This window comes from Melospiza melodia, chromosome 3, assembly GCF_035770615.1.
Source record: "Melospiza melodia melodia isolate bMelMel2 chromosome 3, bMelMel2.pri, whole genome shotgun sequence".
NCBI lineage: Eukaryota > Metazoa > Chordata > Aves > Passeriformes > Passerellidae > Melospiza > Melospiza melodia.
In genome coordinates, this window is record NC_086196.1 from 116555873 (window position 1) to 117129469 (window position 573597).

The 573597-nt window shown below is 45.6% G+C and overlaps 10 protein-coding genes and 3 long non-coding RNA genes across 32 annotated transcripts; 9 read left to right on the forward strand and 4 right to left on the reverse strand.

Moving 5' to 3' along the window:
• The first annotated feature begins 2412 nt into the window (after window positions 1-2412).
• On the forward strand, window positions 2413-12370 carry LAMP5 (lysosomal associated membrane protein family member 5). Its single transcript, XM_063152844.1, has 6 exons — window positions 2413-2689; window positions 2934-3106; window positions 3285-3416; window positions 3492-3597; window positions 4937-5125; window positions 11243-12370. The coding sequence occupies exons 1-6, from the start codon at window positions 2650-2652 to the stop codon at window positions 11419-11421; spliced, it is 819 nt and encodes a 272-aa protein (XP_063008914.1). The 5' UTR covers window positions 2413-2649; the 3' UTR covers window positions 11422-12370.
• Window positions 12371-15237: 2867 nt separating this feature from the next.
• On the reverse strand, window positions 15238-314290 carry PAK5 (p21 (RAC1) activated kinase 5). Of its 3 annotated transcripts, none has more exons than XM_063152843.1 (10): window positions 313934-314290; window positions 201316-201391; window positions 48811-49025; window positions 33215-34012; window positions 27463-27945; window positions 24213-24346; window positions 22416-22542; window positions 19829-19954; window positions 17848-17982; window positions 15238-17314 (listed from the first exon to the last, which is right to left on the reverse strand). In XM_063152843.1, exons 3-10 carry the CDS (start codon window positions 49012-49014, stop codon window positions 17159-17161), a joined length of 2163 nt encoding a protein of 720 aa, XP_063008913.1. In that variant the 5' UTR covers window positions 49015-49025; window positions 201316-201391; window positions 313934-314290; the 3' UTR covers window positions 15238-17158. The 3 variants fall into 3 exon arrangements, with proteins under 3 accessions (XP_063008913.1, XP_063008911.1, XP_063008912.1); XM_063152841.1 differs by lacking the exons at window positions 201316-201391; window positions 313934-314290 and adding exons at window positions 166157-166229; window positions 166874-167108; XM_063152842.1 differs by lacking the exons at window positions 201316-201391; window positions 313934-314290 and adding an exon at window positions 94850-94981.
• LOC134416332 (uncharacterized) lies at window positions 120829-127400 on the forward strand. Its single transcript, XR_010027231.1, has 3 exons — window positions 120829-121259; window positions 121435-121716; window positions 122122-127400. It is a non-coding gene; the product is annotated as an uncharacterized LOC134416332 (long non-coding RNA).
• On the forward strand, window positions 148517-164775 carry LOC134416326 (D-beta-hydroxybutyrate dehydrogenase, mitochondrial-like). Its single transcript, XM_063152836.1, has 4 exons — window positions 148517-148856; window positions 154788-154940; window positions 157647-157777; window positions 160251-164775. Exons 1-4 carry the CDS (start codon window positions 148517-148519, stop codon window positions 160596-160598), a joined length of 972 nt encoding a protein of 323 aa, XP_063008906.1. The 3' UTR covers window positions 160599-164775.
• On the forward strand, window positions 167240-183685 carry ANKEF1 (ankyrin repeat and EF-hand domain containing 1). 2 transcript variants are annotated; one of them, XM_063152838.1, is made up of 10 exons: window positions 167240-167490; window positions 172486-172872; window positions 173328-173527; window positions 174462-174611; window positions 175076-175199; window positions 176025-176820; window positions 179362-179588; window positions 180786-180961; window positions 182149-182286; window positions 183344-183685. In XM_063152838.1, the coding sequence occupies exons 2-10, from the start codon at window positions 172527-172529 to the stop codon at window positions 183467-183469; spliced, it is 2283 nt and encodes a 760-aa protein (XP_063008908.1). In that variant the 5' UTR covers window positions 167240-167490; window positions 172486-172526; the 3' UTR covers window positions 183470-183685. The 2 variants fall into 2 exon arrangements, with proteins under 2 accessions (XP_063008908.1, XP_063008907.1); XM_063152837.1 differs by lacking the exon at window positions 167240-167490 and having other exon boundaries at window positions 172222-172872.
• LOC134416826 (tubulin tyrosine ligase 3-like) lies at window positions 185117-188950 on the forward strand. The gene is made up of 10 exons (XM_063153513.1): window positions 185117-185156; window positions 185240-185817; window positions 185960-186088; window positions 186168-186282; window positions 186379-186486; window positions 186718-186886; window positions 186958-187106; window positions 187178-187424; window positions 187506-187938; window positions 188012-188950. The coding sequence occupies exons 1-10, from the start codon at window positions 185117-185119 to the stop codon at window positions 188948-188950; spliced, it is 2907 nt and encodes a 968-aa protein (XP_063009583.1).
• SNAP25 (synaptosome associated protein 25) lies at window positions 230631-293608 on the forward strand. 2 transcript variants are annotated; one of them, XM_063152840.1, is made up of 8 exons: window positions 230631-230815; window positions 263702-263836; window positions 264466-264507; window positions 272624-272672; window positions 280578-280695; window positions 284691-284816; window positions 286891-287035; window positions 291266-293608. In XM_063152840.1, the coding sequence occupies exons 2-8, from the start codon at window positions 263765-263767 to the stop codon at window positions 291332-291334; spliced, it is 621 nt and encodes a 206-aa protein (XP_063008910.1). In that variant the 5' UTR covers window positions 230631-230815; window positions 263702-263764; the 3' UTR covers window positions 291335-293608. The 2 variants fall into 2 exon arrangements, with proteins under 2 accessions (XP_063008910.1, XP_063008909.1); XM_063152839.1 differs by lacking the exon at window positions 280578-280695 and adding an exon at window positions 280833-280950 and having other exon boundaries at window positions 230658-230815; window positions 291266-292584.
• Window positions 314291-319881: 5591 nt separating the features above from the next.
• MKKS (MKKS centrosomal shuttling protein) lies at window positions 319882-324822 on the reverse strand. Its single transcript, XM_063152847.1, has 4 exons — window positions 323748-324822; window positions 323084-323259; window positions 322351-322461; window positions 319882-321897 (listed from the first exon to the last, which is right to left on the reverse strand). The coding sequence occupies exons 1-4, from the start codon at window positions 324736-324738 to the stop codon at window positions 321457-321459; spliced, it is 1719 nt and encodes a 572-aa protein (XP_063008917.1). The 5' UTR covers window positions 324739-324822; the 3' UTR covers window positions 319882-321456.
• Window positions 324738-328333, reverse strand: LOC134416336 (uncharacterized). Of its 10 annotated transcripts, none has more exons than XM_063152859.1 (3): window positions 328312-328333; window positions 326704-326929; window positions 324738-325164 (listed from the first exon to the last, which is right to left on the reverse strand). In XM_063152859.1, the coding sequence occupies exon 2, from the start codon at window positions 326914-326916 to the stop codon at window positions 326725-326727; it is 192 nt and encodes a 63-aa protein (XP_063008929.1). In that variant the 5' UTR covers window positions 326917-326929; window positions 328312-328333; the 3' UTR covers window positions 324738-325164; window positions 326704-326724. The 10 variants fall into 10 exon arrangements, with proteins under 10 accessions (XP_063008929.1, XP_063008928.1, XP_063008921.1 ...); XM_063152858.1 differs by having other exon boundaries at window positions 326704-326933; window positions 328312-328330; XM_063152851.1 differs by lacking the exon at window positions 328312-328333 and adding an exon at window positions 327726-327858.
• SLX4IP (SLX4 interacting protein) lies at window positions 327930-411356 on the forward strand. Of its 7 annotated transcripts, none has more exons than XR_010027233.1 (14): window positions 327930-328008; window positions 329240-329374; window positions 331200-331248; window positions 360961-361050; window positions 364061-364184; window positions 378769-378846; window positions 380708-380796; window positions 393248-393357; window positions 394843-395830; window positions 396631-396892; window positions 397477-397615; window positions 399667-399833; window positions 400419-400534; window positions 411222-411356. XR_010027233.1 is itself a non-coding variant. In XM_063152848.1 (9 exons), exons 3-9 carry the CDS (start codon window positions 331222-331224, stop codon window positions 395675-395677), a joined length of 1353 nt encoding a protein of 450 aa, XP_063008918.1. In that variant the 5' UTR covers window positions 328217-328478; window positions 329240-329374; window positions 331200-331221; the 3' UTR covers window positions 395678-396610. The 7 variants fall into 7 exon arrangements, 1 of the variants encoding a protein (XP_063008918.1); XR_010027236.1 differs by lacking the exon at window positions 327930-328008 and adding an exon at window positions 328025-328052; XR_010027232.1 differs by lacking the exon at window positions 327930-328008 and adding an exon at window positions 328217-328478.
• Window positions 403723-438479, reverse strand: JAG1 (jagged canonical Notch ligand 1). Its single transcript, XM_063152846.1, has 26 exons — window positions 438405-438479; window positions 437291-437596; window positions 426659-426710; window positions 421025-421279; window positions 419953-420013; window positions 416065-416195; window positions 415660-415779; window positions 415161-415274; window positions 414495-414608; window positions 413622-413735; window positions 413178-413224; window positions 412508-412681; window positions 411866-412016; window positions 411178-411342; window positions 410559-410672; window positions 409825-409938; window positions 409606-409719; window positions 409365-409481; window positions 408828-408855; window positions 408642-408727; window positions 407725-407838; window positions 407391-407500; window positions 407075-407311; window positions 406610-406741; window positions 406025-406175; window positions 403723-405706 (listed from the first exon to the last, which is right to left on the reverse strand). Exons 1-26 carry the CDS (start codon window positions 438477-438479, stop codon window positions 405249-405251), a joined length of 3654 nt encoding a protein of 1217 aa, XP_063008916.1. The 3' UTR covers window positions 403723-405248.
• Window positions 416329-431129, forward strand: LOC134416337 (uncharacterized). The gene is made up of 3 exons (XR_010027238.1): window positions 416329-417389; window positions 420360-420484; window positions 423577-431129. It is a non-coding gene; the product is annotated as an uncharacterized LOC134416337 (long non-coding RNA).
• Window positions 438480-454037: 15558 nt separating the features above from the next.
• Window positions 454038-475148, forward strand: LOC134416827 (uncharacterized). Its single transcript, XR_010027419.1, has 3 exons — window positions 454038-454113; window positions 467373-467547; window positions 473973-475148. It is a non-coding gene; the product is annotated as an uncharacterized LOC134416827 (long non-coding RNA).
• Window positions 475149-573597: the final 98449 nt, after the last annotated feature.

The following is a 573597-nucleotide window of genomic DNA, read 5'->3' on the forward strand; positions in this document are numbered from 1 at the left end:
CGCTTCAGATAAATTCAGCTCAGCTGTGCTGGGGAGGGTCATGACACCTAGGCAGCCTGCTGTTCTTTCACCTGCAGGAGTTTGGGGGTTGTCGTTAACCTGATTGCTTTCAGGTGGGGGCCTATTTAACCCCTGTACCACCTGCATGCAGTTAAGAAATCACCCCAAATCACCCTCAGATGCTGCCCGTGAAACCAGCTGCAAGTGGTAAATGCTGATTGGACCTAAAGCCCTGTTCCTGCTTGCTGTGGCAGTAGTGGTCCCAGCGCTGCAGCCTGGCTGTCCCTGTGCTGTGTGCTCCCTTCCAGCAGGCTGGTAAGAGCTGTTATGTCTGGTATTTGGGGGCAGCAAGGGGGATTCAGCCTTCAGAGACACCCCAGTGGCCTCCAGAGCCGGGGGTAAGGGCAGGTGGCAGGGTGGTTTCAGGGGGCCTGGTCTGGGACCATGAACTGTCCCTGGTCACAGCATTTCAGGGTGGCTGGTGCTGCACTGGCTCGCTTGGGTGAGAGCTTCCTGCTCTGTGTTTTGGGGGTTTCTCAGTGCTGGCAAGTCTTAGGCCTTTCCCTTTTATTTGCCACAGAGAGCAGGATGAAGGTAGCTCTGCAGGCTGGAAGTGGCAACTGTCCCTGGAGCTGAAGGCTTTGTTGTGCGGTGCAGCTGGGGGAGCACAGTTCTGGGCTGGGGGGCAGCCTTGCCCCTGCATCCAGTATAGCTGCTCTCTCCCAGCTGCTCCCTGGACCCTCCTGCACAGGCTGGATGCAGGGGCAGCTGCCCAGAATCATGTATTTTGGGCCTTAAAATCTACCTAGGATCTTCAAAAAAGCTGGAAATTAAATCGTGGAACACAGAAGGAAATAAACGGCAGTCAAACACTACCTTCAGCTCATCAGTGTAGGACCTGAGGAAGCCAGGCACTAAAATCATCACAGAAGTACAGCCTGTTACAGTCAAAGGTTCTATTTTCTACAAGATTAAATTTTTTCCCTTTATATAGTCCCCTGAAATAATTATCCATAGGTTAATCCTGTGCCACAACTGACACAGGTCTGACTGTATTTGGGGGTGTGTGGGAATGGCTTTTCATCATGAAGCAGGAGAGAGAGAGAAGGAAATGGTCAGAATATATATTCAATATGTACAGAAAGCAGAAAGGAAATTTCAACATTGTAGTTAAAAAAAAAATTCCTTTACTATCAGTTTTTATTTTTTAAAAAAGCCATTTCCCAGCAAGAAGGCTCCTCTCTGCAAGTGTGTGCCCTGAAAGAGAAAGGGCAGCTGCCCACAATCAAAACTCACCTTGGATGGCAATGTCTTGGACGGTTTCCTCCAGATGCCTTTTCCTGAACTAGAAATGGGAATTGGTAGTGAATCCAGTAACGCTATCACTCCGGATGGCTGCTGTCCCTTTGGCTTTTTACCGAAAAACCGTTGTCAGTAGGGCCCTTCATCCCCACTGCTCCTGGGACTGGTGTCGCTGTAAATCGTAAATATTTGGATGTGCTCCTGGTGCCGGGGCGAGAGTGGCAGCGCGTTAAAGCTCAAAAAAAAAGGTCCCGGTGCGAGGGGGCAGAACTATTTCAACGTGGCATCAGCGGGGCACGGGGGCCGGCCGCAGTTCCCCGCACGGAGCGGCGGCGCGGCCTGGCTGGGATCGCCCGCACTGCCGGGGCCGGTGCTGCTCTGGCCCGGCTGGCAGCGAGGGAGGGAAGGCGCTCCTTGGTTCGGGGCTGAGGGCCCGGAGCCGGCAGGGCAGGGGGCGGGCAGCCCCCCGAGCTCTCTCCGCGCCCCGCAGCCCCTCTCCCTCGCTGTGCCGCACCTTGGAGCCGGCCAGGGACAAACCCTGAGTGCCTCGGCTCGCTTCCCCCCATCCCACATCCCAGGCGCGCCTCCTGCCCGTGCCCACAAAACACCCGCACGGGCCGTGTTGTTCCTGTTTTAAAGCACCTTCTCGGGCTGTTGGGTTTTATGTTACGGTGCGCCTTGTGGTTTGGGACATCTTAGAGCTCAGGTGTGCCAATGGCCGCTCACAGAAGGATGCGCGTTTGCTTCCGACCTTGGCGCACAAAAATAACCGCACGTTTCTTCCTAAATGAACACGCGGAGCAGCTGCTCGCCTTCACCGAAATTAGTGACGCTGTGTGAGCAGCCGGCACAGGAATAGGTGTCCCCTCCTCCATCCCGCCGGCCTCTCCGGCAGGGAGCGCGGGGCGAGGGGTCCCGGGCTCGCTGCCAGCGCCGGCCCTGCCGGGACAGCGCTCGGGGTGGTGAGCCCGCTCCGCTCCAGCCTCGTTCGGCCCGAGCTCCGCGGGGATCCCCGGCAGCCCCTCCGCGGGGCCCGGCGCCGGAGGGGGGGGAATCCCTTCCTCCCTCCTCCCCGCCCGGCTGCGTACGCCCCGTCCCTCGGCGTGGGCGCTCCATCAGCTCCGCCGGCATCTCCCCTCCTCCTCCCCGCACACCCACGCACTTTCCCCGTCCCTCCTCCTCGCCACTCCGCAGCAGAGTGCTTTTGCAGCCGGTGCGGCTCCTGAGGAAGGAGGTGTGCGGCTTTTTTCCCCTCTCCTTTTTAATTTTTTTTTTCTTTTCTCCGGAGCGGACCTTTTGGAGGAGCAGCTGCAGCAGCCGCGGCCACGCCGGGACCGAGCAGGGAGAATGGCCGGGGGGCTTCTCCCGGGGCTGCTTTTCATCTTGCGTGAGTACCTGAGTGGCGAGTCGCGGCACGGAGCCCTGTCGCGACCAGGCAGCCGCTGGCGCTGACCCGGCACCGGTCTCGCATTACCGCCGCCGGCTGCCACATCGCCTCCACCTGCTCAGTCGCGACAGGAGCGCCCCGTCGCGATAGAGTAGCTCGCTCCAGGGGGCTCGGGGCGGCGGGGGGTGTTGGGGTGAGCGGCAGAGGCTCGGGCTGCCGGCGCTCAGCCCCGCTGTGCCCGCAGACGCCGCGGCTCGCCTGGCCGCCGAGCAAGAAGTTGAAAACCTCTCCGGGCTCTCCCCTAACCCCGAGAAGGACATCTTCGTGGTGCGGGAAAACCGGACGACGTGTCTCATGGCCGAATTCGCCGCCAAGTTCATCGTCCCCTACGACGTGTGGGCCAGCAATTATGTGGATGTGAGTGGGGCCCGGGGGTCCGGGGCTCCAGCAGGACCGGGGATGGCAGGGGGCACACACACGCGCGCACAGCTGCCGCTACTTTCGGAAAGTCCTTTATTCCCTCCGAGGATTTTCAGCCGGGGCAGGGGTGGGGGGACTCGGGGGTCGCCCCGCTGAGCCCCGCTCCCTTTTGCAGCTGATCACGGAGCAAGCCGATATCCCGCTGTCGCGGGGCGCCGAGATGAAGGGCAAGTGCGGCACGAACGAGTCGGAGCTGGAGCTCTCGTGGCTGGACCAAGCGTACACCCTCAAACTCTCCTTCCTGAAGGTACGGGCACGCCGGGAGCGGGCCGGGGGCGCGGCGGCTCCGCGGGCTCCTCACCGGCCCTGTCTGTCTCGGCAGGAGGGGCACAACACGTCCCGGGGCCCCGAGGCGTCCTGGAAGCTCAGCCGGATCCAGTTCACGTACGACACCTCCGAGCGCACCTACTTCAAGGATGCCGTCAGCCGTAAGCGCCCGGGCTCGGGGATTCAGGGAGATCCCGGCGGGCGGGCGGGCGCGGGGAGCGCTCAGCGGGCTGCTCCTCAGTGGAGCTTAGGGAAAAAGAAAACCCCAAAGCCTCCCGACAAAGCCGAGACCTGCTGCCGGCTTTAAACCGCATGTTTAATATTTTCTTTCTCCGCTGTTTTTTTTTTCCCTTGTTTTTAATCACCGCAGTTGGCGGAGGAGGGAGAGCCCAGCTCTGCCCGTTTGCTGCGCTGTCCTGTGGGACCCAGGGCCCGAGGGGTGGGTCAGGGAGACACCTGGGCTGGAAAAGCTTGTCTCCTTTCCTGTGGGGACATTGTTTTTGAGGTTAATCCTGATGATGGTTGAATACGTGGGAAAGCAGCAGTTCCCCGAGATTGACATTAGTATCATACCCCCACACACCTCCGCACCCAGCAGCCTCCTTTTTTCTCACTGGATTTCCATTCTTTTGGTTTTCATTTTGTTTTTATTTCATTTCGGCTCAGAAATGTGTTCTATTGAATTGGAAAATGAAATATTGTCACTTGCAAATAGTTCTCTCCGCAATTTTCCAACTCCAGCGAATAGGGCGTTTAGAGTTGTTGCCATAAGACATGCTGGTTTTGGGGCTGTGTTCCCACTGTTTGAGTCCCCAGAGCACGGAGCCGGCCGTGCCGCATCAGCCCCTGCCCGTGTGAAGCCCTGATTGCCTTTTTGTGCTGCCGAGGGGAACAAAGGGCTGCAGAAAGCGGGAGGTGGAAAATACCCTTCATTCCACCTGGCTCAGCCGCAGCCGGCCTTCGCTTGCAAAACAAGCTCGGTGTGATGGGAACGTATTTTCTCTGGTTTGTACTTGGGTGCAACGGCCCCGTTGTGTGTTCAGGAAGGGCTCTGTGGCCTGTTGGTCCCCAATGGCACTGCCCCTTCCTACCTGGATTCAGAGCCCAAGTGCAGCCTCAGAAATGGGTGTTCCCCAAATGTGGGGAGCACAGCCCCAGTCCCGGGCTGCACCCCGAGTGTCTGTGAGCGGGCACCATGTCACGTTCGGGACTCCGGGCGCTGTGGCAGGAGCGGAGCTGGCGGCAGCAGGGCCAGCTCTGCGCTTTGTGGGGTAGCTCCGTGTGCTGGGGCCGTGTTCCGCTTGCGGGAGCCCATCCCGGTGTGTGAGCTGCCCTGGCTGTGCGGGGTGTCCCCCAAAAGCCGGGTCGCACCCCGGGAGGACCCTCAGGGGCAGCAGGCGCTGCTGCCGCATTGCGCCCCGGCCGTGTCCCGCCCGTTCGGTTCGTTGCCTCTGTTCCCCCACTCGGGGCCGGGCCTGACCCGTGTGTGTCCCTGGGCAGCCGGGAAGCACACGGCCTCCTCGCACCGGCTCTCGGCCCTGGTGACCCCTGCCGGGCGCTCCTACGAGTGCCAGGCACAGCAGACCATCGCCCTCGTCTCCAGCGACCACCAGAAGTCCGTGCAGCTCCTGCTGTCGGAAGTGCGGCTCCAGCCCTTCGACATTCCCGCGGATTTTGTCTTCAGTGAAGGTAAGGAGCAGGCAGAGGCACGTCCCGCATCCCCGAGGTGCTGATGGTGCCACGGCCTTTGGGGATGTTGCAATCTACTGAAGGAATTTGGGTCCCACCTTTTGCAGGGCCACTTTCCCCTCACTGCAGCCTGTTCCCAGTGTTCCCTGCACTCCCTCCAACCCATTCCTTGCCTCTGTGGTCCCCCAAAAGGCCTTAAAAATTCAGCCCCGCTGCCAAAACACGGGCCATCGTTGTATGTACGTTGTCTTCTGTAAGTACTCATAGAGTCAGATTGCCAGCAAGCCCCAGTGCAGCATCCCTGGGGAGCCCTGCAAGGCTGAGGTGTCTCCTCTGCAGCACAAAAATGCTTCAGCACAGCCCCAGGGGTTCCTTAGGGCTGCTGCACGCTGGGGAAGCTGGGGGCTGCAGTGGCAGGGTTTGCTGGGGGTGCACGTTCCTGGCTCCAGTTTGATTAATGCCCATGTGAGGGGGAAGGAAGCGAAACAGGGACCTCAGTGGCATCCCAACACACGGGATGCCATTCTGCTTCTGGGGTTCCTTAACATCCATGGTGGAGAAAAGAAAACCTGAGTTACAACATGCTCTTTGTATCAAAGGCTCGAGCACTGGAGCCTCCAGCAGTGCTGCTATGGGACAGGGTTCCTGCAGTCTCAGGTCCCTTTATCCCAAGGAACCCATGGTGCTCCCCCTTGGCTTTCCCATCAGGCTGCATGAGGCAGTGTAGCCATTCCTGGATTAGGGCAGACCAGTCCCATTTCACAGTGCTGCCTTAGCTAAAATCAGTTAAGCCTGTTATTGTAACCAGGTGCAAACAAAACGTGTAATGGCCAACTCTTTTAATAATGAGTTAGCAAATGGTGGTATTCAAGCCTAGCATTAAAACCGTGGAGCTTTATTATTTTGCATGTGGGAAATGTTTTGGAGCACAATGGAAGCCCAGCAGTGACTGCAGAGCTGAGTGGTTGCACTCACGACTCGCATCCTCTCACTGATGTTGTAAATTGGTGCTGCTGCATGTGCTGGCAGAGCTCTGCCTGCCTGAATTACTCACAGCAAGGCCAGTGTAATACTGAGTAGGCTTTATCCGTGGGCAGGGTGTTTTTGTATCAAAGTAGTACCACATTTTTCAGGAAAAAGTAGAACTTGATCGTTTGCTGTAATTTTTTTTGTCAGAGTAGCTTTACCCTCTTTTTCCTCCTGTGTATCCAGGATTCCTGCACTCAGGGTTGGGCTGGGCAGACCTTGGGGGCTGAGAACAGCGTGTTTCAAATATGCAAGGCTGTGTCTCTGTGTTACCAAACCTGTGAAGTCCTAGAGCTCCCAGTTAAAACAACCAAACCTTGGGCTCACTGCCAGAGGAACCTACCTGCTGTTTTCATTATATGCTCATTCCTGTCAGGCAGCAAATTTGTTTCTATTTTGTTTTCTGTTTTGTTGCTGTAGTTTGGTGGGCTTTTCTTTTTTCCAGCACACAAAGACATGATGTTTCTTTAGCAATCTTTAAACACATGGAGGGAATTCCTCCTCTGGAGGACAGCATGGCTTCTCTCTTTGTCAGGCTCAATGGGGTTTTCTGTAGTTGTTGCTCTCATTATTGAATTACACTCCTTTTTGTTGAATTCCACTGGAAGCTGAGCAGCAGAGGGCACCTGGAGGAGGGGTGGTCAGAGGGGCTGGGAGGTGATTTATCAATGGAGCTCTATCCAGGGCACTGCTGCTCTCCCAGTGCTGCGTTCCCTCCAGCCTCGGCACACACATGGCACAGCAGCATCCTTTGTGGGGTCTGGAAACCACTGCCAATCTCAAATTACAGTAATTAGCCTTCTCCTTTTTGCTTCATTAATTTCCCATTAGGTGAAATTCCTATTAATTATGAACAAGCTACAGAACATTTTAAAATATTTTGGAGGAGAGAAAGAGACCTGCTAGAGCGGAAGAATCACCAAGACACAGGAGGGTCGGGCCCCGTTTTCCACAAAGAAATGGGGGAAAGGTTTCTTCATTAGTCCTGACACTGTCCTGGCAGGGATAGGTTAAACAGCTTGTAGGGAATGATTGCATTGTCTTTGGTTTTTTTGAATGCTTAAATTCATGTGCTAGAGTATTTTTTTTTTTGAGATACTGCTTCCAACCTTCACAAGTCCACATTTATTTATTTATTTATTTAAGTTTTTATTTTTCAATAGAGAAGCAGCAGATTTTTTTTTCAATCAGACTTTGCTAATTTATTTTTTTATGATAGGGGAAAATGTGTGTACATTTTTCAGCTTAGAAGATGAGTAAAATGAGAGCTGGATCAAGAGGGTGGGAAAAGATTTAAACTGATGGAAGAACCCCAGAGAAAGTGTCAGCTCTTTTGATTTTATATCTAAAAATTCGAATATAAAGCAATATGATCAAAAATAGTAATACAAAGGGATACAACAGCTGATAATAAGGGACTGGGATCCTGGTGTGGCTCAGAGGGAGAGCTGCAGCCTCCCACTTGAGGGCCACATTTTCTCAAGGGTCCTTTGCTCCAAGGTATGCAGCCACTTTTTAAAATGCACCTGGTCCTTCTTTGTTTAATTTTTTAAGTGTTTACTTACAAGCTCCCATCTCAAAATGCCAACCCCTTGTCATGCCGGACACAGCTGGGCCGTTTCCCCCCTTGCGCCGGTCCCCCTTGTGCCGATGCTGGGGCCGGTGCTGGTGCGGGCGGGAGGGCGCGGTGCCTCCTGCCGGGCTGTTGGCCTGTGTGCTCTGCGGGAGGATTCTGGAGGGGGAAATGCGCTCTTAGGTGGTTTCACAGCCCCTGCTGGAACTGGGCGAGCGCTCACCATAGAAACCGTGGCAGTACGTGAGCCTGGGAGGAGGCGCAGCACAAAGGAGAGGAGGAAATGCCCCTCAGCACCTCCTTTGTGTCCCTCTGCGGTGGGTGTTGTGTGCAGGGAGCGGGGTTGGCACCGCCCTGCCAGGGCGTGACCCGGCCGTGTTTGGGGTGCAGCACAGCTCCCAGCACAGCCCCAGCTTCCTCCTTATTGCCAGGGACCGGCTTGCTTCCCTGGACCGAGGGTAACCCAGGAACTGGGAAATGCTGAGATCCTGGGACCTGGAGTGAAATACTGGGGAAATTTGACAGAAAGGGCTGTTTTCCTGCAGGGTCATTAATCTGAAATCGTAGCTGTTCCCAGTGCAGTGGTTCTCTGTTTGTCAAGCACCAACCTACCCATACTCAAGGGGGTTGAACATCCAAATTTGTCCAAACCCTTCTATCCTCCTGTTCCCTTTTGTCTGTTCCTGTGCTGATGGAGCAGGAATGATACCTGCTGCCTGCCTTGCCTCCCTGCTGTGTTGTGGACCTCAGTGCCTTTGCTTTGAATTCTTGGGGTGAAAAATGCTGTATAAATGTTAAAGTACCCTTTTATAAGTGTGCAAGTATTTTTATTTGTCATAAAATTATGTGGATTAATATGATATTAATGTTAAAATAGAGAATTCACCCTCCTAGCAGTCAGCACCCAGAGAGCCTCACTTCTGCTGCAGATGTGTTTGTGCTTTGCACTTCCCAGTGCCTCCATACTGCATCCCCCCATTCCCCCTGTAGTCTCCAAAGAGCCCAGGCTTTGGTGGTCTGCTCCAAAAGGAGAAAATGGATGTTTCTGGTGAGGAGCAGGTGTGGGTGGGGCATAGAGAGGTGCAGTGAGTGCAGCTGGATTTGGGGATGTGCTGCTGGACACTGACAGCTTTGCTTGCTGCTTTTTTTTTTTTTTTTTTCCTTTCTACTTTCTGTTGGCTTTCTTTTTTATTTTATTTTAATCCTCTTAAAAATAGTGTCAGGATAAAGAACTCTCTTCCTTGGTTGCTTGCAGGAGCTGACACCTTTTTGAGTCGTGACACAGACCCCTAAACACAGCCTGGCTTTCTGTGGCCCATGGATCTCTGGCCACGTCCTCTGGCGTGTTTTGTGCCCTGGCAAAATTTGGTGGAATTCAAATGTTACAAGTGGGGGCTTTAGAGCTGGGTCTGTTTTCTGCACTGGTGCTTTTAGCTTTGCTTTCTCCACTGGCTGCAGCCCCCACATCCAGCCTGTTCTCCTGGAGCGTTGCTGTTTGGGGAAAGGTGCAAGGAAAAGCTGGTGTGTGTTTGAGCACGGGGAATCCTCTCAGCTGGGCTTCCAGCAGCTCCTTTCCATCGTCTCTTGGTTTCAGCTAAGCCCCTTCCCCAGCAGGAGCCAGTGTCCAGCCAGAGTGCTCTGGTGCTGATGGGCAGCTCAGCACAGCCTGTCTGCAGCCATGGGGGGTGCACAGGAGCTCCTGGAGCTGGGGTCCTTCCATGGGAATGGTGCTGCTCCGTTCCTGTGGGGAGTGGGGCCCCACAGCACTGCCCCTGAGTGCCTTTTCCTGCAGTCAGCTCAGCCTGGCCTTGTGTCCCTGTGAGCTGCCCAGGCCTTAGCCTCCTAAACTGGGAACGATTCCACAGAGCACTAGAAACCCAATTCTGGGAGCTAAGTAACCATCAGGGTTTCTCCCCCCATTCTCCTCACTACAAACAAACAAAACCCCTGCATTGCAGCAATTGCTGAGTTGCCTGTGCCACAGTCCTGGTGATTAATCACTCCTCTGGTGAAACGGTGAGCAACTGGAACTGAAAAGGACATTCTTGTGTGTTAGACAACATTCCACTTTTGCTTTTTTTTGTTTTACCTAATTTGCAGCTTGAAATGTTTCCTGATGCCATTGCTGGCAGGAGGCTGTGCTCCAGGACGTGGTGGAGCTCCTGGAGGTGCCAGCACCGCTGGAGATGGGTCCCTGCTGTCACCTCCTGCCTGGGCCCGGGGCTCTCTGGGTTTCTCCTGCTCTTTGCCACATGCTGTTAGATTTGTGGAGCATTTGCTCTTCGTGGTTATTGCAGAGCTCTGCAATCAGCTGCCCGAGGAACCCATCTGGACAGTCTTTAGCAGGGGGGAAATTGTGGTGCCCTTTGTATTTGTTCATCTAACACACAGCTTTTCTATTTTCCCTTTTTTTCCCCTTTAAAGTTGTCATTGTTTCCAGCACATTTCTAATACAATGAAGACAGAGAATTGTCCTTCCTGTATCACGTACCCTTTTCCCTCCCCCAGAACTGGCATTTTTCTCCTTTTTAGCCTGGCAGCCCCATCTCAGCAGCATGGGCCCTGCCTGTCCATCAGCACGGAGAAGCAACAATCCTGTGGGGAAAGATGTGCATCCTGGTCCTGTCCCCCTGGCCTGCAGTAGACTCTGGAAGTGTAAGGGAGCTAAGCCAGGGTTACCAGTGTTCCTGACCCTAGTGGCCTTTCCAAGCTCAACAGAAAAGTATTTTCCAATTGTATCACTATTTTCTAGTGGTTTGTTAGGCTGTGGCAGAGACTCATCAGCCACAGACAAGCACTGGCAGGGCTCATGTTGCTTCTGCTGCTTCTTTGCTGTATTTGGTGGGCCGTGTGGGGTGCTGGGGTGCTGCTTGACACAGGCACATGTCTGTGCTCCGCCAGGGCTTGTTCTGTGTCCCTGGGGAGCTCACAGAGAGGGGCAGTGGTGCTGTTCCACTCTGCCAGCCTGCAGGTAGAAGGGCAATCTCTGGGTGATGTGCAGGGTGAGTCTGGTGCACAATTAAAGCCTTCCTGATGCTGAGGCCTCTCCAGACTCTCTGCCTGGATAAACAAAGCAGCTCTTGGGGCCCTCAGGAACCTCAGGCCTTGGCTGCCCTGTTCCCAACAAGGCCATCCGTGTGTGGCAGAGAGGGCTGGGCTTATGGGCATGGCAGTGTTTTTCCAGTGCGTGGGCTGCTTTGATAGATGTACCTCTCCCTGCATTGTGAGTGATTCCACTTTGCTCCAAGGCAATTGATTTTCTCCCCAGGGCTCTGCAGGCAGCTGCAGCCACTCCGTCCTGCATGGAGCCGTGACCGGGGAGCCACAGCTCACAGCGTCTCAGCCACATCCCTCTTCTCCCTGTTCCCCTGTTCCTTGCCCTGCAGTCTCAGCCACGTCCCTTTTCCCTCTTTCCCCTGTTCCTTCCCTGCAGTCTCAGCCACGTCCCTTTTCCCTCTTTCCCCTGTTCCTTGCCCTGCAGTCTCAGCCATGTCCCTTTCCCTGTTCCTTCCCTGCAGAGCACAAGTGCCCGGTGGACCAGCAGGAGCAGCTGGAGGAAACGCTGCCCCTGATCCTGGGGCTGATCCTGGGGCTGATGATCGTGGTCACCCTGGGCATCTACCACATCCACCACAAGCTGACAGCCAGCCAGGTGCAGATCCCTCGGGACAGATCTCAGTACAAACACATGGGCTAGGAGCAGCACCGAGACGCGCGGGCACTGATCAGGTAGAAAAAGCAAAAGCACTTTTTTTTCTGGGGGGCAAGGGATAGTATTCACAGCACCTCATCCTGGGCATTTCATGGAGACACCCAGGCTAAGGCTTGGCTTTAGCACAGCCTCTGGAAGGACAGTCAGTGTCTGTAGGTGGTTTGAATACCTTCTTCAAGCAGCTGGGCTGATCATCTGGAACAGAAATGCTTCACATGTCAGAGTTTCACACTGGGAGCACAACTAGCTTTCTTGTTTTATTTTTTTTTTTCCCTTTTCCCCATCCCCAGAGATTCTTACCTCCCCCTGCGTCACCTTTGGAGCATTCAGCCCTCCACGTTCCTGTCCATGCAGGAAGCAGGGCTGGGAGACAGAGCCATTGCACAGGGCTCATTCGGGCCCTCTGGTGATGGGACTCAAACCACATCCCCAAGTTTGCACTCATATTAAGGAAAGCATGGAGGCAAACGCAGGTGTGCTTTGGGGAAAAAAAGTAATGAATTCAAGGTCAGTAACTCCAGTGGAGCAGATCACAGCTGTGGAGCTGACCCCACACCTGAGACTGGGTGAAGAAGGTTTGTTTTTGCTTCTTGAGCCACATCTGAAGTAAACTTAGAAAAAAAAAAAAAAAAGAAAAACAGTATTGATACACAAATTATAAAGTGCCGTGCTACTGCAAGTCAACTGAGAAATGCTTCTGGCTGGGCATCCTGCACGTATTGTGATTGTGGTTGAGATGTTACATTGCTACCTGCAACTGATAACTTTCACAACAAAACAAAAATAAAGAGAAAAAGAAAACAGTAATGTTAAAGTCACTATGCAGATTATTCAGGTATAATCTAATGTAACAGAAAAAGTATAAGGGAACCCTTGAAATCTATCCTTAAATGTAGACGATTTTTAAAATGAATTAAAACATGTACATACATAATGCTTGATTTGCCTTCTTAATTTGAAATGATGTAATGCTGTGTGCTCACTCCACGGTACCAATGGAACCAGAACACAAATCTGAGTGGATGGCACGTGTAGGATTTTTTTCCAGCAGTGGTTGTGCTGCAGATGGCTTGGTGAAGACACCATGGTGGTTCAGTGTTCTCTGATTTGTTGGTTGTCCCTAATTTTCTTCTATCTTTTGGTTGTTTTTCCATTGTGTTGTGTGGGCAATGATGTGTTTTATTCTGATATAGTCCAATTCCCACTGAGCCCTCTGACTCCCCTTGGCTCCAGTGTTATCTCAGCAGGAGTTAGGCCAGGCCTTGTGTCAATTTAGGGTGTGGAAAACACTAACTTGTTCTTAAACTGATTTAATTCAGAGGCCTGATTGTTTTCTTTCAGCTTAAAACTCAATCAGAAATAGTAATTTCAATGTTGGAAAAAGGTAAGAGAAGAAACTTAACTGTTCTTTAACGCTGTAGTCTCCTCCAAAATGTATGGGTTTTTTGATGAAGGTGGATGCAGCATAAGCCTTCCTTTAGTCCTGCCTCATTCCTGGTCTCATTTCTGTGTTATGCTCAGCTGTTTTCTCATTTGGATGTAAAAAGCAAAATTATGGCACTAACAATGATAGTGGCTTTGCCCTTTTCCTTTAGAACTGCACTGAAAGGGTCCTGGGTGAGCTTTAGACTGACCAAGTGCCACTGCCTACAAGAAGCTGGTAATTAAAAAAGAAAAGAAAAGGTTCATTTAGAGGCAGTTAGAAAAAGCCAGAGGTAGCAGGAGGGTGAATAAAAGGATTAAAGGTTCATCCTTAATAGAGAGGAGCTTTGTCCTGCCTCACCCTTGTCTGCCCTGGGGCCAGACAGGCTCTCCCAGCCGGCTCCCATCAGCCTGGCACATCTGCCACTGTGACCTCCCAAAGAACAGGCAAACACAAAAAAGGAAGCCAACAGCTGAGCTGCAGACGCCAGAGCAGCCCCTCCTCCACTGCCATGTGTCTCCTGGAGAGGCCGTTCTGGCCAGGGGCTGTGGGAGAGATGGGAGAATGCCCCCTGGAGCCCTCCCAGTCACTGAGAGGGCAGCCCCACCTGGCTGCCTTCCTCCCTGAGAAGGGGGAGTTCGTGGAGCTGCCTGGGCTGCTCGGTGTGCCTGCAGCAGAGGCAGTGGCTGGGGACACCGTGCCCAGGCTGCTCTGGGGCAGCTGTGCCCTGGCCAGGTGGTGGCAGTCCCTTGCTGTGCCTCCTCCTGTGAGCGCTGGACAGGGAGCTGCTCCCAAACATCTGTGTGGATGTGAGATGGACAAAGGCTGGTTGTGCTGGCCTCTGTGACCTGCCCTTAATGCACTGACCCTGACAGGAACTCACAGGGACTGGCCCCAGAGCCCTGCGGTGGTGGCAGTGGCCACTGGATGGGGACACTGCCCAAAAGCTGAAGCTGCTCCTGTGCCTGCCTGAAGGGCTTCTGCTGCTTCTCCTGGCACATGAGGGCTTCCCTTAGGAAGCACCTGCCTTCACCTTCAGGGGGTGAGTGTGTCTGTAAGCTATTGGGAACACAGGAATGCAATAATTAATTTCTTGATTTTCTGAACTAACAGAAAATATTTTTTGGTTGAACTGAAATGGTTTTGCTTTTTGGGAAGAAAGGAAAAAGAAACAATAATTTAATGTCAGGGACAGTTTGTGTCCCAGACTGATGCATCTTGGTTGAAAAAAAATGTTATTTAAGCTCTTGGATGAAAACCTTTTAAAATATTTTCATTCTCCCCATCCTTTTGTTCACATTTAGTAAAATTGATCTGAATTCTCCATTGCTTTAAGCTTTTCAAGCCTATTTATAAAAAATTATTTATGAGAGAGATTATGTCCAACTTTCCTCCTGCCTGTCAAACTGCAGCAGCATCTTCAGGATGGCAGCACTTTGTTGTGATAATAATTTAGTATTTAGCTTTCATTTATTGATGGCTTTTTATGGGTGAGCTGCAAATGGAAAGCTTTGCTTTCTAGATGTTTATGAACACAGCAGCAGAAGGTGGATAAATATACCTTATCACCCTCCTGAGCTCTGCAAGGACCTGTAATAATTAGGCACTTACTAAAGCAGCTGCTAATGACTTACAGAGTACTTGTGATTAGAACTTTAATTATAAATTATTGCTCTATTGCTGAGGAGGGGGCTGACATAGCCAGGAAATGTCCTGGCCTCTGCTCCCACGTGAGGAGTATTTGGGAGTAGTTTTAGAAGTGTGAGCTCAGAAACAGCCACCATTCCCTAGTGACAGGTGGCAATCATTTCACTGGAGTATCAGCCTCAGCTTCTGAGGGAATGGATGCTCTTCACATCCTTATTTGTTTGTTTTTAGGTGATGGCATTACATTTTTAAATGTATTTGGAAGTATTTACTGATGTCAGAAACCAAAAGTAATAGAAATCCTCACCTGTAAGACTGGGAGGTAGCAAATAACATTGTGGATTCATCAGCTGACTGGTGCTGCTGGGGAAACTGGGAACAACTGTAGGTGTGAGAGACCAACAGCTGGGAGCTAAAACTGGGGCTGTGTAATCAGGGATTATTTAGGGGATAGAGAAAGGGAGGTGGGAATGCACTTAGAAATCACTTAGGGCAGCTCTATAAATCACTATTTATATGTATGTATGTGTATCTTGCGTGTTTATATATAAAAACACTTTTTTCTTTGTTATATATATATTATAATATAATAAGAATAATATATACATATAAAAGAATAGTAGATATTATAAGAACGCTTTTTTCCTTTGTTATCTGCTTGGTCCAGTACTGTGAGACTGAATCAAATCTATAAAGTAGAAAAAACGCATCGGGGAAAAAACAAACCACACTGAAGCTTGAAGTGTTTATTAATGAATTTATTGAACTTGCATGTGCATTTGTTTCACCAGTAGCTGGTGTTCACAAAAAACCCCTTTGAAATTGACAAAACTCTCAGTAAACTCGATGAACACTGCTTAAAGTATCTAATGATAAGAAAGTTGCAGAAAATTCTTCACTTGTACAGCCTAAAATGTGCTGAATATTGAAGAAAAAACTCCCATCAACCCCCTTTTTATCCAAAGATGGTTACAAAAGGTAATTCTGTAGCTAGTACTAAGTTGTGCCGTTGCCTGGACTGGTGCAGCCTGGTTTCCTGAGTTGTCAAGACTACAAAAGAGAGCCCTGGGAGGCTGGGGGTGCTCCCTGCTGGGTGGGCTCTGGGAGCCAAACGTTTTCTTCAGCATCTTCTTCAAATGTGCAAACAGGGCTAGGGAGAGAGCATTGGGGTAAGACACTGATGTAAGAACAGCTCTTCCATGTTCCAGGTCATCCTTATCTCCTTCTTCCTTTTTTATTTTTAAATTGCTTCTCTCCCTCCAAATATTATTTAAGGGCAGAACTTAAGGAGCTTCTTTACTACTGGCAACTCTTTTCTCCCAGAAGAAGATCTTTAAGCAACAGCTCCTGCCAGGTTTAGATGTTTGGTTATAATTTACTACAATAAATAACAATTAATTTATTAACTATGAAATTTCATAAAAAGAAAGAAACTGTGTTTTCACAAAGTTAGCTTTGTGGTTCTCAAAGATACCATAAAATGAGGTCAGTAAGAAAAAAAAAAAACTTGAAAAACATGGCTTTTGTATTATACAGAATTAAAAACAACTCATCGTTAATAAATAAAATTAGTTTCTCATCGAAATAATTATGAAGCACTTCTAAAAACTTTAAAGGCAAATCTATTTAGGCCTACAGTTAACATGCAAAGTCATCCAACAAATAACACAAAATTGTACTGCAGTAGTCAACTGTTGCATCAACATTCAGAAAGGTCTAGACAGCAGCACGACTCCTCCTCTCTGGCAAACGCTGGCAGCTCATCCCATCCCAACTGATCCCAGGGCTCTGCCTGAGCTCTGGGGATCCCTCTGGGCTGGCAGGAGGAGCTGCTGCTCTCCCTGTCCCCTGCCAGAGTGTGACAGCAGTCACGGAGGCCGCTGTGGTGGCAGAGCAGGTGTGGTGGCACGGCAAGAGAGGGCTCAGGCCAGCCCGGGAGGCCCCTGGGCCAAGGCTGGGCAGGGGCATTGCTCCCCAGCCAGGGGCAGGGCTGGCCTGGGCTGCCTCTGTCACCCAGTGCCCCAAGCCAGGCGCTCCCACCGGCCGTCAGGGCAGGATCAGCCCCCTGCTCACCCTGTGGGAACTCTGCAAAACCTTACAACTTCATAAAGGTGGCTGTGGTTTCTTTTTTTTTTTTTTGTTTTTCTTTTTTCTCCTGTTTTCAAAAGGGTTTAAAAAAAGTAGGAAACTTCATCTTCTCAAATTCTCTAAGTTACACTTATTACTTAACTAACACAACAGGTACATGACAAAGTACTGCAAGTTATCAAAACGTACTGTACAGAAAATTACAAACTTCTTGCAAAATACATTGCGCTGCTCTGGCCGAGATAAAAAGTGCTTTGTTTGTCAGAAAAGTGTTCTTCTGAGCCAGAAGTGCCTCAGCCCGCGGTGAAGCTCAGCTGTTTGGCTCCGTGCCGCCTCGCCCAGGCTGGCATTGGGTGCGCCCTGCCTGGCAGCTGTGGTGCCCGGCCTGCTCCTGTCCCTGGCACGGCGGAGCAGGGAGCGCTGCCTGCCCCGGGGCTCTCTGTACACACGGCAGCGTTTCTCAGGGCTGCCTTCCTCCTCAAGGCTCTGCTGCTCCTCCTCCTCCCTGCCTGCGATCCCGCACGCCACGAGCCGGGCTCTGCGCTGCCCCTCCCCAGCAGCCCTTCAGCGGTGCCTGTGCTGCCTCATGAGGGGCACGATGCACGAGGGGGGCCCGGCCAGCTTCAGGAAGGGGTGTCGGAGCAGCTCCTGCGCCGTGGCTCGCTGCGAGGGCTCCCGCACCAGCATGGAGTCTAGGAAGCCCCGCAGCACCGCCGAGACCTGAAACACACACGGGCATTGGGGTGCCAAACACCCCCTGCAGCTGTGCTGCTCTGGGCATGCTGCTTTCTTGGGGACAAATGGGACACTGTGCTCAGCAGAAGGGCTGTGGGTCAGTTCTGGCGTTTGGAGTGTTTGGGTGTCCCTGGGGTACAGAACAGCATTAAGCTAGGCTGAGGGCTGATGGAAATAGCCCCTAACTGGGAGGGGCCCAAAGGCTTTGGTGCCTCACATGGGTGTACCAACCCATCTGCAGCAGGGCAGTGAGCTGGGCTGCTCTGGTCCTCGGGCAGGCTGGGAAGCACAGGGAGCTTGGGGCTGTGCCCAGCTCCCTTTGCCATCTCTGGCTGCAAAAGCAGCGCCAGGGTCAGGCACAAACAAGGCCGTGACCGATGGCTTCGGCCTCTCTTTTCCCCGCCCCCCCAGGAGCCCTGTGTGGCACCACTGCTCCAGTGGCCCTTGGAGGTGACAGTGAGGGTTTGGACACGCAGGGTGTGCCCGCAGGGCCTCTGCCAGGGCCGGGGAAGGCTGACCTTGTGCGTGTCCTTGACGCGGGGCGGGAGGTTGTCCCGGATGCGGCGCATGGCCTGCAGCGGCGGCTCGTTGAAGTACGGCGGCTCCCCGTCGATCATCTCCATCACCATGATGCCCAGGGACCAGATGTCCACCTGCAACAGCCCGGGGCTCAGGGGCACTGCTGGCACTGCACTGGCTCCTGCCGCCTGCCCAGCCAGCACCAGCACCATCCATGTTTCGTTTTTACCAGCCGGCCACGGCTTTCCTTCTAGCAGTGAGGGCCTGACAGCCCAGACCGGCAGGGGCTCAAAAACCGGGCTCTGCAGCTGCCTCGGGTGCTGCCCACTGAAAGCTGCACCCTTGGAGAGGCTGTGTCCTGCTGCCCTGCATTCCAGCTGCACTGACCTGCACCCACTGAGCACCCCCCAGGCTGCCCTGCAGCTGCTGGAGAGCAGGGTACACTTCACTGCTCTGGAATCACTTACTCTGTTCCCCTGGAGCTTAAGGACTATGGGAACTCCATTCCAGAGCCCGAGGCAAATGCAAGCACTCACTACAGCCAGCCTTGTTTACAGCCAGCACAGGTAGCACATTATGTAACACCTTTGGAAAGTGATTCAGCTCTAGCTCAAAAACACCTTTTTTTTATTCTTAGTCCTGGCCTGCTGCAGAGCTGCTCCAGAATCCTCTGATGACTGTAATTCCTGTCATTTGCCAGCCCAAATACTGCCAGGGCCAGTTCATTCTGCTTTTGCTCTTTTGCCAACACTATCCTCTAGTTTAAATCCTTTTTTTTCCCCCTTTCCCTTCTGATGGGGAAACTTAATGCAGCCCTAAGTTCAGCCACTTTATAATCCCCCTAAGCTATTAATGGGCTAATAATAGTTGATGCTATTATCTCTGGAATGTCTTCTCCAACAGCACAGATCCTGGGTGGAGAGCAGTGCCAGCAGGGTGCTCTTGCTGTGCCGTGCCAGAGCAGTGTGAGGATGGAGCAGCTCCTGCTCAGCTCACTCCCTTCCCTGGGTACATCAGTATTTGTAGATGTGTTCAGTGCAGGTACATGCAGCGAGGCTGTGTGTGACCATCCCATGCCCTAGCTCTGCAGCAGCTGTGTCCCCAGGCAGAGGCACAGAGGCAGCCCTGTCCCCGCAGGGTGGCTGTGTCACTGTCACCGGTCCCCTCTGTGACTCACAGCTGCCCATGCACGGGCTGTGGCACTGCAGAGCTCCCTCCTTGCTGGGCTCCTCTGAAGGCTCCCAGTGAAACGCGTGCCTTGCCTCTCCCAGAACATCAGGCAGTGCCTGACACAGCTCCCACAGAGGGGCTTTTCCCACCCCCGTGTCCCAGCTGATGGCAGCAGTGACGGCAGGGAAGGAGCCCATGGATGGAGAGCAGTCCTACCACAGAGGGTGGCAGTGCAGCCCTCCCAGCTGGCCCCGGGTGCTCCCCTGGCTCTCCTCCGGAGGGGGCAAGGGCAGGATGAGAGCAGAGGGGCCCTGGCACACACTGGTGGCACCGGGCTGGGCAGGGGGTGTGTGAGGAGCCCGCTGCTTTGGCACAGGCAGCAGCGCATGCCCGTGAGCGCAGCTCCAGCCTGCAGGCTCGCTGTCTAACAGCAGCACAGGGCCTTCCACAATGTGCAAGTGAGGGCAGCTCCCTTCCCTGCGGCACCCCAGGGCAAAATGTGTAAAGCATTGCACTGCTGGGAGTGCTAAATGGAGCTGTTATTAAATAACTGCATCCTGGGGAAACACTTCCAAACCAGGCACGGTGCTGCACTCTGGGGCGAACTGAATCACTGCTATTTAGCACAGCTGTGCAAATGTTCCTGACCTGCACAGCTCTGACACAGCTCCAGGGGCTGGGCTATCCCTCCTGCAGTGCCTGCTGTGCTCACCTGGGATATCCCCTCCTGGGAACCCCCTCTGCAGTGTCCTGTGCTCACCTCAGTGCCACAGGGAGCTGGGAATGCCCTCTGCAGTGTCCTGTGCTCACCTCAGTGCCGTAGGGCAGGCGGGATATCACCTCTGGTGCCATCCAATAGGGTGTCCCAACCAGGGACTTCCTCCTGGGGACCTCCTTTGACACTTGGGCACAGAAGCCGAAGTCAGACAATTTTATCTGTGGAAAGAAGAAGAAAAAGCCCCTCCTGAGTGAGAGGACAAAGCCCTCCCAGGCACAGCTGCAGCACAGGGACAGGGGTGGGGCTGCAGTGCTTTCCTGGGCAGGGCAGCAGCCCGGCTCTGGAGGAGGGGCTGGGATGGGAGCCCAGCCTCGGGAACACACAGCACATTAAAGCGAAGGGGAGATGGAGGAGGGTGCCACTGGTGCTCATTCCTGATGTCATCTGTCACAGCCCATTGCCTCTCCACCAGCAAAGGATGGGGAGGTGATACATGGCTTATAACACTTAAAAATAAAAGGAAAACACAATATTCCAAACAGGACCCCCATGCTTGTAGTTATGTATGTGTGATATCCAGTAATACACATATTCCAAGTGACACCCAGCCCTCCTGTGGCTCACACCAGTTTGTACAATCTCTGGGTTTGCCAGAAAATGTGGGGAACAAGTGCCATTCCCCCCACTCCTTTTTATCACCCATAGAAAATAAAACCCTTCCAAGGGTCTGCCAGGCCCAGGACCTCCCACGGGGCTGTCACTGAGGGAGTTCCCTCTCTGGGCAGCAGGAGAGCAGAGCTGGAGGAGGCAGGGGGGCTACAGCACTCCTTGCCCTAGAGTGAACCTGGTCCCTTTGCTGGCAGCTCAGGAATCACTGCTGTCCTTGAGCAGCTGTGGCAGTGACCTGAAATAGAAATTATGGGATACACGAGCACTCCCGAGAGCAGCTCCTGCTGCATCATGTGCCTGGCTCACACTTTTATGACTGTTTTTTTTTAACAACAAAAATTATGGAAAATTATCACCTCCCCCTCTCTGTCGCTGTACAATGCCAAGGTGAAAGTTCCACAACAAGCTGCTCTGAGGGTTGGTGGCATCACCCCTTCCAGAAACAGCTTGATCCTTAAGGCTAAAATCTTTTTTTTTACCTCTCCAAGGACTTACTTGGAGGCCTGGAAGCTTTCCAAGGGATATTCCTGGACATTTTCCTACTCTCCATCCCTGCCCAGTCCAATGGTGACCCACGCCCCAGGTCCCCAGGCTGTGTATCCCACCAAGTACTCCGTGTCTGGGGATACAGAGGGAGCCCAAACAGCCCCAGGACAGCTGGAGTGGGAAGCTGCATAAATCCCTGCACTGTGTAGGCATATTGTCAGCACTCACTTTTGGATTCCGCACAGACATTACTTTTTTTTAAAGTTACGGATATTATTTTTAACGGAATTACAAAATGATTGTTGGTATTTCTAAAACAAAGCCAATAATAGCCAAGTGCTCCACGCTAAATGTATTTCTCAGTTTACAGGATGAAGAATGGAAGAAATAATGCATATTTTGGAAGCAGAGCCCAATCTTCTTTTGTAGCAGCACAAGAGGTTTTGCATATCTATTGCTCATTGGAGTACATAAAAGACGAGGATTTTCTAAAAAAAGATAATTGCACAACACAGCCATGAAGAAATCTGCAATGCAGATAATGAGGACTGGAGTAATGAGTATAATGAGGCACTGTATGCAGATCCTGAGCACAGATCAGATGTTATTCCAGCAACATGAACTGAAATCACAACTGAACAGCTCCTACACACGTGGGATTGGCTTTCCTTGACAGGATTAAGAGGAGCAGCCTGTGGCTGCTGCAGGAAGAAAATCCCTCTCCCTTGGTGAGTGGGCATCAAATTGGACAGGCCAGCCTTTGGCTACGGACTCAGAGCAGGCCTGGAAGCCAAGAGCTTTACCTGGGGAAGGGGAAGTCTGGATCTGCTGCCAAACCAAAGCTCTTGGGCTCAGTCCAACCCTCAGGTCTTGCCTTAGACAGGTGTGTAAGGCCAGGGGAGCAACCCTAATTTTTTCTGTGTGTAAACCACATTTTGTTTAGTGAGCAAGCCTTGTGCAGCATTCTGTGCCCTTCCCCCCCTGCTCATTAACAACACAAAGGCACAGCAAGTAACACACATGGAAGTGTGGGACAGCTTTTACCAGGCATCTTGGAAGTCTGAAAGCTACTCTTACCATCTGGGGAGGGTTTCAGCAGTAATGCAGATTATTTACTATTTGCATAGACTGATGCTAGCCTCCCAGCCAGCCTGGGGAAGCAGAGCACATGTACAGAAACTGCTGAGTAAATGATAACTAAGTGTGGTACAAAGGAAGCGTTTTTGGAAGGCATCAGGGTAGGAGTGGTGCAGTCCAAACAGAGGTCTCCCATCACTGATCATCACCCTTACTGCCTAGCTTCCTCTGCCACTGCGTCTGAGGCTCCAGTTCCTCCCCAAGGGCTCTGCCTGCAGCACAGATGCCAATCACCAGCGAGGCCAGGTCCATGTTCCTCGGATGCAGCTTCTCCCACGAGTTATTCCCAGGCTCTAGCAGGTTCCCTGTGTGTCCCCCGCCGTGCCCAGGTTCCCCGAGTCACTCCCACCCCGTGGTGCCCCACGCTGTCGCTCAGCCCGGGCTCACCCTGCCGTCGCTGGTGAGCAGGATGGAGTCGCTCTTGATGTCGCGGTGGATGACGCCCTGGTGGTGCAGGTAGGACAGGGCGCGCAGCACGGACACGCACACCGTGGCGATCTGCTCCTCGTTCATCCTGCAAGGGCGGCACACACGCACAGCTCAGCCTGGGGAGGGGAGGGGAGGCACCGGCTCCACCACAGATCTGCCTGCAGCGCCTCTGGGGCCGCTCCTGCTCCTGATTCTGGGAGCTGAGGCTGGGGACCGGCCCTGCAGCGAGCTCTGCATTAGTGCCAAAAGCCGAGTGTGCACGTGCTGGGGTCTCTGGGAAAGCACAGAAATTTCCCTCTGGGAAATCACAGAAATGCCTTATTTACAGTAAGCTCGCTGCTTGCCAAGCAGGCTTCGCTACTGGGATGGGAACAGGTGTGGAATAAATAAATATGAGGAAAACCACCCTTAATTGTGCAGGCAAAACATCAGACCCTGGGTTGTAGCTCTTTGAGAGCACTTTCATGCCTTCCTATAAAAATATTCTGGGTATTTCAGCAGAAAAACAAACAAGAGTCCTCATTTCTGTGCACAGCTGAAAAACCCATTGTGGGGTCATTCTCTCAGCTACAGTGCAATGCCTGGGATGGGCTGGGCACCCTGTGCCACTGCCCCATCCCCAATGTCCCCAGCATCTCTTTTACACGAGCAGAAGAACACCTGTGGAGATTTCTGCTTTAATTTGTGCCGTTTGCAGTATTTTAGCAGGATCTTTGAGGGAAGGTCATGCAATGTAAAAAAAAAAAAAACACCCAGCATATTAAGAAAAGACTGTTTTGAGTTAAAAATAGATGACAGCTCTTAAGAAGTGCTGTCCTGGGAGCATCTGTTTGCTGTCAAACTTCTGTCAGAAACATTTAAGATAGAGCTTTTAACAGTTTGGCAAATACTTGCCATACTGTGATTTATTTCAGCACATAAGCTAACACTCAAAACACCTGTGTTATAACTCTTGGTAAGACCTAAGAGCACCATTTAACTGGGACAGAACACAAATTTTCTCATTTATAATTCCTTGCTTTTGTTCTTGCTCCCCTAAATATTCTCCCACTGGTTTGGTGTGGAAATTCTAATTTTCTTTCATTCAAGAAGAAATTAAATAAAGAATCCCTCTTCCCTGTCTCATTTTATCCATCTCATCAGAAGCAGATGAGCAAAGAGCAGATGTAAAGAGGGCTGTAAAATCTAATGTCTGCCTTCAGCAGAGGCAGAGCAGTTCCATACACTGCAGCTCTTGTGCTGGCCAATTTCCTACTTTAAAGGTGGGAAATTAACTGAAATATGGGAATGTGCTCCACCATAAGCACAAAATATTCTGACATAAAAATACTTTTCCCCTTATGTTTTGGGCTTGGTTTGCAGATAACCTTTGTGAAGAGAAATCACCCTTAGAGCAGAAGTGGTTATGACAGCAAACCCAAAAATACAGATCACCAAACAGGGAGAAGGGAAAATAACTTTTTTTTTTTTTTTTTCCATTCTAGGAAGTAATGGATAAGAGCTGTGTTGGTGCTAAACCTCTTCCCAAAGTGTTAGCAGATCCCCATCCCCACCAGGCCCTCCCAGGTGTTTCCTTCCCTTTGGTTCAGCAAATGCTGCTGCTCGCAGGAGTTCAGCTGCACCTCTGCTTACTGATGGTGGCACAGCAAGCGTGTACCAATGGGCTCAGTTCAGGTACATATAAATAGATGGATGTGTGTTCTCTAAGTGTCTCTGTGTGTGTTCTGTGCAGACTGCTCTCTGTGCCCAGCCCACCTGGTGTGAGTGACGATGTCGGTCAGGGCGCCGCCCTCCAGGAACTCCATCACCACCCAGAGCTCGTCCCCCACCAGGTAACTGTTGTACATGTCCACCACGTTCTCGTGGTGGTAATCCCTCATGATCACCACCTGCAGGGGCACAAAGGGACAGCTGCCAGTGCCACGGCCTCCAGTGGCACTTGGTGTCACCTTCTTTGTCACCGGTGCTGAGGGAAGGATCTGCGATGAATCACATCCTCCTCATCCTCACGCCAGCACATAAACAACATCAGAATATTTACATAAAAATATCAGTCCTTGTAAGTGCATCAGGGGGAAAAAGAATCTCTGGCTGTTAGAGTATAAACAGTAGGTAATTGTTTTATTTCAGCCTGCAGGAACAGACCTGTTTATTTAATTGGTTTTTTATTGCCAATTGCTTTCAGTACAACAGATTCTTTTTCTGACCTGATCAATCCCTCAACACATCAAAGTCCTTTTTATCACATAGTAAATGGTACTTTGCACAGATTTTCAACAGATTGCTGGAGTAAGGGCCCAGAAAACTCACTCAAAGAGACTTTTAAAAGGCTTACTACTGCTTTTTGTGTACTCTGAGTTAGAGACATGGGAGAAATACCAACAAGAAATTCTCAAGAGATCAAACAACAAAAAACTTCACTGGCAGCTTAAGAAAAATCAGAGAACTTCGGTAAAAGGTTTTGTTCAACACACAGTGAGGGCAGCCCAGCCAGGACGGTGCCCATGACCTCAGGAGACTGAGGGAGTCAGAGTGGTAAGCATGAGAGAGAGAGCACAGCCAGGCAAGGCTCCATCACAGACAGACACAGGGACTCCAAAACAGACAGAGGGACTCCATCACAGACACAGGGACTCCAAAACAGACAGAGGGACTCCATCACAGACACAGGGACTCCATAGCAGACACACAGAGGGACTCCATCACAGACACAGGGACTCCATAGCAGACACACAGAGGGACTCCATCACAGACAGACACAGGGACTCCAAAACAGACACAGGGACTCCACCACAGACACAGGGACTCCATCACAGACAGACAGAGGGACTCCATCACAGACACAGGGACTCCATAGCAGACACACAGAGGGACTCCATCACAGACAGACAGAGGGACTCCATCACAGACAGACAGAGGGACTCCATCACAGACACAGGGACTCCATCACAGACAGACAGAGGGACTCCACCACAGACAGACAGAGGGACTCCATCACAGACAGAGGGACTCCATCACAGACACAGGGACTCCATAGCAGACACACAGAGGGACTCCATCACAGACAGACAGAGGGACTCCATCACAGACACAGGGACTCCATAGCAGACACACAGAGGGACTCCATCACAGACAGACAGAGGGACTCCATCACAGACAGACAGAGGGACTCCATCACAGACACAGGGACTCCATCACAGACAGACAGAGGGACTCCACCACAGACAGACAGAGGGACTCCATCACAGACAGAGGGACTCCATCACAGACACAGGGACTCCATAGCAGACACACAGAGGGACTCCATCACAGACAGACAGAGGGACTCCATCACAGACACAGGGACTCCATCACAGACAGACAGAGGGACTCCATCACAGACACAGGGACTCCATCACAGACAGACAGAGGGACTCCATCACAGACACAGGGACTCCATCACAGACAGACAGAGGGACTCCATCACAGACAGACAGAGGGACTCCACCACAGACAGACAGAGGGACTCCATCACAGACAGAGGGACTCCATCACAGACACAGGGACTCCATAGCAGACACACAGAGGGACTCCATCACAGACAGACAGAGGGACTCCATCACAGACACAGGGACTCCATCACAGACAGACAGAGGGACTCCATCACAGACACAGGGACTCCATCACAGACAGACAGAGGGACTCCATCACAGACACAGGGACTCCATCACAGACAGACAGAGGGACTCCACCACAGACAGACAGAGGGACTCCATCACAGACAGAGGGACTCCATCACAGACACAGGGACTCCACCACAGACAGACAGAGGGACTCCATCACAGACAGACACAGGGACTCCATCACAGAAAGACAGAGGGACTCCATCACAGAAAGACAGAGGGACTCCACCACAGACAGACACAGGGACTCCACCACAGACACAGGGACTCCATCCCTGCTGCAGGAGATTCTCAGATGACACGAGTGACTGGAGTGTGGCAGGGAAGCAGCTTGGTGCTGCACAGCATGCAGGAGCTGCTTCAAGCTGTCAGAGATGCTCAGTTAGAGCCAGCCCAGCCTCCAGAGAGGCAAAGCCAAGCCCAAATAACTAGCACAGTCCTGCACTGTGTAAAGAACTGGTTGAAGTTTGCTGTTTAATATTGTAATTAAAAATGTGATGTTTTCAAAGGTTTTAAAGAATCCAATCTGTTGTGCTGAGGGAAGATACACAGTGTATAGGAAACAAAACATAGAATTAAAAGGTTCATTCTCACAGGAGGCTTCCTTGGGAGTGGTTTTGGTATTGATCAGATATTTACAAGTGATCTCAAAAAGGCAGCAGTGAACACACCCCACCAGATGCCTTACTTAAGGGAGTAAGAAGTTAAAAAAAGGAGAAACTCTGTAGGTTGCAGAAGGTACTGTCAAGCCCCAAACAAACCGGCTGAAAAAATGGCAAATGAAAACCAGTGCTCTGAAATTTAAAATAACATACACAGGTAAAAGACCTGTGGGCTCTGAGCTGGCTGCAAGCACTCAGGAGAGGAGATGTGGGAATTAACTCAGATAATTCCATGCAAAAGGACTCACAGCTCTTAGCTTAGTACCATCAACAGAGCACAGGGAGTGCTGATGGTGAGGAGAGGAAGGAGGGAGGAAACAAAAAGCACGTGTATGCCAGAAATACAGCACACACGCTCTGGAATGGCCTGGTTAGCTTGGATCCTCCCTCCTGGAATAATCAGCTGTGCCAGGAGACAGACAGAAAAGGCAGCAGGGCCACGTCATGCACCAGCTGATACATCTCTCAGCTGTTTCCTGGGACAGCACCAGAGGTTTCAAGCCTGGAGGAGAAGCAGCTGAGCTGAAACTGGAATGGCTACACAATATTTATACAAGCACAGATGTGTGTGGGACTCCTCCCCTCCTTTGCAAAGGTATGAATGTGGCTCCTGATGGTGGCATGTGGCCCACATCTCCTGTTGAACCCAAAGACCCCGAGGCACCCCCCGAGCCCCCATACCTCATTGAAGAGCAGCTCCCTCCTCTGCTGCTTCCTGAGGTCCATCTTCTTGACGGCCACCTGCTTGCCCGAGTGGCGCTCGGTGGCGATGCACACGATGCCCGTGGAGCCCTCGCCGATCTTGAGGAAGCTGTCCAGGTACTCACGGGGGTCCCCGGGGCTCACCACCAGCTGCAGGGCGGCGCGGAACTGCTCGTGGGACACCCTGGAGGGCGCCTGCTCCGAGCACGAGCCCCAGCTGGGCGGGGGGTACGCGCCGGGCGCCAGGCTGGGCGAGCTGGGGTACGAGCCCGGGGACACGAACGGGGAGCCGGGCTGCGGCACGTGGGGAGCCTTGTGGTACGGCACGGGGTACTGGTAGCCGCCGCCGCCGGGGTAGCCGCCCTTGCCCTGGCTCTGAGGTAGCTTGGCTGGGCCCCGGGGGTACGTGTCCGAGCCGCAGAGCGGGGGGCTGACCACCAGCTGCGCTCGCTCATAGTCCACCTGCAAGGCAGACACACACACACACACAGTGAGGCTGGGAACAGCTCCCTCCTTCCTCCCTGCCTGCCCTGCCCTGCCCTGCCCCTCCATCCATCTCAGCCCCCTGGAGGGCCCAGCAGAGCTGGCACAGCGTGCTCCCTCATTGCACCCCCTCTGCTCAGCACAGCACTGCTGCCCCAGGCCGGGCAGGGATTTCCACACCACGGGGCTGCAGTGCCCTCAGCACACTCAGGACATCTCCTCTGCATTCCAGGTCCGTTCTTCTGTCCAGGTACCTGTTTGGGCACTCCAGAGCCTTTGCTGAATCACAGAATGGCCTGCATTGGAAGGGATCTATGCTTAAAAAAGTGTGTCTGCTCTGCATCTGCAGTGCCCTGCAGGCTCTCTGGGCCATTTCCTCCAAGATTCCATCCCTGTCACATCCATAAAACTCGCCCTCCAGCAAATTCCAATCTGTGTCTTACCAGTACCTGCATTTTGATTCTCAGCTCTTAGCCTTATGTTTTTCTGCGGCAATTCAGGGATAACCCAACCCCTTCCCGTGGAGGTGGTGGCACCCTAAAATCCCTGTCATCTCCTGTCTTGCCGTGCTGCCAGCTGTTGTCTGAGGGACTGCTTATGTGAGTTTGATGAGGAGCCTAATTCAATTCAACATTTCTTAAATAATTTTCCACAGCGACACGCTACTAAACTGCAGTGTCACAAAACTGCTAATTTTCATCTGAAATCAGAGAAAATCGCAAAGGAAATTATCCCAATGGGAAGCCTGGTTCATTTGTAGGCTCCTTTCTATTTTTTGTATTTTTCAAGTTTCTCTAAGCTTCTTACATTGAAGGCTAACGAATACTCTACATTTACAAACATAATGGTTTGCTTGCTTCCATCCAAACTAAAATACCCCCAAAAGATGTAGAACAAAAAAGACCCACCCAAAAATGATATTTTTTTCCTCTGTAAAAGAACATCTTCACATTTACAATGTGTGACTCTTGCCGATGTGTGGAGCATCTCAGGGCAGGGGGGCGGTTTGACACAGGCTCATCATGTAGCACAATTACAAATAATTATGGCAATGAGTTCATTTAATCAATCAATTTCAGTGGCAGTGCACAGGGATGGACAGAGCAGCAAACTCTACACAGCTCATGGTTGCTACTATTACTGCTGGCTGCCAGCCAGGAGTCCCTGATCCATGTTAGTTAAATGCACATTAATCTGAATTTGGCAGTGTAATCAAGGACCCAACTGAACTGTGAAATTGAATTCTGCGGTGGAACATCATTTGACCATTTTATGCTAAGACTGAAAAAAAAAAAAAAAAAAAAAGGCAAAAAAAAAAGAAGAAAAAAAATCTGCCGCAGCATCAATTTATCAGCGTGGGCTCTGCACCGTGAGGAGGAGCCTGGGGCTGGAGGTGCCTCCAGTGCAATTCTCTGCTGGCCTTTCCCACCTCCCTGTGAACCACCAGGGCTGCTGGGCCTTCCTTCACTCCACCAGGGCTCTGGGGAAATGGGGAATGTCCCTGCAGAGGGGCTGTCAGAGGCTGCTCAGGGGCTGCCCAGCACAGCTTTAGTGGGGAAAGGGGGGGAATGTCCCTGCAGAGGGGCTGTCAGAGGCTGCTCAGAGGCTGCCCAGCACAGCTTTAGCAGGGAGAGGGGGAATGCCTCTCCAGAGGGGCTGTCAGAGGCTTCCCTGGGAAGAGCTGGAGTGTCCCTCCTGCAGGGCTGACAACCCCCCACCCTCCATCAGGAGCACCCAGCAGCAGCAGCAGCAGCAGCAGGGCTGTGCAGTCCCCTCCCAGCGTGCTGGGGTGCTGAGGCAGAAACCCACACCATTACAGCCATCGTTTACAGCCATCATTTCCCTTACTCCAGCAGGCAGGGACAGCCATCAAACAGAAGGGAGTCAGACACATGAATTTCATGAAGGACATTACATCTGCCAAACTAATTAACGTGGAGAAGTGCTCAGATGGTTTGGTGGAGGGAGGGGAACTCAATCTAACCCTGTCCTATATATCTGTGTATGTAGGGACAAATAATTTATTGCTTTGGCTGTAAATACACCATTTTCTTTATAACCACTGAGACGGGGAAAACCTGGTCTAGAAATTCAAGCTGGATAAATCCACACTAATGAATTATTTGAGGCTTCACCCATGTCTGGTATTTCTGAGTATGCCCCAGGCTTAACACACTGGTCAAAGAATGTTCTGCAGTAAAATTTTAGAATGAACATTCAGGGGTTCAGTGTGCTTGCTGAGAGTTCTCAGAGTCTTTCTGAGGTTAGCATTGCTGCACAATGTAAACCCACTTCCTGAATCCCAAGAAATGCTACAACAAGTCAGGAGCTACAATGAGTAAATCATTGATGCTCTCCTCCAAGGCTGTCCTGATGCAGTGCTCCACACCACAGCAAAATGAACACACTTTTACTCCACCAATAATTCCATTTCTGCTGCTGAATGCAGCCCCTACTGAACGGAGATCCTTCAAATGCTACAAAGGAAAGAAGAAAGCAGTCCTGCATTCCTTCCAGATGAGGTCAAAGGAGCAGCCAAAGCTCTGGCACGACATTCATCATGGCACAGTCTGCCAGGTGGAAGGTGCAGAAGGGATGGTCTGTAACCCACACTGAGACCACAAAGGCAAAGGTCTGGCTCTGCTGCTTCACTGGGGAGAGCCCCAGGACTCTGTTCCACACACAGAGGTGGCAGGCAGCACTCACACACAGCTGCTGGCTGGGATGGGAACACGGGAGAAAGGAGAGGATTTCTGGCAGTGAAGGCTTGGCCCTGCCTTTGCCAGACTGGAAATGTGCCCGTGCTACAGAGGGGGACCCTGGTGAGACACCTCTGCTGAGCAGCAAAGGGGGAGCAGACACCATGGGCCCTGGAAAGAGAGACAGGAGAGGCTCCCAGAGAGCTGCTCCTGCAAAATGACAGGGAAAGGAGCTTGGAAGTAATAGGGCTTGGTGGCAGAAGTTGAGAGGTGCCTGTGATGAAGAGGAGGGTAAAAAACCCCATGCAGCACAGAGTGGCCAAACAGCAGCCAACGATGAACTCGATATCGTGAGCCAATACTGAGGTGGGACAGCAGCTCTGTGTGGAGAGGGTGGCACAGCAGACTCTGCAGCTCCATGCAGGTGTCCTGGAGTCAGCCTGCAGGACAGGAGAGCTCGTGGTGACACAGGGGTGGCTCAGAGAGGCAAATCTGAGCCTCTGGCTTCCTACACTTCCATGGCTCCCCTGCACAGCAGTGGCCAAACCCAGGGCAGGGCAAATCCTCTGATGTAACAACTCTGAAATCCCTGATGATGAAACAGGCACACGTTGACTGGTCTGACATCTCTGACCTGCAAATAATGCTGAAGTAAATCTGCTCTTCACATTTACAGCCAAAATGAACAACCTTGTTAAAGGCACTTTGATGCCACATTTGTGCCTGCAGACTTTTTCACTTACTTTTTCACCCCTTTTAATTATACTTTAAACCCAATCTCATTTGCAAAATATATGATTTGAGATCTGACTCTCATTTAGTAAGCCCATTTGATGAACCATTATTTACTAATGCCTCCTTGAAAAGAAGATTCTTCAGCAATCATCCAAGACAAGAAACTCCTATTCACCTGCAGGAGCTGTGGACAGGTTTGGGAATTGAACTGCTGCATTTACCAGTGAATCATCAAGTTTCAATACACCATGGTTGTAAGAGTGCTTTTGATGCTCTGAGGAGAGGAACAGCTCACAATGAATCTTGCATAGAGGCATATATTTTTTTAAATAAAAGTTGTTACTGCATTTTAATGGGATATTTTTCCAAGTGCTGGAATCCTATAATAAACACCTGTGTCTTCTGTCCTATTGATTGGTGTAAAACTGGCAGAAGCAGCTGCTACAGGGTCTCTGCATTACTGGATTTGCCCTCCGCTTTTCTAAACTCTGACAAAATGACTGCTCTCAATAAAGGAAATGGCAGCTAACCCAGCCCAGATTTTCCTCCCAGCTTCCAGAATCCACACTGAATGTCTCACTGGTGTGACTACCACACACACTCCCCCCACCACACCCTGAGCTTTGGAAAGGCACCTAAAGAGACCTGGTGACTTTTCTGCTCCCCCCAGGGTTTATCCAAGCTCCAAAGCCTGGCTCTGTGCTCCAGTGCAAAGAGGGACAGAAAGTGCATTGCTCACCCCTTCCCATGGGCACTGCACCACAGTAATGACAAAGCAGCCAGACCTGAGGAGGCACAAGGCTGGCACAGCTCCAAGCCAGGGACATCAGGGATCTGCAGACCTGGCACTGCAGCAGGGCACAGCCACAAGCAAATGCACCGGAGAGCTATCATCAGAGAGAAGAACACACCTCACCACTGACAGTCACCCACCTCAGCACGGGAAAAGTCACAGCAACCCCAGGCTTGGCAAATTGATCACCACAGTGCCCGTTGCTAGGGGAACTCAGAGATGTTCAGAGCAAACTACACTGAAAAGGCACCTCTTGCACAGCATTAGATGCTAAGAAGGTCACCATGGTTATGTGACTAGAGGTGTGAGAAAAGCACTCTGAACTGAACAAGTGGTCACAGCACCCTGCTGCAAGCAGGGCTGGAGGGCCTGTGCAGGTAACACTCCTCATGAGGCAGAGCAGGGACAGATCTGTGGAGGGAAGCTGCCTCTAGATAACATGGCTGAAACGCTTTCTTGCACATCAACCCTTTTTTAAACTGCATCTAAAATGTCTTGGGTGAAATCAGCTGCTTTGACTTCATTTCAATGCTTAAAAACAATGCAGAAGGGAGTAAGCCCCTACTCTCACGAGCAGTGAAGAGCTCATAAACCTTGTAATACAAAGATGGCATAACTACAGTACAAATACTGAAACATTCAGCCTTGCACAGTAACAATTCAAACACAGAAGTATCTGATACACAAACCAGACCAGCATCTTACCTCCTGCTATAGATCTGCTCAGGTGCAGGAACTCCTGAAGCTACAAAAAAACCACTGAAGAGCTTGCACTTACTGGGAATTTCAAATAAAATCCCTAGAAGATGGGCACTCCAAAGCTGCCTTTCAATAAGTACCTCAAACCCACTGTCCCTGCCATCCATTTCCATACACCCAAGTGCAGTGGGTGGGTTTGCACGGCTGCCAAGGAGCAGCCCCAGAGCGCTGGGGGCCGTTCCCAGCCCCGACTGGCACGGTGTGCCCACGCACGGCTCCTTGCCCTCACTGCTACCCTGGCCCTGCGCAGCCCCTGGGTTACCTTGGGCACTCCTGCTGCGCTCTCGGACAGCCGGGGGTAGGTGTATGAGCTGTAGGGATGTCCCTGCTGGTGAGCTTTGAAGGCGCTGCCCGCGTAGGGCATGGCCGGCTCCTGCAGGCCCGAGCCCGACCTGGACCTCTGCCTCATGGCCGGCTGGGGGCTTGCGGGGTCCACGTATGAGGACTTGGGCCTCTTGTCCATGTCCTCCTTGGCGAGGCCGTGTCCCCAGTCAGGGTCCCCGTAGTCCAGCCTGTCCCGGGGGCCCTCGCTCTGCAGCGAGGCCCGGGACGGAGCATAGGGGAAGGAATCTCGGTAGTCCAGGGAGGAGCCGCTGGGCACGCGCTGGTACTCCAGCCTCAGGCCGCCGTATTCCAGCGCCTTGGGCTTGCTCTCCAGGTGAGCCTGGTAATCCGGGAGGAACCGGGACAGCTCTGGCTGCAGGGGAGCCACCTCTGAGTAGTAGAAGTCGCGGGCCGTGACCTTGAGCAGGTGCCCGTTGTGCCTGGCGGCCAGGCTGCCCTGGCAGTAGCGGTCCCACTCGTCCCCGCACAGGGCCCGGTCCCGCAGCCGCTCCCCGGAGCCCTCGGCCGTGCTGTCCGACTCGCTCGAGTACTGCGAGCACATGATGAAGCCATTCTCCTCCCGGGGCCGGGGCGCGTGGTTGGCACTGCCCTGGTGGTGCCGGGGAGGGCTCTCCTTCCGCAGCGAGTTGGAGCGGGTCACCGAGATGTTGTCAAACTCCTCCAGCAGCCCGTTGATGGAAGTGTCCTTTCGAGGCTTGTTCCCCCGAACAATGGTCTGTCAATACAAAATGGCTTCGGTTAAACACTGGGTTTTGTTCAGTATTTCACCAAAAAAAAAAAAAACCACCAAAAAGGAAAGAAGTCTGTATTCACCCAGGACTACCCACAGTAAGGTCTTATGTTCTTCGTCACATATCTCATTGCTTAAAAAAAAATCCTCAATAAATAATTACAGTAGGACATGAAGAAATGTTTAAATACAGTGCAGATCACAAGCTGGGATTTGGCATGCAACCCCAAGACACTCTCAAAAAGCCCAATTTCAGAGGTGGGTGTTCAGCAGCCAACAATAGAGACATCCAAACTCACTACTTATTTTCCATTTGTTCTTATTCAGTTGTTTGCATCAAGCCACACTGGTGGGCTGAGTCGGATTTTCAGGGCATGAATAAGCTAAATGAGAATCATTCAGTGGTCACTTCCATGTGCTATTTTAGCAAACTGCTGGAATGAAAAGTAGCATGCAGTTAATCAGGCACTGAATTTTCCTGTTTTTTTCTTTTTTTACAAAACAGTATGTTCCTGAGTAGCAGAATCCTACTGAGGACTGCCTCTTAGTTAACTTAGTGTAAAATACACTTGGGAAAGAGGGAAAACCACTTAACTCCATCTCCTTGTAACACATAGCATCCAGCAGGCCACGGTGCACAACCATGGCTCTGGGACACCCATGTCAGGGATGCCAAGTGCTGGCACAGTTTGTGTCCCACTATCGCCAAGCCTCCCACAGATCCCATCCCACTCCTTTATGCCCAAAGCACTGCTGCTCCTTCTGGGATGGGAGGTGAGCAGTGTGTGGTTACAGCTGTCCTTCAGGAAATATTTCATTTTTTAGCCAGTTCCACCTGAGGGCTGTGACACGTGCCTGCATCCATTTCTCACCTGGCACTGCCATTGAGCACCACTGCACGTTTACAAACACCCAACAGGAAGAAGATGTACAGATTGGTGCCCAGGGCCATAAATCAGCTAGGCTTCACTGAAAACACGTTTGCTTTGTTGATTTACTTTGGCTAAGTATCTCTGGCTGCATCTTACTTAACTCACTGAGCTTTTCAACAGAGTCACCATGGTCACCCCAAGGAGATTCCCCTCTCTGGAAGTGCTGCACATGGACTGTGGTGTATCAGGAACCAAGCAGGCAGGGCACATGCTGAATGTGGGACACTGGACACCAACCACAGCATTCCAGAGCCAGCCTGGTCACTCTGCACTTGTTCCAAGCATGGTGAGACTGCTCAACTCCTGCTTGACAGCACTCAAGGATTCAAACTTTGTCTAAAAAAGCATTCAATCACTAGTAAGAGCACAAAATTAACAGGAATGTACTGCTTTGTCTCCCAGCAAGAGGCAGCTGAGAAAAGGCAGGTGAAAAGCAAAGCAGTGCTGACCTCACGCTGCCTCCTGCTCTGATTTATGTCCATAATTACTTGCCTAGTTTGCTATTTTGAAGCCAGTGGTACTGAAACAATAGGACAGCAAAAATAAGAGACAGCAAATAGATCACTCCTTTCACCTCCAAAGCCATTCAGCAGGATGAGAGGGATTGCTTTAATTCTGCTCCAGCCTCTTAGGCAGGATGGCTGCACGATCATTCCTATTTAATTATCACATAATAAAGCAGCAACATTCGACAATGAAATGCTTATAATTGAAAACAAGATTGAAACACCCGGCTGTGCAAGGCCTGCCGAGGAGGGAAGTGCCCATTTCACACCTCCAGGGAACCTGCACAAAGCAGAGCTCCCCTGGGTGTGCCAAGGGAAGGGGAGCTGCCCCCTGCCCCTCCAGGCACGCTCTGCTCTGTCTGCATTGTCAGACACCCTCACAAGGAAAGTTCAGAAAACGCAGCTGAGTGTTTGTTAGGGAATTCACTGGTGACAAATCCCTGCAGTTTGGGGATTTTCTGCAGACAGGTGCATGCGTGGGAGGAACCTTTTCCACTGTGGGGATTTAAAAATAGCACTAATAGTAAAATGATCTTACAGAAAATTCTGGTTTCAAAAGAAAAAAAAAAAGCATTTGCCACTGAAGCCTCAGCCTGGTGAAGCTGTCCTGGACAGCTCTGGGAGCTCAGTGCTGTCTCCTCCTGACTGGTGAAGTGAAGGGGATTAAGAACTAAACCCCATCTCTTTTGTCCCAGCATTTTAAGGATGATCACTGGCTAACAGTAACTTGCAAATGTGATGGCTGCAATTCCTATTGGCTTCAGATTATTTTCCATGAGAAAATGAAAATGGCCAGCACAAAGGGAGGATAAAACTTACCCGTTCCAGAGGCACACTTTCTGAATAGTCAGTGCTTTGTTACTATGAATAACAATTATTATCAATTATGATACCTAATTATTTCTAACAGCAACAACAATAATATTTCTACTTGCTTTGGGTCATTTTTAAATTTTGCATTTCCCTTATATGGAAGGCCAGACTTGGTGAAATGCTCCCAGGCTCAATCAGACAGCCTACACCAGCCTGATCTTCTCCAAGGAAATATCCAGCACCATTCTTATCAAAAGAACTGTAGCGTTCATGGAGAAGGAAATTTGGGAAGTGTTTCATCAAGACTGTGTGAAATGCTCTGTATTGTCAAGAGGTTTGCTTGACATTCTATCTGATTGTGATAGAGGTATTCTATCTGAAAAGAACTTAAATGTTTATACACAATTCTGAAGTGCTGCAGGTCTGATCCCCTGTGGAGTGCAGTGCCCTGGCCTGGGCCCAGCTCCCTGTGTGTCCCTGTGGGTGCACTGCCCGTGTGTGGGGCTGGGCCCAGCTCCCCTGTGGGTGCAGTGCCCGTGTGTGGGGCTGGGCCCAGCTCCCCGTGTGTCCCTGTGGGTGCAGTGCCCGTGTGTGGGGCTGGGCCCAGCTCCCCGTGTGTCCCTGTGGGTGCAGTGCCCGTGTGTGGGGCTGGGCCCAGCTCCCCGATTGTCCCATGGCTCCCTGGTGACAGCAGCCATCCTTCATGGGGCTCTGCAGTGCCTGTGCTGCCCTGATAAGCTGTAATGGATCTGCCTGCCGCTGAGGCTGTCCTGCCTTGCTTCCAGCAGCAGATGAGAAACAGCTCCTGTGCTCAAATACTGTATTAACCTTGACAGTAATGAAGTGGGTAATTAACTGTTGTGCCCTAATGTGACCTTGCATTTATTGTCTTTAGAACTACTATACTTTACACACTCGTTGAGAATATATCATCCTTTGTCCTCCTGGAGCTGTGTTTTCTGCAGTCAATGAGGGCTCTAAATCTCTGTGATGTGCAGGGTGAAAAGAAAGGAATTTTAAGGGAAGGTCGCCCTTATGAACAGCCAATCTAAACTCTGATTTTGCCTCTAGCTAGCTTCTCTCTTTATCTGCTTTACACATAAACTAAAAGCACAGCCCATGCTGAAAATATTGTTTTTTTGTTCTTAAGAAAAGGTGCATAAAGCACAGATGGTCAGAATAATTCTAAGTGATGGAAGTATTGGCAATTTATTTTCTTGTGTTGCAAGACATCTCAAAGTATTTGAAGCTGTTCATGACACCACATTTATTCCCAGTGTAAACAAATATGAGCAGCATGTGGAGAGAAAAACTGATCCCTGTCATCAGTAAGAAGGCAAACTCCAGCTTTCCCTGTGAGTAACACAGTTTCACAGCTGCAGCCAAGGTGTCAGAGGCACTTCAGGCTTTCCTCCATGCAATATTCACTGGGGGACAAATTCCAACCTCTGAGCTGCTTTCCCAAGGGATAGTGTCAGAATTATCCTCCCAACCCTTCCACATCCCAGTGAATCCTTAATTACACCCAAATGGGCAAGCTGCATCAGAAGGACTGAAAAAGAATTGTACACCTCCATTCCCTCCTTCCCCTCAGTGGGGAGTTCAGGGCACTTGTGGCACACGGATTAGCCTGCAAAGAAGCCTTCTGGGCAGGAACCCATCAGATAGAGGGTGGGAAAGGAGGCAGTTCATCACTGCACCCTCCAGCAGTGTCCTGTGGGAGCTGCCCCAGTTCTGATCTACAGCTGCCTACAGAAGCAGCTCTTGGTTAGTCTCAAGGAATACACACCAGACAGGAAGCTATGTCAGAGCATCCCTTCCTGAAGCTGTAATTTGGAGCCTGCTGTACACCTGGAGGCCTTGGAGTTTATATAATTTCTGTTATGAATTCCTTCTCAATGCTATAAATTCTCATTTCCCCACAAACACAGTATTAAAAAACATGAATCATTTTGGTATCCCTCAGCTCCCTCCTTGGGGAAGGCTCTCTGCAGACTGCAGTGGGGTTGGGCCAGGATTTTGGGTCTCTGCTCCCTGGACCAACCATGCAGTTCACCCCACAGGTCACCTGCCCAAACCAGGAGCACGAGATGGTGTCACCTGCCCCTGCCATGGAGTGTGCCAGCAGGTGAGCCATGATCCCTCCTCCTGAACTGCTCTGATCCCTTTCCAGGAGATCCATAAATCCCTGCTTGGGATGGCTCTCAAACAGCAGCCAGAGAAATGCAAACCCAGGTAAAACCCAGCCAAGCCAGCCTTAAGAGGGCAGAATGCCCCAGACAGAGCCATGGGTGTGCAGGATGTGCCAGGTCTGGGATGGGCCATCACCTGAGCTGGCTCCAAATCCCAGCCTGCAAACCAAGGCACAGCCTGAGAGCAGCCTGACATGCTGAACAACACCACTGCCAGCTGGTTATATTCTTCAAAAGCAAAATAATGGAAAGCTATAAAAAAAGGGCTCACCAAAACAGCACTGTGTAATTTCCACCCTGCACAGCAGTTTAAAAGTTGGTTTCCATAACAACAAGAGCAACGTTTCATTAGAATCACATTCCCTGGTAATTCCTTTGACATCTTAAAATACAGTAACTTTAACACAAGGTTTAGTTTAAAATACCACTGAAATATCTACATTCTAGTAATTTTTCCTTATTTTTTTTATTAAATACACAAAAATGCTTGTTATATGCAATTTGAAATGCTATTAGAGAATTTTAAATGTTTAAAGTAATTATTCTGGGTTTACGTGAAATGTATCTGATCTGTGCAATTTTATATGTCATATACACACACAAATCTCTCAGACACACAGCAAATGAGTGAAATGTGACTTAAAAGTTTTAATTTGAAAGAGGAAGTGTCTGTATTACTGATTCAGTGATACAGAAGGTGTCTGTAATACTGATCAGTGTTACTGATGGGTTCAACAACTTCAGGGAGAGGAGTGGAGAAATCTCAAACCAAACAATTTCTGTTTCATAGCACTTAGGACCCTTCAAAGCTTTCTTTGATCCAGAGATGGAAAGGAAAAGAAGAATGTCCCACAAAATTAAATAACTCAAACACACTAGTCACAGGAATTGTAACTGCCCTCTGTGCACTGCTGCATTTCCATGAGGCTGGTGGCAATGGTTCCAGCACAGCAGTGCACAGAGGGCACAGGACACAGGAGATGAAGCAAGGGCTGCTGGCAGTCCTGGTGCCTCCTTCAGCCCTGGCATCATCCCTGTCACAGGACAACACATCCCAAAATGCATCCCAAAGCAGGAATGAACTGACTCTGCTGCCCATCTGAGCTGGGTGCAAGCATCCCCAGGGACACCGCAGGGAGCTGGGACAGCAAGGGGAGCCTGCAGGGGCCTGGGGCTATCCCAGAGGATGGAGCTCTCTGCAGCCACATCACCAGCATCACCAACCCTAGTGGGGGTGAGGGGGTTCCCATGGGGAGAGCAGCCCTGCTGTAGGGTGGGTGGTGTGAAACCCCACATGTGCCCCATGGTACAGGGCACTGCACAGGGCACTGCACAGGGGAATGCAGCCTGCTCTGCCCCAGCAGCCCCAGAGAGGAGCTGAGCAGAGGCACAGCCTGGATTCACAAACCCTCCCTGCAGCCAGGATGGAGTTTCCCTGGGTGAGGCTCCCCTCTGCCCTCAACATGCCCATTAACAAATGCAAGGTTGATGGAGCATTAACCCAATTAATGATCCCCCTGCTTTTCTCCCTCAGTGAAAGATTTTTCTGGCTGCAGTCTGATTGAGCTCTCTGAAATATTTAAGTCAATTCCAGTGTGATAACATTTTACACTCAGGAAGTAATTGCCTTCATCTGGTAGCTCTGACAGAGGGGCACTTGCTCAGGAGGGCAGAGGCTCTTGGGTCACTCCACTGTGGTCAGGGTCATCTCCTACTTTTAATTAAAATGAGGGTTCTGACAGTCTGTTAATTTAGAACAAACAATTAGAACTGTATTGCCACAGCAAAGGAAGTTTAACATACAGCAGGTGCTTGAAGACAAAGTCCACAGTTCTGTTTCTGGGCATGCAGGGCCACAAGAAACGCTCCTGCCAGTCATGGCAGAGGGCTGTCAGTGACTGTCCCACCCCATAAATGGCCATGGCAGAGGGCTGTCAGTGACTGTCCCACCCCATAAACCATCAGGCAGAGGCTGGTGAGTGCAAGGTGCCCCAGCTCCAGCCCTGCAGCTGGATGGGGCTCACTGCCCATGGACCCTGCTCAGGGCTCGATCAGTCCCTGCAATGCCAGCCCTGTGAATTTGGGGTCAGCACCTGAGGAAGGGCAGGCTGGTGTGTGCAGAGCTCTGCCCAGGGGGCAGAAGGGCACTGCCAAGGTGAAACCATCCTGTACCAGCCATGTGCCAAAACATGCCTCAGTCCCACGGCCTTAAACAGCCAGCAAGTTTCCAGGTTCTTCCTAGCACACTAAAATTGTGCATTCCAGCCCACACACATGCTAGGAACACCTTTTAATTGTGACTGATGTCTCTGACTACTTTGGACTCCTTCATCCTCTCCTGAAAGCTCATTCCTTGATTTCAGGGAATCCAGGAATTTGTATTGGCAAAATAAAGACACAAACCAATTTCATCTGCATTGAAAATTGCAGCATTCATTCTTCCAAAGAAATATATTACTTTTCCTTTTCAAGGACACTATCAAATGGGAAATGCAGCCACAGGAATGTCTTAGGGCAGCAGGACTGACTCCCACGGAGTGGTTTTCATCTGCAAACATGGTCATGAAGCAGAAAGTTCTCTTGTGCAGAAATCTGATGCTTAGGTCAAATTTACAAGGCAGGTGAGACAGAAGACATGAGGAGCTTCCTCAGCTGACATTTGCACGATTCCCTGTTTAAAGGAGAAGTGCAAATCAAACACCTTGGTGAGAACCAGGTGAGGCAGGAGATTCAGAGCAGCAGAGGTGGGACCAGCCCAGCACCAGGATCTCAGGTGCACAAGGAACTGCTCCAGCCCTTCAGGCTGATCCCGATGTGTTGCATTTGCTGGGCTGTGTCGCCCCCAAGTGCACGCAGGGCTGGGCACGGATCGGAGCTGCCAGATCAGTGACAGATCTGCCTGGCACAGAGCTGATCCCCCTGCCCCTGGCACAGAGTTGCTCCTGCCCCTGCCCTCCCCTGCCAGGCTCAGTGACAGATCTGCCTGGCATGGAGCAGTGGAGCAGCTACCCCTGCCCCTGGCACAGAGCTGATCCCCCTGCCCTGCCCAGCTCAGTGACTGCCCTGCCTGGCACGGAGCTGCCCCTGCCCTGCCCTGCCCTGCAGCTCCCCATGGCAGGGAGAAGCAGAAGGGTGAAATGGGGCTGCTTCCCCCATGGGCTGTGCCATGGCAGCCAGACCTCCCCTTGTGCTCCAGAGCCTTTCCCAGGCTGGTTCATGCAAACCCCTGTGTTTAAAGCACATTTCTACACCTGTCCATCCCATGCTCCTGGAAAGGGCTGTTCTCAGGGAACGGTAAGCCTTAGCAATAAGGATCTTCACATGCACTATGCTCTGTGAGAATCATTAACTACAAAGTAGGACACAGATACCAATTACTGCTCTGCTCAGACTACAAAACTGTGAAATTCAGTAAAATTCACAATCTTATGCTGTCCTTTTAACTGTGTGATCCTGATAGCTAACTACTAATGCCTGTGGGATCTCAGCAATTACAAAGCAGAAATGCTCACCCTAAATACTTCCCTTTCATTCACTTTTCTCTCTCCAAAGATCTGTATCTGAAATGCCCTTTCTTTCCTGGTGCACACACACATGGCTCATCCCACAGACAACAGAAAAAGCATTTAAAAGTCTCTGCAGGTAAGTCAGTGTTGTTCCCCGGTAATACACAGCACTTGTCTGGTGTAATTGGATCCTGCGTGAAGGGGAAGACAAGAAAGAACGCTCAGCAAAGCACTTTCAAATTCCTAGAGAGCCACCAAAGCCCAGATCTAATCATGTCAGAGCAGGAGACAGAAAGGAGCACATTTATACCTGCAGCTCTGGCTCCACAGGTGTCAGCTGCTTGGCAACATTTCTTCCCCTCTGATCCTGTGACTCTATTGAACCAAACTCTGCTGGGATTGAATAAATGTGGCCATTTGGTTATAATTATGGAATCACAGAAAGGTTTGGATTGGAGGGACAATGAAGATTTCTATTCCATGGAGCATGGTTCAGTGGGACTGTGACCTGTCTGGTTTCTGTTCTGGACTCCAAGGGCTCACACCAGGCTGGCAGTGTGGCTCATTTTCCAGGACAGCCAAGCCAGCCAGCAGTTACTGGAACAGTGTGCCATAGATTTGTCTTCAGGGACCAGCTTCCAGGTTAAAAACAGAACCTGATTATGAGTGTCCTTGGTCAGGATCTCATTCCTGGCTTGTTTCAGGTTACAAAGTGCTACCTGGAGAGTATTCCCAGTCTGGTACTCCCAGAGGAGACCAGACTCAGTTTCTGAAATGCTGGCACCAGGGTCTGGCCCTTCATGTGCAGACCTGTAGGTTACCGTGGGTTTGAGCTCTGGAGGCCGCTGTGCTTCAGCAGCTGCAGACTGTGAGCTCCAAGTTCACTTTTAGTCTCTGTGAACTGCAAAGTTCTGCTCACCCACGTGGGCTTCACTAACAGGACTAAAGCTCCCCTTGCAAGATTCCTCCAACACTAGTATCACACTTACAGCATTTACTCTGTGCTTCAGGAGAGGATTTTTACTGGCAGCCTCAGTGATTCTCTAGGATGGCCAGGTCCTGCTTGTACACCCTGGTGCTGGTGTGCACAGTCCAGACAAATGTACCTGCCTGAACGTGGGGGCTGCCATCAAGGCCAAAAAAGGGATGTGAATAATTCACTTTCTGGCACATCAGCTGAACTGAAACACTGAGGAATATCCTGTGTTTTGGGTCAGTCTGAAATGATAATGATGCTGGTTTTGATTCTCCAAATGAGGCTCTAGAAAAACAATGTACAAACCAGGCTGGATGAAATGTTTCAACAGCAAGGAAGACAACTATGAGAAAATGAAAGAGCTGCTGATCAGGAACTCTGCTGTTCAGAGCACCAGAAACTCAAAATTGTAAGGAAGAACTGAGAATGGATCGGTTAAAGCATCCCAGGGAGAGGTGTTCCCTTTGGGAGGGGATGGGATGGGATGGGATGGGATGAGATGAGATAGACTGTTTCAGCTGGAAGGGAGCTACAACAATCACTCAGTCCAGCCTCCTGCCCAATTTAAAGCCTGCTATTGAGGGCATTTTCCAGATGACTTTTAAATACTGACTCTATTGTTGAAATCAACTCCACAGGAAGCAGAAGTGTTATTCTAAAAGACCTACATAAAACATACAATTTTCTGAAATCAGACAATCAGAAATAAACCCAAAAGTTTCCTCTGTACAATGTCGAACACAAAGAACATATTTATCCAGTGATAAAATTCTTAAGAACTTCTGAGCTGTGTGCTTGCACTGATTCATACCTGTGGCTCATTTCTGTTTGTGCAGTGATTAAATTCCTGCAAGATTACACAAAGCTGTCAGCTGGGCTCTTCTCACACCGAGTCAGTCACGGACACTAGATGGCACATTTGCATTGTATCTGGGGGGAACAGGGATAACTGCAGCAGCACTGTCACTTACAGACGCAGTAAAACAAATGGCTCTCACAGGTGAGGCATGATCCCTTTGGCAGAAAAGCTTCCATTTAAACGTGTGGCAGCATTTCCTTCCAGGAGCACACAGCAGCAAATGCATTCCCGTTTAGTGACCAAAATAAATGGGAACTGGGGCTGTCTTACAGGCCAATTGCAAATCTGACAACAACCACTTGCAGATAGAGATAACAGAGAAGAGCTGTGGCTGGAAGGGCCTCCTGCCTCCAGAGCAGGGCTGGCATTAAAATCTGACTAGGCTGAAGGGCTTTGGCCACTAAATGTTGCCCTCTCCTTTCCAAAGGCTGAGATCCCACAGTCCCCCCTGGCTGCTGCTCCTGCCCAGCTGCTCAGCCCTGCTCCATGGCACAGCATGCTCCTACACCCAGAGGTGCTGTGCGCCCTGCTCAGCCCTGCTCCATGGCACAGCATGCTCCTGCAGCAGAGGTGCTGTGTGCCCTGTTCCATGGCAGAAGATGTTCCTTGCTCTAAGAACATGTTCCCTGCACCCACTCACATTCCCTGCACCCAGCTCACATTTCCTGCACCCAGCATATGTTCCCTGCACCCAGCTCACGTTCCCTGCAGCCAGCACATGTTCCTTGCCCTGCTGGGAACAGCCCCTCAGCCGTCCACAGCTGAGGCAGCACTGAGCTGCCATGCAGAACCTGCATTAACAGCCCAGGGACTTTCAGGCTGCGCTTACAGGGAAGGCCCACGAGATGTCAGCAGCCCTCCAGGTCCTGTCCTGGCAGGAGCTGTCAGGGAGAAATCAGAATTTGGGAGGCTGAGAAGAGAGGTCAGACAACGCTGCTTTGCCCATCTGCTCCTATGCCCCTGAACAGCTCTGTATTCCTAAATCCCCCTGCTCCTGGCCAGGCATTTCCCCTGTGCAGTTCCACACGGGGGTTTCCAATGAAATCTGGACGTTTCTGGCTGCTCAAACCCACACAAGGACCCTCACTCATCTCCTCTCTGAGGTCCTTGGCCACTCAGCACCACTGTGCACAGTATCCTCCATCTAAGCAAGGACATGTAAATGTAGGAAAAATATGGCACCTTAAACGAGGCTTGAATGTCAGTGTTGGGAAAATGTGAGAGGCCAAACAGGATGGAGAAGAGAAGTAATTGCCTTTTTTCCTTCTGTCTTCATGCAAAGTGAACAAAAGCTTTGATTTTCATGTCAGAGCTATTGGAAGGGCCACAACCAATTACTCATTTTCTTATTTTTCTTTCTCTTTGCAGGAGAGAGGCTGAAATGCACCAGTAGAAACTTTGAAAAGTTTAAAAAATTAAAGCTGACTCACCAGGATTGGGGTCAAGGATTGAGGCAAAAGTGAGAAAAGCTAAAGTTTCAAGACAAACCCTACAGAGCAGAGCTGTGAGATACGAGGATGGAAGGCTGGGAGAGAAGCTGGCAGCCCTGAGGTCATTCCCCCACTGCAGATTCACTGCAGAGGAAGGAGAAGGTCATGAGGAGGCCCCAGCAGGCAGAATCCAGTTTTCTGGAAGTCCCTACATGTTTAGCCAGCCAAACACTGACAGCTGCCTCCCTCCTTTCTCAAGGACAAACTCAGCACTGTCACTCTCAGGTTGGGAACCCTGGTCTTGCTGAAGGTGAGGATGGATGAAACTACCCAAGGCACCCACAAAAACAGCACTGGAGGCCTGACACATGGAGCAGCACAGAGACTAAAGGATAACCCCAGTATGGTACTTCTTCAGGAACAAATGGCATTTTCCCCTGTAGTAACTTGACAGAAGTGAGGATGCTCAGCTGTTCCCTGCACCAGGAAACATGGGAAGGGATTTTAACAAGTCTTCAGTGCCTCCCTGCTCCCACTGACAGCAGCAGGCATTGAAGAGTGTTAATGGAGCATCTTTACACAGGCAACGATGAGCTCTCCTGGCAGAAATCCCCAGAATAAAGGTTCTGATGTCTGTTTTCCTGGTATTTTGGATGGAGTGGAGATGCATTTGCTTGGTTATTGATTCTGAAGTTTCCAAAAATCAAAGGGTGGTACCAGACTGGAGCTTCTGTGCAGCACAAAGGCAAAGATAAGGCAAGCATGTTGTGTGCTGAGAACAAACAGCAAAGCAGGAGCTCCAGTACACACGGAGTAACTGCAGAGCACTGAGGCAAGGGGACCAAGAGCCCTGGCAACAGCATGGCAGCCTTTGAGAAGCCTGTCTGAAGTACAGGCAGACACAGACTGCTCACATTTTTCATGCAGGGATGTTTTCAGTGGAAAATGAGCCTTTTTTCACCCCCTCCTTGTCTCTACCCCTCAAACCTATCAAGATCACTGCTGTTCCACTTGTCATGAAGTTTTCTGCTGTGCTATACTTGTGCTTGCACCTGAAATACACAATGCTCTGCTGGTATCTGGGTCAGCCACACTGAGAAGGGGGATCCCATTATTGTCTCTGGTTGGTTTTGAAATGAATGACTCTGTACAGGCAGCTCAGGCTGGCATTCAAAGGCTGACATTCCATGAGAAGCAGCTGCCACATGTGTGCCAGAGCTCCAGGAGCCTTTCAGACAGAGGCAGGGGTGACATCCCCCAGGGCTGACATGCCCCAGGATGTCTGGGAGAGATGTAGCAGGGACAGTATTTATCATGTGTTGGTTTCACCCCAAGGCAGACACTGTGCACCCTCAGATCTGCTCTGCAGGCTGGCAGACAAGCAAACAGCCCTAACTGAGAGAGCTGCAGGGAAAGCCTTTCCCTTGCTGCGCCTCAGCTCTGGTGAAGCCCCAAGGAAGCCAGCACCAGCTCTGTCCCAGAAGCAGGATTGGGCTGTGCAAGTCTGGCTCTGATCTGTGCCACTCCTCAGCCACCCAGCAGCACCACTGGGAGGAACACTCCTGCCTCACAGCACACACACTGTCAGTACTGAAGGAATTGCATGGCAAAGGAACTCAGGAGCACATGGCAGCAGGGCTCCAGAGCTGCTGCAGGACTGAAACCACAGCATGAGCTAACTCTGGTCAAATGCCCCAGCCTGACTCAGCTCTGTGGCTCAGGGCACAGCCGTGCATCTTCTCTGCCCCACATCACTGCACTAACTGAGCTGTCAGCTGCTCTGTGGAACAGAGAGCAGTTCTAAACAGCACTGAGATCTCAGAACCTTCGCTTCCTATCTTCATGAACTGCAAGTGCATTTTAAACCTACAGTTCTCAGGGAAGTTAGGAGTGCCAAATACCCTAAAAACACTATATGTCCTGGTGCAAGTGCACACATTAAAAATTTCTCTAAATTAAATGTTTATGCTGAACCAGTTTAGCAACATTAAATATTCTTAAAGTGATTGCAACTCAGCTTCTAAGTTAAGCTGTATCAAAACAAAGCATGCTAACTCTTAACAAATATACATTAAGCTGGTATCTTGCAATAGAGTTAAAAGCCAATGCTCAGGTGATATTCAATGCCTCTTAGCTGCTATTAAAACTTTGTAGCTCTGTTATGGAGGCCCATTTCAATTACTCATATGCAGAGCCCCGACACACAGGCAGAAGAGCAAGAATTTACAGTTTCTTGGAAAGAACCAACAGTGATTTTCTGTACTTCCAAACGTGGCAATTTCCCATCTGGGGCTTGGTCCCTCACATATGTTATTTCAGTGGGACATGAACCACCTTTGCAGGCCAAGGCCCAGAGTCATATGATCTTTATGAAAAGTAATGCAATTTTATACTTTTCAAGCTTAGGGATTTATAGCTCCAGAACTGTAGGAAAGAGAGGGTATTTCTGGAAGATAACAAACTTCTTTTTTCTCCCCCCCCATTTTAAAACATCTTCATTCCAAACATCCAGAGATATTTCTGGTGTTAAGAAGAGCTGTGGAACAAAGTTGCTCTCCTCCAGCAGCAGGAAGAAGATTACCTACCTTTTTCCTCATTATTCTGGGCCACCATTATCAGCAAGATATTTTATTACAGCAAAGAAAAAGAGAGAAGAGCTTGATTTTATCCCCATTGTCCTGCAGCAGCAGCCAGCAGCCCTGATCAGCAGGTGATGAGTGCCCTTCCTGAGCAGGCCGTGAATGCAAATTTAGCAAAGAGCACTTAGCAAATGTAACTACAGGGTCCATGCTCTCAGGATTATCTGATTTTCCCTTGCTGCAGGAAAATCCTCATGAAAATAAAATCCTAAATTGATTCTGCAGCTGCATGGCAGGGAAAGGTGCATGGCTGGCAGGGTCTGGGATCAGCATCTCACAGGTGTGATTCACCTGCATGTCAGGATGAGCAGTCCCAGAGACACTGCACAATCAGGGCCAATTAGTCAGAATCCTGAGCCTGGAATCCTGCTGGCTCCCTGCCCAGTGCTACTGTACCCTCTAAGCCAAGTGTTCCTCCCAGGTGAGCAGCCTGAGCCCCAGGCCATGACCCGGGCTGTGTCACTGTCCCATCCCCAGCACGTCCCACCCCACTGGTGGGTGCAGTCAGTCCCTCCCCGAGCTCCTTGCCCAGCTGAACAGGCCATTTAATTTCCCTCCTTTGGTGTACATTTCCCTCTCTCCCTGGCTCCAGCCTGCCTTTGCCTGAAGCCCTGTTGCTGAATTAATTACCAAGGAGCTGTGTGCTGCAGAGGAGCAGCATTGGGGCCTCCCCTGGGACCTGGGGCTGTTTCCTCTGCAGCCCGGCAGTGCCAAGGTTCAGCCCTGCCAGGCCTGTGACTCAGGCTCTTCAGAGACACTCCCACCACTTTTACACGCACACAATTCCTTTTTGCTGCTCGATGTTTGCATGTGCAGCTCCCTCCCAGCCATGCCGGCCCCCTGGACAGTGCCATGCTGAGCCCACTCGTGCTGGCCCTGCTTCCTTAGGGTGCATCAGGGCAGTGACAGACAGGCTGAGGGCTGCAGTACCTTCATAGGAGCCAGCTGGATGGGGGTGATGCATGAGGGATCCACCATGGGCTTGGGCCTGTTGGCTGTGTCTGCCAGCAGGCTGTGCCACTGCTGGGGCAGCCCCGTGAACTTCTGCTCCCGGTGGTCGAAGCCGGTGTGCACCCGGTGCTCGAAGTTGGAGGGGCCGGAGATTTCCAGCCTCTTCTTCTTTTTCCCAAACATGGTGGAAAGATCTGCAGAAAGGAAAAGGCCACATGTTTACACTCTGCTGTATCCCTCAGCCACTGCCTCTGCTTCACAGGGAATTTCAGTAGACGCCATTAGCCAGCTACCCCATGAACTTCCCTGCACACACTGAGATCTGTGTGAGGCAAGCGCTCCCCCGACCTCTTTCTGGGAGAAGATTTTAACAAATGAACCTGTTCAGAATGCCTCATGAAACAAGGGAATTCCCACGAAAGCAAGCCCCAGGTGCCCCTTTGTGCTCCTCTCTCTGTGGTGCTGCAGGTTGCAGCCCATGGGAGCTCCAGGCTGGGAGCAGTGCCAGCAGCAGGGACGGCCCTGCTCCAGGGACAGCCCTGGGTAAGGGGTGAGCTGTGCCCTGACACGAGGGGGAGCAAATGCAGGCACAGCTCTGCAGCCCTGACAGGGATAAGGCACTCGCCCACCCGCCTGGCACAGGAGATAGCCCATACCCTGCCCAGCTGCAGCAACCCTTGGGCTGGTGGGTCCCACCCTGAAATGCAGAGCAGCCTCACAGTGCTACTGAGGCAAGTCCAGAGCTGACTGTCTGGAGGGCTCCAGAAATCTGAGTGCAAGGCAGGGATAAATTCCTGCTCCCAGGGAACACACAGGGCCCCTGTGGCCTGTCAGTGACACACTGTCCTGTGCTGGAAAAGCTCTCTGCCTGCTTTCTCATCCACCCTGCTCTCTGGGCATTTCCAGCAGGGCTGGCCCAGCACTCGAGCAGCATCTGTGTACAGCAGCAGCAGGGTGAGGAGGCTGGCAGCTGCCCTTCTATCACAGCTCTAAAGGTGCTTGCCTGACTTTGTTCAGGACGTGGAGAGGGGAAGCAAGGAGAAGAAAATACGGTCATGTTGCTGCTGCAGCTAAGGAAGGATGCAGTGATAAATCAGACATTTATTCCACCCTCACTGCCTTTTACTAGTTTATCTAAAGATCAAGTCCATTATTCGAAAATTGATTGCTGGCTGCATTCTAAGTCTCCCTGTGTATTTGTAGGTGATTGTCTCCTTTGAGCATATTTCTTTTAGAGCAGACTTGGCCTCTCTTCGCAGGTCTGATCTTCCACACACTTCTCTCTGGCTTTCTGCCCTACTCTGAACTCCCCAAAGTCTCTTCTCTTGTGACAGTCTCTCTCCAGCTCTGTCCACTTGGGTATCTTCCTCCCCTTCCTCTCCCAGAACCTCCAAAAGGACACATATCAAAGTGATGACATTGTAATACAATCACTTTGAGATGTGCCTTTTTTGCTTTCCCAGCATCACAATTGTTTTGTTTCTCTTTGGTGCACGTGGGTACCATGTGGCACTCACAGCCACACTTCCAAAGCCAGGGTGGTGCTCTCTGCCCATGTGAGCCCTTTCCAGCTCAGCCAGCAGCAGCCCCAGCCAGGCAGTGCCCCAGCAGTGCAGGTCCATGGCCCTGCATCGATCCCACGTGCCCCAGGGACAGGGATCCATGACACTATTGGAGGAACATTTTACACCATCAGCTCTGGACATGTGTTCTTTCCTCTGATCAATGCCAGCGTTTCCCACAGGACTTGCATCCCAAGGCAGCTGCTTCAAGTCCTCCTGAGCTCCAAACACCACTGGGTAACTAAAAGCCCATCAGTGGCACAGTGCACACTGCTTTTGAAAATGAACAGCACTTTCACTCACCAAGACAGCAGCCAGCAGTCACCTCCACTTCACTGCAAAGCCCAGCCAGCCTCCCTCAGCACAGTCCCCTCAAAGAATGTAACATACACAGCAGTCACGAGGGAGCCTCATTTCCCCTCATTGCTCCTAAGGAATGGAAACGGTGCTGCCTGTTCTAAACATCCCTGGTAAGTGACTCCATGCTCTCCAAGACATCTAAAGCCATTTTAGGAATAACCCAAGTGCTTTGAAGAGGAATGACAGAGCTTTCCAGGATGTTGGATAATGTGTGTGTGGCAGAAAACTTCTGAAATTCATATCAAGAGCACAAAATGTATGACATTCATTCAGGCACCCTCCCATTCACACAAACCAGCAATCCTCTCACAGTTACTAAGAACCCCTAATTTCCTAATGGGATTACTTGGGAAAACACCCCCAGAGAGGAGGGCAGCCTTGCTGAGAGGCCCAGCGAGGAGGGAGGGAGCAGGACAGCTCTGAGAGCTGCCCCTGAGCCACCCCCACGCAGAGCACTCACCCTGCACTTAATTCCTCCTGACAGCTTCCAACGGGGCCCTGCCTGTGCCAGGGCCCTCAGCAAGTGCCAGCTCTCTGTGCAGCTCCTCCCGTGCCCACCCCACAGAGGAGAGGAAATGAGAGGCACTGTACCTGCCATGTGTGCTATTTTGGTGGCATGAGCACAGGCAGCATGTCTGTGCTCTCCTTGCCAAGGGACAGCCTGGCTGCTCCAGTGGCACCTGGCACGAGGTGACACTGGGGGGGCACTGCTGACAGCAGGGGGCTTGGCTTTGGGGGAAGCAGGAGCCACCCCTGCAGTGCTTCCCTGGGGCAGCTCTGCAGGAGTCCTGCACTCACTGTGGTGCTGAAGTGATGCAGCACATGGATTCTGTTTGCCCCCTCTCACTCACCCCAGTGCTGAAGTGATGCAGCACATGGACTCTGTGTTTGTCCCCTCTCACCCCAGTGCAGAACTGATGCAGCACATGGACTCTGTGTTTGTCCCCTCTCACCCCAGTGCAGAACTGATGCAGCACATGGACTCTGTGTTTGCCCCCTCTCACTCACCCCAGTGCAGAACTGATGCAGCACATGGATTCTGTGTTTGTACCTGTGGGGCCTGCAGGAGGCAGCCCTTCAGTGCAGCAGACAGTGAGCTCAGGAGCAGGACAGCAGGACACCTAACCAGTCTGCTGAGCCTGTTCTGCTCCAGGCTGCCATGCCCAGGGCTCCTCAGCCCACAGCCTAGCCGTGGGACAAGAGTTAGGGATGGCAGAGCTTCTGAACCACAGCCATGATGGGAAAACAGGGACAGAACACTCACCAGAGGAAAACGCAGTACTGGGTGGTCACAATGAGGCTTCTTTGTGACTGCCCAAAATATGACTACTGAAGCACCTGATGAACACTCAGAACCTCTCCTGGGTCACCCACAGCAGGGCTGGTCCAAATACACCACCAGGGGATGGGGAAAGGCAGGGACAGCGGGAGACACGTGTGAGCTGTGCTCTGGGCATTGTTACCCAAAGCCTTCCATAAGTGCAGCACTTGCATTACTGTGTCTGTGCTCAGGAAGGAGCAGTGCCAGCCCTGCTGAGCAGCTGTGCCACAGCTCCAGGGGCTGCTGCGGGCACCAGGGGCTCAGAGGGGGCTCAGGAGCCATCACTGCCACTGCCCTTAGTGCTGTTTCTGTGGTGCCCAACAAAACCAACTCCATGGCCATCAGCACAGCCAGACTGGCTCCTCTCACTGCCCTGCTCTCTGTGCACAGCCATAATTCATTGACACCACAGAGCCAGGGGCTCCCAGGCTGCTCCACACCTCAGCTACAGACCAGAGCCCCACTGAGGACATTTCCCGAGATGATGCCCGTGCAAGGTGTGAGATGTGGACCCCCAAATGACAAATAAATCCCGTGTCAGCTCCTGCACTCACTGTGCTGCCCCCCAGGCCCAACTGAAGGCTGTCCCCAGCCAGGAGCCCACAGTGGAGCAGGAGGGGGGCAGTGCTGCCCTGGGCGCCCATCCAGGCTCTGCCAGGGTGGGCTGGGCTCAGCACAGGATTTCCCACAAAAGGCTGAACCCTGCCAGCTCACACAGAGCTCACAGGTTTGTTCACATTCAGAATTTTGCCCCATCCTGGGGTTTCCAGGAGCTGTCCCTCTCCTGTATGTGAGACCAGAGCACACTCCAAGACTGATGAGCTGAAAAGCTGAAAGTCCAGATCTGTGTTACTGCCCTCAAAGAACAAATGTTTGCATTTGCAGCAAGTTAGATCCAAGGCATCAGGAATAAAATGAAAAAAAGAATTACTTCATCCTAATGTTAATGGTATTCTGTATCTTTTATCATATCCTAAGAGTAACTCAGTCAGCTACAAAGTAAGAGAACTCTGTTTAGCTCTGCCCCATTTTCTGTTCCCAATAAAAAAGTCAGAGCCAATTTTTGCTCCCCCTCCAAGTAGCTGCTCTTTTAAAAAAAACTACAGAAGTTGGAAATACCCTTCATGTCTTGTAATCTTGAAAACTGCCAGTGTTCCAAGGGTATCCCTTAAGCAGTGACAACGGCCCTTGCCATCCCCCATGTCCCCAGCTAACCCTGAGCAAAGGTCTGTGATGTTCTGCCACACATAAAAACACAAGTCAGTACCTGGAATAATGAAGTGAGATGGGAACTTTCACTTTGCAATGGAAGTTTCAATGACTCTGCACTGTAGCTGTGTAAGCCCTGTGTCCCACTGACCCCAGGAGCCCTGAGTGCTCCCTGTGACCCTGGGGCACCCTGGCAGCCTGCAGGGATTTCCTACACACACCTCACTGCTCTGCAGCACAGTCCCCCTAAGGAGGGGCTCTGTGCTCCTGCCTGCCCAGCCCAGCCTCATGTTTGCCTCCAAAAGCAGCAATTAGCATTTTCAATTAGCCAGTGCACACTGCATTAAGCCTGGGAGCCTGCATTTTCTGCAGGGATTCCCTGTGGTTCCTCAGCTGAGCAAGCAGCAGCAGAGCCCTTTTCCCTCGTGGATGGCCATGTTATTAACATACAAATATTGCCTTTGTGCATGCTGAGCATCCTCTGTGAGCCCCAAGGGGGGAGCAGCCAGGGCTGTGAAATGGTCCTGTGCAAAGGCACAGCCAAAAAACCTGCTTACAGGCAGGAGCATTAACAAAACGCTTAATTTTTAGGAAACCTGACAGAGACACAGATTGCAAAATTGTGCATGGGGAGATGGGTGCAGGTTGCTTTCTTTTGATACTTTTTACTTACTAATAATAGTTTTCTGTGCCACAAGGACCCCAATTATTCCCCTCCAGAGCAGTAACACATCATTAGCTCTGGTGGCTCTGTTCCCCACTCAGATTAATTGTAACCTTTCCCCATACTTGATCCTAAATGAGGGAGCATGAATTGAGAGGCACAAATTCAATTACCGTGCCAAGGCAGCCTGCAGAGCCAGGGCTGCAGACAATGCGAGCTGGGCTGAGACTCCATCTCCAGGAGAGAGGCAGGGTGTGGGATTGGCTGAAGGCAGCACAACCCCTGAGAGATGTCTGGGAGGGAGGGAGAGGTGGAAACCATGCTGCCTCTCCTTGGCTCACACTGCTGTGAGCTCCTGCTCCTCAGGCAAGTGCAAGGAGACCAGCACATATCTGTGCATCTACACACCTAATGTACATTTCATATATTTACTATATTTAACAAAACTGTTAAAAATGAGGAAAATTGTTTGTTTTTTTTTTTCTTTAATAAGGAACAATAGCTTTGTGTTTCCTTTCTGTCTAAGGATGGTTCTGAGCTTCTTGGTAGGGACCCTCTGCTGCTGGCTGCAATCAGAGCACACACTTCTTTTGCAAAAAAAAAAGAAGCATGCCCCTGACTGCAGGCTTAGGTTTTTAAGAAGAATTTATCTCTGTTTTTAACTGAAAATACAGAGAGCACTACCCTATTTTTCAGGAGATAAAACCAGAAGCTACACCTGGAAAAGCAGAGTGAACTGAATAAGAAGACAATAAAGTTCATGGAAAGACTCTTAAAAACCACACTGGTTTCAGGTCAGGTTTGACTCACTACTGTGACAAAAGGAGAAATCCTGTTTGACTTTCCACATTTAATATTCCTAAATACTTTCCTATCTCCCAGAGTGTCACTCTGGATGGACAGGATGGAAACAAATGGGATTGACCCCAGAAGCAGGGAGCGCCTCAAGGCAGAGGCAGGTGGGCCTGTGGTCATGTCTGGTATTTATTTATGAAGTTGCTGCGAGAGGCAGAGCTCATTACTGCCTCAGACACAAGGTTTTTCTGTTTTGCCACAGGAATGGACAAGGTGCAGGTGAATGCTGGGTTGGTTCACCTGTCTAATGAGGGACCCCATCTCCCGTGATCCCTGCTCATCCCTCTGCTCCTCATTATGATCTGAGCATCTCAGTTCGGGAACAATACAGAAACACCTTGGAAAATGTTCCCACACATTCTGCTAATGATGATTTTACACACTGCCCCTCTGGCAGCAACAAAAAGGACCTACAGATCCTGAACAAACCAAGTCAGCTTCCATTTGGAGTCTTTTGCCATTCTGCTAAGCTGTTCTGCACACAAATAATGTACTGACAGAAATTAACCACCGTGACCACTTCGTTTTTCCAGACTATTCTTTCAGTCCAATGAAAGTACAGAAGTATCATTTTCAGTGCATGCCCTGTGAGTTTCAGAATTAAAAGCTTGGTGATCAATAGGATTCAACTTTCTATCATGGATTTTCAGGGTGTCTGGTATTTTTTGGAGATGGGACAGACCTCTAAGTTGTTTAAGCACTATTAAAATACATGCCTCCATCATGGAAAGAGATGTACTGATGGACCAGACCAACAGAAATGCCTCTTTGCCAAAGCCCCTCATTTACCCTGCAGCATTCTGCTCATTTCTGCCTCAGGTCAAACCAGCCAGTTTCTCAGAGTTTCTATGTCACTGCTCAGTACAACAAAGCACATTTAAACAATTACAAAGAATCCAGGACCTGTCACTGCCCATGGCTCTTTTCAATCCACAATACCTTGTTTATGGCTGGAAATGCCTTCATTTGGCACAGCACAGCAGTGTGTCCCTTGATAGCGGGTCCATGAGACACAGCTAATAGAAACGCACAGTGGAACAAAAGCCAGGGAAAAATAATAACAAAAGCCCATGTATGCTTGCAGAGAAATAGTAAAAGCTGGTACAGAGTGGCCAAACTGGGATTGATGCACTCCAAGGAACAATGCTCATTCTTCTTACTGAAAGCTACTCTTGTAGGAGACTCATTTCCACACACTGACTGACATGTGCTCTCCTAATTTAGCAGTCCTGTGATTCCCAGGGGATTTTAATGCTCAGTAATTTTCAGCTGAGTAGCTTAAATGCATATATTGTAGTCAGTCACTCTCTATTATCTCATACACATGCACACATAAATAGCAACGTGGAGACAGGGTTTGTGCAGGGAATTAGTCTGCAACAGCTCCAGGCAGATTAAAGAGGAAACCCCCCCTCAGCCCCCAAACCCCTGGAGGTAACTCAAACGACTTCTATCCCTAGCAAGTGAAAATATTCAGATTTGCAGAAGCAAACAGTCCTCTGGGTGCTCAGCTTGAGATAATTAATGGTATTAACTTTGTAGAAATGCAGGACATCCACAGGGAGAGGGGATTAAATAAGGCACCCATTAAACAAGGCACCCTGAGTCTCAAGTTACTGCTGGAACTTCAGCTGTAAATTATTTTTTTCTGAGCTGATATTAGCACTATTTTAAGACAGTTCTACACTGTTCTAGATTAAAGGATGCAGGTACTCTATGTGTATGTTTTCAATTAGAAAAAAATACTCAGGGAAGGAAATACTGTCAAGAATGAAAGGGATGATATATGAGCAGAGAAGAGTGAGCAGAGGGCTGACACAAACCTGCAGGAAATATCAGAACAAGGACAGTGAAACTGTAATCCTGAGCATCAGTAAATATGGACATTCCTAGGCTGGGGTAACTGTAGGAGAAGGACTGCAAGGATATGAAATTCTGTATCTATCAATAGAAGAAGACAGCTTTTGCTTGGAAAAAAAGGAGGCTAAATGGTTCCTAGGTTTAGAAACCAGCTGACCTTGAGCTAGCTAGATCCAGATCTGGATGCATCCATGAACAGAGATGATTTTACAGCCCTCAGAGGTGTCACAGGGACAGGTGAGATGGGACAGGAGGGGACAATGCCTGTGACAGCACCATACACCACTGGAGCAAGGCAATGACACTGGGGCTCTGGATTTCACCTCCTGTCACAGCTCCTCACTGCTATGTTTGCATTCACTTCATTTTCCTACAAAATCATTCACTGCATTTCCTATTTTACTTCTAAAACAGTACAGGCTGTGCTGGCTCTGAGGAACTGCTCTATTACCAAAACATTTGTAGAAAAGGTTGCTTTCCAATGAATGATCAACAGCAACAGATGCTTCATTATTCATTCATCATTAATGGCAAGCCTCTCATAAGAATATCTTTAGGATGAAACACGGGATCTGACCTGTGTTGCCAAGAAATGGTGCAAAGTCAGTTTTATTTGGTATGTCAAAAGCCCTTTAAAATGCAAACAAACAGATCTATAGATAAATGTATCCACAGTGAGTGCCTGCAGGATGGAAATAAATCATGCCTGTTGTTATCACTGCAGGTTCCCGACCCTTCTATCTGGTTTTACTCTGCATTGCTGTAACTGAAGGGAAAATATTTCCACAGTCTACAATACATCACAGATGTGGAAGATGTGGAGAGTCTACCTTAAATTTTTATCCCTTACATATTTCCTTGTCTTTTTTTTTTTTTTTTTTTTTTTTTGTTCCACTATGCATTGTGCTGGAAAGCTGGTCTGAAAGTCAATTCTTATCCTATTACCTACTGAGCTGCTGTCAGGCCATTCTCTGTTTCCACATTAAAAATGAGAACTGATCCCTTGAAGGGTTTCCAGAGCTCACTGTTTATCGCCTTCTTCAGAAAGGTTACAATAAGCTCTTTACACAGAACATGGAATGTTTATAAAGCTCTGTCCTCCTCCCCCTGGATAATCCCCAGTGATCAATAATTGCATCTGAGGAATTCCTCAACACTGATTTTACTTCAGAGCCAAGCAGCCGAGCCATGCAGAGTTTGTGTTCTGCCACCTCAGACAGCAGTTTGGAAATGCTGGGTCTGCCCTTCCCTTCATGCCTTCTCTCTGAAGCTGATAGCAAAGTTTTCACACCAGACACAGAGAAGCAAACAAAAACTACAGTGAACTGAATGAAAGAGCCCACATGTTTTTATTTCAGTGCAAATCCAGCAAGAAGAATGCTACTGTAGGTTTTTATTGTTTCCCACCTTTTCAATACCAACAACAGCAATGGTTTTTGACTGCAGAAGGCTTTGAGTTACAGCATCTCAGATGCCACCAGTGCCACCTTCCAAGAGTGGTGCTGCTGCAGGAGGCGGCTCCTATCCCTTCCTTCTGAGCAAGGATGCACACACGTGAATCACTGCATTTTTCTGGGCCCAGCCATCCTCTCCAGGCCCTCTCCAGGATGAGAGGTTCCCTCTGAAATGGTCCAAGAGGACCCTTCCAGCCTCTCAGCAGAAAACCAACAAGGGAAATGTTTTGCCAGGTAAGTGAGCAGCTAGGATGACTCCCAGGAATTTTGCTCTGGAAGCACCAGGAGAAGCTGCCATGTGACTGTGTGGATGAGCTGATGCAGCTCCCAAACTTGCAGACAATTAGGTTAAAAAGCCACTTGTCTCCCAGAAGAAACACTTCTGTGGAACAGCAGGGCATCATCCCTCCCAGCCTGCACAGAGTGATCTCACAGAGCTCTCCAGGCTCTGGCTGGGAAAGCACCATCAGGACAAGGAGCCTGGGACAGAAGGAGGCAGCATCCTCCATCCTCCATCCTCCCCAAGCACTGCCTGATATATCTCATTTTCCACTGAGGGGAGATGCTGAGGCCATGCAGAGTGGAGAACCTGGCCACCATCTCAGCAATCAGTGGCTCACAGAGCCCCCAGGCTCCCATACTGCCTGCTGAAATGGTGCCAGGGACCCATCAGACCCCAACCCTCTGTTTATAGTTAAATACATGTGTCTGTGTTTAAATTTAGCATATTTACATCTGAGATTGCAGGTCCTTCTTCAGGGCTCAGCATCAAAAACTCACTATCAATTAGAAGATAATAATTACCAGAGAAGGACATCTCTGCAGGCTGACTCTGGCTGCATTCATTGCTGTTTCCAGAGGCAGGGAGAGTCATTAATTCATTCAATCCCCACTTCGTTAGGGAATGACTCCAACAAAGCTGCTGATACAACTGGGAAATCAAAAGATGAGCCAGGAAAGTGACTGCAAAAAAATGCATTAAGGGAACATGTGTGGGTATGTCAAGTGACAGGGCCAGAGTCAGGACTTGGGGAAAAGGGCCTGCAGAGTCACTGGCTGACAGGGAAATTACATGTGCAGAAGGAGCTCGGGTCCTAAAGGAAATATTTGCTTAGCAGAAAAAAAAAATTATAGTTTCTGTTCTAATGAAATATGCTGTCCTACAAAATCTCTCATTTAATTCTCACAGTTTCCCTCATGCACTTAAGCAGGGAATCACACGAAACTCAAAAGCTATTAGCGATATAGTTAACCCCTCAAAAATGTCCATTTTCTCAAGTTTTGGACACAAGACTCAATAAATACCCTGGAATGTTCTGTTTCAGCTGACCTGAAAACTGTGTGTGCTCCAGGTGGGCATCTGAGGTGACTGTTTGCCTCATGAGGCAACAGGAAGGTTTCAGAAAGGTGACTTTAGGACAGGCACAAGACTCAAATTGTCCGAGACACTACAAGAGGATGACCAGAGCATCTTTCTGTGCTCTGCTCCTTAACTCAGTCTCTGCACCCCTGCACCCTGTGCCCCCAGCCTGGTGTGACTGTGCCCAGCCTCGAGCTCAGCCACACTGACAGCCCTGGCTCTCTGAATTATTCCTGCCTTCTCCAGGATGAAGGCAGGAACATGTCCTGAACTGCTTTTAAAATGATTATGCAAAGCACAGTGAGCTGTATAATGCCTTTTCCAATAAAACTCCCTTTCAGTACTCTGACAGCAATCAGCTGTGTTATTATAACCATTCTTTCTCCTCCTATCACTCAGGCTGAGTGTTTTAAATGGAAATAACATCATCTTGTCCCCCTGTGTTTCTTACCTGTGGCATGTCCTTGCAAGTAACCAAGCTCAGGATGCCAAGAGCTGAGGGCTCAGCTCACCCACACAAGAGATGTGACGTGAATAAATCAGTGCCAGGGCCATGTGAGCTCCTTCTCCCTCCCTAGCAGGGAAAAGCTGATCTGCACTGGAGGCACCATGCATTACACTGCCATGGTACCATTTCAAACATCAGCTCATCCAGGATATGGATTCGGTTTCCAGAATACCAAATCTGCAGCTGGCTATCTACAGGGAAATGAAAAACCCCATGTATATTTACTAGGGTGCTGTGACACCTCTTTCACAGGGTTTGACTTACTGCAAAGGAGTTTCAAATCTCAAAGGAAATCCAGAATTCTGAGAGCTCTGTCCTAAGTGTCACTCACAGCCTGGTGAGGGCAGATCTCACTCCTGAGCACCTGGATCCCAAATCACCCCCACAGCACAGCTGGGTACCTGTGTGTTTCATACCTCCCCAAAATTCAAAGCTCATCTCTCTTTTCCCCACTGCAGAGCTGGCTCATCTCAGCCTTGGGCTTTCTGGAGCATCATTTGGGTCCTGGTACAACTGCTGTTGGCTTCAGGAGAGGACTCTGACCCCAGGAATAGCCATCAGAGGAGATGCCACTTCTCTCCCCCTCCTTTGCTGCCACCATTTCCCATTCCCAATGGAAACCAAAGTTCCCCTTCATCGTTATTTTCTAAGCCAAGATTTTGTAAAGCTGGAAAAAGACTGAGCTTCACATTCTCTGGTTTGAATCCAGCAAGGCTTATGCTCATCAGAAAAGGAAAAGAAATCAAAGTTTCTGACTTGGAAACCCTCTGAGCCAATATTTGTAAATAAAGTCTAATTGAATTAGCAATATATGTATTTTTCAGCTGTCCAACTCTGAGAGAGCACAATCCCAATGGGATGAGGCAATCACACTGCTTAACATGCAAAATCACTGCTCGCCTACCAGCCTAATAATAGGTGGTTTTGTAATGCACAGGAAAAGGCAAAGGAGAAGGACAACAGTCTGAGCACGAGCATCTGAAATGCTCCACTGAGCTCTGCTCCAGCAAACATAGGGAAAGACTTTTTTATCTTTTCCCCCTCCAATGACAGTTTGCAGTGCTGCTGGCATCCATCACTTGTGCAGAGGCAATGCTTCCACACTTGGCAATAATCAGAGCAAGGCAATTGTGGACGGGGAGGAGGAACTGCAGGGTTTTTTCCTCCTGGCTAAAGGCATGCTTCAATCTGAACAGCTCCAAGGGAACTCAGTAGTAGCTTCCTTCTCCATTTCCCCGGCCCAAGCAGAGCCAGGACTCCCTGCAGAGCTTCCATATCTTCCATTTCTCTTGGGCTCTGTTCAGCTGTACCTCTGCTCCGTGTGCTGAGCTGGGGCTGGCTCCCAGGACTCATTCCATCAGCTCCTGCCTGTCCTTCCACACCACCCCTTCCTTACCTTACGCAAAATAACCTTCCACTCTTCATCTCAAACCCATCTCCACTGCCAACTCTGTCCCTGCTACACTGCCACCTCGGCTCATCAAACCAAATGCATCCCACTCTCCTCTCTGACTCACAAGGCTTGCTGCACAATAATACACGACATAAGAACTGTCCTCAACAGGAAACTCCTCGTGGGAGCAGATAAAAGGATTTTCCTTAGTGTAATCATGAACTGAAATCAATAAATACATGGCAAGGCAGTACAGAGGCAAACATGGGCGTTGCAAGGATTAGGGAAGAAATTTATATAAACTATGGTGGCAAGGACAGAGTAAAAAGCAAATACAAACGTAAAAGACACAACCAGAATAGAATATTAATAAATTATTAACATGGCAGGTTTTAGGACAAGTGTTACACATTCTGTATCTCTATAAAATCAGCTTTTGAAAGTCTAAGACATTAAGGCTTATTCAGAGTACATTGTTTTACGGATGAGATTTCACCAGTCAGTTAAATTGCGGGAATGAAAGTGGGGGTTTAATTCAAGCTTCTCTAGGGAGGAGATTTGTTTGAAAGAGGTCAATTAAGCCTTCCACTCCAGTTAATCCCTTCTGTTTATTTTAAAAAATCTGGAATAAGGGAAAAAATTACAATAGGCCAGCAAAGCAAAATTTTCCTATAGATGCACCAAAACAAAAACCTGCAGGTCAGCTTGCTTTTAGCTGGGAGAAACACAGGCAGAAATTGCAATCAGTCTGCATTTCATATGGATGCATCACATGGAGATGATTCAGACCAAATTATTCTCCAAATTAGCTTTATGAAACACTCTCCTCCAAGGAAGGCAGCAGTGCCTGGATTGGTTTTGGTAGAAGTTAGTGTTTTAACTTACAAGCCTCGTTTGCAATGAGTCTCTGTGGGGAAGAACAGAGGGCAGAAGAGAGTGGACCCTCAAAGAAACCATTTCCATTATTTTGCATTTTCCTTCAGAAGTCAGCAGCTGCCCCCAGCCCTCAAGCTGTTAATGGCACTATTTACATGTATTTCCCATATATTTCCATTCCCCACTATTTACATCTATTTCCCTCAAGCTTCTGAGTCACCACTGGTCATTTAGGTCAATACATTTGTTTCTTCTGCTCTTGTGGATATTGAAGGGTTTCAATCATTTTCCCCTCTTTCTTTGCTCCTACTGCAAGTCCTTTCTGAGCTTCCCACAGCAAAGCAGCAAAGGCCAGGCAAGCCCCACGCTGTGCTGCCCATCTGCTTCCCTCCCTCCCTCCCTCCTCCTCCTCCTCCTCCTCGGTGCTGCATCCGCTCTGTGTGTGCCTGCCCTTTGTGAGAGCCCTTCTGATGTCCAACCTGCCATCCTGCTGAGCCAGGGCACGCGGCACGGGGCACAGGGCACGGGGCATGGGGTACAGGGCACGGGGCACAGGGCACGGGGCACAGGGCACGGAGCACGGGGTACAGGGCACAGGGCACAGGGCAGGCAGCAGCACCCCTTGCACAGCCAGCCCTAGAGCTGCGGTCACTGCTCCCCCAGCACCCAGCTCCTTGCACTGGGCAGTGAGGAGCCCCAGGGTGCTGGGACATCCCCAGCAGCCAAAGCACCATGGCCATGTCCCTGCACCCAGGCTGCTCCCAACCTTGGAACATCCCCAGCAGCCAAAGCACCAAAGCACTGCCAGGGAAGTGCAGGAGCAGGGAGGGCAGGGCAGGAGGCACAAACACAGGGATCATGCTGGGTTTCCCTGGGAAGACAAGAGCAGCACAAGAAGTCCATGTTAGTGGCTCCTAGAGGAGGGGAGGCTGAGCCAGAGGGGACAGATGCAATGGAGACCTGAGCAAGGGAGGAGAGGCAGGTGAGGAGCAGTTCAATCAGGGAGTAGCTTTGACTTGATTCATTACTGGAGAGGAAAGGCAGCCCAGCAGCTCCTGGAGGGCAGGGAGGAGGATCTTGTCAGCCATGAAGTGAGGGAGGTAGCACAATTACTGTGGCCGCTGCTGCTGCCTGCTCTCCTGGCTCTGCCCTCTGTGCTTCTCCCAGCACCCTGATCACTCACAATTGAGTTAATTAGACACAGAGCCATCAGCTCCCTTCACAAATTCATAGAACTCCTTTGGGCTCAGCTCTTAACCCCCTCTCTCTTCTCATGGAAGCAACACTTGATGAGATCAGTAACACACCATCTCCATCCAGAGCCTCAGGAACATCTCATTTATGCAGGAGCCATTAAAGGGGTTCACTTTCTGGTAAAGTACTTCACCACATTAGAGTACATGTGCTTTGTCCTATGCTCTGCCTTCCTTTAACAGGAAAAATCTGCTTTCCCAGCTGCCTCCATGGAAACAGCAACTCTGTGGTGCTGGCAACGCTCCAGGCTTGATGGGCTTGGTTCAGATGTGGAAATCTGCATCTCCTCATTGCAGAGTGCCAGGATCCCAGAGCTCAGGTCTCCTCTGGCTGGTTGGACAGCACCAGTGAAGGTCCTGTGGGTTGGATCTCACACCCAGGAACATCAGAGCAAACCTAGTGCTAGGGAATGCTTGGGAGAGAGGAGGAGCAGGCAACACTTTTAACTCGGTCACTCATCACCTCTGGCAGTGCTTGTGTGGGTCCTGGACTATCAAAGCAGCTCATGGAGATGGAGCTAAGTGCTCAGCTTCCCTTCTCTAATGAGCTTTGAGACCAGACACCCAGGAATGTACAAGAAAACAAAATTCCTCCATTTGCTTGCCCTTGTGCTCTGCTGGGCAGGGCCCCTCATGCCTGGTGCATCCCCCAGCGAGGAGGTCACAGCCAGCAGCAAAGCACAGCAACACCACTGCACTGCTGGGCTCCAAAGGAGGATAAATGGCTCCTCTGGGCCCCTGAATCCCCTAACCTGAAGCTCTCAGACTATCAAAGAGGATGTGCAGCAGCTGCACAACCAGAGCACAGGTAAAGAAGGGAGGATTTGCCCTCTGGCTTGGGAAAATTGGTCCCTGTGCAATAAAACACACAGCTCTTCTACAATCATTAGTTCAGCTCCATCAGCCCCAGGGCATGAATCAGGCTGTGAGGAAGAGCAGCTCTGCAGGAATCTGCGCAGAAGGAAAAGCCCCAGCCCTCTGTGGGCCCGTGGCTGGGGAGCTGTGCTGGGGCCACGTCCCTCTGCTGCTCAGTCCCAGCTGACAAACACCAGCAGAATGGGGCTTGGGGACAGCTTGGGCTGGGTATTAGGGAAATGCAAAATCCAACAGTCCCTAACTGCCCTCGGGTCAGCAGCACCTGTTTAAATTGCTGTTGTTAAGGCAAAGACACTGAAATTGCAAACATAAACAATAAACACAACTGAGGGTTGCAGATGCTGTAGCTCTCCACCAGCAAACACTTTACTTGCTGCTAAACATTATTCCTCTCAACACAGGAACAACACCCATGGTGGCCAATACCCAGCAATCAGGGGGTTTGCAGGAGGGTGCCCTGCAAGCAAGGACAGAGCTGGTGAAGAAGAAAAACTGGTGACAAAGGCCCCTGGGAGCTCATGAAGGAAAGGCTGAGAAGGGAATTCACCATTCTGCTAGGAATGATTAGAAACAGTTACGGAGAGATGTGAAGAGAGACCGAAAGAAACACCCAACCATGTGTCAGATGAAAACTGAAATATCTCTTTTTAACAAAAAGGACATGGCGTATTTGTCAAAAATACTGTTTGGAGAACATGAAAAACAGCTGGGGCGGAAGAAGCAGGCCCAGATGTTTGCAGGGTCTCATTGCAGGCAGGGAATTAACAGAGCACCTTTAGGAGTCTGCTCAACACCACCTCCAAACACTGCAGTATCAGTGTCCCCCAGTGCCCCTCCAAACACTGAGATGTGCACACAGGCCTGGGCCAGCACAGCTCAGCTCTGCCTTTCCTTCTCTTCCATCCTGCCCAGGTTTGTGGCTCAGGATCCCAGAGCCAGGAACGTGATGAATGCCAGCAGAAAGAGGAGGTATCTCCAGCAGGACCAGACCCAGTGGACCCCAAGGAGTCCAACAGGAGTCCAAGACCCATCCCCATCCCCACTGACCCTGTGCTGGGTGTCAGGAGCCCTCTGTATCCCGCAGGATGAGGCCCCATGGGTTGCTCCTTGGCATCCTGCCCTGGGGAGTTATGCAGATGATTCAGTCCCATCAGCAACAATAAATTCCATGAGCAATGGTATTTCCACACGCAGGGAAAAACTCTGCACACGTGGTAAAAACACCACTTGTGCAGGCAGGGGAAAGATCTGGAGTCAACACAGTGCTTTACACATCACTGAAGCTCAAGTAACTGCAAAATCTGGCCCAGAATAGCTTTCACTTGGTTGTGTGCTGGTATTGCAGAGGATTGTTAAAACACTCCACTGAAGGAATGATGCTGATTTAACTCTTTGGGGGGCTTTGGCTGAATTCCATGTGCTGGATGCCCAAGAGCCCAAGGGATGCCATTCCTGCCCAGAGTGCAGGTGCTGCTGCTGGCAGAGCTGCACATGCCAGGCAGTCCTGCCCGGAGCACTCAGTGCCTGCATGGACAGAGCAGGGCACCCCGAGTGCCACAAGCCCCCTCAGCTGCACGGTCAGGGGATTTGTCCCCTCTACCCCTGGGCCTGGGCATGACTGCAGACCCCTGAGACCCCTCCCCTCCCCATGTGTGACCATCACCACGGGAAATCACAAGCCCAGAGGTCTGTGGAGGCACAGATCCGGTCTGATGCTGAGGGGGTTAAGCCCCAATCCTACACACACACAGGCATAACTTTATTCCAGCTGTTTGATCTCACAAGGGTTAATGAAGCCATTCCTGTGCTCAGAGCAAAGCAAGTAGCAAAGTCTGCAGGACCAAGGTCTGGTTTTCTCCCGAGGTAAGAAGTTGCTTGTTTCGCCATTGGTTTTCCTGGAAAAGCAATCATTTTTTTGGAGCTGCCCTTTGCTGCAGGTTCTCACTATTTAGAACCTTTTCAAAATGCCAGTGCTAGAGCCACTTTATAAAGCACCAATAAAATTAATATTAAAAATTACTTTGTGCATAATTCATGGCCTCTAGAAACCATTTCTTATTCCGCTGGCAAACCAGCCAGTGATGCATTTTCCATTGCTTTCTCATTTTCCCAGCTGTGGAGCAGTGCTTTGGGAGCAGCAGAGCTGTGCTGCACGTGTCAGTCAGACAGCACCCAGAGCCAGCACCCATCCAGGGGCATGGATGGGACATCCAGCTGGGACAGGAGGCAGCCCTTTGCCATTGGGGAAAATCAGGGACTTACTACAGGTTTACAATCAGGCTGAACCAGCTCAGGGGGCAGCCTCTGTCATGTCTGTCCAGGTAAAAAATGTTCTACTTAATCTTCCTATCTGTTTCCTCTGGATACATTAGCCTGAGAATTCATGGCAGCAATGTTTGAAAAGTAGTGAATTTTATGCAAGTATTAGAGAAAACCCCTGGGAAACATTTAGCAGAATAAACTCCAGAAGTGGTACCAGAAACATAGCTTGTGCTATGTACAGCTGTGGTATGAGCATTCACTTAAAGTAATTACATTAAAGAGTTGAAATATCTCATAAGAACTGTCTACAATATGCCACAGAGGAAGATACATAAATCAAATAAAAAAAACCCCAGATGAACATCTAGGTCTCATAACTGCTCAATCCTTTCAAAATAAATCCAGGTAAGCATTAAATTTTGTACCCAATTAAATACGTTCAAGTTGATATTTAGTAACAGTCAGCTCTGAAGCCCCTGGTTAAAATAACGACTGTAATTTTAAAATATTGGTTCAGACAGGCCATACTACCTAATCTGTGATTTATACCACATTGTGGACAAGATCTCACACAGAGAGAATCCAAACGAGATATAAAGAGACTCCTGAAATCTTGAAGCTTGAAGGCCATTCTTAAAAACAGCGAAAAAAGAAAAAAAAAAGAGAAATTAGCTCTACTTAGAAGTTGTTATTATGGCAAAGCAGTGCCCAGTGTCTCCATCACCTCAAACCTGAACATCAGGCCTTACCAACATTCCCCTGAACAAACCAATAAGCTCTACCCCTCCTATTCACCTTTAAGCAGTCTAGCCAATGCTCCTAATGTAGGTTACACCAGAAAGGGAATATTGTAATTCCTTCTCAAGAGATTTGAAGAATGGAAACACAGAGTGGTTTAATTAACGTTAAATAATCAAATTCAACTTCATATAATTAAATGTAATCACCTATCAGAGTTAACAGGCCAAAAACTAGAAATGGCATGAGAAGAATGAGAACTCCAGTTTAAATAGTCCCAGAGTCAATAACATGCTTATTAAAGCACTGAAGTTTGGAATATGTTCCAGCAGGAAAATGCAGTATTGAAGACCCACACCCTTCTCAGCAAAAGGCTGCCAGGAGCACAGCAGAGAAGGCAAGATCCTGGAAATTCAAGCTTTAAAGACTTTCCAGGCAGAAAAACATCTAACTTTGGAAATTTCATGAAGAGTGAAGGCTGAAAGCAAGATTCCTGCAGCAAGGAAGAGAAGACTTTGGAAGCCAAGGATACAAGGCGATGTGCACATGACAAAAGGCAGAATTGCTGACAAAGATTTTGCTGGAGTCATGCAATGCATCCCTGGTGACTCCTGCAATGAGAGGTCATCACAAAGAGGCTGGTGGAACATATCACAGAAGCACATGTAGGAAACCTCAACTCTTAGCTCAAAGACCCCAAAAGAGACAAGAGGCTAAAAAGAACAGAGAAGAAGAATGGAGGCACTGGACAGTTTTGCTTGCTGCCTTTTTGCTGATGTTACATGCCATTTCTTTTAGGGTATTTATTCTAATTCTTCTTGAGTAAAGCAGTGATTTAAATTGCCAGAATGTATTGTTTACAGCAGGCTCAGAACCATGTCCTAGAAATTAGAAACAAAACGCGGTAGTCTTGCTTGTTAAAGGTTAATTTGTCATCTTTTCTACAGTGCTTTTACAATTATACACTGACATCAAACAACCTTTGTCGTGTCAAACACTGACTTGAACCAGCAGAGCTTATTCCCACTGAAACTATAGGACATAGGTATAAACTTCAAATTTAAGACAAAAGGAAAGGAAAAGCTATTTGAGTTTAGCAAATAACCATTTCCAGTTCCACCTTCCGGTCTCAAACGCAATCGTTTTTGAGAAAGGATGGATTTAACACCCTCAGCACATCCTCCTCCTCCTCCAAATAACCGTGCGTTCCCCAAAGCGAGCCCGGGCGGCAGCGGCGGCAAAGGGACGGTCCCGGCAGCGCCGCTCCCGGTTCTCCGGGACGGGGCGGGTTTAATTCACACCGGGTTCAGTTCACACCGGGTACAATTCATACCGGGTACAATTCATACCGGGTTCAATTCACACCGGGTTCAGTTCACACCGGGTACAATTCATACCGGGTACAATTCACACCGGGTTCAATTCACACCGGGTTCAGTTCACACCGGGTTCGGTTCACACCGGGTACAATTCATACCGGGTACAATTCATACCGGGTACAGTTCACACCGGGTTCAGTTCACACCGGGTTCAGTTCATACCGGGTACAATTCATACCGGGTTCAGTTCATACCGGGTACAATTCATACCGGGTTTAATTCATACCGGGTTTAATTCATACCGGGTACAATTCATACTGGGCTCAATTCACACCGGGTTCAGTTCACACCGGGTTCAATTCACACCGGGCTCCGCCGCTCCGTTCCCCGATCCGGGGCAGGTCAGACCTGCTCCGGGCTCGGGCGGCTCCGTTTCCCCGTGCGGGCGCGGCCCGAGGGATGCCCGATGGCGGGCACGGAGGCTCCCGTCGGTGATGCCCCGCTCCCCGGGATGTGCTATCCCCCCGGGATGTGCTATCTACCCGGGAAGGGTTATCTCCCCGGGATGTGTTATCTCCCCGGGAAGGGTTTATCTCCCCGGGATGTGCTATCTCCCCGGGATGTGCTATCTCCCCTGGATGTGTTATCTCCCCGGGATGTGCTATCTCCCCGGTAAGGGTTTATCTCCCCGGGGCTGCTGCTGGGAGCGCTCGGCTCACACGGGCTCCGTGCCCAGGGTACACCGGGGCTGTTTGCCGTGAGCTCGGCTCCGGTGACACCGGGGACATCCCCGCACAGCCTGCGGAGCTCACGGCTCGCACGGTGACAGGAGCTGGCTTGGCTGCCAAACGTGTTCCTCAGCCCCCTGATGGGACTGCACGGGGGCTTCTTTTATCGCTGCATTCTCGGTATGAAGTTACCAATACTGCATCTCACCCTGCCATCAGAGGCACACAGTGCATCATCCACCGGCCCACAAACACAGAAATGTACCTGGACAAGCATGTAACTGCACATATGTGTATGGACTGACACTCATGCATGACTGGATGTAGCTTTAATCAGTTTTCCTGAGCCTCACCCTGTAGCTTGTCTTCATTCAACAATTTCACCCATGTCAGAAGGGTTTAAAGCCATTGTGAAACCCCAAAATCACAGAATCCCCATCACTTTGTTTCAAGACACAGATCTTAAAGTAAAAAAAGCCAAATTATCATGACCCTCATGATCTCCCTGATCTCCATTTTCATTTTTTAGAGCGCAAAAATGAAAATGCAAGCCTTGCTCTGCTCCTCCCTATTACTGCCAAATGCTGTAGCACTGCAGAAAAGCCCCTTTGCCGTGGGGTCCCCTCCAGCACAGCAGGCATTTACAGCCAAACCACCTCCCGTGTGGCTGAGCCCCACAGAAATAGGAATGGGGAGCCCTGTGAGCCCCAGCACTGCCAAGGCAGCCCCACAGCAGCAGCTGCTCCAGCAATTCCCACACTGCCGTGTGCTGCAAGCCCCTCCGTGGAATTCCTGCCTCAGCAGCCCAGAGCTGACACACAAGTGCTTTCCCTCAGTGTCACCACTTTATCTAGCTCCAAAAAAACCTCACAGCCTCACCACCATCAACACCTTCAGCTGATAAATTTTGGCTGATCTGGGCCCACGGGTTCAAAAGTTCTCCAGGGGAGGGATGAGGATATAAACAGAGCATGAGCACTTAAGCCTCCTTAGCAAGTGGGGCTAAAAAGAGATTTGACTTTCTAAAGTGCCATGATACAGTCTGGTGAGATGGTTCCAGCCATGGGTGCAGGGCAGGCGAGGGGATCACTGCCTGTGTCTGAGTAGAGTGCATGAGCCCTCTGCACCACACTGCCTGCAGACAGCTTGCAGGGGAGGACAAATACAGCATCTGAAGATGTGGGGAAAGGTGTCAGGCTGGGCTGGGAGCATCTCCACAACTCTACACCAAGCAGGTTGAATCAGATCAAAAGGCTGAGGACATGTGTGTGAGGTTCAACAAGGCCCAGTGCCCCCTGGGTCACAGCAAGCCCATGTGGCACCAGGGGCTGGGGAGCAATGGCTTGAGCTGCTCAGCACACGGGGAGCTGGGGGTGCTGCCTGGCAGGCAGCTGGGTGTGAGCCCTCGTGGCCAGGAGAGCCAGAGCAATGCTGGCCTCCCTCAGGAACAGCGTGGCAGCAGCGCTGGGAGTGACTGTCCCCTGCACTCACTACTGGCAGGTCACATTTTGAGTGCCATGTTCAGTTTTGGGTCCCTCTTTCAAAAAGGGACACTGAGGTGCTGGAGTGAGTGCAGAGACAGGAAACCCTGGAGAAGGGGCTGGAGAATGTGTCCTGTGAGGAGGGGTCCAGGTAAGTCTGGAGAAGAAGATGCTCTGAGGGACACTCACTGCTCTCCACAGCCACCTGAGCAGAGGCTGCAGTGAGGTGGGATCAGCCTCTCCTGCCACGTCTGAACAGAAAGGATGAGAACAAATGGCCTTAAAGTGCACCAGGGGAGGTTATTCACATTAGACATCAAAATAATGTTTTCCCTTGAACAGTGGTCAGGCACTGGCAGAAGCTGCCCAGGGATGTGGCAGAGTCTGTGGAAGTGTTCACAAAGCATCTGGGTGTGTGGGTGGGTCTTTCTCAAAGCCTTCAGTGCTTCCCTGGACAATTGGGACAGGCAGTAAACTCCAAGTTTCCACTGGGAAGATGAGGACAGCTGCAATATGTGATGGCATTACCCAGTCCCCAGCTGTACTGGCTCCAGGATGCAGCACCACTGGCATCTCATCTCCCTCCTCCTTCTGCTCTTACTTTGCTTATAGAAGCAAGTTTTCACTCCCTGGTGCTATTTCTGTCCTGTGCTAGGACTCCTTCCCACCCAGTTATTCACATAATTACAGGCACCCCAAGATCATATTAAAGGTCTGAGTACCACATTTGAACACAGGGAAAAGAAATTGGAAGCTGAGGACAGAGAATTGCCTTTTCTCCCCAAATTAGAGAACAATTCTCTGCAATTATGATGTCCCCATCCCTGTTGTAATTAACACAGTGCAGTCAAAACCAGTTAATACAAATGGTGTTAAAAAGGTCTAATTTGTCTAAATAAGAGAGTCTGTTAGTGAACAAATTACATATTGCCTCTAGGAAACAAGACAACACAGGGAAAGTTGACATAAAAGCATTTTCTGAAGATTTCAGATGTTACCAGCCGCAGTGTCAGCTTCCAAGTGGAGACTGAGGATGGATCTGTACATCCACAAATAATGTTGCACTCCAACTCTACCTGGGTTTCTACCTGTCTCCCTTGCACTCCTACGGAAACAGGAACTTTTTCTTGAAATACTGACAGAAATAATGAAATACTGACAGAAACAATGCAAATTTTGCAAAAAGTTTGTTTTGGACTTTTCCTCTGGGGAAAAAGCCAAAACAAGCCAAGGCAAAACCAAACCAAAGACGTTCAGCTGGGAAGAAGTCTGGGAGGTGCCAGGAAAAGTGATTGCTCCAATGGAGTGCTGTGTCCACAGGCTGCCAAGGAAGAGATAGTGTTGCTTTTTGATATAAGGCAAAGCGACTTGGTCGGCGACAAACTCACTGGGGTTGCTTGGGCTAAAGAGTACTAATGTGGTAGAGGGTCAAAGGCTTTTATTGTTTTATTTCATGAGGTTTTATAGTCTAAGGGGCTTCTCTACGTCAGAGGGGGGCTGTAGCATTATCTATTGTTAGTAAGGAGTGGAAAGTTACTAGCATTACTATCGTTAGGGGGACTACATTCTTAGCTACATTTTTAAAGTGATCTCTTATCTCAAGAAATTAAAAAAAAAAATCTTACTGCTTTTTGTCACATTGCGTAATCTTCTAATCGCCTGTCCCTATCTACCACAGATAGCTAAGCAGTATTTGCAGAATTTTCCATTTTTGGGGACAGCTGGATTCCAAGCAAGTCCCTTTTTCTTGCAGGTGCATCCTTAAAATGGGGCTAACCTTCCAGTGCCTCCCATTAAGGAAAGCACAGGATCATCCCAGTGGAGTGGATTTTTCTATCAGCCAAGTCAGTGAAGCCGTAATTATTGCAGCCCTCCTGGGCTGATAGCTACCAGCCATTTACAGGGCAGCAAGGAGATAAAACCAGCATTTACACATCCACATAATCCCTTTTTTCCCCTATTAAATATTCATTTCCACAGGATTTGCAGAGTCCCTGTGCAGCAGCCACCCCCAGCGCCCGCTGTGCCGCTGGCAGCTCCCACGGGCGCCGTGGCCTTCACGCAGCACCCAACACTGCTGCTGCTGCTGCTGCTGCCTTCCTGGGCCCCCAGAAACACCTGGTGATTGTTATCAGCCCAGTGTCCTCCTGCCTGCACAGGCAGCCCACCGGTGCCACTATTCTGCATTGCTTTACCCTGAATGTCACACAGCTTTAACGCTGTTCTGGCTGCTCCTCAGCTTGTGGTGCTCTTGCCCCACGTTTCTGGCTGCTGCCTTTCTAAGGCCTCTCAGGATCAGTGACAAATGCCCAAAGGCCAACTGCCACTCACTGTAATCACCACACTGGTGCTTTTATGGAGGATGCAGGGCATGGCATCACATCCACGCCAGTGGGAAAACCCCTCTAATCTCTAGGATGCCACCAGATATCTTACCAGATATCTCACAAATCACGTTTTCCTCCCAAATTGCTCTGATCCCCTTTTGTTTTTCATAGAACAAACACAGACTTGCAGCTTTGGCCTAAATTAACTAAGTGGGATTTATACACAAGCTCAAGAACAAATACTGATTTGCAGAATGCTGCTAAGCCAAACAGAGGGACATTATTCTCATTATAACAACAAGCTTCTCCAAGGCACAGGAGTCACAGCAACCCTCGCCCCAGCACTTTGCAGCAGCTGGCTTTGCAGGGATAAATACAGCCTCGTGGGCAGTTCCATCTGCTGGCCCACCAGAAATGGCAACACTGGGAAAAAAACCCATGAAAACTCCCTAAATCTATGTTTTACTCCAGAGATGACACATTCAGCTTCCCAGCAGGCTTCTAAGTCACTCAGCCTCCAAGATTTATGTGAAACAGTACTTAAAAATATTTTTTACCATTAACTGGAGGGAGGGAGGGGACAAGACAGCAAAAGAAAGAGCACCTGCTCTGAGACTGCTGAAAAGCCCAAAGTTTATGGCAAAGCAAGCTAACCAGGTTATCCAGCAGAATATCCTGCAGCCTGAGACCAGTATTTCACACCAGCAGCCTCCTGCTCTAATTGCAGGCACTGGACATGCAGCAGCCCAACACAAATGCCCCAGCCCCTGGTCAGGAGGTGGCTTCAGAGGAACTGCAGCTTGGCTTTTCACCACTGGCTGGCAGAGCCCATGAGAGCACAGCCTCAGACTTCCACAGCCCCCGCGGGACCCAAGCACCCCACAGGCTTTACATATGACATCCCCGGATGCACAGTAAGCCCTTTCCCCCTTCCCCAGAGACTTTGAAGGAAAGAAGTGATGTTTCTGGATGCAGTGAAATGAAAAGAAAACCAACTGCAAAACCCCTACGTACATGTCTGGGCTCCCTGGAAAAATCACTTTTGATTTCAGCAGTTTTGGGGCAAGGTGCAGCCTGTGCAAACAAAGCTCTCTGCAAAAAGGCTCAGAGCACTGGTGCAGGGTGAATGTTGCTGAGCTCTGCCCTCTGTGGTTGCAGCTTGGCTGCAAAGCATGCACATTATATGCACATTAAACACCCCAAAAGTCAAGATAAGCAAATACTTATTTGCCACAACTCTGAAGTTACTGCCAAAAGCTCTGAAGATGGCTCTGCTGAAAGCAGGAAATCCCTCCACAGATCCCAGGTCCTTGAGTTTTCTATAGCTGCTGCTCTTTTCCTATGAAAGCATAAATTCACCCTTAATTGAATTTGACAATTGAAAAGTAAAGAGATTTAAAATAACAAATGGTTCCCCAGCTCTCCCTGCAGCAAGGTTAGAGACACTTAATTGAACTTTAGCTTAGCTGCCAAACCAGAAAACCAACAAATAAGAAAGCCCAGGGAATACCTGTGTTTATTAAGTTCGTAACTCATCTTTCTCCAGGAACAGCTCTGCACCGTCAAACTCTTTTCCACTTTTAATTGCAAAAAAAGCAAAGCAAACACAAACCTCTTTGGCACCACAAGGACTGTGGAGGTACCTACAGAACTGACCATGGCAGGCAGCAACAAAATGCCTCTGTAAAATTATCCAGGAGAGCAGAGCACAACCCACCGTGTGACAGGCAGGGGATATTCCACTGGGCCATGTCCATGTAAACTGGGAATGCAACACGTGCAGGCCAGGAGGACACCTCACCCCCACGCATCAGAGCTGATGGAATGGATCCTGCTGATGCCTGCTGCTGCCCAGGGTGCATCCTTCAAGGCATTTAATACATACCTACTTCATTCTCTTGGCTCTGTCTGCTCTGCTCCAGGCCAGCCTCTCAAGGCATCACTGGAACAGCCTTGGGGTCAGCCTTGGCATAACAATGTTAAAAACTGAATAGGATGTAGTAAAAATTACTGATGGCAGAAAAATGTCCTTTAATGAGAAATGTGGAGCTCAATCTGTTCTGCTTGTCTGAGAGGTAACTTGATTATAGCGTAAAACCCTCCACAAAGGAAAACACAGCGCCAGAAAAAAGCTTTGTTATCTCTGCAGTAACAAAGAAAAGAAATCACTGGCTGGAAGCTGAAGACAGGGAAAAGCCAACAAGGAAAGTATTTTTACAGCATGAATCATTAAACTCTCCAAAAAACTCTGAAATAGAGCAGAAAATGCCTGAATTCTGGGACATGCCATGGGAAGAAAGCTGGGTCTCCTCCTGCAGAGGGAAGGGCAGTCAGACAGCCTGACCTGTGCTGGAGCAGCCATGGACACCAGGGTGAGGAGCAGCAGGACAGGGTGCCCTGTGCTGGAGCAGCCCAGGAACACCAGGGTGAGGAGCAGCAGGACAGGGTGCCCTGTGCTGGAGCAGCCCAGGAACACCAGGGTGAGGAGCAGCAGGGCAGGGTGCCCTGTGCTGGGAGCAGCCATGGACACCAGGGTGAGGAGCAGCAGGGCAGGGTGCCCTGTGCTGGAGCAGCCCAGGAACACCAGGGTGAGGAGCAGCAGGGCAGGGTGCCCTGTGCTGGAGCAGCTCAGGAACACCAGGGTAGCACCAGCAGGACTCCACAGTCCCTTCTGGCCTGGCTGGCTGTGGAGCCACCAACCCAGCAGCTCATGTGGACATGGAGCAGCACCCACGTACTGCCACTTGCTCAGCCACAAGGAAATGGAGGAATTCTTGCCTTTGAAAGCCAGTTTTCCAAGCCATTTGGAGAAATGGGTGCCACCATGATGTTGTGATTTCACACGAGGCTTTCAGTGCAGCTGAAGTTATGAGAGATAATAAAGAAGAGTGTGCAGACCCAGGTGCCCTCACAAACCTCTCCTCACTCTCACTGTTGGCCCAGTCAGGCTTTTGCCAAGGCAGGGTTAAGGGCAGCAAGTTGATGGCAGCAATTTCCCTTCTTTGCTTTCCCACTTGCAAAGTAATTGCTGAGGGACATTAAAACACATGAGGGAAAAAACATTTGCGCTGAATTTTTTCTCCTCCAGAAATCAGATGATGTTTTCCCAGACAGCATCAAAAAGAGCATCTCTTAAGCTACTTATTAATGTTTAAACATGTTTATTTCAAGTGATAGCGGCGCTCTTTGATAAGTAATGATCCAGGTAAAATAAAAATAGCTAACAAAGGAAAACAAGATTGCTTGGCTGCTCTTCTGTCAAGCTGTTGTCACAAGTCCAGCAATTAAAGGGGAACGTATCCTTGCTGGAGAGGCTCAGTGGAGCACCAGGAATGACAGTTTTGAGTTAGGAAACCCTCGGAGCTCTGTCCTCCCCGGCCTTGGCACAGCTTTTGCTTGGTAATGTGGGCAGCAGGGTTGCCCCAACGCCTGCCTGTGAAGGAACAGGGATCCAGTGAGCCCTTCCTGGGAACAGCAGGGCCACACTTTGTGCTCAGCCCCAGCACCTGTGTTCAGAGACTCCCTTTAAGAGCTCATTTTTCAAAACACTTGCTCATTACTGCCAACTAACCAGTGATTAAATAATCATATACTTCCATCTCAGGCCCAAGACAGCCTCCTTTGCCTGGTCTCTGAATTAAAGGGAGCTGTTCTCCTACATTGGCAGCAGCTTTATGGGACCAAGAAATCCCATCAGTCACTCTGAGTTCTCACCATGCACTGAAATCTATTTCCATCTTCCCCCAGCCAGCCTCAGCTCTAGAAGGTAGGTGGCTATCAGGTAACAGCAGAACAGTTTACCCAGTGTAGTTCATCCAAATTTCATGAGGGATGCAAAGCTCTGCGGAGGTGGCTTAAAGCTATGGATGCTTGTACTGAGCTCCTGCACTGTTTGCAATGATTCAAAATGATTTAATGACACATCTGCTTCGGTTTTCTGCTGTTCTGAGCAGCAGGACATTGGAGAAGTGAGCGTATCACATTCCTCCTGCACTCAGAGCCCCACTTCACAATTCCCATGCCCAGGGCAGACTGTACCCTACAGAGGCACGGGAGGGATGGATGGAAGCTCTCCAACCCACCCACGGGCCCAGCACAACGGGTTTGGTGGGAACTCAAACAGCATGGACTGCTGATGACAACAGTGAGGAGGCAAATACATTCATATATTGCAGTGGGGATTTCCAGAGAGCCCTACAGGAACCAGACCAACCTGACCTGAATTTCAGCAGAAGCTGCAAGTGCCCCTAAAGAAGGCTCCTGCTGGTTCTGCCAGCACCCCACTGGTTCCCTTGGAGCCCTGTAACAGGGACCTTGCCCCTGTCCCAGCAAAGACCAGGATTCCAGCAGCAGGACAAATGCTTTGGGAACAGGGCTGAGTGAAGATTGTGTCTGCAGGCACTAACTCCAGCACCAAGTGATGCAGGAAGGTTTTGTGGAGCACTGTGTCTCCTCCCTGGCCATGAAGGGAACCCATGTCCTGATCCAGCCCCTCTGACACATTTGAACTGGCTGCCCTAAGTTAGTCCTGTCTAACTATTGCAGACGCCTGTGCTTTGCCTAAGGCTGATTTAAGCCACTAAAGCCCTCAAACAAGGCTTGAAATACCATTGCTGCAGCACACAGGATTAATGCTGGCCCTTCTGCAGAGGGGTGAATGTCATTTGCAGAACTGTGTTAATTCCTGATTTGAATTTAGATGATGTTTTTAAATAAGAAACAAGCTCAGAACATCCGCTGGGAATCTGTAACTTGGATAAACCTTAATAAGTCACTAAATACAAGTTACTATTGGAAAAGTGCTCAGTGCTGCCTGTATAAAATTAATAATAATATTAACAATAATAAAGGAAGAGAGGAAGATCACTTCTAGAGAATAATGCTTCAGACTGAGTATTATGGGCACAGCTGATGTATTCAGAATACATTCATTAATACAACAGCATTAATGAGCTCTAGATCAGCACGCTCAATCCACAAAATACACTCCCTTTCCTCAGGAGAAGAGGAACAGGAAAGGAAGAGGCTCTCCCTGGAGACAGCAGAGGGAAGTCCCTGGGGCAGGCTGGATCAGGACAAGGGCAGTGAGACAGCAAAATCCTGCTGCTGCTTCAGCCCAGGGCTCCCAGAGCTGGCACTTGGTGTGGTGTGTGCCCTCAGCAACTCCTCCTGCAGTCCATGGGGGGTGAGAGAGCTCAGGAAACACCAGACTGCCCAGAGCTCTGGCACCCCTGACTGCCCAGCCCCTTCAGACCGAGGCATTCACTGTGCAGGCGGTGCTGCAGCCCCAGGTGAGTGGGGACTGCAGCAGGAGCCCCAACCACAGCCAGCAGTCATGAGCAGTACCAGGAGCATCGTCCTGCCTCAGCTCCTGCCTGCCCCAACAGCACCCTCTCACAGCTCCTGGCTTGTTCTGGGTCATTGTCTTAAATGTGGGCAGCACTACATATTTATACTGGAGGGAAAAGAGAAACCAGCTGATTTCATACCGTCTTACATTGATTTATCTATTCCAAGACAACATGAAACCTTCACACTCATACTTGTCCTTGCGCTGAGTTGATGAATCTCCAACAAATCTCCCTAAACCAGTCCCGTGTTAAAATAAAAGACAGTTCTACATTTATCTAGAAGGTGGTGATGGGAAAATCTCCAAAGAGTGGAAAGGAAGTTTGGAATCTTAAACTGGATTAGCACCCAGCCCACATCTTTACATTGCTCAAAGCAAAAGGAAGACTTTCCAGAGAGAGAAAGCAGCAGCTGCGCCAAAGAATTAAATTTAAAATACATTTACTTTCAAAGTGGGCGAAAAATGTCTCTTAACTCCTAATCTTTCATACTGAGGACTTGAGTCAAATGGATGTTCTTTTCTTTCAAAAAGTCATGCAATTCAATGTGATCCTTCCCAGCAGGCTGCATCTGTTTTAAATGTTTGCTTTCAAAATGCGAAACCACTCCCTCATCCCTCTTAATTTTATCTAGAATCATGAATACTCCATTTGCTTAAACATATTTGAATAGATGAGCCTCAGAAAACCACAATGTTAATGTGGGACAGCCTCGTGCATCCCTGGGGATCCGTCATATTTGGGAAATGCCACGGAGGGACTGGGTAGCTGCAGTCCACCCAGGCAGCAGCAGAGTAAGGAGGGAGAGGAGCCTGCAGACACAATTTAGGGCTGATGTGAGATTTGGGCTGTTCTCTCTGTTCCTTACTCCTCCACCACAGTAACATCCTCTGAAATGCTCAAACACAGACAAGTGAAGGGAAAAGGGACTCACAGCAAAAGGGACTGAAGCAGCCTCCTGGAGCAGATCAAGCCTTGCCAAGGAAGGGCAGCATTCCCTAAGGAAACCGGGGCCAAGCGTCTGTCTTGGAAAATGCAAATTAATACAGGGAAGAAGGAAAATCAGATAGCAGATCTCAGGGCAGTGTTACTTCTGGGGGTGGAAGCTGCAAAATTCTGCAATTTCAAAGACAAGAATTTAGCAAGATTTATAAAAAGAGACAGTCCTTGGCAAATTCCACTGAAGAGCACAGGAAAATGTGTTTAATAAAGAAATGTTATTTATTATTATTTATAAATATTTCATTTATATGAAAATAGCAAAGCAGACAAAGGTTGAACAGATACATACTTTTGGATAAATGGTAGACCACCCAAAACACCAGTGATGATCAGGAATGTTGAAAAGCAGCTTGTTGCTATAACAGGCTACAGATGAAGAGTTAGCACACAACTTTTTAGGGAAAGGATTAACAACCCTTGATCATCAAGAACAGGGGGCAGGACAGAGCTGGCTGCCAAAGACGAGAGAGCTGGAGAGGTAAATGAGCTCATGGCAGCAGCATGGCCCCAGTGAGCTGCAGTGTCATCCCCGATTGCAGGCAGCAGGGCAGGCGTGCCAGGGCCAGCTCAGCTGTGATCCCTGCACAGGCAGAGGGGACACAAACCCAGCCACTCCCAGCCACTGGGCACTCATCCTGATGGCACTGCAAGTGACTCTGCTCACACAAAACTGCCTTTAAAATGTCCATGCAAATTCAGTGCTGGGAAACACAAAGCCTCTCCCAGGGCAGGGACAGCAGCGTTGGCTTTGCAAACACAACAATCCTTCGAGCAACTTGGGATCAGGAAAAAAGTCTTGAAAGCCTCATGAATCATCCTCTGTCAACATCAACCTTATGTTCTGCAATAATTGAGATGAAAGTATAAAATTAAGGAATGTTATGAGATAGAAAGGAACAAAACCAGCAAACAATCCCATGATTCAGATGCACTGAAGCTCTGCCGAGGGCCAGGCTCCAGCTGTGGCTCCCTGGGGCTTTGCTGCAGCTTGTTTAGCTGTAGCAGCAATTTCTCTATTGACCAGGGGGCTGATCCCTGTACATGGCTGTAATGCTTGCACAGACAGTAACAGCAGGCAGGTGCTCCCAGGAGAATGAAGCATGGATGATCCCAGCACCATCGGGCAGCATGACGGAGCAGGGCGCTCCCCAGCAGGGCACAGATGGCACACAGGGGTGCAGGTGTGGGAATACAGCACAGGGGCACAGGATGGTCCTGCACACCCCCAAAAGTATCTCACCAACAGCCCAGACATTGACCAAACCAGTTTAGGGCCAACAGAATTAGGAGCAAGTATTGAAGACACTCCACTTACTGCAAAGACAGCTGCAAATATGCAGATACTGACTTCAAGAAAAAATACCTAAAAGCACGCTGGAAAGCATAAATAGATTTATTATCCCAAGTGGATCCTGGAGCAGAATGGAAGAAACAACCAACCTCCACCTCCTGCTTCTACCAGCAGAAAAAATAAAAGCCACCCATCAGCATCATGCTCCTCCTGAAGGCAGCAGCACAGGACACTGATGAGTCACTTTTTTTCTGTAGATGTTTTTAACATTAAGAGCAATCAGGAATTAGAAATGCTTTCTTGCAGAAGAGGCATTTTTGAATTTCTAGAAAGGTCAGTAAGGCTAAAGAGGGCTTTGAGTGGACAGTGAGGTGGACTGAGAACTCTGAGAAGAGAAAGGCATAGCTATCAGGACTTGAGGTGTTTAACAGCAACTTATTATTAGGAGTTCTTCTGCAAGCAGGGCTTTTTCTTTTCCTTCTATTTTTCTATAAGAAGTAGAGTTAGGCTAATAACAACCACCTCAAGTGCACTAGTTAATGACTTGCAAAACATTTACATTCCTCCACAGCCTCAGAAGTTCTCAAGGGTGATGGCCAGAGCAGCAGAAGAGCAGCAAGTCTGGAGATTTCCTTGTTTTTCTAAGCAGGACACAAACTTCATTCCCTGAGCTTCGCTTTCACTGGTCACAAGGAAAAAAATTGCACAGGGTGCAAGAAGAGATAGAGAAATAAAAGAGAAGGATTTCCTAACCCCCAAACCATGACTGACTACACAGGGAGCCATCAGGGACAGAGGCAGACTGCCAATGTGCCAAGAATGAGGCTCTCTTTCAGGAGGGAATTTGCAATAGCACTCAAGGACTGAAGCTGGGAGATTAGCTGGCTATTTTATGTAAGAAAGACCGCTTGAATAATCAGTTTTTCTGATGTTGCCATGTCTTTTCATTTGTTAGTGTGGAGCATAATTACTTCTTGTAAAGCTGAATGACTTTAAATTAGATGGAAAGATGGTCATTGCAAAGATAATTTAGAACATTCCCTTTCAAAGTTGTAGGTTTAAAAATATGAGTTGAGATGTAACAGAATAATTAATCTGGCAGGAGTCACTTAATTTGTCTGCTTTTTCTTGTTTCTTCCTTGCTACATGCTTTTAAGTACCTGGTATGTTCATTCCTGGAAAATGAATAGCAGGATAATAAATACATTTATCCAACCAACCCCTTACCAGAGCTGAAAGCCTCCAGTACAGTCTAAACCAGTGATTAAGTCCAGATTAAATTAAAACAAATTCACCATGTCACTCCTAATACTTCCCCTTGGCGATGACCCAAACATTTTTGTTTGTTTTGCTCCTCTCTCAAACACAGAGCAGGGTCAGGCTCCCCGTGGCTGGGGGGTCTCTGTGCTCAGGGGCTGCAGCAGGACAGGGCAGGCTGCTCAGGGCTTTGTCCAGCTGCAAACCTCCAAGGGCAGGGACACATCTGATCCTCACCCACCTACACAAGCTCTCTCCATATAAATGCTGCTCACAACACTCTCACAGTCATGGTTTGATGACTGCAGCAACCAGAATGGCTTTTTCTCACCAGCTGATTCAGTTGAGCATTGTCATCGGGCACTTGTCCTCCCTCTGTTTCACTCCTCTTTCCAAAATTCCTCACTCTCCCTGCCAAAGGGGTTCCCATCTTCTGGAAAGCACCTACCACCCCGACTGCAGGAATTCTGCAGTTGGGAATTACACACCAGGCTACTCAGAAGGGCTTTTATCTGGAAATGCAGAGCCTCTCTCACTCTAGCAGGGCCCTGCAGAGCCCGAGGGGTGAGCCCTGCCAGCCAGAACAGGAGAGAGCTGCCACACAAAGGATAGAGGAGGCAAAGGGAAGAGGCTCCTGTGCGCCACCTCGGATCAGCAAACAACTTCCAACCACTTCAAAACTTAAGGGGGGGTCCAGATCATTTCTCCTTCCCCCAGTGTGCTCTGCTCCGCTCGCAGCCTGCAGATGAAGAGCTCTGCTGACGATGGTGAGGCACCAGGGAGAGATTTTAGTAACTGGGGCGGAGGAGAAGAAGCAGCAAGTGGTGAGAGGGGGAGGAAAAGGAGCCTATATAAAGCTGCAAAATTCAAAAACATTAGAAGAGAGAAATGTAAGAAGGAGAGAGCAACATTCAGGAAATTTTGGAACGCCAGGTACGTTACAGAAGTGAACTGATACCCAGCCAGACATTGAATCAACGCCCATCCCATGGATCAAACTCAAAACCATCCAAGATGTGTCCATCGCATCACCTTTCTCAGATGTACAAGGGAATTTTCAGGCCCCCATGGCATAATCCAGCAGTCTCCTGAGGTCTGAAATTCAAGAAAAGTGTTTGGAGAACTGGGGTCAATACAGAATTACAAGATAATGCACTGGGTGTTCCCAGCGAAGTACCAAGCTCTATCACAGCTTCTGCTTCTCAAACTGCACCAAAAGAACTAAAACTTCACCACATCTTCCAACAGGGCTTTCAGAAACACAAATCTGGGCAAAGACTTAACAGTGGGAGCTGACAGATCGAGAAGCCCCTCCTGTAAGAACACTCCATGGCCCTGGGGACTCCTGCCCGGCTCAGCCGAGGCTCTCCCAGTCTGCACCAGCAGGTACTGAGACATAATCAATGCACAAACAACTGCTGCTCAACCATGTGTATCAAACAGCACACATAATTAGGGCTGCCTGTGTATGCAAAGGCTCAAAATTAAAAGTCAGCAACTTCTAGCGCTACTTTGTGATTTTGGCAGGTTTCACTTTCCCACTTGGCATCCGTTCAGCATCTTTGGTGAAAGCTAAGATAACAGTCTCGATCATCGAGCACTTGTTTTTTGTAAACACCCCCGTGTGTGCAGCAGATAAATAATCCAGTACCTGCTGAACATTTAATCTCTCTATGACTGTGCAGAGAATGTGCCCAAGCCTGCAGGGCCCTCAGTGCCTGCAGCCCACCCTCCCCAGAGCTGCTACATGCTGGCTCATCCTCCGTGCTAGCGGCTTGTTGCCTCAGCCATCCCCACACTGTTTGCTTCCAAGGCTGGCTCTTACTGGCACAGATCCCCAAAATGTCTTCCCAAACACATGCACTGCTGCTAGGAAAGCCATCACGACAGAGAACAGCACTCACGCCAAGTACAAATCATCTCTAACTCCTCAGTTTGTTTTCTGCAGTTCTGAAACATATCTAAGCACAGGTTCCTGATGCTGCCTTTGGGAGGGAAAGGCGTGGGGGGAACCTCTCCTGCATTCATTAAGGCACAAATGTACACACCTCTGTTTAAATCAATTGGACTATTTATGCTAAGCTAGACAGGCTCTCCTTTGATGGCTTAAGCTCTCACTTGTCCCACAGTCAAATCTACATCAGCTTTCTGTTTTCACAGTCAGCACTCTGCAGCAAATTCTCCCAGAAGCCATGCCACCCATCCCAAACTTCAATCTGACTCAGGTCAGTCTGGGCACAACCGACTTTGCAAATGATTTCCCAAGAATCCCCTTCTCTGGAGCAGTACAGCACCGATGGGAATCAATACTCTGCAACCCTTCAGGAAAAGTACAAGCTGCTTGGAACTCTTAATTAACCTGAAAGACTCCCAGCCCAGATCCCCCCTCCCCAGCTCCCTCACCGAGGGATGTGCTCCCCATCACACACCAAAACCTGCTGCTCACTTGTACATTCAGAGCTATCAACTTCTACAGGAGCCTGACCTGATCCAAAGTCTCCCCTGAATAAGAGATGTAGAGCAATTTTAAAACATATGTGATTACAAATGCCAGAAAAAGCTGAATGCCCATTTCCACACAGGCAGTAGAACACACATTTCACTTAAAATAACGGGAAAAAGGCATGGCCTTTACATGGCCTCACCACAGTGAGCTGGCAGCACAGATTTACTAGCAAAGGACACTAGTGAAGTCTCCTCCTTCCAGAATGTTATTGCTCTTACATAATATGCTAGCATGCATTTACCAGCACGCTGTGAAGCGCTGTCATAAATATTTAACTGGTGATGACAAAGTAAGAGAGGTGTTGGTGCCTCCTGTGTCTCTGGTTCGTGCTGCTGGCTCCCCTGGGCCCACGGTGAGGGCAGAACTACGAGCAGAAAACAAAAGTGCTGCATGTGAACCAAAGCAGATGCACGGACCTGGTGTCCAGTACAGCAACAGGACCTCAGCTGGTTACTAAAGCTGTTCCTGCCCCAGGGCTGTTCTGTCAGGATGGCCATCCTGTCCCCAGTGAGGCTCCCCTCCCCACGCTGCCCTGCTGCATTAGTTATTACATTTGATAGCTTTATAGCATTACTTGAAGCTTGCTATTTACCCAGTTACACAAGGCCCAGTGGCTTAGAGCCCGCTCTCTGCCTGGGCTGCAAATCTCTGCAACTACCTCCAAAATAGCCCAGATTTTACAACCCATTAGGCTTAATGATAAACCCTTGGATTTATGTTCCGGGCTAGTGAGCGATGAGAGATCAAGGGCTAAGCTTTGATTTATCTGCAGGCCAAGGGAGATGGTTATTTCTATAATTTTATTTTTCCCATTATTTCCCCTAATGACTGCAATGCTTTGCTCTGACATCATGGCCATTTTTACTGTTATCTACGCCAGAATCAATACTGTACTTGGTCCTTTCACTTGTATTTCCCCTCAGCAGCACGGGAACACTGCTGGAGCAGTTTGCCAAGCCCTGCCCAGCCCGAGCAGCAAAGCCTGCTACAGATGCTAACTCCAGAACCTCCTGGTGCATGAAAGGCAATGGTATCCAACATGCAAATACTGCTGGAGGTGGGGCAATGGTCTGGGAATGCTGACTGCTCTGCTTTGAACCAGTTTTGTACATTTGAGGTGCTTTACATGCAATGCCAGTGGTGACTGGAGTTGAGATAAATTTTGCTTCATAGTGCTTTAAATCCAGAACCATGAAAGAGCAGCCAATACTTTGGAGAGATGCTACTCTCAGCAGGTCAAGTATCTGCATTGATTATAACTCTCCTGTTTTAACAGTTTCTCTGAAAACCCCAGGCCTTTGGAACCTGAGAGATACAAGAAAACATCCAATTTTCTCTCCAAATCTACTTTAAAAGAAATAAGGAGAAAATTAAATGCTCTGTGTTATAGGCAAAAGTCTTGAGCAATGGCTATAAGGACCACAAATGTTCATGCAACTCAGAGTTTCACACTTGCCTGGCTTTAGTGTCTCATCACACAGGCAGGCACTGCCTTTTGGAGCTGCTTTCAGCAAGGACAGGCGGGTGCCTCATGGAAAGACAGGGTGAGACTGTTAAAAGGTTCAGGAATACCATGATACTACAAAGCTAATCACACCTCCAAGTTACTTTCCTCAAAGATTATTACATCCATTTGACCATGCTGTACAGGTACCCGAGGACTACTTGAGTAATACTGAGAAAGGACAGGAAAAGTAAATACTAAAGGGCAAATTCTGAGCAGCTCAAATTTACAGAGCGAAACACATGCCTCATATAATAAAGGGAACTTGTCAGGAAAATGGAGTATTATCCAACAGCTGTCTTGATTGACAGCCTGACAGTCTTTCAGCCATTAAAAAAAAGTCTTTAAAAAGCATTAGTTAGCAATTATCACCAATTTTCCTATTAAGGAAATTTTCCATGGAAAAATAGTTGCAGTTTAATTTCTAGCTAAAATCAGGACAGTTGACTATTCTTCTTCCTCACACGGAATTGGAAATTGCAGGAAAATAGCAAGATGCTCTCAGATCAATACAAGAGCAAAGTAAACAGGAGAGGAACAAAAATGACAAAAGCTATGGAACAAAACCACACAAAACCCCTTCAATCCTCAGCTGAAGATCTCTCTTCAGAAGCAGCATCAGGCTGTTGTGTAAAAATTAAATGCAGCAACAACATACTGTAGACCAAGTCCTACCAGATGCTGAGGAAAAAGTCAAAATGCTTCTACAAACAGAAGTTTATAATAAATGTGAGCCACAGAGGTATCAGGTTTTTCCCATTACACACACAATGCCAGGGATCCATTGCACTGATGAGGTCCAAATTCAGACTGGATTCCTGGGAGGAAAAAAGCCCTGGCCTTGAGTTCATGAGAAGAGAAGGCGGCAGGGTGACCTAACTGGACCTTCCAGTTCCTGATGGGGGCCGATAAAAAGATGAAAAGAGACTGTTTACAAGGGCATGGAGTGAGAGGACAAGGGGAATGGCTTCAAACTGAGTAGGTCTATATTAACTGCTTAGGAAGAAATCCTTCCCTGTGAGGCTGTTGGGGAGAAGTTATGGATGCCCCATCCCTGGAGGTGTTCAAGGCCAGGCTGGATAGGGCTCTGAGCAAGCTGGGACAGTGGAAGGTGCTCCTGCCCACAGCAGGGGAGCTGGAACAAGATGATCTTTAAAGTCCTTTCCAATCCAGGTCATTCCATGATTCATTACAGCAAACATTTCTCTTGGAAGGAAGCAGCCCCGCTGATGGGCAACACATTCCATACTCCTGTCCCCAAACAGAAGAAAAACCATCCATTTATTGTTAGCCTGTGAAGAGACTGTAAGTCACTTTTCAGCTAGCAATGCTCTGAACCAGTGTTTAAATTATTTACCTCATGCCTTGTACTTCTTAAGTACTCGAAAAAGCCCTCCATGGTCTCCCTGTGAATGTGACAGTGCCAAGAGTTGGTCCTCAAAGAGACTGGGTACAGAAAGCACTGATGTGGGATGGATGCTGCATTTCAGTAGTTTCTGTGCTGCATCTCTGATACCAGAAAATGAGAGACATGCCTGAGTCCCTCATAAAAGCCCTGCCTCAGTAAAGCACTTTCCCTGCTCCCCAGACCCACGCCTCAGCTCCCATCTCCATCCAAGGGAAGGCTCCTCCTGCCTCACCCCTCGGAGTAAATCCTCCGTGGCACTCAGGCACATGGTTTTGCACGTGTTTCCCCAGGCAGTCTTTAGGGTATGGATTACACCATCTGCTTTACACTGAGCCCTGTCATCAATAGTTGGTTTTGGCAGGGCACCTACTGGCAATAACCCCTCTCCTTCGCTGCCAGCCCTCCCTGACTCTGGCAGGACAGCCCCATCTCCATCCAGCCACACGATAAGAGCAGACATCCCCACACTGCATTGTTCTCATTTGTTTGTGTTTCTACTTCCCATCCTTCATCAACTGCCCTAAAAACATCACAGCAGAGAGCAGAATTTAAAAGGCAATCACCACCTGCAACTTCTGGAGCAGCACTGAGCTATTCTGGCAGTCAGGCCTTTCCCCAAACACACTGACAGGGCCCACATCCCTGGTGCTGGGAAGATGCAGCACAGCCCCCGCTTTGGGCTGTTTCATTTCAATCTCCTGCACAAAGACAGGAGCACCTTTTTATCTCCTGGGCTCCTCAGCAGCCAGTGGCTTTGATTACAGCCCCTGCCTGGGCACGGGAGCACTTGGATAACACAGCACCATAAACGCTGGCAATGCAGCTGCCCAAGCCCTGTGCACACCCGTGACAGGGACAGTGCCTCCCAGGCAGGCACCCCACTAACAGCCCCATGCTCACACTGCTTCTGCAGCACGCTGCTCTCAGCTGCAGCTCAGCCATGCAATTCTCTGCCCTTTGATTAGCATTTCCCTGTGACACACGGCTTCAATAGGAACAAGTTCTGCTCTTTGGGAAGGAGGAGTTCAGTGCGTGCAACAGAGACAAATTCATGTACCATTATTCTTTCCAGCATGCTTCAAAATCTGGGATAGAGGCACAGCTCAGGGCACATTTACTTTGTTCTCATCTCACTCTCAGGGAAACCTTCCTACTTGTTCAGCCTAGAAAATCACCCTTTGCTGTAAAACACAAAACCAAATACCCTCCAAATCCAAGTGAGCAATGATACAAATCTGTTGCCTTTGGGCTCTTTACACCCAAGTGAGAGAAGTTTAATACATGCAAACTCAGCTTTCTACGGCCTTGGCAGGGTTAGGTTGAAAAAGGAAACAATTTAAACATTCTGCCAGTTTACCTGCATTTCACAAAGTGTCCTGTAACAATCCTTTTGAACTATACCTCATTTCTATGTCCTTTGGTTGTATCTTAAGAGCCCTTCTGTGGGTGGTGCGCAAAAAATGCATCAAAAATCTATTAAGTTTCTTTATTTACATGGCCCAAACAAACAATATGGCATTAAGAATTGTTTTCACAATCCTGTGAAAAGCCTCCTGGGATGGATCAAGCTTCTCCAGCTCAGAACTGGAGAGTTCTGCACCTTTGGAAAAAAAATAAAACTAAACACCCAAGGTGCTTTTCAGAAGCAATTATCATAATCCCTGCTGTTACCCCGAGGGAAGCAGAGGCACGCAGAGGTTAAATAACTTCTTGGAGGTGGCTCAGTGAGCAGCAGAGGCAGGATTAGAGCCACGGTGCCTCCTGACTCCCAGCTCCAGGCTCAGCCCCTTAAATAGCTGCAGTGCAAGCCTTCAGCTCAGCCTCTGAGCATGCCTCCAGCCTGGGGAGCGAGGCAGCTGGAGTTTAACTTCATCACACAAAACCTCCTATGGACAATCCCCAGAAAGAAGCCTTACATTTTAACAGCTCTAACCTGCCCAGCCTCTATGAAAATTGCTGGGTGGATTTTACTGCCACCAGTTTGGGACGAGTGAATTATTCACACGCAACAGAGCGCGTTGGAATAAAAGGTTTATAGGGCTATCACCAGGATCATTCCTGTGGCATTTATTCATTCCAGTTTCTGTTTGCTGGCATTTCTTTTGTCCTCCCCTTTGTCACCAGGATTCTCTCCACCCTTCCCTTTGTGGGGTACCTTAACCTCTAAAAAAACCATTTCTGCTAAGAGAGCGGTTTAGTGACACGGCACATGTTTGTTTACATTGTCAGTTTTGTGCATTTCTACAGGGATAGCTGACACATGTAGTTTTCCCCCATCAGAGGTGACCGTGTATGTCTATTTCCACTATTCCCTCGCCTACAGCTGCAGTACCTCTTTTATTTCTTTAGCTGCCTCCAGCAGGGAACAATAAATCTAAAACACAGTCAAAAAAAGGACAGTCAGAAAATAGAAAAAATATTTCGTGCTATTTTTGGCATCTAAGTTCTTTGGCTTAACCTATTTTTGGCAGAGCATCTTTGTTCAGCAGAATCAGAGCCCCGGCCCTGTGACAGCGGGGCAGCGTGCCCCGCTGCAGGCAGAGCCCTTTGCCGGCAGCAGCCTCCAGCAGCAGAGCAAAGCCAGGAGAGCCCAGAAGGAAAATGATGGGAGACAGGGCTTCACTTCCACTCTGCATCACTGTGTGCCTCGGAGCGAGCCACGCCGCCCTGCCTGGCCGTGCTCGCGCCATATGCACACACAGGGTGGGTGCACCCGTGCCCTGAGCTCACAGGGGACAGCAGGGCTGCCCCCAGCCCTCACAGCCCTTCCAGGAGCCAGCTTTGGTGGCTCATGACGTGTAAATATTAACCGGCATCTACAGCTCATGTTTAAATAAAAGCCTTGCTCAGGAGATAAGGAAGGTTGCAAATGGCAAACGGCAGCCCTGAGGAGCTAAACTTGATTCATGTATTTCTGCTTTGCTGGTTTGATTTCAAAAGATATTCAAGCTCTGTATCTGAAACAGTTATTAGCTTTGCACTTCCACCAGATGCACCTTCCAAAAGTGGCAGCATTCTCACACGGCACAGAAAAGAAAAAGTTGGAAAAGATGCAAACTAGCTGACTTGGTGCGTTGTGGCTGGCTCTGCGTGACGCAATGGGAGCACACACTTCTCACATCGCTGCACTCACAGGCAGCGCTCAAAAAGGGATATCTTTGAACCCTCCAAGGCACAAAACTTGGTTTAAAGCTGGAATTTCATGCCAGGGCTTTCAACAGGCACAGCTGAAACACGAGAGAACCAAATACTGTGGCTGGTCTTAGACCAGAAGCCTTGGCCGCAGTCCTGACCCGAGTTGTTTTCTCTCCAGGAAAAAAACCAAAACAAGCAAAATTTAACATGTAATTGCAGAGGAAATATTTTGTTTTCTTTGTCACAGGGACAGACCCCCAAATGCAACATTGAGTCCTCCTGGGCTCGGTGACATGCAGGCTGAAGCACCCGCACTAACAGCCAAGTCCCCAGTGAATCTCTGTGGCCTAATGGATTAAAGGCTTAATTAGAGTTACCTGAACATTAAACACCACTAAAGTGCTCTGAAATTTGCTCTGAAGGGAGCTGGGGGGAGCTGCCTTTTGAACGGGCAGAACTAACTGGGGTTTTGTTCACAGCTGTTAATGGTTTTGGATCATTCCCCCTTTCAGCTTGTTCCCTGATAATAAAGTGAATGCAGCTGTGCATCAGGGAGTGCTCTGGCACACCTCACCACCCATCACAGCTGAATGCAACTGGGGCAAATTGTCATAAATCTATCAAGCTTTGTATCTAGAAATAAGGAAGGTACACTATGAAGCTCCTACTGAGCAACACATAAACCTGTATCAGACACTGCATAAGCTATAAGGGAAGGTGCCATCAAAACCAAGGCTCTGTTGGTCATGCCATCCATTTTTTAAGCCAACAGTTGTTTAAAACACATTTCTGGCTTCAAATTGCTACTTAGATTAGCAAGACAAGTATGTTCAAGAGACTAGAATAAATGGTAAAAATAAAGAGTATAACTGAAGGATGGTAGAAAGTGTAGGCCCTACAGGTGTGAGGCTGTCAACCACCTGAAATCTCCACCATCACTTGTCTGGTTTCACCTGGCTGCAATCACACACCATTCCATCCTGACAACAGAGGTTTTGCTCAGCTTTCACCAAACCTGGGGAAACCTGGCCAAACCCTGCAGCAGATGCAGCAAACAAACTGCTCTGACTTCTGCATGGAGCAAAGCAGAGAGAGTCCCAAAAACGCCTCCAGGACAGTCAAACAGCACCATGAGTCAGCAATGCTAATGCCAGGAGCAGGATATCCCAAGGAGCTATTTAAAAGAGAGGTTTTGTTTGGGATTTATGGCTCTGAACCTCCTCAGCTGTTGTTCCCACACACAACTGCTGGCAGTTTCGGCACATGCCACATTCGTGTTTGGAGCTTTTGCAGAGTAAACCGGTAAAACCAGAGCCAGTTTATGTTTTTGAACAAGTAGATGCCAAACACTTCAGATTCCTAACTGGAGCAGCTTCAAAGCAGGAAGAGGATTTAGGTGTCAGACATGAGGGTGATCAGAGAGGAGAAGCAGAGATGCAGGTGCTCTTCTGCTCTGTCTTTGCAGCTCTTTTTTCCATCCATCCCTGAAGCAGCTGCCACCTGTGCCCCTGACAGATCTGTGCCAGCATCACCTCTTGGGTCCCGCTGCACGAGTTGGAGCTCCCCTAGAACTCAGCTTTAAACCCCAGCTGCATGCCCCAGCTCACGTCAAGGAGAACAGTTTGTCTCCCCTATGTCAGTAGCAAATCTGGGGTCAGAAGTGACACTGACAAGGTAAAGCCAAACTAAGAGTTGTGATTAACTACCACGAGATGTTTGTTCTCAGCTGACTGACAGCAGGAGCTGACACTGGGGAGCAAATCTCTTACACTGCATTGTACTTCCCAAATATTAGTTTCCAGAGTAAGAGTTGCCAAAATCTGTTACACTGGCAAATAATACTGGGGAAGTAAAATGTTTTGCAGGAACTTGGCTTGTTACATGCTTCCATTTTAGAATCAGCCATTGGGATACTGAGAACTCACTGAAAATCAAACACTGACATACTGTGACTATTCACGATGGATGAAGATGTCCAGGAAAAAAACCCAAACAAACAGAAAAGCCACTGGGAGGCAAAGAGAGGTGCCAAAGAAATCAGGGAATCAAAGGAGCAATGGCATTGACTAGGTCTGGCTCCACAGGGGCTGCCAAGGGGATTTGCTGATGACTCCTACCAGGGCTCTCCACAACAGGCCTGCCAGGGTTTCTCTGTGGCACTGCTCCCCAGTGTGGAATGGCTCCTGGGCTGCCCAGTGGAGCCTGGTCCAGCAGTCCCTCCAGCTGAGGACACACACACTGCTGTGACCAGTGAGCTCTCACTTCCTCAGAGTGAGGGTGAAACAGCGGTGAGCAACAGCACCCCGAGCTTCTGCTCAACAGGGATGTGGGACTACGGCAGGCTGGACTCAGATCATCTGTGCAAACTCATCTCAGCTAGACATCATGGTCGCACTGGGATACAAACCATGTCTGAAGCAGGAGAAAGGAAAAAGTTTAACTTCAGCACTCTCAACATGAGACATGAAAGTCTTTCCCTTGATTAAAACAATGCTTTTACTCAATTTATATCCAATTAATATATTTGATAGCATAAATACACAATTCCACAGTGAGCAAAGACCTTTCATCAATCTAAAATGACCTACAGCCAAAGAAAAGTGACTAAGCCATAGCAATAGGCAGTAAGGCGAACCACAAGGACTAACTCCCAAAGCTTTAGCTGGCACAGCCAGCTCTGAAACCAGTGCCCTGCCCCACGCAGCCAGGTCCCTCACTGCCACCTGAAACCCAGCAGAGCAGCTGCTCACCACGGGCATCCACACACAGCAGAAACAGCAACGCACGGGCAGGAAAAAAGAGCAAGGCAAAGGGCCATTTTGTGAAGCTCAACGTGAACGAGAGGAGCTTCTCCAGCTTCCCTCGCAGCTCCTGCGGGGCAGAGGGCCAGGGAGCCCCAGGAGCGGCACTACACCCACTGGCACCTCCGCAGCACCCTGCTCAGGCACAGCCAGAGCCACCCTGACACCCGGCGTGCCAAGAGCTCCTTCCCCAGCAGCTGCACCAGCAGTGATGCTCCGTGCTGGCAGCCCCAGTGCCGGCTGTGGCAGCGGGCAGGGCAGGGCAGCACGGCTGCTCCCTGCTGCACCCCCAGCAGCGCAGCGCAAGTTTCACCGCACAATAAAGGCAACACACTCGGAGCAAGGATTCCTTTGGTGCTGTCTGGGCAGCAGGGACCACCGAGATCGTGCTCAACACAGATACCAACTCATTTCCTTCATTTCACAAATGCTAAAGCACATAAAAAATTCTAAAATGAACGGGAAAGGCTACTAGCAGAGGAGTGTCACTGCTGGCCCCTCTCAAGTTCTTGGGAATTGTATCCTTACTGGCAATGACAGCCCATTAGATATAACACTGAATAAATTGGGGGGGGAAAAATCCCATTGTTTCTTTCTGTTAGTAGAGGGCTGGTATGTAACAAAGAGGAAGAAAGGCAGCCTGAGTGCTGCTGGCGGGTTGGTAAAAAATTCTCAAGGTCTGATCGATACCATGAAAAAACCACCTCTCCTGGCCCGAGGCTGGATTGTTATTCGAGCACGGCAGTCACTATGCAGCTCATTTTCTTCAGCTGCGATGATCCGAGGCTCATGAACACTGAAAGAAGAGCGGAGTCGACTGCAGGCATTTCTAACTCTTTACATGAAAGAAAAAAAAAAGAAAAAAGAGGGAGTAGAGGTATAGGGGCGCATGTAGGAGCATCTCCAGGAGCGGCCGTACGGCTCTCTGGGCACCTGCTCCCTGGGGGAAACCCAAACGCACATCATATTCGCGGAAAGTTGGGAGCAACTTCTGGGAGGGAAAATGGCAAAAAGCAAAATGGCTTAAAAAGAAAAAAGAAGAGAAAAGCCATTGTTGTAGGAAACCCCGGCGAGTTATCAAAAGCAACAGCAGCTACGGCGATCCGCAGAGAGGAGCCGGGGTGCCCTGGCACGCCCGCGGCCGTGCCGCTCCGCACAGGTGCGGCCGGGATGCCCGGGCCGTGCCTTTGTCTGCGGGCAGCGGCGCTGCCAGGAGCGCACAGCGCCGGGCTCCGGGCGGCCCCGGGCTCCGGGCGGCCCCCGGCTCCCGCGGCCCCCGGGCAGGGGCAGCCCCCGCGCCCCGGGCAGCCCCCGCGCCCCGGCCCCGCCGCCCTCTCTCCCCGCCTGCCTGCCTGCTTACCTCGGCCGCCGCCAGTCACGCCGCCCCCAGCGCCATGTTCCAGCTACATCCGGGCCCGGCTCCGCTCGCTCCGCACGGCGCGGCCGCAGGTGCCGCCACCGCCCCCGTGCCAGCCCAGCCGAACCGAGCCCAGCCGAGCCCAGTCCAGCCGAGCCGAGCCGGGCGGGCGCAGCGCCGCCCCCGCAGCGGGCCCGCAGCCCCGCCCCGCCCGGAGCGCCGGGGCCGCGCTGCCACGGCCGGCGGCAGCTGCGCACCTGTGCGGAGCGGCACGGCGCGGCGCGGCACGGCACGGCACGGCGCGGCACGGCACGGCACGGCCCGGCCCGGCCCGGCACGGCCCGGCACGGCGCGGCCCGGCACGGCGCGGCACGGCGCGGCACGGCGCGGGGCTTTGTCCGGCTGTCCGGCCGGCCGCCCCAACGGGCGCACACCGCGTCCGCACCGGCCCCGGCACCCCGGCGCGCACCGAGCGCTGCACGCACCGTGCGCTCGTACATCGCCCAGCCATCCCTGCACCGCCCCGCGCACCTGCCCGCCCAAGCGCCCGCTCCTGCACCAGCCGAGGCACCTGCCCCCAAACAGCCGTGCCTGCCCCCGCCAGTGCACCCCTCCATCCATGTGGGTACCAGCTTGTGCGCCCACCCGTGCGTGCACGTACCCATGTATCACCCATCTATTCCTGCAGCAACCCATGCACCTGGGCACCACACACCCATTCCTGCACCCGCCCGGTCATGCACCAACCAATGCATCCATGCATGCACCCGCCCACCTGAGCACTCATCCACAGCCAATTCATGTATCCCTCCACCAATACACGCACCTGCCCATGTACCAATCCACACTCCTACCCACATCCATTCGTGTGCACCCCAACTCTGCAGCCATTCACCCACATGCCCCTACATCCACCCACCCACTGCTTTTTGCACTTGGACCTCAGTTATTACATTTTTTTAAACATAAAAAGAACCGTGCCAGTGCGTTTTGTTACCTGTAAGCTCTCCCCAGACAATGGTCAGGTGCTAAGGGACAAATCCGGTTAAGGCAAGTGATGGAAGGAAGCAATCAGAGGATGACAACAGACAAACCCCATCTAGCCCGTCTAATTTTGGTGTATTACTGCTGGCAATTTGTGGCTGCCTCTGAAAGCTGCTCTAAGCCTACATGTTTATGAAATGTTCCATAAGAAAGATTAAGATTTCCTTTAATAAAGGTTTGTACCCATCCTTCCACATGCTAAATCAGTAGGAAGACGATGGTGTGTGCTCATGGATGACCACAAGCCTCCCTGTCAGGAAACACGGAGCACAAACAGCAGAGTGCTTTTCAGAGGCACCTGCAGCAGAGGCTTCCTGGGAAGAAGAGACCCAAAGCTGACCTGATTGATACAGCCCTGCATGGGAGAGGAGTGATTTCATAGTTAATGATGTTGAATTGCACATCATTTCTGGTTTCTTTGATGCCTGTTTGCATTAACATGCGCCCTGTGTGGCAGGAGCAGAGAGGACTCGACAGGAACAGCTTGAAGACAAAGGTGCATTGGAGCTGTGTGGGGTGGATGTGCTGGGCCAGGCAGAGGGATGTGCAGAGGATGAGGCTCTCACAGCACTAAGGCATCCGAGGCCCAAATAGGTTTTGTATGAAAAACCCTATAACAACAACAACAACAACAAATCCATCAGAAATGTGCTCATCCATTACCCATTACAGCAGTGCTTGCTTCTGCTGTTTTCATGTTCTGCTCTATCACTGCTCTGCATAATGCTGAGACAAAAGGAGCTCCCTTGGCTCTCCCCAGCACACGGTGTCAGTGTTTGCTGGGATGGCCGAGCTCCTGCTCCAGCCTCTGCCCCTGCCCACGGCACTGCTGGGCCACTCTGCTTTCTGGGAGGGACCTGGGCCACAGACCAGCACAAACAGCCCAAAATATAGCATAAAGTTATTCAAAACCCTGGGCCATAATTTTCACCTCCTAGATGTGGAATTCAGAGACAGGCTGGCTGAGGTCACCCTGCGTGGGTGCCATTGTTGAAGTGACTCTGCTGCTCCTGGTTTCCATTTCTTTGCAGTGGGTTTTGCAGCCAGAAGCATCATTTGGAATCAGCAGCTACCAAAGAACATTCAGGCTCTGGTAAAAACTCTAAACAACCCAACCTCTCCCCAGAAAACCCCAAGCCAGGCTAAAACTTTAAGGGAAACCCCCCCACACCTCAGTTTTAAACCTCAGCCCAAAGCTGAAGCCTTTCCCCGGTGCATGAGAGCAGCAATAAGGTGGGACAAGGCAGTGAGGGTTTCCCTGCTCTGAGTCAGCATGAGTGGTGTGTGTCTGCAATGCAAGGTGCTGCATGTCACATCTTGGCATGCTACACACAGCTTCTGGCAGGGCAACAAACAGAAACCAAGCCTTGGCTGCTTTGTCTTTAGTCTCAAGCGTGACTTGCAGGAAACTGTCTCAGGAATTGGCAGAATGGGCCGATGGCTGCCAAGCTGCAGCACCAGGAGGGAGGCACTGCACCACTGCAGGAGTGACAGGGCAGGGAGGGAGGGAGCAGAAACCCCTCCACAGCCCAGGGGTGCTGGGAGAACGGCTGGCATGGAGCCTCAGTAACAGGAACCTGCAGAGACTCACATGGGAGGGAGGCTGATCATCCACCAGCACAGGAAAATCCATCCTTGTACTCCCAGAGAGCCCTGGACTCTCTGTCTCCATGGCTGAAGCCAACAAGAAACCAGGTCTCTAACTTGGACATTAGTTTCTCCACTGAAGTCAGCTGAATTACCCTAAGGATGAATGTGACTATCTACCTAATACCTTCAATCTGAAAAACAGATATACCCCAAAGCTTTCCAAAAAGGTTCATTTTGCTTTTACCTTACACACAATGGTATGAATGAGAAATATGGCTCCTTGAGTCATTGCAACTGCCCTGAGCTAGAGTTGATGCAAATTAAAGGCAGATAAAAATACAACATGTCCCTTTTCCAGAAAAATCGGAGAGCAGGATTATTTTTTTTTTGTATTTATCGTTATACATTTAAAATTTGATAATTTTAATTTAAAACCTGAACCAGTGGCACTAAACGTTATGGCCTAAATTTCATTGTAATACTAAAAGAAATAGCAGTTAACCTCTACAAGTTTTAGATTAAGTCAAGCTACTGCAGTGGCTGAAGTATTTGCTGAACCAACTGGTCAGGGGATTCTTGAGACTCTAAGCCCATTTCCGACACACCCATTTCTTCTCAGGATGCACATTCTTCCTTTCAGTTCACTCCAATTTGAGAAAATCATTGGGGGTTGAAAACAAAGAGGGAACAGGAGATTGCACCTTCTCCCATGTGAGTCTTTATAAGGATTTGGTGATTAGAAACACCCCAGCATGCTGTCAGAGACAATATTTCCTGTGTTCAAGATGTCCATTTCAAATGCAGAATCAGTTTTGATACCTATGTTCTTCCCCTTGCCCCATCCCTCCATCGTATTTAAGATTCGTGTGTGATTTACTGAGCACAGTAACTAATGTATGTTACTTTTTCTGCAGTGCACCTTAACATGAGCATTAAAATAAGCCATGGAGTAGAGGCATCAGTCATCGGTTTGTCACATAAATGAAAATTGTTAAGTAACTTAAGACTTAATATGCAGATTCTTAAATAAATATGGTAATAGCATATCCTGATCACAAGTGAGAAAAGAGTACCAGGCTCCGGTGAGGAAGTATCAGTTGTTCCTTAGGAAAATAATTTAAAACTACAAATGAAGAACAAGATTAATTTAAATAATCAATTTTGTGTTTCCTGCTAGCTGATTTAAATCACGATGAAAATTGTTGATTAAAGCCCCTTATTTAAATCTGTGCCTCTTAATGAGAGTGCAAGCCTATGAACATAGGCCCGTCATAGTAATAAAAGACTGTAGAGAAAAAATAACTTTCACAAGAATACTTCCAGGGCTGGAAGAGCATCATCCATCCTTTGCAAAAAGAAATGCATCTTACCCAACCAAGCAATTCTTCACCCCTAAGCTCTTAACCCTGTGAAAAGATCAGGGATAGGGCAATAAGTCATAGGATATTCACAGCCACATTATGTAAGTACAGCTGAACTGGTGATCCTTTTTGCTAACCATTGGAGAGGAAGATGAAGTATTGCTGGAATAATTAAAAAGACAGGTTTGAATTCCCCAAGCAATGCAGATGAACGCCCTGTCCAGCTATTGGTGTTGGTGGCAGCAGCCTTTCAAGGTCCTGGGCTGCTGCAGCGGGAGGAAGGTGAAGGATGCAGGGCAGGGTGGGCCTTTGCCAAGCCAGCACCTGTGCTCCTGTGCAGCCCCTGGCCTCTGTCCAAAATGCTCTTTGAGGGCCACTCCTCTGGCAGCAGAACAATGACTCTCATAACTGCACTTCACATCTCCTCTAGACCTAGGGTGCCTTTGCTTTCCCTGTCAGTCTAAGTCCAAGCCCAACAGCATTCACTATGAATGTATAGAGAATGGAGACAGCTGCATTTCACTGAGGGCTGTGTGAGTATCACCAGCCTGTACAGGAACTTTACATGTCCAACATGCACTGAAGCAGGCTCTTCCCCATGGCTCTATCGTCCACATTGCTTTTTACTCCTCTCCAAGTAGTCTGGAGTGCATTGGTGCAGCCCCATGGCCTGTCTCTCTATCAGCAGGGGTGACAGTCCCCTGCATTTCCGTGCTGCTTGCTCCTCCCTGCTGCACTGCCCGCTCCTGGCCAAGAGTGGTGTCTCCCACAGAGATTTCTGCCCTTTTGGGAAGCGTACCACGGGATGAAAGCCTGAAGGCATGACCTTCACTGTAACTGACATCAGTCACCAGAGGACAGACAGAGAGAACAGATACATTTCATAAAGGGGGTTTTAAAGCGATTGTATATTTTTGAGCCATGATTTCTGGTACGCCTGGTATTGTTACTGCCAACATTCTCATTGCTGAATGATCAAAAGATACACAAAGATCTATAACTAGGGATATTTACACAGACTTATCCTCACACACCTGTGATTCCTGCCCTTCAACTCTTATTTCTGAGGGCAGCAATGGGCCCAACCATGCAAGGCAGAGCACAAGAAGCTCTGTGGTTTGCATCTTCCCAGGACGTGGCTGCTCCAACTCCAGAGACAGCTCTGGGACCATGCAGGAGCTTCAGTGCTGTGATGTGCCCTGAGCATGGTCCTGTCCTGCCTGAGAGGACAGCAGTGTGGGACTGTATCAGGCTCAGATGGCTGAGATGGTCCTGTCCTGTCCTGTCCTGTCCTGTCCTGTCCTGTCCTGCCTGAGAGGACAGCAGTATGGGACTGTATCAGGCTCAGATGGCTGTCCCAGCTGCCAGAGCCCTGCTGTGTCTCAGGTTCAGGGACACAGTCCCTGTTTCAGGGACTTCTTGGCCTCTGCACTGAGGTTTGGGATCCATGAACAAAGGGATTCGCTCCTTTTCCTCCCCCCAGCATTTTGCAAAAGCATTATTACACCTTTGTGTCACACTGCCCTGCAAATGTGCTTCCAAAAGCTGCCTTCTTTCCTCAAAGATCGTTTCCAGTACTGAGCAAGATCTCTCAGAGCCCTTGACTTTGCAGCTGGCAAAGTTTACAACATGTTTACAATACCCTGCATAATTTGGCTATGAGATAATGTATAGTATAGTCCTTCAGTGGTGCACAGTGGGAAAAGAACAAGTGGAAAAAAATAAGGTAATGCAAAGCCAAGAAAAACAGATGGTAGCGAGCTCTCCAAGGGGCAAGAATGAATAAATAACTGCAGATTTTTTTTTTGTCTGAGGAAAAATATATTGTCAAATCAATAACACAGTTTTTAGGAAATGCAGACTAGATCAAATGTGCATTTTTCCAGTATTATACAATGGCACTTCATCAGGACTGATGGTCTGTGCTGCACGTGTTTGCCTACATGAAACAGAGAGAAGTAAAAATAGCATTGCTCCAAAAAGTTCTTGTTTGACCTCAAGGTTACATTTCATACTTTGTGGGAAGTTCTGCAATAGGTGACAAGCCAAAAGTTCAGGTGGAAATCAGAGTGCCCCAGCACTTACTGTGCCCTTTAGCAGCACTGTATCTTTGATAATCTTAGTCAGACCTGCAATTCTGAGAGAAAAGAACTTCTTGACAATTTTGGGAAAATTCCTGTGCCTCCTGTTAGGGCCACAGGAAACTATACTATTTAATACAGCTTTAGGTTATCAAGTCCCATCCTGCTTGTTTTTCTCTCTCCAGCCCATGGTGTTTGTGCTCTTGGGCCTGAGATTTGCCTCACTTTTCCTTGGCCCCCAGCTAGAGAAGAAATTGTTTTGTCTCCCTGCTCTGTGAAGAGAGCTTACATCCCTTAATATGAAGCTCAGAACTACACACCAAAACAACCCAAAATCTGAAAAATATAAAAACTCAAGCTTAAGGCATGATAAGAACAATGGTTGCAGTGTCCCCAGTGCTCACTGGGCCACGGTGATGTGCTGGGCTGTGGAGCAGACGGAATCCCAGGCTGGAAGGAGCTCTGACAGTGGGACATGAGCTCTTGGCCGTGTGAAAGGCCTGTGTGCTCCATCTCCCAGGCTGGGTCCCTGGGCCATGCTGGGGCTCGCACAGACCAAACCCTGCAGATCTCCTGGGGAAGCTCCCCAAGGAGCCCCATCTGGGGAGGGCAGCCAGAGCCCAAAGCAGAGAATGAGCAACCCCAGGGCTGAAGGGCCAGTGCACCATCTCACAGCAGTGCTTTGAAAATATCAGCCTTTCCTTTCCTCACAGCACACGGGAGGTGGGGATAATCCATCTCCATTTCTGCTCCAGAAGATCTGAACTCACAGTGCTGCCTGATCTTGAAAACTAACTGCATGTCAATAAATCAAAGTGATGGCGTACTTCTTGGAAGCCAGTAGCTGTCAGAAGCCTAGGAAGGGTCACCTCTTCATCTCACTGCTTTTTGGGAGGTGGTGAAGGCTCCATTATCATGCCCACAACACCACTGATAATATTTTCATTGAAGCTCCATTTCCTGTTCTGCCCATGCAAATACGAAGAGCAAAGTCACTGTTACTGCTGGGAGCAGAACCTGAGCTCCTTAATACCATGTACTCCTAAGGTCTGGAAGCAATCACTTTTCCTATGCAAAGGGAACCTTCTCTCTAAAAATCAAAGTCTTTCTGGGGAAGCAATAAACCCACAGATGAGCCTCCCAGCTGCTAAAGCCCCTGCTGCCCCCCTGCAGGTGCCAAGCACTCCTCCCTCTAACAGCAGCCCCAGGGATGTGCCAGGGGGCACCCCAGAATGTCCAGCTGGGTCCATGTGCCTGTGGGAGCTGCTGGGAATTGCTCAGAGGTGGCTCCTTTTGAGACGGGACAGGTTCCAAAGGGACATGGGCTCTCGGAAGAGGCAATCACTGGGAATGCCTCCAGCTCCAGCCCCAAACTGCAAACTAAAGTACTTGCTTTTGTTAGAACATATGGCTAAACCCTGCATCCTACACGTGCTTTAATGCCAAGAGTGACTCTTAGTTTGGCATCCTGCATGGCAAAGAAGCCAGCAGGGGTTTTGTCCAAGAGAGAAGAGGGATGGAAGCAGGCATTTATCTCACTGCTATTTCAGCTTCTCTTCATTTCCTGGTCTGCACCACATCCCTGGGTCAGTCCAGCTCCGGCCATTCTTGGCTGTCCTCAGCCCCCTCACCTGAGTGTTTCTGTACCTGACCCTGACATTGCAGGCTACAAAGGACTGCATTGCAAGGACTTTGTGACCCAAGGTGTTTTTCTATTACAAACAATCCTTTGCACCAAATTCCAGGTAGGCTGATATTGTAGAGTAATGTCATTCCAATCACCTGGTGGAATACTTGTCTATTTCTCCTTTACGAGCATCAGTACCCTATATTCTCTCTCTCATACTTAAGCCTCCAAAATTGCACTGATCAAAGCAACCTGCATTTATAAACTGATGTGCTCTTGCATTCGAGAGATTTGCCAAGTGCTAAATATAAGGTTTCCCACTATACTCAAATCAAATTCAAATTCCAGCTGCCTCTCAGCTAATATGCAGCAAAGGTTTAGCAGTACAAAGCTGTGTTTGTAGAATCAGACACCAAAGATGATTAAATTAAACTGAAAGGGGAATCAGTACAAGCCTGAAATTAGTTTGCTGAAGATGCCAGAGTTCATTTCCTCCCACTGACAGACGGAGCCACCTCGTGACCTTTAGTGATCAGAGCAAACAGGATCATGCTTTCCCAAGTCTGTCCCCTCCATCCCCAGCAGTGCCCTGACTGAAAAATCAGCTCCAGCCTCTGCTGGCAGGGCAGGGGGCCTGCAGGATGCTCACACCAGTGCAGCAGTTCAGACACTGCCCTCTCCCCCACGGGCTGGGATCCATCTCCTCCCTCCAGCACACGCTCCCCAGCACTCCAGGCGTGCACTGAGATTGGAATAACAACTCCTGGGTTTATCTTGGTGGTCTCTGCTCTGAGCAAAGGACTCTTCATTCTTTGATTTGACCATAGTGGTGAAACCAGGAAGGTGCCTGAAGTTGGCAGGGTGAGTTGATGAGATGTTGAGAGCAGGCAGGAGCAGGAAGGCATCCCAGGGGTGGGCAGGCAGTTACTTCCTTGGTTTTGCTTTGCTAATCTGGCTCTTTTGAAACAGCATAAAAATTGCCAATGGAAAAAAATCCTAACTTTGGCTATAGGAAGAGAGCTGAAGGGATTTAAAGCATATGGTAGCAATAAAAAGTTGTTCACCTTCTCTCTCCCACCCTGCCCCATTAGCTGCTATTCTTGGGCATTGTCTCTGAGCACTCTGGATGATGGGTCCATAGGAGCCATGGAAAACCCCCTGCTGAAAACAAAAGCTTCTCATCACTATCACATACACACAGGTTTGCCAAGACACCCTGTTCTCTCCCTGCAGCCCTTCTGGTGCCATTCTGGGTCTCCTCCGAGCACAGACGGGAGAACAGCACCAGGCTGTTTGCTGTTCCTGCCTTGCTAATGTCACTGACCTGATTTACAGACCACACTCAGACCACTGCTCCTGTTTGGGGACTGGTACAAACTGGTGCTGCTCCTCAGAGACTTGCACGCAGTCAATTTTCAACAACAGAAAGGATTTTCTCCCTGTAAGAGGCGAGGGCTAGCACAGCTCCTTGGCAACATTTAAATTGAAAGGATAAATTGTAGGTTATTCCAGTGCAGTGGCACAGCCTCTTAACAAAAACCCCTACTATCCAAATTCAACTAGACATAGCCCAGGAGGGAAAGAAAAAAGGCACAAAACTCTGCTGATGGAGCTTCCTCTGCCAGCAGTACCTGGGTGCTCCTCTGCCGTGCTCTGGGGTAGCTGTGCCCTCTTCTGGGCAGAGCAGAGCCTCCCATTGGGCACTGGTGGCAGGAGAACAAGAAGCTCCCTCTCCATCAGCGCAGTGGCAGGAGGGGAGAGAACAGGCACCCTCAGCTGGGCCAGGAATGGAGAAGGAGATGATCTCACTGTGCTGAAAGCCAGGCTGGCTGAGGGGCTGCACTTGCAGGGAGGTGAGCAGGAGTGCCCAAAGGGAACCTCTCAGGAATGCAGCCAAGCAGGAGCCGTGCAGCAGCACCTGCAGCTCCAGCTGCCCTGCCCCAGGGGGCTCCTGGCTGAGCCTGGGCACTGCCAGGCAGCACAGCCACGCTCCGGGCACCATCACACTGAGCTCCAGCCTTCCTCTTCACTACGGAGGATGCAAAAAAGGATGTGAGGTTTGCTGCCAGAAAATCCTGTCTGAATAAATAATGCAGCTCTAAATTTGAATTGGTGGAGCTCTTGGGGAGCACATCCTCACTGTGTTTGAGGCAACTGCCTCCTGCCAGACAAACACACACATCACTGAGCTCATGGGCTGCTGCAGCAGTACCTGAGGCCAGTTGGAAAAGCCAATATGGTTCATTTCTCCTGCAAGATCTCCCAGAGGAAATATGCCTCAGCCAGGCTCAGTACTTCCCTTGTGCTATATCTGTATGGAAATTGTATGCTTTATGGTTTTGTTTGGGATGGCAAAGAAGTCAGACCTTGCTGAACAGCCTGGGCTGGGCATTCTCAGAGAAAAGAGCAGTGCATGGTCCTGCTCCCTGACAGATGAGCCACACTAAGTAACAGATGAGGGCCATACTGCCACAAACTGTTTTCCAGGCTTCCCCACACAAACAAGGCACTAACCACGGCTTTTCTTCCATGGCTGGAGGCCAACACGCCTCTGGGCAGCATGAGGATGGCCCCACACCAGCTAGTTTCTGTTGACTGACAAGCATCTCCTTCTCTTCTTCTGGCTGAAGGCTGGCTCAGTTTGTGATGGCAGAAGCCTTGCAAGAGCAATTTTAAAGGTGCTTACAAAAACAAACACACCACACCCTTGCCACCATTTGTCACCTGCCCCAGACCTGTTTTACACGCTTCTCACTTGCAGGAAATCATCCATGACTTGAGGAAATGCTCTTTTTGACATCTTCCTTTCTGTGAACTTTGTGTTTCTAAGTGAACATGTTTGAGACATGGGCCTGGGCAAAGAGCTGCAAACAAGGGTGAGGACCAGCCCTGGGGTTGGCAGTGCCACGCTGCCCTCTCCTGCCAGGCTCCCCAAGAGATGCTAATCCACTGTCCGTGATTACTCTCTCTAGGATCTGTAAATGCAGGCTTTGGGGATTAAGGAGCCACCCCCCTTTCCCAAATGAGGGAATCCTCCCTTAATCCATTCCCGCAGGCACAACACCACCAGGAAAAACCCAGCATTTTCTGGGGAGTGTGGTCCTGACTCTTTGTATTTCGAGGCTGTACAGAACACCACACCCAAATGCCTGTGCTTGAGAGCCCTTCAGCATCACAGCTGTGGTCACAGATCACACCTCATAACCCAAACCCCTTTCACTGCCCCTTTCTGGTGTTGTTTGGGTGTTACCTGGGGTCTCCCTCCCTGGTACAGGCACTGAAAGCCCCTCCCAGCCCCACTGCCCCCGGTGCTCTGGAGACAGCCCCTCCACAAAGGATGCAGCCTTTGGGGTGCTTATCATTGCTCAGCACCCAGTGGCTGGAGCAAATAAAAACAAGAACTGAGGAAAAGTGCCAAAACACAGTCAATCTTTAACCAGCTCAGGGAAGATATGGTCTCAATTGTCCTTACTCAGCATTCACCTCTGGGTGCCTTTCACCAGTTTTAACCCACATTTCAAGGCTGCAAAGCCTGCACAAACCAAGCAGGTTTGCTTAATTGCAGTCTTCCCCCCGTCCTCCCATGCCCAGCTGCTTTTCCACCCGTGCTTGCAAGAAGCCCTTTCTCTCTGGGGATGCTTTTGCCAGGTGACCTGTGGACACTGACACCAGCCACACTGAGCCCAACCCACAGCAAGGAGCACGTCCCAGTTCCCACTTTGGCTCACCCATAGGGCTGTGCTCACTTATCTCAACTTTTCACTCTATTTTGAGTTGTCAAGGCTGGCTGTAGGTCCCCCTGCCACCCTGTACTGTGCCAGTGCCAGCCCTGGTTTATGGGACAGATTTTGGGGGAAAGGATAATTCACAGTGTAATGCTGTATCCCTGATCAACCTGAAAATCCATCCCTCCAGCTCCCAGTCACGTGGCTCCAAGAAAGTCAGATTTTGTAAAACTCTTAAAAAACTTTCAAGACATAGATAGGCTGTTTGCAACCTACATAAGACTAATTTACACAGAATGAAAACACAACTCTTCATAGATCCAAACAGAAACAAGCCGTGTGCCAACACCAGCCACTGAAAGCATCCTGAAGACCAGCCTGACGCCGTGGCTCTGCGCTCTGCCGGGGCAGGGCTGACACGGCTCTCGGCCGTCCCAGGAGCTCCCTGTAGCGAGGCCAGCCGGGCTGAGCCCTGCCGGACCCTGAGGCGGACCCTGCCGGAGCGAGCCGGGGCTGCTCTGGCCGCTGCCGGACCCAGCCGGACCCTGAGCCGGGGCGGCTCTGGCCGCTGCCCCTCGGGCAGCTCCGGGGCGCTCAGGAGGGCTCGGCACACCCCAAATCCCCGAGCAGCTCTGAGTGCAGCCCTGGCTGGCAGCGGGAGCCCTCGGGCAGCTCCGGAGCGCACAGGAGGGCTCGGCACACCCCAACCCCGAGCGGCTCTGACTGGGAGCCCAGGCCGGGCACAGCACCCTCCATGGCGCTGATTTATTTATGCTCTCTCTCCCTCGCTGCAGCAAGGATGGCTTTCCTTTCTAATCCCTTTCCGCCGTGGTGTGCTCCAGCTAAGCGGGCTGTGCTGGGGGAAGGGAGGCTGGGCTGGATCCGTGCCGGGGAACAAAGAGGCAGAACCGCCCGGCACCGCTCGCAGCCCGAGCGGGGAAGGGGCCGCGGCGGCAGCAGCAGCTCCCCCTGCCCCTTCATCCCCCCAGGCTCTGCTCACGCTGGCACCAATAACCTTCGGGAGGCACGGCACTGCTCTAGGCCCTGAATCCTGCTCGCAGGAAGGAATGCTCATCCCGACAGGCTCATTGTCATGGCAACGGGAGATGCCTTCCCCTCCTGTAAGGGCGCCGGGGGATGCAGCCCTGCGGAGGGCAGGTCTGCTGGGAGCTGCCCTGGAGGCCATGGAGCAAGGAGAGGCACGATCCCCAAGGAGCAGTGTTCCCCAAGGAGCAGTGTTCCCCAAGGAGCAGCCCTAGGGCAGGCCATCTCCAGAACAGCACAGACCCACAGGACAGACAGGGACAGCAGGAGTTTAGGTGGCTCTGACATCGGCAGGTAGCAAAGGGGGGATGATGGCAGTAGGACCTTTGGATAATCCCGAGTCATACCTGCTCCCTTTAATGAGTTACTTGGATGGATAATATTCTTCTGTGAATCACATTTTCGGCACAGGGTGAACCTTGTGCCAGGAGATCCTAGCAGTGAAATAAAATTAACCCATTTTCTCTTCTAGTCATACAGAGAATGCACAGCCAGCAATCCCTGCTCTTGAGAGCTTCCAGCTCAAAACCTGATCTTTTTCACGAGGAAGACAGACAAAAACCTAGAAACAAGCTGGGAACAAATGCTACAGCAATGTTCTGCCTGGAAACACACAAATACCCCTGACAGTGCCAAGCCTTGAACGGAATCAGTCACAATTTAAAGTCTGCCATCATCATCTCTAAACGGGCACCATGGAGAACACAAAGCAAGGGGAATATACTTCCCCCAAATCAGGAATGGCACTCGCTTTTCCCTGTCCCCCAGCTTTCAGCTGGAGCAGGACCCCCCACTCCCAGCACTGCCTAAGCCTGGCAGCGAGCAGGTAAGAGCCAAGGTGACAAATTCTGAGTGAATTAGAGAAAAGTCATCATTTGCCATAAATGCTGCATTGATTTTGGACGGCAGAAGCTCAGCTGACCCAGCATAGACCCAAGAGGTCCTTTCCTTCAGGAAAACCACTGAGAAGGAAGCTGTACTTTTCTTTAGCGGACTTTTGTGGAGACCTTTGCAATGCCACCTCTAGGCCAGTGGTGGGAAAGCAAGAGCCGTGTGTTCTGCTCCTGGCTTTTTCTTCTGTCACAACGTGTATCATCAAACGAGCGCTGAAATGCTGCCCATTTCACACAGAATTGCTGCCTGTAGGAAGATTTCATTAATTGCAAATGAGAGCAGGACTTGGCCCACACGGTGGAAGTAATAGATGGTCCCTATAATTAAACATTAAGTGTACGTCCATTGATTTACCCGCAGTATTTCAAAATAATTAGGCTGGCACAATAGATCTTAGTCCCTGTGAATTTAATATCTCAGAAATCATTTACAGTTTTTCTGAGTCTACCTGCTTTGTGAAATGCTGTATTTCTCCTGCAACTCAGTGCTAAAGCAAGGGCAATTTAGTGAAATCCAGTGAGGCATGCATTGCATGCTAAAGCACCATTTCCTTTTCTGTTTCCCAGGTGAACAGTACCAGCACTTTTTCTATATGTTTCCTTAGATTTACCTTCCTAAAGAACTGGAATTTTAATTCATCCTTTGAAAATCCTTAGGATGCCGTAAACAAGAAAGGAAAGTTTCAGGAAGACCAGAGAGAAAGTTTTCAAGAACATTTAAAGCACCCCAGAAAGTCAACATCAATTTCCTTAGTCTCCATTCCCAGGCTACTAATTACAGTGCCACTGTGAATGATTAACTTTTTCTCAATGTATCTGACTTCTGCCTTTATACAACCAGCCTTTAAGAGTCCTGTCTCAAGGAGGAAAAGATAAAGGGGCATCTGATAAGTCTTTGGGTCTGCAGCTTGGTGAAGTACAAGGGACCTGCAGCAGGTACAGCATCTCTTTACTTTGCTGGTTTAGCTTGGAATGAACAAGTAAATCTGGAGCTGGAAAAACAAGACTTATTTCCAGTAACTGAAATGAGGGACAAGGCAGAGGGTTGCTGGTTGTGAAAGCAGAACATGGAGACCATAAACCACTTCATTTTGCTGGCTGTGGGTAGCATCTCCCTTACCTGCTAACACAACTCTGAATGCAAAACATGTTTGATAAGCCTGGGGTTTGTTTATGCATCCAACACACTTGATAGTATTTCATACACCTGAAGTCCACTTATTTGCATGTTCAATTGCATTCTAGTTTCTACCCAAGAGCTATTGACTCAAGTTGCCAGGAAAAAAAGTAAAAACAGAACACAAACCCCAAGTAAATGCCAAAGTTAGAGCATTAGGCGCTGTAAAGCCAACATAAATACCATACATACTGAGCTCCAATTTTTAACCTGCATGTGAGGCATCCTTTTATTCGGTGGAGGGGCTGTATTTAATTACAGATGGACACATTTGAAAGGTTAGCAAATTACAACCAGTTTTCTTTAGATGAATGGCAAACTCAGCCAAAGAATCCTAGCTTGATATCACTGACAACCAAGTAACACCTCCCCTGCCCCCCTAAGGTCCACTAGCTTACAAATGCAGCGCTCCCAGCCCGGCTGTATCAGTCCTCTCTAATACTCCCACAGTGTCCACTCAGCTGGGGTGCCTCAAAACCCCTTTGCTGGGGTGTGAAGTGGCTGGTGCTTGCTCTGAAGTCCTTGATGTAGGCCGGGTTTAACATCTGTTGATATCAACAGAAGCCTACCCACTGAGTTGTACATACTTTGAATTAAGCCCTGTGTACATAGATTTTCCAGTTAGGGCAATGAAGGGCTTGGTTATTCTGTCCTCATTAACAGTGATGGGGTCTGGGCATGCTGATTGTTTGCAGCTTTAGAAATGGCAGCCATAAAGCACAATTGCACTCATGTACAGCCTACATGTCCTCTTTGCTGGGGTTCAGCAGGAGCTGTTTCTGGTTATAAAACACAGTTATTGGTGAAAACAGCCTGCACCCAGAGCAATGATGAGACAGTGGAATTTATTCCATCACACAGACCTGTTGATTAAAACCATCATTCATATCACTGAGAAATGAACAGCCACAGAGACAAACTACCCTGGAGCTTGTTCTTTCATTCTCTAGTAATCATTTCACACAACATAATTATCTTGAAAAGTTGCTGATGACAAGGCTAAAATACAAAAATATTCACGAGTATCTCCACAAACAGTTTATTGATGTGCTTGCTAAATTTTCAGCACACACAGAGGTTGGCAGAGGTCTTTGCTTGTCTGCATTAACATTTGCATTTGCTGTTCATATGAAAATACAGGCTTGATGATGTTAATTGCAGCTCTTTCATCTTTCTGCTTCAAGCTGTGTTATAACTGACCTAGCTCAAATCTGCAGAGCTAAAGGGATCCAGAACCAGAGGGATACATCCTGTCTGCTATCTTCTGTGATGTTCCACCACACATCCTCCAATCTGATCCTCCAGGCAGCTAAGACACCACTGCCCAAGCTCTCCTGTCTAAAGGCACTGCTGGGGTAGCTCTGGTCATCTGGGCAGAAAAAGGACGCAGAGACCTATTTTATTATATTCTCCTATGAATGGCACAGTCTCACATGAAGACAAAGCTTGTGTGAGGTTCCAGGGGTGTGAAGGTGCCCACGAGGGCTGTACCACAGCTGTGGGCAGCAGCTCAGGCCTGAATCACGAGGCACAGAGGCAGATTCTGTGGTTACAGCGATCAGCATAACGTTGTGGCACAACACCATGAACTGCCTCAACAGGCAGGGGAAGGTTTGCTTGGAAGGGAAGCCATGAAACAGAGAAGTTGTGCTACTCCTCTTGGGTGCAGTGTAATCAGTGAAAGCCACTCTGAGAAACGCCCAGATCAGCTTCCCTTGGGCACAAGGCACCAAAGGCCAAATCTGACGTGGGGCAGCTCAGAGTGAGCTGAACCTTGGGCCCAGATGGAAGGAGTGCCTCTGTGCCTGTGTGTGCTGTACTTCCCAGCAGCACTGCCAACTGCTGCCACGCTTCAGGAGGAGGAACACAGAATGCCAAGGGCTGAGGAGAGCTGCTGCATGCTCTCAGCAATGGGAGGGACAGGCAGACATGGCTTCGGCTCTTCCTGGGAACAGACCCACGAGCAGTGAGGGATCAGAGCCTCTCCTGTGCTCTGCTGCACACCTCCCCTGCTCTCGGGTGGAGACTGGAGGCACAGGAAGGGAGATAGAGAGGCCTTGTTCCTGACAGCAGCCCTGGAGAGCTGGGCTTTGCAGCTGGCCAGGAGCTGCACACGGGCTTGCAGGAGGGGATTTTTTGGGCTCTCTGCAAGAAGGAGGCAGTGGAGCATATGTTTTTAGACAGAAAGTGCAAAAACAAAATGAAAATACATAAGCGTTTGTTATCTGAGGCTATGAGCTGTATCTTGCAGATTCAGGGAGGCAGCTTGGCTGAATCCCTCTGGAGGCACCAAAGCCTGACTGGGAGCAGGGCCAGAAAAATCAGTGCTTGGAAAAACACCGCTGAAAGATTACAGTTCATCCATACAGGAGCAATTAGGATTTTGCCAGTGAAATGATTGAGTCCAGGCAAGTACATTTGGAGAAGACACAGGATGCCCTCGGGAGGAGAGGGAGGCTGAGCAGCTGGAGCCATGCCACTGCAGGGCCACCAGGCTGGCTGTGGGCACTCGCTGGCCACTGCAGGGCTCCAAGCCCTGGGGAGAGGGACACACACTCCATCCTTGGGTAGGGAGAAAGAGGATTGGAGCCACAACCAAAGCCTTACAAACACCACCTTCACCAGACCCAATCTATTGCTGTCAGGCCTCTCTGAAAGTCACACTTTTGGGGCTTGCCCACAATGCTTTGGAAAGAGAGACCAGAAATGAAGGTAATTCAGGTGAAATATTGGATCATCGCAGGTGAAAAGGACACCTGACACACTTGCAACTGGTTGATGTTATTGAAAACGTATTTTGTAGGGAAGACTCCTTTGCAACAGCTTACCCAAAGCAGGGTGTTTGTTTCCCCTGCTCAGTTCCCTGCAGGGAGCTTCCTTTGCTTTTCCAGAGACAAACCTCTAACAGAGACCACTAAGTATTTCTGATCTATGCTGGTACACAGAACTAGAGAATGCATTGACAGGCAAAAGCAATTTAATTGCAGTCGGGCTCCATTTTGAAATCTTCAGCCTCTGACCTTCAAGAAAAGTCTGACTATGGTGAGCACAGAGAGCACATCCATCACTGTGCTGGGGAAGAAAAACGGGAAGCCAAAAGCCAGAGTGTGTCCATTTTGAAAATTAGCAGTTCATACTTGTGCTCTGCATTTAACAAGCTTCTGAATAAAGAAGATTTTCAGGGTTTCCCAAATATGGTTTCTTCTCTGGCTTAAGTCAATTTGGTATCTGTACACTCAAGAAAAGCCCGTGTGTTTAAGTCAGAAAATTTGCATTAATATTAATGTTGAGCAGGAAAGCAATTTGGGAGCTGGACTATTTGGCAGTTGTAAGAAATGTACTCAAAGGTGTGCTTAACCCAAGACATAAGCCGTTCTTGTCACCACTCAGCAGGTTCAAAGGACAAGAAGAAGTGATGTCAGTGGCTTTTTCCAGCATGGGAAGGATGCAGCAAACATGAGGACCCAACTGATTTTCCCAGGGCACCTCCACCCTAACTGTCACTGCAACACAGAGCTCCCTGGTGGCTTCCATCAAGTCATTTCTCCTGTCTGACCTAATTTTCTCAGCTGCAGAAGCAGGATAATACTGACTCATACAGGATTTGTGATGGGAAAAGGATTTATTTTATCTTATAAACCACAACTGAGAGATGCCAGGAGTTAAAGGCCCAGTGTGGCAGCAGCAGAGAAATGCAAGATCTCTGACATGAGGAATGGGGTGTTTAATCAGCTGGGGCTGACCCAGGGACAGAAGGCAGCACTGGCATTTCTAAATGGGCAACAGTCATTCTGATTGATTATTCTGTAATTCATCTATATATTTATTTTTCCATTCATCCAACTTAGAGACCATTGAATAATCTGTGATTTTGTTAAATGAACGTATCATGAACATATAATTTTGTACTTTTTTTCCTCATAAATATTGGCATTTTGTTCCACTCTGTAAACTGGTTATTGCTGACAGGGTAACATAAAACTTTGAGAACGTTTATTGCAGGGACTCAGATCTCCCAAACAAGACAGACAGGCCAGGTACATAAGATCACCCTAAAAATGTGGCAGACCTCCTGCCTGTGCATTTCTGCTGCTCTCCAGACCTGTGCTGAGTCTCCTGGCTCTCTGGAGAGAATCATTCATGTTCTCCTGTCAGTGAAACCTGACAAATCTCCACTGGGGGTCTCTGTTCTTCAGTTTCCAGGTTCAGCGCCAGCTCAATGCCCTGACACTGACCCGAGGTTCTCCAAGGAAACACCTGAGAGGCTCCAGGAAGGGCAGGAGGGCTGTGGGTGAAACAGTGCTGGCTTCCCAAAGGGAGCTGCTGACCACCCACCCAGGCAGGTGCTTTACAGACAGCCCTGGAAACCCCATTTCCCTGCACTATTGCCTTTTCTCAACTGGGCCCCCTCTGGACTATTACCCACTCACCTGCAGGCCGTACTTGATAGCCATGAACACTCCTAAGGAAGTACAGAACAGCTGAGGTTGGAAAGGACCTCATTTCCCTAGTCTAACTCCCCTGGTCAGCACGGTCAGCCAGGGCAGGATGTCCAGCTCTGTATCCAGCTGCATTTTCACTGTCCCTACACATGGAGAGCTTCCAAGACCCAAGCACTGCTGCTGTAGTGAGTTATCACACAACTCCTGAGAACCAAACCAGCTCTGACAAGGAGACTGAACTCAGATGTGCACAAAGGCTCCTCCTTTGAACCCAACTCGTTTTACAAGACCGTGAGAACCAGGACCAGAGTTGTGGCAAGATGCACTGCTGGGCTCTACAAGAGCTCTCACAGCTGTAAGGAACCCCTGGAACTCTGGCTCCTGGGCCATGGGCTGGCCTAGGGCTGCAGTGCAGACAAAGGACAGAGCTACAAGCCTTCAGGGGGCTGCAGAGGAGGCTCCAGGGCACACCAGGGCTGGGTGCCAGAGCACTGGGGGCACACTGAGCCCTGGCTGCAGTGAGGCTCAGCCCATGGCCCTCTCTGAGGTGCACTTCATCAGGGCTGCCCTTGCAGGCTGCGTGCTGACGGCACAGTGCAGCCCGGGGCTCAGGCTGGAAGAAGGGCCAGAGGTACTGCTGGGTTTGCAGAACACCAGGACCCAAAGAAAGCTGCTTCTGCAAGCAATGTGCTTCAGGAATAGCTGACCTTTTCAAGGATTTGAGATGCAGAACCGAAACATTCAAAGAATGTGCATATATACCATTAAAACATTACTGCAAGTCCCCAGTGGCTACAAAACTCACTGCCAAAATCTGAGAGAAGACAAAAGATTCTATTTCTGGCAATGTATTAGTCAAATTAATTAACACAGGACTTTGTTGTAACTCAAGGGTCTCAAACTGACTGATAATATTTGTGAAGGTTTCAAAAATTTCTGTAGACCATAACTCTTTCTTTAACCCTAAGAGATTCTATGGAAGACATAAAAAGAGATTTTAACTGAAAAGGTCACTGCTTGCAAGCCAAGACAGGAATAATTTAGAGGTGTCCGTGGGATGTAAGTTTGACCCTGTGCCATGATGTGTCACCTCACCCAGGGAGGGGCTCCCAGGCCCCAAGGGCTGTGCATCCCTGCACTGCTGTGGGGCAGCTCTGGGCACACCCTGTGCACTGCTGTGGGGCAGCTCTGTGCCACACTGTGCACACCCCCTGCACTGCTGTGGGGCAGCTCTGGGCACACCCCCTGCACTGCTGTGGGGCAGCTCTGTGCCATGCTGTGCATCCCTGCATTGCTGTGGGGCAGCTCTGGGCCATGCTGTGCACACCCCCTGCACTCTGTGGGGCAGCTCTGTGCCACACTGTGCACACCCCCTGCACTGCTGTGGGGCAGCTCTGGGCACACCCCCTGCACTGCTGTGGGGCAGCTCTGTGCCATGCTGTGCATCCCTGCATTGCTGTGGGGCAGCTCTGGGCACACTGTGCACACCCCCTGCACTCTGTGGGGCAGCTCTGTGCCATGCTGTGCACACCCCCTGCACTCTGTGGGGCAGCTCTGTGCCATGCTGTGCACACCCCCTGCACTCTGTGGGGCAGCTCTGTGCCACACTGTGCACACCCCCTGCACTCTGTGGGGCAGCTCTGGGCACACCCCCTGCACTCTGTGGGGCAGCTCTGTGCCACGCTGTGCACACCCCCTGCACTCTGTGGGGCAGCTCTGGGCACACTGTGCACACCCCCTGCACTCTGTGGGGCAGCTCTGTGCCACGCTGTGCACACCCCCTGCACTCTGTGGGGCAGCTCTGTGCCATGCTGTGCACACCCCCTGCACTCTGTGGGGCAGCTCTGTGCCACGCTGTGCACACCCCCTGCACTCTGTGGGGCAGCTCTGTGCCACGCTGTGCACACCCCCTGCACTGCTGTGGGGCAGCTCTGGGCACACACCCTGCACCTCTCACAGCAGCTGCCTTTTGCACTGTCTCCTCTGTGCTCCTGCTCCATTCATTAGCAGGCTCTGACTAAACCATGTTTAACAGTGAGCAAGAAGCTGCAAGTGAAAGGAAATTTGCCTTCAGAACAGAAAAACGGGAAGAGTACCAGAGCATCTAATGAGATATATACAGTATACATAAATAGGTCAGTATTTTATTGAATCACAAAGGAACACCCTTTGTAAAAGATTTTTTAAAAAGAAAACTGGGAGTTTTCTTCTTTAGATTCATGACCAGAATAGTAAAGTAGTGTCAAACATCATAGAACATTTGGATGCGTCCATTAATAAGCAACAGGGAGTTTTATTTCTAGGAGCCAGGTAGGACTAAGCTACCAGGTAATTAGTGAACTTGCCATCAACTACTGCTTCTGGTACCAAACTGAAAATTAAAAAAGCATTAGCTAGTCACTGTTTTCATTTCACCTCTGGAAGTCTGCAAGAGATAAAATATTCCTTACTCAATGTATATAATCCCCAGACCTACTGAATGGGAACAAACCAGCCTCTCAACTTTTCTAATAATAAAAATTTTCAAGAAAAGAAGTGAAAAAAATAGCAACCTTTATTCTTTCCCACCCCCCCTTGCAACTTTTTTCCCTTTTTAAGTCTAATTTTACCTCTTTTCATGTTGCTACTGAAAAAGAGAGAAAGGAAAACAAACACAAAGGGAATAGAGCAAAAATTAAACTCTGTTTCTGCTCTTGGGAACCAAACAATGCTCCGTGGCTTTAAACAAGAGTTTCCATTCAGTGGGGAACTGGGTGATCCTTCATGCAGGTATAACACTGTGGAGCTGGGATTGCACTCAAACAGAAGGGAAGGAGCAGCAGCTGTTTTGGGAGCCCCCAGAGGCTGCTGGAGGGCTGCAGAGAGCTGCTGACCCCCCAAGAGCCCTGCAGGCTCTCACTGCACTCACCTCGAGCTCTGCAATCCCTTCAACTCTCCTGAGCACACTCCCCATCACAAATCAATTTGTACCTCCCCTTGCTCTGCAGAATAACCCCAGAGTGCAGGGAAGCCATTGTACAGCCGACATCAAATTTAACAGTATTGAAATTATTGCATTCATAAACACTACTGAAATAATTTCATTCACAAACTCAAAATGCCCATGGAAGGCCAAATGACAACTGCACCAAGCTCACACCTGGATCCTCAGCCAGTGCCTCAAAGCCCTGTGGTGCCCCTGTAAAGCCTCCAAGTCTCCTGGAGGTTTGACTCCAAGGACATGGTTTCCATTAAAAACATTGCTTTGTATTGCTTCTTTAGGAGCACCAGGAACACAGAGAGTGAACAGAGCTTCAGGACCTGCTTGAAAGAGGTTTGGGGTAAGGCTCTAATTGTACACAGCCCTAACAGCACTGACAAGATTTAAAAATGCACAGCTCCCTGTAACAGGCATTTTGAACCACATGGTCAAAGCAAGCCTCCAACAAAGGTGCTGTCCCCTTTTCTGGTGCCCAGCAGTTCTGGCAAGCCCCCAGCAGAGGCTGATGTAGCTGTTCTAACAGATCACAGTTTGTGTGCCCAAAGAAGGCTCAAGCACAGAAGCAGAGGCAGATAGCTGCTTGTTCTCCCACCACAACAATTCCAGCCCAACAGAGGAGTGCTGCAGCAGCACTGGCATCCCAAATCTCTGCTCCCCTGCACAGGTCTCCCTTTCCTTCTCACAGACAGGAGATTTGGGTTCTTTCTGCCTCTTTAGCACACCAGTTTGTGGAGGGAGCTGTGACCAGGGGGACTCAAGCCTGCCATGAGGTCTCCAGCTCACACCTCCAGTGAAAGCCCCAAATCACTGCTGAAAGCAGGCAGACGGCTCCTGAGGGGGGCCCAGGAGACCCAAGGGATCGCTCAATAACCCAGCTCACACGGCACACCTATGCACTCAGCTTCTCACTCAGCATGAGAAACAGCAAACCCCATGCACAAGTGGAGCATGAATCAGCCATTTCTTGAGCAGGCTTGAAAAGAATAATGTATTCCATTGAAATGGCCCAGCAGCCCGAGGGTTAATGATGGCCAGGAAAGGATTCAGTGGAAACCCTTGGAAGAGCTGGGCTGGGAACTGCAGTGCAAACCACAAACTGGTGGCAGCCAGGAGTGGAGACAGCTGATGTGTCACTGCTGCCCCATGGGTCACCAGCTGGCAAAATAGATTTATGCTTGTGAATATGGTAATACAAAACCCAGGGCAAGCCTGAGCTCTTTACTGTCTCCAGATATTACAGCAGTGGAGACAGAAATCAAAAAAAAAAATTAAAAATCACTGCTTTTGAAGTGTTTTCTTGACCTGCACTAGCACCTCTCACTTTAATATTTATTTGTTGACTAAGAAGAATCACTGAAGAAAGAAATAACTTTTTGGGGAAAAAATTTACAAATAAAATAATTTTGTCAGTGGTTCTGGGTAGCTGGTGGTTCACTTCTTAAAACCAGAGGATTTCTGGGGAAGAGCAGAAGGGTCAGCCTAGAAGAAGGGCGACAATACTGACACCCCCTGTCACAAGATGTCAGTGTGGGGGGAAGCAGCTGCTGTGAGCCCCCCAGAATGAGGGGAGGTGTCACCCAGGGCTGTGAGCCCCCAGAACAAGGGGAGGTGTCACCCAGGGCTGTTTTAACCTCCCAGAATGAGGGGAGGGGTCCCCCAGGGCTGTGAGCCCCCTCAAAACAAGGAGGGGGGAGCTTTGCCAGCCCGCGCTGCTGCAGCCCCTCTACCGGCCAACAGGTGGCGCCATGGCACTCACGATAAGCGCCATTTACTAGAAAAAGGTAATTTTGTAAAGTATCCCTTTCTTTCTAAGCCAAAAGCCCAAGGACGCCAACGATTTTTGTTTTCCTAGAAAAGTGACCCTGGATCTGAGGTGAAACGTCGGCCTTCCGTGCACCCCACACAGAAACACACTACCCCAACTGCATCACTACGGGAGCCCAGTGAGGAAATAAAGCTTCCAACTGGCCTCACCCACAGGCAAAAGCCCAAACAACCGGGGCAAGCGAGGGAAAATTGGGACCAGTGCCTCCACTCCCCTTCTCCTGCCTTTTGGGCTGACCTTTAGTCTCCAGCGTTTAGAGGAGCATGGAGCTTTTCACGCTCCATCAGCACACTTAACAAGCAGCGTATGCAAACTCATTGTTTGCAGAGGCAGTGCCTTGAGTTTTTCCTTTCTGGCAGTGAAAAGGACCTTTTCTGGCCAGGACTGCAAGGATGCAGGAGGCTCAGGCTGCCCACCAAGCCTGGCAGGTATGGCCCGATCAGCCGGCAGACAGCAGCTTGCCCTGCTCACACCTGACGCTGGTGAGACACAGCAGGGCCAGGGCCACCCCCTGCTGCTGCCCCACGGCTGGCATCCCTCCATGGCTGGGATCCACGGCCAGTGCCACCCTCAGGCATGGCGCCCACAGCCACTCAGTGGGCCAGGGCTGTGCTGTCCTCACCAGCGGGAGGGACTTGTGTGCTCTCCAGCCCAGTCAGCACTGAGCACAGGCATTTGCAGTCGTGGCTCCTGGGCCAGGAATGGGAATGATGCCTCTTTCTGCTAAATAAGCAGTGCACGTCGTCCTTTTCCCTCACAGAGTCTTTCAGGCCATGTCCTGCCCCAGGCTTCCAGCAAGAAGGGCTGAAAGATTTGTAAAAGCTCTTGGTGAGTAAAATAAGCCCCTCAAATACACAGCCCTGCTGCTCTCAGTGCTGCTGAGCCACTGGAAAGCAAACTGGGTGCTACATCCCCACTCCAAAGAATGAGCTGCATGTTTGTACACATGCTGGGTGGGGTGCACAGAGTGCGTTTGGGGTGCAGCTGACAGCAACACCACCCCAAAAGCACCTGGAGCTGGATGGCTGTGGCACACAACCCCATTGATCCCCAAGATGGGATCTGCACGGAGGACGAGTGAGAAGGACCAGTAAAACGTGTGTGGGTCGTGCTGACAGCCTGTCCCACGCTCCCAGAGCCTTTCCAGCTGCAACAGGGAATGAACACAACTCCCACCTGCAACACAGCCACACCTTCTTAGGGGGTCCTTCACATGGGCCCACAGCAACAATAAACAATAAAAACACCAGTATTTAAAGAACAGGTTCTGATGTCAAGGGTTGAGTGGTGACCAGCAGCACTTCCCCCATGACCAAGAAGGGACAGAAAGGCTGGCCTCCAGCCTCAGTGAGAAAGCACAAGAAGAGCTGGCAGCATCCCTCCTGACTCTCTTCTGCAGGCCAGCTGAGTCTCAATGATGCAGCACTCACCTTTGCTGGGCTCTCCCAGTTCTGCAGAGGCTACAGCTGCAGCAGGGAGCCCTGCAGTCAGAGGTGACTATGCCCCCTGCCATGGCACTGCTCTGCCTGCCTGGGCAACAGCAGAACCCTCCCTTCAATCTCTGCTGTCATTGGGAACAGCTGTTTCTGCAGCACCCAGCCTGTTTCCTGTCTCTGAGGTGAGTGACCCCTGGCCTGGCACAGTCCCCAGCCCAGCAGCACAGGGCTCCCAGGGTGGTTTGTTTTACAGCACAGCAGGAGCTGCTTACACAGGGCAGGGCTCCCACTCCTGTGCCCGCCTGGATCCCTGCCCAGACTCACCGAAACCACCGGTGTTACAGCAGTAGGACAGTGGCAAATTCAAGAGCCTCAGAGTGCTGAGCAGATATGGGGGAATATTTCAGCTTCATGGTTTCTCAGTGCTACGCACACACTCCTTGAAGAAATCCCTTCAAACTGTCTGCTCCCAAACAACCTATATACATCACTGGCCCCAAAGATGACACTTGATGAAAGAGCCTTACAAAACAAATCCTCACATTTCAGCCAGCAGAGCATCCAAGTGCAGGGCCAAGCCAAGCCAAACAGAGCAGTGCTTTGGCCTGGCAGCGTGTGTACGTGGCTTGCAATGCCCATTGTTGCTCCATCCCAGAGAATGAGTCACCCTCCCCAGGGCTGTGCCTTGCCCCGCCCGTTTCGCAAGGCTCCTGCCTTTATAGCAGCGTGGTGCCGCTCCCGGCAGATCGCTGGGCTGCCTGCAGAGCGACGGGCAGCAGCCAATCCTCCTCACCATGATTCTCCTCCTGCAGTACTTCTTCCTGCTGGCCATAGACCTGGTGCTGGCCATGACCCTCTTGTGCCTCTTCTACGCCTTCGCGTGCGCCTCCGTCGCGTTGCTGACCTGCTGCGCCATCGTCTTCTCCTTCGGCAGCGCCGAGAGGAGCGCCGACGTCAAAGGGAGAGCCATCGTCATTCTCGTGTCCAACAGCTCCATCGGCAGGATGTTTGCAAGGAACCTGGACAAAGCAGGCTTCGGGGTGTCTGCGGCTCAGTGGTCTGCCCGGGAGGAGAGGACAGCGACACAAGAGTGCCCATCCAACAAGCAGGTAGCCCAGCTGCACCTGACCGAAGATGAGTATCAGAAGACAGTGAAAACCTTCATAGAAAGCCACTTATCCCTGAAAGGTAACCAACCTCTAGGGCAAAGCTGTGGGTTGTGCCTACTGTAGAAATTAAAATGCACAGCATTGTGAGGTTGTAGTTCAGCAAATGAGGAAGGCAGGAATGCTTTAGCAAATGGTAATAACACTCTAACTGCAATGCATTTTGTTGTGCAAAACAAAAATTTTGCTTTTTCCAGGGGAAAGAGCCTGCTTTGGTGGCTGTGAAAGGCCCCAGCAGACCCCAGTCCCTGAAGGAAGGCAAGGTAGGCCAAGGAAGGAGGGGGAGAAGGTCCTATCAAGGCACAGAGGGCTGGACTTGCTCTGAGAAGAAAACACAGAAACGAACAATGGGGAGCAAAGCCTAGACAGTGACCTGAGGTGAAGGAATGTGTCTGATGTTTAACCTCTTCTGGATTAAAAAGGAACCCAGCTGAGCTCCCTCTTGGCTTCCTGGCTGCTGTGGGATTCCTAAGAGTCAGGTCAGAGCTTTGTGTGGCAGGCTGGGACAGAGTCCCTGAGCCCCGCTGCCATTGTTCCTGTGGGAATACAGGAGCGAAGGCAGCCTGCAGAGCTCACCTGGGACAGCACGGGGCAGGTGTCCTGCTGAGGGCACGGCTGTGGGCACTGCTGGGCTATGGGGTTACAACAGAAGGGGCCAACCCCTCTCGTGCTCTGTGAGCCCACCTAAGGGCCCTGTGAGCCGCAAAGCTCTCTCCTTGTCCATCCCTCTGCTCCTTGCTGTCTCTCTGTGGTCTCTGCAAGGCTCCCCTTGGGCTCTCCCCGGGGCAGCCTGCTGGGATCTCAGAGAGCACCCCCGTGTCCCCAGGACAAGTATGAACCTTGGTACCGCTGCCCAGCACTGAAAGCTGTCTCTGTGCTCCCAGGCCCTGCAAAGGAAGGACATGTTGGAGGTCAGAGCACGCCCAGGAAGGCTCCAGCACTGCAGACGCCCTTGGAGGGGCGGTAGGGACCCCTGGCTGCCCCTGCAGCTGCTCAGGACACAGCTCCCTGCAGTGCCCTTCTCTCAGCAGCCCAGCACCAGCAGTGCCTCTGCAGCTCTGCGTGGCCCAGGATGCACCCCGAGCTCACTGCCTGCGTGCAGGCTCCACAGATGGCTCCCTGCACGCCAGCAGTGGGCTCCACACCAAGGGCTCAGCTGCCTGCACGAGCATTTCGGCTCATTTACCCCAGGAAAATTACTCTGGTAAAACCTTCTTGTGTGGACAGGGCCTAGAAGCTCCCCAAGCTGAGCATCAGCATAATCCTGCTCTGGAAATGAACAATAGAGGCTTTCTTAACCAGTAATGATCTGTGGGAGCTGGTGATTTCTGTGGGCCTGTGCTGTTCTAATGAAATGAGGCTCCAGCACAGTGGTACCTGTCTTCTTTTGCTCTTGACTAGTTTGGTCCCCTGCTCGTTAAAGGCTTTTGCTGGTGTCACGTTGTTTTGACAGGGGGATCTGTCGTAGGATCCATGAGGTTTTACATTTAGGATCTCCTGCATAATATTCACATCACAGATGTGGATGTTGAAATGTATTTCCCAAGTGCTGACCCAATTGCATGGCAGATCAAAGCAGTAAGTTGGGAGGGAAAAGAAAAAGAAAAATAAGAGAAAAATAAAAAGAGAAAGAAAACCTCACTGTTTTCTTGGGTTTCTTTGTTTTCAGTTTTGAGTGAGTGCTGATATTCATTTTGCAAAATTTACCGTGGTATCTTTGGCATGGGTTAGGTGAACATGAACACTCACCACCAATAATAATGAAAGAATTTAAACCAAATCTAAAGTCTACATTGGTGGGTCCCCACATGCAGTTTGGTGAGCAGGATCTGGACAAGGGCAGGAGAGTTAGTGCTGTAGGGCAGAACCATTACACAATCTTCGCTATTTAGAAACTTCTCTTATGTACTTTGTGCATGCAATTTTTAGTTCCTAAAGAAAGGAACCTTTGCTAGTTTTTTTATGGGTTTTGGTCTTTTTTTTTCATTACTTGTCCCTATAGGACATTTTTACCATTGTATCTTTGCTATTGTAAATAAAAATATACTTGCTCTATATAATCAAATCTTTTAAAATTCATCCTAAATGCCTTTCAAGGTAACACAGTGAAGACAGAATCCCCCAGCCATAGCTGCTTCTAGAATTAAAATAGTTATGATAGCTAAGATAATCTACTTTTCATTCTAGTACAGGCCCAGCAACCCAAATTTTCAGGAAGGCTAGCACCTTTATTTTGCAGTGACTGTACAAGTTAATAAGATGCTACCAGGCCTAAAGAGAATGTAACAGAGAAATGCAAGCCAGCCCCCTTCCAAATTCTTCCTTTGCTGTGTGACAGCTTAGCTCAGTTCATAAAAAGCCTTTAGAGCTTCTGGCTTTTAGCCTTTGGTGCCTTTAGATCAGATATTCAAACTTTCTCTGTGACCAAGAGGTCAAAGAGACAGAGGGAAGAAGATGAGAGAAGGAGTTTGATTGCTCACCTCCAGCAGCTGAGCCTGCACTGTCAGATATTGCAAGAGCCCCTGGCATGGTGTCCAAGCCCTGTGTGATCTGCTGCTGGTGAAACTGCTGTGCTGTGCTGCTCTGGGCAGGTGCCTGCAAACACTGGCAGCTGCCTCACCAGCCTCAGGAGGGACTGCAGCGAGGGTGGGGCAGGGCAAGGAGGAAAGAAACAGGGATGGGCAGAGCCCAGAGACAGCCCCCTGACCTGACTCACAGAGCTCAGAGAAGCAGAGGGCTCCCCTGTTACCTGCTGGAGCCCCTGCTGTCACAGCTCCTGGGGTCCACCTGTCACACACAACAGCCACAGGCTGGGCAAAGCCAGCACTGCCTGGGCACAGCATCACACAGCTGGCTGCTTGTGCGGGGCCTTAAAGGCCATCTAGGGCCAGCCCCAATGGGCAGGGACACCTTCCACTAGACCTGGCTGCTCAAAGCCCATCCAGCCTGGCCCTGAACACTTCCAGGGATGGGGCATCCTCTGTAATTCCCCAGGTTCCCACAGGAGAGATAATCCTTGATGTGAGCAATGCCTCACACTGCACAGCCTTCCTTGCTTCGCTCAGATCTCTGCTATGCTGAGGCTGCTTACACAGTTCTGTTGGTTTTCACTGCGTCAGGATTTCATATCTTGTACCTGGACCTCAGATAACACCTGACAACTGCTGGGTTCTTTGGTGCTTACCATCTTCCATCTCTGTCCCTGTCTCTCAAACAGGAAGGACAATAACTTCTGCACAAGCAGAGAAATAACTGATGCAAATTAATAACATTAATTCCTAAATAAACACTCTCACCACCACACTGCACCGTGGTTTCCAGACCAGTAGCAAATACATGTTCCAAGCCTTGCTCTGCAGGCTCCAAAGGGCTGGAAAGACAGCCTGTGCAGACAGCCAGGCCAGTGGGAGTTATTGGACTGTCATCCTTGGCCATCTGTCCCCATTTCCATGTTGCTGTTGGCAAAGCAGCTCTCATGACCTCTCCCTGAGTGAGTGCAGATCACCTTATCATGGGATCAGTTTAAATAGGTGTGCTAAGCCCTGTTAATGCAGCTCATTACTTTCCTCTGTGCGCCGTGGGACACTGATGCAATCTCTGAGCAGGGCTGCGAGGGCAGGCAGGCCAGCCTGGGCAGGCACAGCTGCTCCTGGTGAGGAGGGTCAGGGACACACTGACACACAGTCAGTGGCTGCAGGGTGCCAGCAGCCCCCTGGCTCCTTGGGCAGTCTCCACCTGTCCCAGAGGTCAGGCTGCTTTTGCACCTCTGCTGTGCAGCAGGCAGCAGTGGTAGATGCTCTCCTGGTACTTCCCCTTGCCTTGCACCTCTCCTTCAGCATTCCCAGACTTTAGCTGACTACAGTTTGGTCCAGAATGGCTCTCTTGGGACACAGACCCAAAGAAAGACCCTACAGTGAACCTGAACAGGAGACAGAGACATCAGAACTGCTGCCTTGTATGGTGTTCACACTGTAGAAGCTCTTCTCTTCCTAAGGATGCCAGGGTGGTTGATGATGTTATTTTATCAGAAGGTAACCCTTACTCACTGTCCATGCTGTGCTTTCCTTAGGACAAAGGCAAGGCCACCCAGCCATTCCTACTCTCAGAGCAGAGAGAAAGCCCAGCTTTCTTGTGGAACAGCCTAGCTTAGTGCATGGCACGAGCAGCCGTTCCCACAGCCTCAGAGATGGATTGAACAGATGCAATAATCATTCACTGCAATAAACTACAAGGGAGTAGGAATGAATAAAGCAAACAAAATCATATACTCATGCAATTTTAAAGAGTACTGCATTATTTAACTTCACTCAGCTACAACAACTGCAGGCCACCTTGGATAAATCAGCCCATTTTCCAAGCTGTAAATGACCACGTTTGGACTTAGGAATGAAATGAATAATTTTTGCAGCTATGCTTTTGTGCCTTTAATGGAGGTTACCCAGAAGTTTTTGAAAAACTGGCTTGCAATTATATTGCCTTCCTGTCTCTTGGGGATTTATCAAAACCAGAGAAGCACTTTGATACAGCAGCATCAGGGCTATGAAACAGCCCAGAGAGAGAAAACAGATCTCATTGTGAAACTATAGGCTGGGAGGAGTTATTTTAAGATGAAAGGGAGTTCCCCACTCAAAGCATCTTTTTAAAAATAGGAGTCTGTGCATCATCTAGAGTCAAGGTGTCTTTTTCTTTTTCCAAAGGAAGCCCTGCATCCAGTAACTCTGGGCACTTTATGGGAGGCAATTCCCACTTCCTTAAAGTGGTTTTGTATTCTCCTGTTCCAACAGACAAGTTTCCCACCAAGCACTGAGCTCCAGGGCCATGCACATAGACCCTCCTGATTAAAGGGTTGCACAAGCCAGGAAAGCTGCAGCAACACTTCCCCCTCATCCCCATCCCTCGCTCATTGCCAGTGGGCAGAGCCCATTTGGGTTCAAAACCTCCATCCCAAAGCTTTGTTTTTTTGCATGTTGGTGGCCAGAGGACCACTGCTGGCAAACCAAGACCTTTAAGCAATGATTACAAGTGCCTGTTGGCCTGCCCTACGTTACAAAGAGGGTTGTTTATCTGGGTGCACTCAGAACACATTGCCATGCTCGCCACTAACACCAGCCACGAGGACAAGACGCAAAGAGGAGGAGGGGAAAGAGCCACGCACTGCCAAGGCCTTTTTTATCATTCTTCTAAATTTGCTGTTTGCAGACAGGAACAGAAGTGGAGCATTTCCCAAAAAGAAACCAAACAAAGCCCAGGCGGTTGGATACTTATGTTACACTGGCTCCTAAATTCTGCCAGAGCCATTTTTAGCATCCTAAAACAGTACCCTCTTCACACTGCCCCCGCTTAGCTCATGTGAATTTTAGTCCTAAACCACAAGTTTATCTTACAACAAGATTACAACAAGACAAGAGTTTGATTTCCAAGCTGCATCAATCATTACACCACACAAGACTGAAGAGTATTTTTAGAGACTGCCAAAAAGAGATCTATATTTATGATATGTCATTCTTTAAACAAGTGATCAACTCCTTTTCATGCAACTGCAGTGGCAGGATTGGAGATCTTGCAAAGGAAAATAAACCCAAAGTATCTGGGAAGCTATTTATTTATCACTTATGCATGATGCTAAACTAATCTCTGATTCTGGAAGCCATTGGAAATAATCACAGGTGTAACATAACCTTTACACTAATTTAAGAACTTCCCAGACAAGAGCTTAGCTTTGCAGTTTAGAGATGTTGTCTTTCATTAACCAGAGCTGGACAGCTTCTGATGAGAAATTATTTTTGAAAAATACGAGGATTGAAGCCCAAAGAGTTGTACAGATCTGTGTCTTTTCCAAATAATGCAGTTTGCCAAAGTGTGTGTGTGCACCTGGATGCTTTTACTCTACCCCTTACCTCAGTCCTTCAGAAAAGCTTTCTAGAGGTCAGTTTTAACAGGGAAAGGGAATCAAGTGAGAGAAAATATTTCTGCAGCTCTGCTTTCCATATTACAGTGTTTGGAGACAGAAACCTGCTGAACAGTTCTAACACATATGCTCAGAGACTTAATTTGAATTATGTGGTAAAACTGAATGTGCATAAAAATGGAACACTTCTGTATATGATAATTGGAACACTTCTGTATATGATAATTGGAGCACTTCTGTAGATGATAATTAAATACTTCCCTAATACAAATAAATTATCTTTGTGGTTACACAACGTCTGAGTAGATTATTTATTTTAAATCTACTCTTTTCATATTGCCTATTTAACAGGCTTTCCCAGCACTTGTGCTGCAAACTCCAAGGTAACACAGAAGGATTGTGTGGCATTTTCAGCAGGAAAAGGGGGGCCAGAGCAAACTCTTGTGTGGAGTTCTCCTTGCAGCAGCACAGAGCACTTGGCCAGGTCCATGGTCCCTGGGCTTTGCTTTGGCCCTGCACAGATTCTCTGCTTTCCTGAGGGGGTCCTGAGGGGAAAAGTCTGCCAGGTACAGCCAATGGCACTAAAGCTCTTAATTACCCCAACACAGAGCTGAATTTCATCCCTTGGTAGGCTTAGAAATACTGACTTCAAAAAGTGGCATCAGTTTAGGCCAGGCAACCATCTGCCACCAGAGGGTTAAAAATCAACCTGTTTTACACATTATTGAATTTTAAATGCAGGTGGTGAAAACATTTTAGACCTGATGCTTCATTATCATTAGTCAAATAATTTGTTCTAACTATGTCATTAAAAAAAAAAAAAAAAAAACAAAAAACATTTAAAAAAGGAGTACCTCCCTTCTGTTCTTAGGTGCCTTCTCCTGGTCTCTAGAACTACATTTATTCTTAAGCATTCACTCCTCTGGTTTGGTCAGACAGCATGAAATCTATGAGCTGTCTGATAAGGAATTACACTGCCAGGCCGCATTAATTTCTAACTCCTGACTGATGTAACTTTCTAAACCAACAGACTGAGGCACAACAAATAGTTATTTTCACTAACTATTGTTATTGAACAGTATTCCTATTTCCTCCCACAAAAACATCTCACCACAGAACCATTCCCAGTGGTTAATTCAGACATTTACACCTGTATGTGTCTGTCTGGCACAACACCTGGCTGCTTCTCTCATTCCCTTTTCCCTCTAGATGTCATTTAAATCCCATTCTGCCTGGTCCTCAATGTAGACACCTAACAAACACCACAGAAGTCCATTTAAACCTTAGAGCAGAGCCAAAATATAGTAGCCCAGAAAGTTTTTGATTTTTCTAATCCTGTTCTGGATCTGAACTGCACTTTTCCTGTAGAAGTCCAGGTGCCCTTCATTACAGCCTTGTTTTCCCCACTCCCATTTTAAGTGGCCATTATTAAATTAACTGAGATGTCACCAATCTAAAGCTAAACCTCCTTTCAGATGTCTTAGTGGCCACCTTTGTGGTTTCATATTAAATATACTAAAAATGCATTTTCTCTCTTTTGTTGCTACCCAAGACTTGCACAAAATCAGGAAAGCTTTTAGTCCTCATCAGAGATTTGAATTTCCATCCTGTTTTAAATTATGAAGGGCACATTTTCCAATGAATAAACACACTGATGGAAAACTCCTGAGCATTCCCCATACCCATACACCCAGCATTAACTAATTTACCAGGTATCAAACTGCAAAGGGAGGGACCAGGTCCTTCTTATCCATCCATTCAAGAGCAGCAGACTCCAGTGTTTTATAAATAAGGTCCAGAAAATAAAAATACAGGCAGAAATATGAGAATAAATTACAACCTAAAAAAGATTTTAAAAAAGGTCTGCAATAATACAGAGAAGGCAAGCCCCCAGATGTCTGTATGCCAGAAGCAGAGGTGACAGGAGGAGCGCTCCCATTGTCCCTCTGCTCTCTGCATGCCTCTCTTCAGAGCTCTGAGCAGATTTTGATTCATGGCACCAGCTCCAGGGCACGGATCATGTCTGTGTGCGTCACTCATGGGGACATGATGCAAAACAGGTCGATGCAGTGACTCTGCCACTCAGCCACGGCAGCAGGTGACAGGAGAGCTGGTCCCAGCTCTGCTTCCTGAGGAGCAGCCCGGCCAAGCGCTGACAAGGACAGTGCTTGGCCAGGAAAATGTCACCTGCAGCTTTCCAGGGCTCTGGCTACAACACTAGGGAGGCGCTTTCCTTCCTTCCTTCCCACCTTATCCTGGCTCTCTTCAAGGCAGTGCCCTTCCTCAAGCAGCAGGTCACTGTCTCCTCCCACAGCGCCCAGCCTTCCCTCTCCCATCGATGCACTGGAGCAGCCACCAGGTTCTACAGAAATATGGCTCCTAGGCACACACTGCATTTCTATGGGTCAGAGCCCCTTGGCTTCTGTTTTGAAGTTACACAAACAAACAGAAAAAAAAAAAATCCAAGATATTCACTACAGCACAGACAGAAGTGCCCCAGCTCTGGTTCATTTTTTTCTACAGAGTAAAAAACTTTTGTATCTGAATATGCTCCCATGTGATATTTGGATGTAATAGCTTGGCATTACAAAGGGAATAAGTGCCTTAAAGAGAACAGGTCTCATTCAGGGACGGTTTCTAATAAGTGTAATTTGATTTTTCCTCAAGCAAATTTCTTGGAAAATACTTCCCTTGCTTTGCTTCTAAGAAAAGCAATTTGCTAACATTTGTCTGATCATAAAATTGATTTGACCTTCTGCAAATAATCTGACTTCCCAGTGGGCTGCTGAACTTTCTGAAGTGCAATAGGTTGTTCATAGAACACAGCTTTCTCTTGTTTATTCTGGATAGCCTCTTTGTATAACTGATGGAAACACTGCCAAAGCTTTTGCAAAAATAACTTTAAGGAACTGGTAAAAACTAAAGATTTGAAATGTAATAACACATTTCAGTGGACACTAAAGGGAGAATGGCTACCCTTGAACCAGCTCTGTTGCTCATGCTGGCAGTGTTGCACAGCAGGGACTGCTGCTCTTGAGCTCGTTGCCCTCGGGTTTCTAATTAGAGTGAGTTACAAGCGGCAGGATTTCATCAGTGGCTGCTGTGTCTCTGGAGCAGCGTGCCCAGGTGCTGGGGAAAGCTCTGGGTGAGCTGGCTGAGCTCACAGCCCGTTCTGTGCTTTGCTCGGCAGGCATGTACGGGCAGATGAGGAAGCCGTCCATCCTGATCTGGGACGAGGGGGCTGCGGACACACAAGCGTCCTGCGAGAGCAGGAGGGCTCCCAGGGCTCCCCGCAGGAACGGCCTGCTGCGCACAGGTACAGCTCACACACCGCCCTCACTGCAGTGTCTGCATCGGGGCAAGGGCTTGGGAACACTGCAGCCAGCACAGGGCTCTTTGCTCAATACTCTCCCCAGAACTTCAAAACAAAGCCCTTGTTTGTGCCCACTTCTCACCAGACAGCTTAAAGTGAGGGTTTAAAGGTTTTAGCTAATATTCTGGAAAAGTGCTGCTCTTTCAGACTGGACTTTTAAAACAGACTACCTGGGTAGGACAGAGTCAACATGTACAAAATCAGCTCTGCAGGGCTCCCACTGTCCCAGGGACCAGCTGAGTTCCCTCCTCCTGACACAGCAAATAAAACCCCATGGCTCCCATCAGCAAAATGCAGTTCAGTAACTGGCAGCACCAGGCTGTTATCAGATGGCAGAAATTCTCCTCTGGTTTGCTCTTCCTGTGGGAAATACTGCTGCTTTAGCATCCACTTGGAAGAGCTGTGTTGTCAGTTGTTTGTGGGAAGGAAGACTTCCTGATTAGAAATAACCCTCTAATTAAAGCATGGCTTTATTTATGCTACATTCATTTGTAGCAACTTATTCATTTATAAATGACAAGCAATAATATTTAACTTTAGCTGTGTGTGAAACCTCCTCTGTGAGGCTGCCACCATTGGAAGGTGTTCCCTGGGCTTGTACAAGCCTCCACAACACAGGCAGGTTCTGGCCCTGGGCAAGGGATGGCTCTGGCTGTGTGTCCCAATGCACCCCATAAAAGAGCAGGAGCAAAAATAAAACTGCAAGAGCAGGCAGCTAAATAATCCTTCATGAAATAGCAGGGAAAAGTAGGCATCTCCTCCTTTCCCAAGTGATAAGATGTGGAATATGTGCCAGAAAGATGACGTAAACAACCAAGAAATACCCAAGAACGTCCAGGGTGGTCACTGGGAATCCAAAGCCCATAGAGACTGTGCTAAAAAAGCTTTTTTTTTTTTTTTTATTCATTAATGTTATCTTTAGCTATTGAGTTAGTGTCATTTTTCTATTAGCAGCTCTCTGTATCTCAGTCCTGTGTCACCCAGTGACCTGTGCCCTGACTCTCCTGAAGAGAAGCCCTCAGCTGCTCGTGCCTCTGCTGAAGCCCAGAAAGTGACAGGTGAGGCAGCACCTCCCAGCTCAGTTACCTGCCAGAGGTAACCTGCACCTCCTGCTCCTCTGCTGGGACAGGGGAGGGGTCCCAGCGGTGGCAGGGGGCTGGGGGGACAGCCCAGGCAGGAGCAGCAGCCCATGCAGCACGGTGACACCCCAGGGACACTGCAGGGGAGGGGTCCCAGCGGTGGCAGGGGGCTGGGGGGACAGCCCAGGCAGGAGCAGCCTGGTGCAGCACGGTGACACCCCAGGGACGCTGCCCCTCTGCCCCAGTGTGGCCCTGAGGAGTCCAGCCCTGGGCACATCAGTGCACTCACATCAGCAGCAGACACAAAACCAGCCAGCTCAGCCTCCAGCACTGAGGCAGACCATTTACTGCTCTCCAGCACCTCATTGGATTTTAAGATGCACAACAGTCACCCTTAAAGGGCAACCCCCAAATATCCTGTATCTGTTCACTGCTGGACCATCTCTCCCCAGCTCCTGTATTCTCACTGCTGCAGGCTCCAAAGGCCCTTGAATTCCCTTTCATCCAGCACATGGCTGGAAGAGCAATCAAACTGGTCCCCAACATCCCTGCTTGAAAGGAAGCACCCAGAGAAAACAGAAAACAAATTAAAACCAGAAAATAAAAAGCAGGCAGCTGATGATGTGACCTGCCAGTGTCCCCAGTGGGCAGTCTGATCTTTTCTGGCTAGAGGGGAGAGGGTCCCTGGCTCTCCTGTAGCACTGCTGCAGGTGCCTGGCTCTCAGCAGCACCTTGAGCCTGCTGAGTGTTGGGTCAGGCCACAGAGCAGGCTCTGATGCTGCATGGGGCACTGAGCTGGCTGCAGCCTGTGTCACCAGTGCCCGCTGCAGCAGCTGGGCTGGGGCACCCCGTGCCCAGCAGGAGAGAGCCCAGGGAAATGAGCAAACAGCCCCAAAGAGCTAAAACCCTCCTGCTGTCTTCCAGCCAGCAAGGCAACCCACGGAGCACTGCACACTGGCACTGCCACACCACAATAGAAAAGGGAGCGTAGCTGGGATCACAAGTGACAAACTCCTTGCAGCAGGGGATTATGAGCAGTGACTTCAATTGCAAGCCAACAAAAAAACGTGGATGAAGACAGAAAACACCTTCAGAACCATGACACAGGTCTGCAGCTCCCTTGCAAGTCTAATCTGTAAGGAAGAGAACCCCAAGACATTGAAATTTTGGGCTGTTCATTACAGTGCTGTACTGTGCACACTGGGATATGCACAGAGGAAAAAACATCTGAGGTGAAAGGAAATAAAGGAAGAACTCTGCTGGGAAGCAAAACGCTAGGGCTTGGTTTTCATTATCTAAAGGCACAACTCAGAACTGCCTGACTGATGATAAGAGATGTCACCCTCCCAGGGAGCTGGATCCAGGGAGGAAAAGGAAAGCTTTCAAAACAGATCCTCTAAGACATTAAACCAGCTTAATATCAAATCATTCTGGAAACAAACATTTTAATTCTGTAACATCAAAGCACTGAGAGAGAACATGCTAAAGCAGAACATTCCTGATTTATAAGCTCGAGGTTTTAGTCTTTACACATTTGGCAAATAACCAGTTACATGAATAATGCCAAACCCATATATTCTGCAGAACATCCCAGGAAATGTTTCCTTTAGTCAGAACCCTGCTCTGAGCCAGTGCTGTCAACTCGCTCAGTGCAAAATCCCATTCTGTGCACATAACCCTGTACAATTTCAGCTGATAACCATTATTTTCTCCTCCAAAATACGGCAGGGGACATGTGTGGGCTGCTGCATGGCTCCTGCTTCTCTCCCAAAGTGACCTTCAAGCAAAGGATGGTGCCTGCTTGTGCACCCTGCAGTACTCAGGGTCTGAAATCAGAGGCATTATGTGAGCAAAGCTCCTGAAGGCCTCAGTGGAAGCTCTGCTGGCCCGAGGACTTGGGAATGGCCTACGTCTGTTTATAAAGCTTTCCGGTCCACTGGGATACAGGGAACCCCTGTGCGCAAGCATAAATTATCACAGTGAGGCAATAGCACCGTGAGATAAATCATAATATAACTGCACTGAAAAGTGTGTTTAACACAAATTAGCAATATCAAACTAACACCGAAGTTACAGACTGCTGAAGCTGACTAAGGGATCTGAGTGCCCAGATGCTTTTAATTTGAGTGGCAATGAGGGATTTGAACTCCTTCAGTAGTGCTGAATGTTTCATTACTAACGTGTAACACAAAAACATGAAAGCAACTGGCGTTTCAAGCCTACAAACCTGGCCAAAAGATTCTGGCAACATCTTTTTAGACACATCTCCCCAAGCATACAGCCATTAAAATTAGAGATTCAGAAAATCAGGAAAGTACTCCAAGCCTTAATAAATGCTTTCAGGAAAAAATCCAACAATTCCAACATGTTTTTCAATAGATCACTTTGATCCATTTAATAAAAATGTAATTGAGCTATAAAAGTCTGCTAAAAGAAAAATAGCTTTAGCACCAAATCCCATGTCCTGCAACTCAGAACAGAAACAATGGACCACCCAAGATCTGTCCTTTCGCCTCAGTCTCAACTGCAACACTTCTATTTTTTGCACTTTTTTAAGAAAGCACAGAATTGGACTTGAAATAGAACAGATTTTCCTGGGCAACACTGTAAAATTTTTTCCCAACAGAGCCTAAATGTTAGTGGTGATGGAGAACCAGAGGGAAGCTGGTTACACGAACACATCCTTTTACCACTTTAAATTATGTCAAGAACTAATCTACAGGCCAGTTTTATTCCTTTATAGATGTCTGCATGCCTGTCAAAAGGTACTAAGAGAGCATTCCCTTGGGTTGAATCCTCTGCAGCACTGTCACTCCCCTAGTAGCATTCTCTCTCTGTTCGTGAGGACACTTTGTCCTGACTTTCCTCTCCTGAGCAGAGGTCAGACACAGAAACAGCTCCACTGAAGCCAGAGCAGGTACTGCCCACCTCCACACTGGATATTGGGAGCTGTTTCAGGCAGCCTGAGGTGAGAAATTTCCCTCCATGTGTTTATTGTATCCAGAGGAGGACAAAGAGGGAGGAGAAGGAAGGGAAGGAAAATAATGATTAGTGTAATGGGATTTGCTATTCTTGTTAATGGTTTAATCAATAGAAACATATACAGAACCCTCTGCCATGCTTGCCATGCTCAAGTGTCTCTATAATTAGCTCAACACCCTTACGCCATGGTTAGCATCACCTGAATCTCTACCACTCACTTTGGCAACAACAAAAAGAGGCAGGAGTGGGATTTCCTGTGCCTAAACTCAGCCCTGCCCAAGTGACCCTGCCTGGTGTGTCCTGGCTGTGCTGGCTACCGCAGACACACAGTGTGGGTGGGACAGGTCCTAGGACAGGTGGGAATTGCCCAATGTGAGCAGGATAATCTCATGGTGCTGTGCCCAAGGCTCTGTGCGCCCCAGATGTGCAGGTGCAGCCCCAGGTGCCTCTGCCCTGCAGCCAGCCCAGCACTGCCAGGGCTCTGCATATCACACACACCCGGCTCTGTGCCTGTCACACTGTGCCCCCCTGCAGGAGCACCCCTGCAGCAGCCCCTGACGGGAGAGTGCACAGGGAGGGCTGCAGGGGTGCAAAAGGCAGGATGAGGCAGAACTGTCCCAGGCTGGCACAGCACCAGCCCCATGGAGGTGCCACACAGGCTGTGCTGAGCTCTGCCCTAAGGAAGCTGTATTTGCAATTGGCACCATGTCAGTTATGGGATGTCACTGCTGTCATACCACAGGACACAGCATGTGCTCTAAGGAGACACAGGCCTTCCTTACAATCCTTTACCTTGATTTTAGGCAGGGAGAGAGAAAGTTTGTGTTAACTTTTGCTTTCATCTCTCTAAATAGATAGTGCCAAAAGCAGATATAAACACCCTATTGGTGTATCAGTATAAAGCTCATTTTAAAGGCTTAAAACTGACTTTGAAATAAGCTGAGACAATCTCCAAACTGACAAGTGCAAGGCGGGGGGAATAATCTCTACAAGCGGCAGATTTCCCAGAGGAGCAGCTTTCCCCACTGCCAGGCTGGAGGGGGGCCACCCCTCCATCCCAATGCCTGTCCCCACAGCCTCACGAGAGGGAACCTGGCCCATTTACAGCTGCTCATCTGTGAGCAAACAGCACTGGAACAGTGACTGCCACAGGCAGCATCTGTGCAGAGAGCCTGGATTCCACTTCCACAGCACGGCAACTCTGAAATGTGAAGTCACAAGATTAGTTTGCTATAATGTGTCTAATTTATTTTGGCATTCCCTAGGGATGAAAAAAAAACCCCCCAAAAAATAACTATGGGCAATGCTGTTGTATCAGCTCTGAGAAGCATGAAAAACCAAAACTGCAAGCAGCAATGTCTTATGGCTAGGTAAATTAATTTGGCCTTTTAAATATTTTTTTTAATAAGGAACAACTGACAAGTTTCCCCTGTGCCACTTGGATGCACTTTGCACTGCACTGTGTCACAGGTCAGCCCAAGGCAGAGCCTGAAATGCCATTCCCCACTGATAAGCTCCAAGGAGACACTGAGTAACAACTCTCTCTTGCCTAGGGCCAGCAGGTCAGACCTCAAACACCGACCAAAACCTCAAATACCCACTGCTGGGGCTGAATCCTTTTCCAGAAGAGGGCTCCCACTCCTCTGCCTCTTTTCCAGTGCATGTGAGAACCTGTCTCCCTGCACAGACAGGGCAGTGAAACTGATAGGAGCATTACACAGTATGACCTGGAGAAAAGAGAAAGCCACAGGCTCTGGAGCCCTAATCCAGTGTTCCAGGAGCCATTGGTATGCCAGACAGGCTTTGGATAATGCTGCTTACTGATCATGCCACAACATGTGAACTTGAACATTTCTGTCAAAGAAACCTTAACATTTTTGAGAGCTTAGGTTTAGGAAACTGAGATCAAACCCATTAGACATTGGTTGCTCCCCAGTTAGCCAGTTCTCCTAATGAGGAGAATTCAGTGAAACACTTTCTTGGTAGCTTGTTTATGAAGCAAAGCAAAAAATCCAGCTACCTTGGTTATTCCCTATTTGTGGTACTACTTCTGCTGCTTGGAGAGCTGTCAGAAACCTGCTCTACATTGCTGCTCTCTCTCAGCCTCCAAAACCATCACTGAGGGCTGAGGCAGAGTGCAACAAAATCAACGACTTGGACCTCACACACTAATTATCAAGTGGGTTTCAGGTTAGATATTGTGATTTCCCTGTAGCTGCAAGCATCCTCCTACCCTGTTCTTCTCTGCACTCACACATTTAATACTTGTTACTCAAGTGAGTTACACTTACGCGTTCAATACTCCCAGAATGGAAAACCTTGGGCAACTAAAGCTGCATTCCTGAGAAGACAAGGTTCCCTTTCCATTGGGATGGGATTACTGGCTCTGATTTAGTTAAGTCAACCTCAATTCATGCTGGTAGATTGGTGTAAATCAGCCCTAGAAGAACCAGAGGTCTAGAATGAATTTCCAGAGAGTATTTAGTCCACTGGCCTGGCTGGGGGAGGACATGCATAGGCCATTCCTGAGAGCGGGTCCAGCTTATTTTGAAGGAGTTACAGATCTCTCCCAGGAAATCTGCTCCAGTCCTTCGCCCTCCCTTAGTACCAGATTAGTTACTAAATCAAAGTGCCCTGATTTTCCCTGGAAGTACTTTATCCCAAAGATTCTTGTCTTAACTACCAGGGCCAGGAACACCAAATTATTGCCTGACAGTGTTTTGGGGAGAAACAGTCTTGCCCTCAGCCTCCCTCTCCTGAGGATGAGACCCCTCCACATTCCCTAGCAAATCAAGCCTTTTGGACCTTGGATCAGTCTTCCTGCCTTCCTTTTCCCACTCAACCCAATCCAGCTCAGCTTGGAAGTACCCTAGGCAAAAGCAAATGCTCCTGCTTGCTGCATTATTGCCCTTGCCACAGGGGAACAGTCCTGCTCGCCTTTAATGTGCCTCTTCTGTAACAGCATGCTGTTGTTTATTGATGATCAGTTTGTGAGCCATCAAAAGCTTTCATCCTCATTGATAAGTCAACTACACTGTAGCTGTTGGTCTCAACCCTGTCATAACTAGAGAATAACCTACATGAAGAGTTTATTGCAACACACTAATCTGTATCAGCAGAGGGACAAAGCACTGTCCCAGCTGCATGGCAAGCTGATTTGGGTGGGGTTCTTAGCACCTCTCCACTTGCAAGCACCACACTGAATTGTAACCTGCCCAAAGCCTTTCCAAAGTGTTGCCAGCTGCAAGTTTAAATTGCATGCTCTCTTGCCTCAGCCATTCCACAGGTGTAAACAAAAGATAGATCCCTATCAGTTTTCCAACCAGTTTTGCATTCAGATATTTTCAGCCATATAATCATTATAAAGGCACATGTGAAGCGGCTTCAGAACTCAAACCTTTTGAATATGTGTCTCAAAAAAAAAAAATCATGCTGCCTGTTACTCATCCCCTCAATTTCTTCCAGGTGCTCTCCAATAGTTTGGTGATTTGTTCCAGTGTTTTCCCAGGAACCACAGCTAAGCTGACAGGTCTATAATTCTAGATTTGCTTGTTAGCAGCACTTTTGGACCTGCAGCTCAAACCTGCACTACTGGGCTTTGCTCCGACAGACCTTTTTAGCACACATTTAATTAGGAGGGAGACACATCTGGCTGCAGAGAGTTGAGTCACATGCTTACTGCCACACATGTGCTTGGATGTCCATCTAACTCCTAAGAATAGATACATATAAAAATCCAAACAAACAAAACCCAAGCAAAACAGAGATGTATTTTCATTCAATGCTTATGATTTTAAGAATGGAAATAGCAACAAATACTAAACATTGACTTTTCATTCATCCTAGGAGATCATTCTCCAGTCCCCTGCGGTGACTCCTTTTACTACTGTGCTGCTTCACTCTCTTGTTTGGTTAGATTTTTCTCAGATCTCCCATAATACCTCCTACATTATGCCTCCAGCACATTCTTCAGCCTTATTAGTCCTTCCTTTAAGGGAGATAATGAATTGATTAGATGTCACTTAGTCTGTCATGCACTGCTATTGACACCTCTTGCAGCAGCTTTCTGTGCACTCCAAGGGTGTTTTTGTGCTTCTGAAAGACAGAGCACTGACAGCTCTGGGGAGCCAGACTGATCTCCCCCCCAGCTCTGCCCAGCCCAGCTCAAACCCACAGAGCAATTACAGCTCCTGTGGCAATGGAAGGAAACAGCACACAATGGTGGCACTCACCCACACTCCTCCCTCTGCTGCTCCCCATCGTCCCCTCCAAGCTTAGGAAAGCTGTCCTAAAGGCAGTTTGCTTAAACACAGCCCCTGCTCTGCTGCTGCTGAGCAAATGAAGCCCTTACAGCTGAGGGGTGGGCTGGACTCCCCCCGGTAATGCCTCAGCCCTGCCAGCCCAGTGGATAATTGTCACAGAGCCACCTGCAGCACCACCAGGTGCTGAGCCCCAGCTCCCACCACTTCTGCTCTCTGGGCTTTCCCCGCTTCTGCTGCTGCTTGCTCCTGGCTTCCAAGCCAGGATGGATGTGGTCAGTCAGGTTTTCTCCCACACCTCTTCTATCTAATCTCTTCATTCTCTCCACATGAATCATTTCCCCAGATCAGCAAAGAGACCTCAAACACACTGCTTATTCCAGACTAAATTTATCTTATGCATACAGAATTGGGGAGGAATTCCAGCTACCAGAGCTCTCTTGCAAGCTAATTATTCTTCAAAGAAGTTTTAGGCAGTCCCAGGGAGCATCTAACTATTGATTTTCTTCTCTGTATAATTTCCCTGAAAAATGTAATCATTCTCCTCCTGTCTCACACTGTCACTTGCCTCTCAGAACAACCTGGGAACAATAAAATAGTGAGATAGAGGGCACCAAGAAGGGCACCATCAAAAAATATATCTCTGTACAAGCAGAGTCTGTAAAAGCAAACCTAAGAAATGTCTGTAGACCTTGTTTAATATTCATCAGCCAGTGTAGGGTATAACTGAAACCCAAATGCAACTGTTATGAAAATTCAGGCTAGAAGGAAATCAAATGGAGACAGCTCTCTCACTATGCTGCCATTTCAGAGTTTCTCATTTCTGCATTTCTAGCATAAACGTACCACAGAGAGAAATGTCATCGAATACACTGGTTGTTTACAAATGGATCATTTTTATAGAAATTCGCTTATGGAGGAAAAAAAAAAAAAAAAAAGAGAAAAGGATTTGGCAATCAGAGACTCCAAGGAACTGGCCCAGTATAAATCTATTCCTAACACACAATTTTATGGAACAACAAAATAACAATGGAATTGAGATCAGCATATCTTAAAAACCCTGTTGTGCAATATTAAGCTGGGGTTTTTCCTCCATGTCCTTGCACAAGAAAGCCCTTGACCCGAATAACTTAATGACCATTAAGAATGCCTTGTGGCTTCAGAAGCGTAGCACCTTCAAATACAGCTGTAATGGAAACATTGAAGCAGGTACTGAGCTCCCTGCTGCTGCTGCTTTATTGCTGTGTGTGTGCTATGAGCCCCAGCCCACTCAAGGAACCATGGAATCATCCCTTGGCACTGCCAGTGAGGTGCCTGCTGAGGGACAGGCAGGCTCTGGAGGAACCACCTTTATCACAACCAGACAACAGAGGCAGGAAGAAAAGGGCTTGTGAGAGGGAACAGGGGAACAGGGCAGAGCAGCCCTGCTTTGCCGCTCCAGTGCTGCCAAAACTCTGTGCTGTAACGCTGAGCACTCCTGAGTGTTTAACTGGGACAGGGCTGCACAAGGACAGCTCCATGAGCTGCCTGTGGGTCTCTGCTGACCTTTGTCAGGGATTTGCTCTTCCCTCCTACCATGGCCACAGGAACTGATTTTGATTTCTTCCACGCCTGGGATTAAAACCTTGCAGGACCTGGGACCAATGTTGGCTCTGAGGCTGTGCTGTCCAAACTCGAGCCTGGTTTAATCCACCCCCTTTCCTCTGGATGTCAAATCACAATTCAGGAGGGGAAATGAAATGCTTTGGAAAGTAGAACACACAATTACCATTAGAGGTAGGCTTTTTTTACTCATTTTCTTCACAGATTTCCAAGTCTTTCCTGTTTCCCTTGGGAAAATAAATTCTTATCAGAAGCTATTTAATGACAGAAAAGGAAAAGCTATTATCAACTTAAAGGAAAAAACCAACAAAACAGCTGAGCAAATGTAGTAAACTGTGTCTTGCTGCTGCCAGGCAGAGAGGTTGGTGCTCCGAGCACAGCTCCTTTCGTGTGCCAACACTCAGCTGTGCACCCTGACATTCATTATTTACCAGCCCCCGTGTCACACAGGGCTTTCAGAAACAGGATATTCTTTAGCAACCCAGATAAGAACTCAGCCTCCAAATGTTCCCAGTGCTCCAGGAATGGCTTTGATTCTCAGCAGTCTGGAACATCAGCTGTGGTCATCCCTGTCCACTGCCAGAGCAACACCATGGGCTCTGCTCCAAAGGAAGCTGCTTTGAGGGGGGAGCACCAACACAGAGGTGGGCTGCTCTGGGCACACTGTCTGAATCTGAGTCAATTCCTGGCCCCTGACTGTCTGGCACCCTTGGAAATCTGCCAAAATCAAAAAGGAAGTGGGAATGGCCAAAACCCACGTGAAATTTTATCATTAAAACCTTAAATCCAAAGTTCCAAATGTAGAGGCTTAAAGCTATGCTTTGAGCCCCCTGTAAGGAGCAGTAAAAATGACCCAGTTTAGAGTGCTGTCAGGGGGCCTTGAACATGCCCTGTGCTGCTCCAAAGCACCTCCCTTGCATTTGGGGGTCATTCAAAAAGTGGGCATTTGCACGATGGCAAGATGCACCCTGGCAAGATCCCTTCAGGATTTAAAATACATCTATTTTCACTTTCCAGCATTAACAAGAGCACTGTCTTCTACACCTTCAGGCATCTGCATGCCAAGAAATGAGGGCAAGATGCACAGATGCTGCAAGCCAAAGGAGGAGACAAGCTGGGAAGAAGCCAAGCTTTGCCCAGGAGCAGAGTGACATTTCAGAACATTATGCTTGGGAAGGTGCCAGTCCAAGTGATCTGCACACTGCCTGGGCTGGAAAAGTGAGCCCCCACATTGCTGCAGTGGTGCAGCTGCAATTTCTTACCAGTGAGGCAAGTGTTAGGGGAGGCAGGGATCCCAAACCAGGGAAACTGCTCAGCTCAGGTGTACAGGAAAACAGGATATATGGGTGCTGTATGTTTTCCTAAAAGTAGGCCTGTATGAGGGGGCACTAAACAGTCACATTTCCATCCTGGTACCGTCACCGAGGATCCCTGCCAGCCATGCACTCCCCCTGTGAGCGCAGAACCTGGCTGCCTGTGCTGTCCCAGCACAGGGACAAGGAGGTAACCTCATGCAGAAGTTCAGAGATGTCAGGCTGGACAGTGCTTCTGGCAGCTGGAGGTGGAACTGTGTCAGAAAAGCCCAGTCTTCTTTTCTGTGGCCTTTCCAGGAAGAAACCAGACCTATTGATTAACTCCTGTTGCATAATGGAAGGGAGGTTTGGGATCAGAGGCAGGTGGGTGAGTGTTAGATGCTCTCTTGAGTCACTCTCAGATTGCATCAGTGAGCTCAGCAGCAAATTTCAGTATCTGTTTCTTCTATTCAAATCCTCTCTGCTGTCTATGGTACAGCTCCTCTGCACCCCTCAATTCTAAAATGGAGTTGGCTTTTGACTTCTATTTTTAAAAGGTCTACTTCTATTTTTAAAAATGCAAACCTTCACATATTTTCATCCTTTGGGCACTTACTTTTCTTCTTGAGGGGGCATCAGAGTCTGCAGGTATTATTCTTGTCCTACACACAGGGCAACTCAGACTTGTGAATAAGGAAACCATATTCTCTGTCATTCTCTGTCACATTTGTTTCTGATTTGATCTGTTCTCTCAGACCACTTCTCCTGCACTTCCCTACCCATCCTCGTGCCCTCACCACCAGCTGATACACTGCTAAGAAAAGGCAAATGATACTCTACAAAATTGCAGAGTAATTTCCAGTAGAAATGGGTGCCCTGGCTCCTCCAGCCCGGACCAACTGGTAAATGATGTGCCACCTTCTGGGCTGTCCTTGAACAGCTGCACACAAGGGCAGCAGAATGCCAACCACCTCTAGTTTATACCCTTAGCTGGAGGGGGATGGCAGTAACATCACCCACACCTTGCCCTGTGCCAGCATTCTGCAGGATGACAGACCTGGCTGCTTTTCCAGCAGCCTGCTGGCTGTGCTGGTCGTCACCTCAAAGCACAACCTGTCCTTCACGTGAATGTCACTTTACTCTAGAAACAGGCAGCGATCTGGGTTCTTCAGCAGCTCTATCACCACGGGCTCTGGCCAGGATGAACACACACAACCCTTCTGAGGCCTGTGAGCTGATGGCACCACGGAGCAGGGAAGGGAGATGCTGCCTTGTGCTAAGAGAAGGAGCAGCACCCTCCTGTGCTCATGTACATTTACTGCACTGCACACTCGGAGCTCTCTCGCTGCTCATCAGCCCCAGGTGGTTTTGGCCACCAGGCTGCCGGGTGTCTTTCAGTGCATGCCCCTGCAGACCGTGTTTGCAGGGATGAACTCTGCGGCTATTCCCCCGGACCATGAGCCTGGCTGCTGTCTCCGGGGTGTCTCGGTGCTGGGTACCCATGGGTGCTGGGGTGCGGGGGAGGCTGGCACATGCCCGAGCCCCACACCTGGTGCAGAGGGCGCTGCTGCCCCCGGGGCGCAGGGCAGGGCAGGGGGAAAGGGCTCCGGACCATTCCCCGCAGGGCAGGGCAGGGGAAAGTGTTCCGGACCAGGCTCTGCTCCCGCAGTTTCCCCGCACAGGCTGCCACCTCGTGGGCAGCCACTGGCACAGCATTTTCCCTGGAAATACCAACTCCCAAGCGCAAAGAGCTCGTTTCTGTCAATATTCTGCACCGATGATCCAAGGAAACCGCAACCCTTCGGGTCCCTGGCTTGGGAAAATGGTACAAGTGCAGAGATGATAAAGTTGTTCAGCCTCTAACGTGGTTAGTGGGAATGATTTTCCATGAAAATAAGAGCTCTGACAGGCAAATCTGCAGGTGCCACGGTGGGATGTTAGTGGGAACCAGCAAGATTGGCACACTTTGTACTCAGAAGCTGCACCCCTGCTGGCTATGTCACTCGTAGGAGCTCCTTGTATGAGTCAGATTTCACATTTCTATCTCTTGCACAGTGAGAATCTGCAGTCAAATCAATGTAAATATGTCCTCTGCTTCTTCAGGCACTTCCTTTACAGCTTTAATCTAAATTACCAAAAGCTAAATCTGGGCAGATCTGGAGTGGGATATTTAAGGCCTGTGTAGACTTCTTTCAAAATCTGCTAATTCTAATGCTGGATCAGTTTATCACCATTGAACTGATTTTGTATCTACTCTGACACTTTTGGAATTTCCCAACAATCTGACAGTGCAAGGACTTTTCATCTTCAGATAGATCCTAATTTTATAATGTTGTGCCCGTTTTTCAGTAATCCTCAGGTTCAAAACCATTTACCCGATGAATCTGTATCTGCACTGTGTGCCTAAGGTGACAATATGTGCTGGAGGAGACCATTTGGATTTCAGCACTTTCCAAATCTGGTCACCAGGAAGGAGACTTGATCTGCCCTCATCCTTATCCTCCACCTCCAAAGGAAGTTCTCAGGTTGCTGTGCCGAGGTAATCCTTCCATGACAGGAGTGAGTATTAGTCTCTGTGGAGAAGCAGCCAAGCATTTTTACTCCCTTGGGATCATTTTGCAGCAGCCTTTGGAAGTCGGAATCATCCCACATTTGTCTTTCAAGTCAGAAATGACATACGACAGTGTTTAATTTCCTGTTTGTTTTGGATTGTGTTATTTGGAAAGTAGAGGGTGTCTTTTCACTTTCCATGCTGCCCCTGCAGAAGGACACTCCAGCTGTACCATCTGTCCCTGGGCCAGGGGTGTTCCAGTGGAAAAAGGATCAGTCACTTCAGGTTACAGAAGATGGTGAATTTTCCTAGAATTTTCTTTCCATCTCTCTCTCTTTTGCTTTGTTGCTACTCCAGTACTGCCAAAAAAGACTTAATCCTAGGGACTTACTAAAATAACTTCTGACAAATGGGCAACTTAATCTCTGGAATAGTCTGGACACCGTATGCAGTGACAAGTATTTGAAAATGTTTCATGGATAGAGATATTCCTGCCTTGCTTTTTAAATAGAAGCAGTCTCCCTTTTTTTGACACACTGAGCAATACACATGGCATCCTAAATCTGTTTTGTCAACTGAGTCCAGGCTTCTTAAAAATATGCAGCAAGATTTTAATAGAGCTCATTCCATCATACACAATCAGATATCCTGCTGAGTCCTCAAAGGCTGGATATTCCCCATGCACAGCCCACACGCAACTGCTCCTGTCTAATTGCAAGCAATGACAGCCTCCCATGGGCTCCTTTCCTCTGACACCACGGCACAGCCTTCTCTGTGCAGCTCACCAGCTCTAAAAACTGCAAGCCTTTCTGTTCACACTGTCTTTGCCTGTCCAACTGCACCAAAACCCATATTCTGATTTTCTTCCTGGAAAGCAGCTTTTCCCAGTCCTGAAATGCTTGCCTGCAGATGCAAATTCAATGTCAGCCTTTTGGATACTTGCAGCAAGCAGTGTCACTTGTGTGTTAGCATTAGAAGTAGGAGCTTAATTTGCTGAACTTCCAGATGGGCGGGCTAAGATTAATTCTGTGGGGTTTTATGGTCAGATAAGCGTAATTTTCACCAGCAGCCTGCTATGCTATTTACTGTACAATAGCAAGAGGAATGCTACATGGTCTGGGGCCTGAGCTGACAAGACACAATGGATGGCAAAGAGAAGTCACATTTGTTGGGGATTGTGAGTTACAACCAAAATCCTGATCCTGCACCCTGAAAATCATGAAAGCTCCAAAAGCATCAGAATGTTAAAAAGAAGAGTCTGTATTTCTTGTTTGCTGGGCTATTTGGAACTTTTAGGAGGCACTCTGTCACATTCTTAGCATTTTTCTGAAGCTTTGACAAAGTCAAAGTCAAAGTCTGCACTGAAAGGGATTTATGTGAGACCAAGGATGGCTCTGCAGTTACCTCAAAGGACATGAGGGTTTCATCTTTGCTTTAGAATGCAAAAATAATAATGGCTTCCACAGCATGCTGGAGAGTTGGGCCTGCAAGAAAGACATCAAAGACCTTAGTGCTCCCACCCACTGCTGAGAGTGGGCACCCCTGAGCACGGCAGATGGCAAATGCTGAGACAGCTCCAGTGTGCACTGAGGCTGCCAGCAGGGGCACAGGGCTGAGGCAACAGCAACAAGAGAATGGGCAAAATAAGCACAGGTCCATCCCAGCTCTCCTTTATCCTGGTCTTTTACAGAAACTTGACAGTCCTTTAGAAAAGCAGTTTGTGTTTTTAGGGTAGGGACAACATGGCAACCCATTAACAAAAAAAGATATTATGATGCCTTCCCAGAGCAACTTGTTATTTCACACTGTAAAATTTAGAGCGACACAGAATAAAGCTTTAAGGTTTGAAGCAAAAGCTTCAGAGGCTGCTGTTGCCAGGAATGCTCTTAGGAAGAGTTGAAGGTCCCTGAGCATATTCTGGGAGCAGAACTGTCCGGATCCCCATCAGTACCAGTCTCTAAGTGTCTTCCATTTCCTCATCTACTTCCTCAGAATCCAAGCCTTTACTTAGACTTGTTACAGGTAAACCACAACTAACTGGAATTGCATAAGAGGTAGAACAGATTGACATAAAAACTTCATTTTTAAAATTAAGTCCTAAAGATGGGAAAGATGTCAGAAACTAGACAAAGCAGAGACATAAATTCAAAGTAGACACTACCATGTGAGCATGTGTATGTGTGTGTACACATATGTGTAAATATTTGAGTTAGAACAGAATACTATAAACCAGAGGAAAATCATTCCAAGAAATAAATAAATTTTACTGCAAATGTGCTGCACTGGAGACCTAAGTGGCCTCATTTCCTGGACCAGGTAGTCATGAAGTTGTTTTTAAGAGTGAAGGACACAGCTATAATCCATAACTTTCAGCCTAAATGATTGCATTGCTCTGACAACATACTGCTTCTGTGCTCAGCTGGAAGTGTGTCACATTTGTGCACCACCTTTTTAACACCTTTTTCTTTTTTGTTTTTTGAGCAGAGACAGCATAAAATTCAGAGGTTGGTTGGGTCACCTCTTAGTCTTCAAAAGGATGGCTTTGTCACTGCCTGTGATCCTTATGTTATTAACAGGACACAAAAACTGAGAGGAGAGGCTGGCAGACATGGATGAGAGGTGGGTAGAAGGTATGGAGGAGGAGAGTTTGGAAATCACTCCCTGTCTTTTTATGCCAGAGGGAACCAGGCAGGGAAGCTGGCTGGAGGACAGGCTGGTACCAGCTCTCATGATTTTGAGGGTTGCATAATTATTTTGTTAACATAAAGACAAGACTTTGTGACTCATGTAGTCCCAGAAGACTGAGTGATCTTTTGAAGGCTAAAAAGGGGCAGCATCTCCCAGTGTGATGGAACACGATCAAATAAATCCTACTGAGGACAAGTATCTGGGTATCTTCTTTGGGGTTTACCATTCCATGTCCTACTTTGTCTCCCAGCAGCAAAGCTTTCCCAAGCCACTTGAGGCTTTGAGTCCTATTATGCAATGCCTATGGAGAGCTCAGCAGTGCAGAAGAGAGTACTGAACAATTTAAAGTTCAAACAAACCTAGGCAGAGGTGCAGCCAATGAGAGTAAAAACACAGGAATGCCTTGGGCCCCGAAAAAGCAGATGAAACAATAATTATTCCCTTTGTCCTTCGGATGTCATTAAAAACTCTGTGTCAGCGCGAAGGTGTCCCCGAGCAAACACAAAATCCAGCTGATTGTAGGGACCACGCAATTGCTGAACACTCCTGGACAGCAGGGCAACACCAGTTCTGAAACCCATCTGCCACAACCAGATACAGGTTGTTCCCTAAGTATAAACAGGGCTGAATAGAGAGCCACAGGGATGTAGTTTAAGCAAATATTTGGAACCTTCTCTGTGTGTGTTAAGACCTGCTGTTTTGTCTGCTGCTGTGTAAATATCAATGACTGCCCCCTTTGTACTTTTCACAAGCCAACTTTAAGTCACAATTAATAAAGGCATCTGGTTCTTTCAGCCATTTCATTTTACTCAGAGGAGGCAGATACGACACAGTTTTGCTTTCAATAGGTACCTGGAGACTTGCTCAGATAAAAGAAAGGGCAGAGAAAACACTGCCTAATCACATTTCTCCTGTAATCATAGCTCTCGGGGATCTATTTTTCAGCAATGTATAACTGTCACTTTAGCCTACAAGAAACAGACATTTTCCTTCACCATGGGCTAATGTAGGCACCCTTGAGATAACAACAGTCATAGACCTGAGTCATAAAAACCCCACATCAATTTAATGGTGCCATGTAATATGTAACGTAAGATACAGCAACTATAACATAATAATACGGCTGATTTAGAAATCCCCACCTGGCCGATCTAGAAACACTCATGGCCGCTCTCATTTGTGCCCTGCGGCCAGTCTGCAGCGGCGGGACGGTGCAAACTCAGCTGAGCAGGGAAGCTGAACTGTCCATGCCGCCGGATCTCGGCATAGCCCAGCTCCCTTTCGCCGGCGCAGCTCCCTGGCTGCGCTCTCTGTCGGGATCTAGACCCGGGGGAGGCCCCGGTGGGCAGAGAGCCCTGCCGAGCCCGGGTTTCCGCAGCACGGAGCCCGGAGGGGCCGGGCGGGCGGGGCGCGGTGCGGGGCTGGCCGTGCGCCACGGGCGGGCGGGGCGCGGTGCGGGCAGCGGGGAGGGGATGCGGGCGGGGAGGCGCTGCCGCCCGCGGCTTTGCCGTCCTCCCTGGCTGCCGGACGCGGGGCGGTGGCGGCATGTGGGCAGCGGCCCCTCTCCTGCTCCTGCTCCTGCTGCCGCTGCCGCTGGCGCTGGCGCGGCTGTGGCGGCGCGGGGCGGCGCGGCTGGAGCCGGCCGGGCGGGCCGTGCTCATCACGGGCTGTGACAGCGGCTTCGGGCACCTGCTGGCGCTGCGCCTGCACCGCCTGGGCTTCACCGTGTTCGCGGGCTGCCTGTGCCCCGGCGGGGACGGCGCGCGGCGGCTGCAGCGGGAGGCGGGCGGCGCGGGCCGGCTGCGCGTCCTGCGGCTCGATGTGACCCGCGCCCGCGACGTGCGCGCCGCCAAGGAGCTGGTGCTCAGCCACCTGCCCGAGCGAGGTGAGCCCGGGCCGCGGGCGGGGAGCGGCGCCTCGGTTCGCCCGGGGCTGCGGGCGGGGAGCTGCCCGAGAGGGCCGGCTGGGCCGCACAGCCCAGCGAGGGTAGCGAGCACCGCCACTCATGGGCCGGGGGCGCCCACCGCTATTGGTGAGGACGGCGGGATTTTATCAAAAACCCTTTGGTGCGTTCACGGAGCGGGGCCTGTCCGAAGGTGCCGGCACTGTAGAGCGGGTGCGCTGCGCGGGGAGCTTCACCTTTCCAGCGGGACAGGAACTCCCCGAGTGGGGCGTGCCGGATCCCCTCTGCGGGTACCCGAAAGCACAGACTGCAGAGAGAGCGCACAACAGCTGTGCAGGCATCCGAGCGATGGGACTGATGCGTTTCTGAGCATGACTTGTCAAAGAGGAAATAGATACAAGAAATGCAGCGAGGGCAGCTGCCGTGCCATGCTAAAGCAGCTGCTTCTTGGAACCACTTGGGGTTTGTCAAGCTAGTCCCTGGAGAGGTTACTGCAAGGGAAACGTGTCAATTATACAGCCTACAGGGAGTGTGCACCCAGGGGAATGGATAGACTTAGCTCCAGAATAATTTCAGACAACCTAAATCCCTCCAGCACATGTGACACAGCGCAGGTGATGGGGCCACAGTTACCTCCTTTCCCAGTGGGACTGCAGGGTGGGAATTAGCCAGTGTAATTCTGGGATACACTGGGTGCAGAGCAGATTTCCTCAGAGTCAGAAGTGAGGTTCCCTCCAAATCACAAACACTTCCTGCTCATACAGGGAATAAAAGTGGAGAATGGGGCACACAGAGAGATAAGGAAATGCAAGGCCTCTGCTTGCCTGGCTCATTAGCTCATTGGGAAGGGGATGGAATGAGACATGAAAGAAGAAAGAGCCTAGACATTGCTCATTAAGCACATGTATTGATAGTTGATCTTGACCTTATCTTATTAAGAGGCAGAGCCTGCCCCTCTCAGGCCTTTTCTTAACCTGCAGATAAACACAAATGTTTCCCAAAAGCCCTTAAAGGCTCCCTGGGCACCAGGTCACTTGGAACTCTGGGTTTCACGTAATTTATCCTGCAATTCCGACAGCTCATACAGTCCTGCAGTGGTTGTGCTGGGGCTGCCATATAGACCCTGGAGTGCAGGCTCAGTGCTCACACACTGTGCAGGTGCCCCCAGAGCAGCTCCAGGCCCGTGCAGACTCTCAGCAGGGCTGGTGAGGGATGCACCAGGCTCACAGCATGGGCACAGCGCTGTTCCTGGGCTGGCACTCGGGCCCTCACACCAGCCACAAAGGGCTGGGCAAGCACCCACATTTTATGAAACCTTTTTCATGGCTGGGCAGCTCTGCTGCTGCAGGATTTTGAGGGTATTCTGCAAAGGCAGCAAAGAATAAATAATTTCATAGATTCTTTATGATTACAGTATCATCCTTTCCACGGACTGTGCATCTCAAACAAGTAGAGCTTTTTGGCAGATATGCTTTCTTTTAAATCACCTTAATCTGCCTTTTTCCTGGGCCCAGGATAAGTAGACTTACAAAAGACTAAAAGTGACTTTCTACTATAAGTAGACTATTCATTATGAAATGTACACAAAAATGTGTAGAATATCAGAAGAAAATCAGAGTATGAGGAATAAAATACAGTTCTCCCTACACCTCCTATATGCTGTAACCATAACTAGCCCAAGCTCCTCATTACCTTCTCTGCCTCTGTTATACAAAAGTACAAATCCAAAGCCAATGAGAAATAGACCAGGACTTCACAGCATGGTGATTTGCAATTCTATTAGGCTCTACATCAAGCCTCAGAATTTTTCTGATTTTCTTCTGTTTCAAATCAGAATGTGTCTTCCTTTTATTGCCTGCTAAGTGTGGGTAACATTAGCTAGCTGGAACAGAGGGATATTAGTTTTAGTCCCACTTCCTACTCAGAGGTTATTAAGTACTCTCTTACACATAATTATGATTTTGTATTCATGGAATTCACACATGGTACAATATTTTAGCCCAGACTTCCTATAGAAATAGATTATCCTTACAGTGAAGAGAATTTCAGCATAATATTCCAAGCAAAGGATGGTGACTCATGAATGGATGTAAATATAACTCAGGAATCTCATCTGGCCTGCTAGCACCCTGCACTGCTTAGTTTCCTTTAGTATTGGTCTGAATCTATCAGGAGAGAGCCTGTCATTTTCATTTGGGCTCAGGCTTACAGGAGAAACTCCAAAGATCAGTGATCCCAAGAACACCTGTTGGAATTGATGGAGTGTGGTAGAATTCAGGTATTATCTGAGAGTTGGCACCAACACAGAAACAACCTGATTTTCAAAACGTTTTGCAAACCTGCAGCTGCACTAACTTAAATAGGAAGAGGATTTTAAGAGTTTCTGGGAAAAAAATCAGGGGCCTAAATAAGGATTTCGGATATGTCCCTTTTGGTCACCATGTTGTGAAGCAGAAATTACTGGAGAGCTTATGTGAGAGCTACTGTTCTCCAGAAAGCTTCACTAAAGTTCAGTTTCCTAATGTGATTCTTAGCTCTATGGCTGTATGTTTTAATCTTTGTTGTCAGGATCCACGTTCCCAACACAGAGATCAGTGAAAATCTCTGTGACATCCAGTCCTGCTTTCCAGTTTATTTTTTCCCTGCCTGCTGTATGTAGCACAGTCTAACACCTCTCTTCATGAGCTGTGTTTGGACTGAGCTCTGTTTTGACAGTCTGACACACCAAACATCACCTGCTTTTTCCAAATGTGGCTCTGCAGGGACACTGAGGAAATGCAGCATCGCTCTCCTTCAGCTGTTTAGTTCTTGTGCCTTGTCCTTCAGGATTTCCATCTCGATTTTTAGGCTACCTGAGCTGCATTTGGCTAAGCAGATTTACAATATGTTTTGAATGCACACTTATAGCATTAATTTTTACCACAAACATTTCAGGAAAGAAAGACCAAAGCACATTCAAGTACTCTGAATACAGAGCTGGGCAGGTTGTTTCTCAGAAAGCAGGAAATATTCTTAGAAAATAGCATGAGGGAATAATGAACTGTTTGCTACTGGGGTAGAATTTTGTAAATTGATTCAACTATACAAAGTGGCAGGAAACATTCTGGAAAATATCAGAGCATTTCCCATTTGGGAATGCCAAAATATTCTAAGAAGCAATATGTTTTGCTTGAGGGCAAGTTATGTTTTGAGCTGACCAGGTCAAAAGTGTCTTTTTGTGTTTAAGTTAAAAGTTAAACACAAGTCTGTTTTAGTTTAAGTCAGGCCAGTTTTTCTCCTCATGGCTTTTGATTTGGCCACTACACAGAAGGAAGGAGCCATTATTTTGTGAGCTCCCAGAAATACACAGGCTGGCCTCTCCAGCAGCCACCCAGAGGCTTTGAAGCACACGAGGCAAATAGCTGGAGAGAAAACTTAAACCTTGCAAGCTAAATTCTGAATTTCACAGTTTAGAGAAAGTGGAAGAAAATCAATTACAAAGATTAATGGCTGTATTTCTGAAGGCCTGATGAAATCAGGGGTATGTGGAACAAGTGTCCTTGCTGTGCTGCACAGGGTGCAGTGGCAGAAGCAAAATTACTTTAATTAGAAAGGGTAAAGCTGAAAATATCAGGAAGCAGCTTTTGCAGTGATGTTGGGCTTTAGTTTGGGTTGTGCTGGAGTTAGGTTATATAAAAATGACCCTGAGTACAGAAACCTCCAGCTTTGAGCAGAAACAGATGGGGTGTGCAGTCACTCAGCCCATCTGCAGAGCAGATCATGTGCAAGTACAAAAATATAATTGATAATTAGCTTCTGCAGAGGGCTCTCTAAGCCATTGATCTGGAAGCATTTTATGGGGAGGTAAGTCCCATGGGGCTGGGTTCCATTTTAAGACGGAGAAATAAAGCCAGAGAACGATGGAAAGACACAGAAAAGGAGGCAGTGGCAGGAGGAAGAAGGAGGCCTAGGATGCCCAATTCCATGGCCAGTTTTCAAGCTCATTTCCTCTCCTCTGTCTGCTAACACTTGAGGCCATGGAAAAGAAGTGAGTCCAGAGGAAGCTGCTGCATTACTGGGGCACCAGTCTGTCTGTAACTAAAGTTGTAAGAGGGGTCCAGGATCGCTGGCTGACAGGCTACTGAATAGTGATTGATGCTCCTTAGAGGATAGAGTTATCCAAGTTCTGGGTGCTAAATTCCTAATTTTGAGTGTTTTGCCCTGCAAATTAGACATTCACTAAAAGAAATCAGTTTCTTTCTCTGTTTAAAGACCAATTTCATTAGGTAATACAAGTAGTATATATATATGTTAGAAAAGTTTACAGAGGTCTGCTTTACAAACTAATTTAAAAATTTTTCTGTTTTATCTCTAACTACTGTTCTGAATGAAATCTGATACTGGCGCTTCTTGGTGGGGCTCTGGAAGGACCCATGAGAAATGGGTATTTCAAGATACCGTGAAATTATTGCAGTAGTTTTGTCAGAGGAGATCAGAAAGAAAAGGATTCAGCCCAAAGGTTTCTGCAGTGCCTTGACTAAAGTGATCATACTTCCCCTGAGAATAACTCTGCTGCCACAGGTACAGGAGGCTGCAGCTGGGTCAGCATCACCCCTGCCCCAAAGTCATGTGTCCAGAGGAAGAGAGGCACTAAACCCTGCTCTGCCTCCCCAGAAACCCAGGCTTGGACGTCCTGTGGGAGGCATGACATAACAATTATTTGCCCTGGACACATTCATTCCTTAAAAGAAATGCATGAGCAAAATTGCCAAGGCTGGCAGAAGTAAGCTGTGACTGCAGCTGTTCCAGTGCCAGTCAGGCTGCCCTGGTCACCCTGGAGATGCTGTCAGTGAGGGCTGAGGACAGGAAGAGAGGTGTTTCCAGAAGCACTGTGTCACTCCTGCTCTGCTGGCCATCCACAGCTGGGGGCTGTGCAGGCAGGCACCAGCCAGCACGGCTCCAGCAGCACTGGGGCAGGGAGTGAGCTGCTCCTGCCAGTGCTCCCTGCCGCAGCACTGCATTCCTCAGCTGAGCACTGGGGGTGCTCCCTGCTGCAGCACTGCATTCTGTGCTGAGCCTGTCAGTGCTGGGAGCGCTCCCTGCTGCAGCACTGCATTCCATGTCAGCACTGTCAGCACTGTCAGTGCTGCTGTGCCTTTGGGCTGAAGGGCTCCAGCTCCCTGTCACCGAGCTCGAGCACAACAAGCCTCACTGCCAGTACCTTTCTGCTTGTGAGCACTGACATCTCTCTCCTTAGCACCAAAACCTGTCATTACATGGGCAAAAATGTCGTTCAAAACTACAAAATTTTAAATATACTGACCCTGCCACTGACCCTGCCTGATTGCTTTACCCAGTGTTGCAGCCATGTACCTGATTGTGGCTGATTTCAGAAGAAATGAGAGCTCAAATCTTGGAAGAAGATGCAAGACTTGGGCTCTTAAATTAGTCAGGCACTTTGAAAATAGTACCCCTTTGCCTTTAGACTGCTTAATATAATTTTCACAAAGCTGCTCATAGCACACAGTGGGATTAAAGTAATTAAAATATCATGGTACACCACATTGGCAGTAAGATGTAGTCTCCCAGATCATGTTAATCATAAATATCTTAAGACAACTGTAGAGGGAGTAATTATTGAATATCACTGAGACTTATAGGAAAGGTGTCCTTGACCATGGGATGGGGGTAGAACTGGATGGTCTTTAAGGGCTTTTCCAACCCAAACTATTCTGTGATTCCATTTAGCTCAGATTGTGGGCACAGTGGCATTCCTTCACTAAACAAACCATGCCTACCCTTTGAAGTGGAAAAGACAAAGATGTTACACAACCATACAGTTCCTCTCAAGGCTCTGAATCAGTGGTGATGCTTTGTTATCTAACAGGCTGCTTTGCAGTTAAAGGTGTTTGCTGAGTCATTTCTCTTCCACAGGTTTCTGGGGCCTTGTCAACAATGCAGGAATATCAACATTTGGTGAGACAGGCTGGCTGCCTATGGAGACATATGAAAAATTTGCAGATGTGAATCTCCTTGGGAGCATCAGAACAACCCTGGCATTTCTTCCCCTTCTAAGGAAATACAAGGGTAATGCTAATCCACTGTTATTTAGAGTTGTAGAATAATTAGCTTACTATAATCAGGGTAATGTAACATCTATAAAAGAGGCTTTAATTGTCTTTCATTGAACTGAAATGACAGTCTCCTTCTGTGTGGCCTGAAAGAGCAACTTGATCCTGAAAAGAGGCTGAAGCCATAAGGGGAAAAAAGATCCTTAAAGATTTTGTCTTTGCAGTACACAGGAAAAAAAGTATTTATATTTAAGGATTTCTCTCAGTGTTTGACTCAAAAAAGAGGAAGAATGTTTACCATAGATCATTAAGCCCAGGCAAGGCTTTTTAAACACTGGCCATCAGAAAACACAAAGTTACATAAGCTGCCTAATTTTATTATTTAGGCTTTACAATTTTATTGTTTGGCAATTAGGAGAGCAGGAATGACCCTACAGAGGTGAACTAGAGACATCAGCTTCCAGTTCCAGCTCTGTGGGGCCTTTGTGACCTTGGACAGGAAACTTCAAGTATGTAGAGGTGCATGGGTATCCAGTGGGATAAATGTATTTGCATGAACCTCCCTACATGTGGGCTTTATCCTTCTTTCGGAGAAGGAAGTGTTTAATAGCCCTCCGCAGCATGGCAGCATGCCTTGGGTGCTTTGCATTTGTCCCCTCCCTGTCTCCATCTGTGTTTGGGGAGGAAGATCCCCTCTTCCTTGTCTGTTCTGACTCGTTAGGGTGAGGATTTGTGCTCTGAGTGCAGCACCAAGCACGGGAAGGGGCAGGTTTCACCTGGAAACTCCAGGTGTCACTGCTACACAAACTGCTGGTGAGATGAAAACATCCCTTTTTTGGGCTACTCTGCTTCTTTCTGCTTGGCTGCCTTTGGTAGATGATGTTCTGACAGAAGAAGAAAGAAACCTTTAAATACTGCAGGCTGGATGTGTTTTTGTAGCAGAATGTGCTATTGTGTGTACCCAGTGAGTGTGTTATGTGGCCCATTACACAGGGAGACATCTCTTTTCCCTGTCATGTCCTACTTACTGCTGGAACTCTGTGATGCTGATCCACCAGAGGCATTCTCTGAGCCCATGAACTGCACAGGTTACTTTGAAGCAAAGGGGACCAACAGTGTGTGTGCAATATTAAGCACATGCATAAACCTTCAGAAGGTTTGGGTCTGGATGGCTGCACACACACCTTGGCTCAAAGGAACATTCTGTATCTGCCAGGGCTGTCAGTGTTTCCATGGTTAACTCCTGCACTCCATTCTCAAGTACCATCTATGGAGGAGAAGAGGCCTAGGCACTCTAGGAAGAATCCTGGATTTGCTATTGCCTTCCTTGCAGGAACAGCCAGGACAGCTAAAGCTTATGTGTTTGGGGGCAGCAAGTGACCTCTCCACATGAAAAGCTTGACCTACAGACATTGGAGCATAATCCTGGGGAACCTGAGTTTCAGTTCCCTTAGGCACTTCAAAGAGAAGTTAAACAAAGTGTCCCACATCCTGGGTGTGAACCCCATCCACTCAGCTACTGGACAAAGGAGGCAGAGGTCATCCCACCCTTGCTTACTGCCATGGATGTGCACCTATTCCAAGAAACACTTCAAAATTACTCATACAAGTACTCATACTTGTAAAGGGAGGTCGTGCCCTCCAGCCTAGGACTTAAACATTCTACCCTGAGAGGAGCAACATTTCCCCATATCTTTTCCAGCTGGCCAGGCCAGCTGATAGAGCATCTTGATCAGCAAGCTGGTGGTTAGTTTCCTCTTACTGTAGATAAGATTTATTTGGGATGCTGTACAGGAAGGCAGGGGAATCTAATTCAGAATGACAGATTTCACTGCATTGCCGTGACACCCTTTGATATCCCCCAAGCCTGTTCCATTTGGTGAGATCTGGGGCCCAGCTGTGATCTGCATCTGTGGCAGCAGCAGGGGTGCAGCTGTGTTCTCTGCACTGTCAGTGACAACACCACCTTTCTCACCCCTGGTATTGGTATATCCACACTCAGACATTCCTTACCCCACGTAGGACTGTGTGACAGAAGTTCACAAGGAAACAATGGAAATGAACCACAGTCCAGTGCCTCATGTGAGGAATCTCTGCTATTTATGGCATGCCTGCACTCAGCAGGAGTTAGAAAGGAGGGAAAGCAGCACAGATCAGGGAAATCATTGTGAGGTATTATAAACCTGCACATATTTGGCAAATCACATTTCCTTGGTAAAGCTTATCACTGTACACTGGAATGTATATGCACAGTAACAGAACCTGGCCTCAGTGCAGAGACATTATTAGCACAGAAAAAAATGATATTAGTAACCATATAATGCACCTCAGGGAAAATCACCTCCCCTCTCCTCTGCAGTCCTTTTCTTTCTAGCACAGTCTCATTACTATTTTTCAGTCTTTAGGGCGCTGCTTTGTTTCCATCTTTTCCATCCCCTCTCAGGCTCAGAAGGAATAAGCAGCACACTGGGAATGTGTTACACTTGTCTAGTCCAACATCTGTCACTAGGTGGAAGATTTTTGTGAGAAGTTTTCTGCTCAGCAGAGCTGAGTGCCCATCTGTGCTGGGACTGCACATTGATACTGCCCAGTTGTGGCACAGTGTGCAGGAAAACAGTCTCCTGCTAAACACCACATTGTCAGCAGCTCAAGACTGAGGCAAATCAATTCCATGCTAAAGACTGAGAGTGAAGTTTTGTTATTTGCACTGTTTTCTCTCCAGGACGTATTGTTTTCATGTCCAGCATCATTGCCTATTTTACTCTGGGAAATGGCATTTATTCTATGACCAAGGCAGCTATTGAAAAATTTTGTGATGCTTTAAGACTGGAAATGAAGAAGTTTGGTGTCCAGGTAAGTGATGTAACAAGAACCTGGAAACCAGGTAAGTGATGTAATGAGTTATGTGAAACAAAGTAAAAAAGATAAAAGCTCAGAACTGCATTCATGGGTGCAGCTTCCTTTTGGAAAGAGGTGGTTTCTCTGTGGCTAATCAGTCAGCTGGAAATCACTGGGAACAGCAGTCCTGGGGGATGTTTTTGGTTCTGAGAAGCTGCTGGGTAACAGTCTGTGTGTCAGCACTGAAACTTCCACATCTCTGCAGTGGGGAAGGTTCCTGACACGGGCCTGCCCGAGCTCCCACAGCAGTGAGGAGCCCAGATGTTCCCTGGGCGACTGCAAAGAGCCAGACACCGAGTGCTGTGCAGCCAGAACTCGTCACTTGCCTGAGGGGTTCTTTCTCTCCCCTTACAACACCAACTCCTTGCTTCTTGAGAGAACAGCTACGCTGCAAGAGGCAGCATTGTGCAGAGCAGTTATGTTTTATTCTCTTAACCTAAGAGGCTCTAAGAGTGCTCTTAGTACCCTAAGCAACTCTAATAGTCAAACCTGAAGCTTAGATCCCTAAGTAGCTTCACTGGGCTTTTTCCTTGGAGTCACTCTACTGCTGAAACACTTTTCTCAAACACTCAAAGTCTTCCCTGCCAGGTCTGCATTGGGGTACTGTTTATGTACACAGACTTACAGCATTGTTCATAAGCTTTGTGTTGGAAAACATTACAGCTATGCATCTATTAGCTACCCCTGTCAGATAAATATGAGGGCTGTAAAATACAAGTGACTTTACACATCCTAATACCACACAGCATGATGAGGATTTCTGCTGATTAGCTGAGGATAATCTCAAATGCATGGAAGGGCTTAGTTTAACAGGTTAGCTACTCTGGTTGTTTTGGGACTTTTCCTGTTCCACCTCTGCAGTAGTCCCAGCACATAAGTGAGTGAGCCGGGCTGACAAGCATTTCTGGAGTATCTTTGAGAGGTGTTTTTCTGTTTCTCACTGAATGGAAGATGCTGGCTGGCACTTGCCTGAGAACCTGCCCTGTGCAGAGCCTACAAAACACACAGTCCCTTTTTGCTGTGCTCTGTTGTCCTGTCTGTCCTTTCAGGAGAAAGCTGCACAGAGGTGCAAGGAGCAGATGGAGCTGTGGCTCTGTCCCACTGAACTCTGCCCAGGCAAGCTGACAGCCTACAGGAAACAAAGTGGGTGCCTGCCAGTAGAAAGGCCACAGAAAGTGTGGAAAGGGCAAAAACCAAGCCATCTCTCCTTCCCTCCAAGCCAACTCCAAAAAAGGAAGCTTCCAAACCCCCTTTGTTAACAATAAATGTGGGAAGTTGACTATTAGCTGATACCAAGCACACTTCTAAACAGCACCAGAAGGGAGGGCTCCCGAGGATGCTGTGTGACAAACGTGCTTGAGGCAGCACCAAGCTGTTCCAGCTGTGCACACCATGCCTCTGCTGGGGTTTGTCTGCATCCCTTCCTCCTCCCTGTGCACAGGACCTGCAGCCCAGTCCTCCGGAGAGCAGGGAATCCATCACATGCAGGCCAGCAGGCAGGGACTGACACAGCTGGGCTGGTGGCTGAGTGCAGACATCAGGGTTTTACATCACCACAGACTTCCCAGAGAATGCCTGTCAGATCCCCAAGTCTCTGACACAGCTCAGCATGGGTTTTCCCCACCTTGTGTTACAGCCTTTAGAAATCAGGTCAGTCAAATGCCACGGAGCTTTTAATGTTGCATATCTACAAATAGTTTGAACAAGGCTGCTGCTAACTGAGAACAGCATGTGTGCTGTGAGTGCTCAGCCCGCTCCAAAACTCCCTGGAATACTCAGAAGGAGCAGAACAGCAGCAATACACAAAGAAAACGTGGAGCAGCAAAGGACTTGTGTGCTTTTCATTTAAATCTATGTGCACAAATCTACAGAAATCTCCTCATGGCTTCAGCGAGAGGCAGAGCAGGACCTTTTGTTCCCCTGTTCTTTGCTGACAAGACCTAGTTTACTTTTTATTACACCTTCTTGGGGAAAACAGCACTTCTTTCCCCAGGACCTGATAATTTTCTTTGATACCTCCTTTTGTCCCAAATTGGGTCAAAAATCATCAATCCAAAGTATTCCACTTTGGAGACATCAAAAAGTCACACTGAAATGCTTGTCTCAGTACTGTCAAAACATTTATACAGTTAAGCATTGTACAGCAATCAAAGATGCTCTGTTGCATTCTGTGAGAGTGTGCTGAGTAGTCAAAACAAGAAATTAACATCAGAGCAAAATGAAGAAGTCAGAATAAAGCACCTCTGCAATCTTAAATATTTTACAGGAATACATTTAATTTCAGTTAAGTTTCCAGGGTTAAAATTTCAACAAAGCAGCATTTTCTGGCTGTCTGTAGAGAGCTTTTGGTCTGTGTTACTGACTATAGTATTTAATTGAATTCACAGTGACTGATTGCACCTTGGTAAGTTTTGCATCTCGCTCTCAGGTCTGTATTATCCAGCCAGGAAATTATGCACGCTCTACAAAAATTCAGCCACTGCTCAGTGCCGAAGAGATCTGGAGTGAGCTGAGCGAAGAGGAAAAGGCTGTTTACAACAAGGAGTACGTTCAAGAGCGGGCAAACTTTTTCAACAGCATCCTCAGTGAGGGAAGCACTAATGGCAATGAGGTGGTCGACGCCATGGTGGATGCTCTAACATCTCCTGCGCCCAAGGCACGGTACATGGTGGCGAAGCTGAAGGAGAAGGCCCTGGTGTTGGTGTGTGCTTTGTTCCCGACTGCTGTGATGGATTCTGTTCTGTCTTATGCTCTGAGCAAGGTAAAGCTTGCATAGCCTGCAGTGGTGCTATTCCCTGACTCAGGTGAGGCAGTTTATCAAATGTGAGAGGCAGAGCTGGACTGAATGCTCCCATGTGTTAGAACGGTGACTCCGATTAACCAGTACAAACTCTGAGGAGTCCCCCTAGTCAGAACTGTCACTGACTGCTACAGAAAAACATACAGGACCCTGTGTAAAATTAAAGCATTTGTTTAAGTAACGTTATCTCTTCCCTGTGGAAAAACCCCATCCACATAAGCCACTTTAGTTATTGCCTGGAAAATTTAATACATCATTTTCTAAAGCAATAGCAGGTTATTGTGTTACAGCCATGATGCAGACAAAATGGACTGCATCCACAGGGCAGCTGTACACCTGAAGTCATTACAGCAGAGAGCAAAAGCCCTTGCTTGTAGAAACCTGAGTAGCCATATATTCAGGGTGATAGTAAGAGGTTAATGGAAAAGTCATAGAAATGAGCATTGGACCTCAAATACTTTGAATTGAGTTAAATGGCTGTAGCAAGTTAGGAAGTCTTGAAGCTCTGAGCAACCTGGTTTAGTGAAAGGTGTTCCTGCCCACAATAGGGGGCTGGAATTTCATGATCTTTAAGATCCCTTCCAACCCAAACCATTCTGTGATTCTATGAACAATAAAGTTGTAATATGAAAACATCCTTTTTCAAGTGTTCTGGATAAATTTTACAAAGCAGACACATCACAGACTTCAGAAAACAAGTTACATATTCCATTTATAAATGAGTATTTAATCCTAAATAATCTCTATCCTTTAATGTCTGGATTAATCAATGTGTTGACCTGAAGTGTAGTGAGAGAGCTAAACACCAAGGAGCCATATCAGTGTGCTTGGAGCTCAAAGAACAGACTCAGGTTTGGCTGCTAGTGCAAGGAATAAGGTCTGAAGACAAGAATACCTGCTAACAGGAGAGGGAAACATTAGTAACATTTTCTGTGAGAGTAATTGATCACAGTGGCTCCATTTACACTCTTCTACTAATTGTCATGGCAAAGATTGCTGGTTTACACATACAGCTCTAAATTTGACTTGGTTATGGTATGGCACAAAATGCAAGACCTCTGGGACCAAAAGAACCCAGAAGAGCTGGGATAAACTGTGGTGGCAGTGATCTATCCAGGGCAGCAGCACTGAGCATTAGCTTCCCCCATGCCAGGTCTCCCTTATCAAATCTAAGCTCTAAGTTGACACAGTTAACTTTCTCATCTGAGGCAGAAATTGCACCCTGTGCCTGGGAAATCTTTCCTAACATATTTAATTAACTGCTGAGAAAGTTTATGCTCTCTCCTTGTTGGTAATTTGGGCAGTGTGAATCAGAAAACAGAGTGACAAACAATTCCAGGCTCTCTCCTGGTACACTCAGCAGTGGAACAGCCACTGCACCTGTCAGAGATTGTGGAACATGTTATTTCTCTTTCCAAATGCTGAACCCATCCCTGGAGCTGGCATTGGCAAGAGGACAAGCCTGGGCTCCCAACTGTTCCCCAGACTGTCAAGAGCAGGATAATAAGATGATTATCATCCCTCTCCTCATTTAACCACAACTGAGCAAGGCCAAGCAAGGGAACAGGAATGAGGCTTATTCCAACTGAACCAATCAATTCCTTGTCTAGAAGTTCCCCCTGCGTGACCTCAGGGATTTCAGCAGCCCTGCACTGCTTTGGAGCACTGCTTTCGTGCCCTCAGCTGTTCTTTGTGCAGATTGCCCTCCCTCCCTCGCAGTAAGCAGCACTGGCCTCCACGAGCAGCTCTGAAGCCCAGAGGTTTCTCCATCAGGCTCAGGGTACAAGTGCTGATCTCTGCCCCGTTACACTGTCTCCCTTCTCTTGGCATTTCTAAAAGCTACTGCACTAAGTTGCTGAGAGCCAGCACCATCAGATCTGCCTCACAGACACTAAATAGCTTCCAACTGGAAGTTATTTGCTGGGTACAGGGTGAAGCATGTGATCAATATTTCAATAGCCTCATGTAACATAAGATGAGAAAGACTCCAGAACATTTATTCCCTCACCTTGAAAACTGAGAACTTGCAGTGCACAGGATTTTAAACAGGATACAGTGACAGGGTGAGAGCCCATGGGACAAATAAGGCAGTTTGTATTTTCATTGCCACCTAACCACCGGCTTGGAAGCTAACTGAAAACCAGCCACAAAATTATCATCTTTATTCCTTCTATAATTTAGCATTATGATCTGCAGATAAAGAACTAATAAAGAGAGTCAGAGTTTGTTATTAACACAACATCCCACTGAAATCATCTGGAATCCTCCCACTGAGTTCTATGTGTTCCAAGCCACAGTGTTAGAAAAGTAAACATGAACATAAGTAGCAGAAATAATTTCAGAATGCCTGGGCTGAGCAGCAAAGAGACCCTCATAGGAAGTGGTGATGGAAGGGGCACAGCATTCCCTCCTCCACAAGTGCCACAGGGTACAGAAGCTGCAGGATCAGTAACTGAAGGTTTTAGTGAACAAACCTCACTAACCAAGCCAGCGCTGTACTCTGAGGACTCCCAGAGCTGTCAGCTCTGCAGTGAACTCCTGCCCTGCCCTGGGCCTCCCCTGACTCTGGGGATCCCAGCTGCCACCCTGGGGAGCACTTGTTGGGAGTGCAGAGCTGCTGGACTGCCCCTCCACCCCTTCTCACTGTGCCACATCCCTGGCTGAGGAGCGCCTCCCTCTTCCTCAGTAACTCTGAAATCACCTTTACCTCAAGTCAAGTTAAAGTCAGGGGCATACAAGAAATTTGTACTTACAACATCCAAAAATTAAACAGTTTTAGGAAAAACTTGGGACAAAGATAAAAGAAAAAACCAAACAAAACCCCCCCCCCCAAACCCCACAACCAAACTTATATTGACATTACTCTCATACCTGAAACACCCCTCTCCCAAAACCCAGTTAACCTGCTGCAGACCCTTTCCTGAGGCTGTTTCTCTATGTAGCATTGATATGAGCTGCATTCAACAGAGAACTTCTTGGCAAAACACATCAGCTTTTGTCACTATTTGTCTTGATAAGCCTTGCTGACAATTTGGGATTTTCTTCCCTTGAAAACAACCACACCAAAAGAGACTCAGCTTTCCTCCCAAGTCTCTTCTCCAAGGACACAGTATCAAGGACCTAACAGTTATTTCATGGATTTTCTCCTTGATGAAAAGGCCTATTCCTAAGAGTGCATATTAATTGGTAGAAAGAGTCAGTGTTGGTTTTGACAAAGCACTTATAGAAAGAGTATAAAGAAGAGTGAAAAAACCTAAACCAGTTTATAAGCTGTACAATGATGTGAGTGACACCAACAGCTTCATACAGCAGCACCAAAACCAGAAACAGAGCAGATTCCAGGAAAATCAGGAGGAGGAGCCATGTGGTACCTGCCAGCACAGTCCTGAGGAGGCTGTGCTGCTGTGAGACACAAAGGCTGTCTCAAGGAGCAGACTACTTCCCTCCCTTGAGAGGGCACCGCTGGAGCAATGCCCCCACCACAGCTCCCAAGAGGACCTTCAGAATTAGCCACATGTGTGTCATTCTCCCAAGCTGGCAGGTCTGAATAAGGAGATTTTGGGTGGAATGCACAACACAGCAGATTTTTTGCAGTAGCATCAGAATCCAGAGAGATGAACAGCAGTGATAATTACTTCCCCAGTACAAAGGCTTAAGTAAAAGCCAGGCAATCCTGAAGCACACCTTGCAGCTGAAGCCAGGCTGTCACCAGCGCAGCTCCCCCTGATGCCATCAGGACTCCAGGGCCATGCAGCCCCTGTGGTGCACAGCCTCCCTCCAGAGGTCAGCTGTGGGACAGCTTTGGCATCCACAGAGGAAACCCAGCACAATGCAGAGACAGCCAGCGGAACAGAGGAGGGCGGAGGATGGTCCCACATGTTCCGGGAGCGACTGAGCAGTGCTCTCAGCCTGGCACCTTCTGCTAGCACCAAACAAAACTTCACAGCCTTTGTATTTTGAATATTTGGAAGCACTCGTTCAGCAGTGAAACATTTTCATGTGCAATTAGATGATTTTGGAGCTGCAAAGTGAGCATGTCAGTAATGGGGACTTTACCTATCACGGGGAAGAATGTATGTTGCAGGAACAATTGAGGTTAATGCTTAAGAGTACATAAAACAAGGGGGAAACAGTAATAAATGTCAGTAATGAATGTTCTTTGGAATAATCTTGATTTGGACATGATTTAGCAGTGATCTCATTGTCAGACACAGTGGGCCAAACCTCTGTGCCGTGGGCTCCACAGATTGCATTCGTGCAGGGCACCATGAAGGCAGTGGAGCTCCCCGCTGGCTGTGAGGGATGTCCCCGCGGGAAGGGAGGGAGGGGAGCTGCTTTCAGCACCCAGGACAGAGCAGCCCCAAGGCCGCCCTCACTCGCGGCACACCGCGGCTGTGGCAGCGCTGCCCTCCCGTGAGCGCCCGGCAGCGGCACACCTGGGGCCCTGCCAGGGCACGGGGACACGGTGCCCACCTTCGGGCTGTGCTGTGCCTCCCACCTTTGCCTCTGGGAGCTCCAGGGCACGCTCAAAGCTCGGGGCACCTCACACCTTTCCTCCTCAGGGCAGCCAATTACCACTTCCTAACTGCGGTCAGTTTCTACCAGCACCATCCCACTGGCACTCCTGCAGTAGCTCGCCACTCCTCCAAAACTGAGCTCTCAGCCAAAAAGAGCCCAGCAGCTTGAGGCTTCAGACCTTGGAACAGTTTTCTCTGGTGAGCTTTATTTATCTCTATAGGCAGGGAATACTCTGAATTTCTCTAAGAGAATTTTAATCCTATTTATTTTGGAGACGTTGCAGTACCCTAACTCAAGCGCAACACCTCTGCTCTTGAAACCACGTTGCTTTGAACCATCCAGTATGATGCTGAGCTGCTTCTTGCATCCCGAATCCTCATTATCACTCTCAAAAGCTCATGGAAAGTTGATCACCATGAGAAAATAAATCAAGCATAAGAATCTAAACATATACACATGCAGTTACATGCCCATTCACATTTGGGGTGGAATACCAAGTGCCCAGAGTGGTTATAGTCTGGTTATGGTGTTTCCACAACTTCCAGAGAAAAGGCATGCAGATGTTTCAGACAGGATATTCAGTTACTTCCACATTTAACTAAATTTCAAAATACATGTGCTAACTTTTCTAATGGAAATTTAATGTGTGCTGCTCAACAAAGTGAAAAAGGAGAATTTACCCCAGGCCTTTAGCCAGGACATGTGTCTACTTATTTGCGGCAACAACAACAGCAAAACTCTAACAAAGAACAGGCTGGGAAACATCTTCTACTGTGCCATGTCTGCATCAACCATTTAGTGCAGCCAAGGAGAAAGAGAAGGGCCTATGTTTTTGCTATGCTATATTTTCCAAAAAGGAAAGCAATACACCAAGGCACAACAGTGCATCACTACCAGTCCAGCCAATTCACACCACAGAGCGCTAACACCAAATAGCTGCTGTACGAATGGCACTCATTGCAGGGTAAATAATGAAACATTATGCTAAAACAATGTTTTCTCTTGTTGTGACTCACCACACAGTCCCATGGCTTTCGTCAAATGCCTTTCCATGCTGTTGGACATGCATCCAGCTGTGTCACCACTTTCCTGGCAGAAGAAATTTCACATCAAAAAACAATTCTTTTTTTTTTTTTTTTTAATTTATTTCCTAATGCTAGAGGTGATTTGCAAACAACTCAGCTGCCAGGCTTGGCCAGGAGCAAGACAGGCAGTGTTGCTGCAGTTATCCCATACATACATGACTACCGGGCCTGGCAGGAGCACTGAGGGCTGGGCTGTGGCATTTGGGAATTCGGCACTAAAGGAAGTGAACGGAAAGGAGATACAGAGCTCGGGCAGTCCCAGGGTTACTGCTGCTGCCTTTTAGAATGACTTAGGCTTCACTTGACAAGCTCTGAGGGTTTTCCCCCATTCACTAGCATTTTTCTCCTGTTAATACAGGTTTTTCTGTTCAACTGACTGTGAACGATCCCATTTCCACCCAAGCTCATTTCCATTATCGTGCTATACAGACCCTATGGGAATGGCCGGGCCGTTGGGGGACACTCGCCGCTCCGTTTTCTGGCAACTCCAGAAAAGTCTGGAGGCGGAACCACCGCACAGCGTTGCTTCTTCCCACAGGGGACGAAAAGGAGGCTTGGCGAGTAAGCCAGCTTCAAGGAAAGAGAGCCCGCGACACCCAAGTCCTTCCCGAGCGCCCGCCTCACCCCCGGCGGGGCGCTGGTCCGTACCGAGCTGAGGGGAGCGGGGGCCCTGAGGGGATCCGGTGGCACGGAGGGCACCGAGAGGACGCGGCGGCACCGCGGGGATCCGGTACGGCCTCACGGCTCTCAACCGCCCGACGCCGTTGCCAAGGAGACGGCCACAACGGCAATGGCTGCCGCTGAAGCGGGCGACGGTCCGGCTGCGGCCGCTGAGGAAGGCGAGGGTCCGGCTGCGGCCGCTGAGAGTCCGGCGGCGGCCGCTGAGGCGGGCGAGGGTCCGGCTGAGGCGGGCGAGGGTCCGGCGGCGGCCGCTGAGGCGGGCGAGGGTCCGGCTGAGGCGGGCGAGGGTCCGGCGGCGGCCGCTGAGGCCGCCGAGGGTCCGGCAGCGGCCGCCGAGGGTCCGGCAGCCGCCGCTAAGGCGGACGAAGGTCCGGATGCTGCCGCTGAGGGACCGGCAGCGGCCGCCGAGGGTCCGGCAGCGGCCGCTAAGGCGGGCGAAGGTCCGGATGCTGCCACTGAGGGACCGCCAGCGGCCGCCGAGGGTCCGGCTGCAGCCGCTAAGGCGGGCGAGGGTCCGGATGCTGCCGCTGAGGCGGGCGAGGGTCCGGCGGCGGCCCCCGAGCCCTCAGCGCCCTCCCCCTCAGGTGAGTGCCCCGGGCTGCCGAGGGTCGCTGTCGCCGCCACTGGACATGGAGGCGAGAGGGCGGCGGGGCTGAGCCGGCGGCTCCCGGCGCTGCGGAGGGCCGGGGCAGAGCGGGCGCGCTGTGAGGGCTGAGCGCAGCCTCGCCGGACACGGGCGCGCTATGCATCGTCCCCCTCATGGTCCGCGCCTCTAGCCGCTGGCATTACCTCCGCTGGGGTGTCCGCACGGCCAGAGCGGCACGTCCTTGGCAGGGAACACCGTTTGGGTCATCACCGGCTCTCCAGCATCCTCCCCTTCCAGCAGCTTCTCTCCCGTTAAAGCTAGTCTCCTCTACAGGCCGCCCACTCCTCTGAGTCGCAGTCCAGGGAAAATAAACCAGCCGCTGCTGCTCACCTTGTTCCTGAGCGCAGCAGCACTTCACCCCCGATTCCACAGCCTTCCAGAAGCTTCCCTGGAGCACAGCTGGGCTCCTGGCTGAGGAGCCACCCCCCAACTCCACAGCCTTCCAGAAGCTTCCCTGGGGCCCAGCTGCACTCCTGGCTGAGGAGCCACCCCCCAGCCCCTGTCCCACAGGTGTTGCTCGTTAAGCTGATTGCCCAGACCAGGCAGTCAGGGCTCCATCCAGGTGCGGGCAATCAGGGCTCCATCCAGGTGTGGGCAATCAGGGCTCCATCCAGGTATGGGAAGTCAGGGCTCCATCCAGGTATTGGCAATCAGGGCTCCATCCAGGTGTGGGCAATCAGGGCTCCATCCAGGTATGGGAAATCAGGGCTCCATCCAGGTATTGGCAATCAGGGCTCCATCCAGGTATTGGCAATCAGAGCTCCATCCAGGTGTGGGCAATCAGGGCTCCATCCAGGTGTGGGCAATCAGGGCTGCCAGGAGCGGGCAGTCAGGGCTCCATCCAGGTATGGGAAATCAGGGCTGCTAGGAGAGGGCAGTCAGGGCTCTAGGTGCTGGCAATCAGGGCTCCATTACACCCCAGTTTCAATGGATACTGGGGTGACTGGAAGTTGCAAAGCAAGCTGAAGACAAAAGGATGTACATCTTTTGATCCAACCCAGCCATAACCTGGGAACTGCCTTTACAGCACTCAGGACTGGATCTGGGGTGAGATCTCCACACGACATTGAAACCTGCTCAGTTCAAACCTACGTGCCCATCACTGTGCTCAGCTGTGCCTCAGCCCAAGGCAAGGCACCATTGGAGAATTAACACCAAAAAACCACAGCACTGTAGGCTATTCATGAAACTGGAATTCGGTTTTGGGAAGATTTTGCTGCATCACTCCTATTAAACCTTAGTCACAGCTAAAAATCCAGTGCAATTATTCATGTAAAGCTGTAAATATAGCATGGCACTGTTACCATATTGGTTCCTTTTATACTGACATATAGGGCTCATGCTTATCTATGTGCCCAGCATGCAAAGGGATTAAATTTAGAAAGCGCTCAGCTATTTTCTCCCACTAAAGATAAAACACATGGAAATTTTGTTTACTGGTTTGTGAATAGAGATAATTAAAGGGATGTTTTCAACTGGAAATGTTGAAACTGACAAAACTTCTGCAAGCTTTTAAGGCAGAGTCACAAGTGCTTCCAGCAGCAGTCAGGCAGCAGGCTTTGACTGGGAGACAGGGAATGAGATCAGTGGCCATCAGAAGTTCCCTCTCTATCAATCTACCTCCATCACGGCTTGGAAAGCTTTGTGGGCAAACAGGAATCCAACTAAAATTATTTTCTTAATGCCAGGTGTACTGAGAAAAGGATTAATCTGGATTTGAAATGAGTTCATGCTTTCCATCAGAACAATGACACAAGCTGGCAGAATGAAGGTAGCGAGTCTGTTGATGTTTGTCAACAGATAAAATTGCTGCTAAGCAAACACTACAGGCTTGGGGTTTGTGGTTACATCTTCATGAAGCCCTCCCAGAGCCCGGCTGTCTCAAAGCCACAATAACAATCCCTCATTTTCCATTAAACCATCTATTATAGGTGAAGAGGTGAAGTGATAAAAAAATATATGAAATACACAGCGTTGGTAGCATTTACTTCTAGTAAATTTACTAGTATTTACTACTAGTCAATTTACTCATTTACAATGAAAATTGACAAGATGTTGCAGTTTTCATTTTAGAAGCTTTTTTCCCTTTCTTATAACTTTACATGACCCTGGGTAGAATTTCTTATCCCACCTGTGTTTCTTTGATGCTGCTACTTTAGAAGCTTCTAATAAAACTTGATCCAGTCACTTTCAAAAAATGCTGCAAAGAAATATTAACTGTAACAGTTAAAATGTTTTGGTTGTTTTCATGTAAATTGTTGGTTCTTAATGCTTTGAAGTAAAGACTTTAAACTGGGTAAGGACTCAGTGGTGGCTGAATTGTGATAACAGAATTGACTATTGCGATAAAAATAATTTCACTTCTGCTCATGGAAATAATTTTATTGCTGCATGTGAAATATTAAAAGAATACTGTCATAAGCAGCTCAAAAGCACCAGAAAAAAAATCTGATCAGAACTAAAATGGTACTCAATTGTACATTCCACTGTGAGCAAAAATGAAAGTGTGCAGTAAGTGTAAGGTGTGCCATCAGTCTCATGTCCAGCATGGGGCAGAGGTTATAGGGAGCAAGTATCTCAAGGAATCTCCAAGATAATCCATGAAATAAATCCAAATTCATACATATTGAATGTTATATCCATTTGTTCACATTTGTTCATCAAAGATTAGTTACTAACAGGTTTTTACCAAGTGCACTTCTCCTCATGTTCTGTGGCATTACTAACCTATGTCCAAGGAGAATGTCACTTCAGTGTTTGCTGCTTCAGAGGGAGAAAGAAAGGAAGAAAAAGCAAGTTTTCATCCAAGATAAGTTCCAGAAAAAAATCCAGATGCAAATCATGAATAACAGTGGGAAGAAAGTTTTATGGAAGTAAACCCAAGTTCCTTACTGCTGCAGGATGGTGGGAAGTGGATCAAAAGCATAAAAGAACATTTAAGCTTGTCAGTTCCATCTAAGTATCTTTCTTTTGCTGAATTTCAGTGCTGTAAGTACTGTAAGAGCCTTCCGGGCAGAACATTCCTGCTGCTCCTCCTCACAGCCCCTGCAGAGTTTGCATCACAACTTTTCCCTGTGCTCAGTAGCCAGAAAAATACCTTCCTGTATTGAGGATTTGCTCAGAAATTTCTTCAGGCTCTAAAAGGCAGGCTCTGTGGGGACTCCAGTGATCACTTCTAGCAGGGCATTACTCTGAAGTACCCTTATTTCTCAGCTCTGAGCTTCAGGACTACAGGGTTGCTATAGGTGTAATTCCCGTCAGCAGGATAAAAATCTCTGCATTTTTTCCTTCTCACTGGACAAAATGTCACAGGAAGAACAACATGGTAGGGATGAGAATGAACAAGCCACGGGTGACAGACTTAAGTTATTGCTACCTGAAGATTTAATTGTTTGATGTAAGAACATACCTGTTTATGATCAGAATGAGGGTTATGTAAGACCTAAAGAGAAAAGGATTTAAGTAATTCTATGTTTAAATGGAGAACATCTGACAGCAGCTGATCTATTCAGAGCAAGTTTCATTGCAGAGAGAAAGTCTTTGCATTTATTACCCACTTAAACACTTCTGCAAGGGAGCAGCTTCTAACAACAGCACCTTCACCCAGCACAGTGGGGTGCACAGGGAGGGAGCTGAGGGCCTTGTCTGGCAGGTAAAACAAGAGGCACAGTGCTCAGAAATCTGCCAGCAGTTGACCCAATCTCTGTTCCAAAGCTAGGCTAGACACAGAACTTCCAAAGAAATGAGAGGCAATAGCTACAGAAACTACAACTGGCAAGTTGTACCTGTGGTACAAAAATTACCTCTCTGTCCATTCCCAACATGATTCACCGTCAGTCAACTTTTTCTACTTTTCCTGCAGTTTTCCCTCAGGCTTCCTCCCCAGAATGGGAGGTCCTGCCTGTTGGAATTGTGCATCCTTCTGCATCTCTCTGCAATCTCCCCTTGCCACAGACATCCACAAAGCACCCAGAGTAGCCAGGCAGATGCTGAGTGGTCCTGTTTACAGACTACATTGCAATGAGTAAGAAACCCAAACGAACCAAACCCCAAGTGTTCTCTAACATATGTTCCTTCACATTTTTGTGTTGCATGTCCTGTAAGAGTTCTGGAGGACAGGATGACCAAAGGTTTGCTGAAGCTGCTAGGAAGCCTCCCGTCCACTTAGGAAAGCTTCAGAAATGGTCCCTACAATGTCTGACCCTTCCTAACCCTCCAGCCATGAGAGCTTAGACTAGCTAAAAGAGGCTAAAAAACCCAAAAGAAAAAAAATGGAAAACATCCAGAATTGAGGCAAGTGCAAAGTCCTGCACTGAATTTTTTTCAAGAAGCTTGTGATGCAGGACATGGAAGACCCTTTTCCCAGACCAGTGCCCCGCAGTCTGTATTTTTTTTCCTCCAAGGGTTTTGCAGCAGAGAACCTAGCAGGAAGTTCATGCATCAGCTACCAGAAAAAAATACCCAAAAAAACGGGGAAGATGCTCAGTCACTGGTGAGGTGATGTTAATAAAAATTTTAGTATCAATTTTATGTTTCAGAAAGTGAAGAGGACACAGTGTCTTGTGACTCTTTCTCCCATTGAAAACAACAGATGAACAGCCTCCCCTTAGGCTTCCAAGTAATTGTAGATTATAACACTTCCTTGAATGGAGAGCAGTTATCCTACAGCTTCTTAACTTAATTTTCTCTTTGAATGAGACCTCTTCAGAACAGTTGGATGACTAGAAAGAAAAATTTTGTAAGGTACTACTTGGGTTTATATAGCCTCTATATGTGCTGCCCACAGTAAAAGATAAATTAGTTCAAAACCTAATGTTTTGTCCAGGTAAAGTGGATATTTTCATGCTGTGAATATGGTCTAATTCCTGATTTTACTGGCAGGTCATTATAATGTCCTCTGTGAGATTACATGTTTTCTTTTTTGTCCATGCAGAAAGTATTTCCTTGAAAGAAGAAAATCGTCCCTATCCTGGGATGCTACCAGTAGATAAAAGGCTTCTAAACTTACAGATCTACAAACTTCTACAGTGTGTTCACGAGAAAGACAAGAAACAAATAGAAAACCTGATCCAGAAGGGATTCCCAGGTCTGATTAATTACACAGAGCCCAAGGAAGGATACAGTGCCTTGCACGTGGCCACCATGAAGAACGACATTGAGATGTGCCGCTTCCTCCTGGAGCACGGAGCGAGCCCCAACGTCCACGACAACATGGGGTGCACGCCAGCCATGAAGGCAGCTGAGCAGGGGTTTGAGGCCATTCTGGAACTACTAGCAACAGCTAAAGCAGACATGACTGCTGGGGATAATGAAGGGAAAGGTGAGTGAGAAGGAGGTACCATAAATCAATCCCTTAACTGTGTGGCACACTTATTACATGTGATGTGTCTGTCTGTGGAGAGGAGCTGTGCTTGAGGGTTATCCTTACAACCCAACAGAAGCTGTTGGCCATTACAGCTTTGATGAAAATGAAAATAATTCCTCTTGAAGAGTCGAGGCCATTAAATCATGTCTCCCTAGCAGAGAGCTGAGAGGTAACTTATAATTGAGACTCACATTCCTCCCATGGCCTGTGACATACTGAGCTCTGGCTTTCTCCTCTGGTAAAGTCTCTGAAGTAGAAATCTTTTCTTGCATGGCTTCACCCTCAGTTGCATGGCTTCACCCTCAGTGAAGGGGTCTCTGTTGCAGACTGGTCAGCTGTGAAGCTCACAGTCTCACAACCCTTCTGGTAATTTCCTTTTCCACCCTAACCCCCACTGGTTTCCTTTGCAGGTGTTTTGTTTTACTGCCTTGTACCTACAGTTCGCCATACCCACTGCCTGGAGATTGCCTTGGATTATGGTGCAGATGTCAACAGCTGTACCACGACTGGGAGGTCTCTGCTTCTAGAAGCCTGTGAGCATGCTCATGAGGTTAAAGATATGTGCCTCATTTTCTTGGAGAAAGGAGCAGATCCCCATGCAAGAGACCCGGTATGAGCCTTTCTGTAGCTAAGAACAGATACAGGAGTATAGAGCAGAGTACATGGCCTTAAATCCTCACATTAAAATAATAAAGCAGTGAAAATTGCTTAACTAGGTGGCCATAACTCTTCCCCTCTTCTGTACCACCCTTTTTTGGAGGAGACGGATTTAAATTTTTTTTTTATTTTTGTAGGTTTAGAGTGCAAATATTTCCCCAAACTTTCATGTAACTGGATCAGTTTTTAGGAGCTGCAGTTCACTGTACTTCAGTGGAGCACTGCTGATTTGTATTTGCCTTGATGTGTCCTTAGATTTTCAGAGTTGAAATAGTATTCATTAAAAGGTAAGTTATTTTAGTGAATATTCGCTAAAAGGTAGGGAAAATCTGATGAGCAATCAAGGCAGGAACAAGGCATGAGAAACTTTCTTCTCTTTTGTATATCCTAATCGTTTATTTGTTTGCTCCCTAATTTAACAAAGACCTGAAAGACTGAAGCTCTGTGCTGTTGATAAATCAAGAAGCTCAGGCTTTCCCTTGGAGTTATCCAAAGCAAACATCCATTACTATCTAGGAAAAGACAATATTAATGTAATCGAGTGAACTTTGCCTCACAGAACCATAGTGAAATTCACTGGTTGATTTGCCTTCCCCAGCCATAGCTCCTCGTGCTCCTGCTTTTGTAATCTGAGGTGGTATTTTGAGTTAGATGTTGTAAATATACATGAGAAGATGCCCATAGAATCCAGGATTCCTTAACTAAGCAATAAATTGGGCATTATTGAAGGGACTCAAGCCTTCAATGTACTTGAGGTGCTGGCATCTGCCTGCTCTCTGCTGGCAGCCGTATTATGAGTAGGCTCTGAAGGCTCACCTGCAGGTCCCTGTGAGGCTGTCAGGCTGTGTTGTGGGGGCTCCCAGTGTGAGTGCTCTGTGCTGCCGCAGGCCACGGGGCGCACGGCGGTGATGGAGGCGGCTCGCGAGGGCGCGGCAGACGTGGTGCTGGCTCTGCTGCAGAGGGGAGCCAACGTGAACCTCTTCGACTTCGACAGACACAGCGCTGCGCACTTCGCGGCCAAAGGAGGCTTCCTTGAGGTATTCACATTTCTGCTGTGAACGCACTGCTGCAAAGCCAAACCTGGCTGGGTTTTTGTTGTTACAGGGCTTTGCTTTGGGCTTTTGGAGTGTGCTTTTGTTGGGGTTTTTTTGAGTCCGTTATCTCAGCTGATCAAAGCATAATGATCAGTAATCAAAAGCAGATTCTTTGTAAGCATCAGAGGGATTCCAGCAGTGATAGACTAGACAGGGGTTCACAGTGAGCTGGCAAGAAGATTGTCCTTGGTGTCTACAATTACACAAGGTTTCTGTTTCATCAGTTAAATAAGCATAATGCTATAGAAAACATTAATGTTATATGTGCATTGACCAGCTGGACATGGGAGAGAACTTCGTTATTAGAATGGGAATGTCATATATTGCATTTATTTGTAAATCAATCTTACATTTTCACATGTTAAGAACAGACAAGATTTTTGGTGGGACTCTGTTTGTTTTTCTAGATTCTGGCGATTATTTCAGGTTATGGTGCAGACTTGAAACTGGTTGCTATGAGTGGTAACACACCACTTCATTATGCTGCAGAGGGAGGATTTACAGACTGCTGCAGGTATATAGGACAAAGAGGTACATGAAAACTAAATTACTTCACAACTATTATCTGTATTCTATTTCTGTGCTAAAGGAAAGATTTCATTTGGGTATCTCTGAAGGATTTGGGTATCCTGTGGCGAAAATCTTATTCAGAAGGGCCTAACAGAGGCTCTTACCTCATGTGGATGAGAAAACATTTCTCAAAGAAAGCAGCAGAAACATCAGGAGGTTGTATAACTTAGTGTTGGACAGTATTAGGTGGTTCTGGGTTTAGTTGGGTTTAGATGTATTGTATTGAAACTTCCAATAGAAAATACATTTTTGATTTGATGATCATTTAAAAAAAATCTCTGTGCAGTCATGAGGAAAATTTCATACCCATGGGTATTGAAACATGCCCTGAAGCAGCTGTGACCCTTTCCTGACTTGATCAGATGATCATTGCACTTCAAGCTTTGATCCAAGAGCACCATGCAAAATCCCACATCCTGTTCTTGTGATCCATTGCCAAATTGTAATGTTGGGATATAGAAATAAATGACACCTTAATCTTATTTTGCTTCTTAACCTTGCTCACCACTTCACGTAAAAATGTAAAGTTTCCACTGAACTTCTCTTTATACATATTCATGGGTGGATAAATAAATACAGACTGCTCAATGCTCCTCCCTTTGGAAAAAAAGTATGGACATGTGGGTGACCTTCCAGCCTGGGATCAGTGATGGGGTTCCACCTACCACTGCTACTTATATAAAATTGTAGGCCGTTGCCAGGCCGTGCCTGTGTATTACAAGTTTCTTATATTATAAAAGTAGGAATTCCACTGCACTATTAGCCATACTGTGTCCATATTTCTAGGCTGTGATCCTACATGGACCAACTTGTTAAAGCTGACCGCAAGGGATGTTGCCAAGGGCGGTGGGTTCAAAGCAGCAGTAACAGTGCTGCGCAAAGCTGAAAAAGCCTCAAGGAAGCCAGATAAGACCCTTGACTGGTACCTGAAGGTGTACGACTGGTCCCTGCAGCACGAGGAAGCCATCCGCAAGGAGTTTGAGATTGATGAGGAAGACGAGGGGATAGTATCCAAAAGAGATTTCATGGCAGTCATTCGGAAGCACTGGGGCACCGTGGATCAGGAACAAATAGAAATTCTTGCTAGAAAGCATGAAGTATCTTCTGACAAGATCAGCCTGGATGATTTTTTTAAAGGCTCAAGATACCTGCAGAAAACTTTTCTGCTCTCATCCTTTGGGCCCAAACCAAAGAAGAAGAAGAAGCCACCGAGAAGGAGAGGCAAGAAAGGCCTCCCTGTGCCAGTGTGCGTAGTGCCCCAGAGTGAACGCTCCCTCAGGGAAGATGGCCTCCCTATCTGCATGGTGGAGGCTGTCCCCACCATCCCCGAGGAGCAGCGATTCAAACGCGCCCTCCACGCCGCCCACCCAGTGTTCGATGACCGTGCCTGGTACATGGAGGAGCCCAGTAAAACCCTCATGGATATCAACTACCTGGTCAGAGAAGGAGACTTTGTGTCTCTGCAGAGAGCCTTCGACCAGGGTGTGCCAGTAGACATGAAAGATATATATTACAAAACACCTTTGATGGTTGCGTGTGCAAGTGGCAACATAGTTCTTGTGGAGTTTCTTCTGGAAAAGGGGTAAGATAATTTCAATTTAATTGCTATTTTGGGAAGGCTTTCAAAAGCATAAATGTCCACTGAATATTTGGATGCAAAAGGCTACGGTTTGTTTTTTGCTTACATAACATTAAAGTTACTTCCCTAAGATCTCAAGTCAAAGGGGTAAGTTTATTATTTTTCATATTTTAGTAGCATGGAAATGAAACCAACCAAGAGACAAGTTCCCCAGGACTGCAATTGTTGGTGTCTGGGCTGTTGATATTTGGTCAGCGGCAGGGGTTCATACCCAAGTAGTAGTGCATCAAGTAGTACATCCTCACAAGTAAACTCTCAAAACTGGGAAATTATTTTGGGGAAATCTGACTTGAAGGACTTGACTGAAATCATTGAGGTAATCCTGGACTTTCCTGTTCCACATGCCTGGTTTAAATCTCCACTTTCCTCTGCAGCTGAGGCAGGCTGAAGCAGCAGGATTTACATCAGAAGCCCCTGCTACTAATTAGCCTGCTCCTCATTTTAGAAGTGCTTCAGCAATTCTGTAGCCCGCAGACACACTTGTGAAAAATCTCAATGACACCTTAAAAATGAAAGCAATTTCAAAAAGATTCAGTCATACTTGTGTAATAGCATAATCTCTTATTGTCACACTGCTGTGCTCCTACAGTCCTTCACATAATTGCTTAAATGAACATTTTCCAAAGATATTTATGTTAACTCTGTTCTCTCTCAACTATGCATAGATAGAATTCATGTTAATATTAATATATCAGGGAAAGGGGCTGTAGTCATTGCTCTGGTTCCTGCAAAGACTAACAGCAAATGGATCTTTCCACATGCTGGTAATTACACTGACATTCCTAGAGCATATGGAAAATTGGGTAATGTGTATATTCAGGTTTTCTGAAGATAAAGGTGTAGGAGCTACCAAATTAATCCACCAGATTAATCTCTACTCCTTTTCCCAAGCCTCAGCAGACAGCACTGGAGTCACATCCTATTTAACAATAAGACCTAGAAGCACAGTAACTTAGCTTGAATAAATAGTACCAGTTTTGAGATTTTTTTCAATAGACAGAAATGAAAATGGAAAGTTATCAGTAGCATTTAGGTTTGCATCTCTCAGCATCATGGGCTTGCAGTTTAGCACAGGCATTCAAATACCTTTTATAATATAACCTTTTCAGTACAGAACGACAAATCCATATTGAATACAGAACAAAACATTTATCCAGCTAAATTGTTAACATTTATTATGTTTAAAATTAAATTGGTGGTATCTACTTTCTATCTTCCTTCAGAAAGAATTAGAAGTAAATGAAATTTGGTCTGATGGGAAATTCTGTGCTTGATGGGCAGAAAATGCCAAGGAATTTTTAAATTCAGTGCTGCATTGTCCCTGTTCCCACTGACTGGTTTCTTTCTGATAGGATGAAGTTAGGAAAAAGGGTTCGGGGGCAGACAGAGTCTGAGTGCAGGCAAAGAGGTTGCGTTGAGAGAGAAAGTGAAATAACTGAAGAAACTCATTTTAATGAGAATTAAAACAAATGGAAACTGCCTACAAATAAACCATAACACTTAGTGACTGAAAGATAAGAGAGATAAACATGGTAGGTCAGGGAATTTACTGTGCTAAGATCTCATCAAAGATAGAATTCTGAAAAAGATTAAAAATTTAAACAAGGGAAGAAGAACAGATGAATCTGTGCTTTTATTTAGACAATCATCTGACCTGAAGAGCAAACAGCTATCCCTGGAAGCAGCTTCCTTCACAATTTTTCTTCTTTCTTCCTTCCTCCTTCTTTTTTGGGAAGACAGTAGCTTTTTGTCCACCAAGTAAGTGGGACAGTGTCCCTAACTCCCTTCAGGACCTCTAGGGCTGGTAATGCTTTTCCTCTCAGTTTCATCCAGGGACCTCCCATGAACTAGCCCTTGATTTCTGCAGAGCATCCCAGGTTTAATTTGGGAGCAGAAGCAGGTCCTAGCCCAGCAGCACAGTAGCTGAATGGCTTTTCAGTGCTCAGACTCCCAAGGCAGACCTTGTGTAACTCGTTTGTCAAAGGGAGGAGCCAGTGCAGAGGAATGGAGCAAGCAGAGGGCAGCAACACCAAAAGGACAGGTGAACACTTCCCTCTTGTGCAGGCGAGCTCTGCAGTGTTGCCACATGTCCTGTAGCACTTGTTCTTGGCCCAGAAGGGAACTTTTTGAGTTCCTGAATCTGCTTTCTGCCATTCTCGGTGAAGCTGGAGCACAAGCAGCCTTTTACAGGACTAAGGTGTTTGAATGCCTGTGTTTTTGCTGTACCCGTGAAAAGCTCCATGTGAAGGACACTGATGGCTTAGGGGGAGACATGAGCAGCATCCAGGCCCAGGCACACTTACAATTACTATTACATGCCAAGTTCAGGGACTGAAACAGGTTCAGAATAGCCATATGAAAATAGCTCTTTACACTGAATATGCCACTGCAGCAGGCAGTTCCAGCTGATTGCCCGGGGAGCTGGGGCTGTTCCTGCAGGCACCCAACAGCTCCAGCTGCCACAGCCGCTCTTACCCTGTGCAGGGCTGATGTGAATGCAACAGACAACTTCCTGTGGACCCCTCTGCACCATGCCTGCTACAACGGACACCTGGACATCGCTGAGGTGCTGGTGAAGGCTGGAGCAGCCGTCAATGCCCCGTCGATAGGCGAGGCCACCCCGCTGATGAGAGCCGTTGAGGCCTGCAGGCTGGACATGGTCTATTTCCTAATCACTGCAGGTGCTGACGTCGAGGCTTTAAACAGCAATGGTAAATAGCAATGTCTCCAAAACAGGCTGATTCTCTATTAAAAACACCTGGAACACTGGGAGAACTGTTCTGTGTTTAGGGTTGCTGTCAGGATTGGGATGAAGGAATAGGTTCAGTTAGTTTTCTCCAGTCTGGAATAATTATTGAAAAAAGGCTTTCTTGGGCTTTGCATATCTAGAAAATGAAGTAACATGAATAATTACTCAATTCAGGAGACTGTTACTCCTCACAAGATACATACAGAGTTATAAGTGGCTTTAATGAAAACATTCTATCTAGTTATTATTATTTGAGGGAAAATTGGATTTCAGCTGTGGCTCAGAGTATAGTCTGCCACTCATTTAAGTGATTTATTTTGAGGCACAGGCAGCGCTGGTTAAAGGACTTCCTTGCTGCTCTACATGTAGATATAACTCCTGAGAAAAAAATATTTAACAGAAAACCAAATCTGAGCTGATACTGAAGAGTTACCTCCTCACAGCAGATCCCTCCTTCAGAGTTATTTCCACTGTCTCCAGAGTAATTGAAAAGTTCACATGCATCATCTTTCAAGCTCTTGCTCTAACATAGGAAGCAGCATTGCTACACAATGAGACTTTCTTTGCCAAAATGTCTAGTGGTGAAACCCTGCTTGTAGAAGGGATGTGTATTCCTTATTCCTTATATCATGTGGAGTTGTGATTCACACAGCAGTGCAGTCTCACAGATACTTTACAGCCAGAGTCTCATAAGAACCAGGACAGATTTTTTTTCCTTCATTAAGCACTGAAGCTGTTCATTTCCATCAGGGGGCTTTCCCTTGCCAGCCACAGAGCAAGCAGAGGCAGAAGGAGATAGCCAGCACAGCACAAGGTCAGGAATGCAGACCACCTCCTAGTGCTAAATGCTCTCAGCTCTCAGAGATCAAAATGACAACCTGTGGACCAGTGTATTAAGCTGCAAATGGCAGAACATTAAGAGCAAAGCAAGCAATATAAGAATTCCTGCAATATTCCTGTAAAATGAGTTTTAGGTCTTATTTCTGCAAGCAGTGCTGATGACCACTGGTCCTCACACCAATGTCAGGCACGTTGCTGGCATATGGGATGGGTAATAAAATACTGGCCATATTAAATTCAGTTGATTGTCCAGCTGCAAAAAACCAGTGCCAAAGTTACTTTTCATGGTTTACACAGGTATTTATTTTTTTAATTACAGGAAGGAGTGCTCTTGATCTTGCTGAAATATTTGAAGATGCTGCAATAATTGAACTGCTTGAAAATCAACTGAAATTTTTGGCAGAAGAACGAGAAAAAGAAGAAGCAAAGCAAGCAAAGCAAAGCAAAGGTGGGAAGCCAAAACCACCAGAGCCACCGAAATCTGTGAAAACAGAGGTATGAGAGATGGTAACAAAGGACTGATTTGCTAATAGTTAGCAGGGAGTTGCTTTCATTCATTCTTTGCTATCCATTCCTCTCTAACGCTGTAACTTGGGCAGCTTTGTTAAAGTGAGGATTTTCAGATGCTCATACTGTTCTTGCGAGCATTAGAACTTGTTCATTGGTTGAAATTTGTCTTGCTAATTAGACAAACTTCATGTCTTCCACAGACACACATCAGAATGATGTCCTGTATCACTAATGGACATAGACAGAAATTTCCTTTTCTTTTTCCCTCCTCCTGAAGGATGTGCTCATCCAGCTCTGTTGTGGTAAACACTGAACAACTGGTAACCATAATTTCTTAAAGGGAGAACCTCTTTTTTCACAAGATAAGAGCAATACCCTTCCAACTGGTTAAAAGGTTTTTTATTCTCCTAGTTGAACTCGCTGAGACAATACCAGGCTTGCTAACTTCCTATTTTCCATTTTATGCCATATCTTTCCTCTTCCACTATTTACCTAAGTCTTGTTTCTCAAATCCCACACTGATGTTTGCCTGTTTTATTTCTTCATGTTTTTCCTGCACCCTCTGGGAGTCTTGAGCAGCTCAGCATTGCCCTATTCCCAAGCTGACACCAGCCTCCATGCCCACATCTGGGTTCTCCTCCTGTGGATGAGACCTTCCTGATTCACCAGTGGCACTTTTAGTCGCATGCAGCTTGCTATTTAGGGAGAAGTTGAAATTGTATCTGTGTGACTGGAGGTGTCCTTCAGCTGCCCTGGACAGTGCAGTAAATGTGTCTCAGTAGCTAAATGCTGGCATCCCCTTGCACAAAGGTTTTGAATGTCAGGGACAGCACAGGACTTTCAGAGGCAGGAGGAAGGCAACCTTAGGTGCCTGTTCATTCCTCACTTGGAAAAGGATGGGATCACCAGTGGTACAAGGTGACTGTCTTGGGAGTCACAAAGAGCAGTTAATGTTTTAGTGCCCAAGGAAGAGAGGTGCCTTTTACCTTTCAAAAGGGTGGCCCTTGCAATTTTTGATTTTAAAAAATCAGCTTTGACAGAAACAGGTTCTTAAGAGATTAAGAAAAATACCCTCCCAGTAAGCATTGTAGCAGAGCATCAGAAGATGCAGGATGCATGCCTTGCTTGTGAACATGATGTATTGGTAAAATTGGTACCTTCTTCCCCTTCAGTCTCCAGATGGATCTCCGCCACCTGAGGAAGAAGCTGTTCCTGAAAAGCCAAAGAGTTCCCGTAAGGACAGTTCTGCTTATTGGCAATCCTTGGCACCAAGAGAAGACAAAAATGACATCTCCTTCAGACCCAGGAAAGTACGTACAGCAGCAAAACAGGGGTGCAGTTCCATGGTGACTTTTGATCTCTTGCTGAGATCAAAACCCAGAACAATCCAAGCATTCATCTAGCTTAGAGATGATGTGACACAATGTAGAGAGATTGCCACCAAGCAAGAGTAAATTAATGAGTTTGTGGATGTATAATTTATAATGACACAAATATATATATATATATATATATATGACATATGTTTGTGGAAATCAAATATTTGTTTTATATATCAAAATCTCTTATTGGATTTTTAAATTGGATTAAAGTGAACCACACTTTAAAATAAAAATGAAACTACATTTATGACACGTATTTTTATACTCTGGCTTTTAAAAGATAGGAATCTATTTGCATAGCATGGGCACCAACTTCTAACTTGCCCTGTTGATTAGTTATCACATGATGACTTTTGGCAGTGACAGTTACTGAACTAGATGGATTACAGCACACTAAATATTTGCTACCTAGAGTTGGAATAGTGGAAATACAACTTTTCTGTCCGGGTCTTGTCATACACGCTTAGAAATAACTGAGAAACAGAACAACATAATCACAGTGAGGTAATTTTTGTATTTTTTCCCCCTCCTTGAAAAGGAAAAGAATGCCACTGCTGGCTAAGCAGTTGTGTTTGGAGTTTGTTTATCATTTCCCTAACCCTGATTTATGCTAGTTTCTACAATGGTCTCAGAGGACTGAGGCTACATAGCTGATGACTCTACAGCTAATTACTATTTTCCACTCTGAGGATCGTGAGCCCGAGTCAGTAATTTTAAATAATTACCTTAAGATCTTCTTTCCCACATTATCTGTAATCGGAGTCCATGGCACGATAGAGATTGGAAGTGACAACAAGAGAATGCTCTGTTTGTACACACATGCGTTGTTGACCTCTCTTCTGCTGGGTGGCCACACTGCTTCTTTTCTAGGTCTCACAGTGGAAAGGAGTGCTAGAACATGCCTCTCTTTGGCTAACAGTATCTTCTTAGTGCCTCTGTTGCAAAAGGCCCATCCACATTAACTACACAAACCTTTATTTTGTAGATATGGAGCCCTGATGCCACAGCAATGCAGCTTGCAGAACAGCGAGTATTGCTCAGTGAACGCGCTGCTCTTTGTGGTCACATGGCAGATTTTACAACCCTCTTCAACAGAAAATTTGAGAAATAAGCACAGCATCTGGAAAAAGCTACTTCAGCACGTGTTTTGAGGAGACAAAGATGTAAAAGGCTACTCCTTTGCAAGGAAGGAATCGTGCAGTGCTCAGTAAATAAATCTCAGCTACCATAAAAGAAAATCATATCAAGTTTTTCCTCCATAGATTATGTTGCTTACACACAATCTTTTGTTGAGGGCTTAGTCTGGAAAAAGATTTATCCTCATGTGATTCCAAGTCTTGGAGCTGGCTCAGTATACTTCATGGAATAGCCACTGTTGTGAGACACACATCTTTTGCAAAGGTGTGGCTTTCTAAGGCTTTCTTCACCCCAACTCAAAACTTCTTCCTGGAAGATACATTCCCCTTCTACTCTAGATATGTAGATACGAAGATGGCATTCAGTAATTAGCTAAGACAGCAATGTTCTGAGTTGTCTGTAGAGGCCACAGAGAGTTTACAACCAGAACTATCACAGTGCCTCATGTGCTTCCTGATCATGTTCTCCCATCCATTTTCTAAAGTGCGTGTGAGACCTGAAGCTGCTTCCACCCCAACAGGGGCATCTTGTTTTCCTTCTGATTTCTTGAAAGGGTAATAATCTCTGTATAATAATCTGTAATCCATTTTTCTCCATTCTCCTGGAGAAAAATGTTCCAGCAGGTCTGGAGCCCCCCAGTCCCTGCACCTGAGCCAAGGGGCCTGTCTGTGATGCCAGTTTAACATTGTGACCCACCTCTGCAGCCAGTTAACTGAGGTTCTTGGTAACACATCCCTCGGGGGCAATCACAGTGAAACAACACTGAGTGACCAGTGTGTGATTTTTATCTGCCAGCATAAAACTGCTGCTGGCTGCAGATGATTGTAAATAGTAAAAATAGTAGAGCTTCAGTTAAGTCATAGAAGGCAGTGTGGGCAAGGAGCCCGTGAACAATTGTAAATGAAACTACATCTCTGAAAGAAGGAGAAGCAAAGGGGCAATTTGCTGAACAGCAGCCATCAAAATAAAATCAAGCAGCAGTCAGAAATTATACTGTAAGGTAAAACTGCGTTTCTGGCAGAGCTCTGTCATGGATGTTACCTAGGACAGTTCACAGCCTTCACATGTCCAACGAGGCTTTTCCTGGTTCTTAGTGCAAGGTTGAGCAGCACACCATTCCTAGTGGGATCCTCACTACCTGTGTCAGGAAGGGATCATCAAAGCTTTCCAGGAACCTCCTGGACTGTCTGTACTTTGCTGCATCACCTCTCCAGCTGTCAGGGTGGTTAAAGTCCCTCACAAGAGGGGAGAACCAGGACCTGTGTATTGAGGCTGCTTTGAGCACCCTGCATTGTGGCATCACGGTGGCTATGGAATAAGGAAGCTGTGTCCTGTGCAGGACACCCACTGCAGTCTCTAAGGGATGGGGGAATAGGACAACCTGCTTGGCCTGGAGGAGGCAGAGCCACCCACAGCTCCCCTCGCCATCAGGCTGGCCTGGGACAGCGTGACAGAGCAGCCCTGCAGGCACACAGTCCCTCAGCCAGGGGCAGTACCTGAGCAGCTGACACCCCAGCTGCCCCTGGCCCAGCAGGCCAAGGACAAGGGAACAGCGCAGCATCCCAGGCCTCTGGAGTGCAGCTGGGATGCTGGCAGAAGGCTTGGCACGTCCAGAAATGCCATGGCAGGATCCCCAGACGTGGTGAGGCAGAGGCAGACAGGTCAGCATGTTCCCCCGCTCCCTGCCCACCCCATGGGGCTGGGGACACGGGGACAGCGGGCTCAGGCGGGGCTGTCCTCACAGGGCAGGTGGCAGCTGCCACCATCGGCTACCACGATGGCCAGCAGTACGCGGCTGAGTCGGAGCGGCTCAGGAAGGCCAGGCTGCGTGTGGAGAAGGCCATTAAGGTGAGGGGTTCGGTTCCACAGTGCCCCGAGATGGCACACGCTGGCATTTGTGCCCCTGTGGCTCAGCAGAGCCGGCTCGGAGCGCCGGGAGCGCAGGCTGAGCTGGCTGCTGTCCCGCAGGAGAAGAAGATCTTCACCGTGCACGGCCCCTACCCCGTCATCCGCCGGCTGCTGCGTGCCCGGGGCTGGGTGGAGAGGAAGCTGCCCCTCAATCACAAGCAGCTGAAGCAGCAGCCTGCCGACCAAAGACAACAGCAGCCGGACGGGGGGGCAAGCGGTGGCGGTGATGAGCAGGGGGAGGCAGTGCTGAACCCGCCGGGTGGGGCACAGCCTTCCCTGGGCACCGCAGAGCCCCTGCAGCACGCGTGGTGCACAGCACACGATAAGGAGAACGAGGGGGAAAGGGAAGATGAGGACGACAACGAAGATAAGGAGCAGTGCAGTGAGGACTCTGAAGACATCCATGACCTCATGGTTAGCTAAGAGGGCTAGGGCTGAGCTCTGCCACAGCTCCCCACAGCCTCCTGGGACCCTCAGAGGCAGGGCTCAGCCTGGGGCTCAGGGCTGGGGCAGGATGGGGGCTCCCTGGCTCACCCCAGCCCGCTCTCTCCCGCAGTCCTTCCTGGTGCAGGACCAGGTGCCAAACTTCCTCTGGACCATTCGCCTGAGCAGCGTTGACCGGGAGCTGCTGGCGAGGATTGAGGTGGTGAACCGCTATCCCCGGCTGGCCGCGCTTTGCACCAAGGTGGGAGCACGGGGGCCTTCAGGGAGGGCACACGAGGGGTGCGGGTGTCCAGAACGAAATGACCAGCTTCTCCAAACAGGAGGGGCTGTGCCAAAGCCTGCAAAACTTGTCCTGGTTCGAGCAAGTCGACTTCAACACCTTTTTCCCCCGGTGCTACCGGCTGGGGTTCAAGGACGAGAAGGAAGCCTTCATTGGTGAGCCTGAGGCTGCTGCCCTCCTGTCACCCCTCATGCTCCAGTCTTCCCGTGTCCTGTGCAGGACTGGCTAGGGATGATGCCTTCCTCTTGCAGATGATTTTTGCCTGACAGCAGCTCGCAGCCTTCTCAAATTGGCCCTGCAGAAGGTCGGGGACAGGCCGGTGGGGACAGAGCAGCCCTCAAAACCCGACGAGGTGCCGGGTGAGTGCATGGAGCTGGCTGAGCGGGGTGGAGGCGAGGGATGAAACGGGGAGTTCAGGGCGTGTCTGAGGGCTGAGCTTGGAGGCTGAGCATCTGCTCATGTCTGTGGCTTGGGGTCCCTTACTCCATCCCCTGCCCTAGCTCCAAAGGCATCCGTCCCACAGGAAGGCTCAGTGCTTCGGCCCCAAGGCTGGCGTAGGAGTCATGAATCTCACCCCATGCTGTCCACAGCAGGGCCGTGCTCGCCCCTGTATCCCGAGCTGCTGGAGGAGGCCCTGGAGGTCTGTGAGCAGCACCTGGGAGTTCTGGGGCACCAGGACATCGACAGGAGCACCCCGTCGCCCTGCCGGACATGCATCGACTGGGACCGCTTCCTGCCGGAATACTACCGTGTGGCACAGTGGGTGCTGAGCGGGACGGGGCAGGAGGGACAGTGGTGGGGCCGCTGCTGACCCCCCGTGTCCCCCACAGCGAGGGGGCCAGGCTGGAGCTGGACACGGAGCAGCGGGAGCGGTGCCAGGAGCTGCTGCAGCGGCTGGAGGAGAAGCTGCCACAGCTCGGCATAGAGGGCAGCCTCAACGTGTGGATCGTCAAGCCCAGCGCCAAATCCCGCGGCAGGGGTAAGGCTGGGGGAGGCGTGGGGCGCACACATCCCGCGGAGAAGGGGTGCCACCGTCCCTGTGTTGCCCAGGCATCGTGTGCGCGACTCGGCTGGAGGAGGTGCTGGAGCTGGCGCAGAGCTGCGTGGGGACCCCGGCGGGCGTGTGCGAGTGGGTGGTGCAGAAGTACGTGGAGCGGCCGCTCACCATCTTCAACACTAAATTCGACATCCGGCAGTGGTTCGTGGTGACCGACTGGAAGCCGCTGACCGTCTGGTTCTACCGAGACTGCTACCTGCGCTTCTGCTCCCGGCCCTTCTCCCTGTGCCACCTGGAGCCGTGAGTGTCCCCCCCGAGCCCCGGCTGGCACCGCCCAGCCCCCCGGCACCCCCTGACCCAGCCCCGCTCTCCCTGCCCCAGCGCCAGGCACCTCTGCAACGTCTCCATCCAGAAGCGGTACAAAACGTGGCAGCCGGACCCCCGCGTGCCCCCCGACAAGATCTGGTCCAACAAGCAGTTCCAGGCCCACCTGGCGTGGCTGGGGCGGGCGAACGCTTGGCAGCGGGTGATGGTGCCCGGCATGAAGGCGGCGATCCTGAACGCCCTGCGCTGCGCCCGGGACCAGGTGGGCTCCCGCAAGGGCAGCTTTGAGCTCTTCGGGGCCGACTTCCTCATCGGGGAGGACCTCCAGCCCTGGCTGCTGGAGATCAACTCCTGCCCCACCATGAGCCCCTCCTCGGCGGTGACACGCCAGCTGTGCGCCAACGTCCAGCGGGACACGCTGCGCCTCGTGCTCGACCGCAAGGACAACCCCACCTGCTCCATCGGTGCCTTTGAGCTCCTCTACAAGGAGGTAGGCTGGGGCCCGGGGACAGCCACCCCCCAGGCACCCTGAGCCCCCCACTGCCCCTTGTGTCCCCCTGCAGGCAGCCGTGTCCTCGTGTCTGACTGTAGGGCTGAGGCTGATGGTCACCGGCTGTTCCCTGAAGAAGCCCCAGTCGGCGAAGCATCGATCCCAGGACAGGCTCCCCAGGTCTGCACCCTCAGGGAACAGAGCCGCCAAGGTGCACAGGTCGAGGGCGTCACGGGAAAAGCTGCCTCCTATGGTGCTGCAGGGCAGCTGCTGCCTGCCCAAATCTGACCCTCCAGCACTGCCACGGGCCCCACACTGCTCTGCTGGGAGCCAGGAGCTGCCATGGCTCCTTCAGCTCGATGGGCAGTCCGGGGAGGCTCAGCCCCTGATCAATAGCTGTTCCATGGATAGCGTGCCAGGACCACCAAGCCAGGGAGCCACCAGGAGCCCCCAGCGACCCCCAGGCTACTCTGCTGGAGACCAGGAGTTGCCGTGGCTCCTTCACGTGGTGGTCGGGCAGCCCCAGGAAGCTCAAGCCCAGACAGCTTTGCAGCCGACCACCAGCAGCTGTCCTCTGCACAGGGGGCCTGTGCCACCGCCCCGGGGAGCGACCAGGAGCCCTTGGCTACCTCCGGGCGGTTCTGCCAAGAGCCAGGAGCTCCTCCACGTGCCTGGGCAGGCCGAGGATGCTGAGGCTCAGTTAGCGCGCCCCCAGGAAACTCAGCCCCCGACCAATAGCTGTCCCCGGGACAGGTTGTCACCGCGCCAGGAAGCGCCCAGGAGGCCCTGGCGACCCCCGGGGCGCCAGGGATTGCCCCGGCTCAGTCAGCCGGGTGGGCAGCCCCAGGCTGCCCGGCCCCACCGAGCTCTGCCCCCGATCAGCGCCCGTCCCCCGGTGCGGGGCCCTGTGCCACAGCCCCCGGCAGCGCCCAGCAGACCCTGGCGGCCCCCGGGCTGCGCACCGACCCCCGCAGGGCTGCCTGCCAGGCCGGCGCGCCTGCCGGCGCTGTGACAGCACCGGGAGCCCAGCCCCTGCCGGGAACAGGAGAACGGCAGCGCCCCAGGGCATGCAGGGGACCTGGGACACAGAGACACCCCGCGAGGTGACAGCACCCTGCCCGTCCTGGGTGGCTAACACAGCAGCACCCGGCGGGTACAGGAGCCCAGTGCTGTGCTGCGGTAGCCACCTCAACCTGCACGCCTGCTTTAATAGACTTTCGTGAAAAGGAGCCTGGCTGGGACCTTCTGTGTGTGGGAGATGTGACACAGCTGGGGATGATGCTGCAGGCAGGACCTGGGGCTGCCAGGGCAGCTCCTCTGCTGGCTACAGGCACAGGAGGCAGGGAGAGCTGCCTGTGGTGGCCCCTGCCAGGCAGGGCTGTGGCAGCGGTGACACTGCTGCAGCCCTGGGAAGAGGCCAGGCACAGAGTGCTGGCAGGGCTGGTGCCCCCTGACACGCCAGGGGCATGGCAGGAGGAGTCCCGTGCTGTGGGTGTGCCAAGAAAAGCAGCAGGTGGGGATTAAAGGGCTGGCAAAGGAAAGTCAGGTGTCCTCAGGGGTCCCCTGTGGGCTCCTGGGGCTGCTCAGGTGTACAGGAAAGGAGGTGGGGGAAGTGCAGGGGGGCCCTGGGCAGCACCAGCTCCTGCAGATTCCTTTTGTGATGAGGTAACCCACCTTGTTAAAGAATCCCAGAATGGCTGGGCTTGGAAGGGACCACAGTGGGTCATCTGGTGCCACCTCCCTGCTCCAGCAGGTGATCCCAGTGCACACGGCGCAGGATTGTGTCCAGGCAGTTCTTGAGTGTCTCCAGGGAGGGACATTCCTTAGTGTCTCTGGGGATCTGTTCCAGTGTGTGGAGTGAGTTCCTCCTGACAGCTGGAACTGGCACTGCCAGGGCAGCTCCTGTGATGGCAGAGAGCACGCAGGATCTCGTGGCTCCCCAGTGCTTGTGCCCTGTGCCTGCTGCTGTCCCCAAGGATGGCTGGGCCCCTCCTGCCCTGCTCTGGGCTGGGCAGAAGTGACCAGTGCATGGTACATCAGCTGCAGAAAAAGGCTGGTGCTTCTGGCAGAGTTCTGACGTGGAGACTGGAGCTGGGAGAGCCAGCCACTCTGCTGTTAGAGGCAGCTCCTCAAGCCTCCTCTCTGCAAGAGAGTTCTTCCTCACTGGGGAACTCCTGCTGCCTTAAGGTCCAGACAGACCATTTTCTGCTGGCTGCAGTCATCAGGGCCACTGGGAACAAGTGAAAGAGAAGCTGGATGCAAGAGAAAAAATCAAACCTGGCAAGCAGCAGGGGCCATCTCCTGCACCACTTTGGATCATGTATCCATGTTGGTGACTAGCCCCTGAAAAGGCTGTTTGGCAGGGCAAGTACTGAGGGGGGACCATCCTCTGTTCCCCCAGGAAATCCTGACTGGCATCATCCTCATGCCTTCTCATCCCAGCCAGAATGGGCTGCAGACTCTCCCAGTCTTCTTCACATGTTTCTCCACACAAAGAAAGGAGAAGAACTGACTTAACTGGCATTTAGATATCTACCACTCAGTCAGAAACGTTTTTGCATGACTGATCAATTCATTCAGATGCCAGTGGCCCAGAGGCAGAAGTGGAGCAAACAGAGGGGCTTGGCTGAGTCAGGATGAATCTTTCAAGACTGTCCTCAAGGGTGGCAGTGAGGATGTATTTATTTAGAGACTCCCCTTGTGCATCAGAAGCACAGTAGGAGAGTCTCTTCCATGAAGCAGTGACAGCAGCACAGGAAGGTTTTAGGGATGCGAGAGCAGGCGTCACAAGGAGAGTCAAAGGGTGAAGCTCCAGAACTTAAATGACATCAGGAGAAATAAGGGTGTTGAACACAGAGCTGGAAGTAATCTGTGAGAGAGGGAAGGAAACTGCCAACATGGAAAGGCTGAGTGATCATTTGGTGGATGTTTTAAAAGGGGTCAAGGGATAGTCAGACAGAGAGAGACCTTGGTAATGTAATAGAGAGGGAAGCTCTGCTCTCCCAAGTGACAGATCCTTCTGGGAAGCTGAATCAGTTGTGTGCCAGAAAATGTACTGAGAACGAGGAAATTTGCAGGTAGGAGTTCAAACAGATTACTACTGTGACTCAGTCTCTTGAGATGGGTGACACAAGCAAAAATTAAACCAAAGGGGATACCAGTGCAGAAGAGTTAAGCAGACAGAGAGCAGCAACAACAAAGGAAAGGAAAGATGAACTCTGCACATGTACACAACCTAAGGCCAGAGGAGTAGAATGCTGGTGCTGGTTCACAGACAGGCTGTCATGTAACCTTAGCCACACTTTGTGATTTGCCTTTGAGGTTCAAGCACTTGTGAAGCCTCCAAGGATTGTTTCAATCTAACAGAAGCACCTCGGGCTGGCTGCTCTTGCTGCCTGGGAGTGCTTCATGTCCTGCTGAATCCCTGCACACCCGCTTGCCTGTTCCATCCATGCCCCACCAGGCAGCCCTCACACACCTACCCAAGCACAAACATGCACAGTGAGTCCCTTTGTGCAGCTGCTCGTTCCCAAGGCTCCACAAGCCTCCCTGGAGTTTCCCCAGCCTGCCTCTGCCATGGCTGTTCAAGGAGGAAGATGTGAGCACAGTCACCTTGTGCTAGCAAACAGGACATCACGTTATTGCTTCGGTACCACAACAGTTTCAGTGAAAGGCACAAAATAACATTTATGTGATAAAAATCCCTCTCACCTCTGTCCTCACATTAATCTTACAGGTGTCCTACATCAGTACATGCATCGTTCCCAATTTATCATATATTTTATTAAGTATGTATTTATGACTGAAATACAAGAACCTGCTTTTTCCTCCCTATTTTCAACACATTTACCATTCATTTGGGTTTTTCTGAAAGGCAATTTGCAACACAAATATTGTTCTAGTCCCAGTAATCTGTGCTCATATGCTAGTGGAAAACAGACAGAAATTCCACAAAGTGAAATTCCTGGGCTGCTGTAAGCACAGTGGAGCTAATAAATACATTTACAGCTTAGGACTTTTGAATGGCTCCTGAATAACCCAGCTTTATCAATTGTTTGAGACTGAATCCCAGGAAATTAAATTTAGCATTACTACTGCCACAAATCTCTTGCCATAGCTCCAAGGAGCACCTCATTTATAATATCAAATTGGGGAAGACTCTCAGTAAGAGAAATTGCATTGACTTAAATGGGCTGGAGGAAGGAGCATTCCCTCATCCCTCAGTAAGGGCTTCACTTCCTGCTCTCAAAATGAACTTGACTGGGGCAAGGCTAAATCATGGTGTGTTGGCATTATAGGCCATGGGGACCTCCTGGAAGAAGGCAGGGGGGGAAATAAAAAGTGGCAGAGTGTTTGCTGTGTGTGGTGTTGTAGAAGGATGGGGTGAATAAATCCTCTCCTACGAGCAGCAGTGCCTGTACAGCCCAACAGCTCTCCTGTGGCACAGGGATTGCAGGGAAATCCAACACTCTGGAGCTGCTACAGCCTGTGGCGTGCTGCTTACGGAGCCAGAAACAGAGCCAGGGACCCCCAAAGGCAGGGGAGCTGTAGAAACACAGACAACAGTCTATAAACAGGAATCTGCTAGTTTTGTGCAATGCAGCTCCTAGCTGCTGACTAAGGATGCCAGAAGAAGCCTGGCACATCACAGGGAATGGCTGTTGAGCTGTGCAGCCATTACACAGGACCAACAGAAACATTCACAAGAGCCAGAAGTAGCTTCAGATTGCCTATTAATTCTGGATGCCTGTCAGCAATTGTTATCTGATGGGCCAGAGTGAGCTGGCATCTTCTATGGAGGAAAAAAAAGAAAAAGAAATCAAATCTAGCCATTACTTAAAAGAAATAGCTACAGAATCATTTCATCATGACTTTCATCCCCTTTGCCTTTTAGCCCCCCTTGACAGCGGCTGGTGCCTCCTGGCAGCACTCCCTCTGAGCTTGCTGGAGCTCTCGGCCCTGTTCTTCCCCACCACTCACCCTGTCCCAGCCAGGTGCACCTTTACCCAGGTGAAGGGTATACCCAGCTGGGCATCCCCTCCCAGCCTGAGCATTCAGTTCTTGCTCCTGTCACCGTGTGCCACTGAAAGCTTTAAAGCTTTCCTGGGGGAACAGATTTGAATTTATTGGTAAACAAGGAATATCCACTTCTGACAGTCAAACCTGTGTGTGCTGACAGGCACCATCCCCATTTGAAATACTGATTTGCATCTTTTTGTAAATGAGTTTGCTGGGCCAGGCTTGAGCAGTGTGCTTTCAGTGTGGGAGGAAGCTTTACCTGAATGTAAAAATATTTGGTGAAAATGAGTTTCAGACATGTGTGTTGCTCTGATTGCAAAAACCAATTCTTATGTGACCCTTCAGCAGTCACAGCAGGATCTGAAAACTGCTGAAATATTGTCATTTTAAATAAATTTTTCATGGGGTTTGTAATCAAAACTTTTAAACTGACCATTTTCTGTCAGGCTCAGGATAGGCTTGTAAATTAAAAAAAAAAAAAAAACAACAAACAAACAAAAAACCACCTCAAAAAGAAACAAACAAAAAACCAAAACCAAATCCTTTCATGCTTAATATCTCTGTTCTAACAGACTTTTGAGACTTAGCATCAATAGTTTTCACTAGAATGAATAACAGTAGATCTGTGGGCTTTGGGCAGTTCTGTTTCCTTGACTCTATTTGCATGCTTATCCAGTCAGGGAAGACAAACAATTGCTCATGACAGGTCTGACCCAGCAGCACCGAACATTCAGCTGCAAGGCTGAATGTAAACTACTGCCTGTTTACAGGGAGTGCTGGCAGCAGTCTCAGGAGCTCGGGAGAGGCTGCATCTCTCCACATGGTGACACAGGAGTGGGTTTGGTGCACATCCCACTGAGGAGCTCAGGAGAGGCTGCATCTCTCCACACGGTGACATGAGAGAGTGGGTTTGGTGCACATCCCCATGGAGAAGCTCCTTTTGCTTTGATCCTCTGCTAACTGGGGAGCCTTGGGGTGCCATTGCACATGTGCTGGGAGCAGGGTAAAGGAAGATCCTTGCTAGACCCCATAGATTTAAAATCCTGCCTGAACCTTCAGAAGAGTTTTCTGAGATGTCCGAAATACCATTCAACCTCCCACACCTCCCATTTGGTTTATCTCACACTCTGTGCCTTGGGGCCTGGCTTGGTGCCATGTACAGCACACCTGAGGGACTCTGCACAACCCTGTCTTTGGTTTATCCTCAGCCACTGACATTTTCAGTCTCAAACTCAGCTGCAGCAAGAAGCTGTGGTAAAGAGGTCCTGAGTCCAGTTCAGGTATGGAGCTCCCGAATCTTGTGTTAAAGGAGCAGTAGAATAACAAACAACAACTAGGCAGGTCAAGCTTCAGTACCTCATCTCCTGCCTCTCCTTCGTGCTTTGATCAGGAGCACTGCCAGGGCCTCCTAAGAGCTTGGAAGGAGGAGAAGGAAGGATGGCACCCTGGCAAACACCATCATTGCACAGCAATGCTAAAAGACCATTCTCCTTACTTTAGTAGTAAAAAATGCCTTCTGATTCCAAAAGGCTTACACTACAGCAGCTGAGACATCAGTACTGTTTCACTGGGTTCTCTGCCCAGGGTCCTGACAACATTCAGAATTTTGCCTGGAAGCAATAAACTAAGCCAAAAAAATTACAGCACAAGTGAAAGGCTCAATTGAAAGTCACATCCAAACAGGCAAGACACAGTGCCAAAGCAGTCAGCAGCCTGGTGGATATTTTAGGCTATTTAATCCTTCAAAGATATGCCAAGTATCTACCTGCAAGTCTTCAGCAGGCAGCTCTGCTTCAGTGAGGGGTTCACTTCAAAGGAAGGTAGATGTTGGTGCCTTCCTTCCACTGGAACTTCTAATGACATCAAGTTAAATAGCTATTTAATACTAGTGAATGCAATACCACAAATAATTGGATCCCTACCAGTCCTGTTTTGGGGAGGCTCCCCCATCCATAGAGCTGAATTACTTTGTGAGGACATCACCCATGTTTGGGGTCTGCTCCTGGGGCTGGGGCACAGTGGTGGCGATGGCACAGGGGGCACAGGGGTGGTTTGCCCACATGCCGTGAATAAAAGTCACTGTCAGGGCAAAGATCCCCCCACAAGGCTTTTGCCTCGGCTGAGCAAGAGGGACCCAGCATTTTGCACGCTCTATTTTCTTACCAGCCCGGAGCAGCACTTGGGGCACCGCTGTCAATCTGAGCTGCTTTTCGCTTTCCTTGTGACTATTTATCCACTACATTTTCCCCCTGGGAGCAGCTGGCAGGAGACAAGGCCTGGTGCACAGCACAGCCAGAGGACAGAGCTCTGTTTGCGTTCCTCCAAGGGCGGCAGTGGTGCAGGGCCGAGCCTGGCAGTGCCCAGCAGGCGGGGACACACACCAGCCCCGCAGGCTGCTCTCCATCACTCGCCCAGCCCCGCAGGCTGCTCTCCATCACTCACAGGATCAGGCACACGCACCCAGCCCCGCAGGCTGCTCTCCATCACTCACCCAGCCCCGCAGGCTGCTCTCCATCACTCACAGGATCAGGCACACGCACCCAGCCCCGCAGGCTGCTCTCCATCACTCGCCCAGCCCCGCAGGCTGCTCTCCATCACTCACAGGATCAGGCACACGCACCCAGCCCCGCAGGCTGCTCTCCATCACTCACCCAGCCCCGCAGGCTGCTCTCCATCACTCACAGGATCAGGCACACGCACCCAGCCCCGCAGGCTGCTCTCCATCACTCGCCCAGCCCCGCAGGCTGCTCTCCATCACTCACCCAGCCCCGCAGGCTGCTCTCCATCACTCACAGGAGGGGTTTCTCCCCGTCCCTGGCACTGCAGCAGGGCTTTCGCGGCAGTTTTCTGCCGATCTCTGCTGCCCTCTGCTGATGTGCGGCCGAGGCAGAGGAGAGCCCTCCGGGGGAACCAAAGCCTCGGTCCTTTGCAGCAAAATCTCACTCTCAGCCTCATTAAAACCCTAGCGTAGGCACAGCTGGTTTGATTCTTCTTTGTCCCCAACACACACCCTGAAGTCACTCGGTGAAGGATTTCTTGTCTAATAACACCACGGGGAATTCACGGAGAAGCTAATTCATCCTTATTACCTCACGTCAGGTAAATACTGGTTTAATCAATTTACAGACTTCAGTATTAATTAAAAAAAAAAAAAAAAAAACAACAAAAACAACAAAACAATGTAGGATGAGGGTTAAAGACACTTGAATTTCTCTCTGAATCAGGAGCCATTCTGAGAAACTTAGCCCTGCCCCATCCACTGCTGCTTACAACCCCACCTTTAGATCAGGCATCAATTTTCCATCACCAACTCAGGGAAGGGCTACCACTCAGAGGGTCTTGCCCCGTGCACAGCTCTGGGGAAAAACCCAGGGGAGGATATTCTCTGATCCCTGCCAGATGCAATTTCCAAATAATTTAAGACAAAAGCTACCTTTCTCATGGAGATAAAAAACACTGTGGCAAGTGAGCAGGGATGGACCCAGACTGCTGCATATTCCAACAGGCTTCATTTTCTCCCGAGCTCCGCTGTTCCCATCACCTGCTGCAAAACAGATTTTTAAACCACACACAGGCTGCTCTGCCTCTGCTGCATGTGCTGAGACCAGTTGAGAGGAGAGAAATCCCCATTAGGCAGGCTCCTGGCTGAAGAGGCAGCTCTGCTTCAAGCCTGCTCCTCCGCTGCCTCTCAGCATTCTCCTGGACAATCTCCACGGCTCAGTGCTCCGCAGGGCCCAGAGGGAAATGCTTCCCTAGAGCACCTGCCAGAGAGCTGCAAACTGCCAGCAGGCTCTTCCTATGGCACTTCACTCGGCCACGGTAGGGAGGCAATGCAGCCCTGTGGATAACACACCGACCCCGAAACGCAGCCCCTGCTTCTCTGCTGCATCTCTAGGAACGAGCACTCCGCTCCCTTCCTCTCTGCTTGAACTGCTGCCTCTGCAAAGAGAGGGCATCCTTTCCCCCATAAAGCAGCGTGAGAGCTGTTGGTAACAAGATTTACGATTATTGAGGAGTTATTGAGCACAGCTTTTAGATCCTGCTCCATTGATTTTGCCTCACAGACTCGATGGCTCCTGCCACCATTACCGGTGAACTCGCACTGGCCCTGCGGTACCTCCTGGCCGTGGTGGCTGTGCAGGAGGATCCTGGCACCCAGAGCTGCTCAGAGAGCCGTGGTCACAGGGGATTTGCTGGCCAAATTACAGCTGGGATATCACCTTGTTTCTTTCTTGATGTGTCACCCCCTTGGACGGGGTGCTTGCAACAAGCATAAACCACAACCTTTCTCTGATAAACCCTGTGAAAAGTAAACAGTGAATGTAGTTCCTAAAGTAGGTTACTCCTCATAGCTGCTTCTATGGCTTGTGGCCAGTTCAACAGCCCTTGTGAGCTCTGCTGCCCTGTGCTGTCCTGCTCTGCAGTCCCAGGGAAGTGATGGGTTATGCAGTGGAGGGTTGCTCTGAGCTGATGCCTATTTTGATCCATAATGAGTCATTTTAAATAACTGTGCCGCAGAGCAAAGAGAGGTGCTTTGTCCAGGCCGTGGTGTTGGAGTGTAGGTGAGGAGGTGGGTTAATAGCAGGTAAATGTACCTTCTGCCTCCAAGACTGTCCTAGGCTGCAGTATTTGAATAGCAACAAGCAATTTTCCCCTTCAGTAAAATTTATACCATTTGGCTCAGTGGGATTAACAACTAATAATTAAAAAAATTAAAAAGCAAGCCAATGTGTTAGAAACAGACTGCCTGATCATCCTTTGTGTGTGGATGTGTCTGAGCACACGAGGGACCAAGGGCCTGAGTCACTGAAGGGGAAGGTCTCAGGAAGCCCACGTCAACATCAAACCATTCAGCAGCACTTCTGCTTTGTTTATGCAGTTGTCATTTGGCCACAGTCACAAAACCAAGTCTCCCTTCAAGTAGCTAAGCTGCTAGTTTGTGGTTCACTATGAAACAGCACAAACCCAAAGCCTGTGCTTTGCCTCCCTGGTCCCCCATATTTGAATTAAACCCAGTAGGTTGGGAGGCAATGCTGCAGGATTTTCCATTTCCTAATCCTAGCAGAAACAGCAAGCCATCCCCAAACAGATCATCCTACCCTACCATTGCTTTGAAACCATAATCAAAACCCAAGCAGGAGGTCAGTACTCCATTCTAGACCCAAAATCCAGGTTTTCACTCAAACACTTTTGTTTTACTCCAAATCCCATTCAAAAAGCCACACTGGACAGACAGTGTCTGCAGACAGGAGACATGAAAATGCCACGAGGGGAGTTTGTGGCCATTGGAGCCTCTCTACAGCACCTCTGGGCCCTTTGCTGTTCAGGATGCAAACAATCATCACTGGGCTGCACTGACAGATTTGGATTTTCATTTACTTGGAGACAATGGCCAGTCCTTAATAAGGTAATTAAAGGTCCTCTTTAATAACCCAGCACGAGGCATTTTCTGTCTCCTGGCAAGTGCCCAGTGTGGCCGAAGTTCAGCTAGACACGCTGACAATGAGCATCCATTTTCCCTCACGTTTATTGCCCAGGTTTTCAAAGCAGTGTGCTGCTGCTGCTGCAGGGATGCTCCCGGGAGCTCAGCGCTGCCGGGGCTGGCTCACAGCTGGGCTCGGGGAGCCCTTCCCGGCCGCCCGTCCGTCTGTCTGTCCGTCCAGGGGAGATCGAGCTCCCAGCCCGGAGTGCGGCGGAGCCCGGAGCGAGCCAGCCCGGCCGGGCCGCTCTCAAAGGCTGGCCTCAGGACCGCGCCGGCAGCGCTCCTCGTTAGTGCTGCGCTAATTAATCTGTCACAGGGCTGTCGGAGCACACGCTCACTGCCCGCCGGCCCGCTGGAGAGGGGCTGGGGCAGCTGGGATGCTGGAGCGGCTTGCTTTATTTAACTCCAGATCCTTTTGCCTCCCTACGGCAGCAGCTTTCTGCCTGTGCCTCTATAACGCTCTCTGTCACAGCCCCGGGCATCATAACAACTTTGATTTCTTAAAGACAGACACAAACTACATTTGTGCTGAATTATTTTTACCTATAGATATCACAGATGTGAAGACAGTACAAGGAGCAAGAGTGTTTTAACAAAACCAACCTGCCGCACCTCAGCCCCAGCATTTCAAGATGCCTATGAATAGTCTGGAGATTTCAGGTCAGCCAAAAGGCTGTTAAATTGTATCCATGAGCATCTCTCTGAATTTCTAGTATAGCCGGATGGCAAAAGCACAGTGGCCTCTCCCCTGCTGTCATTTTTGCTGGAAAACAGTCTCAGTTTCTGCTACCCGCTGTCATCCTTCTTTTGGCTTTGCTTTATCCCTCATGTCCTCTGCCTCATAACAACTGAAATCTGTGTGGCCTGCCTTGTTTCACCTCTTTTCTGCATCTCTCCAAGCCTGCCCCTTCCCAAACAGGCACCATGCTGGTTTTCTCCTCTGCTCTAAGTGGTGTTCCCACATCACTTTGTACATCACTTCCAGCTCCGTGTGCTTCTCCCTCTTGCATCTGCCTCCTCCTCCCCACAGTTATCTTCTTTTTTGGCCCTCCTTCACTAAAACAGGCAATATTCCTGCACTAGATGAAGAGCTCAGCACAGTCCTAGGGCAGGGTTTTGAATTCCCATTGCTCACAGAGTCTCCTCCGGTTACCCAAAAAGGATCTCAACAGATAAGTTTTCAGCTGCCAGAGAGCAAAAGTCCTCAGGAGGATTCTCTATTTCTGTCAAAGGCCTCTCCATTGCTACAACCACATACCCAGATCATATATCCTAATATTTTTCCATGGGAAAAGACAAGTCAGCCAGAACCTTGTGACTTTCAAAAAGCAATCACTTATTATCTCACTGTTGCAACCAGGAATGCCTCGAGGAAACTTGTACTGCTGAATGCAGCCAGGGCACCCACAAAGATTTCTTGTTGGCAGGATTAGAATCTGCACTTGTGCTGCCAAAATGCAAATGCCACTGTGAGGCAGCTGAGAGCACACTGCAGTTCCAACCCTTTAAATAATCCAGATGTGTGATTGACTGGTGTAGCCCACTCTGTGTGTTGGGTTCCCAGCTGCAGGTCAGAGCAGCAGGACGTGCCTGGAGCGTGTGTCAACACCAACCTGCACACGGTTAGCAGGGGCTGCTGGCACACAGGAGGAAGCAGGTTTGGCAATTGCCACCAGGCTGTATTTCTGAAAAGCCAAACACCACTTACAGCATTTCCCTGGGGAGTTCAGGAGCTCTGATCCTCACAGCTCCACAAAGTACAGGGAGCAGCAAAGCCAGCCATCACTGCTGGTGTGAGGTTCTACAGCCACAGTGACCCACAGCTCTTCTTTCCCAGCCTGGCTTTGACCATGCTCTGCAGACATGAGGGAGCACAATGCTCCAAGGCCAGAGCCTCAGCACACAGTGAAATGATCATGGCTTCCTGCTTCCAAGGCAGCTCAAGCCTCCCACCTTAGTAGGGGGGGTGGCTCCCAAAGCTCTGTGATCTGCAGGACCAGACCAGCTCCATTCATGCTGGTTAGGTTTGGCCCCTCCTGCTCTCACTTGCTGCAGTTGCCAAGATCTGTCCCTACTTTGTGCCCAGCACGAGGGGACAAGGACACTCAGCGGTGGGAGCTCCAGTCACCCCTGTGGCCAGCACGGTGCAGGTGCCAGGCTGGGGTGGGTGGCAGAGTGTGGCAAACCACACTCAAGGACTTGGCAAGCCATGAGAGCACAGCAGTTTTAGCTGGAAATTGCAACCCTCCCTTGCAGTGGAAGGATATGTGCCATGAGCATTTTCCAGAGCCCTGGATCTCCACCCTCCTGCACTGACACCCTCTCCAGCACGCGCAGTGAAGTGAATGCTACCACAGGGGAAGGTGCACCTCTGCAGCCACCCCCCGTATGCCCCAGCTCCACCTCCCTTTGAAGGTGTGATCCCAAGGATGACACACATCTCCACGCTGCCTGGCTTAGATCAGGCTCCGTTTGCCCAACTACATACCTTGAAAAAGTACCAAGAAAATCCCTTCTGGAGATTGGCTGCAAACTACCACATACATCATCTACATTTACATATACGTGTAAAAGCTTAATATATATGTAAACTATATTTACATACAAACATATGTTAAAGCCTTTGGTAGGGTTGAATGATCCCCACAGGCTGAGCTATTTGAATTTCTCAGGGAAAGACTTAAGCTTAACATCCCTAGTGTAGCCTAAGATATTTATATGAAAAAAATTAGTATTTTTCAATAGTTGAAATTCTTAAGGCCTTAATCAGGTTAGAGGGATTTAGAAGTTAGATCAATATCTCATCACACAGAATACAGAATTGGCTTTTTCCTAGCTGCCTACAATAATGATTTGAAAAAGAAAGAAAATCCTACCATTTTAGCAGACTTCTCCAAGTCCACAAGAGACACCCTTCTAGCTTCCAAAGCTCTGTGGCATTCCAAGGCATTCCTGCAGAAAAGAGAAGTATTTTAATGGTAATCGTTTTAACACCTTTGACATTGTTTTGTAACTACCTTGGATCCCAAAGTGCTTCACAAAGCTGCAGGGAGAGGTGAGGGCTGACGAGTCTAAATTTAAGGAGCAGGAAACCTGACTCACTGCTGGCACTGCCAGGGGCTCCCTGCAGGAGCGGGTAAATCACCCGGGGTGGTGTCTGCAGTGCCCAGCCTCGCCCGGAGCCCTTCTCCCTGCAGCCTTTGGCTTCAGGAGACATTTCCCGGGAGCAGGAGAGGATGAGAAAGCTGGCAGTGTCCCTGAATGCCTCCATCACCTGCTGCAGTGTGTCCTCACCCACCTTCCATCGCCGCACAGGGCAGGGAAGGTCACAGGGAAGGGTGACCCAGGCTGATCTGTGGGTGCCAGGCTGATCAAGGATCAGTGCGGCAATGTTCTGTGGGCAGGCCAAACCTAAACTTTGTGCTTTTCTTTAGGCAATCAGCTCCAAATAATAATGAAAACTAACCCTTCAAAAGAGCAAATAGCCTTTTCAACCACAATTAAAAACCTGGGGGTGTTTGTAGTTTGTGCTCCAAGCATTCTACATTTCTAATGGTAAACTAGGAAAGGGGAGAGTATATAGAGATGCCTGGGTTCAGATAAAAAGCTGTATTCAAATTTCAGAGATCCAGGTGCTGTTTAGTAACCTCTGAAAATGTGTTGGCATTGAAAATGGAAACATTTTGATGACCATTTTTAAAAGACCATGAGAAACCTAGAGATGCCTTTCCTGTGGCCCTGCCCTCAGCTGGGACAATCCCTGGCTGCCTGGGAGCACGAGAGCTGTGGAGCATCACCCTAGAAGCAGCCACAAGAGCCTCTGGGTCAATGCATGTCGATTCAAACTCTGCGCTCATGAGACCCACTTGTCATGGTGACCCTTTCTTTGCTGTGCTAGGAGCAGCAATCAGAGAGGCCTTTCTGGAGGGAGGAAGCCGTGGTGAGTGAGGATAACATCTGCAAGGTGATGCTGCTGCTAAGATTTCCGCACTGTGACTTCTGCCACACGCAGAGTCAGCAGAGCTCCTTGGAGACAGACTCCTCCAAAGCCATTTGCTCGTGAGGGTGATACTTCACACACCTCGGAGGAAACGAGCAGAAAGCCAGCACAGCTCCCCTGCCCCCCTGGCTGACAACCCAGAGCTCAGAAAGGCTAAGCCCAGCCAAGGAATTCAATATCGTGCTGGAAGACCAAAGCTCTCCCTGCCCTGAAAGAGAAGGTAAATATCTCTACCATTTACAGTTCCAAAGTTATATTGGAGAAGGCTCCCCCAGAGACACTGATTCAAAGGAAAGTGTTGCTGGGGTTTTGGCTAGCACGTGGATTTAGTCCCAGCTGCAGAGTCATGTCCTGAGGACAGGAGGGCTTGGGACAGCCAGGGTCACACAGCCCCCCAGCTGCCTGGCTGAGGAGCAGCAGAGCATTAGTAGGAGCTGGAGGGGAAAATAATAGAGAAGGATAAAAATAAAACTACTCAAACTCCATCTTATCATTAATATATAAAAAAAAGTACTCAACCACCATTTTGTCCTTAACAAAACAGGACCAGGTTACAATTTGGGGGTGCACCCCTGCTCCATCAAGCCCACCATTCTCCTGCTGCCAAATCCCTGACATACTGGAACAGCTGTGAGGCAGGGGGCCTCACTACCCCAGAACAGGGACTTCCTTGGGAACATCAGCTTTGCTCCAGAAACAGGGGGATGGCTGGTGTGCATTCACACTTCCTGGCTGTTAGCAAGACAGGTCTGTCCCACATTTTGGCTGAGCATTGCAGCTGGAAGCAGGAATAATCTGAGGCTGAAATGGTGCTGCTGGTAACTGAGGGAAACAACAATTTTGTCCTCTCTTGCTATATCCCCAGTCCTCTGCTACCCTGCTTTGCTGTTGTTCCTGACCCTGTGGTGGTTTAAACCCCTGTGGGCTAGCATGGATCTGCAGCACTGAGCGTCAGATCAGTTTTTCCCAGGGCGCTCCTGACTCAATCTCAGGCTGCAGCACCAGGCAGCAGAAGCTGCCTTGCCCAGGAACCTTCTCCTCAATACACAATTCCTGAATCTCTTCAAATAACCAAACTTCAGGAGGAAAGCAAGGAGGAAATGCCTGTGGGATTCACTTTGTTTCTGGGGAAATCCAAGGCAGCAAGGCACAACAAGACAAATCCCCTCCCTGCTATCACGGAGTTGTGCTCGGCACGCAGAGCCCTTCCCACGGCACAGCTCGTCCCCGATGGCTGAGGCTGTGCAGCCTGTCCTGAGACACAGACAGCTCCCTCTGACACAGACAGCACCCTGCCTCCCCAGTGCCTCAGCAGTCTCCTTCACCCTTACAGCGTAGCTGAATGTTTTCAGCTGCCTGATTCACTGCAGACCTCCAGAATCCTGTCTGCACATCTCGACAGCTCCATCCGCCTCTAGGGCAGGGACTGCCTGCTGTTCCCAGCACTGTATCTGCACTTCTGGATTTCAGCCTTGGAAGAAGCTCAGGACAGTCTGAACCTGGGGACTTCTCCCACCAACAACTGGGAGCAGCAGCCTCAGACTCTGTTTGTATCGGCAGTTCCCAGTGCTGGAGCAGAGAGCAAGCCCTTTTCCATCCTCTTTTGCCCAGGAGTGCTGGCTGCAGGGTGGTGGTGAAGCAGCACGGCAGGGGGAGGCCCTCAGGGCAGTCACCAGAATGGATTCCCACCAGCGTGGGCAGGGAAAGAAAGGGGAAATACTCATTTTCATTCTGTTGTGCAAACAACGACTTCCTAGATTTAGAGCTTCTTGACCCATCTCACTCCTTGGACCCACTCCAGAGCTTTCAGTCTGTCTTTGAGAGCTGGAGTCCAGCTCAACCCATGTCCAATATCCCTCATTTTTGATGGCTTCTCATCACATCCAAGTTCATCCTACATTGGGTGGAGAGCAATGGATGCCTTGACAAAGACACCCCCCCACCCCCAGCTCTGCCTTCCCCTTCTGCCCCTCAGCACCCCTGGTCAGCAAAGGGGCCCTGTGAGTTTCCCTGTTTGGAGTGGAAGCATTTGATTTGTGTCTCATTTTGCTGCAGAATGAAGCGTAGGCTCTTTCTCATTGCCAACCACCCCCTCAGCCATCCTGGGGGGATATTCCTGTCCCCTGAGCCTGCTCTGTGCAGTGAACCCTCAGACACCAGCAGCAGCCTGAGCATTTGTCATTAATAACATGATTTCCTGGGGATTGGAGAGGGAAGGTAACCCAGACCACCAAACACTGCTCTGAAATGATGAATCAGAAAAACAGGCACTCATTAAGTATCTCAGTTCTCACTGTAACAGCCTCCTTTAAATCAAAAACAGCTCTTAGAGACTATACCTGGCCTTCCTCTCCATCCATAAAGAGACAAGGAGCCCACAAGTACTGACCAGGATTCAGAGAAACTGAAGAATTTGTCTTGAAAGCTGCCCCCTTAAGGTCTTCAGTTGTATTTTAGCCTGACCACCAACTTGCAGCTGCCTCTTCACCTGATCTCCCTTGCCCAGACTGAACACGTGCCTCGGGCAGATGGAGATGCTGAGGGGACAGAAGCTGCAGCAAAAGCAGCACTGCTGCACTGCTTGAAAATCATTTAACGTCCGATAACTCACCAACAGCAGCCTGGCTGCCACTAAAGCCATTCATTTCCCTTGCTCTGCCATGAGTATAACAGGGAATAGCTGCATTGGATGTTTTGTAGCTGCTCCCAGCCACTTTCCAAATTCCAGCCCAGAGAGAGCTTCCACTGCTGAGTAAGGAGTCCTGAAATTGGCCAGTGAGGCTTGGGACTGCAATGGAAACAATGGCACTGCCTCCACTCAGGGAGCAGGGCCAGAGCTCACAAATACCTTCCAGGGACAGTACAGGAGAAGGCTGGAAATCATTCATAATTTTAACTGAGCTGGAGACAGAACAGTCACTTACAGGTAGTAGTGAAGGAAAGTACCTGCACTTGTGGGACATTCTTGGCAGAAAAGCTGTAAAGAGCTCAGCAATGTGAAAAGCTCACTGGAGAGAAAGAAACTCTGCCTGGCTCAGGCACAATCTGCATTCCTGGGCCTGCTGCCCCTCTCTCAGCTGATATAAAGGATGTCCATGGGAAATGAGGTCAGATCTCTTGTGGCCACACCAGAGCTCAGACTTACAACCCAGCAAAGCCAAAGTACAAAAGAGGAGAAGGACACCGCTACCTAAGTGTTTTCACAAATACCATTAACTTTGTTCAGCTTCTGACTAAAGCTATCAATACCTGTGACCAGTAACATTTGTTTTTTCTCCTCCACGTAGAGCAGCAAAAATTCATCTCTAGCCATTTCCAGCACGTGAAGAAACTGGAGGGGCTGGAGACTGAATGGCTGCTGCTAATTTATTACAGTCAAGTGAGCAGCATCCCAATGTGCCATTGCATTTGCAGGCTGATGGAAGAAAAGGAAAATAGAGGGGCTGATGAATGTTCTCAGACATTTCCTCACTGGTGCTGCCAGGCATTCTGACCCATGCAAACCCCCCCCCCCAGCACACAAATGCGTGACCCACATGTGTTGTGGGGCGCTGGCACCTCCCTGCCTCTGGGGAGACATTGGGAAAGATCACATTTCCTTTTCCTGACTTAACAGGTTCCTTGTATTTCTCTGCAGCTGCAACAGCAGCACCCTTCAGCAGCAGCACATCAGCCTCCGGGCCCAGTCCAAATCTATGCTTTCCTTCAGAATTTTCCATGGCAATGCTTCCTGCTGTCAGTTTGTGTCTGCATCCCCATCGTGATGCGCTGGGCAGGAGAGAAGGGCTGGGGCAATGTTTCCAGCTGCCCTAGGCTTCCCAAGGAGCTCTGAGACTGCTTATTTCAGTGCTGCTTCAATGTTTCTCTCCTGTTTGAGAGTCTCAGTACATGATGCTCTACTCTGGGTAATTAATTTTTAAAGAAGCTGTGTATATTAATGCAAATTCTATTAGCGATGCCTCTTGGCGGCCCGGGTATTAAATACAGTGCCAGTAGATGACAACACTTGACAGTCTCCACAGCGGTAAATCACATATATTATTATTTTATGCCACTCTTAATGCTTTTAAGACACATCCTTAAAATAAACTGGAATTGTTAGTATGCTTACACTAAAGCACAAAAATATTCCTTCTTAATTTAGCCAAGCGTATGTTCCTATTAGAGCTGGAGATGCCAGATAAAGGCTGGCACACACCATGTGTGGTGTGAAGTGCTGGAGCTGTGCTGCCTTCAGAGGCATTGCAGGGGCTGATACCAACAGAGGCTCTGACTTGCTGTTCCTTTGGAGCCATCACTTGATATTCCACACTGGATGATTAGCATCAAGGGACAGCCACAGCATTTGACAGCAAGCCCAACTGCTCTGCAAAACTGTTCGGTGATGGAAATTCATAAATCTCTGCTTGTGTGCTGGCCACTACAGAGGGACAGAGGAAGATGCTTTGCAAGTGCAAATCCCTGCTTGGAAGAGTTTATAATGCAGAGTACAGTGGCAGTGCTGTGTTGGATTCAGCCTTTCCTTGAGGAAGGAGAAAAATCTGCTGACAGGTTATATTCCACAGCAAATAGATTGTGCTGACTGCTCACAAGTGAGCAGGAGTTGGACACAGGAAGGGCACTGTGCAGGATCCAAGCAAGGCTGGATCTTGCACAGCACAAGGCATGATGGAGAGAAGGGAAAACTAAACAGGGCCACCATGTAAGGGCCTGACAGTTCACTGCTCTACTGGTCCACAAAGCAAAGTAAAGCTAATCTAAAGGTGTCAGCCCTGTGTGGCTCTTAAATGCAATGCCACGAAACAGGACAGATGGATTTCTAGTTCTCTCTTTTTCTTAAAGCAGCACACAAAAGACATGAAGCAGTTCAGCTCTCAGAAGCTGGGATGCAGCAGAAGCAAGACTGCACAAATAACCTGAACTCAACATTGTAACAAAACCTGGAGCTGACCAGTTGCCCTCTGGTCTTGGTCACAGCTTCACTTCACTGTGCAGGAGGGGTAACAAGGCAGGAGCTGATGTTCTGCTCCAGCAAACACTGTTTTCCATCTCCTACCTCTATAACCTCAGCATCCTTCAGATGAACGGGACACTGAATGCACTGCTAAGGTCAGGCTGCTCTCTGCCCCCAGGCATTCAGCACTGCTCAGCTGAGTTCACCTGGCTAGCTGCACACAAGGGAGAAGGTGCTGGCTGACAAACCAGCCCAAAGGCACCAAGCGCCCTCCTGCTATCCTGTGACTGGATAGCATCTGCCTTGTCAGGAGCCAGCAGGGCCAAATAGGGCAGGTTTTGTGGCTGAGCCCTGCTACAGATGGGGCCTTGTGAAGATGTGGCTGCCTGCAGACACCCTGGGCTCTGCCTGTGGTGTTTGTCTTCCCTGTGTCAGCTGGGACAAGTCAGGTCTGCCCATAGCACGATGCAGCAGGCAGGGCATGTACTCTGTGCCACTGGGGGCTGACCTTGCAGCAGGGAGGCTGCTGGCAAGGGCCACTCCTGTCCACCCTCACCTGCACGTTCTCCAGCCCCTTCCTCAGGAGAAAGAGAACAAAACACACACTGATACGTAATGAGGCAGCAGCACCAATGCCCTTCTTCACTGATGGCTCCCAGGAGATGAGCACCTTGCCACTGTCTGGTGAAAACATCATTGAAAAATCCCAGTATCCCTTAAAGTCTGCCCGTACCTCCTCCTGTGTGGGCCATGGAAGAGGCACTGAGCATCTCTTGGAGTAAACCTAACACAGCACCACCAGTGCTGCAGTGATGCTGGGAGAGGCCCTGGCCTCAGGCAGCTGCCTGTGCTCCCCTTGCAGAGTCTTTCCAGGCTCTTATTTCCATCAGCCAAAGGCTCAAAGCAGTGGGAGGTAGTGGTCACTGAGGAGAGGTAAGGAGGCTGCAAGGGAGCCACCGTCACTTAGGCCCTGTGAGGGGCTCTCCCAGTTTCTTTAAGGCTCAGGTCCCAGTTCTGTAACTGCAGATATTTTGTTCAAGGCCCAAAGCCTTGCTCAGCCCCACACAGCTTTCCTCACATCCCTCCTCACCCCTGCCTTTGTTCCCCCAGGAACAGACAGGAGGGAGCAGGGCAAAGCACTGGCACAGCTGTGCCCTGGACTGCCACATGCTGCTCTGGATCACCTCTTGTCCTCTGAGCAAGCCGTGCCTGCCCCCTCCCCTCTCTCACAAGCAGATGAAAATGCCCATCCTTCCCTCAGCTTTCAGTTTGGAAACCCAGCCCCCTGGCCCTTCCCTCACCCTGCTGGCTCAGACCACATTTCTCTTCCCCGCTCACTGAGGTTTGGTGACGAGAGGCTTTGGCAAAACATCCCCTTCCAAAGCACACGACACATATGAGAGATCAGTGGCAATCATCCCATCCAGAATGTCAGAATCTAAAGAGAGATTCAATCCTATGATATTTGAAGACTTCACAAGAACGCATTTCCTTTTTTTAATTCGACTTTGGGATTTCCTGTAACAGAAACAGCGATCTTCAAAATTATCCTTTCCTGTTGGAAGGAAAGTTTTGCTGTACAAAACATGCAGCAATGCCTCAAAGCAGTTCTTACCTCCTAGGAAAAAAAGGTCACCACAAGAAAAAGTGCAGGAAGCAGAACTTGCACATTGCAAGGATCAAATGTAGGTCAACCCTGGCCTGCTTTGATTTTTTTTTCCTCTGCACTGAACAAAGAGGTTAATTCCACCCCAGGCCAGAGCACTCTGGGAAGGAGAGTGCCTCTCCTGCACCTCTTGGCTCCTCCCTAGGCTGCAGTTCAAGCCAGCCCCAAGAAGCAGCAGTCAGCAGTGGAACAGGAGTGCTTATAAGATCTGAGGGCTTTTTGCTGGATTTTATAGGATGCAGGGTAGGTTTATTCTCAGTAATAGTAGTGCCATTCTCACACATTCACTGGAGCTACCTGGGACACCAGACCTCTATTACAGCTCACACATTACACGGCAGGCATCAATTCCCCCAGCCAAGCCTGCTGTAAGCTCAGTGTCCTGAACTGGCCTTCTGCAGCCTTTGCCCCCTCCCTGCAATGAAACAAGCTTTTGGTACTGCAGCAAGAGCCCCCAAGGACCCACTGGAGGCAACTCCTGCATCTTACGGAGAGAGATAAGGCTTTAGCAGCTGCAGTCAGGAGCCCTTGCCAAGAGCCCATCCACAAACCCCATGCAGCAGGGAAACTTCCACCAGCATTGAAGTCAGCCAGTGTCAACTCTGATTTGCTAAAAAGCAGGTGAGCCTTGAAGCCTCAGAAGTGGTGTATGGGGAGAGTAGTCAAGAGGTCTGAGCTAATCCTCCACTCTCTGAAACCATCTCGTACAAGGAGCACAGCAAACCACAGCTCTAATGGTGCAGGGGAAATTTGTTATCTAACAAAAGGCAGGGGGCAAAAAACCCTCCTGTGAAATACTGGAGTGGGAGGGAAAGAACGTAAGAATTCAACAAACTCAGCTTAAAATCCAAAGAGTTACAGAAAACTCCCAGAAATGAAAGCAAAGGAAAAAGCAGTCCCTGCTGCCCTTGCAGCCCCTGGGGCACACAGCCAAAGGCAGGGGCTGCAGCAGCACCCACCATGCCAATGGGCAGGGAATCCCACTGCCGCTGACCCCTCCTGCAGCTGCTTTGCATTCATTGCACCGGGGAAGACAAGGAAACTTTCCTCCTTCTGCCACTGCCCTCCTGCTCCAACCTCCCTGAGCCTTCCTGGGTGTCTGTCAGCAGACAAGGAAATTGTTCTTGAGGTGCAGCTTACAGATTGCTGCACACAAATAGTTTATTTGCCTCCAGTGCCAGGCATGCAGCATTAGGGATGCTCTCAAGTCACTCCAAGCATAGTGTGACTACAACACAAGCCACTGGAGCAGAAAGCCTGCAAGGGGGAGGGGAGGCCAAGGAAAAGAAAAATATTTTTCAGGCTGTCTTGAATGCTTTTTTTTTGTTTTTTCTTTCCTAATGGGACACAGAAAGCTGCTTGGGAAACCAGAGAAATAAACAGTTCCTACATGGCCCACTTTCATGAAGTATTGATTAAGGCAAAATTAAAACTGCATTTGTAAAGCCCAAATAATAAATTCTGCTTTGCATTTGTAGCACAAACCTCCAGCTCTAAGATCTTTCATGAATGTCTTAGTCACTTGCTTTTGAGGAAGGTTCTAGATGCTATGTGAAGCCCCAGATCATCACGAATTAGGGCTGCCTACATGGTAAAATTATGCTCATCAACTGAGTCAGCACTGGAACAAGTTTAGCAATAACAACACTTGATAGACAATAATAAGGCAAATTTAAGGTACTGCAAAAAGTTTATTGCAGTGTAGATGTTCTGTGCAATGGCTGTCACCAGAAAAATTACTACAGTGTGTAGCTAATAGCTAATTTTCAAAAATGTTTTGCAGCAACTTTGAGCATTCAAATGAAAAGTGGGTGTTGTGAAAGTGAAAGCATTTTAAGTCAAATTTTGCTCCTAGATGTGCTATTATTGCAGCTGCTAATGAGATTTTATCTTATAGCCAAGAATGAGAGCAGTAACATGCAATTATTTGTTTGGTGGGATTTTTTTTTAACTGAAATAATGTTGATTCAGAGCTTGGTGAAGGAGTCTAGTCATATAAAGGGTTTTAGAATTTTTAACTTTATTTACACCATATCTTTGCAGCAGCCAGGTTTCCATACAATAAAAGGGAGGTGAAATTGAGCAGTACCTCTTTCCCTAAGTGACCCACTGCATCACTCCCTCCCCCAGCTGCCATTCAGCTCCTTTCTCCAGAGCTGCTCCATGCTTTGGTAGTGTTTTGATCCAAGTTTAGCCATATCCTGTGTGGCCACTGACAATCAGTTCCCCAGACTTCTCCTGGCACAGCTAAATATGTTTGTGCTATAGGAAAAAACAGCACCATATGGCAGTTGTTTGATCTCTAAGCAGAAGCTGTTTTTCTGCAAACTGATGAGCTCCACCTGTCTAGAAAGTTTCATTTTCCTCCTAGACACTGCAAAAATCTTACTTGCACACCTCACATGTCCTCAGCATCCAGGATAAGGAAACTTTGGGGATCTCTCCTAGACTGTCTGGATCAGGACTAATTCTTGACAATCTGCAAGGTCACTGTTGTCTTCAGAGATGACCAGGGACTGGCTTTTCCCCACCAGGGACACTGCCAGTGTTTGATACTCTGACATGGGATTTTCCTGCCCATTTCCTGGGGTGTAGAGCCCAGCTGCAGCCCCTACATTTGCACATGACCTCAGGTACATGTACCCAGTTACATAAGGCTGACACACCACATTGTCAGCCTGCCTCAGAGAGCCTCTGACATTATCTTGGATTAATTCTGCAGGCCAGTAATTCTTGTTCAGTGTATCTGTGACATTTATATCTACTCTCAAATCACTTCAGGACATAAAAAGCGTTCAGCCTTTCATGAGACACAAAGTGCTCATTCTGACCTGCAACTGGTGCCAATTAAAGAGTAACCAATACCTACTTTTGGCACATTGCATTGTGCCATGATGTGGCCTGGATGCATCCATAGGAGGAAAAAAAAACTAAACCAAAAAGCCCCCAAAACCCTAGGAAAGAGGCACGAAGAAGGAGAGAATAAGCATGATCTCCCAGTGCAAGATGCTGGCTCTGCTTTCTTTCTTCATGCTGTGAAACTATTTGCTAAAGGAAATAATTTCACTCCACTTCCTTCATGAAATTACTCTTTAAGTGCTGATTCTCCATCTGGTGCACAGCTCCAGATTTCCAAAGATATTTAGGGATCTAGCTCCCAGTTTCAAAGAGATGTCTGCCATGTTTTAAAAGTCAAATTTCTGTCTTTACATGCAACAATACACAAATGTAACCCTTAATTTTAGGCTGGGGGAAACAAATTGTAAGAGAAGAGAGAATTAAGAAAACCACACTTGACCTTGAGGCAAGATCCAACCTTTGATGTGAAAAAGAAGGTTATGGACCACATCTGTGTCTCACACACAACAAAACCCAGGAGATGACTGGTTTGTAATAGTCTCTCCAGCATGAAAATAAAAGTTAAACTTTCTTCACCTCACTCACACTTCAGCAAAGGGCTTACTTGCCACTCCCTTGCCACTAACATGTGGCTCCCAGGGAGCTTGGCAGGGAGCCCTGCATGAGGTCCTACTCCCACACCATGTGAGCAATGCCTGTTCCATGGAGGGCAGATGGGGAAGAGCCTTTGCTAATAATTTTCCTGGATTGTTAATTTTTAAATTGGCTTTTTTTATCCATACACTCACACCATACTGAAATACACATTTGCTTTTTTAAAGAATCCTTCTGATTTTCTCATTCAAATGAAGTTATTTTAAAGAGACTCTAAAAAGGAAATTTCTTGAGTCATCCATCCCTAAAATGTTTTCACTATCATGAGTCTATCCACCAAGGACTCCAAGGGACACAAAGCCCAGAATGTACAGCTGTCCCAGAACCCTTTGGAATTATAAGCAATAATTGAGGACCAACCTGAATGTTTTCAGTCTAGGAAAGAATGCTGTATAACTTATTTGGAATGTGAGCCAGTCTCCCAATAGATGAAGGTTTCAAACACCTTTCTTGGTTTTCAGATCTGACTAAGCCAGGCTATCACAGCAAAGATAAAGTGTTTAACACAAGACATGTAACAAATCGATTTAAGTCAGACATATATTCTACTTTTCTGTCAGCACGGGATCTTCCAGAAAATTGTAGTCTTGCTGGAAAACCTTGCTTGGTGTTTAATTTCTCATTGCTGTGCCATCAAATAGCCAGGCAGATGAAATGTGAGGGCTACAAATTCTCCACTGAAGTCAGTGGCATTGCACCAACTCAAAGCAAAGGTAAGTCAAGCCCATCTTTCACACCGTTTAAAAATTAAGGCTCAGCACACTGCCAAGTCTCCTCCTTAGCCACACTGATGTTTGAGAAGTTTGCTTCAAGAAACAATTAACTGTCCCATTCATCCTGTGAGCTGCTCATTCAGGAACCAAATGACTGCCCTCCTCTGCATCAGCCAAGATTCCTGCTCTCACATCTCAGGATAGCACTCCGTACCAGCCTGAAGAACCACTTAAAATGATGTATTCATTATTCATTTCCAGAGTTCATTAAATAATCTTTCATATTTGTTTTCTTTGTATTTTTGCCACAACAGAGTGCAAATAAGCTAACTGCTGGGTCTCAGAGGAGAAGATCAAGGATGCTGATTACCTCAACATACAGCCTGTGTTCTGCTGGAGTTTACAGAAGAGCTTTGCTGCTCCTGGGGGCCCCAAAGCACACCCCAGGTGAGCACTGCCTGCAGTCCTCATCACCAGCTTGGGAAGGGCTCTGACATCCCTCACCAGGGCTCAGCAGGAGTGGAGCATGACCCTAAAGCAGCACTTTCCCTTGGAAACAGGCATTCAGGGAGGAAAACAAGCAGCAGGCAAAGGCTGTCCTTAGGGAGGGCAGGAACCAATACTCCAGCCAGGGGAAGCCATCCTCAGAGAGCAAAGAGCACAACTTCCATCCCAAGCACCAGGCAGATGTCTTCTGAAAGCAGCGCAGACCTGACTGATGCAGGAATCTGGTGAGGAAAAAACACAGCTATTGGAAATAGTCTGAGTTTTAGGTTAAAAGATTATCCCTATCTTGCCTGATTTTCAGTCAGAAAGGGGTCCCTGCTCTTCTCCTCGTGCCCCTTTCTGTCACAAGAGGGATGAATTTTGCAAACCAGGAAGGGCCAGGAGAAATGCATCCCCCTGCTGGCGTTTGCTGCAGGATGGGGCAGTTTTAGCCCAGCTGGAGCCTGCTGGCCCCTGTGCGAGCTGCTTTTATCCTGCTGTCCTCAGAAGCCTTCCCACAGTCGCTGCCTCTGCTCCCTGGGGCTCTGGGGGAGGAACAGCAGCCTCGGTGGCCTGAGGGACTGCCACAGTTGTTTTGCAGAAGCTCAGACTGTTATTCAACTGCTGCATCCTCAGATGATAGACTGAGGTTATGGCAAGCAGTAGAGACTCACAGCTGCCAGAAGGGCAGTGCTGCAGGAAAAGCAGCCTTGACTCTGACAGGGTGGAAGGGGAAGGAGAGGGCTGAGGCTGCAGTGGCCTGGCCTAAAAACACCCTCATATGTCAGCGCCCTGGTGGCCCTCAGTGTCCCACAGGATCAGCTCCTTCCTGAGAGAGGGCTGCACGTGGAGAGGATCAGGAAATCCCTAAGGACAGGGAGCATCTCCCATTGCGTGGGGTCTAAGGTGAGCTCTTCCTCCCCTCAGCTGCACACACCTGCCCCTCAGCACCAGGAGAACAGAATGAACCAAGCCCACTGCTGAACAGAGCTCTGAGTCAAAGGAGAGTTCAGAGGAGCACTGGAAGCTGCACCAGGCAGGGCAGCAGCAGGTGCTGCCCCAGGCAGGGATGTGCTGATCCTGCTGCTGTGGGGGTTTCCCACCCATGGCAGCACCAGCTCTACTGATAGTTATCTTGTTTCCCCATGGGGCTCTGGTTAGCAGAGCTTTAAATATTTTTTTCCTTCTTAATGTGGTTGCTCAGAATGAGGCAGGTGAAAGGAGGCACAGAGGTGCTGGATGTATCTGTTCAGATGAGTTTTGTTAGCAGGGTACATTGCTCCTCTCATCAGCTGCCTCCCAACCTCATTTCTTTCCCCCACACAACGTCCCTGCTTTTTAGGCACTAATGAAGGCAGCAGAATGGTTGGGGCTCTGGGGATCCCTTAACAGGGATTCTGTACCTATTTTAAAGTCCTGCTCCGTTCATATATGAAAGGATTTCTCTCCCAAGGATACTCCTCAGGAGCTAATCCACTTGAGAGAAGGGACACAATGCAGGTGAAAAGCAAAGTGCAGTCTTTTTGCTGAATTACTACAAAGAGATAATATTTACCTGCAAACTTTCTCACCACCCTACAGGACAGCTGCTCCAACACATGGGCAGAGATAAGTAAGGGTGCAAAAGAAGGGAAAATACTGCTAAATCCACTGCCATCCCCTAAACAGGGCAAACACTACTAAAAAGGCAAAAGGGAGACTCTTTAATAAGGGCAGCTGTAGACAGGTGTTCTCACCTGCCACACTCCCCCTTTACCTGTGCCCAGGTGAGCAGTAGGGCACTGCTGAGCTTCACCCATACCATCACTTGGAGCAGCATGAGGCTGCTTTTGCTAAAGCACCCTGTAGACACTTGAGGAATTTACTATGAGAGCAGCCTTTGGCACTCTGCTCCCTGCAGCAGAGTCAGCTCCTCAGGATGTGGGTAACTTCAGGAGACAGCAGTCACATACACAGACCACCAATCTGAGACCCTCTACCAACCCAGAGCCAGGAATGTCCCAGAGATTTAAGGCTCCAGGCTGGTTGGAAAGCTCAGCCTCACTGGCCCACCATGCCTGGGATTTGGTTGCCTCAGGCCCAGCTGAAGCTGCAGATTTATCACTCTTGTCCTCTGAAGGAGACAGGTGTCAAACATCGACACTGTCACTCTGCTGGCTCTCCAGACTGATTTGGTCTGGCCTAGAGGCTAAGATGTGCTTCAGCAAGAGGGCTGCAATGACAAAGAGCACCCTCAGGAAGGCGCTCATTCTTTTCCTAGGCAGTCTGTCTGTATCCCACCCCTCACCAGTACTCTGTGCCTTAAACACCAACTGAAGGATTAAAGAGCTTCTCTTGCCCTGAGAGGGAGCAAAGCAATGGGTTTGCTCAGACCATGCTGCTTCCAGGGGCTCTGCAACTGGAGCAATCCATGTGGGCTGCTCTGCTGGACCCCAGGGAACACAGACACCTCTGTTGGGTACACCAAGAGCACCTCAGAGACAAACATGAGCCAACAGAAAACTGCCAAGAACAGAGGGCACAGAAATAGGTGCTGTTGTGATGGATTTTCCCCAGAGAGTGCACTCAAGAATGATTCTGTGCTAATACCAGTTAGTAACTGCCAATAATATCAGTCCCCTTCACACTGGGTTGGAAACTGCAATTAAGAATTCATTCAGGGTCAGATGTCTAATTAGTTTCTCCCATGTTGTGTACCCTGGGAACCATGGAGGTCCCTAGAACAGCAATGCTGGAGGAAGAGTCACTTGGGTTGTTTCCTGTGTGGCAGGAGGTGCAAGGGAAGGGAAGGATGAAAAATACAGACTCCACCATCAGGAGAAGAGATCTTAAGGGTTTTACACCCCATATTGACTGGATTGGCTTTGGAAACTTGACTCAATAAAAATAGGCTTTCTGAAGCAACCAGCTGCTGCCTGCCTTCTCCCCCACACCTATACAAAAGCAATACAGAGTGGGCTAAGTTACTGCAGCATCTTCCCTTGCTTTGTTTTATTTTTAACTCTGTGTCTTCCTCCAGCTCTCAGAAGAGCTCCTGCACAGCCCTGTCATTTCAGGCTCATTTCCCCAGTGGATTCCAGATTCTTGCAATATTTCAAGTATCCCTAGATGAAATGCCAGGACAGATTATTTTTTTCTTGATCTCAGTACCCCTTTCACTATTTATTTTCACTAGGCTTCTGAAAAGAACTTGTTTTTCTGAAAAGCATGGGGACAGCAGGGCCCTGCTGCACACACAATCCTATTTCTTCTGCCCTAAGCTTTGCTGCTGGCGAGGCCATGCTGCTACAGCACCAGTTATGCTGAACTCAGTCCCTTCCCTTAACACAAGTCAACAAATCAGTCTTGGCTCACGTGCTCCAAGAATGGCAAATGTAACACACTTGGACTTCTTCCATCAAATAAATCATGCCTTGGGAGTGAAGATAATGGGGCAAGTTACAATTTTTAGCTCACTTCCACCTGGGATTTTTATCCCATTACCTGGTGTTTATATCATTTCTCATTAGAGCACCCCTGTGTCTCATGTCTCAGTCAGCCCCCTGAGGCAGGCTTCAAGGTATATTCAATATAATATTCCCAGCTGACTCATGGAAGAGCAAAACACACCACCTGAAAGCAGCAAAGCTGCCACCAAGCAACCTGTACTCCCATAACCACCACTGCTGCGTCTCACACGTTTCCCTGGAGCTCTGCAGGACATGTGCCACGGGCCCTGGCAAGCACCAGGCTTCAAAGCCTGCATGGAAATGACACACAAAGACAACAGCAGTACCCACAAGTAGCAGAGTATGCAATGTTTTGCCTTTTAACCACACTGTGTCTCACAGGAGAGGAACTGCCATAACAACTCAGCACAAACTCATCCTTTGAACCTCTCCAGCCCCCTGCTGAGGCAAGATGAGACCATTGCTGTACAAATTCTCCTTTTCAAGGAGGAAATGACAACCTCTGCCCAAGCAGGACAGTCCCTGGCCCTGTGCTGTCTGATAAGGCGGCTCAGAGAATTCCTCTCCTCACTGATTTTTCTGTCTCAAAGGTTCATTAGACTGGTGGAAGGTGAGGCCTTAATCTCAGGTTGCCAGAAAAAAAAGTAGTGAGTCCAGATGGAAAACAAGTCCCCTCATGAATTACTGCCTTCCTCTAGAGTACAAAGCACTGATTTCTACCTGGTTTTTAATGTGCCACTGTATAATCAAGCCAAGCCATTTGTTCTGACCCATCTCTGGCTCCACCTTTGAGGAGTAATACCCAAGTACACCCCTTCCCCCAAACTCCTCCCCCTCCATGAATGCATCTTTGCTGGTTTTTCTTTAGATCTGAGGATCCCACCATATCAAGATGCCTTTTATTTTTTCCCTGACTTCTAATGAAAGCTATGCGGACAAAACTGAGCATGTTCCTGCTTTGCCTGCCCTCTCCCAGACCCCAGGATTTCCTGTAGAAAAACAACCTGATGTGAACATCCAGTTTCCTACTCAGAAAGACAGGAGGATACTGCCACATCTCCACCCAAAATTTTCACATTTCACTTTCTATGATACACTTCTGTTCTCCACCTTTTTTACATTTCTTAGTATCTTGGGGTATGTCAAGAGCTCTCATCTTTTGCTGCACAAAATAGAAATTGAACTAAGATCCCAGCTCAAACTTTTTAAAAATTAAAGACAAAATAACTGCTGTGTCCAGTGAATCATAACCAGGAGTCCTGAGAGAACAAAATTGGAAACTTTGCAGTAAACAGGTGGATTCCCCAAACCAGAGCTCTGACTTTCAACTGCACACAATCATCAGGTATTTAATCTTCCAGCCAAGATGCAGAATGGTAGAAACGATGGCTTAAGATCTCAAGAGAGAAATCTAATCACCATTTCTCAGATGCCAAAAGGTAACCCACATGTGGAGAGATTTACCTGCAAAGCTAATTGCAGCAGAACTGGACCCTCATTACCTCCTTGCTCCCATTGCCCTGCAGTTTCCACAGAGAATGGAGGCAGTTTGGAGCCTGACCTGTTCACTGCCCCAGGAAGGGAGCCTTCAGGAACAGCTTGTACTTTGCTGCTCTCAGGAGCCCCTGAGAATTCAGGGGTCCATTTACATTGTTTGACTACTCAGCACCTAAACAGGCTCATTGCCACACCTAACAACGACAAATATTCTAAGATTAGGGGAAAAAAAAGTTACATAAGTGAATCACAGTTTGTCCTGCCAAACCAGGTTCTTGCCGATTGCTCTGAGAACTGTGAGTGATGCTCATGCCTTTGTTAGCATGGGTTTTTCCTACAAACAATGCTGCCTGGCTTGGGTGTTGTCCTCCCTTCCTTCCCCTCAGCTGCATTAAGCTGCTGATGCTCACTGGCCCAAGGGTCCTGCCCAGGTCCTGGCTGGTGTCTGCAAGGCACTGTCCTGCCATGGGTGCCCCTCACAGGACACCTACCCACACCACAGTGGTGGCAGCCCTGCCCCAGGTGCCAAGCAGGGTCTGCAATGAGGAGACACACACTGCTTTATATCCCCATCATCTCCCCAGTTAGGCAGCCACAAGACTGTCTCAAGCAAAAAAGAAAAAAAAATCAAGATCAAAATCAATAATTTCTTCCTCAGACAGAGTCTGAATTATGATCTGAAGCATATCAGTTTAAATTTAAATACCTCCCAGGTGTCTTGGATTAATCATAACCATTACCTTGCACAATCTTGGAGTTGTCAGCATGCAGGGAAAAATTACTGAAAGCAGAGTCTAGAAATGGCTATTTTCTACTGCCTTTTGCCAGTCTTGCCTATTTTAGACCACAAACTCATTGAGGCATGAGTATCTTCATCATTATATACGTTATATAGCACTAGAGAAGATGGGATTAGCCTTGCTTTAGGCACTGCTGTCAGGTTAATTTATAATTGACAAGGTTATATTCAAGCTATGATGCACACACTGCTCTCAAAAGCCCTTCTTAGAAAAGGCTCTATACCAGGAAAAAAAAGTATTTTGACAGAATGTTTTTTAAAAAGGAACTTATAAAACTCTGAACTGTAATGCTAAGATTCAGATTATGGCCTGCCAACTGCTCCTGCATTGAAAGAGAGGGAGAACTGTTCCACACCATGGTTTTTGTTACTGCTCAGATGCTGTCCCACAAGCACTCCAAAACTACAGTTTAGCTCTACAGAATGGGTTTAAAGGAAAAAAACCCCAAAGGCAAAGAGCAAGAGGCTTGAAGCACAAGTCCTTCCCTGCAGCCTGATTCCCAGCACAGGCAGGTGGAGCTGAGGGCTCCAGCCAGCACGCAGTACTGTGCTGCCTGGGGATGCAGCAGCCTGCACGGTGATTGCTCAGTGGCAGAGAGGGATGCTGGCACATTGCTTCTGAGAGAGCTTTAATACCACCAAAAGGACAGAATTCATTTACCCAGAAAAGATAGAAAAGACCTTTTGCAATAATATCAATAAAATCTCATTCGATCCCTACCCCCAAATGCTCACTGTGAATTTCAGACTGATTTATCCTCAGCTGGCTGAGACAGGCAATTAAAATAGAACATTAAAAGAGACTTAGATGCATTCGGCACCGTGTGTGGATATGTGGCAATAAATCTGTTCCCTGGCAGTGTGTGGGAGAATTCCTCCCTGCTGTGGATTCATACCCAGTATCAGGCAAGGCCTCACTTGCTTATTGCCAAATAAGCAGTGGGACTGGTGCATAGGATGGCAGCATCCCAAGCTCTACATGCAGGAGGAAAACAGAGCCAGGACTGACTCTTCCCACAGGTAAGCTACATTTCCACAAGGAAAGGTCATGCCAGCTATTAATTCATGCAGGCTGCTCCCCGCTTCAGCCTGTGCTGTGTTATCATCTGTGTCATGGGGAAGGTAAAAGCAACAAATTGTGTAGAGCCTTAGCCCTCCCCCCAGCAAAACCAATCAATGTCACCAAGCAGAGCGACTGAAAGAGAAAAGTTCCAGTACCTTTATCACACCCAGAAGCTTCTCCAGCTTCCAGTGTGCATAAGGCTGTGTTATGAATGATCATCTATGTAATACAGCACTAACAGCTGGAAGTTCTGGATAGCCCCTGCAGCAACACAAGAGGGCACAGCAATGCTGCCCTATCCATGCAGGGCCACATTCTGGCTCCTGTCAGAGGCACATGTGTGGGGAGCAGGGAAAAAATGGAAAATTCCTGGGAGGAGCCTCCAAAGCTTAGGAGGCAGCATATGATCCAACTCCCCCGACACCAGCAGGGCAGCTCCTTCTCTGCCAAGCTCTGTGCTGCAACAATCTTTGGTCCATTTTCTACCAGCTGTGGCTGGAGGTGTAAGTGCTGGAAGCACAGCTTTCAAGTAGCTGAAAGCTAGAAAGCAAATATGTGCTCCAAAGGGATTATTTTTAATTTCCTTGAGTACCATGTATTTGGGGCTGGACTCCCAACGAATTCAAGTACTGAGGTTGTCAACAAGCTCAGTGCTGCTAAAATCACCCAGAGGAAGGACTCCTACCTTGAAAGGACCTTGGCTCCAGCACAAAGCTATTTCTGCCTTAGCATGATCAATTGTGGGCTTTTTGTGCAGAGAGTCAGATCAGCCAAAGGGCTCCTTGTGCAGAGAGGCTCCAGTGCTGACACAGAGAGCATCACCCAGTGAGCCATCAGGCCACGTGCCAGGTGACTCACTGGAGCACAGGGACATTCAAACCAAATCACAGAACCGCAGGGTGTTCTGGGCTAGGAGGGACCCCCAAAGACCAAAGCCCAGCTCCTGGCTTCCCACAGGACGTGCCCAAGGATGCCACCCTGGGCCTGGGGCTGTTGTCCAAATGCTCCTTGAACTCTGGCAGCCTTGGTGCAGTGCCCACTTCCCTGGGGAGTCAAATAGCAAACCATGAGCCCAGGCTGGGTGGAACAGAAGCTACCACAGAGGGGAGATCGGCTCCATTTCCCTCACACTGCCTGCACAGAAAGACACCAGGAGCCCCCAGCTCCTCTGCTCAGCCAAGCTAAGAGCCCAGCTCCCAGCAGAGCCAGCCCCAGCATCCCTTGAGACCATAACAGCAAAAACAATGCCAGAGGCAAAGGACTATTTTCATCTCCCTGTTATCTGGATCATCCTGGTCATGAGGAAAATTACATTGTTTCAGCTGCAGCAGCCACACTAAAATAACACGATAATAAACAATTACAATAGATTATTATTTCTCTAATCATCCTTTAACTCCATCCCTTCACCTTGCCAAGGTGCTGGCACATCATGGGTAAGACCAAGTCTCTGGACATCTTTCAAAGGCATTTCTGACAAGTCAGAGACAGAAATGCCACAGGGCTGCTCTGAGAACCACAGGGAGAAAGGAAGCACTGCTGTGGGCACTGACAGATCTGCAGAGGCAGCTGAAGCCTGCTGAGGGCTGTAATGGCCCTAACAGAGGTCCCAGGGGGGTTTCACCCTCACCTGGGGGTGCTCAGCTGTGCTCTGGGCTGCCTCTGAGGGACTCCTCTGAATAAAGGGTCTCTTTTTTTGGCAAGAGTAAGAGCTGCAGTCTGACTGGTGGGTGGGTTGCTCAGACACTCTTCAAATAATGAGGATTTCTGCTGCACAAGGGAGAATCTGTAGGGAACTATTTATAAGTGATCCAACAGGAATGCACATCATCCCTCAGCCCAAAGCTGCCTGCAGACCTGTGTTAAAACCCACAGGAAATTTTGGATGGGGTCTCCACATTCTCCAGTCCTTCCCTCCCACTTTCTTACACTGCAAGAGCACACCTGGATCAGGTAACATGAAAGCAGCTCCTCAGCATGGCAGCACAGCCAGGCCTGACCCACAGCAGCCCCTGGCACACCAGGAGCAGGCTTCACAGCCCTGCAGGTGGCTCAGGGGCTGTCACACTCCAGTGTTGGCTACTTGCATCAAAAGTGGGCATTCAGCAGTAAAGTGACATTCATTATTCAGCTTCATATTATGCACATACCTCATGTGAGAACAAGGCTCACTAATTACTCAAAAGAAGGCCATAATTGCACTTATTTTAGAAGCAGGCAGGTCAAAGAACACACCTTAAAGCAGCTTAAAAACACCAAGTGCAAGTATTAGGCTGAGGGAAGTAGACTTTTCTTCAGACAAGCACTGGTTTCTCAAAATATTTTGAACATTTGTAAGTTAAGGAAGAAAAAACAACACTCAGTATTCAGAAGCTGGGGAGTACTTGACAGATTTGTTTCCCTCACTTGTAATTTTCAGCAAGTTTATTAACTTAAAAAAAATATAGATTACCTGCAGAACACTAGGAAGAGAAATTGAAATAACTCTCAGGAAGTTAGCAGGGCAGTTTTTATTCCCATTTCAGAGATACATGAAGACATTGACCCATAAATCATCACAGAGAGTATTCCTATTAGACCAAGGTGCATTAGACTCCTTTTTGCCTCAAACAAGGCTGAGGAGCACTGCCAGGAGCAATTTTGAACCTACTGCAATGTATATGGAATCTGAGGAGCAGAAAGGGTTAACACCTTAAGCTACATGTTTGTCTGGTCTATCATAAAGCTCAGTCCTGTTGAATAGAAGAGACCTGGCCTCCTTTGAGTCACCTGAATTATTCCAGTTGCACATCCTGTGACAAAGCTGGCACCACAGCCCAGAGGAGCACTTGCCTCTTCCCCTGCAGTGTGTTCCCTGTGTGATGTAGTCCCTTTCTGGGCAGAGATTAAACAGACACCTCAGGCTTTTCCCAGAGCCCTTAGTGACAGAAATGAGTCTCCAAAAACATCAGCAAGCTCCCGCCTTCCCTTTACCTACAAACAGAAACCTCCTCTCTGGGCAGGTGCCCCCTTGGCTTTGCAGGCTCTCCTTGGAGAGGTAAATTGCAGAGGCAGCACCAAGTCCCACTGGACAGATGTACAGCAAGCAATATGGGAAGGTAGAAATATTTACATCCATAAGAGGGAGGAAGAAGCAACAGGAAGAGAGGCAGAGACACATTCAACCCCAGTTTCAACAGGGAAAGAGCAGCATGTTCATTGAAAAACTAAGGACTGTGCCAGACAGTGCTCATAGAGGGGCTGATGCTCTTGTAGCTCAGCCCAAAACACCAAGTTTCAAGGTGGAAGTGGCTTTTTTCCAGAATAGTACAGCTGTTCAATGACCAGGCTAGGAGAAAAACCCAGATCCCTACCCTTCTTCTAGAGCTTGGTCTCTTCTCCACTCTGCACAGCAAATAACAGGAGAATTTGCCAAGGTGAGAGAACAGATTCTTGCTCAGCACGGTGAAAATTGGAGCAAAAGGTGTCACCCAAAATTCTAAAGTGAAACCCTACAACAGCAATCTTGTGAGGGACAGTAACACTCATGGGCTCTGTAAGGAGCAGGAAGCCTGCTAGTCTGACATGCTCCATGTTAATTAACTATGTCGTGTAAGAGCTGAGGGTGAGCAGTGCAGCCCTAGAACCTGTGAACACTGCAGCTCAAACCAAACCAAAGACAAAATGTTGTGTCTGTCCATAAAAGGCCTCAGCTGCTGAGCCTCCTAACTCTGGAGTCTGGGAGCAGACTGCAGCTCTCTCCTCAGAGAAGGATCCCACTCCACATGAAGTGCTTCACTGAAAGCAGCAGATAATGGCCCTGACAAAACCAGGCCCTGGGGGCAAAGGAATCCCTGGGACTGCACCTACATTAATAAAAACCTGTATGCTTAACTGGACTGCACCTCTTTTGTTTTGTCTGACTGAGGATGATCTGAGATTCTGTTATGTGGCAGGCAGCTCACAGATAAAGACTTGGTGAGTGAGGAAGCCTTTCTTTTTTTCTGAATCACTCCTATGGATGACCAAGGTTATTGCAAAGTATTGCATCAACACTGAGTCACTCCCTCCTTGGCATATTTAAGTACAATTTTCCCCCTTCATTATTTTTTTCATTCCATTGAAGTAAAGAAACATATAAAAGGGAGAGCAAAAAGCTCAATGCGCTTACTTTCAGCATCCCAAGCCACCTAGTCTCAACCTGAATTTTACCTACACAACCAGGCAGTAGCACTGGTTGTTACCTCAGGAGTTTGGAAGCAAAGGGAACGGAGCAGGTGAAGCAAGCCCAGGAGAATCTAAAAGGAAAATATCTTTAAAGCTCCCCTGAATTAGTGACACTCACCTGTTTGTTCCATTTTGTGCCTCTGGGTTTCTCTGAAATAGAGAAGAGCAATTATAAAGTGACCCACTTTCCCTCTGTTTAGAGTGAGAAGGAAACAGGGGGAAGGGAAAGAAGGAGGAGAGGGAGAGTTGCAGAAGGATAATATCAAAGGGTAGAGAAGGAAAAAACCCCATATCCTTACAGCAGGTAGGAGGATAAATTGTGATGACCCAGTTTAAAGGAAGAGCAGGAACTAGACCTACTAACAGTCAACACCTTCCCACGCGCTCTAAGGAGAGCAAACAGCAAGGGAGGGGAAAAACTTGGTGCTTACATCTCCTGTTGGAGCTACAGACTCATTCCTCCAGGTAAAGTTTGTGCCAGAGAAGTTTCCTACCAAAAGAGCAGTAGCCTCTGCCCAGCCCTTTTACCTGTGCAAGGGACGGGTGGAGCCTCAGCCACTCCTGGTTGGGACTGAGCAAATCAGGGCCAGGTGCAAACAATTCAGGTAAAAGGAGCTCAGGTGGTTTGCATTATAGCTGAGGCTGCCTCAGGTGGGGCTGGGAGACACAGCAGGATGCCAGGAGAGTGGAGTGGGCAGTGTTTCTCCTTGTCCATGCCAGGGAGTGGGCACTTTTTCTCCTTGTCCATGCTAGGGGAGTAGAGTGGGCAGTGTTTCTCCTTGTCCGTGCCAGGGAGTGGGCAGTGTTTCTCCTTGTGAAGGAGCCCAGAGGTGGCAGGACGTGTGCCACAGCCAGAGGAGTCACCCTGCTGGCACGGTCTGACAGGCAGCTCTAGCCCTCACTCTGCTGAGGGCCACCTCTTCAGGAGAGCCTCAGTGCTGTGGCTCTCACCACCAGCTGGTGGCCCTGAACCAACACCTCTGCAGCCCCTCTCAGGGCTGTCTGTCCCATGCACAGAAATCAGTAGCTGGGGGGAAAAGGGGCCTTCTGGCTTGCTGTACATTTTTGTATTTTCCTTCAAGATTAGTGAGGTTTCTATTTCCCTTCTTAAATCCCATTTACCTCACTCAATGTAATCAGGCACAAGTGGAATGAAGTTAGTACTCGTGCACCACTTCACAGCATTCAAAAATGATTCAATAAATAGTGTAACAAGCACGTGCTTTGTGCAGTTGGCAATTATAACCATAAAGGAAGGACCAGCCATACCCTCATCTCCGGGTGGATTATTAAAACTCACAATTCAGCTTGTTGAACTCATCACAGCTCCACTGGTTTCAAAGCCTGCACACAAAGAGAATTGCACTTCTCAGTTCTAAAAGTCCCAGTTTTAAATAGCCTTGTTTCCTGTAAACAAGCAATAGCCCCCAAAAGCATAACCCCGTTAAAAGTGTGGATTAAACCAGGACTTTAATTTGCACTCACCTAAAGATTAGCTGTCAGCGTATATGGCTAAAATCATATGGGGAAGTGCAAGTAAATGACATTGTGTGCTAATATACAGCATCTGCTGCTGTGTTTTTTTGCTCACAGAAAAGTTGGCCAAAGAAACAGGGGACTGCAGTACCACACAGCAGTTCATATCTCTCAGTTAAGCTTGTGCCCTGCTTTGTGGGACCTCTGTCCTTTCTTCATTTAGCTTTCAGGCAGGTTTTTGAAATGGTTCCCAAATTCAGGTCACATGCACAGAAGGAGAATTAAAATCCAATTATAGTTAATTTTACTAAATCAGGATTGTTTTAAATTAAAAATTGGAGTTTAATCCTTATCTGCCTTCTGTGTCATAGGAACACAGAGAAAGCTGTTTCTATGTCTTCTTTCCTCTGTATAATATAGATTAAATGGCTGTGGTCCTCCTTCCTCTGTGTCCAATACCTTTGTGACTTTCTTGGGCAGAGCTTTCCTCTCATGAAAGCTGAGCTGGGCTTAAAATTCCCATTGGCAAGGTTTCTGGAGGCCTCACACCAGTCCTACCTCCAGAGCAGATGACAACCCTCAGAGCTGTGGCTATGTTTTGCCTAGAGGATAATAGATGGTGAAGTCTGGCATTGCAGGAATGACACAGTTATAGCACAGCTGAGAGAAGGGCCCAGCCAAGGCAGGGGGAGCTGGGGGGCAGCAGTGGAACCCAGACTCACCAAATATTTAAGTCCTGGTTGCTCTTTAAGCAACTAGTCAGGAATCAGGAACTTTGGGGATCTGGCTCAGCAGATCTAAAAGTGTGATCAGGAAATCGGTGGGGACTCATCTCCAAGGGTTTATGTTACAATTGTATTTTAAATCTCTCTATTTTTGAACATAAGGCTCAGAGAAATCTTGGCTTGGCCCAAACTGGAGCACCCGATCACAGACAGCTCCTTAAAAAAGCCCCCAGCCTAACTGTGTATCTACAGATCCTGAGCATGCAGGGGAAAATTAGGCCCAGCCATTCCCTCAAATTTAATCAGAAGCAGCCTGGGGCACAGAGATGCAAGTGCTGTTGATGGTCAAAATTCAGAGTTACATAAAGAGCAGTGAATGACAGAAGGCAATTAGGAGCTCTGCATAAAGGGCTCCATCCTCAGACTGTTCTTATTGCAGATATCAGACTGGGGTATGCCTCAGCACCTCAGCCTGGGAGCAGGCAGAAATTGGAGAGGCTGGAAATGTTCACTGCCAAAGCAGGTACATTTTTCCTCTCTTGTTTGCTCTATGCTTAGTTCAGTTTCTTTCCCAGCCACTTACTTGAGGCCAGGATGAGCAGCATTTGGATAAATATTTCCTTCTCTGCTGAAAAAGGAAAAAAAAAAGAAATGTCTGAGATAGGTGGAGAGAATCGAGGCAGTCTCTGTGTAACAACTGCCTCTAAGAGAGCCCAGGAAATAACATGCAGGATCTGGTGGCACTCTTTTGGTGTTCCCCTCACTTGGCTGCCCCACAGCCCAGCTTTGCAGCATGCAGGGGTGTGAGTTGGAGGCTGGAGGTGGTGCTGTGAGCAGCCAGGAAGATCCCACTGCCCACAGCTCTCAAACCATGGACAAACAGGGGCTGTTCTTTCCCCCTTAACCTGCTGCAGGCTCTGCCTGTACTGCCCTTCTCCGGCTCCTGGCCAGTAATGTGGAGCACACATCCTGCTGCTGTCATGCAGGAGAGCATGCTCCTGCCTCATTATTCATGGGCTGTGCCCACAGGTACTGCTTGTGAAGCCTGCTGAATAGTTGCCTGAATAATTAAGAAGGAGCTGAATCATTCTTAGACCAAATTCCGGTTTTCTCTCTCCTCCTACTTCATTTATAGGCTTCTCTTCTCACATATCCCCTGTACACAGTGTGAAACGACTGTTCAAATTGTACCGGATAGAGTCAGTGAACTCCCCATGTGCTTTTTCTTTTTGGTTTTTTTTCAAATTATCCTTAGAAGATGCTAAAGAATCAGTTAGAATTGCTTAGTGCACTTATTGCGACAGAAATTCCGGCGCTGCGGTGCAAAAGCCTGCCCCCCTCTGCATCTCCCAGGATAGAGGCAGCCACATTCCTGAACAGCACAGGCTCCATCCCTTCCTCCCTCGTTTCCAGAACGAAAGGTGGCTGCTCCTTCTAAGCTTATTGGGCAATGTTTGTGATCTATTTAATGATTCTGCCCTTTGTTTTTTTATTAAGCTCCATGATTTCTGCTGCAGCAGAGCTGGAAAATGAATCTTAAATTGAACCCAGCTTTGTCACTGGAAAACTACCTCTTATCCTCCTCCCACTCCCTCTCTGCTTTCTCTTCCTTTTTCCATTCCTTAAATCTCTTTCCCCAAGTTATGCTGCATTTTATTTTGCCTTCACTGCATTTTCGTCCCTGGCTTTTGATGCACAGAGCCAAATTCATCCTTGCTGGTATCCAATGGACTGAAATTCTTCTCCGAGGCATTATTGGGCTGAATCCAAACCCAGCCAGCATTTTGCAGTGCTGGTGGCTTAGCCAAAACAACAGTTTATAATCTCTCTTTTCCTTCCCTTATCTACCGTTAATATGAATTATTAATAAGTACTAGTACTGCTGTCTTGAAAATCATCCTTGTTTCTGGAGCACCTATCAGCCGAGCTGTCTGGCTGAGAATTCCTTTTTAACTTTCCGTGTGTGCCAGGAAGTTGGGCAGCCTGGATTCCAGAGCAGGGCTCGCTCTGGGACTCCTCTCGCCATCCGCAGTGCTCACCTCACGCGGGTGCTGGGCACGGTAACCCCTGCGGGAGCCGGCCTGCGAAGCTTTGTTTGCCCAAACCGCCGCTCCTGACGCTAAACGCGTTTCCCAGTCAGGCTGCTGCTCCAGAGCCCTCACCTGGAGGGGGTGTCTGCACAGTGTTAATCTCAGCCTGTGTTTACAGCCCGGGAACATGACAGGTTCTCTCCTTCCCTGCGGTTTCCGTGTGCACAGCTCATTAGATACTCTAATGCAGCAGGAAGCCCCTCTCGACTGAGAATTCCTTCTCGTATATTTAGCAAACTTTTGACTGCTTCCTTTCAAAAGAGACTGAAGGACATATTTTCGTAGGAAGAGGGTGAGACTCACAAAGCACGATCTACAGTCACGTTTTTCTGTGGGGAACTACGGAGCAGGGGAGGAGGAATCACCCGCAATTCTCTCTCCTTCTCCCCCGCGCCTCCCTCCCCTCCCCTCCCGTCCCTCCCCCACGCCCATACAACCATAACACGGGATGAACGCGCTCCAAAATACAGCTGCAGAGCCTTCCCTCTCTTCCGGTCTTCTTCGCCTTGGCAAGGGGGACGGGGGGGCAAGAAGAGAGGATGAGGATGGAACCACCCTCATGTGGAACTGATGTTTTGACTCCGCCATCCGCAGGCTGTTCAGAAAAGCCTGCACGCACGGTGTCAGAGTTAACCCAGCCAGAGCTCGCTCACTGCTCGCGGGAGAGGCTCAGACAGGGAACAGGGAGGCATATCTCCTGGTCTGGATGGTTCCATGAATGAAAGCCAAGGCTTGTGGGGTGAGAGGGAAAGGATGACTGAGGTTACGAAAGAGAGCATCGCACTTCGACTGCAATCCCCAATATTCATTAAGATCCCCATTAAGAGATAAATTTTACAAACATACATAGTTTTGTATTAAATGAAAGGATTTCCTCCCCATTAGAAATCACGTTGGAGACAGCTCCATTTGCTCCAAATTAGGTACGCTCGGAATGAATATTTTAATTAATTAATGATAAATAAGCCAGGCACTTTCCTTGAACTGAGTTACCGTTTCCTTCCTCAGCAGCAGTGGCATGTGTTCACTGTGCTGTGTGTGTTCATGTACTTGTCCAGGCTTTGTTTTTGATTTCTGTCTCTCATTTTTGAACCTGTCCCTCAAATGATCAGTTACAACACATGTCCTTAACCATGGATTTCCTCGTGTTTGGCTGCTCCGACGTGGGAGAGGGGAGGGAGGAGGGGTAGTATAAACAGATTAACATACCCAGACCCCTGGCAGGATGTTCTGAGAAATAAAAAGAGGGGAGAGAAGGAAGAATTCACACAAAAATAGAAGCCCACGTAGATTGGCCATATATGGAGTACCGGGGACTTCAGAGGGATACCCTCTTCGGACCACCCCTTTGGCGGAGGAAATCGCTGCTGCGGGAGGGTCCCTGCCCCCCGGCCGGGCGGTCGGGCCGCAGCCGCCCCCAGCCCCCTGCCCCGACCCCGGCCCCGGCCGCGGGGAGGCGGCGGCGGGGCGGCCGCGGGAGGCGGCGGGCCGGCTGCGGGAGCGGTGCGGCGGCGATGACTCAAACCCGCCCGGCCCGCTCTGCCCCCTCCCGCTCCCCCCGCCGGGGAGGGCTATTAAAAGCTGCTGACGTAGGAGCGGACGGCCATCTTTGATGAGGGCACGGCTCCCGATCCATTGAAGAAGGAGACCCGCGGAGGTCAGCAGCCTCCTGTCCTTGCCTCCCATCCAGCTGCGGCACCGAGCCACCGACCCCGCCGCGCCGCGCTCCGCCAGCCCAGGTAAAGGTGGCACACACCGCGGGCACCGGCTCAGCGGGGGAGGGGGCCGTATTGCCGGTAATGAAATGGAGAAATAGCACATATTTAAAGTGGGACCCGTTCGGCTTTTTGTCTCCAGCCTCTGGCTGCTGCGGGCACAGAGAAAGGTAGGGAGAAGGGGGTGATTTCGCCGCCAGCCTCATGGCCGGCTGGAGCCAGGGAGGCAGCCGGGCTGTGCCTCTCGGCCGTGCGGGCGGCAGGAGGCCGGCGGGGAAGGCAGTGTCGGAGGAGAAGGGGAAGCAGCGCCATTCCCGGCTCCGAGCGGGGAGAAGCGTGTGCGGCGCTCTGCGCTGCTGGGCCGGCCCGGGCTGTGCCGCCCCGGGCACTGCAGCGCCCGCAGCGCGCCGGGCTGCGGCGGAGCATCAGCACCGCGGACAGCGGGGGCCCCAGCGGCGCCGGGAGGGGACGTGCGCCCGTGTCCGTGTGTCTGACCGTGTGTCCGAGTGTGTGCTCAGCACGGCGGACAGCGCCGGGCCCGAGCGAGACGGTGAAGGGACGTGTGTCTGTGTCTGTGTGTCCGTGTGTGTGCTCAGCACCGCGGACAGCGCAGGGCCCGCGCCGGGACCGGGGAGTGCGAGCTGTCTGTGTGTCTGTGTGTCTGTGCATGTTCAGCACCGCGGCAGCGGAGGCGGCCGTGCTGCAGAGCCCTGCGGCTCCGCGCCCCCCGCCCCGGGGCTGCCCCCCCGGACACGGGACTGGGAAGCGATTCCCGACTGGCGAGCGGCGGTGCTCCCTCATTCCAGGACCGGACCGCGGGCAAGCGCAGTTATGGCTCTGTAGCTCAGAGTGACAAGAGGGAGAAATAAAATTTTAAAAACAAAAAGCAAGCAAGCAACAACAACAGCAAAAAGCAAATAACATCAGTTGCTGCAATTAATCGGCGCTCGGCACTTGGGCCCCTCTCCCTGAGCGGTGTCTGTGCAGGGAAGCGGGGGTTACATAACGCCCGGCCCGCGGGTCCCCCGCGCCGAGCCCTGTCCGCAGGGAGCACGGGCAGCCCCCCGGGGTTCCCGCAGCCGCGCTCCGAGCCCGCGGGCGCCGCTGCGCCGTGACACGGGGACACGGGCCCGCGCCGCCCCCCGCCGGCCCCGCGCTGCGGAGCGGTGCGGAGCCGCCGCCTTATGTAACGCGGGCTGCCCCGTCACGGCTGCTGGCCCCGGCTCCCCCGGCGCCGCCGGCGCTCCCTCCGCCCGTCCTGTCCGCTCCCCGGCACCCCAGGCGCCCGAACGCCTCGCTGCGGTCCCAAGTTGGTAACTTCGCTGGGTTTTTTTCCTGCGGGGCGAATAAACAAGGGGAGAAAGGGGGATTGGGCTGCGTGTCCAGACACTGCGCTGCGTAGCTGCGTCAAACCGGAGCCGCGGGATCTGCCAGATTTACGTGCTTGGCCTGAATAATTGCTGCTGGTTTCGTTCCCAGCTGAAGAACGGGGGCCGGGGGGGAAATGGGGGACTGGCCTGCGACACTGCTCGGGGGTGGCAGAGCAGCCCCTGAACCCAGACCCGTTTGCTTCCAGCCCCGGCCGCAGCATCTGCAAGGACATGCCTGTCCCACACCCCCTCCTGGTCCTAGCTCTGGGCATGGAGCAGCTCCCCCACTGATCAGCAGGAGGATGGTGTGGGGCAGCATCCCTGCGGGCGACAAGGGGGGAATGGAGCCATCTGGGAGATAGGTGCTCCGGTGGGAGTGGCTGGGGAAGGGACTCTCTCCTGGGCCCCCAGCCACCTGCACATCCCTGCAAAGAAGCCAGTCCAGGAAGAAGCAGCGGTGGTTTTCCATTGCTGCAACATCGCGCAGAGCAGGTCAGCCAGGAGGTGACTGCTGAAGAGTTTGGCTCCTAGGATGGGTGCCAAAAGGATAACAGAAGGGACCAAACCAAAGATGCAGGCAGGCCTGATTGACAAAAGCAAAAGCTTGAGGCTGCCTCTGAAGTCAAGAGGAGTTGCAGAAACTCAGCACGTTACAGTACCAAATGTAGCTAGATAGCAACCCCCAAATAAATGCAGCTTAACTTTCTTTCCACAGCTAACTAGAAAATGAGAGTGGCATTTCCAAGAGCTCTCGGGACCAGGCTGTGTGTCCACTGAACTCGTGGGGGCAGTGAAAGAAAGAACAGCAGAATCCAGACAGTGTGAACCCTCAAAATACATCGAATGAGATGCAGCTCCACTTCCCAAATTTATTGCACTGGAGGTGGGAGATGCTTTTCAGGTCAAGGGAAAGCTTTTCATTTTTCTCCCTATGCTTTAGGTATGGCAACAAATGGCAAGATGAAAGTGCTGAGGCAAATAAAGCACGGTCTCTGCCTAGTGCTTGCACTGCTTTAACTGCGTGAGGTAACGAAACAAAACACTTTTCCTGTCAGTGGGAGCAACTTCAGCGATTTGTATGCCTGTGTGTCACAGGGCTACAGCTGCTGCGTTTGTAGCAACCCTCAGGGAAAAATAGAAAGTGTGTGGCATGGTGTAGGGCTCAGTTTGCTAATGATTTCTTCTCTCAGGAACGAAGAACAGAAACTGTTTTCCCTTTACCTTGGCTTGTTGTCACACAGTTACTCTTTCTCTTGCATTTTTTCCCCCCAAATCTCTGTCATAATGTTTTATAACATAAGGAGGGCACTTTGATCTGTACATATTTATATGCACACATGCACTCATTTCAGAGATTTCCAGGTTCTAGGCTGGGTAACCCCACAACAGATGCAGGCTGACTTTGCAGCATTCACTGGGCAGAGTGCATTTTTCTGTCTATGGAGTTCCATGCCCCGCTACCAGTGCAGCCACCTTTGGGCTGGGCCAGTGCCAGGCAATCTGTAACAACAGCCTTGCTCAAGCATTTCAGAGCTTTAGAGTCTAAGGCAGACAAGAATAATGTGTTGCTGGAGAGCTGCTGCAGGATGCACTTCTCAGGCAAATCATGATTACCTCTAGGAAGCTGGGCTTTGGAGCGGGCATAGGGCTCGTCTGTCTGCTCCTGGGAATGCTGGATATAGTTTGTCAAGGCTGTAAGTTGTCACAAAATAGTTTATTTTTTAGCTTTTTCTTTCTGAACCTCCAACGGTCTGTTTTTCATTAGTTACAATACACTCTGGCTTTCTTGCCTACTGACCTTGCAGATTCAGTTTCCTGCATTGTATTGCAACAACTTTTTCCAAAACACACAAGTTATATTCCTAGTTCTTGTCTGTCACCACTATGTTACTCCCTCCACAAATGCTCAGACACACACAAACACCCACCAGCAAAATCTGCCTCTTATCTGATCATGATTTTCAATATGCTGTCCCACATCCCACTACATTTTCTAGGACTTTCCACCAAGCACAAAGACAAGTCAACTGCACAGGTTCAAAATTGTTCTTTCTTGCTTTGTAATGGCCCCAAGGCTGACACTGCAAGACCCAAAAGTGGATCTGAGTGGCCTTGAGGAAGTGTTTGAACCACTTGCCCTGCTATTTTAGGAGGAAATTTAGCTTTGCTCTTGCATCTTTCATCTTGCTCACTTGCTATTTGCTCATCACCTTGTGCTCACCTACAATCCTCTTTTAATTCCTGCTAAAGATCACCAGGATGAAAGAAACACATCAGGGGCATTAGGACCCTGATGTGAAGGGTGATGAGTGTCACCTTCTGATTTTGATTATTCCAGCAGGTCTAATCCAAATTCAGATGGAATCAAGGAAAATACTTCCCTACATCATTCTGTGGGACTTATAGAAGAATATTTAGCAGTTTGGGTTTTTCAAAGGGAAACAAATTCTGTGTACATATTCCCTCTGAAATATACTAGCTCCAGTGATTCTAAAGAGAATGTAATATTGCGTTATAACCTTTTCATTTTTTTTTCTTCTTTTCTTTTTTTTTTTTAAATAATAAGAGACATGGTTTCTCTCACTGGAGAAAGCTGAATTCTACTACAGGCACAGGGAGGAGAAGAGGGAAGCACTAAGTAATTAATCATGGCTGTTCCTGGCCTTTTAGAGCTGAATGTTAGTGCTGACCAATCTGTGCTCTGTCTGGCTATTTAGGAGGTTTTTAAATTTTCCTTTAGAGTGAACAGTGCTCTGTTTCACCTTTTGAATGGGATGTAACTTATTGTTTGGCCCCATTGTCAGTGGGTGTGAAGTGGCACAACTGAGTGCTGTGCTACTCTACAGGCCGATAATTTTTCAAGCTGGGACTCCTTGTTTGTGTTTTAAGCCAGAAATGGGTCTATTTGCTGAAGGAGCAGCTCTTCAAAAGAAAAAGCTCATTGGAGATGCTGCCCTCCCAAAGCCCATCCCTGTTTTTTCCCAGCCTGGTGTCAGTGTTGCAGACCCTGATGGCCAGGCTGCCTCAGCAGGGCTGCCAGGGAGCAGGGATGAGCAGCAGAGCAGGAATCCTGCCTGTTACACCTGTCTTTCAGGCTGGGTTCTGCTGCACTCTGCTGGTACATAACACCAGCAGAACTTGAATGTGGTGTAAAACCCAGGACACAGCTGAGTTTTTCCTAAAGGCACAGTTGTGTGCAGAAAAAGTCAGAAATTCCTAGCTGTAGCCATTAATTGTTCTTTCAGGCTGGGGAGTAGGGTGAAATTTTCCTACATTCCACTAAGTGCACAGGAAAATTAGGCTTCTTCCCTCAAGTTTTTAAAAGGCAATATTCTTAATGGCTGAGACATTATATTCATAGAGTTGCAATATGAAAGAACAGAGGCAAAGCCAAGTCTCCCTGTACAAGTGTCCAAAACTGAACAAGAGGAACTGTTCTTATATGTTTTCACTATAATTATAGTTTTCCTTGTGCTTTTGTTATGACCAAGTTTTTGTGCCAGCATTTACTGGTAGAATCCATGAGCAAAATGAGAATTATCATAGACTATGGCAGTGCTCATGACTACAATTTGTATCCTAGACATTACAAAAGGATGCCTCATGTAGGTGATTTGTGAAATTAATGCAAGATTTGCTATTTCTTCCTCAAAACTTACAAATTATCAGCGAGTTGCACATCCAAGGCACTGCAGAGTCCTTGGTAGGGCACATTTGTAATTCTGCATTGATCTCTTCCATCTCCCACATTTTCTCATTGCATTCCCTTGCTGAAAATCCCAGTAAATCTCCAAATACTTTCACTGTCACTTGTCTGTCAAAGAGACTAGGAGTTTAGATTGAAAACTAAAACTTTGATCATTTCGCAGCTCAGTGTTCATCATGCTGTATTTATTTGTTATATTTACCCTCCACCCAAAGGAGAGGAATTCTGTTCCTGAATTGCAACACAGTCATAGAAGTAGTAATAATTGTATTTTTCCTTTTGTATAAAACAGTTTTTTGGAAGATGGGGCAACCTCTCCTTTGGTTCCTTTTCCCACTCCTGGAAATTATAGCTCCCAGTGGAACTGTGCAGATGCCTGTTCCTTGATCTGTCTTACAGAGGTAAATATATTTCCTCCAGCTACTCTAAAAAACTTCACGAAACAAAAGTATACTTCAAAAGAGCTCATCTGTCAAAATAGTGTTACCATTCACTGATTCTTTTTTAAACAGGAACAGAAGTCTCCCATGCATATTTAAGCATTTTTAAAAATAAAAGGTACTAAAATTAGTTTCACTATGCTTGAGATGGAAATTAAAGTTCTCTTTCTCCTCCCTGAGCTAGTATTTCTTGTTCAGTCTGGTCCCATTCACATCCTCAGGCTCCTCAGCATTTACCTCGCAGGGATTTAGCCAAGCTTGCATTTCTGCAGGCATCAGGGAGCTGCTGCTTGGTGCAGCCCAGCACTGCTGCTGCTGCTGCCTGCACCCTGTGCACCGCCTGGGCACCGCCTGGGCTCACCCTGGGCACACACCTGGGCAAGCTCAGGGCTGCCCGTGCCCCTGGCAGCGAGTGCCATGGTGAGGGAGCAATTCCTGTTCCCTGTTTGTTGGGCACACACAGCTCACAGGGATGGCTTGCTCCTGCAGAAAGCAGCCGGAAGGTGCTGACAATTAACTGGACTGGAGATGTTCAGTAACATCTGAACTTCAGCTGTGGGGGTTGGGGATTAAAACTCCAGGACTGCACGTGGGATATATAGATTCAGGTGCAAGTATCACACATTAAATATATGTTACCTTTGCCAAGTGCCTGAATTGCCTCCCGCCTCCATTCATAAAAGAAAAAGCTGAGATTAAAACAACTTCTGATTTACATCCCTTAGCTTCAGATATCAGACAAGTACCCCTTACCTTTGAAAAGATATTTTTATTAATATTAGGGTATAGCAGTTTCCACTGCCTGAGGGTGGTGACCTAAATTCTAAATGCAACATTCTCCCAACAAAGATGGTTGTCATTTACCTAGAATTCGACAGGGTGTTACCCATGATTATTCCCTTCAGGTTAGTAAAGGGCTTGGCTGGAAGATGCCATGTAAATCCAGATTATTGCTGTTGCATTGACAATAGCGAGAGAAGAACACGCTCTCAGAGCAGAAGGTGGATGAAACACTGATGCATTTGCTCGTGCATTACACAAGACCAGGACTTTGCCAGAGCCCTGTGTTCCTCCAGAGCTGCACTGAGCTGCAGGGGAGAGTGGAACTGAGCCCTCTCCCTTCAGCAGCACCGATTCCAAACCAGTAACACGACAGCTGAACATGCAGCCCAGCTATGTTCTGTGAATAATTGAGTATTTCAGCCAAACATTTGCTTTTCCAGAGAGCGTTCACCTAAGTGACACTCAAGGATGTGAAAAGCCCTCAAGAAACAAACCAAGGTATGCAAACCCAATTAAACTGGAATTCACTGCAGCTTCCAACAAGCAGTTCTCCCCAGGGAAGTGCTTGTTTTATTTGCTCAGCTCTATGGAGACAGGTACTGGTTGCAGAGCTTACTGAAGGATTTCCTGCCGCTTTTCTGCCATTAAAATCCTGTTCTTGGGATACGCAATTCGCAATTCCTGAAAATGTAGGTCTTTCATTGTACCAAGGCAGGGCAAGAGGCAGAGAGGCCAAGAGCAGCAGAGGAGTTTGAGATGGTGCTGGATGAGTGCAGAAAGGGATTGTGTGGCGTGGCTGGTGGTGGTCACAAGAGACTGGACTTGATGAGGCAGCGAGTCTCCTCAAGTCTGATGTTCCTACGAGGTTTGCTTATTTAACAGAAAAAAAGAGAGGAGGGAAAAAAAGGCCTGGATGGTTCTTTGCTGTCAGTTTAGTTTATTTTAGAGATGAGCACGTCAAGAGACAGTGGAAAAACCCCTCGAGGCGCCAGGAATGCACTAAGTATAATTGAAAATGCTCTAGACTGCCTTTGTAATGCGGCAGGGCCATCTGCAGGCTTTAGATTTTCAATATTAGCAAGGCATTTTTAAAGCATTGTGTTGTCTTGTTCCCTTTTCCTTAATTAACTGTTTTAAATAGTATAAAATAGCTGCTCCTGAATCAACTTGCAGGCTCTGAGGATCATTTTCTAAGCCTGGTAAACAAGAACAGGTGTGTGACTCTAACAGGTTGACAAATAAGAATGCGAGAGAGCTGCCAACGTCACACAAAAGGTCCCCAATTTCCAGATTAATGCCCAGGGCACTTAAGGTTAGAGTATTAAGCAGGCTGATAGAGGGTAGCATGTGACAGAAGAGCTGAGCAGCAGGTCTCATCCTACTGGAGGCCTCAATAGCTGCGCTGTCTTTTTATTTTTCTTGGAGTTTGGGGTCTCCTCCCCAAACTCCAAGTCCTACCTCAACTTCTGCAGCCTCAGCTCTCTGCTCTCATCATGTTCCCCAAATGACCTGAGGGAAACCACCCTCTCAAGAGAAGGAGATGCAGAGAAAGACCCTTTTCAGCCCCATTTAGGACAGGGGCTTGGTATGGACAGACAAGGCTTTACAGGCAATGGGCAACCCAGATCACAGAGGGATTACAGGGAAAGAGCAGGAAGACAGGAACACAGTGCAGGTGGAGATGAAGAGCTCACTCTGTCTCAGCTACAAGGACCCCAGCGCTTCCCTCTCCTTTGACTGGGTCATTGAGTAAGAGGCCAGAAGAAGTTACCCGTCAGTGAACTGAACCCCTTATAAAACAGAATATCCCACAGGCTGCAGGGTTTCTCTGTCTTAACTGCTTCTCCAGCAGTACAATATTCCAGCTTTGCTTTCAGAAATTGCCCACAGTGAAGAATGTGACAATATATGTTTTTTAATTGAACAGTGAAATCCAATAAATTCTTTATTGTGGATGCAAGCATTTATCTGCAATGTCATTAAACTGCTATTTAGATTGATGAACAGCTCTGCTGCTGCTATACTGGGATTTTCCAATGGTTACCCCTACTCCTTTATGGAGTAACATAAAGGAACTTGCTTTCCTCTTTAGAGTTCAAATTCTTAAGAGCTCCATTCTTTCCCAGTAAGGATCCCATATTTCTGTCCTTTCCTTGCCTGCAGAAAGCCTTTACTTGCACCTAGAACTTTATTCACAAAACTTTTAAAAGAATCCTCAGCCTGGCAGGTGAGATAAAACACTGCTCCAAAGGCCAGGACAGACACCATGATGCTGGAAATTAGATGTTCAAGCACAGAATGTGAGACTCCAACACCGTTTAAAGATTTCCATTTCTTTACCTTCCTTTAGTATTCTGTTTTTGCAGTGACATTTCCAAGAAATGTGGTGTACACTCAGCTGTTCTCCAGACAGAGTTCTTCCATTCATGCCTGCAGTCAGAATCTGTTTCTCAAAACAACCACCTTCCTGCAGCAGGGAAGTCAGAGACCTTTCAAAATTTAACCCGACTCTCCAGTATTGTCAAACACAGTAGGCCAGTTCCTGGGCTTAGAAGAGTTGCTTTATCTAAACCAAAAAATGATCCACTGTACCAATATGGATGAAGAATAGGACAAGAGGACAAAATCCAGAATGAATAACTAGGGGAATGAAAAATACCCCAATAAAGCACAAACACAAATGCAAGAAAAAAAAAAAACCAAAACATAAAGGCCAGCAGACTCAAATAAGAGAAAGTACAAGATGGGCTTTTTGTTTAATTCTCTTTCTTGCTGTTCTTTCCCTACGAGCATACCATTAACAATTACCTAGACTTAAAAAGTAAATGTCAATCCTCAAGTTTTTGATAGAGTCATTTTAAAGGTGTCCTGAAGCGTTAGGTTATAAAACAGTCTCACTCCCCTTAGCAGCCACAACCTCGTGTTCCATCTTTGCATTTCACAATGCAGAGCAAGTGCAGAGGTGCATCCTTACTCCTAGTGTCAGTTTTATAGCACATATGGGCAGCAGGATGATAGGATTTGTGAGCAGTGTCTCCTGTAGTTGGTGTTTCAGAGACAAACAGCAGAGCAGAAGGATAACAACTGCTACCCACTCACTGCAGTGCTGGAGATGTGCACTTGCTCTGCAGCACTTATATTGAAAAGAAAAGCAAAGCAGTGTTTGTGATATCACAAAGCAGAGCCCAGACACTTTTCCTCTTGCTAGAAATTCTAAAAAATACCCTCTTTTCAAGTGTGTTAGAAGCCTGTTTCAGAAGAGACATGAAGTTACCAGTGCAAATTAATAGCACCAGATGGGGTTAAGTTGCTGCCTCCCAGCTGAAGACATGCGAGGCAATGGAAGTGGTAGACTGTAAGGAAGGGATCCTCAGAAGGGAGGAGATGCCACTGCAAGCTGGGATTTGTGAACCTCCTGCCTGTGCTTGTAAGCAGGTGCTCAGAGGAATGGTTTTATGGGCTGCAGCCAGGGGGAGAAGGGAACAGTCACGGCCATTTTGGAGATCCTGTCTCCTGGTGAGGATTGTACTGCTTTGCCCAGGACAAGCTGTCCAGCAGGACAAGCTGCCATGGAGTATGGTGGGGCCTGGTCTCCTGAGCTGGCACACAGACAGGGAGCTCACCAGAGCAATCACAGAAATGTGGCTGTGAGCTGGGATTGTGTGGTGAGGTTTGGGAGGGGATACAAGGGGCAAATTCAGTGAGAAAGTGCCAGAACCTTCCCCTGGGTTCAGTAGAGCCAGTGCCAGCTGGCTCCAAGGTGGACCCACTGCTGGCCAAGGCTGGGCCTGTGAGCGATGGCGGCAGTGCCTCTGGGATAACAGATTTAACAGGGGGACAGCCTGCGCAGGAGCGACTGCAGCCAGAGGGAGAGTGAGGAAATGTAGGAGGAACAGCTCTGCAGACACCAAGGCCAGTGAAGGAGGGGGAGGAGGTGCTCCAGGTGCTGGAACAGACATTCCCCCACAGCCTGTGGTGCAGACCGTGCAGCCCATGGAGGTCCACAGGGCAGCAGAGATCCACCTGCAGCCCATGGAGGAGACCCATGCCAGAGCAGGGGGTGCCCTTACAGGCTGTGGTCTCATGGGAAGCTCGTACTGGAGCAGGCTCCTGGCAGGACCTGTGGACCCAGGGAGAGAGGATCCCACACTGGAGCATGTTTGCTGGTAGGACTTCTGATCCTGTGGGGAGCTCATGCTGGAGCAGCCCGTTCCTGAAGGATCACAGCCATGGAGTAGCCCCAGGCTGGAGCAGCCCGTTCCTGAAGGATCACAGCCATGGAATGGCCCCAGGCTGGAGCAGCCCATTCCTGAAGGATCACAGCCATGGAATGGCCCCAGGCTGGAGAAGCCCATTCCTGAAGGATCACAGCCATGGAATGGCCTCATGCTGGAGCAGCCTGTTCCTGAAGGACTGCACCCTGGAGAAGGGGACCATGCTGGAGTAGATCAAGAAGAAACACAGTCCATGGGAAGGACCCAGTTGCAGAATTTCATGGAGGACTGTCGCCCATGGAAGGAATCCCACACTGGAGCACAGGAAGAGTGTGAGGATTCTCCTCTGAGGAGGAAGGAGCAGCAGAGGCAATGTGTGATGAACTGACTGCAGTCCCCATTCCCTGCTGGAGGGAGAAGCTAGCAAATTGGAACTAAAGTTGAGCTGAGGAAGGAGGGAGGGGTGGGGGGAAGGTGTTCTAAGATTTGGGTTTATTTCTCACTGTCATACTCTGATTTGATTGGTAATAAATTCAGTAACTTTTCCCAAGTTGGGTTTGTTTTGCCTATGACAGAAATTGGTGCATCACCTCCCTGTCCTTATCTCGACCCACAAGGCTTTTGTTGTATTTTCTCTTCCCTGTCCTGTTGAGTTATGGCTTTGGTGAGCACTTGGCATAATCAGGGCTGACCCATCACAGGCTGTTGAGCTGGGACAGCACTAACTGCCAGAGCAATGGGGAGCTTTGTCAGGAATACTCCAGGTTTAAGGGTGTTGTTATTGAAAGAAGGGCAGTTCTTACACTAAGAGAGCAGCTCTTTAACACAGGCACTTCTCAAAACATTTCAGTGGAAAAGGAAGATCTGTTTGGCCATAATTAGGCCCTTTTTAACTATCTCTGGACACAGTAACAAAGGAGCCTGTTCACAAAGCAAACGTCTGGAGTTCAAACACTTCAATAACACACAGCTGCATTATACAGAGGACAAACTGTGGAGCTGCTCCTCCTTTCCATGGAAGTGCAGTGTGCAACTGGAGCACACAGTGCACAACAGAGGCTCAGCAAGCCTTGAACACCATTCTTTACACCCCCAAGGAAACAGGGCTGCAGCTGGGCTCCTTTACTCTGCATAGAAACCAACAGCAGCAGCCCTCCCTGAATCTCAGAGCCAGCAGTGACTGAATTCTGCCTGAGACACTGCAGAAAGTTACACACACACACCAACACACCGTGCTTTGTACAAGGCAGGGATGTGTTGTATTCCATCAAACCCTGAATCACTTGAGCATAAGAGCTATTTTGTTATGAGTCACCACCGGTCTCCAGCAGAACGTGGTCAGGTCCTCTCTCCAGCACTGCAGAGTAGAGCTGACTCACCTCTGCTGCATCTGTTCTTTCAGTCCAGCACAGAGGCAGGGCTGAGCAAAGTGGCTCATCAGCACCTCAGCCATCACGTGGCTGAGGTACACCCAAGGGATGACGCACCTGAAGAAATCAGAGAGCAATTTGCAGAAAACTAATTATATAGTGAAATCCCCATCATTTTCTGTGCTCTGGGAATGCTCAGCACGAATTTTGATTTCCTTGGCTTCCTCTTCATCTGAAATGATTTGATGAGTCTTTCTTCAGAAAAAAAATCTCTGGATCTTCAGACAGCTCACTGCACACCTCGAGGCTCAACCTGTACTGCATTCCTTCCATGTTGTCCCAAGGGCTTCCTGCTCCCTTACTGAGTGTCCAAGGGCTGCAGGTGTGAGAAGGTGTGGGAACAGTGAAAAGCTTGTGCTTCAAATTCAGAATTTGCTCTCTCTGAATATTCCTAATTAAGTATTTCAAAAAATGCTATTTTGGCAAGCATTTTTTCCTGTAACTTTATCCACAAGATCTTTCACAGAAATCTCAAGAGAGACGTGTGAAATAACTTTGTTTTGAGGCTATTAAAATGCAGAATTGCAGCTGGATGTATGCTGGTCCCATTTCCCCAGCTGAGTTATCACATTCACCTCTGCAGAAATAGCAACTGTCACAGCAACAGTCACAAGAGATGCAGCCCTCAGAGAATCACACCGAGCAAAGAAAAATATCTAGGACAGTGATTTAGCTTGTCTGGATTAAAATGTTCCTCCTAGATGCTTTAGCGTTGTTGAAAGTCATCCTAAAGGAAGATGACAGGCTGTTCAGGCCTGCCACAAGTAACACAGAGGAACAAATAGTTACTGCAGGAAGGCTAATACAGTATTACACATGGAAAACTCTAAGCATCTTCCTGGGAATGCTGGAACAAGAATGTTCAACCTGAATTTCAGAAAATCCTTTTCTGTACTACCATATGTTGGAGTATGGGGAAAAGACATGAAACTGGCTTAGAACAGTGAGGTATAAAAAGGTTTTGTTCTGGGTGACAGCCTCATTTTCACAAACTCATGGTCACTCTGTGGGAGATGGGACACAACAAACAAGGTGCAGGGGATCAAAGAAAGTGTCTGTCTCAGGACAGGAGTGGATTCTTTTGAGTTGAGATAGAGACGTGTGATTATTTAAAAATTTTTAACACAACTGCCAAGACCTATCTCTCTTGGAAGACAAATGCATGTGGACTTGTGAGGGTCAGCAGCAATCTGGCATACTTTGGGCAAATGATGCACACTGCAGGACTGCCAGATCCAGATGGACTAAAGGGAAATGTCCAGATGTAACTGCAGATGTCATAGGAAATTAAACCGCTCGCTTGTGCTTGTGATTCAAGAAGTTCCATTTCTAGGTCAGATGACAGCTTAGTTGGCCATTACTGCAAACATCTCTGACTTTTCTTGAAGTTTTCTGCCTAGAACCCATAAAAAAGCAAAGGACAAGTGCCATTTTCATGGGAAGCACGTTGTAAAGCCATGTGAAGAATTAACTTTATGAAGGTTAATAATGAACTAAGGAAGCCAGTTGGTTGCTAAAGGATGAGGTTTTTAGTACTCAATAAAAAAGATACATTGACAAAAAGAGCTGCGAATATTTGTTGCCACTGTGAAAGCCAATATTGCCAGTTTTGCATATGCAAACATGTAAATATTTGTTCTGGTAAACACAAATACTACTGTTTGTTATTAATTAGGTTTTTCACTAACCTACCAGTAAAGTTTATTCACCTTCTGTGTTGCTGTGTCCTGTTGAATGATGTCCTGGTCTAGTTGTGACATATGGGTCACTGAGAGATTGTTTGTTTAATAAATCAGGCCAGCAAAGGATATGGAAATACTGTTTAATCAATGCTGTTGAAATGAATTTGTTTCAGAATTCAAGCACCTCACTCTGGATAAATGCTTCCATTACTGCTTAAACTAATTAGTATTTCTCACATGAGGACATTTCAATTATATGGTAAAATGTGACATTTTTCAAAATGCAAAATATGAGGGGAAATTTAGTATTTTAGATTAGAAATGTTTTGCATTTTGTACCTATTCCAACCCCTGAGAGAACAGTCCTTCCCTCCAAAAGTAACACAACCTATTGCCTCTGATTTAGTAGCTGGCTGACTAAGCGTGTGTGCAGAATGTGTGACAAGGTAGTCAGATCCCCAGGCAGTGAAAACAGAACTTTGAATTGCTGGAGGAAAGAAAAGGAATCATTTCTGTCCAAGCTTTGAAAAAGATGACAGTAATTTTTAGAAATAAATACATACTTCTTTTTTTTCATTTTCTGCAAAGCTTCCATATATGTAAGAAATGAAGAGTTTTAATCTTCTTAGTAAGCATTTTGATAGCTATTTGATTAGTTTATAAAATCAGCATATTTCACATTTCCAATGAAATGGGAAACTTTTTACTCTTTCTTTGCTTACTTGTGTCAGTCTCTGTCTGGCATGAGCTTCGTTCAGCTCCTGCCAAAGAGTCTCTGCTGATGAATGACATTTGTTCTATTGTCTAGTCCCAAACCCCCTAACACACTTACACTGATTATAGACTTCAGAGCCAAGAAATACTGACATACAATCGGAACTGGGGAGAGAAGGGGACTAAGTTTTTTGATTGTGCTTTGAAGATGGCAAAAAAGCCTTCCCAGCCTCATAACTTTGGTGACAGAAATGTAATGGAAATGGGAAATGTTTATGTCTCATTTTTGGATAAGATGAAGCAGATGAAGAGCAGTTTGGGCTTCTCATGGCCCAGCCATTTCTGGAGATATTGTATCAGATGTCTGGGATAATATGGAAGCTGTGGCTGGCAGCCTGTGATGCAGGTTCCTGTCTCTTCTGGAAATAGCATTGAGCAAAATACACGGCCTTGAAACTTATATTGTTTGGAAGGTGCTGTGCCATGGGTCAGAAAGAAGGATCTTTTTTAAATCAACAAATGGCTTGAGAAATAATATTTTAGCACTGTTGTCCTCCTGAATTCTGTGTTTTTACCACAGCATACACTTGTGATGGATCCCTTGTGGTACCCTCTGGCACCTTCTCAAGTCTCTGGCACCTTCTTAAGTACCTGAGGGTACCACAAGGGATCCATCACAAGTTTACCCTCCAGAACAGCTGTAAAAGCTGAACACAATTCTCCTTTCCCTTGCTTTGCCCACACTCTGTGCCTCTTCTGCCTGTGGGCCTTGGAGAGTCCTAAAGGAAAACAAGCTGATAGGAGCTGCTGTTCCCTAGTGGCCTTGGATGGGGCCTCCAGGGGCCTGAGGCTACCTGTGATCCTGGGAAGATGGCCAAGGCACTTGCTGGGACATGGCTTTGGGGACACATGGAAGGTCACATTCTGTGACTGCCTTCTGTGTAACTTGATTTGGTCATGTTTAGGGGCTGCCCTTACCCTGGGGGTGGATCACCTCTGAGGGGCAGAGGGCAGGTGTCCACTCTCATTCCTGGCTCTCTGTGAGCAGTTGCTGGTGCCATGAACCTGTGGTGCTCTGCCCACAGACCTTCAGTGTGGGGCTCCCCATGCTCCTCAGTGGTTATGGCCTCCATGTCCTGAGGAGCAGGCAAGTCCCAGTGCTGGGAAGGCAAGGGAAGGGAGAGCACCTAACAACTCATCATTTCTCTGCTTAAATGGGGATAAGCACACACACCGGGTTTGGGTTTTTGAGTTTGGTAACTTTTGGGGCAGGGGCCCCTAAGGGCTCTGCTGACAATCTCAGGAGCCAGACTCTCCTGACAGGCACATTGCTGCTCTGCTAAGCATGGGCAGGAGTTAATCAGCAGTGGAAGGGAGGAAGGAAGGAGCCTTCTCAGCAGCCCAAACATGGCACTTGCCTCACCTAGTCAGGCTTCACTGCCTCCATGACATTAATTTGCTCCTGACCTAACGCTCCCAGCGCTGCAGTTCAACGTGTTTATTAATTCTAGGAATGAGCTTGCAGATGAATTTTATTGTTGCACTGAGACACAACAAGGTGAAGATATGTGGGTTCTATTCCATTTTCCATATCTGTGCCATAAAATGTTGCATTTGTGCAGCCTGTATTATTTGTGAGCTTGTATTAGTGCTCAGCTTAAGGCCTATTGAAATGTCCTGGAAATAAAATAGCCTCATTAAGCTTTGGGGTAGATTTTTAAATTCTTGTTCATTTTTCAAGTCACAGGAAGCTGAAGCAGCAAGGCTTGCCAAAGAACTAGGATGGCTGTGTCATGAAAAGTTTCATTAACGTGGCTCAGACACATAAAACTACTGGGAGAAATTTCCTAGTGGATGATCACTCCTGACATTCATCAACTTGTAACAGGATTTATGGGTTGGTCTATTGTTTTCCATCTCACATTCCTCAGAAGAAGAAGGCACAGGTTATTATGGAAACAGGTGCTTGCACAGAGTGGACTCATTTTGGGATGTAGAAGAGGAAGTGCCATGTTTCAGTAGCAGAGAAATTTCTTCTACTTGATATTGACCAGCAGGGGAAAGCTCTGCTTTCAGAGAACGATACTTAAATATGAATAAATATTGATTTTTCATTACAAATAAATATCTGCAATCAGAAAAGTTAGTCAATATGAGCTACTTTGAAATTAGCCTTATAAGTTAAACTTTGCTTGCCCTGGTTTAATAAGGAAGATTCCATTGCTTCAGTAGAAGAGAGATTAATGCCCCTGAGAAAATCTGTGCAGGAGATTTCTTCCTCACCTTTGCCTGACAGGAAGAAGGATTTTTATGGTTCATTAAAGAGAGTGACCTGTTCCAGGCTCTTAGGGCAAGTCCTCAGAAAAGACAGATTTTAAATCCTTCCCTCAATGAACTCAGCGCTAGTTTAGCTTACCCAGCCCAAGGCACTTCGCTGCTTTTCAGCGGTGGAGAAAAAGAGGCATTCAGAGCCCTCCCTCACAAACTGCTGGTTTTCTTCCTTAAATACAGAATTAATCTAAAATTAATTTCCCATTAATTTTCCAGTTTCAGCTACAGCTACAGTTATTTCCATATGCCAGGACAAAGTTTTAAATCAGGATCTGTATTTTGGGGTTCCTGAAATTCGGATGGGAGCTAAATTTGCTTCCCAGACTGCTGGCAGCTGTCTGCTGGGCACTGATGATGGTTCGTGTTCATCCAGGGCCTGTCTGAAGTTTCAGACAGTGATTACCCTTAATGTCTAATGAAACCTGAGGAATTAATTAGTCTTTTTTGTGACTCTGCTCTCCTGAATTACTTAACCTGGATTCAAGGCAGCCTCATGGGCTGGAATGGGGAACCCAGGGCAAAGGGATGGAAATAGATAATCTGTCAGCTTGTCGTGGTGCATCCCTTCACCTGGGCTTGCACAAACGCAGGGCAGAGCACGGAGCCTCACCAAAAACTGCATTTCTCCCTCGTCCTGAAGCTGCCCCCTGGTTCAGCAGGGCTCGGTGCTGGATGCTGCAGCAGCTGCACACGCTGCACAAGGCTGCACATGCTGCACAAGGCTGCACACGCTGCAGCACCTGCACACACTGCACAAGGCTGCACACGCTGCACAAGGCTGAACACACTGCAGAAGGCTGCACACACTGCAGCACCTGCACACGCTGCAGCAGCTGCACACACTGCACAAGGCTGCACACACTGCAGCAGCTGCACACGCTGCACAAGGCTGCACACACTGCACAAGGTTGCACACACTGCAGAAGGCTGCACACACTGCAGAAGGCTGCACACACTGCACAAGGCTGCACACACTGCAGAAGGCTGCACACGCTGCACAAGGCTGCACACACTGCACAAGGTTGCACACACTGCAGAAGGCTGCACACGCTGCACAAGGCTGCACACACTGCAGCACCTGCACACACTGCACAAGGCTGCACACGCTGCAGCAGCTGCACACACTGCACAAGGCTGCACACGCTGCACAAGGCTGCACACGCTGCAGCAGCTGTACACACTGCACAAGGCTGCACACACTGCACAAGGCTGCACACGCTGCAGCAGCTGCACACACTGCACAAGGCTGCACACGCTGCACAAGGCTGCACACGCTGCAGCAGCTGTACACACTGCAGAAGGCTGCACATGCTGCAGCAGCTGCACACACTGCACAAGGCTGCACACACTGCAGCAGCCGCAAATCCTGCGGCAGCCTGGCAGGGAGCTCCGGCAGGGCTCGCCGCAGACACTGCAGTGCCCTCTGCTCTGCAGGAACTGGGGCGCTGCAAGGAGGCGACACCCTGGGAAAGGAGGATTTATGGGGGATTGGGGGCAAGGCATCCCACTGCTGCGGGAGCACAGGAACCCAGTGAGGACGGGCAGAAAACATCAGGGCTCACAGCATCCCTCTGAGGAGGGGAGCGCTCCCTTCTCTCTGGCAGCCACCCAGGCCCAAAGTGTAATAAACTCACAAAATGGATTCTTTTTCTTTAAAAATAGACCATGTTCCCCCACAGGCTCCTTAAATAAATCTCTTGGCCCTGTTCTCTCCAGCTGAAGGTCGGCTGGAGGCGCAGCCCTTTCAGTCCAGCACTGGTGTTTCAGCAGCAGAGCAGCGAGCCCGGGGCTGTGGCCACAGATGTGCTGCCTGACTTTGCCCCATGCACTCTGCATCTGGGCTAAGCCTGGGAAGCTGTTGGACAGCAGTTGGGCTGTCAGCCACAGGGCCCCCAGCTCACAGGAGCTCAAGTACAGTCACAAAGCTTTCTTTAGCCATTAACTGATGTAAGTGACACAAATATTCCCCCTTTCCCTCAACAATGGGTGGGGTTTTTTATATATTTGCTTGAACAAGGGGTTTTAGTCTACCAGATGGGCCCAGACTGTATGTCCTTGAGATCTGCTCCTTAGATGAATTTTCAAAGCTTACAAGAGTAACTTCATTTAAATCTGTGGTTTCCAATCTACCCTTGGGTGAAGTGTGAAGACAGCAGCTGCACTCCAAGATCTCTTACACCACACAGATTTTCTGCTGTATGTGCCACTGGGGCTTCAGGAAGGAAGGCATCATCTCCCTCCCTTTATTCACTTATTGAAAAATATTTTCAGCATGGTGAAAGCAGTTCAGTCTGAAATATCTGAAATGGGCAATGTTGCTTACAGAAAACCATTTCTGTTTTAGACACAGAATTGTTCCCACATTATTGTTAGGTCAAGAATGAAGAACCATGGGTTTTTCAGGAATTTAAATTACATAAAATACACAAGTAAACAATGATTGCTTTAGATTTAAATTGGATTACATTCAAATGAAGTTCATGCCCTATCCTGCTGTCTTTACTTACAGGAGTAGTATTTATAAATATATAGTATAGCACGTCAATATTCTTGATTGGAACTTATTTTACTTACAAATGACTTCATTAGCAAGTATTGTTCTTGTCTTCAAAATGTTTCCATTTCTAAAAACCCTCATACATTTGCAGGAGGGGTAGAAGTGATGGGAAAGCTTTCCAAAACTAAAATCAGCTGAAAAAACCAAGGGAATTTGGCTGATACTGAAAGACCAGAGCTCTTCTACCCTCACCTGAAAAGATGGCTCTCTACTGGTGGGTCTCAGAGGAGAGACACATTTACTGAACAGCTGCAGCAAAGCCCTTGGGTGCAGCATGCACCTGAGACACCTCCCCTTTAACGCTGACTGCTTGGCCACTTAGGAATGTAGAAACACCTTGTGGGCCAGAGCATTTTCTGGTGCCTGAACTCACAAGCTCCACAGCATCCCAGCCCTAACTCCCAGTGGGACACCTCCAGAAGGCACCTAGGGCTGCTGAACACACCTTTGGGGAAGATGTCCCTCCTGCTCAGACATTTCCACCGTGCACGGGCTGTGCAGGGCCAGGTGTGCTCAGGGTGCAGGGCCAGCTCGGTGCCACCACACGCTGTGCCCCGTGTCCTTGCCTCACTCCTGCCCTTGTCGCAGCTCTGTGAGCCGTGGTCCTCTCTCCCAGCCCGGGTGAGCTGTCCCCTCGATGCTCTGGGGGCAGCACTGCTGAAGGGTCTCGGGCCAAGCTGGGCTCTCCTACAGAGGGCTGGCAAAGCAGTGACACCCAGAAACTCTGGATTGATGCTCACGTGAATGAATGCACATGCACCTAAATAAATGAGAGTCTTATGAAGGTGGGGAGATTGGAAGGCAAATCCTGTTTTTCTGATGCAAACCAAGCACTGTTTAAATATTTAGAAGAATCAGATTGACTGTCACTATTCATCCACTGCAAGTAATCATTTATTCCTTCATTTTGGCACGGCTTTGTATAAAGTCTCTGGTCTTAAAGACCCAGAGTCACCTCATGTGGGTCCCAACAAAGGCAGAAAAAGGTTTAGGGATTTAAATCCAAATAAAATTGGAGCTTTCATTGCCAGGCAGTGAGGCAGAATCCCTCTGCCCTCAGCTGTGTGCACACACTCTGCTTGAAATCTGGAGCTGTAGGATATTGACAGCAGAAGTGTGGGAATATCCAGGCACAGTTCTGGGAAAATCCTCTATGTGCTGAATTCTGTGACTTGTTTGTGACCAGACTGTCGTTGCTGTCAAATGTCAGCTATTATTATTTTTTTTTGCTGAGTTTATTCTTGCTGGTTTGTTGTTAGTATGTGAATTGCTCTTGTCCCAGCTCACTGCTGTGGTTCATCATCCAGCAGCTGAGTGAGGGGGCTGGTTTTGTGCTAGAGCCAAAAAAAACTCTCAGCCATGTTATGTGCAGATCTTCACATTTGATCCTCCATCTCTGCAGCTCCAGTGTGCATTATGTCTTAGAGGGATATAAGGCAGCCTGGTTTTCTGCTCTGTTTCAGGGTATTTTGTATTCGGTTTTCCTCATGTCTACAGCACTGAATGCACCCTCTTGCCACCAGCAGTAGTTGTACGTTTGTAGCTCAGGAATCTGGGCACTGAATATTAAGGAATTCAGCTGGAGCCCCTATGTACCTCTATGGTGCAAACAGCTGCTTCCCAGGAGCCGGACTGCTGAGGCCAAGAAACAGTTAATTGTTGTTTATTTTATTTTTGTGATCAAATTTAATCTCCTGTTTTACTGTTCAGCAGAGCTCTATAAATCTCATGTGACCCCACAGGATTTACCCAGCTCCTGAATTTCCCAAATCTTTCCCCTGCAGATAGTATCTCAGCCTGTTTCAACATATCCATCCCCCTTAGTGAGAACAAGAACTGCAGCAAGGACAAGGGAGGCTCTTTCAAAATGTTTTCAATTCCTTCCTTTCAGGGCCAGCATCTGTGGGTTGATGAGGGTTAATGATGCAAGTGTAGGACCGGGGAAGGGACAACATTCCCTTAAGGAACCGGAAAACTGAAAGGAAAAGGCTAGCAGCCAAACCAGACCATCTTGCATGCCCTTACAGGCCTTAATTCCTTCACAAACATGTGCAAACTCAATAAAAAGAACTGACTAAATAAAAATCCCCATGCAGAGAGAAAGATTTTGATCCTCTGTTAAAACAGTTTGAGCGGAAAGGATTTTGCAGCCTCTCCGTTAATCTGCTGATCACATGGCTGAAAGCGATGCCCTTGAGGCACTATCAAGCCTGTTGTTGAATTGATTGGTCAATAAAAAAAGAAAGGAGAAAGAAAAAAAAGAGTAGAAGTTGTGCTCTTGTATTAGTACAGCTAAATCCTTGCCTGCAAGTCTGGGTAATCTTCCATGAGGAGTGCGCTGGGGTTTTTCTCATCATCCTATGAAGGCTGAAATGGACTTCTGAAAAAAGGGAGTTTTCTAATCGGCCTTCTTCGAATTTGTATTGCTGATTCTGGAAAATGACTAGCAGCCAGGAATTAGTTGTAGGTGTGAATCAGAAAGCAGCAGTGGCCTTTGAAAACAGGTGAATGTTTTGCATACCTGTGGGCTGCTATTATGCATTCCTGTGGCTAATATAGCTTGTTACTTAGCCCCGAAATGTCAATGCTTTCAATATCTGACTTGTACAACTGTAAGTGCATTGTAAGCATCCACTGTATCCACCTTACCGGGTTGTTCCCAATTTATTGGTTTTGATACAAGTATCCATCAGTAGAGAATGGTGGATATGACCCAAGGACTTTCCCATTTAATCTTCCAGTTGGGCCCAGTGAAGGAAGCAGCCAGATCTTCTCCCTTCTCTGAACAGCATTTGCAGCACTGCAGAATTTTGAGAATGGGTCTGAACTGGTCAAGGATCCAGCTTCCCTTCAGAGAGATGAGCTTTTTAATAGCAGCAGGAATTTTTGTTATCGTGACTCTGTAAAAGAGCCTTGAAATAATAAAATTTAAACTTGTAAAAGGTTTAATGGTTTAAAATTGGGTACCCAGCCCTTTTTGTTACATAAACTGCCTTTACAAAAAGATACTCTGCTGTGTCCTTAAATTGTGCCTGCTGCATTTTATGTACTCACACGTCTATCTGTGTGCCACCTGTGTACAAACAGAGAAGGAGGGTAGTTATAAACTAAATAGGGTCCTTTCTTTTTATAACATGGCTGTAGCTATTTCTTCTTTTGAAAGGAAGTAAGCTTTTCAAAGTTCATGAACTCTCCTTCAGCTTTAAATCCTGCATCCATAGTTTAAGTTCCTAGCAGAGACCATGACACAAAGTAGAGGAGAGAGGAGCCAGGGGTAGGAAGTGGCAGAAAGTGAGCCCTGAGCCAAGACCATGGCAAAGCACGAGACATCCTTGGGGGATACTCAGGGCACCCTCAGAAAGGTCAGCCTTTTTCTTTTTGTTTTGCTTGTTCATTTTTAAAGCTCCTTTGCCCCAGAGAAAACCCACTGGCCATAGTGGGGAGGTGAAGGAGACGCATTTGGAGAGCAGTTCCTTGAGGTGATGGGCTTTGACTCAGGCCTGCAACCTCTTGTGCCTTTGCTATTTTCTGATGGTGCTGCATCTTGACGTGGCAGTGCCCTCACCACAGACGGCTGCATGCACAAGGAAAACAGCCCAGGCTGGGAAGTTCCCTTCCTTCTTGCTACCTGCTTCAGATGCGGTATGATAGAACAAGCAGAAGGCTGGGTAGACAGAACATGAATAATCAGTGGTATCCAAGAATCTCAAAGACAATGAGATAATTTCTTAAATATCTCTTTTTGCTGTCCCTCATAGCTGAAAAAAAAAATCATCCTTCCGTTAAAAATCCAATTCTACGAATAACATCATCAGCCCAGTTTCATAATGCTTATATTTTGTCAGCTGCTGATTTGACTCTGACGACTTAGTTAAAGAAGATTTCTGCTAAAAATATATCAGCCCACTGCTTGAAATGCTTTTACCACCAGGCAGAAATGGAAGGATGAGTATTATAAACATAATGAATAGCTTTGTTTACCACAAATACATGTCAAGAGGGGAAATGTTGTCTATTTACATTCCTGATGCCCTCACGATCACAGTGTATTTTGCTCGCCTATTAAAATGTTTATATTTAGCAAGAGCTACATTAATTGAATTTTTTTCATTTCTGTTGAAGGCTCTTACTGGTGTTACACAGCTCAGGGGCAGGGGTAGGTGTGAGTCCTGGGCTGCAGAGAAATCTTGCAAACTGCAAACCATGCAGAAAGAAGTGAAATGCCAGCTGAGTGTGCTGACAGCCCGTAACAAACAAACCATCGGGGGAACACCTTATTCCTGTCTATCACTTTGAAATCAAAGCTGACGAGGTTAACTGTGTCACTGCCAATCTTTTCCACATTTTCCCCTTCTGTCACAATCAGCAACCATTCCACACTAAGCCTGTAAATGTGCTACTTAAACTCACAGCTTGTTTCATCCAGTCCTAGGAGTATCAGGACTAGCGAAGATGGGATAGCACCAATTTTTAACATACGAATGAAGAACTTCACATCTGTTTTAGCTGTGAAGTTATTCATTATTATGCTCAATTTAACTTTTAAAAAATCTCTTTCAAATTAAATAAAGTTACCACAAAATTTTCTCCTGACTTGCAGACTTACAAAGACTGTGGCAGAAATTATCTCTGTTTGTGACAGGCCAACGCAAGTGTGCTCCCTTTTCCTACTGTAATACTCGTGGGTTTCCTTTCTATCATCCATTTAGCCTAAAAATACCTTTTTGCAGTTTGTGGGTTCCTTTTTCATCATCCATTTAGCCTAAAAAAAATTCTTTCTCCAGTTTGCAAGTTTCCTTTCTATCATCCATTTAGCCTAAAAAAATCCTTCTTCAATTAGTGGGTTTCCTTTTCATCATGCATGTAGCCTAAAAATGTCTTTCTTCAGTTGTCAGGCTGCCTTCTTGGATCATGATGAGAAATTTGAGGATGAGCTCTGCTGGTTTGCATTAGCTGCCGTTGATTTGATCTGTGTGTAATACAAGAGCGTGGAACTCTTCTGACGTTTTGCGCTGACTTTGCAGAGGCAGAGAGATGTAGGAAAGGTTGAGGCAATGTGGAGCAAGGTCTTGTGAACAACTGCTACTTAATGCTTTCTTGCAGAAGCTCAGCTCCCTTTCTCTGTTGCCACTGGGGCTGCTCCTCTTGGTTTGGAGGCACAGAAGGAGGCTCTTCACCCACAGCTCATTATGGGCTGGAATGCTGAGGGTGATGGTTAACATAAGCCAGGAGATCTGGAAGAGGTTTGGATGTGTATATGGAGTGGAGGCTGGACCAGGAGCTCTGGCACTCTTGAGAAGACTGTGCAGAGGGAGCAGTTTCTTTCTACAAACCTAGGAACAGCAAATGCAGCAGGCCTCATGGAGCCTGGTGGGAATGCCCCAGGAAAATAGCAGCTTTCTTATCCCTTGCTGTGCCTTGAATCCTTCAATAAATATTTTGCAATACTTCCATTTTATATTTCTATTCCATCTCAGAGAAGCAGAAGGGAGCAAGTTAGAGCCCCAGAAAAATATGGCAGAAAAGTATTTAAGATGGCAAGCATTTATGTTTGGTGTTTGCACACTCACAGCTGCCCCCCCCCCCCCCACACTGCTGGCCTCTCCCAAAACCACTGTCACTGGCTCGTAGCTCCACCTGCAATTCTGACCCCACTAATGGCAGTGGTGACACTTCCCCCAACTTGAAACGGGACGTGACTTTCACCACTAGCTTCTAAAATTGGCCATTAATCAGATTTAGTGGCTTAGGAGCAGTATAAAGAAAGCCAGGTTGGAATCAAATGGAAGAGAGGCTGACTGCTCATTGTTGCTGCAGTGATGGCCAGTGAATATTCTGAAGACCTGAATGGATTTAGGGTTTGAATTCTACTGGAAATCCTGACACAGTCAGAAATCTCATCCTCCAGCTAGGCAGCTGCCCTTAGTTTTTTCTCCAAGATTCTGGCCTCAGAATGCAAACAGCTTTTCACAAGTCAAGATGTTTTCTTTAATCCTCTCTTCTAATACCTGGATTTCTTGTTCTGAGCCATCAAGATCCAGCTATGCCAATGGCAAGTGAGGTTGTAGGATATTTTGGAGCAGGCATCTCCCGAAAAGACAGGGAAGCACTAAGCCCTTCCAGCAAAGCCCATACCCTCATTAAAAATACCCTGTGAAATGCCAGCCACCCTTTCCCAGAGAAGACTAATTCAAATGGAACTGGCAAAACCAAGAGCTGGTAGGATGACAAACAGTCTGCCTTACCAGGAAAGGACTAACAGATCTTATCTTTCACATCATAAGAAATTCTGGGAAATGTTACAAGTCTTGTTTCTGTACCTCAGAGAGAGAGAAGGAGAGAGCAGGGAAGAAGAGAAAATATTTAAACCACAGGACAACATCAACACAGGAACAAGCTGCTGTTTCCTAGCTGGGAATCAATTTGTGCTAGAAGTAAAATGTTTTCCACGTACTGGAGAAGTGAGGATGTGGACTTAGAATTAGTGGGAACACAATAAGCTTAGTGATTCATAGGACATAGCTTGTTAAATTATAAATGACGCCACATGAGACAGGGAGCTGCAATAACAGGGAATTTGATTCACAGCAGCCTGTTCTGTTCAGGTCTCTGCTCAGGTGCTGCCAGTAGATATGGTGCCCACTCCCCCTAAGAAGGTTTCTTTCTTCTTTCTTCACCCTGCCCCTCTCTGCCTGGTTGCTCTGCCAGATGAACAGAAGAACCATTTTTGCCTTGGATGTTTTGCTGTTTCTGTGGGAAAGTAAAAAAAAAAAAAAAAAAAAAAAAAAAAAGAAAGGAAAAATGTGTGGGTATATAGGTGCAAAAATGACTGCAAGGAGATAACACATCGAGAGTTTGTTTTCTTTTAGCAGTGAAATAAAATGGATAGAAAGTCAAGTTTCTATTGCTCGGAGGTGACATTGTTACAAAATGGCTGTCTCTCGCACGGTGTTGTGTTTTTGTGCTTGGGAGCTGGTGGAGCAGCTGGTGGGTGTTGGTGGAGCCTGGTGGAGCAGCCGTGTTGTCTGCCAGCTGACAGGACAGCACCCACCTGACTCGGACTGGGGGGGCTGGCAGGGGTGCCAATGTGGCTGCACAATCACCAACATTTATCCCAAAGTCCCAGGTGCCCTGGAGCCCAGGCAAGGCGCTGGTCCATGCCCTGGAACACCTGCAATTCAAGTAGGACGAAACAAGGGCAAGATAGGAAGGAAGAGAAGGGTTTTATCTGTGTTGTGGAGATGGGAGGCAGATTCAGTTGTTAGACTTGGAGAAGCAGTCCCATCAGAGGGTATCCAGGACACCTGCATGGTGCTGATGGATGGAGCCAGCAGCAGGAAACCCAACACCTGCAGCACCTCACACAGCTCCAGGGATCTGCCTGCAGGCAAGGCAAGCAAGCCCTGAGAGTAAAATGATTGCTGAAGGTGATGCAGGAAGACAGGAACAAACTAGGAATTACCTGTCTCTCCTGAATTCATCTTTGCAACATCTCAGTGCCTGTCTTGTCCTAAGTCACTGTCTGACAAGCCCTCATTGGTAGGCATTACTCTTTGCTGAATATCAAGCAAGAATCTGGAGTGAAATTGGTTATTATCCCTATATTCTGTCAGCCTGGGCTGTGGAAGTGGGCCCAAAGGCTTGAAGCAAAATGCTGCGAGACTGCAGCAGGAGAAAGATGAGGTGTCTGTGCCTTGGGTAAAGGCTGACAGACCCTACAGAAACAGTGCTCCAGCTTTTTGGTTTAATCTCTACCACAAATGTTTAAAAGTTGTTTCTTTGGAAATGAGAACTTTGCTGAAAATCTTGTGAACAAATTGGACCCATGCAATAGGTGCTGGAGAATTGAACAACAGACTTCCTACAAGACTTTCTTTCAAATCTATTTAGAAATTAAATCTAAATTAAAATTCCGACTGATTTTTCATTTTTACATTTTATGCCACAGTGTCAAATGTTTAAATAGGATTTTTCATTACAAAATTATCTCATTTCCTCTCCAAGTGCTTTCAGATCAGTTAAAATAAAGTAAGAGCAAAAGCAGGGCATGTTTAGTTACAGACAGTATTAATTTTGGTAAGCTCTGTGTCAAAGAAGATGGAGATGACAGAAGTCAGAGAAGCTGGAGCTTGTGAGGGCTGTTGTTGAGAGCCCACAACCTATAAAAACTCCATTCCCAACTCCCCTCAATTTCTCACCAGCTGTTGCCTGTCACACCGGCTGTGGGCAGCACACACGTGGCTTTCCTGGCTTTCTGTGGGGATCTGCCTTCCAACACTCCATCCTCAGCACAGCTTCAGGGGGAGCTGCTGGTGTCAGTAACACACACAGGGAATGGTTCCTAAGCATGCTTTTGCAGCAGGTTCACACTTTTCATGTCCTTTCATTCCCTGCTGGTGTTATCAGGCTGTTCTTGGGCTTTGGGGTTAATGCCAGAGCATTTCCTATAAGCCAGCTGCCAGAAGCCCCTTAGGGAAGACCTGTGAAGGTGGTGGATGACATGGCCAATGCGCTGGCCAGGGGAGCTATAGAGAGCTCCCTGGGCAGTGCCAGCTGTCGAGGAGGTCCAGCAGGATACAGGATGTGTCCTGTGACAGGAGGATCCTAAGTATCCCCAGAGCTGTCTTGTGCCTGACACCATAGAGGCTGAACACCCTTTGGATGGCACTTGGGAAGCCAAATGAGGGGAAACACTGGGGAGCAAGGATGACCCCCTTCGTCTCCCCCTTTGACAGTGTTTCTTCTTCTTCTTCTACCAACAGTCAGACAGTAGCAGCAACCCAAATTCCACCCTTAAATGGCCCAACATCCATCCTGAGACACTTGCTTCAAAGTCTCTCCTCGGGTTTTCTGTGGTTCTACAAACACCACAACACTGTGGTAATGCTTTCAGTCCTACAAGAAAGAGGCACAAGGAGTGGGATTGCCCAATTCTGACTTTTTTTAGTAAAATACGCCAATGCAGTCATCTTCTGGCTACAAATATCTATGGGAAGAGTAGATGTGTCCTTTAATAACAGAGAGAGTGCTTAAAAAAAGAACATTTTATTGCTGTGTTGCCTTCACTCCAGTAAATGACAGCATTTTCATTTTCCTGTATTTATTGCAATGAAGTGTTTATATCACTGTGAAGCAAATATTTGCTTTCAAAGGTCAGTCGCTGTATCTCTCTTCCTCTGGGGACAGACATAGGTCTCTCTGAGCCTTCAGTATTACTCCATACAGATTATATAACGTTCTTGCTGAGGGATCCTTTACTGCATCTTGGCACTACTGAGACAGCAGATGTAGAATTCAAAGCATAATAGGCAGTGCCTTTCCATTAGGCAGTCTATATTTCTCTCCAACATTGTCTGTGGTGCTTCTGTATGAGCCCTGGCATAAGGGACGAGACTGTCTGCAGGGAGCTGGATGTAAATGACCCGAGTGCCTGCAGTTGCTTGCATTGTGTAGGAGACACAGAGCGCAGCCTGGAACATGCTGTACACCCTATTTTGTAGCAGGCTTTGGGCTTTTTTCTCCTTTTCAAAGAGCACCGGGGATGTTTGTGTGTGAACCCAGAGGATTTCCTTTTCCGAAATGGAAAAACCAAGGTCCACGTTAAATTTTGAGGCTGAATTTGTATAAGCATTACCAAAAATACAAACACAAATTGAGTGAATGTAGGGTCTGTAACTTCTGTAGCAACCTTTTTTTTTATAATCAAATTTTTAGATTGAAAGAGCTTAACATATTACATCCTTACTTTGGTTTTCTGATTTGTCATCTCTGCAGGGACCATAGATAAAATAAAATGTAGTTTAAGTTAAAAGTACTGAGTACACTTTAGGGAGTTTATTCCAGTTATATTAGAGATTCCTAAGATAATTGTAGGATTTTGACACTTGGTTCAAATTAACTTCAATGAGAACAGAATGGAAAATATCAACTAGTAACAAAAATAAATTCTGCAAGGAATTTATTACCCTAAGTCCTTGATATTATCTTAGGCCTGTTTCTGTTCTACTTAAAGAAGTGCAGGTTTGAGTGGGCCTGAGCCAGAACTTCTGCTTTTGAAAGTCTGTCTAGTATCAGTAAGAACAAATTCATCATGGCTTAACTTTCCTTGACCATTCCTGCAATTGTTAATTTTCAATGTTTTAAAACATCAGGAGTTTTAAATAACAGCTTTTTATAGGTGTGCCTAAGAAACACTATAGAGGGAGAGCTGTTACTTTGTACTTCAGAGCAATAATTCCCTTTAAAACATAATTCTTCTGTCACCAGGATTTTTATTGATAACAGGGTCTGTTGTTGGAAATTCATGACACTGGAATGGCATTTCAGCCTAAACAGGAGTTTTCAAGGAAACTCCTATCTCTAATTTGTCCTATTCCACATTATAAATTGCAAAATCTGAAAAAAAATTTAAACTCATTCCCTGCCATCTACAAAATATATGTAGTTTATCACACTGTGTGCAAATCAGTAACCTTATTGATTCTTGGGCACGGTTTTCTATTAAATAAAGTTGAATCAGCACAGCTGCGGGGCACTTCTGTTTATGACTAAAACTTGATGTAAAATGACTTGTCTGGAAGAATGCTTTTTGCTATTTCTCAATCCATGCTAAGTGCTTTACAAATACCAAACAATCTCAATAAACCTGTCAAGTTCGATCACTTGCTGCGCAACATCTCTCTGCTTACAAGCTCTGACACTTTTTTTAGCTTGATGCAAAATAAGACACGTCTGTCACTAAGATGCCAACTGATGGCTCTAACAAACCAAGAAGGGTACCTAAAACAACCCCACAAGAGCATGGAGTGACAGGACAAGGGACAGTGGCTTCAAACTGACAGGTAGTAGGTTCAGATTAAACGTTAGGAAGAAATTCTTGACTCTGAGGATGGTGAGTCACTGGAACAGGTTGTCCAAAGAAGTTGTGGATGCCCCATCCCTGGAAGTGTTCAAGGCCTGGTTGGATGGAGCTCTGAGCAACCTGGTCTAGTGAAAGGTGTCCCTGTCCATGGCAGGGGGCTGGTATGAAATGATCTTTAAGGACCTTTCCAACCCAAACCATTCTGTGCTTCTGTAAAAGTCTCTCCACATTTGTTTCCTTTTATTTTTGCACCACCCAGTACCATCACTGGCTCATGATCAAAAAAAAGAAAAAAAAATGTAAGGAAAACATCAAAAGTCAGGCTGGAATCTACCTGAGAATGGAATTTGCTGTGATTTTTTTTTTATCTGCAGAGACTGACCAACAGTCAATAAATAAATTGCTGTTGTTAGTAGAAGCCCTCATGTCAGCTCCACTCACTTACAGGTCTGTAATTATTCAGCTCACACTGGATATGCTTAGAAAATGAACCAAATTCCCTGCTAGCATCCCACCCTCTCACTGATGCATCACCTCCCACTTTACAGCTAGTGAGATGATACCAACAGACACAGAGCAGAACCACTTTCCTGCCCATCAACATCTATACGTGTTTACCAGTTAGATCAGTCCCAAAGCCCTAAACAAATTGTCCTGATTTAGGCTCAAGCTCAGTGCTACTCCTCTGCCAGCACAAGTGTAGCCAGGGGTCCAGGCAGAGGAGAATATTTTAACCAGATGCTCAAAAACTAGGTCCACAGACTCAGTCTTGGTATTCTGGTAGAGAGGCTATGCCAGAAATATTTCTGTTCTGGGTTATGCCTCAATCTGGGGAAAAACCACAATTTGTGAAGCAGTGGCCAGTGCTAGAGCCAGCCAAGTGGGACGGGAGTTTAGAGCATGGTTCTTTACCAAAATAACTTCTTTTTATCCTGGCTGATCATGCTCCATTTGCTGGCCAGGAGCAGTGTTTCGCTGGAGCTGAGTGCTGTGAAGGGCACCACCAGCACAGCAGCGGAGTGGGAAGGTTGGGGTGGCCTTGAGAGTATCCCCACACCTTCACATGCCCTTCAGAAGAGACCAGTTCCCGGTTTATCTTTTCCTCCTAAATATCCAAGTGCACCATGCTTTTGTAAAGCTCATTTCCTGCTCTTTGTGAGCATCCTTGAAGTGTCCGATACCAGCCTGAGTATTAGCCATGAAATTAAGCTCTGCCTTTGCACAGCTGGGCTTGCAGATGAGTTGCCTAAACTTGGTCCTTCACACTGCTGTGACCATGCAGCTGGCAGGACCAGGTGGCCTCCTTCTCCAGCAGATATTTAGGCTCCTACACATGGTGTGACCCATCACAAAATGCCAGCCTCCCTCTGACAAGGATGTGGCGATGTGCGCAGTGATGAAAGTAGAATATCGTGCCAATAGCTGCAGGGCTGACTCCTCAAGATGGATTTCTTCCTGCTGTAGCTTCAAAGAGGAAAAGCAACCATGAGTGAGGGCACAGCTAATGTGAAGGCATGAAGGTCACATATTCCCTCTCAGATAAGAAAAACAGCAGATCTATTGCTGAAGCTGCAGAGGAAATGCAAGGAGCTGTCTGCTTTCCTTACACCTTTCTAAGCAAACAGGGTGTGATCCAGGAAATATCCCTGCCACTCAGCTATACCTGCTCATGCTCCTGACGTCCTTATGGAGAGCACCATCAAAGAGAGGGATGGTTTAATCTCCAATATGTAGCAACTTCTATTTTAACAGAGTTGTTATTGCTAAAATTTTAGAGCCAAGCTCTGCCCTGACTTATCTTGTTTAATAAAGGCTGCACTTATCGCAAAGACAGGACAGAAAACAGCCCCCGGGATCCTGCCTTCTTTAGAGCAGCTTTGCTGAAAGGGGCTGCTTTTGTCCTCTTTCTGTAATTGAGCATGATGGCATCTGCTTTATGGCTGTTTACTTGCAGTCTCCCACAACTTCCCCACCTCCTCTGCACCTGCAATTAGGTTTTCCTGCAATGAACAAATCTAACATTCAGTGAGCAGTAATTTGCAATGTGCCATGCTTGAATCAAGCAAAGAAATAAGCCAGTGTTGTTGTTATAAAGACCTGACAGATGGTAGGAGGGCCCGCCTTTCTTAATCAAGTCATGCTCACTAATCAGAGCTAGCTTGAATTTGTAACAAAAAAGAAACCCTACCAAATTGAGGATTAATGGGCTGCATCCCAACCTCTGGTTAGGACCAGCTCAGGGGTGTCCTTCTGTATCAAGAGGGATAACGAAGATCAGAATCTGACCCACTTTGTGGAGAAGTTGAAAATACCAGTTAGGTCCTACTGTCACTTCCCCCAAAATGAAGGGTTCTCCCATGTAGACGTCTCCCAGTCTAGCTGTAAATATTATTTCATAGTCTGAGCTATAGTATGGTGGATAAGTCATTAGCCAATGAAAATAACGCGAAGTTTCATAGTCTTTAATTACAAATGTGTTAGCTGAGCATCCAGCCCTCCAAGCAATGCAGCTGAAACATAGGGCATGAGGGGCAGAAGCTTGACCTTGACCTTCTTCACATTAAGCCTTTCAATTCTAAAGAAGAATGAATGGGTTTCAAGATTGTTTCTGGCAGCAGATAGCATCTCCTGAGTGTCCAGCTTCTGTATGAATTGCATTTGAAAGGCTAAGAAAAAAGGAAGGATTTGCTCTCTACATAGGAATTACTATCCCGAATGAGATTTTGGGTGAGGACAGGGATGTAATAAAAGTGCTTTTGTGGGACTGATGTTTAAACATGGCTCCTAACTGCACTGTTTCTCTTCCTTTCACTGTCTTCCAGGCTCACAAAGCAGCTGAGTGCAAATCCTGATCCGCAGCGTCCCCAAACACCCCCACAGCTAAAATGGCGGAAGACGCGGATATGCGCAATGAGTTGGAAGAGATGCAGCGGCGTGCCGACCAGCTCGCTGATGAAGTGAGACCAGTAGCTAAACTGGGAACTTGGGGCTGGGCTTGGTGTGAAACACACAGCCAGAAATAGGAGCTCATCCCACAAAGGATTTCTAGAGCTCTTTTCCATCAGCTTTGCACTGAAAGCGGAATTGGAAATGAAATGAGCTGGGGTAAAATTTAATGTTGTGCTCAGTCCAGATTAGGGAATTTATTGATCATGAGTTTGGTTTAGGAATTAGATTGTGCATCAATTTGACTGTCCTCAGAGCAAAAGGCAGCAATTTAATATTTTCTGAGGATTCCTTCGATTTATCAAACCTATTAAATGTTGGAAGTCACCAATTAGGTTTCTGAAGAGTCATAGCTGAAAACCACAGACGTTATTTTTAAAGTGGAACACCTGTGGTTCCGAGCAACACCGCCACAGCGTGTGAGCAAGGGGAGACAAGGGGAGACTGCAGCTGCCTCGAGGTGTGCTGCATTAGCCATCCACAGAGCTGGAGATGGAGAGATCACCAGTGCCCAGCTGATGCCCTGATTTGGAGAGGAGGGAAAGAGTGCAGGGAAAACATCCTGTCAGCATGAGCCTGCACATTAGCGCTGGAAAGTGTAACTTGCCAAATCTCAGTGCTTTTTCCTATTTTTTTTCAGTCCCTTGAGAGCACCCGCCGAATGCTGCAGCTTGTTGAAGAGGTAAGGACTTGCATTTCATTTCACTTCCGTTGTGAGCAGAAGTGATGGAGAGCCTGACTCTGGAAGTGGCTTTGTTTAAATTGACATTGCTAGGGCCTGGCCATGGCTTTACGTGCCACTGTGCCTGCTCATCCCTACCCCTCACTAGGGCTGTGCAAGACATCGTTCCCTGGTTTCCAAGGCACTGATTTGGTCATACCTGAGGCTGCATTGAGACAGGATTCTGGAAATAAATGAAGGAAACAGCCTCTGAAGGTGACCTGGAGTCAGGGACAAGTGGCTGAGTTTGCTGCAGAGTTCTGGGAGCCTTGTGCCAGGACCACTCTCACATCCTTGGCATAACGCTGCAAGAGGGGAAGGTGAGAAGGGTCCTTGATGCATTTTCCCAGTCTGCTTTAAATACTTCCCTCTCCATAAACACTTGCAGCTATTTATAGAACATTGGTCAGTGCAGCATTTAAATGCTATTTCTTTGTGTATCTCTGAAATATTTATCAGGATTTCAAGGCTCATGAGATGTCCTAGATTGACCACTTTGGAGTTCTCTGATTTCCCATGGTGCTAAGGAAGGGGATCCTGGCTTGGTTCTCACAGCTAATACCTGCCTGGAGGGAAAAAAAACAATTCAATCAGGCCGTATTTCACCTTCTCCACAATAAAGGGGTTGAAAAGTTGGGAAATCTCAACTCGGTTTAGTTTAGAGTGTTCAGCTATCAGGTGATGGAAAACTTTGCTGCTGCCTGACAGGACATATTATTTTCAGGCACCATGCAAGCCCTGGTGCTGGAGCTGGTGACATTTTTAATCAGGGTCATCAGCACTGACAGTCCCAGTACTCCTGACAACCAGAGGAGTCTCCAGTAGAGACACGGGAAGAAAATTACATCAGGTCTGGTTCAGGAACAAGAACAACCCCAGCCGTAGGCTTTATGGCCTTGAAATCAATCACCACTGTGAAGATCAATGGAGTCCAGTGGAGACAAAATTAAATTTCCACATACAGACAGACAGATGGGTCACTGAGCATCCCTTCTCCTCCACAAACACTCTAGATCAGGGCCCCTCGCAGCCAAAACACTCTCTTGTCTCACGAGCAATCTGTCCCTTTTTGCTGCTCAGTTCCCTGGACATGCCATTCCTAACCACCACTGACGTCAGCTCTGTGCTGGATGCAGCTCCTGCTGAAATCTACTCAACAACAAGGAAGAGAGGCTCATATGAGTACCCCCACAGCACAAGGCAGGAGAGCCTGCTGCCCCAAAATGCCTGGGATCTAAATAGACAAGGCAGATGATGAGTGGGAAGGAGAGGCGCAGGAAAGGGAAGTGATTTGCGCGGGGCCAAGCCATCAGTAAATATCAGCCCTGCCTCTCCTGAGCCGTATCTGTGCGGCCTGTGCGCTGCCTGAGTCTTCCTAACATATTGAACCAGCATATTGTGAATGCCACTGGAATTTCAGTACTAAATCACAGCAAATGGCAAAGTGGGAGGAGAACTGGGACTGCTGAATTTACCAATGAATTTATAGCACTCTTTGGAAGAGCTCGGCGTCTCTGGACCTGGCGTTTATTCAGATGCCACAATATCTTCCTGTCCAAATACAGAGGCTGCTAAAACTAGCACTGAGTAGTCAAGGGAGTTCTTCTAAAATGAGCTGAATATTATTTTCACTAATGTGACTACAGGAGACCTTTAAAATTCTTCTGAGGCCTAAACAGCTGGTTGGTTATTCCAATCCCTTTTCCTAGGTACTTTTTAAAAAAATGCAGCATTTAGGGAGTGAAAGATTTTATACCGAAAAGACAAATGGCGAGAGTATTTGAAATTGAACTTGCACTGCTCTGATTCAATAATCCTCCAAAATCCAATTAGACTTCCTCACTTAGCAGAACCTGTCTAGTAGACAGAGATAGAAAATACTAGAAAGAATTCTTTTTACTCTGTTCTCTTGACACAGCAGATCTGTTCTTCTTTTCTTAGGAAAAGGATGCCTCCATGTTTAAGCATTATTACTGTGTACATTTGTATGGATTGATACTGGGGAAATACAGCATAAACAGACTGACTGGACTCCATCCTTGAGCCAGGAGAGTGCTGTCCATCCAAGGAAACCCCATAGCCATGTAAGACTTAATTGCAGGTCATAGCCTGGGGACATGTCCCCAGAGGACACGTCCTGCTTGCCCCAGAAGACAATTCAGAGTTTGGAGACTAAGCCCCAATGCTGTTCTCAGGGAACATGGGCAAGGAAAATCAAGGATGTCATTGTTTCTTGGTTTTATAAGCCGGCTTTGCAAGAAGCTGATTTTTCCAGTCCTGGCACAAGAAGGGAGGCAAGAAGTGTTACAAAAGCAGCCCCAGCTTTGCCTCAAGGCAGCTCCATACTGGAATGGCAGATTCCAAAACCCAGTTTGCTCCATGGTGCCCATTGTGTCCAGGCAGTGCAGCTAATCTGCGCTGACCAGTGCGCTTTTGAGCCACTCAGTGCTATCAATACCTGTATTTTATGATGATGCTCTGCAATGTTTGGGCCAAAACATAAAATAAAAATGAAGTGAGGCAGAACAAGTGAGACTAAATACAGTTTGTAGCTGACCTTCTTTTTATGTTCAAGCTTTTTTTCTCTGAGGCAACATTATGCAATGCAGAATATCACATGCAGGGAGAAAAGCTGGGATTTTGCTCCCATCTCCCAGTGCCACTATCATGGCCTTTAAGGAAAATCAGTTGTGGTAGTATAGGGGAAAAAAAGATGTGTTGTAGCTATGAAGCAGCAAGGAAAAAATAACAAGATCAGTAGTGGTAAAAGCTCAGAAGAAAGCACTTAGGATTGTACAGACAAAAGGGCTGTTTTGTACATTTAAATCCAGACAGGACTGTCTTCTCTCATGTGAGATGAGAGTGAAGTATCGAAGGTGAAATGCTGAGCTATAAATGTTTGATAACTGGCGCTGCCCTATGCAGGATACTGAACACACAGAATGCCAATTTACCACCTGTGAGGGTACCCTGACATTTATTATCACAGCCAAATGCTTCTTAGTCTGAAAAAAACAGAAGAAAAAGTGCTCTATTAATTTAGAGTTTGGCCCAAACCTTGTCAAAGCTGATTTGAAATTTACCTTTGATATCATTAAACCTATTGGAAATACTGAACTATTGGAAGCATTCTCCTCAGAAAAGTGTTTTAACCAGTGTAATTGCACATATCTGGCATGAGGGAATGTGATCCACAATTCTGGCCTCTCTTCCTCCAGGGCAGGATTGGCCCCCTTGGTGTGTGCTAGCCAGGGGGATAGCAGATTCACGTGGGCTGGGATGTGCCTTACCAGGCAGAGCAGCAGCGTGTGCCTCTTTAATCAGGGAGACATCGGAGCGTTAACAGCGTGACAGGGAACCTGGAGCAGGAGCTGAGCAAATTCATTGCTACGGATGACTAAAAAATGTTTCTTTGACCACATTTTTGTCTTTAGGGTGTTGACAGTTCTCTTTAGTGTCTGTGGGAACTGCTAGCAATGTCAGCCTGTCCTGGTACATAATTGTCTGTATTAATTTATTCAAAACAAACTCTAATTCTGGATTAAAGCAAAATTCTTCATCGAAGTGGAAGTTTATGTGTTCTTCACATAACTGAGAGTGTATATTTGTCTTTCAGGATACCTCCTGAAATGCAGGGAAAGTGATTTCCAGAGTTTGGATTCTCTATCTGATACAGGATCCCCTTACAGCATTAGGAAAATCTTCACTCAGGCTAAACCAAAATTTGAGTAGCTGCCTTGGGTAGGATAGGACCCAACACACTGTGTTTCTGGAGGGACTGATGAGCCCTTTGAGAAGTCAGTCCAATTGTCTTCTCACTTTTATTTCCATCTTGGGAAATTAGGTTCTGTAGCAGCAATAACAAGAAATGATACAGCAATGCAATTCCCCTCCAATGTGCTGGGCAAATTTTAGTGAACATTTTGTTGCTGACATGCTTTCAGTGAAACCCTTACAAAAAATCCCAAACAAACAAACAAACAAAAAACCCAAAGCAAAAGCAACCAAAAAATTTTTAAAAGCTGTTACAGAAGACTAAGAATAATGTCTATTAAAGCCTCCAAAAGGGTTCCCAGTAATGCTGTTAACCAGGCTTCACTGTAGCACTGACAGACTAAAGTATCTATGAGTTGTATTAAGCCCGAAGATTTAAAATCATATATTCTGTTTCTTTGATTAATAGCTCTGCCAGTGACCAAATGGAGAACCTGGGCATGTGCTTCATATAAATGGCGCAGAACCCAAACCAGTACTGCTTGTTCATTTGCTTTTATTCAAGCATTAGAGCCTGGCTGAAAGATTGAAGGACATAAACTTTCCTGAAATGTATGGGGTCTGTTTCACCTAATGTGATACATTTTTAAGTCGGAAGTGTTGGCCTCCTGCCCTGAAGGGTCATCTCATGCGCAAAATTATTTTATATATTATATATTTTACCATCTGCAGAATACCTACATTATGGATAAACAGAGGAACTCCAGGGCTGCCAGTTTAATGCCTCAACATAAGCAATTCTTGCTGTGCCATTTTCTTATAACGGACAAGAATGTGAGTGTTTGGCTGTGCCATGGCAAAATCCAGCAGTCCAAATTCTCCTCTCAAGTGCAATGAGAAGACAAGGAGAGTCAGAAGTTGTTCTCAAAAGAGATGGGTGCTACAGATTAAAGAGTTGGATGAAAATGGCGTGTGGTCTATGAACTTTCTAGGGTCCTGTGAAAGATGCATTTCTCATCTCTCTGGCCTGACCTACCCTAAGCATTTCACTTTTCTGAGAACCCTTGTTTTGCTAAAATAATACAGGATTGCCTCTACAAGGACTGGAGGGTCTGAAGAGATTCCTCCACTGCACAGGAGAGAAGAAACACTCTAATCCTGGCCAAGGTGGGAATTGAGCACATGATTTCATAACATGATGGACCCCACTAGTTCTATGAATTCATGGCTTCCCACACAGGCCATCACTGATATTGGGGAGCACTGGATGTGTGTGGGAATACTTCCTGAGCCCTCAGGAGCAGCCAGAGGCAAGCACAGTCACTGGGCCATGGTGATGTGAGTCTGTAACCAAGGACTCAGAGGCAGAGGCTGTGAAACCTGTCCTTCTGGACTGGCACTTGACAGCAGAGCTTTCATCACCCCCTGTCACACACTGTCCCCACAGCCAGCTCGGGTGGCACCTGCTCCACTGAGACTCACGTGCCTGTGTTTGCCCCCTGAACACTCTTGTTGGACACATTTCTTCCCCTAGATTTCTTTAACTGAGGTCTTGTACTTTCCAGAGATGCCTCAGTCTGTTGTCCCTGGGGATCAGACACAGAGTGCTTCTCTCCTGCTCAGACATCTGGATGATGAACACATTTTTGGAACAGTTCTGTCTTACAGAGAAGTTTGGGTTTCTGTTATCTAAGATATCAGCCATAATGGAAATACTGAGCTTTTAGAAAAGTCTGGGCCTATTTTCAATGCACAAACATGATTTATTTTTTGATTGATTTTACACATTTAATTCTTTTTGGGGAAAAGCTGTAAATTAATGCTTAATAGAAATTTGGAACAGAAGGAGATTGTCACTTGATGTCTGAATCACATCTCATCCTTTTCAGTCACCACCTCTTTATTAGCTTCAATATGCTTTGGATTAGACCACAGATGCAGACAAGTTTATTCATTGCACACCCTTTAATATTTTCACATTTGTGTTAATGCTGTGGCAGGCTGTTTGCAAGAGATACAGTGTTGCCTGATAAAATTAAATGGCACTGATGATCAGGTAAAGAACAGAAAATTTCACCTCTTTTGCTCTGTATAAGGATTTGATGTGAAATATAAACCATAGGGTCTAGTTCCTGAGCTCATCTCCCAGCACATGTCTTGTTCAGATCACTGGACATCTTAGCTCTATAAAGGTGGTTTGGTTAGATGTTAAATACAGCAGGAAAATAAGGTCAGAGGGTTAAAGAGCAGTAAATATTTCTTAGCCCAACTATGTTTGATTCAGCAAAAATTTTTGGAGCTTAGTATTTGGAAAGGTCCCATGTCAGACTGCACCCTATTTACTGAAACACAAGGTGACTCAGGACCCAAGCAGCCTTCTAGTGTTTGCATGAGTTTCCATGTTTGTTAAAATACATACAAATCTGGGGGGGGGGGGGGAATTCCCTGGTTACCAAGAGTATAAAAACATCCAATAAAAAATTATTGTACAGGCAGTGCTTAGCAGACACAGGGTGCTTAGTGCCCCGCAGAAAACATTAGCTAATTAAAGGTGGTTTCTTTATTCTAAACCTAAGATAAGCCTCGCACCCTAAGTTTCAAAGGCTGCAAAAATGAATGCTGGCTGGGATTCAAGTAAATACAGTGAACTTGAAGGGAGAGAGAGCAGCAGTGGGCTCCTGGTAGATGGCTGACCCGAGGGCAGCAGGGTGCAGCAGACCTGGGGGAAGCAGGAGGCCTTCTCTGTACATCTGGCAACTCACACAGGGACTTTTTACAAAGAGACAGCAAACCAGCCTGCACCCATCTGATGCTTTTCCCCGTTTCCGCAGTGATGTAGACAATGCAGACATGAATGGGGGTGCAGGGAGAAGCAGAGAAGAGCAAGAGGTATCTCGTGTCCCTCTTGAGCCGAGCAGATCCTCTGGAAGCACAGCAGAGCAGCACCAGCTGCACCAGCAAACAGCCCTGAGCGTGGCAGGGCTGGGCTTGTGGCTGAGCCAGCGTGGGCTGTGGGAGCCTGGGAGGGCCCTGTGAGCGTGGGCAGGGCAGCTCATGGCCACAGACACTTCGCTGCGCCCACAAAAACTGATGAGCAGTGAGAAGGGCAGCTGGCAGGAAGGATAACATGAGGTCCTTGATTTGCCTCCAGGAGTGGTGAAAAGCAAGAGAGTCAGTCGGGAGTTTAGTTTTCTGTTCCTGATGTAGCTGTGCAACCGTGGGCATCTCCCTGCCCTCTGCAAAATTGACACCACCACCACCTTTATCTGTTTCACAGGAGCATGGATCACTTTCTGTTCATGGCAACAAGTAAATTACTGGTGCACATGTCCAGGTAGCTCTGCTGTCAAGCTGTCAGGCCACAGAGGACTTACTTCATCTGTAATTGACATGCAACAGTCTGAAGATCATTCAAGCCATTAATTATTCACAGATGTTATCACTGCTCCAAGCACAATGGAGCTGGTTTCCCCTTTGTAATTAAAAAGGAGATAATTTGATGTGTGGTTTAGCTGAGCACCACAGCACCCAGGAACCAGAGACACCCGATCACATCCCAGAGTGATGATAACACATAATAAAAATTGTTCTTGTGAGAGGTGCCCTACCCCTGGCTCAGCTTTGCTCCAGCCCTGTATCCAGCAAAGGCAGTGGTAAGATTCCCACTAAGCTCCGGGAGCAGAGGCAGATTGAGTGTGTAGGTGTTTTGAAAATCCTACCTTCAAGCTCAATTCAAAGTCCATTAATGCTAAAGGTGTCTGTTGACTGAATTAAAACTTGGCTCAAACCCATATCTATTAGATCACTGAGCCAAAAAATATGGCGTAATCCTATTAAATGTTAGCCTGCTTTAAACTGGATTTCCTAAGTAGGTAAGCTTTCTGACTTCTGTCAGCAGCAAGAGCTGTGCAGAAACCACTGTGCCACCTTCCCAAACATGTTTGTGTCATACCTGTTTTCCCTGTGAGATTCACATCCACCTACAATATCAACACCCCCATCCTCCCCTCTCCTGCTTCCCTGGACTTGGAGATGAGCCTTCTCTTTTTAGAGATTACTCTTGTGTAAATTGGTTGGTTTAATCTCAAGGTCCATGGCTTTGTGCTTTTTGCAGAAGTTGGGTATCCCAGTGAATCCAGAAGGACGGATGGTACAATGGAGAGTACCTAGCTCCTCACACAGTGTCCAGGCACATAAGGCCTTTGGACTGTGCCATCAGCCCCTTGTCATTCCTTTCACTGTTTTTCTTGTGTCTTCCTATGTCCCATACCAAGGGCTGAGTGTTCCCTCACTGATCTCTCTTTCTCTCTCTCTCTCTTCTCCCCCTCTCTCTCCTTACCTTGCTACCACTATTGGGATGTAGAGTAAAGATGCTGGTATCAGGACTTTGGTTATGTTGGATGAGCAAGGAGGTAAGTTCAGATTGCTTCAGTAAGGAAGTATAACCCTTTCTAAAGTGCTGTACTGACTGTGTGCAACCCTGGAAACAAGGGACAGAAAATACGTGTGGTTGTGCATGAGAACCCCAAAACCTCTTTGCCTTTAGCTTTGTTCTCCAGCAGAGAAAAATGTACAACAGCTGCCTAAAAGTCTGTACTTCTTTTGATCTGCTTCCCATTAATGTCAAAGAGAGCTGCAGGCTCAACTCAACCAAATCACCATTTGATTTCAGCAAGCTTTGGGTCAAGATCCAGCTACATGACGAGAAGATTTGCCTCTGTAGGTGTAAAATCCAGCATTATTTATGCAGGTGCTAAGTAATTTTCCCACTTAAATCACAAGTGAAAGACATGCAACAAATGCATCCCAAGAGAAGGTAAATGGGTTTAGTTTGTGTAAGAGTCAGTTACATTTTGTACAGTAATGAGGCAGTGAGAATGACAGAATTTAAACCTTAAAAGGTATTCCACAATCAGCTCATTACAATTGTCCATATAGGAGGTTCAGACTTAACACTACCTGTCTGCGGATGACAATGACCAAGACAGAGCCTGATATATTCAATACATTCCAGGAAATTACATTTTTTCCCTTCATAATATTACAAAGAAAAGGTAGCCTTCTCTCCCTCTCAATCAAACTAATAAGTCTTCATTTGCCGTAGACCCACAGCCCCAGGAAAATGGTGTCTTCAATAAATCAACAGAGCAGAAATTTCTGCTACTCTCTGTCAGACCAGCCCCCCAAAGGCCCTTGTTATTATTTACTATGGGGCAGGACACACAATTATTATTAGGAAATGTCTTCTGCAGAGGCAATGCTGCGTTACTCATCAAACCTGGACAATGATAATAAGCCAGGGTATGGAATTCTTGGGAAATGGACTGCAGAGCACAACAGGACCTTTCCACTTTTAATGTCCCTGCCTCTCTGACACTATAATGAATGAAAAGTAATAACAGGACCTAAATGGAAAGTCTTTTCTTCTATTTGCTTTTTTTTATGTATGTCTCATTGCTTTCCCTCCATATGCCTCATTTAGGGAAAAAAAATCTAACCAAATTTTGTCACATCGATTTGTCTTGACAAGAAAAATATCACAGAGAACATATAGTTGTCTTCAAAAAATAATGGCAGTAGAAAAACTATCACCAAATACAGAAAACCAGAAATTACTTATGTTGAAACAGATATGGCACCTGTCTAAATAATGTGTTTTGTTTCAGCAGTGGATTATACGGTTGTAATAAATCACAAATATTGTCAAAGAAAGTATGTTAATACCCGGGTGTGTCTTGCAATGTAATTCACAGGCAGAGTACCAGAAACTTTAGTGGCTCCTATGTATGTTTCTGTTCCTTAACTGCTCTATTTCCACAGACTGCTAGGGAGTTTTTTATTTTAATCCTGAATTTTGTTGGGTTTTTAAATTATTATTTTGGAATTCTACTATTGATAAAGCCCTGTATTCAGAAGTTTTCTGAGTGATTCACTCTGTAGCCATGACAGGAAGGACAATGTGAGTGAGCTAAGGAGCTGAGACTGGACACACTCATCTCCCTGGAGTCCAGGGAGCTCAGTATTAAACCCTTGTTGAGAGTGAAACCTGCAATGCTTGTTGTACAGTCACAGATGCAGTTAGTCAATACCTCCAGCAAAGACTCAGAAGGTCTTGAAGCCTCTTTAAATTGGTTATGGTCATGCCTTAAGTGGTTCACTAAATTTAGCTTATGACTATACAGTGTGGGTTTCTCAAGGGAAACAGCCAAATAATGTTACCAACCCTGAAAATATTGTAGCCTTGTACTATGCTAAATGTTTAATTTTCTCCATTTAACCATATGTAGGTGTAATAATTGCTAATTATTTTTTTATTTCATTTTAGTGATAAAGGACTTGCACTACTGGGCAAAATACACTAATGATGACTTTGAACCCTTTGTAATTAGTGCAATGTGTGCAGCTCACGCACGTCTCAGCAGATTATCAGATTAAGGAAATCATTTGCTAACACTGCCATGTGATCTCTTTGCAGCTGACTGCACAAGTCACTTAAGATTATTAGGTGTTAAATATACAGAAAACATGACATTGATCTTTCCAGTGGGCGGCAGGCAGAAGATCTAATCTCTGCACTTGCTGGAAGCTCTATTTCTAGGTTTCCTTACAAAATTGCTTGTTTTGAAGTTAAACAGACCTTACATGGAAAAACCTTTCTGAGCCAATTCAACCCAAATAGTGCAAAGCAGAACTTATTTTCTGGTATCAGTGAGCAGAAGTCTCTGGGATCATAAAGGCAGTAAGCCAAGGTAATTTCCCAATGCCAGGTATTTGTACAAGAAAGCCAGCCTGGATAGCTGCTCTTGCCCAAAGGTTTAGCACAGCTGGCTGCACAGCAGGTTACAGAGGATGCACTCCCATGAAAGCTAGAGGCTCTTCCAGTGTCCTCTGAAGAATGGGGACCTGAGTAGCCCCTCTGCAATACCAAGAGTAACCATTTTTTGGGTCCGGTATTGTCACCCAAACCAGTGGAACACAGCTCTTCCCCTGGGGAGCCCACAGGAAGGAGCCAGGAGTTTAGATTTTCCTTGCTGGGTTTTTACCCATCACTAAGAAAGTCATTCCCAGACCATGTGCATCCATAATGCTTACATTTTTTTAATCTGGCCTTGAGTAAAGCTCCCTTAATTAATTATATATATATATATATATATATATATATAACCCTTTAAACTAAAATACTTGTATTTTACATGGAAAAATAAATGCTGCAAAGGATTATTGAGCAATGGCAATTCCTCTGCCTTTTTAAAACATGCTAACTTAGAAAAATGTTAATATCTGGATGTATTTTGGCTAAAAGCAAACAGTAGAATTGAAACTAGTAGTACAAAGTGAAGATATGAAGGTAAACCTGAAGTGCTAACACAGAAAAGGTTCCAGGCTGGTAACTCTGTTCATCCATAGGAAACTCCCATTGCTGGACATCATAACAGGGTTAATGATTTGGACCTTCAAGGACATTTTTTGTGTGGTGATGTCCTCATGCAGTTTATTACAGAAGAATTTTGTTCTTGTATTCCAAATGAGGTGCAGGGGAAAAACTTTTCCAATAACAACAGCAGTAGCGCAGTAATTTTTCATCCAAGACAAGACAGAGGAATAGCCACAACTTTGATAAGAGACAAAGAAAATGTCAGTGCAATTGGAATTTTCTCCTTGCACCATGAATGCACAAACAGCATTGCTGGGGAACATGGGGAGCAGATTAATCTACCTATCAGATCTTACTCCAGATCAAGCTTATAAAGGAGATAAAACTTGGAAATAACTGGGCAATCCCACAAACAAAAGCACTGGCACACATGCGAGCTGACCTCCACTGCTTTTGCAGGAGCTGTGGGTTTGGCAGTTTTGTATGTTATGGCTAATTAGCAAAATGAAAGGGGACTAACAGCTACTGCAGTTTTCCCAGGGAAGATAGTATTAATTATGCTGAAATCGTAGCACAGAACAGAAGACAGATGAAGCCCCACAAAGCAGGTTGTGCCTTTGTCTCCTGTTATTTTTAGCAGAGCTCCACGTGGGCTCGCAGCTCTCCCCTCCAGCTTTGTTCCACAGGTGCCTGTGCCCAGCAGTGCCTTCCAGAGCACAGCTAGGTCAGAGCTCAGATCTCTGAAAAGGCTGTCCCACAGGCCACACTCCAGTATGATTCTCCTTCATGGAAAACGGGATGATGGCCTAGCATTGGAAATAGTTAATCTGCTGAATCTCAAATTAAACCCTCTTGTATGCAATTATTATTGCCATGTGTTCTTAAAATGTCCTTTGTGTTTTCTTCCTTTTTTTCTTATTAAAATTGACCTTGGGGGGAATTGCTTGCTACACAATGCTCCAGGCAAAGGAGCAAGTTCCAGCCTCCACAGGCATTAGCTGACATTCAAGCACAGGCCCCAGACCCTGGACATCAGCCAAGGAATATTTATTAGAAATTATAGATGAGGATGCAAAGGTGAAGCAACACCACACTTGCTCTGTGCATGTCTTGCTACCAATCCCCTGTAAGATGCTTTGCAGCTTTTTTTTTGCTCAAGACACCACAGGAGCAGCTGAGAGATGCCCTTGCTACAGCTTCCCTGCCCCAGCCACTTCCCTAGATCAGTCACAGGATGGGGAATTGCCAGGATGGTACAGGAGATCCTGGCAAAAACCCACTGGCAAATGGTCACAATGCTATGATAAAACTAACAGGACTAGCTTGTGTTCCCCCAGTTACTTTACAGGAGTAATTCACAAGTATAATGATACAGGTAAAAATCTATTCGTTTGTGCCTTAAGATAGGCATTTGTTTGCTGTGAGATCTGGAAGAAGATTTATGGTCACTACCTTGAAATGAAAGTGATATTCTCAGACATCAAGATACAAAAAGAGTTGCAGCATTTTCCAGAGGGGGAAAAAAATGAAGGAAATCACAATGAAATATACTTCTGATGTGTATTCTGCTTCCAGACATCAATTCTCTTAGGTATATATCATATATCATACATAAACATATAGGTGCAGCTTATTCAAATAATATTGCAACAAACTGTCAAAAGATGTTCAAACTCTGACCTTGAAGGGCTTCTCTAAATGGAAGACAAAAGACATTATCTCTTGTAGGCGTGAATTTGCGTAGGTTCATGGCAATGTATGCCAACAAACTGTCTTCCCTAAAACCTTTAATACAGCACAGAACGTTGGAATAGGGAAGATCTATGGAAACAGACATTATATTAACCTCTCGATTGCCTTCTGATTTCCTACCAGTGATTCATTCTGGGCCACAGTTTAATAGCAGTTATACCAAAACAAATCCAGAGTGAACCCATTAAGTTCATTCCACTATAATATTTATGCCTCAATAATTGTGGTTAGACTCATGAATCTAATTCCTTGCTTGTGGGACCAGATCTTTGACAGGTATAAATTGGCATGGCTCCACAAAGCCAGCATAACTATGCTGACTCAAACCAGTTAACAATCCAGCCCACGATGTTAACAACTAGCAAGTGGTTTTAGGACCAGCAGCCAGCTGTCTAGACTTCTGGGCTGCAAATATGACATGGGTTTTTTTATATGATGAGGTTTCCTTTAATAGAAGATAAATGAGTTGTGGCTCCCTTTCCTATTCAGCAATAGTCCAGGCATCAAACACAAATCCTGAGGTAGGATAAATAAAGACAAGCTTCTAATGAGGACTGTAGTTAAAATGGAAGTCTTTGAGTTATGTCAAATATACTGTTCAATAAGCACTCATTTATTGAGGCAGAACAGAGAACAGGTAAAAACAGTTCAAAAGGACCTGTTACATACATGGCTTTAGAAAATGTGCATCTGGGCAAGGAGAATTGCTTCCACTGAGAGCTACCAGTGGCACCAGATCTAGGACTGACCCATGCAGAGTGAACCCGGCTTTTGCTACTGGACAGACCAGGTTAGAGAAGCACTAGCAGGAAAATCAGTGGAAGAAAGATCAGATGCCTGCCATGTTCCCCAGAGTCAAAATGCACATGTGGGTCCAGCCGTTCCTTAGCTGCCAAGGGGCTCTGCAGTGCTTGGAAGCAGGAGCTGGGAGCCTGAGACAGAAGTGCAGCAAATCGCATCACACTGCATGAAGCAGCACCAAAGGCAGCTCACAGTGCCACAGCTGCTCCCCAGAGCCAGAGCAAGCGTTGCCCAGCCCCGGAGCAGGAGCACAGGGAGGGCTGTCCCCTTCTGCCACAGACTCACATTTCTGATGAGAGTGACAATCTGTGCCTACGGACACCAACCAAAGCTTCTGCTGAAGCCTGCATTACACGTGCATTGAGACAATCCAACCTTGCTTTTCTGGCTCAGCTCAGCAGTTTACCTGGCTGATCTTGTACAGCCCCTCTCTCAGGTTTCCTTCTCTGTTTCCCAATCCTTTGCTTACACAGTGTGTGCCCCTTTAGAGGGCACTGCCAAGTGACTCTGATCCTCTAAATATATCCTTGGATTTGGGAACAATAACTCCTGTGGGACCAGGAGAGAGGCCCATCCAGCTGAGGAGAATGAGAACTGACAGCAGAAAGACAGATGAATCTCACTATACTGACATGGCACCTCTCCTTCTCAAAGCCCAGTGTCATGCAAGAATTAAACAAAGAGTACAAGTTCAATACTTGAACTATTCCAGCTTGAATAATTTAGCCTAGGATTTTCTAGCCCCTCGAGGACTGAGGTCCCTGTTTCCTATTAAAATTAATTAAATAAAATTAATTTTAATGGGAAATGGGCATCTAAACCCCCCAGAAAGCTTTGAAAAGCTAAACCTCAATTGTTATTAAAAACCCGAGTAAGAAATTAGGCATCTTCATGTTCTCAATGAAGTTAAGAGGAGCTTTTTACTGACATCAATATGCATATGATTTTTCTTCTAAAATTTTCTTCCTCTTTTATTTTTCTGAAGAGGACTCAGTTAACATCAGGGATGACATTAAATTCCTTCTATAACCAGTGCTCTTAGTTCCTTCCTCTACAGTCTAATTCAGTGTTTTTCTATTCCATATGGGGACTAGGGATGTGTTTGTATTTTACCGGGACTGCTTTACTTTTCCTTGTTAGGTACAGTTACAATTTTTAATGGATTGAAATGCCACTCCAAGTACCTTTTTGATTCTGGGTAGTATCTGAATCTATCCTTTGGGAACAAATGGTGTAAAATGTAAATCCCATCTAAAATGCTGTCCCTACTGCAGACTCCACACAAGACACTCGATCCAATTGGGTCCATATCTGTTTACCTCAGTGGAGAATCCTGTTCCTATACTTTTATGTCATGGCATTCTGTTCTTCTAGGACATTTGTCCCAGCTTTAAAAGTGAAAAAAATTAACACATTAAGACCAAGTCACTTAGAAAACCAAGTTACTAAGAAAACCCATCAGCCTTAGGTGGAAATAGGACAAATTTTGTTTTAATGCCAGCAGAGAGTTAGGGTCTATATTTGGTTGGGTTTTGGGCCTGGTGCTTCTTAACTTGTCCTGGAGCAAAGCATAAGTGACCCCACTGAAGACATGACTGTTCACCCAATGCCTGTTTCCATAAGGTCCCTTGGGGCCAGAGACAAGGAGCACCACAGCCGGTGACCCTCTCACAGAGAGCATCCCAGAGTGGTTTCAGTTGTTCCTGCTCACTGAGGTTACTCCTGATTTGCAGCACCCACACGGGGAAGAAAACCAGCCCTGAGGCCACACTCAGGCTAGAGATCAATATCCAGCACCAGTGAAAGTGACAGGTCTGTTTCCTTAGCCTCTGGAATAAAGGGTCCCTGGACACAAGGCCTAACAGCTTGCTCCATTTAGCACTACCACTAACTACCAGCTCTCTCACTCACTAGCCACAGCAGCTGTGCTGCCCAAACCCACCTAATTCTGAGGCATTTGTAAGCATAAGTAACAGAAGCGTTTTCCATGGAAGGACTTCTTTTCTCTAATATTAACATACATAATGCAAAATAATAACACTATCTTTCTTTCTCCTGGATGTCACTGTGTCTTAGTAAGTTGATGTATTGTATTATGTTTCTGGACCTTGAACTTTATAACCCTTCCTTTCTACATCATTACATCTTGTTTATATTAATATATTTCAAATAAATTTCTCCTTTGTTTTACTCTTCCCATACTAATAAAAAAAACTTCAGCATCCAATGCAGCATACATCCTTTCAGCAATGCATCAGCTCAGATTAATGCATTGTAATGTCATTATTAACTCAGTTCTACATGGTCATTTTTCATGTTCTGTTGAAGACAAAATCAAACAAACAAAAATACAATTCATTCCACACTGTCATCCCTTTGTCCTGACCAGAACAACTCGATCGTGTTGAAGAAGGCATGAACCATATCAACCAAGACATGAAGGAGGCCGAGAAAAATTTAAAAGATTTAGGGAAATGCTGTGGCCTTTTCATATGTCCTTGTAACAAGTAGGTACTGGGTACCGGCTCTGCTATGTGGTGTCCAGTTTTTTGTCACAGTGAATGTCTGAAGTTTTTGTCTTTTTTTTCTTTGTCCTTTTCCATCTGCTTCATTCTGTGGGGATAAAATACTTGTGTTTAATCAGAACAACTGGAACGCATCGAAGAGGGAATGGACCAAATCAATAAGGACATGAAAGAAGCAGAAAAGAATTTGACGGACCTAGGAAAATTCTGTGGTCTTTGTGTCTGTCCATGTAACAAGTAGGTGCTGCCTGCCTCATCTCTTTGAGCACTTAAGGCTGATCCCAAAGGCCTTGTGAAGCTCATCCTTGCTAGGCACATGGACAGGATGAGCATGTGGCATGCAGAAAGAACGATTCTGGTTCAAATGCATTCATTTCATAGCATAGACAACTGACTGGGAATTACTGTAGATGCATTAAAATCAGGCATACTGCAGTGAAAGCTTCACTGTTAACACCTTTTAATGGTAAAAGTTTCAACATTTTACACAAAGTGTACTGAGTGGTACTGAGTCCATTTTCCAGCGGACAAAAACATTTGGGGCTACCTTATTCCTGGACACTCTAAATTTTGAAACTTATTTTCACAAACAAGTTTCATAAACAAAAGAGCTGAACAAATGCAGAAGAGGTCTTACTAAACATTGTTCCAAATTGTGGATGAAAATCAGAGCTTTTTTTGTTGTTCAGCAGAAATAGTCCTTGATGAGATCTTGAAAGAGATGTGACGTTTCATGATTGGAACCCAACTTGAAATGGTTTTCATCCTGCCACAGGCAAAAAATTTGACAAAACCTCAACAAGCCAAATTTCTTTCATTTGGGTAGCACGTACACTAAGCAGAAATGTTGAAATGCATTGAATTTGCTTGCATGCCATCACACTTGAACGAAACCGTCCTCCAAGTAATGCCAAGCTTGTTTTAAATGCCAAATGAAAATGTGATGTGCGGTTATGTGGGTGTAGGAAACTGGGGACCAACCCAAAGTCCTTGAGGAATGGCAAATCCAGCATGCAGTGAGTAGGCATGAAACTAGGTTGCAGTGAAAACATTCCTAAATGGTTGGCCACATATCGTGCAGGAGACAAAGCAGAGAGAAGTGTTGCTGTAGTATTAAATTCCCTTTCTACGTGAAATTTGTTCACAGCCAAAGCCTGATCCTTCCCCAGTTATCAAGAAAAAAAAGAAAGAGAGCTGTCATAGAGTTCATGGGGTATTTTGCCAAAAATCAGAAGTGCAGGGCTAGAGTTTTGCCTTATCAGTCACATTTATTTTGAAGTTAATTCCCTTGGGACACAATGCAGATACCGCCTCAGGTATTTTACTTCTGTGTACCAAGCCCGGAACACTTTTTTGAGGTAAACATTTTGCCCAGAATGATTATAGCCTTGCTGTGCAATGGGAGAGGGGGCAGGAGGAATGGGAAGGGCTGCATACACCTCTTCTACAAGCACTGTGAGCTCTGACAGGCCGTAGCCCTTGCTGTCCTGCACCAGAGGAGCTGGTGCACAAGAGCTGCAGCAGAAACTTCACATCTCCCACACTGTAGGAGCTGTAAAACTCAGAACTGTCAGCCAGACATGTGACAGCAGTGGGATTAGCACCTGGCACGTGGCACTAAAACATTTGGCACTTCACTATGGCTGCAGCGTCATGCTGCAAGAACAGAATGATTCTACAGGAGATGGAGGGGACATGAATTTGTGAAGGGGCCTCTTCCCTTCTCCAAGCCATTCTGACCCTATCAGTCTGGAGTCATATTTCAGAGAGCAGCATTGCTAACCAATGCTCAGAGGATGGATGAAGAATGGTTTTAGAGACTGTTCCCTGAGTCACTAAGCTAGGACCCCCCTGGTACAGATAAGGTGATGTTCTGAGGAGTGGAGTGGGAGAGAGAGAAATCCATACAGTTCTGGGCATCAGAACCACCATGATCCCCCTAAAGCTCTTGTGGCTGGTGGGAGATTAATGGCATATATTTATAAAAAGATTATCCACTTCACATGTAACTCTACCGTGATATACAGTGAAAGTACAGTTCTCTGAGCCTTAAAAATATGTAAAGCTTGATCCTACATTCTAAGGAGATCGAAAATGCCCACAGCATGGAACTTTTACCAGGTTGCATTCAAAAGGACAACTCCTATTATCATGAGCAGATCCAGGCTCCACCTGTTGACTTTAATTGGAAGTCCACAAGAGATCAGATTCTGGGTGTATAAAGTCATTTACCTCAAACACAGAAACTGTCTCACTGACAAAGTTGCATAGGTCCAAAGAACAGGCAAAACCCTGTAAATGTATCTGCAGCAAGAGAATTACTTTCAGGCATTTTAGAAATGCCAAAGCTGATGTATAGTTTCAGAGAACTAAAATGAAACAAGCCAACCATCATGTTTTTAAGTCTTCACAAACTTTAATAGGAAATAAGCAACAGAACAGATGAGTAGGAAAGATCCTCTTTTAATCTATATTTTAATTCTATATTGGATCATACAACACATCTTCAAACTCATTTAAAACTGAGCTGCTTTGGGGGGCATGGAGAGAACATGACACCAGAGATGGGTTTGTCATGTCCTCTCCCAAATCTCCCAGAAGCACGTTCAGTTCCTTCCCCAAAATTCAAGCCACAGGGCTGTTTATAGGACTGATTGGGCCTGACCAGGGAACAGGGAAACCACAGAGATTTGCAGCTCCCAGTGGTTTTGTTGGAAACAGACCCATTTCCAGAATAAAATCACAAACATATACCTGTGGACCCCAAATCCTTACATTCCCCTGTTAAATGCTCAATTTGTCTGCTGACCCCAATGACAACAGCCCTAAATAGGCTGCACATGTCAATTTTCCACTCTAGGAGTGCCTGAATTTCAATTTTCTATCCACGGCATCTCAGTCAAAAATGGCTCTCTGCAGGTTAATGTAACTGCCACAAAATACAAATATAACAAGTTGCCAGGCTATTTTTGAAGTCCTGTGGTTTAAAAGTCCTGAAGGAAGTGATGATCCTTTTTTGCCTGTGTCTTGCTTATTGTGAAGGCTGTTACTGCTGATGCATTGAGGGTATGATGAACTATTGGGGCAACTGTGCTTAGTGAGAATGCTTTACTTCTTATTCATGCCTGTAGCTGGTGCATGAAGAAAAACGTAGAAAAATTTCCCTTTCTGATGCTAGATTGCTTGTATCTTTTATTTTCTTCTGCACTCATTTCACTTCTGCCTATTTTACTTTTTGTCTCTGTGGACAAAGGTTTGTACATCAACTGTCGATGTATGATTACTATTTTCAAGTACCGATATATTATTTGAAAAATCTAATGAACCCTATGATAAAATCATCCCCAAATCACCTTGGGAAAGGTCAGTGGCTTTTAATGCCTATTATGCCACATACATATTGAAAAAATATCATCAGAAGCCAAATATTCTGCATAGCAAAAAGTTAAATTGTAGCCAAATCTGTTTTTCTCTAAGAGGGTGTGTTGCTGTGATGTGATGTACACACTATACTTGGCAGTTCTGTTTTTATGTCTGTCTGCCAGTACGTCCTCTGTGTTTGATGTCAAAACATGTGTCACTGAAATGAAACAATGTTTTCTACTTATCTGTATTTCTTCTCTTCTTTTTCCTTTTTTTTTTTTCTTTTTTTCTTTTTTTCTTTTTTTAATTTTCCTTCATTCTGGAAACTAAGTCAACATCCAAAATCCTGTGTGCAATGTTGTAGACCTGACAACTGCAATTCACCCTATTGGAAACTAAACCTCTGACCATCACTGTTGTGGCAGTAAAGTAAAAAATAAGCAAGAAACCCACCCCCTCCTTTTATTCAGGGTTATGATATATCGGTATATAAACAATGACCCTCTATCTGAAAACTCATGTGCTTGATTCAGCTTTTAGCTTGGAGAGGTAAAGAGTTTTGCATTTGTCCTTGTGCACTTGGAGCTTTGTTACTCATCATCTTTCTCGCATAGGCTTAAATCAAGCGATGCTTACAAAAAGGCCTGGGGCAATAATCAGGATGGTGTTGTAGCCAGCCAGCCTGCACGTGTCGTAGATGAACGGGAGCAGATGGCCATCAGTGGTGGCTTTATCCGCAGGTGAGCCTTTTTATCCACTGTTTTCTCTCTGCTCTCCTTGTCACTGATATATTTAGATTGCTTCCATATGGTCATGAGCTCTGTGGTGCTCATTAACTCCTTCAGAGGTGCTGGGTAATGGGATGGAGCCAGGGTTTTCCACCAAGTGGTGCTCGGTTTCAAGTTGATGGTGACTAAGGCACGTCCTAAAGGTTTACTGCATCCAGGGACTTCTCCTGGGCCTGAGGGTCACCTGAGCTCTAGTGCAAAGGATGGTGACCTTGCTGGAAATCCTGGAAGGAAGGGTCTTGGTCCTGAGAACCAGAAGATGCTTGAAAACATAAGCCCAAACCTTTCTTTTTGAGACTACCCAGATTTGGGTAATAATAAACTAGAAATGAAGTCTGTTTATTTATTTCACAGCAGCACTGTGAGGGTGCAGACAGCCATGGCTAGCCAGCATTGTCCTCAGCACTCCAGCTCCCTGTGTGAGCACTTGTCCTGGGGGCCTTATCACAGGTCTCACTAATGACGCTTGTCAAATGCCTCAGAAATGAAGTGTCACATAAACACTAGTTTATTGCCATTATGTCTCAAGGCATGTATTGCCCATTATCCATCCTTGCCAGAAGATGTACCAAAGCATCCAGCAGCCCTCCCTTTCTTTTCAACAACAAAAATGCCTCAGGCTTCCTGCCAAAGCACCGAGCCAAGCTCAGAACCTGAAGAACACTTTAAACTAGAGGTGCACCCCTCCCTCCTCATGAGTGTCCTCAAAACCTCACTGCATGGGGAATGATGTCCCATTCCTCAGCTGCTGGGAGGCCACAGCTATGGAGGAACAGAGTGGGAATCCCTGAGCTCTCAAATCAAAGCCAGTTTGATGCACACAGCTACATTAAAGGCAGCCCCACAGGGATCCAGCACAAAGTACCTACTGATTACAGAGCTTATGGGGCATGTATTTAGCAGACAATGCTATCAGCATACCAGTAGGCAAAGCTTTGATCTCTGAAGATTAAGGACACTAGTTTAATAAGTAATTATCTTTCCAAAAACTATTATCCACTTATTTCTTTGGCTGCTGTGATAAAGGGAAATCAGTGTGATAGAAACAATGCTGTCATGCAATCTGGAGCGTGGGATGGGTTGCCATTTAAGTTTGATGGGTCTGCCATTCACTTTTTTTTTTTTAATTTCTGGATAGCAGCCTCACCAAAATGAAGGCTGGGGCATGATAATAAATAGCAGTGAAGGAAGTTACGCCGCACCATGATTGTTCTGCAAACAGCCTGGAGCACCCTTTGGGCACCTACATGAACACAAACTGCATAAGAGGCTCAAAGTAGGAATTTTCTGAGCAGCACCCATGGACCTTGCTTTTCCCAGCATCAGTCACCACCTGCCTCTTCAGTCACTGGAGAGCTGAACTGGGCCTTGGCTCAGGCACAAGCTTTTCCTTCCAAAAAGCAACTGCACAAGATGGTGCTAAGAATGAGAGATAAATGATCTTTACTAAAGCCAGTAAATCTGAGAGAAGCTGCTTCTGTCTTTCACCAGAAATGCAGTTAATGAAATAGGATGCTAGGTCAGGATTTTCACAGCTGAAGCACCTCTTCCCCGCTGTCTCTGTGACCCCAAGCATACAAGGACTGGACAGTGCTCATTAGCTCTCTGCAGCCCAAGGAGGGGAGCTGCTATCACTGTAATTCCACTACCTTCCAGCACCCCCCATGAATGCTAACCACACACAATGTTAATGGAGTACCCTTTCATTTTTTGGGAAGGATGATCACTGCAGAGGGGTGCAGCATGTGGTACAGGCAAGCTCAGACAGCAACACCTCTACCCACAGGAGACACGAGCAGTATAAACAGAGCACTGATACCCCAGACAACTGAGCCCAATGCCCAAAAAATAAGCATGTAACATTTTTCTGGTTATCTACTCATGAATCTATTTTGTTCAAAGCTGAGCACAGCAGCCTGCTCCTCAGGTGACAAGCGATGGAGGATGCAGTGGAGGTTTTGGGTGAATCCCGGTTTTAGGGGGAGTCTCCTGTCTGTGCTTTAAAGAATTGGGGTTTTTTTCCCAGGGTAACAAACGATGCCCGGGAAAATGAAATGGATGAGAACCTGGAGCAGGTCAGCGGCATCATTGGCAACTTACGTCACATGGCCTTGGACATGGGCAACGAGATCGACACACAGAACCGCCAGATTGACAGGATCATGGAGAAGGTAAGAGCTGCCTTTTCTGTGAGGACACCAAGAGGGGCTCTGTTTTCCCTTCTCCAAGGGGAGAAATTGGCCTGGAAAGGACAAGGGATAGAAATAGCTCCTCTCTTCTCCCTCCAAATCCTTGGGCCAAAGCAGAGCTCACTGCTGTGAATCTGCATCTCCAGTGCAGGCTGGGTTGAACCCTTGCTGTTGAGTTTGCCACACAGCTGCAAGGGGACCCGTTAGCAGACATCAAGGCTCCTTCTTCAATAGCTCTGAAAAAGGACAAGTGCCTTGAGCTATGCTGAACCTTGGGTTTGGATCTGACTACCCTTGCACTTCCTGGAAAGTTTTAAATCCTCCTGGGCTTTTCCTTCCTCGGAAACTCCATGAGCAGCTCAGGATTAGATCACCTGCTTGGAGGACCAGTCCTCAAAGAAGGATGGGGATTTAATAAAATCCCAAATCTTTGCCATATAGTAGCAGTGCAGCCAGTTTTGTTGTGCTGCTAGTAACAACATTAGGACAGAGATCTACCTCTGCTCTCTTTATATATATATATATATATATATATATATATACACATATATATACACATATATATATTTATACATACATTTATATATATATATACACACATATATATATTTATACATAATTGGGCCCCACACAGCCCCAGTAGAATACAAAAGCTCAGCATTAGCTCTGCAGAATCACCATGTAATAAGGCAGAGAGCACTGTTCCAGCGCCAGACCTGCACTGCAGATTTCTGAAGCAGAGAGCAGCCCCCTCCAAGCCTGGCTGGGAGCTCACTGCCATCCTGAGATCCCAAGATCTGCAGGCCATCTGCATTGGTACTGGCATAGCTCCAGGCACAGGCAGGCTGAAGTGATGTAAGAGGCTAGATCTTCATCTGGTGTAAAACCAACACAATGCTCCGCTTCCGTTGAGATTTATGCAACCTGAGGAGCTAACCCACGGACTTACATGTGGTGCTTAGAGTTAATTCTGACCTCAAGTGGTAGAGCTGGTGCTCTTGAGCCTTCTTACACATGCACGCCTCCTCAAACAAGCAGGATGCCCATGCCTGTTTTTCGTGTCAGTTAACTGTATCAGAGCCTAGTAATAAAAATTAAGGGAAATACTGCACTGAGGGATTCACTCCAAGAGCTTTCCTTACTGGAGGCAGATTCCAGAGAGAACTGGGTGAAGTATACATTGTCTGAAGGCTGGGAAGATCATCCCTGACAGAGAGGCAGCCTCCTCGTGGCTTGGTGTTGGTCAAAAGTCTTGCTTTAGAAATCTGCATATGTTTGACTGTGCTGGAAAATGCACAGTATTACTGGGATGCCATTATGCACCATTTCATATTTCTGTGAAAAGGAGGAGCATCGAGGAAAGGATTTACTGCTGCTATTCATATGCAAAGAACTAGAAAGCAACACATCACTCTATACTTTGAGAAGGGACAGGGAGTTTATACAGCCTACACCGTAAGTACCTTTAACTAGGAAGCCTATGACATACATTATTTTCTCAAAGCAATGAGGACGTGCACTTTTGTGTTCTCCCCTCCCCTGCTCATGTCACAGTGGCAGAAGACGTGCCCTGTGTTTGGAAATCAGTGGCATCCTACCCGTGCCTGCAGGATCCTATCCCAAAATACAGCAAGCCCAACAAGTTACTGTTCTCCTACCAGCTCAGGCTTGCAAACATCTGAATTTTGAAAACATTGACCAGGCCCTCTGTGCACATAAAGCACATGGGCCAAACCTCTAACAGTGCATGCTGAGAGCAGTGAGCTGAAGGACCAGCCTTCCACAGCTTTGTGGTCTTCTCACAGACTTTGGCATTTTGTACAGCAATGGCAAAATAACATTGGCAGCTAATGCATTCATAAAATCACCCAGGGCCCTTGGCTAAGGAACAGTGACACATTTGTGAAAGATGGATTTGCATCGTACACAGAGGAGTCGTCATGAGAGCAGCACAAAAATAAGACAGTCTTCAGTCTTAGTGAAAAATAAGCCAAATTTCTCAGAGTAAGGACATACAGTAATGAGGTACTAGAAAAAGGAACACAATGTGTTAGTAAAACCCTCTATAAAAGACAGAAATAATGGTTAGCTGGATAACAGTGAAACCTCAGTTGCATACACACCCAGTCTGCAATGAAATATGGCAACAGACCCTTGTCCCCCTCACAGCAGTGCCAGGGTTGTTTTCCTGACCAGCTGGAGCACTGTGCTTTGGGTCAGTTATGATCATTAGAAAGATCATAACTGTGCCCTTGGCTGGCACAGTTTGCAAAGTTGGGGTGCATCACAAAGCTAAGCCAAAGTACCCTGGGATGCATCATAAATGCTCCTAAAGGATTTATGTTATACTGGATGCATGCACCCAAACCAGAGCAACCTCATAATGCAGCCATGTAATCTGATCTATCCACAGTAACCAGGACAGCAATGAATAAAAGGCTTTCTTTATCCTTTCCTCAGATCTGAGAGAAAGGGACAAAACCAGAAACGACAGTGTGATGAGTAGGTCAAATAGCACCATCACCAAAAGGGCTTGCCCCTAAAATCTACCATAAATAGGAGGCTGGGAGGAAAGTAGAGGGGTCTCAAATCACTCTGTCTTGACCTAAGTGGGAAGGTCAGCACAAAGAATCCCACTGCCTCCAATGCAACATCATCCACCAGACACAGGAGCACGATGTTTCATCACTGTTCAATGAATATTCACTCATTTCATGACAAAGGCAACTGCTTCCAAACCCATTAACTTTTTAGGTGGCCTTTTGGCTAAAGCACACAAAATTGTGCTGTGGTAAACAAGGTCAAATTCATGGCTAAAATAAAGGAGTGTGGCTTGTAATGAGTAGTTTTGCTGATTTATGCTTGTTGAGGAGCTGGCACGTGCTACTGCACTAAGAATACACTAAGCATTTTCCAAAACAATTACTGAGAAAAGCCAAGACATTTCAGAAAGATTTATTGCACATGAGCATAAACATTCTTAAAGGATTCTTAAATGCATGTGGGAAAGTTGCTTCACCATTCTATCATTGTAAATTGAAGATTTAAAATAAATCTGTACAATTTGGATACACCCCAGAGATGTGGGAACAATCATCAAAGCTAACAAAATGCAGCCATCAAACCACAGAAAGAGTTTGCTATGGGAGCCTATGCTTTTAAAGCAGCAACACAATTCTCACCTTTCCCACAGGTCTGGTTTTAAAAATTGAAACCATTTTCTATATAGTCCCTCTGCTAGAAAAAGTTGGCATGGCAATGTGGGGTTGAGTGGAGTTTTGCCAGTTTTTCTCAGCTAAAACAGTGTCTTTAGTCTCCAAAATGAACTTCTGCAGAGCTACAGAAAGTCATGGCCCAAGTGTCTTCCCACTCAGAGAGAACTCCCCAACCTCCCAGGTGGTGCCATTTTATTCATGGCATTTTATAATCATGGCAGGTGTTACCCCAGGGAAAACAGTGCAGTTAATGGCTCAGTCTATGCTGGACTAAATTGCAGTTTGATTGCTTCAAATCACAGTAGAATCCCTGCCTTTTCTCAACTCCTGTTTATGCTGCTGCCCAATGAAAGAGGCTACTCTCTCTTGCAACCACATTGGTGAACTTTGGAGTACTGGCATTCCTCTCACCTATTCCCTTCCATTCACATGCAAAGCAAAGATATCCAGGCTGATCTTTTCAAAGAAATTTATCTTTATCAGCATTCCCTACATCAGATGATCCAGCTTCTCTGCTCCGGGAGTCTCTACACCGACCAAAATTTTAATTTTGGCTAGTACCTGATGATCTAAGTTAGACCACAGTCTGGGTCCACTGAATCTCAGAGGGCTCTAAAGGTTTTCCCCAGCAAAATGCAGATGCACACCACCAGTCCTCATGCTGTCATCCATTACCATCAGTACCACCAGTGCTATCGACAGCACCAGCTACAGATCTGGCACAGCATTTACAGGAGTTCAGTGCAGCTGACCACAAACAGAAAGCTCTGCTTGAAGGCTACAGGAAGTAAAACTAGAAAATCTGTAATCTTCTTTTGGGTCCCTCATACCACTATAAAGAGCAGCTCTCAAGTATTTTCAAGTTTCATTTTTCTGTGACCTAGCTAAAGTCATGGAACTACCCACAAAGCACTGTCATTCTTCCCGGTACTCTTTTTTCTCTCATACTCTCTTTCTTTCCTGTACTCATCCCTCTCTTTCCTCTGTGTTTCCCCAGGCTGATTCCAACAAAACCAGGATTGATGAAGCCAACCAGCGTGCAACAAAGATGCTGGGCAGCGGTTAAATGCAGAGAAGTGCATTTCCTTTTAATGCTGTCCAGCAGGGCAGCACCTTCATGCTTTTATCATGGTATTTATCTACTAGGTTTGCACACATGCACATATCAGCCCCATTGTAAATGTTGTCCTGTGTAGTTTGTCAGCTTTCCAAAAATGATACTTGTAATTATTTTTTTCTAGATATCTTTCTTTCCAAAGGTTGTACATAGTGCTGATTTGATGGCTATAGCTCACTATGATGTTTTTTGGGGTTCTTCCTTTCCTTTCCTTGTTTCTGTTTTGGATTCCTTTCCTTTTTTTTCCTTCTCATTTTTCTCTTTTTTTAATGATGTTTGCTGAATGACAACACTGTTGGAATGCTAAACGTGCTGTTAACCTTTAAATATACAGTATTGTTCTTGTAAAACTGTGACATTCCACAGAGCTACTGCCATGCTCCTGTCTTTGGGTATCATGATGTTTAAGCACTTAAACCTGCTGTCTTCAGTTCTTCATTGCCATTATCTGTTGTTATGATTTCATGATTAGACAATGTGAAATTATATTACTATAACAAGCATTGCACTAAAAAGTGATGTGATTTATGCAGTTATGCATGAGGAATAAATAGACTTTTAGACTCCTACTTAAACAAGAATTTTCCCATGGCAGTAGCACACCAACAATGACAACAAAAGCATGCTCAGTATTCGGACTCTTTTGGGACTATGTTATACCAGCAAGTTTGCAGTTGTGCCACTTTTTTCTTGTTGATATATATATAGTTATTAATCATGATCATTTTTTTTAATTATGAAAAAAGAGGGATTTGGCACTCACCATTTAGCCATTGCCAGCAAAATAAAAGCTTGGCTGAAAATATGTCAAAGACACAAAGAAATAAGTGTAATATATTGGGTTTGTCTGCTGCTTTTGAAGACTATCTTTTGGAGGAAACAACTACCATATGAAATGGTGCAAAGAAATGTAATTTTTATAAGGCTCTCTCTTACTAGTCGCTATCCCCATGTGGTTTGTTATCAGTACAGTTCTCTGTTGCTTACCTAGAGCTATGCACACCAAATCGCTGAGATGTTTAGTAGCTGACGATTAAAAATAATTAAAAAAACCTAAATGAATGAACTCTAGATAAACTGTGAGATAAATATCATTTACAGCATGTAATATGAAAATTCCTTATGTCTCCTGTCAGTTTGTGAAGTGATTGACATTTTGTAGCTAGTTTAAAGATTATTAAAAATTATAGATCTCAGAATCCATGCTTGCTTTATCCATTTGTTGCCCTACGTGTCAGTGACAACTTCTTATTTGCAAATCGCCTGGGAGAGGAAGTGCAAAGTCTAAAGACTCTTTACAAACTGCTTTTGTATTGTGTTTCATGGGAAACTAAAGATTTTGGTTTAAAAACCATAGAAAAGTAACTACATTAAAAATTACACTTGGTACATTCCAAGTGACTGTTATTTTAAATAACCTGGCTTGGATTTCCAAACACTGAATCAAAATATTTTTCTCATGTTCAAGGGAAAGAAAAAAATGACATAAATGTTATGGTACAGAAGGATACAGCTCCTTAGTAGATAAAATCCATTTCTGTAGTGGATTTAGTCATGTGCTAATACACCTCTTTTCAAGGAAGGCTTTGACCTACAGAATTTGGATAGTCTGCTAACAATAATTTTCTCAAATGACTAACAACAACTAGGGTTTGCTGCCAATGAAAAGCGTTATCATATTTTCCCAGGGTTTTTTCCCCTATATGGACAAATTAGAATTAATTCTGCATGAGTGACAATTCACTCATGTATCTCACATGGCCGTAAGTCAAAATACACAAAGAACATAAATGCTTGCATAATTAAAATTGCATGATAATGCAGACAAGCTACATTTTCTTTAGCAGTTTTTTATTTTTGGTATCTATTAAAAATTCATTTATGCAAATATTTTCCCCCACTACTTCAAACCAAAGAATAAACTTCAAGCAAACACTTTTAATCTGCTGACCATTTCTAATCCTGTCTGTTGAAGCATTCCAGTATTTGTGACAGCACAATCGTTCTGCAATGTCAAAGCCTACTGGGGGAGGGCAATAATCATATTGGAAAATGCCTCACAATGGGAATATGCAAATACAAGGATATTTGCAAAGGGTGAGAAATAGATAAAAAAGTAATGAAGATGTAAATGGAGGTATTATTTTTTGTATTTGACAAGAATGTACCCTATTGGAAGAGACTCATACTTCCAAAAGCCATTAAAGCTGATCAAAAATATAATTGTTGCTGTGAAGGAACATGTTTTGACATCTGTTTTCACGTGGAACAAAGATCAAAACCCAAACTACTGGAACTTTTTGCCAAATGGGAAGCTTAAAGGACAGAAACTTTGAAATGTTTCATTGCAGCTGTCTTTGTAATCTCCTCCACTGCAGGGTCTTCTATGAGCTGGCTGAAAATTACTTCAGTAAATATGCTTATTGAATTTCTCTGATATTTTTGGAAATTGACTTTTCTAGGATTAATTATTCTTGAAAGAATGCAAGGAAAGGCTCGATCTCATGTAGCTTATGACTACAACAATCTACTTTTGTTTGCTGAGTTTTGTGCATCCCAAACCCCTGGTGCAGAAGCTGACTCAACAGGAGGAAAACCCCAGATGTTTTAATTCCACTGCCTGGAACGTGGCATTTCCCTTTTTGTCCCCTTTCTCCCTCTGGTTGGCCCCTGGGTCCCTGATACACTGCAGCCTCTCACTGAGGTTGAACAAGCACAGGGCAGAGTTACCTGCTTGAGGAAAGGGACATGACAAGGGGCTGGAATCACAACTCTCCTCGGATAAAATGGCCATATTGAAAGGCACAAAGCTTGATAAACTATCTCTTATTTCTAGACTTTTAATGCCATTTCACCAAGGTTTCTAGAATGGCAAGATCCTCATGTTGGTGTTGGTTTGAGGTGGTCAAAAGGAAAAGGGCTCTTAATAGTCTCAAGTGGCATAGCTGAATAAACCACTCAGCTGGATAAGCTGAACAAAAAGACAATGTCTGTTGAGCTCTAAAAATCTATACTTAAGAACTTCTTTCACTTCATGCATTCTCCTCCTTTCCTAGCCTAGGTGAGAAATGGCAATATAAAAACAACAGCAAGGAAGGATATTTGAATGTTATTTCTCAACAGAACAAAATTCATAAGTAGTGTAATAACTCATGAAAAAAGAAAAAAAAATACCTTCATCAAATATCTGACCTGATTTCAGCAGGGAGAAAGAAAATTTTAAAAGGTAAGTGAAAATCAAAGTGAGTTGCCTCTAAGAAACCTTAAAGCTTTTAGGATGTTAATGATCCCTAGCCCTAGCACAAATGCAGATCTTTTGAACTCAAGAGTGTTACAGCTTTATGAAGTGACATCAATGCAAGAAAAGAAACTATGGATAATACTCAGCATCTTGTGGTTTGACAGAGCACGTTATGAAAAATGAATGGATTTGATGCAAAGGTAAAGTGAAAAATAACTATTATTCTTGAAATTTTGGTGATGTACTATATATTAAAAAACTATAACTAAAAAAAATCAATATTGCTTGATTTTAATTTGTTTTCAGGAAATGTAAATTATATTAGCTTACATGGACAAAATACATCCTTCATTTCTGAAGAAAACTAAATATGCCAGAGTTAGCACAGCAAATGTAAAACACTCCCTGAGAGAGATGCCTGTGCCATGTGACACACTTATTATAGATATACTTTTAACCTAGAAATAGAGACGATAATTATTCTCCAAAATATTCTGTGTGCCAACACTAGCTGCTAACCTCCACAGGCTTTGGATCTGGACCTGGATATGCAGAGATCACCAAAGACTTTTATTTAAGGGATCTGAACACAGATAAACTAATCCACACACTTTCTTCCCCCTCCTTCTTCCTTCTCCTGTGTACATGTGCACATATGACTTTTTTATTTTAAAGGCTTTGGAAAGGGAAAAGATGAGTACTTGGTAATAAGGAAAATTATGTGTGTTAGAAACAGCTTAAGGATCTGCACGGCTGCTGTGTGCGCCTGTGGGCGTAGGTGTGTAGGATGTGACTGCTGTCTGTTGAGCCATTTTGTTTGGAAGTTAGTGGAACCCAGAGTATTTTTAAATCTGCAAACAGCTACAAGAAAATGCAGACAGAGGGGAGAAACCCTGCTGAGAAGTTAGGGCGTTGGGCTGGTTGGATGGGGTCGGGGGCAGGTCCCATATAATTTACTTTGCCAGTGTTGGATCCCTCTGTAACAGTATTAAGAGAGATTATGTTTGTGTTCTAAAATACCAAACAGTTTTGAATGTTATTTCACAAATACAAAATACCCTCTCCCCCTTTGAAAAAAGAAAACATCAAAAAAAACCCAAAAAAATCAAACCAAACCCCACAAGATGGTGGTGAGGGAATTCAAAATAAACCTTTATGTGGGACCATGCTGTTTCCCACACAGTTGGGATCTATTCCAAGTTCACTGCTGCCCATGCTAATTCTGCTCATAATGGGTAACCAATTTGGTCAAGCAGTGGGTAGCAGATGGAGGGGGCTGCTTCTCCTGGTGTGCTTCCCAGCTCCTGGCTGACTGGGAGAAGGGGTGGCTGTGGGACCAGGGCTCCCTCCCTGCCTTGCCAAAGCAGTGCTGTGGGCAGTGGCCCATGGCTGGCTCCCGGCCTTGCACTGCCTTTGCTCCATGCTTCCCAACCACAGCTCCCTCCCCACCGCTCCTGCTCCAGTGCTCCCCACACCTCTGTTCTTCTCCTTGGCTTCTCTTGGCTCTGCCCAGCCCCTCCTGCTCCGCCAGCTCCCACCCAGCTGCTTGTTCCCTTCCTGTTCTTCTGGTGCTGAATCCACCTGCTGAATCCACTGCTGTCCCTCATTCCACTCGCCTCTCATCCCTCTGCTTTCATGTTTTTTACCCCCGGGCTTTCAGGCTCTCTCCTCCATGATCTCAGCAGGAGAAGCTCCAGAGAAACAAACAGCCCCTGGCTTTTCACTCCACAGCTGAACACCACGCCAGTGTCACACTGGAGGACACCTGCGAGGCAGCCTTGGCTCAGCCCTGACAGTCCCAGAAGCCAGAAAATGAGTGCTGCCAGGGGAACTTTTTAGCTAGTCTGTCCAAAAATGTCTAAAAAGTTTCCACAGGCTGGTGTAAACAAAGATGTTTGGATATCTGAAGACAGACAGGCAAGCACTGGGAAGATATTTCACAGAAGGGCAAGAAATGAGAGCCCCTTCAGCTGCTAAATTTCACATCTCTGGTCCCCAGCACAAGTACTGAGTGCTTCTCTTTGAGACAGCTACAGAATCTTTCCTAACAGAGGCAACACAGTTCACTTTCCCTTCTTCCACAAATTTCATTTGTTAAAGCTACAAAGACTACAGGTTTGGTTGATTTGTTTATTTGTTTTCTTTTGGGGTTTTTGGTTGGTTGGTTTTGGGTTTTGCCTTTTTTTTTTTTTTTTTTTTTTTTTTTTTACTTTACTGAAGCATTTAAAATCTGTTTTTTTTAAAAGCAGGTAGAGGAAGTAGATTTCCCTCACTTCCACCTAGGATAACTATCTAGTTCGGGTTTATTTCAGCTAAATCCAGAACACCTCAAGTTGATGTTAAAAAACCCCACTATATCAGAAATTATTTAGTAAACTTTGCTATAGGCAGTCCTAAATTAATTTGCTAAATGCTACCTTAAATACAGGAACTGTAAGTTCTACTTACAACACAGTAGGTCCTCTATCCAAATTCTGATCAAAATCTCATTAAAAAGGAACAAACCAGTTCATTTCCACTTTCATGAGGTGTTGATGTGCCTTCCAAAGCAAGATCACGCACAGATCTCACTGTGCTAAGGGGATCTTTGGGCATCAAAATCAACTGGACACAAACTTGAGCAAAATGCTTGTAGGAAACATTACCTGTTCTAACTTGTACTGGATTTCCAGACCTACCACATCAGCAATAATAAATCCAGCTGATGAGAGGACCCCAAAAGCCTGGGTTGCTTTAGAGTCAATTTATAAACTCCATGAAAATACATGCTGATAAGTTAATTTTGAAGAAACAGAAGCTATAATTCTGACATTTAGCCAGCCTTAAGCCTTTATCTTAAGCCATATTTTCAGTGCCCACCTCACATTTCTGTATCTTGGACAAAATTAGAATATGAGGAGAAATTAATCAGGAACATAAAATTTAATGAACTGCTTCTTTTTTCAGGCAATCCCTACAGCCTTACCCTCAGAAGTCAACCCATATTCATTGACTTTCTCAGCCTTGAGGTTAAAAAGAAAGTCTATTTGCCCTCCAGCTGATGCATAATTCAGTTTTAAAGCACTAAACACCCACCAGAAGCACTGGTGAGTCAGACAGCTGGAGTAGAGGAAGGGGCTGGGGCCAGAGGGGGGTGCAGAGGAGGAGCAATCCAAGCCGAAAATGGACACAGTAAAACTCTCAGTGCAAAGCAGAGTGGCTGCTCTGGCTGTGAGGATGCAGAGGCAACACAAGGCACAGCCCTGTGACATCCTTCTGCTCTGCAGCGACCTCGTTTAAAGGCACAGGGAGCAAACAGCAGGGACTGCATAGCAGAAACCAGTAAACACGGAATCATAGAATGCTTTGGGTTGGAAGGGGCCTTAAATATCATCTAATTCCATTCCCCTGCCATGGACAGGGACACTGCCCACTAGTAGGTCACGGACAGCTACTTTAGTGAGCAAAGACTTGAGTAAGATCAGGGTCTCACTTGATACTGAGTTGGAAATCTACAGATTGCAGATTACTGTATTATGACATAACTCTCTAATTACTTCTGATTACGCTCAATAGTAAAACATAAACCAAGAAAAGCAGACTGGGGGAGGGAGAAAACTCTAGCAAAGTATCTCAGTAACCGATTCAAAATATTTGCTTCTAACTTCCTTTAAAATATTCCTGCTTAAAGAGAAACGGGAGAACTAAAAAGCCTTAATTCAACTTCAGTCAGTAGCAGTTTATTGCAGGGAAGGGCCTGACTTCTTACGCACAAGGTGCCAGCCGGATGTTCTCCCTGCCCATCAAATGCTCGGCACAGCAGTGCCCGCGTCCCAGCAGCGCCCGTGTCCCGGCAGCGCCCGTGTCCCAGGAGAGCTGTGTCCCAGCAGCGCTGTGTCCCGGCAGTGCCCGTGTCCCAGCAGCGCTGTGTCCCAGCAGCGCTGTGTCCCAGCAGTGCCCGTGTCCCAGCAGTGCCCGTGTCCCAGCAGCGCTGTGTCCCAGCAGCGCCCCCAGGCTGCTCGTGGGGCCAGCCCCCCCTGCTACAGGCACGTACAGCCCCTTGCTGCCCCAGGGGCTTCAGCCCGAGCAGGAAGGGGCAAAGGTTCAGCCTGGCCAAAGAACTGAGTGTGGGTGAGTCTGCTCATGAGTCAGTGTGCCTGCGTCAGAGGGACAAACTGGAGTGCACAGGAATATCTTTTTCAGCCATCTCTTAACCATAAAGGTTCATCTGAGTTGAGTCTGGCTGGCGAACGTGTTGACAGGGCAGAAGCCTGAGTGAACACAGTTCTTTTTTCATGGCTGCTTCGAGACTTTGCAGTGATACAAGCCATCCTACGCCAAAAAAAAATCCACCTGCTATTTATGGTCAAACACACACACACACAGAGTGTTTCTGCAGAGCTTTAGAAGTGAGAATGGCTGCTGAGAATTGAGTTCATTATTGAAGGAGTGACACATATAACACTATATCATTGCTGTGTACCACCTTTGATTTTCATCCCTTATTTTACTGTCCAAAACAAGCAAGCTTGTTGTTAGTCATCTGGAGTTCCAGTCTGATAAAACAGTAAGGAAAACCTGAGAAATGATGGGTGGGATTTCAGCCACTGTAAAATATTTGAAGTGCACTCTGCCTCTTGCTGTCTCTGTAAAGCACTTCCTGGAAATGCTCAGTTCTGTACGTCTTGCCTAAGAGAAACTCCTGAAGCTGTGAATACCATGAGGAGTAGGAAGCACCTGAACACAACTAAAAAATTATTTCCATAGGTACTTTGAAATACAGAAAATCTTTTTCATGTACACAAAGTGTAAGATGATGGTGATGATAAGAGAGATTTAATGGATTGTGTGAAATTGTGACAGAGGGCTAAACAGAATATTTGTTCTCTGCTTCCCAAGTCTTCTCACAGGGACTGTGCTGGGCAAGTATTCAAAACTGACCCAGCACAGCAAACCAGCTGCTGTGCAACAAACAGGCAGTTTCAATATTAAATCTGAAATTCCAGTTTTGAAGTAGAAATTGGATTACTCAGTCCAGTAACTAGGAGACATTACTTCAGTCAATGCAGTGTCCAGGTAAGAGCAAAATTAATCTGAAAAGCAAAGAAGGTGAAGGTCCACACAAAGAAAAATTCTGAATGACTGTCACTGTCCTGGGAAAACTCTCTAGGATTAGGAATCTACGTAGAGTGTTGTATAACACTGTGATACAATCAGCTTTTTATGAAGTTGTGATTCCCAAAGCACACAAAGGCAGCGCATCATGCAGGTTACAAGAATTAAATATGGTGGACATGTACAAGAGGTTGAGGGATACGCAAGGACAGTCTTGCTGCCAGTGAGTTACACAAACTTGAGAAGGGTAATGATTGAGGCAAGGCAAAAATAAAAGGCAGAAGGCCAGGTGAGGAAGGGACAGCTCTCTAACCCAAGCCCTGTCCATCTGTTCACTGAGATGTTTCTGGCAGAACTTCAGCCTGAATTGAATACTGAAGTGACAGCACAAGAACTCCAAATCTCTTGGGTTTGGTACAGCCTTTGAGTTTGGCCCATCTCTTACAGAATATCTTTGGTATCCTCATAGATATTTCTATCCCCCTGCCATGGGTGGTACTTTCCATAAAGTCTCTTTCTACTTACTTGAATGACCAGCAACATTAAATCTGTTTTTACATTAAAGGAATTAATTCCTTCAAGCTATTTTTCTTCTGGAAGGAAGTATTTCCCCATGAAGAATTTTCATTGTTCTATTAAAACAAACAAAACCCAAACCCAATAGTTTATTTAGACAAGCCTGAAACAAAGTCAAGTAATTTCAAAACTTGAAAGTATCAGCCCTGGTTCTCATTCTTTTGTCTGAGCTGAATTTCAGTGTTGACAGGGGATTTAACGCTGTGTTGGTGCAGTCATAAGTAATAGGAAGTACTGTGGGATAAAAAAACAACTTATCCTCAGGAAGAAAAGGGGGGAAACAGTGTGGGAATGCAGTGATGGTGAAGGAATGGGGAATAAAAGCAAGCAACCAACTGAGCAAAAACTCACCAATATCAATCAAACTCCTTTCAAAACCAGGAGCCCAACAAATCCCCAAATCCAGTATATGCATCAAAAAGGCCTGCACAGCAACTTCTATGCAACAAAAAAGCAGTGTTTCTGGATCAAATACTATTGTGGAGCTTTTGCCCCTGTAAATTCTATCTCAGTTTCTAGGTGAATTATTTTTTTTAAAATTCAAATCTTGGAATTTTGGGCAGAAAAAATATTTTTTTCTTCACAGCATCCCTCCATTTTTTTTTAATAATCTCCATCTCCTTCAAGAAACAGGCAACACCTGCAAAGGCACATACTGCAGAATCTGATTTGCACAGCTGAGAGTAACTTTGGTAAAGAGGTTGTTTTTCAGCTCAGAGTAAAGAAAATATGCTGTCAAGACAAACTACAGCTGTTTAAATCATTCCTCTGTGAAGTGATGGTTTCCCGCAGGGAGAAGTCCCAAAAGTGTATTTGTACATCTGCAAATGCCTCCACTGCTCCTTTGCCCAGCACAGCGTGGAGAGAGCCGAGGAGATGAAGTCATGATTCCACAGCTTGTGGCTTGGGTTGTTTGTTGTTGCTGCTCTTTGAACAAATGCTTCAGAAGAGGGAAAAATATTCCTCCCTGTCTCAAGCGTCCCCAGTAAAATCGGTGTATTTTAAGTGGCAGAAAGTGTTTGAATGCTGCCCAGACTCTCTGGCTGCCAGTGTGCTCCTGATGTTGAGCCCCATGTGCTGCAGTACATCGCAACCAGATGGACGTAAGGGTAACTAACAGCAACACTGAGAAATCACTGAGGCATATTCCATCTAGTTTTGCTCCATGGAGCTTTGGTGCCTGGACAAGGAACACCTTCTGGAGATCTGTATGGCTCTGGGCCAAATCCTATTCCAAAATGCCCTAAATGGACCTGGAGCTGCTCCTGACAGCAGAGAGTGTAGGGCAGGGATTTCTTCTGCACATCCTTATCCATGGCATGGCATGGCATGGCTTTAAGCCAGGCTGTGTTCCCTTGACTCTGGAGACATGAGATCACAGATTGGTTTGGGTTGGAAGAGGCCTGAAAATCATCTCATTCCAACTTCTCTGCCATGTGCAGGGACACCTTCCAAGGTGCTGAGAGCCCCATGCAGCCTTCAATACTTCCAGGGACAGGGCATCCACAGCCTCACAGGGCAAAATGTTCCAGTGCCTCACTGCCCTCACAGCACTGCCATCTCCATCAGAGCAGGCTCAAGACAAAGTTGAGACCTAAAACATCTGAAAATCTGTACTTGCCAAAATAGAAAAATTAGAAGTATTTTTTTTCCTTTTTTTTTTTTTTTTTTGTCAGGCAGGGCCAGGATGTAATCTATATCAGGAAAGTAGGGACAGGAAGAAAAGAAAAATTCAGTCAGGAATAAGGCCTTGGGCAAATTAGGAGAGAAAACACATTCAAGTCTGTAATTTTCAAGGAAGAGGTGCTAAGACCTGTCTGTAACAGTGAAAGAAGAGTCTCTGAAGCTGCAGCTGGAAATTCAACAGTTACTGCTGGAGTACAGCTGAGCCCTGAGCTTCAGGAGCAGGTGTTCAGGTGTGCATTGCCTCTCAGGAGAGCACCAGGAGGCATCTCCTGACAGCACAGGTATGAAGAAACCTCAAAAAGCAAACAAAAATCCCCCCACCCTTAAACTATGCATTTCCAATTTGCAGGAGTGACTGCAATCAGGAAACAAGCAGGAGCTCTGGCTAGGCCTTGGATTTAGCTGTGCAGCGACACAGGGACGCAGCAGGCACCTCAGCCTGCACTCCCCCAGACACGGGCTCGCCAGAATTTGTCCTAGAAGGCACCGATGCAGAGCAGGGGCTCTGCCTGTCTTGGCACATCAGCTCCTGGCTGTCAGTGCTGGCTCTCCAAGCACCTCATCTCCTGGAGCTGCTGCAGCCTGCCCTGACAGAGGGACCGGGAGCATGCCCAGGGCTCCCAGCAGACACCAGGGAGGGATGGGCTCTGGTGGCTCTGCACTCCCCAGCCTGACCTCCTGAGAGCTCCAGGCTGTGTCCTGCACACCCAGAGCTGTCCAGGGCTGAGCTGCAAAGGCTGAAGAAACACTTGGTAATGCAGCTCTTCAGGAAAGTGCTGGATTAGCCTGGATTAGCAGTGGGCATTGTGGCTGCACATAATGAATTATGTAAAATGGGCCTGTCAGTGTACAGCAGATGTACGGCCACATGACTTCAGCTGCAGGCACAGCCAGGAATAAAACAGAGTGGATTCAGTTTGGGAAGGATAAAAAACTGGGGATTTTATATATTTCCTAATGTGCATTGTGTCCTACTGCTTTTGCAGTGGTATTTAAAATAACATAACACAGTGATTACAGCATGGGAAGCAAGACTGGGTTCCCCACTTACAATTAGGGGAACCCATTTTTCCTCTGCCTCTCCATTCACAGTCACACAACTCAGGAAACACCATAGGAGCCTCCAGGAACAGCAATCAGCTATGGCCACTCCTGAAGAGATACTGAAGATACAGTCTAATCATCTTCCATTTAAACAAAATTGCTTTCACCTAATAGGATTAGCCTCTGTATTTTGATAACATGCTTCCCTTCAGAGTTCAGTTTTCTATCAACTTAAATGAACCCAGCTGCCAATTAAACAACTAGCGCAGAGACAGTCACAAGCCAGCAAGGATAAATATGGGAAAATTAACCACGGGGAAGAAGGAAAGGTAGGACATCTAACATTTTCAAAACAAATATAAATGAGATTAATTTAGATTGAAATGTGGTCAACATCCCCTTTAGATAATACACATGAAAATGCTAATTTTGAAAAAGATGACCCACAGCCCAGTGATATCGGACACTTCTTTCCACAGGCAAATTTCTCACGAGCAAGTGCTATTGATGTAAAAATACACAATATAATAATTTGTCTGCAGTGACTTGGTAAAATGGCAAACACAGATGGATACTCTGTGCAGACAGGTAAAACCTTGTGATTTGAGCATTCAGAGAAGACCTTTTTCCTTCTACTGCCAGTTTTGCTAGATGGACGGGTCACAGGGACCTCCCCAGTTGCTGACCACTACCAAGATGTTAATTCCTGAGCAATCCCATAAATGATCCTGCCAAAGCACAGCTACCAGTTCTTGTAAAGCTTTACACTTTAGGCCTGCCCGTGCCTAGGTCTAGGCTAGGGCACAGAACTGATCATATGTTAACGGACTGTCAGAGGAAAGCAGACACACACCCACCTCCATCCCCCTCTTCTGTGAGGCTCCTGCACTATCCAGTGACAGGGGAAGTGGAACTTGCTGTGTGTTTGCCACACACAAGTGGCAGGGCTTTAGGGGAACGTACTGAAACAGTTTTAGCCTTTCTGGAGAGATTCCTCCCTGTGAAAGGATGTGCAACCTCCGCTACAAAATTCACTTACTGATCACACCAGAATTCAACTTTTACCTGCCCTTTCAGCACTTACATTCAGTCACTAGAAGAGTACAGGGACTCCACTGCCAGCCATGTGCACACATTCTATTATTTGGGATTATACAATTTACTGCTACTGCACATCTTCTGGATAAGATCAGTTTGTGAAGGGAAAACAGCCCAAAAAACCTGAGGCTGTTCAGAAGAAATAGAATTTAAACAAATGTTTTCTTTGCTCCATTGCACTTCGTGTTAATAGAGATATCCAAGAGAAGCTCTGGAGATTTCATCCCAGTCCAGCTGATGGTTTAGACATGATCACACAAGCTTTGCAGTGAGTTTATACCCACTACTTTGCACCATGCTATGTTAGAAGTGTAATGTGGCAGTAATGAACTAATGCTCGAACAAGCATGGAAAAGAATGCCAGCATCAACACAGCAGCTGCTTAACAGCCTCCTGGTTAACAGCAGTAATACAATAATACTATATTGCTACCACACATCTTTGACAATTTCGACACTAGCGCTGCAAAAAAAGAAAAAAAAAATCCAAAGGAAAATGTTCAGCAGTCTGAGCAAGAAAAAGACTTCATAGCTGCCTGTATCAATAAATTGTGACAACAAAGATTTTCTGCTCCTTCTAAACCACAGGTTTTGGATTTGGTTTTTGCTTTTCAAATAGACAGCTTTCAGAAAAATGTATTTTATATTTTCAAAGAACCCAGCATCTCCTATATGAGCATGGAAGAGGAAATAGTATTATGAATGCTGCTTAGTTTAGAACCTAGATATTTGTCTGCAAAAAATAATAGTACTTTGATTGAGAAAAGATTTATGAACAAGCAAATCAAATGGCACGGAAGCTGCCTGGAAATGTGCGCTGCAGCATTTTCTATTGCAGAATTCAGAGTTGCCTATGAGCTCTGCATATTTGGGTGATTTTCATTGAAATTCAGTGCACTATGTTGCAGGCAGGGAAGTATGCCAAAGATTTTATTTTTAAGATGCAGCAGCTACATGACCCATTTTTGCCTTCAACAGCTAGCAACTTCTCCCTCAAAAGAAAAAGGAGACATAAAACCCAATGCAGATTTGAGTACCTGTGTTTTGCTCTCTCCCACAGAGATGATGTGGAAAATCCGCAAGGATTAACAGTGGATAGCTACTGAGATCTGGCTCTTTTCCTTCCTCGTTCTGTTTTTAACCTCCTCATGTGCAGAAGAAAACGTGAAAGACTGCGTGTCTGTTATTGCTGAGGCCCTAAGCCAACCAGAGACCTTGTCTGACAGCATCAGGGTAACAATGGCACGTGCCATCCCCTCCAGAGCAGCAGGGCCCTCAGCCACCCCCCTACACAATCCAGTTCCTGCTCTGGCTGCGAGTCAGTCAGCTGTCCCCTCACTGCAGACATGGCAGAGGTCTCAGGAGCCTGGTTCTTATTTATGTAACACCACAGTGGAGGAGAGCAGCCTGTTCCTCGGGCTTCCTATGGCTCACACTTCCAGGAAGAACTGGACGCACTGCCCACGGGGAGAAGAAAGCAGTTTGTCCAATTCCTCAAGCTGCAATGGACATGGCAAGGTTGGAAAGTGTGAAGTGGAAAAAAGTAAAAAATAATTGAAATCCCCAGAGCAGCTGGAGCACAAATAGACACAGCAGTGCTGGGTCTCACTTCACACGTCAGGGGGGAAAGAAGATGTGCTTCTTATGCCTCATTAGGACAAAACTCATTGTGATTTCTCCACTTGAGTCCCCCAGCACACATGAGTCTAACAGCTTTAAAACCAATCATAGTCATGCCAGACCTTTAATGCCACTCCAGTGCACCCACTTCATAACAGGGTAGACCAAAACACTGGTTTTATAGTTACAGTTTTTTGCCTGCTTGGAAACTGTCAGATTCATAATTTCAAGCTTCTCTGCATTGCAATCAGTGCACTTGTTTGTTTTTTTTTTTTTCTTTTTAAACTGAAAACTGGGACTCCATGTGTTTGTAACTGCAGGAAGAAGCCAAGCTCATGGAATTTTTTTGCAGGAGTATAGGTATGCCTATTTCTATTGCTTCAAAACAGAAATCTTAAATTCTGTGTATCTGCCAAGTTAAATCATTACACCTGCTTAATTAACACTGCAGTAGATGAGTACTCCAGACTTTCTAGGCAAAAAGAATGGAAACTTGCACCGTGGTTTATAAGGAATACACTAGAAAGATATACAATAAAACTGCCATCAAAAGATGCAACTCTGTGGCTCTTTATGTACACTCTAATAACCAAGAGGACACTCAAGATCAGGAAATAGGCATGAATATATGTGTATTTTAGCAACTAAGTTAGAGATTATCTGAAAAACAGGAATTTGGGACAGGTTTCTTGCTGTGCAATGCCTGCATTTAGTCTGTTGCACATACAATATCCTTTCTATAATTCTATTAGCTGCACAAGCACACAAGTAAAGGAAGACCTTACTTATGATCCAAATGTGTCAAAAACATCACATTTTTGAGCACATTAACAAATTTGATTCTCTGCTGTAGACATGATTTGTACTCAACCAAAGATTAACATTTCCTGACCACTGCTACCACTGCTTCTCTTGACTAGAGCTCCATGCAAAAAAAAACCCAAAACAAACCACAAACAACATTTATGTACATTTTTATACAAGCACATATATTAAAGGAAAATAAAACAAACAATTAGGAAGGTCAGTGCAGTGGACAACTTCCCAGAACACATTTGTCTGATGTCGTGAAGACTGACAGGACAAGATGAAACACAGGTAAAGTAAAGCAGTCCAACTGAAAAGGAGGCACCTCTCCTAACTGAGAAGAAAGAATCAAAATTAATTCACTTGTTACTTCTTTGAGGTTGACTTTCATTTTTTTATATTTTACCAGAGTACCGCAGCTATGATTTTTTGTTGTGGTTTGATTCCAAAATGGAATTTTCTTAAAGAATAGAGAAGTATCTCAGCCAAAGTCACAGATTTTCCAGTTTCCAGACACAGATCTCAGAGACTCAGGGTTCATCTTTTGTCCCAACTCTCAGTCCAATGTTCAGCAGCCTTCTGGTGGTTCACGCTCTACAATCACAGCCAAAGAGGGTCCTGTACTGCCTCAGATGTTGCTGTGCATTAAACAAAGCTGCCTGCACACTTCTGCCCTTTTAATCCAATTTCTCCAGGACCTTTCTGCTGTGTTTGCCACTACAATGGTTCAGAGGCCTTCCTAGGAACAACAATGTACAACAGAATAGTCAAGCTACTACTGGGATGAAGAGAATCAGATCTCCAGAGAGCTCTAAGAATGTGGTCAGGCTTTCTGTACTTCTGGATGTGTCTTTCACGAGGTCAGAGCAATGTAAGGAGAGAAAAAAAGGAAGGCACTGATTTGGGTTCAAAAAGGGAACTATCAAAGTCCCAAAATACAGACAAAAAACACCTCAGTTATTTTAGAGAAGAAATGTCGGCATTTTAAAATGTCTAAATTCAGAAGATCACTGACAAGGAGCATTTTTGAAAATTTTACTTCAAAAGGTTGGATTAATCTGGATAGGAAGCAAAGGCAACATTGGCAACCACTTGAAGAAATAAAAGACTGAAGAATGCTCAACACTCATTTCTCCAGCAAATCACTGGGCCAGAAATCCTGGTAATTTGTTCTGTGATTGCCCATATGTTTTTGTATTCCTGAGGATGCAAGCCAAGGAATTTTGTGTCTCTGTGCACAGCAGTCTGAACAGAGAATTTCCCCTGCATCAATATCATATCTGTATTAAAATACTTAATACTTTAAGATAGAATAATGCAACAAAAGTCAATAGCAGAAGTTATTTTGGTATCCAGCAAACAAACCCATCCTTGTTTTGGCTGGCTAAGCCTGGAAATCTCTTGATCAACTCATTGAAACCAAGCACATTACGGAGTCCTGTGAAAGGTAAAACCAATTCTGTGTCCTGCAATATCTGATATTCCTTCTAGCTCCATACAGTTCTGTTCTCCACAAGTTTCTTACCTGAATTTTAAACAGAATTATACCAAAACTTTTCATTACCTTCAAATACACCTATAGAATATATTCCTTAAAAATTCTTGTAACTGCTATATAGTAATTTTAGGCAGCCACTTAATGCTCTTTCTTATTAAGCAACCTTTAATTTAATGAGCCCACTCAAACTGTCTAAACACTCAAATTACAGAGCACCAGATCTTTTCCTCAAAACCCCTGCAGTAATCCTACTTTCTTCATATCCTTGGGTGATGGAGTAGTGCTCTACTGTATTTTAACCAGGCCCACAGGCTGAAGAGGCAGATATCACAATGCACTAGTCTCAAATGAATCCAATCAAGTTCCTGCAGTGAAGTGGTTTAGTTAATGATTACTTTAATCTTATCTATATTTTCTTTCATGTTAAACATTCATTTGCTCTGTGCTACTAAAACAGCAGCAACAAAAAGGACTTTGCTACTTTGTTTTACTTTATGTTCTTCTCTGTGCAAAACTCCAATGTTTTTATAACAAGAACACTTCAGCAACAAAATATATATTTCCCCAGAATTTTTTCTTTTACCAAGCAGTTTATTGACTATAGCATTGAATTCTGAGAGCATATTGAATAGTTGACTTTTGTCAATTCTGCCCTCAAGATTCCCACATTCAATTAACAAAGCTGATGGAACAAACTATCCAGGAAAAATATAAAGACACTTTTCTTCTTTTTCCAATGAAGTTCTGCTGACACAATACACTGATACAGAAAACACCAAAGACACTTAAGCACAGGATCAGCTACAGTGATAAGACACCCCATCGCCACTGGCAGAGGAGAAGTGCACACAGAGAAAACATGCAAGAAACTGGGGAGTCACAGCGCTTATTTTTTACCAGAGGGAACAATGTGTTTCTGGCTCTGTTAGGCACAAGGGAACTGAGAAAAACCAGCAGAGACAGCTTGTCAGGCAGCAGAGAGGCTGGAGCACACAGGAAGCTCAGCAAGGACAAAAGAGCCAGCACCTTCCCTTTCATAGAAGGCTCAGGAGGAGCAGGAGCCTGTGCAGAGCTTCCCCGCTCCCCCTGCTCAGAGGGCACACCAAGGAACCAAAATCTGCCAGAAGCAAGAGCGCTGCCTGGATGTGGATTGACAACAGCACAGTGACATGTGTAGCTCTAGGCCAGGCACAGAAGCATTCCTGCAGCTGAGTCACAGCACCAGGGAGCTGTGAGTGGGTGTGAAGCAGTTAGAAAACCACAAGCCTACCATGGGATGACTGTCAGAGATGACTGGTGGTTTTTGCTTTGAACCAGGCTGTGAGGAGTGCAGATATCTGAATGCTGCTGTTTCTTTTACAAAGATAATGGCTGGAGCCTTCTGGAGATTGTGTCCCTTTGGCTGTAAAGTCACAGGCACTTTACCTGTGAAATACAGGAGGTCAAAATGACTCATTATGAGATGACTTAGAGTCCATGACCAGCTACTGCCTTTGTGATCAGCATGCAAAAATAGAAGTGTTGAAACACGGTAACAAGCACCTACTGAAGTGAGGAATTATGGAAACACACATTTTAACACAGAGAACAAATGATGGATTATATGAGGAGGGTTGCTGTCCAGACTGGAGAAGGCTCCAAGCAGACCTTACAGTGGCATTTCAGTACCTGTAGGGCAACTACAAGAGACCTGGAGAGGGACTTTTGACAAGGACATGGAGTGATAGGACAAGGAGGAATAGCTTCCAAATGACAGAGAATAGGTTTAGATTAGAGGTTAGGAAGAAATCCTTTACTGTGAGGGTGGTGAGACACTGGAACAGGCTGCCTAGAAAAAGTTGTGGATGTACCCCATCCCTGAAAACATTCCAGACCAAGTTGGAAGGGGTTCTTGAGCAACCTGATCGAGTGGGTGGCATCCCTGCCTGCCCATAGCAGGGGGCTCAGAAGCAGATGAGCTTTAAGGCCCCTCCAAACCTGATTCTATTTTCTGATTTGCTTGAGCCAGGAGTAGTCGGATGCTGCATGTTATATGCTCCAAGGCTGGATTATTGTCCTGCATATGATAGAAGCATTGAACACTCACAGAATGGTTTGGGTTGGAAGGGACCTCAAAGACCATCTGATTCCATGTCCCCTGCCATGGGTAGAGCCATCTTCCACTAAACCAGGATGCTCAGAGTTCCATCCAACCTGTCCTCGATACAAAACTTGGAGTGAAAGAAATAGCACCTGCCATCCGAAAGCAGTAGATTCACCTGACCTCAAGAAAAAAAGATGGAACTAATTCTGCACTGTCATTATGGAAATTGCAATTTGCATTCATACTGGACAGACCAATTAAGTGTATTTCTATCTTCTCTGCTTTTAAAATCATCAGAAATCCATGTTTTTGGGGTACATCTCAGAAAAACATCTGGATACACTGTGCATGACTTCATATATTACTTTTACCTTTTCAGGCAAAAACCCCAACAGACTAGACATTTCATAAAATGTTTTTCATCCATCAGGACTAGCTTGAGATGAGATTTGTTGAAACATATGGCATAACAGTACCTCCTAAACAGAGGTATTTATTAAAGAAAACAGTTATAAATAGAGCTCCAAATAAACAGCTATCAGTAAGACAAGCTCTCCAGCTTTACCTCCCTTTGTTTATCCAGGCTAGATCTTCCCTGAAGCACTGTGCGCCACACAGACAGCCAACAGCTGAATATTAGTGCAAAATACTACAGTGTCATTATGGTTTGCTTAAAACCAACTTTATACTGCTCTGGCTCTTCTTTTCCAAAAACGGTCCTTGGCCAAAACAAATCAGCAGAGCAAAAAAGCTCCCTGAGAACAGAATTGTCTATTCCAAAGAGGATAACTAGAAAGACAGAGGAGAGGCTGACTGGAAAATGGCTCAAAGACATCTGTTGAACAGCTGACCCACACCCACTACACAATGGACTGAAACATCTACAAATGAGCTACTGAAACCCCCAGTTCATTGCTCAGTATTGTTTTAGTGCATTAAAGGGCTGTGGGTTAAACTGTTGGAGCTCAGCAATGAAAGCACAGGGACAGGCCAGAGCACTGGGGTGCTGACCTCTTTGGTCTCACTATTCCCACCCACCAGCCAGAACTAAAATATTTAGAGAATCCAAGTTCAAGAGCCGTGTTCTGCACATTTAATATTACCAATAAGCAATACTGAAGTGTTTCACTGGTGCATTGGGATCAAGGGAGAAACACTGCTAAGGCCCAAGCTGCTCTGGAAACAGGTATGTGCAGTACCACGAGAAATGTAAAATGTACATTTGCAACCCAACTCTACCAACATTCCAAATTTTACAAGCACTTTGTGCAAATTAAACTGAAGGATTGGGACTGAGGTGCTTGCCTTGCCACAGCAGTCTGCCTGTAGTCCCAAGACAACATTGCAGCAAGGTGGAGTAATTGATGAATTAGCTTTATCATAGCAACCAAATTCTTCAATTTTTTTTTAATTTATTCTACTAAAACCAGATAGGCTTTGGAAGGATTGAACACCTGCCACTTTCTCTGTCCTTCACTTATTGCCCATCTGCAGCTGACAGAAGTGTTAAAGGATACAAATAGCAGAGGGAAGAAAAGCAGAGCAGCAAATCTTTTCTTTGATTTGCATAGTTTCTCCAGGCATAAATTCAGCAAAAAGCACAGATTTTCTCTCTAATGGTTTCCCCAGTCTAACAATTTGCAAAAGAAGCTAAGTCTAGAAGAATGGAATCTCTCATCCTCGATATCAAGGGCATCTCAAAGGTTTCAACCTTTAATGCAGCATGTACTTCAGTATTAAATTCACACACAGGTATGGGAGAGCTATGATATAAAGCTGCCAAATCCCAAACACCCAAATCAAACACACAGTCTTTAATTCATAAGGACGTGGATGTAAAGTAGAAAAATTCAGGCCCTCTGTAGGCACGATGTGAGTTTAGGACTCAAGAGACAAAAGATCAAATACCACCTCCTCCTACCTAAGGTGTGACCTACAGCATCCTAAATTAGGCTTCCTTTTCTAACCCAATGGGAAGCCACATCTCCCTACCCTTGCTCTGTTGTAGGGATTATCTAAGTGAGCCTCACTGGGCCCCTCTTCTTTTATATGCAGACAGTTCTGACTGAAGAATTTTTTTTGTTTCCTTTTGTTTAATAAAACGCAGAAATAAACATGTATTTCTTCCTCTCAAAAGGCTCAGGTTCAGCTTGTGGTCTCTTACCACTGGCACTCCCATTAAGAATGACTCAAGGCTGCTCCTGGCACAGAGCTCACTACTCCACCACAGGTCCTTTGTCCAGCCTACACCGTGCTTGGCAGTTGTATTTTTTAATCTGTGTTTTGCCTGCTTGTACCATGTAACATGGCATGCTTGTAACTCACTGCATTGGTTCATTCAGAGCAATGGGACCATCTACACATCAGGAGCATACATCACTTTAAATACTTGCTATTGCAGAATAACCCCAGTCTGGAGCACATCCACTACGAAGTAAGTGCCCTGGGTAACTTCAACTCTAAATCTCTTTTTTATTCTTAAATAATTTGTATTATGACTTACCATCTGATGCTGGGGGCTCTGAAGAGATGGCATTGAGCCTGGGTGGGCAAAACACAGACACCTAGAGAACTCAAGAACAGGACAGGCACATCTTTCTTTCCCTGCTTTCATGCAATAAATCTCTCTGGCTCTCCAGCTCAGCCCTCTGCTCTGTCCCCAACACAGATAAAAGTGACCTTCATGATCTCACACTGTTCTGACAAAAACAGAGACTGAAACTCTGCCACTGAAGCGTGACCCAGGGGCTCACACACAGTCCATATATACACTTTTGGATCTCATCTTGCCACATCAGTATTTCACCATGGCTTTTAGGTACTGCTCTTAAAACTCAAACAAAAATGCTCAGCCCTAGACATGCTCCTTCATCATCTGAAATCTCAGTTCAGCACTGTTTTGTCCTCTTCTTTTCTTCTGAGCCAGAGTTTAGTTCCTCCAAATAAAGACAAACCTAAAGACACCAACATTTATGCATTACTGAGAAATCACCCTATGAGTGCCCATTAAAACTGACAATCCAGATGCAGCCTGACCCAGAAGTCCCTAAATTGCTGATTGCCAGAAGCTAAAAGAGCTGTCCAGGAGAGTTCTTGCTGTTCTTCCCTCAGCACTTAAAAGGCCACTGTAGAGAATGAAGATAATTGTATCTCAGCTGAGAGTGTGCTTACCTTGTGTCTCATCATCACTTGGATCTTTTGAAGGCAGAGAAAATGGTCCTTTTGGTCTGTATCTTACTTAGTTCTTCCTGTATTCAAACAGTGTCAAGAAACAGACCAAATTTCCAACATGGTGATGGGAAAATGACACCTTTTCATATCCCAGAACCAAAAAGAAACAGACATTTCTAGGATCTGGCCCAAATTTTGAATATTCCATTTTTTAAAAATTGGAATAAAAATCAGATTCTTATGTTTTCTTACCTGACGAGTCACTGTAATCCCACCATTTCAAGAAAAGGAGGCAAAAAAAAGCTTAACACAAACAATCACAATAAAAACAAGCACACTATTCATTGGAAAGGACAGAATTTCATCAACTCCAGCTCCTCCAAGCTAAGCTGAGTACTCAGCACTATGACAACAACCTCCTGGCACACTGTGCAGGGCCAAAAGAAACCAGGGAGCGCTTGTGCAGTCTCTGGGAAGGCAGCAGATCCCACTCTCACCATCTGCCTGGGGCTCTCTGCAAGGCAGGTGCTTCCCAAGCAGCATCCCCAGGTTCTCCATCTGAGCTGGGCAGGCAGAGCACGGCCTGCCTCGCCCTGACAACCCCCAGAACCACGCAGACCTTCAAACTCACCAGGCCAGAACCTGCTGCTGAGGGAATCTCGTCAGCTCTGCTCATTACCAACGTGTCCCTGAGCATTCTGCCAGGAACAGGCTGAGGCACAGCATTTCTGCTCCTGGCTGCTCCATTATGGCACAAGTTTTCAGCTAAGTCACTTGTCCCTAACAGAGATAAACATCCTGTTCAGCTGGAACTTCCCTGATAGCCAGAGCACCAGGCAGGGACAGTCTTTCGTTCCTGTGACAACTAGTGAGAGCATGTCTGGCTAGGAATTTGGTTAAACTCATGATTAAACATTAATGATCACAAGCGACATGTGCAATCATTGATTAATGATCACAAGCATGTGGAACAGAGTTTGCCCATCTTTACCCAATGAAGTTCAAACTTATATATTCAATAAACTGATTTCTTGACCAGGTATTCTTCCTACTACACACACAGTTATGACCAGGGTGGCCTTGCCAAACAACTCTATGCTTTTTCTACCTGAAAACATCAATCTAATTCTCTATTCAGGGAGCCTTACTACACAATTATGATAAAATTGAGTGTTTTCTTTCCACCCTATAGAGAAATAATCTCTTGGCCTGCGGCTCCAAATCCACTCTGCTCTGTGTTTCATGGCTGTTTTTTAAGCTGTATTTGTTACAGCTATGGAATTGATTTCGTACCTTACAATTACTGCTGGCTTTGCCAGTCACTACACACAGTCACACTTAGGCTGGCAAATATTCTCTATCTGAAGCTGTAAATATAGATAAGTATTTTATTTTGAGTCCTTTAATATCACCTGCCTGGCACCCTGCAGCAATGCTAGGTATGACCAAAGCATCATGGCAAATAAATCCCCGTTTCCCAATATTGCAAGTCATCCTTGTATTGTATGTGGCATGCACATTCAAGAGACATTTCATATTAACCTGTTACAAAGATAACTATCTGCAGCACTTTTCACTACCCAAAACTTCAAGCCAAATGTCTGTCAGCAAAATGGAAACTCACCTCTGGATTTTTGCAGAGGTACATCCATTCCTTTTCCCCCTAAAATGCATTTTAATATCATAATTTTTTTTTCTTTTCTTCCTCTAATGTAAAAACAACTACCTTCCTTTCTCTGCAGGCACTAGATTCAGACAGATGTAGCTCTGGATGACTTTATGCCCACAAGACATAGTTTTAGGCAACTAGAAGTAACCTATGATACAGAAATAATCTTGTTTTCTACTCTAGTGTCTTTAGGGCCAGTAGCAGGGGAGGTTTTCGATCCCCTTCCAGTGTGCAAACCCAACCAAAACCACATTTTTATGATTGTAGATGTTCATGTTTCTTTTTGTGTTCAGGAAACCTATTCTACCACCTTGCCATGAGATTTTTGGCCTAACACATAGTACACATAAAAACTTAGCACATTTACAAAGTACACATAAAATATTATAGTACAGATAAAAACTTACATCGTACACTTTGCAACACATAGTACATATACAGTCATACAAGATGTGCCTGCTTCAATCAGCACTACTTGCAGAAACTTGAAACTTGAAATCCTACATGAATTTTGGATAAATTTAGCAATTATTATGACCAAAGTACGAACACTGAAACAAAGTGCTCCTTCAGACTGTTTGCTGTAGTTTGCTTAAAATATACTTAATTATAATACAATCTTAAAACTCTTAGATCAGTTCAGCCATGCAGCTGCACATTCCTCTCAGTTAACAGAGAGCCCCACTGCCTTAAACACACACCACGCATAGGGTGTGTATTGATGCTCACTGCCCACAGCTCTTCACAAACTGGTTCCACCCCATGCCAAAACACTCAGCTCCAAATGGAGAGAGTCCAGAAACACAGCATTTCTCTGGTATTTACCCCAGCAATCATCAGTTAATCTCAGAAATTCTGTGATGTGTTCTATCTGTTCCTCAACACATGATATTAAACCTAAGCAATAATGTCATGCAAGAGTTATTCTTGCAGTGAAGCAAATCCTTCTCTGGGAACCCAACTAAAAACTGGAGTGACATCTGCTGTTGTGCATGAAGTTTTAGAAGGATTTTTCATTTAGCAGCTATTCTGATTAAACAGACACAACAGATCTTCTTAACACCTAAAACCAGGACATGTGCACTCACAGTCCCCTCAGAATTCTCCTCTGGATTATTCAATATAGGGTTCAAGTATTCCACTTTTGTAGCATTTTGTATTATATTCTTCTACCTAGTTAATTTCAAAGGTAAGAAACAGCAAGAGCATCTTCAGCTGTCAGAGCTATTACCCAAATAACCTTGTTTCAGCTGAAAACAACTTTCAATTAGAAATGTTCCAGCTGTAGAACATTAACACATCTGACTGGCCAGACCAAACAATTTATGGAACAAAACAGAATAATTTATGGACAAATTCACAATTACAAGTAAAGCATCATGACAGGACAGTTCAAAACCTGATTCAGCAAAGATATCTGGGTCAAACACAAACCATGGAAGTCAGTGCAATGCTGATCGCAACTACAGGACACTTCAGTGATGCAAGGACAGGCAGTTTCAGGACATGCTTCCCAGGATCATGATTTTAAATATCCAAAAAGAACTCAAGTAAAAACTGAAAATCTTTCTTTTCCTCACTTCTGCTGGCAATCCCAAAGAAGAAACACATACAGCATACCAGGGTTAAGGCATGCAAAAGCAAGTGAAGAATTTCTCCTACCTTCATTAGTTAGAGAAAAAAATATTTCATTGCTTAAAAATGAAGCAATGGAAAGCAGAAAGGGAGGAAAAGGGCTGGCATCAACAGCCAGCCATGTCACACAACTACTTGCTTAGCGGGCACAGTGCTGGTGCAAAGAAAATGTAAATGTAAGGAAATTAAAACTCACTTTTTGGAGTCACCCTGCAGACTGCAGCTCACATGATGATGGAGGGGCCGTGGGTCAATCCTGTCTCTCTCCTATGCTCGTGTCCTCAGGCACTCCTGAGGAGCCCTCATGGCTGTGGGTTGGTGCTCGTACAGTGGGAGCTCCCTCATGAAGCGCTGCTGGGCCTTTCCCCTTTTCAAAGCTACTGGGAAGCGATCTCGTCTTCCCAGAAAGTGCCCAAATCCCCAAAGCTCCCCAGTCCTTCAGCACACCATGCACCCTTGCTTCTCCACAGGTGGGATCTATCTCTGAGGGGATCAGGGCAGTCTGTCACAGCTGCCCTGCATAACCGCCATCAGGAACCATTGGCTTCACACCACCCTTGGCAAAGGAGCCGGGCTTTTCTTTGTACCTTTTCTGAGGTCAGCTCTCAAGGGTGCCTGTCCCTCCTGAAGCACTCGCTGCACAGGGAAAAACCCCATTTTCCCAGCACCTTTCCCAGGACTGGGCTTTGTTGGCAGCCCTAGTGATTTCCAGGTTTCATTAAACACAGCGATTTTCCGCACCCTCCAGCAGCCATCGTGAGGGCTCTCAAAATGGTGCCCGTGAGGCCCCTCAGGAGCCCTGTGGGGAGCAGGGGGCTCCAGCAGCCGCCCCGCGCCTGTGGCAGCTCTCCTTAAACACATCTAAAAAAGGGCAAAATGCCACTTGGCAGCAAGCAATTTAGGGGAGAAGAGTGGGAAACACAGCAGGAGAGCCTTATCTGGACCCAGGAGGCTTTTCATCTCATTTTCTCCCTCTGTTGAGCTGAGGCATGAGCAAGTGGCTGGGCAGGTGTGCGGCAGGAGGAATATTAGTTACAAAGTAATAAATGAGAGTGAAATAGTTTTGTTTCTGGCTCTTAAATAAGTCATGAAGTCTTCCAAGAACTGAAGGTACCATAGTCGCTACAATTCCCTGAAAAAACCATTCAGCCATTGCCCGAGTGCACCATCCATCAGCAGGGCCTGCACAGCCCACAGCAAATGGTGACTCAGGGTCCTTCGGAGTCATTGCCACAGATTAGGGAACTCAGTTTTCCCCACACTTCACAGTTTTTTTATCAGGGATAACATATTGGTCTACCAATGTCATAAAGCCTTGAAGAGACTAAATATAATGGTTTATAAAAAGAGGGTTACCAATCAGGAATAGCTGTTGACATCGCAGTGCTGCCACACAAATGCTTAGCAGACATCATGTAATAATATTAGGAAAAAGAAAAAAAAAAAAAGGGCAGCTAATATTTAATGTGTATTTAATGTGTACTTGAAGACAGCTGATGTTGTCCAGACAAAAAATAACAAGGACACTGGTAATCAGTTTCCAGAAGGCAGACACAAACAGCTGGGGCCTTCGAGGCACATGATAAAAGCTTGAATAAAAGCTTTTCATGTGCAAGCAGATTTAAAAGCTCAAGTTTATAAAGATGTTTGCAGTAAGGTGTGAAAATAAAATGAGTTTAATGATTAGGTCAAGCAGCCCAGTCCTGGAACCTGTTCTGCACTTAATTTTACTGGTGCCTGAAATAATGACATGGTGGCTGTACTTACAAACACTGTAACTACATTTCTGCTTCTAGCATAGAGAATAAATTTGTATATGCTTTTGAGCTTATGATGTGCAAGATTAATTTAAACCAGGCAATGCATACAGACAACAAGTAAAGTTATTTCTTAACTGAGAATTTAAGATCACAGTGTTACTGGTCAAAAAGTTATTTATTAGTACTGTGCAACTTGTCCCTGCTGACAAACATAGAAATGACTTGTATTTACAATAATGGATAGAAGCTACTAATATTCTAGAACTACCCATTGTAATATGGCTTCTCAAAAAGTCTGGCTGGCAGATTGTAAGCATGCTGGAGGCAGTCCCTTTGCAATAAAGTCAGACTGTTCCTGCATCTTCAGAACAGCAGTAAACGCAGATCCAGTTAAAGTTCTTGCTACGACATTGACTCAAAGACAATAATTTTTCTGATATTCAAGAGTGTAATACTTACATGACTCAGATCTCATGGCACTGCTGAAAATGTGATAAATACCACATTTTGCTAACCAGCACAGCAAAATACGGGCACAAGTAAAACTCAAGAGTACAGGTTTTGGGTAAGGTGTGAATTGTTTTGTACAAGCTCTGCTGTGCCTGTGATATTCCAGGCACTATTTTCCTTACAAGCTTTGACAGCAATCAATACCCTTCTTACTGGGACAGATCTAACACTGTAGTGGGTGCTCAGCCTAAAAAACCCTAAACATTTGAATTAAAAAAAAAATAATAAATTAAACCAACAAAACAGTGTTATGCCACCAATATAGTAAGGTAAAGTTTACCAAAATCACAAACCTGTTTCTAGCCTGTCTTGAAGGATTAGCATCACACAAACATCCACTGAACAGCAGAGCACAGACTTTGAAGACATGATACAGTAAGGATTGCTGATATGTCTGACACAGCTGATCTCAAATTCCAAACAAATGCCAAGGGGAACAGGAATAAAACCAGAGTGGCTTCTCAGAGGCATTACAGCTGACCATATTTCATTCTGTCAACTTTGAAACACACAGGGAAACCCAACAATTTTTGCACCCAAGTTTTATTAGAAAACATTAAGTTCAAAAAAAGTTACTTTATGTTGCTGTTTGATTTGAGTCAAAATTCTTTTTACATGGATTTTAAAAACTATCCAAAGCTGTACTCCTCCTATGTTACCCCTCAAAGATGAGGCAACAAGAAACATTAAAGGTTCAAGCCTACTGTAGTACAACTGAGAACTAAACCTATACTGTCCATAAATAGCAGAGCAAGCTGCTTATTTATCCTTTTTAGTTACAGTAGAAGGCAAAAATTCATTGTTATTAAAGTTATCTATATATGAAAAAATCTTTAGTTCACATATAAATGATTTTTAGCTATTTAACAAAAATTAAATTTAATTTTTTCAGTTTCTTAATCTGTGACTTTCTTTTGGGGGGGAGAATAAAAACCATTGTCAGCTCTGGTTCAAGACCTGTGATTCGACCTTCAGATACCAAGACAAAAGAACATTCACAACTGCTTCTGCTTGAATATTGTTTTAATTTTCACTTCACAGCTGTAGTCACTAAAGTGAACATTTTCCACACTGCATAACAAGCTGCTATTATAGGAAGTCAAATAGTATAATTCAGCACTCCGAGCTGGAGAGTCATAATTAGATGAAGTATTACCAAGATTCTTCTGTGCCTTTAGATGTGCACCATCATTTGACTTCATTATTCCTGATGTTTTCAGATAGTTCATGGCATATGGGAGGATCAAGATATGAAAGCAGCCTTATTAGCTTTCAAACCAGCTTTCAGCAGCCTCCATTCTCAAGCCTTGTAACATTCTTGCACAAGTCCCCAAAGTATGCCTTACAGCCCTGAAGCAATCATTTCAGGTCATAAAAAGATAAAGAACTTTAAATAACTCTTCATTTTTTTTTCCCAGGGAGAAAATGATTACTTATGTTCTCAAAATTAAAAGAACTTTGTACAGAAGGCCTGGAAAGATCAGGTTTTAATTACATATTTCAAAACTGAGTTATATATAACAATTCTACTGATTATATGCAGTAAACAAATATATTAAAATCTTAAGAGAGCAGGAAAAAATAAGCAGACTAGACAACAACTGAGTTGGACGTTTTCTGAAAATGCACCATGCATTATTTGTCCCCTGTGACTGAAAACAAAGAGGGAGAAGAAAAGTGGCAAAGAAAATGAGCTTAAGTAAGAAAATGTAGCACCCTTTTTGATCTTGCATGCAAGCTGAGAATAAGAAAAAGTTTTGATCATTCAGTCTACAGTCTTATTTAAAGATCAAAACAAGTCTGAACAGCTTAAAGCCTTACTTCATTAAAAGAAGCCATGCACAGTCAAAGAGTTAATTGAATGGTAAGTGGGACATTCTTGCAGCTTTGCTTGAATGACAGAAACTTCATTATACACTGCCCTGTATTCCACAGAAGATAATCAAGGTCCACTTCACAAAAGTTTTTTCCACCCAGTCTGCCTTTTATTTTCAAATCTTCTATTACCTACCTGCTACCTTAAGAGCTACAAGTTGAGTTTTTGTAACTTGCTAAATAAATTACATATATGAATTTAAATCTTTCACCATTTGGAAATAGAAACTGCATCTGCATATAGTATACGGTAACAAAAACTTCAGGACAAAATTAAAAACAAGTGGCTTAAGGTATCTGCTAAGCCTTTTTTACCTACAAAATTAAAAATACCAGTGATTCAATTCTGCTGTAATATAAAAGTCTCTTTAGATGTGTAAAGCTTTTGCTGAGACAGTATAAACCCTAATATATAACATTTTCTCAGCAAGTGAATCCATTTTTCCCATTCCTTTGAAGATGCCACAGAGCTAACCAACATCCAAAACTTTCCTTAATGCAGAGGGAACAGGTTGAACATTTGAAAATGCTTGAGAGCACAGGAGATTAACAATGAGAGGAGTTTTCAATGGCCAACTGTTGAATTTAAAATTTCTGTCTGCTGTCCACCCTCTAACCCATTCAAATATTTTAACACATTATAGATTAGCCTGCCTTCAATTCAGTGTTGTCTTGCTAAACAACACAAATCATGTTAGATCAGAGCTAATTTTGATCTTCAATTATGTATGAGAGATCCAAAATCAGGTTGGCTGTCTCCAGAGCTACTTGCAGGCCGCTGCACTTGGCAGCAAAGCAATCCAGAACCCGGAGGTCAGCAACCTTTACTGAGGGCTCTTGAGGGCAGCCCTGTAAAACAGGAGAGCCAGACTGGCCTTGCAAAAAGCTCCAGCCGAGGTCCTCTGTGCTACCACTCACCCCACAGCCGCATTTGGAAACTAAATCTGACCACCTGGAGACACAGGGAGAACCGGGGGGAACAAACCAGCAGTGCCCATACACCACATCTGTCAGGACTTCTTCTCCATCGTGACTAAGAGCGCGAGCTACAGACTCGAGGGCGCGGCAAAACCCCTCAGCAACCAGGCGGTACTGTGTCTGAGAACAACCCAGGTCTCTGAGAGTGCTGGCAGGCAGGCTGTAGCTCTAAAAGAGAAACCAGAACCAGGAAAGCAAAGTTAGAACACAGTTTCACAGAAGTAATTTTAAGCATGTATCATACTGCTGCTTTTTTCCCCCCCAAAACAGATGGCTCAGTTCTAACTAAAAAATGTTTCATTATTATCCCACGATAGGAAAGAGTCAAAGCAGAGTTCTGCATGATCATCTCTCAATATAAAAACCCTACATATTTTCAACACTTAAAAACATGCAGTTACTACAACAGATACCTAAAGAAAGATCAACAAGTACAAATATAGTGTTAATTTTAAGAGATATAATTAAAACTCAGTGCTTCAAATAGACTCCTTATTTTATATTAGTAGTTAGCAAAATGCCACATTAAGCTAGAAAGAGACAAGTGTTTTACTGTCACAGTGATTCTACATAAATTCTTAAGTACATTAAGCATCTTTAAAACCCTTACATCTTACGTACCTTGTGTCTTAGGTATGAAGCCAGGTGAGTTTCTGTACAGCCCCCTCCTAATAATGCCAAAGGTTCCTTCACTGTTAACTGCAACACGTGTTCTGCAGTTTCACAGACACGCTGAAAATCACAGAAAATTCTTGTTAAACATATCATGATTAATAGGATTTGTCCCCACCAGAATAAAATTTTCAGTAGTTTCTGCTACAGATTCCATAAAGTTGAATTACATGTGGATATAAAACTGCTGAGAGATTTCCAAACCTTGTTCACTTAATAAGAAATTGTCTTTATTTGTCCACACTATGGAAAAGCAGAAATAAAAAGCAGCATTTCAACCCTTCTTTTTACAAAACAGGGCTATATATAAAAAGTCAATCAGTATCAACGACATTTCCAGACCAAATGTTCAATGCAAAACAATGCTTGACTATCATTGTATGTGTTGCTGCTGGCTTTTTGCTAGGCAGTTTTGATTTTAATGTTCTCATAGACAAAGTAATGAAAATGAGAATGTTTATCCAGCACTGGCCTCAAGAACAGGTAAAGATGTACCTGTCCCTAAATAACTTCCTGTATTAAAACAGAGGCATTAAATGAACATGAGCACTTCAAGGATTTTGAAATTCTGGAAACAAATAATTTATGTACTGAAAAAACTATGCTTCCAAACTCAATGTATTTCATATTTCTCAGTATTTTTCTATTAAAAATATGACTTTCCCAGAAAATATTTACCTACCTTCAACTCATCCCATGCTGTTTCACTTCTGTTACAGAGTATCAGGCTGCAGATAACTGCATCCCCAGGAATGAGATGTAGAAAATGCTTTGAAGCAAAACTCTCAACACACAAATCCTTCAAGCTGCCATAACAGCCAGGAGGCAATGAATGTATGGAAGCTATAGGCTGTGAACCTGTCAATTAAAAAAGGAGAAAACAGTATGTGGCAGCATCAGAAGAGCTAGCTCATGCATTTCATAAGGCATCACCTTTATTCCTCTTGGCTTTTTAAGTTATATACATTGTTCGATACCTGTCATTTCAATTCCCACAGGAAATCACAGAAAGCAACACATTCAGAGTGCAAGACTTGGTGGCAATTTGAGATTAAAAAAAGTAATTGTTTCGTTTGCCTTGAATCAAAGTTTGAAAACAAACTGGAACTGGATATCGCTCATGCCACAAGCAGTAATAACACCTGTGGTATGCCACCATCAGGGCCTGCACAGAAGACCCAGTCACCTTGAAAAATGGTTTGTGGACTAGAAAAGAGTAACTCTTGCTTGTGGCTAAAGTAGAGGGAAATAAAAGACCTTCCTCTGCCATGACACCAGCCCAGGTGATGCTCCCCTCACAGAGACAGCTGCAGGACAATGGCTCAAGCAGAGAACTGGCCTGTTACCTGTCACATGGCCCAGAGGCTCCATCAGGGACAGCCCGGCCCTGTCCACAGCCACCACACCCTGCTCCTTCAGGTACTGCTTCAAGGAGGGATGCATCACCTTCTGGCACACCACAAGGCCCACCTCATCCTTAACCAGCTGCTTCCCCACGTTCAGCAACTGATTCAGCTCCGACACTTCCAGAGAAACTCCGTGATGGACCGCTATAGTTCCTTCCTCAGGGTTAGAGCCATCCCCTGACATGGACACACTGAAAAGGGCAATCTTGATCATGTTTGAACCAGTCCTTTTGACAGCAAGTGGTTTTCCCAGCTGGACTTCTGGTGCTTCTATCAGCAGTCCAGGAAGAACTGTAGAATCCACAACTCTTCCACCCTTCACAGGTATTACCACACACTTCCCTAAAACAGCATTAGTCCCAACGTGACATGGAACAGTAAATATAAAAGCCCTTAAAACCAGTGAGGTGAGATGATCAACTTCAGTTTTATTAAGCATGCAAGCAGGTTTGCTTGTTAAAATGCTCCGAACCAAACAAACAAGGGTCTCAACACTGCTAAAATCCACAGACACCCGGCAACCACAGGCCTCAGATTTCAGGTGGTCCACGCACAGACTCAGAAGATGCTTGCTTATTTTAATGACAGTAAAAGGTGCAACATTCAGGCTCCTGAAATTTTCAATGAAGCCACAGCAAAGGATGGCAGTGAACAAGCCACAGTCACTGAAACGTGACACGTGGTTCCGTACAGAGGCTGTCAGGACACGCAGCACGGGCTGGCTGAGGGAAAGGCGCCCCAGGAGGGCTGAGGACTGGGAAGTGGTACAAACACAGCCCCCCACACCATTGTGCAGCTGCTTGAGTCGACCAGCAGGACCGTAGGAAGATTTTAATATCCCACTCAGCAGAAACAGCGACTGACTCACTGCATCTCTACTTAGCGGCTCGCTAATAAATAACGGAGGCTTTCTAGCTTCAAGGCGAGACATTCTGAAGGTAAGATTTTAATTCTAGCCAAAAACACATGGCATTTTTACTTGGATCTATAATTCATTGCACTTTTAAATTTTAGGAGTGGTACATTTTAATTCTTTGCAGGTAAGGATTATTTTCAGTGCGAAACAGTATAACATTCCTGAAACTACTCATCACAGCTCTCTTAAAACGAGGCTTAAATCATGTTACAAAACAGAAAAATAGTGACAGCAGGAAGCTATTTCATTATGGACGATCTCTTCTGGCTTCTGAATGAGATAGAGCAGACTTTTTCGCAACAAAGTTTACAAGCATGCTTCCTATATGAACACCTATAAGTGACAGTCCTGCTACAAGCAGAAAGTTCTTTCTACCCCAGGAAGTTTTCTTCATCTTTTCTGGCAACAGGCACAGATGGAAACCTTCAAGCTTAGTTATACCTACAATAAAAACCAGAAAGATATTAGAATAATTGTTGGAATATTAAGTCAGAGTTATAACAAATAATCTTACGAAAATATTGTATAGCTTGATCTATTTTAGTTTTCACCAGGAAAAGTCACAGAAGGACAAATACTGCATAAAAAAAATCACTTAGACTGGAAAAAACCTTTGAAGTCTAGTCCTGCTGTAACCCCAGCAGTGCCAAGCCACCACTGAACCACGTCCCCAAATGCCACATCTACGCATCCATTAAACACCTCCATGAATGGTGACACAGCCACCTCCCTGGGCAGCCTGTGCCAGTGCTTGACAACCCTTCCTGTGAAGACAGTTTTCCCAATATCCAATCTAAACATCCCCTTGTGCAACCTGAGGCCCCTTCCTCTTGTCACTCGGGAGCAGAGACTGACCCCCACCTGCCTGCAGCCTCCTTCCAGGTGTTGCAGGAAACAATAAGGCTGCCCTGAGCCTTCCTCTCCCTGGGCTGGAGACCTGGAGCTCCCTCAGCACTGCTGACAGGAGCACTGCCCTTCTCAGGGCTCATTCAGCACCTCAGTGTCCCCCAGCAGTGCCGAGCACAGGGGACAGGCACTGTCAGCACACACTGGCTCACGTTCAGCTGCTGTCACAGCATTCCCAGGAACCTCTCCAGCCACTCTTCCCTGTAACTCAGCATGGGGCTGTGACCCCAGTGCAGGACACAGCACTGGGCCTCTTGAACCTCCACTGGCCTATGCATTCTATAATGCTTTTTAACTGAGGAAATCTACTAATATGATTTTGCTACAAACACAGAGAGTGCTTTAATTATACCTGTTTATCAATAACTTCAATTCTGACCACTGGTCTGTACCCTTACCAGCAGGTCTGTAAGTAGGCTACACACAACTTCACTGAAGCACCAAAACTACAGCAATTTCCACCTGATTTTACTCAAGAACTAAAGAACTCAACTGGTCAGCAGCGCTTGCCAGGCAACAAAAACAACAACTTCAAGAACTCTGGCTCAAACAAAGGTTTCTTACTTCAAGAGGCCCACAAAGAAAGTTTTTCAGTTCTTACAACAGTAAAACTGAAATCAGAGCTTATTTACATTTCTATGTGAACTCCACAGTATTTACACTTGTACTTAATTTTGTTTCTCTGCTGTAATCACCATTCCTACTAACACAAAACATGGTACTATGTACAGTCATAATTATTTCTGGGCAGTTTTAAGCCTAAAAGGACACTGTTACAGATCCAGTCACACGAGTTTGATTGCTGTCCTGAAGTTATTGGCGCTTGTTTTAAAATATCTTTAAGACATATAATCCTCTCGCTTAATTGATCTCATCATGTGGGATTTAGCAGTAGTTTTTGAGACTTATGATGCACTTTTTGGGTCCATGTAGGTACAAAAAATTAACTCAGTTGCGAAGGAGGATAAAGCTCCAAAAGACTAAAGTTAGAACACCAAGGCTGTATGTTTGAAAATTCCCAATTAATTCATCTTCTCCCTCAAAGACACAGATACAACTAATTAGGCAACTTACCCAAAAATCAAAGTACTAATGCTATTTTTCTTTACTTTTGCGAGCAGTTTGCATCATGAATGCCAGAATCTCACGGTCTGGAGAAAAATCCTCTGTCTTCACTTGGAAAATAGGACTGGACTTCAAGTAATACCAGCCCCAGTGTACTAGCCCCAGGCTAGCTCCCATAACAATCAGAACTTTGTTGTCCTTCCAGAAGGTTTTAAGACCCATTGCAAACTGGCATCTACCTAGGTAAAGATAATTTATTATTTTAAACATATTCTAGAAATCCTTTTTTTCTTACTCTATAATAACAATACTGAACAGATGAAGCTGAATGTTAATACCTTTAATTGCAGTGCAGCAGATGACTAAAATACTACACAAAAAGCCTTACTTTGTGAACCAAAAAAAATAGCCTCAATTCAGACATTTTGAAATGTTAATTGCTGCATTTGCTTCGAGCTTTGGCATGCTAAATCTGAAACACAACAAAGCTTTATCTAATTACAAGCACTACTGCCCAGATGGTAAGCATCAGAAGCCCAAAACCAGGTTCAAAATCCACCTTCCCCCCTATAGTTAATAAAATTCAATAAGTAGTTGGGCTCCTACGGCAATGCAGAACTTTGAAACTGCAGGCAAAGCAAGGTGCGAAGCTTCTGACACCACTTTACCTTTGTGCAGCTTTGCCTGATCACCTTATAGTATTCAGAAGTGGCACCATCACAAAGAGAGCAATAAATTAATCCTTATGTAATGAGAAACTGGAAAAAAACTACTTTCCATGGGATTTCTCACAGACACTCCTGTTTTATACCAAAACGCCTCACTGGTTTGAGCGGCTACAAAGCTGTAACTCGGAGAGGAAATGCTCCCACACCCGGCCCAGCTCCGTAGCCCTGGCAGGTGTAACCCGCCCCAACAAGCACCCCTCCCTTCATCGCGCTACGGAGCCCCCACAGCCCACTCCTTCTTCCCCGGACCCAGCCACCTTGAGGCGCGGGCGGCTGAGGGCACAGACCGCGGGCACGGCGCACCTGAGGCGTCTCCCCGCCCCGGGAGCGAGCGAGTAAGGAAGGTGCTACCAAGGAGCCTTCCCGGGGAGGAGAGCACTCGCCCGGCCCTCACACGTTCAAACGCGCCCCGGCAGGAAGTAGAAGCCCTGGTGGAAGCACGGCCCCGGACGTGCCGCGCCGCCCCTCGCACCCGCCATTAGCCGCGCGCAGCGTCACTGGCGGCGCGGCCCGCCTCAGCCGCCGGCGGCCATTTTGCGTGCGGGCAGCGCGGGGCGGGCGGCGGCGACGGGCGCGGCCATTTTGGGTAGGGCAGAGGAGCGGCGGGAGGCGGGCACGGCGTGGGGAGGGGTACGGACGCGGCTACTTAATGCCGCCCGGCTCTCGGGGTCGTGCCTTAGGCTCTGGCTTTACGACTCTCCTCGGTTAAACCTCTGAGGGGGGGCTCGGGTACTTTGGCGGTGGTGCCGGCCGGCCGGCTCCCACCGAGCCTGCCTCAACCGCCGCCTCTGGCGTCGCCTCAGCCGCTCTGTCCCGTTCCTCACCCCCGCCCAGCCTGGCCAGGCAGAAAAATACGTGTATATATCTCTGATTTTTCTTCCTTGCATACCTGCTACTGTAGCCACTCCGCCTTACACCTTCGCCCAGCTGTCTGAGGCTTCCTGTGGGCGGGCAGAAGTGCCCCGGCCAAAACAAGTTCAAATAAGTTTGTTCCCTGACCTCTGCTTTTTCTTAGCTCTTCTGCTTTCCTGTAGTCACTTTTCTGTATTCACTCCTGTAAGTACAAGAAATACTCCTGTGAATACACTTATACTTCTCCTGTGTTCACTCTTCTCTCTACTCATGCAGTCAGTCAAGGATATCTCGTTTTATATTCATTTGTTGTTGAATGGGTTTGTTTTCAATTTCGTTTATAGTTGCAGAGTTTTTGACTGTAGCCAAAAGACAAGTATTTAATGTCTGATCTTCACGCAGAAAGGAGTATAATTTTTTAATTCTATAGTAATTTTTCAGTGTTAATTGCATTCAGCTGTTCCACAAAAGTTAAAAAAGATAATAGTGCCTGTTTATGGCTCTCTGATGCTCCTCAGAGCCTCTCCTCCCTTTAGTTCTAGGTAGTTCTGTGGTGACTGGGTCATGTTTTGGAAATTGACTTATTGAGCCTTAAAGGTGAATGGGTAGTTTGTGAATGAAGGAGTGTGAACAACAATGAGGAGAAAAGGCGCTGACTGGCTGGAAGAGTATTTTTCAAGGGCTAAGTGGAGTAATTGGCAGTAGTGGGCATAGAAATCCTGCATGGCAAATGGGAAGATTGTGGTGTGTCTTTTCAGCACTGGGGATGCTTTAGGGGATGTGTGAATAGCTGAGCATTGCACTGCTCACCCCAAGCTTAGGATCCACTCCTGGAAACTGACTATTGCTGGACGGGAAAGGTTTTTTTATGTTGTGATAGTTCATTTCATACTACAAAAATAGTTAATATCAACTAACCCTACAGAGTTCCTTAGTGAGCGCTTGTTTGTTTCTGCCGTCCTCAGGTGCCCTCTCTCCTCACCCGGGCATGGGCCGTGTGTGAAGCTTGCTGCTGTATCTCCAAGTGTGTGCCAGGAGTTTTCAGTTCCTCCTCCCTCTGAGCTCTGCATTTGCTCACCCCAGGAAGCTGCTTTGCTAAGGTCAGATGCTGATCATCAGCTGGCAGAGGACACCTGAGCTTGCTCTCTGGGTCACCGTGTTTTCTGGCTTCTCCAGAGACCCCACTGCTCCATTTGACTCAAATTTAGGAAAGAAAGATATTCTGCCACATTATTTTTAAATGTGTCTCACTCTAGCTACAGGCAACCTATGTGTTTCATTCTAAATCATGTCTTCATGCACAGGTTGTATCAACATTTTAGGCCTTGGAGTACTACACATCCCACATCAGGACTTGTTTTTCGTAGACACATATATATATATATATGTATATATATAGTCTTGTGAGGAGTCTTTCTGCCATATTTGCTTAACTTCATATGTCCTTATGTGACGCTTACTTTAGAGGTTTGCAACACAAAAAGCATTCCATGAGACAGAATCTTGCTGTCTAACAGTAGCAGTTGTAACAGATCTGTGGTTTTGGTGTTTGGTGTTTTTTTTAAACACAGGAAATGGCAAAGTATTTTGGAGTTAGTTGTTTTGGGACTAGATGTTGTTTTTTTCTTGAACAATTGATGAGTGGTTTTCCTCATCTTCTGATGCCTTTGTATTGAGTATTTTTTCACCTGTGTCACTTCAGTGATTTCCCTGATGGTTCACACATAAAATATTTTCCTTTTTGTGTTCTGCGGATTTGCTTACATTTTGTCTGTCTGCTCTATTTCCTTTGTCTTATCTATGTGGTCAGTGCAAAGAATGGGGTAGTTGGCAAACTCCCAAAGTCAGCTTACTCCCAGGAAGAGCAAACTGAACCAAAGCTAACTTTTCTTGTGTATCCTTTTCCTTTTTATGTTTTTCTTCTATTATTTTGTTAATTGTATTTGGAGGGGATTGCTGCCTGCCAGCAGTTCTCACATGAGTAGTAGCAGACATGTTGCAACAGTATTATTCTGGAAAGCAAATTGCTACCAGAAAGAAATGAGTGATGCCAGGGTAAGTTCAGCTGAATTTACTACATGACTGAACTGAACTAGGATATTTCAAGTGGCCCAGAGCTCTGTTCCTTCCACTGTGTTTCTCAAAATTGCCCTCAGTAAAGTTGTCCGGATTTAATCTGATAAAATGGAGACGTTTCCAGGGCTGTTTGGTGCAAGGGAGAATGATAGCAGCATGGCACAAGGCATGATGGTGTTCCAGCTTCTGTGTGCAGGACTGTTTAAAATCACCTGTGCTACACCATGTAGTTTTAAAGTGGGGGTTTATCTTGTTTTGCACTTTTTTGAAGTCAAACAGTGATAACAATTGCATTTTGAAACATGTAAGTGTAGTGCCTGACAGAAACATGTATTCCCAACCTGACTTGGGTCCTGAAATTTGACAGCTCTCTCACAGTACTTAATGATTTGAAGTATGCAATGAGAAATGTGTACACATTCCTCAATTTTTAATGTTTTTGCTTAGGATCCCAAATTGAGTGATTTAGGTCCTGTTTGGGATAAGCAAGGGAGGAGGAAGTCCAAAGTTGCCTTTACTTTTGTGCAACCACCATAGGAGTTGGGTTATGCTGCTTTATGTGTGTAATATAAGATTTTAAATATACATAATGTGTATGGATGGATACCAGGTGAGCCAAAAGCTATATTTTCTTACTTGAAAGAGTTCTAAGTTTGTATTTCCTGTGAGGGTCAATTAAAGAAACCAACACAGGTAGCTAAGTAATTGTCCTTTAAACAAGAATTTTCCTTGTTTTTTTTTAAATCAGAGTGTAGGGTTTGAAGAACAGTAGTCATGAAGGAATGGGCCACAGATGTGAAATTCATTCTCAATTTCTGTAGAGATCACTTTTAATTAATTTCTTTATAGGACCAGCTTCCACTGACCTATCATGGCATCCAACAAATTTGTCATTAAGGTAAGCAGAATGTCATAGCTTTACAAAAAATAATAAATCTGTAACACTGATTAGAATGTGTCTGTTGATACTAAAAGTGCATCCTTCAGGTTTCTGGTCATGGTAGCATACCTTATATGAGCTTTTCTCTCCCTCTGGAAGCAAACTTGGAATTACTGCTGTATCATGGCAGAGTGTGTCTGGGGTCAGCTGAGGATTAAAAGGCTGTGACTAAAAGTGATCAGTTGTGCAGCGAGAATTAGAAACTGCATGAATTCTCAATAAAACACTATTTTGCTACCTGAAGTAAAATTTTGGGTGGATTCTTTTCTTACTGTGATCTTGTAATGCTACTTATGTACTTCCCAGTTCTGAGGATTCCTGGTTTAAGTTGTAGCAATGTTCCTAAAGTATTAATTTATTTGTTTTGTTTCTGCCTCTTTTTCCATTTTCAGGGATTGATTGTTTCATGTGCAATAAAATGCTATTGAAGTTCATTTTGCAAACAGTCCCAGACTTTTAGTTATGAACTGAAGAGCAAAACTTTTCAAAACATTCTGTGGTAAACATAACACTTCATAATTCTACTACTGTGACTATTCCAGCTAATCAATAAATAAACCTAATTGTGATTAGCACAACATATTATTCTCTTGGAAGTGTTTTTCCAGGAGTTTTCATAACACAGCAGATTTTTCTTCTGTGGGTATGCTTGGAATTTTTTGGAGGGCAGCTACAAAATCCTTCCTGAGTGATCAGGCTGTGGAAGCTGTCAAAACTTGGTTTTGTGGGTAACCAACCTGTTTAATGAGAAGACCAAGCATTTAATTTTTGTGTGTTGCATGTTCTTTTCCAAGGAAAACCGCTGTCATTTAGTGGCATGTTTGCTTTATAATTTTACTATTTAACAGGACTGTAAACCTCCAGAAGGTTAACAGTATCATGTTATTCACTGCTGCTGAGTTGATAGAGGGACTTACAGGAGAAATATATTTGATTTTGAGCACATTTTAGCTGATACTCTGAGTCTGTGCACCACTGATGTGGGTAACAACAGGAGCTGAGGCTGAAGGCATTGCTGTTCTCAGCTGAGAACTCTTGATATCATCAATATTCATGTAAGTGCCCAATAAAAGTGGTGTGAGTTGGCATGTCTTTACTCAATATAAAGCCTGCAGACTCTTGGTTTCTGATGTGCATCATTACAGCTTCATTATTCAGCAAGGATGTGTAACTGGTATTCAGCATGGACCTTGAAGTCACCGAGTTTAGCATCCCTGACTGCCTGACCAAGGCTAGGTTCTCATTGAGCATGTCTGTAGGTAGGAATATCACAGATAAAGCTTTTGAAAATGATAATATGGAATGCAACTTTTTCTTTCTTACAGTAAGTGAGAAATGAGAGTAAGTTTTTAAGGTTTTGCATGTACCAAGTGCTGAAAATTAACTTTACCTTGACCTGATTGAAATTCACTTTGTGCACAGATTAACATTTTACTTATTAGGTCACAGATTTTGTTTGTCAAGTTTTGCTTCTTTAAATACACTGGATTTGTATTTCATTTTTTAAGACTTTTCAGCTTTCAGGTAAGTTTTGCACAGAAGATCCCCATGCAATAGATTCTCCATTAAACACTATTCCTACTTGTCACTGCAGGCAGAGTACAGAGAATACTCTATTCTTTATTTTAGATTCCCTGATGGGAGTATTTTACTGAGTCTGAAAATGTTCAGGACAGATGTGTTGGAGCAAGCCCACAGGAGGGACATGAAGATGGAGCCCCTCTCCTGTGAGGAAAGGCTGAGAGAATTGGGGTTGTTCAGCCTGGAGAGGGCTTCAGGGTGACCTAATTGTGGCCTTCCAGTACCTGAAAGGAGCCTACAAGAAAGGTGTAAAGGGGCTATTTCCTAGAGCATGTAGTGACAGGGAAAAGGGGAATCGCTTTAAACTGAAGGAGAGTAGGTTTAGATTAGATATTAGGAAGAAATTCTTCCTTGTGAGGGTGGTGATAACTGGAACAGGTAGCCCAGAGAGGTTGTGGATGCCCCATCCCTTGAAGTGTCCAAGGCCACTCAGAGCCCCATCCAGCCTGACCTGGTCTAGTGGAGGGTGTCCCTGGCCCTGGCAGGACGTTAGAACTGGTGGAGGGATGGTTTCTAAGGTCCCTTTGAACCCAAACCACCCCTTGATTCCATGTTTCAGGTGACTCAACTTGTCTTCTACATTCTCTACTTTTAAGCTTTCAGATTTTGTGAACTTGAATATGTGAATCTTTCTGGTAAGAGAATGAAAAGTGCAGGTTATCAATCTGTCAAATCTTAGCCGACTATCAAGTAATTTAGTGGAAACCCCCTCTAATTTGTTTAATTTAGCTTCTGATTGATGCGCGTTTTATCTGCACATCTTGGCACCTCGGTGCAATGGTCGGTGACTTCCAGAGGAGGGAGCAGTTGGCCTGTTTTTGAGAGGCGAGCCTAAACTTGGCTTTACGGGGCGTTGAGAGATCGAAATAAACTAATTGATGCAGTAAAGTAACTTTAAACCTTAATACAGAAACTACATTAGGTCCTAAACACACATTCTTCACCTACCAAGCAGCTGGATGATATAGTCTTGTGATTTGCAATAGATAATATTTTATGCAAGTTAATTTGATCATCAGTTTTCTATTTTATATTGATATTTCATAAGCATTGCATGGTAAAATACCCCCACCATATGAATTTAATTAATCTTTCTCTGTGTGTTGCTAAAATATTTTATTGCTGTTCTGAGAAATAAATCTTAACTTTAATTGGTGAGGCTTAAAGCAAAATCTTGAACTCTATATGGATTTCAAAAATAATATCACTAGGGCCTTGCTTAAAACTTTGGACAAAGTAGAAAGAATTCCTCTTCCAGAATTGTGTAAATTGACTTTATTCATGCCAAGCTGCAGAACTAAATATAGTAATTTTTATGGCTTCAATAGAAAAATTTCATTTACTGTTTTCTGCAATTTGTTCATTTGCCAAAGACAGAAGAGTAACTTGTTACTGCATTTCAATAGCTCAGCTCAAAGGAAAGCTTTTTTTTTTTTTTTTTTTTTTGCTTTGTTTCCTACTTGGAGCACTGTTCTGTCTCCAATTTGTAGGCCTTGGATTAAGATCATTGTAGTTTTAGTGTTCCCTCTGGTCATCCAGCTCACTCGGCAATTGATTTTTCAGCATTGTTGCTCCTTGTTACCAATTTAAATTATTGCATGCTGGACATTTATGTGACTTTTTTGATCATTCCTACTAATTTTTTGTTTAAGTGGCAAGTTAATTTGAAACAGCAAGCATAGCTTTTTGTTTTATATTGGGAGCAAAGATGGAAATACTGGGTAGATTGGACAGGAAGATGACAGTGGGATCATAATATGATCAGTTTGTATACTTTGTATTTTTACATTGATGTATCTTAATGTAATCATTAAGAAACTGACTTAAAACCAAAGGCATCCTAACATCTGTCTTTTGAACTTAGGAGTGCTCCGTGAAAGAAAATGTGTGTAGCAAGAGAACACATTATAGGCTGGAAGAGCAGGTAGAAGGAAGTGGAAAGCCCTGTTCCTGTCAGACAATGTCCCAGTATGGACTGACAGCCCTGGCTGGGCCATTCTGGGGTCTGCTCACACACCTGTGGGTTGGCTTGGGTGTGGAAAAACAAGATGAGACTTAATTATGATATTTGCAATGTTTTCTTTTTTTAGCCACCAGCTGAAATGTAATACAGTGACAGTACATTGGCAAAGGTTTCTCCACCAGTTGTGCCCATCTGGATGATTCTTGGTGACATCTCAGAGGGCTTGGCAGACTAAAGTGCACATTTCTGTGAAAATGTCCATCGAGTTAGCTGATCTATATTCCTGTAAATATACCATTAAGCCAGAATACTTTTGTGAGAAATTGATGTGTTTTCTTCTTCTTGGGAGTTGTTTGGAGAGAAAACAACTCTGGAGATGAGTAGGTTTTCTTACCTGCTTTTTTATTTATCTCTTATCCGATCTAGTGAGTGATTAGGGATAACAGATGTGTTTACTTCTATATTAAGTCCACAGATACATGAGTGCAGTGCTCTCAAGTGGAGAGCAAGGATAAGGAATGCTGTTTATATTTAAAGTAAATTTTTATATAATGTGACTGCTCAGAGTTATGAGACTGATTCTGCAGCTGCTTTTTTGTGTACATAGTTGTGAGCGCGTTAGCATTCTGAGTTTTGGTTTGAGAATTAGTCTTTTTTGAGAGTACTTAGTTAAATTAACCAATAAATACAGTATCTGATGTTCATTTCTTTTCCCCTTCACTGCAAAATGAAGATATTTTTATGTGAAATTCCTGTGGTTGGAGTACTCAAATGTTTCAATAGAAACATGCTAAGATTAGGTTTCTGTGATTTAAATAGAATTTTCTAAAGTATTCTAAATCTAAAACCGAGGTGCTGGTGTTCTCTAAACAGATTAAGGGTTGTTGAGTTTTACAAGTATTGTGTGTTCTTATATTTGCTGTTTGGGTCTTTAAAAACTAAGAAATGGTTACGTTAACCATTAAATAGTGGTTTTCTAGAGATGGAACTTTGCTGAAGTGGTATTGCTCAGAACAGCTGGAAATACAGGTGGTTGAAATTGGCATTATCAAGTAGCATCACACTTCACTCACTGTCATATTTGTTTCTGTATAAACAGATAATATGGGACACTTGTCTAAAAGGGCTTAGAAGTCTTAAAGAAGATGATGAAAAAGGGGCAGGAGGGAATGTGACTTAAAATAGGAAGTGCAAACAATAATAATGGCTGGAGGGACATCTATTTAGTTCTCTTTCTTAATGCTCCAGTAAATTCCCAATTTTATGGGACCAGATATGGAACAGCTAAAGGGATGAGTAAATAAGTTCCAGAAGAAACAAAAGAGGAAGTTGGGAGGTAGAAGGGGGAGGAAAATTAAGTGTACAATGTAATTCTAAATCTCCTGGAGTCAATGGAAGTTTCCTCACGACCTCAGAGGATTAATTTTCAAGCCTAGGGAAATGATGAGTGGATGAAGAGTTGAGAGATTAAAGTGTTAGCCGAGGAGAAAGGAATAGGAAGCCAGAGGGATAAACAACAATAGTGGAAACACTGCTTTCATGGGGATCACTTCAAATAAGGAATAAAAGGATCATTCAACTTGCATTATTACTTTCGGTAGTTCAAATCTGATTAGTTTTTAAAGTACCACGTGTGCATGAAAATCAGGTTTTTTGCTAACTGTGAGCACTATACTGCTGGGGCAGTGATATGGGATTCTAAATACCCACCATACTACATAATGTGGGTTTTTTTTTTAAATCTAATTAATTCAAAGATGTAAATTCCATGATATTTGCCATGCGCTTTATTTCTGACCAGCACTGCCAGGTTTTACACCTCCACTGTTGGCTTTGTGGAGATCCTGGTGGTGCTGCGTGCTTGACCCCAGAGTCCAGCCCTGAAGGAAGAAAGGATGGGAAACTTGGAAGGAGACTTGAATCTCCCTGAGTCCAGCAAAACATGAGGGCTTAGCAGCGATGCTGTGTGGGGTCACCGAGTGTCTTTAGGTCCTGGGAGAGGCTTCAGCTTACACTGTAGGTGACATTCTTCAATTCTTTCCACTGGGTTCAGATGGAGGTTAGTAGGCTGGGAGGTAGAGAGAGCCATGTTTCATGCACCACCTGGTACAAACAGTTTCGTGATGGGCAAATGCAGATTTTGTTCTTGATGGTATGATAATGAATATGATAATATTTTTTGGTAAGTTGTCATGTATTCTCTCCTTCTTTTGGACAATGTAGATGGATTCTAGTATGTGGGAGCTATCTGAATATTTGGTGTAAGAGTGTATTCTGACAGTACTGTGGAGTAAATGAGAAAAGAGTGACTGACAACACGTTTTCATTCTTTACTGATGGTTAATCCGTGTAGTTCACAACTTCCTTAAAAGGCATCTATTTTTAATAGCAAAATTATTTCTTAATTTCAACTCTCAAAGAAAAGATTTGTTTCTGGACATTTTGTGTTCCAGTTTAGGACATTTTGTGCTCCCTGCAGAGCTTACTCAGCCATGACTTTGCAGTATTTTTCTTGAGTCAGAAGCCAGACTTTTCCTTAAATAATGGTACCAGAGCACATGGCCCCTGTTTGATTGTTGTGCTGCAGTCATGGCTGTGCACGGGCACCTATGACGCTCAGCTCTTGTGAAAACCCTTTAAACTGCTGATAAAACGGTGACTCATGGTCACCTGATGAAAACAGATTCATTACCATGACTCCAGAAAGTTCAGCTCCCATGAAGTGTTTCACTTCCCACACTAGTTCTTCTAAAAGAGATGATGCTGCAGTTATTTTCTAACAGTTGACAGCTGCCCAATTAAGTGCGACAGTGTGGTTGGAAAAAATTGGAATTCCAGACTTCTTTTAATAATAGTTTAAGAACTAAAATCTGTATGAGCTATGAAGCAGTCACCAACATTCTTCACCAACAGCGTTACTTGAAGTGATTTCTAATCAAATTATACATTTTGGATTTAATATACCACTACCGAATTAAGTACTTTTTGCAGTGGATCTGACCCAAACCTCACTGGAGTCAATGTGTTTTGGATCAGAGCCTATAGAAGTGTATTGGTAGCATGCTGTAGCTTAACTGAGGACATGCTAATTCATTCCATAAATGGTCTTTCTCAGTCCAGTTTATCTGTGTTTTTAATGTATTGTGTTTGTCTGTAATGTCAGTGTGTAAGGAAGTTGGGTTGGAAAAATATGGAAAAGGAATACAGCCAAATAATAAAATATAAATGGATTTTAATTCCAGTGTGAAACAAGGACAATTAAATCCTCTGCATTGCTGACTTGTGATTCCCCAGGGACTGTGAAAGGATGGGTGAATTAAAATAGAAATATGAAAAAACCCTGTTGCATGTGGATGGTTTTATGTGATAAGGCAGAAAAAGGTTCTCACCAAGGATTTGAATGTAGGGTAGTGTAGGATGTGTCACTGACTCTTACATGATTGGGAGTTTGACTGGTGATTATTGTCTTTACCTAGTTTCCCTCTTTTTTGACTGGAAATATTTGACACACAATGCTTAAGAAAGTCACCTAACATGTATGATTGAAACTTGCTACAGTAATGACTAATATAAATAGATGTTGGCTAAGTAATTCATGCTTTAAAATTTAACATGCAAACTCCTATGTTTTTTTTTTCTTTATTACATCTTCACTTCTGCTTGGGCTTTTTTGCCATTTATTTTCCAACTGATTAATTTTATGTTAGATGATGAACATCATAAGTTTATTTTGTGTTAAAAACTTGCCTAGCTTGAAAAAGAATGGTCTCATCAGAATTGAAAATTAGCTTAAGATTTTTTTAAAAAGGTAGAAGTAAGATAGATTTCTTAGCTGTTTTAAAATCAGTCATACAAACTTTGTCAGCAAATTACATATGAGAGAGTCATGGCTTGTTTGCATGGTGGTGTTTGTTTTTCCCCTGAATACCTCTCCACCGTTTTCATTACCACAAGCAATATTGTAATGGAAAGGCAGTTGCAGATCTAATAAAGAAATTGAGTAATAATGTTAAAAACCCCCTTAGAAATTCAAGCCCCAAAATGGAGTGAAGAGGTCTCACGATTGAGAGAGAACTCTCACTGCAGAACACAATTCCTGTGCAGTGTGTCTGCATCTGAGCCCTTCTGTTGTTGTGTGGTGTTGTTTTTTACAGAATCCATCTCCTGCCTTTGTGTGATGTTGCTTGGCCAAAGGACAGAAAGCATAAACACCTCTCAATAAGGCATGGGAGTCAGGTCAGCTGTGTATGTTCATTTCTTCAGAGAGATGACTGAGTGAAGGTGGCTCTTGCCAGGCCCTGGTGTCTGGCCCTTGCCATGTGGAGCTCCCCTGTTCTTCATTTCCCTGCTCCAGGGAGTGCAGGGCTTTGAATGAAGCCTACACAAGAGGCAGCTCTGCCTTCTTAGTACACAGCAGTGTTTGCAACTAACTGAAAGCTTTTCATTGGGAAACTGGGAAAAAAGAGTTTGTGATCTATATTGTGTGCTGACGTTTTGAACCAAAATCTTCACTACTGTGTCTTCCTCTTGGCTGTGTACACTTTGCTAGGGAAGTAGGGTCCATTATGAAGCCTTAAGGGCAAGTGCATTTTTCTTGGGTTTGTACTTTTTTGTCTTTGACCTTCACTGAGGGGTCTTTGCTGGTTTTGCTATAGGTGTGTTTAACAGACAGATCCTCTTGCAGGAAATCCTGAATTTGGCAAAACTGAGATTTTATTCCTTTTTCTGTGTAACTTGCTGTGTAATGTGAGATAGCATTCAAGTGGAGAATCACAGTAAAAATGTTTTATCAAAGCTGGTTGCAGAATAGTCAGTTGTTAGTCTCGAGGGAGAGTGAGATCAGAGATAAGGAAGAATGACACAGTGGTTTCCACCCAAGAAAATGTGTCATAGCCACAGAACATTTTCTCAGCATTTTCATATCGTTGATGACTGAGGTTTGTCAAAGTTACTTCAATAATTTTATCCTCATTTTACTCTAAAAAGTTATGTGGTAAGTAAGCCAAACAAAGCTCTGTTCTGTGTGCAAGGTCCTCTTTGCACATCCCTGCTTAGTTTCCAGGATTAGTGCAATGCCTGGTGTATCTGACACCACTCAGCTGGTGAAACAATAGTTTATATAAGGTATAGTTAAATACAGCCTTTCAAGCTTGAGCCAGTGCTCTCCTGTTGTAAACTCTGACGAGTGTCTTTGTTCATTGAATAGCTCAATGATTTAATAGCACTCATAATGGACCAAATATACAGGGCTGTGGTTTATCCTGCTTTGTATCATGCAGATAAAGTCTGAGAGAAGAGCAACCTATAGATCTGAACAGAAAATACTTGCTGAACTTAAGAGTTGGGAAAGAGCTAACTCTTGGGCCATTAAAGAGGCTCTGTTCAATGCCAAAATCCTAGGATGTGACAGTTAGTAGGGTCATGCAGAATATAACTTTCCCTTCTTTATTTTGACATTCCTATTGCATAAAAATAGGAAGGAGAGTCATTGAGCTGGACCAGAGTGTGCTGCCCTGCCATAATAAGGTAATCTTCAGCAGTGGAAAACAAACCTACAAAGAGTTATTCATTCCCTCTGTGGTATTGTCTGCAAGTCTCTGGTTCTCATTTGCCTGGGTGTTAAACTGACACAGTCACAATCCATGGTTCAGGGAATTTACAAACAACTTGGATGATAGGATTAAGCCTGACACATCAAAAGTTGAAAATTAATCCCATAATTTAAAAGAGCAATCAAACAACAACATATTCTTATCCCAAACAATGACTACAGAGAGTTTGATGCATAACATAAAATAGCTGAATAACAGAGAGCAGTGATTAAATCTTTGGCTACCATGTGTGGAATAAAATAGCAACATTGGTTTATAGATGTCTTCAGGAAATTGATAGAATTTGTCACTAGTTTTAAATGTTTATATGTCAATTTATGTGTAGTTCATTAAATTGAACTGAATATTTAATTTTGCTTTTATTGTTTGGTGGAAACGGGGTGGTGTGTAGAGAAGACCTCAAAGGACAAAATAATGTTAAGGAAAATGTGTCTTTGTCTATATCCCTTCACCCTGATAATTGGCAGGAATTTTGCTTTGTAGAATATTTGGAGGATACAGCTAGGGGTAGTTTTTGATTATGAACTGGAAAGAGATTTAATTACAGAAGCTCAGCATATTCTACATAGTTCAGAAAACTCTTTGCTAATTCGAAGCTATTTTCTGTAGGGTTATTAGAGATGGTTCATTTGTTGTTGCTATTTTGGAGAGGCCTACATTATTAAGCATGTAGGTACTGTTGGGGTTTATTCTGGTATAGTAAATTCCTATTTGAAATATGATAGAGATTTGGGGAAGGGAAAATCCAGAGATGAAGAATATAATAAAAAATATTGTAAGTTTAGAAGTGAAATGATACTCAGGTATCATTAGAACCTGCCTTTCTTTATCTTAGGCAAACATCAAGGAATCACAGTGTTTCAAGCTGTACACCTAGAAAGTCACTTAAAGCTCTCTTGTTGGTAGCTGTGCTGTGACAAGGGGAGGTAGCTGTTTTTTATCTACCATTATGAGGCAACATCCACACTCCAAGCAGAGAAAATGAAGTTGGCAAAAGATAATTTCCAGATTTGTAAGTAGGCTAGGGTATTTGAGCTGTTACAAAGTGGTAGGAGTACCAGTGATGATCACAGCCTCCTAAAACCTAATAGAGTACATGACGTTCACTGTGGGCTCCAGATAGGAAACTAGCTTAGAAGGAGAGAATACTTCAAGAATTTTATCCACAGAGATACTGGTGACTTTAACTTGATGCAAGTGGTAGTTTCAGAAAAGGCAGGGTAATGGTACTTAAGAAGGTAAGCTCATTCACCAAGAGCATCTACTCTGTAGTAGTGCCCTAATCCAAATGATCTCTGCTGCTGCTGGCTGCCATCATACTGGTACTGGTTTTGAAATACTCCTTTCTCTTTGGACTGCCACACAGATTTGGTGCTTAGGCCCTGATCAACAAGTGGCTTGCTCACTTCTCTCATTTGACCATCTGCAAGTCAGTTCAGTGACCCTCAAGATGTTTGGATTAGTTCCCTTGTGTTCTCAGTAATGCTTTGGTTTTCCTCAAAGTCTCCATATGTTACTTGTTTAAATGCTAAAGTAGTTAGACATTAGTCCAAATCTGTTAAAACAGAATTCAGTTTAAATGCTGTGTTACCCATTACTTTACTAGTGTGGTGAAAACCAGCAAGGCTTTGTAGTTTTCTTGTGGGCTGTGTGATGGAGGTTCCTATGTGTTATGGGTGAGGATTCCAGGTTTTCCCACTAAGTGAAAACACTGTGAAAATTCCCTTCTGTGAGGGCTCATTCTCAGCAGCGAAAATCTCCCTTGTTGTTATTGTCATGTTTACAGCAGCACTGTAAAAGGGCTTAAAAATCAGGCAGACCCAGGGGGAAGGTGTAAAGGGACAAGTGGCAGGGTCATGGAACAGGCTGTGGAAGGTGTGTCCTATGGGCTGGGAGTAACTGTGGCATCAGCTGTCACCTGTGAGACTGATGGTGAATTGCAGGGGAGCCTGTATGAGTTTTTAAATTGCAGATAAATGCAGATCATAAGCATAAAAATGCAAAAAATTGCCATTAAGTTCCTGAGGAACAGATTGCACATGAACAGGTGATGGGATTGGAATGAGCACTCCAGTACCTGAAGAAAAAGGCAATCTGCCACAGAATGCTTGTGTGTTCTGGAGTTTCCCTCTGTGACTTGTACAGAAGATTTTGCAGTCTGGCATTGAGCAAAATAAATTCTTAGGCCTTCCTTTGTTTGCAGCTGTCCTCAACCAATCTATTAATATTTCTGCACTGGAGCAAAAGCTGGATGTTTACAAATAATTCCACACTGAAGAAATGTGCAGCATAATGCTTTATTTACCCAAAAATATGGGTTCCAGCAGGCAGGCTCCAGGAAGGCAGGCTGACAGCCCAGGAAATCCTGCAGTGCTGCTTGGCTCTGCCCCTGGGACACTTGTGCCAAGGAGCCCCCTCTGAGGAGTGGCATGGGGATAGTGCCCTGCCCTTCTGCCTGGCGTCAGAGCCACGCTGCTTCCTGCAGGAAGCTCAGAAGGACCCCTTGCAAGGGTCATTTACAGTTTGTTTGCAGGGAGTTACCCTCCAGACATATTGCCTTTCTATTGGCTCCTCAATCACTTCTCTAATTGGGGAAGTGTACTTCGAAAGACTTTCGGTGACATGTTTGTTTTTCTTAAAAGCTTATGGAACAGAAACTCAGCCTCATGAGGGATGTGTGTCCCAAATGGAATTACAATGATCCCACAGTGTTAATTCTGTTCATCAGTTATGCTCCTGATTTTTTTCTGTTCTAACATTAATCCTGTAATTTTAGAGAAGAAACTGTTTTGAAGAACATTGCTTTCTGTTCATGTATTAAATTATCAATAAGGTATGAACATGGGAAAACTTAATAAGTTATTTCTCCTTCCCACATATGCAAATGAACAATAGGACCAGAAATCTGTCTCAAACCTTTGGACAAGTGCATTCTCAGTACAACCTTGTACTTTCAATCCTTTTTTTTTTTTTTTTGTTCCACTGAAATCTTAGGAATTTCAGCCATGGGTAGTGAGGTTCACAGATAGATGCTGGAAGGATGAGGGCCTCTGCTTTCTGTTGCTGGCTGTGGCAGGAAGTGTCAATCAGTGTGGAAAATACTGAGAGTTCTTGCATTGAGTGATTGAAGTAAATATATTTTGTTTATTCTGCATACTTGCCCTTTAAAGTTGCATGTTTGATTGCTAGACTTAGGGAGTGAGAAGGTGTGGCAGTTTGATGCCCTTTACCTATTAGCACTCCTTAGCTGTGTGTGAATAGTAAAGCTACTAATTGGTGTCCCTGTAGTACAGGGAGCATCTTCTTAGTGATTTCACAGTGCTCTTTCCTCTGAAAGGCTTTGCTTTTTATCAAAAAGAAAAAAAAATTGTTGTAGGAGATTTTTCCAGTGATTCCTACGTAAATTAGTTACAGCAATTTGTAGCAAAAATCAGCAGATTAGACATTTAAGACAATTAGGAACTACAGCTGTGATATATGTATACTTGTGTACAAATTAGAGTAATTTAATACATTTCATGTGATAAAGCAATGCAAGTGAAATGACCATAGTTTCAGAATCGCGGCTTTTAGCGAAGATGATGTTTGTTATTTTTAATTTCTTAATTTTATTTTCCTTTCTAAGCAGTGTAAAGGGAAGAAAACTTAATTTTTGTGAAATATGAGTCCTCTGTTTACTTTTAGAAAAGCTTTGTTTCCATTTTTTTATTATATTGTAGAAAAGGAAGTAAAAACTTTGTATGTAGGTACATGTATGTTGTAATGCTTGTTTTCAGAAACTCAGATCTCAGTGCTTCTAATATTTGCAGTCTGGCATTGATTGTAAGTATAATAGGTTATTTCATGCTGTTTCTCTTTATGTTCATGGTTATGATACTGAAATGTTGAGACCACACACAGACAACAAAATCTCCAGCCACTTACGCATGTAAACAGTCTGGCTTTTTACAAAGTGGAAAAATATTTCTTGTGCAGTATTTTTAACATGATCAGCATGTTAAGGCTTAATCTGCAACTGTGTCAACATTTCTTTGGCTGTAACCATTAATTCTGTAGCCTCTTGATAATATGTAAAATGTGAGACTGGTTTGTTTACTACTGGGATTTGTCAGCAATTACTGTCTGCATTTAGCTTAGTGCTTTCAAATATATAATAGATCAAAGAGTTATTTTGCATCATCACTGTGGTTTTAGTAAAACAAAGGATGTTTTTCTCCCCAGCTGGCTTTGAGACCTTCAAAGAGCCATTGGAGCAATAATTTCATAAATATTGTACTTATACCTGTTTGATATTGGTAGGCACAGGTACAATACATAATTTACCTTCTGTAGCTGCTCTTTAACAGGAATTTAGCTATAGGGACAGGAATGTACATCTCTTTCAGCCTCAGTTATTGTGAGAACCTGGCATGGCTTCAACGTAGCTGGGAATTTTTGTTTTGCTTATTTTTGTGTAATTAATGCATGTTTTCAGCATTCTTCTTACCATCAGGAACTGCAAGTGCAATGGTCATGTGCGGTATTATCTAAGTGCCAGATCATTTTCATCACAAAGAACTGAGCATTACACGTTCTGATAGACAAGTTCTTCATATGGATATGTATGTATGGAGTTAATTAAGAGTAAGATGGCATAAAAGCATTTTAATGGACAACATATCTGTTTCAAGTAACAAATATTTGGGTTTATATAGTGCCTTTATCTCTGTTCTCAGAGATAATTTATTAACATGTTTATGTATTTAGTTTCAATGTATTTTTGTGGCTTTGCAAGTAACAAAAAGAACGATCTCCCAACCTTATCAGACAAATGTGAAGGACTTTGGTAAGAATTTTTTGTTTAGTTAGAAGTAGGCTGTGAAATCAGTTAAACTTACCACTGCTCCTCAGAAAATTGCCATTAATTAATTCTGTGATCTCAGGGACGCTTGGTTAAGATATATCACCTCAGCTTTTTCTATGACCTTTTACAATTCTGAAGTGCTTGTTTTTCTGTGAGTATTTTACTTAAGAGATATAAATAATGGCACATCAATCCATAATACTGACTTTAATAAATCTCAAAATGCAGGCACTGTAATATGGATAAGGGAAATTGTTGGGGAGTTCAGTTTTAGAGGTAGTCACCTGACAGAATAAGCTTTTATATGAAGCTCTTAAAAGGCAAACCTGCATTTTTAGTTACTATAATAAAGTATTTAATAAATGTGTCAATATTACTGCAGGAGATTAGGAAAGCTTTCAGTTTGTAGATCACTGTGTTTTTATTTTTAAGACTTAAACACTCTCTTAAATGCTTAAATTCTATTGCCCTTTCTCGGCAGCGCTCAAACCAGATGTTTTGTTAAAATTTGAGTTAATCTTTTGCCCAGTAAACCCTAAGATACTGTTTTCCTAAACAGCATATGAACAAAGAGAATCTATGTGTTTCATCATTCCTGTTCTGCTGTCTGGTCCAGTTTCATTTCCTTTGATGAAGAAATGATAAATAGATCTTACAAAGTGAGGCAGCAAAACTATCTCTATCAGTTAGTTAAAATTAAATTCTTGATACTAGTTTTGTTTTCCAAGATTTTAAGCATTTAGCTTAAATGATGAATTTCCTGCTAAGAATTTGTTTAGTAAAAAATTAGTTGAATTTTTGACTTATTTTTTCCCCTGCAAAGGTGTTATTTTGGACATATTTACCAGCTATGTATCCAAGTCTTTTGCATGGTAACAAATCCCAGGCTTTAAGAAGCAGCAGTAATTCTAGATGGAGTTTTGTGATGAGCCCTTTGCCCTTGGTTTGGATATCTCCCCACCAAGTTATACACCTCTGGGGAAATCAGTTTTTAGATTCACTTTTCATTTAGGAAAACCCTCAACTGACAGGGAATCTCCTGTGATCTTGGTGGCCCCTGCTGCACTGGTGATGAGAAGGGGGGAGATTGAGCCTGTTCTGTTTGGGAGAAACGGTGGGATGATTTATTGAAACAAAATTAAAATTAGACAACAAAAAGCAAAAAACCTGCTGAAGATCTTTGTTATTTATGGAGCAGAGCCTGGGGGTAGGTGGCACGGGATGGGCTACAGGGATATTCAGCAGTTTGTGTGAGGAACTGGTGATAGGAGAGCAGTGGAGCAGGAGTGAGGGGAAAATGGAGGGTGGTTGTCAGTGCTGGAGCAGGGATGTGCAGGCAGGGTCAAGCCGAGAACTGGACTAAAAGGTGCAGAGAAGGCTGGGAACAAGACAAGGCATGGAGCAGCAGGAGTAAAACAGGAATTCATAGTGGCTTGATAATGAGATGAGGATTAGGAGCAGTAAAGGATACTCAAACTGGTGAAAAACCTCGGGTGGCAGGATGAATTGGTTGAAAAGCTGTTTTCAGCCACTTGGAGCAGGGAGGAGAGCAGGAATATCCAGATGTCGGAAGGTGTAAATTCTCAGGGATGATGGGCACAGCTGTCTGGTTTATGTTTTGTGTTCCCCTGTGCCCCCCAGAAAGAGAATGTAAGGCCCCTGAGGTGTCCCAGAGTGGCAGAATGTTTTATCCTTGCCCAGTACTAATCCAAAGGAAGGCTGATGGTTTACTGCACGTTAATTGTGTTGATCCAGTCAGGGCAGATGTCTGTGGGCTGCCAGTCCTGCCCGTTTCCCGGTGGGAGTCAGTGTGTCAGCAGATGGCAGATTTTCCTTTTTCAGTTTTCCACCTGCCCTTCCCAAGGTTGTACTCAGAGACCGTTTAACTTCATAAATGTACTTGTAGTCATCAAGGAGCATGGGTGGTGTCCTTGGCCTTTTTGTAAGTCATTCTGTAGGATATTGTCATTCTGTTCTATTATAGCACTGCTTTACTCTGCCCATTTTCATACAGTTATAGAAAATAGTTCATACAAAAAGGGTGAATTTCTCATGACACCTTTTAAGCACTTGTACATTTACCTGAATTTTTGGACAAATACTTGGTTGATAAAATTGAAGTTTTGTTGTGGATTGTTGTTACTCTTCAGTATTTCTCTGAAAACCTAATGAAGGGAGGCTGAAGGGTATATTGAAAAACTTTAAAGCCAGCAAGATTTGGAGCATCTAGCACTCCTGCCATGTTGTAATCATTAATAATGATTTAAATGTTTACACACCCTGATCTCTATTGTTCTCTTTGATGTTAATTACATTACAGCATATCACAAGTTCATTCTTCATATCAGGCAAATAAGGAAATATTTCCTCTTCATTTATCTGTGTCCCTTAGCAACACAGTAGGTCTTATGCATTGTTGAATAACATGTGGTTTTGCTGCCTTTGCTATGTACAAATGCTTGTCTTTCCATCTTTTTAAAAAACCCTGAGTGGAACTTGGTTACTAAATTCAAGCAAAAAATAATGGAAAGATAAATATATGGCCATAGGTGACTATAACGAAGCTTAGTAGTGTTCTTGGACATGTTAAAGCTAAGTCTTTCTTTTTTCTTCTTTTTGTCTTGCTCTTATTAATGTGAATCAGATTAAATGGATGGTGTGATCACTTGTTCCTGTCTCTGTGGTTCCTGACATCCAGGAGCTGTAATCTGTCAGGTGCTGTCATCTCTGTTCTTTCATTCCTTTTACCAAAGACAGTTGTGCAGCTAGCATACTATCAATTTTTTAAATTAAAAAATGAGCTGTTGCTTTCCAAAGGGTAATCCCCTTTCAATCTGTGAAGTAGGTGTGGTTTTTTGGTTTGTTTTTTTTTTTCTCCCGTTGAAATTAATGGGGAAAAAAATGTAGGTTTTTAAACCTAATTTATCCGGAGTACACTTTTCTATGTGGCCCTTAAAAAGGATGCAGACTTGCAGGATGTGAAATTTCAGCCATATCTGTTCTAGCTCTGCAGATATTGTCAAAGTTCCTTAGTTGGCACAGTCCTGTCTTTGGTAGGTGATTTTTGTAGCATGTGAGGCTTCAGCCTTTGGATTTGCCCTGTGGTTCTCACACTTAAAGTTGTATGACAGGGTTGGTTTTGTAACCAGTGAAATCAGATAATATTTGTAGCATCTGCTGTCATGTATTTTAGTGTGAAATTCCTGACTGCTGGTAGGCATTGCTTAGGTTCCATCAGCAGTGTAAGTGCTGTGCACAAAGAGGCAGCGTGGCCTCTGGAACACAGTGCATTTCCAGTAGAGGGGTACAGGTCAACGTTGTACCAGGAAGGAAAGAAACTTTTTGCCCTGTAATATTATCTGTCAGTTGGAGAAATGCTGAAATGCTTCACAGGTCTGTTCATCTGCTGCCTGCACAGGGCAAATCCTACTGCTGCACTGCCTTTAGAAGAGAGGGGAAGTCTCTATTCCCTACAAATCATCGTGAAATTCTTCATGAAATTCCCATCTGAAATCAGCAAAATGCATGTGGAGTTTTGCTGTTGAAGCTGATTGCAAAGTTTTTAAATGTTGAGAGTTCCTCATTTTCCGGGATTATTGTAAATTTTATTTGACTGTTTGAAAAATTTAATCAGGAATGTAAAATTCTACTGGACCTACAAGCCTAAAGATACTGAAGGATAAGTTTTGTCCACAAGTACAGCAATTGTCAGTCTCTGTGTGTGTCTGTATACTTGTTCTGCATCTATGCAGAGCTGTTACAATGGCAGAATCCGACCATGTCTTTTAAAAATCTGGTTTTTTTCCATTGCTTCTACTATTGGTATCCTTTGTTTTAGTGACATGGATTGGATCATTAATGACATTTTAAAAAAATAGTTTTTCTTAAGCATCTATATCCAGAAGTGCTTACAGAAATCTTTATTAACTTAAAAGGAATTCTGAAAACAAGAGAATTAAACATAATGCAGCATTATAAAGACTGTAATCTTAAAATCTGCTTCTGTACTATGGAAAATGGATCTTTAGTTCTGCTGTTTCTATATGTGTGAAAGTGCTGTTGGCAGATAAGGTTTACAGCTATAGATTTATGGAGAATTTTCTTCTAAAATTCCAATTCTAACATTCTTTCTTGTAATATTGACCTGTACGGATATTTGAAGCAGTTACTACTTAATTTCCCATGCATATTGAGTGAGAGCACTGTTTGAAAAGCCCAGGAAAGCAGACCTAAATACAAATCTCATACCATCAAAATTTCAGTGGACTCTGGCAGGTTACATTTCTTTCATACTTGTGTGTTTCCTTTGAAAGAAAACCATACCCAGATGGTCGTTGCAAGATGCTGAATGAAGCCAGTAATTTTATGTAAGCATGTGAGTTCATAGCCCTGACAGAATTCCTTGTTTGGGTGCAGGATTTTTTGCCGAGGGTTTTTTTTTTCATTTTTATCTCTGCACTGTTAAATGAAGGCAAGTTGAGGGTAAGATTATCTGCAAGGTCACAGAGAAACTTAAGGCATGATGGGCAAAGGATCCTTACCAGGTTGGAGCTAGAAATAAACACAAAGGGAAGGATAGGGCCATACTGATAGTTATAAATTAAGTGTCAAGGTCTCAAATCTGGGAAGGGATCATCAGAATTTATAAAGTTCTATTTAAATAGTCCATTCTCCTCACTTCAGACATCTGTTACTGGTTATTGTTTGAGTGACCACCATGTACATTATACAAAAAGGAATGTGTTTTTTGTAAGATCTCTGCTAATGTGGCAGATAAAATCCCAGTGTTTGATAGCAGTGCCAAAGGGCAAAGAGGTGCTGAACAATATTCCTCATCTCTACCATAACTTTCCTTCCTGGAAAAACAGGCTTTGACAGTGGGAAAATGAAGACTGAGATAAGGAGAAGTGGAAAGAGGCTTGGGAACTGAGAGTGATATAGACCAGAACTTGAGCAAGCAGGGGAAAAAGTCTTCTCTTGGGCTGATGCACCAATTTTTTTTCTTTTTTTTTTGATTACAAATAGGAGTTCTATCTCCATGCTATGGCAATAAATTGAAAGGACTAGCAAGCTAAGAAGCTAAGGAACAGTTGTTTGTGTTGGCATGGAGTGTGATCTGGGCCTAGTTTTTACATCTCTAGCAACTGATTGTTGCACTGGTTTTATTAATGCAAATGCTGCATCAGTCTCAAGATTTCATTTTTCAGAGGAGCAGTATTGGAACTGATGATAATGATTTGCTTACTCAGGAGAGATGAAGCAGTTGACAGTGCTGGTTCTCTCATTTTTATTGATTATGGGCATTAAGTTTCAGTACAGAAAGCAGGCAAGTTTGTTGCCTTTAACTCTATTTCTTTTACCCTTGGAGAGCTAAGCAGGTGGATACAGGTTATGGGAAATTAGGTGTGCTGCAGACATGTTAAGTGATTCAGTTTTAATTTTCCATTTTAACATCTTGCTTGGTAGACATAAACATTGCAATTAAGCAAGATTTAATTCAGCCAGTTGACATCTTAGATACCCGATAATAGATGACATAGCTGAAATTATTGAGCTGCTCTGTGCTGTCAGTTTTACTGCAGCCCTTACCTGTTTAGAAGATGCATTAAGGAGGAATTTTGACCTTGGCAGGTGTAGAAAAAGTCAAATTTAAATTCAGGAAAATTTTCATGGAAGAATTAGGCAACCTATGAGAGCTTTGTGCAATAGGGTTACAGATGGAGCAGGGAGAAAAAGAACCTGATGAATGTACAAATATATGTAATTTTTGATAGAAAATGATAAAAATAAGAATTTTAAGGGACTGTTTTACAGAAAGTGGAATTTTTTCAGCAGTTTAGTTCATTATAGGGGGAATATGGAAGACAAGTGAAGCCGAATTAGCCTCCTGAAGGAGAAGGCATTACCTTAAGCATGATTCTCTGTATTTGCACACAACAGGACAGGATGCTAAGATGCATTTGTAGAATTTTGCTATTTACTTGTATGTTCAAAAGCTGACCTTTTTGAAACATATGTATTGACTTTGGAAACTAATTTTCCAGTATCATCATGTTCTCAGCTGCAAAAGAAACAACAGGTATTAATATAGTTTATGAATTTATTTAGTCTTAGTTAATTTGTACTCTGCACTGGAATAAGTACACAGAAAGCCACCTTTTAGAATATGTGTGAAGAATAAACTTTGCCAGATGTTGCTTCTGTTAAACTATCCTTGCGCCATGTATGTGAGAGTGCCTTGAGTGATAGGAATAGAAATTTGTCAGTTCAGTGTCTGACATCTGTGTTGGGCAAATTAGCACAAACTCCAGGGGGCAGAATGAACGATATGGGAATCAGTGGAACCTGTTGGGAAAAAGTCAAAACACCCATTGTAACAGAAGCCATATGCATCACAGCCCTCTGGCGTCTTTACAGGAGGGAGTGAGTGTAAGGAGAGGAAATGTGGCTGCCATAACCCTTTCAGATCCCCCAGAGGGGATGGACAAGGGCCTTCACCAAAGGCTGAAGGTGAGCTGAGGGACAAGGTCCATGCACAGATTCCCTGGCTGAAGGGTTGGAGGCAGCACTGGAGCTGAACAGGGAGCTCTGGGCAGATGCTGGATTTGTACCAGCCCTGAACAGGGAGCTCTTGGGCAGATGCTTCTCTGAAATCTTGGGAGCATGTTGTTTGTATTACTCTTCATAATAGGTGAAAATGAGCAATGTGTTACCCATGATGTCTGTATATTGTGTTTCGCACAAGTGTTTTTCCTAGGGCTTTCATGATAGGATTGACCACATGTGAATATAATACCTATCAGTGCACTTAGTGTGAAAAAGAATTAAAGAAACCAGCAAAGCCAGTTAGAGATTACACTCTGCTTATGTAAAGTACTGAATTTGTTTCTGTAAATGTTTGTTTTCATGTTAGAAACAATCACACTTTGTTTGGATCTTTCTTTCTGCTATTGGAAGAGACTGGAGTAAATTAACTGATTTTAATAAATTTTTAGAAGAAAAATGGTCAGAACTTCCTAACCTCAGAATCTGAGTTTGTGGGAAGAGGAATATTTGCAGAAGGATTCACTTTTATGAATTAGAGGTCTTTGTTGTGGCTGCTGGGGACACATAAATAAATATTGATTAACCTGTGCAATGTAGTGCTGTACTCACCTGCTTCCCTTAGAGGTCAGTGTGGGTTCCTGGGGCTCCTGAAGGGCCGTGCTTGGAGCAGAGTCAGGTGCATTTTTCAGCTGCATCTGATTTAAGTTAAGGCCTTGTGATGCGGCACCTGCTTCTCATTGCCCTGCTCTCCTGCCAGGGATCACCAGTTCAGTTTGTCAGGAGAGATATCTGAATAGGCACTCCCTGTTTATTGCTCTCAGACTCGGTAGGTGCTGGGCTGCCTTTTACAACTGATGGTGAATCAAAACTGTTTGAGGCAGGGGACACTTCCACTGCTCAGCTGTGGTTGGTGCTGCCCTGTGGGAGATGTGAGACAGAGGCAGTCAGGAGCAAGGACAGACACATGGGGAAGGAGCTCCGTTTGGACGTCATGTTTTAGTCCCAGGAGCCTTTCTGGTGACAAACACTCCAACAGCTACCTTCCACAGTCTATTCTTGCCTTGCACCAACTCCTCAGTGTTCAACTCTGTTCATATTTTACATATTTTTATAAATTACTTGTTGCTCCTATTCTTTTTTCTTTTTATTTAAGCATAACATCTATTTAATATATACTCTGTTCAATGCCAGATTAAATGATTTTTTTTTTCTTGGACATTAAAAAAAATTATGTCCCTTTGCTTGCCAGTTGTTAATTCCTTGAGGTTTTTGGTGATCTGTTTCCATTTTGAAATATGATGGATTCTCCATCATCTGATTCTGCTTTTTCAGCAACAGGATTTAGCACATCACTTGTTCTTTTGGAAGACTCATCTATTTCTTCCCTTGTACCTCTGTGGATAAAGCATCAAATATTTTGTTGAACTTTCCTCCTCTGCCCTGTGTTGACTTAATATGCTCCCACTTAATAGAAGGATTTTGTCCAAAGGGTGTCACTTGTGTAATATGCCTTTTTCAGCATGAGTCACTTTTTTCTTATGCTGTTTCTGAAAAAGCTTTCTTGCTGTTCTGAAACTTTCCTGGCTGGGTTTAGACAAATTAGTTAAAATAGAGAGTTAAAAGTACTTCTTTTACGTACTTGGAAAATGTAACATTTCAACCATTTCAGTAAATTTAACAATATTAAGAAGTTTGGCTTGCTACACTTTTTTAGCAAATAAAAATACTTCTGCTTTATGTATTTGTCTTAAAATCTGATCATGTGCAATTAATTTATCTTGAATCTGTTAAATTATTTTGGCATGAAGATTGAGCATCTGCAGATATTTTAGCTTGAAGCATGGGCTGCAGATGTTGGGTTTGGTTTTGTGCTGCCTCCTGCTTCCCCGTTCAGTAGCTGTGTGCTGCGGTAGGTAAGGCTGTCACGAGAGGCAGGGAGGGAAGGCAATTCCAGAGCAGGTGAGGCCTCGTCTCTTAGAATAAAAAGGAATCTCAAATAATTGCAAAGTTGGACATGTGGAACAGTTTCCTGCTTGGGACCTGCCCTCACTTCCCCATTCTGTTTTTGTGAGAGGGAAGTCAGCCCATCCCTGCAGCTGTTGGACAAATAACTCAGAAATACATTCATGGGTGCATCATGTGCTGGAGAACTGCTGCTCCTTCATCCCAGCAATGGGCCCGTTACCTTGTGAAACAAACACTGTGGTTTGCCTCTGCTTCACCTTACAGGAAGCTTGTAAATTGTGTTTTTGTGCTATCTGACATCTGCTTTTATTTCCTCTGACAGTTTACATCAGAAGATACTGAGGGTGGTGTCTCCACCTAATTTTTATTGCACTTCATTTTCTGGTATATGCAGAAAGTCATAAAATCAGGTGGTACATTGCTAATTTCCTCAGCCCTCTTGTATGGTGGCTCTTTTCATGCTGAACAAATCCATCAGTAGCTTGCCAATACATACTTGGTGATCTTTTTTTGATGCTTTAAAGTCTGGCAGATTAATATTAAAATACAGCCTGTAAAGCATGTATGGGAAAACCTGTGAAAATCATTTAACAAGTTGAATGTCTGAAAAAGGCCCTTAAACCTTTTTATTACTGGCTCTAATTTCTTTAAAAATTAGGTATTATCATGTTACAATTAGCCATCTTTAGGAGTTCTGGAAGCTTTAGTAGTCATTGCAGTTGTTTTGATACCTATTGCTGTAGGACCTGATAATTACAAACCGAATAATTCAGCCACGCAGAGTGTTTTGTACAAGTTCCTTGTCCTTTTCACCTGGGGAAGAAACAAAATCCCAGGACTAACTTTGTAGAACCTGAAAGAATGTCCCCAACTCCAGTTTAGTACAGCAATGACAAAGCAATTCTTCTCATGAATTACCAAATCCATAAGAGCAAGTTTTTGTCATTATTATTATTGATAGCTCAGGGTAAGAGCTCGGTAAGGTAATAATATTTGTCTGCACCCACTTACCTATCATCAAGGGATACACAAGAATATGGTATCCTGTGGCACTTTGTTGGTGTGGCCAAGCCCTAGGAAGTGTCTTTAAAAATTTACAATTAAGAGTTAATTGTATTTGGGTAGATTGTGAACATTTTCACCTCCTCAGTTAATATGGCCACTCACATTTCCCAGCTTGCAGTGGATGAAAGCAGGTTGTTGCAGACATGGGTATTTCATCATCGCTTGCTCACAATGATTCAAAAAATACCATCCTTTTTAGAATAATACTTCACAACAAGAGGATGAAAGCAGCTTGTTGGAATCTCAAATTATCTTTTTATTATCTTGAGCAAATAGTGTGCTGCTATTTCTGTTTTTCTGGATCAGTCCTGACACAGGCAGGGACATGGTATATCCTTTCAAAATGATGGTGAGATTGCACTGTTACTTGGAGACTTAGCCCCAAGGAAAAACTTGCTTTTTGCAATTGTTTGAGCTCCAACTATATGACTCTTTTCAATATGTGGGCTACAAAACCACCTACGGAATTGGGATCAGGCAGCACAGATTGACAACGTAAATTAAGCTTAATTCTCTCATGCAATTTAAGCCTTTTTCAACGTTGTACCTGATAGAGCAGTTCTCCAGGACCAGTTCATATGTTTAGATTAAGTAATTACTGCTTAGCCTGGCTGTGGGTGATGAACTGGAGGCTCTGTTTGCGCTGCAGCATTCTTCTTGCTAGAAACATGCAGCTCCTTTCCCTCAGCAGGTATTGGGTTTTCTGAAGGAGTTGTCTTCATTAACTTATTTGAATCTGTGTATTTGGGTGGATTGCTCACTGTTAACGTGCTTTTAACAGCAGTGTGTTAGTCCTCAGTTTGAAAGTCTCCAGTATCACACACAGCTCCATCAGATCTGAAGTTCCTTAGTGTTTTTTATGTTTTCCTAAGGGTTGAATCACTCACAAGTATTTCTTGTTTTCTTTTCCCCATCATTTCTGAAGTTTAATATCCTGTCCATCTGCATCTGTTAAGAGTCTAATGCTGCCTTGATGTTGCATCCTAGTCTCAGGAGTTGTCAGGCCACATTTATCAGAGGATTGTTCTAAAGGCTTGTTCTCTGCTTACCCCTCTTTGCTTGGCATGGAAACCTCTCAATGGGATCTTAATGTGCCTATAGCTTATTGATTGAATTTTCAGATAACTGCTTCTTCTCTTCCACTAAAACACCAGAAAATTAAGCACTCCTCATTTCAGGAATTCCTCATACATAAACTGTTCTTCTAAAAAAAGCAAGCCAACCGCTTGTGAAAGATTACTTAGATATAATTTGTATGCAGGTTGTAAAAGGGGAATTTCCTCCCTGCTTTTGGAAAGTCTGACTGCCTTTTAGATTGTCCAATTCCTGCTGAATCTGTGTATAATTTAGTGCAGCTATCTTTGAGGATAGATCTTCTATTTAGAACCATTATAGCATTGCCCTTGATCTGCTGCTCCCTTTTTACTGTTGCAGTGATCCCATAGATCTTTGAAAGCAGGGAATTGAAAAGGTCTAGGTGATGTTAGCTGATGGCTATAATCCTTCTTTAATAAGAAGGATTTATTTGTTGAAACAACTTCAGGATATAAATTTATGACAAAGTACGAGCTTTGTACAATTTCCAGAACCAAGCAGCTCTTATCCAGAAAAAAGGTCAAAAGTGGAATATGCCCCTTTTCCTCTCTGACATTTGCATCATATTACTTGAGCATTTTGAAGAGTGGACTTGTTACATGATTTCCTAGAGGGATTCTGCTTTTGGCTTCTTCTGGAGGCTTCTCTCATCTGTTCTGCTCTGCTGTTGTATCAACTGTTGAGAATTTTTTCTGTAATTGTCAATTGCTCTTCTTAGGTGAGTTCCTGATTAATCTGGTGACAGCAAAACTATTCACTGGTGACCTGTTAGTGCCTAAATCTCCTTCCCTCTGAAACCGAGAGAGAAATATCTTGCTTTGAGCATTAACCAGGGAAACACTATTTTCATGCAACCTTCCTGCCTGGTGGAAAAAAAAATTGTATTATTTTTTCCCCCTTCTTCTCCCTCTGATTTGCCTTTTTTTTTTTTTTTACCCTAGAAGTATGACACCCCCCCCCCCCAAAAAAAATATGACAACAAAAGAACAGTTGAGATTCTCAAGAAAAATACGTGGAAAAGTCATACACATATCAAATTGTAACTTTATCTACTTAAAAGAATGAGAAATGTACAGTGTTAGCTGTCACCAAAATTCCTTTATCATCTCATAGCCATCAGCAGTGGTGGTGGCATAAATCCCTATCCTAACTCCTGTATTTATACGGGTTGAGGCATTTAAGTGTCCCTATGGTTTGAGAAACTGTGTGTAACCTCAAATCTTGTAAATGAAAGTTAATGTTGTGTAATGACAAATATGTCTTTTGTGCTGTATGCTCACTATGCTGCCTCTTGCTATTGCTCTGTAAGAGGAAAAAGTCAAAATATTGCAAATCCTTGGTGCTAATAGTATAAACAATAGGAAAACACATAATTTTCTTTGGGATCACAAAGATAAAGGAGGAGAATAAACTTCTAATAAGCCTGGAAAATGTAAGTTTTTTTATAATACAGTTGGCACAGTACAGACCAAGGATTAATTGGTCATAATTATACTCTGTTGTAGATATTAGAACTCACTTGACTCAGTGCAGAACACTTAGTGATTTTCAGAAAGAATTTAGGATGGAAAATATTCAAATTTTCCTTTTTATTTTAAGACAAGATATTTCGCATAAGCTTATGTGTGGTTTATTTTATTTTTTTCCCACAAAATCTCTTGGCCCTGCTTTTGCATTCTGGAGAGTGATATGTCCTATCAATTTTGTCACAGTGCCAGAAAGGGCTTCCAGTGACATTTTTGGAGTGGTCATTGGGATCAAGTCTATCTTTTTTTTTTTTTAACTATAGATATCATCTAAGACTGGAGAACAATTCTCTCTGTAACAACAGTCGCACAGTGCTCAGGGAAGAGGGAACAGTAGAAATAAACAGTTCCTGTATGTTCATCATGGAGCAGTTTTAGAGTTTTGAGTGTGTGAGGGTTGCAGCTGAGCTCCTTCCTGCCCATCGCAAAGCCCAGCCAAACTCTGGTGTTTCTGTTCCAACTGAGCTTCAGTGAGTTCTGACCCTCCAGTCCACATCCATAATCCCAGCAGTGGGGAGCCCTGAAATGTGTCTTGGGAGGCTGGCTCTGCACTCGGAGTGCTGGAACTGAGGACAAGCCCACCCTGGTCATAAGGACTGCTTTGATGCTGCTCGTGTGATGCAGTTTATAGAAACAGCAGCATCCATGTTGAAGCCCACTGATTGTAAAAATGGGTATAGCAATAAAAAGTATTGATGTGGGTTTATTTACTCATTCTGGGTTTTGCAACAATAGTTCACCATCTAGCATGTGCTGCTTTCAAGGTTTCAGCAGGTTATGGGCAGATGACTTTGCTTGAATGACCACTTTGTGTTGGGTTTTGTTCTGTTTACATTACATTTCTGGTTATATTTTCAATTTGTAGAGTCTATGAAGTGTTTAATGTATTTGTATAAACAATTTGATTTCTGAAAAGATGTTCTGAATTAAATGCCAATGCTGTACAACAATACACTAACAACATTCTGAGATCATTTAAAGCTCTTTGTTTAGTAACACAATGAATGTCATTAGACTGTTACAGTAAGAATGTGAACATTAAAAACAGCTTGTGAAAATGAAGTTTTTGAAACCTAGAATTATGGGGGATATCAACTTGGAGCATCTGCTTCTGTCTTTAATTTTTGAGTGAAACATTTTCCTATTGATTCTTGACAAATGTGTTTCCCATCAAATCAGGCATTCAAGTTTCAGTTTTTACAATAACACCTCAAAAAACAATTTTCAGTGCAAATTTTGAGATGGATGTTGAAAGCGTGAAATTAAAAGTTGCCGTTCTTTTTGTTTGCCTCTCAGTTGTGGTACTTAGGAGCCACGAGTTGCATCTTGCAGCCACACTGACTGGAAACACTTCATTTCCACTAAAATAAAAGCGAGTATTTTCATGGAATTGCATGTCATCAGAATAAAAATAAAACCAGAAACTTCTGTAAGAGCATCAGATCTTCTAATATAAACTGTGTACATTTTTCCTCCACTTGCCTCTGTTCCCTGCCATTTTTTGTATTGGCATTTATTGTGTACTTGTCCTTTGCTGCTGGAGCAGCCCAGGTTGTATTGAGCTGCTCAGAGCTGTAGCCTGTGAAGGCACAGGAAGCAGAAATGCAGGTGTAGCTCAGGAATGCAGGGGAGCCTGCATGGGAGCTGTCACTCAGATCAGTCCAGCACTCACCAAAAACAGGAGGTGGAGAGGCACGGGAGGGGCTGCACTCATGTTCTCTGACTCCCCCTTCTCCTCTTTGCCTGTGCCAGTGGTGCTTCCCTGTGTCCTGTCCCAAAGCTGCTCTGACTGTGGGGCAAAGCTGTTGGCTGTTGGCTAGTGAAATATTTCCAGGTGTGCTGTCTACAAAGAAGAGTGCTCCAAAGCTCAGAGGGACAGAAAGCGTCCTTCCATTGGGAAACCTGGACTATTACAAAGATTCATGTGCTATTTATATCTGTTTTTTCTTTGAAGCACAACAAATGTTTGGTGTGTTTGTAAAATTTTCAAGATAATTTTAACTGTTCCATTGAATAGTTTTGAATGTGGTTCATTATTTTCTTTTTTTCCAATCGTTTCAAGATTGGCGACTGAGACAAACAGTGCCACTCAGAAGAAAATAATTACAAACATTCTGTCTCCTTGAAAAACAGGTCTATACTTTGTATCTGTATCTGTGTATAAAGTTTTCTAGTCAATAGAAAATGATACCAGTTAACATGGAGCATTTGATAATTTGAATTTTCTTGATGTATCAACTACTTGTTTGTTGTTATTAGTGCTGAACCATGAATAATTTACTGGCTTTCACTTTATAATCTGCAGCGTCTCCTAACTTTGAAGTTCAGTAGTCAATTTAAAGTTTGCTGGAGCTGACTAATGATTCACCAGAGATTTTTGTGAGATATTTTGTCATCCATTTAAAGCTTGGAAAAGTCTGCTGTGGCAGCCATCTGGCAATTCTTGGTTCTCTGGAGGAAAGAGAAGCCTTTTGATACAATAGATCAAAGCATTCTGCTCTTTCAGTGACTGATACCTATAAGTAACTTAGAAGTTTCTCAAAGTTATTTCACAATGCCTGTCTCGTTTGCCAAACTTTTGTATTGTAGCTACAATACAATATTGGCCATGAATTACATTTTAATTATATTTGAATCATTATTTAGAAACTTCTGTTTGCAGTTGATTTACAGATCCGAGTGTTTATTAACCAAGAGATTTTAAATTTAACGAATATGCTGTTATGATCAGTAAAATTAATGCTAAATCTTTTTGCTCTTAGTGCTAATGGTATAGGTAAGGGTGCTCTCAGCAACTGTACTTGTGCTACAGCATAAGCCTGAGATATAGGTGCGCCTGTCAAGGAGTTTCAGAAATAGCTGATGTGTCTTGGCATGTAGCTGTATCATCCTAATAACTGTAATAGGTGAGCCTGATTATTGAACCATTCAAAGTGCACGTTACAGATGTGCTAAGTGCCAGATATCCACTGACAAGTCCTTCAGACTTGCTCATCTTTACATAAGGTAGCTTGGAGAAAGGAAAAGACTTCTAAGATGCTGAATTTTTAGATAATAAATTTCAAGCACCAACCAGATAATTAATGTGGTGCCAAATTTTCAGAAGTAGAACTATGTGAGTTTGGTGAAGGAATAGCTAATTTTTCGCACATTAAAATTTGCTTGAACTCAGATTTAAAAGAGGCATTTAGGTAGCAGAACTAAATTCCACATACTTGTGCTTGTCATATGAACACTTCAGTGAGCTATCCAGGATAGGTCTGGTGCTCTTGTTCCTTGTTAAGTCCAAAAACAATGATAAATTTGTAATTCCATACTTCATAAACTTCCATGATTTAATGTTCTGCCTGCTGTAAGTCTGAATCAGATACATGTGCTTACCTGATTATCTCCCTGTCTGCTTGACATGTGCTTCTGTGCTTCTTAGCAGCTACAGTTCAACATGTTTTTTCTTCTTTTTTTTTTTTTTTCCAGTGTGGGAACTTTGCTGTCTTGGTGGATGTTCATATTTTGCCTCAAGGCTCCAGTAAAGACACCAGCTGGTTTTCAGATCATGAGAAAGAGGTACAACAAATATCAATTCTACTTCAAAAGTGTATGGCTGCAGGGAAAAAGTTGGATTGCCTTGAACTGTTCAGGATTTTTCAGTGTTAGGAGAATATTGTTAGTTATACCTAACCATCAGCTGTTGCCATGGGACCCCTAAGTCAGCCATATGTGCTATTTGGGTCACCAATGCCCACTTTAAATTTGCTTTTTAATTTTTAAACTCTGTGTGTGCACATTCATGCATGCATGTGTGCTGTGTGTATTCTTGTGACTTAACATTTAATTTAAAAATGTTTCTCAGAATGCTTGTAAATTATCCTGAGTGATACAAACCAGCTTGTGGCAGGTATCATTTTGATGGTGAAATATCTTCCTAATAATTTTTTTCTCATTCTGAGAATTGTAAATGATGTTGCATTTAGAGAGTGCAAGAAAACATAAATATGCAAGATAAACCATAGTAGAACTGTTGCCTTATATGAAAAGAAACTTCCATTATTTTTAAGTGTCACGTGTATATCCTGATGAAATAGTGGGAAATCAGTGAGCAGCAAAAGTCTGTCTGTAGCTTTGATCAGGCTGCAGGGAATCACAGAGGAGCTTGTGCTGTGTCTGGCAGGAGCTCTCCTGGGTGGGAACGTGAGAAGCTCCCTGCTCCGCTGAAAGGGAGGGCAGGACGTGTTTGGGATGCCTGCGCACTTTCCCGCAAGTCTCCCTTACGGCACTTTCAGCAGATAGCTTCCCCAATAATGCCATCATTAACTTGTCACTGCACAGCCCCAGACATCCCAGAGTCATACATTTCAATGGAACTGAAAGAAACAATGCCTTCGGATCCTGAGGGAGCAACAGCACAGTGTTTAGCAGCATGTGGTTCATCTGATTTGTGCTTTATTAAGCACAGGAATAAGAAAATAGGAAAAATCGCTCGGATTTCTTTTTTATGGCTAAATGAATGCTCATTACCTTTTCTGTTTTATAACAAGTTTTGCTCTCCTGGTTATCTGAGTTTTAAATGTTTTCAAAATGTATTTTGTAAGACTGCCAAAACAAAAGAGATGAATTTCAGGAAATTAGCTCATGATTGATTTAATAAAGAGGCATGACAGGACAGCATTCGGTGCATTTCTATGACTGCATGTTTCAAGAGAAGTACAAAGGTTGCATATTTTCAGCAACTGAGAAGTGTGAGTCAAATAGCTTTGCAGTTCACTTCCTGAAAGTCCTATGCAGAATCTCTGTGAAAGTGAGGGGAGAAAAGGTCCTAAAGAAAGATTATTCCAATGTATTTTTTGTGAGAGCTTTTACATGTTCATCCCAAGTGGTTTTCTGCATTTTTGTTGTTTCCAAACTCTGAAAAATGCTCGTGGTGGTGCGGCCCTCTCTGGCTGTCTGTGGGAAATGTGGATGCCTCTGTAACAAACAATTCCTGCTGATCCCTGCTTACCCTGGCTGGAAGTCATCAGCTTGAGCTCCAGGACCCTGGTGCTGCTGTCCCAGCGGCCCTTTGGCTGCTGCTGCCTCGGAGCACGGGCTGTGGAGGGCAGGGTGGAACTACCCCAGTGCCCAAAGCACGGCCCTGGAGCGAGGGAATACGGCTGGGTGTTGGAATCTGCACCGTGGCACACTGCTGTGGCCAGCTGCATGGGGAGGACTCCTGGCCTTGCTGCAAGATGCTGCAGGTTTCCCTCTTTCTGCACTCCAATTTCCCTGCCCTTTCTTCCACACTCCTTTTCCCCTGGAATGGCCAAGTCACAGTTTTATCTTTGCTCTCTGAGGTCTGTATGGTTCTTTGTGGGGAGCCATTTAAATAACATTTCCATAAGGCTGACAAGTGAAATATGTTCCATGTAAATGAAGGAAGTGCAAGGTAATGTTTATTGCTGTGGAAGGAACCAAAGACACACCATGTTTCTGCTGCTTCTGAGACCTTCTCGTTGTAACTCCATGAAGGAATGTGTAATGGGAGCCCTTTAATGAGTTAAACAGAAGGACAAGCAAATACAGAAATTTATAATTGTCCTCTACAAGCAGAAAGGAAAATGGATTTCTTACTGTAAAGGGAAAGTAATGGTTGTGATTGACTAATGTATATGCCCTGCTTTCATTTAGATTTTTATTAAACATTTGTTGTTCTGAGTACTTTCTACATTAATCAAAAGGAAATTTCAAGGCAAGATAGTTTAGATACTACTTATATAATTTTATCTATTACCCTAACATTTTAGAGGTAAAATTATATTTTTGTGTGCCACAAAGTATCATTGCTGTGAGCACATAGTTACGAACAATGGAAAATGAGAATACTGAGGGAAAAGTCTCAGATGTGTGTGTGTGTATTAAGCTTAAAACTTATTCCGGTATCCAAGAGATGATTTTTTGGTTTTTACTCCAAGTGGGATTTTTTTTCTGGCTAATTCTGGCAGAAGGTTTTGCTCTTCCTGAGTTGTCTGTGTTTTTATTGTGCTTTGTTGAAGAAAGTATGAAAGATACGAACAGTTATGTTTAGGAGCAGAAAAATCTAAATTAATTAGAGCAATTAAGTTGCTGTGACCTAATTTGCTCAGTCTTATCCACTCCCCCCCCCCCCCAAATTACTCAGAATTGGAGCAAAATATCTGTTGTTGTTTATAAGGATTCTTAAACACAAATAGAGTGGTGACAATTCCTGAGAGGATTTTTACTAAAATTTTGCTTCAATACCTAATGTTGTGATACACTTTTAACATGTATTTTTTCCTGCTTTGCATGCATATGAAACTAATTTCTGGTTTTAAAAAGTTAGTATTGTAATATAATGTGTTTCATCTGCCAAGTAAGAATTTCATAATCTACTTCCTCTTTTGTTCTTTAGAAAAATTGCTTGATTCCCCTCCTTGTTCCCATCCATTTCTTAATTCATGTACTTCTCCTCAATGTTTTTCCTTTTAATGGGAGAGGGGGTGATTTTGTATTGGTTTCTGCTGTGTGCCTGAGGGCATTTCTGTAAATTTAGATCAAACCAGGCCAGTGGTTTCTCTTTCAGGAGGTCTGCAGGCTGCTGGAAGAAGTTGTTGCATCAAGGGTCAAACACTACTTGGAGGCACGTAAACAGCGTGGTCAGTGGAAGCCCACGGAACAGGGATCATCTGGGCCTTTGTTTCTTACCGGTAACAGAAATTATTTCACTTAGTGTGCCATAAAGTGTCGTAGAGAATGCTGTTCTTTATATTTTCTGTGAGAAATTTGCTATCAGCAAGGTCTGAAATAGTTGATGTTTTGGTCTGGAATTACTTCAGCTATGTTAGTGAAAAAATTAAGTGGATTTTAATTTTCTGTGTTACTGAAAAATGAACATAATGCTGGTACTATTAGTCCAAGAGCCTATCATTGGAACTAAAAAAATTACTTATACAACCCTTGGTCCTGCAAGATTGGTTGAAGTCTTGCTGGTTAGTTAAATCTCTTTTCCACTCACTCATTTAGTGTAGAATTTTTAAATACAGAAATAATATCTTCTCCTTTTACTTTTGGCAATCTGTTCAGTCTTTAAAAGTTGGTGTGATGTGGTAAGTGACATTTGTCATTTCACCAGTGCTACTGCAGGCCTGGCAGCAGCACCCATGACCTTGGGAGTGCAGAGATTAAGAGCCTTCACCTATTTGGATCTCACTTTTTGTGCGTGTGAGGATGATGAGGCCACCAGGTACCATTTCAGTACACCCTCATTTTAAACTAAAGATCATGATCAGTGCAGCTTAGGCCTTACTGCTAGATCAGCTTTGGGGCTGAATGGCTGCCAGTTCTTGTTTAACACCATTTCATTGTTAGCATAATGTGGGGTTTGCAGTGGATAGGCTCATCTGTTGGTCTTATACAGCAATTTATCTTTAAATAGTTCTTAGGCAAAAAATTACTGGTGTTAGTTACTAGCCTGGAGCAGGCTATAAATGTGTCTCAGAAGAGCAGGGCTGCAGCAGTAAAGCTCTGTGCTGGCCATGCTTTGTCACATCTTCAATCCAGGAGAGATCTCTGCTGAAGAATGGCTTCTGCAATGCATGTCATTACATACTTGTATTAGATCATCACTAGGCTCGTAAATTTTACAATTCAACATGTATTGGATGAACAGTTCCAATTGGGAACAAGTTCTTTGCCTCTTAACATGCTTTCCATTGTTGAACAAGGTGTATTCCTATAGAATGCTGATCGGTGGTTGCAGCTTTGCATGCTATTGTCAATAATAATGATAAAACACAAGTTATGTACTGTATGGTTGGCTTCATATGGCAACATTTTAGGCATATGTGGGAGCCAGGTTCTTCTGGCATGACAGGGGCTTTTTCCCACCCCTCAGGAACACAATACCTCATAAGCAAGAGGTGCTTCAGGCCACTGAAGGATTTCCAAATCCTTTTCTTCCTTGCAAGTTGAAACTACATTTTATCCCATTAAAATATCATTATTGTTTGTCAAGCACGTGAACTTTCAAACCCTGGTACTTTTCTGATTGTGAGTGAACATTACAGATGGTGGGATCAGAATTTCTAAGATCTGTTGAGGTTTTTATGTGTTTTCTTTTATGAAGGGATGTTTTTTAATATTTATTTTTTGAAGTTTCCCGCCTTAGTAAAAAGTAAGTTTTGAAAAAATGACGATTTTATAAGGTAAAACTGCCAGACATAATAGTTGTTTTTTATATATGTGGGTAGATGCAACACTAATTTAAGTGTGTTCTTTAGAATTGAGGGTTTCTATTTTCTTTCACATCATGAGCTTTTCAGTAAAAATATTGATGTGCTGTCCCAGGGTTGGGAGCTGTTCTTCTGCTTGACTCTTCCCCTTGTTTCCTGAAAATTAAAAACTTAGGGAAATGCATTTGAGAAGGTCATCAGTAATATCAGTGACAGTGTTAGATTAAAGGCTATTTACTTTGGATGAGGCAGAATGACTGTTCCATCAGTTTTCTGCAGTTAATCTCACCGTCATTAATTAACAATAAAGAACTAAAGGAAGAAAACAGGCTGTGATAACGAACACTCATGTTCAGCTTCACTCCCAAAGCCAACTCTTTCTCTCAGCCTGCTTTGCTCAAGGCTGTAATTTGTAAGAAAGGAGTGCTTTGTTCAAGCCCAAGAATCAAGTTTCTTCAGGTTCCCTTGGAGTCTGTTCTTACCTGGGAAGGAAAGAACAGAATAGGTGGGTGTTCAGTGGGGCAAGGGGCCCTGCCTGTAAGGACTGACCCTTGGAGCTGAGCTGGGGGGCTGCAGCAGTGCCCCTGGTGCCTGCTCCTGGGCCCCCAGCAGGGATCTGTCTGTGGCCTGCAGGGAGGAGGCTCTGTGTTGTCACACAGGTGAGGTGCCACACTGCAGCACAGAGGTGGCTCTGTGTTGTCAGTGCCACACAGGGGAGTGCAGGAGCCCCGTGTGCTCCATGGAGGTGCTGCTGGGAAAAGGCTTCAGCTGCAGCTCCTGTTGCCTCTGGAGCTCAGGAGGAGTTTCTGAGGTCTTCAAGCTCTGTGTGGTTTCTGCTGCTCCAAGTGATTCAAGTCTGCGTGGAGTTGCACTGCTGTGAACCCCCTGCTCTTGTAAAGAGGGGTGTATCTATAGAGGGATCCTGCACATGGTTATTAATTGCTCACTTACTCTTTCCAGTGTCCCACGTCAGCATTCCACCCCTGGCTGTAGTTGCATCTTTTCAAGTCAATTTTAACTATTTGCTGTTCACACTGAAGGATGTATTCAACACTTCTTGTAAAGAGACTAATTAGACCTGTACTAATAAGATTTTAGACTACCTTTAACATCAAGGCATGATGTATTAGGTTTCATTTCAGAACTAGAGGCCAAGCTACCTTAAGACTTGTTAAGTCCTCTACTTCCTCACTACTATAACATTTTTGAAGAGAAAATTTTCACCTATCACAGCTTCTTTTCAGTATTAACATTACATTATGTTTAATATTAGTATTACTTGACACTACCTTTCAATTTTTGTAACACTTAATGTAAATATCCATGCGAGTTACTTGTTAATTTACATTTCTTTTTCATTTGAGTTACACCCACACTGCAGTGTGTGGTGGGTTGCATACCAGCTCATTAGGAAATCTGTGGGTGTTACACACAGGAGAAGAAAGAAAGGAGGAAAGAATGGAAAAATGAGAGAAAGTAGCCAAGACAAGCAAGTTCTTCCTATTCTTCCTTCTGTCTGAACAATTTCCACACCCTTCCCAAATGGCCAGTACAAACAATTTGCCAAAGTAAACTTTAATTTAGTATTTGGGCATAGGCTTCAGTATAAATTCTCTGATTCTTATGTTTAATTAATGTCCAAATGTGTTTGACTTTGGTTTATTTTATTTTTTTAAAGAGAAATTTAAAATGAGGTGGATTTTCAAAGCTGAATTTTGCCTGCATGCAATCTGCATGGCCAAAATCATGCAAAAGGGCATCAACCAGGTATGGCTTGTGATTGCATTATCTGAAGGTTCACATTCCACAGAAAGTGTCTGGTTTTGATCAAGAGCAGTGAGAATTAAGAGGAGACTACAGAGGTCTGAGTAGAGGAATTAAATACCAGGAGAAATGGCAAAGGGAGAACTGAAAACAATAAGGAAGAAGGTGAGGTTTACATGGGCACAGAGGAAACAATAAGGAGGAGTGAAAAAAAATGTGGCTGATAAAAATGTCAGTGTTAGAAATGGAAGGAAGGAAGAAGGTATATTGTAAACTGGCCTTCTTCCCCCTCTTGAGGGAGGAAAAAGTTAACTATGTTTTTCCTACAAGTAATATTCAGACCTACTCTCATTCCTTCCCTAGCATCCTTGCTGTTTTTCTTGGCTTGAGGGTGGGACATTTTTGCTCTGATTTCAGATCTTTTTATTGTACAGTCTCTTCTACAGTGAAAATAATTAGAGAGCATGCTGTCACATGGCACAGGGAGCTCCCAGCTTGATTTTATCTGCTTTCCCTGGGACTCTGTGTACTTTTTAATATATTTTTAACTTTCTTCTCTCATGAAATGGGGCTTGCAGTGATCATGTTTCCTGAGTCCATCTTTTGACCCAGTTGCTTTTTACAAATGTGACTGTACTTTATTAACAGGTAGACATCTCAGACTTGAAATTCTCAGACATTAACTTGTGACAAGCTTACTAAAATGAGAAACTGGAAGCAGGACAATAGCTCTTATGAGTAGTTCAGCCTTACAAAGATCTGGAGTCAAAGTTCATGTCCTATTTAGTATAAAGAAAAATGCATAAGATGCAATTTCATAAGAAAATACATTTCTCTTGCTTATGAAACAATTTTTTTGGGTCCTGCAAGCACACAAAAAATATACAATAAATCATGATGGCAAATATTCCAAACTCTTTTGGCCTTGCATTTTAATTTGAACATTATGATGTTTTTAAGGGAAACACCCTTTTCAGACTGCCCCAGTTTGCTTTAGGAGTGTTCAGTATTGCTGTAGGACATGAATTGTGGGAAATGCTTATAGGGTATGTCCCACATTGTAATCCTGTAACAGCAAAACTGATTTATTCCCACCCTCCCAGCTGTTAACTCACACTCCTCTGCTGTGAAACTGTTTGGTTGGGTCTGAATTAAAATCTTTTCACTGGCCTTGCTTGAACAGCAGCTTTACAGCATTTCAATGGGTGCTGACATAGGGGTCTGGGGAGGAGTCTTTCCTATGAACTTTGAGATTTGGAGTTGCACATTGTAATATCTGTCTCTCCAAAGAATTACATTGCAGCTTCTCTGCAATGGACTCATTTATGATTTGCGGCCAAGTCCTGCAGATCTGTGTGAACTTTAAACTTACATTCATCTGTCTGTGACAACAGAGCTCCCTGAAGTATGCAGTAACTTATGCAATAACTTATGAAAAATGTTTTGATTAGTATCTTGTACCTAATATTTCCTGGTTTTGCTTTAGATTACTTCCTCGCCCCCACCCCCCATTTTTTACAGCCAGATAATGGGGAATAAGGGTATCTGTTTTTCATCAAAGCATTCTTCTTCTAGAAGGTCAAGGTTATATATCTGAACTCTTTTTTTTGTCATTTTGTCCTTTCCTCAGGGTAATGGGCATTTGACAAGAACAAAAGAAATGTCCATACTTACACGCTCTTTGAGTGGTTTTTCTTTATGATTTTTTTCCTATCTTACCTTAGATTGTAGTAAAATTGGGGAAAATGCCAAGAAGGACAACAGAGATGATCTAGGATGGGGAAATGCAATGCAGGGAACAGTTACATGTGCCTGGACTCTTCAGCCTAGAAAATATATCAATTATGGGGAATACAACCAAGATTTGTGAAATAATTTCTTGTCTCATTCCCTTCCAGTTTGAGAGCAAGGGCGTATCAAATGAATGGAAATGCTGTGGTAGTTAGGAGAGCTGGGGAGCTCTTTGCCAAAGGATAACAGATATGATAAAGGCTTGCACTGCATCCACAGCAACATGGGAGGGTGTTCCAGGGAGGGGACAGAATCTCCTGTGGTGCACTGAAGGCCTGAGCTCAGAGGGCTTGGAGCCTGGCAGAGTGTCAGGGAGGTAACCACGTGCACTTGGCCCCTGTGTTTTAGGGTCCCCTTGTAGGTGTTTGGCTGTAGTGACCTTTGGTCTTCCTTTCCTTGCCATTGTGCCCCTCTGGAGCTGAGCCCCATCCAGTCAGAGGCTGGGAGGAGCGCCTGCACAGCCTGGACTCGAGCATGTGCCTTTGGAAGGCTCTTCTGTGGTGACACTGAGACTGGCAGAGGCCTCAGCAGGGCCTGTCCCTGGTTTACAGGGGATATTTGCAGCTGCAGCACCAGCTGGGTTCAATGTGTTCTCCATATTTTGCTTCTTCCCTGGTGGCAGCTCCTCATGAAATGTCGCACTTATTTAAAGATGTCCTTAATAAAGTGGTTTATATAGGTAGTATTGGATTGAAAAAAGCAACAGGACACTTGTTTAATTTGGTGTATTCTTGTGAAAAGGAAGAATTTGGTGTTGGTTTTGAAAACAGTCTTAATCTCTAGCCTTAAAATACTCTCTGCCTTAATGCTTTGTGTCACTTTCTCTTGCTTTCATCTCATTTCCATTTGTCTCTTCTTCCCATATGATTTTTTTTCATTTTATGAGACGAAAAAAAATAGTATGAAAATAAGTCCTTTTTATGTGTGTGTGCAAAAAAAAAAAAGTGTTTGCATGCACAAATAGCTACTCTCTTACATATCTATATGAGCTATAAAGGTCTTCCTTCATCATCCAAATATTTCTGCAGAGGGATTTTGCTGCTAGGACTACAGTTTATGCAATGACACAGATATTTATGCAAATTTAAAGTTTATCTTTGGAGTTTTCTTTCTATAGTTAGGCAAAAAATCAGGATCCATTAATCATGTGTCTTTACAAAGTGGAGTGGTGTGTCTCAGTTTCTCAGAGTTGGCTGGAAGTTAATAGGTAATTTATCTCTATCAGTTAAAAATGAAGTTTAGGGTACTAGTTTGATGCAGGTGTTTCAAGTTAGGCAAGATGAACCCCACCTTTAATTTCTGATTTGATACTCACCTGAGAATATTAAAGTGACTCTCATCTAGGCCAGGGAACATAGCCTTGGAAAGAGCCCTTGGCATGCTTGTTCCAAGTGGGAATTCAGCATTTTTGGAGGGCACATGAAGGCAATTTGAAAATCTGTCCCTGAGCACTATTTGTTACTCGACTGCCTTGCTCCTCTCTGCCACATCGCTCCCTCTTGGAGGTGCTCTTTGTGTGTGCTCTCTGCAGGGTGCACATCTGATCCCGTCCCTTGGAATCAGGAATGTGCAGGATGGATTCTCAGGGTGCAGCTCAGGGACCTGCTTTAGCACTAAGCACTAGCACTACATAGGTTTGGAGTTTTTGGAGTGCTCACTGTTTTGGTTGAAATGTTGTGATTCTAAAAATTAACTAGGTTTAATAGTCTTTTGCCTTTAATTCAACTGTACATTAAATGAGGTGACAAGAAAGGGATTGATTCTTACCTTGAAATTAACTATTGGGTTCCTTCTTAAAACAAGTGCTCTTTATTTAATGCTTCTGAAGAGACCAATATTGCTTTGGTTAAAATGTAAGCAAGGAAGAATAGGGATTTGAAATAAAACCTGAAAGAAATGTGAATTCCCTAGAAACGTTCAGAGGAATTTACTTAATTGCAACCAGAAGTTTGACCTGGAAGTGTAACGCTTTGACCTTTTAGCTGTCTGGCTTCCTAAATGTGTTGTTTTGCTCTCTCTAAACTGTGAGAAATCTCTTTTATACATCTTTAACCCTTACCTTACCTAAGAGTCTCATTGAAAGTCTGCAAGCAATCAACAGCACAAGAAAAATAATCATGATATTTTAAGAAAAAAAAAATGGTTGCAGGTATGTATTGAGCATTGAAGTCCTTTTTATTTTCATTTTAACTGGAAGTAATTGGAGGTATAATTTCACTGTTAAATATGAGTAGGAATTTCTTTTAAACTTTCCATGCTACCATATTACAGAATAATACTCTCCTTTGTTCTTAAGTTTCATTATCATATGACCAAGGTAGAAATTACAGCTTTTAAAATTGCAAACATTTTTGTGGGTTTATTCATATTTGGAAAATTTTTATAAGTCTTTATGGGAATCTGTCCAGCTAGAGTTGGAGGGAAAAATCCTGAGAAAAATTATGGCTCTATTCTCTGTGTTAGTAGTTTGGTGAGAGCAATTCTGGGTGTTTGATTCACCACTGAGTACCAGGTATGTTGTGGTTACTGAACACAAAGTGTTTCTGTGGACTACAAAGGCACAGTGGCAGACCACAAACAAAACTAACCCCACAAAGCTTTGCAGGGCCCATGCCTAATTTAGTAAAAAAAGGAGATAATTAAATAAAAATTTAGTAGTGTAGCAAATAATAAAGACTTCTCCTTGAAAATGTGAGGAAAAAAGTTCAATGTAATCGTGACGGGGTTGTGGGCTTAGAACTTGGTGCATCCCTCAGTTTCAGACTGATCAGAGATGATCTAATGCACAGCAAATTACACATATTCAGGGAGAAACATTCCATATTCACTGTACGAACCCATGTTTAAACGCCAAAAGTTACTTTACAGAGAATATTAGATGACAGTTCTGTATTTGTTTATGGAGTATCTTTTGTGGGGGTTTCATGTGTGCAGATATATGGGCAATGCCTGTCTTTTTTCTGCTGTTTTCTTGCCAATGCAAAAGAGAGGATTGTGGAGTTTGTCTTTTGCATAAAAGACCTTAAATTTGCTATTTAGTTTTGAGGAAGAGGATGCTCTGTGTACTTCTGTTCTTTGCACTTGGCATCTGTTAAAGTGATGTCAGAAATGGAGGCTGCTGAGCTGTGCCATTCAGGTGGTCCCCTATAACACCATGCTCTTGAGTGAGCTAAACTGAGTGGTTTAGTACAAACCATTTGCAATCAGTCTGCAGCTCTCTCTTGCACCAGAACCGGAGCTGAGCTGATGGCAGTGGGCATATGCTTCCAATCATGGCTGTTCTTGGTCTCTTTTAGTGGTATCCTCTTTGCATCAGAGCTTGTGAGAGCCAAAGGACATGCAGATTTTTTTGGAAATAGAGCCTTTCAGCAGCTGACTTAGTTAGGGTCTGTTTGCCAGCATTTAAAAAGACAAAATACAGAAGGCTCTATTGTGGTACTTTCACCTATTTGCTACGCCCCAGAATTTCCTTCTGTTCTGAGTTGTTGCAGATCTAACAAGAGTCTGTTGTGTGAAAAGACAAAAACCTGTGAACCTCTGGCACAGCTTGCTTTATTCAGACAACAGCATGAAACTGCAGGTTCAAGTCCACACATGTCTCTTAGAAGTCATGTTCTTTTGAAGTGTCCTCTAGATGTTAGGCTAGGAAAGGAGTTATGACCATCAACATCTACCTCTTAGCTCCACTGGGATATCCTAACAGGAATCCCAAAAATAAAAATAAAAAAATGTAGCTATATATCAAGACCTTTGAAGAAACAATGTTTTCATGTTTAAGCTACTGCTTTAAAGTTCTGCTGAATATACCTGCTCCAGGTTGGTCTTTCCCTCTCATTCTCTCCCATCGTGTCTCCGGTGGTGGTGTTGGGCTTTTTCACCAAGCCCAGAGGTGTTGTAGCCCTGTGATAGAATATATTCCTGACATTTCCAGTGACCCTTGCCTAGAGACCTTGTTATTGGTGGAAGATGAAAGTCTTGGCAGCTGTGGGAGCTTTAGGGTTAAAACCCTTTCTTCTTGGGGGTAAAAGTTTTGCAGAAGTTATTTCCTCTTGCCAGGGGAAAAAATGGTGCTGGGAGACCTGTGAAAGGTTTGATTGACTTTATTTGAAAATCCTTCAGCATCCTGATATTGGCACCAGTGATTTTGCTGTTCTCATGAACACTAAGGGGAACCAGTCATGTCTGATAAATTCCAAGAGGCTCATTTCCACATTTTGGTTGAGTTTTTGTGCTTGAAGAGACCTTGTTTTGTAGAGATTCCTCACCCTTAAAATACAAAATCCTCCATTTCAAGTAGTTCATGGCATCAAAAAGTTTCCTGCAGCTCATGGATTTCTTCAAGGAAAAACCGCAGAGCCAGGCTGAAAGGACATACTTAGTGCTGTATTATGCATTCCCTAGCGTGCTGTGAGTCAAACTGGGGTCCATCACAGTGTCTGTGTCTCATTTGAGCCAGAATCTGCCTCCTTTTGTCACTGTGAGGAGTTCAGTCATGGGAGGGGTTTGGCCATTTGGGTAGAGCTGTGTCTGGCCAGTCTGTGGGACAGACTCCTCCTGATGTGCAGAGGTGGCACCAGCCTGTGGAACTGAACCCCATCGCAGTCCAGGTACTTGGAGGAGACTTGGGCTTCTCCTGGGCTGCAGACTGGTCAGACAGTGCTTACCACAGGCTTTGTGTTCCAGCTCCCACTGCCTTTTGGCTGGTAGCAACAGATGCCTTTCTCAGCCTTTCTCTTGGTTGTTGTGCTCATTCCAGTGGTTAAAGAAGCCCAGGCACGTGGCTTTCTCTGGAATACAGTTTAGATGTTCAAAACAGCGAGCATTCCTAAATAGCTTTCAGTTTGTGCCCATCATGTGCAATTAATAATGTGGTTATTGAGTCTGAGATCAACAAAAGGGCTAAGTGAAATCTTGTGTCCTGTTAGAAAACAGTTGCTGTGGCAAAGGTGCACTGACCATTGAATCTATGGCTCTGCATCTCTCTGCTTGAATGCCTTGGCAGGTGCTGCTGGCTGTTACTGCTCATACATTATGGATGGGTATGGATTTTCCAGGAATGGATCAGCCTTCCTCTCCATCCCTAAGTATTAGTGAGGGGAAGATGGTCTTTTTCCTTCAGAGCTGGTGTGTTCCCAGGACCTCCATCAGAGGCATTACTCATCTTGCAGCCAGATGGTCTCAGATGTGCTTTTCCTTATTCTTTCCCCCAGAACTGCACTGACAGCCAGCCTGAGAAATGCCTTGTCCTGGATCCAGTTTGGCCAGGATAGTTCTGATTTTGCAGTGAATTCCACACCTCTCCTGCTAGATGAGACCCCTACAACCCTGCTATAGGATTTCTCAAAATGACTCGGGTCAGTTTTGTAGTTTGTGGCTCATACTCTGAACGGTTTAGACAGTAGGTTGTGTCTGGGCTATCCAGGTTCTGATAGCAGGGAGGATTCTTCCATCTTCTTTGAGCTGAAGGCAGGCTGTATGGAAAGAATGGATGTCATCCTGACATGTTTCAGTTGTTTTGAAGCCTATTCTTTGCTGTATAAAATTTTGAACTTGGAAAAGATGCTACTTGTTTAAAGAATATCAAGTGGATTCCAGAAAAGGCTTTGGAAATCTCAGCAGCTTTTTGTATGTGATGTCATGCATCTGCTGCCCGTCTTAGACTTGCCTTTAAACTTCAATGCCAATATTTCATTTGAATCTCTGCTAAATTAGAAATGGCAGCCTACTCTGCAGCACATGGTATGGAGTTGGACATTTTTGGGAAGGAAAGCTTCTCAATTAACAGTAGGTTTAGAATGAAATGTTCCTTTTTTTGTTTTGTTTACAAACAATCAGGACTTTTGATTCTGTGGTGAATAATTTTAAGTGGAGAAATATGAGTGCTAAAAGGCAGTGTAATAATATGTCTGTAGAGCACTTTGAAGATGAAAAGCTCTATATACTGTAAACATTATTACTGGTATAGCCTAATCTGTGTGGAAAAATTATTCAAGCATGAACTGAATGTAGATTTTTTTTTTAATGTGCAGTTAGTGTTTTAGAAAGTCTAATGCACCCATGTATTTGCTTTCACATTGTAACACTAGAAATTTATCCTTTTATATTTTTAATATGTGTGTTGTAATGATTTACTTTGTTGTTACTTTCCAAAAGCAGAGTCAGTCCTAATCCACAACAACCTTTCAAAAATGGGAAGTGTCTGGGCTGGGAGAGAAAATAGGTATGATATAAAAATAGTGTGTGATGAGAAATGGGTGCGTGTCAGCCGGGGAAGCGTTTTGGGGGCAGTTGGCCTTAGGCTTTGGCCAAGCCTGGAGTGGAGCAGGGAGCCAGGCAGGTGCCAGATGGTGCTGGGGAGGGAGCAGCTGCCAGGCTGCTGCAGATAACTCAGCAGCTCCGAGGCATTTTCCCAGGGAAGGTGCAGCAGAGCCTGGCAGGGCCTCCCAGCGCTGCGCAGGGCAGCACAGCCTTCCTGGCAGCCTGCCGGGGGCTCCCTGCAAAGCAGGTGCTGCTGGGCACTCCTGGGGCAGGGCTGGGGTCTGAGGCTCCCTCGCTGCCGTGGCACTCTGCAGTACAGCAGGCAGGGCAAATTACTGTTCCCTGCAAAGGCAGCTGGAACTGAACTGTGCCTTTTCTAGAACCACTTTATGCAGTCTCCTTTTGTGTTTCAGGGTCTGTTTATTTCCTTGGGGTTGGTTTGTTTGGTTGGTTTTGTTTTTCTGTTTTGTTTCTGGACCCTGGATCTGATGATTTAGAGTCCCCAGTTTTGAAACAAAAACAAAACTTCGAGACACTAAATACAATTCTGTTTCTGCCTGTGTGCTGGTAATCCACAAAGGGAGCTTTGTGTTGAATGGTGAAGAGGAAATTGAAGATGGGATCAGCTAGGTGCAGTTGCTGAGCCCAGGATGTGTGAACTTTCTACATTACTGGAAGAAAAATTGTAGCTTGAGGTTCAGACTTCTGTGTTGTGCTCAAAAGACGTTAGTGATGGAGCATTTAGTATGTATCAGTTGGTCTGTTCTTCCATGAGATTACAAACAGATGTAAACTCATGCTGGGTAACTGTGTAGAAACCTTGAAAAGCTGCGAGCCTATGGACTTCTTGGAGAAGAAGGTTTTCTTGTGGGTCTTAATTTTAAGTTTCTTTCTTCATGAAGCAGAATAGTTAATTGGATAGTATATTTCCCCAGAGGGAAGCTGAAAGAGGATATAACCATTTTTATAGTTCTGCAGTAACTCTGACAGCTTTAGGACTGGGGGAGTTTTCAAACTCCAGCTGACTACAAAGTAGATCATATGTCATGTGCAAGAGGGCTTCAGAACATTTAGTGAGTGTAGCTGTGTGATACTTTCAAAGTGCTGGTATCTTAAATGTAGTGCATCTTAATATTTTCTCAGGCTTAGCAACAAGTAACAGCAAATATCTGTTCAGGCCTTTTCAGTAAAGTATTAAATAATCATGGAAACTAAAATGATTATTTAGTGTTAGTCCCTCTGGGCTGAGTTTATCAGCTCAGGCAGCTTCACAGCCTTCCCTGTGAAGGCTTTATAAGACTTTCAGACTTGAGCTGATGCTGCAAAAATAGTTTGTAGAGGTGTCTTGATCTCTTACATAATTATTGTCAGATCTGAGGTAGGTGTTCTCTTCCACATAACAGTAGCTGGCTGAATCAAGGACCTCTAAGGAGAATTTGAAACTTTGTTCAGTCAAGCACATGTGATTAAACACTTAGCCTCTCAGAGAATACCAGGACAGCAAGTAAAATAAACAGATATAGATGTCACTGATCTATAAAAGAATTTCAAGAAAGAAGCATCCAGCTTTTCCTGTGAAAAACAAAGATTCACATTTTTTTCACTTTAGATGCCTTTCACAAAAAACCCAAAACGTAGATTATCGCCAACAAATGGAGGTGGAAAGAAAAACTTTTAATATTTACTGTCTGAAGATTTGTTTTCCAAGCTGTACTTTTAGGAATGCTACTTTCTCAGCTTTCCAAGGTCACAGTGGCATATGTTGTTATCACACTAATAACTTATTTATATACAGGGCAAATTCTTTGATTTGACTAAGCCTACTAGCAGTGATAAAGAATTGTGGATGCCAAACTGGAGTAATTTTCCTTAATTGTTCTTTTAAGTAAACAGTTAATAAAGGTGGTGGATTGCATCCAAATTTTTCTCTGGTGCTCATCATTTTTAAGGGATGGTTCAACTTGTTGCATCTTGACTCGATCTCTAAAAGGAAGTCAAATTTTGGGTGTCTTCCTGAGGGGAGGGAAAAAAGATGGCTGATAAATTTCAAAGGGATTGATTGTGATTGATAACTGTAGTTGTTAATGAGAGCTGAGGCTCAAGGGCACTCCATGGTGAGCTCCAGAAGATCTTGTAGAAGAGAGGGGAGCCCTTCAGGAGGACATGCATTTATACTTAGAAATAAGGCATGCCTTGGCACTTGCTCTGTAGGGATTGAGACTGAACCAAGCAAGCTTTCCTTCTTTTTAAATGGTTAGATTATAAAAACAGCAGTAGCACTTCAAATTTTAACTTATCTGTGCTAATTGCACTTAGGGTGCCTGACTGTCTTCAAAGCATCAATAATTTAAGTGTTGCAGACCCCATCCAAGTGAGGGGAAGTATCACCATCCCTCTTTCAAGGTTTGATTTCAGTGAGGTGCACGGGGAGACTGGGGAGGATGAGTCACAGATGTCAGGTTTTGCACTTTCAGTGGGAGTCAGGCTGCTAAACACCTTCATGAATGAAGTGCTAACTGATTTACCAGGGTCATTTGGGAATTTAAGTAGAACAAAAGTAAAAGCTGATGTCCTAATACTCTCTCAGCCATAACAGAGTCTGTTCTGTCCATTTCCTATACCGCTGATGCACAAGGATTTCTGTCATTCTTGGGAATAGAAAGTGAAAAAGCCTCTGGAGGTTACAGGTACGGCTGAGTCGGCCAGGCCGGCTCGGGCTGCTGTACATACTGAAGAGTTCAAATGTGGCCATTTCTCACCTCATTCAATGGAACTGTGGAATTGAGCCCTTTGATGCTTGGGTTTCTTTGTAGTTACCTTTTTTTATTTTCCCTACCAGGTCTGTCACCTTCCCCTAGAAGGTGGTTAAGTGAATGGATATCTGCAGTGTTCCTGTAGAATGTAGCTGAAAGCATGACACCGCACTATTAAGTGACCATGACACCACACTATTAATCAAATGACACCTCTGATCAATTAATTAATTTAATTTCTGTGGTTGGGTTCCACTACTTGGTGGTTGTTAATTTGTCTAGATTTTTGCCCTGTTTCAGGCACTAATTTCTTGAGATTTCAGTATGGAGTTCAGCAGTTTATTTTGAAAAATATTCCATTAAAATTACTTTTTCCTTTGTATCATTGAGCTGCTTTCTCTCAATCCAGTCTCTTAGCAGATGTCCAACACTTTGAGACCAGAATGCCCAAGATACCCTTACACTTACTATTATCCCTTTGTTTTATGTTGCAGCCAACAGTTTGCACATTACTGCCTACTTTATGAAGAGATGGGTTAATCTCCGTTGTGCTCTAGGGAAACGTTATCGAGGTAAGAAATCAGTTTCTTACAGACTTAGAGGAGAAAGAAAGGGAGCATAACTAAGACACTGTCAGATTTTCATCTACTTAAATCAAAATTGTTTTCAGAGCTTGGGTTTTTTGGTGGTGTTTTTTTGGTGGGCATTTTAAAATGATGATTTCCTGAAAACATAAAAAAAAAATAAAAAGAGAAGTGTTTCTTGAGATAAGATGGATTTTTTTTTTTAACTTAATTTTAAATTTGTGCATGCCTTGCCCCAGGGTAATCAGCTAAGGCTCACAAAATTCTGTGAGTATGATGGGACTCAGCATTTTCCGGAGTCTCTGCAGGGTGAATCAAGCAGAGGTTGCAGCATGAATCACTCCATTCTTGCTGGAGTGCCCTGTGACATCAGCAGGCAGTACAAGTGCATGCAGGAGAGGCTTTCCTTGCCCACACACCCGGACAGCCCTGACGTAGCCTGAGCTCTTCAGGCTCTCTCAAGCCAGGATGATCTGGGAGGAGGGGAGATCAGTGCTCTCCTGCCAACACCAACGCAGAGGAGCCGTAATGATCACTGCCCTCTGCTCTGTCCTCTTGGCATTAAACAAAAACAGCCAAGTCCTTAACAATACTGAATAATTGAATGGATATTTGAAAATCATTTACTGTTTTTATAGGGATTCATGGTATTCATAAATCTTTAAATCTGTCTTCAAATGCCAGCTGGTTATATTCTAAGTCTATATTGGCTGAAGAGATCACTGTTGACTTTAAATATTTCATCAAACTTGTCTTATTAGATTAGAATTTCAGAGTTTCTGCATTGGAATCTCAACATCATTTGCTGTCTGTTAAATCTGAACTGTTCTAAAGCATCAATGAATACCTAAAGATACCTGTATTTTGCTAACCAGCAGATGAGATTGTTATAAAATGTAGCAATAAAAGCATTTTACTGGAAGCAACTTGGCCTACTCTTCAATTCTACAATTCTTCACATCTGTGAGATCAATCTCATAAGTTTATTTCTGCAAGCCTTGTCTCTTTCTTGTCCCACAAAAACAGAGTGTAATGGCTTCATTCTGAAATATAACAAACTTCAAAATATTTTAATTCTGTTTTTATAAAAACAAAACCCAGCAACAACAACAACAACAAAAAAAAACTGAGCTGAAAATATGAGGATACTGATCTGGAAATAATTTCATATGTAAACAAGAAAATATCCAGCTGTGCTCTTCCCATAGCATTGCCAGGTACTGAATAAAGCTTTGTCTCATCTGTTCTAATCTGAGAACCTTCCATTTTTAATCCTTTGAAAACAGAAACTTTGTTGTGTTCATAACAACCCATGTGATTGTGAGTAAGATATGTAATTCAGTAGTAGCTAACCACCTTGTTTAATGACTTCAGAAATGTCTGTAGGCAGAGTGTGAAACTCTGTGCCCTGGCCTTATGCAGAGGTTTGGTGCCAAGCCCTGGCTGAATGTTGTTGTGGGCTGCAAACCTAGTGTACAGCTTTTGTGATGGGAAGACTCATCACAGAGCAGCACAGAAGAAATCCTTGTTAAGTGGTTTGTCTGTTGGGTCTGTCTGGGCTTCCTGTCCAGGGGTGCAGGTGACTAATGTGCAGCCGTGACTGTCCTCTTGAGAACTCCATTTATTCTACTTATTGATTTTTTGGAATGCTTTATAAAAACAAAGCAAAAGGAGGGGTGGCATGTAGAAGAGAGTAGGTGAGAAGCTAGAGAGGTGCATTAAATGAGTTAGTGTGCAATTAAAAAAGCAAGTAATTTTGTGTACTAAAAGAACATGTATGTTGTTGTTGTGAGTGGTTTTGTAAGTGGTTATGACTTTTTTAATCCTCTTTTCAATTTTTTTTGTGTAGAGCTCCGTGTGTTTCCAGAGAAATTTATCGTTTGTGTCAGTAAACTTGACTTTGATCCAAGTGCTTGTACATGTGACAATGGTGGATTGGTAGGTACAAAACTGTTCTATAAATTTTGGGGTTTTTTAATAGAAATGAAGCAAATATTTATATATATAGGTAGATGTAGTTATGCAAGTATTTGTTACTAGCATCTTGGCACTAGAAAGTCACATGAACAGTTGAGCCAAAGTATTCAAAAGGGCATCCTGAAATGAACCTAAATGCAGGCAAAAATGGAAATTTTGAAAGCTCAGCATTTTCTGAGCCTTATAAGTCTTGGAGACCATGTGTTTAGAAAGCTGGACATGGCTTTAGCACCTTGATTTAAGGATCTTTTTTTCCCTTTATATTTTGTCCTTGTAACATTTTACTTTTCAAAGTTCTGGTGTAGCTGTTTGTAATGTCCACGGGTTCTTGTATGTTTTCTTAGCACATGTTCCGCACAGCAGCTCAAGCAGATCAGTGCTGGCCCTGCTGGGAAAAAAATCCCCAAACAGTTAGGAGGAAAAGGCACTGGTGTGTGGTTAAATACCATAAGCAATTCTCCTTAAATATTTCATCCTGAAGGCTTCATCAGGGTCAAAGGCTTCTGGATTTTATCCTGCAGTTAAGTGCTGCTGTCTCAGGAGTGCTCACACGGGCCCAGGTGCCGCTCCGTGCCCCACGCTGAGGGTCACAATTACACCCCGAGGTCTGGGTGGGTTTTAGGAGTTGATCTTACATGTATTAACATGTATTTGACCCTTGGAAAAACGTATTTTCTTTTACTCATTCAACTCTTTTTTTTTTTTTTCCAATACCAGCCAGCATGTTTGTATTTGTAATGCTAAATGCAGATTTTCTTGTTTTGATTCCTAGCTTGGTACATAGCCTTAAGTGTCAAAGAATCAAGCTAATGTTTTTGGCACTCTCAGAAAAAAGATCTCCCTGCTCTAGAAGTACTTTGCTCTTTGGAAAATTATTACTTTTTCAGTATTGTCTTGAAAACTACTTAATACTTGAAGGAGAAAATTCTATCTCTGCATTTTGACTGAGTAACAATTATAGGGTTTCTTATTGCTTAAGTAACTCTTATGAAATACCCAATTCCCTCATTTGGTATTTTTCATTTTTCCATAAAATAAGAGTTGAGAAGTTTTCTTTAGTTTTTCTTGTGATTTTGTGTGGGAAGGAGAAGGCAAATTTAAAAATTCAATGTTACGGACTTGAGCTTTACTATTTCAAAATTGGATCTTGATCTGTGGAAACTGCTTGTTGTTTAAAAGGCAAGTTTAAATGCTTTTATATTTAAAAAGAAAACAAACATCTGTTAGTGAGCTGATAGCCCAATCAACAATAAAGTCTTGGGAGTTTGCTTTGCTTACAGATGCAGTGTGTGTCCACAGCCCTGGCTGGGATGGGCAGTGCAGTGTGCTGGTAGGAGGGAGTAAAAGAAAGTTAGCCCTAAGCATCTTGCCTCGTTTGAAGAACTTGGCAAGATGGGAGCAGACCCTCAGCAAATATTTTGGAGCATCTGTTTAATTCTTACCACTCTCACTTAAAGGGTCCACTCCAGAGTGTTTTGTTGTTCCAGGGTTCCTAATGCACATTAGGACCAGATTTGTCATATACTCCAGCTGAGTACTTTGCCAAACTGGGGGAGTGTTTGATTGCCACTGAGAGTTTTTCAAGTTTTTGGCACTGCAAAAGAAAGGCAGAGAATCTGCACTTTGTGTGTGTCTGCTTTTCTCCATGCAGTTGAGCCGTGAGTAGGCTGGAATTCTAAACTCTGCCCTACAAAAGACCACCCAGAAGACCTTTCTGTTGATACACTCTGCAGAGTCTGTCATGGGCTGAAAAGGAGGCTGTGTTTTGTTTTCTTCTTCATGTTGTTTGGGTTTGAATAATGCCACAGTGTTGGATGCAAGTTCTTTTAAACCTTTAATCAGCTGGCACCCTTGGATTTGAGGGTCTGTTTGTGTTTTACAAATGCAGTTAACTATACATTAATGGAGACTTTGACACTTTCCTGTGTTGCTGTGACTGTGATTGACCTAGTCAAGACTTAGTGATTATGTGTTTTTTTCAATTGTTTTTATGCTGGTTTATGGTCTGGGTCAAGCTTTCATTCCTGAGCTCTGTCAAGACAAATCAGGCTAAGTGTTCCCCTTTCCCGTTACTGGGAACCAGTTTTATGTCAGCCTGGTGCACGTTTCCTTCACTGACCAGAGCTCTGGTCGTTCACCTGTCTTCAGCCCTTCATTCTTTGCCTCTTCTCTGCCTTTTAAGCTGTTCTGTGTACCTCCGAAATAGGCAGTGCTTATACAACGAGTTTCAGGGGATGTAGCCAGCTATGAAATGAAATCTTTGTCCTACACCTCAGGAAAGATCATAATTAGATTGCTTTTGAGATATTCACAAGCACAGATTTCAGCATCAGTTGCTGGGAGAACCAATTTTAATCCTTCTGTGATGCCTCATGTAAGACTAAGGTTAGGGTGGATTAGACAGTCTTTGTCAAATTGGCTTTAAGCATAAACGAATAAAATATTTGAGAGCACCTCTAAGGTGCAGGGATGAAATAAAACAGAAGAAAATCTATCGATATGTAATTTTCTTGGATGTTATTTATAAACGGGTGTGTCTGTCGTTATGTGTAAAACACAGGCTGCAGGCAGTAATAGTGTTTTGGAGGGAGGGAAATCTCTAGTAAAGAAACAATATAGCAAGTTATTGAAATTACATAAGCAAATTGGAAGTCTTAAGGAAAAGATGGAAAAATAGGCTGAGTGATTAATGCTAAGTTTAAACATAAAACCATTGTTTCCTGTTTTACCAAACTATGTTTATCTTGAATAGTTTTATCTTGAAAAAGAAGACAGTTTTGGGAACATGGCGAAAGAGGAAACCCAAGGAAATATATAAGAGCTCTGGAGAGATTAGCCATCTTTGTCAGTGACGACATTTTCTTGATTATTATTATGTAGGGAGCTATAATGGAAAATTTGAAATGGGTTATCTGGGGAAACAGTGGAAGTGGGTGGAAGGCTTGTGGGCATTTGAAAATGTGCAAACAATGGAGTATTCATTGATAACCACATCGGCTTTATACCAGAATCTATGAGAGGAAGCACTTCTAGGGAAAGCATGAAGGAGGTTAAGCTAAAGATGGTATTAAAGTGAAAATTTGAAATTACTGTTTCAGTAAAATCAGAAAAGAAAGTGAGGAGTAGAAGATTGTCTTTATGAAAAAGGTCTCAGGTTTTCCACTGAGCTTGTTAAATTACAGAGAATATTAGACAAAAATAACGATTCTATTCCAGCAGAATATTGCACTTTAAAAACCAAACTAGCCAAAAAAAACCCTTCACAGGTACACACAGAGAAAAAAGTGCTAAAGATGTGCCCAGTGCTTTTTTTAAATCCCCAGCAGGGAAAAAGCCTATTTCATCTTCTTCATGCATATATATATGACTTACAGATTGTGTCATTGTCATACTTTTCAGGAGCATTAGAGAATTCTCGTTGTTAAAACTCCTGAGAGCCTTAGCCAAGGGTTTGCTTGGGTTTTGATTGTACTGGGAAGAGGCTTCTGGTTCTTTCATGCAAACATGAAACTTAGCTGTAATTAATAGATCTGTCCCACTGGAGTGTATGCTGGAATAGTGTTTCTATTGGAATGTAGAATGAAAACTTCAGGTAGCAGCAATTTGTAAAGATTAGTGTAGGACTTTATGTGGAATTAAGTTATCTTTAAAGCATTTAAGACTTATTGTTAAGTGATATCAGATTGGGTAGGGGAGGAAGGAAATGCTGTGAAATAGAATTGCAGAGTTCACACTGTAAGTATAAATCTTGGGGTGTGTGTGTATCTATATGTGTGTATAAAATATTACAGTGAAGCTGCTGTGCTGGTGGGCTGCTACTGAAAAGGTCACTCTACATCCTCTCTACATCCAGCCACATATTCCTTTCCTTTCTGGGTACAATGGACCGAGTGATTCTTCAGCTGAGAATGAATTAGTTCATTGACTTGACCTAGCAGAAAACAATTTGTGAAGTTTCTGTGTTTTTCGTTGGAGGATTAGTTTTCCATCGTGTCAGTTCATTGAACCAACTCATCCTGTACCCACACACTTGCCAATTGTGATGCAAAAAAATGTTGCAGGAGCATGCAGCCAGGATTTGGATGAATGGAGCTGAAGCAACCTTTAGGTAGCAGCTAGAGTTACCTGGGTTTGAAAGTAACATCCACAACATGTTAATGTTACATTTCTTGTAATATTTGTCTTGTTGCTGGCTTTTTTATGTCACTGTCCTTTTTGAATTTTATAAAATCTAGTTTTCTGTGATTTTAGATAATGTGCTGAATTATTTTCAGTTACTATAGTAAACAGGAGAAAAACATTAAGCTGTAGTTGGTAAATATGAACAGGGTTCACTACTGCTTTCAAAAAGGTAGAGAGGGGAAACTGCAGACTAATGAACTTTAGCCAAATACCGTATTAGTAGAACAGGCAAAGAATTGCTTGGGTGAGTTTTCACTTTTGACACCTCAAGCTCCTGTCACTTTTTTTTTTTACTCATCCTTCCTGTTCTGTGCTCCTCCTACCTTTGCTTCCCTGGGCATTCTTGTCTTCAGTGTTGAACAGTGCTGGTGTCATCCAGTGACCCCTCTGTAAACAAGGGGTGTTTTTGGTTTGGGTTTTTGTTGTTTGTGTGGTTCACTTTCAGCCAGATCCCTTGGGGGTTGATCCTTGGCAGGACCACATGTTGGGTGAGGGTGAGACTTCCCTTTCATTGTTGGTGTAACTTCCAATTAGCTTCAGTCATTAGGCTGCTGTCCCCGAGAAACTGCATCTCAGGAATGCTCCTGAAGTCTTTGACTCCGTCATAAAAAGAAAGCTGCAGCAGCTTTCCAGTATTCCCTTTTGTGCCAGCTGTCTGCCTCTTCTCCTTGCAGATGCCTCTCCTGCAGCAGCGCTGCCAGAAGGGCTGTGTTCCTGCATCTCACCTTCCTGGGCATCGCAGTCCTGGCGCTGGTGCACACCGAGCTGCCCTGGGTGGGAGCAGCTGGGCTCTGTGTGTGTGTGCTCCCTTCTGCCAGCTCTGAGTGGGGCAGGAGCTCCTGCAGGAGGCCAGGGAGGAGACCTGAGAGCGGCGGTGCTGGGAATTGCCTCCGTGAGATTTGTTTGAACTTGTCGCAGTTTCTTCTCTTAGCTTCCAAACTGATTTATTTTCTGCATGGCAAACGTCTCACAGCTGTCTGCTGCATTAACTGTCCAGAGAAGTGGACAAATGATGAAATGAAAACTGACACAATTATTTCAATTAGTCAGGATCAGAGAAGGCTTTGGAGAATTTCAGAGAAACCTCCCAGAGCTGGGTAGAGAGGCACTAGGGCTGTAAATGAAAGTCATCTGTTTATAAATGCACAGTATTTTCACTGAAAAGAGCAATTGCTGTGCTCATGCAAACTGCTGAGTGCATTAACTGTGTGATGGCTGGAAAAAGGCCAAGATATTGCTGCAAGGAATTGATTGGAAAGCTTTGTTCTGTGACATTATTTATCTGAAAAGCAGACAGAATATTAGAGTATGTATGGAATGAAATAAAAAGTAATATTTTTTGCCTTGGATCCAAAAAGTAAGTGGAATACATCCTCAATAAACGAGTACCTCATTATGCAAAATCAGGTGAAGCAGAGCAGAAATATGGATGGTCCTGTAGCAGCAGTATAAATGATTAAGGTTGTAAAAAATTATTTCCATATGAAGCAATCCTCAAAAAGTAGGGACAAATTGAGTAATCTTTTACTCATTTTGGTAGTTGCTTTTTATGAGTCCTCCAGTTGATTTAAATCTCACTACTTAGCAGCGTTCACAAGATCCCATTTGTCAAAGCCTTGTGGTTATTTAAGATATTATCATCTGTCATCATCCTTTCACCTCCCTCATTTTCCTCTCCCCTCTCACTGTTGCTGTCACAGCTTATGCTGGTGCTTCAAGTGGATTTGACCTGATTCTCTGCTCCTTCCTCTCTGCAGACTTGGAGAGGACAGGCCCCCCTGGCAGAGGGGCAGGGGGGAGGCTGGCAGGGCTCACGTTAAACTGAAGGGAGCTCAAGATTTTATTTGTCTGTGGTACATCTATGAGATTTTGGTGGCTCTAGGATTTGAAAAGGATGAACTTACTTAAGGTTTTGATAGTAATTCTTGATATTCCTGTTGGGCAAAAAATATTTGACAGGATTTTAAAAAATTGTTTCGAGGAGCAATCTGTTCCTCAGTCTTCAGCAGAAATCTCTTAGAACTAATAGGAAGTTCATAACTTGACTGAAGAGGGAAGTGAAATAGATGATGGTAAAGTTCACGGCAGGATTTTTGAACAATTTGTAGTTATTTGAAATTATTTGGAGGGACAGATCCCCAGTGTGGGCTCAGAAGTGTTGGGGGTTTTTGGGGTGGTGGTACTGGTGTTGGTTTTGGAAACCAATCTAAAACATTACACTGTTGAACAGTAATTATTTCCTGAGCTGTGCTATTCTTGTTTTACATATTTTGGGTTTGTGTAATCAGTGCAATCAAGAGTATTAGATATTCTTTACAACATCTCTTCTGGGTGTTACTGCATATTGTAATTGCATAAAAACAACAGAAGAGCATAAAATTGATGTATTTTTTTTTCCAGATTTTTTTTACTGTAAGTATCCAAGTGTTGGGCATCTGAATCACACTGTACACATCATGTGCTCCAAGGAGTATTCTCTTATGTCATATAACCCATGCTATGCCTGGGCAAATGCAAAGTTTGCTTCAGTGTTGCTGGTGGGTGATGCTGAGGGACATCTGCACTGGCTGACCCATAGCCAGTGAGGTTTGGCACACAGAGGATCCTCATGCCAGCCTGTGAAAAGCTGTAGTACAGGATTACAGAAGGGCCTGCCTCAGGTATTCTCTCTTGATTTGTAAGCTGGAGAAAGGGTTCAAGTGCCACAGCAAATTGCTATTCCCTTATTTTATAAAAATCTCTTTCAAGTATGAAATGTGTGTCTCGCATGCATGTCCTCTTTCATAATTACTGGAGTCAGGAACCTAAAAATTGATGGAAATGGCTGGCTGAAGATGCATGATTATAAAACAGTGGTTTCCTTTAAAATTCCCTGTCGCTGTGCTTCAGATTTTTCTTTAGTGTCATTGAGAGAAGTTAATTGGGTTGAAAAGCTGTTGTCTAGTCCTCCATTTCTTATCAGTGGACACTTTCTCTGAAGATAGAATCTGAGTCTTGTAGCATCAGTCTATAAAATCAGAATGATTAATAGCTCAATTACTTAACATTAATTTTAGCTGTTCTTGCCTTCAAGCAAATGCACACAGCCTGTGTCACGTGCTGCTCAGTATGTAAATAAATCAGTTATTTTGGGAGCACTTCTGTGCCTTTAGAAAGTGTGATGGGGTATTTGCTCCCTGTGTTACACATAGGTCTGATTTATAAAAAGGCCCCCCTGCAGCTCTAAGTTTTAGAAAGAATCACATTTCATTTGTTCTCTGCCATTTACAGCAGGAATTCTTCTATTTTCTCTTCTTTAGTGGATGTTCAAATGCCAATCTAGAGAGCTCTGAATTTCCAACACTCAGAACAGTCTGGGATTCCTCCTATATGTGAAATACAGTTAAAATCTGCACAAAATACTTCAAAAGGAAGAGGGCATTTTCCTCATAGAAGTCGTATGCTTTAAACTAATCTGGTGATGCCTGGGGGACCTTTGGAATGTTTGCAGTTGCCAGGATTTATGTATTGAGTGAGAAACTTGGGTTCACACCTTGTGCTTTGAGAAAGGGGAATGTGTATCACAGGGGCTTGTAACAGACTGGGCCAATGCTTGGACTAAATAATGCAGACCATAGGGTCTCCTGAGCATCAGGACTGAAAATCTGTGGTGTCACATTCAAGGGAATTTTGGTGGTAGATGATGAAGACTGTGCTGATCCAGGAGTTTGATTTTGCCTTCTCTGCTAGGTTATGGGAAGGTTGAACAGTTCTGCTCCTCCTGGACAGATGCAGTTCGCTCTGGTTGTTACATTCTTTCAAGATTGAAATTGGAGTTTTTTGAAAACCACCAGCATTCCTTAAAAATACTTATTTCAAAGGCAATACCAGTATTCCAGTGTAACCTTAATGGTTTTTACTGGAATTTACTGACTTTTACAGCAAGACAGTCTTTAAAATGTAGCTGAATATTCTACAAATCTGATCAAGGAACTGTATTTCAGGTTGAGATTAATATCCATTTCTGTACTTGGAAAACTTCTACAAGTGTTTTATGATGTGGTTGGAGTTCATATGTAGAACTGCCAGGACTGATGCATCACTACATTGGAAATGCAAAAAAATTTGCATCTTGTAACTGTGGGAAGCTTTTCCTTCATGTGGGTTGGGAGAGGGCAGGAGGCGAGACCCAAAGTCCTGTCTCTGTCACTTTTTTATCAGTTAGATTGTAATGTCTGATCCATCCTTCCCTCAGAAGCCTCCTCACTTGCTTTAAGGAGCCCTTTTTGCTTATCAGATTGGAAGGAGTCCTGTCTGACCTCTCTGATCTGCCCATCATCTGTCAGGACACCTCTGAAACCTAAAGGTTATCTTTGATGGTTGAGCTCATGATGCAGCTTAGAATGACACTGAGAGAAATCATCCAATTGCTACCTTACTTAAAGGTCCTCTCAGTAAGGGTTTCTATCTTATTCATTTCACTAATTTTTATTTTATTGTATGGACCTGGGATAATACATTAGTTCATAGCTTTGCCTATTTTATTTTTATAGTCCCCTCCCATTTGCCACCATGATATAAAAATTGATTTCTTGAACCCACTGGTGTATTCTATTAAGTATTTTTGATGAGCCACATTAATAAATGCATTTTAAAAACTGTATTTTGTATGGTGGGGTTGGGAACCAGACATGAAATTTAATTATCTCTTAGTCTTACTTTATAAGCTTGTGGCACTGAGAAGAGTGAGAGACAGCAAGCAAGCATGACACCAGAGAGGCAGGAACGGGGGGGCAGCAGTGTTCACTTTGAAGATTTTCTTTCAACCCAGTATTAGATTGGAAGAAAAAAAAAAAGAAAAGAGTATTTGTATGAGTATATTGTCATGCTGGAAAGGCCAGAGCTTCCACTCTGCTTCAGGGTAATGAGTTCCTCTTCAGGGTAAGGGTCCCTCACAAGTGCCCATCCATGGGTAGCTCTTTAACAGATACCTAGTGCTGTACTGCTGAATTCAGCTGTCCTGGAGAGAGATGGAGACAGCAGTGAATGCCACTTCTACAGTTCTGAGGGTTTCTTTTTCAGCTTGAGTGTGTAGTAAGTGGAGTAAGATAGCTGAAAAAAAGGGAATCTTCAATTTGATAAACCTTACAGGAAGCATGTTCCGTGTCTAGCAGCGTGCCTGATATTTCTCTGTAGGCTTTGATAGATATTTTTCTTCCCCCAAACATCTCTTTGGATAAGTGTTAAGGACCTTGAATTCAGGTTTGGGGAGGCCAGTGTCATGAGCAGGTAGGCTGGTAAGACTTAGCAAGCTTCACTTCTGCGGGCCCTTCTCTGCAGTTTTAGTGACAAAGAGGACTGAGCTTACCCTGGGATTTTAAGAGCACATATTTCTAATAGAACTTGGCAGTTCAAGGGCTAGAGAAGCATTTTAGTCTTTTGTGCCCACCCAGTCTCTATACAAATGTAAATATGTCCGTCTTTAACAATTTGCCAAGAAATGTGGTTTTAATTTGTTAGCAGTGATCCCACTCCCTGCAGCTCTCAGAGTTGAGTCGCAAGTCTGGCGGTGCTTTGACGTTTTTCTCTGTCATGGTGTCATTGTTTATATGATGTCTGCTTCTGCTGTCCTCCCTTTTATGCCTGGAATATTTTTCTTTAATTATTTCATTGCCTAAAAGGAATCTGGGATTACTGGACAGGATGAGAGCAGATTAGCTTTTTTTCTTTCTTTAGCAAGTCCTGAAGTTCCCATAGGAAATAAATAGTATTCTCAAAACAGATGGTGTGTTTTATTTTTTTTTTAATTAACTAAAATTATTAAGCCTAATAAAGAAAATAAAGGAAGTATCACCAATAATGGCTGTGTGTCTTAGTAGTATATGGAGTGCCCACTGTTGTTATTTTTGACTCCTTCTGCCTTCTATTGTGGACTTATTCCAGCCTTAGGGAGTTTACATCACTACTAATAGCAAAAGGCTCTCTGGTTCCCACAGTGTCTTTCAGAGCCTGACTCATATGCCTTATGTTAATTGTTCAGCTCTCAAAATACAGCACTTACAGGGTGTGGTTCCGAGGGGAAAATCTACTGTACTTAGAGGGCATGTTCAGAAGTGTTTCACATATAAATCATTTTGGTTTTTACTTTTTTTGATGCCTTAACCCTTTCTGTCACTGCTTTGTGTGATAAGTTATGTGAAAGCAAAACAAAAGGTCGATGACAGCGCAGTGAAGGGAATGTGTTAGCCCTGCAACTTGGGGCCATTAGCTCCAGCCTGACTCAACTCTCAAGTGCTGTGATTTTGATCCTGGCCTCTGCAGGGTCTGCTCCTCTCAGCCTGGCAGGACCATCCCAGTGCTGCAGGGTCCAGAGTCAGAGGCAGGTCAGAGCTGGGGCTTATTCCTTATCTGCAGTAAGGGAGTATGTGGGGACATGCGCTATCCCCAGTCCTCCCCTGGATTTTGTACTAAGGGCTCCTTTGAATGCCTTGCTTGCCACAGTGCCAAGAGTTGCCTGAGTGGGCTGCCGATCCTGGCCTGGTCAGCAGGCTGGGGGCTGGAGAACAGTTAACAGAATTAACCTTACCCATTCCCACTCAGCAGGAGCTCAGATGGGCTCCGGCTCTCTGGCCAAGTATGAGTGCTCTCCAGCTGCTTTGATGCAGGGTGATTGTGCAAGACCCTTCAGCCTCCAAGTTGTGTGGCTGTTACTGGAAATCAAAATAGTTTCTACAGACTTTGCAGTCTCTGCCTTCTCTTAAAATTAGCATAGGGCTTGAGTATCTTAGTAGTATTTCTTTCTTTAATAGCTTACAAAGTATGAAAATATATTTAGTCAAATTAGGGGAATCTACCTCCAGCAAGAATAGAAGCAGCAATTAATCCCTCAGATTAAACTAGTTAAGCTTGATTTCTGAGGCTGGGATCACATTGCATGTATGCTGTTTTCTCCTGCTGTAAACACACTCGTTGCACCACGCGTGGACAGAACTTCATACGTGGCTCAATGTGCACATTTGCATAACTTGTCTCTGAAAGGAAGGCTCAGAACAGCTGTAGCTTTTTTAAGTGCCACAATGGCTTTACTTCTTTGCCTGACTACCCTCCATCTGCTTGCAAAATAGGAAGCTGTTTCCACTGGCTATTTCTTCTGGAAAGAGCATGGAGGTACCCCTGCCCTCTCCTCTAAAACAGATATAAAAATGGGCAGGGCTTGATCTCCCCTAAGTGACAGGTTCCCGAGGGGTGTTCCAGGCAGGGGTCATGCACAGGCTGTGGCCTTGTGCCTCTGCTGGCTGTCTCTGTGTCCCTCAGTTCTTCCGCACCGCCTGGCTCCAGTGCCTCACCAAGGAATGGGCTGGAGCTCCCCTGCGTTTGGGGAACCCTGTCACACACTGCATCGTGGGGGCTGAGGGAGAAAAGTGCTCTCAAAGACAAGGAGATGCACAAAGCCTCTCCTCCCTTTGACTTCACCACTTCTTTTTCCTCTCCTCTGTGGCCTCAGAGATAATACTTTTTTGGAGTGTGTGGTAGTTAATGGTGAAATCAGCAAACAGCCCTTCTCTGGTGGAAATTGTTTCATTGCAAAGGGAAGTGCTCACAGCTTGAAGAAAAAGAGCATTTTCCTTCCCTCCCGCTCGCCCCAACCTCATATTATATAAAAGGATGGTGCTGCTGTTAGCTGAGACCAGAAAGAATTCCCCTGGTGTCCTGTAGTAGCCAACCACTACAAGCTGCAAGCGTTTAAATGTTAGAATTAAAAGTTTTAACCCTTGCCTTGTTCAGTGAGCAAATAACACTGTGTATGGTTTTTTGTAAGTATGGAAAATGATGGGAATTCCTCTGAGAATAAGTGTATAGACCACTGCGCCAGTCAGTCTCTTCAGAAAAAACTGACAAGCGTGCTCCTGTCTGCAAGAGAGATTCCTGGCATTTGTCACAGTTTGAGCCACAAAGATGTCAAGTATTTGCCAACAGTTTCCTCAGATGGTTTGGAAAGCTACGTCCTTTACATTGCAGCCTTGTTTGTTTGTGGTGTATTTTAGCATACAAAATATGTTGCTTGAGAGTCAAGGGGAGGGAACTGACTAGACTCCTAAATATTAAAAGATTAAAAATAATTGTTTCTTTTAGACTGCTTAGATCAAAATAATAAAGAACAGCTGTAAATCTTAGCATTAGAAATGGAGCTTTCTGTTGAATAATCAGTTTGATGTGTCATGCTTTAAACCTGTATTTTTTTTTGGAGCAGAAAGAAGAACTTTCCAATGGGACGTCTGAATATTTTACTGAATCTGCTGAGAACAAGAAGCTTAAGATTAGTCTGAGTGAACAAATAAAGCAAGACATCCTGAGAAAAATGTATGCTACTATTCTTTATAAGCTTTTGAATTTATAATTGGTAAACTTTTATTTGGTAGAATCTAGCTCATGAAATAAAATTTTAAATAATACAAAATTTTAAATAATATAAACTACTTTACAAAAGATTGTTTTAAATTACTGAAAGATTACTACTGTAGTGTGGATAAGCACATAAAATGATTGATGTTTTTTACAGCACGGAGAAAGCTATTACAACCCACATAGATGTAATACATAGCACTAGGCAGAGTCAAAACAGGCTGTTTTTCCTTGAATGAAGCTCTGAGCCAAAATAAATATGTGATGCTTGAATCGGGTGAAAAACACTTCACAAATGTTTTTGGTTGTTCATTTTGAGACTCTGGATCAATAGTCACAATTAAAGAGTATCCCTGATTGAGTGGATGAGGAGGATGAGCTGATCAGCTGAACTTGTCACTGCTCCATGTGGTAGCAGGACCCCATCCCAAGCTGTGGGTGATGCCAGCAGCCCTAAATCACCTGTGAAATCAGGGATTTGCTGTGAACCCTGGCAACTTTTCTTTTTACCACAGTTGTCTCATGTGTTGCCTTTAGCAATGAGATTAGCTTTGGAGGCATGCCAGCTCTACCTGGTTTGGGTGAGCCCTCTCTGAGGGGAGTTAGATGCTCTGTCCTGGAAGCTGCTGGGCAGCAGAACATGGTCTCAGTTTGGGGCCGTCTCTAGCAACCGTGTGTTTAGACTCCAAATGCAGCTTCAGGACTTGGGCATAAAGTTCATCTTAAGGGCTGTGTGAAATCCAGATCCATAGGTAGCGTGCTGCTGAGGAGTGTTTATGTACTGCCGCTCCATCAGGTCCCTTGTGATCCCATTTTCCTGTGTAATTCCTTTCAGAATATCATCTACTTGCATTACCCAAGTCCTTGCCAGATGAATGGGCTTGATACTAGATGAGTAGTGGTTAACTTTAAAGCAATGCTTTGAAATGTCCTGGGAAAAATTCCAGAGGAACATTCTAAAATAGAGATTAGGAGCTCTCACACAGAGGCGCACTCACTGCCTCTCCCGCCTGCCCCCTCTGTCCTGTAGATATGCATTATGCATGTGGGTATATGGGAATGGTTTGCAATCATTTAGGCACTTAGGAAATGCTATTTTATCTAGCCAGTTCAGAAAGGAATTCAGTATACTTCTGCTCTGTTGACCTTTAACATCGGTAATGAATTCAGTTCTGCCTCTTGGAAAAGAGTGTGAACTCACTCTTTCGGAGCTTAGTCATTAATAAATAGGGCTCTCCCCTACAACAGTGGAAAATCAGATGGATAACGCTTGATATTATCCACACTAGACAAACATTGCTGCTTGTCAAGATGATACACAGGGTTTTTTTCCATGTTCAGAAAGAGGGTGGCCCAAGTGGTGTTTCAGAGTTGGAAAAACAGTAAATGGAGTCAGTAAAGGTTCTTTTTTAATTTAAAAAACAAAATTCCTTTTTATTGCAGTGTGAAGAGGACAAAACCAAGGAGAAGCAGTGCAAGCAAACCTCAAATCAGCAAGGACTCCAAGAAAGTGTATCTTGGCTGGGCAGACTCACAGACAGAGAACAGAAACAGCGACTGTGAGGCTTCTCTGAGTGCTCGCTGTGCTGTGAAGCACAGGAGCCCAGGCCTGCTGAAGGACTGCACAAACACAGCTGAGAGCAGCCTGGGCCTTCCTGAGCCAGAGCAGAGAAAGGATGTTCATCAGGGACAGCCAGAGGAGGTTCCCAGCCAGCACAAACCTCGCTCTCTGCAGCGGCCAGAGGCGAGGCTGCTCTGTGAGAGCCCTCCGTGCAGCTCCGAGTCAGCGCTGCCGGCTCCTAAACAAAGCCAGAGAGTGACCAGAGCACAGGCTCAGCTCGAGACCTGTGGCTCACAGCAAAAGCTGGAGCATTTCACAAAAATGTCCTCTGAAGGGACTCCTTTAACTTACATCAATACAGAAATTAGTGAGTGTGACGATAATTGTTTGGGTCCATTCCTGGAGGAGACGACACCTCTTAATTCCAAGTTGTTTTCAAAGCAAGATGTGACAGAGACTATGGTTGACAGGAAGTCATTGACTTTGAGAAAAAACCCCTCCTGGTCTCTTTCTGTGAGCAGCAGTGGAGTGCAGACAAGCCAAAAGGAGCCAAGCACAGTCCCTGAAGAGCTGCCTGCAGTGCCAACATCATGTCTAGAGCTGCGCCCCGTGTCTTCAGAGAAGCTTTCCCAAAAAAGAAAAAAAGATGTGGAAAATGGTCTCGGGAAGTTAAAACTGCGAAGGCTTAAGAAGTCAAAATCTGAAATACTGCCTTGATAGCATGGGTGGTCAGCCAAGGTTGTGCCTAAGCAAAGTGCAGGAAGCAATTCAAAATGATGGAAAACAATAGAAATACAAAATCAAAATTAGAGAACACAATAAGAAAATTTAGTTAACTAAGGATCTTAGCCATTTGGCACTGTAATACAGGTAATCCTTTTAAGTCTTTAGGAAATAGTCATGATTATTACACAAGTCAGCATCAGATTTATAGAAAGAAAAATCTCTTATAAAATACTATTTACTAAGCAAAATTTTAGATTTATACATATTTAGTGCTATTAAAAAGTCATATCAGCTGCTGACAGCAAAAGTTAAAACTCCTTGTGTGATCTGTTCTGAGCATGTAGTTTATTTTAGTAAAAAATTAACCCTTTCTCTATATTAGGAAGTTTGTGGTTTACTCGCATGATCTTTACAGCAATAAAACAAATTAATTTTATTTCAGATAACTCTTTAACCAGGATTAATACCTGATGATTTGAGGCCCACTTTTTCAGAGAAGTTTCAAAATAACTATAGTTTCTGCTTGTGTAGTTTTGATATGAACATTTAATTCTAGCCCATGTTGCGGATACAAGTCATCATGCATTCAGTCTTGGGGAAGAATGAAGGTTTCTTTTATATATTTAGATTTATATGTTTACACCTGGATTTCAAACATTGTTCTTGGGTGAAGTTCATATATAAACATGTATGTGTATCTTCATGGATACATGTTTCAAAATGAGGCCTTGCTTGTGTGCAAGGGCAACACGCTGGTTTTCATGTGGAAGTAACACTAGAGTTAAATCTCATTTTAAGATAAATTTTAATTTCCCAGTGCTTGTTCATACTGCTTCTTGAATTTAAATGCTAATGAGCTAAGGAAATGTACCTTTTTATTTCATGCTTATCTTTTAAAATGTGTAGAATAAATGTATAAGCCATTTTCTTTCTTCATTCCCAAGCTCAGTGTGACACAGCCCCTGAGGCAGCAGGAGGGCCGGCCATGTCCGTGGCATGCAGCAGGCCCAGGAGGGACTGTCCCGCTCTGCCCTGGCCTCGAGGGCTGGGCACAGCTGTGGGCACTGGAGTGTAACAAGGATATAGAGGTGTTTGAGAACTTCCAGAGGAGTGCATGAGGATGGGGACGCCCTGTGAGGAGCAGCACTGGGTCTGTTCCGCCTGGAGGAGACTGAGGGGACACCTCACTGCAGCTGCAGCCTCCTGGTGAGGGCAACAGGAGGGGCAGGCACTGATCTCCTCTGTGTGGGGACAGTGACAGCACCTGGGAATGGCCTGAAATTGTGTCAGGGCAGGTTTAGCGTGGATATCAGGAAGAGCTTTTCCACCCAGAACCTGGCTGGGCACTGAGCAGGCTCCCCAGAGAAGTGGTCACTGCACCAAGCCTGGCAGAGCTCAGGAAGCATTTGAACAGTGCTCCCCTGCACGGGTGGGATTGTTGGGGTGTCCTGTGCAGGGCCAGGAGCTGGACTCTGATGGTCCTTGTGAGTCCCTTCCAGCTCAGCATATTCTGTGCTCTGTGATTTTGTGTGAAGTAATTTAGAAAAATCTCAGTGACATTTACTTATGACTGTGGATCTCCTCATTGAGGTTAAGGAGGTGATTCACATCCAGGAACATTAGAGTTGGTGGTGTAACCCAGGTCCTGATGAGAGTTAGCTGCTCTGCAGCTGACAGCAGGACTCTGCTGATTGTGCAGCTTCCTCCTGCTGGAAGTGATTTCTGCTCTTGCTGCAAATGAAGAAGATTCTGCATGTGTCTGGAAGACATGTTCTCTTTTTTTCTTTCAGCTCTTTGGGTGATGTTTCTGAGTGCTTTGCAGTCAGGTTGCAAATCTTTACCCAGCTCCAGGCTCTGCTAAAAGCTTTTTCCCAGTACCAGCAAAACCAAGGCTGCAAAGAACCTGGTTTGGAGGAAGAAGAGCCTGAGGTATGTTTGCTGTTGGCTTTTTTATGCACTGGAGATACTAGGCCAGGAAGGGAGTAAAAAGCACCTTTTTTGATGGACTTTAAAGAGGTACAGGGATAGTACATTAAGCATTTATCAGAAAAATGAGAGTAGTTAGAATAATTTGTAAAGTCTTAGCATAGACAATTCAAGTATCAGAAACCAGAGGGCAACCACATCTAGTTTTTATCACACCAGTTTTCATCACCACTGTTATTATGTGTGTGTGTATATATGTATATATATATGTGTTAACCTTATAATTAAAGTTTTAGTTTTAATCTTGACTGAAGAACATACCTGCCTGCACCCTTTCAAATGAAGGTCATGCTTTTAAAGGGGGCTTAGATACGTTAAACTGTTGTCTGTGTAGGTAAGAACACTTGATTTTTCCTTTAGGATATTTTGTTATGTTACTTAAAATGCTGGTTTTATCTCTTTTCTGCTGCCTGGGAACATCTCCCTTTCAAAGCAGTGGTCATGCAACAGTGAGAGATGAAAGGTGATGGAGGGTGTTAGAGGCTGGGGAGTCAGAACAAAGCTGGGCTTTCTCACAGGTCCACGGTGGTGTAATTCCATTTGTCCTTACTGTCTTGATAAGTTGTAGGCTCTGTGCAGCTGTGTATATTTGAGCTTCATTGCTATCAAAAGTTGTGTCTTGGATCCTCCCAGAAATGCAGCTATTTAGGGAAAAGACTTTGAATTCACAGTCATTTCTGGATTTTAGAAGGTGTTGCTGCTCAGACCTGCACTTTCTTTTGTCTGTGCAGCAGGACTTTTATACCAGCTGGTCTTTTGCAAACCTGGTGGTGCTTTGGCGGTGCTGGGACACAGAGGCTGTGTCTGTGTCTCTCTCCTCTCTCTGCTTCAAGCCCAGGGCCATCTTCTTAGACTTTGCTTTTTTCTTCAACACCCATCCACCTGCACCCAGAGGACTGGCAAAGGTGTGGTCTGACATGCTCTAGAACCACAAATTTGATTTCCTAAATCAGGTTTAGAGGGGAAAAAGGGAACTGGAAACTGAGCTGGAGTAAAATTAGCAGTTTACAAGTCTTGGCTTTCTATTATCAAATTGCTTCTGAGCAGCACTAGCATACCTTTCTGTAAAAGTAGGGAATACCGAATATCTGTTCTCTTCTGAAGCTGCCATTGAAGCACAGAAACAATATCTTTGGTTCATTTTTTATCCTAAACCAGCCAGCTTTGGTGGGTTATTATTTTTAATGAATCATCTGGTTCATTTGGTCTATGCTTTTGCTGATAATGAAACAGTTATTTCCTAGTGAAACACTCTCTAATGTGTACAGATTATTGTTTCCATTATTCTTTACATCAAAGCAGTTAAAAATATTTGTTTAGTGGACTTCTATGGTTAAACACATATCAAAAGCTAGACCAGCCTTTTACATAATCATTTATAAAGAGGAATCAGCTCATGTGAAATCTCCCTTGCCCAGTGCTGGTTGGTAGGAAGGTTTTAAGTATCCCAAGATCTTGTGGGTGCTAAGCTTTGTGCAGGTTCTGGTGTTACCTGCCAGGTAAGCACCCAGACGTCCCTTCCTACAGAAGGCTTTGACCAGGTGAGGTGTTAAGTAGCTTCTGAAGGCATTTCTTTGGTCAGTGTGAACTTCCTTCCCTCTCACTGCTCAGCATGTGGATTGCATTGGATGAGTTGTAATTGGCATTTACATCATCATCTCATTGGCTATTGACTAGAAAATGGTTTCTTCCTAAAGAAAAAAAAAAAAAAAAAAAAAAGGAGGGAAATATTTTTCTGTTTGGAATAAGAAAGATATGAAGTATAGACTCTCCCAGATGGCATGCTAGGAGTAGGTATCTCTGTGGCTTTATCAGTACCCAGGGAAAGGTTCTCTATTCAAAGAGGCTGCACCAAACAGAGGTAATAACTCTGAGCCTTTTTGCCAGCAGTGGGAAGTGTGGGTTGGCCTCAGAAATTAGCTTTAATAAAAGGCACTCCTCACTTCTTTGCTTTGTGCTTTTTTCTCCTTTAATAAACATAAACTCGCTGGCAGTAACCCGGGTGCAGGAGAAGATGTGGGCTGAGGGAACAGCCGCGTACGGAGCCTTTCATCACAGGATATCAAAGCGCTCCACTGAACCTGGAGGGAGCTGGCAGTGCTGCTTCTGACAGCTTGGGCAGCATTGAGGGAAGAGCTGCTTCCAAGGGAAAGCAAACTGGGTAAGGAGTAGCAAATTCTTTCATCAACTCACACGAGTCCTTTCGTCCACCTGTTTCCCCCAGATAGTTAAAATCGAGCCTGGTAGTGCATGACCTCCTCCTTTACACAGTGGCAGTAAGGTGACATTTTTAGGTAGGGACTTTTTGGTTCTTTAGTGTTGCCTTATGCTGGGAAACCCTAATAGTTGTGGAAGTGATGGAGTGTCACAAGGCATTTCAGCCATAACCTGGAATTTGTTCAGGAAATTCGCCACAACTGTCCTACCTTCTTTACTATCCATTTAAATTATTCCAGAGCTGGGAATCTGCTCCTGTGAGAGCTGACAGTGCATCTTTTGTAAAGGAAAATTTCAGTTTGCTCCCATTCTGTCCAAGTTAAATCTTTTAGTACAGCAGTAGGAACTGGTACTCTAGCTCCATAACTGCCTTACTTGCTGGCATAATAATTATCTTTTTTATTTATGCATCAGATCTTTAAAGAAGACTATCTGGAGCGCTAATTCTAGAGCTGGGCATGCCCCTTTTTAATATTAATCTCATAGTGCTAGAATGAAAGGAATAGAGATTTATTTCTCCACCCTGTAGGGAAACTGGTTGAAACAATTTGCACATCACAGAAGGCGCTTGCTGGCAGATCTGGGCTGGGACTCCAGCCTGACGCCATCTGATCCCGCGTGGCCCTGCTGCTGCCCCAGTGCCAGGTAAGCACTGCTGAGCCATCCAGAGCCTGCACCCCTCTCCTCCTCCTCCTCTTCCTCCTCCTCTGCCCCAGAAACTGCAGTTCAGTTTGCACAGCTTTTTCACTGGGTTTTCCCTCTACTGGGAGAAATCACCGATCTTGGCAAGCAAGCTCAGTGGGCACTGGCAAACATTAACCACCATGGCCATTGCTGTCAATGCTTAAAAAAGAGGAAGCCAAAAAGTTCTTAAATAGACTCAAATATTCTTGCTTCCGTTAGAAGGGGACAGGGAGGTTACGCAATCACTTCCATCTTCTGGGGAGGAAAAGGCTGAATTGGGTACTTCCCTTGTCAGAACTTCTCATCTTGGCAGGCGCTGCTAAAAACCATGAAGGCTCTGCCTTGTGGCTCTGCAGATGGCAGGCCAGCACCCTGGCCCTGGGATTGCTGGGAGGCAGGGCTGGATCTCGCCCGAGGGCTGGCAGATAAGGAGCAGAAGCAGGCAGTCTTCAAGGAGCAGCAGGGAGCATAACCCTGTACATCTCAGCTTGGCAGGGAGCTGATTAATACCATTAGCTCTTGCTGTGCAGGTGTCAGCTGGTGTGAGAACAGGAGGTGTGTCTGTGCAAGGCAGAACGGTTTCACCAGACAGGCTGGAGATGCAGTCCCACCTTTGGGCCCCAGCCTGGGTCACGTTCCCCTGGCCTGAGGGGCTTTGGGTCCCAGCGCTCCCAGCTGCCCTTGGCTCCTGCCGGCACTGCAGGGGGAGCCCTTCTCGAGGCTGGCATTCCCTTCCCTTCCCTTCCCTTCCCTTCCCTTCCCTTCCCTTCCCTTCCCTTCCCTTCCCTTCCCTTCCCTTCCCTTCCCTTCCCTTCCCTTCCCTTCCCTTCCCTTCCCGGTGACATGAATGTATTGTGAGAAGGCTGATGTAACCTACTCCATCAGCACCTTTCCCAGGTACCTGTGCGCAGGATGAGCCCTTTCCACGCGGAGGTGCAGGGCTTTGATGTGGCAGTGTTCAGCCAGGCTGAACCAAACCCACATTCAGCAGGTTCATTTAGCTCTAGGTAGAGTAAAGCTCAGAGTGCTAAGGGGAGCCATTTCATTTCATTTCTATTTCATTTCATTTCATTTCATTTCTTGTATGCTTAAATGGCAGCTCAGGAAGCACACATTTTTCAATGCTTAGATGAAGAAGGATCCAAAGAACAAACTTACACTACCAGTGGAAACTTCTCCTGACTAAACAGAATGTATCTTCCCTTAGTAGTAGAAGTGTGACCTGAAAAAGTATGATTTCCACAAAAATAAATGTGCCTTGGTATTCTAAGAGGGAAGCCCTAAAGTTCACATTTCTATTTATTTTCATGGCAACGGAAACCACTTCATGGACCAGCCCCCAGCCTGGTGGTGGATCTGGGCTTTGGGGGACTGTTCTTGTATTACAGTCACCAGTGTAAGTTGTGGAGCTACCACTGAGATAGGACGATTAATTAAATATACCATAATGGCAATTGTGTAGAATTTTCTGACTGCCCCCTGTACAACTTGCATGATTCTAATTTTCCAACACCATGGGATAGTGATGAAGTGAGGAAAATCCATGGGGAAAAGCAGGGTGTGTCTGGAGGTGGCAGACTGGAGTCTGGAGGCTCCATGCAGTAGCAAAACCTCTGCATGGAGCACAGGAAAGGCTGAAAGTAAATAAAGGAACCCTGATCTCAGGGCTTTGACATGTTTTGAAGCTTGAGGAATCCAGGTTTTGATTTCACTGAATCTTCAGAGACCTAAACACTTTGTCGCTACATGTACATATTGTTAAATGAGTAAGTCTGTAACTAGAAATGGCCTCAGTAGGTTTTCAAGAAGCCTGACAACTATTGTTCTCAGAAATAGCAAATGCCCTATTTTAATTATTTTTTGGTTAATAGAAGGCAGACTCTTAGAAATCCCTATAAATTCAAGTATGTTTGAGCCCTTTGGAAGAGGGGCTCAACTTCCTGTATCCTTGAATTTGAGACCCATGTGAACAGTAGACAGCAGGAAGATGGTTAATTCAACGTTAAAAGTATGGGACAGCAGTCAGGGAATAGCCCAGCTTTGCCCTTTGGAGGCAGGTGGAAGATTCCATTATCTTTAAGTAGCTTTTTTGGACATGACATGTTTGCTTTATTGCAGATTTAGAAGTCAGGGAACAAAGGGAAATAAAATACTCGTGGGATTTGTTAGATGAGGAATTATTGAAGTGGTCAGCTGAAGCTAATTGTGTTGACTTCTCCTTCTTCAGGAGGCAGTAAACTAAACAGGCTCCAGTACCTGCCCTGTGAGGTGTGTGTGTGAAGAGTAAAAGCAGCACCCAGACAAAGTAGAGTAGCCACAATGGAAATCTTCTAAAGCGAGTTCAAAATAAAAAGTAACACTAATTACATTTTATCTTTTTTTTTTTTTTTTTGACAGCTGTAAAAAAAGTACAGAAGAAAGTATTTCTCACTCTCAGGTTTTTTTAGCGTTCAGTGTATTCATATCGCAGCAATCTGTATATAAAATACCTGTTTATTATTACAAACAAATACAGATGCAAAGGCCTAGCCTTGCAGCAGGTTGGTTCAACTGTTTTTCAATGAACTTGTTACACAGTTAATTGTTCCTTCAGCTTTGCAGTAGCCCCTTAGCAGAACAGTTTTGCAGCTTCATCAGAACATGGTAAAACCAGAGCAGACCCTGAGCCAGCCAGCCCCTGCCCATAGGTGGGAGGGGCGGCATTAGTTCAGCATTCAAAGCCATCATGTTGAATACTTTCAGAGTTTATTTTATGCTTTACAAAGCACTTTTTGCCCATTAGAAATCAGCATCATCTATGGATCCCTTCCCATCCAGGTCAGCACTTTGGATCTTGCCTAGCTACTTAGATTTGGTTCCTATCTGGGGGCAGCTCATTGGCCCGTGCAGGGTAAACTCGTTGCACAGGTGCAGCCACAGCACCCTCAGAGCACCGAGGGACATTGGCCAAGAGGCAGTGAGAACAAGGGACATGCTGCTTTCAGACCTCCTCGGTGCCACGGGAGCCAGAGGGGAACGTGTCATCAGCTAACAAAAACTGACTCCACCAAAGGCAGGGGCAGGGCCTGGAAACCTCCAGCAGCACCTGCCCCTGCTTTTGCACAACTGACTGGCCGGGAGCGCCTCCAAGCTCAATAATCTCCACGCTCTTTTATGTTTTCATACAAAAAATTTAATAAATATTACTTTTCAAGATTTATTGCCAGGAACAACACATCAAAGATGCATTTTCATATAACACTAATATCACAATACAAGGTATCTTCATGATCTCAATGGTTAACCACTGAGATGACTATGTTTATAAGCCTTTTGATCTTAAACATCGTAATAGCACTTTGATTTCCTCACTTGTTAAGGCGGGCAGTGTAATCTATGGCAAACCTACACAGTGATCTTACTGGACATTCTACTGTTCAAGTATTCAACAACTAGCTTATTAGAATACTCCCTAAATGCAGTAGATTACAAAAAAAGTCAAATCTACAAGTGGTTCAGTATTACATATTCATGGTGAGAAAAAAATAATTAGAATTTACAAAATAAGATTGCTGTGTTTCCAACTTCACACGCTAATTTGATATTTTTAATTACATGCAACCACTCACATTTCATCTACGTAAAGTAATAGCTCAGTTTTGTTCCCTTAAACTGCTTCTTAGCAGATTATCTGCCTGTCACTCAGTTTTCAAGTCTAAAGCAGCAAAAAAAATTTTCTAGTCTAATTCTCTAAACTGCCTCAGTCAGTACTTACAAATAGTCTTAAAGTGATACTATGGAAGGTGTTTCAAACGTTTGACATTGTACAAAATCCAGCATCAAGGCATGAAAGCCCATCCTATTAAAAATAAACTATTTTAGAACACCTTAGTTTTGGCATATAGGCAACATGTAACAAGAAAATAAATTCAAAATAGAGAAGCCACGAGCTTACAATGCTATCAAAAACCTTCAACTCTAAACACATACATATAAATAAAAAGGAATGATATTTTAAGGCTCTTGATTATTAAGTTAATAAATCAAATATACACAGTGATTAATAAAAAAAGAATTATTTACATATCTATACAAACTTCTATTTTTGACACATTTTCCTCTTTAAATTCTTCATTTACCAGCAACTGCTGACAAGTTCCCCCCACCCACCCCCAACAAAAATACAATAAAAAAATAAATAATAAACTTATTTTTGATAGTTGCTGTGGTTCTGAGCTGCAAAGGCACTTTCAAATACAGAACTAGTTGTACGTCACCATAAAACCAATATACAAAAAACTCAAATTCAATAAATATAAATAAAATGTATTATTCTAAAGAAACTGTATAAATCGGAACATCTGGCAGAAAAAAAAAATGAACACTACGGAAGAGTAATAAGGCTATGTAATACCTTATGGAACGTTTCTGTGATGGATCAGCCGCAGCTGAACTTACAGGAGGGCACTTTTGACTAGTTTTGCATAGATGTGAAATGCAGCACTTGGTATTCCAGCCAACCACAGCAACTATCATTGCCAGTGTAAGCCAGCTTGTCCAAACTTAAATTAACACAGGGATTCTAAGTAAATAATAGCCTTAGACTCAAATATTACACAACAGTTTAAGAACTACAAGCTCTTGAGTGCCTTTCTATGATACTCAAAGGCCCTGCATGGCAGCACCCCACCGTCTACTATACGATGTACTCCATCCGATTTAGGCTTTGTGCACTTTCCAAGTCTCTGTTGTCCTGTTTATTTGTCCAGTTTGGGTGTTTTGTAGGGGTGCTGTTGGGGGGCTTTTCATCTCTGTCTACCAAAGTGTAGGCTGGCTGCTTGGCAAATCGGGCCTTCTGCTGGTGCTTGTCCATGTCATCCTCCTCCACCTCAGAGTTGTGTGTCCTTATTTTGGCGATTTTAGAGTTTTTGTTTTCGTAGTCTTTAATGGGGACAGTATTTGCTCCGTGTTTCTCAATGGGGTTTTTGATCTGGTTCAGCTGCTCCCTGACGTTGTTGGTGGTGTTGTCATCAGAGGCCGTGTGGGTGTGGCTGCTCTGCTTCCGGCGCTTTCGGATGCACCAGTAAAACACGGTGACCAGGCAACAGATCCAGGCTACTGTCAGTACCGAACTCAGCAAGGGCACCAGGAAATCTGCAAGAGACAGGAGACAGTTAGTCCTGCTGCAGACCACGCGGGACACTTGGGGATGTCTCACAGAAAACAAATCTCAGTTCTTATGCCTTTTTATTTCCCGCATTTCTCCATGAGGAGCATGGAAGGGCAGCAGCCCTTTTGCCAGGTTTAGCAAACTTCTGGCAAGTTTCTTTAGGGTTTTTAGCAATGAATAGACCTTGTGTGCAAAGCCTCCCCATTGTCCCTGATGATCAGGGAGTTGCTAGGAGTGTCCAAAGGGAGGACAGGCTCTGCCCTTGGCAGGCCCTGCAGGAGCTGGGCCAAGGAGCAGCTCACCTGTTCTGCTCTTGGCCGGCCGCCGCTGCACCCTGACCTCGGCGACGGCAGCGATCAGCGTGTTGTTCCCGTCGCGCTTACTGACCAGGTCGATGATCTTATCTGTGATGTCTTTGATGGGGTTCTCATCCTCTCCAATGTCCTCTGCAGACTGCAGGAGAAGGCACACAGTTAACACCACATCAGATGCACAGGGGAACCTGCTATTTATAAACCTTCACAGGCAGTGAAGGCTCTTGCTACTCTTCATCTATAACAAACAGAATCAAAGCAAAATGGCCTGCTGTGGGCAGAAACTAACGACTCTGAATTCTTGTCCTCATCCTTAAGAAGACCAAAAACCCCCTGAAAGCAAGAGTATAACAGAGAAATATTTTACTCCCCCTACTACAGTTGCTCCCAGACGGCAGCTTTCAGGTACACACATGTACCCAGAATTCCTTTCTTGTTCTTAAAGGGCATCAGGATGGAAACTAAACTACAAGAAGTGCTAACAAAGCCAGGAATTAATATAAATCCACATCTTGCACACATATCTGAGCAATTAACTACTAAGACATTTAAAAATCTTCCAGTAATACTTACAATAGCAACATGGATTTCATTATTTGCCAAGTGGGAAGGCTCACAGGTAATATAGATGGAATATTCAACAGAAACATTCTTCAGAATATTCAGATTCCTCAATTCACTGCAAACATGCTCTGTGGTAAGGCCCTGGAGGATACAAAAAAGATGTTGGCTTTTTTTAAATACATATGCACACGAACAGACAGATCTAAGATTTGTTTGAGTTTTTTTTTTTTTTGCCCTGAAGTAAGAGTTCTCAGGGGAAAAGGAGGTGGAATTCCCTCCAACCTAGCTTTTTTTTCTTCTCTAGTCACAAAAGCATTTAGGCTGCAAGGCTATATTAATCCTTCTCTGCTTTTTGTTTTCTTTGCTAATGAGGCAGAGTCAGCTTTTGCAGCAGTACTCCCTATGGAAAACATCTCTCCATGCTCTGGGAATGAGTCTGTGTGTGCCACAGCCCAGCGAGCTGCTGTTACTCACCGGGGCCATCATTTCTTTGTTGAAGGTGAAGGTGATGTTGGCACAGTTGTCCTGGTAGTAGGAGTCGGAGTTGCACTTGGTCCTGACAGGCTGCTGGTTGGAGGGCCAGCACTCCCCCACAGCGGCACACGGGCGGGTGAAGCAGTGATCGTCCCGCACAGGGACACAGGCGTGGCCGGCGGGGCACTCGCCGGGGCCCTTGCCGTGCAGCACACAGGGCCGAGGGCCACACCAAACCTAGGCAGGATGAATACTGTGAGAATCCACTGCCTAGGGCACAGAGGGTGCTGTACGCCAAACCACAGCACAGCTGTACCTTAGAACAGGTGACTTTTCCATTCAGACACTGACAGGTATTGCAGTCGTCATCCCACTTAGTCCCATCTGGCATGACTCGAGCACTAGTAATGCAAGGCCTTCCTGTAACTGAGGAGAGAGCGAACAGAATTATAAGCTAAAACCAGGAAACAAACACCTTTTCAAAGTTCATCTAAACTTCCCACTGAGTTTCTTCTTCAATAAGGATACATGCTTTAAAAAACAACAGATAGTGTGCCCCAAAACCAACCCCATACAACCACAAACCCACCAATGTGCAAGTATACAGCTTTTGCTACAAGTGCTAGGCTCAGCTCTGGCATCTGGAATACCTTCTTGGCATGCTGCACCACTGCGACCCGGGGGGCAAATGCAACGGTACCCGTTAATTTCATCCACACACGTGGCTCCAAAGGCACAGGGTGAGGACTGGCATTCGTTGATGTCTGTGATGGGAAGGAGAGGAAACAGAACAGTTACTCCACAGTATCCTTTTGTTTGTCAGGAAAAAAGCAAACATGGGATAGAATTGCCTACTGGGGCTTTATGTTCATTTTCTAGTGTCTACTGGGACACGGATTCCTGCTTGCAGCACCAGTATAACGTCAGAAAAGTCCTTTGACGTTTCTGCTGTGTGGCACTAACAAAGATCAAAACCTGACCCCTGTGGCTACTCGAGCTTTCCAGGGCAAGGACATATTCCTTCCTACACAGACACACTTCCTCTCCTCTCCTCTGATGTGTTCCAATTTTGTCCCCCACTAGATTCTTCAACTGATGGCAATGTTAAACCCTTCCCAGCTCTATTGCTGCTGTGAGACTTCTATTCCATGGCTGTTATTAAAAAAAGTGTCCTCCTACCTGTAATTATTATTAAATTACAGGGAAGCGCATACATCACCTCAGGGCTTGGAGGTGGATTATTAATTGACAAGGTTTTTGGCTGGCACACTTTCATCTCAAGCAGAAGTCTGGGCCACACAAACACAAGGGAAGGCTGTCCCAAAGGGCATTTTGCCCACTCGGCTGAACCAAGAGGTTTCAGCTGCAGCTGAAAGACTTTAAATTTCATTCATTTTCAGTGTGATTCCTGCCTTCTCCAAATCTGCTACAGATCCAGGTACGGATAGGGACGACACAAGACATCTATCACTCATCTGATCTACTACTTAACTCAATTAAGATGATTGTCTTGCAACAAGATTCAAGTGAGACAAGAAGTGAGGCAGAGAGCCATGGGAACACTCACTGATCCTGCAGTCAGGCCCGGCGAAGCCTGGAGCACACTCACAGCGGTACCAGTTCTCTCCATCCACGCAAGTGCCACTGTTGTAACTGTGGACAATTATCACAGACATTAAAAACTGCCACAGATAAAAGGAACCCAGAATTCTAAAGCAACAAAAAGAGCATAGGATAAACATAACAAACTTACCAAGGATGAGGACTGCAGTCATTTGTGTCTGCAAAGCAAAGACAGACAGCATTAAACATGTAGACTTTGGCTAATACGGCTCTACTGGCAGTAAAGAATGATCAAACTTCCCCTAATGCCCAAGTTATACTTAGCTCAACTTTTACGAAAATATGCTGAAATTCTCTACTAAATTGATTCCAGGCTTGTACCACAAAATTTGTTAACTACATTGTGGAACACATGTATGCAGGAAGAGATCCTTGTAAAGAATCTAACGGGGGGGAAAAAAGTGGAAGCAGACAGAGCTGCTCGTAGAAAAAGAATGCAGGAGAAAACAAGACAACATCTGTCTCCACTTAGCTCATTTGCAACTTTCTCATGCCCAGGTCAGGGCTGTATCACATAAAGTCATTAAAAACAAAGATTCAGGTGATGCTAAAGCCTACATCAAACAAGCTTTCCCTTCTGGATTCAATCTTGACTCCAGGGGCGACAGGATGAGCTCATGTTCTCATCATGCAACACTCTGGAAGAGTTCAAGCAGAGCTGACTTACTCTGGGTGCACGTGGGTCCTTCCCAGCCCTCCTTGCAGACACAAGTGAAGGAGTCCCCGCTGACCACACAGGTACCACCGTTGTGACAGGGGTTTGGCAGGCAGCTGCTGTTCCTCGCTGTAACACAAACAACATTTGCCGCTCAGTTGTTAGAAAGCCCTCAAGTCTGAGCCAAGAGGAACAGCTGAGGTCAGAGCTGCAGTGCTGCATCTGCTTCCTGGCGATTGTGCAGGCTATTTACCTATGTTACAAGTGGCTCCTTCCCATCCTGCAGGACACATGCACTTGAAAGTGTCCCCCTCGTCGTAGCACGTCCCCCCATTGTTGCACGTCGCCTCATCGCACTGGCTGTCACCTGTGGAAAACCCAAACTGTCCTTAATGCTGGTGCTCCCTTAGGGCAATGAGTTCATGCAGCCTATCAGAGCACGTCTGGTATGTTTTGGAAATGCTGAACTTACGGGAGTGGCAAGTTTTTCCTTTCCACCCGTTTTTACATTCACAGAAGAAGTCGTTGACCAAGTCTCGGCAAGTTCCTCCATTGTGGCAAGGGTTTTTACTGCAGTCATTAATATCTGGATATGTTAAGGAGAGAAAACAGGCTCAGTAGTGTTTACAGAACTGACAAACACAATGCTTGAAAGGAGCATAACCCACCCCTAATTTTGGCCTGCGTTTCAATTGTGGATTAAATGCCTAAGTCAGTATTTTAAAGTTTTAAGCACTGTCACATAGATGAAGAGTGTTTCACCCCAGTCCTCCAGTTTGTTTTCATTTTGTTTGTAATCTTGTTTCAGTGAAAAGGTCTATTACATAAACTACCCTGTTAGTCAGGCAAACGGAGCAGAGCACTCAACTCCTCTCCTGTTCCTGAGATTGACAAAATGCACGTATGATACGCAGACAGGCCATAAAGTGGCATCTACTAATGCAAAGGGTTTCTTCCTGGAAGTTATCCAAAGGACAGAGCAGGAAACTCAATAGTGAGAGAGCCAGGCCCTAATCCCAGTCCAGCTTTGTAACTTGGGCTTAGTTCCAATACAAAAGATTGGGACTTGGTGGGAGGACCTAGTCCTCTGTGGCCTTTGAAGCAGAGTTTATTGACATAGGTCACTGTCATCTTGACAGTACCAGCCATTCCTTCCCAATGTTTTCCCAAGAGATCCTTCTGTGTGCTGGAGCATGGATAACTTACTCGTTTCACAATATGTTCCTTCCCATCCATCGCTACAAATACATTTGTAGGAGTTGATGCCATCAATGCAAGTGCCACCATTTTTACAGGGGTTGCTTTCACAGTCATTGATATCTGCAACAATTGGGAAGAAAGAAGAGGATTAAAAAAAGAGGGGAAAAAAAAGTCAAACTAGAAGTACAGTAACTAGGAGTCATTATCTTACTGCAGACTGTTTGGTACTACTTCCATTTCTAATAATACTCTTTGGAAAGGAAGGGTTATAAGCAAGATGACAAATGAGTAAAAAACTGCACAAGGTGATGAACCTGTCACTATTAAAAACAAAAAATTCAGGAGTCCTTAAGATCCACGTTAAACCCCACTACTAACTCCCTCAGACCTTGTATACATAAGGTTTTCAACAACATACAATTCAAGGCCAGAGGGGTCAGGACTCTGAACCTTCCCCAAGGCCTAGCAAATTCCACTCTGCCTCGCCCAAGAGGGATATGAAAACTTACAGCAGTTCCAAGGTTTACTGAGTTACAATGAAGAAAAGGGGTCTGGGAGGGAAGGATGGAATCTTTGCCCAGTAAGAGTGGGGGACAGTAAAACAGTTTCTCTTTTTTGCTCTTACTCTCATGACAGTAGGTGCCAGTGAATCCTTTGTTGCATTCACAGGTGAATTTTCCACCCGCCTGGCTCTTGCACTTCCCGTGAGGACCACAAACGTTGGAAGAGATGTAGCGAACCCCTTCGGGTGTGCTGTTGGAAGCCACTGCCACAGTGCAGCTGTCAATTACTGCAGGAAAGCAGAGACCAACATGAGAATTACCCATGCAACCCAATTCCTCAAGAGCAACATTTTCACTTCCAGCCATGGACATTTAGAAGACACTTGTGCCATTGAGTCATTTAGGTTGGAGAAGACCTTTAAGATCATCGAGTGAAACCATAAACATACGACTACAAATATGTTTGCTGCTTTAAAATAACATTGGACTCTGCCAACTGTGCATAAAATAATCACAGCATCTTATCTGATGATTGCTGGAACACATCCACGGCCTGGAATAAATGCATCAGGCTATTTGCTGCCTGTGCTTTCTGTCCACATGGACATAATGCTGTCTTTAATAGCTGATACTTACAAATATCACTTATCTTTTCACACGGGGAGAGGCCTAAGGCAGAGGGCAAAATTCAGCCTCCTTGTAGCAGAGCTACTCCAGTGACTCCCCTGCTGGAGCTGAATTAGGGCCCCAGTGAGGACAGGGCAGGAACCATTGGCAGCCACAGCCCTTCACCCCCAAAGCAACACGAACCTTCACACGGAGTGGTGCGGCAGTGATCCTTCAGGTGGGAGCAGTTCTTCCCTTCGTAATCCTCGGGGCAGTTACAGAAATAGTCCATGGCAAGATTGAAGCACTGGGCGCCGTTCTGGCATGGATTTGGCTCGCAATAATCTATGTCCAGCTGTAAGCAGTGCACAGAGAGGGAAGGGAAATGGGAAGGGGGGGGAAAGGGAGCAAGGGAAAGCTGAGTGAAAGAGCTTTATCATGGCTTTCCCTCACCACGACAGGCTGACATTGTGGAATCTGACCTTTTTATCTGCGGCCTCAAAGAATCATTCATAGCACACAGAGTTTAGTCCTGCTCGCCACTATTGCGGCAGACAACTCTCGATATTAAACTGCCAAAGTTAATAGTGAGAGCTCCACAAAGCCTGACGTGCAAACTCTGCCGTCTGCTTAACAAAGAGAATCCTCCACAGTCTGTCAGGGGTTTGTTGGTTTCTTCCCCCGCCCCAATATATATTAATCAAGCAGTTTCTTGGCAGACTGACAGCGATATCAAGTACAACTTTATACTATGCTTCACTGGATGCAAGGCATTCTGTGCTCAGATCCGGAGCGTTGGAACAAACGGCACTGGCTGAGGGCCTGCCTTTCACCCGGCCTTCTTACCTGACAGAGGTTTCCTGAGAAACCAGCGGGACACAGACATTGGAATCCATTGATTTCATCTTGGCAGTGACCCCCATTCATGCAAGGGTTACTTGCACATTCATTGATGTCTTTCTCACAGTGATCTCCTGCATAGCCAGGTGAACAGATACACCGATAACCATTAACCAAGTCCTGGGAAAGAACATAAAAAAGTTTCAGAGTTAATGTTGTTCCTCCTTTGATATATTCTTATTAAGAAAAATAATTTTTTAAAAGTTAAAAAAAAAATCATCTCAATGTCCAAAATATTTAGAGGGGAAAAAACCAAACACACACACACAGATCACCCAGTCCCAGTTTACATTCTGAATTTCCAGGCAGAATACATTAATCGACAGGTTGAAGGGAAGCGCCTGCATTTCCAGTAGGTAGTGTGCACAACCACTAGCTCGTTCACTGGTGACATTGGCAGTGAAAATGAGTCATTTATTGAAGTTATACTTTTTTTCCCTTACTGTTCTACAGACATATCTCAACATGCTGTAGCATGACACAGGCCCTCCCCCAAGGGGACATGACCATTTGCACCAGCTATTTTCTATTTTCCAAATTTTTTGTGCTTAGGTTCAAATGTTTTAGTTACCGTTGCAAGCCTTGGGGAAACCAAGGTAAAACAAGAACAGCTTACCCGACAGGATCCTCCATTCTGACATTGTCCACGACAGTCGTTAATATCTGCAATAAAATTAGCACGGTTAGAAGGCAAAAATATATTTACACTAGATAGAGAGTTCAGGTCTCTCTAAAACTGCAGCTAGATAAACTTTTTGTCAAGTTTCCTGCATGCCTTCCTTGAGATAAGGTTATTATAATGGGTGGGAAACCTTTCGTGATTCTTCTAGGAGAGGCAGTAAAACTTCACATCATTGTTTTAGTCCCTTTATCAGAATATAGCTATGGTACAGGCTAATGACTTTGATAAAATTGTGTATTTTCATTCGGCACCAACTACTCCCTTTCTAAAAACATCAACTGCTGGGGCTCTGCCCAGTGTTTAAACTGAGCTCAGAACTCAGGGGCACATATGCCCAAAGAGCTGGCTGTCGACAAACCCAAGGGTATGGACACTTACTTATATCACAGTTGTGGCCAGACCAGCCAGTAATGCAGTCACAGTAGTAGCTGCCAATCAGGTTCCTGCAGGAGTTGGCATTGACACAGGGCTTGCCCTCACATTCATTGGCATCTGGAAAACCAAGGGGAACGTTCAGGGGGGAAGGGAGAAGCCCACACCCCAGCAATAACCAGCAGTTCCTCCAGAGCTAAGAGGAACTTGCAGCATACAGCCGGGATTAGCGTGACTTGAAGGAACAAAAGTCAATCATCATCAGCCTCTGAAGGCTCTTTCAGTTTCTCTGCAATTAGAACATACACGCTACGCTAATTATTTCACAATTACCCAGCCACTCATTAAGAGCAACTTGCCCCCACACACGCATCTCAGCTGAGCATTCTGAAGGAGGAATGCTGCAGCCTGGTCACTGGGATGAGTGTGTTGTGTAAAGAATGCAGCCAGCTCACTCTCCGTGAGATCATCCCCATTTTGGAACCCAGCTGGGAGCTCCTGGGTCTGGAGGAGTTGACATGGTTGAGGAGATACAGCAACTTTCTCACAGGGCTAAGGGAGAGAAGCACATGTGGGGGCGGGACTGGGAGGCACAACATGCAGCCTCCCCACTTCAGGGCAGTTCTGGTTTGAAGGATGTCTCTGTTAACTATTTCCTTCAAGTGCCAGCATGCAGAAGCAAGGTGATGGAAGCCACACTGCTCTTGGACGCTGACCTAGACCTCAGTCCTGCAAACAGACACTGAATGTCTTCAATGTGCCGAAATACATCCACAGGCTTCAGAAACATGACCACGAGTAATGCAGGACTATGATCCCTTTTGTATTTATCTTTTCCAGCTCTGGAACAACACTGGATGAAGAGAAAGCAGTTCTTACCTAGCTGGCATGTTTTGCCAGTCCACTGAGGTGGGCAGATACACTTAAATCCATCAACTAGATCTTGGCAAGTTCCTCCATGACCACAGGGATTTGGAGAACAATCATCAATATCTGTAATGCAGAATCAGGAGAGGCTTAGCTCCACTACCAGACTGACAATGGCAATAACTGACAAGTCTGACAAATGGTTGCTGCTACTCAGGTTTTCCCTGAGGAACAGAAGAACAACGGGACTTCTACTTGGAATTTACAGGTTATCTTTGATTTCAGCAAAAGCCTCACTTAAAGAGAGGAGTAATGTGAAAAGGGGATTTAATGCACTGGGGGAAAAGTTTACCCCTGTGGCCTTTTTGCAAATGGAAGTCCTATTTGGATCCAGCAAGACCCTCAGAGCAGCATTTTTAACAACCTGCTAGAATGCTACAAAAATCCAGCATTCCACTTCTTTCAGGAGGCTTTGGGCTATTCCTTCCCCAGTAAGCTGACAAAACCCCTGGTACAAGCAAGGGGGAAGGGAGTGCACAGGGGTGTAAATGGCTACTGAAAGCAATGCCCAGGCTGGGAAAGGTTAAGTAGTCTGCCCTGTAAGGTGATGAGGGATTAGAAGGACTGATCAAAACCAGCAAACTGGCACATTTTGAATAAACACTGCAAAGGACTCACTGTCAGTGCAGGTCGGTCCAGCCCAGCCAGGAGCACACACACATTCAAATCCCGTGGATGTCTCGAGGCAGCTTCCCCCGTTGTGACAAGGGTCGGAGAGGCAGGCGTGCTCCGCTGCACAGGGACACAAGGACATCAGGCAGAGGCCACAGCAGTGCCACCACAAGCCACCCCTGCTCCTGCAAGAGCCAGGAGTTTCCAGGCTGGCAGAAAGTCTCGCTCCAGCTAAGCTCACCAGCACACCGACTGGCACCTGCTGGGGCCACGGCCACACAGTGACCTCCCCAGTGAGCAGAAGGCTGATGTCCAGAGACACCACACAGTCATGAAGGAGCATGAGAACAGTAAAGGCTGCATCTTTGTACCCAGCCCTGGCTGAGTATGCTACAAACTGAGTTTTCCTCCATCTCATACAGCGCATCCAAAACCAGGCACCAAAAGCTGGCAAGAATTAACTGTCAGGTGGCGCTTAATCTCAGCAGCTGCAGCCAACACTTACCAATTTCACAGTTCTGTCCTGAGTAGCCCTCAGGGCAGGAACATTGGTATTTGTCAGGGCCAGTGTTGCTGCAGGTACCACCATTCAAGCAGGGCGGGTGGGTTCCACAGTAGTTCAGATCTGCGGGAGGGGAGGATGTTAAAGCCAGGCCAGAAGGTTACAGGAACACCCCACGTGCTTTGTTCTGCTCTCCCAGAGCCTTTACAGAATGCATGCCCACAGAGGAGCGGGACAGGACGGGGACAAGCTAAGGACAGATGCTAACCGTGCTGAACAGCAGTGGGCCGAGGGCAGGAGCTGAGGGCCAGCACGCTGCCAGCACGTTTCAGCAGCTCACTGAGCCCCATGTGCACAGTCTGCCAGCGCTGACACCTCGTGTGACATGGCCCTCTGGCATTAGCATACCTTTGTCACAGAGCTGACCACCCCAGTTGGTTTCACAGAGGCACTGCCATGGTTCAATGCAAGTGCCATGGACACATCCCGGGTGTGGAATGCACTTATCACAGTACTGGCCTTGCCATCCATACTGACACCTTCAGTAAAAGAGCAAAAAAAAAAAAGGGAAAAAAATCAGAACAGAGAAACAAACCCAAACCCATCATAACTGCTCTGTGTAGATGTGAGTGTGCAACTCCAAAGCTTGAAGAAAGGCTGGGAAGTGGGGGAGAAGGGCAGGATGAGGGGAGGGGAGAAGCTATTCAAGGATTGTTTGATGGTTTCTTGTAAACAAACATTTTGGTAGTTTTGCCAAGGTCTCTGTAGCCGGCCTCCTGACAAAAGAATAACTGTTCTGAGAAAACCAGCATGAGGCCATTCAGCACAATAACACTCTTTTGGAGCCTCATATAAATGTGGCAGAGAGGGTGGGTGTGCACTACAAATCAATCTCTGGACTTTGACAGGGTGCTTTATAAATTGAGGGGGGAAGAAAAAGTCAGTGGAAACAATAGTTCTGCAGAGATCCTCATGAATACAAGGTTCCAGGCGATTCAGCCACGCTGGGTTTGTAGGAAGACAAACAAAACCATAAGCAGCAACTCTGAGCCCTTGGCAAGGCAGTAGCAAAACACGAGGAGTTCCCTGCTCTGTCAGAAGGCAGCCTTATTCTGAGTGCAGAGACACACAGGGCCAGTATGGACTGGGCCACAGTCGGGGATGAAGAAAGCACGGCAGGGCTTTACACGTGCTCAGAGATCAGCTGTCAGTGTGCTTCTGGGTTTGATTTCTGCTAATAACCTCTTTGCTGGGAACAACTAAATCATGTCCAATTCTGAGAAACACTCATGTCTGGAGAATTTACTACTATTTGAATTCTTTACTGTCACCAGCAATGAGCTACCTGAATTCTCTACTTAAAAGGAAGATGTTCTTTCGAAGTAAAGCCTCCTTAAGGGAAAGCTTATTTTGACTTTCATTTAGTTCTCACCAGCAAGACCAAGGATCCTTCATATTAAAGTAAATCTATAGATAGGAACAAGCAAAACAAGTTGAAAATGAAAAGCAAAGGCTTTTTGAGGTACTGTATTTCATTAACAGGTTCTGAGAGTAATTGATCAGCAGCAATTATGCACTAAGCTGTCACTAAATTATGAAAACAAACCTCAGCTCTACAGAAGTCAGCTAAGCTTTCTATTTGTAAAACCCCCCACCATTCTTCTGCTGGCAATTTCTTCTCATGGGAAAAAGCCAGAAGGATCTATCCAATGGATAATCACACACAGCCAGTGGTAAGTCTGACTTCCCTTCTAAAAATCTCAGGTGACAAACTGCATCCTAATTAACTTTTTTTCTTTAATAGCTGTCACAATAGCAGCCTTTTCAAAGTCAATGGGAAATTCTTATTAGTGTGTGTGTTAAAAAAAGCCAGTCAGTGCAAAGAACATGAAAAAACCCAGAAAAGGCAAAACAGCCCCCCTCAAGTACCTCTTGGGAAATCCTTCTGTACAGGGCATATACTGAAAATGCACAAAGATCAAAATTTAGGACCAGACCCTTTTAATTTGTGTTGCATACAAAGCAACTTGCCTGTGAGCTTGCACACAAGCTGAACTAAGGGACCTCACCTGCAAAAGCAGGTATCCAAATTGAGGATTGATTTTACCCCCATCAAATCAAAGTGGTGGTGGGTTTTGTTTTCTTTAGAACAAGTGTAAAAAAAGCAAAATAATTTAAAACCCCCACATCACACAGGAAAAAAAAATCATGAGCTTTAGAGCCAAAGGTACTACTTCAAACATCAGCTTCAAAACATAACAAACAAAATTGGATAAGGCTATGGGCATTTAGGGGAAAAAAAAGGGGCATATCAATTCCAGAGAAAGATTCACAGTACTAACTGAGGTTTAATAATATGTATGCAGCAGTTTCTCATGAGAAATTTAAAGTTAACTTTCCTTGCATAGTGATTCATGAGTAAAAAATGGTTTAGTTGGCCAGTCTGCATTGAAGAAAGTGAATGGCAGCGAAAGGGAAAAGGATATTTTAAGAACATTTGCAAGTTGTCCGTTGTACCAGAACACAGAGCAGTTTCTGCTCAGATGTTATTTTTAAACCCTGTTGCATTTGTAGCATACAGGCTATATGACTCATCAAAACTTAAAAGAAAATAAAATCTTGTTTCTGTGTTCACTTTAAAGATAGTGGTCTAACTTGGCAAGCAGAAGTTATCTGAAAGCACCAGAAGGACAGCATTGTTTCAAGACTATGCAAATCAAGTGTGGGAAAGTTGCACCTTAAGTAAATAAGAGCACTAGTGCATGTCTGGGCAGTGAGTGGGAGGCAACAGACTTAGAAAGAGAAAGGGAAGAAAAAAAATCTGGAAACAAAGCCTGTTGTTCTGACTAGGAGACAGCAACCCCTACAAGGCATGTTTATTCTGATGACAGCAGCACAAATCACTGGTAGCCCTGACTGATATGCTCCTCTCACCATCTGCCCGCCCCCCCCCCCCCCCACTACTTGTTAGGCTTTTTTTAATTAAAAAAGATTTAGATTTGGTGCTCTGGGGGTAAACCAGCTTATATCAGTGCTGCTGAACATTAAAATCACAGGACAAGTGACAACAGTTCATCCCCTGGCTGGACTTTCACTTTGCCACAGCTCTGTGAGGATGAGAGGTTACTTTCCACCTCACTTTCAGATGGTTCCCTGGTAATTTTTTTTTTTTGTTTTGAAGCATGAATTACAGAAGCAGAGAAAATGAATGAGCCACTACAGCTGTTTAGGCTGAATTCTTATAGACTAATCTGCCAGACACTCCAGATCCAGTTCGTGTAGGAACTCTAGTCCACTTCATGCAAAGGTTTCCAGCAACACAGGATCCACCAATATGCCTGTTAGGCAGAAAAATTACTTTCTATTCCTTCAAACTTCTGAGTCTTATTTAGAAATACCCAAACTTCACTTTTAACCCTTCCTACACAGGATCAATATGAATATTTTTGTAACCTCAGAAGCTCTCAGTTGTAAACAGAAATGATAAAGGGTTACATGCAGCAACTTGGAACCTGCCTGTTGATAAAGAATGCCCACATTTAATATCCACTGCCCCTCTAAGGGTAAGGGACAAGACTTCCCTGTGCTGTAAATATGTGCTGCATACTTTAAGGCATTCCAGATATTTAATTGTTGGGTTATGGATAAAATCTGCTTTCCATTGTCTCCTTGCCAGGACAGAAGGGACTTCAAAGCACGGCAACAAAATTCAGCATTCATCAGAGCCCACTGACAAGATTTCATCCCAGCCATTAACCTCTCAGCACTCGGAGCCAGGCTCACAATGGGAAAGGAACCCAGAGATTTAACTAATCCCATTCTAAAGAATGCTTGACTTTTGCCTACTGATGGAAGAAACCAGGGGGTGGGAGGGAAGGAGGGGGAAACACTGAAAGGGAGATGAAGAGAGAAAAGCCACACTGTACTTCAGGCTTGGAATTCAAAAAAATCTATTAATCAGGCTGTTGGAAAAAACATAGCCACCAAACATTTGCACTATTTATGCAGAAACAATTAGTTAGTGCTCATTAGGCAGCATTCACGCAATTTATCCCATAGCCCCCTCTCCCTCAGTGCCACCACTTCACAAACCAAAAGCCTCTTAAAATTATCAGTGCATTAAAAGCCTGCTCCCCCCCGCCTTACTCTGGGCAAGTCAACATGAATAATGTGTCTTGCTCAAAACCACAACTTCCAAAACGCCCTCCCTCCCCAGTCCTATTGTGCTTTAGCATCACTTGTTTAATTAGTTGGGGAGGGGTGGGGGGAAAGCAAGGAGGGATAGGAAGCATTTACCTGCACTCTCCTGGAATTGTGCAAGAACCATGCTTGGGGCTACATCCCTGACGACAAATAGCTGTTAAAACAACAAAAAAGGAGAGTATCAGCACACTGCCCGCTTCCGGCGCCTCCACACTCGTGGGAACGTTTTAATCTCTAGCAGCACTGTAATCCTGCTGAATCCAAGCTTTTAACCAGTATCTCCTATCAAGTCTACCGGAAGGAAAACCAAGGAAGGTGTCTCCCTGGGATAGGAAATCCATCAGCTTTTCCTTTCTGTAGGAAATCTGTTCCTCTGACTTTGCAGAGGGATCGCTCCTAGTACTGTTCAAGGAGCTTGTTTTCACGTGGGAGAAACCATCATGCCTTGCAGAGCTCAGGTCACTTGGAGTCTACAGGTTTTTCTTCTCTCTCTTTTGCAGGTGATCTGGACCACTTTCCCTGGCTTTACACCTAATTCAAAGCAGCTTTTAACTACTCTGGATTTAGTTCTGGCTGTATCTCTGAACAGATGGGATAGCAAGATGAGCAGCAATTCAAATTGCAGGTAAACTCAGTCATTAAGAGAAGCTGATCGTCTGTTCCTAAGTCCTGCTTTCTCCTTCCTCAATTACCCAGGTAGCAGCCATTCCCTAGTAAACATGTTGAACATGATCTCAGGTGGAACAAACAAGCCTGAGACTTTTCAAACACCAAAGCTTTACACTTGCCAGGTCAGCTCTAAAACAAGTCTCTCCTTCCTGCCTGTCTTGAAGTTCTGCACCAAAGGGGAAATCCTTTTTGAAGTCAGCAGCAGAACTCCCATTGAAGTCAGTGGGCTGGGTTTTCTTCCCAAGGGCAAAGATGCGGATAATCAGAGAAAGAATACATCTGCTAAGTGCCCAGGTCTCTCTCCAAGACTTCTCTGAGACTTCAAGGCAGAAACTACTCTTCTCCTGCCCCCAGTTCTCTGTGTAAAGAGCTGGTCACTGTCCCATCAGTCCGTAGCCCCCTGTCTGCACAATCTACCACCCAATGCAACCTGGACAGGCCGCCCTTAAATCCCTCCCAGTGCCCCCAGTCTGCAGGCCGAGCATTTGTCACAAACCTTTGTTGCACTCAGGTCCCATCCAGCCTTCGAGGCAGGTCTTGTTGCCGTTCTGGTCGCAGGTGTGGTGCGTGAAGAAGTCGTCCCTGGGCCGGCAGAACTTGTTGCAGCCGAAGCCGTAGTAGTGCTCGGCGCAGGTGACGCGGATCTGGTACTCGAAGTGCGCGGCGCCCGCGTTGTGCTTGAGCGTCTGCCACTGCCGGCTGGGGTTGATCATGCCCGAGTGCGACGCCTTCTCGATGATGCGGTCGGGGTCTGCGGGCACGGAGACGGCAGCGTTACACCTCCCTGCAGCTCTCCCCACTGACCCCACGCCACAGCTCTCCCGCTTCGCAGGGCAGCCAGCTGGTTTTATTAACTCTGTTCCAGACAGTCAGATAAGGCTGCCCCGGAGCTACAAACCATTAACTGAAACACACATGCAGCATTATCAAACTGAACCAAACTCGAAATCAAAAGGCACTGTTCAGTTACTGCCAATCGCTTACCCCTTCTGCAGCATAAGGGCATCCACTAAGAATTCATACAGTTCACGACTAAAGAAAATTCAGCTCCAACACACTGGTACAAAATATGTTTTCCCCTGCTCCTCCATTAATAGCACTAGTTTTGTTTTCAACTGGAGCATTTACAAAAACAACATACTACAATAGCCTAATAAAGCCACGTCCACAGGCTGAACACTGGCACTGCAAAAGGTTTGCAGCCTTTTCCTTATGTGCAAACACTAAATTGAAAACTACCAATTTCAGCATTCAGATGACATGGGCAATCTCATCAGATTTTGGCTGACAAATACCATGAAAGCCCTGTCTTCAGGCAGCACCTGAGAGTACGAAGTCAAGATGACCAGAGCTCAAAGCAGAAGACTCAAACTACTGCATATATGTGCTATGGATCCCCTTCCTCTCTACAGACCATTTTACAGTTTAGATTTGCACTTGACATTTAGTTCTGGCAAAAGTCTTCTGGCTTTCAGAGCCATACAACTGTCTGAATTATGGCTTGAAATAACAATATTTCACATTTGCTTGGAACATTGTATATATCTGTGGTATCTCACTTTGTAGTCCAGGTCTTGTGACTTAAACGATCTGACACTGCCTTGCGACCTGCTGCTACCCAGCACTTGACTGCTGAGTGAAAGTTTATCGTACAACAGCCAAAATATCCTCACAGACTGAGCTCAAAACCAACAGTGAGTACATGGGAGCATAATCCAGCAACAGGAGAATTTGAGGTAGGAAGGCAGTTTGCCAGTGATGTGTTAGCAGCGTGTGAAGTACTGGCACCTCTGAGTGTTAAGAATTCAAATGTACTGATGTGCTGCTTGTTGTTCCAACAACTACAAAAGAACCTTCTGGGATTTTACATAAGGCAGAGCTGAAGACTAATGAAGTCTCTACTAAAGCCATAAGATGACACATGGGCAGTTTTTAATCTAAGATACTTTTAAATGTATTGCTAAGGACCTTTGATTTGCAGCTTTCAAAAAAAAAAGAACTTCCTAACAGACTTCTCATGGATCCACCACTGGGTCCTGCCTGCTTGCCTGCAGTTTGGAATGAAGTCAAAGCTCTTGACAAAAGAGTGTCAAGACTCAGATGCTGTGAGCATCTGCCCAGTTTTGGGGGCATTTGTGACTTGAGACTACAGCATTCCTTAGGTGTTTACAGTGCGAAATTAAGGGCAACAACTTCTTGTTCACCTTCTGGTATTTCTGGTTCTATAATATTTTTCCATTTAAATCAGTTTTTATTATTCATTGGCACTAAGCCCCTAACTCCACAACTATGTGTCAGACTTTCAAATGCAGGCAGGCCTTTATTAATTTAAATCCCATTCACAGGTAATGTGGATGCCTGAGGACCTTTCCATACTGGTACATCCAGAGCAACATCACTGCTCTGTGCTGTGCAGGTGTAAGGCTCTTAGATCTCATCAGCAAGATTATTGACTAATTCTAAGAGGTACTTAAGCAGATGCATATCTGCTCGTCTTGAATGGGGCTAGTCTGGCAATTACAGTTCCACTCATGCGTGCTGGAGATGGCTCTGCTGCACTTGCCAAGATTACACTCCATGCACAGCACAGCTGGAAAGCAAAGGCACTTCCCCAAACACCGAGTGTGCATAAAGACATCCTGCTCCTTGTGAGTAGAACAACTTTTTCCTCTCCTGTAAGTGGCAGAAGAAAAGGAGAACGACACTCAATTTAGTTTTGCAAACCAGCCCCCCCACCTCCACCCCCACACTCATTCTTGCTTTTCCAGTCTTTTCCTGTTCCCCCTTGGGAACCTACCACTGACAACTACTTCAGTCCTTGGCATCAGAAAGGGAGTTGCCTTGAAAAAGTGATCTTTCCTTCTGCCTCTGCTCTTCCATTCTTCTCCTATCTGTCAGCTCATCAGGAAGCCTGTCCTTGCTGTACGTCTGTGACCTCTCACTCCAGCCATCAGCTCTTTAGAGACCTTAACCACAGCCTGAACTCAAATGGAAACACCCTTTTAAGCCCACCGGACTTTCATTTTTTTTTTTTTTTTTTTTTTGCAGGTGCTCAGATGAAACCCAGCTGCAGGTTCCCTCTGAATCAGGGATAAAATGTCTCCCATTGGATACCCGTTTTAAAGCTACCCCCATCCAGCTAAATTCAAACACAGCCTCATGGGTTTAAGCTCCCTTTCCATTAGCCAGCACCCACAGTTTTCACAATGAAGCGCTGGCATGTTCCTTCTTGCACTGGAGCTCCTCCACCCTTCCCTATTCCCACCTGTCAGAGTGCACTTACACAAGGGTGCTGACCCAGACTCCAGGGGAGGCATTGCAACAACCCTGCCATTCCTAGCCCGCACCAGCCACCCTTTCAGCTTTATAGGAAGCACTCCCAACACTGCAGAATGGTTAAGTAAATAAAAAACAGCAGTCAGCTAGGCTTGAGACAAAGGGATCTTCTGAACTCCACTGCCTTCATCTGCTTCAGAACCCCATGCTTTGATAGAAAGGTTAGAGGAAGCATTAACCCATTAGAAATTGATGAAGTGGAAGAGAGAGGCTTTCTGTACATCTCGGGCTTCTGCTCCACACTCCACTGTCAGAGACTCTGTTGGGTTTATTCACTTCTTGTGGCTACACTTCAAAGCTATAAATCCCTCTTTTTATTCAGTGGGCAACTGTATCAAAGGTTTTAGATGCAAGGAAATGAGCTATTTTGACTGCCCACCTTTGCCTTTCAGTGCTCCAATGTCTGGCAATTATAACTATGCAGCATCAGGAAGCAAAAACAACAACAGAAAGAGCCCAGACTTCTCTGAGCAGTTTGGGTGGCCAAGGACAGCACAGTTATTTTTGAAAGTCTTTGTTTCAGACAACTTCCAGCCACGGCTTGGTTTACATTGTGAAGTCTCTTATGCCCGCCTGGAATTCACATGCAACTGATACCAGTAATTTACAAAAGCTCTTTGACATAGTTTGAGATGCAATGTCAGCCCATTAGCTTTATGTATGAAGCAACAGTAGCAAGATGGCAACCAGACAAGAACCAGAGTAAGAAAACCATTTGAGTTGAATCTTGGCTCCAACAAAGCATGATTCTCATCAACTTCAACAGGGCCAGAATTTAACTGCAAGCCACTCTTGGAAGTGAGACAAGAGAGAGTATGTGGTAAAGGAACGTAGGAGGAGTGGAATGTAAGGGGGGAAGGAAGCATCCACTCGAGGATTTTCTAACAACTGCATTGATCAGAGGATGCTTTCAGAGCTATTGAAAAGTCACACAAGGCCTACTAAACCCACTTTTATTGTTGAGAGCTCTCATGGGGTCTTTACGATTCAGTGGCAATTAGGGCAAAAGAAAATCCTGGACATCAAAAAACCCCACTCTTCTCATTATATGATGACAATTGTTTTGTTGTAATCGTTTTCTTCACTGGTTCTACAAGCCTTACTCTGCAGCTCTGGGAAAGCTGACTAAGTCAAGCCGCGCAGAACAAAGGAGAAGTTTTGTGCAGTGCAGTGACTGGAGTGACCTACAGATGGGTAAGTGACAGCAAAGCTGGAGCAGGAATGCAGATCAGGAACATATGCAAGAGCATGTCTGCACTTGGTCTAATGCACTGCTGAGAAATGAGGCAATTTTGTCTGAAGACAATTGTACTTCCAGAACATGAAAGCAAAGAAAGGGTTCATTGTGTAGCTTTGGAAATGAAGTTGTTTCATGAAAAAAGATGAGCTCTAATAATAGTAAAAGTGGCAGAGACCCAGTCTGAAACAACTCCCAGATCCTACTATAAACAAGATTTTCATTTTGAATTCAGGCATCTTCCATTTTTAATATTTCACTGCTGCTGCATCATCTACTTTCTTCTCCATATAACTCTATATCCAAGAAATCCCCCAGCCAGTGCTGGGGTAGAGTCTGAAATCACAGGTATGGCAGCAGTGCTGAATAGGGCTGGTTGTGGCTACCCCTGACAGGCCATGAGATTTGTCTCAAGCAACAACTGCTTTTCTGGAATGAAAAATTAACAGGACACCCCATGTACATCTAAAAAAATCTAAGGAGCACAGAGTAGTTCCCAAGCTATGCTCCCCTCACCAATTAAAACATAAAAGCACACCACTGCGCACACTTGTCCAAGGCCTCCCTCTCACGAGGCCTGAAGCCCATTTCATTCCTGCATGGCTGCCACCTTGGCACTCAAAGCAGACTGCAAGAAGCTCTGTAGGATTTCTGTAAGATGGAGCACAGTACTGCTGCCTGCTTGCTGAAGGAAAAGGCCTGTTGTGTCAACAAAAGCTTTATGAGTTGAGATTCACACTCTCTCCAGTGGCTTTTGCCACACACACACTGTTAAAGCCCTAGGTTGAAATAGAGCTGATTTTGCCCACCTCCTTGAGTAACAGCAGGCAAAAAGCAGAACAGCTCATGTACCAAGAGACCCTGTGCAGCTTCCTCTAGCCACGGGAAAAGCTGAGCAGAACGGTTCTGAAACCAACCAGAGACATTCCAGGGGAAAGATCCCCACCCTTGATTTTCAGCCAGCCCTACCAGGTGGTGTCTGGTAAATATTTTTTCAGCCCCTGCATACAAACCCCCAAACATCCAACTCCCAAGGAAGAGCTTGTAGTAACTCCTCTTTCTCATCTAGTCATTAGATGGATGTGGATATCAAATCTTACACAGATTTTAAGTTGTTTTCTTTTTTTAAAGCAGTACATTCAGTTTTGAGACGTGCTTATAGAGTTTATAGAGAGGTCTCAGGCGAACAAGACTTAGGCTTCTGAATATTGGTCCTAATTAAAAAGAACAAAACAAGACCAAAGAAACCAAACAAAGAAACCTGAAGAAATCCTTTGGCTTTTACTCTCCCAGAGGAGAAAGAAAGAATTAACAGCATCTATTTTTAGGCATCACCCTGTTGGTGCCTGGGTGAGCAAGCTACTCACCCTCTGCAGGCAGTGTGAGTGAGACAGGCTGCTGCAGAGCCTGGAGGAAGTGCTCCAAGCTCTTTGGGGGAGAGCTTTTCCCTCTCCTTGTGCTCTAGCTCACAGCGGCCTGGGGAGGCTCCCAGAGGCCTTCCAGTGCCCGGGACACACAGGTGTCAGAACTAAATAAGCCAGAGGAAGGAATACTTACTTGTGGAGTTATCATTGTAATCCCACGCCTCGACAAGCAGTGTGTAGGATCTCTGCAAAAGAGAAATAAGAGTTAGTTTCAAAGCCACACATGACTAAGGGAAAGAAAAAAACCTGGCAACAATTTTAATTAAAAAGAAAAATTCTGGTCTCTACCCCAAAGCAGATACTTGAACACAGAAATAGGTAAAAGATTATGCTTGAGACAAACATGATCTTCTTGAAACCCAGTAAGCTACCTTATCCAGTCTGACTTAGAAGACCTTTTACCTTGGATAGCTCATCTTTGTCATCATTAAAGCATCTTATGTACTTAACCAGGAAGTGCAGCCTTTGACACTGCACTGCAGCCGAAATACAGCATGTGGGACAACTGCACATGGAGGACAGGAAGCACCAGGATAGCACAGCAGCATCAAAAACCCAGACCAAACCCCCACTCTCCAAAACTACTTCAAAAGAATTCTAGTTACAGAAAAATAGTGTGGATGTCCCTTCCCCCAGCCCTCCTGAAAGCAAGGAGTGTTGCTGAGATTACTGTGCCCTGCCTTGACAGCGCAATCTCCAGGGACTTTGCTTTTCAGCACCCCCTTTGAAAGCTTTGTCTGCACGAGGGCCATCGCAGCTCCCACAAGTATCAGGTAACGAGGGAAGCACTGATGGATATGGAAGGGGGTGGGGTGAGAGAGAAGCACTGTAAAACAAAGGCTGAGAAAGCCTCCTCGGAGAAGCCGGGAAAGGGAAGCCCGCTCTCCACCCGTGTCCCTTCTACAGATGCTCCAAGCTGCCAATGAGCTCTGGAGCACTCCAGCAATAATAATCATAAGGACAAACTGACTGAAGTGACTCCATGGGCTGGAAAGATGCCAGCTATTACATCTAAGCCACCTTTATCTTCAATCCTAACTTGAGAACAAGACCCATTAAAACATCTCCTCCTCCAGCTCTACCCCGAGATATTATTATCCAGGCTATATCTTTCAAAGTTGCCATTGAGCCAGCCAAACTTACACAATGATTAAAAACCAAAACAAAACACCTCCTCTCCAGAAGGAACGACGGGGGGCGAGAGAGCTGAGGAAAAATAAGCAAAATATATGACTTGAAAAGTAAAAAAAAAAAACAACAAACCTACAGATAAGGCAATAAATGTAACATCTTTCTGGAGAGCAGAACAATAACACTACAAATAAAAATTCCGTGAAGAGTTCTGATGCTTTGCCATAGAAACTGTGCATTGCAAGGCTTATTTCTCCTTAACTGTGTGCATGTTCAGTCACAGGCTGTTCATCTGTGGTCTGCAGTGCCTCTCTGTAACAGAGACCAAAATACAGTTCCCAGAGTGAGCTGATACAAGGTGCACGGGAGTAAGGTAGAACTCAGACTTCTGAAGAGGAGGGGAAACAAGAAAGGAGGGAAAAAAAAGAAAAAAAGAGAACAAGAGTTGGAGCAGACTGCTTTCTCACGGCTGGACACAGCATGAGGCTCTGAATGAAAACCCAGTTTGTGATGGACACCGGCTCGCTGTATAGCCTAAATATGTTTCATATTCAAACCAGGATTCCATTCCGTTCCTGATAACTGTGGGAAAATGCTTCCAAAAGTAAGCAAAGCTGGGCAAGCCAAGACATGCACCCAAACTTCTACGCAGAGGCTCCACTGGCCTGAACCATTTTTGGTTAATATTTCATGAAAAGTTATATGTTACTTGTTTCTATTCTAGACCAAATCTGACAACCTGAAAGAAACTCTGAAAATCAAATAAACCAAAATGAAATGCAACTCGATCATCTAACACCACTTAAAACAGATTTAAGAAGTCCTTGCACAAGTCAGTGGTGAAAAAAAAAGAAAGAACCAAAACAAACAAACAAAACCAGAATAGAAGTCCCGAGCCATATTACAGATGCAGATTGCACTATCTTGGGTGCTTCCTCAGTGGTTTAATTACCAACATTAAGCAGTACAAGCTCAACATGTTACTGCAAGCTTGACAAAAAATGTTATGATATAGAGAATGAATTATGACAACTAGCACTACTTCCAATAAAGTTAAGGATGTTTTCCTTTCGGCCTTGCATAATTGTTTTGGAAGATATTTTGTCTAAACTCATAGCAACAGTTCCCTGCTGGTTCTCAGGACTGTTTACCAACACACCTAGCCCTTAAGGAAAGGAAAGGCTGAATCCTAGCTGTGAGTGCTACTGTTGCTAGATACTTGTGTGACCACTTTCCACTACCACACAGGAGTTTGGTTAAAACAGAGGAGATGCTTCAGCTGACCTGGATGGAAACACAATGCAGGGGAAAAGACCTACCCTGGCAATTCCCTTGTTTCTAACTGCCCCCTCTCATTTTGTCTGAATGTATTAAATGAAGAGTGCCTGTCCTGAAAAGGGGTGATACAAAGAATGGCATTTGATCCTTGGCTCTGTCCCTCAGCATGGGGAAAAGACCAAAAAAACCCAAGACTTTGTGTTCAGAATGGGACACTTTTAAACAAAAGCCACACTGACACCCAGAGCCTCACAGCAGTAGCAAACCCCCTTCAACGATCCAACTATCACATACCTCTAGCTAATTCCCTCAGCCCTCCCAGAAAAGCAGCTCTGTGCAAAGCTGCGCTGTTGAGATTTTTTAGAAGTGCATATCATCCCCACTCTATAGATCAAGGATTCAGATATCTCAGGAATGACTGCTTACAGTGTGGAGGTTTAAGTTTTCCCATGCCCATAGATGACCTCCGCCCATCTTTGAATAAATATATATATCCAGACACAAGAACTCCACATCATGCACCTTATTCCATCAAAGCTATGTCTAGGCAACAAGGCAGCAGTGAACTCTCCAGAGTCACACCCAATTAGCCACTGTAAACCTGAGCTTGACCAGAAGGCAGGGATTCTGGCTTGAGAGGAAAGGTAGCTTGAAAGGAACAGCAAATCCTTAAACTTTGCAGATAGTCATGAGGGCTTTGAAAGGCAGCATGGCCAAATTTAAGCAGAATTTCTGTGAGTGGAGCTAGGAGAGGATGGAAATGGTCAAGTTCTCCAAGAAACAAAGCAAGCATCAGTGTGCAAGAGCTGTTTTCCTCAATGACAAGACACTGTGTCTTTATCCCCTGATAATACAGCTCAAGAGACTGTGCAAACCTGAAACCCATCAGAAATGGTCCCTTTTAAGGATCTCAAAGAGCAGTGCAATCTCCTTTCTGGTTATTTAAATGAATCCTGGCAGCTGCAAGTAAACAGGTGTTTAAAGCTCTCTGCTTGATTGCCCTCTTCCCTGCCTTCACCCAGACATCCACCCAAAGGAGGTGCCTTTGCGCTCTGCCTTCTGAAGGCACTCTGCGAGTCAGTGGGCCAGAGCAAGATTAAAACACCCGGCTTCTCGCTGCAGCGCTGCTCCATTTTCAAAGGGCTCACAACTCGTCCAACTCCTTCCCCTCCTAGCCCTGTGGTTAGAGCGTGCAAGAGCTTTGCTGAGCATGTGAAACCATGACTAGACAAATGCAGTGGGAAGTTTTGCATTCAGAGTGCCGCTCCTCCTCTGCCAAACAAGGAGAGCAGGTTAAGCCCAGCCGCCCTCTCCTGACGCCCTGCACAGCTGTGAGCAGCAGCCTGAGAACGGCGCTCGCACACACCCTGTCTGCACCCAGGGCGCACGCCGGGGACACTGGCACAGCAGCCAGAGGTGTCCAGCTGTGACGCCTGCACGAAGGAAACTGAGGCACCTTTCAGCGTGCCCAGGGGCCAGGGAGGAGGGCGTCTGAGCAGGGTTAAAGCTAGCCACAAACCCACTTCCTCTGACCAGCACCAGCACTGTCACTCCACGATGACACTGCGCAGACACATCACCACACTGTGCCACAGACGGTCCACTTGGACAACTGAACATTCTTCAAAGGAGTTAAAGGCAACTGGCTCCTCACCCAGAGGATATGCAAGTGTACTCCAGAAAAGGAGCAAAGCCACCTAACCCTCTTAACCTTTTGTGAAATGGAACATCATCAGGAAGCTCCTCTTTGGGACAGCCTACGTAAGGACAAGGCAACACCCTATAGAGCTAGTGAATACAAACACAGCCCAAGCCGCGGCAATCTCTCTCATGCCTCAATGCCTATGGCCAAGAGCTCAGCTGAACCCCAGCAGGCAGCCCAGCCAAGAGCCTCATCAGAATATGCCCAAAACATAGCACGCTGCTCCTTCAGGCTTCATCCTGAGCAGCTCCTTTGCTGCTCTAAGTGCCAGTAAACCCTGCAGTGCCACAGAAAGGAGACATGGAAACCAACCGAACCATGTCAGCAGCCCCAGGAGAGACCTGCCCCCCGTCCTGCCTTGGCAAGGGAAGGCAGCAGCCCAAGTCAAGACCTTGGTGCATGGCCACCCTCCTGCCAAAGGATGGAGGACACAAAAGTACCGCTATCCAAACTATGCATACGCTTAAGCGTCCAGTAAACCAGGCTGATCTCTGATCTGGCAAGCCTGCTGGAATAATGAGTATCCTGTGAATACATAATGTGCTGAAGTTGTCATTGTGTGAAGTAAGTCCATGGTTTGTCTGGGAGCCGAGCAATGCTGAGTCTACTGCTGCTTCCTGTTGCTTGTCCTGTATTAGCATTATTTTTGGATAGGCCCCATTATGTTCTGTAATCCTCACTGCAGTCAGTATGGCCACACTATTGTTCTTGGTTAATATTAGCAGTCAATGCCTCTGTCTGGGTGGCCGGACTACAATGTATTCCAATCATAAAACTAGCATGCATTAACGGGACAATGTACTGGGCTCAGGGGGGAGACCTGGGGTCTTCCCTCCACCCCTTCTTTAAAAAAAGGAAAAAAAAAAAGGTACAAAAAAGTATAGTAGCTTCTTTTCTCCCCCTTCCCCCTCCCTCTTTTTTAGCTAATGATTTCAAGTGATCTCAGCCAGCAGGGTGCTTCATACAACAGCAGCATTTTAATCAGCACCTTATCTAGTTACGGAGCTATTTTCTCACGGAGCCCCACTTGTCAAAGAGCAGCAGATAGGCCAAAATGTCAATGGTTGCTTTCAACCTTCCCCAACAAGCAGATTACCTGCCCTTATCAGTCCCCCTACCTGTTTAAAGCATCCCACTGATAATTAAATGCACCAGTTACAAAAGGGTGGCAAGGTTAATAGACAGAATACCTAGTAGCCAGCCAAGCAAAACAGTCAGGTTCACATGGAGCAAGCCTGAACAAGAAGCCTTTCTACTTATTTACCTAAGTGCCTAAGAACTGGGTTGAGCTGGTAAAGGACTCTGGATGTTTGACTATTTACAAACCACTTTAACCACTTCTATCCACTTTTTGCAGTTTCTTCTGAACACTACAAGAATAATGAGTGTAATTTATGCTGCAGAATAGTGACCACAGAACCATGAGCTCCACAGACTAACAAGAAACAAATGCAACAGCTTCTAGTTTTGACATCTTGCCTTGTGTTAAGGCACAGGGGTTATGAGTTAAATTATTAGAACTGAGTCAATTAACATATTAAACTTCTGTCCATCTAGAGAAATTCAAAGGCAAGCTTAGTTTCAGTTTTCAAAACCAATCCTGTCATTTGTGTTATCTACAGAGATACCTCTCCTTATCTACAGAGAAGTACTTTTAAGAACTGTAGCTTAAGGCTTTTGCTTTGCTGGGCATCCCAACTGCATTAGGAGTGAAGCTGGAACAAACAGCTCAGAGCCAATTCCCCTATTTTCTCTAGAGCCAGCTGACTCCTACTCCAGCCTCCAGCCCACTGGGAAGCAGTGTTTCCTTGAGGGAACTGCAACTTTCAGTATAAAGCATCGATTTTATGCAATTCCTTTTCAGCCATGCTGACTTCCAGCTGCATAAACAAGCTGACAGCGCTGGATGTGTGTAGCCTGAGAAAGTTTAGGAATAAGCTTCAGTGTCAAGCCCAATCCAGCTGCCACTGAAGTTAAACTGGAGCAGGCCTTTATTATAACAAGAACAAAAATTCTAGGAGCAGGCAAGATGAGGATTTATTTTTAGACATATTATGTTAATACAGTCAAATGGTTTTACCATGAAGGTGAAGCTCTGAACTGGCTGGAACATTAAAAAACTCTTTAAACATGTAAGAAGTCCAAAACCTCTGAATGGCTGCATCACTTCTCTCTAGTCCTGGGAAAAAAACAGCCCTGTGATGCTAATTATGCTTCAGATGTCACTTAATACTCCCAGCTCTGTTTTGAATAGTAATCCTAAGCAAAACATTACACTTTGAGTGCTAAGATTTATTCTTATATTATTAATCAACAATAAATGACAGAGTATGGATTTAATTAATATGCATCTTGCTATTATAAAAATTTCTTCTGATCTGCCCATGCTCAAATATGACTTTTTGTTCAAGAAAAGCTTCAACTATAATCTAGCATTTGCTTCTATAAGTTTTCAAGAAGTTAACTGTAAGGAGAGAAGAAACAAAATCAAAAGTCAAATTTTAGTCTTATGACTGTGACATACTGGGCTTAAAAGAAAAAAAAAGCAGATGAGCGTACTGATATTTTTTCTCAGATTCAAAAGGCTGTTATTTTAAATATCAGCTGCAGATTAGTATTTTGGACGCCTTGTATCTAGAGACGGAATAAGTTCACAAAGCTTAAAAAACACTAAAGCTCTTTTACTATGTCTCTGTAGCCACAGAAAGCAATGCCTACCCAGAAAACATATTTTACATTTTCAGGAATCAGGACCACTAAGATTTTACATTAAAAAGGGGCTATTTTATTTTTTAAGGTTGACTATTTTTATCTTAAAGTTGAAATAAGATGTTCAAAACTCTTTTTAATTGTATTTTATGCTAAACTCACTGAGATGCTGGAAGGTTTTTTCCCACCTCAGTAGTTTCCTGGTGTGTTGGTGCAATTGGCCCCAATATTAAATAATTACAAGGAGCATAATTTTGGGATAAACAAGCTGTTTGAAATTGGAGCTGTGCATACCAAAGGAATTGCCAAGTTTGACCTTCTTACTCAGTCTCGCCAAACCCCCAAAAGATCTTTCTTTACATAAAAGCAAAGTGTAGTGTTAAGTTTTGCTTGGTTAATTGATGCTCAGCTCCCATCACATTTGGGCTTCTTTAAGCAAGGCCAGAGGTTTGATTCATGTGAGAGAAGAGCATGTGTGTGCCTCGGAACCAGACTTGTTCAGACAGAGCACTTGGACAAGTGGAACATGGAAACGCTTTTGTTCTGGACCTTTTTATACGGCTTCATAAAGCCAAGCTTGCCTGTCAAGAAAGTCAGTGAAGTCTCAAAATGAATGTAAGAAGCAAGCCCTGGTGCATTTTAGTTTTTTTAATCATCATCACTATTGTTTCAATGCACTGAAGAATTACCAGCTACTGCAGGGGCAGCTTTCTGATCCACTCCAGTTCCTTTATGCTGGGCTGCTGCCCTGTTTCCTAGCAACTTACTCAAACCTCCCATCACTTAAATTAATTTATGGCCCACCGTCTCCACACCCATTACTCACAGGGGAACGTATCAAAACTGACAAGAGCAAACCCCATAAGTTATTAATAAGACTCTGACACTTCGAATCTACATTACAACTGCAAGCTCCCTCTAACAATACTTTTAAAGCACCCCATTCTCTGCCCTTCCTCTCCTGCATGATGAATAAAGGCCTCTAATGCAATGCAACTATTTTTCACAAATGGCATAAGGGGGCAGCTTGACATGGGAAGAGGCTTTTTCTTTTTAATTTTTTTTAAGTAGTCAAGGCAACAAGACTTCTGACTGTTACTACTGACTCAAGCTGGAACATCCAAGAAAAGGCTCCCTCAGAGTAGAACACAATCCAGAGAAGGGCATGAATTTTCAAGTGCAGTATGATTAACATTTTGGTCTGGCTCTTATTACCTCTACTATAATTTTCAGCTGAATGTATTCAAAGATACCCTCTCGTGATCAGCCACATGAGTAAATGCAATGCTAATCTCAAGCTCTTACTGTAGTCAACAGTATTCAGCCACCTAAAGAGTTTTTTAAGTTCTGAAATTTCAGCGTCAGATTAGAGCTGACTAAATTAAGTTTACTGCTTTATCTGTAGAGATTTGAAAATGCCTGAAATGATTTGTGTACACAATTTTAGTACAAATAAGAGCTTTGCCACATTAGATATTCTTTTGTTCAAATGCCATTTGGAAGTCACAATGGCTAGCATAAAAGCTGTGTCCTGTGGACGCTAAAGCTGGGAAGCAGGCTTGATAATTGCACAGGGACTATCATCAGCATCTCAAAAAGTGCATTTCTGCCTGGGAAAATGCAAGAGCTTATTCCAAAATTCCAGGCTTATGAACCAAGCGTCTCAAGTTGTTGAGTTTTACCCATTTCAAAGGTTGCACTGGAGTTTTGCTGCTGCTGCTCCAGGATTCCAGTGCTGAATGAGATTCAGCAGGACAATAGAAGCATTTCTTTTACTAAGATGCAGGCAAGCTTAAGAGACTTCTCCCAGGGTCCCCACCCCCCAAACGCACCCTCTACACACAGATTTCCCTTCCCAACCCTATGAAGAGAGAGGCTGCTAGAAGGAACGTGTTTAGTTTTCACACCATTTTTATATGCGTATCTATAGATTCAAGACAGTCAGATTACTGGGATCTAGATTAAAAAAAATCCTCGATGTACCTGACTTCTCTGACAAAAGTCAAAATCTGCAACACAAGCACTGCAGCCATTGGCAGAGCTTCAAATACCTCAGATTTTTACAAAGCCCTTTATCCCTTTGATGGCATATTTGATAACAGTTTTATCTCATTTCATGTTAGGGGGGAAAAAAAAGAAGAGAAAGAAAAGGGAAAGAAATAAAGGACAGACTTGTACTTCCAACAGAGAATACTTTTGTTAACTCTGCTATTGTACTCTGTAATACTATCTCCTTAAAAACGGAGAGTTAATTTGTGCCCTGTGCCTCTGAGCCCTCGCTGTTCCCCAGTCCCGGCTGAGAGCAGAGGCAGGTAGGAGGCAGCACAGGACGCCTCAAGAGCGCACGGCTGCCTGCAGCCCTTGGCGGCAGGACCACAAAGCGGGTGTCTGCACAAGGAATGCTTTGGGGCGGGCTTACCTCCCCCCAGAAAAAGCCCAGGCCCTCCCAGCAACCAGTCCTTATCCGACCACGGAGGGGCAAGCTTCGGAGGGTCCAGGCACGCTTCCACCTCGCCAGCACCGATAGTGGCAGAGGATAGGAAATGAGATTCACCCCTCCCCTGCATGCACATTCAGCGCCCTCCTCCCCTCCCAAAAATGACCTTAGGCATCTAGGTTAGGATGACTGGATTTACAAAACTGCTGAGCATCAACATACCCCAAGGCAGTTGGTAGGAAATTGTCTGCTCAGCGCCTTTGGAGAAGGGGTGTGTGTGGCAGGGGGAAACAGTTTTGTTTCCTAGGTGATCTCAAAACACAAGTTTTAGGAGCAGAAATTTGGGAGCGCTCGAGAGCCAGACAGGAGCCCCCCAGTGCACGCAGCGCTGCCAGGCACAAAAGCCACGCACCTCCTGCCACCCGAGGCCAGGCATTGTCCATGTCACACATCCCGGGCCCTGAGCCGGCCTCTCTGGGGCTGGCCTGCACGATGGGCCTTTGGGAAAGGTGCTCCTCACTTTCTCTGCCGGGAGCTGAGGGCTCCTCTGCACAGCTGGCCATCAAAGCCTCAACCCTCCTGAGCACCCCACAAGAAACAAGCAACAGCGATGTCTCAGTGCTTTTTACAACCAACAACAAAGCAGGATCACCGACGAAGGAAGGGGTCCCCCATCCTCCATCTCTCTGTTCTGAGGGGCTGACCAGTATTTACTAGAGTGGACAAGGTGGAAAAGTCCCTGGCAAAAAGCTCCACCTCCTTGAGCCACCGAGTTTTGCACACACCTAGAGAGAAGCCAGAATCTCTGGACCACAAGGGGCAGGTAGGCAGGAAAAGGTGTGCTGTGGGGAGGAGTAGGTGAAGTGCACCAAAAGCTAAAGCTTTTCTCAGTCTTCAGCCTCTGGAGTCCACGAGCACCTCCAAACACAGCCAGCTTCCCAGGGAAGCTGGCAACTACTGCACCCAGAGCAGCAACAGCAGCTCCCATCCACAGCGAGCAGTGCAGTGAGACTTCCCCCTGGGAGAAGCAGGAAGCCTTCCCAAACACGCTCCGGGGAAGGAGGCCAGCTATGACACATACTTTTCACACGGGATCCCTCTACAGCCCCTAACCCACTGCTCTTCTGGCTTAAGCCCAAGACTTCACTGGTTAAGAGAAAAAAAAAGAAAAAAAATGAACTTCTGACCTTCTAAGTCTCAAGAGACTTATTCATGCTGTAAAGTGCAGAGATACTGGGTTTGCTTCCCTGACCCACTTAGATCCCCCTCACTGCATATCTGACTTTCAAATTTAACAGGCTGTGCATTGTGAGCCCCAGGGAACAAAAACAAAAACACCACTACATTTTACTCATTTCTGTGCTGCGGATTCCCGACGCTCTTGCCAAGATGCCTGCTCCCTCCCAAATCCTGCTCCCTCTTCCCCTGGCACAAGAAGTTAGAGCTCAGCTCACTAAGGACCATCTCAAGCATCATCCAACAGAGCCAGAGCAGCTCAAGCAACTCACCGGCCAGGCGAAGCTGAAGGGGATAACGATCCGGTTCTTTTCATTATTCCGGTTGTACTTTAAATTGAAGGTATTTCCTCCGATGACAGGAGTGGATTTGGATCCGAAGCTGCAAGGACCGCCAGCAGTGACCCGCGATTGATACTCCTTCAGACAAACTTTAAAATAGGTGTCACACTCGTCTCTGGTGCATTTTTTATCTCCTGGGTTTCGGGTGCCATCGCAGCAATTTCCATTTTGCAGTTCACCATTCACATTTTGCATGGATAAGATCTCCAACTCGAACTGTCCCGACGCTAAAGTCACCTGTTAATCCCAAGAAAGAACCGAAGGAAAAAAAAAACAAACGAACAAAAAAAAAAAAAAAAAGAAAAGAAACAAGAGAAGGACAGTTACCTAACTTTTTTTTCCCCAAACACAAGGTACAACAACTCTGAAGACAGGAAAAAGTAATTTTAAGTGTGCTTTCAAGAAGCACATGCATAATGTTAAAAATAAAGCTAACCACTCCAAGCTTTCCCGTATCAGACATCCATGAGAAGGGCTCATAAATCAGCCCAACTAAATAACGCCATTAATGCCAACAAACAACCTTAAGTGCCAGCTCCGAAAAAACAGCGCGAGGAAGGCTTCCAATCGGTGAGGAAATAAAACTAAACTAAACCAAGAGTGCAATACGCGAGGAGCAAACCCAGCAAAACGATGTAGCTCATACTGCAGTGCCTGGAAAGGCAGCCAGCCACCCCTGTGCCTCCTCCGGGGTGCAGCTGAGCCGGGCACGGCCGGAGCTGCCCAGCTGACACTCAGACCCCGCTCATTAATCACCCCAGCAGCGCTGCTAATAAGTTGATTAAAAAAAAATAGGTATTTAAAAAAAGAAAAATAAAAGGGGAAAAAAGTGATTTTGGGGGGAAAATTAAAGCGGTGTGCAGTAATCGCGTTTCTCGTTCCTAGGAATTAAGCCTCACTGCAAGGCGCACTCCCGCGTTTGCCACCTCCAGAGAGAAGCGAGGGCAGCAGCTCCGCTCCGGCCGGAGGAGCCGTGCAGAGGCGCCCTGCGGGATCTCCCGGAGCCCTGTCCCCAGGCCCCGCGGAGGCCGTGCCCGGTACGTACCTGGGCCCGCAGCGCCAGGAGCAGGGTGAGGAGGATGGAGCACGCCGCCGCGGCTGCCCGCCGGGGCGCACGCATGCCGCCGCCGCCGCGCTGCCCGCCCGCCCGCCTGCAGCGCCGCCGCCGCCGCCGCTCGCTCCGGGTCGGGACGGGACGGGACGGGGAGGGCCAGGAGGGAGGAGGAGGAGAAGAAGGAGGCGGAGGAGCTGGTGGAGGAGGAGGAGGAGGCGCCGCTGCTGCTGCCGCCGCTGCCGCCGCCCCGCTCTAATATACCGCGGCGCACCCGCGCCGGACAACGCCGCTTTTCAAGAGCTTTCAATAGCGCCCCGCTCTTCAATGCAAAGCAGCCCGGCCTCCTTTTATCCGCCTTATTCTCTCGCCTCCCCTCTTTTCTTTCCCTTTTCTTTTCTCTCTCTCTCCTTTTTTTTTTTTTCTTTTTGTTTTATTATGGCGATTATTATCCCAGTCCTTTTATTTCTTGCGGCGGAGCCCCTGGCCCCCCCGAGACACACGCACGCACACTCATTCACTCACTCACATTCACACACACACACACGCACATGCAGCACACGCACCGCCCCGCAGCCGCCCGCCCGTCTGGGAGCGCCGCCGCCGCTCCGCTTCATCTAGCCCAGGGCGGCAGGCGCATGCGCCTATCCATATGCATGAGGGGGACAGCAGGAGGAGGGCGCGGAGGAGGGGAATGGCACGGGCCGGCAGGTATCGGCGGGAGGAGGCGGCGGCGGCGGGCATGGAGGGAGCTACGGCTCGGCGGCTCCCCCGCCCGAGGGAGGCGGCGCGCCCCGGCCGCCCCGAGGGTCCGTCCCTCGGGAAGCGCCGCTCCGCAGGTGCTTCCAGTGCGACCTGGAGCAGGAGGAGCCGCGCTGCGGCGGCCCCGGCGCTCCCTCAGCGGCGCTCGCGGCTGAGGGCTTTTCCCGCCCCGCCGCTCGCTGAGGGGACGCGCGGGTCCTGCCCGCCCGGGAGCCGCAGCTCGTTCCTCCTCGCCTCCTCGGCGCCGGTGGAAGGAAGAACAAAGCACGAAGCATTTTGGGGGACGCTTTTTGCGGTGTGAAACCTTTCCCCTGGCACTGGCCGGCGGCGGCCGCCCGCCCTTCCCGGGCGCTGCCGGAGCGGCCCGGCGCGCCCTGAGGGGACGGGAGGCGCGGCCGGCCCGCGACTCTCAGGTAGCCCCGGCCGGCCGCTGTCCTGAGGGAAGCGGAGGTGGCAGTCGCCACCGTGCGACTCGTGCCCGCCTCGACACGAGGTCGCGGCGCCGAGGGCCTCCCGCGCTCCAAGTGGGAGGAAAGATCCCTCATCTGATCAGTGCCGGTAGCACAGTGCTGGCAGAGTGCCGAGACCATCAGGGACCCTGTGCCCGCGCTGCAGAGGCTCATCCCAGTTTTCAGGTGGGTGCTAGTGTTGTTCTGCCACACATCCTTTGAGGAGCAAGGTCCAGAGCCACACAGCCAGGTGATTTACTTAAGGGACTCCCTGACATAGGTTACTGAGAAGCCCAAAAGTTTGCACAGAAGCAAAAAGAGTTCAGACTGGTTCCCAGAGGAAGAGGCACACATCAAAGGGCATTGAACAAAAAAAGAAAACCCAAAAAAACCCCACCCCTAACTTTGTCTCTGGTTTGGGAAGTCCCTGGGCTGCAGTCTAGAAGTTGGGTGACTGTGCTGGGAACTCACTGCATCACTGTCCCTTTCTTCCTGAGGCACTGGCGACAGGAACTTGTCCTACATGACGTTCGGTCTGACCCAGAACAGCTATTCTTATGTCCCGATCTATTCCACCCTGATCTAACAGAGTAGATGTGTGAATGTCTATTTTATACACCAGAGTCAGTGGTACAGAGGAAAACAAGATTTCTGACCTAATTTTATATCCTTTGTTTTCATTTCCTATGGCAAAAGCAAAGTGCCTGTTGTTGGCTGTGGTGAGGTCTGTCCCGTTATAGGGTGCCCCAGGCTGGAAAGCTGATGGTATTTGTGCCCCTCACCTTAGAAATGTGCTCAGACTTCACCTGACTCCTGCAGATCCTGTTCCCATCGGTGAGTTCACGGCTTAGATCACACTCTGGTGATTTTGGCACGCCTGTGAGGTGCGCAGGTGCCGGATACTCCTTCCAGCCTCGCTCAGCCCCCAGGTTCCAGCGGTGTTGGTTGTACCTCACTGGATTCATTAACTTTTCGAAGGCTGGTAAACCATCATGGTGTTTAATCTGCAACGTGGCTGCAGTTTGGTGATACCAGTGCCTCTCTTCTTTTTTCCCAGTGCATGTTGGTTAGCTTCCACAGCCTGGTTAAATGTTATTCATTCCCAAGTGCCACACATCTGCTCCTCTGGGCCTTTAAACACCCTGCTGCTGCTGGTATGCTCCATACCTTTAGGGCAGGTCTGGAATTGGCCTTTCTGTAAAAGGTTACTCCACCTGTTTGACTCCAGTGCTTAGGAAATCCAGAGGTCTCTTTCCCACAGTGCTTGTGACTCAGCAGTGTTGCTGCCCTCAAACAGAATTACTTGTCCAACAACTTAAAATGCTTTGCAAGCATTAATGAATTAAGTCTCCCAGTGTCTTGAGATGGAGAGTATTAGTGATAGGTAAAGCAAGGCAGAGCATGAATCATGTGCAGAAGCACATTGCAAACCCTCTCCCTTGCAGCCCTGAAAGAAATGTTGACCTCATAGAAGTCAGCAGTAAAACCCCCCTAAACTTATTTAATCTAGAATTTTCCCCATGGAGTCCCACCTCTTGCTTTTTTTCCTCCGGGCTGTCAAGAGCCCAGAGACCCAGTGGCCCCCTTGAGCACTGCACAGCACAGCCTGCAGCCACTGCACAGCACAGCCTGCAGCCCCTGCACAGCACAGCCTGCAGCCACTGCACAGCTGCCTGCAGCCACTGCACAGCTGCCTGCAGCCCCTGCACAGCACAGCCTGCAGCCATTGCACAGCTGCCTGCAGCCACTGCACAGCACAGCCTGCAGCCACTGCACAGCACAGCCTGCAGCCATTGCACAGCTGCCTGCAGCCACTGCACAGCACAGCCTGCAGCCCCTGCACAGCACAGCCTGCAGCCACTGCACAGCTGCCTGCAGCCACTGCACAGCTGCCTGCAGCCACTGCACAGCACAGCCTGCAGCCACTGCACAGCACAGCCTGCAGCCACTGCACAGCTGCCTGCAGCCACTGCACAGCTGCCTGTAGCCACTGCACAGCACAGCCTGCAGCCACTGCACAGCTGCCTGCAGCCACTGCACAGCTGCCTGCAGCCCGAGCATCTTTTCAGGATGCTCCCTTCACTAGGGCCACAGCAATGTGCAAACTGCTGCGTGTGCACAGGCCCTACACTGCAGTTGCTTGGAGCAGCCCAGGACCGGTGCACATCAAATCCCTGCTGCAAGGCTGCCTGCACGTCTCACGAGGTGTGGAGCCGACGTGCCTTCCTCTGTGGCTGCTGAAGAACTTTTCAGCGTCTGGCACGGGCTTTTTATATTGCGTAAAGTTACTTCCTGCTAATCTTCCTATTCCGACATAATTAGATCACATCCACATTAGAAGCCCTTACAGACATGGAGCGTGCCAAAGCCCAGCGTTACAGGCAGTACTTCAATTCAGGCTTTGGGCCTGGATCAGCTCCCTAATATAGAGCTGTTCATTGAGGCCACTGGGAGATTGCCCAGGACTTCGGTGGGACCAGGATCACAGCCTTTAGAGGGAGTGTCTGGCTTACGAGGGTCAGGTGTCGTGAAGTCAATTCTTTGTGTGAGGAAAGTTGTAATTTCCTTTTAAAGCTCAGTGACTCATGGAGCCATGGCTGTGAACAATCCCACAGGATTTCCTTAGATTTGTGATACCTGAAGGTAAGCTTGGAATGGCGCCCCTGGAAAAGTTCTTCGTTCAGGGACCTGATGCATCTCATTTTTGAGTCGGTGACTAAAATTTTGTTTACTACTGTAATGCAGATCAAGACAGTTGCATAATCATAGGGCACTGACACTGCATCAGCCTTCAATAAACTAGTTAAAGGACTACCAGAAAAGAATCTGTTGACATGTGGAATCTGTGGTCATAAAGAATTCATAAAGCTCAATGACCTCTTTTCACAGCAAATGAAGAGGCTAAAGGAGCCCTTTGTTCCTTCAGATTTTTATAAAAGTAGTTTTGCTCCTTGAAATTAGCCAATAAAATAAATTTGCTGCAGTGTTAGATGTAAGCCTGGACAAGCTGAGTGGAAGAGTGAAATTTCATCCACTCGGCTAATCCTTTATCTAGGAGTTAAGCTTCCCTGTTGCAAGGAGAAGGATGTATCGGCACAGTCAATCACGGATGAGTGAGCTTTTAGATAAGGCCTTTCCTATAATACCCCCACAACACTTGATTTTCCTCTGGCCGTGGTGGCAGTGACCTGCCCACTTGGGCGAGTGTCGCGGAGCAGAGATAGGGACCGCGCCGCGCCGCTCGGCTGACACGCATTTCGGAGCAACGCATTCCAGCAGATGAACCCATCTGCACAGTTGAATGATCTAAACTTAGAAAGCTAATTTCTCTAATTACAAAGTGAGACTGAACTCCTGTAAAGCTTTTCATCACCTGAGTGCAATGGGAATTGCGCTTCCATAATCATTTAATGCTTAGAAACTAATTAGGAAGCGTTTTGTGGGGAAGCCACACCCGGTGTTAGACTATTTCACAAATGGAGCAGGGGAGAAAACTACCACTGATGAGAAAGTTGAGCAAGTGGCGGAGGTTAGAGAAAGAGCACAGTCTACCCAGCGCTGAAGAGTGCATTCCCACTTCCATGAAAGCTTCAATTCCTCCCAGTCAGGCAATTTCTTAAAGCTGTGTCTTCAGACAGGCTTTCCGAAAGGTTTTGGAGAAGGAGATGCTCTGGTAACCAGAGCCCCAAATCCAGTTTGCTGCCACAAGCCCTTACTTTCTCCTTTGCCTGGAGTGCTGCTTAAGACAACTAAAATTTAGAAACTGCGCTGTGTTAATTGTGCATGTGCATTTTGTCTCTGTGAAATTCCTGCCTTAGTTTTTTCTGTATGTTAGAAGTGTTTCATTTCCCAGAATGAAAGTGAGGCACGAAATCTATTTCAGAGGATACTCCGAGAACAATTTAATTAAAAAAAAAAAAGAGATTCTGGGGTACTCAGAAATTACTGCAGTGAGAACCAGTAAAGTCCCTGAAACAGTTAAAGCTGTTGTACCAAAAAATACGTCTGTTATAGAGCCTTTATGTTTTATCCAGCTGTAATTAAGTGAATCCATAACATTATTGCTTTCTGTCACAGCTTAAAATTGAGACCTTACTCCATTCCAGAGAATAGTGCTGTTTTTCCTTCAGTTTCCTTTATTTATATGCACATAAAACGTGCTCTCTGGCTCTTTCTCTGTTAACCCTTCAAGGATCAGATGCCTCCACATTAACCTGTGGATCCAACTGCTTTGTCCTTCACTTATCCTCCCCAGGGGTGGGTTTCCTGTGCAGCAGTGATGTGATCTCAAATCCCCACTTTCTAAAAGCAGGGAAGAGCTGAGACTACGGTTTTAGATCTGGGTAGGGGTACAGCTTATCAAGGTGGAGTAGCTCGCAGTAGGTGCAAAGACTGTGACACTGAGCAGTGCTGGCACGTCTGTCACAGACAAGATCACACTTTCATTTGATAAGCAGCAACTCGGCTATTCTTGTCAAAGAGGCTGCGCTGAAGCCTGGGCTGAGCCCCATCTCCAGTGAACAATGGGATGCTTTTAAAGAGCTCCAAGTTTCAAGTAGTGTTTTCCTCACAGCTTTCTGCAAAGGTGCTTCTTTGAGCCAATTTTGTTGAGGAAGTGCTCAGACCAAGTTTCATTTTCTTGTCATGACAGCATCAAAATGCCCAAACTTCTCTTCTCATGCAGATTGTTTTCATTGTAAATTGCATGTGAAAGTATGTGTTCAATATGTTCTCAATCACAAATTAGCCTGCAGGTGCAAGACTGAAGTACACAGGGGTGTCATTTAGCTAAGGAAATGTCTGAAGAGAAGAGAGCTGTGATTAGCAGATTTAAATTTGCATGTACAGTAAATGACTTCTTGCCTTTGCCTGCCATCATTCCCTGGCTGATCTGATATTCTGGGCCTTGACTTTACTTATTCCTGTGTGGGGGATATAAAGGGAGTTGCTTCATTTGGCCTGAAGGAACTTTTAAAGACATTAAGATTTCTAGAATCCAATTTCAGCCCAAAATAGAGATGTGCCTAAATCAAGAAACTAAAAACTTTAGGTAAGGGATGTGTTTAAGTAACTTGCTGGAGTGGCCAGTGGCTGGTTGGGCCACAAAGTTGAGTGCATGGGAGTGGTGCTGCTGATCTGCAGGGGAAACCCTTTATTCAGGGAGCTGGGGATGTGTGCAGTGGCCTGTTTTTACCTGGTCCCTTGGCACTGCTGCCTCCCTGGTGGAAGGAACCTTTTTGCATCAGCTAAATGTTTTTAGATAAAGCACAGGCCACAGCAGGTGGCTGGTGTCCTTGGTAGTACAGATAAAGACAAGGCCCTAAAGGGGAGAAAAAATGTCTTTCTCTGTGTTGATCCTTTACACAAGAATGAAAAAAGCCTCCTGGCCATTCTGCATGGCACAACAGTGCTACTACCTGCAGATGTGAATTGAGGACTTTTCTGTCACTGGTCATGCAGTGAGAGATCTGACAGGACTGGGTGTTAGAGCCAGCAGCATTTGGAACAATCAGAGTCTGCACTGATTTGGGAATTTTGGTGTTGAAAACTCTGTATTTTGGACAAGATTTGTGTCAACACATTTTATCACTTGAGACTCTTCCAGTCCCACTCTGGAGTTACTGTGGTCAAAATGCCTGCAGCTTCCATCAGGATAGTGGAAAATAGAGAAGGACTGGAATAAGAACAGTCTATAGGTGTCAGGGAGAGGTGGCAAAGAAAGGGACTTATTCTTGAGAGTCTGAGCAAGTACAGCTCCCGGTCACCCTGCCTCTCTGGGTAAAGGTTTGTCTTTGCCACAATACCTGGAAGGTTTTCCATTCCTGCCTCCCTGACAGCTGTTTTGTCTAATAGTCTCACAAGGTCTTCAAGCACAGGGGAGATGGTTTTTCTCTTCAATTGCTCCTGATCTCAGCCCTGAGGCTGGACCACTCCAGGTGGGGTGAAGGTCATCCCTTATTTGTGGCACTGTAGCAGCAGGACAGCTTGGTGAAAGAAAAAGAGGCTGGCTGTAGAATTGGACCCTTAAAACCAATTAACTTCTTTGAAGTGTGCTCCAACTTTCTGTCTGAAAGGGGCCACTGTTGTAGGTCCACAATCTGTGTGTTGCCCTGAATTGTGGGGATTTTTCCTATATATAATGATGATTTTTATTTACTGTGGCAGAGAGGAACGAATGAGGATCTGCCCCAACTTGAATAGCAGCAATTCCACACCTGTCCCTTTAACTGCCCATTTGTGGTTGGCTGCCTTTTATTGTCCTCCCCGCTGCGGGGCTGCAGGGCAGCGTGTGTGTAGAAGGGTTTCCCAGCCTGGTGGGTGACCCCTCATCTCGCTGCTCCGAGCAGTGCCTTCCGTCCCCTCCTTTCTCTCCAATATTTATTGGAAGCACGTGCTAAGGAATCTGTGGGCCCGCAATGCTAATGAGTGCGTGGCACGGAGCGGGGCAGCAGATGCACGGGGACAGGCACGTTTCCTAATGAGGGAGTCTCGAGACCCATCTGTTGAGTCTCGTGGGCCCTCAATGCAGTTTGCTGCCCGAGGTTGCCAGTGGAGGTTTTTTTCCTCTGATGCTTTCAGTTCTCAACAAGTGCAATCCTGTATAGAGCAGCATGTCATGGGGTTAGGTTTTGTTGTTACTAGCAGATAATGTGACTTTGAAAGGAACGCCCCTGCCCCAGCTGAAAGGAGGATAACCCTCCTCTACCCCCTTCCTTCCCATCCTTCTTGCTCGGATCAATAACAGGTCCCTAGGCACAAAGCCTGCATTCTTTTATTCTCAAATTAGAGCAGCTGCAGCAGCAACACCACAGCTCATTGGAAACCTATTAGCTTTTGAAAGACTTAATCCAGTTTGAAAATAACTAGTGTTTCTCAATCCTTCACGCACTCACTCCCGTAAGAGTTCTTAGGCTGCATTGACAGCGGACTGGGCTTATTATTATAATAACCTGCATCTTGCCGTGTCCCAAAGGGGCAACAAAGAAGGCAAAATGTCACTTTCCCAGCTTCACAGGGCCTAAGAACATTGGATTTACTCTGCCATATCACACCCTATCTCTGAGCTCTGCTGCCTACCATCCGGCCTTCAATGGTGACTGATGTCTTGTGATTCACTCTCCAATTTCATAGTTTTTAAGGCCAGAGGGGCTATTATGATAATCTATTTGACCTCCTGCACAACACATTAGAATTTCATCCTAGGTGGGATAAAAGCTGGGAGCAGCTGGATTCTTTGATGTGGCTCTGCTAGGCAGCAGTGGAAATTTGGGGTTTTCTGGGGGTACTCTTTGCTGTAAGGGGAATTTGGGTTTTTTTTTTCCTTTTTTTAAAGCACTTGAAGCACAGAGCTTTGTGAATGGGTGCATATGCAGCAAATGCCTTGCTTTGGAGGTAGGGGAGCTGATTTTACTTGGAGAGGGTTTGCTCCCCTGTCTTGGTTTCTTGTTTAGCTTCTGTATCCCCCCATTACTTAGGATCTTCCTGCAGAAGCACTTTAAAGTGCTTCTTTTAAAGGTGGGGGTCTGAGCTTCAGAGATGTTTAGGCATTAAATGCCTTGTGAAGACCATTGCAGTCAGGAAATAGAGTTTTCTGGAACAGGATCCTCAATTTCATGCCCCAAGTCACACTGGAAATCTGTAGAAGATGAGTGATCTCGTTTTCTCATTTTTCTTGAGTCACAGGCTAGTGTGCTTGCAGGGCATCTTTCTCTGCTCAGACTTTTGCTGTGCTGTGCCAGCCCTCAGCCTTTCCTGTAAGTGCTGCCAACTGTTATCATTAGTGTTGGTACAGATATTTTGCCAGAGGTGGCTGGGGTAGGACCACCAGCTGATTCCTGAAGGCCACTGAACAGCAGCAGCTTTTGATTTTTACTGACCTGGACCAGATTCAGTGTGGTGACCTAGAGCTCAGGGGCTCAGTATCTCATTACTAATCCCTTGAGCTAGCCAATTCCTTCCACCAAGTCAATGTTTTCTAAAGTGTTAAAAGACTTTTGCTGCCTGCCTGCCCATTAAATCCTGCTCTTCTGTCCGTGTCCTTGGATCAGCCTAATCACTGAAGTGGATCGGTTTCAGGTCTTAATGATGCAAGCTGAGGTCCTGACAATGCAGAAGATGGCAGGCGGCACAGCTGGGGCAGGCTCTGCTCTGCTCTGCTCTGGGACTCGGCTTTGGGGTAACCCTGATGTGCTGCTTTTGTAGTGCACTGCCAGCTGGGATACAGGGGCTTTCCTGCCCTTAGCTTATTTATCTGAGATTTACCATTTAGGTGTGCTTCCAGGCACTTTTAATTTAAAAAGAAAAGAGGCCATGTGTTTTCCTGGATTGTCCATTGGCATTGCATTTTGGGTGCAAATAATAATTTTCTTCTGTGATATTTTAATCCTCTCACTTTCCTAGATGGGGAAAGAACTACGTGGAACACCATCACTGTGTTTAATGTATCTTTATTATTGAAATCATATCTTAGAGTTGCAGAGAAATGTGTTTCAAGAGAGCGTGTACAGAAAACCACTTTAGAAACAGCAATAGCCTCATCCACATACACCTAGCAGGAAACAGCTTCCATTTGTTTAATTTTAGATTGAACACAGAGCAGTTTACAAGTCCCATATATGTGTCTCCTCTTCCAGCAAAGCTTCCTCATAATTTTTGTAGACTTTGTATTGAGACTTCATAATTAATGTAATTCATATAATTGATATTCATAATTCATATGATGGTGGACATACACATTGCTCCATGTGTATGCATTTTTCTCCTTTTATTTATATATCTGCATGAAAAAGAGAAGTTATTCTCAGATATTTCAGTTACTTATCCCTGGTAACAGTTTTCTTAGTATTTACTCTGTTAAAATGAGCATGGCTGTGTTTTTATGAGGAATCCTTTTCTTTTTGCAAAGTAGAAATACTTTCCCCCGCTGCTTACGTGCACACAGGCACTGGAGTACGAATTTCCCTCCCCATTTTTTTCTTAAAACAAAAATTATTCATAGAGAGCAACTCTGCCTTTGGCTGGCTATAACAGACCAGGCTGCAGATGAGAAGAGCATGAACCTCCTAGGTCCTGCACTTGCTCTTCTGGAAGGAGATCAGTATCCCCTGACTGATACTAAGCACATTTTACTTACTTACTTCTAGTCAGTGGATCAGGATACTCTAATTCTAGGCTATCTCATTAAGAATCTTCCCAAAATAGTTAATTAATCTCCAGAATCTTAGGGGGTTGCTCCTTTCTAGTACTGGTGATGTCAATTAATTCTGTGTTACCATTTGAAACAAGTTCTTGATGTGGAGTTTGACATGAAGGCCCGTGTCTAGCAAAGACGCAGAGGCAGAATCTGACAGTGCCCTTCCTCTTGCTAGCACTTTGTTTATGTGAATTGTTTCCCAAGTTAACTCCTGTGGCCTAACCCCAAAGAAGAGAAGATCTAATCTCTAATTGTCTTCTGGGACCATCCCTGCAAGGTCCTTGAAGAATATATCCTGTTTCCCAGTCAAAGAGTCAATCCAAGGATGTGTCCTGGCTTCTCTTCTCATTGAAGATTGTTTACCTGTTATTTGTGAACTGTGTTTTGTCTGTGGACTATTCCTAGTGCAGTCGCATTGTGATGCTTGCTAGAGAAGGAGGAAGGATTAAAATGGCACAAACTTTACATTCAATATCACATATTCCATGCAGAAGGATTTACAGCCATCCTGCAATTGCACCAAAGTCCAGTCAGCCCTTGGAGGCTGCAGGAGTTCTGCTATTGGTGGAAGACAGATTGAGCCTGTAATAAAGAAATGTTGGGAGAATTCCTAGTTACCTGCTCTGAAAATGTTTTAGAGCAGCATGGTATGTGTTAGTGGGCGTCAGATGTGACACAAAACATTGAACATTTCAGGATGATGCTAAAAGGAAAGCAATTCAAGGATCAAATTATGTATGAGTGTCAATATTCAAACCCAGCTGTAGCAAACAGAATGCCCTCATGTATGCCAGCTGGGACTACAGTTTGGACATTTTATTAGAGTATGAAGTGGTCACTTATTGTTCAAAGAGATTTTTCCTGAAAGGAAGGCAACCAAGGCTGAAGAGCTGAAAGCACTGAGTTGTGTTCATTTGGATTAAAAATGTGTATTTTGGGCCAGTGAAGCTTCAAAATAAGCTTCAAAATTCTCAAACCGAACAGTTTTCCTTTTGGTAGCCGAAAAGGAAACTGCACATCCAGGAGGAATGTAGATCAAAGCAAACTCTGCAAATGATGCAGAAACACATAAAATAACAAACAAGGCGGGTGGGAAGAGGGAAGCTTTTGTAAGTAGATAGGTCTGTTCATGTTACACTGAAACCAAAGGCAAGATTGCTAAAGAAGATACTGGAGAGAGGTATATAGGGGTATAGGTTTTTCTCCTCAGAGGAATTTTCCAGCCTGTTTTTGCATCTCCATTGTATTTGCAAAGTAACAAATAAGGGGCATACTCAGCAGCAGATCTCACTGATACCAATTTTTGCCTTTCACCATCCTATCTTATCTCTTACTTTTCTTCTTTCTTGAGTTTTCCCTGAGTCTCTGTCTGCCAAAGTCTGTGGCAAAACATGTTTGTTTCACTGCTCACACACTATTCTCTAAAGCACATAATTGGGTCAATAAACTTGGAATATTTAGGTAGTTTAGCTTTCATACTTGCAGAACAGAACAATTCTGAATGTACCTACTATTAGCTGTTTACATTGGAATGCATTTGTTTAGGATTTTATGTATGAGAGTACAAATCTACCTCAGAGCTGTTTTTAATAGAAAAAATAATCTTGCTAAATAGTTTTAAACTCCTTGTTTCACTTATGTGTAAGTGACTGTGTTGCTGCAATAACTAATTTTAAAAACAGAATTGATAGGGATGTGGCAATTGTTGCAATGAAGTCATTCTTCAGCTGAGTGACTCGTCCAGTCCTTTCTTGGATGCATCTTCATGAAGTGATGGGCGTGTAATTCCTGAACTCCTCAGGGTTTTGTTCCACAGAATTCTCCACACAAGAGGAAGGACCTTGCAGAAGGAGAAGGGTGTTTTGTCCAACAGCCAAGAGGAGCTGGGGTTTGGGGGATAGCTGTGCTCCCTCCTGTGGATCCTGCGGACGTCTCCGTTTCCTTTTAGTGTTGGCAGCTCTTCCACGTGCCTCTCCAGCTGAGGAAGCTGCAAGGGTGGCACCTGCCTCACCCTTGGTAGAGAGCAGCTCTTTTCTTGTGCGAGAGGCCATTTATTTCATCTAGGCCAGAAAGTGGAAAGGCAGCATTTCTTCATCAGCCTCACTTCTTTGCACAGAGAATGTCTCTTCCTCTCATCCCCCCTCTCTTTCCTCTGCAGCCACACACATTTTGAAAGCACCCTGGTCCATATTGGTGGGGTAGAATGGGTTCCCAGGGCTCCATAGATTCAAGGACAGGGCATAAGCTGGATTTACACTGCCTGGTAGTTGGAAAGATTTGATTCCCTTTTTTTTTAGATAGACAGCCCCTTTTCTCTCTGCTTTGCGGAGCAGCCTTTCATCAGGAAGGGCAGGCCCCACTGCACCCATCCTGTGCAGATCACTGGAGCCACATTTCACCCTCACATCTTCCCCTGGGTGGTGCACAGACGATGCCTGCTCCTTGTGGAGAGGGCAGGGGGCTGGAGGAATGCTGCTCTTCTCTCGACTCTCACTGGGATAGCTCAGGGCTGGGTGGAAAACAATGATTTCCCACTGTACCTATTGAGGCTTGTTTGCACCAGAGATTTCCTCTAGCAATGTTTTATTTCTCCAGACCTCCGGAATTGTTTGCCCGTTCTTTGAACTTTTTTTTTTCAAGTGGCCACTTGTAGCCTGGATGGAGACCAGTGAAAGTTTGAGCTCTGTATCCAGGGAAGCTCCTCTCTGCGTGAGCACTGGACCAGTCAATAGGCTCCAAGCCTAGGAGTGCCAGACAAAGGGACAGCCTGCAGCAAAAGGGATGTTTGTACTGTGGCCAGAGTAGGCTTCCTTAAAAATAATAGCCAAGGTAAACACTATCAATTCACAAGTCAGATGCTTGTGAAAAACCACCAGCCCATTTGCTAACCCATTAAGAAGGGAAATAAGACTTGACAGTTCCCTGTGCTGTGATTCTAAGCATGATGTTTCCCTGAGAAAGAGTGCTTGTGCTGCTGAGAGTGCTCTGCAGCCACTGATGGCAAGGGACTGGGAAGATTTGTTGCTGCCCAGAAGTTTGTACGTGGGTTGGTTTTAGGTTGTTTAAACCTATCCACATCAAGTGACAAAATGCAAAGCTGTCAGACCTGACCTGGCAAAATGGAGCTGGCATTCCAAAACGAGTATGTCCACTCTGTGACTTCTGTTTTTCTACTCAAATGGGGTCTTTATGTTTGTGACTTCAGGTAACAAAAAATGTGGGATGTTTTGTTGAAAGAGGATTAAGCCCAAGGCCAAGTTAGCTTTGCCAGATTTATTCCCAAGGACATGCCTTCCAAATACGGAATAAATTCTCATGTGTGACCCACCTCATTCTTGGTAGATGAAAGGGCAGCAGATCTGAAATGTGGTCAGAACTCTGCATCCATTTCATAACTGATCCTGGTCACCAGAGGAGGAAATGCTGGCCTTGCCCAGTTTTGAGAGGAAGTTCATTGGTGGGAGAAAGTTGAAGAGACTTGATGAAAGGAATGGGGTTGACCAGCTCAAAAGCAGACTGGACAGTTTCTGAGTAATTTTATACAGAGTATTTCAAAGTTCCTAGGAAATCTCTCACTGAGTCCAAGAGGTTTTGTACGTCCCAGTGTTTAGCTGGCCTCAGATAAATGGGAAGTCACCTAAGAATTTTTTTAAGGACAGCAAACAAACAGCTTCCAGTACAATTATGATGGTTGTGTGTTTTGCACTGATAACTGGGATCAGAAATCAACTACATTAATCAGGAGATAATACTTAGTCCATAAAACTGAATTTAAGCAGGTGAGGCAGAAATGTGGCATAGAGAGATAAAGTAAATCAAAGTGAGTAAGAAAACCTGCTTAGGAGTAAGCACTTAGCCTGGACCTTACACAAAAACAATCCAGTCAGGAAATGAAATATACACTTCAACATGAAACCGAAGACATCAATTGTCTGAGGTTCTTTTGCTGAAATACCTTGCTGTGTGCAAGGCTTTCAAGGCTGGTCTTTCATTCTGGTGACTCAAGCATTGTTGATAAACATAGCTTGAAAACTGATCCAAATGGACCTGTGGGGTCTTTATTTTGCACACTTTTCATCAGGACCCAGATTTCTAAAACACATGATTAAATATTTGATAACTTTCACCACAATTAATATTGATTAGTCTTTAATTCAAGATTTTTATAAAGTAAGTAAACAACTTCCCCCAAACTTCCAGAGACTCAGAAGGGCATAAAGAATCTCTAAGAATTAGGAACAGCTGCTTTTACGTAAGTGTTAATATAGCTATTGCTTTTATTACAGTGTGGTTCCTTCACAGTGTCTCTTATGCTTACATATGTTAGCACAAGAGTCATATTCTCACTCAAAATAGTCATTGGTGTTTTGGCAACAAAAGCTATAATCATAAAAAAATGTTGTAGAAGCAGCATTTTCACAATTCAAGTCCTGCTTTTGAGAGATTTCTGACAACTCTTAGCTTGAAAGGAACAGTTTTTAAACAAGGAAAATGCTGTAAATATCACCATTCTGTAGAGAAATCAGTGACATAAGGAGGAAAGCAATAGGGAAACACAAACACTGCCCTACCAGATAAGATATCCAGTGTGATAACATTTGTTGGTATTGGTCAGTATAAGGAAAAAAGAAATTAGAAAGCAATTAATTATTTTCCTAAATTAAAAAAGGATGCCAAGGCTTTTGTTGTTCATTTGGATGAGAATCACAGGACTTGATAACCCTGTGGTTGTATCTTGTCATAAATAACACTAATTTGTTGTGAAGTGCAGCATTTGTGGTTTCCTGGTTGTTTTCCTGGCAGAGAGTTCCACGGATTATTTATTCATATCGAGACTTTTCTTAAATCACTTAAAAACATAATCTTTCTACTCCATTGACAGAACCTTTGTCTTTTGTTAGGAGAGAAGGCTGAAGAGGACACAGCTCTGTGTATGTTTGGTCTGTTGTGTAACTCTCATGTGATTTTCTTTAATAATCATAATTCCGGTGTTCTCAGCCTTTTTTTTCCCAGACATTTCTTTAAGCTTCCTGAGCACATCCCTTGCCAGTCTCTGGACTCGTCTTGTTCTTGCTCTTGTCCCTTTCCTGTGGATTCAAGATTTCAGACAAGGAACTTATATATGGATACTACTGTCCTAGGAGAGTAATAAAATGTATACTAAATGCCCACATATTATAAACAACTGTCTAGGCAAGACTTTACAAAACTTATGACTCTTATTTTTCAGGTTTTAGACTTTTAAAGAACAACTATAGTGAATTCTGTTGCAAAGAAAGTGATGGCTTGGCTGAGCCAGGTAGGTGTTTTATGCTTCTACTACTTAATAATTATGTCTGAGTGAAAAATAAAGGTACTGAAATGACAGAAGAGCTGCAGCACTGAGTGTGACTTTTCAGCCTGAGCACGATCTTTCATACTGCTGCTGGAGGTAAATTCACAATGAGTCATAGCATGGTGGTACTGAAAATCTGTTGGTTCAGGCCTGTGGTCTTCTACAGGATGATGACATTACAATGTAAACGTTTCCTGTACATTTGGGTATCTTTAATTCTGGAGTACGTGTTTCAGGAAGGCTTTCACTCTCCATATTTCAGTGTGTCTTGCTGCTGACACTGAGCACTGAGCAGTGTGAATGGCTCATGTCAGGGGATCTTGGTCTGTGGTGAAAGAACAGGAACAAGGCCAGTACACGCAGAACAACTGGCTTTTGTTTACTGAGTCAAAGCTGCAAAACCGTAAAGGGACCAAAAGCTGAAATCAAGGGACACAGAAATAATGGAGTGGGAAGGGAAAGAAGAATCAACATTTGAGGGTTCTTCTGGTATGAAGCAGAGATCTGGGTTCCAGAGATGGGGGGAAGATGCAAATCATTCTTCCAAAACTTTGATGCAAGGACTCCTTGTTTTGAGTTTGGATTTGAGGCTCTTGGAGTGGAAAAGCTTATTCATCAGCAAGTATTCCTAAACACCTTCCCTCCCTCTCAACTTTCAGCCTGGTTCATCAAAGCCAAAAAATGGCTTTACATGATGATAAGTTTTCTCTCAGACTGCCAGCTGAAGCCAGGGTCCTCTGTTGTAAGAGGGAAAAGCTTCTTTGCAGGAAGAGCTTTCTTAGATTTTATTCTTAAAAAAAAAATGCACTCAACATTCCTGGTGGAGACTTCCCACTTCTTGGAAGCTACTGCTTTATTAAAAACCTTTGGTCTTTTAGAGCATTTTAAACATACTCGTAGGAAATGCTGTATTGCTGTGGGGCATCTGGCTTGTAATCAGTCAGTGCTTTCAGTCTAACTCTTCCGTCGTGACACCGACCCAGAGCATGCCTGGTGTGGTCCTGGGGAGCCATGTGCCTTATATGTCCATTGCAACTTGCAGGAGGTCAAGTAGGGGGAAGCCAAAGGATTTGTGCAAATGGTGGAGCCAAGCAGAAGGTCAGGGATGGCATTTTGTGGCCATGGGAAAGAGACAGCTCTTTCTCCTGGGTCGGGATGAGTCTCCATCCGTGCCGAGTCCCAGAGACTCGGGGGGCTTCCATGGCTGGCACCCAGAGTTCCTAATTTTGTGGTGAATAAGAGCCCTGAAAGCACATCATTTAATCTGCCTGAAGATAATTGTTGAAATAAATCATTCTCTTGTTTAAAGAATAAATCTTCAGCAAGTTTCAAGAGAGCCTACAGCACTGCTGATTTTAATCATTACTCTGCACAGGGAAGTGTCTATACTGCTTCGTGTTTCCAAACCAGCAGTGCTGCTATTAAAAAGCCAAACTTGGATTTGGAAGCTGTCACAACTCAAATGAAGCTTTTTTGGGATTCCTGGATTCACAGCTGAAAGAGAAGAGGCCTGGTGAGCAGAGACCCCACTGCCCTCTGTGGATTTACCTCACCAGTGAACTGCACTGCCGCTTGGTGCCTCAGTTAGCGTTGTCTGAAGGCTGGCTGTGCAGTGCTCTGGCATTCTGGAGGGGAGGAGTGCTCCAGGAAAGATGGGTATTTGGGGTTTTCTGGTGTTGCTGGGATGTTGCTGGAATACAGGCTGTGTGTGACAGGAAATGTGCTGTGGTGTGTCAGGCTATGCCACAGACAGCGATTCCAGTCAGCGGTGGGTGATTTTTATCACACCGCCCTGTGGTCACCCCGTGGGCTCTCCAGGGCTCTGCTGGGCAGCTGCTCCTCTATAGCATGCACTGCTTTGGTTGAAGTTTTTCAGGGTTTGGCTGGTCCACAGGGGATTTTTTCTGAGGGTGTGAAAAGGATTGGTTTGGGTGAGACGCATTCTAGCAAAGCAGGAATTACCCTGTTCAGCTGAGGTCTGCAGAGTCTTGCTTCTCTGAACCTCCCTGTCATCATGTGGGAGCTGTGCTGGGGCAGAGGTGGTGCCCTGCAGAGGCAGGATGTGGGCTGGAATGGCCAGCTAAGGTGTTCCAGCCACGGGTGAGGTAGGATTTGGATACACTACAGCTTCTTTTGAGGCTTGAGGGTTCAGTTCGCTCTTGGCAATTTCATGTCTCCTATGACTGCACTCTCCGTTCCTTGGCTGGCTAGTTAAAAGGTGTCCTGCTAATTTATGATACTTAAGTTAAATAACAGAGAATTTGGGCCATTTGTGCATTAATCCATTATGGATTGCAGGCAGTTCCTGCTACTTAACCATTTTTTCCCTGTCCAGTAGTTGAATGCCAGAGAATGTTGGTGATCTTGATATTCTCCCATATTTCTGTTGGGGTTTTTTTTCCATTTTCTTGGAGTTCACTTGAAAATTTTGTCTCTGGGAGAAAATCTAGGAGGAATAGACACTGCTCTGGTCTTTTCCATTGCAAATAATCCAATTTCTCCCTGTATTCCAAACTGGGAAGTACTTAATGCTCTTTTAAAGCTGATTGTAGTGCTAAGAAAGAAATTCATACAGCATTTGGCACAGCAGCATTTGAACGGTTTTAAGTGCTTGGAAATTAATTCACTGTGCCATTTAAACTACTTTGAAGAAGAGCTCTAGCTGCATTTTATTTTGGTTGTATGTTGTATGAAATGTGTGCCTTATTGAAACCAGGTATATTAGTTTTGTGCTAGGCTGATGTACACCAGTTAAAAATGTGCCCCCTGGCACATGGAATTGAAAGCTGAGGGTTTTCTCAGGCACAGAGCAAGGTTCCACCAAGCCCCCTCAATTCAAGGTACTCCAGCTGCTGGGTTTGTTACTGTGTGTAAGAGATATGGAAGCACTGGGTCCCAGTGCCATTCCTGTCAAGTCATCAAGCCTTAGAGCTTGCTTTTGTCTGCAGCAAAGTATTTGTTAGATGTTATCAGACAGGACCTTACTATGGGGTAAATCAGGGTTTGTTAAATTGTTCAGTGTCATAGAATGATTTGGGTGAGGGGGAATCGTAAAGGCCACACAGTCAAACCCCCTTGCAAGGAGCAGGGACATCTTCAACCAGATCAGATTGCTCATAGCCCCCTCCAGCCTCACCTTGAATGTTCCCAGGGAGGGCCAAGCACAGCTCCTCAGGACAAAATGTGCCAGTATTTTACCACCCTCACTGTAAAAAATGTCTTCTATTTATCCAGTCTAAATCTACCCTCTTTTACTTTATAGGTGAGCATGGGATATGTTCAACTCCAGGAGTGGTGAGGCTGTAGACAGTATGTCATGAATTGTTCTACTGTGTCTGCTGTGTTTCTTGCACAAATCACACAAGTGTTGCATGTCACAAGCACAGGGTTTCATAGGAAAAACATTCTTAGAAATTTTCATTTGCAGAAAATCTTGGGAGCCTTTGTCTTTGTTCAAAGTTTAAAAAAAACCCCAAAGTAATCAATTTAGAGCACTTGTATATCAGCCTCCAAAGAATAAATAGTAAAAGAAACAGCATGACATTTCCAGCTATCTTTAGAGGGAGGTCTGTTCAACAATACATTTCAGGTGACAAAACACAAATATGATGCACGGTGCCAAATGGAAGGGAAGAATAGACCCTCTGCTGCTGGGAATAGAAGAAGACTGTAGTAATGTGATTATGGTAATGGTCAACAAGTCATAGTCTTGTGCTTTTGTTCACTGTAATTAACTTCATGGAATGGCACAGTGGCTTTCTCTGTGCGCATCAGATGGCCCTGCCTTTGTGTCCCCAGTCTGTTATTTCTCCTGCAGGGACTGCAAGCCTCCAAGTGCATTACTAAATGAATTCATTGCTGGAACAAAGATTCAGTAGCAGAATAGAGATTAATATCTTTTGTTGTCAGACATTCAATACCATATAGCAATCCAATTACTTAAGCTGTTTCTATCAGTCTTATTACGGCTCACTATTGAGGCATGCTTTAAAGCTGGATAATTCTGTCTTGCAAGAATGTAGTGGAACAGATTAGAGCTTTAATGAGAAGGCTTTCTGTGAGCCAGGGCACTTCCATTGTATGTGTTGGGATTGAGGAATCATACCTAGGCAAGGGCCTGCAGTCATTGTTGCAAAGAGTGATCAAAGGGTAGCCTTCAATGTGTACAATTGCTTTAAGAAATTTTACGGGTTATAAAAAAATAAAATAAAAATGTGCAAAGTTTCTGCCTGCTGTTCCCTATCTATTGAGAATCTGTGCTACACTGGGAAAAGGAAATTACTTATTGGGATTCAGATTGTGGAGGGGATATGTCATTTTGTGTTTGAACTTTTCCTCCACTGTGGTAGAGGTTGAGTTCGGTGCTTAGCTGTAGCATTTTAGGAATGCTGGAAGCATGGATTCAGCACAAGGCTTATTTGCATACAATTTCCCAGGGTGGATGTTTGGAGAGGAGGGGTTTCTAGTGCACAAAGACATAGAAGGCTTTGATAACTGCAGGTAGAGGAAGAAGGATTAGACCAGCAAGTCACCCTAGCCAGGTTTGCATCCTCACTCTGCTTTGTGCAGCACAAAGCAGGTATGGATTGAACCCCAAGGCAGCAGAAAGCTGGAGCTGGAGTGTCAGTAAGACCTCAAAACTGAGCCTGGAGGGTAGAAGTGGAGAAAAGTTAGTTTACCATGAGAAAAAAGCAATGAATAAATCTATCTACTTAGCAAATATAAATTTTTTGAGATTGCATATGTAAATCACATCTAAGTTTGTTGTGTGAAACACAAGCAGTAGAAGCCTGGGAGATGCCAGACTGAATTAGTATGTCCAGCAAGTCAATTTGGCTGCTACTTGAATGTAGGATTTCTGATGGACTTTTAAAAGGTGACAAAACTCTTCAGCTCTCTTTCAGGCCTCAGCAGAAACATCTGTGCTTGAAGTCAGCACAGTGTGACCAGAGGAACCTCAGAGCTGCTGAGGTTGAAGTAAACTGGAAACACAGATTAGAGTGCTTCTGTGTGCAATACACACAGCTTGGGGTCATTCATGAACACAAATATTTCTAAACTTGTCTGAGATGCCGCCTCCCTAGGTCACTCTCCCGAGATAACTGAGGTATGGTTTATTTGTTGGTATGATAAATGCACCAAAGCAAACACTCACTTGGAGTGAATAGCAAAGCGATGTAATTTCCACAGGACAACACTGGTGATGTCCAACAGTCTGAGGATACAGCCTATTTTTCCTGGATGCAAAAACTTGTATGATTTATAATTTCATTATAATACAGCTGATTTTCCATTTCTCAGGGTGGTTTTACACTACCAACAGCTAAATATTTCCTCCTTGGGGATGAAGTTACAAAGTGTTGCCAATGCACACATGTTGTCTGCCTGTAACATTTCCAAAGTGTTATTTAGAAGAACAGCAATTATAAAGACATTTTCCAAAGGAAATTATATTTGAGTTAGGATAAGGATGTGGGGGTGTGAACATAAGTCTGAGGAACACCTGGAAGTTTATCTGTGCATTTAGATTTGTTTTCAGAAAGTGTTTGCCTTCCTGTCTGTAGAACACGAACACTGATTTTCTTCAGCAATAAAGTTATGACCCAGTTCTGCATTGAAGCTAAAACTTTATTTTGTAGCCTCAGTTCCTTGATGGGGATGAAAGTTAATGTTTTATGAGGCAAAGGAGGGCACCTGTTCATTCCAGGAACAGTTACTGCTAAGATATTTGTTTTGGGTGAGAGTTAAGGTGATTTTGTGCTGAATTATCAGTTTCTCTCTCACTCAGTGGTGTAAGGAGCAATTAAAGATTTCGGGTGGCCTGACCTTTATTCTGCTCATTGTTGACTTGTAACAAGTGATGTCTACAGTAACTGCTTTCTTGTAATTTATTTACTCTATTTGGGGATGAGGCATTTGGACTTGGGATCTACCAAGGGGAGCTTTTAATGTGCATTTTTATTTATTTTATCTAAATGCATGGAAACCTCCAGGACAGATACTCAGCTGGTGTAAATCAGCTTAGTTCCATTGACGTCAGTGGAGCAGCGCCAGCAGCAGACCTGACCCACTTCTTTAATCTGATCCCTTGTCCATCCCATTTATTTCAGATTACATCAGAGTGAGCAGGGCCTTACCTCATCCACCATGAACTTGAGATAGATACAACTTTGCAAGTTTTGGCAGAGGAATATCATCCCTGAGAAACATGTAAAAAGCAAAGGTGCCTCCAGTCTTCTGCCATGCAGAAACTGCGATTTTCTCAGCCACCAGCGGGTCCTCAGCAGCATTATCCCACGTCCTATGACCTCTCCAGCCTTGTCGTGCAGTGGCCATTGACTTTGTACTGGGCTTTCTCCAGTACCTCCCTTCAAGAGCTTGCAAATGCCAAAATGATGTGAGCCATTGCAGTTCTGGTATCTTTTCCCAAATACCAGATGTTGTCTTGGCTTCTCTTGTTCCCAAACTATGTCTTGTTTTCGCAGACTCTGACGTTCTTTTTGCAGGTCTCTCTTTATCAGTATGTTGTCTCTTATATCTGTCAGAACTGTCCCTGCACCTGAAGTTTCCCTTTGGATAAATTGGTTTCCTTTTCTTGGCAAGTCCTAGTTGGGTTATTCCTAAATCTTCTAATAGTATTTCTATGTCTCTTCCTCTACCCCTACAGTATAGTATCAGCTTAACCCTCATACCAGCTTGTGTTTTCAGCTACCAATCAATAACAGAATATTTCCATCTTTTTTCTCTCTCCTGGTTCAGTATAGTACTCCTGCACATTTAATAGTCTGCCTCCCCTGCCTCGGTTAACCAAACTATATAAATCATTTTTGGCTTCAGAATCAGACATTCCCTGGAAGGAGAACATGATCCTGTTAGCTGGGAAGGAGAATTGCTGCTTTAGCTTCTCTTATCACTCCTTTGTCTCTCTGAAGGGCTTTGACTTTGGTGGGATTTTTAACTCCTTCTTTCTTCCCCCCAGAATATTGTCTTTGTTACCATTGTGGCTGCCCCATCCCTGGATGTGTTTGAGGCCAGGCTGGATGGGGCTTTGAGCAGCCTGCTCTCATGGAAGGTCTCCCTGCCCATGGCAAAGGGGTTCAAGCTGGGTCATCTTTAAGATCCTCCAACGAAATTGTTCTATGATTCTGCTGCTCTCTTACTCTTCTCATTGAAGAAGAATCACAAAACCCTGCTCATCTCCCTTACATCTCTCCCAGCAAGCTTTTCTCTCCCTGCATTCACTGGTGCAGTTTTCTCTCTACCCAGAGAAGCCAAGCTGAAGGGCAGGATTGCTGTTAGAGGTGGTTTCATTGCAAGTGTAGAAGAGGAAATCCATTTTACCAAAAAACCCTACATGTACTGGGAAACCTCAGGGAGTGCACAGAAAGCAAGACAAAAAAATCATAGTTGTGAAGGTCAGGTTCAAGGTGTTCTGTTCTTACAAAAGTTGTGGTTATGTGTGGAATATATGCTTAGAAACTTTGTTGGATGAGGGCCTGGTTAAATTTGATTAAACCAAATAAATAAAACAAGTACAAAATAACCAGTTTTTATAATATGCTTGAGAGAAAAGCAAGCAAACAGCTTTTTTACTACTGCTAAGAAAAAAAAAACAAGTCAGAAAAAAATGAAGTGAGTATCTCAGCTCCTGGGAGCAGGTAGCAAAGCAGACCCAAAATTCAGAGGATTTTTGTTCTGGGCTTTGTCTACTGCACTGACATTTAACTTTCTAAATGTTTTTCATAAGACATAGTACTTATTTTATTAATTTCTGTGGTTGCTTTCCTAAATGGAAATAAGTAAATCACAGCAAAGTTAGTCTAAAGCTGGGACAGTATTGAGTTCAAGAGGTACAGCAGAAATTTAGTGAAGATGCAAATGGATCTGGGTCCTATCAAAAGTTGCTCCTTCACTTCCCAAGGAAACTTCACTGAATTAATGGATTTTAGAGGAGAAGGAAACTTAAGACTATCTATTATGACCATATGTATTTTGCATGCCATAGAATTGCACTCAGTTATCTCTGCAGAACTATTTCCTGCCAGATAGCGGGCCAGATCTCACCACCTCTGCCAGCTTTAACCACTGCAGTGTCCAAGCACTCTCCAGAGATGCTCTCTGAGTGGGCTTTTGCAGCTTTGCTGAGGAAAGGCCTAATGGCTCCCAAGTCCATGAAACGTGAAAGGAGGGCTCTGTGTGTGTGCTCCTTCTGTAATCCCACAGCCCGAGGGACTGCTCAAGACAGGAGTGAAACAAAGCAAAGGAAAATCAATGTTTAACTTGGAAATATTTGTCAGTTAACAAGTCACAAGGAAGTGAGTACCTCTAGCACCTAGTAGAAGCTTATTTTATGCTTAATTAATACTCTTTTTTTGAGTGGGGAGTGTATTTTAAAAAAGTGAACACCAACAAAAAAAAAATCTTTCTTTTGAGCTTTGTTTCCGTTGGAATTCCTAAATTCAAGAATAGTCTCTAAATGTACTTGGACACATTTATTTTGTAGAAGGCTGACTATCTAGACTTTGACCACAGGTTAACACATACTGAAATTTGTTCTTTTTATGGACAATGTGCAACTGTGTGCATAAACTCCTGTTCTCTTTAGGGATGCTTTCCTGAACTGGGAATACAGCTTGTGTGCTTCAGTTGTTTTAAGGGATTTCTTTTCTGTCATCTTGTTTGTTTTCTCCTTTTTTCCCTTCAAAAGCACTTCTCTTGAGTTTAAGAATATATTCCTTGACAGTCTCACAAGCTCTCAGTTTGTGAGACATGGAATTCCTTATTCAAGAAAATCTGCTGGAAATCCATAAAAATCCTGTGTACAATAAACAGGAGACCAACTTCACCCTCAAGTTCTGGATCTCAGGCCTTTGTCATTGTGAAGAATGACTTAATCCATCCGAGGGAGGAGTCTCCCAGGTATTTCTGTGTGGATCAGTCCCTAAAGCCTTGATCTGTGTCTCAGAGCCACATCGATCTGTCCTGTCTGCAGTGGCTGAAAGGACTTTATGCATTGAATTTTCTCAGAAGAGCTATGAAACAACACGTCTTGGCCAGTGAAGCCAGCCTGTTAATGTATGGATTTTCTGTCTTGAGTGATTTTCTAAAATCAATACTTCATTAAAAGGAAAAAAGCTCAATTCTCACAATTCATAGCCATGCAAATAAACAGGCTGACTGCAGCAGCAGCACCCAGCTGAGTTAGAATAGTGGGTTTGGAGGATGTTGTGTTGTTTGCTCAGTTGCCCTGACTGCAGTTTCAGTATTGCTGGATCCTTCTTGAAAAAGATATTTTAACAACAGTATTCATTCATTAATTCTTAAGAATAATGCTCTGTTGGCAGAATGGTTAACTAGTTGCTAAAAATAAGGTCTGCTGGTGAATCCTTCAAAAATAGGACTATGTCCCCAGGAAATAACTCTCTTTCAGCAAAGAATAAAAGTGTAAATCTTTTTCAAAATCACAGTCTCTAGAAATGCTTTATGCACATAATAATTCCCCCAAAAAAATGTCAGATAACTTGGCAGGGGACGAAGCTTTCCATCCCAAGTGTGTAAAGCATTGCAGTCATTAATTTATTGACTGAATTGATCTGACTTTTAAAAGACTCCCTGCCTTGGCATGAGTATTCTGTTTATCTCACAAGCAATGAATCTCCTCTTCCTCCCTGTGTGTAAATACTTAATAGCTGCTAACTTAAAAGGTCAGACCTTGCTGGGTCCATAAGTATTGTACTTCAAGGTACATTTGGATTGAAGTTTTCTTTTTTTTCTGCTCAGATCTCTGGTTGCTGCACTACCTGCTCCACTTGACATGCTCAGTGGCTTGGAAACCATGTCAAATGTTTTTCAGAGAGCTAGTTCTTTTTTTCAGGGTGATTTTTCTTGCACCCAGATGTATTGTTTTAAAATACTTAGGGTTTGGGTTTTTTTCCCCCCCAAAGTACAGTGACAGGATTTAGAATGCTCCACAGGATGCTGAAGTCAGACATTTTCAGGAAGTTTTTCCATATGATGCATGTCAGCAGCACAGCTTCAAGGAATGTCTTCTCATGCTGCCTTCCACTTATCATGACTTTAACAGGTGTCTCAGAATGCCTCTGAGCTGGGCAGGATTAGTGTCTGTGATCAGGCAATAAAAAGAAAAGGTCCTGGGGGGTGGGGGCAAGGAAGGGAACTGTGGAGGATGAACTGGTTCCAAAGGACACCCTCAAGCAAAGAATCACATTAGGTAGATTGAACTTGAGTGTGAGAAAGAGCAAACCTTGCATGTCAGCAGGGACTCCCGTGGTTTAATAAATTACTGGAAGGTTAGGACAGTGAGACATGGCCTCTCTAGAAGAGTCTCTAGAAGGTCTGAGGGGATCCTGAGCCCAGTAAAACATTTCTCCATCTCAGATAAACAATGTAGCCACTATTACGACCAAGTGTTCTTGAGTGCCTGTGTGCTGGATTCCTGCCCTTTGAGGCCACTGGAAGAATGAACAGAGCAGAAATTGCCCAGCCAAGGAATTAAAATCCAAAACTATCGTGTTCATTTTGTGGGAAAATTGTAAGGGCTGTTCCAGGAGTAATCAAAATTCAGTTTGCTATGGAACCATGTCCTGGGTCTCCACGCGCCTTGCAGGGACCTTCCGGAGACCCCTGATCCCAGGACCACTCACCAGCAGAAGGGCAAAAGGCAGCTCCTGCTGCATCTGCTGCGGAGCCCCGTGCGGGCAGATTGGAAGGCTGGAAATAAGCTGTTTGTACTGACTGGACAAGGAACCATTGATCCCACTCCTTCAAGGAGATTCTCCTCAGCTGGGGGCACTAATTTAGGTCTCTTTCCTCTGTGCAATGACAAGAGCTGGGGGAACATAATTATCTCCAAATCTTTTACTTCTCCCCTGACAACTTGAAGTGACATGTGGCAGTGGGTTTGAATGTTATTAGGGGCAGACATGAACAGACAGAAGGCATGACTGCATAATCCTCATTTCCTTAGGAAATCAAGTGGAAATGTTTGTATAGTTTATATACAGCACAATATGGTTTGTGTCTGTGCTATTACCTTGAAGGTTGCTGGTGCAATCACATGTTCCGTTGTTGTGCTTCATCTCATTTAGAGTTTGTAAAAATACTGCTCTGGACCTTTGTGATTTGTTTTCCTGCATCTCATAGGAAGCCAGGACTGGAAGGGGCGTCCTGGGTCAGCGTGCCCAGGCTCCTGCCGAGGTATATGGACTGTAAAAGTTAAAAGAGAAAAATACTCTCTAATAAACTTCTGATTGGTACAGTGGGAAAGTTAATGAGACAAATGAAACCTTCCGTGTGGCCTTTGCAAAGCTGAAAGTCACAGCATGGGGCAGTCCCCTTGCAAATCTTGGGTCATTAGCTTGTCTTCTGCAGTAACTGCCATGCACCAGTGTCAGAGGATGAAGGAATTTTCCTCTTTACAGCACTGGACTAATCACATGCTCGTCAGAAAATCCTGAGGAAAAGATTGCCAGATTTTTTCTTGTGCAACAGGAGTATTAAAATGTTAAATATATTTACATGGGAGAAATTATTTGATCCAGAGAGAGGAGAGACATCCCTTAGCTTTGAAATGTGCCTGAATGACAGTCAGGCATGCCCAGCATTCTGTAGCATTTTCCTAAAGGAAACAGGAGCCCAGAACACCCTCCATAAATAAGACAATAGGCAAGACAAGGACAGCAGCTTCTTATATACAGGTCACAGGGAAACAGCAGTGTCAGATTATTTCTGGAGCTGTATTATACTGCTCAAAAGAGAACCTGATGATGTAAGAGTAAAAACCAGAAGTGCCCATGTTTCAGAATTTCTGATGCTTGCCTTTAGCTGTGCACTGAATGTCAGTATTAAATGTGCTTCTCTGCTATGTATAAATACTTGCAGATTGTTAAGGACACTTCTAGAGCATTTATATTCCAGAATATCTCAATTGTTTAAAATCTCAGTGATAAAATTCCCTATACATAGAATTATGTATGTGCAGCTGTTCAGAGAAAGATACAGCCTGAGAAAAGGAGAAGGACAATAGTTTATTTGACAGGTCCCAGAAATTGAACAGAAAATGAAACAGTACTTTGAAAAATCTCAGTTTTGCACTATTTAAACTTGTTCAAAAATAGAAAGATATTTTTCATATTGTTTCAGACCATTTGCCTTTTTCATAGTAGAGTCTATAAAAAGCATTGAAATTTTTAATGTTTTGTATGGAATATCTCTGGGAAGTTCACTGACTGCCTTCAGCATTGCCTTTGGCTTAATTCTGTAATTTTATGTCTTTCTCTTTACACCAGGAAACCAGGGAGTACTTTGGGCTCTTCCATGTACATGCTTGTGGCCATGGGTATTTTTAAGCATCCAAAGAGTCTCTTTGGCTTTGTTTTCAGGGTTTGAATCTTAGAGCACGAAGTGTGCACTGAAACACTTGACTGGGCTGTGCTGTGCTCCCCGCCCGAGCTCTGAGCACAGCTGGGACTGGCAATGGCAAACTGGGCTCCATCAGCCTCCTGCCTGTTCCAGACACGCAGAAGGGGGATCTGCACTGAGCTCATCCTCTGAGCAGCTCATGAAATCACAATGGGAAAAAGGAAATCTGCAGCTTCATTTCAGAGAAGTCCATTTGCCATAAAAAATTACATGCTTTAGAAGAATTAGGCAGTTTAAAAGAGCCGTTCTGGAGTCCGCATCATTAAACTTTGGACCTTTAAAGGTATTTAACTGTTGAACTCCTGACTTGATGGAGACCCATTTCTGGAATGTTGTAGTCACTTCTGTTTTAAGGTGTTCAGAATGAGCTAGACTTTTAAACACTTGCCGCAGGTTAATTTTTAACAAAGAAGTTTTCTTCACGAAAAGTATGTTTTCTGTCCGACAGAATCTGATAGTGCTTTCCACCCAGATTTTGAAGACTGCTAAGTTTGCCATTGCTGCTAGGTTTGCTCAGTCAGGCTCAGCCTGTAGAAAAAAGGCTGTTAAAACTCTGTCACCCAAAGGAGGAATCCTGACTGCTTTCCATTACAGGGCTGCCCCTCATGGCTCTGTTGCAATGGCTTTAAGCAGGTGTGACTCATTTGTATGACTTTGGCTCTCACGCTGCTTTGGGGAACCAACTGCCTTGGAGCTTAGTGCTCAGCTTGGGCCTCTCCAGGACCTGTTTCTAAACCCACCTCACCCTTTACTCATCTCATCTCCAATTGCCTCCATTACAGCACGGTCACCATGCAGTGAGGGATGATCCCAGCCCGTCACTGCTCCTCTTGTCCAGCCACCAGCAGCTCAATCCCTTTTCCCTGGAGCCTGTGCAGTGCCAGGGCTTGGCCATCGTTGCTGAGCAGATGTGTGTGGCTGCCTGACCAGTGAGTTTGTCTCCCAGTCTTCATTTGGGTAAGTACATTGTCTCCCATACTTCTCTTGCATCAAGCTGAACATCTTTGCAAAAAATAAAGCCCGGTCCTGCCAACTTCAATCACTCCAGTGTAGAATTGAGTCGACTTAGTAGAACAAGTAAAAAGACTGAAGCCAGTTGGCCAAATCCCGTTTCCAGCCACCATTACATAAACTACACTGACTCCACTGAAATCAACAGAGAAAACCCACAATGAATCGTTTATATTGACTTCTGGGATAAGTGCAAAAGCAATTAAAAATTCTTTTTATCATTAGTTATTATAATGCCATATAAAAACACTTACATTAGGCATCATCAGCTTTTGAAGAAACCAAATGTTCAAAGTGTGTCCATGCTCCTGCAACATGTCAAAGCTACAGCTGAAAATTCCTCTTTCCTTAAAGGTGCATTTACCTACTGGATTCTATTGCTTTGTGAGGGAAATACTTGCATAAAGAAGGAAAAATTAATTATCTATATCCATCACAAAGCAGGAGAAATTTCTATTGAAGTTTTGCCACCTATGTTCAAGAAACTTTAAAATTATTTCAGTTAGCAAGAGAGCATCACCTTCAAGTTTTATCCTTATGTTAATAATTGACAGCACTAACCCCCCCACAGTGTTTAATATAAGCAATACATTGAGGGGAAAAAATATATTCACTTGAAATTCGTTACTGTATTTACAATGCTGCTTTCCCATGCTTATTTTAGGGTCATTTGGGAAAAAAGCTGTAACTCCAAAAAAAAAAAAATGAATGCATTGCTATTCTGGGAATTAGACTGTCACTTAATAAATATACTTCTGATAATAAAAATTGGTGTCATTTTCCTTGCAGGGACTTATTCGGAAGAAAGTTAATAAAAACTGCATGGAAAAACCAGCATCACAGTTGGTTGGGGGGTTTTTCGGTGGGTTTTTTTTGGGTGTTGTTTTTTGGTTTTTTTTTGGTTCATAATTTCTACAGGAAAGTTAGCCTAATGCAAAAAGTATCAAGAAGCAGCGGAACATTCCATGGTCCTTAAAACCCAAAGGTAAAATTCTTTTCCTAAATATACAATTAAGCAAGGTAGCTCTGATGAACCTTTTAAATACCTTTTAAGGACAAAGCCTTAACTGGCCCTGCTGATGGGAAAGTCATAATGTGGCTTTTTTCCTGATGGCTTTCTATTCTTTGTATGTGTGACAGATGTCAATGAAGTTGAAAAGTGTCCATTTCCCAGCAGGGTGCTGGCTGTTCCCCAAAATGCCTGGGCAGTTTATAGAGGCCCTACCATCTCCTGATGGTGAGGGAAGGATTTGTAGGGAAAGCTTCCTGCCGGGCAGAGGCCTGCTGCCTTTGAATAGAAGGCAGCCAGCAGCTCTATGGGCCTCAGCAAGAGATGCCACTGCACCATCAGGAAACTTTGATTTATTATCTGAGAAATTCACCATCCATCTGCATTAAGAGGTCACAGAAGCAACTTTCCTAATGGGAATCTGAGACCCCCATTATTTCCCACTTATTGCTACAAGCATGAAAAATTGCTCCAACTGAGAAAGCTGGACCTTCAGGACTTGTTGCCATGGCTGAATTTATAGGAATATTTGGGAGCAATGCTTAGTGGGGCTTTTTTGAACCTATAAACTCCAACAATTTTCACAGGTTTTTGCTAATTAATGCCACCACAGTGGAAATGGAAGCAGTTCTGCAAACAAGCTGGGACAAATGGGATTTTTCCTGCCAGTGGAAAAGCCCAGGGAATAATTAGTGGGTCCATAGAGATCTCTTGATTACAGACATCTGCACTGGTAATGTCCAGACACAAAGATCACCCAGGGAAATGTTTCGGGATTTTCACCTTAGGGCACGTTTATGTTGTCAGCAACGCCCTTCAAAACGCACTCGGACATTTGTGGGAAAATATTTAGTGAAATGTTAGACCAAGGAACCTGGTGTTGACTAATCTGGACTAGGGAAACCAGCTTTGCTTTCCAAAGCACTGTCTGGCCGCCAAGACTTGCAGATGTGAGATTTTGATATCTCATTAAAGCTGATTTCACAGAGATATTTCTCAGTGCTGCATCCGAGCTGCTGTCAGTTGCCTGAGATGCTTTTGCAGTTATCACTGCCTGTTGAATAGGATGAAGAGGAAACAACGAGACTGATTATTAAAAAACCACATGACTCCTTGTAAATGAAGCACTGAAAAAAGAACTCATGTCAAGGCAGGATTTATTAGTTCAGGTTGAAGAATAACTTGATTTGGGATTTTCCTCTTGTCAAAGAGATTCACAATATAAATTATGAATCTACTTATAGAAGTGGTAGAGGTTTTGCCTTTTTTGAAAAGGCATGCTTTTAAATGGGCCAATAAAATAATTATTTCAGGCCTATGAACCAGAACTTTAAGCTAAGGGCTTTTTTAAAACCACAATTATTTTCATTCAAATATCATTAGAGCACAGTTACGCCAGTTCTAGACTTGTTCATGTTGTATTAAATGCCAGTAAGTGCCAAACAAAAGTCATCCCTTCCCTGAAAAATTTATAGCATAGAGGTTACTGTGTTTACCAGTTGAGCTTGGATACAGGATATAGGATATAAAATAAATTAAATTTATAATGCCTGTGATTTTAAAACATTGGTGACACGGTGTTGGTCTGTCTTCCTGAGAATCTCTCTTTGATGGGATCTTCAATCCCACAAGCCTTGAAGCAGAAACTGCCCTTAAATTTGTATTTAAACCCATCCTTTTCCAGGACAACCATTAAGCAAATGATTCATTTTAAGATACATTTCAGTCCCAGTGGCATCATTTATCTTACTCACTGGTCAGGCAGTCACTTACAACAAAGTTAAGTACTGAGCAGACCTAATTCTGAATCCAGGCTGTCCTTCAAGATGTCATGAGAAGCAAGAATAATTAATTCTCCTGGCTTTTAAGTCACTATGTGCACGACACATAGCTTCCCACTAATGCACCAACATATCAGCTGTTTCCAGAGATCTCTATTGGCTTAGCTTTTCTGGTCTCTCTGTGGTGAGGGACAGGGGTAGAAAAGAGTGAAGGGTTAGGAAAGAGGGAGAATTCAGAGTTGCTGAGGCTACTTTTGTTCTCAGATAACTGGAACTTGTATGACAAGTACATGTATATTCACGAGCCCCGAGTACTAGAATCCACGCTTCAATCCAGTCTGACCCAGGATATTTACAGAGATGTGAAGCAATTTCAGGATGGGGTTTGTAATAACCTCATTCTGAGTCCTTAGGAAGTCTTTCCAGTCATCCCCAGAGATGCCTGTGATCACATGTATCTCATTGTCACCGCCTTGGACAGGTGGGCAAGTCCCTGGAGAGATCGCTTCAGAGTGGTGTTTGCTGATCACTGATCAGGATGTGGGCTGCAATGGCACTGCTTTTGGGGAACACCTGCACTGGCTTTGGGGTGCAGGTGAAAGGACTCTCTCTTATAGTGTCCTGCAGACAGGGCTTCCATTCATTCTGGGCTGTCTTTTCAAAGTACAGGCTAGTTACATGTACAGTCCAGGTGACTTTGAGCTCCAGCTGGTACATTTGTCAGCTGCACTGAAGGAAGGGGTTTACAGTGGTTAAGGGTATGAGTACTGGCACTGTATACCTGCTTTCAGAAATCCGATATGGATTCCTGTAAATAAGGCATTTAAGCATAAATGTGTTTGACTGTTTTCTAATGAGCCTTGTTCACAGGCCCTGCAGGGTTAATTAGGTTTCTAGATCTTATCTTTACTCTATTACACTAAAGGCAAAAACCTCTACAGGAACTGAATCCACTCAGAAAGAGCAAATAAACTAGCTCTAAATGATCACAAACTGACCAAGCTTTTCTGCTTCAGCTCCCTGTGTGCCTTCAGGCAACTGGGATTTAAAAGCACTGAGATTACAGGACCATAAAAATACACATTTACATTTACGTGTGGTCACATGCAAAATTTAAGATTTAGAGAAAGCCACAAAGGGAATGTTTAACACTAGTAGCCAGGCGCAAGCTGAATTAATGACACAGCAGCCCCAGCAGAAACACAAGAAAAACATGTAAACCTTCATCTATTATTAGTTGCTGTAGCCCACACTCCAGAGCACAAGGACGCATGGTCATTAGAGGTTGAGCTTTTCCAAGAGGCCTTTTAGCTGCCTCATGAATGGGAGCTGGGCAAGTCCTGAAATGTAGGGAATTCACATGTGAGGGTCCTTGTTTTGAATTTTATTTCTTTGTTGGGTGATTAAATCACGGAGTACATGAACAGAGTAGCCAGAAGCCTCTCCCCACGCCTGCCCAGGTGGGGACAATCTGCAGGAGGACTCCCAGCCTGCCCGTGTTGGACACCCTGGGCTGGGAGAAGGCTGCAGGTGGTGCTCCCAGGATGGGCACCAGCTCCTCCAGCACAGGAAGGGTTTGCATTCCTGCAGCCCCTGGCTGGCCTGCCACAGGCAATCAACAGCCTGTAGCAAGTACAAGAGCCTGTGGTGACAGGACAAGGGGCAATGGCTTCAAACTGACACAGAGTAGGTTTGGATTAGATATTAGAAAGAAATTCTTCTCTGTGAGGGTGCTGAGGCCCTGGCACAGGTGTTGGCCACAGCAGCTGTGGCTGCCCCATCCCTGGAAGTGTCCAAGGCCAGGCTGGATGGAGCTCAGAGCCAAGTGGGAGGTGTCCCTGTCCATGGCAGTGGGGCTGGAATCAGATGATCTTTAAAGTCCCTTCCAAGCCACTCAGTGACTCTATGATTCTATGAATTCCTTTGCTTAAAAGTCCTGTGCTGTAATGTAATGCAGACACATGGTGATGGAGAGCTCCAGGAGTAGATTCTGTTTGGTTTTCCATGTGTTGGTATCATGCCTACCAGAGTGGCTTTTAGGCCTGACATGTTAAGCTTCCCGATGTTTAAAGTAAATATTAGATATGAAGAGAAACACATATTCTTTCTAGTTTTTGCTTGCCTTTGTAGAAATATGGGGGTTTTTTTACACAAGAGTGACCTGTCAGGGCATAAAAAACTAGACTGGTTGATTTTAAGCAAGTCTGAGTTCTGGTTGTGTAATTATGGATCTGCTCACATGAACATGCACCAAAAAAAAAAAAAAGTGAAGGAGTTCCCAGGGGAAAAGTAATGAACTCTGTCTTGCAAAAGCTATGTTGTATTATAATACAGCAAATGATAGCATGAGATCTTCTCAGGTAGGACATACTTCAGGAATAAAATTCAACCAACAGATGAGTTTCAGAAGCCAGTTGTCCTGTTGCTAATTGCCCCTGCACCCCTGCAGCAGTTTGTTTAGTTCCTTTGCAAATTGCAAACTCCTCAGCACCTCAGGCAGGGTCTGCTCCTCAGCTGGCCAGGCTCAGCACAGTAATGGGATCAATAGTGGAGCTACTCAATGGCAGCCCTGAATTTAGAATGCTAATTGTTTAACCTTGCCAAGTGGAACAATTGCATTTTTGATACCACAGTGGTAGGGAGCTCAAATAAGCAAAGGGGAAAAGGACATTCTCTTATGCATGCACTTTTTTTTTCTTTTTTTTTTTTTTTTACCTAATGAGGCTAAAACATGTGGGCCTAATGATGTACAGAAAATTAGGCATTTGCAAAACTCCTTACAGGTTGGGGAAATAAAGGCATGGATTGTAAGACTGAGAAAAGAAGAAAAACCAGAAGGTCATGTTGTTTTATCTCTCACTGGAGTTTTCTCCTAGGATTTGTTATGATTTACTGTCATTACATATTATGTAAACAGTCACTGTTTCCATGAAGTGGGAGGTCCTGTTAATCTTCTGTAGCTATTCAGCATTGTTTGTGAGTTTAGCTGGAAATGTACCTCCTTACTGTAGGGGAATGCTCAGGAATCTGTACCCTATAGCCTCGGGTTATGGCTCTGACCCCATTAAATGTGTAGGTGGGGTCTCCCTGGAAAGTCAGTAAAGCCAAGGACAGTCTGAGATGATTTCCATGCTTCCTGCTCTTGTTTCCTCCTTAGTGGATGCTCTTGTCTCATCCAGATTAGCAACTGCCTGGCCCCAGGGCCCATGAAAATACTCTGGAAGGATACTTTCTGTTTGAGCTTTAGGGAATGACTGCATGGCAGGTGGTTAAAAAAAAAAAAGGCAAACAGAGAAGGAAGCCTCCTTTTATTCCCTCCTTTCTAAATTCATTACTGAACTACATCTTTACTTGGTCCTCTACCAGCAGAACCTGTATTACATGCAGGCTGTCCACACTTTCTTCAACAACAAAGGCAAATCAGTTCTAGCAAATACATTGCTCACAGTCTCGTGCTCCTTTTGCTGAAAAGCCCTGCCATTCAGTGTTGTTTTATCCACAGCCTATACCCAGCGTTTCACTGACAGCAGTGGGAGCCTTCCTGGGATGTCTGAGAGTAATTTATTAATTCCCCTTTCCAGGAGTGATTCCTTCAGTGCTGCCACACCAGTGGAGACTGCAGCAGGGTCTCCTTCACACCACTGCCTACACTGGAGCAGCTCCTCTGGCACTGCTTCCTGTCCCTGGGAGTTGTCCTGGCTGGATGGCTGCGAGGAGCTGGGAAGAAATGCACAGCACTCCTGTGCTCATTCACTTGGCTGCCAAACATGCACATTTCACTGCTTTCTTGAGAGCACTTTCCTGCTGTGGAAATGTGATATGCCTGACTAGGTAGGCCAACAGCTGTGTGATTGTCCATCTGCTGCTTCTCCAGATTAAATATTAGCCCAAGTGTCTCCTCCAAAGCCATGAATTTCCTCCAAGTGCAGTTCTCAAAGAAGAGCTTTTCTTGCTTCTCTTCTCCTGCACCAGATATTCCGTGAGATAAGCGATACTGATGGGCAGCAGGGGAATTCAAAGCACACAACTGCCAAAAAGCAGGGTCTATTATTTGTGTTGATTTTTAAATGTAATTGCTCTTCGGTGGTGAATGAAACAAAGCACGCAGGCACAGCGAGATCACTACACCGTGCTAGTGAGGGAATCCTGTCACATCTGCAGGGTGAAGGCAGCTTGGCTCTTGGCTGGCCAGATCTCCCCAGGAGACAAATGCTTCACAGAGAACTTCTTCCATGAGAAACATTTCAGCTCCTCAGGCCTTTGTTGCTGCTTCTGCTCTACCCTGACCATGTACAGTTGTTTATCAATGTTGCTAGAATTTTTTAGTTTCTATAGATGAGGATATTTGAGTTGTTTGTTGTTTTTTTGCAGCTGACATAGAGAGAAATATTTAAGATAGATATCAGAAGTAGACAGAGTAATTCTTAATTTGTTTCTTTAGAGCTTCATTTTCCTCATGCAAGCTATTAGTAACTCCCACTGAAGCCAATAAATTCCTCGTCCTTCACGGCAGGAAAGGCACTAAAGTCAATGGGAATTATTTGTATCCTGCAGTGGGGGGGAATAAGCCTCCTGGGAAACTGTGGATCTCCTATTTGCCATAAGCCATCCATTATTCCCTGCCAGTAGCAAGTCATTCCAGGATTTGTAGGAATTTCTATTGTTTTTTGAGTGTATCTATGCTTTAATTCTCACTTCTCATATGAAAGTAACTGATGCAAGTTATGAAATTGCATTAATATATGGATTTCTGCTGACTCTTTGTTCATGGCTTATCTTTCATTGCCTCTATTATAGCACTTGTTGTCCTGGGATTCAGAGTTATGTCCAGGCTTGCTGCAGATCTCCTCTCCTCAGAATTTCACCCGTTGCTCGTGAGAATTTCAACTTCTGGATAAATAAATATTTTGGGTCAGGTCTTAAAAACACAGAAGTCTTTATTCGAATGTTATTTTTGGAACATGCCCATGTCTTAGTGGAACTCTCATACCACAATAGCTGATGGAAGAAATAGAGAAATGTAACTTCATGTCTTGGATCTGAGGGTCAGAGGGAAGGAAGGAGATAGGAGTAGACAGATACGGTGACTGAGCTTTCCCTGCAGAAGAATAAAAAGGGTTTAGTAGTGACAGTAAGTGTCAAGAACAAGCACAGTGTCAAATGCATCTTCCAAAGAGAGCTAAAAATCATATCAGGCTGAAGCAAACTTCTGTGGCAGCTCAGGGGGAGCTGCAGCAACAAGCTGAACTCGCCCCATCCTGTCCCTCTTGGCCTTTTGTTCTAGGAACAGATGTCCCTTCTCCCCAACTGTCTTCTAGTTTCAGGATTAAGAACTTGGGCTCTGAACTTTTAATTCATGATTGCCTTCATAAGCTTCTCTATCCCTGCACTGTGAGAGTAAGTTCATTGTTTTTCTTCTAATTATCAGTCTCTTCCTGTATTGCCCATGTAAAATTAAAAAAAAAAAAAAAAGAAAAAAAGACTGGGCTCTGCTGACTTCCTGGACCTGTGCTGGACAATTCTTCCTACCCAGATATTTAACCCTTTTCAATTTCCAACAACACATAAGCTGGAGAAGCTTCTGGAGAGGAATACTTCCCATGTATGGGAAGAAAAATTAGGTGGTACTTTACAGACAGAAACAGTTTGAAACCATGCTCAAATAGTAGAATTGTAAATTGATCCAGAAAAAAAAAAAGAAAAGAAAAACCAGAGAAAACCTTTGGGATAAAATGCTTAGTGTTTCATGCCATCAGGAGAGATAAAGTTTTGTTAGGTATATTCCTTTTAACAGGTGGTTTTGACAGTGCCAAAGATATTTTCCACACTCATGTTAGTGAATTATGTCTCTGTTATTCTTAATTCTCTTCCAGACCTCGTAAAGTAAGGAGATACAGACTAACTGTTCAGACACCCAGAACAGGCTTGTGGGGTTTGGAAAATGAGTGGGGAAAATCAGATGTGATTGGTGGGCAAGCAGAGGATGTCTGTACAGATCTGTGGCCACTGTGGGCTCGAGTTTGGCACTTCCAGCCCATGAGGAGGTCTTGGTGAAGCCCCAGTGGAGAGAGCAGCATAAGTTTGTAATCATGGATGAGACAGGCTCTTCAAGGTGGAGGCTGTCTGGCTTATCAGCAGAGCATCACAGAATTCCAAGGAAGGCTGGCAGAAAACGTTAAATAAGAGAAATTCTTAGAACCTTCCCATTGCAAAGGCAGACAATTAGGCAAACATTGCCAGTTGATTTTCCTGGCAACTGAATAAAAAATGGTTGTTAAACAGTCAGATTGAGGTCACATAATAAACCTACAATTTATTAAGAGAGCCTACACCTATCAAACACCCTGCAGTGACTGTAATGATAGGATTTATACACCGTCTAAATGTTTTGCATCTTTTAAAAATACCAAATGAGGGTCAGACATATTGTGATCATGTCCTAATGTGATATAAACAACCGTAAAGAGATTGAAGAGATTCATTGGGGTTCTTTGCCTGTCTCATCTTCCAAACAGCTACACCCCATGTGATCAGATGCTCTGTTTCATAGACCAGTGTGATTCCTGAGCCCATATTTTGTGCAATTATTTTATTATTTTTCTTCAGCCAGCCTTCCAAATATTTGCAGGAGGGGATTGGAGCAGTGTGAAATGTGGCAGTGACCCAGAGATTCCACACCTGCTGCTTCCACTGTGTTGTCTTCTGTGAAACACTAACTTGTTCATGGGGATGCTGTAGAATATTGATCAGAGCACAGAATCATTAACACAAAGTAGTTTTCCACATCCTGTCTCATGGCCGCTCACACAGTTGATGTTCAACTTTGGCAGTGCTGTGTTTGGGATGTGGAAGTCCCTTTTAATCAAATATTACAAAACAAGGCCCAAATCTCCAGCTCCTGCAAATGCCTTGGCACTTGCCAATTTCCGCTGGGCTGCATTGATTTTTCACTCTCTGAAGAACCTTGTCCCTGAAGCTTCTAAATTGAGATAAATGCTGTCTTACTACAGAGTTTTCCAGTGATCAGCTGGAAGCTTGAGGTCCCCTGGCTCTGTCTGGGTAATAGAGTGCAGATGCTGGATGCCTCTCTCCACCTGATGAGCTGTCAATGTGCTGGATAGATGAGCTGTCGGGAAACGAAAGAGGTTTCAAGTTGAAACATTTCTTAGTTTTTTCTTTCTTAAAGAAACAAGAAGTAAAAATAATTCTGTGGAATGCCTTGATTTCACCAAATCAGCATTTTTTTCCCAATGAGTATTGGTTCTAAGAGAAGCCAGACGAGTTCAGCTGAGTTTTAGAACTCTGCTACTGTCCTGCTTTGGAGTGCGTAGGGTTTGGGGAGCTGGAGATCGGCGCCTTGCATTGCACAGGCAGCGTGGCTCTGCGGTGAGTCACGGGGCAGCAGGGAAACAGGGCAGAGTTCAGTGCTCAGGGTAGGGGAAAGGCCTGCAGGACAGAAAGCCAGTGCTAGCAGGGGCTCCCTCCAGCATCCCCACAGCACTGGGCACTGCAGCTTTAGGGCACGTGGCCTAAAGGTGGCTGTTAGGTGGGAATCAGCCAGGGCGGGCATGGCGTGAGCACAGAATGCCGAGGCAAACAGTGGGTACGGGTTTTGGAGCTTCCATGGCAGTGGAAACTGTGACACAGACTAATCACTGTGCTAGAGGTAATCATTTCAAACACTTTGCTCCACTTTGATTCTATCTGCTGCTGCCTTGTTCAGTTAGGAGCATTCCTGTGAAGATCCCTGAGCAGATGGAACTGGATCCTGCCTCTCTAGCACACAGTGGGAGCTACGCTGTTTATTTCATTAAGACACAGGGCCTTTAGGGAGAGAGAGTGTAATTACTACTCAAACAGAATGGGTCCAGCCCACAGATTCTTTCCTCAGCTTTGAAAATCTCTCCAGTAAAGGCAAAGATGTTTTTAAACAGCACAAAGCATCCACAAAGAGCTTAAAAAGCTTCATCTCTAAACTACTCCTTCAAGCACGAAGGTGGCCCGAGCAGATCCATTTAATAGTGAGCAGCCAGGACATGGACAGTCTCACAGCCCTGCTTTTGGGCCACTTGACAGCAGAGGAGAGTTCCCGTGTGAATGCTGAGTGCTCCGGCTCACTCTGCCGAGCCAATCCATTTCTTCAAAGACTAGACAGTGCTGAACTTAGTAACATGAAAAATATGACTTTTTAAATTTCTATTTTAAGTTCACAGCTGGATTTTTAGTCATTTAGGATGTTTCTTTTCTTGTGGTTTCTGGTGAAAATATTACCTTCCTTAAGTCAACCAACAATGTTTTAGTCTGCCATTAAAAGATGCAAAGTCAAGACTGGACTTTTTAAAATTTTCAAGACAAAACTTTTCTGTGTGATATATAACATGGCTTCTGCAAATGTACACCCATTTAAAATGGTCCTGACCTAAAAAAAAAATATTAGCATTATGAGAGAGCTCAAAAAAGCTTTTGAGGTCAGAATTAGCCTCTGGAAGTATATTTTGATTTTCTATACAGGGCACAGAGTGTTGGTCTGGTTTTCCCAGGGTTTCAGTGAGACTGTTAGCCAGCAGGCAGTTTGAGTTAGACTGCACTGCAAATCAGTGCATTACCTTATAAAGCACTGAGCACAATTTTGTACCTTCTGCTGCAAAATGTTATGTCCTAACCATTTTCTAACAGCATTTCCTCTGCCCCTGAGTGAAAATTAGGGGGGGGGGGAAGGAAGGTAACACTGGTTTAATGTCCAAGTGAGGTGGTTAAAGTTCCTTAGGCAGGCCAAGCTCCTCACACGCCTCACCTGAACAGCTGTAAGACTAAACTTAAAAATCCACCTTCTTCACTTCTGAAGCACTCACTGCCCTGCCACTGCCTTCCTTTTCCACTGTTGACTGGAATTTTATTTGATATACCTGTGGTGTCCTCTCCAGGTCTAGGACTCCCTGGTTTGACTGACACTGGTTGTCTCTTTGATCAGTCAGAGACTCTGGTGCTCCAGATGACTGTGCTTGGACAGTCTGTTTGCACATCATGCCTGGGGCAGTTCTGTGGCTGATGGCTGAGTGGCAGATGGAAACATTGCACAGCCTTGAACTTGAACTATTTGGGGTTTGGTCTACAGAGATTTGACACACATTCTGTTGCAGGGTTACAGAAAGGGAACTGTGTTCTGTGGCACTCTGAAATGAGAGTTTGGCGTATTGAGAATGATGCTTTGCTTTGTTTTCTCTTTCTGTCCACATGCCTAGAAATCACACAGTACCATGTCTTACCAGAGGCATGAAAGCTAATCTATTTAACAGGTATTTCTATATCCAGTTGCTTTTTTGACTCAAAAAAGCAAGACACAACGAGATAAAGGGAAACAAAAAAAGAATGTGCCGAAGAGTGGTATGGGAGAGGAGGAGAGGTAGAGAAGCCAAGCTGTTCCATGTTAATTTAGGCACTGGAGTATTTGATTTCTGGTGATGTTCATTGTCTCAGACATGCACCATCTTTGGAAAGAGAAATGTCTTTGAAGATAAATCCAGCTCAGAGGTTTGTGTGTGCTTGTGTGTAACAGGAGCATTCTAAATGACGTTTAAGGCAAGGGCAATAGCTACCTCTACTTTGTCATCTCCTCAGCTGTGCAGTGGAGAAAGTTAAAAGCATGAAGAGAATATTATCCCAGATAATTGATGGAGATAGAAAAGGTGAGCATGGGTCTCCTATCCTGTCACATCCCTGCAGGCAGGGTACCCCACAGTAGAAAGCAGCAGGGAAAGCTGAGTACAGAGCATTTCCTGTCATGTTTCAGAGGAATAATGCTGAAATCGTGTATTTTGCACACTGTGAAACACTGAGCTGATTTACAACAAGGCTGCAGCTGTTAGCATGAGTCAGGGCCATGAGCCACAAGGCCTGTTTCTCTCAGGACTATTCTGCAATGCCAGTCAGAGCCTCCCTTTGTGGCCATGGGAACCGTGGCCACTGATGACTCCATGCCACCCACTTTGGTTATCCCTCCTGGAACAGAGCAGGGATATGCTCACCCTTGTCTGGGCAGGGATGTTGAGGGAAACAGCCAGTGCCTGCATGTTCCATGGTAACAAGTGAAGCAGCATGGAGCTTTCTACCAGGGCTTCTCTGCAGCTTCTGTACTTTTTCTGCCTCTTCTCTGTATGTACAGGACAGATCACAAGTGTGGAAGGATTCACAGGGGCAAACACTGATCTCTGCTCTGTGGTGAGCAGTGACAGGACCTGTGGGGCTTGCCTGAAGGTGTGCCAGGGGAGGCTGAGGCTGAATATCAGGGAAAGATTCTTCACCCAGAGGGTGGTTGGGCATTGGAACAGTCTCTCCAGGGAAATGGTCACAGGACCAGCCTGAGAGAAGCATTTGAAAAATGCTCTCAGGCACATGGTGAGGCTCTTGGGGTGTCCTGCACAGGGCTGAGAGTTGGACTCAATGATCCTTGTGGGTCCTGCAGCTCAGCCCAGCTGGGGCTGTCACTTGTTGCCCCCATGACACCATAGGATGCTGCTCCTCAGTTTTGTCACAGCCGTGCCCTCGCTGGCATTGCTGTGCCAGGCCTTACCTGCAGTCTGCTGGCCTGGGCTGGCCTCAGCTCTCTGTGTGCTTGGCTGGTAGGCTCAGGGCTGACCCTGGAGTGTCACCCTGGATCTGCCCTGCTCAGCTCTCTGGCCCGTCCCTGGCTGTGTCACCACGCTCAGTCCCTGAGGGAGCAACTGACCCTTGCTGCACTCTGACATTATACACTCTCCCTCCCTGCTTCTCAGGGCTGGGCTGGATTGTTCACTCTCAATCCAAGGCCAGTGTTCCAAAATAGTTAAGCTGTTAAATGCCTCCTCTCTGGATAAAAGGCATTTCTCCTTTAGCTGAAGGTGGTGAGGTGTCTTCATAGTCTGTATGTGCAATCCGTGACAAGTATCTAACCTCCTCCTTTGTGAGTCACCTTCCAGGAAAACTGCATCAGGAATTCCAGGTGTCATCTGGACACAATTCAAGGGAAGGTGTATTTGTTACCTCTTCAGTGTGTTCATCAGAAAACCTCTCAGAAAATGCCTTTGCTGTTGCAGCTTTGTTAATTTTCCCGATTATTAAACCATCAGTGTTTGTAGTGCTGCGAGCTGCCAAACAGTGAACAAGCTCTTGGCCTGGCCTCGCATCGTTTTTTACTTTACACTGGCAAGAGTTTAATTGTTTGGGAGTCAGTCCAACGTACACTGCCCTTCCCATTATTGATTGCTGCAGCAGCCAGCATGTTTTCTAACTGCCTGCTTTAGAGACCGACAACTGCATTTGAAGTGTATAGTCTGTATTTTGTCAGCTGTGGCAGGGCAACATCTTTGGAACTGGATCACATAATGCACAGACCTGATAGATGGACTCAATTAAATCAACAATAATATAGTAGTTGGCACACTCAGTGTAGCTACTCTGATCCTGCTCTATCATTTTTCCAAATCCTTTTTATTCTTCAAGCCTCTGATCAAAACTTTAGGCCCTTTATAACCCTAATTCAAACATCACTTCAGAGGTTAACACATTTGAACTCCCAAAGCAATGCTTTTAACTTCTATCTTGTGGTCAATAAGAGGCTAAGTCTATCTATAAACAGTGTCAGATGGTGTCTCACACGTTGCACTTAAGAAACCTTACTCCTGATAGTTCCTTGACCTTGGTGGCCTTGCAGATTGGGCAGTTTAAATGACACTGAGCAGGGTACCCACGGAGAGATCACACTCCTGATACTGTAAAGCTGACAGCAAACTGACAGCGCTCAGGGTGTGAGGAAGGAGGCAGGAGAGCATCTGAGAGAAGTGAGCACTGAAGTCTGCCCCAAAGCAGCAGGTTGAGATTTTTATATGATTTATTTATGGCCATATCCCTGGTTGGGTTTTTTTGGTTTTTTTGTTGTTTTTTCTGTTGACCATATGTTAGCTACATGCACATGTTCTAGAGAATCACAAAAGACTATTTACTCCTAGTGGTTACTCTCTCCTTTTTGTGTCTGGTGGTGTGGTGAATGACCATAATGTTGGGAATTACTTGGACCAGAAACAGTGTTACTGTAGAGCAACGCCCACACTGGCAAAAAAAATCCTGGATCTTCAGCTGGCTCAGGTATGGGAATATTTTGTGACATGGGTGTTGAGTTAGTTTGTGTTAGCTGGGGATCTGGTCCAAAGAAGCAGAAGGAATTTAGCATTCAGGTGCTACTGCAAATCCTCTAAAGGATGAGTGACTACTGGTGTGATAAAGGTGAAATTGTATGAGAGGAAGCTAGTTTGTTATTGTTATATAAGGGACTTGTTTACTAAACAAAGCTGTTTTCAAAGTAGTGTGAAACCTATCAGTATCCAAGGCTGAAAGGAAAAGGTTTTTCATTGTGGTTGCTTTGATGAGGATGACAGCAGAAAATCTGGGGCAAGATAGAAGTCAAACCCTTTTCATTCTTCATAGAGTAGTGCCTTAGAGAGTAATGGAAGTAATCCCTGCACATCCAGGCTCTGTCCCTAGATCTCATGCCAGATTTGTGCTGGGTGATTTCTCTCAGTTGCAAGTACCGTATGCTGTACAGCTGATATGCTCCTGCTGCAGCTGCACCCTGTTAGCAGAGATGGTCATAGATCCTTTTGTCAGGAGCTGAACCAGAGCACCAACGGGCTGCTGATACAAATAAGGCTCTAGAGGCAGCTCCTGAATGCCATCTGTGTCCACCAGGATCATTTCTCCTTGTGCATCTGATGATCCAGCTCTGCTGGCATGAGTCTGTAATACATGTGCAGCCTACATGCCATTTCTAAGCTCCTGAGCACATAAAATATATATTCCACATGCCTCTGTTCCGCAGCAGCATACATTTCTTCAGTTCTGTATTGTGGGAACAACTTGAACATGCCCTACCTAAAACTTTACATATGCTGAGCTGGTGGGAAGGATGAGAGTAGGGGGGAGATACAATTCTGCCATGTTGACATATTTCAAAGGCTCCCATTTCTTACTGTTCACAACTGCAAATTGTTTGATCATGGAGTTGTTAGAGCTCAGCTTTGCAGAGAATGGTACAATGAATATGATTGATTTTTTTTTGTGTGTGTGTTCTTCACTTGCTTGGTTGATGTGAGGCCTATGAGCTTTTCAGATTTAGTTTATGGAAATTAATCAAAGAATCCAGAGGCAATACATGACAGAAATAGGGATTTGTTTCCAAGCTGCAAAATTTCTTCAGATTGCATGTAACATCTGTCTATTTGTGGGTGAAGGGAATGAATGTGGAAAATCAGACACCCATGTTTCAGAAATGAATGAACAGAGATTAGCTGGCTAAAGACCAGTAGCATTTTGAATCATAGGCTTATGATGGCAACTACTGGGCAAGTTTAAAGTGACAAGCAGGAGAAGAGTACGGTGATTATCATCATTTTCAAGTATAAAATGGGATTAAGCTCAGTCAAGATGGACTTTTTAAAGTAATTTTCTGTTGTACTTACTCCATCACATTTATTGTACATTGAGATACAATGATTACCATGACTTGGGCTATTCCTCCTGTGAATATAGTTGCCCAGAAATTCTTTCTACATTAGATGCTGTCAGAGGCAGGTAAACTGTTTATACAGCTGATTCCTGTTTAATAGGTATAATGTTACTGTTATTTATTTTGTAGAAAAACAGCAAAGTTTTTGTTTAACTCCAAGTTTATTTTCTTAGGGAGCAGCTAAAAAGCTTAAATAATAGTAAATCTTTGGGTATGCTTTTTTCCCAGTTATTTTACCTTCAGAAAATCTCATTTCCCAATAACTTTAGAGATGTTTGTATTTGAGAAATTTTCAAAGCTGTAACAATTGACTTTTCTGATGCATAGGTTTGTCAAAATCTTTTTGAAATATCTTCATTTTGTTCCTCAAATGGAGAAATAGCAATATTTTTATCGCCTGATTACTTTTTTCCATGTTACTCATGACCAAATGACAGGTTCATTGATCAGACCTTTTGTCTATAAACACAGTTTAAACATCACTTTTAAATGGAAAAGATAGACCAAACAATCTGATAAGGATTCTTGATTGTGTACACTGCTTGTCTCCTTGTAATTGCATAGCTCTGGGTTCACTGCTTGCAGTACCTTTATTATTAATACCATAATACCCTCTCCATTCTGTGTTTCTGTAATTTCTCTGCTGGACTGACTTCAGCAAGCAATTTTGTTGGTCATTGACTATAACCTGTACCTAGATAATTTTTTCTCCACCTCCAAATTCACCCCCTTGTGCTGGAAGGTTGCACAGAGCCTGGGGGTGTGTTCCATTCCTTCTCATCTGGGTGTGTTCTCCAGTGCTCAAATAAAAGGTGTATCACAGCACAGAGATCTCTCAGAAGATGGGAGGGCTGTTGTGCAAGCTACTTGCTGATCAAATAAAAGCCATCTGCCTCTAAACACAGACAGTCAAAGCAAAGAATGGGAGAAAAGTGTTATCAACTCTCATTTATGCTTAAAATGGCACAGTAAGGGAGCTCACAGCTCCACCTGCCCACGCATACAAAGCAGTCTTATGTCAGTCAGTGTTTGAAATTAAACCCTGGTTGGGCTAATCACTTAATTACAGGGTCACCTTTCCCCTTTTGAATATATTTTTCTCACTTCTTCCAGTTTGAGATTACCTCGTTCAGGACTGAAATCAGTACGTCAGGAACTTGAGATGCAGAGCTCTGTACTTTTCTTGGAGCTGAGCTTATGAGTTTTGAGCTCATCTCTAATGAGCACCATGTCCTAGGGGGAGAAAAGAGTGTGATCTTACCTTACCCTTGTGGAAGTTAGAGCCTGGCCTGGGATAACTGACTGCAGTTTTGTGTTCACTGGGGATGGGCCAAGTCAAGTATCAGCAGCTGCACGAGTGGCAGAGATAGCCTGAGTTCCCCAGGAGGGCAGGGAGGCTTCAACCTCACGGGAGAAGTGTAAAATGTTTTTCTCACCAGGGAACTCAAAATAAACACTGTGACAGTCTGGGTCCCACATTACCTTGCTGCCTGAGAAAATGTAAAGTAAGTACCATCTCTAAGCTGGCCTGGAATTCCCCACTTGATGCTTTAAGCATCTCCTTGATGAGTGGAGGAGAGATTTGGCTGTCTCTATCTTTGAAAGGTGATAGAAATACTCCAGAAAAGCATGTGCCAATTACATGCATTAATGTCTCCAGCAAAACCCAATTCTCAGCTGAGGATATTGTGCAGACAGCACCTCCCGTCAAAGCACGGAGCATAAAACAGGATTGTGGGGTCTGACAGGGACGAGTGATAGCTGAGGGGAGAGATTCCTGCAGGGTGCTGTGAGCTTCCCAGGCTGTCACCGACAGGCAAAGGCTGTTCAGGGCATGGAGCTGGTGCCTTTGAATCCCTGACCTCAACAGATTTTGCCTTTGTTACATAAGAGTGAGAGTGCTGCCTCTAAAATAAGAAAGGGGAAGTCTTTGAGTTTACTTCTACCAGCTAAATGCAGGAGTTACACAGGGACATTTGACTTCCAGTTGAGAGGAATGAGGGCTACACCTTACATATTGGGCCTTTGGAGGGTACCCATAATTGCATTTGCTTGTGAAAATTGGTGTTTATATGCTTGGTAAAGCATAAGGAGAGTATAATTACGTTATGTATAGATATATGGAGTGACTAGCATTTCTTATCTGGCCTTCTACATAATAATAAGAATGAACAGAAATACCTAGGGAAGATGTGGCTATCCTACCCCTTTTTTTCTAGTCTGTTAGACAGTTGCACATTAACCAAAAGGGAAAGTCCTGGGATCTGGCCCTTTGTTGACATAATTCCCTACAGACGGTGAATGCACATCTGTTCTCTTCTGATCTGTTCTGTGCATCAGATCTTTTCTGCCAGGAGAAGGGGCTCATGTCCACCAAGGGTCTCTAACCCTGCAAACTACGGGCAAATACCAACAAATTGCTGTTGGGGCAAGAAAGCTGTTGTAAACTGTGAACAGCAGCAGCAGCAGCTCTGAGTGTGTGCAGCTTCAGAGATGAAACTCTTCCCTGTGTTCATATCTCTCAGGCAGTGTCAGAAGAAAGCAGTCTTGTTCCAAGGTGCTTTGCTGCTGTCCCGTGTGACATTCCAGAGGGGTGGCTGTCTAAGCCAGGACATTGGCATGGCTTGTTGGGACAGGCTCTCCTCTTCTGAGACGTACCTCTGCCTTTCCCATGGGGATTTCTGGAGAAGGGGAATGGCTGTGAGAGGCATCCAGCCAACCTGTTCTACCTGTTCCATCCCTGGGTCTAGCTCCACTTGCGGGGAGTGCTCCATCCTCCCTTTGAGGTGCAGAGATTGGATCAGTCTCAGAGGAAGAGTCAGTGGGCAGCGAAACACAAACACATCTGCCCTCAGCTCGTGTGACTTGACAAAGCCAAACTGCCTCCAGTGAAGCTCTGTGGGTTTGTAGCAGCTGAAGAGCTGGCCCAATAGGGCACCAAGAGCTTCCGACTGCCCATGAAGCAATTCACTTCTATTATTAGCAGTTGGAGGCTCTTTGAATCAGGAAGAATGGCAAAATTTACTTCCTTTTTGTTGGGCTCCAAAGTAAAAAATGGGGTGTTGCCATCTGCAGTGTTGAAAAACACCTCCTGATTTTGAGAAAATATCCTGTTCCTGAATTGTATTAATTATTTACCAGCATATTAAGCAGCTGTTACAGATGTTGGAGATATGTGGAACACTAATAGACATTAGGATGAGAGATTAATTTTGGGAAATTACAACATGTTTCTGAAAATTGCATTAAAAGTTTGGAGTGCCCTGAACAGCAATATGACACAAACTGGGACCGAGAGCCTGAGAATCTGAATTCAATTTGTGACTCTGTCAGTGACACCTCACGTGACCTCAGGGAACTTATATAAGCTCTGTGTGCACTATTTGCCTTTTGTTAAAGGAGAAGGAAAGAAAAAACTTTCTGTTTCTCATGTTTGCCTGCTTAGAGTTGGGGCCACTGGTTCTTTCTGTAGAGCACTGAAAAGAACGAGACCCAAGTCTCTTTGTGAGGGTCCCTGGGCTTTACCACAGAAGTAATTTGAAAAGGAACAAATTCAGTAGTATCTGGAATACTGAATCCCAAAGCAAAATTAGAACAGGGCAGCTCTGGGGTTGTACACACAATGCTGTTTTTTAATTACTACTTCAATCATTCATTATTTTTACAACTAAATACACTGATGTTTACGAAATAAATAATTACATATTTTATTGTCACCAGCAAAGTGCTAAAAGGAGAAGAAAGGAAATCCTGTGGAGACCTTCTCCAGCTGGAGAGCCCTTCTGGAGGGAGCTGCAGAATTAGGTCCAGCATTTATTTACCCAGTCCTGATCAGTTTAAAGCACAAATGCTCCAAGTTCTCATGGTTATAGGACCCAGTTCTGCCTTGTTCCAAAAGTACAAGGGTGCAGTTCTTCATCCTCTGTGCTTCCATGGATGTGGGGGGATAGAATGTAAGAGAATACAGACAGTGCAGAAGGCAGTCTCACACCTGAGGAGTTGCAGCTGTACCAATCCCCAAAGTCAGGAACAGGCCTGCCCTTAGCAGGCCACAGCTGTGCCCAATAAGAAGAAGAGTGCTACAAAAGAGTGGGTGAGCTGGCTGAGGGGAGGGCTGCAGTGTGGTGGCTGTGCTGTGAGGAAGAAGGAGTCAGTGCTACAAGGAGATGCCCATGAGACATCACCGAGAAGGTATGGGAGCTTTGTGATAAGATGGCAGCACATGGAGTGCTGTAAGCTCTCTCTCTCACTGTTTCCTTGGTCTGTGCCCCACAGGCCCAGCATCCCTGCTGGGCTTGGGAGTCACAGCTCTGTGTTCCTTGAACCTGCACTGCCTGTGATCCAGCAGGTTGTATGTGTTGCTCTGGGGCCTGGGTGTTTAAGGAACACATCCCTTCAGGGATGCAAAGCAGCTGGATGGGGTCACCTAGGACAGCGTATCGTGAGATTCCCTTGGATTCGCAGTCACCGTCTGCCCTGGATACAGATGGTGAGGGATGGGGTAAATCCCAGAGGGGACAGACCCATATGCCCGTGTGTGTTTGCCAGTTGTGCAGAGGGTCACCCGCTGCAGCTCCTCTTTAAGAACTTATCATGAAGCCCATCTCCTTTGTGAACATGCTCATTACCATCTCATTGTGCTGCCTGGCGCAATGAATATTGACTTCATGCTTGCTTTTCTAATTGAATTACAGGGGAGCAGGCTGAGCCACTGAAGTTTCCAGCCTGCACTCCTGCTTCCCTGGCAGCCAGCTGAATAGAGGCTGAAAGAAAAGCTGTTTGCTTGGGCATTATGGATAACAGAGACCTGTCACAAAGCTGCTACAATGATTTATTAAAAGACAGAAGAAAAAGAGAGAGAAAGAGGCTTGCTCACTTTCAGCACCAGCTGCTTGCTTTGCTTATCTTCTTTCCTTTTTCTTTTGTCCTTTTTTGTCTCTTTTTCTCTTTAGCACTTGCTTGCTTTCTCGTTCATCCTCCCTTTCTTTCTTCCCCTCCCTCCTCTTCTCTCATTCTCTCTCTCCTATTCTTGATCTTGTCTTACCAAAAATAGAAAGAAAAAATCAAAGAAAAACATATAATTTGAACAAATGCTTCAAGAAAAAAGTATCATTCTCCAGTCCTTAAATAACAGTCCCTGCCTAAGACAGATGTGTTTATCATTATGGACAAATCATGAAAAAGTTTGTCACTGTAGCTGCTCTAGCAAACAACATCCCATACATGCCCCTACAGTGTTAGCCAGACTTATTTAGGAAATCCTACTGAAAAAAAAACCTACAAGACTCTGCCATTTACCTTTTCTACTATTGAATTTAATTGTCAAACTCTTACTGATGTAATAGGAGTGGAGTAAAGCCAAGTCTCAGTGGCTTTGCAAACACCATGCTGTATTATGTAGCTCACCAGCAATTCAATTTACAGTGGTGCAGCACAGTGAGAAAGATCCCAGGGCTGCTTATGGAACTGCTTTTACCAAAAATACCCAGAGCTCAGCTCATGGACCTTGATCAACATAGAGATCACTTGTGTTGGGCTATTTTTCCCTCTTTCTTTAGTTTGTGTTTGCTTTTTTTTTTTAAGCTTTAAAAGTTTTGCTTCTGATAAAATAAGATGAAAAAGCATAATTCTGTTAGGTTACTTATGTAGCATGTTTGCTCAAGGCTGTTGGACTGGGGCAACAGTTGTTTTAGTTTTTCCTTAAAGTCTGTGCTAGCTTACATTCCATATAGTTTATTTAAGGAGGCATTTCTGAAGTTTGGGTAGGCAGAGAAGGAAACTTCACACCCAGCTCTGGTAAGGGCTAGCCCAAGTCAAAAACATCCAGGCTTTTGCCTACTAAGAATTTGGGCTTTCCCATGAAAATTTGGGGAAACGGTGTTTCTTCTTGCAACGTCTGCTTCCTTGGAGGCATTTTCATCCCCTGAAACCACAAGATCTTAGCCCAGAGAAAGCTGTGTGCTCTCAACTCTCCAACTGGACAGCTGGCAGTTTGATACACTGTTGGTTTTTAAAAAACCCTACAGGAAAGTAGTGTTCATCTCTATTCAACAGACTTACTCAGACCTGACCTTTTTTCCCCATCCCCAGGTTATCACCTAAATGTATACTTTGCTTGATTAAGTCATTATTGTTATCTTTCCTGGTACCCTGTCTCTCTTGTTCTTTATTATTTTCTTTCTCCAGTTTTATAGCCTTTCACTTTGTTTTTCAGATATTAAAATCCTCTTTTGTTCAATTCTAGTTAGCTCCAGCACGGAAGTTTGCAATAATTTACTACAGAATAATCTGACTTTTCAGTGCCTGGCACTCTCCTTAGATTTAACTCTTCTCAGTGATTAATCAGGATTTAATCTTTGTTTGGAGTAAGTTAATTGGTGAGTGCTCTTTGGTAGCCACTAAGCTGTTTGCAAACAGAAGGGAGGTTTTTGGTGACCTCACTGAAGATAGGGCGACAGGTGGATTTATTCTCAGGTTTACATCACTTGAAAGGGTAAACATGAAGCTGCAGCCATGCTTTGCATTGTAAAGAACATTTCCACAGGGCACATGAGTGTGCTTGGCAGGTACAACCCATGCTGAAATGGAATGGCTATTGACAGAATCTGAAGGGCCTTGTAACTTAATTGATGACTTTCTGGCATTTGAATTACTAATACTTTATATCTTGTATAAAATAGCAGGGTGAGCACATCTGTCACTAGACACAGGCATGTGCACATACACAGCAACAGCCACATCTGGGGCTCTGTGGGGCTGCAGGCTTAGGTAGCCTCTCCTAAATAAAACCCTCAGAGATTGTACCTGACAGGAATTTACAGTCATGAAACAGAAAACTTCCTGATGCTAATAAAAGGATTCCTTTCCTCTCCTCGGTGGGTGCTGGAATTGGTACCTGTGCTGGTACTGGAATGGGTACTGTTCCCACAGGGGATTGGCTGCCCTGCTGGACACAGGCTGGCAAAACTCCTGGTGGCTTCACTGGGACCAGGATATTCTCCACTTGTTTTGTAACTCCTGTGAAGAAACATACCTGGGTAACAGGTTATCTGCCAGTGAAATTAGAACCTGGGATTTACAAACTGTGGCATGGGAACCATAAGTAACCAATGCACTGAAAAGTGGCATTACAACTTCAGCAGAGGAAGGACTTGTGAATCACAGTCTTACACCATGCTTAGCTATGTCAGAGATTGAGGAATGGAATATAGTTGTTTCCATGGCTAACTGGCTGGCCTGAGTAACAATTGAGCCTTTGAAGGAACACAAGGGATCCTGACCATTTTCTTGGATGTGGGGTCAGTGTGGAAAGGAAGTTTTATAAGCCACCTACGCACTGTTTCCGCCAGGAATCAGAGAGAATCTTTCTGGATTACAGGCGTTTCAAACCCATGAACCGGTTCAGCTCTACAATTCATTCCACGCAGCTCAAGACAGGAACTGCTTTGTGTGGTGCTCTCCCATCAGGACTGGTGGCCATAAATCACCATGAATGTCTTTCTGAATGCCCTGCTGCAGCTCAGCCCCAGGAGCTGGGCTGCGGGCAGCGACCGCGCAGGGAAGTGCTTGGGCCTATGGAATTCGGAAGGTCAGGCTGGGGACCACGGTGCTTCCTCAGAAGGCTGTGAATCTTCACATTGTATATTATTCTGGGTTATGGAAGTGTGCAAGAAGCAGAAGATTATTAATTGCTAATAATTTATTCTCACCAACAGAGATCGCTGTGACTGCCCGGAGTTTGGTATGTTTTCCGAAGGAGACAGAAGGAAAGAAAATCCTTCCGCTTTGAAAAGCACAATGCTTTGGCCAGCTCTTTATGTTGGCAGGGATCCTGTGCTAGAGTGAGTTCCCTGAAAGGTGACCAAATTGCCCACCACAGACATTGTAGTTGATGAACAACACTCACTGTCTTTGCAAAAGGACTGCTTACAGCTCCCCATCCAATCCCAGCACCCCGCAACATGCGGTGCACTAGAGTTTATTTGGCTTTTACAAGCTATTATTGCCACTCAGCAAAACTAATCCTTGAGAGCAAGGGGTGTTTTGTCAAGTGAAGGCTTCAGCTGCCAGAGTACAAGTCTGCTTTGCTCATTCTGGCAGCATTGGTGAGCAACACACACCTTGGATAAAGCACTGTTGTGAACAGAGCAGGGACCCAGGCTGACAGGTGCTGCTCTGAGCTTGGTACCAGCCTGCTGGCTGATTCTAGATGTGTAACCTCATCTATTAGTTTCTCCCATCCCTTCCTTCAGTCCTCTTTGCCTACGCTGTCCCATCCCTGAAGCAGAGTTTTCTCTATCTATTCTTACTGTACTTCAGAGAAGAGTCCTGCTTCATGTCACAGATTTAGAATAGCTGCAGAGACAATGTTCAAGATGTGCTGGCCAAAGCAGTGGCCTCCAGAGCACATCCAGCCCTGCCTGCAGGTGCCTGCTGTGTCAGTGCACGTGGCCCCAGAGCCTGGACATCTTAGCCCAGCTGGTAACTGGCATGGGCCACCAGAGATGGGGCTCCCACTGCCCCTTGCTGCCCCAGTGAGCTCTGTGCTGCTGCCCCATGGAAACAGCCCCTCCTGGGTGTCATGGCTGTTACCTCTGGTGGCAGCCAAGCTGGTCCAGCACTTCCAGAGCTGTTTGCTGCTTCTTCTGAAAATACAGTGGCTGGTAAATCTTTGTGTTGCTTCCTGAGGACAGGGTGCCCAACTTTGTCAGACCTCTGGCATACAGGACTGCCTGGAGGATTATTAGTCTGACATCATTCAGCAGGAAACAACCTAAGAGGCTCTGCTCAACTACAGCAACCTCTCAGTTTCTAAAAATTAAAATTGTATACAGTGGCTTCTGAATACAAGTATAGGAATATTTATCAATCCATTTAATTAAATAAGTCTTTCTTAATTTAACAAGCTCTGCTCAGCAGGGTAGTGATAAATGCACACAATTTCACACTCCTGACAGGCATGTTTAAAAAGGAGGAAGGGAGGGAAGGGGAAAAAATGCAACAGAGCTCCCTAAATGGTAATTCAACTTAATTTTTTAACAAGACTGTTTTGGCTTCAGAGTGATTCCATGACCTACAGCAGTGATCAAAGTGGTGCCGCAGCGGTGAGTCTCCTACAGCCAGAGCGTTGCTGAGTGTGCTGCAGTAGGCCCTGCCATGCTTACACCAGGCTGCATCTCTCAACCAGCTGCTTCACTCTCCTGCATCAGAGCTCCTGAGCTGACTGCATGCTCAGCTCCCTCAGCACTGAAGCCCACAGCTTAATCAGGACCTTGAGAGGTCCAGAGAAGGGGTGGCAGGACAGAAAGATAAGGTTTGTAGGTGTATGAAGGATTGCCTGGATGTACCTTTCTGGGCCATCAGTTAAATATTTATAGCTGCCCATATTGTTTAGATCTTTTTCAACCTAATGACCTTGGGTTAATACTAGCAGGAACCATGTCTTGTAAGCAGCAAAGCTATTGCATTTCAGTCTGAAGAGAAGAGTAGCCAGCTGCAGGACACTGTGTGCCATCACCACCTTGCTGTGCATTGCCAGCAGTGCCCAGGGTGGGGTTTATGTGCTGTGCTGTGAGCTCTGCACCCGCTCCTCAGGGGGATGTTCCAAGGCACAAAGACGGGAGCATTTTAGAGAACTTGGTGCATTTTTCAATGTACATGAGAACTGTTCAATACTGGCAGAGAATTGCTCTGTGCTTAGACCATTTATTAAAGTCTAGACGCAACATAAAAGCACGTAAATTGGTTCCAGTCGCTGCTAGTAAAAACTTCAGCTCGAGCTGGGAATTGATTGGTGAATCTCATAGCGTAATTAAAATTGACTGTTAAAGTTTGTCCCGCTTAATTGGTAACACTTTCTTTGGAAGTCAGCGAGTTGGGATTCTTGCTGGATCATTTAAAGGAGTTCCTGTGTATATGATCAGAACTCAAATGCAGTTTTATGGAGAGGTTTACAGTTATGTTCCACCCTGGTGGTCTTTCATCCTGTATCTTTCCTATTTAAGATTTATGCTGTCATTCACCACAGCCTAATTGTGTTTTGATAAAAATGAAACGATTGCTGACGCATTTCAGGCTGAAAGCCGATGACATTTTGAAGCTTTCAGTAAGATGATCTGAAATACTGTGCTGCTCAAAGCCCCTGTCTCCCTGCAAGCCTGCGTTTTTAATTCCAGCATTTGTTACTCGGTTTTGTAGGGATTCTAATAGGCACCTATAATTCCTCTCTGAGTGTCTCCTGCCAGCATTGTGTTATTCAGTTTGCCTAATAGCTCATGCAGACTTTTTCATTCTTTCTTTAGCAGGAGGGAATGTGTGCAGTGTAGCCTCTTTGGATTTTTTTTTTTAATATATAAATTTAAAGTTACATCTTGTGATAAAGCACATCTTGTCCTTTGAGTACCAGACAGCTGGGTTTTGGTGTTGTTTAGCTCCTTAAGGATATCCTTCCACAGTCTTGGTACAGTCCCAGTTCTGGAAGTTGGTGTTATAGGATGGTACTACTGGACATACTTAGCTCTCTTTAACATAAGCTGTCTTGTCCTGACTAGCCATGGACTTAATCACAGCATTAACTGCTCTCCTGAATCAGGCACTAGAGATACACTTAATTCTCTCCACAGTCACGGTATTTTTAGCACATGGCACCCAGAGCTTATCATTAGCAAAATGTAAATGTGTCAGGGGATCGTGGATGGGCACTACAGAAGCATTGTCACCCGCTAGACTCAAGATGAGGAGCTTTCATAGCTGTGATTAATGTCCTACAGAAAAGGCAGGAAGACACTCAGGTTACTTGGCTGGAAGTGATGCACTCCCACAGCTGGAAATTGCTTTGGAAGACACAGTTAGGTACTTGCCAACATGTGGTGTCGCATGAAGAACCCACAGAGCGCAGAGAGAATTCAGGGAACCTTGTTAACCTGCCATCAGAGCCGTGAAAACTGGGGCCGGCTGGGCCCTCACATGCCCTGGTACCCTGCTAACAATGCACGTGGACAGAAATACCTACCTTAGACACTTCCTGTGCCACCACCGTGGGCTCAGCAGTGCTGGGAGCAGGAGATCGAGGTCAGTGCTCCGTGCAGCTCTTCAGAAGGAGGTGTCACCTGGACTGCTGCCAGGGCATCCCGAGGTCAAGCCCTGGAGGTTAAAGAGGTGTTCAAGAATAACGTGTGGGTCTGATCCCAAGCCGCTGGAATCACTGGGGATATTTTGTTGGTACCAGTGGATGGCAGACAAGCAGTGTGGGGCTGTCAGCCTTGGTGTGTCTCTGGCCTGTGTTTTAGCTGCTTCTAACAAAAGAATTTTACAGGGATGTTGGTAGTAAATGAATGCTCAAATGCTCTTGCAGGTCATTCTGGCACCCTGACTAGGGGCCTCTGGTAACAGAATTTCAGAGCTGCACAAATTATATCTGGACTTCAGAAGTGGATAGCTAAGGTTAAGCTGCCTCAGTAGTCCTTGCTGGAGCAGCTACATGCTGCAAATACTTGTATCCCATAACAGTTATGTTCTGTACAATACTGTGCTCCTTTCAAAGCCACAGAGCCAAATCCCAGTCTCAGCTTCGAGCCATTGAACTGCAAACAAGTGAGGACTCAAACTGGCAAGTATTATATTTTGTGGTGCATGTGCCATTTATACAGACACAGTTGTCTTTCATTATTTCATCAACTTTAAAATAAAAAAAGATTTCTTTAGTAAGTTTCAATGCCATCTTTATACTTCTCTGTTAAAGTGATGGTAAGAAAGATAATCCAGGTGTTACTATCAATTGAATCTCAAGCCGTGACTTTTGACAGTCCTGTAAAATATGTCAGGAGGAATTTCTGAATGACACTTGTGTCTTCTCTTGGTCTTGCCACAACAGGGTCATTCCCAGTGGCTGCCTCATGTCTGTCCTTTTTAGTATGCACATTTATATATATTTATATCTAGAAGTGGGCTTGGAAGGTACCTTTAAAGATTGTCTAGTGCAGTCATGAAGATCAGAGTCCAACCCGTGTACACACACTCAAACAACACACCCAGAGACCGTCTCGCGCACTCCAATAGCCACAGCATGAGCTGATAAAGTGTATTCAGGATGAAGAGTTATTTCAGCTCAGCAGAGGGTGTAACACAAAGGATGTCCCACAATATGTGGGCCCTGCCATCCTTGACAATGACCCCTTGGTTACTCAGTGTGTGAGCAAAATCTCTTTGGCTTTAAAATCTGTCCCTAGTATATGAAAAGATGAGCTCTCCTTGATTTGGCCATTTTCTCTGCTTTTGATAGAGGACCAGTGGGAGCAAGTAGTGATGAGCACGCCCAAAGAGATTGCTTTAAGCATATTTGATTTTCTTTTCATGTATGCAGTATGTTCCAATTCCTTTTAAGCAGCAAGGTCATTTAAGAGTGCCACGCCAAATGTTTTTCCTTTTCCCCTCATTTAGTTCCTTAAATCTTATTGTCAGCCATGTTCCTTTTGAGTAGGAGAGCAGCTGCTTGGGGTCTGCTTGTGTGGTTATAATCCCATTAAAAAGCCCTCCATTATGTTGCTAATATATTTATAAAGGAGCTGTTCACCTGGGATTAGTGGTTGATTCTTCTCCCTGGACATACTGTACTGAAACAGAATTATTCCCGATCCCCCAGCTTGTTAGATACTACCAGTTGCATTTGTCATGGTGCCAAATTAGCTGACATAGAGCAGCAATTAATGCAGAACATGCTTTCCTGTGTTTGTAAAGTCCTTGTAATCATCCCTAACAATCACCTTCTCATCAGCTCTTTCCTGACAGCAATGGGATGGCAGATAGGCTGGGGCTCTGGAACTTAGGGTCTTTCACAGGAAATATGAAAGGCATTGGAAGAACATCCTGACAGAGAAGGTGAGGAATCTGACAAAAAGGAACCCTGAAAAGCCATTACTCTATCTCAGCTGAAATCATACCTCTCTCTCTTTGCCTCCATTTCATGGGTTCATTCTGCTTTTGGCTTCTGTCTGTATTTATAGCATTTGTGTTGTGAAGTGTTTCCAGATCCAGGCCTGGGGGAGTTTATTTGAAGTGATGTTGGAGGATGAGCACAATGGCATGGGCTCCTGGCCTAACTAATGCTGGTTTGTTTCTGCCTACTCCTCTCAAGGAAAGAGGGACCAGGGAATGGCTATGTCTGCTCTGGGAAGCAGAGCAGCCCAGCCCAAGGAAGGATCAGCCTGAGATGGGGTACCTTAGGTGGCCAAGGCTGTGCCCACAAAAGCAACTCCACGAATATCTGAGCTGTGTAGGGGCCAGTACAGCTCTGCCATGTGGAAGTCCATCTCTCTTGAATATCTGGTTTGATTCCTCCTAACCTTGATTTTCCCCATACGCTTCCTTTATTGTACTCATAGCTGGGCTGTGTCCTTCTGAAATGCAGAGTCTGAGCCAGCTAGTCTACAGGAGAAGAACATCACTTAAATACCTCTTTTGTATTTTAAGCCCTGTTGCGGTGTGGAAATTTGTGATAGGAAAGTACAATTTGGAGGATTAAACTAAAAGCATTGTCTACAGCTGGAGCAATGAATAATGGGGACACAGTGGGTGCAGAAGGAGAACAAAGCTCTGCAAAAAGTAGCTGTTCCAAAGTGCAGTCTAGCTGCTTTAACCAAAATCTCTAATGTATGGCTTGCCAGTGCCTTCAGCTCTCTTCTCATTTCCTCTTAGGGAAAACGGTTCCCTGGAACTGTTGTGGTCTCCTTGCATTGCTAAGCTGGCAGTGCATCCCAAGGAGCCTCTTGCCAAAGGTGTCAGGCAAGAGCTGCTCATGGCAGTGAGGTCCCTGAGTACAGCACAGCTGCAGGCCTTCAGCTGTCTCCAGCTCTCAGGAAGTCCCCAGGAGCTCCCCTGGGTCAGGGACACCATTCTGAGTAGGCTTGAGGCAGTTCTTAATTGCACTGGGAGGTCAAACCATTCCTGCTGGCCACCAGGACTTGAGGCTGAAAACTGTCTTTTACCCAAGCCAGACACACTCCTCAGTCATGGGTTGAATGCAGCTTGGTGGAAGCGAGGGATCCAGCCCAAAGGTCTGTTCAAATGTTTCCATTTCATGTGGCTTGGTATTGTAACATTCTCCCCTGGTTCTAACAAGTTGTGCAGAATTGTGAAGCCAAAGCAGCATTCTTCCTTTAAAGTTTCAAAATTAAGAGAAATGGTTGTGAGGTTGGAAACTTGGGAGAGATGTGCTGTGGTTATCTACTGGTCCAAGAATAAAATTCCTATGGCTCTGTACAAAAGCACGGAGTAGTTGCCGATTAAAAAAAAAAAATTAAAAAAAAATAATTGCAAGTCAGGGTACCTTTTTAGTGGCAGCTGGACAGTGTTTAGAGGATTTGAGAGGCCACACATTTCTGTCTTGTGTACCTCTGAGATTCCCGTAAGTGCAAGTAGTGCAAGTGAGATTCCCTGCCAGGGAGCTGGGCTGACAGGAGGAGCACCAAGGCTGGGCTGGGCTTGGAAAGGAAGCACACCTTGGACATGGGAGTGCCTGAGTGCAGCTGTGCTGCCTGCAGGGCCAGCACACATCAGATGGGCACCTCTGCAGCCAGGGTACATGGCGGCATCCTCGAGGGCACCCCGGCTGGGCAGGCTGTACCCTCAGTGCTGGGCTGGCAGGACATGGGCAGGCTGTACCCTCAGTGCTGGGCTGGAAGGACATGCCCTACAAGTGGTCATGTCTGGAGCAGGAAGGATTCAGTGGCCTGTAGTTGCTTTACCCAGAAGGAAGAGGCCAGACTCTTATCTTTGTGGAATAAAGGAGGTTACACATTAGCTACCCATAAAGAGGGTGATCCATTCATATAGGGGGAATCTAGGCTCTCTGTGGGATTGATAAATGGCTCTGAGAATGAGTAAAAATAGCTGGAAAAAGCTTTTAAGTTTTGTTTAAATTTAACCATCAAAAATCAAAACATTAGAGGGTGTTTAGAGAAGTGCCTGAAACTTGGAGACCCTGAGAAGAACCAGAGAAGGAATCAAAGAGCCTGGGAAAAAAAAAAAAAAGGAAAAAAGAAAAAAATAAAGTGAGAGAGAGAGAGTGAGAGATGAAGATTAAACAAACCTGTCTGGATATAAAGCTAATCAGCTGAGATCCTGCTCCATTGACATCAACTGGATGACTATTAGGGCCTCAAGATGTTACTGGGAAGGAGCCCAAAAAATCAGTGTGTTTTGGGCTGGCTGGAGAGGCCTCGGCCAGATTGGGTGATGTGGCAGCGCCTGCTCTGGATGAAGGGGTAAAGTAGTGCTGCCTGTGGAGGAAGGGAGAAATTATAAAGGCCCCAACCATCTACGTGTGGTAAAACTGAATAATGGAGTGGCCAAAGGGAAAGGAGTTCCTGGCAAAGTCTGGAGTATTTATGAGAATCCAAGTGGGAGTTTGGAGCATTAATATTTATTGCAGGGCTGTCAGTTGTCAGTGCTGAGAAATCTTCACTTATGCCATGACAACCTGTTTTTGTTCCAGTGGCCGTAATTCAACCTGCTGTGAGGTTCCCCTGCCTGCCTGGTTCCCAAGTCACACATGGTGGCTGGTTAACTGGCTCAGCACTGACTGCTCGGCTTCAGTCTCGCAGCTGATTTGGGTGCAGAACAGATTTTGGCTGCTACAGAGCCTCTTGCTGAGACAGAGTTTCTCCTTCCTCATAGCTCCCACTAAGAGATTCCCAGCGGTGCCAAAGAAAATAGTGATAATGCTAAGGAACAAGGACAGTTTGGCTGTTAGGAGATCTACTACACTCACTTTCTTTTTTGTGTGAAATTATGAAAAATGAACACAAGGTTGTTTTGTTTAGCTTTTTCCTTTATTTTCTAATTTTAGTGTGATTCCTTCTGTTATCACTGCTAACACTGACCACTGGAACCTTTGGGCAGGCACTACTTCTTTCCTGCAAGGTCCTGGGCTAGATTTCCTTGACTCCAAGATCAAACCCTGAGGCTGAGCAGTGAGGAATTCCTGCAAAGATTTGCATGTGCTTCATCTTACATGCTGGGCCCAGCTGTTGAGCCTGGTGATGGCAAGGAGCCCTCTCTCTCTCTCAGCCCTGCATGGGCCTTGTCGGCTGCCAGAGGCTGCACAAGAGAAGAGCAGATGTGGCCGGCCTGTTCTCCCCTTCCCTGGCGGAGCGGGAGGGAGCGCTGCTGCAGCTCCACCCTCCACAGCAGGCCAGCGCTGCCGGGCCCGCCAGGGCGGCGGGGAGCTCTGGGCTAGGAAATCAGCACCGACCCCGTGCACACCATTTCACCACGAAGGACTTGTCCCTCTCCACCCTGTCCTGCTTGCCTGGCTCGTGTCTTGGTGCGGCGCCCTGCGCGTGGGCTCGCTCGTGGAGCGCCTGTTCCGTCCTCGGTTGGATTGGGAACTGCTCCGGGTGGTGTGTGATGTTCCAAATGTGTGCCCACCTTCCCAGGGCCGGCAGCTGGGTCTGTGCAGGGCTGTTCCACACTGCTCTGCTCTGCTCTACAAGCACAATTCATCCCTGAGAGCTGAAGAGGCGCCAAGAGGACAACAGATAATCTGAAATGGATCTACCTTTATGAGAAGAGCAGTGAAGGATATGCAGAGGAAAGGACTCCAAAAGTAATTCCTCATTTCTCATCCAACAGCTTTAATTAACCTGAGCAGTTGTGCTCTGGAGCCGTGCGCACTTCAGGGACCAGCTCGATGGCACTCTTGCTGCTGCCAGGAGAGTGGGAGCATGACAGTTCAGTTATTGCTGTGCATTGTTAATGTGGTTGATCTTGGTCCTGTTCCAAGAGAACCACTAAGCAATCATGGAAAATGAAGGGTAACACATTTTTAGAAGGATTCTGGATAATTTTGGCTATAAAACAGGCTGCATAATCTTGGCAAAAAGTGGATGAATTCATTATCTGCAAATAGTGGAAAATATTATAAATGGCAGTAAATGAAATAAATGGGTGTTTCCACTGTAATATGCTATTCTCTGAGCCACCCAGAAAGAATACAGCTTGGTTTACTGGGTGGGTAGTCCTAGATGAAGTGAAAGATCATGTTCATACGCTCAAATACTTGTTTGGGACTGAAATATTTTATGCCTTTGTTGCAGAGGGAAATCTTTACATTTTACATTTAAGAGGCTGTATTTTATGGCCACATATGGATGCTGGAGTGAAGTTAAAGTTCTAGATGTGCTGTATATCTGTTTGCATTCCTCAGCTAACCACATTTTTATTTGCTCTACTACACCTTCAGGGTTTGGAGACCTCAGTGACTCCTCTTATGGAAAGTCACCGACCTCCTTGTATGAAAAAATTGATCTTCTGTATGTTTTGAATTTGTTTATGGGCCAGCACTCTTGCTGTGAGCACATGGAATTTAAGTCCTGGCAACTTTTAGCAGAAAAACAATTGATGTCCACCTATGAATAGGATCTGACTGGATGCTCTTCATTCCTGCTTGTTTGGTCTCAGGATATATCCTCCTTTCTGAGACTCCCTTCATGACAAAGCCCATGTGTATCTTTGAGCCTGTGAGTGGTCCCAGCATCACTTGTAGGCCTGGGATTAGTCCTGTTTGAGGGTGCTTTGCTGGATAAGCTCATCGGTCTCGTTTATGGAATTTGCCTTTGGCAGCAATGGTGAGGGCAGCAGCCGTGGGGTGAAAGCCCTGGGCTGTGTTCAGGGAAAGCAATCCCACACTGTGTATTCTCCTCAGCTACGTCAGGGTCTATCTGCTCACCTCAAAATGCCCCCAGTGGCTTTAGGGAGAGCCAGCACCAAGAGTGTGTGGGCTGGCTGTGCCATGCTTTGGTTATTAACACCCAGAGCCTTTGTCAAACAGCCCTTGGTTCTGTCCTTTGGCCTTGCAGTCAGGTACAACGACTGGGTGACCACCCCTGCTGATTAAAGGGTTGTTTTGTTATACCATTTGTAGGTTTTATTTTTACTTCTTAATCAGATGGTTACCATTCCATCTGATACTTCTGCTTCCTCCTGTACTGCTTAAAGAAGAGTTCCTCCATGGTGCTTGGATTATCCCTGCTAAGGAAGGTGTTTCCTCAGACACTTGGATGTGCCACAGCAGATGAGCCACCCCTTTTCCCAGGAGCAAACACTATTACAATTTACTGTTTTGCAAAGAAAAAGTTGCAAACAGAAACAAACAACTGTCTGCGCCCATGTTCACATCTGGCTCTTTATAGACAGGCATATACATTTATATGTGCATATGTATGTGTGCATATATATATTACAAGTTTGTACACATGTATATTTGAGTGTGTGTATCTCGGTGATTTTAATTAGGTAAGCTTAAGAGGCTCTCACTGGCTTCAGAGTTATTACTAGCTCTACTGGTATTTTCACTTCAAGGATGGTTTAAATGCATGGCCACTGCTTGTATACATTTATGTACTGTGCTCTGCATGGACAGATCTCTGTTCTCATGCCATGTCTGCTTTTGCAACCTTGGTTCTGCATTTATAAACAGCTGCACTCATAATCCTGCGAGTACAAATAATTGCAACTAAAGAGGTGAACACTTATAGCTGGCCTTTTCAAAGGAGTCTAAGGGAGTTAAGTACCCAAATCTCATTCAATTTGGTTACCTAATTCCTGTGGCTTCTTTGAAAACTCCAGCCTTAATTAACTAATTCAATCAACTATCTGTGAACCAAGTGGAGACATAACATGCTAAATCCAGTCAGTTTGGGTTGCACAGGAGCTACCTGAACACTTTTCAACTGAAACTTGAAAGGTTTCATTGTTGGCAAACATGATCCAGTAATTTCAGTGAAACAAACTGCAAAGTGTAACTTCAGCATGGCTATCCATCCTCTTTTCAGTGTGGTTCTCAGGGTCCTTAAGCTGACTGCTTTGTGTTTAGATTTGCTAGCACGGGTGGACAGTAACTTCACAAGCTTTCTTCAGGCATCATCTCCACCTTTAGATGCTGCAGGGAATTCTTCCTGAGACTACAGGAATGATAGCTCCTGAGACAGTTCCCACGCTGGACAAACACTGAGCCGTATCAGTGGCACTTTGTGGTCTGTGCCTTGGTGACACCTTCATCCATGTGTTTAAGCAGATTGGTGTTCAAGGAAAAAGCAAACAGCAAACAAAGAAAAAAAAAAAACGGAATGAAAAGCTTCTGAGTCTGCATGTTACACTGGCCAATACTTACTTCTATTCCATAATAGCTTTGCCTTCTTGCATCTTTTTTTTTATTTTTTCAATCCATGTTTCAAAAATCTTTGATGTGGGTTTGTTTTTTTTTTTTCTTTTCTTCTTTGAAAGTCTATTCTGCTAAGTATGGAAAACCACAGTTTTAACAGTTCCCCTGTTTGTTCAGAAATAGTATCATTCATATTTGGCATCAGAAGGAAGACTACACTGAAGCCCAAATTTACTCCTATTAAATTAAACCTAATTGAAAAGAGGCAAAGACATTCATTAACTAGTTAAACAAATGGTATTAAATCTACTTTTTTATTTAAGAGAAGAAAGAAGACATCTTTAACTGAAGAAACTTAAGTGGAAGAGTAGCTATTAAAACTTGTGATGGAAGAAGTACATGTTGCTGAGAACTTAAGAAGAAACCACAGACATGTATAACAATAAAAGAAATGTACCTTTCTGGCCATTTCTCCTCTCTGTTACTGTGTCAGATGTTTCTGATTTGAATAAGAGCTTTCCTTCATGTCCCTGAGCTTCTCCTTCCATTTGACTCTACGTTGAAGTCATAAACCTGTTGTCATGGGAACAACTGTGCCATCACAGATGGAGCATTAACTTCACCACAGGGCAAAATAAATGTATGTGATGGCCTGTGAGGAGAGAGAACCTTTGTTTGAGCCAAAGCCAAGCTTATCCAGAGCTGGCCCGGAGCCCGGTACCCCCAGAGCCCTCGGTGGATCCCAGCCCTGCGCTGCAGGCACGGAACCAACAGCCCCTCGCAGCAGGGACCCTCTCTGGGAGCCGAGTGAGGGTCTCTGGGGACAGGACACAGGAAGCATTGTCAGCTGGGCTTCAAGGCTGGAAAACCAAGGAAGAGAGAGAATAAGCACCTTTACCTCAGGTGGCAGGGAGGATTTGAGGCAGAACCCGGAACAGTGCTCCGATAACTCAGCAAGAGCTGCTGGAGATGCTGAAATGCAGGAGTCCGAGCCTGTTCCTGCATATCCAGTTCCTGGAAGTCTTCCCCAAGCTCTCTTCAAAACTGACAAAACATGCAAAAGGCAATAGAGCTTGGGACAAGTTGAAACATTGCTGCAAGCCTTTTAAATGATTCAAAATTTCTTTGCCCTCTAGGAAAGTTTGTTTTAGGAATCTTCTCCACCACATGTGGGGTAAAGTCTTCCATGGCAGCATTCCCATGTTCTTCCCTAGGCCCAGGATTCCGTCTGTGGCTTTTAAGGAGCAACAACCCAACACCTTGAGTTGCACTCAAATGTAAAGAAGGAGCAGATCTGTTACAGAGCATAAATATAGAAGCTGTTGCAGCCAAGCTGGCCAACTAAATGGTCTCAGCAATTCCTGCGTTTTGCTGGCACTCTGCTAATGACCTCAAGAAGTTCATCTGAATCTTTGCTGCTGCTGCTATAAGGGGGTGACATTGATCCCTCACAGGTGTCACGTGTCACAGGTGGCCTGTGTTGAGGATAGGCACAAGCACTGGAATACTCAGAAGTAGCACAAACTCTGCTTGCTCTGTATTTTCAGTCAGAAATTACTGTTTGGATGTTGGCCCACCAGCTTGTCCAGCTTCGGGGCTGTAGCTGGCCGAGGTTTCTGGTCAGATGCTCCACTGAATAAAGGCATAAAGGCAGTGACCCCACTAGATCAGGGATTTTTGCCCCCCATCCTGCCCCCACAGGCACACGAAGCCTGCAGCTTTGCAGGAATTAGGTGGAAGGGTGCCACACCACACCCGTGGAGCTGAACCTCTGTTGATTTAATGAGAGCTGTGTGGCTAAAGCCCACGCAGCTCTCAAACTGGAGGGGTTAAATCCATTTTGCTTTTTGCCTGTTAGTCTGTGGTTGAGAAAAACAAAACTACCATGTGTTTTAAATTGTTTTAACTGATAAGTCTGGCCAGCAATTGAGAGTAAATCACAATATCAGTGCACACCCACAACCTGTTTGATATATGTCTACATTTTAAAGTGACTTCAGTGACTCATGAGAACTGTTTTAATTAAAAGGATTGGAAGTGTCAGAAATTTCTTAAATCTTTTATAAAAGAAAGATCCCTCTGCTACACTTCTGTGGGTAATAAACAACTGTGATTTGTGTAGTGGAATATGAAGGAGACTTTATCTTCTGCAGTGTAATTTTCTGCTTTAAATACTCAAGTTTTATTAACATACAGAAAATTTAAACCTGGCATTCATATTGCAGTAATTGTCTCATCATCTCAAGTTATCAATCTTTGTGACTGCCGGAGCCCTTTTATTAGAAGAGGCTTGTGCCACACTTGACAGAAAACTAAAGGCACGTCAAAAAACAATCAGAGTATCACAGTACTTCAGGCCAAACCACGTGTTCATTAATCTGGCTGAAGTCTTTGGGAAGGTGTGTACAGCATTGAATTGGTGAAAGCTAGAAATTCGTGTTAATTCTAAATTAAACAACATGGTGGCTGGAATAAAATCCTATTGTTCACGCTCTGAATTCTCAGTGGGGCCACCCTGTCAAAATCTGGTAGTCAGATTTGCCATGACATGTCAAACAGTGAAAAGTATCAATCAAAAAGCCCAATAAATGCAGTAGAAACATGGTGTTATTAGACAATGAGTAGAAAAGGGAAAGAAATTTATTGAAAACTAGTTTGCATGTGCAAAACTGAGTTTGAGTTGAGTTGTATCCACAATTAATTTCTATTTGGGTTCTGCAATATTTAGTGCCCAGTGTTTGCCAGGGAAAATATTTATCAGAAGGAAATAAAACTAAAAATTTTATTTTTTAAATTAAATTTTTTAAATTAAAAAATCTAAACCAAAATCCAACCAGCAGATCTATTTTATTTTAATATTCCACACATGGAGTTTTCAACTTACATGCATATTGCTTACCTATATGGACAAAAGGGATCTCTAGAATTAGAATGGGTCAAGACAACATTAGAGAAGGAAGACTGAACTTCCAGGCTTAACAGGAAATATCTGACTGTAGAGACCAGGATGAGCCCTCTGTGTCAATTGAACGGCTTCATGTTGCTGCAGCTGAGGCCCTATCAGTTCCTCAGGAAGATCTGATGCTGACTCCATCTCAGAGACATCATGAGATGCCAAGCAGATTGGGTCAAATCCTATGGGCCAGCTGAATTGTTCCTAAACAATTCCCTCTGGGAACAAACACTGCCCCAGGTAATTCTGGTCATTGGCAGCTACTGCTGAAGTGAGGTGAGGTACTGCAAAGAAGTGTTTGTCAGAGAAACTTGGAAATTTTCACATGCTAATGAGAAAGGTGCATTAAAATTGGAAACAAACACCATGTGAAAGTTTAAAGGGAGAGACACTATTATGAGTTTATTTGCTTGTCTCTAATTAAGACTTACTTTTTCCTGCAGCGATGATTCTTTCTTTAACATGCATAATCATTGTACTGTGTAATGCATTTTCTAGGGTGTGGTGATATTCCTTGTCAGCCACAAGAGCAGTGCCAGCATGAGCAGCCACCTAACACCGTTGGAACTAGTAAGGAGTTGTGTTTTCTCCCCTCCTTATATGACCTGCAAAACTGTGTGAAAGATCAGCATAAAGGAGTTCTGAACCAGTTCAAAGGGAAAATCTGGTTTGGTTGTGTTGGCTTTTGGGAAATGTAGCTTTTTTTCCTGGAAAGCTGGTCTGATTATACACCCACATCTCTGTAGCCAGCCCTTCAGACCAAACGTTTTCTCTATGTGCCTGTCCCCAAAGTATGTTAATTTTATTACTAAAGTTAACCAGATATGTCTCAAGTTAAGGGATTTTGCAATCAGTTTCTATAGAAGCATCTGTGGACTGGACATAAATGAGAACATTGCGAGTTGGACAGAGGAGAGAAGAGTGGGGAAATATTTCTGCTGTGTTAAGAGCAGCTCTCCTCTGCTCAATTTCCTTTCCTAGTCTTTACAGAGGAACTAGAGGAGTCTCTGTATTTCATCATTAATGTGTACTGGGGAAAAGGATTCTCCAGAAATTGAACGTTTTTGCTAAAAAACTTTTATGGCTTGGAGCGTCTAATGGCAATATTCATGAGAGACAAATCATGGTGAAAGACAAAACAGAGACCTGTCAAAAGCAGGAAACTCATCTCCTATATGCAAGTGATTGTGCTGACAGGTATGATGTCCGTGATATCCAACCAAAGGTTATGATTTCTGAAGGAAAAGCAGTGTATTTCCATTGCAGCCATGACTGTGCTTCCTAAGGACCTTAGCAAGTAGGACTGTTCGGTCACAGCAGCTGACCCAGCTTCAGATCTTGGATTTGCACATAGCCACAAGAAAGCCATTTTTAGTTTTGCCATTTTCTGAAATGGAAGCAAGTATTGCATTCCCAGCTTCTTGCTGGTGCCACAGATTTATCTTGGTTCATCCTGGGGTTATAAGGCCCCACCTAAGAAGTCTGGCCTATAGCCAGTGCTAGAGGGGCGCTGTAGAGAAAATCTCAGGAGCTTTCTTGAGGTGCTTTTTTTTTCTTTGCAGGCAGAGGGTCAAAGAAATAAATACACAGGATCCCAAAGAATGTGGTGAAGGCTGGTTTGGGACACTAAAAATTACCTGATGGCTCAAAGGCAGCAATTTTCCAAGTACAGATCCTGAGAGGAAATCCTGGGGTTTTAGTCCCATGCTGAAAGGTGATCTGGTAAATGACACTTGGAGGGAAGATTGAACAGAACATTTTGAAAAGCCATACTGGAAGTCTTGGCTTTCAGGGAGAAACTTTAGGTCCTGGGAATAAGCCTGGCTGACTTTAACAGTTTTGCTAAATAAGAGAACTAAACAGAGGGACTAAAATTCTTTGGCTTTCAGACTTGCATATAATTTAAAAGAGTAATTTGGCTCTGTCTTGTTTTACAAGCAAAAGAGTGGCTGTTGTCACATTCAAATGCTATTTTTAAGGAACATGGAATAACTCAATTTATCTCCTTTTCATTGCTTTTTAAACACAACTAGTTTCATAGGACTTCTGTAGTGAATGAGTGGAGTGAGCCAGTAAAGACTGGCCATGTTTTGACTACCACAGACTGTATTGACACACTGCACTGTGGAGAGCCTGGGTAGTTAGGGTTTAAACACTCGTGGAACCTTTCAAGGTAAGAAAGGCTGTAGTTTGGAAGTTTTACTGCTTTTGACTGATGTCCAGTTTGGACATTTCTAATACAAAATCAAAGTACCGGTAAGTGGTTTTGTTCACCAATGTGTGTTTAAAATTCCCTCCACCTTTCCTATGAAATAGTTTGTATGTGTAGAAAGTCCCTAAAAGGCTGAGAGTCAAAAAACCCAAACAAACACCCTGGAAGGTTTATTTCCTTAGAAGGAAGGAATTAGCTAAACACATAATGAAAGACTTAGAAGTAAACTCCACAACACTCAGGCTTTATACCCAAATAGCAACAAAAACAGTGAGGCCCACAGTAAGGACTGATCAGTTATCATCTCTGGTTTATTCTTTTGACAAATGCACAGTTCAGGGATGGATGTCTGTTGCTCCAGGTACAATTACCTGTGCAGGCATGGGAAACTCTTCTTCTTGGAAGTCAGATAATCATTTCAGTTTTCCCATGAAGAGGAAGCCTTTGCTGCATATTCTCAGAGCTGGGATGGGGAGGATCAGGTGACAGTTCTCTCTGTTGACAGTGATCCTTGGACATGTCATTTAAGGGATGTCTGGAAGCTGCTTTGCATGAATGTAAATCAGGAATTGCCTCCAATGAAACACAGGAAACAAGTGTTGTGTAAACAGCCTGTCTTTTTCCCCTACATCGATTTTCTGTCTGTAAAGTGGGGGGTATTCAAGTTTCTTTTCTTCAATGGCTTCTTGATTGCTTGTGCAGAAGGGAAATGCTATGGTGATAATCTTCAAAACAAAGCCTACAGCCATTTCCACTTTTTTTGTTATCATGCTAATGGACTTATTTCATTACTTTGTGTAATGAGAAGTTTCCCCTGGCTGTTTTAGCCATAATTAATCACAGCATTTCTGGCTTATAAACCACTTCCTTCATATGTTTAGCTGTTCATTATTGCCCTTTAGTCAGTTCCATACAAGCTTTAAATTCTGGGTAAGTCAATGATTTTTTTGTTTAGCTAAAGGTATGCTTAGACCAACGCCCTGAACTCCACAGAGACACCATCCCAAATTAATTCTCCAGGTTGCAGCTGCATGATCTTGCTAAAGAAGTGAGTAATATTTTGACATTTAATATTAAATGAGTTATCTTTGAAAAATGCTTCCCTGCCCCTGGTGTACCTCAGGCAAATGGAAACATGCTTAACGTGCATAATGAAACCTTGGTAATGGAAAAAGTGGGGAGCTGAGATGATCTATCAGCATCTAGAATCTGCAGGACATAAAAACTGATGGCAAAATGATGGTGAGGTTAAAACATAAACTAATCAAATTGATTGCACTTAAGTGGAGCCCCTTAACAATAGAGCTGTAATTATTCTTAAAGACCTGCAAGCCTATAAAAAAATTTGGCAACAGTTTGATTTTTCAGCTTTAAAAATTAGTTTGTGATAATTTCAGTGGTACTGAGCATGTTAGATTTTCCAGCAAGTGACTTTGAAGAGAATTTTGCACTCTTCAATTCCTTTTCTTCCAAAGAGCACTTCCTATTCCTGGGATGATCTCTTCCTATGCTGGCCACCAAATTGTACCCTTAATTCCAAAATTTGCTCTTAATTAAAAAACCCATAAAATAAGCAATTTGCTGGTGTTGTTAGAGGATTTTTCTGGAATTGCAAGCCCTGAGATTATGGTGGGAAGAGTTTGAACCTCATTGCTTATCTGCCAAGTATTTGGCATAAAAGGCAGAGGTGAGGGGAAGTGCACAGGTCTGAAGTAAGCATATGAACAATTTTTCTGAAGCACAGAACATCATCACTCCTTGAGGACGTTTTGCATAACTCACTAGCTGTGAGCAATTTGACTTTCCCAGGCTGTTGCCAGCCAAGCCTTTGTGCCACCCCATGCCAGCATTTGTCTGCATCTCTCCCTGGCTCTGTGCGCACCCGGCGGTGCCGCGCTTCCGGCAAAGAGCGATGGATGCGGCGTGTGCTCGTGCCTGGCTCAGGCACCTGGGGTCTCAAGAGCCACCAGCAGCTCCCCAGCAGCACCACTGACCCATCCTCTCACAGATGTGTCTGTCAGAATCACAGAAATGGGCACAGGCACTTTGAACACGTCTGGGGCCTGGCTCTTTCCATCAGCTTTACCAGACGGAGCAGGTCCAACTCCCATGGTTTTCCCCAGTGGTTGTGATATATTGTTGACAGCTGAACCACTTGGGGCCATCAGGGAGTTCAGCTCTTCCTCTTCAGCTACTCTGTGCTGGATCATTTTCCCTCAGGTAAATTGATTGCCAATCAATTTGAGGTAACTCAGGCAGTTGTAGTGCCTACTCCCTGGATGCTCGTTCAAAGCTGCAGATGTTTACTGTGTGCCCTGACTGTCCTAAAGATAAGCAGCTAGTGTAAGAGGGAAACAGCACCACGTAGGCAGCCTGCCAAGTAAATGATGCTTTCAGCAGGGAGGAAGAATAGATGGTGCAAAATACCACAGATCATGAAAAGGATAGTCACCACCAGGAATCTGCTTAGTCTGTTGCATTTTTGAAGTGTAATGATTTTTAGCAAGCACATCAATTTGAGAAGTATGGAGGATTTTGTTAAGTATCTTGATATTGATACATGGGTATATTATTACATGGCTTAGTCACTTTTTTAGTCCAACAGAGAGAAAATTCTCCAGCCCTCATTGTATCTTCATTTAAGAAATGGGGATAAGGTCAATGATGGAGGTGGCAGTGGTGACACGAAACAAGCATGGACTGTCACAGATAGAAACAAGCAGTGATTTACTTATTTCAGCTCCACAGAAGAGAGCACACACTTCCAGTGAGAGCTGTCAGATCATGTCTGTCATGTGCAGCTCCCTCATGGCTCCAGCAGTCATAGGGCTGCTGCTTCAGGCCAGCACTTTCTGAGGACATAAATCTCTTTTTTAGAGGTGAAGGAATGGATGCCTCTCTGCTTCGTGTTTTGCTAACTGAACCAAACTATTAGCAAATAATTTGATTGAGCAGGAACTGAAGCAGACATTTTCCATGTCTTTCAAGAATATGTGAACCTCCCAAATTACATCCATATTTTGGCATGAAGTGGAATATATATTTTGGATTAAAGTATGACTTTACCCTGCACATTCTTTTTGTTCTAAGAATATTTTGAAACAAAAGGTAGTGTTTTGAAATGAAAATACATTGAAATTTCATTACTTTGTATTTTTATAAGTATGGCTAAATGAAATATTTTGGCATTTCTGGACTAGATCTTCTAATCTTCTAATTTTGAAAATATTTTCAATATTTTTAATCCAATAAGTATTCTGAAATAAACCATTTTGATAGTTCTATCCCTTCCATTAATCTCTATTCAAAATCATGCAGTCAAAATTTTAAACATTTGCAAACTATTCTGAGTCACTGAAATATTACAATGGATAGCTTTATACTCAATCATTCAAAAAGAAAATAATATGTAGGGTCATTAAAATGTGTAATAGGGAAAATGGAAAATTAGAAGTATCTGAGAAAAAACCAGGATTTTTTCCTGACTGAAATCCATAGTTTCCCCCTGGTCTGCACACTGATCCTGACCCATCAGATGGGTGGAACCTGGCCCATCTTCTTTTGAAGGACTTATTTCAAAGTCCTGGCTGAGGACTGACATAATTTCAGGAAGCTGTTGGCTATGCTCTTGTATTTTAGTTGTGTTTTGGGGCCTGGGTAGATGTGAGCATTGCTCATCACATGTCTTTGATGCACTTGCTCCCATATTTGTTCTGCAGGGTAAAGTTCTCTAGTTAATGCCCATTCTGCAAAAGCTGGGGCACAAAGAAGTGGTGGGAGATGGTGCAGGAGCAGGGGTTTGCACCCAAACTTTGTGAGCTCCCCAGCCTTTGTAGCTCCAGGAGCTGTTCCTTGGACAAAGCACCAGGATTTGTCAATAGGCACAGATTCATGGAATGGTTTAGGATGGACCCTAAAGATCATCTTGTTCCAACCCCCCTGCCATGTACAGGGACACCTTCTGCTAGACCTGGTTGCTCAGAGCTCCATCCAGCCTGGCCTTGGACACTGCCAGGGATCCAGAGGCATCCACAGCTGCTCTGGGCACCCTGTGCCAGGGCCTCAGCACCCTCACAGGCAAGAATTTCTTCCTAACCTCTCATCTAAATCCCTACATTTTCAGTTTAATATTGTCCCTCCTTTTCCTATCAATATCTGCAATGGAAACAGTTGCTCTTCCTGTGTTCCTTAACTTTAGTTAAGCATCTGTTTCTTAACTTTAGTGTCCTCCTTTAGTACTGGGAGGTGCTCTGGGGTGTCCCCAGAGCCTTCCCTTCTCCGGGCTGAGCCAGGCCAGCCATCTCTCCTGTCTCCAGAGGGGTTATTGGCAGAGCTGAGGGAGCCTGGGCTGAGGCAGGGCTCCGGGAGCTGGCACCCCAGCCCTACCTGTTGCCTGGCAAAGCCAGAGGTGTGGGTGCGGGAAGGATGCTCTGAAGAATTGCTGTCGGTGCTCAGTGTGCGTGGGAGTGGGGCTGCCAGGGAGCCCTGCACGGCCAGGGCAGCACAGGGGCAAGCAGGGCAGCCCCAAGGCTGAGACATGTGGCTCTGGCACTCCTGAGAGGCAGCAGCCTGGAGAGGAGCGAGAGGGAGGAGTTAAGATCAAGCAACCCTGGCAGGAAATTCAGCCTGAGGGCCAAATGTGGAGCTGGGGGTGGCACAGACATGTTTATCTCTACCTTCACTCCCACCCCATACACTCACTGCATGGTACAAGGAGTAAACAAACCTATTTAGACTGAAATAGATTTTTTCCCCTTATCCTGAGATGGGGATGGGTTAGGTTAATTTTTTAAAATGGTAACAAGGAAGAAGTCACATACAGGGACACATGGCCCACTCTGATTTATTTTTTTTTAAACTCCTTTTGCTGGTGGAAAGCTCCTCCAAACTAATAAAGGCCATGACCTCTTCAAGGGACTGTCATTAACACCTTTTTACCTTTACTGCACTGGTTTATAATATCTCTCCTCAGAATTTTCAGGATGATTTAGGGTCCTGACCCAAAGCCAGTGGGAAGAGTCATATCAGTTCCAGGGAATTAGGTCCTTAGAGTCCTTTGCACAGCTGCCAACTCACTAAACATGCATGTGTAACATGCATGCTAATAAGCTACTTTAAAAAACATGATGTGAGCACAATTCTCCACTTCTTTACATTGGTTTTACACGCCACTGAAGCCAACAGAGTTCCACTGGTAGAAAAGCAGGGTCCTGGATGGAGGCTCACCCCCGTCAAAGCTTTCTAGAACTGGTTTCAGAGATCAGAGGCAGTCAGTCCTATCATATACTCGAGCTGGGCCTGATCCAAAGCTGCCTGTGCTGCCCTGGAGTTGTTCCATCGGGCCCTGGGGATATGTGTGTCTGTGTGCACAGATGTGTGCATGTCTCTGTGTCAATCTCTGTGCTGTTTATCTGTTTTCACCCTGCTCCTCACTGCTGTGACTAAGGGCCCGGGTGACTGAGGTTAAGCAATATGTAAAGTCCCCAAAGCCTTGATCTAATGTATACTTGCTGATCCTGTAATGTAAAAATAAATGTAGGTTAGCCTATGGTCCGTGGGACTTATACATTCAAGCATGCAGAACACACAGAGAAAGAGCAGGGCTGTTTTCCATCCAGTTGGACAGGTTGTGCCATTGGCAGGACACAGGAAACTGCTGCCAAACAGGCATCACCCATTTTTTCATTCTCAGGCTCTGTTTTTATACACTGCTGATGGATATTGGATGAATTGCTCATTGTAAATCAATAATACTTCATCTTCAGATTAATGAGGAACTAAAACTGTTTCAAATAAATGTTTAAATGCTTAGCATTTTTTAGAAACCAATCCTTTTATGAGGAATCAGGAATCCTTTCTTTTATTTTCCTTTAGGCCAGAATGGTACAAAAACATTTAGGGATAACCTTGTGAATTGATGAAAAGGGAGAGAGCAAATGGACAAGCATGTATTCTAGCTCTTTGCTCTATAATTTCATCTGTGCAGAACCATGTTGTGCACAGAGAATCATAACAGTATCTAAGATGCACTATCTGGGTGAAAATCAATGCTCTTCAGAAGGGCAACCTCACTATTAAATAATAGTGCTGTACTATAGCTGTGGTTTTATTCCTCTGCTACAGACTGTGTACTGGAAAAGATCTGTGGAAACTGCAATGAGGAGAAAGGTTTTCAGAATTTGCCTCCTAGTAGTTTCTGAGCCTGAAGTTTTGCTCACATTTTAAAAAAAGGCAACTTATGGGGCTTTTTTCCTTAGTTTTGTATTCAGGAATTCTCTCTATGAAGTAATGAAAGATGAGGGTGAGAGATGGACTTGAAGTGAATGGGGCAGAAACAACTGATTTTTGCAAAGAACAAATGTTTTCTCCTCCTGAGGATCCATGTGAAGTGAAATTGTGTGTCAAAAGCAGCAAAGCAATACAGTGGTCAGCAAACTGCAAATCTTTACTGTTCATCAAACAAAGAAAAGTAATGAAACGTTCTTAGAATTTCCTCTTTACTGTGTGAGGAATGAAAATAGCCCAAAATAATGTGGTGGGTGAACTGTATACACCAGGCAATAAACTAAACTTCCTGTCTCTAACAAAAGGCTTCTCTTTATAAAGTGCCAGCACTTTTAACTGCAAAACATTGGTATCCAATTCTCCTTTAGCTCTTTAAGAATGCCTTTTGAGAAGTTTGCAATTTGGCATTTAAATTTTTGGATATTTTTTTTAGAAACATAAGCTTCTGATAGATGAAGAACATAAGCTGCACTGCTTGGAGCTCTGGATTCCAAAAGTTTTGGAGAGCAAACCACTGTCAACCTTTGATCCATCTTGCAGACCCCCTGCACAACTGCATAGAAACGAATTTATAGATTTTGTTCTTTCATGCATTTTTGTGGGCTGGTTATGGACCTACTTGAGCACTCGCATTCCATAGTTTGAGCTATGTGAGCTTGGAGGTTTCCCCTCTCCCTGATGGCACAAACAATTCATGTCTTTCTGTCAATCATGCAGACAAGCACATTTAGCTGCTAGTGGGTTCTGATGTCTCTAGTAAAAAAAAAAACCCTGTGATCTCTTCCATCAATGCCTCTCAGCATTGCTTTACTTTAATGATAGAATGACCTTTCTTCCTGAAGAAAACCAGGATTTAGTCTCATTTAGTAGTATTCAGCCTGGTAGTTTGTTGCACAACTAAGTTTTTTGAGGATGTGAGGGTACAGTTTCCATGGCTGGAATAGATGGGACATGTCTCGCAGTTTCACTGACCTGTGAAGAAGAGAAGCTGACAGCCTGTATGTGTTTGGAATTGCTGAGGATCAGTTATTTTGTGGGTTTGTGTGTTGTTTGTTTGTTTGTTTATTTGTTTTTCCTGGTGTGGTTTACACTGCAGCTGTGGGTTCTGTGCTGGCTGACGGGCTCAGCTGCAAACCGGCAGACTGGGGCTGTGGGCAGGCTTGGTCTGGAACTGCCAGGAGCTGGTCTGCAACACCTTCCTCAAAGCTTGGGATGCTGCCAGGAGAGGTGCTGGCCCTGTGAGGAGTGTGCCTGACTCCTGAGTGGGATCTGTGGCTCTCCAGAGGGCTCAGGTGTGCCCAGGCTCCATGCACAGCCTGGGAGGTGGCAGTGCTGCTGCCAGGCTGTGCACGGGGACTCCAGGCACACAGCCTGACAGGAACTCTGCACTCAGCAAGGGCTCTGCTTTCTGCAGAGGGACTGCTGGGGGCTCCTTGCACAAAGGGGCAGCAGCTGCCTCTGGGGTGCTGAATTCACAGGCACTGCAGGACAGAAACAGCTTTAGGAGGAGCGTGCTGCTCTGCTGGGTTTATCTACCGTGCCCATCTTTGCTTCTTCTCCATTCCTCTCCCTTTCTATTATTCCTCTGTAACTGCTGTTAGAAGGGGAAATAGGAATCTGTGTCTGTGATGGAGTTAGAGGTGTTAAAACAAGGGATTATCACCATTTTAGGGGTCAGGGAAGTCTCAAAGTTTCCTTCCCATATTAGAGACTAAGCATGAGGAAGAAACCCAGTGGGACCTGCCCCCCTTCCAGAGGTAAGAACATGCCAAGGTGGCATTTCTGCAAGACACAGATTCCACTGGGTTTGGAGCTGCTGGGAGGGGCAGCATTGTCCTGATCCACTAATTCCTCCCTGGTACCCCTGGGCCAGCAAATAGTGGTGTCTGTTTGGGCCCTTGTGTCCCAGGCTGCTGATCCTGCCCCAGGGCAGGCAAGGCTTGTTGCAAACTGGGCCAAACAATGCTTTAGGTGAGGCAAGGCCTAAATGAGCATCCTGAAGGCTTCTCACTGGCTTTGAGTTTGGATATTTCATTTGTGTGCTGTGGATGGAATCCCTTTTTGATCTCCCAAACACCTGAGTTAGTTGGTACTGGAGGGAGTTCCTCTTTACTCACACCCACCAGACCATGTTCAGTTGCATCTCTTGGTTTAACAGCAAAAAAAAAAAGCCTATCCAGCAGCATTCCTGCTGGGCAGAAATGTTCAGAGATTCATGTGTTTGGCTCAGCAGGGCCTGCCATTAATCTGCTGTTGGAATATCTTTGGGAAAGAGCAGCCAAGCGACTGAAGAGGAGAAGAAATCCTAGTTTGTCTGGCACAGACTGGCCTGCCACCATAAAAGATGAAAACACAGAGAGGGGAGGGAGGAGGGGCCCGCTCAGCTGTTTCAGTTTTCAGTTTGCAGTCTGGGCTGGCTTCCTTTGCTTATCAGGGACGCTAAGAAAAGTAAAACAGTGTTGCTACTCTGTGGAACAAACTCTTTAAAACAAGTTAGTCAACCAGTGAACTTATGGACGCTTGTGGGGGGAGTTGAAGTGTGTAATAATGATAAAGAGATAGCATTAATATAGTTTTAAAGTGTTTCATATTTAAATGTGGCTCCAAGTTGGTTGTGTGTAACAGGACAAATATAACTGAGGTGGGGCTGAGCACAAGAGCTGGATTCCAGCCCACTTTAGAAAGCCAAAATAAACACTCAAACGACTACAACATTTCACATGGACTTTTGGGTTAATTATCTGCAGTTTCTGATGCTGGTTTGTACAAGGGTGGGGAGAAGACACTGACATATCCAGAAGGCTGCTGGAAATACTTCAGACTTTGTGCTGATCAGCAGTGTAAATCATGTCTGACTCCTCAGAAGTTCAGGATGAGGGCTGCCTGGCCTTTCTCCCCAGGCTGTATTAGGCTAGACTTGAATTTTTACAGAGTGGGATGCCAGAATTGATGGGTGGATGCTGAAGTGAGGATCTGGATGTTAGGCTTTCTCCCTGCGAGCCGCTCTGTGTGGCTCAGAGCAAGGCTCTGTGCCTCTGTTTCCCATTTGCTCTCTGGCCTGGGACTGGCAGCTCAGTGCTATTTATTGTTCTTGTGTTTTATCCCTCCCTCTCTGTGACCTGACTTGTCTTTCCCAGCTCTGCATACCCTGCTCTTGCATCACGAGCTGAGCCTGTTTGCCTGTGCTTGGCTTTCTTGTTGGCCTGGGCTGTAAAACCCTTGGAGCAGATTGCTCTGCCCACAGCCATTGTTTTATCCTTTGTAATAAACATTATTGCTAATATCTGAGGTAACAATAACCCCATATTACCTTAAACAGCTTTTATTCTTTTTATCCCATACTTTCCTGAAGCTGATGACAACACTAAAGGTTTAGGATCTGCATCTTTGAAGCTTTTACAATGCTTTGTGCATTATGAAAAGGTTGTGGTCTCTTTTTGGAGTCTCAAGGTGCTGCTGTCATACTACTAACAAAGTGCTCGTAAAACAAAATTATTTAAAGCTACTTTATGTTCCTGGTGTGTTGTCTCCTAAAAAAATCCCAACCACCCTCTCTGTTTCTGCTTGGTTTTGTGGCAGTAAAAGCTCACTGATGTGTGTTAAGCTCTGCAGAGACACTTTGGTTTCTGTACATCTGAGTGGCTCTCACATTAGGAGTTAAAGATCTCTATTTCAAGGAAAGAGGGATTTTTATGTTTCTAATATAAACGAGTAGGCTTCAGTCTTTTTACCAAATTCAAACTGCATGGAAGGGTATTTTATAATAGACTAAGAAGGCAACATGAAATTAAGTAAAGCTGGGTCTGGTGCCTAAAAATATTTGGCAGAATTCCCTGGAAAGCCACATTTGAACGTTTTTAATATATATTACAAGGCAGACAAGAATAATTATCTTCTCTTGAAGTTCCCCAAGTGAGAGAATTGTATTGTAATGCCCTTTGAAAGAAAATAATGTAAGTTACCAAATGATTATGTTGTGGAATTCTTCCCCACCCCCTGTCTCTTTCACCCATCTGATTGTATGCAAAGAGAAAAAGAACATGGTACAAATGGAGCAGCTGTTCTTGCATTCCTTTTTAAAATACAAAACTTAGCACCTCTAAGTAGGTGTACCTGCCAATGTACAGAGGAGTCCTTGTAAAAAATAATTGAGGCAAATATTTTTAAATTACTAAAGCACAGCATTGCTAGAGATGAGGCAACCCTCTTACAGTTCTATGTTGTGAATTCTTTGGGAAATTTCAGTAGTTTTGTTTGTTTGTTTGTTTGTTTGTTTGTTTTTGCCCCTTTTAGCTAGTATTAAAATGAGCAGCAAAGCCTTAGCAGTGAGAGCTCAGACAAAACAGGATTAAGTGAACCTGCAGCAACCACTGGGATTTTAAGAGGTAAATGCCCAGCTACCTCAAAAATTAAGTGGTATGGTCATGCCATTAAGGTAGATAAGTGGAAGGATGTATCTTTAGATGAGACAGAACTTTCCTAAAACATGTGGATCATTCTAGAGCCAGTAGAAAGACACATACTGACAGATATTAGAGCTTTTGTTTTCTTTCCAGTCTCCCTGGGCCTGTCAAGAGCTCCAAAAAAGGACAGTGGTACCAGCTTCCTGTGGAGTTTGTCTTGTCCATCATATAGGCTGATGATGAGCAGAGTTAGGGCAGCCAGAATTTAAAAACTAAAACCAAACAAAACCTAAAATGTGACTCTTGGAATCTGATTAGAGTCAGATTCCACAGTTATTTTCAGTGTGTTTGGGGTCTGTGGTGAATAAAGAAAATCTGAGTCCTGATACTGAATTCCTAGAGGGAAAGAGAGGCATGGGCTCACAAAATAAACGTGGGGCTAGAGGGGCTGGGGGAGAGGCCAAATTCTCTGCTGTTGTAGGCTGCAGTTGCTGTTACTTGGATAAAAAAAGTTCCTTCTGATTCAGGCCAGCCAAGAAAGGTCCTGCAGGGTCTTGAGAGAGCGGCAGATTTGTGATCCTGCGAGTGAAGAAAGCGAGCTAGGGATGTATGGAGGGCAGTGAGAGATGTTTTGGCAGCAGGATTTAAAGTTAGAAATGGTGGGAGGCAGAGCTGGGATGGGAGCACTGAGCAATCCCACCCTGGGAAATCTGTCTGACTGCAGGGCTGAGAGCTGCTTTCTTAATTATTTATTTATTTATTCAGACCAGAGCATGTGAAATTAGACTGCCTCATTTCAAGGGGGAGGAGGGAAAGCTGAAGAATAACAGTGTTCATTTGCTCTAGTGGAGTCTTTCCTATGAAATATATGTGCACGTGGTTTGTGTCCAGCCATTTCAGGGAAGACCATTCCATCAATTGGGTGTCCACGAGAGGAAGTTCAGGTCTCCTGGGAGAGGCTGGATCAGTGTCCTTGTGCCTGGCCTGCTGCTCAGAGACAGGCACCTCTGCAAAGCTGACTTTTAGAAATGCTCTGGTGTAATCTGGATGGGAGCAGCAAAACTGTGGTCTGGTTTTATGGGCAACAAAAGGATCCCTGGGATGCCCTGTGCCACAATCAGTGTGGTGCTGCCAGTGTGTACCCCCATCCCCTCTGGCACTGGTGACAGTGCTCCTGGGCCCAGCCTGAGCCCCCTGCATTGCCCCCATGTCCCATCCTGACCCCACCTGAGCCCCCTGCATTGCCCCATGTCCCCCCTGTCCCCCACCTGAGCCCCCTGCACTGTCCCCATGTCCCCCCTGTCCCCCACCTGAGCCCCCTGCACTGTCCCCATGTCCCCCCTGTCCCTCACATGAGCCCTCTGCACTGTCCCCATGTCCCCCCCTGTCCCCCACATGAGCCCCCTGCATTGCCCCATGCCCCCCTGTCCCCTTCCTGCTCCCACCCTCTGCTGGCCTCAGGAGCCCACGTTGTTCAGCCAGCTGGGAGGGCAGCAGCTCAGCTGCCACAGCTCAGTGCACATTTCCCGAGTCTTTTTAATGTAGCAGATCAGAGCCTGCAGGACAGGACATCTTGGAACTCAAAGTAGATGAAAACAAGCTAAGTGAAAGTGAAAAAAGCATATAGTTTTACTACCAATTAACATTGGGACCAGATGAAGCCTCTGAAGCCCTGGGCATTTCATTTACTGGAGTCGGTCACTCCTGTGTGAAACCAGCATTGGGCTGTGCTCTCTGCACATAAGTGATATCTTTGTTTGTTTGTATTTGACTTAATTGGTTGAAGAAAATAATGAGGTGAATTGTTTTGGTTTTCTTGTTTGCATAAACTTTCCGTGGAGGTGATTTACTTTGCCAGGGTGTCTGCAGTTGATGTGCTCAGAAACCCTGCAGAGCAAAGCCATGGGATGGGAGCTGCTCTGGATCTGCAGGAGCTTTCTCAATAAACAGGTTCCTGCAGCCTGCCAAAGGCTGGGCTTCCCTTGTTGTTGTCCTCCCTCCATTTGCATACATATGAGTTTTTATCAGCCAGAAAGAGAGGCTGCTCTGCAATCTCACCTGCTTGTTCTGCTTCTGTGAAGTGAACACACCTTTTCCTGGGGACTCCTCGCCCAGGGCTCTCATTGTGTGGGACACGCTGACCTTCTCTGTTTGTGGTCATGGATATAAAAATACCTGAGTTTTTTCCCTTGTCAGGCTCGCAGGGCCTTCACACAGCCAAATATCAGTGTTTGAACACTTATTTCTGTCTGAACTGGTTGTACAGGTATCAAACTGAGCCATTTCTTTTTGCACTGCCTGTTTTCAGATTTGTTTCTGCATAGAAAATTTGGCCTATAGCCTAGATACCAGTAATTTAAGAGAGTCAATCATGGTCACAAATCAGGTAACAAGAGAAACTCCCTCCATAATTTGTAGTATTTTATAGGGAATGTGTTTTGAAGCAAGATTTTGGTGATGGTTTTTTAGGAAAGTTAGGGTCACAAGCCATTTTAGAAACATGCCTTCAACAGCCCTCATGAGGATTTTAGACACTTGAAGATAAACAAACAAACAAACAAACAAACAACTCTCACAGTTCTAATGAGTAACAAGAAATGGAAGCACAGGTATCCCTACCTGTGGAAGTGTGATTTTCATAGCATGGGTAATATGAACTTTAAAAAGAAAACTTTCTTTCTCCAAATGATTATTTTTTAACTCTTGCTACATATATGTCAGTAAAAATACTGATTCAGGAGTGCCAAAGCTCTTTATTGCATAAAGTAATAAAGCAATTTTGCTTTGTTTAGTGCAGCTAAGAGCCAACGCCTGCATTTGCTTGGATTTATTGAAAGAATATCTTGAAATGGGAAGTCAGGCGGATACAGCTGAAATGAAACAATTAAGGATTTTGTTATTAAATACTGTCAGAATGGGTACTTCCCACCCTGAGAGAGGAGAGCTCATTGTTCCCGGGAGATATTTCTTCCTAAGATGCTGGATGAGATTTAAGAGGAAATGTTCAGCCTTATCCTGGTGTGCTGCCAGGTTTTGCCAGCTTGGGTGCCACAAAGAGCTGTGGCGGGGTTCCTCAGCCTCGGGAGCTGGGTGCTGCTCAGGCTTTTGGCACTGAGGAGCTTGCATTTGTGTGAGGAGGAAAAGCTGTTAACAGAGCAAACCAGGGGATATTTATGGTATTTGGGAGAGCCCGTGAGAGAGAGCCTGTGCACCACTGGAGAAGCACAAGATGAGTGTTTTCCCAATGCCAGTGCAGTCACTGGGAGCCCTGGGAGCCCTGCCCGTGCTTGGCCATGAGTTGGACAGAGCCTGGGCCAAGCAGGACCTGCCCAGCAATAGCTCTGTGTGTGCAGCAGCTGGGAACGAGCTCTGTGGAGCTCTCCAAGGCTGCAGGCAGCTGGGTGTTCCTGTGCTGAGCCCCATGGCACCCACAAGGGCTGGAGCTGTCCCCAGAGCACGACGAGGAGGAGGAGGGTGATCCCACCTGGGGTGTCCCGGCCAGAGAGGCGCAGGGAGAACTCCTCAATCTTCCTCTGTCATTTGTTCCCAACTGCTCCTGCTCAAGCTGAGTGGGAGCAAAATGGCACTCACAGGACAAAATCAAGGCCACTCAGAGTGTTGGTGTGTGCAGAACACTCCTAAATGGAAAAGGCTGAGAACTGTTTTCTTTTGACTTTGTTCTGGGTAAGTTCAATGTGGTCCTCTGTAAAGAAAACAAGAGACTGGGAACCCAAATCTCCAGGAGACTCTGGTCTATTAGATAATGTGAAAATCTTTAATGATCACACACATAGATCTGAGAGCTGAGGCATGCAGCTGGAGTTTCTGAGCCCTGGCTGTATTTGCCATCTGTCTCTAAGCAAGCAGAGTTTGGCTGGGGGCTCTGCTTCGTGCAACTGCCTGTTACTCATTTTGCTCCCTGTCACCTCTGGACTGGGCTCTCCACAAAGATTAATGGGACATGAGGGAAAACTCCTTCTCTGGCCTGAGAGAAAGCAGCACAATGCCGTGCCAGTTGTGTTAACTCAGATCAGCTTGGTGGCATGCTCTAATGTTTGGGGCTTCTCTCCTGGGCGGGAACTTCACCCAGCCTGGAAATGCAGAGGTGACTCTTCTGCTCAGCAGGGTTAGAATTGCTCATATGTCTGCTTTTACCTCAGACCTTTACAAACTCCTCACAGATAAACAGGCCCAAAGAGCACCCCAGAGTCTGGGGGCTGCCATGGCACTCCTGTAATCCCATTAAACTGCTGGAGAAGGAATTGATTCATCATTGTGAATGTCTCCCCAGTCTGTTACTTGCCAGTGCCTTGAAGGAATGCCTCTTGCTTTGGGCAATGGAAGAAACTTTTGGTTTTCATTAGAGCTTGTGGAAAGCTTGGACTGAAAGCCTCAGGGGTGCTGTTGTGTCCTGCTGCACGTAGGTACTGTACCTAGGGATTTTTGAAATAGAGATTTTTCTGTCTCTGTTTCCAGGATTCAGAGATCACGGATTACTGGGCAGCAATATACCCTCCCTTCTCCTTGGCTGAAGTGTGAGCATGGAGTTTGGTGCTGAGGTCTTTTAATTTTTGTTTTCTTGAGTTGTACTCTGCCTTCTTCATTACTGTTGCATCAGTAGAAAATCAGAATTTCTCCTCATCTTGCTTTTTGTGGGACTAGCTGTTATTTAAGAGGCTGATATTGACAAACTGCTGCTGGGGAATTTTTGAGGCCATTATTAACTAATTAACTAATAATTTATTTCATTTTGGTTTTGGTTTTTTTTCAGAATTTGGGTCAATTACATGGGGAAAAGATGTGTGTGGGGATCTTGTGCGTATTGACAGGTTTTGAACCAGCTGACAATTTTATAAGGAGTGATAGTTCCTTTGTTTCTCCTGTGAGTGTAGGTGACAACCTTTCCTCCTGTAAGAGGGTCATTTTCTTAGGCTGCATTGCCTGTAAGTTGGAACAAAAACTTGAAATGTTAGTAAAGCCAAAATTCAAGCAGCCTGACATTAGATCTAGGTAAAATGAAAAATCTGTGTTTCAGTGTTCATCTTCTGACTTCAAACTCTTTATGACTTCAGTTGTTCTTTTATTTTTGAAGACAAAAATACAAAAATAATTGAAATTTGTGGTTTTTGGAGGAAACATCCATTTAGAACCTGTTTTTCAGAGGCAGAATTAGGTTCTGTTGTATGACCAGAACTCTGCTGTTGCCCAAAGACCACCTCTTGGTGAAAACTATTTTCATAGTTGTTCAGGCAAGACTTAAGTGCTGTGATTTGGATTTTACATTTTCAGTTTACACATATTGCCATTCTTCTCTGACCACAGGAATTGTTCTGTAGTTTGCTTTTCACTTTTATCTCTTTGCTCGTGGTGATTATTTCTTATTAAAATGCTCCCATCCACAGGGCAATTAATTCTCAGCAATTCCCAGGCTGTGTTGACTTTGTTGGTGGTTGATCTGGTGCAGGCTCAGAGAATCAGAGCAGGGCCCCTGTAGCTGTGTGTGCTGCAGGGGAGCTGTGCTCTGCACTGAATGTGCTCCAAAACCTGGGAGAGAAGTGCCACACTAAACCAAGCCTGGCTGTGATCCAAACCACAGGATCAGCTAGGCTGGGAAAGAACCTGGAGATAACAAGTGCAGCCTTGTGTGACCTAGCAGCTCCTTATCATCCATGGGGACAGTTTGGTGGGTCTGCTGCACAGCTTCCGAGCTCCATTTGTGTGCTCTGAGCACCAGTGCTGGGATGGTTCACCATGCAATGCTTGGCTCTCACCAGAGCAGCCTGTGCCTCGTGATGGATGCCATGCTCTGTGCTCTCTAGGAGCCAGACTAGGCTAACCTTGGCTTTACTGGTGTGTGTGCTGTAGAAGGAGATCCCTCCCTCCCTGCCTGTCAGACACAGGGAGCTCTGTCAAACAGCTGGCTGGCCATGGCACTGCAGGTGTTACCTGAAGGTTGGCTGCATGCCTCTGAATGGGGATCCTGGGCCACGTTTCCAGTTAGCAGGGAGACAACCAGGCCAGCCATTTTCCTGAGGTTTGTAGAAGCCTGTAATGGTGATTCCTGGGTGCCACAGCTGCTTGGGCTCCCTGTACAGACACTCAGGTGTCTCCTGGGAGCCTGCACAGCCAGCACTCGGGTCTGTGTGTGCCACCAGGGAGGGCTGCCTCGGCAGAACCCGGGAGCTGCTCTCTGTGCCTGGGGACATCTGACCCCTGGGCTCTCCCCTGCCACCCCAGGACAAACATCCTTCTTGTTTGGGGGGCTTAGGAAACACAGCCTGGCAAGTTTTCAGTGACTCTTCTCCCTCCCATCCTGCCTGCTCTTGGGCTGACTCTAACATGTGTTTAGGGATTAAATCGACCCTCTAGCTACAAAAGCTGTTATGGGCCTAAAAAGTTTCCAGACTTGTATTATAAACTTTACATCTGAATGGTAACAGGGTTCAAACTCCAGTGTGGTGACTGTCCACAGCTGAGTGGGAAATGAAGACAGATGTGGTTGCTGTCCTCAAGGCATTTATAGTTTAAACCAGTGAAGGAGGGTTGGGCTGACTTGCACAAAAGCAGTGCAAGGCATCATCTGCCCAGTTGCACTTAAACCCTTCATTCTCTGTCTCTGAGCTGCACTGTCTCTCTTCATGTTGGCCTATGCTGTTCTCCTTTCTGTAAAACCATCAGGACTGACCTTTTGCAGTGCTTCTTTAGGCTGCCCCCTTTCCTCCTGCATGTGCAGCAGCCAGTGTTGATCAGGGAACTCTCAGGGACCGTCTTTCCCTGGGATTTGCCAGTGTGCTCCTTTGCCAGCTCTGTCTCCTCGAGCCTGAGGAGCAGGACGTGAGCACTCATTCACCCACTGCTCCCTTCTCTGCTGGATGGATTCAAGAGCTGCAGGCTGATTTGGACCCTTCTGCACCTCTGAGGCCGTGGGCTCCCCTGGGTGACCACCATCCATGCCCACAGCCCTGACCCACAGAACTGTGCTGCAGCCCCGAGATGGGGCTGTGTGTGCAGAGAGGAGGGAGCAGGCTGCAGTGGGAAACGGGGATTTGGGCACTCCCTGCAGCAGCCTTCCTGGGTGGCCTTGAGCATATCCCTTACATCTTTCCTGCCCCTCCTTTGCTTCCTCAGGCTTCAGCCTCCCACCTGTAAAATCAGGATGGTCAGGCTTCCTGCTGCCCTTCCTCGGGCTTGGCTGGCCAGGGGCTCAGCTCGCCGCAGCTGATGTTCCCTGTGCAGCATTGGAGGCTGTTCTTGAGCTAAAGGGTTAAAGATGTGCATGGAATGGAAGTGTTCAGAAGCCACAGTTTACTGTAGGTTTCTAGGGTGGGATTTTCCAAGTTCCTGAAGGCCATGTCTATGTATGGGAGGAACAACAGACTATCACTTAGGCAGCCTAGGAAATTCAAATTTTAAGTCCACATTCAGGCCCCTGAATCAGTGGCTTGAGTTCAGAAGGGCTCACCACCCAGCAGTCTGCTGTGAATGTGGCAGATGTGAACTTGGGGGCTTTAATATTTTGGCAGATGTGCCAGATTTAGGTGGATGGGGAGCCTTGCTGTAGATGCTCGAGGCTGTGGGGTGGCAGTGGCTCTGTGTGCCTGTGTGTTTTCCTTTCCCCCTAAACCACTGCTTCAGTTCAGAGCCCTAACTCATTCCCAAGGCCAGAGCACACGCTCTGAGTGCCTTGGTTCATCAGCAGATTCCAGACTGCCAAATGCATTTGGTGGTCCTGGGTGTTTTCCAAGTGAGAGAGTCACAGAGACCTGACATTGAGCACATGTTATTTTCACACAGGGATCTTCTGGCTTTCAGCTCACTGGCTGTGCTCACTCGGTAGAAACAGGAGTGAGGGGGTGGTCCCAGCAGGTCAGGGTTCAGTCCAGTGGTAGGGCAGGGTGGGGAAGCTTGGGTTGCAGCTGCCTACACAAAATTTGACCTCAGATTAAGCAGACAGCTTCAGTTTCCACTACCGCTGTCCCAAAGCCTCCACAAGCAAAAATAACCAAAGCACAAGAAGAGGAAAATAGATCTTTGGAGTCCATACAAAATGAAGAAAAACTTCTTTATAGTTCTTTGCAGTTTATGGATTGTCTGTGTCTCTGAGCAGCCCCTGCTGAGAGCAAACCTCTGGTGTTCTGGGGCCAGCAGCACAGGGGTGCACAGGTTTGTGGGTGCTCAACAGGCTGGGCCAGATCCTGAGCTGATGTTCATCTACAGGGCCCTGCTGAAGCTGTGCCACTTTGCACCAGTTAAGGATATAATTCCTGAATGTAATAATTTACCTCATTATCCCCTTTAAAGTTTAAACTCCTCTTCTTTATCTTCTACCTCTGAAAGCAGAGCTGTTTTTTATTAGCTAATGGGTTCATAGGAACGGGGTGTTTTTATTAAATATTAAAAAATCCAGCATTTACCTTGACTGAAAGGCTCGTCTGCCTTTAGTCCTGGTTGAGGCTGACAGTGAGGAATGTAGGCTGCTCTTGCCAAGTCCTGATACAGTCCAGCAGCAGAGTTCTGTGAGTGGGGATGAGTCTCCCTCCTCAGAACTGATCTTACTGAGTTTCCATAACCAAGGACAGACTTTCAGAAAGGCTCAGACTGGCTTCTTTTTCAGAAACTGCTGAGTACTGAGTGCTCATCTTCCTTTGAAAAACTTATGTTCAATTTTATGCCAGAAGCTTCTGAGTGCCAGGCACACTTAAAAGGCAGTCTGTGAGTGTCATTTGAACCATGTTCCCACATAACACATTTTACACATTTTCAGGCAATCTGATTTTTTTTCTAACAAGTGTTGTTAAGTGAAGGGTGGCAATGGTGTGAATAGCCTTAAGGAAAATCAGAATTGTCCTAAAACTTAATTCATGTCTTGCAGTGAACTTATCTGAACTCTTGGAATAATTTTAAGATCTGAGAAGAAAGCAGCTCTGTTTTTCATGCCTTCATACACCTGTGTGCTCTGTCAGGTTAAAACTGGTGCAAAAACATTTTGCTGAAGAACTTTAATTTCTGGCCTCATCAGAAGGAAGATGCATCAGGTAACTTGCCAGACCAATCCAAATGCCACTGTATTTAAGCCCAGAAGTCTTAAATTTTTTGCATAAGAATTTGTGAAACTTTCAAAGCTCCTTTAGTAAAGTTGGACATTGTTCCCATAGACTGTGCGTTTCAGCTCTGCTGATTTTGTCCATAAGAAATTAAAAAAATATTTTGGAAAGGCATGAAATTGTCCCTGTCCCACAATGTATCAGACCTGACCTCTCATCATGGCCTGCTATATTTAAGAGCACTCCAGGAGGTGGTCAAGCTTCTGCACCTTCTGAAAAATGTGACACAAATTTAAACTGGGGATTTTTTTGTGCATTAGAATTTCATTATTTGACAAAAACTGTAGTGAAACAAATTCTTCCTTAGACTTTCATAACTAGCTGTTGTTCAAGTGGTGCTGTGGACTGAAGCATCCTCAAGCTCATGCAAACAGGCTTTTTTATTGCAAAAGTATTTGTAGACAGTAGATGCAATGAATTATAAGAAATGTCTGATGTAAGTTGTCAGTAGTCAGAACCTGAAATATCACTGAACTCTGATCTGTATCTTTAGGTACAATCCAGATAGGGAATTCTGCTTTCTCTAAATTGGCGATAAAACTTGCATTGACTTCAGTACACAAAGTAATTTTAAAAATTAGATTTTTTTCTGTCATTTTGAAGTCAATCCCTCCTGCTTAATATTCAGTGCAGGCACAGAGTTAGAGTCAGTGGTGATTGGGGTGGGGCTGTGCCCAATCATCCCTAACAGGGCACAGGTGAGCAGCACAGGTGAGCAGCGTTGGAGGGAACGAGGGCACACAGGTGCAGGGCATCAGTATCAGGGGGTGAAAGCGTGGGTACAGAGGCAGCAGGGCAGGTACTGCAGCCTCCTGAGGGGATGTGGTGTTACTCTGTGTGGGCAGGCTGCTGAAGCCCTCTGAAGAGGTAAGGTGTTATTCTCTTTGGGTTGGAGCTTTCTGATATTGTATGGTGATATTCTGTGTGTTGTGGCCAGCTGTGGCCTGTGCTGTGACAATTCAGTGTGGTGCAGAGATATTCTATTAGAAAGCTTCAAGGTGGAGCTCTGAGTTTGGTTTCTAGGAATGTGTTTTCTCATTGCTATGGCTGCAGGCTTTTCCAAAATTCAAGGTTACCTTTGGAAGTCATTAAGGTGAATAAGAGAGGAATAACTGCTCTGGTGGATGGTATTTGAGGGGAGAGCTTCCTATTCCCACAAAGGAAGGACTGAGGTACCTTTTCCCAGGGAGGTCTGGCCCGTTTCAGTGATTTATGTGGACAAATGTGGTTGGACAGGCTATGGCTCCATCCTTCACTCCTCTCCTTCCACACTGCCAGGAACAATTCATGCCAGAATGTTCTTAAGGTATGGCTTTGTAGCTCTTGTGGTGCTTGGTCCCACAGTCACCCAGAACAGGCTGAGTCACCAGTGCTGTGTTGTTAGGGAGATGGATTTTGGAGCTGGGTTTGAATGGATTTTCGCTGACTTACTGAATGTTGCTGAAATACAGGTCTAGAAACAGGTTTTCAAAGCCAGCTTGCATCCAGTTGTGGCTCAGTGAAGACCATGCTAAAGCTCCTTTATGCTCATTTCAGCTGAGTACTTTTCAGTATTTTTTCCATGTTTTCTGATTAGTTTTTGTTGCTTATATTTGCACTGAATGGTATCACTGCCAGTTGGGGTCGATCCTCCTGTGTCTTAACTACTTGTAGGTGGAAGAACTGATTTCTGCTCTGCTTCCTCATCTCTCAGTCCGTCTCCATTTGCGATTGTGTGCAGCCATCGTTTGGGGTGATGAAAGGGCAAAGGTGATGTCCATTTACTTTCCTGCAGATGGCAGATAATTTATAAGAGTTCTGCTGCCTGGTGCATTCCCACTTTCTCACAGCCATGTCAGTGTGCAAAGGTGCCTTCCAGCTGCAGATGTTAAGCAATGAAGGGCAATAAACAATGAGTTTTTGCTGACATGTAGAAAAGTATTAGTTTTTAGAATAATAAAGCTGTTTCTTAATATAGAAAATCACCATATTTTTGAAAAATGATGTTGAAATACAATTTTTTGTACTGACTGAGACAAAGTTAGAAAATATCTGGGTGGGAAACCCATGCTCTGACTGGATTGCTCATCCCTACATTTCAATATGATGACATAACCTTACAGAGTATCTTAAAACAAAGGACTTTGCTGCTTTCTCCTTCATTACCTTTTAACTCAGTGACATCTTCCTTCCCATGACTTGTTCCATTATCCTCAGCATGGCAAGTTTAGCATGAATGTGCTCCCTTCAACATGAGGAAATGATTAAATCTGCTCTAATTAATTGTTTCAGTATGTTGGAAGAGAGATCTTTCTTCTCCCCTCCTTTCCCATGTGTTTTTCTGGCAGTTTCTGTAGTTTCTGTAGTGGTTCCGGGCTCTGTAAAGCATCCCAAAGCACACCTGGAGCCAGGTGTTTGGGATTGCCTGGGCTGTGCCTTATCTCAGCACCTCCCTGCATCCCTCACTGTGCCCTGGGACTCCCTCCTGCAGCCTGCTTTGGGGCACTTCATTTTCTCCCCTTGGTGGGACAGCAGTGAGGTGAGAACAGGCAATTCCCTGGGTCAGGGCCCCACACCAGCCCAGCTAATTCAGCTGTATGGGGCTGCGGAAGCTGCCACAAGTGAAATATCCACAGGGTTAGGCACTGCTTGTCCTGGCAGACCTGTGCCTGACCTTCTGCCCTGGAAGCGGCAGCACAAGGCAAGAGTCTGGCAGGCTCCCTCAGGATTTTAATGACTTTAAAATCTTAATTTACTGCCTCTGTGTATGGGTGCAGGAAGTGAAGATGTTGAGACAGTCCTGTGGCAACCTATAAAATTCCTCCTGTTCACGTTTCTGCCTCAGATAGGTTGATCCACTTTTTGTCTTCCAGTGCAAAGTGCACCTAAGCTTCTGAAACTGGAGTTTTAGTGGAATTGTGATTTCAGACAGACATTGCTCCTCTGGATAGACAGAATCAGCTTTATTAATAAGCTTTCACTATTGTTTTTCTGTCTCTGTTTAATGTGCTTGACTGTTGAATTATGCTAAATTATGTGCATGTTAAGTGATAAACTATGTAATGCTCCAATGGGGTGGGAATTAATAGTGGAACTGCCTTAGTTTTCTCTTTTGTTTTTTTTTGCCATAAACCCCATTAAATGTCTGTTATGTAGATGGCTTTGTCAAAGGATTCATAAGAAAGGAGGATGGGAGGAGGGGGGAAAACCCCGAAGCAGAGCCTTGCTCCCTTTGGACAGATGGTGAGGGCTGAGCCTGTGTGGATTTGTTATTGCCCTAACTGAAATCCCATCGGTGTGTTGTTCCCAGGCCGTGCACGGATGCTCCCGGGACGGGGAGAGGAGTGCCCTGCAGAAATGCAGAGCTGTGCAAACGCTCCAGGGGGCTGCGGGGATTCCAGCACCGCCTGGGCTCTGGCTGCTGAGCCGGGGGCAGGCACTCCCAGCTGCATCCCTCTGCCTTCCTTCTCCCCTGGAAATCGCTGCGGGGAATGCATGGCCCCAGGCAGCGTGGCTGGAGCCTGGGAAAGCACTGCTGCTCTGGGGGAGTTGGGTTAAAATATGGTAAATCAGGGGCAGGGCCTGCAGTCACAGAACCAGCAAATGAAATACAGCAGGGCTGAGTTTGTGCAGCGCTGCTGTTTATCACCAGCTGATGAATTATGAAAAGATGTGAGTGCTGGGTGGGACAGGGAACAGCTTTGATTCCTGGGGCGAGCTGTGGAGGTGATGCTCCAGGATGTTCTCCTGATGGCACATCTGGAAATGATGTGGAGCTGTGCTTTAATCCTGAGTGTTGGCACAATTCCCAGCAGCAGAGCAGGAGCAAGTGCATGCATCCATGCTTGGATGTCAGAGCAACAGTTTTACACACAAAACACAGGATATTTTTAATCTTAGCTAATTCTGTTTGTCCTCAATACCTGTGAATTTTGGCCTTGCCCTCGAGTGCCCTCTCAAGAATGTCAGTGTTGAGTACATGATTTCATCCTGACTCTGGTGTGCATTTGAAGCCAGAGATGAGGTCCAGGTCATTGTCACAGCCCTGTGCAATCCAGAGTTCAGTGGCTTGAGCTGACTTCCTTTTTCCTCCAGCATGTCAGGAGAAGTTACTCTGTAAGTCCATACAGTTTAGACTTTGCACTTTAATATTTTTCTTTAGCTAACTTTCTTTTGATCATTAATCATCAGGAATGGGGCTATCTTATGTTCCTGCCAGAAAAAAAAGTGAGTTTAGCCTTAAAAACTATTAGAGGTTCTGGTGTCTCTGATTTCAAAACTCCCTGCATTGCTCGGCCCTGTGGAGGGCAGGTCTGAGGAAAGAGCAGAGAAAACAAATTGCCCTTTTATCTCAGGGATGAAGAATGCTCTCACTGACACTTTCCATTTTTCATACAGAACTGATGTGTTTTAGGGGCAATCTTCCTGTCCTCTTGCATTTTCAGAATTGGTAGAAACCAAGAACACACATTACAAAGGGCTCAGTGCTCATGTGGCAGATGTACTTTCATCCTGAGAAGATGCCTTGTATTATAGCATGTATTTTTGTATGTGGATGGTTTTATGTCAATACCTTAATAGTTGTTGAGCCTTTGATGGATTGCATTGTAACAAGCATAGGAATACCAATAGGGCAAGTTCCGACTTGAAAAGTTTTCAAAATTAAGAGATGTCAGAGTACATTTCCTTTTTAAAGCAGCTCAGGAAAGACTTTCTTACACCTGGAAAAATGGCTGACAGAACTTCTGAGTCCTGATTTCAAATTTTGTTCCCTTCCTGACTTTTTTCTTTCTCCTTTCCATTTTTTATTCTTGTCACCCTTTATCCTTTTCTACTCAGTCCCATCATGGAGACAGAAAGAATAAAAGGCCCTTTCAAAGTTTGGAACTTTAGCTTCCCACTTCCATGGGAGAAAATAAAAGCTTTCCAAAGTTGGATACAAAGTTTTTCCATGCTCTTGGTGGCATGAGCAGCTGTATGTATGTACATATTCATAAAGCTCTGATGGCAGAGTGGAAATTGTCTCTGCAGTCGAACAATATAGTTATTTGTTTGCTTTCCTTAATAAAAACCCCAGGCTGGCCCTGCCAAAATCCAGAATAAACCCAAAAAATCAGGAATGCCAGTGATGAAACAGGCATCTAATTTCCAAGTTTAATGAAGAAGTGGATAGACTTATTATCCATTGTCTTTCAAACTCAGCCATCTCCTATACATGGGAATATGCAGGTTGAGAATAAAACCACATCTGTTGTGCAGGACAAAGTTGAGATTATTCATTAGTGGAAGTGCTTCTTTCAGGGCTATTTTGAGCGTCAGATAGCCTGCTGAATAAGGTACATACATTAACTTTGTCTTTTGTGGGACTGACCTCTTGGTGGCTTTTTGACTCTGGTTTATTGTAGTCTCTGTAGGTGTACAATCCATCCAGTCACTCTGTAATGTCATGGTGCATTACTCTTGAGGCAGAACTATGACATCTTTTCCCTACATGTGTGCCAGAAGATGCCAAAAAGCTCCAACTTTTTAGGCTGTGCCTCTGTTTGAAAATGGCAAGGAAGCACTGTGGTGTGGGAAGCTGACACTTCCAAGGGGGATGCAGTGTAACTCGCTTATTCCCCTGCTGCAGCATTGCAGTTTGCTTTGTGCCCTCAGCCTTTGTGCCTGAGCATTGGTGACCCTTGAGGGCTCCATGCAGTCCCTGTGGAGCCTTGGGGTGTTCCACAAGTGAACCATCCCACAAGTGAAGCTTCAGTAAAATGCCTTTCCTGTAGGCAATCTCCTCTCCTCTCAGGGCTCTGCCAGCTTCCCTTTGTGCTTTCTGCTTGCTGTTTGGCAATTTCAGCTGGACCCATCCTGCCCTCTGGGATCTTCAGGCTGGCTCTATGCAGTTGTTCTCAGGAGAGGCACAGTATTTCCTGTTCCCTGTAGGACCCACAACCCACCAAGGAGCAAGATGAGCCCATGCTTTGACTACCATTTCTTATTTTAGCAGCAAATGTAATGGATAGCACCAATACAGCAAACTGAGGACAAATTAAGTGTTTTTTCCCTCTCTGAAAACCTCTCAGGCAGCAGATGAGGCTTTGTATTTGGCTAGTGATGGGGTGAGGGGTGGTCAGTTGACCCAATGGACATGAGTAGGTGCAAGGATGTGAGGATATGGGGCTGGGGCAGTCAGACCCCGAGTGCTGCTTTGTCCAGGAAGCCTTGCAGGAGGGCTCCCGTGCTGGGAAAGCTGCTCTGGGAGCTGAGGTGGCTGCTGACAGAACACATGGCCCACTCAGCAGCAGGGTAAAGGGGTGTCTGTGAACCAGCCTCAGGCTCTGATGGGAGTGAGGGGCCTGACTGCTGTCCTGAGTTTCCTGACAGCTCCTCCAGAGCCAGAGATATGAGGGAGGATACCTGGGGAGGTGGCTTACTGAGGGGGAGATGGTACCTGGGTACATGGCTCACTGAGCTGACACAGGCACTTATTTTGAAGTTATTATGAAAAACATGAAGCTGAGTTTATCACGCTGACTGTCCCGGCCAGCAGCACGGGGAGCTCTGGGATTCACTTTTTTAAAATTTAAATTCCAGTTTTTCTGCAGGTTTATTTTTAGGACTACAGTAGATCAATAGATATCTTTTCCTCCATTTCCTCTCTCCTCTCTACCTGGAGTGGGCCATGTCCTGTTCTGTTACCTATTTGAACATTAATCTGTATTGAGGGTCCAGGACAGTTTCTGCTCACAAGAGATGGAATTGGTGTGGGGATGCAGGTGTGTGTTTGTGTATTCTGAGTGTTGCTTGCTCATAATCTGCAAAATGCCTGAGTCACCTCTCAGGGCCTCTGTGCCCGTTCCCTGCTGAGCAAGAGCTCTGCAAATATTGTGAACAGAGAGAAACCTTCCTTGCTGCTCACAAGGCCTTTCCCATTGCAAGTCTCTTAAAGGTAATATCAGCGCAGGTTTTGTAAAGGTTTTGAGCACTGCTCGCTGCTGGGGCTTGTGAGATGTTTCTAACAGCTCCATCCAGTGGCTTTGGCCATAATGTAGTGTGGGGCTTGCCTCACAGGGCTTCGCGACCTTTGGGGCTGGAAAATGCAGCTCCGAGACAGATGATTTGGCACTTAGCACCTTGCAGAAGGAAGTGTAATTGATTTAAAATGAGAGATGTGGTGTTTATGTTTTGCAATTACCTGTGAGGAGTTTTTGTTCTCCTTGCAAACAAATGGCTTCCACCTCTTGGTGTGCAAGGGGAGACCGTCCCTCTTCAGTGGCTGGAACATAAATTATGCCTGTTAGGAAGATGAATTGAGTCCCTGTGTACATAGAGTTTCTAGTTTTAAAGAGAAAAATATCCCAGGTGAACTCACTCATGCAGGAAAGACCTGCTCTGCAGTTCAGGAGAGGCTGCTGGAATTGTTCAACAAGTTTGTGATGTCTCATTTTTGTTGAAAAAATGCCAATTTCTTAATACAAAGACTGATTTTGAAAATGATATTTAGTTTCAAAATTTAGTTGTTTCCCTTCTGTTTTGAACAAAATATTTTAATCAGATTTTTATTTTAAATCTTGTATCTTTTGTGGGAGCAATGCAAGTAGATATTCAGGCTGCAAAAATTTGAGATTTCAATATTTTTGTCGCAGTCAGGATGGGAAAAAGCTTTCAAAATCTCAAAAATTCTCATGGGTCAGGGGAAAGAAAAGGTTTCCCACAGAGCTGTAGTGAATGGGAGTGTTACCATGAACTTCCCTGTGCCTTGGATCAGGCCCTGAGAGCGTATCGGAGACTTTGTCAGCCTCATTGATTGCACAAACCAGCCTTGTTATGAGGAAACATTCCTGGGCCAGACAGAATTCTGACATTTGTCTGTAGCCTTCACATTGAGGAGAGATTATTGTCTCTGGAGGGCCATTCTTAATGATTTAAATCTGAGGTAGATGGTTTTTTCTGGCAGTGTGTGTGCAATTTAATCCATATATTGTTGGGAATAATTGGTGTGAGCACAGAGCTGCTCTGTGGCTGTGGTCAGTCAGCACTGGCTGCCTTGAAACTTGCTGAGTAGGTGGGATAAACTACAAGAGGACCTGGAAAACCAAAGCAAAAACTAAAGAAAAATAGTCAAGGAGATAGTCAAAGTAGGGGAATGTGGAAGTAGGAATGCTTCCCACTGGGATCCCTTTGGAAGCAAACAGGCTCAGTTTTAGAGCGTTTCCTCTTGGTAATTACACGTTGGATAACATCACACAGCCCTATGACCAAGCACATGTAAAACCCGTGTTTGTTTCCTTCCCAAGGAGCTGGATGGGGACTCGAGGCCCATCCTCTGAGCAAGGGCTGCTGTGTAAACTGTACCACCCAAGGAGCAGCCCTGGGAGGCAGTGACTCACTGCCACGCTGCTCAGGCTCAGATCCCTCCCTGCTTTCCCTCCTCAGCCTGTGAAACAGAGAGGTTCTGCTCTTTGCTTTGGGCTTGTTCTCTTTTCTGTCTCCCCCAAAGACCAAGTGACTGCAGTGCCACAGCTATCCTGGTTAGTGGCTGGTATTGCAGGAATAATGCTTGGAAGGGATGGGGCAGCCGCAGCTGCTCTGAAGAACCCTTTGCAGTGTCTCACCACACTCTGAGTCAAACATTTCTTCCTGATACCCAATCTAAACCCACCCTCTGTCAGTTTAAAGCCATCATCCCTTGTCCTTGTAAATAGTCCCTCTCCATCTTTCTTGTAGGCTCCCCTCAGGTACTGGAGAGTTGCAATTCCTTCACCCCAAAGCCTTCTCTTTTCCAGGCTTCCCAGAATTCCAGTTCTCTCAGCCTTCCCTCATCCCCTGGGGGCAGGGATGTGTGGACAACTCCAGCTTGTATCACACCCCAGTATCAGAGTAACCTATGGAAGTGAGTTATTTCTCAAGCCCAGCTTAGCAAAGCGTTTCAACACACTCTCTAATGCTTTTAAATGTTGATTGGATTTAAATATGTGCTCAAAAGCAAGTGCCCTAATGCTTCACCAGAGAAAAATGTTGTTGTGAGATGATATTCCCCTGCAAACATGTCTGCTCCACGCTGCTGTTCTGCACATTGCTCCCACCTCCTCTGCATTCCTGCCCTGTCCTGTGCTGAAAGGGCTTCTTGCTGACTTCAGTTTTGGACACCTCACTGCTTGCTAACTAGAAAAACATTTTAGACATTGTTTGTCAGGGCTCGGCACTATCTGTTAGCGTTGCTGCTGTGTACTAATGATCTGTTTGGATCACAAGCAGAAAAAGGCTGGGCTGCATGGAATATTGTTGGTAGTACCCTACAGAACAAGACATCCTCAGCAGTGCTTCCCCCCAATATGCAAGGTCCAGTGTGGGACACATCTAGCATGTTGAACTGATTAGAAAGGTATTTGAATAGGAAAAAAAGCCACATTTAAGCTAACAGGTTGAATTTTATTTTAGCCCCAAAAGCTAATTTTGCAAAAGAAATCAGGCCTCCCATTTCCCATCCTTTGGCACTCATGCTTCCTCCTTTTCTTTCCATGATTGCATCAATTGTCAACTGAAAGACATTCAATCCATAGGTTAATTTCTTCAACTTGAGTAGTTTAAGGGATACTGCTCCTAAACATCCATCATACTGTTAATTTACCATAAACCTGTACAAAACACAGCTTCAGGAGGCTCTTTTGAAACTGCAGTTATAAATATTTCACTCAAATTATTAGATCAATTTTGACGACAACCTCTTATGTTTGTTAAAAATGTAATCATTTTTATTGATTTTGATTTTTAATGAATGTTAGTGAGCTGAAAGAAACCATATCCTGCAGTTTGTGTGGTGGGTTTGTTTTGATTTTAACCTTCCACCTGTTGAACCTGTTGGTTGTTGAGCATGTCAGTGATGGAGCATTTGGTGTAAGAAGTGTCAGGATCTGAGAGGGGGCAGTTTGGAGCACACAGCACTGCTGTCCCTTACCTAGGGACAGAACTCACGTCCCTGCCAGTGCAGACTCTTGTTGTGCTAGTGTGCATGGGCTGTGCCAAGGATTTGAACATCCTGGGAGACTTTGAGACCATTGCTGTACTTATTTCCCTGGGGGCAAGGCTGTAGCTGTGCTCTTGGCCTCCCTGCAGTGGTGTGTGGATCTGCTTGGGTAGAGCATGAAGGAAATCCTGGGTTAGACTCAGCTTTTCTCCACTGTGGTCCCTTTGCTTCAGAGTGACGTGGTTGCCCCTTTCCGCACTCTGTAGTGTTCAGTCCTGAGATTGAATGCTGTACTTCCCTAATTACATCTGCCTGCATGTTGCTGGGGGATTGCCACCAACTGATGCTAACCAGTCCTTAATTGGAAAAGAATATTTCCTACTCATCTCACTTCCACGGTGAGCTGATAAGATAAAGAGCAGCTTCCACGGTGCAACTGATAAAATAAAGGCTTGGCTTTGCACAATAAAAAGCTATGTTTCCTCTGGGAGGTAGAGGGGAATTCTGGAGCTTCTGATGCTCTTACAGGAGAAAGCCTCATTTGTTTACTGGAAATAATTCCTGTTTCCCTGCCTAACATAGGTGAATATTTAGCTAATGCATTCCACCTGCCAGAGTCACCAGAGAAACTCCAGAGACAAGCTTCAAGCTGCTCCTAAAGGCTTCTAGTAACATGTCTGTTGAATTGATAAACAGCAAAAGTATGTGAAGGATTAGTGATTTTATTGATTTTCTTTTTTTAAGGTCAGTTTAGAAAAGAGAAGCTGTGCTCATTGCCAGTTGAGTGTTTCTCATTTTTGGGTATCATACTGGCAGTAGATGTCAATATTTGAGTTTCCCTTAACATAACTTTTGGGGCTAGGTAAAGTACAAAATCTTGCACTTTTATATTTAAAGGAAACTTCAACTACCTCCCTCTCCCCTCTCCCCACATCTCACTGGTGTGAATATGTCCCTCTTTACATGTAGGGCAGAAATGCTGGCTGGCTGGATGTTACAAACTGAGCAGTGAGTGTCTCATACTTGCACATCTTGTGCATGAATGAGCTTTTCTCCTTCCCACCTTGTAGAGTTTTGCTCCCGGTGTGCAGCTCTCCCCTGCTCCCATCAGTGCTGGGTACACCCAGCAGAAATCAGGGCTGCAGAGCTCAGGCTGTCACAAAAGTGACGAGGCTGCTGTAAGGAAGAGAAATTGAAAGAATTAAGCTTGTGCTGGCTGCCTTGTGGGTATCTCTTAGCTAGAGGTAGCAGTGAAAAACAATGTTTATTCATTAGGAGATAATTGCTTGGAGCTGGATGCATTTCTGCCTTCCATGCTGGTTTGCTTTGAGTGCCTTGTGTTTGGGTTTTTCTTTCTCCTCGCTGTAATTTGCTGTGCACTGGTGGGGATAAATGTCATCAAAGGTCTGAAGCTTTTGATGTTTCTCATATAAGATGCAAATGTTGAACAGATGAAAATTATTTGCTAATAGGTAAATAAATATCAAAAGCAGCAGTAGAAATAAAACCTCCCTGTGTAATAGTATGTAAAAATTCAAGTGACTTCTTTAAACACTGGTCAGGCCCTTCTTTGTGATGTATGTGAATATTTTCAGGCAGAGGCGTCCTTGTATTGTTAGAGCTCATTTTCTTTTAGACCACACTTGAAGCACTCTGGGGAAGTGTAGAACCAGTGGATCTTTCTGGAAATATTGGAGCTGAGGGACAGAGGCAGGATGGAGCCTTTCAAATGACAGTGGTTCCCATCCACTTATCTGCTCAGCTTGGAAGACTCTTCCTGTCTGTCCAATCTGGCAGAAGTCTCTGTGTGCTCTGTACAGACTCCTGCAAGCTTCTTCTACTCAGTATTGAGTTTATGGGGTCCTCATGCATGTCTGAAGCTTCTGCAGGCTGCTGTAATGAATAATGGGCAGCTGAAAACCATCTAAAATCAGGATTTCAGATTGAAAGGTGAACTTGTCTTGCCTAAGTCACTGGAAGAGCTATTTTGCTGCTAATCATTGCAGCCCACTCAGAGCAAGCCAGAAGAGCTGCTTGGCCATTTTTTATTGTGACAGCCTGAATCTTTGTAGTACTGCAGCTGAAATCTGGGAAAGAATGTTGGGCTGGACATGCTATGTCGTGACTGGTTTTTGGCTGATTGCTGTTTAGGGGTCAAGGTGCTTTGCCCTTTGGGTTTATTCACTTGCAGCTTGGAATGGCTGAAGTATTAAAACCCTTAAGTGCATTTCTTGTCAAGGACCTCTTAAATCAAACACAGCTTAAACGAGTCACTGAAAAGAAACAGTTTCCACTTCTCCCTTAATCTGTCTCCCATGCCTGGTAATTGATGTTTGGTTTCATGAGTCACATTAGCTCCCCTCAGGTTAAATCCTGCAGCCTAATCCTGCACATCCTTCTGTGGTCTGTGTCTGGGCTGGGACATGGGGAAGGCTCTGCAGGACTGGGGCTGCCCGAGGGATTTCTGCAGGAACTTGTGGTGTTTTTACCTAGAGGGGAAAGAAACTTCAGGGGAAAAACAACATCTTTGTCTCTTGGTGACTGGGGAGGTGTCCTGGGTTGGTCTGGGGCTTCCCATGGCATGAGGGGCTCTGTTGTGTGAGCATGCAAGGTGTGGAAGGGTTTGGGACCTGCTGTTACAGCACCTGTGAGGCAGCTAAAAACACATCTGAGGAGGGCATTGTAGGTATCTCAAGCAAAGATTTCAGCAGGGCTGGGGGTTAAAGCAGGCATGGCAGCCAGGATGTGCTGATTCCTGTGAATGTGGGCTTCCCCACTTAGGAGAGGGGAGTTGAAAATGTGTGAGCTGTGGTACTTCGGTCCCTGTCACTTCTGCAGAGAAGCTCTTCTGAGCTGGCCAAGACATGGTTAGAATTTTTCAAAAGACTGAACAGCCATTCTCTTGCCTGATTTCTTCTGATCTAGTCTCCTGTTACAGAAAGGGGAGAAAAAGCATCTAGTACTGGGATTGGGAGTTCTGTCTGATGTGAAGGAAAATGTGACCGTAGTGCCCATTTTCATTACAAAGCAAACTTTCAACAGCAGAAATTTGTCATATCATATTGTTGTCATTAATGTTGCTGCTGAAGAAACAAAATATATTGGAAGACAAAAGAGCATCAATGTTTTCCTGGCTGCTGCCAATCACTTTAATTAATGAAGAGGAAGGAAGTTGTGTTCTTGTCTTCACTTGGTTTGCTGCCCCAGTGCTATACATAGTAGAGAATCTGTGTCTCGCCCCTTTTGTTTGCTTTATTTTTTCCTGTTGTCCCTATGATTTGTTTACTTTCATAATCAGACCAATTAACATGCTGACAGAAGAGAACCACTTGTGGAATTTTATTTTTTCCCCTCTGAGTGTGGAGCAAAGTTGAGCAGCTGTGTAGCCTGGTCTGTGGTGCAGGAGGGGAAGCTGCACTGGGGGTTTCAGCAGACACGTGCCATCAGTGGCTCCCCAACCCTGCAGGTGTGACATCAATCAGGCTGTGTGCCCTGCTCCAGGGTCCAGGGGCTGTGCCACCACCCGCATGGCCCCTGTGTGCAGGGTCACTGCCTGGCCCTGGCTCTGCAGGGCAGCTTCGCTTCGCTTCCTGAGCCATTCCTGCCAGCACCTGCAGGGCATCGCTTTCCACTGCCTGATGGATGTGCCCACAGCCCAGTGGGCACCCCACCGTGGGCACTCTGCAGGGCTGAGCACCCAAGGAAATCAAGCAGGATGCCCATGGTCCTACCAGAGCCTTCTCACTTGTCCTGCTCTCTGAGTGTTTTGAAAGGCTCTTATAACGGGGCAAGCAAATATCAGTCTGGGACTTGGTCCGCAGGTCTGCCATGCCTTAGCAAGGCTTGGAAAAGAAATAGCTTTTAAAAGGTTTTGCAGTGCTTGGATGTAAATAAATTTCTCCCTGTTACATCACCTGAGGCATCAGGGCTGGGAACAGGCAAATACTTACAGCCCCTCTTTTCCAGCAGCCATGTGGAATATAAGTTGTAGGGTAGAAAAGTAATAAATTATTTGCATTCTCTCTCTTCCTTCCATATCTGACTGTGTAGTCCTCTTGAGTTTGGCTGCTTAGTTGGTGGGGATTTTACATATTTTAAATCTAGCACCTGTATGTCAGACATGTCACATACTCCTCATGTGCAGGGTGACACAGAGGGTCCATCCTTGGACCGTGATTCCCATCAGTTGTCTGCAGTGAGATCCTTCAGGGAGTCGTGTGCAGCCAGCCCCAGACTGCACAGCACAGAAAAAGCCATCTATGAGGTGGTTATCTGTGTTTTAATTCAATAAAATGGCTTGCTGCACTTCTCCTGGGAAAATATCCAGTGGTACAGATTTGGTTCCAGTCAAACCTTGCAGTGTCAGTATCTACAGAGACAGACCTAGTTTCCTTCAGGCTTAGGAGTCGAACAACTTGGGAACTGTTTCCCTCCTCCCTCCCCCCCAGAGATGCTGCTTGCTAGACGGGCTTTCCCAAATTCTCACAGCTCTAATCTGGATCCCATTCAGTGTGACAGGCTCCTGCCTGGGTTCCCACAGCTGGGGAGTGTTTTGAATTCCAGCCTCGTGAACTCATATCAGGCTGCATGGGCTAATGCTCCCAGCACAACCTAGAGCAGCTCTCTGATGACAGAGTGATGGGGAGCTGGGGCTCTGCTCTGTCAGTGATGCTCACTCACTTGGGCTGCTCTTCCCCTGCTCTGCACAGGAACTGGCTGCACTGCCTCACAGAGGCATTTCACTGGAATGGAGGTGGAAGGAAAATCACTCAAGTGTGCTGCTTGCAGTAAACCAACCTGCTGCAGTCGGAAAAGTTAGCAAATCCCAAGGGTCACAAATATGGCTAACAATACCATTCAAATAATTACTGTCACGTCCAGCTGAATCCTTCGAAAGGAAAGCCCCAGGAAAATATGTCCCATTTTGTCTCATGACATTCCTGCTCCACCTTGGCTAAGCAGTGTTTCAAATAGCAGGGGACTAGAGGTGTCAGAGTGCAATGGGCACAGCGCCCTCTGTTCAAGCCTGGTGTGGAAATTGCCATTGGATTCAGTGCCTTGGACCAGTTCAGGGCTGCTTTCAGAGGCAGCCTCTAGTTCAGGGGTTTGCTGCTCACGTTCAGGCACCTCCAGCACATGGTTGGATTTGGGGGGGTATTTGGACCCTCTTTGGGAATGTTATTTCTGAGGTACAACTGAGGAGAGATGTAGAAGAGGAAATTCCATGGAGCTGATAATTCTTCACATCACTCGCAGCAGTTTGACAGTCTGTGCCAGGGCAAGATCTAATATATGTTGTCCACACTTTGAGTCTTCAGTTGTTTTTTCTTTAAATTCCAAAACAACAACAAAATAAACCTCTCCTTTGGAATGAAAAGCAACTGTGCATCAAAATGGACATGATTGGTGGCACGTGTTGAGAGCATGGGAAGCAGTGGGTGGAAGTCAAGCATTTTGCCTGCAGTTATACAGTTCAGAATGCTATTAGGGAGCTGTTTTACTTAAATTTGTGGGGGTGAAGCTGCACTAGAGGCATGTGAGAAACAGGACTTCACTCTGAAGCATTTTCAAAACACTTGAATGTTTGTTTTTCCTTTGATGTTTACACAACTGCATCTTATGACTTGCTCATCTTTATCCAATGAGTACCAGTCAGGAATCGGAGTGCTGTGTGGATGGGAAGTAGCTTTCTTCCATGGAGAGGATGTAAAGAAAACAATTTACTGGGAATCTGTGAGTGGATGTCTCTGTTTACCAGACAAGCCTGCTCTGGGAGGAGGTCAGATACCCAGAATGTTGTTCAGTTTGTGGCCAGCTCCTGCACTGGATCTTTGCTGGGCAGAAAGTCAGCTAGGATGATGTGGGCCAATTAAAAATATTGTATTAGTCAGAACTCCAGAGCCTGACCAGGGATAATAAACCCTCCAGAGTGAGCAAGTAGACCTTTGTGCCTTAAAATAAAATGTGCCTCTTTTGCTGTGTTCTTGTAGGCCAGTAGAGGCTTTTCCATATAGGCTTTTTTCCACACCCTCTTGTGTAATCAGGTGGTTCCCCTTGAGTGATTTTGCATGTGAGAAATGACTTCTGTATGGTTGAAGGCAGGACTAGAAGGGATTTGCCCACCAAAAACAAATCTCTCTGTAAGTGACCTGCTCTACAATCCCATTTGTACGTCTATTGGGCTGTGTAAATTTGGATGTTTGCCATCTGTTGAGGGGCAGTTTCAGATCTTTGCTCCTCAGATACTTCAAAAATCTCATTTCCCCTCTAAATGTGGTAGCACTCAACCCTTTCCAGGTGGCAGGATCATCCTGTGCAGACAGGGCTGTTTAACCTGGATATCCTCTAAAATGTGATACATCTCCTCAGCACTTGTGGCAGAGAGGAGGAAGGCGGCCAGTCCCAGTGCTGAATTCCACCCAAGAATCGCTCAGGCCTTGAGGAAACACGGGAGAGCAAATCTTTACTGACCGTGTAATTAGCATGAGGACTTGCTCTGTCTGCTGGCCCTTAGCACCACATTTCCTGTCTGAGCAGGAGAAAGCAGAAATATTAGTTGCTGTTTTACTAGAGGAACTAGTGTCTTCCAAATGAACAAATGATCTATTGCCAGGCCTGCAGACTCTTCCCATGGGAATAGGCATTTTGCTGCTTTTTCTACCAGCTCTTGTCTTTCCTACAGCAGGTTCCCAGACACATCAAATGCCTCGCATGTTGAGCTGTTGGTTAAGATTTATGGTCTCTGTGTTATCAGAGTGAATTAAACTGTGCCTGGCAGTCAGCTTCTTCTCATGGGCTCCTGTAAAAATGTAAACATAAATTAATAAATTAGGGTTTGATATTTAATGTCTTTCTCAAACACAAGACGCTCCAAAGACCATTCTTCAGAAGCTTCTTGCATTGCTGGGCAGCCAATAATCAGTCAATACTAATCCTTTGCTCGTTGAAAGAATAACACATAGGCACAGCTTTGGTGGCTCTTCTGGAGCCAGATGAAAGCTGGTGGAGTTTGGAGGGGAATTCAGTGGCTGTACATTGCTTTGGTGTTAACAGAGCTCAGCTGGAGTCTTGAGAGGAAAACACAGACTTAGCAGTTTGAAGAAGAAACACTGTACATGAGTTTTTTAGTCTAGATCTTTATTACACAGTGGCAGCGTTGGAAGGATGTGAGTGCTTTAATATTAAACTAGGTCATATGAGCCTTCATCCAGTGCTTTTCATTTCTACTTGTAAGTCTGTCATGGAAACTTCTTTGTGGTAGCATAGAGATTAAAAGCAAAATTTGCTGTTTGAAAAGTGAAATAATTTTTTTTTTGAAAGGTCAAATGAGTTCTTTTAATGTTTCTGGGAAAGTTTCTTTAAACTGATTTGCTAATTTATGTTTAATTTTATGGGACAGCTTGGGGTTGAATGGAATGTCACTTCTGAATGTGAGGCTCAAGAACTGCATGTGGAGGTGTAAGCAAATTGTTTGTTAGTTTGGGGGGAAATGAGTGGAATCCCTGAGATTTTGCAGTTCCTCAAGCTCTGCAGCTTTTTTACTGTGTGATGAAACAAACTTCTTTGAAGTAAGGGAAGCCAAGCCTGCACTTTTTCCTTTTCTGTCCTTCATCACTCTGCTCTGAATATTGATTTCTTTAACCTTTAGTTAAATATGGTCATATGAAAACAAAATCTCCCCCCCAAAAAACATACAAAATTTCAATATTTACAATTTTTTTTCAAGGTATTGATGAGGAAAGGGAGGGATGTTTTCAAGCCAGGAATGTTCTACAAACTGGAACCAACAGGACTGGGCCACACCTGACAGCCTGGCTCTGCCTTTATCCATCCCAGACAGAGGAAGGGACATTTCTCATTAAAGCCATCCAGGCAGCACCGTGGTGCCACATCACATCTGCTCCTGCTCTGGCACCTCTGTTCTCTCAGGTGGGACCAGGACATTGGTTATATGTGATGGTTAACCTTGGGCCTGAGCTGGTCAGACCAACAGGGCTTAAGGGCAGATGCTTTGGCCACTCACCTGCACTGCCCAGGTGTTTGCTGTCCTTCTCTTGGGAGATCTCACATCTTGCAATGATCATGGCTGTTACATGGCTCTGCATGTTTCTGTAGCTCTGAGTTACAGGAGGAGTCCTGCAGTGGTTCCACTGCAGATCCTGCAGAGCCCTAGTGCTGTGTGCTGGGTCAGGACAAGCATTTTAACCCTGGATGTCAGATCCTGCTGTCAGCAGTGGTCTGAGAGAACTGAATCTGCTTCATCTGGGTCCTTACAAGCCATGGAGCTGTGTCCCAAATGCCCTTCCCCACGCCATGGGTGCCCTTCCCTGCCTGGAGGTCACCCAGTGGGTGCCATTCCCTGCCTGCAGGTCACCCAGTGGGTGATCCCAGCCCAAGAGAGCTCTCAGGTTGTGAGTCAGTATTTTAGTGGGACCGTTTGCCATCTGCCTTGCGCCTGCTCACCTTGTTCTGGATTGCTGCCCCTTCATTTGAGCTCTTGGTGTGACAAAGCATTACAGCACCTGTGAGCTGGGATAGTCCAGGGGCTCTGCTGAAGGCCAGGCTGTCACCAGTGATGTGACAGCTGATGTGGTGCTGTGATTTTTGGTTTTTTCTGTTTGTTAGAGACTGCCTGCATTCTAATCTTTCTGCTTCCATGACCCTTAGAGTAATAAGGAGAAGCCCCTTTGTCCTGCCAGGCAGCTTCTCCAGCACATTCTGGAGTGGGATCCTTCCCTCCAGCAAACACACATGACGTGCCAGCCCCTTCCCAGAGGGGGGAACCTTTGTGCCCGCTCCTGTTTGGTTCCCAAAGCAGTCAGACACCCCTGAGCCCTGACACATGGAGTTAGTTGGTGGTCTGCCTCGCACATGGGGCTCTTCCCAGGAGGTGCCGCATGTGGTTTCCATCCCAAAGCCTTCTCACAGAGCCCCAGCAGCCCCTCTGAATGCTTGGGAAGGGCCAGCCTCCTTCTCTCAGGTGCTGGGCGTTTGGTAGCCTCCCCTTACCTGGCTGCACTCTGCCAGGGATGTTCACAAAGGGGTGTAGGGCGTTTGATTCTCCTTTTGAATGCTGCTCTCAGCTGTGGCTGCTGAGCAGTTTCAATTTGCAACATCTGGTCTGCAGTCTCCTGAGAGTGCTCTTGCACTGCCAGGCTCTTCTGACATCCCTTTAACATCTATATTGCTGAGCCTCCCTTTTTTCTTTTTTTTCCTCTCTGAGGTGATGTGGTTCACTGGACAAGGGTTTTGCCCCATAGGTAACTTGAGAATATCACTCACTTTGTTTTTGTCTCTGCCTCCTTCCCTTCTGTGTGTGGGTAGGATAAACCCATGCTTAACCAAATGTGAACAAAATAGTCACTAAATATTAATTGATTAGGAGGTATCTTCCATCCTCCCATTATGTGGCAAGATGTCAGATAAATGTTTTTAAATCTGATTCAGTCCTGGACTGGCCCTCAACAGAGGATGGCAGACCCCAGGAGAGAGGCTCTGCTTTGCAGAACTTCTGCTCTCAGTTCTTGGCTCATTTTAGTTCATTGTGTGTCTGGTCCTGCTGGAGAATCTCCGCTCTCACTGCTCTGCTGTGGACATGAATAATGGTTTTTCTTCTCTCCCTCTGTGGCTGCTCAAGTCTGCCTTGACTTGCTGCTTGTTTATTGTGCAATGCCAATCGCTGCCTGGCCCTCGCTGCACGTAATCGAGGTAATTGCTCCTATAAAAATTATCTTTATCTTCTCCATGCGAGACATTTCAGCCCTGAGAAAAGGTTAGGCTTTCAGAATCAGACCTTGGAAAGCCTTGATGTGTAGCCTGGGTAATAAAATTTTTGTGGTCTTAGTCAAGATGTCTTGGAGCTTTTGCCATGCTCTGAAACTGCAATTTTATTTTCCTGTCCTTCCCTTCAGTCTTGCAGCTTCATCATGTTGATTCTCTCTGCTTTTATGAATGGAATGTCATGATCTGCATCTGCATAAAGGTCCTTTCATTAGATGCTCCCTCTGCTCTTAAGACGGTTATGGAGGTTAATTTGGGGAAAAAATTCTGTGATATGTGACATTTTCCTTCCATTGTACTTCAGCTGTCCCAGATCTATGTGAAAAGCTTGCACAAAACATCTTATTTATAAGAATATGTACACTCATCATTCACACAGACAAAACTATTACAATGTATTCTTTCTGCAGGGGAAGAGCTCTGGCCAGCCAGCCCAAATTACATCATGGGACTAAGCATTTTGTATCAGAATCTGGAATTAACATAACTCATTTGCAACACTTCTTATGTTGAGTGCTTTCCCAATCAACCTTCCCAAAAAACCAGATGCATGGCTCAAATCATTGCTGACTTTGCCACTGTCTTTTGCCTTCACCTTAGGGGTTTTGGTAACACAAACATTTTCTGCCCAAACCTAGAAAGTCTTGTGGGAAATCAAACCAACTTTTTATTTTGGTTTTTTAGCAGCAGTTTGCTCATCCTTTTTTTTTTTTTTTTTTTTTTTTTTCTGTTCCCAACATGCTAACAGATGTAAATATGAATCATATTTCATTCTCAGACTCCTTATAAAAATACACTCAGAACCAAACTTTCTGAGTAATAAAAAATTCTGGATGCATCTCCAAACCACAATGAAACGCCCTCTCCCCAAACGAGTCAAGGCTTGGGTTGCACACCTCTGTCTGAAAAGGAGGGGAGAAACCTTTCCAGTAGCATTGCTGTTTATTTTGCTTTACAGACAAGCAGCACTGACAAACTGAAGCATGTGTGCAGCTTCGTGCTCCTGTGTGTGTTGAGGTGTGTGGTTTCCTGCCTCCTTATCTCCCTGTCTGTCCTGGATGACTGATCAGCACTGTAGACATTTTTGTGGTTTTGATGGCCAAAATGAACTGATGTTCCTTGTGCTCAGCCAGCCTCCTTCCCCTTTTTCTTCCATGCACTTCAAGTGAGGTTCAGAATCAGGCTTTCTGAGCTTCTACACCAGGAAAATCAGGATATGTTAGTGCTCTGGGATTACATTTGGGCTGCAGAGTCTGAGTTAGCACATCACCCATTGTGCAGGGCCTGGTGCTGGCAGCTGGGTGTGAGGCTTGTTTGAATTATTGGGAGGAATCTTGCTGGCTCTGGGCTCTCTGTAATGACCTCTAAGGCAAAACCCTTCGTTCAAGCTCAGGAGAAACTCTTTGATTAATGATCTGGGGATGGATGGGCTACACACTATCCCAATAAACTGAAAAAGGCTGGAGTGTGAGTCTGTTTGGGCTTCTCTTGGCTGCTCAGAGTGTTTAATTGTTCTGCAGCTGAGCAGAACTCCTGGCACACTTCTAATATTCAGCAAATATCACCCAGGTGGCCTCTGGGCATCTTTTGGGAATAGGGGGTTGCCAGGGTCTGGTCCCAGTGGTGATAGAAGGAGCCCCCCATGTGGGGAGAACAAGAGGATCCAGCTGACATGGGTGTGAGCTGTGCTGAGCATTCCTTCAGCCTGAGCAGAACAGGCCCAGCCCACTGTGTGTGGTGGCACAGCTACTGGTGTTCTCAGCTGAACCTTTGTGTCCTGAATACTCTGGGCTCTGCATCCCTTTTCCATGGCAGCAGCGGACACCCACGTTTAAGGGTTGGGGTTTGATACTCTGAGCTGGCAAGCTTCAGTCTCACCTGCTGAAAGGATCAGCTGCTTTGAACAGAAAACTCTTAGAGTGGGCTTAATTAAGCATGGGCTGTTTGACTTAACTGGGTTTTGATTGTAATGGGTTGTTTTTTCTGGCAAGGAGCCAGTGTGACAGAGGTTGTTCTTTAAGTGTAAGTGTTCACTTTCATCCTCCCTCCCCAGTTCACAGCATCTCACTATTGTGTGTGACCCTGCAGTGCTGAAAGGCTCCTGCTTTCTCTGTGGGCTTTGCACAGGCTGAGTGTGTGCCTGGTGTCCCCAGAGCTCCAGGAATCCAGGTCAATAGTGGGAACAAACCACAGCCGTGGGAGCCTGGGCTGTGCAGAAGCACTTCTGAGGTGAGGAACGAGCTATTCCTCCATGGAAACATAACCTAAGCCTCCAGTCTTTGTTTAGAACTGAACCTTTAATTGCAGTGGGATTCAATGAAAACTTTTCCAGGAAGAAAAGGCTATTGCTATCACTTGGCTGTAAATGCTCTTGAGGGGTTTCTAGTACATATATCTTAACCAAGAAAATACCCACCCTGCTTCACAATGCAGCTCCCTCCCCCAAACCAAAAAACCTCTGCAGCTCCCTCCCCTGAATTTGCAGTCAGGAACAATGAAAAATGTTTTCTGCTTCATTATGCTCTTTGCATGGGCCAAGTAAATGCATAGATACCGTCTCTATCCATGAGATAAAGTTGTTTTTTTATAAAAAAACCAAGAGACAAGGCAATCAGCAATGGTTCACTTCTGTGGGAAATGTGCTCTTTTGCTGATTTAGGGATTTAATGTAACTCTGGAATATGTATGTCTGCAGAAAAAATAAGGTGATAGAGATATTTTAGTCCTAAAAACCTGGTTTTCTAGATGTGGGGGCCAGATGTGAGGTGTAGCCATGTCTGCTGGCAAAACAAACTGGAATAGAGCAAATGTGTCCTGCTGATTTTCTTTTCATATCAAATCAGTGTTCTGGGAATGCCCAGGATATCCCAGGCTCTGTGTAATGAACTGAGTCACTTGAGGATTTTGCTGCTGTAACTGTAGAACACTCATACTGAAAGGCCTCTTGAAAGTGTTTGTTTTGTGCTTAAGTGAGCAAACAAGGCAGAGGAGTATGTGGTCAGCATGGTGAGGAGGATTTGCAGAGAAAAGCCAAAATGAGTGTAGGCATGGTCAAAGCTTTAGGCTAAACATGCTCCCTGACAGCACTTTCCCAGTGTTGATGGGAAGCCATTCAGGAGCTGTGTTAAGTTGATGGGAAGAGTGTGCAGAGCCAGGTTAAATCTGTCCTGAAGCTAAATGAGAATCTGCAAGGGAGGCCACCAGGACTCCTTTGCTGTTCTCAATTCATTTCTGAATGCCTGTCACTGCAAAATTGTAGTTTTCTAGCTACGGGCTTCGTTTGTTGTTTTTTGGTTTTCGTGTGTCTCTCTTAGTGCCTGGGGATTGAGCAAGAGGGGAAAGCATTTGGAGGTTCCCTTCTGAAGGCAGAGCCTGGCTGAGCTGCCTGGGCTCAGAAGCTGTCACAAGTAGCTTTACAGGGAAACAGCAATTATTTATTTCACTGTGCACTGGAAGAAACAGCACCTCAGCAATGTGATTCTTAGTCATCATGTTTTGTAAGAGCACTTTTATAGAGCTTTTGTAACAACTCTGTCTATATCCAAAACTCAAGTGTAGTGTTACTCTCGTTTTTGCTGGCGAGTCAGAGTCAATGTGGGCATGAGTTGACTTTTCTCCTCCAAGGAAATGATTTCTCTTTTAGTCCCCCCCCCCCCCCCCCCCCACTTGCTGACTTTAAAACAATGTTCTTTGTATCTCTATTGGGCAGACAGGGTGTCAAAATTAGGGCTGAACACTTTCCTCTCAGCACCACCCAACATCTGAGCACAGAGCTCTTTGATATGAACAAGGTTACAGCATTTCCAGAGCAGAGTCATGGCTGCTTTTGCAATGAGGCAGAGCTTCCTCTGGGGCTGGATTTCTCCAGGGCAATGAACCTCTGGAAAGCATCTTCATTACTGATGCAGTCAGGAGGATTTCATGTCAACCCTCTTCACCACCTCCCAAGATCCTCAGCAGATCACTTCATGTACTCGAGGCAAACAGGGTCAGGGAAAGATTGCAGCCTTGGGAAAAAACCCGAGTGCAGCAGCCAGGCCATTGGTTTTTCCCCTTTCCACCTCCTGAGATGCTGAATGGTTTTAAAGCAGTTGTGTGCAGCTTGCAGCCTGGTGTTTGGGACAACTGGAGCTCTGTGCTGCTGGCCTGGGCCTGTGCAGGAGGGGGAAGATGGGGTGACATGTTCCTGTCTTGTCTTCCTGCTGCTCCACCAGCAGAACTCGTGGAGTAAAAAGTATCCCACAAATTCTACTTTTCATTTATTGAATATAAATAATTTATAACATATTCCACCGTTTAACCTGTCAGAATATACCACCTTGGGAGCAGCAGGGTTTTTTCTCTCCTCAGGAAGATTTATAAGATCTTTGTTTTGTTGTATTGGGAATCTTTTGCTATTACAGAAAACAACATTGGGGTGGTGCAACAGAGTTCAGCATTCACTGTGCTCATGAAACTCTGCAGCCCCATGTGGAAGAGGCATCTCATGAGGGCACCCTCCCCTGTAGAGCTGGAACCTGCTTTGGTTCTGCTTTGCTTGGTCCCATACCGCAGCAGAGCAGCTGCTGTGCCTCAGCCCTGCCTGTCCCTGTCTGCAGGTGACACCTCCCAGTGTCTGAGGTGTGACAGCCCTGAGCGCTTCCCTGTGCTGAGGCTTCCAGGGGCCCCTCTGGCTGCACAGGAGCTTCCAGGGGTTTCCCTGTCTCACACAAGCTGGGGCAGCTCTGAGGTGCTCTGCAGCATCCCAGGAAATGCACTGCTGGGAAGGCTCTGCCCTGGCTTGGGGTCTTCCTGGCCCACAAGGCCTTTCCATCCCCAGTTACTGCAGTTCTGGTAATTGCATGCTTTAAATTAAATAGCCTGGGGGAGGTTGTGCAAAAACCCCTTTGCATTCTCTGGGGTTGCTAATTAAGGCATCCATCCTCTTCATCATGAAGCTGCAGGACAGGTATTAATGGGGGAAAAATACTGGATGGGCAGAAAAATATACCCTCACTAGAGTTATGTATGCTTTTCCACCAATTTCTTTTGCACTTAGAAATGCAAATTTAGGCCAATCAAAACTTTGGACTCATTCTAAATTCCCTACATTGTTCCACATAAACAGAAAATAAAGTATTAAGAGAATATTTCTTTTTTAATGCCAAAAATATCTCGGGCAGCTTTTTTCTCTGGCAATATTCAATAGCAAAGTTGCACTGTACAGCAGTGTCCCTTTTTTGTGGCAGTGATCTTCTAGGAAATTCTGTGTAAGCAAAACTTTTTACTCATTGTGAGATTATGACCCAGCTGCTGTTTTCAGCAAAGTATTTAGACATAAACACACAAATCTCTCTTCTGCAATTATGAAAAATCTTTGTATGTGCAAAATAATGGCACAAAATCTTTCTGCCCTGAGGTGTGTGATAAGCACACCAACCCCCTTGTCCCAGAGGGGAATGCACAAATAGCCATAAACAGAGAGTCTTTCTTTGAACCTGAGTCAGAAGTCTGAAAATACTGTCAATAATTCAGATACAGCCAAATATTCACAGGGAAGATAAAAAATAGCTGAGCACTAGGAATCTCTCTTGATGGTAGGCAGAGCTTTCGATGGGAATAGAAACTCTTCAAATAAATGCCTCACTTCCACTCTCCTTTAACCAAAAACACTCTGAACCTACATGTGTGGGTATAGACATTATCTAATTTCCATCATTATGTGGAACAAATGAGACAAATGTGTGTTTCTTGTCAGGCAGAGGGAGCAGAATCACAGGGAACACTTGTGAGGAAAGAAGAATTTGAGGAAGTTTTGTTGAACGTGGACAGATCCCACTGAAGCTGTGGAGTGCAGCATCAGAGTGCTGCTGTGCCAGGTGAAAATGTTCATTATGATGCAGCAAACCTTCAGCAGGTGTAAGAGTGACAACTCCTGCAGGCTGATGCCCCTGCACCTGAGCACCTGACTTATTGATTGATTGACTCATTGATCAAGCTGTGATAATGTGTTTATAATTTGCTCCCTAGGACATTATCAAAGCTGCTTAATTCTGCACCTGCTGGCTCATTTTAACACTGCTTGCCAGGTCAGGGATTGCAGGCTTTGTCAAAATACAGAAAAAAGGACACTGGCAGGGTCTGCTTCTGTTCATTTGTGCTTTTGTGGTGTGAGGGACAAAGGGAGACAGGGCTGGGCCATGGTCCCATCCAAAGGATGAGCAAATCCTATGGAAATTGGGGTTTTCTGCCTTGGATTGTTTATCAGAATGGTAAAGAGCAGGTTGAGACCAGAGACTTTTGTTTTTCCTATAACCCATGGCTGGCTTAACTTTCTTTTCCTTGGCCCTAAAAGTGATTGAACTCCAAAACAAAGATGTGTTTTTCCTGTACACTGAGTTAGGGTTAGAAAGGTCTCTACAAGGGTAGGTTGAGAGTGTGCCTATACATCTGTGGCCACCTACCTGTCCATGTGTTCTTTCCACTGAATTTCTTTCTGTGTCCATGCACTATAGTTAATCTTTCCTGCCTTTCTTCCCACTCAATCCTATTTTTAATTAATTGATATGTGGCTTATACCTTGAGGTGTAGTACAAAATCAGTGAAATAAAGAGGATTTTCCCCTTACTATTTTATAGTGATCCTTAGTTGTGCTGCAGTTACTATTTTTTTTCATTTCGAGGAGCAGTTCTTCATGAAGACTTTTCTTTTTATTTTGTGTATGTGTGAAAAGGATGAGTCTCCTTGGTTATTTTCCTCAAAAGACTCATAGGAGAAACTCATGTGGAAAATCTAAGGAAATTATAATTCCAAGTTCATCCATGTTGATACTTGGATTTTTTTATAAAGAGAGCTTTAATATATTAGAAAGCAAAGCTTTGCATGATTTGTGTTAGCTGGGAATTAAGATGTTGTACAGCTCCATTGCTAGAAAAAACTGTTTAGCTTGAACTCATAACATCTGAGTTTTTACTGTGGTCTTTTTTTACCTTCTCTAACTCCCTTCTTATGGAAAGTTCCCATTCTTCAACAGTATCAACTCTTTTAAATTAATTTTGGTCCATATTTATTTGATAGTTTGATGGTCCTTAGAGGAATGTCTGATATGTTTACATTTCTAATATTGCCTGTGATTTCTTCAAAGCCACTTCATTTTTCTGAAAAAGTGATGGTTTTTAACTGATTGTTCTTTGGGAAAATTCTCCATGGAATGATTTTTTTTCTAAGATGTTAAAGAAGTGCAGAAGCTGTACCTTATATCATTCTTAATTGGCTTTTAAGACTGCTAATTCAGAATTTTGGAAGGTGTGGAGGCTGATCCTCTGGGAATCTCGAGGTGGCCTCTTTGCTTCTTGTTGCTGTAAGATTTTCATTTTGGTGCCCTCTGCCTTGGGACAGTTGCTGCTCAGGTTGTCTGAGGCATCTGGCTCCCTGTTGTGCTCCTCCTTTCCCACGAGCCGGGCGATGTTTGTGTGGCATGCTGCTGAAACTCCCCAGGCATGATTGCCGTGAATGCGTTTGTGTTCTTTATCAGCCAGCCAGAGTGGGGCTGTTTTCCCAGCCTCTGCTCTGTGCAGGGGCCAGGGCCTGTCTGGGAGGAGGCCGGGGAACACTTGTGCTCTGCAGGGCAGGAGCAGGGCCCAGGTGTGCCAGCTCAGCCCCTGCAGATGGGACCAGGGAGGAACGGTCCCCCTCTGTTCATGGGGCACTCTGACATTTGGGACAGGAGGAAATACAAGGTGGAAGTGTAATAGAAATGCTCATCACCATACTGGGTACTCCTTTATCATCAGTGATGTTTGCCTTCCATTGAAAGCTCTGCTTAACATGTTTTCCCAGGGGCTGGAAAACAATTCCAGATTTGACTACTTACCTACACTACAAGCACATTAATCTGAATTTGAAGCCTTGAAGTCCTTGCAGCTGAAATGCAGAATGTCTGGCTGATCTTCAGCTTCTTGCTATAAGATTGGGACTAATTTGTGTGCTAAACACAGTTTAGATCACAGCAGTTGATTCCTAGTGCTGGTATCTGTAATCCCACTGATTTGCTTCCTGATGTTGGTATTGGCTGTCAAAATTTAATGCTTTGGTTGTTACCTGCTGCTCTAAGACAGAATGTCTTTTCTATCCTGGCTGGATTTGGAAAAAAAAAACTGGGTAAAATATTTTATTTACCCATTGAGAAGTTAGTAACAACTGCACTGTCCAGATTACTTTTGGTAATTCTCAGCTGCTTTTAAAAAAGTGTTTGTTTCTCAGCCTCTCTTTCACTGTTAGGAAAGACAACTTCTGACTTGATAACATTACAACGTTCAACTGGAAAAGAGCCTTGGTCCTCACTGATATTTCTGCACTACCTTGGATGACATTCCATTTATCTTCTCCCCCATCCTCCAAAGATATTTGAAGGTCCAGAGGCTCCCTTTGGCATAGGCCCTGCTGAGAGAATCCACACAGAAAGCTTTCTTGCCTCGTGATCTGGCCACAAAGGCTGCAGGCTCTCCAGCCTCCTCTGCTTCCATCTACATTCTGGCACTATATCCTGGTAATTACTGACACAATACTGTGTTTCCCAGGATTTGTAGCACTGGTTGGGCTGTCAGAACCTCCTGGCTGCCAAACGACAGACCCAGCAATGGTATCAGGTGAGCAGGGACAGCGCAGAGCCTTCTGTTTGAGAAGGCTCTTTAGGAGCCTGAAAGGTGCCAGAGTTTGCTGTAGTCAGAAGAGGTCTCTCTTGAATTCCAGGGGGTTTAATTAGGATATAGCTGAAGGAAGAAGAGACCCCTGAAGGAATTTGGTTTCGGGGCCCTATGTGCTCATTATGCAATTTCATCTTGGTTTTTGATCCTGAAGGTGCCTTCAGCTAGATCAGGTTCTCAGAACTCCACCCAACCATCGTTTCCAGGGCTGGGACATCTGCAGCTTCTCTGGGCAGACTCTTCCAGTCCCACCATCCTCAGAGTAAAGAATTTCCTCCTAATATCTCATCTAAACCCCACTGCTGTCAGTCTGCAGCCATTCCCCCCTGTCCCATCACCCCATGCCCTTGTAACAAGTCCCTTTCTGTGTCTCTTGATGCCTTTTAGGTACTGGAGGATGCTCTAATGTCTCCCCAGAGCCTTTCCTTCTCCAGGCTGAACATCTCCAGCTCTCTCAGCCTGTCCTTGTAGGAGAGGTCTTCAGCCTCCTGAAGGTCTCAGGTGAAAATAAAGTCTTCTCCAAGTAGGAGTACCTGGAGCAGGTATCTGTGCACCCCCGTTCTGTGGTTGGGGAGCATAAGACAAGTGTGAAAGTGTTTATGGTTTCCCTATCTCTGAAGAGGTTCTAGTAAACTTTGGTGTGTCAGAAGTGCTAGGGGCTCTCACCTCAGCTGTTATCAGGCTGACAGTAACCTAGGTTAGAACCATGTCCTGATGCTCAGATAAAGCAGAATCCTTGGTGCGAATCCTTGGTGCAGAAGATGACCACAAACTGACTTGCAAGTCTTCCAGCAAAGCAAATCCATTTTTTCTCTACCCTTTTCCCAGTCCTCTGCCCATGCCCCCATCACTCAAACTGGGAGGAGCTTTGGCTGTGGATCTCCTCACAGCAGTCCCTTCCTTGGCAGGAGAGCTCCCTGGGGACAAGCTCACTCAGGCAGGATTTCCATCAGCTCTCCTGGGCTGGTTGGGCCTTGCCAGCTTTCAGCTGGTTGAATGGGCAGACAGGTCCTCAGCTGACAGGAACGAGCCAATCCCCAGATCAATTGCTCCACTTGGATTTCTCCCTGGTTTTGTTGAGTACAGTGTTCTTCTGAAGCATCTTAAACTTTTGGGTAGTGGATGTTTCCACTGCCAAATAGATACCACATTTCAGAACTGAATGCTTGCCAGGTTAACAGGTTTCTGGCAGATGTTATAAAGGTCTCCTTAGCTCTTGCTGATGAGTTCAATAAAAGATTGTGATTAACAGGAAAGGAGCACCCATGCTTAGTACAGGCAGTGACCTTGAGATGCTTTTTGAGATACTTCACATGACATTAAACATCTGAAACATCTGGAGATGCGTCTGACCTTGGCCCTGCTGAAAGCCCAAGAGAAAAAACCCCACCAAAGTGAGAGCTTTGACTGCCTGGACCTTACAACAGGTACCAAGCTTTGCCCCACAGTCCCTGAGCTCTATCTGCTTGGAGAGCTTTTTGTTTTATCTGCTCTGGTTCCCAACAAGCCACTCTAAATATGACTGGGTTGTTGTTTCACATTCTTGGTGATAATTCCTAGTACAACATGTCCCAAAATACTTTCTGTAGCTTGGAAGCTCTGCTCTTAGGGTCTGATCCAATACTCACTGAAGTCAATAAGTCTCCCTATTGATTTCAGTTGTCTTTGGATTAGATCCTTGTTTAGGGGCTATAAATATATCACTGGAGGGGAAAAACCCATCCCAGACTTCTTGACAGATCTTTTTTTTTCCCCTCAAGTTTTCTTCTTTCTCACTCTCTTGTGTTTTGGTCAAACGCAGTCTGTCAAGCTCCGTTGCATTTCCTAATTGTCACTGTTCTGACAGACTTCAGGCCAGCAGAAAGACAAGCCTAAAATTATGGAAATTAGGTGCAATTTTTTATGATGCTGCCTAAGATGTTTTCAATAAAGCAGAGCGAGAGATCACTTTGCCAGATTGGTGTCATGGTATTCCAAAGGTTTTGGCTAGCTAGCAGACTTCCAGTAAAAATGCATGTTGCTCTTCAGACCTCTTGTGGGTGATCCACACCTCTCTTGGAGCCTCCTCTTATTGTCTTGTGGCTTCAAATGGAAGAGAGCCTGAATTATTTTGGACCTGTGCAGAGAGTTCTCAGTATTATTAATAGCATGTTGAGTGAGCTTGCTGTGTAAAAGGCTCCGATTGCCCCTCCTGCCTTTCACAGAGCAGGCACTTAAAGACAGACTGTATTGGGGAGGTCATGGCGTGATGAACCAGCCTCACACAGAGCCAGGAGCTAGGTGAGTGTCTGGGAGAGTGTTTCTGTGAGGGATAAAGAGCATGTGCTGCTCCTGATCTGTGGCAATCAGGCTGACATCCAACATGCATTGCCATTAGATTGGTGCTGCACAGTCCTGTCCACAGGGCTCCCTCTCCTCTTTCTTGGAGAAAGGGACTTCTCTGTGTTGTTTTGATTTTGACTTCCCCAAGATGTGTTGTTTTGGGTTCTACCCATTCCATTTTCATGTTTTTATGATATAGAAATCAATCATCAGAAGCTTTGCAGCCAGGGAATTATTTCTACCACTTTTGGGTGCTATTGTAGAAGTAATAGGTCAAAATACCTGCTAGACAGGTATTTTAAGCATTCATAACACATGCTAATTGTGTCTGTATTTAGTTCTTCTGATAAACATTATTATCAGTATGTCTGAAACCCCTGGGATTTTATGCATGCGACCCATAATCATGTGATTTTTGATACATGGTTTAAAAAGAGGAAGGTGAAAGCAAAGGAATGTAGCAGTTGGAATTAAAAAGGAGCACAAAGCAAAAACACGGACATTCCTCTGTCTAACTGCTGTGTTGGATGGATTTAAAACAGAATTTTCCACCATCATCCAGGGAAAAGGATCTGAAATGCAATAATACTTCTGGCACCCCCTTTCACAAATAAGGCAACTGCATTTGCTTTGTAGGCATTAAAAGCTCTGCAATAAGATACTTGTGGCACACTTCAGAGACTGCAGCTGACCTGGGAGACATCCTCACGGGGTCTGGGAAGCAGCCAGGATCACTGGAAAGCATTGAGGAGGAAAGCAGTGTTAGTATGGCTTGTTAAAAAGCCCTGGATACCAGAACAAAGCGCTCAGCCCAGTGCTGCTCAGGCCAGTGCTGCTCCCTGTCTGTGCCCAGAGGTTTGGCCAGGTCCTGGGGAGGTTTTGGGGGGCTCACCTGGGGCCGGGGCCTCAGCATGAGCTCAGCCCCTTCCTGTGGGGCTGGAGCTGGTTTTGGGCAGTGTTTGTGGCTTTTGGGGTCAGTGATAGTATGCTGGAAGGAAAGGTGATTTTGTGTGTGTTGCTGCACCCCTGGGCTCCAGGAGTCATCCCTGCTCAGAGCAGCAGTTTAACTGGGGGGGCTGGATACACTGACACTTAAGGGACTGTCAAAAATCCCTTTTTGTACAATTCTCAAGTTACAGAATCATAGAATGGTTTGAAAGGTAACCTGAGGACCATCTCATTTGAGCCCTTACTGCCATGGACAAGGACACCTTGCAGTAGGCCAGTTCAGAGCTCCATCCAGCCTGGCCTTGGACACTTCCAGGGATGGGGCAGCCACAGCTGCTGTGGCCAACACCCGTGCCAGGGCCTCAGCACCCGACAGGGGAGAATTTCTTCCTAATATCTCATCTACATGCACTCTGTGTCAGTCTGAAGCCACTGCCCTTGTCCCTTCATTGCAGATCCTGGTGAAGGGTGCCTCTCCAGCTCCCTGGCAGGACCCTGTGAGGTCCTGGAAGGTGCTGTGATGTTTGCACACAACCTTCTCTTCCCCAGGCTGAGCAGCCCAGCTCCCTCAGCCTGTATTCTGGTAACTAGGCTTGAGGAAAGTGAGGGTTAATTGCAGTTTCAGATCTAGAGATAGTCTTTATCAAAAGCTGGGGAGCACAAAGGCACATTGACACCCAGGGCCTCGGTGACATCCCAGCCCCTATGACACCAGCAGGCCCCCAGAGTGAATTGGCACCTTTGTGTGCGTGGCAGCAGCAGTGCCCTGAGTGCAGGGCTCTCTGGAGAATGCTCTGTGGCACTGCAACCCTGCCCTGCAGGAGGGGCCCAGCCTGGCCTGGGCAGTGCTCGCTCTGCTGGGTTCGGGTTGGTCACCAGGCCTGGGCAAGGTGCAGGTGGTGCTGTATTGGTTTCAAGGGGACACTGGGGGTTCTGTGCCTCAAACGTCCTTCTCAGCACTACTGGAATTCAGTTGTACTGCTGCACAGAAGTACTGAGTTATTCACTACCTCCTAATGATTAATTTTTTATAAATATGTAAAATGGATGTCAAGAGACCGCATTAATTGTTCATGAGGGAGGCAAAAGAGAATCCTTTGAGGTAGAGTATTCCGAGAGAAGCAAAACAACTTCTAGTCATCATCAATCACCTGTAATCTGCCCAGCACTCAGAGAACAGCAAGTGCATAGCAGAGGAGAAATATTTTAGCACTTCAGGAAATCTGGAATGCATTCAAAACATGGGAGAAAATGATGGCAGTGCTAACAGAACACAAATAGTGTTTTGAATAACTTCTTGCTGCTTCTTTGTGGACACCTTCAAGGCTCTCCCTCTCACTAGAACTGTTTTCTTTTCCTGTAAGGCTCATGTTTCATATTTTTCAAACAAGTTCAGTGTATTGTGATTCCAGGAAATTCTGCGTAATGAATGTGCTCGCAAATATTCAACCCCTCATGTAGAAAATGTTAACCCCTCCTAAAAGAATTGATCGTTAAGTAGGAGCTAGTATGAAACTATGCAGTTACCAAACATCAAACATTTAAAGATTAAGGTCTTTATTTGCAGATTAATCAGAAGCCACATCAAAATAATGATGCTGTTACCACAACTACTGCTACTAATTGATGTATAGATCACATTGCATGTCTCAAGGTGCTTAGAAATGCAGCTGTAAAAATGACCCAAAGCCACAAAGGCATAATGGAATGTAATTAGGACAAGCAATAAGTCTGAGTTTTGTTAGGACAGTTCCATGGAAAATAACTGTTGTTTTAGGAATTACCTTCTGTCAGTGATGGGGCAGTGGGAGCTGAATTTGCTCCAGCTCTTTTCTTTATTTCTGCTGCTGACTGGCAACATTACAGTCCTGGAGTCTTCCTGTCAGAAAGCTGAAAAGGACCAGAATCAAAGCATCTCAGATTGATTCCTGTGCATTTTCACATTTCACAGTTGGTTTTCTACAGCCCCTTCCCTGAAATTAGGTAACTAATTTCCCTTGCTCGAGGCCACAGAAGGTGTATCCTATACCTTGGGATTAGTGTGCAATATCGGCTCTTTTTATGTTTGATGCCTCTGTTTTCTAAGCATGGGATCTATTTCTCCTTTTTTTTCTTATGTTTGTTTCCTATTGTGTCAGGATTTATAAAATGCAAGAACTAGAATGGAATTTTTCTCTTAATTGTCTATGAAAGTATGGGGTACTTAGACTTTTCTTGTTTCATCAGAAGTTCATTTTTGTTTATTAGAACTTCCCAACTGTCTTTTACCACTGAAAGTAAAAGTGCTTTAATTTGGCACTTGTTGTTCTTTGGTTTTCTCCTTCTGAAGAGCACCACAGGAGTGTGGTGAGGTTTGCAGCAATAGCAGAGCTTCTCCCAATACCTTTCAGTTTTGCACCTGCATATTGTATCTTTCTCACAGGGCCCTGCTCTTCCCCTGGCTATTCTGAGATTGTTCTGGTCCCTGTGAGTGTGCCAGGCTCCGTGTCAGCACTGAGGTGATGTTACTGTGGTTCAGCTCTGGCTGGAGTTAGGGTGTCTCCAGGCTGGTTTGGGCAGCCCTGTGCCAGCTCTTGGCACGGCTGATCCCCCTGCCCTGCCCAGCTGGGGAGCATCCTGTGCTGGAGCCCCTCGGGAGGAAAAGGGCTGAGGAGAGGCTGCGTGGAGGGAAGAGCCAGGGCTCTGAGCTTGCAGATGCATTTCTGGGGTTTGGGCTGCTGGTTCTGTTTTTTCCCACCTTTCAGTTTAATGAATCTGATAATTCTAGTCTTGGCTGTTGAATCTGAATATTTCCAGTGGAATAGGAGAAGAATTAGGGTCCAAGCTCATCTGTGCTGTCAAAGTAGTGAGCTGGCAAAGCCAAACTTTAAACACACTGAAATTCTATCGTGAGCTTTCCTGGACCCAAGTCCAGAACTGGAATTTGCATGCAGACTTCCAGCTAGAGAAGAATAATGTGTACCAGTGGTTGAAATGGAGAAAACGCATCAAAGCAAAAATGATACATATTCTGCAATAGCTCTTGCTTCATCTGAGCATCCCTATCTTTGAACTGGCAGTGCACCTCAGGAATGGAATGAAATTCTTAAGTAACTAAAAACTGTGGTAAACTTCTTTCTGGTACAAATGCAAAGCTTTTTTAATTTCTTTAAAATTTCTTTAATCTCTGTAGTCAGTTACATGCACTTAAAATTTAAATAACTGGGACAGTAGTGTATGGAAGTAATTCATCAGACACACAACTGTTCCCATAAATAATAAATTTTCTTTAGTCTATAAAAATCACAGTGTATGCACTCAAAGTTCAAGTAAAACTGGGACAGAGTAGTGTGGTGGAGTAGCTCATCAGGCCCATAGCCATCCCCATAAATAAAAAAAGGCATGAATGATGGAATTTGAGATATTCTTTTCAGACAATGTCACTTCATGCATTTTGGGAAGGGCCATAGCCATGGTAAAAGCCAAAATAAAATGTAAGAATCTTTTTAAAATGCTGATTTAGCAATGAATTGACTTCTTTAAAATGGAAAAGAAATCAAAATAAAATTTAAAAAAAGAACATTAATTCCAAGTACTGTATAAAGGCAAAACCAATTCTTGGATTTGCTCTGCTGCTGCTAATGCCATGTAAATTTTTAATGTGTTTGTGAAAGTGCAGACACTGCAAAATCCAGGGAAGGTTATCATCTCATGCACTGCATTCTTCCAAGCTGGTGAAAAAAATGCTGGGGTAGAAAAGGTTTATGATTCAAGTCAGAGAGAGGACAGCAAATGTGTGATTGTAAAATGCCCCTGCTCTGGGCTGTGCTGGTTCCCTATGAACAGACTCAGTATATCTGTCATGGGTGTCTGCTCAGGCAGCCCTGCCCAGGACAGGTCTGGAACACTTGGGGAATCCATGGAACAATTCCAGTCTGCTCGCTTGAGTCTCAGCCCAGCTTCATCTGGATTTTATGGGCTGCTTTTGCTGTCCCTGGGGAAGGGCTGCAGTTAGAGGCTCAAATGAACTCACCAAATAATTGCCAGTGATGTTCACAGAATCACAAAATCAACTAGGCTGGAAAAGCTTGTGTGGGAGTGGCTGCTGGGCCCCCATGTGAGCTGCTGCTCTTTTGGTGGCGGGGATGAGGACAAGCCTTGATGCCATCCAGGTATGAGTCTGGATGTTCTTTGTGTGCCAAAAAATAACCTTGAAATGAGGGCTTGGGTTGTATTAGGAATTGTCTCCTCCTTCTATGATGGTTGGGCTTTATTTTATTCAATAATTAATTTTTCTATAGAGGTCAAATAAACCTTTCACTGTCATTAAGGAAGTAAATCCCTCTGGCAAAGGCAGAATGGTTTAAAAACTCATAACCTCAAAAGAAACAATCCTGACCCGCTGCTGGGATGGAGCTGTGATGTCCAAGGGCTGGGGAGGAGATTCAGACTCCTCTACCATCATTCTATAGCTGTGAAAATACAGTGATGCTCCATGGTAAAAACATTCCTTGGGATCAGGGAGGCAGATAAAGACACCTGCTGGAGGGAGTGGAGTGCCAGGCTGCCTTTCCTGGGGTGCTGTGGGGAAAGGAGAAGAGGGGCTGCAACACTGCCTTGGCTGAGCTGGCTGCAACAGCGTGGGCAAGAGCTTCAGTTCTGGACTCATACTTAACATTTAGTATCTTCTGCCTTACTGTCTTTGATCTGTGCAGGGTTTTGTGTGTTGGGATTCTTATCTTTATTTTTTGATGTTCTGTAAAACATCAAGTGAAAAATCTGCTGGTTGATTAAAACTAAACCTATTTGCCTTTAGGCCTTTGCTGAAGGGTTTGAGATCATTCATGTAGCAGAATGGTAATTTTTAAACATAAATGTAGAGCTGACCATGAAGAGACATACCAAAGTTTCTGGAAGAAAGTGAGACTTCAGTAAAATCACTTTTCTACTGAGAATGCAGTGATTTTGAGAGATACTCTGACAAGAATCTATCAAGGCAAACACAGCATTGTTGTTTAACTCTGTAACATTTTCAATTATAAAAATAAATTGAGAATAAATTAATTCTGACATGTATAGATTTTTTGTCAGCTTGTAAAAGCAATGTTTTCTACTGCTTTGTGTATTTAATTTAGTTTTTGGATTTTCTTTTAGAAATTTAAATGCTACCATAGTACCTCTGCATTATCCTGTCATTTTCCTGGTCAATTCTATTCCCTTGTTTCTCTTATTTAACATTAGGGATTCTGAGATATTCTGATGTCAAACAACTGATAGAACACATTGGAATCATTGGCTCTAGACTGGTATTTTCTAGGACTGTGCAGGAAGATATTTAATCTTCATATTTTTGGGATAATTTCCATTTTTCAACCCCAAAATCTTAAATCCTCATCATTCTCCAATCACTACATTTCCTCTTAGCTGTAAAGAGAACACACGTCTGAATTTCTCTTGGTGTAATTGTGTGTCTAGAACTAGAATCAGATGCTGTGCTCTCACTCCAAACTCATACAGAGTACCCTTACAACCTAATACTGCACCCCTTTTATGTCAAGTTGTCAGGTCTCTCTCTATTTTTACTTTCAGCTATATGAAAATGTCATCAGGGCTAAACTGAGCTGCTTTTCACACCCCGTGCCCTGTAAAGCACAGAAATGTTGCACTCATTAAACTTTACAGGAGGAATTCTCCCTCCTTGTTCCATGGCCAGGAAGGTTTTGAGGAGTGGTTTTGGTGGCCAAAGGGCAGCAGCAGTTTGAGCACTGACTCCCCGTCCTTGCCTCGCTAAATCAGGATATTCCTCTGGCTTTGGGCTACAGCTTTGTCCTGCGCTTCAGGAGACCTTGGGGAATACTTGACTGGGGGAACACAGAGGATAGATGTTCAAGTATATAGCATTGAGAGATAAATCTTGTGGGTCACAATGAAATTAGAAGTTTTACTGCATAAATACCAGAAAATTCAAATAATCAAGATTGAATAAAATAGAGAAAAATACTCAATATACTTTGAAGAAAGCAAAGGAACATCACTGCAGTGCTATGAGACTTCACTGGAATGCGGTTGCGTTAGCTTCTTGTGATGTGGAGTAGCAGGAAAGTTTGAATAGTTATCGCTTGCATGTTTCTGAACAACCATATTTTATAGTTGTAATATCAAAATACCTGGTGATGTAAATATATAAATATCCATTTTAGGATAAAACATAGTGAAAATTATTCCTCATTCTGAATGTCTCACTTATTCTGATGCCATGTTTGACAAATGCAATCAATGCTATGGCCTGATCTCTGTAGGCATTTTGGGAATAGCAGGCAAGGAAGGCAGCTCTGTGCAGTGTGTTCTTTCCCACTAGAGGATAAGGAAGAGCAGCGTTATCCTGCACCCCAAATTATCCATTGTGCTCCCACAGCTTTCCCTCACTTCTAGGACTTTAAGAAGTTGCTATTAGTACCTGATTCTTTAAAATTAGCTCAGTGATGAGGGCATGTCTAAGAGTCATTAGGATCTATTGTACACAGGATCTGTTTGCTATTTTGGAACACTGTAAATTGCATATTTCTGACCTGGGGGACTCTACTGGGCACCACTGTAATGTTTCACATTACCTCATCAACCTTGTTTTACACAGTTAAAATGTTATTTGCTCACAGCTGAATGCCAGGAGCTTGCTGATGTGGCAACTGGACAATATTCCCCTCTGTAAGGAGCAGAAGGAATTGTTGGCTTCCCCAGGCATCACTGGCAGGGATGTTACTGCTAGGGGAGTCCGAGGGTCAGTGGGACTGGCTTGGGCAAGCCTGGGCTCCATCCCCAGGGCTGGGCATTGATGTGATCCTGCTGTCCAAAGGGTCTGTCTGGGTGCTTGTGAGTGCATGGATGTAGGCACTAGAAGATAAAATGTGTGGGTCATAATGAAATTAGAATTTTTATTGCAAAATAATAATAAGAAATAAATAGAACCCACAATCAGGGTGCAGCTATTGCTGCCACACAGGGATGAGACCCTGAACTCCATGAGGGGGATGGGGTAGGTTAGTCAGAAAACATTGTGCAGCCCCTCATAATCTCTGCTTTCATGATGCATGGAGATGCATCCTCAGACCATGCACACTTTGAACATACACCTGCTGCTTTGAAGGGCATCCCAGTGTTTTCTGAAAGTGACTGGGAACACTGTTTTAAAATCAAAGTGCTGTGTTGCAATTTCTAGAGATCACTGTGTGTGAAAGCAGGAATATGAGCTGGAGAAATGTCAGCATAGAGAAATTACATGCCTGTGTTTTGTGCGTGTGCTCAGTTCCCCAGAGTGGGTTTGGCTGGTGAGGGTGATAGAAGGACAGAAGGTGAAGGCCCTGTCAGTGTCAGTAGGAACACCAGCAGCTCATTGCCCTCCTGGGCCTGCCAGACCCAGCCCGTGTAACCTTTGCTGGGTCTGTGCTCTCTGAGCCTGGTCAGAGATTTACTGAGACTCCCTCTGCTCACTCCAGGGATCCTTGCATCACTGCAGCTCCGCATCATGCAAGCGTATGCAGTGAGAGCAAGATTTGTGTTATAAACTACTCTGTTATAACATTCAATTGCTGGGTTTTATGTCATTTAGTGACTTATTTATGCAAAATTCCAGACTGTCTGATAACACTATTTTTTGGACCTGAAACTCAGAGAACAAATAGGGATGCAGAGGGTACCAAGGCTTAGATTCTTGCAGCAAAGGTATTCTAAAGCAAATAAGAACACTCCTGCTTTGTAACTCGCTGAATGATTCTATTGTAAATTCAGCTTTTGGATATTTATTTTAAAGGCTTCTGCTGCTTAAATGATTTTCAGTCTGTGCTGATGCATTGTTGCTTTATCTCCATAGTTTATACAGCTGTCAGATACCTGTGGAGGGTCCCTTATAAATCAATTCCCCAGCAGTAATGTGCAATTGGCCTGAAGGGAGGCTCAGGTCACTTAATCTGAGAGGTGCAAAGAGGCATCTTATGTATTGTTTGGTTTTATTTATTTTTGTAAGACTTAAGGCTACTTGAAGCTTTTGTGGAGTAAAAAGGGAGGTTTTGGGCTGAAGGAAATACTATGAACTGTCACTAAATCATCTTGCATTTTCTCAAAACATACCTTTCTTTATTTTGAAGTTCTCCACTCTTACTCTGGTCACGTGTCTGTCTCTGCCAGCTGCTTCAGCTGGGTCTGGGAAAAGGATCTGGATCCTGCCTGGGATTGTCTCAGGGAAGCACCATGCTTAAGGAAGCACATGCAGAAAATCCTGCAGCAGTATAATTTTATAAGTATCTGGGAAAAGGAGATTTGACCTCTTTATTTCCTAAATTACTTACTTTGCAATGTGTGTCTGTCTGTGCATGCACTCAAGTACAAGTTAAAGGAACTGAAAGGAGAAGAGGTAGAAAGAACCACTGGAAGATTAAGAGCTGACTTTCCAGCAGTTGTTTTCCTTTTTATGATAGCATACTTTATTTTATTTTGTTTGCCACAGTATTTGCTTGAGAACTGCTGGACAGAGGCAGCATTTGGCTTTAGTGGTGGTGTTTGTGTGTGTGTGACCATTGCACAGATGGAAAAATGGAGGCACAGGAAGATAAGGACCAGCACAGACTTCTGTGGGGAACCACTGGCTCGGCCAAAATTGGAGTTTTCCTTCTTACTCTTATTACTGCTTAGATCCACTGCATCCCCTCCTCTCCAACTCAGCAAGTTCTCAGCTGAGGAGGGACAGCCCAGGTTTGAAGAATGCAACCAGGCTTTGGTGTCATTTCTGGCTGGACTTTTCAGAAGTGTTGTGGTTGCACACTCATGCAAACTGTGAGTGTGTAGCACAACAGGGATGTGCTGCAGAGCTGCAGCCCTGCTCACTGAGCCACTGGGAATCTTGTCAGGCACTTCCTGGGACTTGGAGCAGACCTCAGAGTCTACACAAAAACTATTTCAGAGGGAGAACCATGGTATAAACACAAATCATTTCACGTCCATGTGTCACAGGAACTTTAATGTGCTATGAAATTGAATATCTATTGTTCAAACCTCTCAGTGTTTTCCCTTTGTTTCTCTGAGTATTGTTTGTACTTTGGAGACCCTATGTGTGGCTGAAGCATCACCAGTGGACTGTGTGCCTTTTAGGAATTGAATCCCATCAGAAGGCCACAACTTGTGTTAATTTGGCCTCATAAATGTCACTCTGATACATAAAAAAGACTGTAAAAATAGGAAAACATATGTACTAAACATTAGCATTAATTGACATACAAATGCTAGAATCCATTCCCACACAGTGTATGGAAGATTTTATTGTTATCACAGTTTTCTTTTAGGAGTACTAAATCCAGTGGTGATGAAAATCAGTTCCAAATTCTGTGTTATAAATGAATTCCCGTCCCCTGGCAGAATAAGTTTCTGCCTTGTGGCTGGAGAGGGTTTAGCCCTTGATGACAAGGTCCAATTGCCCTTTTGCTCTTTCAAATGGGAGCAGGTCTTACCTGTGATGTTGACAGAGGAGAGAAAACTGGGCTGGCCAGGGGCAGGTAGGGGTGAGAAGAGAAATAAATGAGGTTTTCTGTCCTTCAGCATGTTGCAAATACACACTATTAATGACCTTGGTTCTTTGAGAAATTTTGTAGATTTAGATTATGACACACATTTAAATACATGAGCATGTTTTAATAGGCACTAAATAACATGTGGTATTGGTTCTGCATTTTTTATTGTATGAATTGATCTAGCAAAATATCTGAACTGAGCTCTGAGTATGTGAAGTCAATTAAGCTGCACACAGACTGGTGCTTGAGAGCACACATGCTCTGGTAAATTAGAAACACAATTTGAGGCAAGAAGGCAGATCTGGAGTCTGAAGAAACTTTTTTTCTGACTAGTGTTGCAAAACATCCATTTTTTGGGGGGTTTTTTCCCCTTTCTTTCTTGAGGTGCTCTTGTACTTACTGCTGTCCTGAATTATTTTCCTGGGTCCAGATAAGGCTCTCTTGCTGTGTTTCCCACTCTTCTCCCCTAAACTGCTCACTGCCAAGTGACATCTTGCCCTTTTTTAGATGTGTTTAAGGAGAGCTGCCACAGGCGCGGGGCGGCTGCTGGAGCCTCCTGCTCCCCACAGGGCTCCTGAGGGGCCTCCCGGGCACCATTTTGAGAGCCCTCACGACGGCTGCTGGAGGGTGCGGAAAATCGCTGTGTTTAATGAAACCTGGAAATCACTAGGGCTGCCAACAAAGCCCAGTCCTGGGAAAGGTGCTGGGAAAATGGGGTTTTTCCCTGTGCAGCGAGTGCTTCAGGAGGGACAGGCACCCTTGAGAGCTGACCTCAGAAAAGGTACAAAGAAAAGCCCGGCTCCTTTGCCAAGGGTGGTGTGAAGCCAATGGTTCCTGATGGCGGTTATGCAGGGCAGCTGTGACAGACTGCCCTGATCCCCTCAGAGATAGATCCCACCTGTGGAGAAGCAAGGGTGCATGGTGTGCTGAAGGACTGGGGAGCTTTGGGGATTTGGGCACTTTCTGGGAAGGTGAGATCGCTTCCCAGTAGCTTTGAAAAGGGGAAAGGCCCAGCAGCGCTTCACGAGGGAGCTCCCACTGTACGAGCACCAACCCACAGCCATGAGGGCTCCTCAGGAGTGCCTGAGGACACGAGCATAGGAGAGAGACAGGATTGACCCACGGCCCCTCCATCATCATGTGAGCTGCAGTCTGCAGGGTGACTCCAAAAAGTGAGTTTTAGTTTACTTACATTTACATTTTCTTTGTACCAGCACTGTGCCCGCTAAGCAAGTAGTTGTGTGACATGGCTGGCTGTTGATGCCAGCCCTTTTCCTCTCTTTCTGCTTTCCATTGCTCATGTACTTACTGCTGTCCTGAATTAATTTTTTTAGCAAATTCTCAGGCACAAAGGAAGGTCAGTGTGGGAGGGTACCTGCCTTGTAGCCCTGAGTAGGTGAAGTCAGCAGGATTCAGTGGAGGTGCTGGAGTTGGACTTCTTGCTGTTATTGTGCAGATGCAGAGTGAAGATATTTTCAAATAACAGCTTCATAGAAAAAACACATGAGGAAATTCAGAGCTGCTCGTAAGAGCCTGTTTTGGTTCCTGCTAAAAGCATTTCCAAACTTTCCCAGTCAAGGTCTGTGTTTTTCAGCTGATTTGGTTTCTAGGTATTTCAAATGCTCCAAAAATATTACAGCAAACTAATTCTTTCTGACCTCTGGGGGAGGAGTAGGGATGATTAATTCCACAATGCCCTTTGGTAGTGAGTCAGCAGGTTTCTTACTCACTTGGTTTTCATACATGTTTTTTTTTTGAGAATGGGAATTTCCTCTTTTCTCTCTTCTCACACCTAGTGAGCAACCCCACAGCTGGGCAGGATTCTCTAAATACCTTGGCTAGCCCTAAAACCCCCATATCACATTCATCTGTTCCTAGCTGAATTGCCTGGTCCTAGGGAATATATCAGAATGTCCCAACTCCAAGGAAGTGCTCATGTGTTGAGTCCATTGCTCTCTTCATTTTTACTTCATCATCCCTTGAACTCAGAGGTCAGCCAAGGAAAAAAGGTTAATATTCTATGTGTGTTCAGTTTTTCCCTGCAGTAACAGTTTTGCTGTGGGCAGTTATTTCCATTCTCACTTTCTAGGCTCCAGGTCTTGATACCTCCCTGTCTATTATTTTCCTGAAGGGAATTAATAATGTTCTGTAATGCTCTTTGCTGAGGTCATTGCTGCTTTGAAACAATTAATGTGGAGAGTGAACAGCCTTCATGTGTGCTCTGAAAGAAGCACTGACTGCAGGAAATGGGGTGGTAGTTGCACTCACCTTCACAAATTAAATTTTCTGGCACTTGATAAATCATGGCTGACGTGTCTGACAACATTAAAAATTAAAATACTGTGTTTTCACAAAAACTGTGCAAAGAAATGTAGGCGCTGGATGTGCTCACTAGAATTCCTTTGTAAATGTGGGTTCGTGCTCTTAATTTCTGTAAAGCAAAATGGCAAATGAGACTAAAGATTGGGTTAGAAATTTGCTGCTTTTCAGATTTATTTTCGATGTGGTGATGTAAATTCTTATTTTGCCCAAGGAGATGTTTGAATACAAATTTGATAGGAACAGTTCTTTATATGATTGATGCCTTTATTAAGCCATGTAACAGCTTTTTTATGTGAACTACCATTTACCCCCCTTTCTGTATGTATTTTAGCAAAGGGTTCTCATAGTTGTTTTTACCCGAGTTAATTGGTGTAAGGCTTTGTTAGTAAATGGCTTTTTTTTTTCTCTGCTCACTTGGACCCATTCCACAGTGCAAATGATAATGACAATTATTATCATTATCATTGCTTGATAATGAGCTGCACGCAACCTAATTTTGGGAGAAATTCCACCCCACCTGAAACCTCTTCAGGTGTTCCGTCTTTTCCATGGAGCAGGGTTTCTATATGTCCTGGATGATTTGTAGATTTGTTTGGGGCTTGAGCTTTCCATCAGAATTTGGGATCTCTTCTGCATTCACTGTTAAAGGTTCCTCCACATAATTTTGAGCTGAGAAAGGAGAAATAAAGTCCCTCTGTTTTGAGATTGTTAATCTCAATATTTATGTTTTGAATGCAACAACCAATGACTTGCTTCTATGCCTATCACCCTCCTGGACTGCTGTTTGGGAAGATTTTCTGCTCGTTCTGTTACAGTCACAGCTCGAAGTATGAGAAGGGGATTGCTACAGGAATGGAGAAGTGGTGCACTTTATTAACACCTTTTGAATTAGAATGGGGAAAGGGAGCAATGGTAAAATGCTGGATTCCAGGCAAGGGAGATTTCTCTAGTGGTAGACACAGTCAATAAGTTTCTTTAAGAGAAGAAAGAAGCCCAGAGGACATACATGCCTGATGCCAGAGGACAGGCAGTGTGCCTGGCACACTGGAGAAACTGTTCCAGAACAATCCACCCAGGGGAATATGATCCTCATGGTGCTACCCCGGTCACTGAAAAATACAGGGGTTTGCTCAGCAAGAGGTTCACTGGGGTGGGATGCTGTCCCAGGACCTGCTCCATGTGAGACTCCCAGAATTAAAAATACAGGAGTGAATTTATAATTCCTGGCTCTTCTTTGTTCTCTCTTGCAAAATCCTGCTGAATATCTGTAGGAAAAAATAAATCCAGAGGGAAGAAGGAATTGTTATGCATGTACTGAATAAAAACAACACTGGGGAGTTATCCCCTCAGTAGATTTTAAGTTAATCTCATATTAATTAAAACTCTTGTAAATTTGCCTTGAAGTTTGGCTGAAGCAAAATCTAGAATTAGAATACATCATGAAATAATTTCAAGCAATGAAAGGAGTATCTTAATTTTTATAGAAGAGGAAGGATATTTCGATGGAAAACCTCATGATGGGAAGTCTGTTAGATTAGAAAATTTACATAAATGCACTTTTGCACGCAGTATAGAGGATGCAGCTTAGCAGAAAAAAATAAACCAAGCCCTTGCAGAGTGTATTGTAGTGAAGGAGGATCTGTAAGGTTTTTTGGCCTCATGCTTTCTAAGATTTGGTGGAAATTCGCTTTGTGACTCTTTGCTGTGACCTGCAGGCAGCACAGACTTATCAGAACTTTAGAGAAGAACACATCTATAATATAGAGGAAACCCAGAATTCCATGGCAAAAGCAAGCAATCCAAAGCAAAAGAAAAGGAATGAAAAACCTCAGCACCTGCAAAAAGCAGGAGTCCACTCAGGGGAACTGTGTAGAAGTGCGTTATTATCTCTTGTGAAAGTTGCCACGGGGATAGCTACACTGAATAATTAAAGCCTTGCAGTTTTAATCAACTTTAATTATTAAATATCTCTAGCTGCCTGTAATTCAGTGTAAACCCAGTAAGTGTTTGGGTGTGTTTAGTCCATT

What these genes read in the sequence shown, in the direction of transcription:
- JAG1 (XM_063152846.1), bottom strand. Translation starts at nt 438,479, where the DNA reads ATGCGTGCGCCCCGGCGGGCAGCCGCGGCGGCGTGCTCCATCCTCCTC. An exon ending in TTACAATGATAACTCCACAA is followed by an intron (nt 421,280 to 426,658) that starts GTAAGTATTCCT and finishes CCGTGCCCGCAG; the next exon opens with ACCCCGACCGCATCATCGAG. An exon ending in TCTCAGGAAACCTCTGTCAG is followed by an intron (nt 412,017 to 412,507) that starts GTAAGAAGGCCG and finishes CACTGCTTACAG; the next exon opens with CTGGACATAGATTATTGCGA.
- PAK5 (XM_063152841.1), bottom strand. Translation starts at nt 166,205, where the DNA reads ATGTCCAACAGCATGGAAAGGCATTTGACGAAAGCCATGGGACTGTGT. An exon ending in GAAAGCCATGGGACTGTGTG is followed by an intron (nt 49,026 to 166,156) that starts GTGAGTCACAAC and finishes TCCTTTCTGCAG; the next exon opens with ATCTTTCCACCATGTTTGGG. An exon ending in GGGAGCTGCTCTTCAATGAG is followed by an intron (nt 24,347 to 27,462) that starts GTATGGGGGCTC and finishes GTGCCCCTGCAG; the next exon opens with GTGGTGATCATGAGGGATTA.
- MKKS (XM_063152847.1), bottom strand. Translation starts at nt 324,738, where the DNA reads ATGTCTCGCCTTGAAGCTAGAAAGCCTCCGTTATTTATTAGCGAGCCG. An exon ending in GCCTCTGGGCCATGTGACAG is followed by an intron (nt 323,260 to 323,747) that starts GTAACAGGCCAG and finishes TTTAATTGACAG; the next exon opens with GTTCACAGCCTATAGCTTCC. An exon ending in CTTCATACCTAAGACACAAG is followed by an intron (nt 321,898 to 322,350) that starts GTACGTAAGATG and finishes TTTCTCTTTTAG; the next exon opens with AGCTACAGCCTGCCTGCCAG.
- ANKEF1 (XM_063152837.1), top strand. Translation starts at nt 172,443, where the DNA reads ATGTCCTCTGTGAGATTACATGTTTTCTTTTTTGTCCATGCAGAAAGT. An exon ending in CCAAAGGAGGCTTCCTTGAG is followed by an intron (nt 174,612 to 175,075) that starts GTATTCACATTT and finishes TTGTTTTTCTAG; the next exon opens with ATTCTGGCGATTATTTCAGG. An exon ending in CAGGTATATAGGACAAAGAG is followed by an intron (nt 175,200 to 176,024) that starts GTACATGAAAAC and finishes CCATATTTCTAG; the next exon opens with GCTGTGATCCTACATGGACC.
- LOC134416336 (XM_063152859.1), bottom strand. Translation starts at nt 326,916, where the DNA reads ATGGGTCTTAAAACCTTCTGGAAGGACAACAAAGTTCTGATTGTTATG.
- SNAP25 (XM_063152840.1), top strand. Translation starts at nt 263,765, where the DNA reads ATGGCGGAAGACGCGGATATGCGCAATGAGTTGGAAGAGATGCAGCGG. An exon ending in AGTGGTGGCTTTATCCGCAG is followed by an intron (nt 284,817 to 286,890) that starts GTGAGCCTTTTT and finishes TTTTTTTCCCAG; the next exon opens with GGTAACAAACGATGCCCGGG. An exon ending in TTGACAGGATCATGGAGAAG is followed by an intron (nt 287,036 to 291,265) that starts GTAAGAGCTGCC and finishes GTGTTTCCCCAG; the next exon opens with GCTGATTCCAACAAAACCAG.
- LOC134416326 (XM_063152836.1), top strand. Translation starts at nt 148,517, where the DNA reads ATGTGGGCAGCGGCCCCTCTCCTGCTCCTGCTCCTGCTGCCGCTGCCG. An exon ending in CAGCCACCTGCCCGAGCGAG is followed by an intron (nt 148,857 to 154,787) that starts GTGAGCCCGGGC and finishes TCTCTTCCACAG; the next exon opens with GTTTCTGGGGCCTTGTCAAC. An exon ending in TGAAGAAGTTTGGTGTCCAG is followed by an intron (nt 157,778 to 160,250) that starts GTAAGTGATGTA and finishes TCTCGCTCTCAG; the next exon opens with GTCTGTATTATCCAGCCAGG.
- LAMP5 (XM_063152844.1), top strand. Translation starts at nt 2,650, where the DNA reads ATGGCCGGGGGGCTTCTCCCGGGGCTGCTTTTCATCTTGC. An exon ending in GGGGCTGCTTTTCATCTTGC is followed by an intron (nt 2,690 to 2,933) that starts GTGAGTACCTGA and finishes CTGTGCCCGCAG; the next exon opens with ACGCCGCGGCTCGCCTGGCC. An exon ending in CTTCAAGGATGCCGTCAGCC is followed by an intron (nt 3,598 to 4,936) that starts GTAAGCGCCCGG and finishes GTCCCTGGGCAG; the next exon opens with CCGGGAAGCACACGGCCTCC.
- LOC134416826 (XM_063153513.1), top strand. Translation starts at nt 185,117, where the DNA reads ATGGCAGGATCCCCAGACGTGGTGAGGCAGAGGCAGACAG. An exon ending in AAGACATCCATGACCTCATG is followed by an intron (nt 185,818 to 185,959) that starts GTTAGCTAAGAG and finishes TCTCTCCCGCAG; the next exon opens with TCCTTCCTGGTGCAGGACCA. An exon ending in TGGCCGCGCTTTGCACCAAG is followed by an intron (nt 186,089 to 186,167) that starts GTGGGAGCACGG and finishes TTCTCCAAACAG; the next exon opens with GAGGGGCTGTGCCAAAGCCT.
- SLX4IP (XM_063152848.1), top strand. Translation starts at nt 331,222, where the DNA reads ATGGCATCCAACAAATTTGTCATTAAG. An exon ending in CCAACAAATTTGTCATTAAG is followed by an intron (nt 331,249 to 360,960) that starts GTAAGCAGAATG and finishes TTTTTTTTCCAG; the next exon opens with TGTGGGAACTTTGCTGTCTT. An exon ending in TCTAGGGAAACGTTATCGAG is followed by an intron (nt 378,847 to 380,707) that starts GTAAGAAATCAG and finishes TTTTTTGTGTAG; the next exon opens with AGCTCCGTGTGTTTCCAGAG.